This window comes from Mus caroli, unplaced genomic scaffold (genome assembly GCF_978045245.1).
Source record: "Mus caroli unplaced genomic scaffold, Mus_caroli_1 scaffold_3, whole genome shotgun sequence".
NCBI lineage: Eukaryota > Metazoa > Chordata > Mammalia > Rodentia > Muridae > Mus > Mus caroli.
Window position 1 is genome coordinate 50,308,900 of NW_028227258.1, and position 493,601 is coordinate 50,802,500.

Genomic DNA, 493,601 nt, shown 5'->3' on the forward strand with positions numbered 1-493,601 from the left:
GAAGAGACCAAGATTACTTTTGAATACCTACTATGCACCAGGATTCATACAAATAGCATTTTTCATATGCCATCTTCATCTTCAGCTCTCATGTAATTATCAGTTACCATAAATAAAGAAACATTTACTCTGGAGAGTCAGTGGCAGAACTAGGGTTTAAACCCAGATCTAATTGATACAGAAATTCTGTCTTCTTGGGACATCAATTGATTCAATTCCCTTCTCAGAGGGATTCATTTAGAATCCACAAACTTTCCACTTCAATCTAATAAATGAGTCTGAATTATGTTTAGGGAATTAAAAAGTTAAACAGTAACTATCTAATTGTCTGCTTGATAATGACAGTGATGATGATGACCAAACTTGGTTTTAGGGACTAGGAGGAGCAGGATAATTCTGAATTCTGTACACACTTTCAGCTATGTATATCATTATTTACTTATTAAATAGCTATTTCTTGGCAATGTGAGCTTCAAAACACTCTTTAATTTTTTTCCCTTATAAAGTGTGACAAGAATTGGGTAGTGATTATTCTGGCAACAGCCAGATGACCCATGTCATGTCATCTGCTTACCAGCCATGTGACATCTGGAATGTTGTAACCTAATAATATGCCTCAGTTTCCACATGTGAAAATAGAGATGATGCAGGAACATGAGGTAGCTTTAACTGCACACAAAGGCTTTAGGACACCATGTAGCACCTCATTAGCATATGGCAAATGCAGAGTTTAGCTTATGGTTCCTGGCTCATAATTTTGATAGCAATTCTAAACTAACCCCAACTAAAATCAGGGTTAGTACTCCTTAGCTAATTATGAGGTTGGTATATATGGTATAAGACCATTCAAAGATAAAAATCTTCAGCCCTCGAGAAATCATAGACTGCACAGAATGCAGAGCCCTTGGGTTCTATCCCTCGGACCACACATGTTAGTGTGAGCATGAAAGCGCGTGCGCGCGCGCGCACACACACACACACACACACACATAAATAAAAAGAAATACTCTCAATGCAAGTAGTAACTATTTTATTGACATATTTACAAAATATTACAAAGTAAAATGCCATTCTAACTCACCATATGACACAAGGGCTACAGACAGGCAAGACAAAGTCTATGGAAAACATTTATGTCTGTCTTTGGTATTAGAAATCTACACAGATCATGGCATTTAAAATCTCCAATATAAAGTATTAAATGTAGACAAAGTTGTCATTGGTAATGTCATGAAAAGAGGCTCTGTATCCTCTGCTATGAAACTCTGAGGCCAATGAAATGCAACAGGAAGACCACATACCATTTGTGAGGCAGGGAGTCTATTGACTGAAATAAACAATACATGCTACAATACTGTACACAGGAGTGTTACAATCTGTGGGAAGCTGTACTCTCCATAGCAACACTTGCTGGCACGAACAGACAAAACATCCCCAAGACACAGATAAGACCTTATAGGTAGGAATCCATTCCAAGAGTAGACCTTGCCAGCACAAGTTGACTCTACAGACATTTTATAAAATACATTTTCCTGACCATTTACACATATACAAAAGCTCAATTGTTCTAAAACACAATCACAGTTTACATAATTCTGAGGTAAAGGTCTTGAGTCTATTTAAATGAGAAGTCCTAGCCCGCATGGGGTCTCTTCCAGGGAGATGTGTCCAGCAAACAGGTTCTGGTACTCCTGTGAGATGGGAGAGAACAGGTTGTCTCAGCCCTTACATGTAAGAGGTGACCAAAATAGTCTGGTAGAAGAGAAGCTTCTAGATCACTTGTAAGATAAAAATACATCTATTTTTTTTCCCAAGAAGAAACATTTTCAGAAGCTTGTCAGAACACAGCTACTGCTACCAAAGAAACACTCCACCATGGAAGGGCCGAGTTGTCAGCCTCAGCTAGGGACCCCATGCATCTCAGGAGGAAGATACTGAAGACTCCTCATGGAACACAGTGAAAGCTTAGAGAAAGAAACATGCTGCAAGGTGGATCTTCCTACTGATTAAGACATAGCTAGAAAGGCATCAGAAGGGCCAACAGAGGAGGCAGGAGAATATGGACATCAGGTGCCCTTCCATCCGTCTCAGAAAGAAATGAAGGATTCGGGCTGCCTTTCTTCCCAAATCCTCAATAAAGCTCTTTTGTGCTACTATTAAAAAAAAAAAAGATTGTAAATCAGCAATCTGCCCGGGTCCTTCTAGAGAGAAGGAAAAGGCTTGTGTTAATAGCTATTGCAGCTATACAGTGATGTCCTGTGGATTGATTACAGCGCTTGGTCTGTCTCTGTAAACACCTCTACCTCTCTGGGATTCCTGACAACTAAGCATGATCTGCCCGGCCATGATTCCCTTTGTCAAGCACGACATTTCCAAAACACTCCACGAAATCACGAAAGCTGTGAAGCTTTAACACAAAGACACCTCCTTTCATGTGCTTCTCTTTTTCTTCTTCATAAAGAAGTGTGGAAATATAATCAGGACATCAAATGAATAATTAAAACCCTCTCTGTAATTTATCACTTATGATGCAAACCTGAGCATGAGCCTCTTTTATGTTATCATGAGTAACATCTGGGGATAAAAGGGTTTGTCAGGCAGTGAGTCACCTGTTGAACAATTTAAGACGAGAAATGCTGGATCTTTCCAGCAAGCTGGATCTTTCCCATATGGCAGACTCTACTTTTTCTTCATGCTGGGAAAAAGCAAAATTAAACTTCTGTTTCTTTGTATCATCAAAAACTGTGAGAGCAAAGCAAATATGCAAAAAGCATTTCCTAATGGCTGGATCCATGGTGTCTGGTCCAATGAAGTAAGAGAAAGCTGAACTGATGGGTTTTCAGGACTCTTTGGGGGTAGAAAAGCCATTGGTTTTGCCCTGGTTCCTGACAATGACAGACTGGCAGGCTGTTTCTTGCACTGCTCTAGGCGAGCCATTAATCTGTCAGTACCAGCATCTTTAGAAATCCCAGCATTAAGACTTAGGAAGAGAAAAAAAAGGGTGTTGAACAGCCAAGAATGCTGCTTTTTAAACACTTCAGTTAACTCAATGTCGTGCAGGCTTCTGCTTATGTTGTCTTTGAGATTTTAGTGCAGGATCAACACTGGATAGGACTTTATTCATCTTCTTCCACATATGTGGATGGAAACCAGCCCACCTATGGAAGATAAGGAATGGACATATCAACACCTCTACTGCTTCAAAGGATTCTATAGACAGAGAATTCCTCTTTTTTCCTAATACTCTAATTATGCTGGGGTTTTATGCCCACTGTAAGAAGACTGCCTTAACAGCTAGGATAGGCCTCATAGAGATAGTGATAGCAACTAAGTAATAAAAGGAGCTTAAGCCAGGCTCAAATCCATCCACTAGCTCACAAATGAATATATACACAGGGGCAATACTGGGCTCACCATCATGATTCTCATCTCTTTTGTAGCACAGGATGTAGATAAAAAGCAGAGGTACTCTATCCCAGTCTTTCTAAGGATGTAGATGAAAAGCAGAGGTACTCTATCCCAGTCTTTCTAAGGATGTAGATGAAAAGCAGAGGTACTCTATCCCAGTCTTTCTAAGTGGGACTGGGAGCTTTTGGAAATGCTTGTGCTTATATAAACTGCATGCCCTGGTGCTTAGCTACTGGGAAAAAATCTGAAATGCTCCCCAACTCTTCTGATGTGCCAGTCAACTCTTGGCCCCCACTGTATTGACTAAATCCATTTTGAATAGTAATGCATGCCTCCAGCCCCTTGCAGCCAGACCGCTGAAAGGACAAGTCTACAACGTGATAGTTGCCAGTGACTGTCCAGCCCTCTCATTCACAAAGAACTGGGACAATCAAAGGGACGACTCACCCTGCCATTTACTTCCCCTCTCCACCAGCCATTTGCACTCATCTTCGTGTAAATCTTCACCATGTCTCCTTTCAATAGGGAGAGCTCCCGCATATCTCTTGCACAGAAGTCATACCGAGCGATTGCAATGCCCAGTACTTTGGGACTCAACACTGTAAAAGAACAACGCAGAGGTGGAGTCAGTGTAAAGTTGTGATGCATCCAGCCATCAGAGCCTAATTAGACCATTGCCATTGGTGCTATCAAATGCAGAGCTGTGACTTCCTTATGGATTGGTGACAATGTCAATGGGAGTTTGAAAGCAGCGCAGTTGCTGTTTCAACCCAGTCAGGTGTGATCAAGTTCATTCCAGACAGTTAAATCACCACTGTCCTGCTTTGGACTCTCTGCAAAAAGCTTCTGTCAAGCCAAAGCCAAACTAAAATGACTATGTGAATGAATGAGGTACCTTTAACATAAACTTACAACTGAGGGCACTATATTCTGTTTCTCAATAGAACCTCTGCGGTGAAGCTTTCTGGTTTTCATCTGGCAACTTCCTTGGCTAAATTCTGAGCAACTCAATTCTGAGCTCTGATAAAGTATGGGACATTAATCTCATCATTTCTAAGTAAGTGACACCGCTCCCCCAGCCAAGCAGTCTATGTCTAAACCATCTAGGGATCAACTCAGTTTTTAATCTCATATACAACTTTGTATATGTGAAGACATGAGTTTTCACTGACAGAACACAGGAACTTCTTCTTTTCATTAAAATCCTGATTTGCAGTCAATCTTTACTGCAATGTCTAACCAAAATCCAGGCGCAAAGGTCCCATTGCTCTGCCTGGCTTTCTGTTTGTTTAATATCCCTGGTGGCAGGCGAGGAGCCAGCCCTGTCTGAAAGGGAAACTCCGTTCAGGCTGTGTATGTTTGTTTGTTGGTCTCTGGTGCTTCATAACAGACTTTTTAGTAACTTCTCCACCTGTTGCTCTGTGGGGGTCATAAAGTGTTTTCAATTATATGTGCTATGATTCTGAGAATAGCCCCCCTGAGACTGGTGGGACTTTATAAATCTCAAATGGTAAAGGAACTTAAGTGTAAGAAAAAGCAACAAATGGAACCACCATCCATCTGTATTATAGCAGTTCCCAGTGCCCAGGTAGCTCATAATGACCCATGCTACCTGGGAACAGTCCATCCCCTTGGCAACAGGGACCTCAGGCCTATCATTCATGGCTTTATAATGACAGCCTTTTGTAAAGTCTCTGGGTGTCCATCATAAGATAAACGAATGGCAATACTGTAGATTTCAGAACTGTAAAGGGAGTAAAAATAGGTCATTTTATTTTACCATTCAGGACACAAACCACTTTAATGGCTTCCTTCCTGAAAATGGTCCCATTGCCAAGGCACTGTTCTTAAAGTCAGTGCACATAAAAACACCCCTGTGATGGAGAAACCCAATTGTAGACTTGACTGTGTGACCTCGCTTAGGCCTCTCAACCCCTCTAGGCCACATTTTTCTCATCTATAAAATGAAAGGTTTGTACTAGCTGACTTCTAAGGTCTATTTCAGAATTCCATGTTCTATAGGGACTAACAGGTTAATTTTTAAAAAACCCACAGGAAAACGTACTTTATCTAGGCTCAGTGCCATATAAATAGTCATTTAACTCTCCAGGTAATGATAGAAATTCAGATCAAAATGCTGAGACTTTTGAAGAGCTATAGAAACGGTGGACCTGGATCCTCATTTTAAGAAATGCATACTGAATCTTATTCTTCTCTTTGGAGGGGAGGTTGAGATTTTGGGTCCTTTCTTCATGGAAATGCACAAAAACTGATCTTTCTCCACTATGACTTCTAGTCCTCAGAAAAGATGAAGAATTGTTCAGAGTAGTTCATCTTCCCTCACCCATCTCCTACCTCTCCGCACTGACACATTGTAAAATGCGAAATGTCACATTGAAATTTTATGGCATTAACACACACACACACACACACACACACACACACACACACACACACACGTGGAATGTCACAGCAAACGATGACTCTATGGCCAGGAAGAATGAATTGCATGGTGCTAATGGAACACTGGGGATCGTGTCTGAGGAGATGAGTTTACATGGGAAGCCATACACAGAAGCCAAAATACTGTATTTGCACACAGAAGCAAGTTGTATCGACACATAAAAGCAGAAAGCAGTACCTGACCAGAAAGGAGTGGAAGAAGGGGGAACAAAGCTGTAGTCTGGAGGAGTGACAAAAGAAAAGCCACAGAACAGAGGAGGGGCTTAGAGAAGGAAAGAAAAAGAAGCAAAAGAGCATTTAAGAGTTGGCACAAAAATATCTCTCAATACAATGACTTTGCTGTTTGTAATCACAAGAAAACTGTCACATCCAAGTTGGAATATCAAGCTGTGCTTCTTACCCACCATTCTCCTGTCACCATTTCTAAATGAGAAACACGCCAGACTTTTCCACTTTGATTGACATTAGTTCTGAGATTCAGAGCTGTCTGTCATTTATAGGCAAATAACAAACACACTCCATGTTGCCACCCAAGCCCTATCATCCAAGGATGGCCCGATTCCCATTTTGTTACAATAACAGGAAAGGGGATATATTCATATAAATATGTTCCTAATCAAAAGCAATATGAATAAGTAAGAGTTTACAAAAACAGTACTGCTAAGAGCTTATAGGGCTGTGTCCCTGAAACATAAGGAAACATGGAAACTCCAAGACATTTGTTAACTAAATTCAGACAATTTGTTAAGGCTCTCCCTTACTCACAGTCACGCATGCATTTCTCAGCTCACTTTCGATAGGGAAAGTCAAGTTGTAGAGAGATACAGCATAGATACTGGCAAGTGTACACTCTATTCTTTCACTCTATAGTTTCAATAATAAGACTTGACTGTACTCATTATCAAGTGAACTATTAGTTACTATTGCTCAATATGTTGAATATATCAATCACTTAAGACATTACAGTAAATAAGAGGAAGACATTGATGTTCTCTTTCTTTTGCATCTGAGAAACTCTGGATTCACATCTGACTTCATGGCCCTTATTCTTCATCTCAGCTGTACAGTCCTCGTCAATGAACACTGTGGTTCATATAACGCTAACATTAAGCCTACTGATTCTATGGTGCTGTTAACAACAGACAAGGAAGACCTGGGGTATAAACTTTATTCCAGTATTTAATCTTCCCTTCATTCATCTGGTAGAGGGTTGAGTTCAACCATGTTCAGCCAGAGGAAGGGTTCATTTCCTCATGTTGGTAAAGTATATATATATAATACATGTTGGTAATTTATATATATATATATATATATATATATATATATATATATATATATAGTATAGTGATGTCTTGACCAAAGCTATTAAAGCAAAAATATCACGAAGCATCTTCTTGGCTCTTTCCGTTTAACCCTTTATTCGAGATTGTTTTCTGGCATGTGAAAGTTGCCACTGTGCTCCATAAAAGGCAATCTCTTACCTTGGGAAAGACAGAGAATGTGCTCGAGGGAACATCAATTACTAAGATTTCACAGAGCACAGGTACCTGCTCTTCCATCCAGCTCTGAGCTCTGTCTGTTTTTATAGGATGGATAAATAAAGGTCTGATGAAGCCAACAGTGTTGGGTTTTCTGTCACTAGGATCCAGACTTAACCTAAAGCTCTATCCTCAAAGATGCAATAAAAATAGGCAAACAAACAGGGATGAGAATGTGTTTTTTCCATATGCCTCTTTTTTGACAGTTGTTTGATACTGCAAACCAGTATTGTTATCTCTAAGTGGATTCTCCAGGACCCTACCAGCAGCAGTGACCTACTAAGTATGTTATCTGACTCCAGCCAACCAAACTGGCCAAGGGAATTGTGAGCAATTCAGTTGTTCTTGAAACCATTGACTGTGAAGTCTTTGCACACAGAGGGATCCATGTCTGACTCTCTTTTGTCATGAGTGGCCTCACATTTTTTCCTATTCCATCTGCTTTCTCAGTTTTAAAAAAAAATACACTGCTACATGCCATCACAGCTAATTTTATAATATGACAAGTACATATTTACTACTGTGCAACAGAAATGACAAATTTCTCTCTCCTCTGCCCCTATGTGTTTGTGCATCTGTGTGTGTATGTCTCTGTGTGTGTGTGTGTGTGTGTGGTGAGGTATGGCTTTGTATGCATAGAAAAGACAGTTTTGTCTTGTTCTGTCACTCTCTACCTTACTTTCCTGAGATAGGGTCTCTCACTGAACCTGTAACTCAGGTGCCAATCAGCCAGCAAGGGCCCTTAGTCCTGCTATCTCTGTCCCCAACAGAGTCAGGTGTACATGGCTGGCTGCACAGGTTTTAAGGTAGGTTCTGGGAATCTGAGCTCAGGTCCTCATGTGCACAAAGCAAGAGCTCTTACCCACTGAGCAATCTCCCCAACCCCATGTCTTCATTTTCTTGGGGTTTTGATGTCCCATTGCCAGATAGAGGAGATGATATTTCTAATAAAGAAATTAGCCCATGACTAACCTCACTAATGACAAAACATCTGGTGTCAAGATTCCTAGATTCCTATCTTATGACTGCAAGAACTTAAATTAGAAGCCATGTTCTACGCGCTGTACTGACAGGTAACGGGATTTTCTTTAGTGGACTATTTTCTATTTGATGCCTCTCTGGTCTGATTTCATTTATTAAAAAAAAAAAAAAAGACTGCATCTCTTTTTAAAAAAAATCTAATGAAGGTAATGTAAGCCAAGAAACTGAAATATAACAAGAGATAGCTTATCTCTAAAGGGAAGAAATAAGAAATCAATGAATACAATTAAGTGCTACTTAAATAACTTCAATAGTACATAGATAAACTAGACATAAAACTGATCTACAATAAGAAAATCTAAAATTTCTAGTTATAAATAATGCTTTACCAAGGAATGTGAATCTACATCAACCAGTTCTGCATCTCCCATAGGACAGGCCCCATGCTATACAATGGCTACCATTCAACAGACCAGCATCTTAGCTACCCAGATTCTATTCTGTAGTTCTGTACATCTCCCCTTCCTATTAGCTCAGCTAATCATTCACTCACTTAACTGCTCAGAAAGAATTCCTAGAAAAAGCTGACAAAACATAAGGGGAAGAAAGTGAAATACACCCAAACGTTGTGCAGTGGCATTCCTGCAATAACGCACTCTTCTGAGATGCTGAGCAGCTATTAAACACCACGCGTCTCATAGCATTAACCATGCTGTTTGCCTGAGGAATCTTTTTAAAGTAAAAGGTTAATCATTTTCCTCTGCCACTGCATGGACATCTCTCCGCCAAGCAGTTTAAGGTTTGATCGGGATGATTTCCACTTCTCAGCGCACTGTGGAATGATTTATTGTTGCCATTCTTCCTATATGTCAATTTTCTTTGCCTCTGGGTCCTTGATCCTTTTGTGCAATAAAACAAACATCTGAATGTTCTGGCGCCTACTGAAGATAACATGCTAAGCTAGGAAAGTGAGTGCTCAACACTGGAGTGGGGCATCCAATAATACATCTTGTAGAGTGGTTTAAATTATAGAATGTGCTTCCCTCCACACTAAACCTATATACATCTTTCTCTATACACATACCCAGATACAAAATTTCTTCATTAAGTTTGTCCCATAAGGTGTTATTAAGACATCTTAGTGTCATCTTAGGTCACTGCACTGCCCTAGAACAGGATTAGGGAAAGCCCTGGAGAAGTGACACCCATGGAAGTGCTGATGGCAGTCATCTCCTGAACTGTCATTTCACTGCAGCACAGGCAACCTCCCCACTTACATTTATCTTTTTTTTTTTCTTTTCAGCTTCTAAGGCTGTCTCTCTGCCACTCATAGCAGTATACACGTACACAATATTAAATCAGGAACAATTCCCTTTCGGGGACACAATCATTGGCTAGGTACATGCTTCAGTTAAGGCCGAATTTCTTTCTTCAAATGCTTCTGGCTTTGCATCAGCATAGAGGAGACAGCCTTGCTCGGTGAGACCTCAGAGGCAAGTTATTTGACATGTGTATGATACCTAAGCCTTCCTGGGATACCACTCATGGAACATTGTTATCAAATAAATGGTTCACAGTGTAGTGGCAAAATGCTTCCAATTACAAAAGATGAAGAGTATAATAACACCACTTTTCAACTTTTCCATGTTAAGTAGACATTGAAATGCTAGCACTTTCTAGTAGAAAAAAAAATCTGTTAAATAAATTGGGCATGGAAGCCCTGGGCAGAGGTACACTAAGTGGTGAATCACGAGTAGATACTGTACAGTTCTGAGACTGGGAAGAAACAGCCACAGAACACAAACTATTTTAATTTAAAGGAAAAGCAAGCAAGCAAGCAAACAAACAAACAAGAACAAGCTAATAGGAAGACTAGAAAAAGTTCAAGTGACTTGATCTCTGAGAGCTGCACTAGAGCTGCTCTATAGAATCACAGTTTTCCTTGTTCAATCTATGAATGCTCGTGAGCAAGCCAACATGTATTCAGCTTATAGTAACAGTGAAGTTAGAAACAAAACTCAATTAATGCTTATCCTCAAGGGTCTGAGTTACCAACTCATGAACTATTTTTTGAACTAACACCTACTTACCCATTACTTATTTTACAGACATTTTCATTAAGTGTTTGTTAATTATTCCTCGTTAGTTGAAACATCATCTAACACTTTTTGTTTTAACCAGCACATGGATTCACATTAATTTATATGACAAAAAATTTTAGCTAGCATTGGGCCAGTGTATTTACCAAGACAGTGATCTGTACTTATTGGTACTTATCAAGTGTTCTGTACTTATTGGCCAAGAGGGTCTTCTGAAGCTCTGAATTCCTAAGTGAGATGCTTGATGAACTATCCTGGAAGTTTGATTTTGTTTTTAATGCCTAGATTGTGTACAGATGGCCTGACAGCAGAAAACATGCCGAGAATTAAATGAATGTTTAATTTAAATTTGTTATCCTTACCCTGATTTTATTTTAGAACACAGACATTGTTTCATAGATTTCCAAAAATATCCAAAGACCTATTATCAAATATCTGTTTCTTAACCACTCTCAAGGAAAACAACCCAAAATCTCTAGTTCAGTTGGTTGGTTATACATTTTAGATATTCGTTGCTAGGAAAAATAGGGATAATTTAGATTAGTTTCATTTAATTGAATGTTGACATCTGGTAAGCGAGCAAATCTTAGTGAACACAAAATTCAAAGACACAACAAAGAAAATCCATGTCTAGGATTATTAGAAGACTGAACAGTTGCTTAGTATGCAGTGGTTCACCATGATAACATATAGTTATTGATAAGGAAACATACAGTAAGTCACAAGGTCTTTCTGATTATTGAAAATTAAAACAGTTGATACTGCCTTGGGAATTCAGATCATTTATAGGCACATAGGTTGTGGGGATATGGATTTGATTCTAAATATGTGTTTTCTAAAACAAACAAACAAGCCTGTCTGATATTAATTAAATTGTTAAGGAACAAGGACTTCAGTAAGATCCTTAAGAAGATAAAACAAGCATGCAGAAATGCATTATTGAAGACACAGACTCACATGAAAGTTATACACAGATATGAAAAGATTCAACTTCTGAGTGAGAGTCTGTAACAGATGCCAGGCTTCACTGATGCCAGAAGACACAGTAAAACCCTCATGTCTCCTAGTGTTCTGACTCACAATCCTAATGTCATACTCAAGTCTTCTCTTCTTGTTCTATTTCACATCTCATATCTCACTTTTGACTAGATAATCTATAAAATCTGTCACCCTAATGACTCAATTTGGTCACTTTCACCTAGATGCTGAATGTACCTCCAAATGTGTCCTCATCTCTAGTTGTTTACCTAGGCCTTTCTTCCTATGGTATTCACAGACACCAGAACAATTCTGTTAAACTTAAAGTCAGACTCTCTCTCTCTTTTCTTTAAATCCTTCCAAAGGTGTTGCATTTTCTTCCAAAATCAAATGTAAAGCACTGCAGGATGCCACAGGGTCTGGCCTCACTTACATTTTGTACGTGTTTCCTAAAAGTTTTCCTCTTGTTCCTGTTTGGTTGACATTGCTGATATCACATATGTTTTTCCTGTGTACCATCGGTTCCCTCTCTTCTATTCCTGAATGCTTTCTGTGAATCCCACCCTGGCTTTCTCTAAACCCACAAACACAGATCATGGTCCCATGTAGCGAGAAGGAAAACAAGAGTTTATTGCAGGAACAACGTACAATTTAAATACCACTGGCTGACATTTGATTAAATTATGACAGTAATTAGGTAAGCAGAGAGAGAACAGAATGCCCTAAACCACCATTGTTCTCAAGAGCTCTTAAATCAGCACAAATGGTCTATATTCTCAGTGACTAATGTTACAGGTTTAGCAGCCTGTTCTACAGACAGATAGAGTGTGAAGATATTTATAGGAACTCATAATGATGAGAATCTCCTGGTCATATAAATGGCATTGCTAGAAAGGAGAACTTTAGGGCTGGTGTTTGGTGTTACCCTGGTCAAAAGTAGAATAAGAACTGAGAATCTATCTCTCTGCTTCACAGCTAAAAGGCCCCTACTTTTGCTCATCGTACAACCAGCCCAGTTAAAATCTCAAGCCATTCTCTAGCACGTTGAGCATCACTGCCTTGTTATGTTATTTTTCCAGATCACTTCTCAATTTCTAACACTATATAATTATTTTCCAACCCATTGTCTGCCTTTCCTACCAACACATAAACTCCACCAGGGCAGATGCTCATCTCATCTGTCCCACTCATTCCTCTAGATACCCAGCAATTTAGATAGTGCTTGCCCTGCAGCAGGGTCTTGATGAGGAGGGAATGGATGGATGGCTATGGAGGAAGATATTGGGCAGGATGTAATAACTAAATAAAAAATAAAATAGTTTTAAGTTAATTGAAGTCGGCAGAACTGTACTCTTTAAGAACACAGAGGGATAAAGGATAGGGGAAATTAATTGAAAATAGTGACATAGTTTTGTTTTGTTTGGTTTTGTTTGGTTTGGTTTGGTTTTTTGAGACAAGGTTTCTTTGTATAGCCCTGGATGTCTTGGAACTCACTTTGTACACAAGCTGGTCAACTCAGAAATCCTCCTGCCTCTGCCTCCCATATGCTGGGATTAAAGGTGTGCACCACCATGCCTGGCCCACTAGTTTTTTTTTTTTTTTTTTTGGTTTTTCGAGACAGGGTTTCTCTGTGTAGCCCTGGCTGTCCTGGAACTCACTTTGTAGACCAGGCTGGCCTTGAACTCAGAAATCCGCCTGCCTCTGCCTCCCAAGTGCTGGGATTAAAGGCGTGCGCCACCACGCCCGGCTAGTGTTGTTTTTATTATTGGATTTTGTATAGTTAGTTTTTATTTTTATTTTTTTGTTTTGCTTGTTTGTTCACAAATAGACCTACTATGAAGTCCTTGGTAGTGTGAAATTGATAATATAGACAAGTTTGACCTCAAACTTGGGGTCACAGTCCTCCAGCCTTGGCTTACTAAGTGCTGAGATTAGAAAAACACACTGCTATTTCCAGGGAAGAATGTTTTATGCACTGGGGATAGTGAGTAAAGAAGTCAAGTGATGTCAAAATGTACTGTGCAACGTTCCAACAAATCAGAATGTATTTAAGGAACAGCAGCTAGGATGATTAAATACCTGATAGTCACTCGTATGGTAAGAATTAGAATAAGTATTTAAAGTGGGGGAGGAAAAAGATATACAGTAAGGAAAATAAAACAAGCATACTTATGAAAAGGTTGTGATAGTTATCGTAAATACATAAATTAATTACTTTATAACATATTCTGGGGTTATTATAATAACAATGAACAATGAAATGTGTATTTAAGGAACAGCAGCTAGGATGATTAAATACCTGATAGTCACTCGTATGGTAAGAATTAGAATAAGTATTTAAAGTGGGGGAGGAAAAAGATATACAGTAAGGAAAATAAAACAAGCATACTTATGAAAAGGTTGTGATAGTTATCATAAATACATAAATTAATTACTTTATAACATATTCTGGGGTTATTATAATAACAATGTACAATGAAATGTGTGTGTATGTGTGCACAATGTGTTCTTGCCATAGTTAATTGAAAAAAATAGCTATAGTAGCTAAGCTGAGTGATATTTATAGCTAATGTAAGTAAAACCACTTAGTTTTGTTCAAGACATAAGGTGAATGTTTTGTGTGATAGTTAGAAATGAAGTCACCTCAGTGTTCAAAGACTGATGGCCACCTGCCAAGACTGTAATAAAAGATATTTATTTAAAAAGCTCCCTGTAGAGCTGATGAGGCGGGCAAGTTTGAGGTGCCTAGATCTTGGGAGAATTCTCACCCATTCATGCTTATTGTTAAGGCATTAGGGTGTATTGTGTAATACTTTATAGATGTGTGTACTACTGCATTAGCTGTAAATAGATAAATGCTGAATGCAGGAGGTTAGGAGGCAGGGGGGAGTGAATGCAGGAGGTTGGGAGTGGGGGTGGAGGAGGGAATGATCGAAATCAAAAAGGAACAAAAGGAAACCCTGGCTGACAGTGTCCTCACCGTCTGGATGCTGATAGGACAGAAGAGAGATGCAGAGTTAATGCTTGTCATGTGTACACTGAGAACTCAGCAGCAGAAGCAGTGTATCACTGGACTGTATCTGGCCAAAAAAGCTCTCAGCATTTTCTTGCACAGCTAGAACCATGATGGAATTTTTAGAAAGAAAAATGAAAATTTTCTCAATTCAGATAAATATGCACAGTTTCCCAGCAAGAATGACTAGACAAATATATCCTTGACTCAGGGCTGTCACATGATTGCTCTACGTTCAATATGAGATGACTACATGGATTAACTGCATCGGGGTCAATTTTCAATTTAGAAATAAGACTTCTAGGACTGGACATTGCTAAGATAAGAAGTGCTAAGAATGTAAAGTAAGTACTGCTTTTTGAGCCATGGAATATTAAAAAGATAGCTTTGTCTGAGGTTATCTAAATTTGTAGAAGTTAAGTTTAGAATCCCAGACACGATTACTAATGTCTGGAGCCATTATGCTCAGAACAAAAATGCCTTAGAGAAGCCAGTGAAGCTCTTAAAGTGTGTAAATAAAAAGAGGGTCCCAGCATGGCCTGGTCATAATGATGTACAGCTTTGGTTGACCAGTTGTCTAAGAACTGAATGCTCTATGGGCATCACAGATGGGTGAAGAGAAGAAGTATGAAAATATCAGGAGAATGTTACAATTAAGTTATCCCATAGTGCACACGATGGGAAAGCTGAGCTGAAGCCCAGGAAGCAGAAGCAATATGCCAAGGGAAAGCGGAATGGCTTCACCGGTGAATTAAAATTTGCCAAATAAAGCTAACACAAAATTTCACACTGGGCAACAGTGTGGGACACATGCAAGTAGTGACAGGAACAGCAGTAGTGGTTGCAGAAGCCAAAGCATCCAACACTGCCCACGTGCCAGACAGTCCTCTAAGTGCTTCACACCTACTGACTCTTTTAAGGCTTGGCATCAGAATTAAACATCAAGATGTAGTATTGTATGGTGAAATAAACTAGGGAGCTTTTGACAAATTATGTCTTTCCTCTAAGGGAATACATGAAACTTGCATCGGTCTGTGGAAACCCATTAACAGGGGCAACCTTTCATAGTGATTTTTTGCAGGGCTGAAAGGCTTATGGAATACACCACTGGAGACATTAATTTAATGTATATAGAACGGATTTGAGAATTTCCATTTTGTTAATTGGCACATTATTGAGTATTAGTCAGGATTCTCTGGTTCTCACATTCTATGCAGAGTATTTAAGGTAATGTTTCAGATAAATGGCTCAAGTGATGCTTGGAAACCTGCTTTGGTTCACAGTGCTTCCTCTCAAGAGCAGGGTGCATTTCATGCTGGCAAAGCTGTAACACGCTGAAAGTACTTCATTGATTTGAAGCCTGGTTCTCCCAGAATGCCTGACTGCATGCATCATTTGGCCTGTCGGCACCAATAATGTGAAGTCTCTCTCTTAGCCATTTGAAAAACAAAAAGTGAAATTAGTCTGGAAATTTTTAGAGAATAGTCAAAAAGCAACACTGCAAGATTATCATGGGTCTAACAGTCTTCCCATAGCCCACTTAAGGATCTTTCCAGTCTGACCCTGTGGAATATGACTTGACTTTAAAACTGAGAGGTCTTCGTAGATGTTATAGATCCCAAGTGAAGACCAACCATCTATAGTGGGCCTTAAATTCAACTCAACGGCTTTTCTAAGTGAAAAGATAAGGGCACACAGAGGGGAGAAATAAAGGTCCAGCAGGCTGGCATGTTACATCTACAGAGCAAACAATGCTGAGTATTGCTCAGCCCTCCGAAGGCTACAGACACATGGACACTATTTTGATTTTAGTCACCTGGCCTCAGTAACAGTAATTTCTGTTTTGTTTCATTTTTCAATTATTACGTGCTAACATTTATGACAGTTCTGGGAAAGTACAATGAAATAAACTAATATTAAGATTATCAGAATAAAATTAGATGTGAAACACAAAATGACCAGTGAAAAGATGACAAAAGACTGAGCATAAAGCCAAGTGGTGGTGGCACACACCTTTAATCCCATCACTTGGGAGGCAGAGGCAGGAGGATTTCTGAGTTCAAGGCCAGCCTGGTCTACAAAGTGAGTTCCAGGATAGCCAGGGCTATTCAGAGAAACATTGTCTCCAAAAAAACCAAAACCAAAACCAAAACCCAAAAAAAACAAAAACAAACAAAAAACAAAAAACAAATGACTGAGCATAAAATAAAGTAGTCATAAAATGAGAGTGGGTGGATATGTTCATTTTGACTTACAAGGGCAAAAATCTAAACTACATTAAGTGTATATTTCAGTAGTTTAAGTGAATATTATCCCTTACTGTATTAAAATATAACTAATTATAATATTAATATAACTAATTAATTAATGCTCTGGGATTGTCAGGTTACTTCAGGAATAAGACAGTGATAATATATAATATTGAGATTAATAAATATAAATGGCACTAACTTTATATAAAGTGTTTTACAATTTTGAAATTTACCATTTCACAAAGCTATCTTACCTCACATGATGCCACCCTCATATGGGCTATAATATCCCAAATGACATCTTTCAATAAGTCTTGCTCCTTGCCTACAGGATGAATAGCACCTCTATGACACATTAGCTTATACTCTTTGGCTTCAGAAGGCTTATGGAATTCTATGACCTTGTTTGTCTTTTGTGTGTTCCCATTCCCCAGTTTGTCCTATTTACTACTGTAGCTCCAGCATTAGCACAGTCTTGGTAAATGGTAAGTGTTAAATATTCACTGAGTAAAGGAATGAATAAGCAGATATAAGGAGATCACAACAAAACTTTAAATGTGAACCATCCAGTGTCCAAGTGCCCTACATGTCCCCAAATCAGAGGTCAGGCTCCTCTGTATCTAGAGTCGATAGAAAGAGGATGCTGCCACCTTCCTGTGATTCCTTTGGACTTGGCCAGCAGATAGGGTTATCTGCATATCAACCATTTTTTTAATTCTAAAATAATTCAGACTTAGGAAAGAGGCAAGAACAACACAAACAATTCTCACACACCTCATACGCAGTAGCCAAATATTAACACCTTATAACGTTTGCTTTGCCAGTCTATGCTTGTTTTAGAGCCATCTGAATACACACTGCAGACATAATCCATTTTTACTGTCAAACACTTCTGAATGTTTTTCCTACAAAGATATTCACTACTCTTTGATAGTACAACTATCAAAGGCAGAAAATTGTGCTGATACAACTTGGCTAGTTAGTCTATAGAATATATGCAAACTTCACGAACTTACCTACTCATGTCTTTTATTAGTAACATAAATAGTAGCACATACAAAATATCCATGTGTTGTTATATATACACTGTCTACCTATTAAGAACTCTATCCATGCTATGTAATGTTTAAGGTTTGAATTGGGTTCACAAATAGGAAATCCTGCACTTCTGCTAGTGTAATGATTCATCAGAATTATATTCTACCTCCTCTTCTCCTCTTCTCATGCATACAAAGAAATAAAGTTTGGATGTGATTTCTCAAGGAACACAGTACAATGTCCAATATCAATCCTCAGAAAGGAAAACTGAGGCTCAAACTGGCTAACTTGCCTAACAGAACAGACCTGAAAATAACCGAGTAGTCATTGTAGACTACAGAAAACAAAAGTGACTTTAGTGTCTTTCAAATAGGCATGTATAAAGGTAAATTTAAGCAACAAAAGGCAGAATGGTTAGGGCCACTTTACATAGTTATGTGATTCTTTTATATATCCACAGAATTTCTTCCACCAAACTATTGCAATTTCAATGGATGAAAACCAGTTCACTTTTACCCCTGAATTCTCTCTCCTCTCTTCTTTCCATCTCCTATCTACTCATTTTGGAAACATTCAATTTATTAAAGGGACATAAAAAATAGTGCCATCCTGACACCCTGATAGACAGTCCAGAGACAGCAGAAGATGACTTTATATCCTATAAAATGCTCTCTCCCTGATAATATGGACTTGTGTTTGATTCTAATCAGTATCTTTCTGCAAATTAACTTTCATCTGCACGCAATACTTTTGTCATACTCCTATCATATTTTGCAAACATCAAAAACTGAGCCAAGTCTTTCTTTTCTAATCACAAAAGGTGCCTACACGATTTACTTACACCTCCACTGTTACAAGTTACCCAGTTTCACCAGTGAAGCTCACGTCTCACCTCTGTGAAGAACACAAGACGGTTCTGCACTCTACCTTAGTTTCTCTGCATCCTGCATCTTTCTTTGGAAGTAATGAAATCTCAAGATCTCAGTCTGGTTCTTTATCTTAAGGCAATTCTGCTTGGTGAAAGCTATGTTTAGATATTCAGCAGCTATGAACCAGGGATGAAGACTAACTGTTCCCTCAAGCCATCATTGTGTACAGAAGATGCAGCATTTCTTGTTTCCCACCTCCTAGGAAGCACAGCATGTTTTTTTAAAAAATACATGTGGTGTTTTCATTAACGGTTAACCCTAAATCAAGGCTTAATATAAAGTCAGCAAGACAAACTTATGAATCATCAAAGCATAATACAGACTGTTATGAAAACCACAAATATAAACTTATTTATTCCTTTGAAATCTAGTGTGTGCTGTGTCAGAGTTAGCAGCACTGTTTGGGAGCCTTGTTGGAGGAATTAGGTCACTAGAGGTGAGCCTTCACTTGTATGGTCTGGCTCGACCTCATGTCAACTCTCTGATTCCTGTCAAGGTACTACTCAAGTCTCCCAGATCATCTGCTTCTATTCCTAGACTCTGCAGGGGGCCATATATCCTCAAACTGTAAGCCAAAATAAACCCTTCCTTTCTTAAATTGCTTCCTTCCATAGATTTGGTTATAGAAACAAGGAAAGCTAAGGTCACAGTGGGAAAATGACCTTGCTAAATTCTGGATATCACCCCTCGGTTCCCCACTCCTCCATAGGGCTCTGAAGAACCAAGGAAGCTCTTCAAATGTGATTCCACCTGCAGATGGCCTCTTCTGAAATTTCTGTTGTGCTCATCCACTCAAAAGACAGAGGAAAAGAAAAAAGGTTTAAACTTATGTTTACCTAAAAGGAGTTGTTGTGTAAAAAGAGGTCAGAAGTCACAGCTTGGATAGACTTTTAAGAAATTTGTAGGAGAACTTCTTTTAGGATAAACAGAGTTAAAGTTTCGAGCTGTGATGAAAGGATGGACCATCTAGAGACTGCCATATCCAGGGATCCATCCCATAATCCGCTTCCAAACGCTGACACCATTGCATACACTAACAAGATTTTGCTGAAAGGACCCAAATATAGCTGTCTCTTGTGAGACTATGCAGGGGCCTAGCAAACACAGGAGTGGATGCTCACAGTCAGCTATTGGATGTATCACAGGGCTCCCAATGGAGAAGCTAGAGAAAGTACCCAAGGAGCTAAAGGGATCTGCAACCCTATAGTTGGAACAACATGATGAACTAACCAGTACCCTGGAGCTCTTGTCTCTAGCTGCATATGTATCGAAAGATGGCCTAGTCGGCCATCACTGGAAAGAGAGGCCCATTGGACTTGCAAACTTTATATGCCCCAATATAGGGGAATGCCAGGGCCAAAAGAATGGGAATGGGTGGGTAGAGAAGTGGGGGGCGGTATGGGGGACTTTTGGGATAGCATTGGAAATGTAATTAAGAAAAATATGTAATAAAAAATATTAAAAATAAAAAAAAAGAATTGAAAAAAAAAAGAAATTTGTAGGAGAACTTCTTTTAGGATAAACATCCATTTTTAATGAGTCAAATACGGCCTGTGTGATAATCTAAGCTAATCAGAAAATCTTGAGCTAAAACATAGATAAACTTATGAAGATATTTAAGCATTTAAGATGAAATATGTTCTTGTTCATCTCACAGCATGAGTTCAGGACACACGTCAATGACCATAAGGGGAACATCCATGAAGCCTTACAAAAATTAACAGAAAACAACTCTCAGCTGAGGTGACAAATGGCTTCCATGTTGTTCTGAGGAACACTGAACTGTGCCGATGTTACAAACTTGAGCATTCCCCATCCCCCTTTAGTGTAAGGTTTTAAGGAAATAGATAAACTTCAAGTTATATTTCACTGGTGCGAATCTGTTTTGGAACGACTTCTTGAATTTCCAGCTGTCTGGTGGTATTAAATAAATTATTTCAGGATTCTAACAATGGTAAAATTGTTTTCACTTCTCCCTCAAAGCAGGTTTGTTTTTCTCTCATTATCATGTTCTCTGCATAGTTGGGTGTCTGAGAGGTATGCATAACATGAAATGGTCTGGCAGAGTTTATGATTTGAATTCGCTGACGCTATGATGCATTGGTAGTCTGTGTTTCTGTATGTCTGTGTGTCTGTATGTCTGTGTGTTTGTATATCTGTGTGTTTGCATGTCTGTGTGTTTGTATATCTGTGTGTTTGTAACCATCCTTTATGATTACTTAGGGTTGTGTACAGTTTTAAAAATGCTAACAAAAGACATTAATCCTTTCAAACTGCTGGGTTGAAAGAGGGACATTATTAGCTCTGGAATACTAGGTACACTGTCAGATCTCTGTTAGATACTATTCATGAAACAGCGTTACAGTTACAAATGTTATGTATAAATTAAAAAGAGCTTGGCTAACATAAAACCTAGGGAAAAGTACAAATCTTCACACGTTAATATATCACTTACATTTTGATGCCTGTTTTAACACAGATACAATTTTTAATTTATCACAAAAGCCCTGTAACTAGACAGTCATGAACCTTTTGGTCCTTCTGACTCTGCTTAGCTCCAGAAAAAAAAAAGTGTCTGCTCAATACATTAGCATATTAATTGGCCATATTTCAAACTTCAGAATGAAGACATTTAATGCTATTTTACTTCAAACCCCTTAAGTGACCAAATATATATATTTTAAAAATGTCTTCTCAATTACAATACTCACAGCTGTTGCCTGTTCTATTACCCCTCTGTCCAGCTGGCTGTTCTGGCTCCTTGTATGGAAACTGTAGCGTCGTATCTAAGGTCCTGAACCCTTCTTTGAGAGAATGGTGCTTGTAGTACTCCACAAGTTCCTTTAAGAGAGCAGATTAAAGAGAGGTCTTGTTATTTTTGTTCTCAAATAAACCCCTTAATACATAATTATATATGATACAAGGATAATCATTTTAAGCCTAACATTTCCAGATATATAAAAGTGTGAGTTAGAGATCTGCCTACTGTGTGGATGTACCTGACCCCTCCCCTCCCTGCAAGATGCTATCCTGGTTACTGGAGACTATTGTTCCTGTTGGTTCTTCTCTATTGTTCTTCAGGCATGCAGAACATCCTGTTTGTCTTCCGTCAGATGTGGTGCTGAAAAGAAGCCATGATAAACTTCGATCTCAGGGTAGTAATTATTGTCATTATTAGTGAGAGACGTGCCTTTCTGAAGGAAAACGAAAGGAACAGCTGTTTGCTTGACTATATAACAATTGCTACTTACCCCCATTTTGCTTTCAACTTGTCAGAAAAACAAACTTAATACTAAATGTACTCTTTCACACAAAAGGTTCATGAAGCTCTCAACACTGCTCAGCATCACACCCATTTTACACTGATGAAGGGTTAGTATATATACATCTTAGCCCTCAATGCCACCCAGCATTCACAAAGGGCAGCCAGGTAGTTCTTTCTAACTGCTGTTTAGAAATACTTTGTCTTAAACATCGCAAAGCCTCAGATAAACTTCTACCATATTCTAAACTGGATCTTCAGGAAAATCTTTTTCTGTATCATTAGTTGAGGACATTTAATGTTATTTTGCTTCAAATCCCTTAAGTGGTATCTTTAGTTTCCTATTCTACACATATCTGAACCCTTCTACCATGAACTGAAACAGAATAATTCATAATGAAAATGTTACCAGTAGCCTAATGTGGCAGATATGAAGTATCTGATAAATAGTTGAAATGAGCCGGGCGTGGTGGCGCACGCCTTTAATCCCAGCACTCGGGAGGCAGAGGCAGGCGGATTTCTGAGTTCGAGGCCAGCCTGGTCTACAAAGTGAGTTCCAGGACAGCCAGGGCTACACAGAGAAACCCTGTCTCGAAAAACCAAAAAAAAAAAAAATAGTTGAAATGAAAATAAAAAACAGATTACTTTAAACAAAGTAGTCACTGCTTTTGTCATAGCACCCTTAAAAAGTATGGAAGAGCAACTCTTCTTGAGACAGAAACATTGTCCATTGATCCAACACTAGTCAGTGGTTAAGTTCAAATTTCCTAAAAGAAATCAATTAGGCCAGAACTCACAACGTGGAAAGATATGATCATTAATGACTTATTTTTTTCGGTCTAAATCAGACACGCTGTGTACTGCTTTGCACTGGGAGTGCCAGGGATCAGAAAAATGCTGAAGCCAAGGTGCCCACCCTCCAGTGTTCTTACTACAAGTGGGAGAGTGAAGGTTATCAAACCTCGGGGCAAAAAGAACTTTCTTTAGTGTGTTCAACTGGGAAGCAAGAAGAGACAGCATGATGAAGGCGGCTTGGTTAAATCAAAGACCAGGTAAAAATCTCAATGGACAGCCATGGGGAAGAGATCATTTCAGGTGGGGGTATCCAGGGTTGAGACACAAAGGTGGCAAAGTGAAAATCCCAGTCTTGGACTGGGGAGATGGCTCAGCAGATAGGAGTGCTTGTTACAGAGCATGAGTGCAAAGACATGAGTTTACATGCAGCCACCCATGTAGGAGTCAGTTATAACCACATATGTGTCTATAACCCCACAACTATTGAGTGGAGGAGACAGCTGGCCACTAGCCTAGCTCCAGGGTCTGTGAGTGAATGGGATAGAGAGAAGGGGAGGCAATATTATCTAATATCTTGCTCTGGTCTCGACATATTTGTGTCTGTGCAAAGAGTGCATACATTTGAATATGCACACACACACACACATTCTGTCACATTAATAAACTGAAAGCAGTATGGTTTATCTAAATCACTGGATAAAGCAAATGAAGATTCTTTTTGTCAATTCCCACATTTGGAAAATGAGAGCCATAAAACATTTCACACAGCTCACAGATCTTCCTTGGACTCAGAGAACGAGCACGGGAGTGCTTGATGAAAAGAAGGTGCGTGGAATCTAACAACAAGAGGGGAAAAGAAAATGAAACAAAACACCAAATAGAACACTGTATCTTGGATATGGCTACCTATATGAGAATATGGCATTTGTAATATGCTGATTTTTTATATGATTTCATAAGAGTAGCTCAGAAGTTTAATTATGCTTAGTAAAAAATATGATCATTTTATTTTTTGATGATGAGATAAAAAGGTTAAGGAAAACTCCGTTTGCATGTGGCATCACTGATACCAGTGATACCAAGGAGTTGTTCCTTTAGCCTTGACACTTTAATTAAAATGTGCTATTTTCTTTGACAATATAAATGTAAATCTGAAATAAATTGTACAGTTCAATAGCTTTGAACTTCAGTTTAACTTTATGAGAGAGAATGTGAATTTTATAAATTATAAATCATTAGTAAGATTAATGTAAAGTTGGCTATAAACTATTGAATTATTGAACAGAAAAAAAAGTTTTGTTGATCATTTAATATTTTTACAGAAGGAAAAAAAGAGACTTTTCTAAGAACCAGGGTCAGGCAATTTAGTAAACTGCAGATGGTCTTTAATACCTGGCTAAGCATAGAACGCATTTGAGTTACATTTTTACAGTCTTAGGTGGCAAATCTTCCTAACAGGCTTCCGAGTAGAATTACGAGTGCCAGTGTGGATTGTTTCCAATTCATGGCTTTATGCTCTCTGTATTTTAGTCTAATCCACCCCTGCTTTAGCAGTCATTGACCTTCAGGTACAACAAGCAAATAAGATGACTCTAAACAAAAGAAATCTCTAAGCTTCCCTTATCTCAGCTGACACAGTGGTGTCAACAATCCAACCCTGAGAAATAATGAGTGTGGGCCAGTCATTCCAATTACCAAGGAAACAGGCACTGGAGATGGCTTACGAACAACATTTGGACATAGCTTGTCTGGCATACATGAAAATCAGAACAAAATTAATGCCTTGTAATCTGGAATCAGAAAGTCATTTAGGGTTGGAACTTAATGACTAAGAAAAACAAAGGCTTTGATTAACCAAGCTATTGAAACCCAAGGGAAGGAGTTCTGGTCCCAAGCATCAAATTCAGTCTTCTCTATGAGACACCAGCTAATTTAAAATAAGCTTTTAGAGTCTGTGTGTGCTTAGAATCCTTTCTGATAGAAAATCTATTCCAAGCTATAAGGTGATTCATATGCAGAACATAATGTAATGTGGATGGTGAGATTAGTGAGATGATGAACTACTCCTAAGAAATGGCGCAGGTCTACACACTCGCACTTACTGAGATGGGAACTGTGCTACATAACACACCACAATAAACTGTGTCTGCTAGAGGTCGTACGACCTTTATTTGTTTTAAAGACACATCCTACATCTTGGAACCTCCTCTCCTCTTCCAAAGAAGTATGTTACCATAATACGAACCACCTCTTCTTGGCAAGTATCCACACGGCATTTTCTCTCTTGGGTTTACAGGACACCACTGTCTTGAATTCTCTGGCATACATGTATTTGCTAAGTTGTAAGCTATTCTAGATCAATTGAGTCATTTTATTATGAAGTCTCTTAAAACTATAGTGATTGAGTTTTTCAAGATTCAAAACAATTCAAAATTTATACTTTTCTTTGCGTATTTTATCTTAAACATTGTGCCTCCTTCTATTAAATCATTTTATTAGAATCCAAGTCTGCCTTTTGAAAAATAATAAAATTTTATTATAAATACACATTTAATTTTTTTAAAAAATATATATGTAGATTTGGTGTATCACTGCTTATCTGTTTACTGAATTTATTGAATACACGTCTCCAAAAATTAAAAATAAAGATTCACAATAAACGTATTCAACACATGAACAAAAAGCAGGGCAAACCCCAGCTAGCTCTACGGCTTCTTTAGCAATTGGTGCTTATTTGATAAAGCTGGCAAAAGGTCTTTGCTTATAACTAAAGGCTTTCTGTTCCTTGTCTACATTTCTTTATTTACACAAATATCCTTAAGCTGGTTCCTTTCTTTTTAGTTTCTGCAGCTTTGCTCTTAATTCTCCATCATCTCTTTTGAACTATTGTGGTCTGAGCTTCCTTATAAAAGATCTCCCAGTGTGGAAAGAAAAAAGAAAAAGAAAGAAAGAGAAAGAGAAAGAGAAAGAAAGAGAAAGAAAGAGAAAGAAAGAGAAAGAAAGAGAAAGAAAGAGAAAGAAAGAGAAAGAGGAGGAGGAGGAGGAGGAGGAGGAGGAGAAGGAGAAGGAGAAGGAGAAGGAGAAGGAGAAGGAGAAGGAGAAGGAGAAGGAGAAGGAGAAGGAGAAGGAGAAGGAGAAGGAGAAGGAGAAGGAGAAGGAGAAGGAGAAGGAGAAGGAGAAGGAGAAAGAAAAAGAGAGAAAGAGAAAGAGAAAGAGAAAAAGAAAAAGAATAGCACAGGTATGGTCTGTGCCCACAACAGTGGCATTCATGAAAGATACACAGTATTTGTGTCACTTATTTGAATTCTGAGACCTGCGCCTTTACTTCCCTTTCCAGGAGACCAATGGATAAACTTTAATGGTCTCTGCTTCAAATTATTTAAATTGAGGAGTTTGTCAGCTTTGGTATAGTCATGGCCATATAAGAACGATAGCCCATGATGCTGTCACTAGTTTCTCTCATCCCTAACCGTCCCTGCTATAGGATTTCCGTGTGCTGAACCAAGGTGATACACAGCTGAGCTGATTGGCCCCTTACAGTGGCCATTCCTTTTATGCTTCTTGTGTGTCTTCTGTGACAGGAGTTTCTTTCTCGACTTTTCAATGTCTGCAGGGCTGGCAGTCGTCCTTGGCCCTGCAGCATGTTTCAAGTGTCACATCAACTGTTATAGTGTTATACTGTGAGGAAGCCTCATTACCACCCAAAAAAGTTCTGCAGGTAAGAGCTCCAGCTGGTGTGTCTTGCAGAGATGGTGTGCCCCATGCATGCTTTCATCATGTCTGGGCTGTGCCTGTTACTCATTAGCTGTGTACCCACTTGTCATACCCTTCTCAGGTTTTTATTACATGAAAAACCTCTTCTGGTCCAGCTTGCTCTGTCTTCTCTTTCACAGTCCAGTAGATACAGCAGAATGGAAGTTGCCTCTAGCAGGGAGGATGCGTGGCTCTTGGTTGCCAATTTGACAAGAGTTTCCATCTTCCATGACTGTCTAGGTTGCCTGCCCTTTCCTTCTGAATGTCAGATGTCCTCTTTATGTCTACAGATTTCTTCCTATTTTCTTATCTCTCCACTTAAGATGCCTCCATTTCTTTAACACACAGGTCCCTATCTTGAAATGACTTTTAGGTAAGGCATTCAAGCTGGCTGAGTTTGTAAGCTTTCTTATACTCAATTTTACCTCATTTGTATCCCTACGTGATTTCTGTTATTTTCAGGAAAGGTCTAGTGTATACGATTTGCTTTGTAGCTCTGTCAATGGATCTTCCCTTTCAAAGCTAATCAAAGTTCTTCACATCTACAAATGTATCCTGTGCCCTGTGTCCAAATTCTTCATTAGTTCAAGAAATTACCTAAGTGAAAAAGAAGATTTGAAGCCACTCCTAGGAAAATAAGATGTACTGTTAATAGTGTGTGTAATGAAATGTGTATGTGGTCTGTAAGACATAAACACAATATACCTACTAAGGAAGTTACTGAGACATTTACAAATTGTCAGAATTGATCACTACATTCTAGCCACAATATATGCTTTTTATTTCAACACAAAATTTCTATGTAATATCAATGAATGACTGTGGCAAAAATATAAACTGATGTCTAACTGTCTAATTAATGAATGAGAACCGTGATTACACAATTTATTTTATTTTATTTTATTTTATTTTATTAAAGGTTTATTTATTTTTATATATCTGTGTACACTGTAGCTGTCTTCAGACACACCAGAAGAGGGCATCTGATCCCATTACGGATGAGTGTGAGCCACCATGTGGTTGCTGGGAACTGAACTCGGGACCTCTGGAAAAGCAGCCAGTGCTCTTAATCACTAGCCATCTCTCTAGTCCCGATTACACAATTTAGAATAGCAGAAAATATAAAGAAAATTGCAAATTTACTTTCTATGGCCTCTTTTATGAAATAGAGTTAAATGTAAGAGGTATTTTATTAATTAAAATTTTTCTTATCATAACTGATGATGACAAAAGGTAGCTAAAAGGAGAGCTGGAGGACATAAGAGGAGTGATGTAATAAAGATTTGCCATTTGCCACTGAGACAATACACTCAAACACCCATACAAACCAATGACAGTTATACTTGAGTTGGCAGTTGCCCCGAGATTCATGAGTAGTGTATACTCTAAAATTTTATCTAAAACGTACAATCCTCATTTATAATGATCAATACCATCTGAGCAATGTAAAACTGCACTGGAGTTCTTCAACCTAGAAAGTTAGGATTTTGCTAGAGCCCACACTATAATTCCCTTTAAATAATTTTCAATGGGTAACATTGCTAAGAAACTACAGAATTAAACTAACTTAACAGCAGAAAATGGGAATTATAGATTGAAAAGAAATAATCAATGCTCACCATTAAGCTTTTAAATTTTCTATTTTCTGCAATGTGAAAAAAGCCATCTCTTGTTAAAATCTTGATGTGTTTTGCTTCATTATTGTACCTGTGGGCAATGAATAACTTATGAATATAAATGTGTTTTTAATCAGTAGAAATCAATAATTACCAGAGGGCATGCCCCAATAACATTATAGGAATTAATTCTGAAGACAAAAATATATACTTGTGCCAATACAATGGTGACAGCTAATTAACAACATGTATTTACTAGATGGGCTGAAGATACAACCAATATTTGAAGTGAGAGAAAACTTTGATCTGACTAATCACTATGCTTAATTTACTTAGTAAATTTAGTTTGATAGTACAAAAAAAAGGAGACAAAATCTAGTAATTTGTATTCTTCGAATTTACTAGAAATACACACATATCAAGTCAACAAAATATAATGTTATGAAAGAAATCTATTATGCCAATTAGCAGCCTATAACACCCATTACTGTGTTCCTTGCAGATATTTTCCAGTATTAATGAGCTGTCTGGATAAATGCATTATTTCTGCTGCAATTAGAACCCTGGTTTTCAACTTCAGTGTTATATGTGTCACATGACCTACACAATCATGAACACAGTAAATCTATTTTTACAAAAGCACTTGTCCTACTTACTTAATGCTAATTGCATATTCTCCAGACTCTTTGGTCCTGTGCCTTACAAGGTAAGTACTATTCACCCTGTTAATAAGTTCGGTTTCTGCCTGCAATCTTTCCATCGGGCCAGCATACCTGTGAAAAGACAAAAATTAGATGAACATATCTGAAAAGAGAGGGTAAATATAAGTACTTGTCGTGGCTTTCTGCATATGCTAATTACATTGCTTTACATAATAATTTGGAAAAATCTCTTTAACATGTCTAAACAGAAATATGGTACAACGTTAACATCAGCAAAATGGACAATAGTTAAAGAGCCAGTGAGCACCAATCAACATGAGATAAACAGAAGGGACGAAGACAAGAGAGTCAGAAGGTTAGGAGCAGATAGGAAGAAGAGTTATGGGAGGCATAGCCCTGTATAAGACACAGGCAAACAGAAAAACAGGCAAACAGACAGAAAGATAGAAACACACACACACACACACACACACACACACATACACACAGACTTCAAGACATCACTTTCCCTATGCATACTATCAGATCTCTTTGGAGGAGCTTTTTTAAGTGACTGAAATCATTTAAATTATTGTAAAATAATTATCATTTAGATGTGAGATTAATTACCTTAGTTCACAATTTTGACAAACAAACTTCTAAAGAAACAAACAGTGATAAAGGAGTCATTTTCAAAAGTAGATAATTTTCAAAGCCAGAGTTCAGGTTTCCCTGGACTATATGGGCCTTAAGCACAACCAAACTCTGTCAAAACAATGACAATCATAGTAAAATATCCAAACTCTGAATTAAATTATTCTTGCATGACCACTCACATCAAATGTAAGCACTCCACATAGTGGCAAGGATCAAAGATCTGGAACAATAGAAATTAAAAGGAAACTACATTTGGACTGGCTCTTTTCAAGCTAATTAATTCATGAATTCAAGTAAAGCATCCAACTCACACATCAAATCATAAACTCAGTATAAATGTGTGCTTTAATCTATACTATTTATTTAAAATGTACACAGTAGACATTTCACAAAAGTTCATGGAGTCAAATGGATATAGGCAGTCTTGGACCATGAATAAAGGGAAATTAGTGGCATTTTGTACCAACGACACATTTTTAAGGCAGTTATGATAACCTATTAAGATCTAGTACAGTCTGCTTCATGCATATTTCATCGACCTTATCTCTTCTAGTCCCTGCATCTCTACTCTCAAACTCCTGTACGTAGGGCTTGTCAATCTCCTGACCATAGGTCTCTTATACACTGGGCTCTTGTGTGAATACACACGTTTTTGTTGTTGTTGTTCATCCATCTTAAAGATTGTCCTGTATATGTATGGAACCCTCTCTCCATCATTTTAACTACTGTCTGCCCACAAATGTTAATCTACTTAATGTATACTCTTAAAAGCAATGAAAAGCAGCATCTATCATATCATATGAGAATTCTATCCCAAGTCCTGGGTCGAATATTTTACCAGTTTTTTTCTTTATTTCTACATAGATATTTTAAATAACTGTGCTTATGCTACATTTCATTAACTTCTAACTCTGGGCATAAACAAGGAAAGCCAATTTTCTCCTGACACAAGCCTATTCTGTCACAGACTATTGTCTTTGTGTAACATCTGCAAACACAGGCATCATTAGGCTCATTTTGAGCAGTGCAGAAGTTTTACAATATTTGACTTGTAAAAAGGTAAGCATGGGAGTTTGTGTGGGTTGTTTTCTATCTTCCACAGTTCTTTCTACATTCTCTACATAAACTCTCTACCAATGCATTTTCAATGATATATACTCTACTTGTAAAGTTTTTGCTCTTAACCCAATGGCATCTGTGTTCCCCACTCTCTTAAACGCCTGCTTCTTTCTGCCCTCTAACCCTGCTGTTCCACTCCAGGATTCTGCATTTTTCTTTTCTTTGTATTAATAATTAATCCTTAGTTTTTCTATAAATGGAGTATGATATGTAACATTTTAAAGGACAACACCCAGATAAATATTTCATTTCCCCAATACTAATTCTAAGTGAGAAATGATTTTGCCTTTTAAAAATTAAATGGCATTACATTGCTATCTTTTAACTTCCAATTAATTTCATTCTAACTGTTGGATGTGACCAGATATTTGCTTCCTTGAAAGCTTTCAGGTTCCATATATTATCTATTAGAAAATTTTAATGATCATATACTTTTTCTGCTTTCAGCAACCTCTCCAAAAAGGTAGATATGGAATTCAACTCTGGAAAATGTATTACTTCTTTAGTAATTGATGCCCTTGGCCTCTCTCTCTTTCTCTCTCTCTCTCTCTCTCTCTCTCTGTGTGTGTGTGTGTGTGTGTGTGTGTGAGTGTGTCTCTGTCCGTGTGTGTTTCTGTGTCTGTGTATGCTGTGTGTGTGTGTCCTTGTGTGTTTCTGTGTGCATTGTGTGTCTGTGTCTGTGTGTACCTGTGTGTCTGTATATGCTGTGTGTGTGTGTTTCTGTGTGCATTGTGTGTCTGTGTGTGTGTGTCTGTGTATGCTGTGTGTCTCTGTGTGTCTTTCTGGATTTTTTATGAGTTGAAAACTAGCAAACATTCGTGCCAATTATCTAATTTTAAAAATACTTCTCCCATTATTTCTTTTTTTGATGTTTTTGAAATTTTTCTCAGCCTTACACATTCCCAAGCTCCTATACTACTTAATTTATAAAAGCTCTTCAATTCTCAGATCATTTCTCTTACAAAAGATTTGTTATATACTTCAAAGTTTTCCTCAAGTGTCTGCTTTCCCTTTATTGCTTGTTCATGCATAAGGAAGCAGGATTTAGAAATAATGAAGGAGCCTGTGTGCAGGTCCAAAAGTACCACTGGGCAGAAGTCTGCGAATTTGGCAAAAATCTGATAATTGGGCTGGTAACCAGCCAAATGTTAGGGGTTTTACTGAGTTCATTTAGGTCATGTATGTGTGTGTGTGTGTGTGTGTGTGTGTGTGTGTGTGTGTGTGCTCTCTAAACTAATTTTTGCATTCAAGGGTGCAGTGTGAGAGAAACTACTCCTGGGTCAGATCTAAGCTATATAAAGGCAATAAATAGGGTTTCACACCTTAGATTTAAAGACTTCTTTAGTATGAGTGGTTTTCAGAATGGCATCTCTGCAGCCTCTGCTAGAACTAGCCTTTCCAAGTTGAAACCCGGTATGTTTTTGTTTCCCCATGTTATACACACAACAACACTGTCTCTTGGCAAAGAGTAAAAAGCCAGGCTATTTGACTACAGGGACAAGGCAACAGGGGCCTTGGCATCTAGCACATTCAGACTTTCAAAGGGCTCCCAGTCCTCAGCCTCAGATCTCATCCCAACATTTCATACATAAAACATAGTTAATTGAAGGCAACCTTGTTGATGTTCTCTTTTATTTCATGGTCTCTAGAAGTAATAATCACTTGGGATCAACCTACTTTAAAGATGGGAATAATGAACAAATGAAATAAATGGATGATGTTGAGTCTCATATTCCCAAAATTCAAAGTTTTTATAAGTGGTTGATAATTTTGTTTCCATGTTCAAGGTATTTCACATGAAATTATCTACTTCGTTTGATGAAATGTCTAGAGTACTTAGGAAAGAAATTTAATCTAGAATTTGTACACTGTAATGTCTTTGTTAGTTCCTGTATTTAAGGTCTCTTCAGTGTCTTGGCATCCTGATTTGTTTTAATCATTAGGAATAATGTTATTCAAACTGTATATACTTTCAACAGATTTTTACATCCTTGAAAGAATGACTTATAAAAAGAAGAAGTAAGTACAAATCTGTCTACCCTCTTGTGTCTGAACAGTTCGCCAGTACCTTCCCATATTATTTAATAAAAACCATGTGGTTGGTGACATTAGGATTTATTTTATCTCTAAAATTATAAACCTTTCGGCCATAAAATTTTGTCACATGAAAAATAAGCTTTCATTTCTGTTATTAATTTGGTTCTAAGTTCCACAGTAACAAAAATTTCAAATTGTCCTCATTGAAATGTAGCCAAGTCTCCCAATTTGATCACAGTTTCTTTGGCAGGCTCAGCGTCAAACCCAGGAGGAGTACAGCAGAGGGTGTAGGTAATGACAAGGAAGGCAGAAGTGACAACTGGAAAGCAGCGAGAGGTCTGAGGAGAATTCCCTACACTAGAAAGTAAGCGTCCTGGCCTGATCTTCAAATTGGCCACAGACTAAGGTAATGTTTTATATATATATATATATATATATATATATATATATATATATATATATATATATAAAATGTCACATGTATATAATATATATATTTAAGATATTTAGGTGCTACCCACATTTGCAAACTGAATTAGTCCTATATGCCCTCAAAATACCACATTCATGTACATATTCAAATGATAAATCTGGGAACGTAGACAAATGTCAGGGAGATTCACTCATCTTCAGAGAAGTCAAACACAAATCCACGGAAACATATGCAAACCTGTACACTGCTGAGGTTTTGTATTTTCAGGGGCAGGGTAGCAATGTGACAAGGACACCACGTGAAGACACAGAGTCTTCAGTCTGCAGCCCACTGGTTACAGTGACTTCACTCTTTTCTCTGTACGTAATGACAGTAACATCTTCCATGCAGGAAGTTTGGGAATTTTTTTTTTACATGTGAAAGCACATTTACTCAGGACAAATGGAAATTGGAAATGGTTTACAACCTCACATTTAATGTGAAATAAAATATGTAAAGTGGTAAGTGCATATAAAATACTCAGCATATACTGCTTATTACGATCTGAAGAAACCCTAATTATTTTGCTTCTTCTGTACAGTTTTAAAGTTGAAGATATAATAATACCAACAACAACAACCATCACTAAGCACTGCCATCTTTGACTCTGCTGCCTCCTCTACCAGCATCTCTCTGGTAAATGTGCTTCATCTCCACCTGCTGTATTTCTCCTTGTTGAAACATTCCCTTTAGGAAGGAGAGAGGGCCCATGAGGCTCATGACATAAACTAAAGGTCACACTTCTGAGAGAAGAGAACCTTCAAGTATTCTCAAGGGCCCCTTTCCAGCATTCTAAAACAGAGGAAGCAGCAGCCAGGAGAGGGAGACATTAGAGCTGAACTACAAGGAAGAAATTCTTAGACCATTAAGCTGGGCCCAGCACTGCCAGGTTTACAAGAGGTAATCTGGGTTGAGGTGGGATTTTCAGTGATTTGGTTGCCTTTATGCCATCCCTGATCCTTGTAACCCCTGCTTGAAATGCCAGGAAAAATTCATTCCTTCATTGATGTGGACAGTGGTCAGTCACTACTTTGGCCCGTTATGGCCTCCCTTTCTGTGAGTAGATGTGTGTGTGTTCATCTTCCTTGGTAAAATATGTCACACAACAAAATCCAAATCAGAAATGGTTATATCTTATTCCACCACCCTACACTGGAAACTACAATTTTGTATACCATTCTTTTGAGTAATTCTTAGTTTTAGATACTATGATTATTTTTTTCTTCTCTGCTCCTTGAGGTTTATCTTTCCAAAATGTGAGCTATATCATGATATATCCTATTCCTTTCCATGTCTGTTACAGACATTTATGGTCCAGCGCACTTACATGCATACACCTACAAACACCATTAACCAATCACGATACAGAATGGCTAGCAGTATACAAATTCATTATGGTGTTTTGTTACATGTGAAACCACCTTTAGCCAGGACAAATGGAAATGGAACGTGGTTTACAACCACACATTTAAGGTGTCCTCGAGCTAGGAGTATGGTATTTCAACTTAGCAGCAGAAACATTTTTAATACTTACCAGGGTTGGCAAGAATAATCTACTGGTTTAGGTACCTAGGACATAAAAAGGCAAAAATAGATTAAGTTTACTTAAGGGGAGCTTTTAGAAATCAATCATTAATTCAGTTCAGCTGACTCAGCCCAATAAAACCCATAAGTAGCACAGGCCCAGGACTACCCGCTGGCAAGTTTACACAGAATGAATCATAGTATATGTCAGATAAGTAGAAAATAATTCATTTTGCTTTATTTCATTCTTCCATGCATTTTTCTACTATACCTTCAAGGGGAGAGATAGCAGAAAAAATATGAACTAGAAACTTTCAACATTTACTACAAGACAGTCCAATCTAGCCTAGAAAGGTAAAATGAAAATGTTATTAGGGAAACCAAATAGCACTTGCCTTCCCTAAGACAGACAAACAAACAAACAAAGAGATGTGAAATAAACAGTACATGCTGAGGTAGATGTTCTTTTGTAACACAAATTCTAAACTCCAATTTAAAAATCTTCCAACAAGAAAACATTTTATCTGTTAAAAAAATCATGAAAAATATCCACATTATCCATTTTTTTTTATATAGAGACTTGCACAAGTGAAAATATTACATTTTATGTGCAGGTAAAGAAAGCATCTCCTAGCTGATGGCAGAAACTAGAAAATGAAGAAAGCGAAGAATGTATAATAGTCGTCAAAAAAAATGCACAATAAAACATGCACCACAGAAGAGGTGGCCACTTACAAGCTATTGAGGAAAAGGTAGAATATAGATCGTCTGCTTTGAGTTTGAAAAACCTTCATGAATCAGCCAACTTTTGACAGATTCCATGATGTTTCTGGGTCTTTTACATTAGATGAGAAGAGCAAAGAAGGAAGAGAGGAATGGGTAAGGACGCCTGCACACTTCACCTGTGGTCTCTCCTTTGTCGGGAAATGGGTGTATATCCAAGAAGTGAGGAGTGACATATAATTTCACAACAGACAAACAATTGTGGCTATTCCGTCCCCAAATTCCCCAGAGGAGCCTTTGCTTCCTCAGTGGGCACGTTCTGTATGTGAGCTCCTTGACCATCACTGTTCCATTTCACTTTCTGTTGCTATAACAAAGCACTGACAAACAGAAAACTAAGGGGAGCAAAGCATAATTATCTTGTACTTCCAGATCATAATCCATTATTTAGGAAAGTCAAGGTGGGGGAGCTCAAGGTAGAAGCTTGAGGCACAGGGCAAAGAGTGATGCTGTTTGCTGCCTTGCTCTCTGGCCCAGGCTTAGCTAGCTCTTTTATATAGCCCTGACACATCTTCTTAGGGGTGGTGCTGCCCACAGCCAATAAGACAACCACTCTCTCATCTCAGATCCCTATAAACCCAGGGGTCTCGTCATTCAAACTGGACTTGTGGATTCTTATATTCCCACAAAGCATGTGTCTTGTCTCAAAGTAGGAAGTTAACTGGTTAAATTCTAACTTTAGATTGTTTTCCGTAATAAGCAGTTGATGGTTTCTCAGTTAATTCCTTTTAGCCCAAGCTGAGGGGATTTCTGGCTTCACTACTCAATCGGCGCTTTCATGTTAATTAATACACAGAACTTGAGGTTTCACCCTTCTAGGACTCCATCTTTTCCAACGTTTTCTCTCATGACTATGATGGTGCTTCAAACTTCATACTCTGGTTCTTTAATGCAGAGAAGGGTATGTTTCTAGCTTAAGTTTAGCCATGCTGAATGCCTGTATTCAAACCTGTATTTGAGTTGTAGGCAACTCGAAAGCACTCCCAGTTCCATGTGTCAACATTTTTGCTAGCTAGGAGCCTCAGACAGCTTTTCATTACTGTTTAGTATTTATTGGTTACCTGTAGCTAGTCCCAGACTATCAGCAGTAGAAGTTAGTTACTTCCAATTAGTGCTGGTTTTAGTATGGAATCCAATTATCAATGCTTTTAACAGGCATTTGTCTTTTCTCTCAAGTTGGAATTCATGTCATCTTCAATATCCCAAGGTTTCATTGAAGTAGGTCTAGTTGTTAATTAATTTTAAATTACTCGTCTTGATTTTTAAAATTAGTCATATTGTAAAATCTGGAAAGTTCTTGTCTATGATTGATTTGAATATTGCTTTTCTACAATTATCTTTCATCTCTTCAGTTTGCTACATCTGAATCTCAGCATTTCCTTCTCTGTTACAGTTTTGCACTGCCTCATCTCTCTGGACTCATTTTAGACATTAAGATCTTTGCTTCAATTACTACATTTGAGTCTTTTATAGACATGCCCAGATAATCATACAGTGTGATAATCTCCTATCCATATTAGTTTTTAGTTATATTAAATATAGAATTTGATTTAGATATCCTGTCCTGTATCTGCTACATGAATATGATTCTGTATTTTGTTTCTGCTATCCTTAGCCTAAGGAGGTCCGTTTCCTCATCAGTTGTATGACTCCAAAATGTGGATTTATATCCCCTGGAGGTTTTATTTGTATCAACCCTTTGAGGGCTGTCTGTGAAGAGGCTAAAATCCATACAGAATATGTATTTTTTACTTAGGGAACAACTGATGTTGGGTTGTTTTAATTATATTTCTTCCTAAGGACAATTTAGGTAAGGGAGATCATGTGACATCCAGCCCTACCTATGGATGACTTTTACACTTAAGTTTAAAAATCGTTAAAGGGAGGTCACTGTCTCTTTATGTTACTAATCTATACCAGAGCTAAGACCAACAGAAGTATCTGTTCAGTGGGGTAGAGGTTTTTTGGAACCTGCTCTAACAACTGCTAGATTCACATGTATCCAAGTTTGCATTGTGTTGTAATCCAGGCTTCGTCTCCAATCACCCTGGTGCTATAAATTAATGACCTCATCTCTGTACAGCATTTTGTCCCCCAACCTGGAGGTTCCCACCAACATGCCTCGGAACATATGAAGATAAAGTTATAACGCATATAGAAAAAATAAAATTTCAGGTCAGAAGAGAATTCACAGCCCTACTCGGGGACCCCCTGGTTCACAGCTTATACCATCGTCAAGGGATGCAGTTTCCAAGCTCATGCAACCCATTCCTCTCTTCAGTCTGTTTACTTCCTTTCATTCAGGTTGTCCTACAGCTAACAGATACATCTATAATTCCATTACATAAGCATCTCACTTTAGTAGCTATTTATTAACTTTAAGCTATAAGAGCATTCACATTTAGTTGGTTGTTTTATTTCCAAGTATGCATTACTGTACAATTCTTTAGTATCTTAAAATATCTGCCTATGATTTTCCTTTGTATCTGCTAGGGTTGATGGTAGGATTCTATAAGCTGACTTCATTTGCTAATTACCTGCATGCATCAAGGGGCCCACGTCTGCTTTTTTATCCTTTTGTTCATCCATTCAACAAATTTACATATATTTTATGCCAGGCTATTTTAAAACAAAACTTCTAAAACCCATGCCAGATGTTGTAAACAGAAAATAGGGTTTGGTATATTAAATGCTTATTAGGGTTCCCAAATGTCTGAATGTTAAAATCTCTTGCCACTTGCTGTTATGTAAACATTGCTACTTATATTTGTACCTGTGAGAATCAACCAATCTATCTGTAGCAAATAGAACAGCAAATCTCTTTTTTAAAAAAAACTCTCTTTGCTTTTCAAAATAATTAAGCTTGGATAAATGGTGTAAGATTGCATTCCCAAATTAAAGGTGACAGATATTACACTTGTAATATCAAAAAGGATGTGCAGTTGAGAAATATAGAAGCCATGGGAATATCACAAGAATGATTATTTAAGAATGTTGAGAGCGTTACCCATTGTAATCATATTAGTAAAGAAATTTCATCACATTGTATTCATTAACTTTAAAATTGTGAGAAAAATTATGATGTTAGCATAATGCCACCCCACATAGAAACAAATCAACACCACAAAGCATCGTTTTCTGTGATATACACCCATATTATTTAAGTAATAGTCATTGTGGTAATTTGAATAAAAATGGTCCCCATAGGCCCATAGGGAGTGGTATGAGGAGGTGTGGCCTTGTTGGAGGAAGTGTGTCTCAGTCGGTTCCTGCTGCCTGCAGATACAGATGTAGAACTCTCAGCTCCTTCTCCAGCACCGTGTCTGACTGCATGCCGCCATGCTTCCTGCCATGAGGATGATGAATAAAACCTCTGGAACTATAAGCCAGCTCCAATTAAATGTTTTCTTTTGTAAGAATTGCCATGGTCATGGTGTCTTCACAGCATTAAAACTCTAAGACAGTCATTCATTCCCCTTTTATCCATTTTCAGAAAATTTCATGATGATATTAAATAAACAGGAAAGACATTCTAAAGCATGGAAAGTGTATTCAGAGACCTGGCTGAAGAATTTGTGAGCTTTTTGTTCTTTACTATGCTTTCAAAGACCCCAGTTGAAGTGTAATGACTTCCTGTAACCTGAGTGACCAGGAGCAGGTTAGACCATTTACCCTCAATGAGGAAAGTCAAGCTTTCTCAGTACATCTACTCCGTGGTGACTTTTCCTAAAGACTTTTAAACAATTGTGCAAATTCTAAGTTATATTTCCATCTTGCATCCTGCTTTCTTGACATTTGAAGTGTTTTCGGCACAAATTAAAATAAATCCTGTAAGATTATACCCTTGTAAGTCCTGCCCTCCTATGAAAATATTAAGGAAACCAATGAGCATCTAGGCAGTCAATATCCTGTGCACCCTCTTGCACAATTGATCATAGTAACAAAGGTGAAATAAAATGAGACAGAAGTGAAATATGAGAACTTACACATGGAGAGGGTTTGACAGCATCACTTGGGAAAAATCCAACCTCTCCTGAAGCTAAGTTTCGTCCCTAAGTAAGAAAAAGAAAAACACTGTTGAAAACAAAATAATAAAGCCATGCAGATATTTATATCATGCTGTTCACCTTGGGATCCTCATGCTGTTGTTTATACCATGTTGTTCATCTCAGTATCCTCAGGGTTGCTTGCCTATTGCATTCAGTCCTCAGTATTAATTCACAGGCCCAGAACAAGTAAAGGCAGAGATATTTTTCCTTAACTGTTGAACTTTCCATGTGGTTTCAAGTTATGGTTATAAAATAACATATCTACTTGTCAACATACCATTTGATTATATCTCTCAATCCTGTGTGTCTAATAAAGTTTGATGCTTACAAAGTTCTTACTGCACTTTACATAACATTCTGAGTTTTCATTAATTATTGCATTGATCTTTTAGGATAGAATATATATTGATATTACAGGTGAAAGAACAAGCTTTACAATGATTTTTCCAAGTCATATTATAAGAGAAAATTATGGAATTGTGGTTCTTTTAAGTGTAGTGACATTTCAACTCCCCTTCTTTACTAAATCAATAATAGGTCTCAGTCTATTGAATTATAGAATACAATAATTATAGAATATATAGGAGAAGCAGTAATAGTTTTCTAAGAGTGAATAATGGCCAGTATAATACCATACACTTCATTAGCACAAAATTGACCCAGGGCTTCTTCATCTATCCAGTCTGTTCCTCTTCCAAAGCTTAGATGACCCACTCTCATCTTCTATATAAAGCAGTCCTCATGCTGCAGATCCTCACTGGATTGCCAACTAGTTCACTCATCACCCCTTCACATACCCTTAGCAGCATACAGCACAAACTTATCAGAATGGGTAACTATTATTCTACATGGTTATCTCCATGACTAGTCCATACGTTCTTTGAAGTTGTCCACAAGGTCTTGCTCATTTTGTATAATCTAGTGTTGGGTGCATAATGGATATTCAATAAACATTTCCTAATTAAAGTAACTTTCTCTCAATCTGAGAGTCCCATGGCAATCACTGCTATGGGCTCAAATTATGTCACAGACAGTAAAATACACCATACATAATTTTTATATCTAGCTGCTAAAAAGGCATCAAGCTGTTTCTATACTAAGGTATTTCTTCAGTGAAATTCTCTGACCTCTCCATGGAATTTTATGAAATGAGTGTGCATTATATAATATGTATCTATTTGCAATGTGTTATGTCAGAAATCAGAAATGGTGGAAGTGACTCCATTGAACTGGATAACTTGTGAGTATGCATTGACAGATACACTTATTGTTTTTCCATTTTAGTACCAAGTAGACTACAGGAAATTGATGAATGGAAACAAGTCATCCTGATGTTGGAGGAAGAGACTATAGCTGCACAAGAAACATTCTCCACACAAATGAGGACCACTTTAAGGTAAATAGTAGCAGCCAACAATCATGCCAGGATAAAAGGTTGTGCTTACTCTGCATCTCAGGGAGCAGGCACATGTAGAGAGCTCATCACGAGACATATATATTCCAGTCCCTTGCCTTACACCTTTGCCTTCTAATGTGCCAAAACCAAAAAGAAGTCTGCAGTTGAACGCTCTTCCCGATAAGATGTCTCTTGCTGATTAAAGTCTTGCCTACTGAGGGAAGGCTATGGAAGCATAGGACAACATGAACTGCTAGAAGTTCAACATCACAGTCATGAACAGAGATGGATAAGTAGCAGAGCTGAAGGACTTGTACATGCATGGTAACAAGATTCCAATTCTGAGTTTTCACTGACATGGTGGAAAAATGCACCCATATTGAAGAATACGAAAAGTGATAAGCAAGGCTGAGAAGCTGGCAAAGAAAGAGGATGGATAATGGGCTGTGAAAAAAAAATCTTCTAGATGCGAAGATAAATGTCTCTGTTGAAGAAAACTTTGTCTTTCTAAATATTAGCTTATCTATTAGTTGGGATTTTTTTCAGGGAGCAGGGTGAGGGTTACAGGTGCATATGTCCTAGGTTTTCTTTTGATCAGAGAACCTGTTAAGCTAAATAAATTCTAGGCCCTTTGTTAGGAAGGAAGGAAGGAAGGAAGGAAGGAAGGAAGGAAGGAAGGAAGGAAGGAAGGAAGGAAGGAAGGACCATATTTTTTTTTTATTCTTTCTTATATCACCTCAAAGACAAGCAGTACAGCAGATTTCACTGAAGAGATTACAAATGGTCATGTCAGCTATGTTTTAACTCCTTGGCATATACCCAAAGGATGTTCCACCATTCCACAGGGGTCCATGATCCACTCTGTTCATAGCAGCCTTATTTGTGTTACTAGAAGCTGGAAACAACCCAGATGTCCCACAACAGAAGAATGGATATAGTAAATGTGGTTCATTTCCACAATGGAGTACTACTCAGCTATTAAGAATGAGGACATCATGAGTTTTGCAGGCAAGTGGATAGAACTAGAAAATAATCACAGTAAGTGATGTATCTCAGACACAAAAGGGAATGCATGATCTGTACTCACTAATAAGTAGATATTAGCTTTAAAAAAAGTACAGAACACCCAAGGACACAATCTACAGAACTCAAGAAGTTTAACAAGCCAAAGAGCTCAAGTGAGGATGTTTCAATCCCACTTGGAAGAAGAAGAAAACAGAGGGCAGAGGTAGGGAGGCACCTGGCTGGGAGAAGGGAGGGGAAGGGGCATAGAGCAAAGGGAAACATGATCAGGTATGGTGGGAGGAAGACCAGAAGTGAAGCCCTCAGGGCCAGCAGAATGAATGGAACTATACAACCTCCGGAGATGGAAAGTGAGGGGACCTTATAGAATGTACCAGAGACCTGGGAGGTGAGAGAATCTTAAGACTCAAAGGGAGGGACCTTAGATGAAATACCCTACAGTGGGGAGAGGGAACTGGTAGACTCCATCTCCACTAGAAAGACAAGGCATCAAGTAGAGGGATGGGGTTGCTATCCCACAGTCAAAAACTCTGACCCAGAATTGTTCCCCTCTAAAAGAACTGCAGGGACAAAAATGGAGTAGAGATTGGGAAAAAGGAGGTCCAGTGACCTGCCCAAATTGGGACTGATCTCAAGGGGAGGCTCACAGCCAGGAGACTAGCTAGCATGGCCTCCCTTCGAGAGGCCTAACAAGCAGTTGACTGAGATAGAAGCAGATATTTACACCCAACCAATGGTCTGAAGTTGGGGACCCCTGAGGTTGAGTTAGGGAAAGGCTGAGAGAAGTTGAGGAGGAAGGTGAGCCCATATGAAGACCATTAGTCTCAACAAACCTAGACCCCCAAGATCTCTCAGACCCTGAGCCAGCCACAAACCAGGCAGCATACACAAGTTGGTCTGAGGTCCCTGAAACATATACAGCAGAGGACTGCCTGATCTGGCCTCAGTGAGAGAAGATATACTTAATCCTTAAAGATACTTGAAGCCCCAGGGAATGGGGAGGGAGACCTGGCAGTATGTGGGGAGGTGTATGTGGGGGTATGGGACATCCTTTTGGAAATGGTGGAGAAGGGATGGGACGAGGAACTGTCAGAGGGCAGAACAGGAGGGGGATAATGACTGGACTGTAAAAAAAAATTAAATATAATAATAAAAGCAGAATTTCTCTTAATTAAATGCCATAGCAGTATTGTTATATTTGTCTAAGGATCACACATGTTCCTTAAGGCAGAGAAGTGAGAGCTACTGTGACCTATCTTAACAGATGAATGAGGTTAGAGTTCCTTTCTACTCCTATAAGACATTAGTCTTAGTTTTGGGAGCTAATGTATGCTATATTCAACAATTTCTATTTGAAATAGCCACCCTGCAACATTTGGAGGATTCAAAAGAAAGCAGAGTATAGGCGGGATGTCTTTGGCTCCTTGGTAGATGTGTGTGGGATGCACATTGGTAATTCATTAATACTAATGGGTGGAGCAGCTGTCAATCCCTTACACATGGATGCTACTGCAGGCTGTAACTAAGAAATAAGCCAGCCTCCAAGGCAATGATTCAGTGCACTTAACGTGATGATCTACCTAGGAGGATTTTACTAACCTTGAGGAAAGACATACGTCTGAATTTTCTTCTTTTATTCTTACATGAGAATTTTATTCTGGGTCAAATTATCAGCTTGGCATCTTTTTCATGTCTATTACAAATGCCAGACATAAGAATAATCTTGTACTTATGTTCCGGTCTGATATTTGTTCTGTGAGTCCTTTCACATGTTCAAGGTCAACTTGAAAACATCGCTGCTTTGCACTGTGTGTCACCTGATATATAGTACGCTATCTTTGTATGCATCTATTCTGCAGGGAATCTTGCATCGTGTGATGGGAAGTTTGTAAAGTTAACATTACTGGCTGAGACTTTTTATGAAATACTTTCTTTGGAAAGGAAAGGACCTGAGAAAATAGGTCAAGAATTGCATATGCTGAGAATAGAGGCACCTTTAAGACTCATTAAATAAATCGAAGCAGACACAAAGAAAATATTAAATTATAATTTATACAATCACAATTCTCTCTTTTCTGAAAAACAGGTTGCTTCTGTAGAAAACATATTAAATTAAAATTATTGACAACTTTCTCTGATATTCCTGAATATCACAAATACAAATGCACAGTCAGGTTCTTATTTATTCCTAACTGACTTTAGGTTTTAAATATTCCTCATTTTTCTTTGAAAGAGTGTACAGTGGATCATAACGAATTTAAGCTATTTTAGATTTGCCAGTAGAAATAAACCTGTAATCTACCTGTAGAGAGAAAAACGTTAATGCTTGCCAGGATGCCATAGCTAAAACTTCATTTTTAAACCCACAGACAAGAAAGGTTTAACATGACGGAAGATGTCCTCCAAAAATCTTAATCGTAAATTGCTTGGTTTCTAACTTTGTGGGGAAAAAAGGGGAACAAATTGCTTGAAGAAAAATACCACATCTCTTTCCCGTGGCTCATTTATCCCCCTAATACTATCTAGACTGGAGCTTTAATGCACTCCTAGAAGCATTCAAAATGATTTGAAACAGATTTGGAAAGCCCAATGTAAAAAGGCTAGATTAATGGTTATTCATGAACGGTGGGAAATTCTCCCCCATTACGGTGCACCAAACACTCAGAACATATGGATGCCAGTGCTGTGAGGTTACTGAGCAGTTTATTTCACATGGCTAGTAACCAGAACAGCTACACTGCCCAATCATGTCTCCACTATCAGAAATAAATTGCTTGAGCTCTGGAAGGGGAGAACATACAGAAAGACCATGAATTATTGGAATATAAGTAAAGAAACGGATTAGTTTATTGAATGGACAGGTAGGTAGAAATTAGATAGTAGATTAGGTAGTTAAATCAAATAATTATGAGCACTATTTTTTATAATCATTGTGATGAGCTTCATAAAGACAAGTAATGAAACAAGTGCCCAAATAATGAGAGGGGAAGTGAGCAGGAGAGACCAGTCAGAAACTGGCATCTACTAACAGGTGATCTGTGGTTACAGCTATGGCCATATTGTAACTGCCACATTCTGTGTGACATATGTCTGAGCTAGTTCTTAAAATACATAGAAAGGTAGTGTCACAGGAAGGGTCACCAGAATAGCTTGCTTTGTTTGCTAGTCTACTATAAAAAGCTGCACAGATATAGACAAGTCACAGTGGTAAGCAATAATGACAAGATTTCCCATAAGTACCTCATCAGGGTATTTCAAAGATTGAAGAATTAATATGTATGGAAGCCATTTGAAGATGCTATGTAGTCATTTTCTCTTTTATCTAAAATATTGTTTTCAATTGCTCTCAAATTATTCTTTTAGATTTTCACTTTAATAAAACAGAAATGCCTAAATTGATGTATAACCCCATTATCCCACTGGTATCCAGGCAAATATACTAATTCACAAATAGCATGAACTTTCATTATCATGTTCATTCTAATGGCCAGCCTATGTTCTGGAGAGGTCTGTGCTGTACACAGCGGTTTTATTGTAAGCAAACATATTCTTTCATCAGTCACTGCCTCCTCAACAGCTATTTTCCTGCCAATGCACACTGGCAGGAGCCAGGCACCGTTGTGGAGAGTTAAGTACTTACTGTGAAGACCCCCAAAGTCTACATGTACACACACAAAAGAACACAAAACTGCCCATGTTGGCTAGTGTATGAATTTTTTAAAGCTCCTGAAATGAAATAAAGACTTGAAATTCCTATTCCTGATGTTGGTCACTTCTACATAAGGAACAATTTTAACTTAGAGTTCTGTCAAACTTCATCCTTGGGCGCCATCTTTGAAATCATACTTCCTTTCAATTTGTATAGGTTGATCATTAGATCCAGTCATCAAAATATATGGCAAAGAACACAATTATAGCTGATAGTGTTTCTAATGTATACAAAAGTGTTTGTTTTTACTCCATCTATGGAATTTTGGCTGATGAGACTGGAATAAAAAACAGTTAAAATCAAAAGTTGTAAAATGTACACTGAGAAAAGGAGAAAAAAAACTACTATAAAACCAGAAGCTGCATTGCCATAGGTCTTAGATGGGAGAGGAGTGTAATGGTGGTATATTCTCCCTGCTATATTCGGGAAATGTCTACAGAGAGGTCTCTGTATTTCTCCAACAAGAAAGGGAGCTCCCAGGTTGTTATTTGTATCTTGAGGTGCTCCTTCCAATCTTACTGGGTAATATGTACACGATGCCATCCTGACTCATATTTTCCCGACAGTGTTATTTTTTTTTTCTGGCAAAATAAACATTAAGTGTCTTTGATGGAAGAAAATTAGTCAGCAAAGTAAATCCAAATAGAACATCCAAAACTCAAGTAGTTTCTCAGTCCAAAATCTGCAAAGAAGAGCAAGATTTGGCCCCATTTTGGAAAGCCCCCTCCTTGGAGAGAAGCGATACCAGCTCCAAGTTAATCGAGGCTCAACAAAGCCCCAAAGAAATCTGTCATTTCTTTCTTTCTTTCTTTCTAATAGTGGCCAACAAGAAATAGCTTTTTTTGTAACCTTGGATTTTCTAATCAGAAGTAAGCACAATGGAAATGCTCTTAGGTCCTGGCTTTCTATGTTAAATGTTCGTGCAACATTAGACACTTTTAAAGGAATTATTTTCTACTGAGAGCAGAATTAATGCTGTGATGAAACGTTTGATCTTTCAGTGTATGCACTGCATTGTGCTAAACAGGTGAGGGATATAAATAAATAGGTGTGGCCACTGTTCAAATATCACTTGATAATGTCACCTTATCAATGAATTTCTTTTCCATGTTTAATATATTTTCACAGAATTCTATGGGCTTTCAGATCACAACAAACTTATAGAGTAATAATTGGTTGTGCTCAGGGCATTTGGAACCTGGCTGTCTGTCCCTGGCCTTCTGATTTTAAATAAGTCACCCAGTTTTTTTTTCTCAGTTTTAATATCTTCCTCCAAGAAGCAAGAGAATTGACCAAAGGATTCCCAGGGTCTACAGTATTAGGCACCTCTCACAAGTTCTACAGTTTCCCAGTGAATTATTGTTGCCCCCACAGTGTTTGGATCCAAAACTTGTTGACAAATCATGTTAGAGATCAGTAATTTAATCTGATAGCATTTATGGCCAGAAGATAAGAACTTCCTCCCTTACTTTCATGTTGACTAATTATGAAATAAGTATTTACTGAAGGGCGTGGGACTGGCTTGCTGGGAAATAGATATGATCACCACTTCTTTAGGTATTTGAATCATAAAGAACTAAAATTCAGTATATTACAAATTCATAAATCATTTGACCCAACATCTGAAGGGGATGTACACATTCAGTCAATGGCCGTGCCAGAGGCAATTCCAGACTAACAGCCCATTGAATGTACTTTTTGATTGACATTGTCTTTCAGTAATTGTGCCAGAATATAGCTTACATGGCAGTAACATAACAGAAGAAAAGGACAACAGAATTTCTACTTAGGTGGAGGTAGCCTCCTCAAAGTACAGGATAACCTATGCTTTTTCCTGACCATAATCCAGTAATGCAAGGAAAAATGCAAGTAAGAAAACTGACCAAGAGTGTCCATCTCCAGAGTTAACAATTAGGACCTTATCCACTGTGTCAGGAGCTCTGCCAACTCCCACAATACAGTCTGTATACTTGGAAACACTCCCACAAACCCTGTTTATGATCTATTCAATCAAAGCCAGTTGGCAATTACCCAGGGAAAGTGTTTCTTACAAGCCTTTACTAATGTCTATTATCTTCTGTAATCATCTCTCCAGGGTCTTCCTTGCTCCATTACCGTCATATGCTGCCTACTTCGCCTTTCCTGTAATTAGGGATCATGATGCTCTCAGGGTCAAAATACTCGATATTTTGAGGCAAATACCTGTCAAAATAAAGGTCTGGTGATTCTAGAATATACGGACCAACTAAGAATAGCTTTGTATCCACACACTCACAAGTTCAATTTTGCTTTGATGGTGTCTCCTCATTCTAGACAAGGGCTAGGAGACAGTGCAGAAGCACAGTTGAACTGGGGGACTTAACACAGGTTCCCACACTCAGCAGGGGTGTTGCATGATCAGACCTGAGTCTCTCTGGTTTCATGAAGAAATGTCTGCATGGCAGGAATCTAACTTGGGAAAAATACCTGTCAGTGCCCCAATAGGCTGAGATGCTGACTCTAGTTTATAACATCAAAGAAATGAGTTGTCTTTATTTTGAATTTAGGAATCTGTTTTCTTAACAGCAAGAATCTGGTAATGTTTATAAACAATTCTTTAATGTTATATTCGCCTCTGACGAGGACACAGATGGACACTTGAATTTTAGATCAAGAGAGAAAACACAATTTTAGAAGATGTTTTTAGAGCTAACATTCTTGTATGTTCTAGAACTATTAGGAAAGTGTGGTCTTAATCCTTTTCAGTAACTTCCAGAGTTGCAGGGAGGAAGGGTCATCTCCTCCATTCTCCCTGGAGCTACCTCATCCCTCCTGATCAAAGACTGTGGTCTTTAAGCCAAGTTTCTGTAAATTGCTGACAAGGCCACTCTTGAGTTTCAAGCCCTGAGACATTCTAGGCTTTCCTCATGCAAACCAGCTCTGTGGAAAGGGCTCCTGGTCTCTACCCACAGTGTACTTCAATCTGCTATTTCCTACAGAATTTATTATTTTCATCTTTCTGCATTATCATGAGGGAAAAGGTAAAAGTAATTTTAGGAATCAAGTGTAGGTATGTGGAGGGCAAAAAAGCCTCCAAAAGTCAAATTGTCAGTGCAACTCCTTATGCAAATTGAACAAGATGAGTATGAAATTTAGATTAAAAAATGAAAATTCCAGATAATTATTTTTCTACTTCTGGAAAATGAAGTATATTCTTCAAAAGTGTTAATCATTACACAGACACACAATTTTTCTCCTTTTCAATTTCTTTTCATGTTTGCTTCCTATGAACTTCTTAAAACCCCCATGAGTCACTGAAAAGTTAATATTCCCATTTCATAGATGGGGATTTTGTAAGAGTATTCTCTCACAAGATGAATCTTTTAGTGATCTTTCAAATGGCATAAAGTATAACTCGGAGGTAATGATGCCTTTGAAAATGTATGAGACAAATGCTGGATAAAGCATCTCTGAATAGTTATTTATTCTGGACACGTTTTCTGAGCCCTGGAAACAGATAAAAACAATTCTTCTCATCTATCAGGGGTGCTCTAGAATGGCCAATCAGGAAGCAGTGTGGTAGCTGTGTGTTTTGAAAACTATTTTTAAATAAGAAAGACACTGGAGATAATGCCCCAGTATAGGGCTCTTGGATGATAAAGATGGTTTTAGCTAAGAAAATTGGATAGGCTGAAGATGATGGCAGGGGTGGGGGCTAAAATATCTAGACTGGAGGTTTAAGAACGCATGTATCACATGAAGAAGATTTTCTCAGGCAATTCTCTTTTTATTTTTTATTTTCTTAGCTTAATAGGAGGAAAACACATGTTTGGCCAAGTCCTGCATGGCCAGTTCACAACTCCTTAATTCTAGGTTCACTACTACTGGCCTCATGTGAAATGAATGTTACATTTGACTTGGGACTCCTGAACCACAGAAGATTTTGGTTTGTTTGTTTATTCTCTCTGTCTCTGTCTCTGTCTCTGTGTGTGTGTGTGTGTGTGTGTGTGTGTGTGTGTGTGTGTGTGTGTGCAATCTCCCACTGAGGCACACTGCAAATAAAAAAACAAAGTAAAACATAAAACCAACAAAAACTTTTCTCAGGAACATACATCAACCAATGGCTTTTACCTCCCAATTTTCTACCAAAATAACTGCCCCCCCCCAGTTCATTTTCCTAGGTGTTAGAAATCTAAAATGAATTTCTGAAAAAGGAAGATGATAGGATTGCCAAGTGTGCCTAACACACAACCTTGAGAGTGAAAGAACAGAAGAGACCTTGAATTTAATTTGGCAACTGGCATCTGATAAAAAAGGAGACAATAAGCTTGAAAACAATAGCAACAACAAAGCCCACAGCTCTCAATGTGACTGTGACTAATCAGAACTTGTGTAAAACCACTTTTTTACTCCTTCCAATAAGGACCCCTTAGTTGCAGGGCTTGCAGCTGTGAGGTATCACGACTATTTTCTACGTTATTTAATTTTCATCCTGGATAAAAATACATATTTTTGGCACTGATTGCAATTTTGTACTTATAATTGCCTTTTGGTTCCAATTATCTCACAAAATTCCCCCAGTGGCACATTTGGGTATTCATAAATGACAACGGAGCAAATAAAACCCCATGATTTAGGACAGAGGGTCCTCCTTGTTCAAGGGCTTTTAGTCTAAGAAAAAAACACACGGGGAGTGCTCTATTGTAGAAGAAATCAGAGGTACATTTGCTTGTCTCCTCTTTTTCTCCTCCCTCCCTGGCCTCTCTTCCCCTCTTCCTTATCCCTACCTCCCTCCTCCCCTCCCTCCAGCTTCCTCTGCTTTCTGCTTAGTAAAATCCATAGAGTTTCTAGGAAAACATCTCTCAGATGAAAAGGCCACTCCACTATGAATGAGTCTCTGTCTTTACGTATCTTATTACTTAAAAGCAACAGGTTGTCCCCAGTCAGATGGTGTGAACAGAAATTTTCTTGCATGTTGTTAGACAGCAGCCAGGCCTCACACCTGCACCAGGAAAAATGTAACCCTAAGTGGCCAGTTCCCTACTTGCTATGCATTTCATTTGTAGACAATTTTATATAGCTTTCAAGAAAAAAGAAAAGACAAAGACAGAAAGAAAGAAGGCGCTGCCAAAATGAATCTCTTAGAATGGAAGACAGAACAGCGTGCATTTTCACAGCTCAATTGACAATTCATTGTTTGAAAGATGTTATAATGAAAATGCAGAGAGCCCACTTACTTCAATAGAAATTACTGTTGTGATAATAACAATGCGCAGGAGACTAATATCTATTCAAAGACAGAGAGTCCCAATACATCCTGGAGGGTAATTTGTATGCTCTGGGCATGGTGTGTGTTGAAAACATGACAGTCTACAATAAGATCTGACTTTCTGCATTAATGAGTGAAGTGACTCACTTGAAAGAGAAAACAGTTGAGAAAGCAAAAATTCTCAAAAATGTACAAATAGGCCAAAGCTCTTAACGAGTACAAAAGTCTTTTTAAAAATTCAAATGCAAATTCATTTGTGGTAAGTACTTCAGACTTTAATCTACAGGCTAAACTCCGTGAGTGTTTTTCAAAATAGAATTTACAAAACCTCTTAGCAAAAACCTCAAAACAATGCATTCTCTATCCTGACTATTCAGATCATGAGGATCAGAAACTGAAGGGATTGTTTCTGGTCCTTCCAATATGAAACACAGTGGGAACCACTGTAGGCAATTTTTATGTATTTGGATGGACGACTACATAGGTGGATAGACTAACGGGTCTGTCTAGATGGCTGGGTATTGTTTAGTGACTACAATACAATATTACTGATTTATTTTACAGGGATCACTGTCACTCTCACTTTTTATGTAATTAAATTTGAGCCTTTAGACTTCTCTGTTTTTTTGGCCATCACACTGGTACATGACAGCCAATAAAACTCAGCAAATGGAATTTGGATTTCCTAAATTCTAGCATAGGAAATGAAAAAAACACTCAACTTGCTTCTTGAGTGCTAATTATGTATAATCTCAAATGAGATGGGATAAGATTACCGGAAGGAGTGTTTGAAACTATATCCTTGAGGCAATTTTAAAATGCAGTCCCTAAGAGGAACTCACAAGGTGAAGGGTGAAAGCCATTAGCTATATGTTTTCTTTGAGCAGGAAAATGAACAAAGTATGTAAATGGAGACCCTGTAAACATATGTACACACAGAGAACTTTAAAACAGCCAAAATCTTCTTTATATATGAGAACCAACAAGGAAGAAAGACCCTACTGTTTTGGTTTTTTTAATAAAACACGAAATTAAACTGGCCAGTTTTCTACTATAAACCGTCCATATGTCCAGTCTGTAAAACAAAAGTTTATTTCATCATGACAGCCTACTTGAGGGCTTTGCAACATCTTTAGACATGGTTTAAAATACAGAAAACAAATACGTCAATTTCAATCTGAGGTTTGGGGCCAGCATAATTTTATTATATGCTGATAATTTGAAAACACTTCCCTTATTTAATATCTATCATAGCCAAAAATAATTGAGTTCATCGGAACACCTTGGGTTTTGGCAATGTATAATAGGTTGGTTTTCAACCAATGAGCACATAATGAGCTGGACATGGTGCCATAATTACCATGGAATCTTACCAACTTGATCATGTACTCAGTGGCTCACGTATGATTTATTTGGAGCTTAATGCAACCCTGGGTTCAAAACAGGCCCACTCTATCCCCATCTTTGGGAAAAGGGCTGTATGTTGATATTATAAAGCCCCAGCCAGTGATTTCAACCAGTTTTATGAATACTACTCTCATCTGCCCACCTCATGTGATACCTAGAATTAAGCTACATAGTAATTAAAAGACCTTATCCAAGCCATACAACTATTTGGCTACCAATAAATGACTTCACTCCAGGATTTCTGACTCTGCTTCTGTTCCCTGCAATAACTCCAGCTAAACATGCTTTAGATGATATAGAGGTACTCATAAGACAATGTTGGCACACGTTATGTCTAAGCCAGACACTAGGTGAAATTTTAACATATGCCTGACAATGTAAACCCATTACTAGTTGGCAGCAAGCATGAAAGATTCCTCTAAAAATAAGAGATCTAATGTCAAACCAGTGAGAGTTCATTCTGGGGCAGGAAGGTGTCTGAGCAGGGAATTTAGAGCTAGCACTCAATGCATAATTGCTATCTGAAATAAGTGTGCTAACTGTTCTTCTCTATTCTAAGCATTAGCCACTCTTCTTCTAACCATTAGATCTGCATTCCACTAAGAAAAAGTCACAGGCACGTTTTGTCATTCAGAGCTTCCGCTCATTTATCCTGTGATTCTCTTAGAGTATTTCCAATGCCTTTTTAGCACCACACCAGAAAATCTTCACACCTCTAGGCAGCTAAAGAGAAAATTAGAATTAATAGCAATTTTCTTTTTGCCTAGGGAAAAAAAAAAACCCCAGAAGACTGTACAAGATAGTAAGAGGGGGAAGGATGAGCTCAGCTGGAACAAAGCCTAAGTTGTCAGATTCTCGAGACGGTGTGCTATAGGGAACAAAATAAATAAAGGAATAGAAGTCTGTAAATATGATGAAGAATACTGAAAGTCTCTCTCAAACCTACCGCTCTGCAAAATTACCAAACAAAAACTTTAAAAGGTGTAATTAAATCCTATGTATCTAAGTTATCAGAGAAATAGGAAACATATTTGGTTAGGAAAACATTATATGTACAGTTCTCTCTTCAGCACAGTTAAATGCTGCTGAGCACACACTGTGCAGCCTTCTAGGAGTCCTGCTGAGCCATTCCCATGGTCTCTGCTGTGGTCTCAAACGTACCACGGTTCAGGTACCACTTATATGCCTCAATAGCTCCAATATTTTGTGCTTAGCCTCACTATTTTCTATTGATATCTCTAGAATGAGAAATTGACTGGCTTTTAGAATCCTCAAGGGCGGCTTATAAAGTAAGTTTATTCTTAGCACTGCTCAGACAAATCCCAAAGTGTTTTCTGGCTGTAGCCCCTGTTACTTGGGTGTTCTCTAGTGAACTTTCTCAGAGTTCTGAGCTTAAACCAATGCAAAGCATTAGAAGTCACTGCACCAGCTCTGGGTCTAAAACTTAAAAATCTGACAGCTCCTGCCTTTGCATTTCCAGTAGGCACCTGCAACATACAAAGTCTGACCCTGACACCACTATGGTGAACAGAACGTTAAAAAGTTCCCAAGCAGGTATCTGTAGTCCACAGCCTCCACAGAGTTTCTGACAGGGTCAGTTCCAAGTGTCCAACCTGGGATTCTAACCACTGCATGCCCTCAGTTGTTCAATGGCATGTTAATATCAAACATGGCAGAAGAGTCACCTTACTAACCTAGAACATTCTAAGAACCTACAATTCATTGTTTAGTGAAAATAGACTGGCATACTGTCAGAGACTTCATGATACTGAAGAAAAAACACTTCAATCAAGCATAAAGAAACTTGTAGCTCTAACCAGAAACACCATCAAGCTTATTAGGATATCATGAGGTAATTCAGTCGTGAAGACACAGCACAGTATGAAAATTAAGCACTTAGACTCGGGATCAAGAATCTCTAGGTTTGATTCTCAGTTCTTCCCAGTGACTACGCAACTTCAGGCCAGCTACTCAACTTCTCAGTAGCTTTGACTGCTTATGTATAAAATAAAAATTACAATAGCAGTTGGGTTATTTTTTTTCAGAATTTTCACTACTAATACATGTGTAACTATATTTAAAATACACTTTTAAATCTACTTTGTATCCAAAAAAACACTATATAATAAATTTGAGTTGATTGTGGTTTTTGTTGTCACAAAATATTTTTTAAATGCCAACTTCTGCCTGATAATAGGGGTTAAAGTAAGGTAGTAGACAGGATAATAAAACTATCACTGCTGGGGTTTGTAGTAAAATACCATAAAGTAGCAGGTAGAAGCTCATGGAGATTTTTCTAGTTGCTTCATGTTGCTGTGATAATGTCCCATAAAAAGCAACTTTAGTTTATAATTAAAGCTTATAGTCTATCATTGTAGGAAAGTCAAGGTAGGAACTCCAAAGTGTATTCATAGCACATCTACAACCAAGAGTAGTGAGAATCAAATGGATGCTTGATCACCTATTTCCTTGTATTGAACAACTTGATTTCTTCACTCTTAGACAATTCAGAAACCTCCTGAGCAGGAGATGGTGCTTCCTACAGTGGACTGTGTTCCCATATATAAATTAACTTAACCAAGACAATCCCCCAAAGACATGCCCACAGGCCAACTCAATCTGAACCATCCCTTGTGGTGACCTTCTTCCCAGGTGATTGCATGTTATGTCAAGTTAACAATTAAAGGTAATCATTGCAAGGATGTTGAGGGTTACATGGTTAAATGGGAGAATGGTAAGTTAAGAAGTCAGCAAAGTAGCAAGGTTGCAATGCTGAGTCTATAGTTCATAAACACCTCTGTTAGGAAACAGACATGTGAACACTGTTTGGTCAGAAGGAGAGCACGGAAAGACATTAATAGATTGTGTAACCATATCTGAATTTCGCAGGGGTATGCAAGATGGCTGTGGTAGGCAAATTCTATCAGTAAGGATAGCAATTAAAGATAATCCCAGATGTCACATGGCACAAAAGGGAGGGAAAGCATGATGATTTGAGCAGAAATTTACAATGTAGATGGAGAAGAAAAAATACATTGAGGGTGATTTAGAAGCTAAATAAAGAGGAACTGGTGAGCAAGAGTTAGAGAGGAAAAAAAAGGAGGAAGGATGGAATGTACAAAAGTGTAAGACAGAGTCTAGGAGGATGGATAGATAGATTGGGTGATTATTGTCACCAGTCCATAAGGATATATAACAATTAAGCAATATTGTTGATTATTTTGACCTAAATGACATTTGTAGGACAATTCTACTGCGTATACACAGAATAAACATCCTTTCTAAGCTCATACAGAACATTTGTCAAGCACAATCATTTTCTGGGCGATAAGACAATTCTTAACTAATTTAAAATGATAAGTCATACAATCTATTTTCTCCTGTGAAGAGATATTAAATTAGAAATTAATAACACAGCAAAGATACCTATCCAACCTGACTCTAATATCATATAATACAGACATAAATAGAAAGATACCAAGCTGTCACTCAGCTGTATAATTTTTATGCTTTTAGATACCAACAAGGAAGGTCAGTAGTTTTTAGTCAGAGAGATTAAGAACATTTGGAAGATTCCCTAATACTTGAAAACAAAATAATATATTTCCTAACTTCCCAGAAGAAAACATAAAAGAGCACTTAGAAGGTATTCTGAGCTGACAGAAAGTAAACACAGAGTATAGTGGAGGCTAAGAAGGCAGCCAAAATAGGACTTAGAACTTGCTGTGCTATCTACATGTGTTAGGAAAATAAAACAAAGTGAAATAAGCAAGTCAATAAACCTATGTGTTACCTTAAGAGCCTAAAAACAAACAAAACTCCCAAGCTAATAATTAAGTCCAAAAGAAGGAGAAGAAATTAAGAATAATGTCTGGAGCAGAAATCAATGATGTAAGGAAAAAGGAGAGAGAGAGAAGCAAAGAAACCATGACCTACTTCTGTTTTAGGAATAGAAAATATCAGAGTTATCTATTGAGGATTAACTAGAAGAGATTCCAAGGAGGAAAGAATGGGATTAGGAAGAAGGATGACAGAAATGACTCTATAGACACTACATCAACAATTAATATTATGAACATCAGACAATTAAATTTAATCACACATACAATGTACAAATTCTTAGAAGGAGACCAACTACCTGAACTCACTAAAGAGGAATCAGATAGAAGCAGGCAGCTCTTCACTCACAGAGAAATTTACTTTGTACTTGGAAGAAACTGTCCTGCTTCCTGCATAACATCATACTCAGTAGTAAAGGACTGGATGCATTTCTCTCAGAGCAGCAAAACAGCAATGACATTCTCTCTTGTCACTACCACTTCACACTGTACAGATGTTATAGCCATTGCTGCAAGGTAAGAGAAATCACTTCAAGGGTCTAGAGTGGAAAGGATGAAGTAAGCATAGTTGTTTATATAAAACCTCTGATGGCATATGGTGAAGAAAACTCTAAGAATAGCAGAAATGAAGAATAGTGACAGGATAAAGACTCAATGTAGAAAACTCTCCTCATGGGCTGGAGAGGTGATACAGTGGGTAAGAGCACTCAGTTGCACAAGCTTGGAGATCTGAGGTCAAATCCTCAGAACCCAGCTAGCAAGCAGGACATGCTCCTGCATACCATGACCCCAGCACTGTGGCAGCTGGAGACAAGATCACAGATGTGGCTCACTGGCCGCCAGTCCAGCTCCAGGTTCAGCAAAAGACCTTGTGGCAATGTGACAGAACAGGAGACTTGTTGTCTTCCTGTGGCCTCCATTAGCATGAAGTAGCTCAACAATCTACATATGAACATGTGCACATACCACATACACACACACACTTAATATACCAAAACTCCATACAAAAAGAAAAAATATATTATTGTAAAGTACATAATATATTTTTAAAGTACAAACTTATCAATAATCTAAAAGCAAAACCATGGTGACCTTAGGGTAGGAACTAGAAGAACATCATCAATGAATGCAAAATTGACTTGAAAGACAGAGACAGACAGACAGACACACACACACACAGAGACAGAGAGAGAGAGAGAGAGAGAGAGAGAGAGAGAGAGAGAGAGAGAGAGAGAGAGAGAGAGAGAGGGAGAGAGAGATGTCAAAAGTAAAAGGTTGCCAGGCAGTGGTGGCGCCTGGCATACACCTTTATTCCCAGCACTTGGGAGGTAGAGGCAGGTGGATTTCTGAGTTTGAGGCCAGCCTAGTCTACAGAGTGAGTTACAGGACAGCCAGGGCTACACAGAGAAACCCTGTCTCGAAAAAGCTAAACCAAAACAAAAACAACAACAAAAATTAAAAATTATACATTTTAAAAATGTATGGTTTATTGTTTACTCAAAGCTGCTCTTCTGCTTTCTACATAGCAGTATTGATAAAAGTTAAGCCTAGTAGGATGCTAGACTGTGGCTAGAGCAGGAACAGAAGCTACTGAGTCCAGACAGAGTGCGGAGTACTTCCATGATGACTTTGAGTGTTAAGGGAAAAAATGGTGAGGGAATGGGGGAACCTGACAGAACAACCTGGGCAAAGGACTGAGTTATATGTTTGAAACATAGAGAGTGTGCACATATAAATGTGCTATAGACTAGATGCCAGTACAGAAGGAAGAAGAAATTTTAGGACAGAAAATTCAAGAAGAAAGGAGTCTTGAATAAGGGGGACATTGTGGGTGCAAATGGAACTATGTCTAAGTGGATGAATATAAGAATCATGCACTGAATTTGATATTTTTCTCTTCCTGTTCTGGAGAGGATGAACAATAAGAGGACAAAAATCCTTGGGAAACATGTTGAGATGTCAAGAAAGTCATGAGCTCCAGCAGTTGAAATGATGACTGTGGAGATAAGTATTGGATCTAAGCACATCTGACAGTGAAACAGTTATAAATGTGCATGCTCATGTTCACAGTGGGCTTTTTCATCCTATGCCCCTTCTCTGTTTCCTTTTCCTTTAACCATGATCACAATCCACTCACCTGCCATTTTTCCTACTGAGCCTCCTCTCCCTCCATTATGCTCAATGTACAATGAATAGTTAAAACATTCTTCAACTTTACTGGTAAATATTTCTACACATATTTAAAAAAAAAACATGTTCTCTTAATGAACTACCACAATCTGGTAGCCAGCTATATAGAATCTTAATACAGCATATTACATTTATCACAACAAAAATGTCTAAATCAGAGGTAGGCTTATTAGCAAAACGGAATTTCATCACTAACAAATATCAACAAAATCAATTACTTCTTACATTTCATATATTTTATAAATAATGCTTAGAGAGCCCCTAAGATGATTTCCAGATATGGTGGGTGTACAAAAAAATCAAATAGGGCCCCAAATGGCCACTGGCAAGTAAGTCAGGTATTTTCCATGGATTGAATTCTTAATATATTAAAGCCATGCATGCTAGATCATACCCACAGGGACTAGGTTTAGGAAAATGTTCCAACCAAGTATGAATTTTAATAAAAATGGTAATTATGACTCCCAGCCCTGACACTGTTTTTCCTTAGCATTATGGCACTCATGGCCATCTTGGCCTTGTACACATGGAGACGCTTAATAAACAATAATCCCACCATGCCATGTGTGGTTTCTGTGCTGAAGCACAAAAGTTTTTAACAGCCAGAGTTTTAGTTTGTATTCAATAGCTAGTCATCCATTAGATCAAAATAGTTGTTATCATCTGGATAGTACCTGCCAGAACACACTGTGTGCATCTCCTCTCAGAAGTTCAACAGTGTCGCCTGCCTGGATATGCAATGGTGGTCCTTCATGAAGCCCTGGGGCCGGGGTGCCAGTGTAGTTCCTAATGACCTGCATCTTCGGCAAACCTGGAAACAAACAACACGCTGTTTACAACAGAAAAGGCAATGCCCTGTGGAGGCTACATGTGGTACAAGAACAGGAAAAGTAGAGTCCATTATCAGCATTAAAATGATTAATCCTGCCAGCCTCGAGTAAACAGCTCAAGACAGAAAGAATGCTTCTTAACTTCCTCCTCACATGAGATGGTGAACGAGTAAGGAGCAAGCTGATCCCCTGATCCCTCACATACCTTTCCTTCCCTTACTGTCAGTCTCTCTCTTTAGTTGGAAAAAAATCTCTTTCAGCTGATGCTTGCTTCATAGAAAACATATCACGTTTTGGAAAAGAATCAATTTTTTCATCAGCTCTACTCTTTCTGCCTATTACTTTCCTCTTGGGCATTGGCTGATTTCATCACTAAGGAGGCTCACCCTTTATGTGTATGTATCACACTGCCCAGTAGACGGCTCCTATCTTAAGGTTATCTTTGTAATTCAAAAGCAAAGAGGTGATGGATGTGGGACTGCAATTCTTGAGACATTTATATGGAGAAAGTGTCTGGGCTCAAATTTAGGCTTGCAAAACAGACCCAACAAATGGAACATGTCTAATCCAATAGCATCAACAATATTAAAAACACAGATCCATCCCTGTCTTGCATTTATGTCAATGTGCAAGGAGGACCTCAGTTCAATATTTCATTTCAGAGAACAGGCAGCTTCAATTATATAGGGGCCTAATTGCTCTGATACTGCTCACAGATGTACGGCCTCAAAGTCACTTTTTCATTTATACATGAAGCTTCTCCCTCCTAGAAGAGAAATCACATATAAACATTGCCATCTCTTAACCATTTAGGGACATAGCTATTATTTATTACACCTGAGGAGTGTGTATTGTAAGGAACAACCATGGTAGCTGGATGGAAGCACTGTACTCAGTATTTGGAGGATCAGTGACTGTCATTTGCTTCTAGATATCCCAGATACTTTCAAAAGGCTACATAAAATGTTCCAGCAAGGAGCTTATAGAGATCTCAAAATCCCTTGCCACCATTTACTGCATAGCCAGAGCAAGGGACAGAACACTTGTTGCTGTAAATACAGCAGAGCCAACGGGTTAGCCAAGGCATTCTCATCAACCCAGTCAGGGGAAGGCAGGCAGTGGGTTAAATCACCTGACCTTCGCTCCACTTGAGCTGTTATGGCTGAGGAGGTCCAGGATAAGTTCCCCTTTGCTTCAGTGCTCCAGAACCCCTGAAGGGATGGTGATGTTTTTCCTACATCTTTTGTGGACAGTTTCCCTACCCAATGCTATAAGGTGGCACACTAACGCAGACAACAGACTTTATTGTTCTTCCCCCAAGACACAGCATCCCAAGGTAAAGCAGTCAACAGACTTGTTTCCCACATGCTAAATGCCTTGGGTACAGAGAGAGCCTATTTACAGTCTATTAGATTGCTACTATTAACCTAAAATGAAATCTACACCTCCCATATGCATGAAGGATGGCAGAGCCTCAGCATGTGAGGAAGGCTTCAGTAGAATGTAGATTCCTCCACATGCAGTCTTGTTGCATGACAGGTCTTCCATGTTTGGGCTGAGATCTGTACTTAGTCTGTTTTCATTGAGAATCATCAATGCTTGTGAAAGATCTGATCTGCTTGATTCCCTATGAAACTTTGATTTTATTCTATTTAAAAAATCCATGCTAAAGGCAAGAAAGAATAGTTTTTCAGCCTGAAATAACTCATCTAACCTTAAATAGCAAGGCCATAGAAGAGCTGTGACCTTTGCTCTAGCTGTCTGGATGACACCTGATGATAATGAGAGTTCTCTTATTGTCAACATGCCCAAGGTAGTCATTCTCAAGAAAACGTGATTAAAAAATGCATAGATATTTAGGGAAACACATTAACTTTGATGGCAGCTCACTAAGTATACATTAGAGATTATCATATAAAAACGTCCAGTCTGCACACATGGCTATGAGAAGCCAGATCCAGAGGGACACTGCCTCGGGTCTATTTATATAGATTGGACTGCCATAACACATGTAAAATAATAATGTCTAAAATAGAAAATAATACACAGGTGGCCATGGAGTGACTAAGAAAAGTGTTCTGTGTTGCACAATAGTGATGAAGGACTTGGCTTTTAAGGTGTGATTTGTTCCTTTTTACTAATTCTATCTTTTTAGCTATCGCTTTCTCAAGAGCAGCTGATCTAATTGCACATTATCAGAGACAAGTTGCCCATCTAGTTCCTAAAATAATAGTGTGTTAGCTTGGCCAAAAGAAGGTTCGGCCCATGGCCATATTCAAAAGTCTGTTGTAACTAATATAAATTTAATCACAAACTAACTCGCAAATACAGGGTTCTTCAAGTAATTTGTTTCCCCCCCTCCATGGGAATAAATTGTAACCTAATAATACAAAAGAATTTATATATTTTGTCATTCCCAGAATAACCTTTTTTTCTAATGGGTTAATATGTCCCATTTCACCATTGTCTATTGTTGGAACCATAGAATTACAGAGATATCAAAGAATAAAAGAATGAAATGAGGGCAAATTGATGTAATAAAAATGGTCATTTTGCCCCTTGCTTCTGATGCTATCACAGGGCCAGCATACAACACTGGTGGGAAGAAAGTCTACTTCCCAAAAGGTTCCTTTATATTCCCTGCTTTAAGGAGAGAGAGAGAGAGAGAGAGAGACAGACAGACAGACAGACAGAGAGAGACAGAGAGACAGACAGAGACAGACAGAGACAGACAGATAGAGATAGACAAAGAAACAGAGAGACACAGAGACAGAAACACAGACAAAGAGACACAAAGAGAGAATAAGGTCCAGTAGTATTTCCATGAACATAATCACAGTAATTGAAATTAAAAATCTTATTAAAAAGGAAAAAGGGATTGGTTAAACTGTCACATCAGCAGTCTATTATCAGTTTAATACTTAGCATAATCTGCTATCACAGCAGGCATCACACTCCATAAATGAGATCAAGAACAGACAGTAAATTACATTTGCAGATGCCCAGTCCAGGATTAGGCATTTGCTATTGGTTTAGACTTGGTCCTTTTCTCCTCCTTAGAGCTTGCTGGGCAGGTTCCAAACTCTCTTTAAAACTGACCAGTACAATCCTTTGGAGGTTTCCAGAGACTGAACCATCAACCAAAGAGCATATATGGGCTGGACCTAGGCCTCCCACACATATGTAGGAAAGGTGTAGGTTGTTCTTCATATATGTTCCCCAACAACTAGAACAGGGGGCTGTTCCTGAATCTGATGCCTGTCTGTGGATTCCATTCCCCTAGCTACACTGCCTTGTCTGGCCTCAGTGGAAGAGGATGTACCTAGTCCTGCAGAGACTTGATGTACCAGGTTGGGATAATACCCAGTGGGGGGAGCTCCCTCTTCTCAGAAAATAAAGGGGGCATTGGAGGGAGGAGCTGTGGGAGGGGGGACTGGAAGGAGAAGGGGGTGAATATTGGGATATAATAAATTAGTTAATTAATGGGAAAAAACTTGACCATGACAGAAAACACGCCCTACACATTCCCATGGCAACTCATTGTGGCATCTAGTTTATTAACAAGATTGTCTTCTTAAAAGATCTCTCTCCTTGACATGCCTCCTTCCATCCATAATTTCTCTGAAGAAGGAAAATCTGTTCTTTAGTTTAGACTTTAAAAATTCATTCAACCTAAAACCCTTAAAGTCTAAATTTTTTTTAATTCCCTTTTGGACTATACAGCAATGACTACTGAAATATAAAAACAAATCAACCAACCAAAACAAACATTAACTATAAGATTGGAAAATGCACTTTCCTCATTGCTAATAACCAGGAACAAATAATCAACATTTCTCTCTGAAAATGACCCATCCTACTGTTCATTCTCACATAAGAAAACCACTTCTTTGTAGATAGAGAGTTGTCTCCTCTTTCTGCTCTAGGGTTATTGGTGCAATCACTGGGCTGTTCATCAAAGTCTGAACGTTCATAATGCAATTACCCTCAGGCACTAAGAGCACAATAACCCCGTGTAACTTTTAACACATACATTTGGGCCATCTTGGAAATTCCCTAAATGGAATAGAATCAACTATCTCTATCTAAGGGAATATTATGACAGTGTATCTTAGCCAAAGTTAGGGCTCCCACCAAATATTTATCTTGGCTTCCTTTACTCCCTACAAGGAGTTGTTATATAAAACACATACAACACCCTGAATTTTTCTCTTTAAGTTTTGCACACTTGTAATTTTGCTTTGTCCTATGCTAAAAGAAAAGATCTCAACCCATCCTTGTACACATGGAGATTTAGCACATGAAAGAAATACCATCATTAGAACAATGGTCAAACTCCCTATGACAGCCATTAAGTTCTACATATGGAAGCACATCAAACACTAGTTACACTAATACATCATTGTGTTCAACAACAGCAACAACAAATACAATGTTTTTAAAGGAGGACCTGAAAGTTCTTTTCAAAACGGATTCCCTCAAGAACGCAAAAGAGCTTTTTAAAAATGTTAATTCACAGTTGAATATTATTGGAAACTTGCCAGATAAAAACTATTTCATTGACACTTTTCACTTAAATTCTTGTCAGAGAACTCAATACTAGCCAGCACCATGTTTTCTAAGCAGGGCAGAGTGAAGGCTACAACATAGAGTAGTATCCATTCACCACGCTGAGGTCTTTGCCCAAATGCAGCTGGCTTCTCTAGGGCAATACCTTACAGGAGGATGCTGCCTAGTAGACAAACAGGCTGCCAGTTATGTGCTAACCTTTCACCTCTGAGGCCTAATTTAAAATATAAGCAGAGCCACATTAAAAAGTAATTAGTCCTACAAGATGTCAGAGGATGTTCTTGGTTTAGCCTTGGAAACTGATCACAGTTTGAACCAATGTCTTCATTCATTAACAGTGTTTTGAGTATTCCACAGTGCTGGGCATGACAGTTCCAACACAGAGCAAGAACAAGGTTCCTTTCTTCCCCTGGCTCGTTGTTCTTTTTTTTTTTTGGAACACACAGGTGGCTGACTCTAAAAGTAACATTACACTGGGCCATGGATATCCTTGTCAGGGGTCAGAATGGGCACGGCGCTTTTAAAGGATAGTACCATCCACAGAAGTTTTAGATTTTTTTTTTTAGGTTAATAAGCCTTGTGTAGGATCCTGAGATACGTGTTTGATTTTTCACTATTAGTTTTTTGGCTGGGACTTCTAAACTTTGGGCAGGCTTTGAAATCTCCTTCTTGTGGATACATGTCTGAAACCCATGACCAACTCACCATGAGGAAACTTGCTTTTGAGACAATTACAGTGATGTAAGTAAGTACTGTTTGGCATCATTCCAATGAAAATCTCTTTGAATCAGCCTACAGGGTGCTGATGAAATGGTTCAGTGGGTAAGAGAGCTGGATGCCCAGGCATGAGGACTGGCATTTGGATCCCAAGCACCCATGCAAAAACCAGGCATGGCTGGAAACCTGTAACAACAGCCCAGAGGCATGGCAGGGAAGCAAGGGATCAATGGGGCTTGCTGGCTACCCAACCTAACCACAAGGCAACATGATCCAGGTTCAATGAGAGATTCTGTCTTAAGAGAACACTGCAGAGGGGTAAAGCTGAATGCCTGATATCTTCCTCAGCTTTTATCAACCACAAACACACACACACACACACACACACACACAAAGAGAGAGAGAGAGAGACATACAGACAGAGACAGACAGAGAGAGAGAGAAAGAAACAGACAGAGACAGAGAAAGAGAGATCTACAAAGAGAAAGATCTATAAAACTCAGAGATGCATATGTACACATGTACACACACACAGCATACACTTTGCATATACAAAGACAACTGATTAATTCATCAACTCATTACTCTCTTGAGACCCTCCTGGAAGAACCTTGGCATCAGACTCTCTGTTCTAGGCTGAGTGGGGATGTTGGGCTTCCCCTGGAAGGTCCACGCATTCCATGTCTCTTTCCAAGAGAGCGTTGCTCCTTCCTGTGCTTGGAGTCTTCCTTGAGAAGCAAAGGGAGCCTCAGGATGGAAACCATCTGCTCTGACAGAAGCTGACGATTTGGTGTAAAAAAAACTTTCGTTAAAGAACTAATTGTTCACAGAGGGAACACTTCCCATCAGTGATTATTTAAAAAAAATAATCTAGAGAAGTCTCCTCTTATAAATCATAATGAGTCAAATGAAGGAAATTGTTACTGTTCATGTGCAAACAAGGATCAGGCATGGGAGCTTTCTTCTAGCTTTATAAACAGATTAGCCACTCTCTGGTAGTGCCTACTGAAGTAGTGAATTGTGAATTAAAAGTGAAGGATATAATAACACGCTTTGAAACTTATTTTTTTAGTGGATTAAAAAGACATTATAGCCTATTAAGTTCCAAAGAAGTAGAAACTCTCATCTAGTACTTTAACATTTTAGAAAAAAAATTGGATCATCCCCTAGTCTAACAACTATATTTTCACTAGTCATAAAACTAATAACCAAACTGGTAACTACCCAACCACATGGTTAGAGAAACAGAGATTAAACTAGAGTCAGCATTGCTCTTGCTTCAGTTCACCTCGAGATAGCTTGTCACTTTCAAGATACCCCAAAGAGAAGGAGACTGTGGCTGAGCTCTGGCCACTAACCAGAAATGTCTTCCCCAAAGCAACTCTGTTACTGTCCTGCAGTTAAAATGAGGCCTTAATAATCCACTCAGAAGAGAAACCTGAGAGAACAAGAGAATTACAGCCAAATTGATGAAACGAACTTCCCAATACCCGACTTGGCCCTTCTGCTTTGTAGGCCCATGCATTTCTCCAACAACTTTACCAGTCATTCGCTTGCAGGGATTGGCCCAACCAATGGGAATACAGTTATAAACATGACTAACCGTGCTCACCTCTCAAATGTCAGACTGTAGCTGATGAGATGAACACAGGTGAGTTGGAAAAGTAAGATATGATATAAATATTATACAGTAGCAATTAGGAAAAGACGGTGGGCTGGAAAGTAATGGGGTACAGGGGAAAGGGGAAAATGGCTTTCTTTAAGGGAAGATGAGTAGGACAGGTTTAAGGATGGAAGAGAAAGACATATGCAATAGGAGGGGAAGGAGTTGGTGGTCAACCCGAACCGCTAACTTGAAGGCTGAGATAAGAAAGAGCTGTAAGGCATGTGGGCACTGGCACAGGCCTTAAATTCCAGCACTCAGCCAGAGGCAAGAGGATCTCTGTGAGTTAAAGGACAGCCTGATCTATTGAATGAGCTATACAGAGTTTAACCCTGTCTCAAAAAGCAAGGGGTTGAAGGAGAAAGGAAGGGAGGGAGGGAGGGAGGGAGGGAGGGAGGGAGGGAGGGAGGGAGGGAGGGAGGGAGGGAGGGAGGGAGACAGAGAGAGAGAGAGAGAGAGAGAGAGAGAGAGAGAGAGAGAGAGAGAGAGAGAACGAGCTCTAAGAACTTGAAGGGTAGACTATGCCTGGGAGGTCACATCAAAGCAAAACAAAGTGGTCCACATCAGTCCTCCCTTCCTATGCTGATCCTGTAAAACCATCTGAAATGAATTCACCAACCAGAGTGTTCCTGCCGAATTGCTTCCTGTCCACTATGCTCTTGACTTTTGTACCCAACTCACCCCTCACCAAGGGAGGAAGCAAGAGTCTGAGGGCTCCTCCCACTCCTTAAACCAGTCCTGATAAAAAAATTTACCATAGACTGAATGTTTCTGTCTCCTTAAAGTTATACATAATGAATAATCTTCAAAGTGATGATACTAGCAAGCAGTCCCTTTTGGATGTGATTACATTTTAGGAGCACAATCTTCATCAACCATGACTCAGGGAATACTGAGGAAGAGACAGCAGAAAGATTGTAAAGACCAGAGTATCAGGGAGTTTTCTGTAAGGTCATGTCTCCTAGGAATGTCAGAAGCTACATCCATAAAGTCTTATCAACATGGTTGCCTAAGCATGAACTGAGCAAGGGCCATAGGTATGCAGAAGTGGACATAGGAAAGACCATGATATTACAACCCTATACAAAGAACTGAAGGCAACTAAGGAATGCTGTGGGAAGGAGGAATATTCTTTCCCATAGAAAAATCCCATCAACTGGTTATCCTATCTTAAATTTAAAGCCCTGAAATTATGCATACAAACAACATTACACAGTCTAAATAGGTTGTACTTATGTATTTAGGAGAGGGTGAGTGTGACTGTGTGTGTATGTGTGTGTATGTGTGTGTGCGTGTGTGTAATAATAATTAATGAAAAAAAGAGGCCATGAGTTTGAAAGACAATAAAGAGAGGTATATGGGATAATGTCTTAGGGTTTTATTGCTGTGAACAGACACCATGACCAAAGCAACTCTTATAAGGACATTTAATTGGGCTGGCTTACAGGTTCAGAAGTTCAGTCCATTATCATCAAGGTGGGAGCTTGGCAGCACCCGGAAAGGCACAGTGCAGGAGAAGCTGAGAGTTTTACACCTTCATTGGAAGGCTGCTAGCAGAATACTGGCTTCCAGGCAGTTAGGATGAGGTGAGGGTCTTAAAGCCCACACCCACAGTGAAACCTACTTCAACAAGGTCACACCTACTCTAACAGGGCCACACCTTTTAATAGTGCCACTCCCTGGGCCAAGCATATACAAACCATAACATAAGGGAAGCAATCCAGTAAAGCAGCATCCCTCCATGGCTTCTCTGTAAGTTCCTGCCTCCAGGTTCCTACCCTGTGTGAGTTTCTGTCCTGACTTCCTTTGGTGATGAACAGAGATGAGGAAGTGTAAGCTGAATAAACCCTTCCCTCCCCAGCTTGCTTCTTGGTCATGTTTGTGCAGGAATAGAAACCCTGAATAAGACAGATGGTTTGAAGGGAGGAAAAGGAAGGGGAAATTACATAGTTTTTTTTTTTTTTTTAGAAAAAATGAAAGAAATAATTAAAAATAAAAATTGAAATTTGAATAGAATATTGGGTTTAGAATATTACTTTTATTTCTTTGTCCTTCAAACCCTCAATATTTTTTCTTCTATCAATTAAAAATTACCAGTCTTTCCTAATCTTCCAAACTCTTTTCTTCTTTAGCTGTTTAATGGTTGGACTAACTCTCTCACTAGCTGTTTAGCTCTCATCTTATTTTACATAAACAATTTAATTATCCTTAAATATCAATATTATATTACCATTTCAGTCTATTCAAATGGATCATAATAAGCCACCCCCATGGTCAGACACACTCTTCCTTTTAATCATCTGAAAAATACTAAAGATATGATACCTGTATTTGTAAGGGTCTAATAAAAACATGAAAGTAATAATAATTAAAGTGTGAACTCAACTACAAAGGAAAATATGTTGACATACTAAGAAATTGTGCCAAGAAGTCATGATTCATCCATAGAATGTCTTCGATGGTAAAACCAAGGTTAACAAAAAGAACTCAGAAATGGGAGTGTGTGGGAAGATGGGTGTGAATCTGGATCTAGGGCTCTATCACAGGACCATCGAGGAATGACTATGATCAAAATATATTGTATGACATTCTCAAAGAATAAAAATATAATTTAAGAATGAATACACACCAATAGCTGACTGTGAGCATCCACTTCTGTGTTTGCTAGGCCCCGGCATAGTCTCACAAGAGACAGCTATATCTGGGTCCTTTCAGCAAAATCTTGCTAGTGTATGCAATGGTGTCAGCGTTTGGAAGCTGATTATGGGGTGGATCCCTGGATATGGCAGTCTCTAGATGGTCCATTCTTTCATCACAGCTCCAAACTTTGTCTCTGTAACTCCTTCCATGGGTGTTTTATTCCCAATTCTAAGAAGGGGCACAGTGTCCACACTTTGGTTTTTGTTCTTCTTGAGTTTCATGCAGGGCACCCAATGGAGGAGCTAGAGAAAGTACCCAAGGAGCTAAAGGGATCTGCAACCCTATAGGTGGAACAACATTATGAACTAACCAGTACCTCGGAGCTCTTGACTCTAGCTGCATATGTATCAAAAGATGGCCTACTTGGCCATCACTGGAAAGAGGGGCCCATTGGACTTGCAAACTTTATATGCCCCAGTACAGGGGAACACCAGGGCCAAAAAGTGGGAGTGGGTGGGTAGGTGAGTGGGGGGGGAGGGTATGGGGGACTTTTGGGATAGCATTGGAAATGTAAATGAGGAAAATACCTAATGAAAAATATTTTTTAAAAAAGAATGAATGCACACACACAGTGTGTGTGTGTGTGTGTGTCTGTGTGTGTGTGTCTGTGTGTGTACATCCTTCAACAGGAAGGGCAGCTTCTAAACAAGATGACACAAACTGATTTTTGAAGATGTGAGTTGATGCACATAAGTGTGAACTACTTGGGGTGGCCAACGAATGCTATTTGACACTATACCATTATCAATATATGTTAGTTATGAGATTACATAATTTTTTTTTGAGACAGGGTTTCTCTGTATAGCCTTGGCTGTCCTGGAACTCACTTTGTAGACCAGGCTGGCCTCAAACTCAGAATTCTGCCTACCTCTGCCTCCCAAGTGCTGGGACTAAAGGCGTGCACCACCACTGCCCAGCATAAATGTTTTAATAGTAAATTATTTCTGTAAACTTACATAAAGAAAAGGAAAAATGCTGTCTGTGACCTCATCACTTCATAAACAGAACACCAAGCACTCCAGTACTATAATTTTGGTAAACTCTCTTATATCTAGCTAATTGTCCTATATCACTTGAAAATGACTATGGTCCTGTATAGAAAAGGCATCCTGAAGGAGAACCTATAGCTCTGCTTCATGTCTCAATTAAAACATCAGGGACTATTGACTAAGGCCATCTGTAATAACAGATTACAAAAACACCCAAATATAAAACATCATCTTCTAACATGGCCCATGATTCTCTAGTTGAATCACCGAATCCCCACTCACATTGTTCACCATAAAAAATTGATGACCCTACTAGCCATGACATTTCCCTGCTTTGTTACACAGCCCAGTGACTTCACTGCATGTTTCTTGCTCCTCCCTGAAGACAAACTCTCCCAAGGCAATGAACAAAACTGTCCTTTGACAGCCTCTCATTGTTGATTCCACCACCAAAGTATGGAATATAGAGATGGGCTAGTAGAGGCTGTTATTCAAGTATAAAGAAGGCAGTTATCTACAGCATCAACAGACTTGAAATCAGTATCCAAAGCAATGTTAGAGCACAAAGGGCTTATCCAGCTCAAGTGTGAGAGGGAAGGGGGCAATTCTTGTTTAGAGCTGAGTATTTCCTTGGATATTGGCTTCATGGAGAAATAACAGTAACTCTGTTTAGTTCATTCACCAACACTTATTTATATACCACCTCATTCCTACTTTGGGAGGCTTATCCCTCTTGAGAAACACCTAGGCACAATATTCTTTTAGGTTTCTTCAGCAAAATACCTTGTTTTCCTTTGAAGTTGTGGACTATAATTAGTGATGGTAAAACTATATATTTTTTCTGTATTTTTTATTAGTTTTATTATTAAGAAATTACAAAAAGTTAGTTCTGTGAATCATTCAACTTTGTTGTGCTAACCCCTCACTGGACCACTAATAAAAATTTAACAAGGAATGGTGATTTTAGGAGAAAACACTTCTTTTCAGGGATCTAATGTGAATTTTATAACAGACATTTTAATACTTCCCTTTCCTATCACCTCCAAGGAATTAATGACAATTGTTGTTCTTAAAACCATTTGGATGTGAACACTGAAAATACATAGTGTCATTGAGTGCTGCTGATTTATTATCACTGTTAATTAAACAACCAAGGGGAGGTGAAAACAGAAATAAGAATGAAAATCCAGGGTGCCCACTGGAGAACGTGGAGGGCTGTATTACTTCTCAATTTCTAAGAAATGTCAGGAGATATTGCATCAAAAAGATGAACCCATAAGCCACTTATATGGTCTGGTGATTCCATTATCTATACCAGATAGAGCAGGCCCTTTGCTGACTTCCAAATTGCTTCTGTTTCCTTTTTCTATCTCCTGAATAGACACATCCTTATAGAATATACATCTCTGTTTCTGTCGAATTTCAACAATACAAAATTGATGGTTTTGCACAAGACCAAGGCAATAAGTTTGAAAGCAGTTTGCATGCAAAGTTGTAAGTACTGTTCCCGAGACACAGTGTATTGGAGCCTATGCATATTTAAAACACATCCATCTTCAGGTTTGTTTCACTCCTTGGCTCGTCGCCGGATGCTTCATTTATTCATGAAATATGCTAGATATAGGCATGTGATATTGAGTAAAGACCCTTACACACAGGGTTTTGTAATTAGCAGAGGACAATGAGGAATGGGTATGTCCTCTTGCACTTCATGACAAGGCTATCAGAAGACATCAAGGTGTCTGTGAAGCCCTAAGCAGAGATGCTGACAAGGTTGAGAATAGGGAAGCCTCAGTTAGAACTCACGTGTAAGCAGGAAGTAGTCAGACAAGAGGACATATATTTAACTGGAATCACATTTAAGAAGCCACAGATCTTGGAGTGAACATCTCCATCAGAACTCCACAGTTCCATAGCAGAAGTGGAGAAGGCTTATTCAGATGTTAATAAGAATGGCTGAATATCAGGCCACAGAAACTAACCTGATTGGGCAAGGAGCACACAGACACAACTAGTGAGCAGAAAATTAGCAATGGACCAAAGGACAGAAAGTGGAATAAGAGAATGAGCTCTATGAATTTAATGGACCAACTCTGGGTAATGTCAAGGCTTCATGGCTAAACCTGCTATGTGGTTAAGAACAAAAGGAAAGAAAGGAAAAGTACTTCTGACTATGGAAGTAGGAGCTTTTTAATCAGGATCTAATAAGTCAAATGTTACATTAAATATTCCTAGTGCAAAGTACATATGAACGCAATTCTGCTATTTTTAGTATGCTTAAAATGTATTTTCAAATTTTATTAAAGACTCTTTGATAAAGTACTATATTTCAAAGAATTTTAAATTGCTTTTAAAAAGGAAATATGCAGTCTTTATTTACCATGAATGCTACAGGAAACACATAGTATAAATAGTATTTTCAATGAATAAAATTAACAAGCACGACTTGCTATGTGCTAAAATATTGTTGCTGCAACTAACTTTATTTAAACTGCCACCATTTTATTTTTATCTACGTTTGGTGTATAAGAGGCAATCAGGAGAGCAGAAAATACTCAACTGTTAATAAATGTGAGTTCCTATGAAATAATGTCCCTAGCCCCCTGTACTGTTGACAGTGCCCCTTCCCCCTCTATACGTTTGGTCATCTGTGATTGTCCTATAATAAGCTTCCCAGAAAATGTCCTCAGAGAGAAGAAAATGACTAAAGGCTATTCCTCCCTCACCTCCAACCTCAGCAGAGCCTACAACACACAACTCAAGCAAGACAATAAGTTCTTTGCCTCAGTAATTAAAGTAAGATTTCATCTTATGAAACAAGGAGCTCTAACAAAGGTTAGGTCAACATAGTACCAAAGTGACATTTATGAGCAAATTCCACATCTCTAAAGTCATGGCCTCCAAATAAGACTCTGTATGTTTTTAAGCAAAATTTCACATTTTATAACCCACATTCTCTTTGTTCTTTCCTTTTGGCTACCTTGGATAATGAGCACTGTGGAAAAGGGGCTGGGGCTCAGAGAGAACTGTTGCACATGAGGTCTTCATCCTTCCTGACACTCTATCCAGGGAACTGCCTCAGGCTTTATATTCTCAGAGCCCCAACAGTGCTTCATATAACCTGAAACATGGTATTTCTGATCTCACCTGACACAGATACAAAGGCCAACCAAAGCTGTACACAGCTACAAAAGATAGAACGAAGCTCACATTTCTAGCAGACTGTGGGATTCATGGAACACATCTCATGATGAAGAAACTCTATTAATCAAAAACATGAAACAGAGCTGAAAATTAAAATAGCACTTTCATATTTGTTATTTAGTGGCACTTGAATGTTCTTCACAGGTGTGGTTAAAAATGTTCATCCAGGCATTAAAAAACCTCAAACATTTTATCAGTAGAGCTTTCCAAGAGAAACACCAAATACATTTCTGTTGAGGTAGCCCATGGGAGAAATATAACCAGAAAGCTGCATTGTGTATCTTAGCTTTGACTTGAACAGTTGGAACATAGATGAGAATGTAATCATTTCTAAATGCCATTTTGCCTCAGTTCCCTTTACTGAGCATGTTTCTTCGATATCTACCTTTAATGGAAGAAAGTCCACTCCTTTTCAAACAAAGAACATCAAACGTATACCTGGGTATACAGATAGGAAATACAAGTATAAAAAGCGCCAAGAGAGCAAAAGATGAGTTGTTTCCAAGTTACACAATTGAAGTAAGAATGAGCATGAGATAAATGAATCAAGGAAATTGACTTTTGCAAACGACTAAATGACAGTTAAAAAGATCACTTGCATGCCTAAGTTCTCTGTGGTTTTCAGCACTTCATAATGTCCAAAACACAGAGCAAAACACTGGGTTTCATCCTTAAAGTTCTAAGGAACATTGATAGTGTGCATAATTTTTTAAATGAGAAAACACTGCGTTTTAAATTAACAACTATGCATGTGCTATAATCCCCTTGGAAGCTACATCATGTATGTGAAGCTAGGGTTTTAGGATACACTCGGGTGCTACGGTGCCTTAGCTGCTATGTGAGGCCACATTACCTGCTGTCCACTATACTAAAGTTCCCTTCCATGTATACATTTAAACAAGCAACCGGTTTTCTAGAAACACCTACTGATTAGGTAAAGAAGACTCCAAGAAGACCAAGGAGAGCACTGGGGTTAAACATGACCTTCTTGTCTTTGTCCTCAGAATTTTAGTTGGTAACGGCCCTGTGCCTTAGAAAACAGTGCATTTAAAAAGGAAAACATCTTTGTTTCCTACTCACATGTCTCCACAGAGAACTCTTTAGATGCCACTGTACACGGTAGGAACCCTCCCCCCCCCCAGCAACAACTCAAATTAAAAATATTTGGCATCTAAAAGCTATTCCCACAGATAACAATTCATATTTACTGTACCCCTCCCTGTCCCATCCCCTGTCTTCTTTGGCATGTTCCCTCTTATTCCAGTTTCAGGTTCTAACATGTTGAACTGTGAGAGACTTACGTAAGTCTCCCATGAGACTATTATTTCCCTGAAAAACAGTGCCTGTATTGAGCCGCACTTCCAATACGATAAACTCAGTAGTTTTCTTTTTTACTGTGCTGCGTTATATAATTGTTATTTTCATCTTAATTATCCCAAGTGAGTGGGAAGGCATTTCAAGACTTGGCTTTGAAACAAGTTAACTAGAAAAGAAACCCATTCACGTGCCCCACTCCTTAGGCATCCATTTATATCTTTATAGAAAGAGAAATGCACACTACTGGCTCTCTCCAAGAGACTGATACATAGTCTATAAAGAAGCATATCACCCAGCGAAGAGTGAAGTGAGGGAGCCCATGGGAGGTAAAGCTTTTACCCATTCTTCAGCTTTTAGCCTTTCCTTGTCCATCTCTTTCATAAGGCATGAATTCCTCCCTATGTTTTATTTCTGTCAAAAGTGACCATAAGCAATTTTTGTACCTTAAATGTGAATAATGTGACAAACAGCATACGTTTCCTCTTGCTCCCAAACTTTAGCGTCTAACAGAGATAACGATTACACAAGCAGCAATAAAAACCAAGACATGGCTATAAAAATCCTCAATAAAATGCAAACCAAACTTAAGATCACAGAAAAAGACCAGCATGACCAAGTTGGCTTCATTCCAGATATAGAGAGATGATTTAACACATATTTTATATAATTATACTATACAGTATAACATACAATATATAATAATATATAGTAAATATTAATCAATACATATAGTTCATCATATCAAAAACATAAATCACATGATCACCTAAATAGATACAGTAAAGACCTTTGACAAACTTCAACATTCCTTCACGATAAAAGTCATGGAGAGATTAGGGACAGAGTGAACACACCTCAACATAATAAAGATTATATATCATGAAACATAGCCAACATTATGACAAATTGAGGAAAACTGAAATCATACCCAGTAAGATCAGAAAAAACAAACAAACAATTATATCCACTCTTTTCACTCCTTTCAATATAGTGCTTGAAGTCTGAGCTAGAGTAATAAGACGAGAGATAGTAATAAAAAGGATAGAAATAGAAAAAGAAAAAACTCAAAATATTCCTGATTGAAGATGAAAACTCTATACACAAGATGCTAAGGACTCTGCCAAATGCACTTAGCTATGAAAAACATCTTCAGGAAATTAGTTGGTTATAAAATTAAAACACAAAATTTATAGCATTCTTATACACGTATGACAAGCAAATAGAAAAGGTAAACAGGGACACAGTCCTATTCACAACAGTCCCTCTATACACAAGTAAAGACTTTCGGAATACTGCTTTACAATGGGATTGTATAAAAGTAAAATACTCCTGTACAGCAAAGGAAAATTTTAAGTGAAGAGGCAGTCTACAGAATAGGGGAAAAAAATCTTTGCAGGCTATACTGCCAAAGAGGATTAATATTGGTAATACACAACTCATAAAACTAAACTTCAAGAAAACAAACCACCCAATTAAAAAGTAGGTCTCATATCTGAATAGAATTCCAAAAGAATGGCTAATAAACATTTGTAAAAATGTTCAGCATCATTAGGCATCAGAGAAATGCAAATTGTGACTTCTTTGAGATTCCATCTCACCCAAAGCAGAATATGTAATGATAAATAAGTGTTACTATTAAGAAATAAAAAGGAAAACCATGACTTAATCTAGTACAGCCACTAGGAAAATCAGGTTTTTATAGATCTCTACAAAATGCTAGAAATAGATCTACTATATGATCCAGCTCTGCCATTCATAGACATACGCCTAAAAAGATCTTCATCCCACCACACACAGCCGTATTCACTGATGCTTTCTTAACTATATGTAGGAAATGAAATGAGCTTACATGACCATTGACTGATGAATGAAGCTTTTTTACCTGAGGAAAATGATATTAAAATATTATTAAAATATTTCATTTTTTAAAAAAACATAATCATGAGTTTCTAAAACATCACTAGGATGCTTTTTATCCTTTGAAGTAGTTTTTTTTTAAAAAAAATGGAAACATTGTAAAATAACAGCAATAAGGAATTGGCTATGTTAACTCTAGAGAGTATGCATAGAACTATTCAATACTAAGCTGAAACTTTTGAAAATAATGTTATAAGACTATTATAATAATATACTATAATAGACTGGACTCAAGTAGGTTATTGATGGGAGGGTGAAATTTATAGCAAAGTTCACATTAAGACCTCATTTCTATTTTCAAAAGTCTATAGAAGCCCAGAAAACACCTATGAAAACACATGGTACAATGGTAATGAGCTATATTATGTTGTCAAATTATGAGACATTTTATTGATGAAAATTTTCAGTATGTATAGTTAATTTTGTTTTGGAGAATTAGTGATCTTTGGAAGCTAGGAACTGAGCCTAAGACCTTACTTTGCTCTACCACTAAGACACATTCTAGCCAAAGATTATTTAATTTAAAATGATATTTTTGTTGGCATTGATAGTGAACAAAATCCTCCAATGAAATCCCTGTTGCCCAAATGGTTAAGTTAAAAGAGTTGGTACTGAGTTGATTCCCATGACACAAGATCCTGCTCGTGGTTCTGTGATCATCCTAGTCTCTCAGAGGTGCCATCACTGACCTAGATCCCTTCCATTCCCAGGCAGGCATATGCCTTTGTCCCACTGAAGTCCCACAGCCTTCAGGATTCACTTCATGAGAACTACTAGATGAAATATAAATTATGTATCAATTCTGTTTCATCTTCACTCGACTATAAGCTTCCCAAGGTCAAACAACATAAATAATTCAATTCTTTATCCTCGGTATGGTGTTTGGTACCTGATTGTCTCTCAATAAATGCTTGCTGAATAAATGAAAGGCTGAATCACTGTTTATCATGGAATGATAAATAATTTAAAACAGTTTTAATAAGTGAAATATATTTCTTGGTTAGATTGCTTATATAAGTATAAACACAATATAGGATTGTGTATCTGTATATGTGTGTGTCTCTGTGTGTGTACACACACGTGCGTGCCTTCAAGCATGCTTGTCAATTTACATTGCTTTGGCATGGTTCTGAATTCAAGTTTAACTTTCTCATATCAGAAGTAGTTCTCAGATGCCCTTGTATCAATTTCCAGGAATATGCCACACACAAATAGTTCATCTAGTGGCCAAAGACAAAATCTTGGAGGCCTATGAAGTACCCTGCTAGTCTTCCCTACCCTCTCCTTTAACAGACCTGCCAGCTCTTGCTATGTCCTGATGAACCATACCTGCTATGTAATATATACCATTGCTGTGGATGTGTCTGACTCGTCATCCCTGCTCCAGGTTTGGAGGACTTCATCTGTGACTTCATCTTCATCTCTGACTCATTATGCCTTCCAGACTCCCTGCCTAGGATCTTCAAGTAATAAATCTTCAGTCTTTTCTGTTTTAGTAGCACAATAAATTTGTGCTTCCTAGCTGAAAAAATAAAGGCTGCCCCGGGCTCATTTCCCCTGTGACATTATGGAGAATGCATGGTCAGTGCCACAGTGAAGGTTAGAGAGTGTAACCTGAACATGAGTCAGATGAGAGACACAGGGCATCTCCTAGAATCAACAAGTTTCCTGTGCAAGGGATCCCAGGGGCTGGGATAACAGATGACTAACTATACAGGACTGCCTTGGCTTTCCCAAAGGGAGACCTGGAAAGGGGAAAACATTTAAAAAGTAAATAAAGAAAATATCCAATTAAGAAAAATGAGGATTCTTTGAAAGCCATACTGTACACACCCTCATTCAGCTCCCCTTAATTTCCCCTTAATTAGGAAAGGGGTGCTACTGATTCTGGTACTGTAATCCTAATTTTGTTGGGTGTTCCCCAAACAGTATGTGATCAATTCTGTATTTCAAATGAGGTAAGGGTTAGCTTGTAAATTCTTAGAACAAAGATCATTACACAGTAGTTTCATTATATACCTATTATATTCTAGCATTAGGCAGACTAAGGTGACTACAGATAAAATAATGCATTGTTAATCCAAACAGCTTGTGCTATAAATAGATAGTAACTACTTATGAAGAGGAATATGTTTAAAATAATGAGCATTATATAATGTACACAACACATGCTTCTTTATTTCTATGTATAGCCTTTATTTTTCTGTACCTGTTAAAATAAATTAAAATAAGCATCAGTAAATAATAAACTTGGCATGTCAGATTGATTGAGAGAAGTCATTTTCTCTCCTGAATGAGTAGTTATTATTTAGATCTTCAAATCATTACCTGCCCACAAGCAAAAAATTAAACATCATTGTAAGCAAATGAAATTTTAATTTCTAACATTAATAATTGCTTACATGGTACAATTCTGAAATTTCAATTGCACAGCACTGTGTTTGAGATTCTGCCATTTTTAAAATGATGAGTTGCTATGTGTTTTTCAGCATTGAAGCTTGACAACAAATCTGTACCCCCTACACGCCACCAACAGAAATACACATCCAGTCCCCTTCCCCCCAAAGATTAAACTTATACTAGAAATGTGACAACTGTTTTTAAGAAGCCTAGCATTAAATCTAACACATGAGAGAGGAAGGTATTAAAAGAAACTACATAAAAGAATAATTCCTTAATTCTATCACTACTCAATTTTAAAGTTTTTCCAAAATGATTTTATAGGGGAAAAAATGTATTTTCCTGACGTGAGGACACAATACTTCTGGGGCTGACTCACATACACAGGATCCTTTTCAGAGCCCTTAGGCTGCTGGCTCTCAATGACCATAGTTTTCTGGACACCGTTGATTCTCTTTCCTATAACATTAAAAGCACTAAGAGCTGAAGAGATTTTTAGTCAGGAACCCTGGCCTCACAGCTTTTGAAGTCTCCAGGTCTGACTAGAAGAACAGGTTATATAAGGATGTCTTAGCTGGGACCTGTATTAACCCAACAGAAGCTCTGCTGTTCACCATGCTTCAGAGAAAAACGCTAACACAAGCACCTTCTGCCTGCCTAATGGGTGTAAAGGAGCACATGAGTAATGGGAAAGGACATAGAGCTACAAGCTTCTAAGTCTATTCTATTACTACTTAAATATAGCAGTTGAAGGCAGCTGAGAGATGGGCAGGTGTTAACAACGGGGGTTAAGGATTCTCCACCATAGAGACCTGATGTTCCCAGCAGAGACCTCCACACCTGCTGCTGCCCGGGATTCAAAGGCTGCCCTTGTCTTCTGGAAGGTGCCTAGGATTTTATGGTTATATACCTCTTATCAACCTAATGACCTTCTAAATCTGCTAAAGAACGCATGTTTTAAAGATAAGGGTGGTAACTCTAGATAAGTTCTTGTGTAATGTTTGACTCGACTGTTCTGGTCAGTCAAGATTGCTTACAAATCTCCAAAAGTGGTCATATTCATTTCAGGGACTTGAAAACACATTTTCTCTTTGGAAATATGCAAGTGTGTATGTGTGTGTGTCTGTGTGTGTGTGTGTGTGAGAGAGAGAGAGAGAGAAAGAGAGAGAGAGAGAGAGAGAGAGAGAGAGAGAGAGAGGGAGAGAGAGCTGGATGAATGTGAGCATGGGTTCCTATGGAGGTGAGTTGATTCCTATAGACCAGGAATTACAGGTAGTTGTGAGCTGCTATGAAAGTTTTCTGGAATCCAAACTCCTCTGCAAGAGCAGAAAATGATCTTTGCCCTCTGCAAGAGCAGTAGGAGATCTTATGGCCTAGCCATCCTAACAGCAGTAAAAGAAATGTCAAGGCATGGCCTTTCTCATCACTGACAGGGCTGGTTTAAGTTGAGTTTATTAAAAGAAACTTACAATGGGTGGGGGAGGCAAAACCTTCATTGCCCCCCACCAAATACTTCAGTTGCCCCTCAAAAGCCACTCAGCAAAATACATACACACAGTGCTCTACTGGAAGGGTTTGACATTATCTCCGCAAACATCTCAGGGTAAGCTTTGAGAGAACCATAACCCTTATTACTTAAAGGGTCTCTGGGATTTTTTAATTTGAGGTGGGTATGGATTGAAAACAAACACAGCAAAAAAATGACTTCATAAAATCCTCACTCACCCAGCAACTTGAAGCTAGAAAAACTACTGGGCAGATTTCCATACAACATGATGTTAATTAAGAGCCAACAAGGTAGTCAGAGCTTGAAAAAAATACTGTATTAGTCAAGGTTCTCTAGAGTCACAGAGTTTATGGAATTTCTCTATAAATTAAGGGAAATTATTGGAATGACTTATAGTCTGCAGTCCAATTAATCCAACAATGGGCAGCTGTAAGTGGGGAGTCCAAGAATCTAGCAGTTGCTTAGTCTCCTGAGCCTGGGTGTTTCAGCTGGTCTTCTCTATAAGCTGGAATCCTGAAGAAGTGGGTTCCAACAGATATGCTGGCAAGTAAGTACATGCAAGCAAAGAAGAAAAAGAAGGCCAGCAGAATGTATGGCCCAGATCAAAGGTGTGCACCACCACAGTTGGACCTACGCTATTCTTTACTTGGGATTTGCTCAGTCCCAAGCTGGCCTTGAACTCAGAGATCTGCCTGTCTCCGTCTCCTGGGATTAAAGGTGTGTACCACCTTGCCTGGACCTAAGTTTTTCATGGCCTCTATCCCTCAAGATATGGATCACACATTTGCCCTCCATTTCTGGATTGTAGCTCATTCCAGATATAGTCGACAACTGGGAATAGCCATCACAAATACTAATTTGAAAATTGAAGAGTTTGCTAGTCTTTTACCTTTGCTGAAAATTCTGACTCCTCTGCCTTTCCATGCTAGCAAACTCCTCCTTATAATGCCAAATGAGTAGAGTGACAGTAATATTTGGCTGTGGTTATTACTGAGTCTATAATACACACCCTAAATGAGATTCCTATTGTTCCAATTCAACTCTAAGTGGATGATAGGGAAATTTATTCTCAGTTAAAGACTCCTGCAAAACTTTTGAAAACATCACTTTTTAAAGATGCCATGCTCTGTATTACTGTTTTAAAGTCTTTTATTTTTCTTTCTTACACCCTGAAAAATATTAACAAAGCTAATAGATACTCATCAGTAGGAGAATGCAATGACTTTCATCACATGTATATTCAAATTCACAAAGTTAACTGCCAATACAATACAATTGTTGGTCTTATTACCAAGTTATTTTCATAGCTGTCCAGGTATAGAGAAGAAATCCATATCAGCTTTATCAGAAGGCTAAGTGATTTTTTTCAAAACAGGCCCCAGGGTTATACTTCATAAAAACAGTGTCATAGTTGCATTAAGTGCATGTTGACTGGCCACCTATTGTGTTCCTGATACTAAGTTCTAAATATGGAAGGACAAGCTATAGATAATAGTTTATGGAGGTTTGTAGAAAGTATCATGCACCAGATCACTTAAAAAAAAATTGGTAAGCCAGGTGGTGGTTGATGTGATAGAACAGCGACTCGAGTCTGGACATACCACATAAGGCCAAAGCAGTTCCACGTGGAAGAGGTTTACTGGGGACAAAGAGGGGGAAAGAGAGAAAGACAAAGGAAAAAAGGGGGGGGGCTAAAGTGGGGAAAAGGTCTGTCTTTTATAATGGCTGTGACATAACCTGTTCACAGGTAAGTGTGGGAAGTGGACTCTGGGATGGTACATGGTTGTCATAGCAAGAGGTGTCTCCTATGTGTGACATCCTGAGTTTGGAGCAGATCTGCAAAAATGGTCTTTTGATACCAACAGTGGTGGCATATGCCTTTAATCCCAGAACTTGGAAGGCAAAGGCAGGTAGGTTTCTATGAATTTAAGCCCAGCCAGGTCTACAGAGGGAGTTCCAGTACAGCCAGAGCTACACACAGAAAAACACTATCAAACAAACAAACAAACAAACCTATTGTGGCAGTACAGACGTGGTAAAGGAATCTGCATGGCCTACCATATGTGTAGACTCGGGGAGGCCTCTGGGAAGAGGACATACAGGAAACTAGAGCGGAGTTTGGATGGCTTAGTGACCGATAAATAGGAGTTAACCAGATGTCTAGTAAGCCAAAAAAAAAAAGGGCGGGGGGTAAGACAGGGTGGCAAGAAAAAATCAGTATAGGTGAAAATTCATCGGAGGTCTGTTATTACAGAAACTGAGATGAACAAATGAACAAGAAGATAGGTAGAAGTGAGGTTCTTGGAGGGGAGGCTGGCTTATATGTAATGAATCAAGAAACAAGTTCCTAGTACCACTCTGAGTGTAAGCGGACGCATACCCTCCCCACTTCAGCAATTATTCTTCCAATGGCCTGGAGGAGGCAATAAAAAAACTTAGGTTCAGATGAGCTAAAATTATTTTGATAGCCAATAAATTGAATCCTAGTTTATAAATACTGGTAGTGTAGGAGGAGGGGGGGTTGGAGGAAAACAGAGGCTGGAAGTGGTCCATGCTAGACTTGGAAATAAAAGATGCATTTTCTACGGAGAATTTAAACCAAGAAAACTAACTTTACTAAAGTTAATTTGACCATTCTTATGACTTTGGGCCATAAGTCTCCACAATGTCACAGAGAAAAAACTTGTCCCCACTAGTGGGCAGGCTCCTCTTATCATACCAACATGCCCTGGTAACTACTGCTAAACACTGTGTTCAGAAGATGAATAGCAAGTACTTAACAGATAGAATCAGTCCTGCAGCAGAGGTAACATGCATATATTATTAACCAGAGCTCCCAAATACACTTTCTCCAAATTGGTCATCTGGGATTGAGTTCTCAATGGGATTCAAACTAGACCCAGGAACCCTGCGTGCATGTGGCTATTTCTACTGACCACAGAGCCAATGTCTCAGAGATCAACCCTGAGACTCTCAATCATGACCTAGTTCCCTGATTCAGAGAAGGGTAAGGACTCCATGTTCAGTCTTACTGCACACCTATCGTATCTTTTTCCAACTAGGAAGGCACTGCCTCAAATATTGCTGCCTCTGCACCACACCTACGCCATGGAAAATAAGAAACAAATGGTAGTGGGTGGTACCTACAGGCCAAACTGCCGAGGAAAGGCAGTAAAGAAAGGAGATGCATTCTTTTTATAAATTATTTATGTATTCACGTTACATCCCAATATTAGCCCCCCCTCCCACCCACCCCCATCTGGCAGGTCCTCCTCTCATTTCCCCCTCCCATTCTCCTCTATTCTACCAGCAGCACAAAGAGGAAAGACTGGGAAGTAGTATTTTATACCCTAAGAAAACAGGCTCTTCCAGATTTCTCCCTCATACTTTTCTCTTCCTTCCAATCCTCTACCTTATTTTCCTATGAATATAGGAAGAGTGTGTAGCTGTCCCTAGAACAGGATCAGGGATTAGAAATCAACACCTTCAATCTCCATTTCCAAGCATATGATAAAACCCCGAACGTCCAACAACTTGCCGACTCACACAACTAGCTAGTGACCCTAAAGTGCTTCCTCTCAAGTGGAGAAAAAAACAAGAGTTAAAGTCTCATTTCTCAAAAGCTGGGACCATAGAGAATACCACTGCTGTGCCTACCTTTTAGAAAGGTTCAGGGGGTGGGGGGAGGGGCTTCCACTGTGAAACAGCCACCACAATGGGCAGCTGAAATCTGTGCTAAAACTATTTCATCAGCCCAGACTTTCATCTTTGGTAGCAAGGCCATTTTATCAAATATCCCCTAATGCAGGCTCTCCCCAGGGCCGTCCCTATCTCCTTCTTAGAAGCAGGTGGCTGAGAGCTCTGTTTCTATGCCTTAGGGAGCGCTGCAGGGGAGTGAGCACAGGCTTGCAGAAGCCTCTGATAATTACTGGGTGTTTCAGAAGAGTGGGGCCTTCAGGCCTTCTACAGAACCAAGAAATCAGGGAGGGGCTAGGTTGCAGAAGTGGACAGAGGTGAATAGGTCTCAGATAAGGGGTTACTTCCTGCTCTGTGGTCTCCAGGTGTTGGCCTCCAAGGCTTGCCAGGTGCCTAACAAAGCTGGGATGTTGACACACTCCTAAGCAGAGGCAACAGCTGCCCACAGTCTTAACAAGGAAGGAGCGGAGATTCAGGGCAGAAGTTAAATAGACTTATGCAAATAAAATGTGTCTTGATTGCATGGGGTCCTAAAGGTAAGAACTGAAATTCCTGCTAACTTCTCGTGAATGTCTTTTTATAGCAGTGGTTCTCAATCTATGAGTCACAACCCCTTTCGTGTGTATGTATGGTAGGGGTCGCATATCATATATTCTGCATATCAGATATTTACATTATGACTCATAACAGTAGCAAAATTGCAGTTATGAAGTAGCAACATAATTTTATTGGGGGGGCACTACAGCATAAGGAACTGTATTAAATGGCCACAGGAAAGTTGAGAACCACACACAGGACTATAGAGAGTAACAAAGTACCATTGCCATGGAGACACGTGCTATATCTGGCTCCCTGCCCTCCTTGAAAATCCTTCACTAACTGACCAACATAATTTCAACTCTAAATATTCATCTATAGCAACCTTTAAATATTCTATTGACCTGTGTGCCATGTGTCATTATCATGCAATAATGAACTATTTCTCATTAAGTATACTAGCAAACATTTATAAAGCACTTATCATGTACCAGACCCTGTTCTAAGAGCTTCAGCTTTCAAATGCAATGGAAATACTGAGAAGGCCTTACTCTGAAATTCCTTTGAATGAAGAAGACATGTGAAGGGACAGGGGCATAAGGGACTTAGGTAAGGTCACTGAGCAGATGGAGAGGAGAAACTGGATTCAAGTCTAGAGAGGCTTGCTCTGGAATCTGCAAAGTCAGTTTCCAAACCAGCATAATATGTGAGATGCAGGGAAGCCTGACAGCTGGGAGGGTTGTCTTGCAGCTAACTGAACTAGATCCTTAAAATCAGAATAAACCAAACCAAAGCATGACCACTAACCTTGGTTGTCTGGAACTAATGTGGTCCTGCCTTACAGGTTTCAGCTTGCCTTTCCCAACTGCCTTAACCCAGAATTAAGATGGGCATAATGACAGTGACCAACCATCCTCAGCAAGAACCTACAGATGGCTAGGCATAGTGTTAAGGCTCGACAAGCCCTTCTCAATCTATACGCAGCAGTTTGATAAGATGGATGCTAACATCACTCCCAATGAACAGAGCATGGACTGAAGAAAGTGTAAGCTTTATTCCCTAGGGTTGCATTGTAAGTGTAGAAATTCTGAGCCCTATGTTGATGATACTAAGCCACTTTTCCATTTTCAATTTCTTCCTCCTCTTTCTTTCTCTGTCTCCCTTCTTCTTTCTCTTCTTGGTTACTTTCAAGATCTGTTCTCTTACTATGTAGCCCAGGCTGACCTCAAACCTACAACCCCATCCCCACCCCCCAGACAGACATGGTGACAGGCATGTCCCAAGCATGCTGTGCAAAAGCACTTATATTCTCAGACTTCACATACACTATATGGTGTGTGAAGGACTTAAGAGCATCCTCTCAGAAGAGGGCAATGATGCAGAAAACAGAAGCCAACAAGGTCTCTATTTGCCCAAGATATAAGCTAAGTTTTTTCTAGAAATAATGTAAATACATTTATTATAAAGAAGACTGCTACAGTTGAGTAGATACGACTTGACTGATGATGTTTCTGTGCGGATTTTGCACACATATACTACCAATAATAAATTACAAGACAGAAATACAGTCAGTGTATGTAAATTATTTTAAGCAGCACAACTGTACCACAAACCCTCATTCCTACACAAACAGAAAGACACCATGTGAAAATGACATAGAAAGAACAAACACCAGTCTTACTGTACATGTTCAGGGTCATTTGCTAATACACCACCATGATTTTATGATTTAATTTCAAAACCACAGCAGAGACACGGTAAAGTCCCTGGCTCTGTGGTCTGAGCTCTCTTCCTTGAGACTTAAGTACCAAAGGCAACATAAACTTGAGAGTGTTTACAGTGTCTTCTTGCCCCACCTTGCCAACGGACATCTTTCAGAGGAAACCCTCTCAGGCCTTCTAGTCAGTTCCAGATGGCCCTCTCTCCTCTGGGATCTAGATCCTCACACAATAGCAGGGACTGTGTCTTCCCAGAAACTCTGATTTCAAAGCCCTGGCCCTTACTTTCTCTCTGCGATTTGCAACCTGGAGTATTTTTACTCCAGAACTTGACCGTGGAGATTTCCTTGTCTTTCTTAGCAGCACACTCTCCATGGCCCACAAGTCTGAAGTGTTCACAGCTGAAGCTAGTCTGCATACAAGAAGAATCACCAGATAAGGTGCACCAATGTAGTGAGTGTTCCCTCCCAAGACTCCTAAACTAGGTTAAAATACTGACTTCTTTATCTGGGTTCAGGAAAACGTACACTATTTTCCCTCTGCATCTCTGGATTTTACAATCACGAATTCCACCTATAACAGACTGAAACACACATTCAGGAGAAAAATACTACAGCTCAATTAGGCACACACAGACTTTTCCTTGCTGTTATTCTCCAAAACGACAATAAAAGCCCTATTATATAGAATCTACATTGCACTGGGCATTATAAAGAACCTAGAAACTACATAACACGTACAAGGAGAATGTGCACAGGTTATACAGAAACTGTGTTTATCACTTTTGTTAGATTTGGAGATGCTTTAAATCATCAACATAGCTTTTCTCATTTATTGTGAGAACAGAAAATAGTGTAAATATAAAGTGCATTATGGAGTCACTTGAAACCTCAGTGCACAGTTATGTCACCAACGTGTACATGGACATACAAACTATGCATATAAGAATTTAAAGTGGTTGTGCTCAATAAAGCATGCAAAATTATATATATAGAGAGAGAAGAGACTAGTGAATTGATAATGTTTTTCACACTGCAGCAAGAGCACACCACAAACAATCCAGGGATGAGCGCCTGAACAGCTTGCAAAACAAAAGGTGAAATTTTAGAAAAATCTTCCTGATTCAGCAGGAATTTCTAATTAAGGTCAAGTCTATCATCTGCCATGACACGAGTTAAATGGAGTCTGAGCTGGCCATGCCCTGCCACTGAAGCTTTGTGCAACAGTTCCCAGGTTACTTATGCAGCATGTTAATGCTCATCTACTCTTTTGCAACAAGGGAGTATGGGTGTCAGGATCTGTGAAGGATTCAGTGCTGACTATAGAGAGAAAATCCCCAAGAGAGAATGTCCAAAGCTGAGAAGAAGGTCAAAAGTATGCACAAGAAAAGACACACTTGCTAAGCGTGTTCTTTAAAACAGAAGACAGAAAATTCCCTACCTGAACTTTGATTCTAGTTCACCTTCCAGAAACCTCTTCCAATTTTTCTCTGTCCCACCTCCTTTCCTCAGCTATTTTGAGTTTTAAAGTGACCCTCCCTAGGCATCCATGTGACCCCCTCTTTATCTCTGACGGCTCAGACAGGGGCAGACAGAATTGCCCATGCTATTATAACTGGATGTGGGCCTTGTGTATTTCTTGATGCTCATAAACCTCAGGCTGCACCCTCCACCGTGTCCTTATAACATCTTGGTCTCTCTCTTTGTGGTAGTTCTAATAGCAGAGACTAAAGAACCACAGGAAAAGAACAGGAAGGGAAAAGATTTCTGATAGGAACGAAACAACTCACTTTTAGGGGAGCTTCCTATCTGAATCCATTCCTACTGCATACCTGGCTGCTGACGGTCATAAGCAAAGAGATTGGATCCCCCTTTGATTTCTATGCCAGGTTTTTATTTTTAAAATGTTTTATAATGTTGAAATTTTCTCATGTGAGGTCTGCATGGGATCTTTTTCATTTTTGATATTGTTGTTCTTTTTATCTATTGATGTGGCACTGTTTCCCATGCATTTTCTCTAATTGGTAAACAGTTTTATAGATTAGAAAGTGAACAAAAGGATGTAAATGCATAGTTGTAACAAAATGTTAAACTCTCCAATATATAAGGGTGGGGGTGAGGGCAAGCTTTGAATAGATGACATGGTAACCACAGGGCTGATCTTAAAAGTGCTGGTGAAACTATGAACACCCCAAAAAAGCTACCTCTGAGAGTTCAAGACACATGGCAAAATAAAGATGCCAGAGAGGGGCATGGTCTGTTACCCCAGAATGCTAAGAGAATCTGAAGTTTTAAGCCCACCACTCTAATCTGAGCTACATAGCAGTACCATGTCTCCAAAAGATACTTCATAAATTGGCTCTAATTTTTTATTGTATTGCATTGACTCTTTGTGTCATTGTTAGATTCCATTTGCTATTGATCAAGGGATTGCCTCAGTTGTCTGATCTCTAACCTTGTGGGGTAAGTAAAACAGACATCTTCATACTCTTCTACAGATGAGAGAGCCAAAGGTTATTAAAGAATTACGAAGAAGAGCTTCATAATGACACACATAGTTGTCTTGAAACAGATTCTCAGGTTTTAAGGCCTTGTATTTTGCTGCAGGTCAGGGTACTGGGGCTCCTGGCCCTTCATTTGGTACCAAACATTTCATCTCAAGTACAGAATGCATTATGACCACACAGGCAGGAAGCAACAAGACCAAAAGCTTGATGTCATCCAGGAGCTCAAACTCTCATCCCATACACTCTACTGCTTGCTATGCACTACATACAGGAATTCTCAGAACAGTTTAAATTTACATAACACCATACATTAACATCCAAATTAAAACCTTTTCAAATGAGATTTTTTAAAATGGTGTATTTTTTTTTCCTTTTAAGAAATGTTACTTAAGAAATTGGCATGGATCATGAAGAATGTTTTTTCTTGTGCTTTGATGATGATTAATGAACTCCTTTTGGAGAGGCAAGATCTGTGCTTGGCATTGATATCATAAACTTCTCTCATCTCCATAGCTTCTCTCAGGTAGGGAAAGTGGTTACATAAGGCAGTGATTAATGAGATGCCGAAAACATTGATTTAGTCCAAGATAGCAAAAATTTCCTCTCTTAAATCTAAATGCTTCACCAAAATGAATTTTCAGACTCACTACAAACACGAGTGAAGTGCCAGTTCAAGTTGAAAATACATCATAAGCTCGACCTGGGTCCATATGTTTTCCAATTACTTCCTGTTTTGCTAAGGGTAAAAAAAAAAATACATATCCTTGAACAGTTTGAGATTCCAAGAAGATGTTGTCATTTCATTTTCTCAAAATCATTGACCAGATTGGCTCCTGGATATTTCTTGAATTTAAATGGAAGATACGAGTCATATTTAAATATGGGATCTCTGAAGTATAGCATTCCATTTTTTAAAATGGCCAGTTTCTTTTTCAGGGGTGAAAGCTGCAGGTGGTGAAGAAATATATGGGCATTTGCATGGGTACAAGCTTGCTTCAGTGTTTAGGCTAAACTGCAAGAGCAATTCGTAGTCCCAAGAAGAAACACTCTGTCCCAAATAGAAGGTATCACATTATCATCTTTTTACCATTGAAAACAACAGGGACCTGTAACTAGTCCTGTTTTCATCTGGGCATCCAGAAACATGTTTTCTGAAAGGAAAAGCCATGTGCCAGGTAGGACCCCAGAGGTGTTATTTCAATCAGGTCCTCTCAACTTCTCCTAGGAAGATGTTTCTTAAATGTAAGATGGGTTCGCAATGATATATAGCTTCACAACTTCTAGTGGATAACTAAAGTCACAGATGGTACCAGTACACTGTCATCCACACACCCACAAGGTGGGATTCATAGTGTGGATATGAACAATTTGTTCTTGCCCAAAGGGTGGACAATAGAAAGCTTTCATCATGCTACTTAGAAAGATGTGAATTTATTCCTGAAATTCTCCCTGTGGTGTGTCTGGTCTGCAGTTGTCTGTGGGCCACTAGAACAACAGAAAGCAAGCACACAATGAGCAGAGACCACAGCACAAACTTCCGGAACTAGAGGCCTGAAGCACAGACTGGCACACTGTTACTGAGAAAGCTATCTCTTCTACTCATTTAACATTAAGCAGAGACTGAAACTTGCATAACGATCACTAAAGTAAAGATCTTCTGAAGTCCTAGGCTTAGTCTTGTTCTTGAGAGCAACTGAGAAAATGAACATGAGAAGGACACACGACATTAAGACACTGACTCTGAAGCCTACAGAGGACAATGGGAAGAGTCACTCTGAATACCAGGGGACAGACACACATCATCTTTCTTCCTACATCAAAAGACTTAGGAAATGTAATCTTAGTGGGCTGTTTTTCATATTTTATAAACAAGAAAATCTGGTTTTCTCAATGTAGATCAATGATTTTCATTTAACGTTATTATCTTCTTAGCTCCACAGAGCATGTATTGTAACATAATTTGTACAAGATAGCACAAACTAAGCAAACTATGAGTCTAAAAAACTACAAAGCTACAAAGTACAGAATGAAGACTTTAAACAACATTTGAAAACAATTGTTTAAATATGTAAACAGTTGGAAAATCGTTGAAAACATTTTTTTCATTGAAAACATTTTGATGTGCATTTTAAAGCTGATCAGAGAATACAGTCTTAAAAATTTAAAAATTAAAGAAATTTATAACTTCACTGAAAATAAACATAAATACTATTGCAAAAACTTAAATTTTTGATGTCCATATTAGATATACTTAAGATCTAGCATAAAAATAAATAAAATTCAAAAACCTTTGAGCACCTGCAAATGTGAAACTTATATAGAAACAAATATGCTAGAAAATTATCCAAATATTTTTAAAGAATGTTATTTATTTGTGGATTTGAAATTACTGGTACATATTAACTATAGGTGGTCCTCAATGTAAGATGGCCTGATTTATGACTTTGGACTTTCTGGTAGTGTTAAATTAATATACATTCAATTGAAATCATACTCGGAGCCTATATATTTTCCCAGTTTAAACAAATACAATACAATGCTCTCTTCACATTCAAGGTAGCATCAGCCAGCCAAGGTTCAAGTTGATTGCAACTGAGCATGAACAACTGATACTCATAGTAGGGTACTTGCATGTGTAAGGCCCTGAGTTTGATCCCCAGTGTACATATACAGACAGACAGATAGACAGACAGACAGACCAACACACACACACTCATGAGATAATATAATGAGTTATAAAACACTGATGACTAGTATGTTAACTGCATTTTTTACTTCATGGTATTTTGAACTTACAATAGATTTACCAGCTCAGATAAGTTTAAAAACACTATTTCATTTCTTTCAAATAAAAGCAAAAGCAAATGACCTATCCTCTTATGCCAATAATAATACAGATATAATGCAATGTAATATTAAAGACAGTTTTAATACACGCATACATATTAACACACACACACACAGAAACACACACACAGACACACACACACAAACACACACATCTCTATCTGAATTTATCCTCACTGACCCAGAAACTCTAACTTCATGACTCCATTCTTAAATAGCAATCAACCATATGGCTACATCTGCTCATGTCCTTTCATTTTTAAAACAATAAAAACTAGAAGGAATGATGTTTAACAATAAATCAAGCTAAAAATCACTTCACATTTTTGAAGAGCTTTTAAGAATTCAAGATTCCCTTCAAATTACAGCTAGGATGATCTTTTTAACCTAGCTAACCATGTTACTTTTCTAGTTACAACTTTTCCAAGGTTTAATGGTCTCTTCAAGATATACGGTACTCTTAATTTCCTGTTGTGGAATAACAAATGCCTTGCCCTGTTTCTTACACTCAGCTCTCCCTCCCTACTGTACTGTACTTGAGACTCCTCCTAGCCTTGACCAGAACTCTTCTCTTCAACCACATTTATCTTCCATCCACCTTTTTCATCAACCATCTACCTGTGATGTGCATCCCAGTTTAGACCTCAATCCCTGATCTCCATGGACCCTTCACAGTCTTTTGTATTCACCGACCCAAATCTTCAATACTATCTTTGCTCTGCTACCACTCAGTTCTGTGGAAGCAAGAACATGTTTTGTTCATTCTTTAAATTTAACCCAAGCCTGCAGACTTGTCAAATGGTTGAACAAATGCATTCAGGAAACAAAAGGATAAAAGCAGAAGAGCAAATCTTGAAATGTCAGGCACTTTGCAAACACGTTACTCTACACACACATACACACACACACACACACACACACACACACACACGGAGCATGAGGACCAACCAAACCAAGGAGGGGTCACCTGAGTGAGTGGATTATACATGTTTCTTCAGGGAACATTTTAGTAAATTCCCCTCAATTTTTCTTAAGATTTTCATAATAAACTTCTAAATGCAAAAGTTTAATTTACTAAAGAAAGCCAGATTATTTTAAAGCTTACCTCTCACCTGTCAGTCATAAATGAACAATGACTATCTATTGCATTTGTGCCCACTGCTATTGTTACTCAAAAAAAAAAAAACCAGCAAAATAAGACAGTTTTCAGAACTGCACCATATTTTAAAATTATATATTAAACAGTTAATGCCTTAAAATATCTTTTTGAAAAATTCAACTTCAGTCAACTTTAATATGTTGCCTGCCAGAAATCATCCTCTCTACTTCAAAACTGTTCGGCAGAGAGAGCTGTGCCAGTCATCCACCCAGCTTGTTTCTGAGCCAGGGTCTACCAGTTGTTTGTTTCAGAGCCTCTAATTAGCTGCCTTATCTTCTGCGAGGGATTCTTCTGGTGCTAAGTTTTAATCGTCCAAATTAATTGAAATACTGTAGCAATTTGAGATTAACATTTTCAAAATTAACAATGCATAAAATAAAATCAGCCATGAATCTGCTTGGTAACAGCAATTACTAACGAACTCTGCAAAGCAGACCAGATCTCACTGCTAATTTTCACTGTCCTATGCTGTTAGGCCTTAGAAAGAGGCTTTCCCTGTTCAAAGATAGTAGGATACTAAGATTGTTTAGAGGGATTTTAGATGCATACACTATGAGTATGATTGGTACCCACCCACCATACATTACATGATTCTGGGTAATCATCTTAAGCTCAAGAAAAGCCAGGATGCAATGTCACTCTCATGACTGTGTCCTAGAGGACTTTGATTGCTAGGATTCCCTACTGCCTTCTTGACTTGCATGCTCTGGTGAAATAAACATCAATGTTAGGAAGTTCAGACAGCAAAGAATTGGGAGGTAGGCAATGGGGGGTAGGTATTAGGACCTTCAGTCCAATAGTCTAAAGGATATTAAATACTCCTTCCAGATACCTGAGTTTGAAAGTAAACCCTTCCCCAGATGACCCTTCAGATAACATCTAGCATCACCTTACTTGCTAACTGAGACTTTGTGAGCAAACCTGAAACAGAGAATACAGATGAATCATGCTCAGGGGTCAGAGGCATAGCCTCTAAGATGTTATTTAGGACACACCAGTAGGGAACCAGTCCAGGAGTGTATATTCATCAGTGATAGTCATCACTTACAAATCTATACCTGCTAATAATGTTGGGGTAAAGTGCTCCATCTATTAATTCATTTTACCTTCATTGTGACACAAGAAAATATTTGCTACTGATCCCCATTTCAGAGATGATAAACAGGTATAAGCTCTTCCAAGGTTACATGTCCATGGTGACCACTGCTAATGTAGAGCCTGCAGTATAAACTGCAGTCTCTGGAAATTCTGATGTAAGTGAAAATGGAGGGAATAATGGAGTGGAAAGGGCTTGAATGAGGGAGGGTAGGTCAAGGTATAAGTAAATGCATGAGAAATAAGTAACACTAAAGGACTTTTTTGGAAAAAGTCATATGGAAATCTACTACTCTCTCTCTCTCTCTCTCTCTCTCTCTCTCTCTCTCTCTCTCTCTCTCTCACACCCACCCACACACACACACACACACACACGCACACACACGATTAACAGAGATAAAGAAATGGTCAGCCCTTCCCTTCCCTTATTATTTCCTTTCTGTTGAAGCTGAAGGCTAAGGCTATGATCAACTGTAATACATCCATGTCTTTGTTTTTCCTTCCTGACTCTTCCAGTATTTAAGGCACCTTCTTCCCATTTGTTCCCACAAAACATGATCCTTTAGGGTCTTGTTCACTATGTTTTCTAATCAAATAAACCAGTCTGTACTAACGTTGAGCAGGTAACAGTGGCGCAAAGAACTACTGCCTTCTCAGAGGCCAGCATCTAGGTTCATAGGACAATACCAGCTTGATGTTTAACCTACAAGTACACAGTTAGAAGACCATCAACCATGAGACAAGAACACTGCTTCTCTCTTGGCACTGAAAACTAAAGTCACTGTTTGGGATCAGCCTTTGTTGGCCCCTTCAGCCTCCTGTTTTAGGTTATGTGCCTCCTGGTGTACTTTAGAAGCTACAAGTAGTAAAGGAAGAATGTAGGAGACATGGGAAGGCCTGCCATAGGACCCTCATGGGTGAAAGGTCTGAGAAATGTTTTCTCCTCCTCCGTTTCCCTTCCCAATTCTGTACATAGAGAATTGAGAGAAAGAAAAAAGAAGAAAAGAAAGTAAAGAAAATACACAAAAATTTCTCTGCAGACAGGTTGAGCCAGTCCCTTCTCCATTCCTCCATTATGGAAGTGGGGCCCAGAAACTAGGCTGTCCATCCACAGGAAACCCTGACTACAGCCGCTGCTGCAGAGATGAAAACAAACATAAGAACCTAATGTAAGCATTTCTCCTCATTCAAATTGAAAATCGATTTGATGAAGTTGAAAAATAACTAAATACAAATATGCTCTTTTGACCAAAATTTTACAAACTATATTCCCATGTTCCAGTTAATATGATAAAACTATTTGTAAAAAGAACTGTGGTAATAACGTAATCATAAACTAATTTATCAATGGTTTCTCTCCTAGGGTCAGTTAGATATTACACCAAATACTGTTATTGGACAGTAATATGTTTTGATCCAATTGGTCTCTTTCATTTAACAGTTGGGATCTCAGTTCTAAAATGAGATTATCTGGCTCTCAGAAGTGGTTAGCCTATAACAAATTGCTGAAGTTTCTATTTTTATCTAGTATTTGATGGCACATAGTTTGTCTTCTTATATGGAGCGTAGTTAACTATCATGGCCACAGATACAGAGAAGGAGACATGGTTAATATCTCATCTTTCAGGTAAAGAATATTGTGTCAATGATAAATGTTCAAAGTAGCTCACTGCATTTATGAATTCCTTTTTTTGGAATGCTTTTCTAAATGTTTAATAAATGCACATTTACCTTCTAAAGATAACACAATCGATAACATTGTGCAAAAAAATTTGTAAGTGACCCATAAAAAAGGTTCTGTATATTATAACACCAATATTTTACTACCTCAATAATCACATTGCTGATGTTGCTTGCCATCTAAAAGGACCACCTCCACATGTGCACATCTATACCCATTCACCTCCTCTTTGTTCCTGTTCTAAGGGTACCTATGCAGTACGAAAGACTGGCTTGGCAAGGCTTGTACAGACCCACCAGAAAGCGGGAGTGGTCCTTTGTGAACTCCGAATGAGCCTTGAAAAGGAGAAATAAATCCTCAAACCAAAAGAGACGTGAGCCAGGTGCTGTGATGTTCATTTCAGAAATCTGTTATCCTGGCAAAGGGAATTAGAAAGGTAGTCCTGAAAATAACTACAAGGGGATCAACTGCCTCCGCGCAGAACTAGTCTTATTGTTCATAGTTTAATAGAAGCTTGGAGGAAAATCAGCTATTTTAAAAACCAGAGCACACTCTCCAGCTCCGTTCACAGCTTGGATTTCTCATTCCTCTGCAATGAATCTTAATCACCGGGTTCTCCTTGCCCCATTTCTTTTTTTCAAGTTTATTTCTCTCAATGTGAAATATCTTCTTACATTTACAATTATGCTCCTACCATTTCAGCTAGGATTTATATTTGATGAAAAATTAGTTTTGGAGGTGACAGAAAAGATAGACATGGGAATGACTGATTAATATGGAAATATGACAATCTATGGAAACCGTTTCCTATTGATTGCAGACAAAGGCTCATTTACAAAAGACGTCAAGGTGCATTTGTTTCCTAATTTAAAAGAAAAGGATCATTTTTTAAATGAGCTTTAGAGTCACAGTTTAAAAATAGTGGGTTGGTGGTTTTCCCCTCATCACTGTTTTCTACTCAGAAACTGAAATATAAAATTTCTCCACTGAATAAGTCGTTCTGTTTAAAATCAAATCTAGAGGAAGTCAGCAATTCTATTTAGACTTGGAATGCAATCCTTTGAAATTAAAGCAGCAAAGAGAACCATATTAAACTCTAATTCAGTACCATAAGCCAGCCTAGAAAAATGTTTATTTACATAAATGAAAACATCATACACATAAATTAGTTTAAAAGTAATCCAAGCCCACAGTTTCTTATTTTTCTAATTCATTTAGCTTATTTGCATGTATTATGTAATTAAAATATGTTTTCCTATGTTTGTAAGGCTATTTTCTAAGATACTATGCTGTACCATATTCCAAAGTATCTATATGTAGCATAGTACACAATGTTAAATCTTTACAACTAATATATATACATATGCATTTATGCAACTAAAACCTGGTGTTTTTAATCTATTTCTTTTCTACCTAGAATACAAATATTGTGGAGAAGAAACATGTTGGTTTTATAATTAGCAATATGGCTGGGTTTAGTGTTGATGATGAGAGATTACTTCAATCCTTTCTTCTCATAAGGACAGGAAGGGCATGAATATTGGTACTCCTCATCTTGAAGAGAAAGTGATCCTCACTGAAGACGAGTCTGGTAAGAAATGGTTAAGACAACTCCTAAGGGTAAGAGCTCAGCCTTTCTGAATCATGTGTATCTTTCCTATAATCAAGAAGGTTACAATGAGCACACAAGCCTTTGCTTTCCAAAAAGATTCATACACTTGGACATTATCTGTTCACTTACCATGCAAGGTTATCACAGTACACATAAGCAGCTTAAGCTCGCAGCCGAGAGCTACCAAAGCATTTCCCATCTGCTCTATCTAATCTTTAAACAGCACAACAAAGAATAACAACCAGACTTTTTTTAAAGCTCATGACTAAGGACTCACATAGTCATGAGTTCCACAAATGTATATAAAAGTCTAGAAATATGAACTTGGTATAAAGACCATATGCTCTGACACACAGATATACTATATACAATCAGAAATCAATCTTAAATCTTCAATACTTAGGTAGGAGGAAAATTTTAAACCTGAGTATTAAAATGTAATTGGTAACTTTGACCTTGACTGCCACTTGAGGTGAAAAATATTACAGCAGTGCTTGGGTTTGCTTGAGATTTATGATCTCATGTTTTTGAAAAAGACCCAGCACCTCCGTGTTCCTGAAATAATTGATCTGTCTATTACAGTGTTGTTTTCCTGATACCAACATCTGTCTCAGGAAGAGAGGTACAAACTGAAGAAAGCATCCAGCTATATTTAAGTGATTCAAAAGAGCTACCAGAATTTGCATCTGACACACATTGCATTTATAAAAGCACTCAGGTTTAAACAAAAATTCTTAGCCTAGGATAGAACAAGGAAGGAAAACCAGTGAAACCATTATTAACATGATATACCAAGACAAGGTCTAATTATTAGTAGAATGTTCTACGTGTGCAGACAAGCCATAGCACAAACACATAGCTCTCATCTTTCTTGGGTTGTGTTAGAAATCTACAAAATAATCCCACAGTTTTCAATGAGAGTTTTCATTGTCTTTATTAAAATCGCAGAGACTAACAATTGAAACCAAAACAAATCACTCTCAACCATCTCTCTTGGCTGTATCTTTTAGTGAAGATAATCTAAAGATTGTAAAAGTTGCTTATCAATCAGATAATAAAGGAAATATGAATATTTCTGTGATTATACAACTTCCTTGTTTATTTTTTTCAAAACAGGCTCTCACTATAGAGCTCTGGATGTCTTAGTACTCACTATGTAGACCAGGCTGACTTTGAAGTCTCAGTGGCCTCTGCCTCCTACATTCTGGGATTAAAGGAATTCACCACTATGCATGGCTGCAACTTCTTGATTCAATACAAATTTAATAGAAAATTGCATCTTTTTTCAAATATTTAACTTGCAAATAGTGACTCTCCACATGACAAAATGTCCAATATTAAATACCTTGCTGTAGAACAAATTAATTACTGATACGAATGAGTGTTTATTATTTGCTAAGCACTTTCAAAAGTACTTTGTATATACTACCTCCCATCATGTTCACAACACCTGTGAGGCATGTATTCTTATGAGTTTTTTTCATAAGTATGAAAACCACAACAGGAAAGTAAACAAACTAAAAAGGGTGAGGCAGCAGTCAAAGAACCTAGTTCAACCTAACGTATAAACAACACATTTCAGACCCACGCTTCCCAAAACTAGATTATGACATGGTTCATTACTGCATCGTCAGGTAGAATTCAAAAAGTAAGAGAATAGCAGGACACAGGTGACACGAACTGAGAAGAGGAAAAATGGGTAGGGGAGTTCCAAACTGGAAGGGGAGAGGAAGGTCAATACAGAAGGACGGAGATGGGACAAATATCACCAAGGTTGTTTGATTAAAACATTAAGGATTTGTATTACTCTATAACTAAATTGTATATAACACATATAAGTGTATGCACACTCACACACATAAACACTTGCACACATATTAAAGGAAGCTATGACATTAAGATTAACAATGTTCTCCACAAGAACCACAGATTAACAAAAATCCAGTATCGGGCATGAAAATCCCCTTTAAAACGGTTAGTCAGGGTAGTCTACATGACTCCCAAAGCAATGGCTGCTGTCCTTAGTTCCCTCTCTGAATGTAAAGTAAGCCTCTACTGCTGAAAACACTGTACACTATGAACACAGGACCTAGATTACTTGAGCTAGATATAACTTGAAAACCTCCTTCCTATGGTCTAGCTTCTATGCTACCAGAAAATACTTGGAATTTGCCAAAGGAGGGAAGCAATGATTAGTCCTACCCAGTTGTAGCACCTAGGAAACACAACAGTAAACCAAATGCCAAGATATCCATGAATAAGTAGCACTCACATGGTGGTGGCAACCAAGTGTTCTCTAATTAGAACTACAGCCCACCAACAGGAGGGAAGTCATGCCTAGTACTAGAAACTTAGCTAACTTCCTGGAGTTAGTGAGGTCATAGATCTTAGAGGTCATTCTACTACTACTGCCACTTTGCTAGACCAGAATAATTCATAACTACATTCTAAATCGTATCCTCATACCCACTGATAGGAATAGCTACCTCCTCTCCTCAAAGAAGTTTCTCTTTAGAGCAAATGAAGACCATTACAGAAAACCATCACTGGACCCACCCAATACACAGATCAATGGATCATGGGGAGTCAAGTCCAGTGGATATATCTGTATCTAAGCTCTTGCCTCTGCAGTTCAGAATGGGCATAACAACTGAAGGAACCAGAATACCATGATGCTTGTAAATCAGTCTCTCACAGAAATGGATGCATAATCAAGATCTGAACAATAGCAATATCAATAGACATACTAGCTAGGAAAGGGGGAAGTCTTATGGGATCACATTCCTTAAGAAGGCACTACAGGTAACTGATGACTGCTGAGAATGGGAGAGTCAGTCTCTCTCAGAGATGAACCCCTACCTGATACAAAATGAAATCACATGCACACAAACAACAAAAACAGACTCAGGTTGTACTTATATATTTGTGTACTTGCATACATATTGTATAACAATAATAATGATGAAGAAGAGGCTATCAATTTGGGGAGGGAAGGAAGGAGTTGAAGGGAGGAGACTTGAGAGGGATAAGAGGGATGGAAGGGATGGAGAAAAAGTGATATAATTATATCTTAACCAAATCGTATATTTAAAAAAAAGAAGAGAGTCAACATCTAAAGAAAAATGTACAGTCATTCACTAATTCATGTAGCATGTTTATTAACTCTTCTGTACAGGCCTCTGAAACCTGACCCTGATGAAATAGGTACATTTGCCCCACCCCCAATAGTCTGATTATTTTTCTACAGTCCATTCTTATGGGATTCTAAAACACAATCAGTGTATGACAACTTAGAAGTGTCAGTGATATTAGTTACAAAAGAGGGTGGTAAAGTCAAAAGAACTTCTATAGCAAAGCCACCAATGGCAAACCCTGCTCCTAGAAAGCTGTGCGTTTTCTGCCTGTTGTATGGATATCTCTTTAAATGTCTTGGCTAAACATGCCCCAAGAATCATGAAAATCTGCTGAACAACAGTCATATCAGCTGCTCACAAGATAATTGTCAAACATGGGTTCATCCCGAGCAAAGAAGCAAGGCAGGTCAGCAGCAGGAGGAGGCAGAGCTGCAAAAGCAGTCAAGCTCCACACATACCTCAGGCCTAACCCATGAGTGGCTGAAGGAAGAGCATCACCCGTTTGTTTCTTCATAGAAATGTGGCGAGTGGAAAAGACACTCACATGCAAATAGCAAAACTACAGGAAAATATTCTATAGGGTACAGACTCACCTTTTGAAAATTTGTAAACTTATTTTTCATGCAGGATTTTATCTGTTTGGTTACTTATCTACTTGGCCATATATATAATCTGAAAATTCATCATATATTCCTTTAAATAAGCTCAAGGAGTGTAGAAAACTGACTATAGAGTAAATTATAAAGAGTTAAATGTGCATCTTCTGACTCTATAAGTAAATGTATTTCTCTGCAGGAAAATAGACTAAATAAAAATGCCCAGAGGAGAAAAAGAAATTTCAGAATAACATTTTAAAGGCCAGATTATATTCTAGAATAGAACTACACACGAAACAGTAAAGAAACAGAAACCTCACTTACACAACCAACTCACTTCTATTAAATACAACGAATGAGTTCTCTTCTAAATGTCGTCATATAGACTCCTTACAGAGGATCTTGGCTTGGGAAAGTCAGAATTATTAAAAAGTAAAAGAGAACCATGTGTTTTTGTTTTGTTTTGTTTTGCTTTGTTTTGTTTTTAATGGCATTAATTTTGTTCTGTGGTTAAATGAGTTAAACAGATCTTGGGGTATAAGTGAGTCAATTTCTAGCCAGAGGCAACAGGGCTTCTATAATCTCTGTCATCTCAAACCGGTAGGGCCAGCCTGGGTGTGGCTTCAGTTAAAGGATGATATGCTTTGGAAAAGCAACTTTACAGCTTGATGAACAGTAACCAGATCCAGCAGGGCTACCCTGCGTTTCCCAGTACTCTTGACGGACTATCAACTTCACATATTTAAACGCTTTATCTAGGAATCCCTTTACACCTCCAAGGACAGGATCATATCCAGAACAGAATGTTCAGTGATTAAGCTGTGGAAGGCATTTCTTAATGAATGAAAAGGTAATTATGCTAAGATAACGATAGAGTAAATGTCTCAATATTAGGAAAAGGCAGGGTTTTGTTGGTTTTGTTTTGTTTTGTTTCTGCAGCGGAATCTCTGGTCTTGAGAAGACACTTGTTCAGAGACCTGACAACCACTTTGCTGATTGTCAAGTCATATAAAGAGAGAATAAGAAACCCTCCCCAGATGGGGAGGGTAGCATTTGCATGCTCTCCCTTGCCCTCTAAGAACAGTGGTGGTGAGAGAGTTGTTCTGTTTACCTGATTTAGGAGGGAAATGAGGAGAGTGCTGGCTATGTTAGCATTAGGCAAGCTCCCTGAGGCTGTTCAGTAAGCAAATAACCAGCTCAACCACTGATGGTAGAAAGCACGAGGAGCTGGGGTTAGTCACCCAGGAATGATTTGCACTTTAGACCTTCACCTCCTGGTCACCAGGTAAAGACCAAACTGCGGGAACAAAGTCCAGCAGTGCAGCTGACTTTCCACAGCAATCTCCATACACTTTCATAGCCTGCAGTGAATTGACTGCAGTTATCATAGGATATATAATGAGAAACAGACCTGGGTCCACTTGTCTGGAAGCTCTCCGAAGTCCATTGGTCCGTTTCTGTAAGAAAAACAAAGCAAGACAGGCACGTTGGTGATGTGGGACAGGATCATGGCAGCAGGGAGGCTCTGACAATCAGTGTTGCCTGAGTTCCAATTAGAATCATGGCTAACCATGAATAAAATGTGGTTTGAATGTTTCTATTTATAATTTAATATGATTCCTCTAAGTTTCTATTAGAATATCATTACATTTTATAAGTCATTGAAATGAACAGAAATATTTTTGTTTGCCTAATTATGTGTCATAGCCTAATAATTCTTAAAGTCATATGACTATAGGGTATAGGAAGACCAACTTCATTCATGATTTAATAATATTCCCAGCAAAGAAATGTTAATAACAGCCTTAAGCAGATATGTAAAAACTGTAACTCAAGTATTTCTGGGCCATGGCAGACCAATGACTGAAAAAAGGTATAGAACCACAAACCAAAGGCCCAGAGCTCTGGCTCCAGAAAACACTTAACTGATAATGTGTTTTGATTGTAGATGAATTGCATTGAATTCTTTGTCACTTGATTACTGCAGTAATCTCAGAACTAATGAAGGATTTATTTCTTTTTTAATTTTTGTTATACAAGTAGATGTGAAGCTGTATGTGGGACCATTGAATTACTGAGATTTTCCTAAGAGGAACTTCCTTTTTATGTGTGTTGGAATTTGTCTTTGTGGGTTCAGGGACATGGTTTCGTCAGAGAAGCCCCCATTTAAGAAGTACACATAAGCTGTAGATTTTTCTCAGGGTAGCTTCATTCATAAATTAAATCACTGAAATGTTGAAAGGGGAGGAGGGTAATACCTCAAGGTCCCCAAAGCCATTTCCTGAAGATTCTAGGATTCTTCGGTAAAGCAAACTAGAGAAAATTTAAACACGGAATTTATTTTCACCTCAACTATTTTCAAAATGTGTTTGTAAAAGACTAATAGGATCATTAAAGTCTGCAGAGATTCCTGTTGAGTAAGGAGGGTATCTATGCTAGGAAAACCACTAGGAAGAATCACTGGAAGAAAACTTGTGGCCCTGGGCTACTTGGTGGCCAAGATAGAAATAGGGAAGGCATGAGGGTTATAGATCCTCTTCTGAAAATATGAAAGAAAACTGCTACCAAAAACAAATTCTTTCTTACCAAAATTTTTATTGAACAATTTTTGATCTCTCTATGGAAAGGGCACCAAACAACACAACTCATGACACTTTCAACAGAAAAATAAAATATGGCGCCAGTGTTCGTTTCCCACCAACACCATCACCTTAACTGACAACAGAAACTGTCTGGCCTTGCTTTACCTCGGGCTTAAGAGTAAAGTAGGCAACACAATGCAGTTAATGATCATATCAAAAAGGAGATTATCATCAACATGAACACATTCTGCTCGTGGTTCCCCATCTTTCAGGGGAAATTATAACAGCCATGACTTTGCCAGGATGAGAGGTGGTGAGAGTTCATTTGTCTTAAGTGTTTGGGTCATTAAGTGATTCTTTAGTGTTACCATTGTTATTAACTTGGTGGTGTTGTGAAAGTTTAGATTCACGCAAAGGATATGTTCTGGAAACTATAGCGCCTATATTTTTGTTGTGGTTTTGAACTAAGGCCTCACTATGCTGCAGTAGCTGATCTCAGCTCCATACCTGCAAGGGATCCTCTTGCCTCAGCCTCCCCAGGGACTCAGGTTCCAGGCATCTGTCACTGCATCCCACTTCCCTTCCCAACTGTTTTATGTTCTTCCTCCTGAAAAGTCTTTTAAGCCAGACCTTTTCTGCAGGAGGGGTAGGCAGTACAACAGACTGTATATTAAATTAATTCTGCACCCAAAGGGAAATCCCAGCTCCATAAAGGACGTTTGGAGAAACTGTGATTAATTGTACTTTAAGAGCACCTGACAAACACTTTTTTTTCCTGTAAAAATGACAAAATATGTTAAAATCTTTCTGAAATGCAGAATTCAATGTCCCTCTCTCACCGGTTTTCTCCGGTGGCTGGAAAAACATGGTATTTAGGTAGAAGTTGGGAAAGGAAGGACATACATGGCAGCCATGCCTGGAAGTCACAGGCCCAGGAGACATGGGAGTTGGTCTCTGGAGTCTGACTCTTTTGTTCTACCCAGGGATGTTAGGGAGGCAAAGCTAATTTTATAAGCATTTGGTAATTATTTCTTGCTTCACTGCCTTGTCTTTACTTACAATTTTTTTTTAAAATATGTGTATTATCTAAAAATCCTGTCTTCCAGCTTCTTTGGGGAAAAAGAACTAATTCTCTCTGTTGACTTTTACTGACAATATGAGGTAAAGCTTCCTTTTGTTTTCTGGAAGTTAGCTCCGCAGCTGAGCCTAGATGGAAAGTGGCTGGGTAGATAGACATGCAATAATAAAGTTGCTTTGTGTAGTTTTGATCCCTGAAAGCCCAGACTGCTTGGGAGGTGACAGCCCAGGTGCAGCTATTTAGGCCTGTGTGTCCTGTGGTTGTGGGACTTGCCTTGAATGAAGCCAAATTTTTTAAAAGAAAAACTCTTAATCATACAATCATAGCAACAGAGGCGAAATCAATGGCAGTGTAGGAGAGGCAGAAAGTTTTTCAAAGAAAGAAAACAAACAAACAAAAACAAAACCACATTCTTAATATTCTTTGCTATACTTTTTTTATAACACGAAGCCCTTTCCAAATGAATTGGCTAGTCTCAGAGTATGCTATCATCTTCTACCCAGACAAAGTGGAGGCTATTAGTGAAGTTAAACATTAAATGAAAATTGCACTTACCACATTCAAAAGTTAAGAAAAGCACTACAACACAGACGCTACATTTTTAAACTTTCAACATGAAAATTAATTTCTTTTTATTAATAGGCTCACATGTAATTTTAAGGGTATAAATGTGTCTGAGAGAATTATTTAATATCATGTGAGAGTGATTAACTACTTCTTATTAGCACATTTTCCTTCTGCAAATACACCCACTTCACATTGCTTCCTTGAAATAAAATGAAATCATTTTCTTAGGAAAAAAAAAATAACACACATGTCTAATGGGATAAATGTGAAGTACCTTTGAGTTGAAGCCCAGGACTAAGAGCAGCGTGTTTAACAAGGTCATACCCTATAAGAATTCTGACAGCTCTGATGTAAACATGTCCCTCCCTGTCTAAGGAACATAACAGAAATTCAGGAGTAACTGGAGTTAGCTTGAAAGACACCATTATGTTCTAACTTTTATTCAGGAAATATCGTTAGCTTATTATATGTTCCTGGTCTATATCCTGACACTCATTTAAGTAGGCACTCTGAACAGCTGCATTTAGCATGAGGTCCCTCACACCACACCCTTGATACCTTGCCTGCAGAAGCTACCCACATGCAATAAAGGAGAGACAAGACCCTCTGAAGGCATTTCTCCATAGTTTCCATATCTTTACCAACTATATAAATACTAGCTGATGAAAAACATGCTAATAATACAGGGCATACGGGCCTGGGATTGTTTGATTTTCGCGGTTACTTGTTTGGATTTGGCTTTTTATTTTGGTTTTGGTTTTGTTGGTTGGTGCTAAAAATAGAGGCATTTCCAAAGACAGATAATAGAAATTTAGTAAACAGACTGCTGTCATTCTTTCATTTTGGAATTCTCAGATGACTTTATAATTTTTTACTCATTATATTTTATATTTAATTTCATCTGCTTTTTCTTTAAAAAAAATCTTTTGCTATTGTATTTTTTCAGAGTCAGTAAAACTTTTGTAACTTTTGACTGATGGCCAAAATAATGGGGTTCTGAGGTCTGTTATATTTTACACTCTCCTCCATGCTTCAATGTAGCTGTATTCTCAGAGATCTTATGTACCACCTATTTCTAAGCCATTTTTGGAGTTAGGTTGTGTTAAACCAAAGGAAATGTTATTAGAGCTTGGTTTGATCAATGCAACTCAGTATTGACTAAGTTTGTGCTGACAGGGGAAAGGGCTAGAAATCTGAACCCAAAGTTTTGGTAAAACTAATGCAGAACTCTCACAAGCTACTACTGAGCACTAGAACAGCTCATGGTGGGCGATAGGTCTACCAACTTCCTGAGAGGGGCCCACCCTCCCCAGCACACAGAGCTGCTCCTTCACGCAGTATGAGTACAGGCAAAATAGCCACATTTACCCTCAACCTAAGGCTTCCAGACAACAACCGTGAAAATTCCCGATTCAGTTCATGTTTTGACAAGCACCTGGTGGCTCCCTCCATTTCGGCTTCACTCCGTTCCAGGAAAGGCACATTTAACACCGTCAGAGCTCAACCCTGTTGAAGTTAGCAAACAGCTTGAAATGCAAAGCTTACATAAAAAGTTGAAATGTCAGTCTTACCTCTGGTGGTTTGAATGGCCCTTGTTCTGAAACAAAGGTAAAAATTGGCATGGTCAGTCAGTGCGGTCCTTTGGTTTGGTTAGCAGCCTTAGCTCGTCCTCCGCGGAGTAGCAAGAACACTGCCGCTTTGTTTTCTTAACTGATACTGTAATAGACTTCCAGGGTCCCTCGGGCTGGGCTCTTAATTGTTTAGCAACCTGGGTTCTCTTACCTTATTGGCTTGTCAGAAAGGTGACTCATACCCCTAAATGACTGTAGGTTGCGCTTAACTTTTCCAACTGTTTCTTGAGCAATGTCAACTCAGCCTCATAAAACTCCTTAAAACAAGGACTTGCACTAATTTATATGCAAGGTCCAATCCTGCGATGCAAGGCTTTCTTCCAACACGTTTTAAGATCCAAACAGGGTTTAATGATACTGTGCAGACTAGCTCCTGCAGACGCAAACCTAACACAGCACAGGATCCCACGTGAGCAAGTTTCCATTAACTGCTAATACTTAGTTTTTATTTTAGAGAAAATATACTTTGGTTTACAGATAGATACTTAAAAGAAAAACAAACAAACAAAACCACCTCAGTCAAGCTTCAGTTCCAACACTCTTTCACCTTACTTCATACATTTATAAACAGGTACACCATGTTTTTACTATTATTTAGTTCCTAAAACTGATTCACACTTATAGAGTCTTGAGACCTTCAGGTGAGCAACCTGGTAGTGATGGGGGTGGGATGGGGTGGGGGGTGGAGTGGGGGTGGGGAGGGTGGGGGCAACGGATATCAAAGTAAGAGAACATGCCACAGACAGAACACTCACTGATCGGCCGGGCTTTTGCCTTCTCTCCCCCACATCTAGCAGCATCTAAACAAGTTATAACTTCTCCAGCTGGAGTGAAAACCCCTCACTGCTGTGAGAGCATGCCTGCATGTTTCCCATCCAAAATAACCGCCAAGAAAGGATCTGAGAGGAAGGGAAAAAAACCAAAAAAAACAAAAACGGACGCAACCAAAGGAGACATCAGGAGAGCATGGGCAGGCCTGGATACAGCTCTGTAGAGTGTTTCCTTAAAAGGCTCCAAGAATCCACTCGGCCAGAGTTCACAGGGAAAGCTCCTTCCAGGACACCTGCCCTGCTAGAGCAGGCTGCTTACACAAGAAGACTGCCTGGGGCAAGGACCAGGAGGTCACTTTGTGGACTTTCCCTTTTTTTTTTTTTTTCCTTCTTTTTTTTTTTCTTCTCCATTTTAAAAAGATAGCTCCAGAAGCTCTACCAGCAGAAAGTTGCCTTCTGTAGAGAAATCTAAGTCTGCCTCCCTTTGTCAATTTCAAACCCCAGCACGCTAGCTTCACAGATGACTGCCTGCCTGCCTGCTATGAAGGTATCTTTGCTAGTTCTGAAACCAGCGTTTACAAAGGAATATTCCTGGATGGAAAGGCTAACTCACTTCTGTTCTTCCCCTATAAAAACATGCTTCAGGAGATAGAATACCCAAGACCTAAGAGAGATGGCCGAGAAAAGAAGCTGTGAGAGTTACCTTTCAGCCAGACTCAGAATGCTAGTTAACTGAACACAGGGTTTCTGCTGGTTTGTTTTGTTTCTCACAAAGTTTCCACACTGTGTGTGTGTGTGTGTGTGTGTGTGTGTGTGTATGTTCTATGACAGTAATGGTATATCCATGTGGATAAACTTACCTGTGGTATCTTCCTTTGTTGCTTCTCCACTTTGATTACAGGCTCTCTCACTGAACCTAGACCTTGCCATTTCAGTTAGGCAGACTGGGTTACTATGGTACCCCACCACACTTGGCTTTTATGTGGGTTCAGAGCTGTTCTAAACTCAGGAACTCGTTCTTGCCCAGCAAGCCTTTCGCCCTCAGAGGCATCTCCCTAGCCCCTGAGCCTGTCCTTAGAAGCATACCTGGAGTCCCCATTTCACTGGTGCCCTGAAAAACTTATGTATTCTAGGGTGTCCCAAACTACCACCTTCTTCTGCTGGTAAGTCAGATGAATAGCCAAAAGTACCAATTGTAAACTACAGGTCACAAAGCAGGAATAGAGTTTAAGTTTTCTATGGAAGAACACTAAGGAAAGCTAAGCTGCTGCCAAGAGATTTCTCATATCTTTCAGATTTGGAGTTTATTACTGAACATGTACTTTTGAAATTTTAAATATCCTTTTTTTATGATTCTTTGCATGGGAATGTTTTGATGCCCTTGTGAAGCAGGTCTTTTACAACATTTTTCAAATGTATTATTTGTTGCACAAAAGTGAAACATCACCTCATGTGCCAGTGTTCCTGACACTCAGCTTCATGAGGGCTCTCTGGGTGGTGTTTGGTAAAAGGAAACAGTGGCATTGTGGTTTCTACTTCACTCTTCAGAAAACCACACCTCTTCCCATATCAGGAAGAGAACACTCTGCTTCACAGATGTAGGCAGATGTAGGACTGGTTATAAGACAGTCATTTCTTCCTATGCGTGTTACCAACAATAGAATCCAGGAAGGCATAAGGGTCTGGTACAGCATGCATCAGGCTGATACCAATGATGAACAAATAGGACTAAGCTGACTTTGTTTTAATGTGCTCTCCCTCCTTCATCCCCTCTCCTTGGCATCTTCTGCTTGCTTGCATGCTTCCTTTAGGGTAACATCAAGGGAATCTATTTTCCACATTGCCCTAGTTGAGGCACTAAAAATCCCTTTTAAAAGCCTGCCAGTGTAAAGCAGGGAAGAATGCAGGGGCTCAGAGCTAGATGGGTCTCCAGCTGCAATGTCACAGGAGTCCTTATATGGTGCTAGCCTTTCCCCTTCACTGTCTATCCCCCATCCCCACAGCCACCAAGGACACAGGCTCTTCACTTCCGTGTTCTCAGCAAAGAGTAGTCAGGGCTCTGAACTAGCTGTGTTAAGTAAGGCAGACAAATATACATTCTTAAAATCTGAGTTCTTACGGGGCCACAATGGTGCCACTGCAAAGAGAGACACTATCCTAAACCCATAGATAGTGTATGGAGTAACCATGAGGCCTATGCCCCATGTTCTTGCATCTGTACCTCCTCTGTGTTCTGTTGTGCTTTGTCACAGAAACTTCTTTGAACTTTTGCTAATAAGAGGGACTGAGAAAAAAATCTGAGTTCTTGTATCATACCATATAGTAAGTTTCTGTTTTAGAATCTATTCTGTTTAGAATTTATTCTTGTCCAAGTTCCTTTGTTTAGACTTCTGAACTTTTGACAGTGACAATAACATTAAACTGGACTGACTCCTTTATAGACATAATCTTAATTCCCATACATATTAATCCAACAGCTCATTAACTGACAGTAATACAGTGGGGACATGAGAGGAAAATCCACCTACTATACTAGTTCAGATGTATTTCACAGTAAAAGTCTATTCTTGCTGGAAAAATGGAACAACTACCTTCCCTAAGAGGCATTGGATGGGAAAGTTGATCTCATTTTGAAGCCTCCAGTTCCACCCTTTACTTTCTCTTAGTATCAATCCAAAGCTACTGTGGCAGGAGCTTGTAATACTAAAAAAAATTCTGTATACATGGGACAGCAACAACATCTTGGATAATAAGGGCTGGTTATCATCATGTCTTTGGCTGAATTCTGACCTAGGGGAAAAGGTTGCTGGTTGAAAGACAATGAAAAGTCTTCTCTCTCTCTCTCTCTCTCTCTCTCTCTCTCTCTCTCTCTCCTTTTTTTCTCGAAAGGGGACTTTCTTAGGATAATAATTCAATCCTTTAAGTTTCCAAAAGGTTTTAATCCTCAACTTGTCCTTACCCTGCAGCCTTCTTCTCAGGCTCCTATTGATCAAACTATAAAATGTTCTTTCCCTTTCAGGAACTTTCTAGACGATGACTTATAGGCCCTCCAGGGGTTTAAGCCTTGAATTCTTTCATCATGTCCCAACTGGCTTAAGGTACTTCTGAGAAGCTGTGTAACTAAGATGCTTGGAGCCGTTGCTGAACTCCATCACGGACACCAGCAGAGCTGAATGGACATATTTGGTTAAAATAAGAATTTTCACTGAGGTTTTAGATTCACATTCCATAATGTGTTTGTTTAAATGCCAAATTCAGTACTGTCATACTTATTTTTTTCCCAATAGAATTAGCTCTCAATTCATACCTTCTTCCACAATTTGTTGTCTTTTATCTTAAGTTCGATTTAAGACCAAATAAGCCCATGCCCAGTAAGACTGGCTGTTCCAAGAGGGGCCACATGAAAGCAGTTACTGATGTTATTATGGAAGGTACCCAGCCATCATGGCTAACATGCTATTGCTATAAAACATACAACAACATTGAACAAAGTTTGAAAGATGGTATATAAGAGTTATGCTCACTGTTCTGATCTTCAATGGTGTTTTGGGAAAGAACAGAAAGCCACACTCCATAAATAATACCTGGTGGGGGTGGGTGATTTCAACTTAAAACTAATAAAAACCAGTTTCCAATTCTCCTCTTTTAAAAAACAATTATTAATGCATTACTAAGCTGACCCTAACTGTCAAATAAAAGGTAAAATAACTATTCATGCATAAAAAAATTGTCTTGATGAATCAAAAAGATGACTCATTTATACAAAAGGTTTAAGTGACTTCACACAGAAGCAATGTCACCTCTTGGTAATGAAATCAGAGATCAAGGCTCAGTTTGTTCAATTAACATGATAAAAAAGGTCTGGTGGTAGAAGACTGAAATAACATTTTACTCCACAAGTTTCACTGCATCTTAAAATATGCAATGCTATTTATAAAAGAGCCCATTTCAGACATGGATTTATACAGGTTCTAGGCAAGAGCCTCACAGCTTCAAAAGCCAGCAGGATACTAAGGCAGCTCCATTTTCACTAGAGCCAGCTACAGCAGCAGCAGGAGCAGCAGCTGACCTAGATAAAGGAGCAATTAAACAGATAAGCAAATGGAGAGCTGCTTTGGCTAAATATTAGAGCAGCTGGGGCTTGCGTTCTTACTGAAGGAAAAGATACATTAAGCCAAAGTTGTGTACATTAAACCAAAGTTGTCTGTTCCAGCAATATTTGCATCCAATGCCACTCTCTTTCTCTCTTTGTTTAATCTGGAAGATGGGGGAAAAAAGCTATACTGATTGCTGTCAGGATAGGAAGGGGACAAAGAGGGCTTAGTCATATAGTCTTATGTTACTACCAAGCAAGATTATAAATGAGCCTGAAGTGTGTAGCCTGGGATTAGCCCCCCCCCCCTCTCCTGTGTACTGTGAGAAGGAAACCCCACCCTAGGATTGCATCAGCTCTGCAGTAACTTGCTGAGAGTTTCATATAATGACACTCAGACCTATTCATTACTATCACTGGGAAGTTTGGCAAAGACTTCAGAGCCTTTGTGAGTGGTGATCATCAAGGCTTCTATGGTGACCAAGCAGGAGTCAAGTTAAGTTCAGTAAAAGAGGTAGAGCAGAATTTCCTGCCTGGCTTTTATTTGTGTCCATGCAAATCCCCAGGCATTAAGATGCAAACTACCCAACCTTCAAATGTGTTTCCAAGTTCCATAGTTTGTCTTACTGGGAAAAAAAAATGCATGTTTTTTCTCCTACTTCAGATATACTTAAAGTAATAATCTGTCATGCTCACGTATTAATATGAATAGATTGCTTCATTCAAAAAATGCAGTGCAGCTTTTGCCAAGTAATTATTATTTCCAGGGTGAATGAAGACTCGATAGATTTAAAGGATAATAGAGCATGAAATAGAAAAGGTTTCTAAACCAAGAGAAGACAACGTCTAAACAATGAGGCAGACTTCCACAATCAAAGTGAACAAGCTCTTTTAAAGTCTGACGGTTAATATTTAGCTACATATTGTATTGTTGGAACTGTGTTTGTATCGAAATAGTTCTATCATAGGCCAAGTGATAACTCGATTTTAAATGTCCCACCCTTGGACTTGGTACAAGGGGATAGATTCAAAAGATAAGAAACATATTCCCCACATTTTCCTTCGTTTCTACACCAAAGGCTCAGAAAGCCTACAAGAGAAAATAAAGGCAGAGAGAGCAATGCTCACTGTGCAGTTAGCCCCACTCTTCCACTACAATCCGGCTTTCCATGGAATCAAGCCGAGGCCATGTATGTGCTTTTCACTCATAGCCGAGATGAAAAATGTCTGTTTTCAGAGCATGTATGTAAAAAGCTGCCATCCTGTCATGCTGGTAGGCACAGAAGGAACTGGACAGCCATATAGTTGGTGGGGGCCCTGCTTTGGAGGAGCAATGAGTTCCCAGTAAACAGTGTGTGTTTACTGAATTAAACTTTAAAACTACTAGAGACTAAGAGTAGAGGTGGGGGTGGGTACCCGATATCACAGTACAGCCCAACCTTGGAAAATAAATGAGCCCTACCCTCTACACTAATTAAATTAAATTCATATGACCACTAGATGATCAAGGTGATATTAATGATTGGCAAGGAAGTAAAACAGGAACTGAGAAAAGAAAGGACCCTTTGAGGATCTGTAAGGAGAAAGGGAGTAATACTCTATTCCATCTAGAGGCAGCAATAAGAGATAAAATAAACAAACAAAACAAAACATCCCAACAATAAAACTGACTAGATCAGGAAGTATATTTATATAAAAGAAGGGGGCTGTTGTTGTTATAGTTTTGGTTTTTTTTGGCACCAGATGTTCTGTGATCTTTCGGTTTTTTTGCCTCTCATTAACCTATCCCAGGTGTACTGCCTGGTAATCAGTGCTCAGGGCATAAGCCTTTCCTTGCATAACCACCCAAAAAAGAATGTAAAAGGTCTACTTAGTTTACTTCATGTTTAAAGTACAACACGGTGATTCACAGAATGAGGGCGTTTGTTTGTTTGTTTGTTTGTTTGTTTGTTTGTTTTGTTTTGTTTCATTTGTCAACCATCTTTTCAAGCTTTTATCTCCACAAGCAAGGAACCCAAGTCTGGATAAACTCCCACATCCACCACCTCTAGATTTAAGATGCTAGTGCTCAGGACCCTCCCTCAGTCATCTATCACTCTAGTGGGTAACCCATTAACATACTCAAAGACCAGGTCTTCCCTGAGGTCAAAACATCAACTGCATATGGTTGATTCTAATTAGAGAGATCATCCAGATGGCAATTATCATAAATGTGATAAACACTATGATAAAGTTAATTACAAGATGCCAGGAAAACACAGACAACTGATAGACTAAGAAAGGCCAGGCATGCAGAGTACCAGATAATCTTCCAAATGAGGTAATATTTCCTTGAGTTTTCAAGAAGTGAATAGAACAAGGAAGGAAAGACTAAAAGAGAAAACAAACAAGATGTATATGACAAAGTAGTTGAAGAACTGTGAATAGACATGAATTAAATGTCAGTTGGGAACGTTATGGTCAAAAGAGGAACAGAAAAATGACCAGAACTACGTGGGTTGTTAGGGGAAAGCTTGGACAGTGTTCTGTAGGAAATGGAAAGAAGACAAGTGGGTGATATAATGGATTTTAAAAGGTTTTGAAAGATCAGTTAAGAATATCTATCTAAGGAATAAGAGGAAGCAGAGGAAACAGAGACAGTGAGATTTCCATCTAAATCAATACTGTAGTAGTAGGTTCTAAGCAAAATGGGAGAAAAACAAAAGGCGAGTAAAGAGGGAGATAGTGTCATCAGGCTTATAAAAAGTCAGACAGCATGTGTGGGCATAAGGAAAGTGCCTTTATTCCCGATACTGGAGATTCCTCGAAGGCAATTGATAGATGACACATGTCACATCCAGATTTGGGGGAAGATGTTGTATGGAGATAGAGCCAAGACTAATTCTCATGAGATGTGGGTTGCAACTTAAGTGAAAGAAACAAGTCTGATCTTCGAAGGTGGCTTGTGAGATAATGAAGTATGAAAGAGAGTATCAGGACTGGCTAACAGCATCCCATGAGCAAAACTGAGAGATAAGGGCTATAGTGAGACCATCAGGGAACTCAAGTGGATGCAGCAATGACAGCAGAGTAGGGGGGAGGGGTTTGTTGCCTTCAGTAGAGCCTGGTCTACTCCATCATGCTGTACAATTATTCTTCACTTCCCCACTTCTTTCTGTGAATATGGGCCATTCAAATGGAACCACCATGTTCTCTGTCCACAGGTGTCCATGGTTTATTACAATGCCACCATTCGCATGCACCATGGCACCATGAACTGTGAATGGACTCCTGCCTCCTGGCTACTACACTAGCCAGCTTTAATGTCCCTTTCTACCCTGAGAACACAGGTAGACTGGGTGAAGCTTTGGAACTAGAAACCACTATAAAATAAGAGTGATTCTCAAGCTATGATTTATGTTACATAGGAAATGATTACATATCATTTAACTTTGCCTTAAGTCAACATTATTGACAACAAAATTACCCAATTTTTCTCAAAGTAAAGTTCACCAAGGAACACACTCCCCTCCATACAGAATTCCCACTCAAGTAAAGCACATCTCTAGCTCCAAATGCATCTTGGGCTTCCTCCTCTCTTCCTTACTCCTGTGTTGTCTCAGATGCTGCAGAAGTTAGGGTAAAGAAATTGCTGAACTTCTTCAAGCAGTGAATCCTCACTACAAAACATATCAGCCAGAGATTCTCAGCAGGCCAGGGAAGAGAACATTAGAATAACTTGCTTATAACCCCAACATAGTATCTACTCTACCACACTCACAAACAGATCTACCAGGCTAAGATTGAAAGTCTGTCCTCAACAATTGCCTACACTAGTCCAAGGGTGGGTGAATGTGATGTCACCCAGTTTTCAGAGGGTGCCTACTGAGGGACAGGGGAGGAAGGGGCTTATGCAGGGATCACATAGAGCCCCTACATCCTGAAGATGGGGCTTCTAAATTACAAAGCCTGATCTGCAGGAAAATAGAAGTCTGCTAGGTAGCTTCTTGACATTTCATACTCATAATTAATTCTGAGAATTCAATGTCACTCACTCATCTCTTCAAAGTCTGAAGCAGGAACAGTCATAAGGGAAAGAGAAGAAAATCATGGATGTGGAAAATATGGGAGCCTGGTGGTCAGCACGAGAGACTCAAAAACCCAAGGGCAGGCATTCCTGTAATGTAGTCAGAGTTTCAAAAACAAAACCGGAGAGAACTTTCCCCTGCTTTATGGTGAATTCCGAGAATTACGAAACAGGTTAAAGAATGCAGCTGCCTTCTAAGGGACAATCTCTTTATATCTCTCCATCTATGGCCTGCAGGGCCCTTGCATTATTTTCAGTTGCCTTCTTTTCACCTTTTTTATGAACCTGTTTCTCCACTTTAAAATAAGGGGCCCTGGATCAGAAGGCATTTATGTCTTTAGGACTTATATGGTGAGGACAGGTGTGGCCCCTAAGAACACCTGGCCCTCACCAAGTAATTCAAATCTAAAACTACGGGACTTTTGAAAGCACTCTAGCTTGTAAAGCAAATAGCATGCTCACTGAAGAATGGCATAGGTAAGGATGAAACAATAAAACCAAGTGGTTGCTGTATCAGGTTGACGGTTGAAGAGTAACAGTCTTAAGGCTTAACATCACTGTTTATTTCACCACCACGTAGAGTTCTGACCTTCAGACTGATGAAAACAGTAACCTTGTCTGTTTCACTCCACTATCTCCAGCAAGTAGCAGAGGCCATCTGAACTCACTAGCCATGGGAAGGGCTACTCTGAAAACTAAAGAGTTTCTCTAGGATAGGGCTGTAGCTAACACAGAGGAGGAACTCAGTCAATGTCAAGATCTTTGCCATCATGATTGTCCTTGCCTGGCACAGAGAACGGCACATGGCACACTCTGAAGATATCTATTGAAGGAGCAGAGGGACAGGGCTGTGCTGTGATCTCTGGCCTCTAAGAGGTCTCACTGTTCTACAACTGTCCATTTTCTGAACTCAGCCCTGAAATAAGACATTTTCTGTTCTTCTCTTCTTCACATTATCCAAAATAATTCAATGTCCACCTTTTCCTCTGGGAAAATCAAAGGTTGACATGGCTACCTTTTGAACTCAAGCTGTTAAAGATCCTTTCTTGTGTTCAAAAACTCTTCCTGATTTTGAAAGGTCTTATTGATAAAACAGAGAGGAACTCAGGGGAAAAGGACAAAGAGAAAGAAGAAGAAAGAGAAAGAATAAAGAGGCCAGAAAAGAAAGAGAAGGGAGACAGCCCAAGAGGAGCAGAGAGGCAAAGGCTACTGAATACATAATTTCCAATGAGTCCATACAACAAGCAGAGAGTGCTATTTTTAAAAACCAAGCAGAAAGTGTTTACATAAATCCAAAGGATATATGCTTTGTTCAGTGTGGAAAATGATAATGCATTCAATTCATGAATTCTTGAATTAGTCTGTGTAATGTTTGCTTCTGGACTCAACACCAAATCTGATGTAAATATTTAAGAGAAGAAAGAAAAAGTTTAAGAGCTCAAGATAGCAGAACATTTTCTTCCTCCTTTTGTTTTGATTACTGTTTGTATTGGCAGTATTCAGAAAATTCTGTGATATATTTGGGGGTGGAGGTAATTGGTAGGGGGGCGTGCCACAAAACCATCAAGGGCATCCTGAAGACCTCTGCTTCCAAGTACATATAAAAGTCAAATAAATATTAAACAGTTTAAAACCAAGTCATGGAGAAAAGTCCCACAGACAATTTTCTAATTGTGTGTATTGATGATGCATTCAAAAAAAAGATATGTTCCAACAAACACATATTAAGAGTCAATTGGGTCTTAATTATATGTAGCAAGCTTTATGTCCTCATTAGAAACAGAATCCCTACAATAAACATGACTTACCAACGGAATTAACTCTGCCACAATTGTCTACTCTTCCCAAACATTCTTTATGTGCTTTTGCTCCACACTTAAAACATAAGTAGCCTTGATAAAATGTTCCCCTGAAAGGTAAAAATAGAGAATGGTGTATTAAAAAGTGCTAAGTTCTGCTTATGTAAAATAACCAGTGTAAGGAAAATGGGATCCTGATGCTGTCAGTGTAAGGAAAATGGGATCCTGATGCTGTCAAAAGCGCCATCAGCAAAAGGACAGAGGATTACCCAAAAAGCCAGCATGCGGGAAGTAACACTTCTGCCTCAGAACACCCTTGCTTAGATTGCTAGAAAAGTCTGGATACTTTCTCTAGCTCCTCCATTGGGGGCCCTGTGATCCATCCAATAGCTGACTGTGAGCATCCACTTATGTGTTTGCTAGGCCCCGGCATTGTCTCACAAGAGACAGCTATATCTGGGTCCTTTCAGCAAAATCTTGCTAGTGTATGCAATGGTGTCATCGTTTGGAGGCTGATTATGGGATGGATCCCTGGATATGGCATTATGAACTAACCAGTACCCCGGAGCTCTTGACTCTAGCTGCATATTTATCAAAAGATGGCCTAGTCGGCCATCACTGGAAAGAGAGGCCCATCGGACATGCAAACTTTATATGCCCCAGTACAGGGGAACGCCAGGGCCAAAAAGTGGGAGTGGGTGGGTAGGGGAGTGGGGGGGAGGGTATGGGGAGCTTTTGGGATAGCATTGGAAATGTAATTGAGGAAAATACGTAATAAAAAAATTTAAAAAGAAAAAAAAAAGAAAAGTCTGAGGTACTTCGCAACTACACAGGTTCGTTTAAATAGGAAGAAGGGCCTGAGAAAGCTTACCTCAGGAGCATCTGGCAGACCCTGCAGGACGTCACCCGAGTGAAGGTGTGCATCTTGAAATCATGGAAATTGGAATCTGCATAGTCTGGCCTTATGTTGGATCTGCAAAAAGGGGAAAGTCACATACTACTTAGTTTTACACCCAAGTGGCAGTCTAAGCACATAGGAGCAAATTCATCCAACCTGCATCAGGAAGAGATCCATTCATGCTCAAAGGTGAGCCAGTACATACTGGCTTCCAAGACAAAACTCTGCTAGCATTAAAATCTTCCCTGAAGCCCAGTTGTATGGAGACCTGTGTTATAGAAAAGGACAGCAACCTGATCCTTCTCAGAACTGTGAGTCACAGAGGTCTCTGAGCCATGCCACCTCGGTCAGTCTGCTGGAAACCAGAACCAGCTAGATATTCATGTCATGTGTCGAGTTCTTTGCTTTACCACGTCATGGAAATATAAACTAGCTGGTGAGATGGGAGGTAAGGCAGAGTTCAGTGTGTTTCAAGAACTCTAAGGAAGTGCAGGGATTATGTGAGGGTCTCCTGAAAGGACTGAAGTCATCCCATGAAAGGTTGGTCAGCACTGCAGCGATCTGACCAGCAACAGTCTTCCTTAACAATTTCCTTGCTTTACAGGCCAAATAAAACTGAACAAAGATCACTTCATCTGGAACAGTACTGACATCATACACATAGGCACCCAAAGCTCTCGCCTACACCTCAGAGGAGCACTCTAGTGCAGTCAGGACATGCTGGACATGGAGAAAACCCTTGGCACTTGCTGTTTGTTTAACTTTCACATTAGTGTTCTGAATAAGTCATGAGTAACAGCACTGGTTCACAAAGCAGGAAACAAGTTTATCTTAATGCAACACTTCCCCTAAGCTGATAGAAAGGGCCAAGAAAGAGCCTCCACCCAGGTGTGCGTTCAGCCACTAGAGCTACAGTGGAAGAAGCAAGTCAGCACTACCCACATCTAAATTACTAGGGCTTTGAGGCTTAACGGGTAGGTTGGAAACAGTCGGATGTAGATATTTTTAGGGATTTGTTTGCATTGTTTTTAATCTAGCCATAGAACAGAACAAAGATAGAATAAGGTAAGCTTTAAATGGATAATGAGTTAGAAATACATCTAGAAAAGATAATATCTTCTGAGCTATTACATACAAACCTGAGAGACTGTAAGATATGTTTGAGATTCTGATGAGCTAGGATTTCCCCTCTTATAGAATACTGCATCTCTCAAGCTCACAGAGTCGCGGCGTAATGAAGCATAACACAGGCGGGCAGCCAGGCATCAATCTCTGAGGTACCAGAAGAAGCCTTATGAAAAAACATTCACCAAGGCAATTGGAGTAGCAGGCAGTGATGCAGAAGTGTCAGAGAGGTCAGCCTTCCCATCCATCTGCTGAATAGGAGCTGCTGAAAGGGAATCAAATCTGGGAGCCATCTGGGAGTTCTTTGCTCTGTGCTGCTGGTGACCTCTCTTTTTAGGAAAATATTCCAAAGTACAACAAAAAGTATGGCTATTTCCACTAAGGTTGTGTGTGTGTGGTGTGTGTGTTTGGGGGGGGGGTCCCACTGATTAGAAATCACAGTGCCCTTCTTCAGAGAAGGATCTAGAAACAAAACTCTGACACTGATTCCAGAAAGTCTGCATCCAAACCCATTTCTGTAGCTGTAAAGGGCTACTGTTCATTTTTCTCTAAGCATCAAAATGTCTCAGCCACATATACACTGTCAAATTTATTCTAAAGCAATGCTTGTTCTAAAGTAAAGGAAATAACATTTCCATTTCTGAGAACTTGAAAATGTTGTCCACCTGGGGTTTTCAAAGCAAAGTAGGTTTTCATCAGGTAGAAAATTGTGCAGCTAGATCCCCAAGCAGGTACGAACTTCATTAGTCCTCCGTCATCACACTTGGGTGACACACCTTTCCCTCGGAATCGATCCAAGTTCTACACAGTGTACATGTATGTGTGTGAGTACACAAACACACACACATAAAAACATGTATGTGTACCAGAGTTGTGTTTGAGTCATTTGTACTTAAAACTTTTACCAACCAGCTGAGAATAGGCTACCTTTTCAGAAGACAAAAGGCTGAAGGGAAAAACTGCAGAAATACCATGGGTGGTTTTATTTTAATCTTACGGTTTAAAAAAATAGTGTTAACAGTGGTCGCCTTAAGGGAAAAGAAATTTGAAGAGGTAGGATAGAACGATAGGGAGAAACTGTGACAGTTTTTTAAACTAAGGCTGAATATTATTTTTTTTTCAAAGTTTCAAATCAAACATTAAAGAATAAACGTTAACTCTCTGACCCTGGGACTGCTATGGAGGCACTATTGAATATAAAAGCACAGCTGAGGGTAGGAATCTGAAAGTAGACCACCCGGGCTTCAATCCTCACTTGCAAATCAGCACAGAGTGACCTCAGCTGAGTTGATAAGTATAAAACAGGAATACCAATAGAATCAACTCAAAAGCAAAGGAATGTATGCAAAGTGCTTAGCACATTGCCTGAACCAGTGTGGGCTATCACTAATAAAGTGGTAATGTCAAGTTCACAGGACAGTAGTGTCACCAGGGTAAGGCTTCCTGAGTGTAAAGTTTTATGGCTTGTCACAGACAACTTCCCCAGAATCTTCCTTTTCCTTGGACTTCCTACTAAGGAGGCTATTATTCAATAATGTTCTTTGAACCACAAAGGCAAATATAATTGTTATTGTTGTTGTTATTTATTAATACCATTTGAGGCAAGGTTTTATGTAGTTCAAGTTGGCCATGAATTTGCTTTGAAGATGATCGTGAATTTCTGATCTACGCACCTCCACCTTTCAAGTAGCTAACAGATATATGCCATTGTGCCCATTTCATGTGGTACTGGGAATCAAACTCAGACTTCACTCATATTAGGCAACACCCTTCTAACTTAGCTACATTACCAGCCTCGATTGAATTATTAGTAGAGGAGGGAACAGATTTCCTCAATAGGAGATGTGTATGAGAAAGCCCACACAATTGAATAAAATCGACCACATTGCCTGTAGCCTGTGAGCTTATAGAATCTAAAGAAAGCAAATGACGGAATGAGAAGAATGGGAGAGTAGAATGAATCAGGGCAAGAATGGTCACGAGTGGCATCTAACCTCTAATGCACACAGCATATTGCCAAACTCATCACATGCCTTCCCACACTGACTACTTATGGAAAATATAAGCAGAGTCGCTTACTTCATATTTATTTACTGAGTAATTACTGTAAATGCCCATTCTAGGGCTATAATAGTAAGAGAGAGCCTTCAGCCATGGCCGAGTAAGTGAAGAGGGGAGATGGAGATGAGCTAAGAGACCAGCAGAGAGTGGGATTGTATATAAGAAATTACATTACATTTAGTTAATCAAAAAGGAAAAACAATCTTAGTGGCTATTCTACATGGAATTTCTTGTGGTGAGGCAAGAGAAGGCTTAGAAAAACCAAAGGTGGTGTGGGCTTTCTGCACAAGAGTACTACCAATGAGACAAGTTAGCTCAGTCATGTAGCTATTCATAAAGTCTTCAACAATAGGAAAATTAACTGTTGAGAACTTTGATGAAATCTTATACATTTCTCAGTAACATGCTCCTATTTCTTTCATTTTACATGGGTACCATTTTTAAATAAAAGCAGAGGCAGTTAAACATGTGTTCAGTGTGGAATGGTTTTTCTTAGAGGGCTCTTCACACTTGACATGCTCTTCTGAAGCAGTTTCTTCTTACCTAGCCCCAGCACAGATCCAAACTGAGACCTACCTGCCCAGCTCAGAACATCACTTCCCCAACTGTCCACTGTGCATCTTAAATATAGCACATATAAAATCCATTGACACACCTATCTGATCATCCACTTCGTCTTTCAGCCTTGAAATTTCAGAATCACAATATGGGTTTCTCTCTCCTTCATACTCTGTTCATTTTCTCCTAATTTCTCTACCTGTTTCTCCTTTCCTAAAACAGTAACCAATATCTGTAGATACATCCTTAAAATTATCCCCTCCGACTTTCAACCTTTACACACACACACACACACACAGAGAGAGAGAGAGAGAGAGAGAGAGAGAGAGAGAGAGAGAGAGAGAGAGAGAATAATTGTTTTCTGTGACAAACCCTGAGTAACTAGGTATATTAAATGATGATGATGATGGTGATGATATAATGTAGATATTTACATAAGTTATAGTGGCTAATTACCAGTGAGAAGGGAGTCCACAATGCATAATTACAGGTATTTTGGCTTCTACAATGTGTTGATGTCCAATGGCAACTTAAAAAGACTTGTGAGGAGTTCACCAACTGTTTAACTGTAAAAGACATCACCATACAACTCTAAAAGTTTGGATTACCACCTGCCCACTATGTGACTGAGGACAATTGATATCTCTTTAACTTGACTCTTCTTTAGAGTCAGCAAACATTCACCTAGAAAAAAATTCACTGCTAGGTATTTACAAATGTTATGAGTTGGGAAAATATGCTTATACTGTAACATTTTCTGCATTTGTTTTCAAAAGTCTGCCTTTTGCCATAAAACAAGATGCAAAGAAAAAAGCAAAACAATTAACTACAATTTCCGTTCAATGCTATACTTTATTTATTCAGATCTTCTCTTTTTTTTCCTTGTGACAAGGTAATATATCCTCTTTGTACAAAGTCTGTGGTTTCACTCAGAAATATCTTTTAAATAGTATAGTTATAAATATAGTCATTAAAAAACAATTTTAGGGGCCATAGAGTTGACTCAGTGGGTTATAATAGCTCTTGCTGTATAAGCATGAGGACCAGACTGTTGATCCCCAGACCCATGTAAAAACCTGTGCAGTTAAAACAGAGTACCCAGCCCAGTTTGAAGGGAGGGGACAGGATTATTGCTGGGGCTTGCTGGCCAATCAGACTAACCAAACACTGAGAACTCCAGGTTTCCTAAGAGACACTGACCCAAGGGAATAAAATAGAAAGTGACAGAGCAGGACATAGCTGATGTCCTCCTCTGCTCATGGTAAATGCTCACACACACACACACACACTCACACACACACACACACACACACACACACACACACACACATGCATATTTTGGCTACTTTCCTCTCTTTCAGCACTAGAGTGCTGGGCTCCTTGAATGCTAACACACCCTCTCAGGGGAGGCAAAATGCAGCCTAAAAGAGGAGCCCCAGCCCATGTTTCTCTGGGTGAGAAATGGTGGGGGCCGTGATGGAGGCTGTGATTTTCAAGCTCTTGTGCACCCAGATGCCTTTGGAAACTGAAGAATTGAGAAAGGGGCCCAAGGACCTGAGATGGGGGAGGGAGTTCTGGCTTAGCTCAGAGTGAGTGCCGGGAGTGCGGCCAGGTCTTCTGCAGATCACTTAGGTGCAGCTCTATATAATGAATGCCTCCACCCATGAGAGAGACAGTCCTTGCTTGTCCAAACTGTTTATTCCTGGCAGAGAAGGATGCAAACAACTTCCTCAGGGTGGATCAGGGATTAAATACCTTTTGTAGGAAGAGATGCCTGGGAAGGGAAGCTGCTTGGCTAACCCTTGAAGCCTATTTTGATACCTCAATAGCATGGAGAACTCTAGGCTGTATGCTACATGACCAGTTGTCATGGTCCTCTTATTAGGGTGTCATGGTCATGTGCTCCAGGACAAGAACCTATTTGGGAGTAGATTAAATGCCTTCTGTTCTCAATTATGAGAATTACCGGGTTCCTTAATCTGCTCTACATTACCAGTTTTTCTGTCTGGTGAACCAGTTCCACTTGCCCCCCAGGAAATAATATGATAATTTATGATAACATGTTATGTCCTGAACTATCAATATTGAGAATATTTAAATCTCTCCAGTGTAGATAGTTTGACAGTTATCTAAAATATGTAAACTAATAGTTCTATCATATTGAACTGAAAGTGAGAGATAAAAGCAGATGTTGATGATTCAAAACAAACAAACAAACCCCCCCCCCCCAAAACTCTGCATACAGTCAGCTTTGTCTACCCAAAGTACAGAGATAAGTAAAAATGTCTGAGTGCATATGGGTATTATTATTGTGCAAATTCAGAAAACTTACAATCTGATTATTCTTTAGGAAAATGTTGAACAAACATAATTATCCTATTAAAATATTTTACTCTCAAAATAATAAAATGGATGCTCCTGTAGGATCCTTCTATGAACCTTGATTTAACTTCTGTTACTTATACAGCAATAAATTGTTCCAAGCAACACTACTTAAACTCATCTCTCTTCCAGAAGATGTTTTAAAAAATATATTTTAGCTTAAGGACATTTATTTATATCTGTGACTCCTCAAAACTTAAAAAAATATGCATATTAAAAACAATTTATCATATTAATAATGAGCTAAAACCTATTTTTCATTTCTACATATTCCAAAGAAGAAATTCAACCAAATGTAACATACATAGGGTCTGAAAGGACTTTCGTGTGATCACTCAATCAGAAGGCTCGAGCAGGAAGACCTTGGAATCAAGGGCAGCCTGGGCTACAAAACCAAAAGCCTGCTCCATAAAGGAGGCAGCAATGAGAGCGTCTCACATGCTTCAAACAAAACTGTCAATAAACTAGATGTTACAAGTACTCTACAATGGGATAAGGGATATCCAAAAAAACAAAACAAAACAAACAAACAACAACAACAACAAAACAAAACTAAAACCATAACCAAAACCAAAACCAAAACCAAAACCAAAACCAAAACCAAAACCAAAACCAAAACCAAAGCAAAACAAAACAAAACAAAACAAAACAAAACAAAACAAAACAAAACAAAAACAGGTGCAATGGTGCATGCCTGCAGTCCTAACATTCAGGAAGCTAAGGTTGGGTTATCATATGTTTAAGGCTAGCCTGGGTTATATAGCAAATACCAAGGATATCAGAGCGATCAGGATATATAGTTGGATTCCTGTTTCCAGAAAAGGGTCGAGGGAGAGCATACTCAATATAAAAAATACATATTTCAATTAATATAAATTAATTAAATTTCCTAAACTCAATTATATTACTCAATCTTGTTCTGAAAGAGCTAATTAATGCAATATGGCAAAGCAGATATGAAGGAAAGATGTTTTAAAAAAAAACAGAAAATACTCAAATGTCTTATTTGGAAATGTCACTATTGGGGTGGCTGAGAAACTCAAGAAAGGAAACTGAGGATCAGTGAAACTACGAACAGACAAAGATACCACAGAATGGCATCTGGAGAAAGCTACATGTAAATGTCCAGTTTTCACCAACTCAAAATGGAGTAAGGACTCTAGCAAAATTCCCTTAGATGCATATATTTAAGAGTGGAGTAGGCCTGGTGATACTCTGCTCTGCATGATCAGCCAAAAGGAAAGTGAGTGCCCACTGCAAATCATCTCTAAAACAAAATGGGCTATTATGAGTGCAAAGATGTTATCCTCAGGTACATCAAATACAAGCGATCATTAATAGCCTAAAAAGACCTCAATTGTCTGAAGTAAAGACTGACAAACAATATCACTGACTCCCCACACAGGCCAAACTGCACAACACATCACTGAGCCAGCTGGGCCATTAATAGAACGTATTAAAATATCTCATATACTTTTAAAACCATCAACTAAACAGGAACAAACATCAAAAGAGGACCAGCAAGATGACACAGTGGGTACGAAAACTTTCTGCACAAGGCAGGCCGCCCGAGTCAGCCTCTGAAACCTCTGGATTGGACTGAAATTGTCCTCCAGGTGTACCCGTGGTATGTGCATGAGTGTGCACACACGTTTCTGCATACATAGTAATGCTTTTAGCTTTTAAAGATTGAAAGAGCTGACCCAGTTTGTCCAATCAGAAACACTTCTAAAATCTCTAGTTATGAAGTGACATTCTTAACTTAAGGCTCAAAATCAGATTAATTATTTTATATCTCAAATATATGAATATATATATATACATATATATGAGAATTATACACATACATACATATGTATATACATATATATATATAAATATATATATATATATATATATATATATATATATATAATTCAGAGTATCATTAAACAATGGTAATTTCTCTCACTAACTGAAAATTTTTGAATAAAATCTAAATATTTAAAAATGACCTACTCCTGGGGGAGGGGGTGAGTGGGTGGGGGAACACCCTCTCAGAGGCAAAAGGGAGAGGGGATCCAGTGAAGAACTCTTGGCGTGGCGGGGGTGGGGGGGACTGGGAAGGAGGGCAACATTTGGAATGTAAATGAATTAAATAATAAAACATAAATAAAAACGGCCTACTCCTCAAAACTGAAATTGAATCCTCCAGGTCAGTAGTAAATAATTACCGAAATATCATCCACATTGTCTCTCAGTAAACAACACTCAACTCTTGCTTATTTCCTTCACAGTATATTCCCTTAACAGCATGGGCAGCTAATTACAGCTGATGGTTACTTGCAAGGACAAAGAAAATGGAAAAAAAATCAGGTCCTTCAAAAAACTTTAAAAACAATAGAGTTTGGGAGGTTTTATTCCTAAGGATCAATAAAAGGAAGGAAAGCAAAAAGACCTATGAATCACAGCAAGTTTAATTTCTTATGTTCCAAATTATGCAGTTTTTTCTCTTGGGAAATGAACAGAAATGTTAAAAATACCAGTAAAAAGAAGATAATGTTGGCCTCTGAAAAACAGTATTTTCCTATCTGTTATATATTACATTCTTTCATTTCATTCAAAGCTGCTTTTGTAGTAATTTCAAATATACATCCATCACCGTGCTTCAGTGACATTTCAAGGAAATTATTGAATGAAATGTAAACTCAGTTAAGTCTATAATAAATTTACAGTGGAAAAATGTCAGATTACAGGTAATTTGGGTTGTATTTCTTAGAGGCTTGATAGGAGTTTTTTGGCATCCAACATTTTCTTTCTATTTTTACTTTCTTAATTAAACGACCAGGTCTGTTATTGCCGAGGTAAAAGGCCAACATTCGGCAGTGGGAGAAGGAGCAGGAACCTCACTTGTTGGCATTCGTTGCATGACTGAATTTATTAAGGACAAATAAAAGCATATACTTGTACGGTTTGCTAAATAGATTCTACTGATAAAATGATGGAAATAGTATCTATATGTGGAATACTAATTCTCTTATTATTTTTTTCACCATAAGTGACAAATATTTAGTGGAAAAACTAGAGACCCCATCAAGGTAGGGGGATATGCATGAAAACATATCAACCACCTTAAGAAATGAATCCATGAGAAAAAACTTTCTTTCTTTCTTTCTTTCTTTTTTTAAAAATTGAGTATTATTTCATTTACATTTCCAATGCTATCCCAAAAGTCCCCACACGCTCCCCCACCCACTCCCCTACCCACCCACTCCCACTTCTTGGCCCTGGTGTTCCCCTGTACTGAGGCATATAAACTTTGCAAGATTAATGGGCCTCTCTTTCCACTGATGGCCAACTAGGCCATCTTCTGATACATATGCAGCTAGAGACACAAGCTCTGGGGAGGTATTGGTTAGTTCATATTGCTGTTCCAACTATAGGATTTCAAATCCCTTCAGCTCCTTGGGTACTTTCTCTAGCTCCTCCCTGTGATACATCCAAAAGCTGACTGTGAGCATCCACTTTTGTGTTTGCCAGGCCCCAGAATAGCCTCACAAGAGACAGCCATATCTTATAATAAGCATTTTAACACTTCACTTTGCCGGCAATACAACTCATTTACCCATACAGTCAATGAATTAAGTATCTATTATGGGCCAGCCATTTTAGAACTCTGGGAATACAACAGTGGACTTTTTTATCTGACACCTGTAATCATGGGTTTACAGTTCTGCTAGGTTACACTGTGTTGTTCTCATTCTCCCAGTGAAACACACTGTCCGTGCGCATGTCCATGAGCACAAGAGAGGGAGAAAAATAGGCACACAGAGGCATCTTTTTTTTAAATTTTTAATATTTTTTATTACATATTTTCCTCAATTACATTTCCAATGCTATCCCAAAAGTCCCCCATAGCGCCCCCCACTTCCCTACCCACCCATCCCATTCTTTTGGCCCTGGCATTCCCCTATATTGGAGCATATAAAGTTTGCAAGTCCAATGGGCCTCTCTTTCCAGTGATGGCCGACTAGGCCATCTTTCAATACATATGCAGCTAGAGACAAGAGCTCCGGGGTACTGGTTAGTTCATCATGTTGTTCCAACTATAGGGTTGCAGATCCCTTTAGCTCCTTGGGTACTTTCTCTAGCTTCTCCATTGGGAGCCCTGTGATACATCCAATAGCTGACTGTGAGCATCCACTCCTGTGTTTGCTAGGCCCCGGCATCGTCTCACAAGAGACAGCTATATTTGGGTCCTTTCAGCAAAATCTTGCTAGTGTATGCAATGGTGTCCGCGTTTAGAAGCTGATTATGGGATGGATCCCTGGATACGGCAGTCTCTAGATGGTCCATCCTTTCATCACAGCTCCAAACTTTGTCTCTGTAACTCCTTCCATGGGAGTTTTGTTCCCAATTCTAAGAAGGGGCACAGTGTCCACATTTTGGTCTTCATTCTTCTTGAGTTTCATGCGTTTAGCAAATTGGATCTTATATCTTGGGTATCCTAAGTTTTGGGCTATTATCCACTTATCAGTGAATACATATTGTGTGAGTTCCTTTGTGATTGTGTTACCTCACTCAAGATGATGCCCTCCAGGTCCATCCATTTGGCTAGGAATTTCATAAATTCATTCTTTTTAATAGCTGAGTAGTACTCCATTGTGTAAATGTACCATAATTTCTGTATCCATTCCTCTGTTGAGGGACATCTGGGTTCTTTCCAGCTTCTGGCTATTATAAATAGGGCTGCTATGAACATAGTGGAGCATGTGTCCTTTTTACCGGTTGGGACATCTTCTGGATAATATGCCCAGGAGAGGTATTGCTGGATCCTCCGGTAGTACTATGTCCAATTTTCTGAGGAACCGCCAGACTGATTTCCAGAGTGGTTGTACAAGCTTGCAATCCCACCAACAATGGAGGAGTGTTCCTCTTTCTCCACATCCTCGCCAGCATCTGCTGTCACCTGAATTTTTGATCTTAGCCATTCTGACTGGTGTGAGGTGGAATCTCAGGGTTGTTTTGATTTGCATTTCCCTGATGATTAAGGATGTTGAACATTTTTTCAGGTGCTTCTCTGCCATTCGGTATTCTTCAGGTGAGAATTCTTTGTTCAGTTCTGAGCCCCATTTTTTAATGGGGTTATTTGACTTTCTGGAGTCCACCTTCTTGAGTTCCTTATATATATTGGATATTAGACCCTTATCTGATTTAGGATAGGTAAAGATCCTTTCCCAATCTGTTGGTGGTTTTTTTGTCTTATTGATGGTGTCTTTTGCCTTGCAGAGCTTTGCAGTTTCATGAGGTCCCACTTGTCAATTCTCGATCTTACAGCACAAGCCATTGCTGTTCTATTCAAGAATTTTTCCCCTGTGCCCATATCTTCAAGGCTTTTCCCTTAGTGTCCACGTCTAAACAAGAGGTCTTGCCTTCTAGGGAAGTATTGGTTTCTAAGGATTTTTAAGGATTCTCATTCAATGACCCAATACACCAGTTACATAATTCAAACACTGAAGATAGCATGAGAAATGCTGAGCTGGGGCAATGAATTTAAGATGTAGGAAGATTTACATTTTGACTGGTGGGAAGCTGGCTATTAAAATGATATGTTTTAAGACAACATTGAGATTGTTACCAGGGACCCTTAAGGAACAAAAGAACAAAGTGGAATATTTTCTAAAGCTTCCTTTTAAGTATCTAAAGTATTTACATTTGAAAAAAATATTTTAATTCACATTTCATCCTTTACGTACAAAGCCTGTTTTGTTTTACTCTATTATTTTAACTTGCTTTACAAGAGGATTTCATACATGAGCATTATATATATATATATATATTCCCCTCTCCCTCCTCTTCGTTCCTCCTGTACCCACCTCTCAAATTCATGAGCTCTTCTTCAACTATTATTGTTTCATGTATGTCTATAAATATGAAGTTTATGTCCATCAGTTCACTATAAACAGAATTTCTGTAAGTTTGCCATCATTTAAGGCTTTAAAAGAGGAGCGCTTTTAAATGTTAAATCCATTTTAAAGTATTAAAGTATAGTAATTTATAAAGCTTATTGGTTAAAATAGCCAATAACTATATTTTTTAAAAATTTTAAAATTTGCTCATTTTAATTTTGTTATAAGTGTGTGTGTGTGTGTGTGTGTGTTTGTATGTGTGTGTGTGTGTTTTGTGTGTATGCATGCATGTAAGTGGAACTGGAGTTACTGCTAGTTGTGATCCATATGACACAGAACCGAATATTGCAGGAAGCAGTCTTAACCATCTTTCCATCCTGCAAAGACATCTTTTGAAGGTTGTCTGTTCAGATTCTAGACACAGCAGAACATGTGGATTGTAAAACACCTGTCTCTTTTAGCTCTCCACAGGCTGAAGCAGTAAGACTCCTTCCTATTCAACAGCTTGTGACAATGTAATCTGAACAGGACTTAGGGTCTGTTTTTAGCCAGTTCCACCACAGGAGCTAGAGGTCCATGAGGACAGGGATGAGAGGTCAGGTAGCTATTTTGTTATGGGAGTGACTGATGGGCCCTGGGGCAGAAGTGAAAGAACAGAGAACCGCGTTAGAGTGAGACAGTAGGGACCCTGCTCTCAGGATTACTCAAGACAAACACTTGTTTGGGGGAACAAAGTTCTGGGGTAGATAAGAGAAACATGAAGAAGTTCATTATTCAAGACCATAATGATATATAGAAACTGAATTAGATCTTGATAGGGCTAGGAAAGGACAGTTAACAGATGAATTAAGGGAATAGGATTTGTCTCAAGGACTTGGTTGGCAGTGTGTCTATCCTAGTATATCAGATGTTCTTGGGACAGGGCACAGACTGCCACAGTTGTGGTGGTTTTAATGAGAATTTGTCATAGCTTATATACTTGAATGCTTGATCTCCAACTGTTGGAAATGTTGGGGAAGGATCAGGAGGACTGGCCTTGCTGGAGGAGGTATGTCACTAGGGATGGGCTTTGATACTTCACAAGCACAAACCATTTACAAACCATTTACATGGCTCTTTCTCTCTGACTCTTACTTGTGGGTCCTAAGTTCTCAGCTACTACTCTAATGCCATGCCTGCCTGTCTGTTTCCATGTTCCCTGCCACGACAATCATGTAATCAGCCTCTAAAAATGTAACCAAGCCCCCATTGGGCACTTTCTTCTATAAATTGTCATAGTCATGGTGTCTCTTCACAGCAACAGAAAACTAACTGACAGCAGGTGAATGTAAGATGGCCAATAATCCAACCAAAGTCTGCAAAACATCCAGAGGTGGCCTAAGATGGACTATGTAGGAAAGTGCTGAAAAGGCAAATCACCTCCATGTACAGACATAGAGGGACATGAGAATAGACAGAGGAGCAACATGGGGCCCACAGAAACAGCAGAGAAAGAACAGAAGCACAATGCAAATGGTGATTTCAAATTAAGAAAGGGGAGTCCAAAACAGATGCAGACACATCTGTCTACATACAAACAACACCCATCTATAAGAGAAAATAGCAATGCCCTTGAGACTGCCTGAAGGCTGCCTAGACAACGGGGACCTTGAAGCTTTTGTGTGATGTTTCAAGCCAGAGTCTCAGCTAACCTTTATGCCCTTTAACTCCAGTGATGGAGAGTCTTGGGAACCCAAACTGTTTCTTTCTGTCTCCATCCTACAAAATGGGGCGGTGACACTTCCCAAATATGTCTAAGGAAAATTAATCCAAACCTGAGATGAAACTGTTATTGCAAAGATCAACAGTGTCTACGGTGAGCATGAGAATAAGTTAGTATTTGATCTACAAACCTGGGGTTTGAAATGGACATACTATCCCAGGGAGGTCCCTATATGTATACCAAAGAGCGTGAGTAGGGAAAGGGTATTCCAAGGCAGTTTGTTTTCCACAGAGTTAGAATGTGCAGATGTGCAAACCAGCCTCACTCTTCACCATGAAGGATCCGCTTCAGCCTCCACTCTGGTCTTTCTGCTGAATGTTGCTTTTTACCCCCTCAAAACTAATTACATTAGAGAAACTCAGCCTCAAATATTCTGCAAAGCACACTTTTCTCACTATCCTTGTCAATGAACTTCAAATTGTCTTGTGATTTGGGACCTCCTCTTCTACAGTGTCTATCCATTTTGAAATAATTTCAAGTCCCAAAGGAGACAAAAAGCATACAGAAGAGCAGAGCTCAGGTGGCTACTCCTAACACAAAACTCACAACAGACTGACTGGCACCATGATAATCTAGCAAAAGAAATTCTCAAAAGTGTTCTCAAGACATCCTAGCGAATGAACTTCAAAAATATTTACCTAGTGAGTACTTACTATGCACTGGATAATATACAATAAAAATAGGATTAAGTCTCTGACCTTAGAGGGTTACTTTCCAAAAGGACTCAATCAAGCCCTTGCAGCCTTGCAAGTCCCAGCATTAGGAGAGACTGAGTGCAACTGAGCTCCTCAAGGTGCCCTGCCACGACACTGAAAGAGCTCCCTGCAAGGTCTTGCCTCTCTTCCAAGCACAAGAATCACATGTCCAAATTCCACCACAGTCTCAGGGTCATTCCTGTCTTGCAACTACCACAAACAGTGCCCCTGGGATGTTTTTCCCAGACAAATGTTGAACAGCCCACAAGAGTCCTGTGGCTGAGCAGGACAGATGGCTTAGTGGGTAAAACTGCTTGTTGAGAAGTATTAGGAATTGAGGTTGAATCCCAGCACCTAAGTAGGAGGAAAGGCTAAGCATAGTTGTTAACACACTTAAGGGGTAGGAACAGGAGGAACTGAGGGGTCCGACAGCTCCCAGCCCCTAGCTCCCATTTATGGAGAGGAATAAGGCAGAGATTGATAGAGCCAGACATCAAATTCTTCCTCTGGCCTCATGGTACATGAATAACCTCCCCATACACAAATATGCATGTGCACACACACACACACACACACACACCTTCTTTGCCACACACAAATAAATACTGCAGCTACACTCCACCCTTAAGTAAGGATCCTCCCCCCCTCCCCTTGTGAGCTACCTCCTCCACTTAGATCCCTGTTGTTCTGATCAGTCTACAACTCAATTCTTCTAGGCCTAGGTCTCTTCAAAGACAGATGGCTCAGAGAGATAAGTGTGAATAATAAGGCACAGTGCTATTCATAACTAGGTCCTGACGGAGTCTCATAATACTTATAGGTTAGATTGCTAGGATGATCTTTTCTTATAATAACACTGCTAAGCCCTGGTTCTACATACTTGTGATATCCTGAAAGGAGCATCAATTTATCTAATAAGATTATTCCTTATGGCCATACTGGCCAGGTTCAGAAGTGGGGCGTGGCCTGTTGCCAACCCTGTGATCACAGATTTAGAACTCTCCTCCCAAGTTTCAGAAAAGAAAGAGTTGCTGAAAATTAACTTGATCACTAATGCTCAGGGATTTAATCAGTCTAAATACAACAAGATCAATAAATACGTGAAAGGACAAGGCCTGGAGAGGTTCCAGGATGCTTTATCAGTAGAGATTCCTAGAAAGTGTCACAGAAGGAAAAGCCAGGGAGGTTCCACATCCCCTCCCGTACCCTCTGCCTAACGTATCTTTCACCTGTATCATTTTAACATGACCTTATTTATAATAAGATAACTAAATATAGATATTAAGAAAGATGTTTCTCTGAGTTCCGAGAGCTTTCCTAGCAACTGCAGCAAGCCCAAAGACCAAGACCGGGTCATGGAACTTGATGGACAGCAACAGCTCAGTGAGACATATTGGTGATAGGTTACCATTTACAATTGATATCTGTGATGGGGGATGTCTCCTGGGACTAAGCCCAGAACCTACAGGTTCAGAGCCAAGCTCCAGGCAGATAATGTAAGAACTGAATCAGAGGATAGTATCTGACAGAGTTGCTTGGGGCTATGGTTTTATGTTTGTCCCAGGGTATTTGTGCTAGATGATTAAGCCCAGCGAGGCAGTGCAAAGGGGGCGGAACCTTTAAGAAGTGGGACCTAGAGCTAGGTAATTGGGTCTTTAGAAGGGAATAATGCTTTTCTCACAGAGAGTGTTTTCCTGACCAGAGGAAGCCTTGTGAGGGAGAGATGTGTGGCAAACAAACCTAGAACCTCCCCTGAATCCCCAGCATCTTCTTTCACGCTTTGATCTTTTCTACACATGTTCTAGGCTTAGGGCTCAGTCTTAGACACTGATCCTATTCCAGATGCCATGTGCAAGTGGTAGATTGCCATCTATGTGTCTGAATGACTACTATAGACCAAGGTTCCCATACTGTTCTTAACCTAGCTACCAATAGACAGGTGAAAGCTGAGCAGGCTTGAGCACTGTGTTCTTGGAGCTCTAGAATTTGTATTTAAATTAAACCTACTCTTGTTATAAAGTACCCAGACTCACAAGTTATGCAGCAAAACAGACTAAGACACTGGTTGTACATGTGGGTAGTCCCTTGAATTTTAGTGTCTAAAGATAAAATACACTACATTGACTTGCATTGTGAGAACAGGGCAACGTTGTTTGTTTATTGCCTATCATATAGGGAACCCTTAGCATAATTAGATATCCCGCTAGTCCTATGATAATGTCTTTTGGTCTCAGGAATCAGAACCTGTAAGAAATGACCAAACAGAAATTGTCAGGAATGCTGGGCACAATCCTGGCCAATACTGTTTTAGGTTTTTTGTTTGTTTGTTTGTTTGTTTGTTTTGGGTTTTTTGGTTGTTTTTTTTTTTTTATGAAGGGACACCATGGCCACAGAAACTCATATAAAGAAAAATATTTAATTGGGTCTGACTTCAGAGGTTTAGTCTATTATCTTCATGGCTGGAAGAATGGTGGCATGCAGGCAGGCATGGTTCTGGAAAAGGGGCTGGGAGTTCTACATCCAGATTGGCAGGCAGCAGAAAAAGAGTACCACACTGTGCATGGCTTGAGCATCTGGGACTTCAAATCCTGCCCCACAGTGACACACTTCCTCCAACAAAGCCACATCTACTCCAACAAGGCCACACTTCCTAGTAGTGCCTAAGAGGTCCATTTTCCCTCAAACTACCACAAACATTAAGGTAAGACAGAATTCCCAGCATCACTTATCATTAAGCACTCAGGATATCTAGAGCACACTGTCCATTGCTTTACATGGCTTTTCTCATGTAACTTTACAAGCAGCATAGTAATCACTGCTAATTTCATTTATAAATTAAATACCCAGTGCTTAGCAGGTTTCAATAATTTTTCAGGGGATCACTAGGTTAGAAAATCTAAGTTTCATGATTCAGTTGTTTCCTATTAAATTCCAAAGATAGTGCTTTCAACCTTTCTATGAGTTTGAATTTAATAAAAGAGACCTTTAAGAGATCTTTGCTTCTGGGGATGTTCATTGGGCCCACCTCTGAGACAATGAGTAGAATAGCATCCCCAGCCCATGAGAGCATCCCACAGAAGGTTTAGGCCTGTAGTCACACTAACTAATTGCACTTAGCTGAAACCATAGGATGCCTATTTTAATCATCTCATCACAGTTCCATACCAGCTCCCAGAAAGGCATTCAATATGACAAGGAATCCTGGGACCATGATTCTGGCTGGTGAAATGAAGCTATGTTAGAATGAGCAGCTTCACAGAGCAGCCACAATTTAGCAGACCCAATTCTGTCTGGAGTCTCATGATGCACTGGTGTAATTAAATGTTTCTATCAGTCACCATACACAGGTTGCTTGTACTGCCCAACCCTCAAGATAATTAATGATGCCTTTGATATTTACATACGTCTGTCGGTGACATAACTGTTTTATGAACATTATAAAATAAGAATAAATATAATTCTTAATCAACAGAGCTTATATAAAGGCTAAATGAGTAAGGCATATAAAAGGCTCTGCACCTAGCAGAGGGCAGGAAGAGACAAATTAATAATGCACATTATTATCCAGTTTGCAGGTTACAAAGCATACCATGAGGCACTTTATCTCCATTTTGTGATTCCAAAATTATAGCTCAGTGAAGACAAGCAACTTACCCACGTTCATTAAGCAATTAATACACTGTGTTCTTATTCACTTCACAGTACTCAGTACTTTAGAGATCATAATGTGGGGTCATGAAGAAAAACATGCTTTAAGTAGAAAAATTGTATCCCTACTGTTATCCATCATAGTTCAAAAGAGTCCCACTTACTTCAAGATGCCCTTAAGTGCTCACCCCTCTTTGCTCCAAACCACCACTCCTGGCCATGAATACTCCTTTTGTTCTCTACTACTCTAAATGCTATCAATCTCTGTAGTTCAGATCCTATCTCACTAACCCATTTGTTGATTACTAGGGTTTCTTGGGTGCCTAATTTTATAGTTCTTTATCAATTCAGCATATTAATGCCATAAATGAAGTAGAGCTGGCAAATTTTTCTCACTTTTTGTGGCTTGTTTGTCTGTTCTGCAAATGGTTGCTTTGGAACCTTTTAAATTGTATATAGCCCCTTTTGTTGATTTTAGGAGATACTTCTTGGGCTACTGAACTTCTGTTCACCAAGTTCTTACCTATACCTATATCTTAAAGTATATGCCCTATGTTTTATTCTAAGTCTTGAAATATAACCAGGTACCCCCTACCACTTCAAGAGAGAAGAGATTCCAAGTCAGTGAAAAATCACTAATCAAAGCTCAGAGGTCTAAAGGGCCCTGCTCTCTTCTGCAACCTCCAGGAATCCAATATGGTTGCAGCATTAGATATATTGACAATGTAACACTGATGCTGGGTAAAGGCCCGATTCTAGCTCTGTCCAGGAATCTTTTCTTGTTCTAAGGGCTGTGAATGAACAATCATGGATCCAGGGAGATGGGCAGGTACTATTTACATTCTAGACAGAAAACACCCAGAAGCCATGTTGCAAAGCTCACTGAGTCCAAAGCTCAGCAGAAGAGGGGGAAAGGTCTCAAGACCTAAACTAAGACATTAGGTATAAACAGTCAGAAATTAAAGACAAAAGCAACCAAAGTGTCACATGGACTTGGAGGTTTGTATTGAAGAGTTACTCTTGCAAGAATCTGCTGAGTGTGTTTACCCTGGCATCAGGAAGACCACAAAAGAGATAGACTAGTCAAATGACTGACTGTCGCATATTTTCCCTCTTCCTGACTGCTTCTGAATGGGTCATGTCATCATGGACAGGGTCTTAAATACACCTCACCCACCCTGCAATGGTCATCTGGGTGGAAAAGCTAGATAACGCAGAACTGATCTTTCTTTGAAGATGGTGAAGGGCAAGTAGAACTGAGGAAGGGGTGTGGTTCACCTAGGTCCAGAAGATACTCAGTGTTTATCTATCATCGACTGAACTCTAAAACTTTTGGCCATACTGGGTGAACTTCAATAGTTAGCCAGAGGCCCACTTTGTGGGTCTCCTTAGTAACAATGTGGCTGTTATCAAAGACATTTTAAACAAAAGAAAAAATATTTATTGAAATACAATCCCTTTTCCTGATAGCTTGAACAAGGTAATTGTCCAATCCTTGGATGTATGTATGTGTAAGTTGCAATTCTGGCAGATGACCGTGAACACTAAATGTTTCAAATTTAGGTTATTGCCAGACATCTCCCCCCCCCCAAAATAACCTCTAATGTGCTAATGAAAGAATGTAATATTGTGCTACCAATAGCCCAGTGTCAGGAATAAATGATGATATGTGACAGCTTAGCTTCAGGGCTGGGGGCAGGGGAATCAATGATCTTACAACTTGAGCTCTGATATTTGCAAAATGCTTTGGGTTGGGGGGTGGGGCTAGAAGAAGTACACAAACAGACCCATAAATCAATCAGAAAGGAAAGGGGGAAGCCAGAAAGAAACTGCTCACAGAAGACAGACAAATCACTCCAAAGCAGAATTTTATTAAACTGTACTCAGCTCTGATCCACACAAGGCAACAAACAATAAGAATTCCCACAGAAGAGCCCTGGCTCAGTAGAGAGCACTGTTAACTCTCCTCCTGGGGCAGCGCTGACCTCTTCAGGGCTGTCAACTCCTTTCAGCTTCCCAGGGCATACCACAAAACTGACTCTGAGGAAGGCAATGCTTATCAATCAATTCTCTACCCAATAAATCTCTGGCTTCTTGTGCTTTTAATATCAAAAGGATTCCTGCAAAAATCTAGTAATCAAGTTCCCCCGATCACACGCGGGCTGAGCTTTTTGATCAAGGGTTCATAGTTAAAGCTTTGAGCTTTACTTGGGGATGTGCCCTGTTAAGTCAGCACACATTGTCAGTCTCCCACAAGAAGAGTTTGAATGCCAGCAGTACCTTCATTTATAATTAAACCGACGAAACTCATCCTGATGATTATGTTACACTGTGTACATTTCCAAGGATGAAATGAAGCCTATTCAATACAGAGACTTTGAAGCAGAGAATCAGTGATAGATAGGAAAGCCTTAACAAACAGACCTGCACTAGTTACTTTTCTCAGTGCTGCGACAAAATGCTCGAGAGGGAAAGCAAAGGCGGCAGAAGTGGGAGGCAGGTAGATACGCTGTGTCCACCGTGAGGATGCAGGAGCAGTGAGCATCAGTCTCCTCTGACTCTCCCCTTTTTATTCAGTCTGGGACGTCAGCCCTGGGGATGATGGTGGTCACATTCTGGGTAGGTCCTTCCCCCTTTAGTGAAACTTTTCTGGGAAAATAATCCTAGACTCAGCCAGGGTGTGGTCCAATTGGGATGCTAAATCTGGCCAAGCTTACAGTGAATTTTCACTGTTACAGGGAAACTGTTCAGTGTGTCCATGCACACATTATATATTTTTAAATACCTTCTATTGCACACAGTTAATAGGAATCATCTAATGTATTCCAAACCCCATCAGGGGGAAAAAACAGATGAAGAGAAACACATTGCAATTTCTAGGTAGAAACTAAAAATAAAATATTCAATTACAGTATTATTTTTATGCTGTAACTATATTTTTAACCTGTATACTCCCTCCAGTGTCTCTTGTCACACAGGACAAAGATAGGTCACAAATAATTTTCAACATTCTTTAGGTGATGGATGAGTGAAATTTCAGGGCCAAGTCCTCTGGCTCCATCTTTCTTTAACCTTTTCTTTCTCCCTATCCACTTTTTGAACTCCAGTATTTCAAAATCTCTTTCCTGTCCAGTTTCCTATTCTGTTTTTAGGCTAATGAATATGAACTCCACATTTAAGTCTCGACATCTTTCTGTCCTCATTACTATTCATCGCTAACATTATCCTCAGCTGCCTTACCTTTTCTCCAAATTATTAAGACTATTACTTATGCATAAATTAATCATTAGGCATTTAACCTCCAAACACCTTTATGAAATCAGGTTTATTGGAAATTTTAGATAACTGTGAATCCTCACTTTCTAAATGAATTTAAAAACCAACTGCAAACAGTCTACTAATAAACATTTAAAATTAATATTTGATCATTTCTCCAACCAGTCATATTTTCAGATTGTCAAGCAACTGGGTCTGTTCACAATGGCCAGCTAGCCATATTTTAAATTAAATATAAGCCCCTGGGATTTAGCCTTTGTGGGCTCTGCACATCTAGACTCATGTCAATATCAAGAGTCAATACAAACCTAATACTAAAACACTCCATCTCTTAGGGTGAAATTTTATAAGACCAAAAATTCTCTTAAAGCGTCAATACCCTTTTAGAATTGGTTTTAAACCCCAAAACAAACTCATTTGAAAGGGGGGTTTTGTTATAATTGAATAAGAAATTGAAACTTGGACTGTGTAATGCATGGTGCAATTAAACACACAAGCAATTTAATTAAAGTCCTAGTTCACTTTTAGATTTCATTGTAGTCTGCAATTAGAATGGTTTGTGCTATAGCCAAGTATTCTGGGGTCAGGAATGCCCTGCTAAAGTAGGTCTGCGCTGTCTAAGAAAGCCCTATGTTAATGTCAAACAGAGGGTGCATAACAGGTATTGTTGCTCATCTCCACTGAGGCTGAATCTTACTCCTCTGCACACATCCAGTGCTTCCTGGGCAGGAACTGGCAAATTTTCATACAGAGAGAGAGAGAGAGAGAGAGAGAGAGAGAGAGAGAGAGAGAGAGAGAGAGAGAGAGAGAGAGAAATGAAATGAAAGGGTACCCTACTGGAAGGAAAGGGTACTTTCTAGCATAAGCTAGCCTCGAGGGAAGAGGGCGAAATGGATTAGAGGACTGGCACCTGGCATCTACTACGGCTCTGGGGAACTGGTCTTTTGATGAACCAGTTCCGAATTTGATTGAGACCCAAGTCTGAGAAGATGTAGATGATGGGGGGGGGCAAAAAACAAAACCAACCAACCAAACCTTTACTCCAGAACTAAGCTTTTATTACTGAAACAAGTGGATGAATAAAAACACTATCAACCCAAAGAAAGCAAAATGATTTGCAATTCCTATTAGGTTCAACCCCGTGGTTAAGGTACAGCAACTCAAAATCATGATCTTAATTAACTTACAAGTTAATATTTTATTTTCTTTGCTCGAAGCAAATTCCTTGAAGCTAAAAGCATCTTTACGGATTGTTGTTGATATATGCAATGTTAGCTCTTACTTGATTTTATAAAAATACCAAATTCTTATCCATGAGCATCACTAAAAGAGTCAAGATATTTAAATTATAAATCTTATTGTTGATCTAGTGTGCAAAGATATTACTCAAGAACACCTTGTGCTTATGAAACGGATTCACAGAAACGTCCTCCCCTGGAGAACGGTGGTAGGTATTCTTGCTGTAAAAGAGGCAGCATGGGGAGCAGAAAACACCTAGACTGAGCTCAGCCTTGGTCGTTTGTGAATTGGGGAGGGAAGGGGGAATAAAAACCACAAGCAAAATACTTAATCTTTCCTTTATATTCTGATTTTTAAAAAAAGGATTAATACTTTCCTAGCCACCTCACAGGACTCTTTAAGCATCAAATGAGGTATTATCCCAAAACACTTTAGACATTTAAAGCACTGTGTAATAGCAAGGAATTATCACTATATGCTCCTGGACTCTAAAGTACTCCACCACGAAGATGTAAAATCTAAATCCTTCCTAACACACTAAGTATCAAGATAAGACAATGTTGTACAAATTTCAATCAGGAATCCCAAAATTTGTTCAAAAACATCTCAACTATATCAAGTCTGAGATGTTCTGCAATGGAAACATCCAGCCCTCCTTGTAACCTGCCCACAAGAGTGGGCAAAAAACCTCACTTAAGCATTTAATTGGAGTAATTATGGAAAGTTTCAAATTAAGTTTCTTCTTTCAAAATAAAATATGTATTAAGTACAGACGTGGAAAAATGCCCTAATCGCCTCAAATATCCTAAAGATGGGCATCTAAGGGATAGTTAGAAATATTCTTGGATTCAAGGAGTGACCCTAACCAGGCATCCCAGAACTTTGGAAGTGGAGACAGGGGGATCAGAGATCCAAGGCATCCCTGGCAAGTTCAAGGCTAGCACGAGCTCCATGAGACTCTGTCTCAAAGCAACAAGAAGTATGGCAATAGGGAGTTATACTTGAGTAGAGAGCCATGGGTATCTTGCAAGGAACTAAGTATTTTCCACCATGAGAGCTGACTAAATATGAAAGAGATAATTCCACCAAGAAACTCCTCACTATACAAGGTATTCAAGAGCATGCTGAACTTGGGAAGAAGCACAGTACACAAGTCTTTGAAAAGTAAAAATCTCCTATTACAGATGCCTAGTTTTATATCCCCAGTGGGCTGATAACTCAAAGTGTTCCCACCAACATCACATACATGGGACTTTTTCTATATTGTCATCTCCAGTGCCATTCTCCCTAGATTAAAATAGCAGGGACAGGGAATAAGGGACGGCTTTACAGCCATATTATAAAATTGACATGAAAATAGTATCCGTGGATGTGAAGTATACAGAATTACCACATAAATTCCATGAGAGAGACCTTACCATGAATATTCGCAGTGTCTAGAATGTTTCCTGAGGATGCATGCGATACTCAAAATACATGACACACTAACCATCTTATATTTAAAGGTTGTTTCAAATGCAACCTTCCAATCTCTCTAGCCAGCCCAAACTTACCTACTATACCAAAACCAGCAAAACACAAAGTCCCTCCTGTTTCCACAGTCAAGACTGGCAATTTCCAAATGCACCTTTATTTGTGGTCTATGAATCAAGACCTTACATTTACAAATAAATAAAAGTAGTGCTGTTTTGTTGAGACTGTACTGGTTAAATCTTGCTTAATAGTGTCAAATATGTGTTTTGTTTTGTTTTGTTTTGTTTTGAGCAAACCATATGCCAAGTTGATTAAGTATAACAACCAATTCCAAAGCACACTCATTGTTTGTGTTAGTCTCCAGACAAGCTGGAGACAGCACAGTCACCATAGGGAACTGGTCAACCTTCCCTGGTTGTGCTGTTTTGCCCATTATTGAAAGAAAATGAGCAGATCAAAGGCTCTGTTACAAAGGTTCAGGGAACCAATGCTAATTCCACTTAATAACACTATTTGCATTCCATCTTAACCAGAGTAATGCATATTTGCTGACGGAATCTTTGATAGCCATCTTTCACTTTTCCCCCTGCCCGTGACTTCTTCCTCCTAAGCATGTATAGCCAAGGCCAGAAAAATGTCAAGGAAGCACTGAATGCAGCCAGAGAAAGAGAAGTTGATCCCCACCAAGCCAAACCAAAGCCAGAGTACTGTTTAATATTTACCAAACATTGGTCATGCATGAACTACTTTCCCATGTTTCTGGGCAAAGAAGGATACTAAGACTCCACTTTATGACAGCTAAGATTATCCTGAGCATTGTCCTGTCTTGCTTCTTTTATTGTTGCCAGTATAATCCCCTATACTAACTTAACTGCCAAGTTTGAAAGGTTATAGACAATACATTAGATTCAGGGGAGCTGAACTGGCTTCAAGAAGGGAGATTACTCTGTAAGACTCAGTACCACCTAGGGGCAGCAAATCATGCCAGCCTGAATCCCACACCTGTAAACAAACTCTTCACAGGAAAACTGGTCATGGAAGCCTTCAAAGTTTTATTTTTGTTATATTTATTCATTTATTGTGTGCAGTTAGGTGCATGTGTAGATACCAGGGAAGAACTTGGGTGGGACTGGTTCCCTCCTTTCACCATATAGGTCTAGGGGATCAATTTTCAAGATGCTAGGCTTAGAAGTAAGGACCTTTACCAGTTGAATCATCTCACTGGCCCAAGAAAGCCTTTGCAGGAGATAGAATTAAAGTATGAGGGGTAGAGAAAAAATTTAAGCATAGATGATAGATAGATAGATAGATAGATAGATAGATAGATAGATACTTAGGAAGGAGGTGTTTATTGACTTATAGTTCTAGGTTACAGTCCATCAATTTAGGAAAATAAAAGTAGGAACTCAAGCAGCTAAGCACATCAATATCCAAGATGCAGTCAAGAGACAAGAGCAATAAACACATTGGCCCTGGCCTGCTGTTTTCTCTTCATTTAGGGTACAGCCTAGGGAATAGTGTTACCCACAGTGGGCTGGATCTTCCTACATCAATAATCAAGACAATTCTTCATTAAGACTCTTCATAGGTGATCCTAGGTTGCATAAAGTTGACAGTTTAAACTAAGCAAAGCATAAATATGGACAGATAAAAATTAAGAAAGCTTATAAGTATTTTTTTTTTCCATTATGTCAGTAAACCTTGCAGTTCCAATGAAGATGCTGACAGGCTTTGGATGTCCAGAAGAAACCAAAGTGTGTACCATCACAAGAGAAATGTCATCCCTTCCACAATCCCCAAACACAGATTATCTAAGGAAGCTCACTGTCGAGCAATACCAGTGTCCTCTGCACTTTTTGGTTTTCCTCAGTGAATTCCCTAGAGACCTTTTCAGGATAAACAACTCACACAAGACCATTCAAGCTGGGAAGACAATGCTTCAAAAATACAAATTAAAATCTTCTCTGGTTGATCTGTCTGGCTAGTAGTGAGCTACTGTATCTAGTCTGGATTCTAGGGGGCTCACCCTTATTCTCCTTTCCCGAACCCACAAACAAGATTTAATAAAACTGGTTACCTAAACAGGTTCCCTTAGCATCTTGAGCAGACATTTATGCTATTCAGTTGTACTGTAAAAATAATGCCAAATATAGACAATTAGCTTTATATTTGCTTTGGTGGAATAAAGAGCATTCTTATGCTAAATCACTATGGTATGGCTTTAATACTCTAATCTAGGGATAGATAGAGAGGTGGACTGTATGGACCAGCTGGCAGCTTCCCAGAAAGGAGGAGGTGAGGAGTATTGGCCACTATAGAGAGCAGATAGAGTGGTTGGTCACACTATAGATACAGATGGGGGTATTAAGGATCATGCTAAGCAATGGAAAGGATGGGGGCAGGGCATGAGTCTCCCAGGCGACACTGTCAGCACATAAAATGTAAACTACATGTACTCTGTGTAAATAACAGAGAAGTAAAGGCTTTCTTCTGAATTTGGTAGATGGATAAAAAAGGTGAATACCAAAGGAATCAGAACTGTGGAGGAATAAACAACAGGAGGAAGTCATAGGCCCTGAGCAATCCCAGCTCTAGAAACATAATTTGGGTGAAGTTCCGTTTAAATCTCCCAAGGACAAGGAGGCTGCACGCAGCATAAGCTGCAAATTATTTCTGCAATTTTTAGCTCATGTGAGGATGAGATCAATGCTACTTAAAAGACAGTCAGGATAATGTGAAAATTATCCATCCTGCTTTGTTGCATACATCCTACCCAAGCATCTCCACAGACTGCCACAAAGGAGCCTATCTAATATCAGGTTCCCTGTGCGTGAAAATGCCTTAGGAAAAAAATGCAATGTCATATTTAAAAGCTAACAGTGACACAAGGCAGAATGACATCAACTTTACAAGTTGCAAAAGTAAATTAAAACAGCCTGATGAAGAATCAACAGTGGACACCTTCTTGCCACAAGAAAGAAGTCTCTTTATCCATGGGCTGTTAAGAAATTTTTTAACATACTAGAATTCTGCAACCATCAAGTCTTTGTTTCTTGCTTTTATTAGTTGTCATAAAATTCCAAAAGTGAAATTTATATTTACATTAAAAATATAATTACTTATTATGTGCTAGATGTGCTAAGAGAGATCATAAATGTGAATAACATAAACATGAGATCCCTGCCTGCCCCCATCATGTTGAGAGTCCAGTAGGGGAAGCAGCCATAAGTAGACAGATATAAAGAGCCAAGGCCCCAGGCAGGTCTGCCTTGGAACTATAAATGTACAAATTCAGCAGCCAAAGCAATACAAAAGTAATTTCACTCTCAGTATTTCAAATACCACAAAAGTGAGAGTAATTCAGAGTTCACAGACATGCATCTCCTGAGACCCTTTCCAAATCTCTTAGACCCATAAGTAACTCAAGAGTGTCGTTCACACCACTACAACTTCCTTTCCATCTTCAGGCAAGTTCTCTGCCTACCTCTGACAGCTCTAATAATGTTATTCAATGTGGCATCTATCTTAATGAGCAAGAGGGCGTCCTTCCCCCTTAGGAGAATAAAATCTAAGCTGAACTGAGAAGATAAATAATAGATCCTTGTTAACAGTGGAGTGATCATTGGATGGAGGGGAAGCTGCAGACCCTGTGTTTGGAGATTCCTTGTCTAAGAAAAGATTCTAAACTGTGAGGGAACACTGGGAGACAGAATTATTCATTTGGTATAGGAGTCAATAGTAACGCATAGTAACATTAACATGCAGACCCAGGGCACCTAGAAACAGCTATCAAACAAACACCAAGACTTTTCCAGGCAGGAACTCTCATACATGAGTGTTTGAGGGCCATGCATCTTCTAGGGATTGAAATACACAACTAGAGCAAAATTGTCGTGGAAGACAACGATGAGAGATGTGACTGGAAGAGAGAGGTGAAATAAAAAGACACGGGGCTTTCTTTGGTCCTGGTTTAAAAAAAAACCAAATCATTATCTTACCAAGTGCAATCAAAAATCTCCAAAGACTAAATGGTGGTCAGTACATGACCAGATGACCTGAATGCTCCGTGAGAATGGACAGGTTGGGAAGGTGAGAAGAAAGAAGCAAGAGGCTTAAACTAAGGCATGCGGTGAAGGAGTGTACAGAGTACAGGCAAGCAGTCATCTATCATCTGCAGAGACTGGTAGGATACTGGTCAGAGGTGGAAGAAGAGGGTTGAGTGATGCCATTCTTGGCTTCTATCTTTTGAAGCCTGAGCAAATGAGATTAGAGAAAGAGATGACTTGGGTCAAAACATCAAGGACTCACTACTGAAATTTAATCTCCTATATACATTAACTAAACACAATAATATATATACACACATATACACATTATATATACATATATACATTGTGTGTATGTGTGCGTGTGTGTTCATTTCAATCTCAATGGCTACTTCATTGTTTTATGCCCAGGGCTTTGAATAAGGTCCGGCAACAAGAAAGTACTCAATAAAAATTTAAAGAATGAACCCAATTTTATATTGTAATTATCTCTCTGCTATTCAGAATATCTGGGCAATACTTCAGATCAAAACAAATTATACTTGATGAAATATAATTCTGAGTTCAAAATGTGAGAGAGCACACATTTCTACAATCTATATAGAAACTTAAGTTTCAGGAAAACGTTCTTCCCTGGTAGAGTGTGAGTTTGAAGGAAATGCTATTTTATTTGACCTTTGATTATTTAAATTTTTCTTTTTAATTCTGTGGCATGCATGCTCTTTTTTGTGACTTCAGTTCCTTAGGGAAAGAGAGGGTGAATAAATTAGAAGCTAAACTGGATCTCATGTTAAATGGACCTCAGGCTGGTGAGCTTCATGGCTGCATCTTCACCCCTCTGCCTTAGTGGCAGCAATTTTCTCTGAGCTCATCCCTGGAGACTCTAGGCTCAGGAGCCACCCAGTCTAGACAGCTGCTGTGATACAAGCAGTGTAGCCCACATTCCCATTTTCTTCCTTGCCACAACCATCAGTCTTGCTTTAGAGGATGAATAATATCCAAACAGATCCTAGCTGGCCTCTGTGCTCTTATTTTCCTTAGGCCGGTCCCTCAGCACTGTGTCAGCCAGCACATAGTTAAAAAGATGAGATGGTGCCTATGATAATGGCCTGTGTACCTTCAAGGGAGTAAGAAAGAATTAAGTCAGCCTGGTCAGGAGAAATCTAAGGCAACAGGATCTTTCAGTTCCCTTAATAAATGCTACAGAGACAGATCCTGAACCTACCTCTTCTGACTGTATCTATTTCTTTTCCCACCTTTATCTTTTCTTTCTCTTTCCAGCTCTTCCTTTAAAAAGCTTTGAGACTGGGCATGTAATACACACCTATAGATCTGCAATCCCAGCACTTGGAGGTAACAGAATCAGAAGTTCAATTAAAACCTCACCTATTAATGGGATCCAAGTTGACCAGAACCATATGAGACTCTCAAAAAAAAAAAAATCACCATTAGAGCATCGTTGTTCTTTGATTACATTTATTTTATATTTGACATTTCTGCAAAACACACACACAAATCAATCAAGGATCCCTGTGTATTTTTCACAGTAAAAACAAGCAAAATAAAGCAATTAAAAATGATCCCTTTTAGATAACAAGATCTGAAGGCAGTTAGATACTGAACACCTTCATGGACAGGGACAACCCTTTGCACTGAGATACCAAACTCAAACTCGGTGGTAACAACAGAGTAGCAACACTGTTCAACATTGCAGACATGACCCTGTGATTGCTGGTTTCCTATCCAGGAAAACGACTGGGCATGTCTGTTCACTTAAAGCTAATCAGAGAATCCCATGAGAACACAGTGAGCACAAGGGGTCTGAGAAGAGAGCTATGGCTTCCTAACAAAAGGCTGAATGCAGCTGGCTCGAGGTGCTCACATCCATATCAAACCCAGCCGAACTGAATACAGACACTCATCTTTCTGTTTCCCAGATGATCAAATGGAATTATAAGAGACAACTGGCAACAAACATCATTTTGGAAATAAAGGGAAGCATGCCATGTGTCCCAAGCAATCAGCCTCTTAAGCATTTAAATGGATGCTTAGCTAAGGCTCCCAGCACTTCAGCAGTTAAGCATCATTTAGCTCCACAAGGTCTTCTGCAACCTAAACAACAACCAGTACTTCTATCCCTTTTAGTAAGGAAAAAGAGAGACAACTCCTTTCTCCTTCTCTGTCCAAGTGGGTCACTGCCACCCCCCTCTCTCTCCATTCAGCTTTTTCTAAGGAGGTTGGCAAGTTCTAATGTGTGTTTCACTGAAGATTCTAAATGCTGGAAGTTGTGACGGCCAGACAAGGTCAGAGAATGTGCTGCTGAGCGAGGGTTGGGTGTGCTTAGGAAGGCAGAGGCTGAGATCCAGGTCACCACTGGAAGATGGCTTGTGTCCTGTACATCCTCATTGTTTACAGGTGCCTATACACTCTCTGCCTTTTGCTCTAGTGTACCAAATTAAGAGCAGCCTTAAAAATGCCTTAAATGTATCTACAAATATTTTAAACAGAAGCAGTCTGACGCTCCTATAAACAGAACTGTCATCTGTAAATGGAATTAGCCAACATTTCATCCATCTTAAAAACATCAATTCCACTGATCAACCACCATCATCCTTTTCAATGTTCCTCTAAGGCACAGTCCAGAGAATTCCAGAAAGACAAAACCCAGGGTAAAGCTAAAGACACTGGGAAGAGCAGGCCCCAGCACAGGTACAGAAGCCTGGCCACATTTTCTAGATTGTCACAATACCACACACTTCTTGGTTTTCTTTGTTTTCCATGACTTAGAAAAGCAGAATGAGTGAAAACAATGAACAAAACAGAATAAATCTGACCCTTGGGCAAAATCTTAAGATTTGGCTTTTACCCAGATTATTCTACTTCATGAAGAGCAAGGGAAGACCTGTCTTAGAAAGCTAATAGCATGGCTACCAGGGTTTCCTGGTATAGCTAGTTTCAAGAGGAATAGATGATGTTAAGATAGAGCTAGGCTGATGCCTTAGCTGAGAGTCCTGCTTCTGATTTTGCCCTGCATGTTTTAACTTTTGCTTACAGAACTGCCCCCCCCCCCCCCGCCAAGGTTCAACTCTGTGTAATTTTGCAGCAAGGCCTATCTACCTTCTACCTCTTCAAATAAACAGTCAACAGAACTCCAAAATACAAACATGGCTCCTACTTGTGCTTCACTGCATTACTGGGGTGCTTCAAAGGTCTTCAAATATGTAGATGTCTGGCCCCTGAAGGTGTCGGTGCAGAGGAGCAACTCAGTTCCGCCAACACCCTGTGTGCCTGCCAAGGTGATGCTAGCTGCCTTCCTCTGCAAGGCCACTTCCCTCCCTTCTCTCACAGCAAGAGAAGCTTGGCTTAAACCCATGTGAATCAGAAATGATAATCTCAGCCTCCCTTGTCATGTATAGTTAGATGTCCAAGTTCTGCCCTGAAGAATGAAGACCAAAATGTGGACACTGTGCCCCTTCTTAGAATTGGGAACAAAACACCCATGGAAGGAGTTACAGAGACAAAGTTTGGAGCTGTGATGAAAGGATGGACCATCTAGAGACTGCCGTATCCAGGGATCCATCCCATAATCAGCTTCTAAACGCTGACACCATTGCATACACTAGCAAGATTTTGCTGAAAGGACCCAAAGATAGCTGTCTCTTGTGAGACTATGCAGGGGCCTAGCAAACACAGGAGTGGATGCTCACAGTCAGCTATTGGATGTATCACAGGGCTCCCAATGGAGAAGCTAGAGAAAGTACCCAAGGAGCTAAAGGGATCTGCAACCCTATAGTTGGAACAACATGATGAACTAACCAGTACCCCGGAGCTCTTGTCTCTAGCTGCATATGTATCGAAAGATGGCCTAGTCAGCCATCACTGGAAAGAGAGGCCCATTGGACTTGCAAACTTTATATGCCCCAATATAGGGGAATGCCAGGGCCAAAAGAATGGGAATGGGAGGGTAGGGAAGTGGGGGGCGCTATGGGGGACTTTTGGGATAGCATTGGAAATGTAATTGAGGAAAATATGTAATAAAAAAAAAAAAGAAAAATACTTGTTGTAGACGGATCATCAGAAGGGAGAATTACCTTCTCGCCACCTACCAGGTAGATCTTATAGTCAGAATTCCAGTAGCCATTTTATACTTTAAAGTAACCAACACTGAAGACAGAAGTCAGATGCTGAGGTCAGGAGATGAGAACATGAGCCTGAAAGGGAGCTGATGCTCAGGCAGCCACCTACTGAACAGCCTCTGCCTACCACAGATGTGTTTCACATGCGAGAGGATAAGCACACATCACTTAGCTTGTATTAAGGATGAGCTATATGACGTACGAAAATGTAACAAAATGGTCACTGATATGTCTATCGTGCAGTCCTAGGACCCTGCTTCTTCTGAGACAAGACACTTAGCTGTTCTCCCCTAGAGAAACTCCTTTTCTCCGACAAAGAGTCCACAGCCCTTGAAAAACATCAGAAAATTCTAGTCTGACATCCTTCCTACAAGGTCAAAAGTATGAGATCCATTCTGTCTCTGGATACATTGACTATCCAAAGCCTCTTATGGCTCTGATTTCTACCATGCACCTCAAAGTGTCTCAGTGAAGGAATACAAGGTGTATGAGGCTGACCATTTCAGATCACAGACTGGACTAACATCGTCCACTTAACATCTGTGTCCAAAATAAATGCAACCTGTGATGGAGATGCCACGTTAGTGCAACCTTTAATACAACTGACCTTTTTTGACTTAACTATTACAATCAATAGCCAAGTATAAAGACTATTCTACTATATCAGAAAGTGTTAGCTTTGTGTTCACAAGCATGTTAGGACCTTAAATATGAAATATTACTGCTAGCAGCAGTAACAATAGATACTGCCCTTTGATCAATAAATACTATAAGCCTCATACTGCAGCATGTGGCTGGCATTTTGCTGAGATAGTATTTGCAATTCAGGTTAAACATCACTATCCCCATTTACAGATGCAGGAACTGAGGCTTCTGAAAAAAAAAATGACTTAGCTAAGACCAGAGGCAACTACAGCTATGATTGTAGCAGAACCCAGACTTATTTTATGCTTATTTTTAAAAATCTACACAATCCTCTCTTTCAAAATATAAGAGTCTTGAGCCAGCAAGAGGGCTCGACAGGTAAAGGCTTTTCCTACCAAAGCTGATGAACTGAGTTCCATTGCCAGAGCTCACATGATAGAAGGGCAGAAATCTATTCCTAAGAGGTGCTCCCTTACCTCCACAGACGCTGTGCTGTGCTGTGCTGTGCTGTGCTGTGCTGTGCTGTGCTGTGCTGTGCTGTGCTGTGCTGTGCTGTGCTGTACATGTGTGTGTGTGCACATGCACGTGCCTGTGTGCATGCATATATGCATGTACACACATACACACACACATATACACTAAAGACTTCAAAAATCATCCTTATTCCATCTCAATTTTATATTAACATAAGCATTTCTTAAAATCAAAACAAACAATAAAATTGACAGAACTGGTCAGGGAGTGGTAAGCAAGACTAGAACCCAAGGAGACAAATCTCTGGCGTGTTCTTTAATCCTGCCCTTTTTAACAGTTTCATTTCAGGGTGACCGATGTGCCTCCACAATAAGGGTCATGATGCGCCTTCTTAATTTATAAACGTCAAAACTACAAAGAAACACCCAACAATGAGTTCTCAATGATTACAGCTCTGTGTGCTGCTTCTTTTGAATCAGGTCTGGGTATCTTCACCTCTTTGTTGAGCTTCCTCTTTAATAAAAGGAAAGAACATTGAAAGAAATCCAGCCCTGAAGCATTCATTGCATATACCTGAAACTCAGCAAGGATTCAAACAATATGTGAGTTTGAAATCAAAGGAAGACATCAGTTTTTGTATTTACAAGAAAAGGATGTGCACATGTGTGCATATCTGTGAATGTTTTCTAAAGAAAAAAATATAATTTATTTATTTTATAAATAAAAACATTTAATGTAAGGATATATATTAAAACTAGTAATTACAGGAAGAATTTATCCTTATAATTAAATTTCTTGAGGCGCTACAAGGTAAAGACTGAAAGTATTTCTAGGCGAAGCAAGTCAAAGGGAAGATTTGAGCTCCCTCTTTCTTCTTGTTGAAGAGATTCACCAGCACTCAGAGACCAGATGACCAGCTCACAGTCGGCCCCAGCATCCCGAACAGAGCCTCTGGCCAGCAGCCTCTAGCAGAGAGAGGCTCCTCTGACTTACCAGTGATTTAAATAGTAGACACAATGGACTCTTAATTGTAGGTTGGGGAGATGCCTCAGGAGGGGAGAGCACTTGCTGGCCAAGCACAACCACCCAAGTGTGAACCCTCAGTGCCCAGGGAAAAGCTGAGCAGAGGTGGCAGCCAGCCTTCAATCGCAGAGTTTGGGAGGCCGACAGAGAGGATCCCCCAGGTAAGGTATCTAGCTGGTCTAGCTAAATCAGTGAGTTCTGGATCCAATTGAGAGACTAGCTCAATACAAAGGGCAGACACTAAAGGAGATAAAACATTTGGCCTACACACAACACACACACACACACACATACACATACAACAAACACATATGTTTGTACAAGTACACACCACATACATAAATAAATTTTAAAAGTAAAAATACTCACAGAGCCATTTCAAACTGTTCCAGCCATTTTTTCTTTAAATCTTTTGTTTTGCAATAAAATTCTAACCCATTTTGCCCTTGGGTATGGATGAGGTAGAAGCCATAAGACCACTGTGAAAAATGAATATTCTTCAAGTTAATGATTATCACTTGTTAAAAACATATCTGCAGATTCACTGGAGCACCGTCATAGCCATGCATACAAAACTTTACAGCTAACAGCATTAACACTGAGGACTGTAACAAACCTCATACTGAGAAGAAAATCAGTTACCAACTTCATATTGATGAGAAAATCATTATTACCATATTGATCAGGGGAACTGGAAATGGTCAGATCAACCAATCATTGGGTCTGTCAGGACCCAATCATAGCTCACAGGAACCTGTACCAAAATCAATCTCTGAAAATTCAATGCCTGATTCAGTCAGCAGCATCTCACTCTAATGGACATATGTACATCTGGCTCCAGATTTTGCAGGTTCTGCGCTCCAATATTCAACAACTACAGATGAAAACAATATGAATTGCATCTGTACCAAACATGTACAGACTTGTTTCCCTTGTCATTATTGCTAAATGATACGGTATAACAGCTGCTTACAGCAGCCCAAGTATTGTCTTAGGTATTACAAAGAGCCTAGAGTCGCTTTAAATTATGTAGAAAGACATGCACGGGTTATATGTGAACAGTAAACCATTTTATATAAGGGCTCCAAGTATCTGCAGATTCAGGTGTCTGCAGTAGAGGGAGGGGTCTAGACACCAAGGGATGACTATATTTGAATATTCAAAGCTCTGCATAAATTACTGTTCATTGCCACCTCCCCAGCAGTCACCTTTTTATTCTCTTTGTCAGTGGTAGGGTTGTTGGCTATCTTGTACTGCTGGAGATCTATTATTTCCTTCATCTCGTAGTTATCGCCCTTCCTTTTGCAGACAATCACTGCCAAGTCGAATAAGAAGATATGCCTGTAAAAGAGACAGTGTGGGTGACTGACAGCAAACGGTTTGCAAGTGCGTATTTTTTTTTTTCCTGGCAAGATGTGACTGCACCAGGCAAGCATTCTTCTGCAATAAGGGCCACAGGCAGGGCCGCACAGTAGAAGCTGTAAGGAATACAGGCTCACAGGATCATCGCTGTCCTTCACCGGGCTCAAGGAGAGATGCTGCCATTCCACCCCAGCTCCCCTCATTTGAACATAAAGGAAGGGAGGGAGCATTAGAAAAGCAATCCATACACTTTAGAGTCATTGAAAATACTCACTAAGATAGGCCATAAAGCTGCTCATGAATAATTGCTCTCTTTTTATTTCAATGCTAAAATCTCAGAAAAAATATTCACAATCAGGACAGTAGATCTACAATCATAATAGCAATCAATCAAAAGCCTTGAGAACTGTTCGTTCCACAAACAAGACATAAAGTAAATGCCCTGGGTCCCCACCCGGGTCGGAGCAAACCCACGCTGGAGGGGCGGGGGGTTGTATGCAAATTGCCAGCAGTTACACTGATGATCCCTACAGAGTAAGATCGCACCCAGGCTAACTTTAGAACCTGTGCCTTCACTCCTTGTGTTCGGTGTCACAATTTAATGGGTCACCTTAAGTGTAGCTTGGGTGTAAGAGAAACTGCAAGCCAGGAAAGTGATGGTTAACTTTCTGTGTTTTTTTTTTTTTTTTTTTTCTTATTAAAAGCAATGTTAATTGGGGAAGGAAACGAATCTTCTAACCTTATCCAACTGCAATAAATGTGTGCTTTTTAAAACTCTCAATGATTAACACACTTATTCTTAACCAATGATTGTGACAATGACACATTCCCGGTGTTCAAACACTTTCCTCATCTTCAAAGTCAAATGTGTGGCTCCTGAGAACTACCTGAGGAACCCGGGTATCAAGGTGGAAACAAGGGCCAATGCTGCCCCCTGCTGGTAGACTTTTTCTTCTACAAAGAGTCCGGGAAACCCCTACAAAGCATCTGTGGACAATCACCTGTCATGACAGAGAATAAAAGGCCAAGGGTACTAAGGATATTCAAGGACCCTGCCTAAAGGTCTCCCTAAATAAAAATACACTGCTAAACAGTTCCCATTCTGCATTCCTTCTGGGATGACTTTTCTTATTTTCAGTTAATTTCCAAATGAGTCTTTTAAAACAGGCAATCGTGGCTTTACGGCAATCGTCTGGTGGTGTTTCATGATTGAAATGCCTTATTTTCAAACATTTTCATTTAGCACCTAAAACCTTAGGCAAATCAACAGAGTGCAGGCTAGATAGAGAAGTAATACATGGGACATATGTTAGAAAAGGTAAGGGACTGGTGACTGGCTGGCCCCCTGGCCTGCACACCGCCACCTGTCCTAGAATACCAGACTGACGCCATCATTCCTGGGACAGCAGCTACCACCGTGAGAGTGTGCCTGCCACTCACCTTTCTTGTTTTGTATGCTTGTCCAGAGTGGTTATTCGGATTTCACCGTCTCCCTGTGGTCGTCCAAAGAGCAAAACTGGCTGGTTCTAAAACATAGATACACCTTTAAATAAATCTTACGTGTGTGTCTAACCCTTTCACAATCACATAAAAACAGAAGTAAACACCAGGAAAGAAGTTTTCCAGGACAACGGCCCTATCATGTTGCAATTGATATCATTTTTATTTATTTTAACACATTTACTCTCAACTGCACAGGACTTGGATACAAGGTAAGATTTGAAAATCAACCAGTCACTACTTCTACATAGACCCTTAAAAGGGAAGTGACCAGAGCTGGATCTGACCTGAAAGCCTCGCAGAGACATTGCAGAGAGACACGACCAACGAAAACATAGAACTGTGGAGCACAGTCCCAACCCATCTGACTACAACATACTCCTGCCCCTTGGGCTAAGGAGCCATTGCAGAAGAAACAGAAAGATTATAAAAATCAGAAGAATGGTGGGTTTGCTGTGCGGTTGTGTCTCCTAAATTATCAGAGAGGCTATACCGAGACGTTTCAGCAGCATGTCTTCCTAAACACGAGCTGAACAAGACAAACAGACCTGCTGATGTGAAAGAGGAGCGCTCACAAGGTCCCAAGACTAAACAACAACAACAAATAAACAAAACACAACTACAGGCAACTAAGAAATGCTGAGACCGGGAGAAATAGTCCTTTTTAGGTTAAAAGCACATAAATTGGGTATTCACTACCAAATAGTCAGCCCTAAAAATATATACATAAGACTAACATTATACAGACTGAGCAAGATATATTCATACAATAATTAAAGAAGAAAAGGAGGTCAAGAATTTGAAAGAGAACAGGATGGGTTACTGGGAAGTGTTTGACAGGGATAAAGGAAAGGGAGAAATGATGTATGCAATTACACTTTAATCTCAAAAAAATATTATTTAAAGAGGAAAATGATACTAATCACTGTAATGATACTAATCACAAGAAAATTACAGTAAGTGGTATTTGTCACGCATGCAAGGTGGAGTGAGGCAGCCTCTATGTTCATAGAACATACCATATACAGGACACAAATGTTCACAGCAGCATGGAACTGCAGACACATAATTGTCCCAAAAGCAGACTCTAGGAAGAGGGGGTCCCGAAGCTCCCTCTGTGAGCCAAGAGCTCCAGGATGGAATTTTGTGATGTAACAATTCAATGATACATTTCCACAAAGGCAGGAACACAAAATAGTATAAACTATTAATGAACACTTACAGTATTTTTTAAGGAAAAGAGAATTGATGGAAGAGTATCAATGATACCTATGGATTTCATTCTAATAAAAGAGGCAGATGTGATTTCTAGGAACATGCTCGTATATTAGCCACAACTGTCTTCAAAAAGTGCCAAGAACATTCGATTCGGAGAAATAAAGTATCCAAAGAGTGCAAGGGAAACTATGTATCTACAATAAGAACAATAAAGTTAGAACTTAGCTTTAGACTGTATCTAAAAATAACTACCTAGAGCAAAGGTCTATACATAAGAGCTGACACTATTACGGTTCTACAAGAAAATAGAGAAAAAGCTTTTTATAGAATTAAATTTAGCAATGAGTTCTTGGATATGACATTAAAAGTGTAGGCAAGGAATTGAAGGTGGGCAACCTGGAACTTATGGCGCCACCAATGCTGTCTGCAGAAGGAAGTCTCTATCATACCTGATAATGGGCTGATGAGAATATATGTATAAACTCCTATAAACCCACACATGTGAAAGTGCATGTGTGCGCGCGCGCGTGCACACACACACACACACACACACACACACCAGGACTCAAATTAGCCAAGGTATCCAGATGAACAGTCCTCCAAACAAAACATGTCTAGTGAACATATGAAACAAAGTTTAACATCATTAGCCAGTAGGAAAATTTTATCAAAACCACAATCAGATACCATCTCACACCCATTTGGATATATATTTTGCAAGAGAAAATATTAAAAAAAAGAGAGAGAGACCTGAAAATCTGCATTTGCCAAACTCATGAAGAAACTGGAATCCATTTATATCACTAGTAAGAATGCAAACTGGGCAGCTGCTGTCAGGAGTGGAATGGAAATAACTCAAAATTTAATCACAGAATTACCACACAGTTCAGAAATCCTACTATACAACCAAAAGAAATGAAAATGGGCACTCAAAGACACATTGGCACAGCCCCACACACTGCAGCATTATGGATACTTGAAATGGGAAACAAGCTAATGTTCTCTGGATAAAAAGATACGATGTGGAGTAGCACAAACAATGAGTGGTACATCACATAGCCTTAAGTATACAAAACTCACACTCTGCTACATGGATGAATGCTTATAAAATAGACCAGTCACAAGGGCACCTATAACATGTGGTTCTGTAAATCAGAGGCGTCAAAGGGGCTGAATTAACAGAATGAACGGTGCCAGGAACTGTGGAGAGAACAGAGTGAGGGGTCTGTGCTCAGTGAACACGTTTTCTTGGGATGAAAAATTCAGGAGTTGTATGGAGGCAATGGGTATACAGGATTAAAAATATACTTAATGTCATATGCATTCATACATGTTATGGTGGTCAACTTAATGTGACTCATATTATTACACTGCAGATGCATTCATAGAAAATATATGGTGGAATTCTAAAAAGGGAAGAATGACAGGAAGTTAGGGAAAGGGGTTTTCTTTAGATTGGACCTGGAAAGAGTGTGATAGACCATACTGGAGACAAATACTGTGGGCCCTAAGCAGGCAATGTTCAAATGTAGAAGCACAAGAAGGAATAGAAATCTGGAGACTGACAGCAAAAATAGGATAATGCCAGTGCTATAGCACATGTGGGTGGTCAGTCACTGAGCTCTGAACAACAGTTACCTTCAGAACATCGAGGACTTTTAAATGGATCACCACTGGAGACAACAGGAAAATCTTGGTAAGTCTAGGAAGGAAGATGACTTGGGAAACTGCTATTTAAAGCATAACTATATAAAGAGTGTGTGTGTCTATGGTTACAGGGATTGTCAAGGACCCAGGTGATGGCACTGTGCAACAGGGAGGTGGCTGCTCGTAGAAAAAGGAAGGGACGCTCAGGGGCATTCAGAGCACAGCAATGAAATCACATTGCCAAAATACCTCAAAGCCATTCTCCCTATGCACTTCCCACCGGCGAATCCAGCCCTCTGTTCTCTCTGGAAACCATTTCTATAGCTGCCTGGCTGCCTCTCTAAAGAGACTTCTTGAAATATAAACAAGACTGGGACACACTCACAGATAGAAACTGCCCTAGATCTCTGCTGCAGTCACAATAAAGCTCTAACCGACCTTTGACCTACAAGGTTATGCTATTCAGTTCTTCATCCCCTGTGGCCTCAGAGCCCATCACCTTCTGTTCTCACCACTTCTAGCAAACCTTGCCTTGCCACTTCCTACCCATCTCTGGACTTTTCGCTTGTTAAGGCATCGCCTGGATCACTAATACCACAGATCTTCTGGCTTCTCATTCTTTGGACTCAGTTAAAATGACAAGTGACTTGGAAGGACTTTTTCTAGCCATGCTACCAAAACTGGGACTCTATTGTTCTCTGAGACCCTTGGGAGAGGAGACAGTAAGAGACTGAGGGAGAGAAGCAAGCGGCAGAGGTACCTGGACAATGGCAAAGTCACAGAAGACATCACATGAATGTGAAGGCCAGACAGAAATGGGGGGGGGGGGGGGGGAGAAGACAACATTTAACAGCTGAGAGTTGAAGGTAAACTGTCCTTTTCTCACCGACAGCTCTTGGATGCCCCGAGATTTGGGGATGAGAGAAAGCTGGATCGGGGGATAATTACATACCAAATTCTCTATAGATAGCTGAAACTGCTTAATTTCACGAAGGGTCTCATTATCTCTTTTTACTTCATTCACATATTGTGCCAAGTCCTAGAGAATGGAGAGAAGGGTGCAAAAAGAAGGCACAGGAAGATTAGAGATGCAAGCTGCTTTGAAAGAAAAACACATCAATAATTTCATCAGCAATGAAAGTCACCACCACAATGTCTCCATGACAATAAAATGAACACTCAGTCAATCAAAGCTGCGTCTCAACGCCAATTGTGAAATGTGGGGTACGCAGCTGGGAAGTCTGAAGAGTTGTCAAGTACCACACCTCTGAGGAGGATAAGGACACTGCTGCCTTAAAAGACAAAAACCAAAAACCAAACCAAACCAAAACAAATCCCAAGGAATTTCTGCAAAGTACCAAGGAAATTAGGTCAGAAGAATTTAAATTCCAGGAGCATTAATGGCTGCCCTTGACAGTGGTGCATCTTTCCCCAGGTGACATGAAGGGCAGGGCTGAAGGATTAGCAGCAAGAAAAACGTAACACAAAGTTACAGGTTGCCCTAGCAAGCCTGTCCTTTGGAAACCAGTTAGTGTCTCGTTAGCTCCTAAGAGCGCTCAGTCAAGAAGGCTAGTTCAATTTCAGAGTGAATAAAGGAGAAACAAGCAGAGGGGAAGAGCGGAGTGGTGGAGTTAAGTCAACGAGACCTTCAGCCATGCTCCTCCGCGTGCCTTTACCTACTGAAAAATGGCTTTAAAAAATGCAAAAGCATTAGCTAATCCTCCCATACTGTAACTGGCTATTTATATTCTGTGTGATCCGCATTTTCCTGTTTTCTAAGCTTTTTCTATCTTTTTTTTCTGTAGCCTCTTTAACACATCTGCAACAGCAACACAACTCTGCAATTCTTAACTGTGGTCTCAAGGGGAAGAAGCTTGGCTTTTCCTAGGACTCATCTATACAGGACTCCTTTAAGGACACAAAATGTGTTGCTTTCCTAGCCACAATAAATGACCAAGTAACAGTCTTGATGCTCGAACTATGATCATCTGACCAACAGAGCCAATGCTAAGACTGGCCCAGAGCAGGTCACTAACTATAATGCCCTGTCACTTCCTTTCAGAAACAAATACTTGATTCTGTTTCAGTTACAGCTCTGAGTCAAGTTGGCAAAGTATAACTTGTGCTTTTAGACATTCCCCCAAAAAGACCACATCTGCTTCTTTCCTTCTTTCCTTCTTTCCTTCTTTCCTTCTTTCCTTCTTTCCTTCTTTCTTTCTTTCTTTCTTTCTTTCTTTCTTTCTTTCTTTTCCTTCCTTCCTTCCTTTCATTCTTTTGTTCTCTCTCTATTTCTTTCTTTTTATCTATCCATATCCATATCCATTCCTATCCCTATCCCTATCCCTATCCCTATCCCCAGACCCAGACCCAGACCCAGACCCAGACCCAGACCCAGACCCAGACCCAGACCCAGACCCAGACCCAGACCCAGACCCAGACCCAGACCCAGACCCAGACCCAGACCCATACCTATACCTATATATCTACCTATCTGCTTCTTGACTTTCAGATTTAACTGGAAACAAAACCCAAAGTGAAATCCTCTTGTACAGAATCCACCACGGGGAACCTGACAGAGGATCTGTCTTGGGAAAATGGGTGACACTGGCAGTCCTCAAGTCACCTGTGGCCCTCAGCTTATTCAAGTCAATAGTTAGATGCAAAGCAAAGAGAAGACTGTGGAGCACAGTCATTCTATGCAGTCATTCCTGGAGGCTCAGAAGTGAGCAAACGCTGCAAAAGTAGCTTGAGCATCCCTCTTGGAATGATGGCACTTTTGTCTGGCCCTAAAGCCCATATAAGAACTCCATTTCAGAGGCTGATGCAGGAAGAGAGGCACAGTTTGAGTCCACACAGTTTGGGTCCAGTCTAGGTTATATAGCAAGTACCAGGAACTCCCAGGCTCATCAAAACAGACAATAACAGCATAACAAGTATCTTTTTCAGCAAATCGGTTTGCTTGCCTCACCAATAACAAGAGTGAATGTTAACGGGTCAGAGTGTCACATATACACACTAGCGTGTGGATCCCATTGTTTCTGGACAGCAATGCAAGACACCAGCAAGTTCCTGCTGCAGCTGCCTCACCTTCATTGCATCCAGAGCCAGCTTCAGGTTCGCCTTCTCCATAGGGTCATGGGTGTGTTTTACCAGCTCCTATTTGGAAGACACGGGTTAGCGATGCTCGCCCTAAATCCAAAACTAACACTGATGCAACAAACGAGCCAAACCTTTTAAAGACACTAATATCAGTCTCCACAGGGTGATAATTTTCATGTTGGAGGACTCCTTTTTTGTTCAGCTGAACTCTACCCTCACCATTCTAAGCAGGCTGCTTTCTGGATATCATGCTGACGGCCTCAGCTCTAGATGAAGGGATACTTTCTATTCCCTCTCACTCACCACTTCTCTAAGACTGTTTACCCTAATCCCACAGCTCCATTTCAAGAACAAAAGGATGTTTGTGAGTTACTGCTGTTACTATTTTGCTTATAAATCCTAATTTCCTGCATCCTCTTCCATCTCCCATAGCTTCCTTTCTCTTTAGAGGGTTGCTCTCGCCCACACGATCACCCTTTTATTATTATTTTGCACAGTCTCCAAATCACAACCACTGTCACATCAGCTGTCACCTAATGAGGCCATCACTTTGCCGTATATCTGTTCAACCCAGATATCACACCCAATACCAGACTCACATGTCCAACTAAATAATAGTCTCACAGGCCCCCTGAATTTAACGTCTCAAACATGCTCCATCCTCACCCAGAACGAGGTGGTGACTGGTGGTGCTTAATTAAATGGTAGCATTTCCATTGGTATAACAGCTAAAGCCGGAACCTGAATGGTGCCCCAGGCTCTGCCCTCCCTTCTCTTCCTGATATTATTGATCCAGCCCCAGAGAGCATGGTCCTCGTGGTTATCTAACACCAGCAGCTCCTTGCCATTTTTCAAACTGTTATTCTTAAGTGCTTCCAACTAGACTTTGGACCTAGAGTCTCTCTTTCTAGCTATCTGTCCATGCTCCTGATAGCCAGCAGGTTACTAAACTCCTAAGTCATATCTTATCTGTAGTCTGGTTAGATTTCTGTAAAGTCCCCAATGTGTCAGCTGGAACCCAGTACCTCCTGGCAGTCCCGCTCTGGATCTAGACTCTGCAAACTTCTCTTAATCCCTTTTTCTCAACTTCCACCCTACCTACTTTCTATCCACACTTAAATAATCTATAGTTCTCCCAGGCATGTGTAAGTAACCCATAACATGATTTTTATTTATTTATTTATTTATTGATTGATTGATTGATTGATTTTAGAAAGTTCCTCCTCTTGTTCACCTGGCAAACTCATGGTAACCGTTAAAGCCCATTTGACACATCACCCCTCTAAGAAGAGAAAATGAAGCCTCTAGTCCGGTATCCAGCAACTTGAGGTGTAGTTATTGAGGCCTTTGTGTGTCTTCTGTGTACCCACCACATTGTGTTAAATGTCAATGGTGAGCATTGTCATACAATGCCTTCCTAACACAGTTTGATGTATACACACACACACACACACACACACACACACACACTCACACACACACACACACACACACATTCAAAATTCTTTAAAGGCCCCAGCCCTGACACTGTTTCGTGTTATAAACAGGACTTGCAAAAAGAAGAAACTGCCAAATATTAAACTCCACCAAAATTTTATTTTTATTCTAACTTTGTTAAACAAATTAGTAAGTCACTTTTAAAGTTTTTAAAACTTCCTCTATAAAACACTTTAATTTTTAAATTTATTCTCTCACACATTACACCCTGACTACAGTTTCTCCTCCCTTCTCTCCTCCCAATGCCTCAGCACAACCCACAAACCACACCCCAGACCCCATCCACTTCTTTTCTCCTCAGAAAAAGTCAGCCCCCACCCCATGGATATCAGCCACACAAGGCCTATCAAGTTACAGTAAGACTAGGCACCTCCCCTTGTATTTAGGCTGGGTGAGCCAACCCAGTGGGGCGGGGGGAGTCCCCAAGGCAAGCAAGAGTCAGAGACATCCCAATTCCCACTGTTAGAAGTCCCACAAGCTACACTAATGAAACATCACACAGAGGGCCTAGGTCAGACCCATGCAGGCTCATGGGTTCTCAGAAATATTTTAAATTTTATGTCATTGTCCTCAGATGAGCCAGCATCGGAAGAGATTTCCTTCAGAAAGCATGCAAATGCACTGGTAAGGAGGAAGATTACAAACTGATAATTTGTCTCTAGACACCAGACAAGTGCTCCAAAATACGATAAAAGTTAAAAAAAAAATCTCTAAAATTTTTATCCACATATAGTACCAAAAATAGAGCTTCCTAATTTGTAAAAAACTTTGTAGAATTACACGGAGTCTTGAACTCTAAAATACAAAACAACAGAAGGGGGAGAAGCAGGGTAAGGAAAGAGTTCAAAAACACATCATTGTATTTCTTAGTTTTTGAGTCTGCACAAAATCTTACAAGGACCCAAAGAGTCTGACTCTTGATCTGAACCTTCTAAGTTCTTCAGTCAGTGCTTCAAGACATCAAAGAAACCAAACAAATTGTTATCTTATTTTGGACCTGTTTTTAGCTCCGCAAAGCCTTGAAAGCTGATTGCCTGAGTTACCCCTTATTATTTTTTCATAAAATCCAATTTGATTAAGTTGCTTTGAGTTTAGGTCTCATGAATGTTTTAATGCATTTTAAAGAAATAATCAGGGTTTGAATTTTTCTGATTTCTCAGTAGAACCAAAATAGAAATGACGAATAATTGCATGGCTACAGTTCAAGAAATTTAATATACAAGATGTACGAAGCACAGAAGACTCAAAATTCTATTTCACGTACAGGTAGTAGATCTTTTTAAAATGACATTCCACAAGCATCAGCCGGGTTCGCAGACTAATACAATGAGACATTTCTTTGGAGCAGAACTAATGAGCCTCCTGGTATAGCTATCAAATTAAATTTATAAGACTCTCCACCCTCATTAGAGGACTAACCGTGGAAACCATAAACTTTGTGTGTTATAGTAAGACTCCCCTCACAATAGATGCCGTCTTATTACATCTAGTGCAGTGAAAAAGCAATACAGCCCGTGATACAATATTCTCTTAATTATTGTGATAAGGCGGACAGTCTAATGAGGGTAATCTGAGCACACTCAGGTTCATTGACTCGCTAGGGAATGATTATAGCTAACTCCAAAACATGCCATAGAAGGCACGTTTTTTACTAGTATCTGTTTTATTCATTAGTTTTTCTTTCCTATCCTTTATGAAGAACACAAAATGTCTTCTTAGTAAAGACAGAGTTATTTTATTTATTTGTTTTTTATTTACTTATTTTTGCTAAAAGGAAAATAAAACACCTAGCTGCCCTGGCCATTTCATACTTAGCTCTAATTATAATATGGAGACTCCGCGAGGCTGCCGCCATCGGTGTTCTGTGGGGTGAGCAAATGCACGGTAACATGCATTTAATGCATTGCTGTTAAAGTACAGACCTGAAGGAGGAGGTGGTACTTCAGCACGCGCTGCATTGGAACGACCAGCAAATCGCGCAGAGTAAACTTCCCGTTATTGGCTCTTTTTGAACATTCCTAAGGCAATGGAGTTTCAAACTTTTGTTAGTTTACTCGAAGGAAGTCAGAAAACACTACAAAAATGCAAAGCCCAAAAGTGGAATCCTTACAAGTGTCTTAGCTCCTTTCCACAGCAACACTTCTAGTCAAACAATAAAGTAGCTTCAGGGTTTTTAAAAAGCATGTCTTATAGTATTTCAAACCATAAGATGAATCGAGCAGAATTATGACTGAAGATTAGCTTTATAGCACATCCTCCAATCCCTCCCAAGTTTTCCTTTAGAGTTCTCCTCCCACATTCCCCCAGGGTTTTGAATCAGACAGCTCGGGCTCTGACTCATTAAAGTCATGTGGGTTCATCCAGCCTCATGCTCTGGCCACATCAATTCTCTCCAAACACTTTTCCCAGTTTCTAGAAAACAACACCATAGCCTTCCCAAAGCATTCTACTGGGCTTGAGGGAGAATTCCAGTCAACATCATTTTCTTTACCTCTTCTTCCTTCCCTCCCTTCTTGCCTCATTTGGTCTGTGTCTAAGTATGCCTTGTGCCCACTTAATTATCATTGAAAAGAATATCTGCCCCAATATAACCTTCTGAACTAAAGCATGTCCCTTAAACCTCTTAAAACACAGATAACCTTCTATTTGCTTATAAATACTTACCTAACTAAATCAAATGGAATATTTGGCTGAATATGTGAAAATATAAACCGATTACCACAATTAATATTTTAAACCTTCATATTTTATACACTTTATCTTCTTTTTAAAAGGTACTGTAAGCTGGGTATGGTGGGGCATGTCTATAATTCTAGCACCCAAGTAATTTGAGGTGGGAAGACTCATCTTTAATCCTGATCTTTTGAGGTGGTAAGGCCCACCTCTAATCTAGGCTACCCCTTATGGTGGAAGCCTATAGAAAACTTTTTTTTTCTTTCTCTGATTGTCTTGATTGAATTAGAGTCTACTTTGGGATTAACCAACTGAGGCATCTATCTCCACAGATATAATAACTACTGGATTCTTGGACTTTCCATTGGTAGATAGCTACTGTTAGACTAGCTGGATGACCATCTGTCCACCACTTTAAAAATCCCCTTTCTATACAGGTTTCTAGGTAGGTTCTAGAGAACCCTGACTAATAAAGATTTTAGTACCATGAGTGTGGTATAGATGCATTCTATCAATTCTGTTTCTCTAAAGAACCCTGACTGACATTAACATATGCAAACAGTGTTAATCCAAAAGATCCCAAAATGTCAAAGAACATTGCTAGAGAGAAACCTCATGAGTTCAATATTCTTAAGCAACTGCATGTTGTCAGACCAAAGGCTTCTTCGGTAAAGAGAGTTCCTTAAGATAATATTCGGGCCATGAATGTGTTCCTTTGTCTACTCTTAGCTTTTCTAACACATTCAAAGGCGTTATCAGATTAATAATTCTAATGACCATGATGATGTCGTGAGTATGTTTGACTACAGGTCTAGAGGAAAATGAAACATGTTGATGAGTTATGTGTGTCTTAATTACTGAAGTTCATTGGGAAGCTGATTCAATAGCGTTCCTATATGTACATGGGTGAACACATGTGTGGATGCCAGAAGACAGTTGCAAGTGTTGATTTGCTGGAACATTCATCTTGTTTTTTGGGTCTCTCACTGGCGTGGCACTGAGCCAGTAGACTACACCAGCTGGCCAGCAAACCCCAGGGATAGATGGGATCTTCCCACCTTCACCTCCCAGAAGTACGACGATAATCATGTACCCTTGCTTTGCATCCAGCTTTCTTACGTCGGTTCTGGAGATTGAGCTGAGGTCCTCACGCTTGCATAGAAATCTCGGTAATGATTGTGCTAGCTCCCCAGTCTGTGAGTTCAACTGATTTCCTGCAGCCGCAGATTGTAGGGCATTCCAGACCATGAGTTTCAACTAGGAGATTAAATTATCACTACACTGACTGGGTCTTTTCTCTCCATTGCATTTTAACCTCCTTGGGATCGCAGAATTCTTGAACTCTGCAGTCCACTGGAATGTAGGCCATCCCGGCTCATTTAAAGTTATTGTAGGGAATATCAGTTTGTTGAAGTTCCAATTTCAGAGGATAAAAAATATTATCAGCAGCAGCTATCTTGCAGCTGGAGACTCTGTAAATTTTTACCATTGAAAGTAAATAAGGGACATAAATAATCCTTCTGAGATAATCCACTGCACACTTGGCCTATACTCAATCCTAATCAAGAGGACTCTCATTGAGTGTAAGCTCAGACTCACCAGAAGAGATAGACTCTTACCCAATGCCCTACACTAGCTTTATTCCAAAGCAGAAAAGACTACATACATAGACTCACACATAAGAAAAATAACAACAACCAGAAAAAGAAAAGCAAAAGTAAGTACCAAAGAAAGAAAATGGAAAGAACAGGCTTCGAGAGTAAGACAGCTTTCCTAACATCCTGCAGGCTGCTCTTGTTACTCTTTCTCATTAAATTCTCCCAAGTCAGGCCCTGTTCAGAAGTGGGACATCTGAGTGAGTGAGCAAGAGGCAGCATGCTGGGTTGCTGCCTCTCACTTGCAGTCTTTTCAACTCTGCCTGTGGTCTCTCCTCTCCCAAGTCTGGCAGAAAATGGACAGACTGCACAACCTAGCATGCATGTCCTCTGCAGAGCTCTGACACTGATTCGGAGAAGAGAGCAGCCATTCAGCAGGGCTGAGAATCATAGAGGTCTGACAGACAACCTGCTGGCTCCTCTCTCAAACCACAGTTTTACACCTTCATTTAAGGAAGGGATAAAAAAGCTGCTTTAACTACTGCTCTGCTCTGAACTAATAACATGAGCTGTAAAGTTTTATTTTATCATCATATCTAATTTGAGTCAAGGAAGCCTAGACCTCTACACTTAGGAGGAGCATTAACCCTTGGTGCTAATGATACTTTAAGGACATCATTTAATGGTGACTAAACTGTCTCTAGATATAAGGTCACCATCATCAAGGGACACTATAAAATACTCGGTGCCCTGCTATTGTGCAAGCCTCCTAAGCAATAATGTGTCTCTGTGGGAAATAGAGGTGGTGAAATCATGCCTTCTGTACCAAAACAAGGGAGAACTACGACTTGAAAGGCTTTCTCCTCTTTTCCATTGTCTGACTTCAAGGATGAACTGAACAAAGAAAAGGAGAAACGAGATACTGAAGAGGCAACAAAATAAAAATATCCCTAAGATATTAATTCATTTATATACCCAGCATTTTTCAGTTCTTTAAATATCTAAATGCTTATGGATTATAATTAATACATATAAATTATGACTTTGGGGGTGAGAAGGGTTGAGACAGGGTCTTAAGATGTAAGGAGCCGTCCTCACATTCGCCATTATAAGATGGCACTGACACCTGTGTTCTAAGTAGTAAACAAACCATCTGCACATGCGCTGGGGTAGTTTCCCACCCCATGTGCTCTGCCTTTCCCGTGATGACAACTCTGGCTGATGGGCTGCAGCCAATCAGGGAGTGACACGTCCGAGGCGGAGGACAGTCCTCCATAAAAGGGAGGGGGCTCCGCCATCTCTCTCTCTCTCTGGCTCTCTTCTCCACTGGCTCCTGATGGGGTAAGCAATAAAGCTTGTGCCGCAGAAGATTCCGGTTGCCCTGAGTGTGTTCTTACCAGGGGGAACAAAAGCGGCGGGCAACAAATGGTGCTGAAACCCGCGAGCTACTACATCACGGGGAAGGAGCGGTTAATGAAGTGTTCCCACAAAACAGACTGTTGAGAAGGATCCGGCGTGGGTTCAGAACTCTTCAGCTGGGGAACGGATGCGCGTTCGTTACAGCTTTACAAGGTATGTCTGGTCTTGAACTTTCTCTAGTGTTAAAAGCCCTTTTATTTCTTTTCACATGTCAACAAGTGGTTAAGGCAGGGTGGAGAATTCTGGACAAAATTCAAGACAGTCTATCAGAAGTAAAGCGGGGAGAGAGAGCAGGAGCAAAGAGAAAGCATGGCGCGCGAAATAAGTATACAGGCCTTTCCACGGGTCTTGAACCCGAGGAAAAGTTAATGTCAGGGAAGAATACCTGGGGAGAGATTAGAAGGAAAGAGGAGAAAAAACAAAGGAAAAAAGAAAAGTTAATGTCAGGGAAAAATACCTGGGGAGAGATTAGAAGGAAAGAGGAGAAAAGAGATGAGTTTAAAGAGCCAGTTCTTAGTAGCTGTAAATCAGATGAAAAAATTAGCCCTTCTGAGAAAACAGACTTGGAGGAGGGAGCAGCTCGTTATGAGAGAGAAATGCGAGCTTATAGGTCAAGAAAAAAGCCAAAAGCAGCTGGCAAAGGCCAGCTTGCTGCTTGGCCTCAAGGTCATAGTGCACCTTTGCCCTATGCGAGCCCCCTCCTTGTGTAGTGCGTCAGCCCTGTGCAGAGAGGCAGTGTGCGGACTCGTTCATTTCAAGAGAGGCACAAAGGAAGATACAACAGGCATTTTCAGTCTTTGAAGGAGCCGAGGGTGGGCATGTCCACGCTCCAGTAGAGTATTTACAGGTTAAAGAGCTTGCTAAGTTGGTTCGTAAATATGGAGCCAATGCTAATTTCACCTTGGTGCAGTTAGGCAGGCTTGCTGGCGAGGCATTAACTCCTGCCGTCTGGCAAATGATTGCAAAAGCTGCTCTCCCCAGTGCGGGCAAATATATGGAATGGAGAGCTCTATGGCAAGAGGCTGCACAAACGCAGGCCCGAGCAAATGCTGCCGCTTTGACTCCAGAGCAGAGAGATTGGACCTTTGACCTGTTAACGGGTCAGGGAGCTTATACCGCTGATCAAACAAATTATCACTGGGGAGCTTATGCCCAAATTTCCTCCACGGCTATTAAGGCCTGGAAGGCGCTCTCCCGAACAGGTGAAGCCACTGGACAATTAACAAAGATACAGCGGCTGAACGTCATTGTTCAGAGCCAGATAGGTCCAAAGAGATGGTTAAATGGAAAGATGTTTTAAATAACAAATGGAAAGGCCCGGATCCTATTTTGATAGGATCCAGGGGAGCTGTTTGTGTTTTTCCACAGAATGAAGACAACCCATTTTGGATACCAGAAAGACTCACTCGAAAAATCCAGACTGACCAAGGGAATACTGATGTCCCTCGTCTTGGTGATGTCCAGTGCGATAACAACAAAGGGAGAGCAGCGTTGGGAGATACAGAATTGGACGGCTAAATTTGAACAGACCCTTCAAAAATGCCCCAATATAGGGGAATGCCAGGGCCAAAAGAATGGGAATGGGTGGGTAGGGAAGTGGGGGGCGCTATGGGGGACTTTTGGGATAGCATTGGAAATGTAATTGAGGAAAATATGTAATAAAAATATTAAAAATCAAAAAAAAAAAAAGAAAAAAAAATTGAGACTTGCCCCACGCACTTGGACCTGTCCCTGACCTAAGGACTATCTTTTCAACATTTTCCTTCTTTAAAGAATGGGTGGGGGTGGAATTATTTGGAGCTGTTCTTTGCTGTGGATTAGTGTTGCTTCTTTGATTGGTCTGTAAGCTTAAGGCCCAAACTAGGAGAGACATGGTGATTATTTCCCAGGCGCTTGCAGCACTAGAACATGGTGCTTCCCCTGATATATGGTTATCTATGCTTAAGCAATAGGTCGCTGGCCACTCAGCTCTTGCACCCCACGAGGCTAGTCTCATTGCACGGGATAGAGTGAGTGTGCTTCAGCAGCCCGAGAGAGTTGCACGGCTAAGCACTGCAGTAGAAGGGCTCTGTGGCATATGTGAGCCTATTCTAGGGAGACATGTCATCTTTCAAGAAGGTTGAGTGTCCAAGTGTCCTTCCCCCAGGAAAAACGACACGGGAGCAGACCAAGACCCCTTCGGGTGATGAGCCTGGGAGGAGGTTTTGTGTAAAGCCCCTATTTTACACACTGGGGATTTGACCTCTATCTCCACTCTCATTATTATGGGTGGCCTATTGCTCTTAAATAAAAGAAAAGGGGGAGATGTAAGGAGCCGTCCTCACATTCGCCATTATAAGATGGCACTGACACCTGTGTTCTAAGTAGTAAACAAACCATCTGCACATGCGCTGGGGTAGTTTCCCACCCCATGTGCTCTGCCTTTCCTGTGATGACAACTCTGGCTGATGGGCTGCAGCCAATCAGGGAGTGACACGTCCGAGGCGGAGGACAGTCCTCCATAAAAGGGAGGGGGCTCCGCCATCTCTCTCTCTCTCTGGCTCTCTTCTCCACTGGCTCCTGATGGGGTAAGCAATAAAGCTTGTGCAGCAGAAGATTCCGGTTGCCCTGAGTGTGTTCTTACCAGGGGGAACAAAAGCAGCGGGCAACACTTAAGATACATATATACACACATATCTATCTATAGATAGATAGATGGTGGGGTATCTGGGTGTGTCTGGGTGTATCTGTGTCTGTGTGTGGACCAGGCTGACCTCAAACTTGCAATCCTCCTGCCCAAGCCCAGTAAGCGCTGGGATTGTAGATTTGTGTTGCCATTCTCACCTCCCAAACCATAATTTATCATAAACCTGCAGGTGTACTATATCTCTCCACACCTTTCAGTGACAGGACTGCTCCAACTTAATCAGAGAGCCTCCTTACACTCACATAGCACACTGGACTGGTTTTACATTTGTAGCTCTCTGTCTACTCTTCTTTCTTAGGGGCAATACATATACATTGTACACATGTGCAAGTGTCTTATGCTGTGCAGACACTTGAAACACATACACACAGAGAGGGAAACACAGAGAGAGACAGAGACAGAGAGAACCCTATCTATCCTGAACCTCTCACTACCTAGGTGACCGGAGATAAGTTACCCATGATATCCCTGCGCCCTGTCTTTTCAACTACAGAATGAAAGAGTTACTAGAATATAAACCACAATAAAGAGCACCTAAGGAGATAATGTGGTAAACCCACTCCACAAAGTTAGGTCTGTTCCTGTTGCAATTACCACCATAGCTTTTACTAGCATGGCTATCTTTTGAAAAACAATTTTTTAAAAACTGGAATGAGTTATATTTGGCACACATGAGGAAATGTGCTGTTGCAGTCTTGAGGTAATCTTTAAGCATTAAACAAATAATAAAAATTAACAGGCACCTCTAATTTCAGTTTGACGTCTTCTTTTGTCTTAGAGATGTAGTCTAGGTTAGAGATGGCTGACTCCACTCCACTGCAGTACTGCCCATAAATAACCAATCTGAAAGGAAGAAGAGAAACCTGTAAGCTTGAAAGAAATAAGCAGAGGGAGAAAGAGGAGATGCCCAGCTCTTTAAAGCCATAGTCAGGGCTACTAAAGCACTAGTAGGGTTTTTAAGATTTATTTAATGGGCATGTGTGCATGTGTATGTGTATACACATCTACATAGGTGCTGATGTGTGTGTGTGTGTGTGTATACATATACATAGGTGCTGGTGTGTGTGTGTGTGTGTGTGTGTGTATACACATCTACATAGGTTCTGGGGTCCCAGGAACTGAACTTGCTGGCTGCTGTAATGTGCTTTGCTGAGAAATGTCCTCTGCAAAGGCATCAAGTGTTCTTCTCCATGCCTGAGCATTCTCACCAGCCCCAAGACTCTTCCTAACACACACTACATGCAAAGTGAAGGCCACTCACATTGACAGCAACAACAAGACTATTTTGGTTGCAAATAGGCATAAGATTGATCCCATGCATATTTTATGCAAGACAAATTTTACAATAGAGATTAATGACTGTTAATGTTATTTGAATATATATATATCAAATTTTAAATTAAAAAATTCTTTAAGCTTTTATTAGAGATAAACTTTTTACTGTTTACTAATCCTCAAGACAGTTGTATCTTGTACTACAATTTTATTACAATCACCAGGACTCCACTCATTAATAAACCTTCTACTCCTTTCTGCATTTAATTAAGGAACATACATCATCTGAGAAATGGGAAGAGAGGCTCAAGCCCTTTGGATGGAACATAACTCACACTGCATGGAGTCTGAGCCCTCTCACCAAGGACATCTCTACATTACAGATAGTTTGAAAAGAGACTATTAGCTTTGCTGTTCCTTTTATCTCTCCACTGGCTAAAAGTTCTAATAAACTGTTAATATTTATCTAAGAGTTGACACAAAGCAATTCATTAGCCACTTCTTAGTGCTGGGAATTATGTTGCTTGATTTAAAATGAGAGAGCAGTATATCTTAGGCTAAAAAAAATAAATAAGGGGGGGAATAAATAAATAAATTCCATGTTAGAGGAAAGATAGATTGGTGTCTCTGTCTGTCAGTCTGTCTGTCTGTCTGCCTGTAGTTGTGGGTTTTTATGCTTCTGTGTGTATCTATGCATATATATATATATATATATGTGTGTGTGTGTGTGTGTATGTGTGTATGTGTGTGTGTATATATATGTGTGTGTGTGTGTATTTATATATATATATATACAAGTATATGTGCATTTGTGGTGCATTGTGTCTGTGTGTGTGCATTTGTGTGTATCTATATATGTATATGTTGTATATGTGTATTTGCATTGTGCATTTGCATTGTGCTTATGTTATGTGTGTTTGTGTCTCTATTTGTGTATATGTGTGCATTTGTGTCTATCTGTGTCTGTGTTTGTATGTGTGGATATATGTGGGCATGTTTATATATGTGTCTCATATTGGTCTGGAGCTCTGCCATGCAAAAAGTCTAACTGCTATATTTCGCATGCATTTAAAACTTTTATTTTTCATGTATAAGTATTTGTTTACATGTATATATATACACTAACCACATATATATTAGGTCCCTAGAAGCCATAGAGAACATCAGATCACCTGCACCTAGAGGTAAAGATAGTTGTAAGCTGGCATGTGAGTACTGGAAAATGAACTTCTACAAGAGCAGCCAGCACTCTGAACTCCTGGACATCTCTCCAGTCTATTATTATTATTATCATTATTAACATACAAAGCTCAAATTACTTTTGTGAGGTGAGCTGTGCTATATTCAAATTTCTGACTGAACTATTTTAATAAACAAAAGAAATACATATTTCTACTTTTAGAAATCAATATCTACATATGTTTAAATGTAAAAATTACCTTTCCTTGTAGTTAATAAAAACTTGATACAAGTTCTGGTCATCTTTATTTACAATGGAATCGTGAATCTCTTGCATTAAGCTCCGATGAACTTTTACAAGGTCCTTAGAAAAGAAAGCATTGTGAAAGAAAAGCAGGGACAAAACGGAACAGAGACTGTTTTGTTGGACTGGACAACCAATAACTGGCCCAACCTGAGACTCGTGCCATGGGTACGCACCAAACCCTGACACTATTAATGATATTCCATTATGCTTTCAGACAGGAGCCTAGCATAACTGACTGAGAGGATCCACCAGCAGTCTACTGAAACAGATGCCAAACAGTGAACAGAGCTTGGGAGTCTTATAAAAGAGTTGCAGGAAGGATTGAAAGAAGCAAAGGGGATATGAAATCCACAGAAACACCAACAGAGTCAACTACCTGCATGCTTGGGCCTCTCTCTCTTAGAAACTGAACCACCAATCAAAGAGCATACACAGGCTGGACTTAGGCTTCCTGCACATATGTATGTAGCAGATATGCAACTTGGTCTTCATGTGGGTCTCCCAACAACTGAAGCAGGGGCTGTCTCTAAAGCTGTTGTCTATCCTGTTCCTCTAACTGGGCTGGAAGAGGATGCACCTAACCCTACAGAGACTTGATGTGCCAGGGTGGTGGGCTACCCAGGGAGGAGGGAGTGGTCCTCCACCCTCTCAGAAGAGAAGGGGAGAGATGCATGGTGGGAGGGACTGTGTGATGGGGGAAGTAGGATGGGAGGGCAGTGAATGAGATGTAAAGTGAATAAATAAATTAATGGAGGAAAAGAACAGTAGGAAGCAAAAGCACACATAGCCCCCACTGTGGTCAGACTGGTCACTCCGAGAGGAGAAGGATGGGGGTGGGGAGAAAGGAGAGGAGAGGAGAAAGCAAGAGAGGAGGAAGCAGAAGAGGAGGAAGCAGTAGAGGCAGGAGAAAGATGTGGACATGGGAAATAGCAATTTCAGGTAGGACTAGAAGTGTCTATGTCCAGTGAAAATGGAAATTATCCTACTTACTACTGTAGGTCAATTTATTCACAGAAATTATCCTACTTACTACTGTAGGTCAATTTATTCTCTGAATAAAAAAACCACACAGCCGTTTAATCTTATAATCACTGCAAATTTTGTAAATAAAACTAATCACACACTTACTGTTTCATTGATGGAATAAAGTAATGAGTTGTGTCCTTGGGACACAGAGATGCAGATCTGTACTTGGGTCAATTAACGGCATCCTGGTGCTAAGCTAACAGCAATCAGACCAAATTACTTAAAACCAGACAACCAATGACACAAAGATGTGCCGCATCAATTGTGCTAGAAGGTTTATGGTAGCAACTCAAAAAGTCTGAATTTCATTTCTTATTCTGGCAAGCAAGTCATGTTCAGCAGCCAGGGAGTGTGTGTCACAGAGGAGATGAGGATATTTGAATGGAAGTACTAATTCTCTATTATCTCTTCTTATGTACCTTGGAGCACACAGAACGTGACAGAAAGCGTGTTCATTGTAGGCTGAAATTTGAAGATGAATATGTCATCTCTAGTATTTTGCTGGATTAAAGCCATAAGAAGTAGGGGCTATCAAATAAGGTAAATTTATTAGCATACTACGGGATTTCAGGGTTCCTACTTCCTAAAATGTGCAGGTTTGGGTTTTTAGTGCTGTCTCCAGTTGCTATTGTGAATATTTTCTTTCAGTTATAAGACAGTAAAAATGAAGAGGAGGAGGACAGGGAAGGAAAAGAAGGAGGAGAAAGAGGAGGAAGAAGAAGAGGAGGAAAAGCAAGAAGAGGAAGAGGAGAGGAAATTGTGAATCCAAAATGTAAGTTGAGGTTGGCACAACCAGAAGCCATTGATCTAACTGCCAAGGGGCAGAGGCCATGACAGAGGAATTGAGAGAGGTAAATGATATTCCAGGGGCTGAGCCAGACAGGCAGTGACAGCACAATTACTTAATTGAGAGCAGTTATAATATAACCAGGCATAGCTAATATATGAATCTTAGGTATTCATTTCTTTTTTTCTTTTTTTTTCGTTTTTTTTTTTTTTTTTTTGGTTTTCGGAGACAGAGTTTCTCTGTATCTGTATAGCCCTGGCTGTCCTGAAACTCACTCTGTAGACCAGGCTGGCCTTGAACTCAGAAATCCGCCTGCCTCTGCCTCCTGAGTGTTGGGATTAAAGGTGTGCACCACCACGCCCAGCTATTCTTTTTTTCTAAAGACTTATTTATTTATTTATTTTATGTACATGAGTAAATTGTTGCTGACTTCAGACACACCAGAAAAGGGCATCAGATCCCCATTACAGATGGTTGTGAGCCACCATGTGGTTGCTGGGAATTGAATCCAGGAGCTCTGGAAGAGCAGTCAGTGTTTTTAACTGCTGAGTCATCTCTCCAGCCCTTCACATGTATTCTTAATGACCTTGAGTTAAAGATATGAGCAAGGATATGATAACTCAGGAAGCAAAAATAAATAAATAAAAATCATAGAAAACCCAAAGACAGTGGTAAAGTAAGCATCAGGGGTGCATTAAAAACGTAAAGACTTTCTAGAAACACACTTGACCTGCCACAACTTTACTTACAGGAATGTTAATAAATACTGAATCAAATTCCGCCGCCGTCAGAAATCTTTTCAGTGGTGCCATGAAATACTACCAGGGGAGAAGAGAAAAGTCACTTCAATTAAACATAACTTTGCCTAATCTATGTAATGATTTTATCAACCAGCATTTTTATTAAAAGAGTTATTTATTAGCATTACAAACATAAATATTAGATATTATTTTCTCTACATTAAAAACTTTACATTGGACAGCTATAAACACATAAGTATGGTCTAAAGAGATGGCCAAAGCACTTGCCACACAAGCATAAATATTTCCATTCAGAGCCCCATAACCCAGGAAAAAGCTGGGCAGGTGCAACTGCCACTTATAATCCCAGCCCTTGGAAAGCAGTCTCAGATTCTTGGAGCAAGAATACAGCTAGACTACATGCAATTGGTGATCTCTGGCTTCAGCAAGATACCCTCTCTCAATAAAGGAAATGCAAAATAATAGAGGAAGACACCTAATGTCACTTCAAGCCTCCACTCACATGTATACAAATATGCACATGCATGTGAACACACACACATGTGCATGCATACCACACACACACACACACAGATAGATAGATAGATAGATAGATAGATAGATAGATAGATAGATAGAGATAGAGATAGAGATATAGAGATATAGAGATATAGAGATATAGAGATATAGAGATATAGAGATATAGAGATATAGAGATATAGAGATATAGAGATATAGAGATATAGAGATATAGAGATATAGAGATATAGAGATATATAAATACAAGGTGGAACATTTAAATTATAAAACAAAATGCTTCTAAAAGTTGGAAAGGACACTGTTGCCAAGAAGGTAAACCATAGTGATGTTCTGAAGATGTATTTGAGGACTCATGTAGAGTATCCCTTGTAGATTCTCCAAGGTGCTTGAGGCGTAGCATCTACTCACATACTTTGCACACCATTTCCACTCACTACTTGAGGCTTCAACACTGTACCTCTCTCTCATTGTAAGCAATCTCAGTATCTATATAGATGACCCATATATGAACGTGGCCTGTCAGTGCCTTTATTTCCAATAATTGTGAGCTAAACTCTCAAATCTTGGGATTTGTCTCAAGGCACTGTCATTATCAACAGCTGTGCATGCTTCTTGGATTAGTTTCAGGCAAGCCATCTCTCTGAACCCTACATCTAGCCCATGAAGTTCATTTTTTTCAAGAAATTCTCTAGCCCTGCTGTGTCCAGTTTACTGAGTCTCACACCCTTCATGGACTCACTGCTCTCCCTATCACTTTACAGCCCACGATACTGTCAAAAATACCCCCTTTGTCCTCCTCCTGCTCTCCCTCCTCCTCTCCCTCCTCCTCCTCCTTCCACTATGTTTTTCTAGAAGGACAAACCTTTGCCTATATCTAGTTTGTCATATATTTCATCAATCCATAGACTATAGTGATAATGTAATATTTTTAAAAGACCACAAAGTGCAATGGGATCCATAATGCCACATGTCCACACTATTTTCCTAATCAACTGACTATTTCCCTGTCCTAAGCAACCCTTCCATGTCTCTTCTTCTCCTTTAGATAAAACAAACTTTTACCTGGTTCTCTTGTTCTAACCTCTAAATGTGGGAGTCACGGGGGCGGCCTCAAATCTACTCCCTAAAAACATGCCTTGCCTGAAGTGACCTTATTTAGCACTACAGTCGAAGGGCTCCATCCATATACAAATTCAACTTTCCTATCAAAGCAAGACTTACATACATCTTTACCATCCCGGGGGGAGGGAACACAAATTTAACATGCTCAACAGATTCATGATTCCCTGCTCTCCATCTTGCAGCTAGCGTCACCATTCAGGCATTCACCAGATTCTAGAATCCTTTGCCTACATCATCAAACTCTGTTGGGTCTAATTTGACAAATTATTTCCAAAGTCTGTTTCCACTAGATCTCCTTGAGTGCCACGACTTCCTGCCACCCTGATAATTATAATATCCCACTTTTCTCCTACCTCCCATTCTTGCTTCAGAAGAGGCAGAGTACAGTGTGTAAGGTTTAAAAACCTTTACTTTGAGTCTGCTCAAAGCTCTAGCTGTTGTCCCTGCATGACCTGGTAGTCTACCAGATTTCTGACCTCTTTCTCAGCCTCCATACATTCTATCCACCACAATGGACCACTGCTGTTCCATGAAGCCTAAGTTGATGATTCCCGCATCAGATTTTCATAGCACACTCCCCCATCAGAGAGTCTTTCTCCTAGACCTCTCCTCACTAGACCATCTACATGGCTTGTGCCCTCAACTTTCTCAACTGATGAACTAAGCACCATGCTATGACATAGAGGTCTTCTGGCTATCAGTCTTTATATGGTATCTTGAACCCATCAATCTCTCATCCTGATTTTTCTTCAGGTAACTCTGCACAAAACTGGCACACTGATTGACTTCCAGTCTAAATTTGGCTATGATGCAGAAAGTGCCAGAAGAATCTACAGTCTTCCTGTCTTTGCTGCTATAACATCAGTTCTTAAAACAGTGCCATTTCAATGTCAGGCTAGCAATAAATAGTAGTATAATGTATAAATCTGCTTTGATATCTTTATTTTTCTTTGGGAGGCTTTTATTGAGACATAATTCATGTTTCCAACAACTCAACTATGTAGTTTGCAATCTAACGGTTCTTAGACGTTCAAAGCAATGCAGTCATCAAAATCAATTTTAAAACTATTTATCGCATAAAACATTCCGCAGACATTAGTGGTCACTCTCTATTTCTCCTCCCAGCCAACCTACCCTCTATAAATACGCCTCTAGTCCCTAAATTCCAGGCAATTGCTTTCTGTGTGTAGTCTGTCTATACATTTGCCTATACATCTGGTATAAATGTTTAAATATCCCTTCTATCTAATATAAGCATATATGCTCTAACTACTGTTCCTATCCCTACCACCCGAGGTCATACTAATCCCAGATTCTACCTGCTACTTCTATGACTTCATTGTAGATTGTACCTGTAAGTGAGTCCACGTGGTATTTGATGAGCCTGTCATTCAGTGCACATCTTAGAATATACATTAATATATACATACCGCAAAAGGAGTTGGTTTAGCACATAGATTACACGAGGCAATCCTGGGGCTTTGATACCTGATGACTTACTTTTTCTATTGACTCCAATGTTTCTGTGTATTTTTCTTCTGTCTGCCTAATTTCTGCTAGGCAACAACTCCGTATATCATTTTCTTGTGATTTCTGTAGACAGAAAGGTAGAATTAAAACTATTCAGTTGAGTGCACATAACAATTTATCTAGGAAAAGATCAAAATCTGATTCCCTTACACTTTCCATCCTAACAAAACAACTAAAGACTTGGTTAGCTGCTTAAATCAATGCACCTCTTTTACGCAAATGTTAATGAATGTGGTAACAAATAGTCTAAGAATTCCCTTCATAGAGAGCAGATTTCACATGAGCTGCAGAAATGACTATAAAATACCCAACAGCTCAGTGGTAGAGGGTAGGCCTAACATATCAGGTCAGGCTATCAATCATCAATAACAGTGAGAGCGCACACACACACACACACACACACATACACACATACATGTAAAAATCCATCAAATATTGTTTTTACACAATACTTGCTTCTTTCTTTGAGTGTTAAAATACAGCATAATGCTAAGGTCAGAGATCACAGACAAAACAGAATTCGGTTCCAAAAATGATTTTGTTATTAGCTTTATAACTATAAATAAGTTACTAAGTTTCTCTGTGACTTGGTTTTCACTTCTGCAAAATAGAATTACAGCACTAAGACACTAAGCCTAAGGAGTGCCTAGTGACAGAAGCCATGTAACAGAGTACTCTACATCTTGACAATGAATCTACATTATTATTGCTGTTGATTATAGCCCATAACAACCACCTAGCGCTGTGAAGGAGGGGGAGTGTCCTCGGGTGGGAGAAAACTCTGAAGGTCTGCTGCCACCAAAGCAGGTCATTACTATAAGCACTGCAGGAGGAATGCACCTGCAAGCACATCTGGTGGTGCTGCCATGGTAGCCCACCTCTCATCCATCAAGTTAAACCCATGTGATTATATTTCCTATATATAGACCGAGTGACCTCCCCAGCCCCCTATTATTAAAAGCCAGAGCATAGAAAGCTGAGCCAACCCATGAAATCCCCAAAGAAGCTAAGTCACTACCCAGCTCATGAGGAAATCTCTAGGACAAGAGATAAATATGCCAATAAATGCCCAAGTGACTGACTTCTTACATTTCAAATTAGAGATGAGAAGAGTGTTGAAAGCAGCTCTTTCTGGATGTTCTAGATAGAGGCATGGCACAGGACTGCTTTGAGAATATAACTAGTTATGCTAGTATTTGCAGAACTTAAAATAAAAGACATTGCCTTGTCCAGCCTTGATATGATGGTGCCTAGCATTAGTGCATGGGGCTATGCCATGTTCAGTTCATATCCCTGGGAGGCCTGCTCTTTTGTCAAGGGAAACAGTGCAGCAGTGGACCTGGGTGAGAATCAAAGTTGGGAGGGAGGGGAAACTGCAGTCAGGGATGTAATATATGAGAGAAAAATAACAAAAGAAAAGAAGAGAAGGGGAGAGTCACTTGTATCAGGAGCTACTGAGTAACAAAACATAATATATTACATTTAAAATGGAAAATATGTATGTTTTGGAAAAAAATGTACTTTGACAATTAATTATAATTACAACTACATTCTCATGGTTTGCTGTCATTATATCCTATTGCCATTCTGCCATTTTTCAGCACTGGCCCCTCTAAGACTCAGTTTCCTCACTAACTGAAGGAAAGGATTAGACCACAAGGCCCTATAAACTGGAAAACCAACAAACAAAACCAAGAATACATGCCTGCATCTACAAAGAAGTTACATAAGTTATAAGCAACAAGGACTTTTTATTAAGTAGTCCAACAGAAGTTAGTAATTATATTAATTAGTCTTCTAACTAATTGCCTTCCTAATAAACTACTCAGAGTTACTTCATAAACAAAACAAGTAAAATCCCTACAGGTTGCTGGGCTTCCTCCGCCTTCATCAAGTCTTCATAGACTTCTCCGCCTTCATCCTCACCGTACACACAGTCATAGAGGTCTTCTTCATCTTCCACACGGGTTTCACTGAAACAAGGAATGCAGAATAAAGGCTGTGCTCTATCACACAGTGGATGCTACATGGAGACATGGCCTACAGGCTTCAGTTCACAACAGACTGACATTTTCCCACTGACATCAGCAGAAAACTCAGAGAAGAAGGAAACTGGAATTAGGAGAGACCATCCAGAGGTTCCCATGACAACTCTGTCCCTTCACATTATCCCAATGGCAAACAGCAGAATCCAGAAGCTGGGACAATGCTAATGAATACCTAACTAGCTATTTACTTTCATTGAGCTCTATTAATGATCATCTTGCAGCTAGTCACAACTCTAATCTTCATGTCATATGAATATGGTTTAGTATTTGATCTATGAAAAATAAGACAAATTTTGAAGTACAGAAAGATACCAGACTTGTCTAAGGAAGAACATAGTCTACAGCAGAGCCTGGATCTAAACAACAAGTTTGTTTTACACTGAGTATGCTGACAGACTTGTCACTTTGCCTCCCGATTGCAGTATTCCACAGCCTCCATTATGTTATTAAGGGCATAGTGTGGGGAGGGCACAGTTAAGGAATAGTGGACATAGTAGAAATCTGTTTGACAATAGCATCAGTTACTGTAATGTTATTATAACCAATTCAGTTCTTTTCAGACCATATTTCTAGAAGCCCATTTAGAAGATACATATACCTCCTTCGATAACCAAACTGTCATTATCTGTGTTAACTGTTTGTATTTTATCTTTAAAGGAGGGAAGAGATGCATAAATATTTTAAATATATTTTAAAGTCATTAAAAACTGCTGAGTGATATGTGGTATTTGTTTTTTCGAGTCCCCCATCAGCTCTTGGTCCCAGGGCACTGTCCCCAAGCCCCTCCTGTGGAACCATCATCACAGTCAATCATGGCCTTCTGTCTATTTTATGACTGCCACACTCTTCAGCCTTCCATCCTAGTTCAAAAATTCTAAAATGCCTTCTACTAATACAACCCAAAGAACGGCCTTAACCAATTCAGAGATGTTGCAATGAAACACTAATCTCTCTGAGAAAGAAATTCAGCCCTTTAATAGGGCCAGCCCTGTCAGCCTGTACCAGGTGAATGTTACAAATTGACACAAACAAAAGTAAGAACACTGGGGCTATGTCATTCTTCCACTTGGAACATTTTTCAAAGCTGGTACAACCACAGGCTGTGTTTGTCATAAAAGACTATTTGGAGGCATTTGACAGAAGTGAACTGTCAAAACCCAGAGAAAAGGAAGGCTCTGAAGCTAAAGGAGGGAACTGAAGCTTGAGAGAACTGTGCTTAGAGAAAAATTCACTTCTGAAATACTTGTCCACCCACCCACCCATCTGCTCATCCATCCAGCAGGTTTATAAAGAACTGACTGAATTCTTATATGCTCTATAAGATTCTAGACATATGGATCAAAAACTCTCCCATTGAGGATCTGTACCAATGTGCAAAGTCAAATGAAGTGGCAATCTGAGTTTGAGTCCCCAGAACCTGCAAAAAGTGTAGCATATTAGCACATCTGTAATCCAACATAAGTTCTCGTCTCTCTTGACCCAGGCACAAGAGAAACCCTGGAAGTCTGCGGGCCAGCTAGCTACACTGCTGTGTACAGTCTCAAATAATCTAGGAGGCAAGGTTACTGTCTGACCTCCAAACTCACACACACATGGGACCCACGCACCACACTCACACACGAATGCACACATGAATGTGTATCCTGAGCACCCATCCTACACAACACACAAACACACATAATTTGGCTTGTATGGAGAACAGTCCATAAACACACAACTCTGTATATGTAACAAGGTAAATGAACAAGCTAAAGGAGCAGGGAAGAGTGAAAATAACTAAAGAAAGTGAGGGAAGGTGTCAAAGGGGTGTCATGGCTGAGCTGGACTAGGAATATGTAGGCTGATTCAGTACATTGCTGCTGTAAAACATACAGGTTTCCTATCCTAATAGAACTTCAGGACCAACCAGCATAGCACACACCCACATCAAATGAGGAGAGAGACAGCGGTCCTGATAGGGCACGAACAGGAAGGTTGGTACCCCAAGAGCTTGGAGATGCTGTGCTGGACCACTGGAGGGTAAAGCTGAAACAAAATTGTAAAGAGCACTGCATTTGGTGAATCAGCCTTAGCTGGGGTATCTGAGAGCCATCAGGAGCTTCACAGAGGAGAGAAGGTGGGAAGGCCACAGCTAGGGGGGAACAGAGGCCAAGAGGCCAAACATGTGAGGCTGGGAGCTATAACTAAAGTAAAGGCTGCTGAGGAGGGAGTCAGGGAAAGTAAGAATTGTGACAGCAGATATAGAGACCCTCTGGAATTAGGGAGAGAGAAGAAAGAATGGAAGATGCCTTTCAACATTGAATTGAATGCCTATGAGTCAAGCCATATTGGCTGCTATGTGATTTCCATAGCTGGGCTTCTGATGGGCTCTGGATAGGACATGGTGGGACAGTTAGTTGGTCTGAGAACTTTGTTTCATTATGTCTTTGATGAGAGTTGAGAAGGGAGTCTCTCTATGCAGTCCTCGTGGTCCTGTGTCTGGGTATTTTGTGTAACCATCAAAGGGCAGTGAAGTCAGCTGAGATCAGGATGGAGCTAACTAAAATAATCAAACTTAGAAAGAGGCTGGTTCTAGGCTCTGGCCAGAAGCCAAATGGACTATGACATCTATCCCCTGACACTTTGAATTGAAGGCCTCCTCCTACCTGACACCTAACATTCCCTCAAACTAAATATTACCTAACACCATCACTAAGCAGAACAAAGTGGGTAAAGGCTATAAAAAAGTGATGGGTATTGGTGACCATCAGTGGGGTTCAGCAACCATGTGGCGCTTTGAAAGGAACATTATCACAGCTCTATACAGATTATGTTATTCCTGGGAATCTGATTACAAGACCAGTAACCTTATAGTTATTTTACAAAAGACCATTATTAATCAGATAATCAGCATCTATCTTACTTAACGGCAGTGAGTTCTTGGAAGTTTAGAAGCAGGAAGAAGCTATCCTCAAAGGGCATTTAAAATATATGACTTCAAAGCCACTCCAAATGCCACATAAAATGGAAAAAGCTGCTGGCTGTCCATTGTTATGGCTGGTAGCTCCCAGAGCACTAAGTCATCACACATTTGGTCCCAGGACAGTAAGAACCTCTCACTCCAGGGTCTGAAACATCTGGGTTCAAAGACTACTCTGTGTGATGTCACCTTTGAAGAGTTAATTGTGCATACAAATTTGGGTTTTTTCTCCATATAGATTATAATAGTGGGAACTTAACACAGTAGTTATATGAGATGATGCACAGAAATGAGCACACAGCACACTCTCACTACTGAATGATTAGATAGCTCAACCCTAACACATAATGTCTGGCAAACAGTAGATGTCTAATGTCCTTATGGCTTATTTCTATGCATACACCAGACACAGCTTAGTCGCTTTTTATTTTTTCTCCTTTTGCATGTATAGGTGTATGGGATATAGTTGCATGTGCATAGGTATGTTTGCATGTGTTAGGGTGTAGGTATGTGACATATGTGTACAGGCTTGAAGTTGATGACTGGGATCTCCTTTGATTGCTCCTCCACCTTATTCATTGAGGCAGGGCCTCTCAATCAAATCCAGAGCTCAGCCATCTGGTTAGTCCCGTTATCCAGCTTGCTGTGGAGGAACCTTCTGCTTCTCCTTTCCAAGGTTAGAATTCCAGGCAAGCTGCTATGCCTAACCACTACCTCAATGGCGTTCTGGGAATCCAAACTCAGATCCTTTTGTTTGCCCAGCTGCACGCACCACTGAGCAATCTCTCCAGCTCATCGCAGTTTAAAGTTCTAAGAATGCACAAAACTCCTGTGTCACTGCCGTGGAATGAAGACACGGGTAGTAAGAGTAGGGAGCCAACATTGTCCTAGCCAGAAATAAAGACCCTAAAAACAGAGCATAAGGTAAGTGGCTATTTTCCCCACGAAAGGTCTTCTCTGTGAAGGGATGCCTAAGAAAGACTGGTGAGGGGCCAATAAACTGAGCAGATAAAACAGTCAGTGCTGGACTGTGGATTCTCACAGACTCCAGGAATTGCCCTCGGAGCCTAATCCATCTCTTATAATTCTGTGCAAACACACCTGATCTATATCATAAGGTCTTTGAGGAGAGAGGATCATGCTTTATATCTATCATAATCTGCACAAGCCACTCGATGAGCAGAAGATAATCAGCTGCAAGACCTTCTGCCTCTCCTGACTATTAAATAATAAAGCCCAGAGGATTCTCTGCCTAAGATAAGCTCCATCTACCGACAGTTACACGAATAACTTCAGCTGCATCCATCCTTCCTGGTGCTAAAATGCACACGCTTTCTGTCCTACAACTCCAGTAGTAAACTTTACCTCTTTTTTTTTTATTATTCCCTAATTGTGTGATTCCAGATTATCTGTGTCTGTTTTATGCCTTCGAGAAACTTCAAGTTTTTACTTCTCTGAGTAAGTTTCTCTTCATGGGAACACAGAACGGGAACTAAAAGCCAATTGAAGCATATTTCTTCTGGTGCAGTGGCTTGTTAGAGTGCTGTGAACAAATTGTGCAGTGGCTTAATTGTACTGAAAATACTCTACATACTCTATTAAGTCAGGAAGGCCTTTGTAGATGTCTTCATCGTTTACACTTTCTTCTGTGGGGAACGGCCTGGAAGGAGGGAAAGACATGGGAGAATGAGCACTCCGAATGAGCATTTACCTATAATTAAATGGCAAAATTTGCTGCCATTCAAACAAGTCATCATATTTAATGATTGCGAGGCTTTCCCCAGAAGTGCTTGCCCTGCAGATGTGCCTGGGGTTCCCCTGGGGAGACTGTAACACCTGCTATCCTAAATCAGCTCCAGCATGACAGTGAGTCCCTGCAGACACTTGTGCAGCTAGGGGCATGCTAATGTGATTACCTGACCCTCCACCTGTCACATACCTGCAGGGTCACCCCATGGCACCCATGGCAAAGCCCAGTTCAGGGACCCTCATGCCAGCTGTAAGAGCTGACCTAACAGAGACTGGCAGTAAATTGTCTTTTCATGATGCTGATCACTAGTAATGGATGAAGACTAGTAGAAGACAAAGACATCATACATATGTCTTTGACCCTGGCAGATTTCCTTAATCAGACATCAGAGTATTTAAGTTGGTTTTGGTTTTTGGGTTTTGGGTTTTGGGTTTTTTGTTTTGTTTTGTTTTGTTTTGTTTTGTTTTGTTTTGTTTTTCTCCAGGTTTTGGAGAAATGAACACAGTAGACTCCAAAGAGACTAAGGAGTTGGTTTTGTCCCACGTTAAAAATAATCACACTCTAATTTTTCTCCTCTCCTATCACTTGGCATCTTTGTTTGGCTCATAACATGTTTCCTTATGACCAAAATAATGCTTTAAAAGTATGCCTAACAAAATTATCATAGTAATTATATTGTAACAACAAATGCTCCACTCTTTGATATTAAGCATGCTTCTTTCATATTTATAAAAAGATCCATCAAACTAAAACTAAAGAGTTTCATTGGAAGACATACTTTTTGTTATATTTTTATTATTTAAAACCATTTTAACTTTGAACATATTATTAATTAATTTAATACTTAAGATAGCACAGGGACCTACATTTGTTTCAAATAAATAAATATACATAACCAAGCTTTCAGGGTTGTTTTTTTGTAACATAGACTCATTTTCTTGGGCTTTTATATCTACATAGGTTCACTACCAAGAATTATACTGCAGTACTGTAATAATGACAAGGTAATTTTAAAAGGAAAAAAATTCTGAAGGGTATACTTTCAGAACCAAATACATACAAAGCAGGCCATGTCTGTTTCAAAATCTACTCCTTACATACAATGACACAACACATATGCAGACATGGACGGCTACGCCCCATGGAAGAGCATATTAGAAGGAACTGAAGAGTGAGCCGGCTGGCAAACTATTTCTATGGAAAACTGATAAACTCATGGCGCATTTCTGAGAAAGGGTTTGCAGGATGTCCTCCCTGAGACCACTGTGGTTGCATCCAGGATCTGGGCTGCTGAGCCAGCGTTGAACACTCCTTTGAGACACACTTGGATTCCCACCCTCAGAATATGATGTGACCTGGGCACAAAAACATGAAGCGAAAAGGCAGAGACAAAGCCGTATCACGCATGGAGACTAGAAGGCAAACCCTTGGAGAAATCAGGTATGAACTAACACTTCTATCTCCAGGTGGCCTGGCTTTATCTTCTTCATTTCCTGTTTCTTATATTTTTTACAGACTGCTCCTACTTAAGAGGGCAGAAATCTAAGAAAAAGCTTGAACAACAGACACATCTCAACTTCCAGGCTTACCACTGCACAGAGATGACATAGATAAACAACCTACTTCTGAGTTTTCCATATCTTACCCAATCTTTAACACACATCTTTGTGTATCTATCATTTAACGCTTGTCTGATTGCTCCTTAAACTCATAAAAGTTGTAAGTTATTGTTATGGTCTCTTCTACAGGAAGCAAATACATTATATTTTTAAATATTTATGTATTAAAACATTTGCATTTATCTTAATGAATTATACATATAGAAATGCTGAGGAATTTTTTAGAGAGAGCCATAACTAGTGACAGTCACCAGAAAACTGAGCACAATGTTGAGCCTCATTCAGTTCTATGAATAATAAGTTCTTAATTGCTCAATAAATCTCAAATGTGTATGTGACACTTAAAGTACTAAGCACAAAGAGCTTTGCAAACAATAACCATTCAGGAAATAACATTGCACTGAACTACACGGGAGACAGGAAGCCCAGAGGCTCAGACTTACCTGATTCCTGTGGCCAATGCTATTGGTGTTCGGGATAGCCGAGATAATGTTTCTATAACCTGGAGATAAAAAGAAGAAAATGTTTATTGTACATGTACTTAATAAAGTTCAACACTTTCCTCAAAAGCAACAGTTTTCCCATTCAATATTAACAATGATGAAAATATAAAGTTATAGGTTCAGAAAGTGTAAAATGGGAAGAGTCATGACTGGGAAGCTTAAAAGCTCAGACAGTGCCTGTGTTTCTTTTCTGTTAAATTTATGACTTAATTCAGATTACTAATACAAGCGAGCGACAGTCCCCTCCCAGTAAAGCAGGGAGTTAAACACATTAACCCCATATATTTTGTACCTTATACTGGAATATCTTAAAAATCAAATAAATCTGTATTCCTCAATTAGTACTTGCTAGATATGTGAAGCTATTTAAGTTAAAATTTGTTTTTTAAAAATTTACACAATGGAGTACTACTCAGCTATTACAAAGAATGAATTTATGAAATTCCTAGGCAAATGGATAGACCTGGAGGGCATCATCCTGAGTGAGGTAACCCAATCACGAAAGAACTCACATGATATATACTCACTGATAAGTGGATATTAGCCCAGAAACTTAGAATACCCAAGATATAAGATACAATTTGTGAAACACATGAAGCTCTGGAAGAACAAAGACCAAAGTGTGGACACTTTGCCCCTTCTTAGAATTGGGAACAATACACCCATGGAAGGAGTTACAGAAACAAATTTTGGAGCTGAGACAAAAGGATGGACCATCTAGAGACTGCCATATCCGGGGATCCATCCCATAATCAGCCTCCAAACGCTGACACCATTGCATACACTAGCAACATATAGCTGTCTCTTGTGAGACTATGCCAGGGCCTAGCAAACATAGAAGTGAATGCTCACAGTTAGCTATTGGATGGATCACAGGGCCCCCAATGGAGGAGCTAGAGAAAGTACCCAAGGAGCTAAAGGGAACTGCAACCCTATAGGTGGAACAACATTATGAACTAACCAGTACCCCGGAGCTCTTGACTCTAGCTGCATATGTATCAGAAGATGGCCTAGTCGGCCATCACTGGAAAGAGAGGCCCATTGGACATGCAAACTTTATATGCCTCAGTACAGGGGAACGCCAGGGCTAAGAAGTGGGAGTGGGTGGGTAGGGGAGTGGGGGGGGGATATGGGGGACTTTTGGGATAGCATTGGAAATGTAAATGAAGAAAATACCTAATAATTTTTTTTTTTTTAAAAATCATACATTGTATTTCCTTGGCTGACCTGCCCTGGCTCTAAGCACTCAGTCATCACCGTCTCTGTAATGTTTTGGACCACACAGATATCACATATTTCCACAGCTCAGCAGGCATCACTGAGCAGCAAAATGGTTGAGCATGCCAGCTCTTAGCCTGATCACGCAAGATCAAATCCGGGTTTCACATTCATTAGCCAGCAACTGCCTAAACTCGCTAGTCTTGGCTTCTTCTTCTAGATAGGTCTTCAAAGAATAACTAATGATCATTAGATTATTGTAAGGATTAAATAACACAGTACATGTGAAATGGTTCAAAGGTAGCAATTCTTCATAATCACTAAAAGAAATTGCTTAGTGCTTTCAAGATTTGTTCTGCTCTAAATTACTTTTGATTATGTATTTCAGTACCTAAGTCCAAGTGTGCTCTGCGGACAGTTTTAGCATCTGTATTTAGTAATCTCACTCCTCTTTCAATCGTTTGGCAGAAACTCACTGAGGAAACCATCTAGATCCAGAATTCATTTTCTCACTAACTGCATTTTTTATGATAAACATGATGGCTCTAACTCTCAAAATCAAGTGCAGCAAAGGGGGGTCTGCTATGTAATTCTTTTTGAGTAAGAATGGCAATGGGGGAAGATGCATCTGTCTGGATTGAGGTAGTATAGTCATCCTCTAAAAAGCCTCAGCCCCAGAACAGAAGGGTGAGCAAGGATCTCCATCCCTCAAATGAGCCTCTGCGGGGTACCAGTCCCATAAATGGGGTCTCCAAACTCCTGGCTCAGGAGTGAGCCCATTGGGAGCCTTGTTCACTCAGGTGAACCCACCTCTATAAAACATAAATAAGAACAGCTAATTAACTTCCATGTTAAGTTATTGGCGGGGGTTGGGGTGAAAATGTCCATCATATGTTTGTGAAGTTTTATTATAGAAAATAAAATTAGCTACATGGGAAATTGTAATTATATATTGACTATAAATAGCAATCTCCTTTGAATTCTTGGATTCTTGAAAATTGTGAAAAGAATAGGTGTGGCATGGTAGCATTAAAAAAAATGGAAGTAGAGTAGACACACATCAGTCGGTTCCGTCTAAACACGCCACAGTGCACACTTAGCTCAAAACAGCATGTTCTACATGACATGTACTTAATGGCAATTTATTTTGTTCTTTGTATGACAACTGTTGATTTACAAAATACTTCACTTTCTGTCTTTTATCTGTCAACACTGAGAATAACTACAGTCTTTCCCCGCCCATGTCCCTTTCCCCCTCTTCGGAGATGGAAAACCCAGATGACAGAAATCATACAGCTTGACTTGTCATGTAAACATGCACCACTAGAGGGAGCCAAACGATAGTCTATTACTTTAGGTCTGCTTTAAGCATTACCTTTAAGCATGCTTTGAAATTTTGGTTTAAGCAACTCCTATGATTTAATGGCAGTCATTCATTATATTCAATACTAGAAGATAATACAGCTAAATTCATGGGACAGAAGGGTGGGAGGCTGCATGGTGATCTTACAATGAATAGCGGCAAGACCCTTCACTTTTATGTCTGTTCTCTTACATGTACATCATTCTAATACTAATACTAAGTTTAGTCAAAACAAATAAAGGCTGCTTGGTCAATGTGGTATTTTTAGAACAACATCTATTCTATAAAGATGGTGTTTACAGACTGTGAACAGACAAGGACACAGATCAGTGCCAGATCCTCAAATCCCCTCTATGAATTCCCTGACCTTCTGAAGTATACAGACAAGAATATTTATAAAATAAAATAAAACAACAACAAAAAAAACATACTGAAAGACACTAAAAAGCCTATGTTCCATGAACTATGTTGACTTTTAAATGGATACTTCAAAACAAGAGATTGTGAACGTCAGTTTCCAGAAAGGGGGGTAAGGCAGTAAGGACTTAGCTACAGCGAGCTACTGTGACTCCCCGTCCTGACTGACCTCTCCTGCCCACATCCTCTATCCCCATGGGAAAGGAAACACATGTGTAAAGAAGTCAAGATTTTATTTGGGCTGACGTTAATTAGACCTACTGTGTGAGGAAGGTGGGAGAAGTGGGCACGGCTTCTCATTCCCACTTTAAACTGGAGATTGCATCCCAGAAGCAACAGGGTCATTGAGAACAAAGGCAAGCAGAGAACAGGGCTAATGAATGGCATTAGTGAAAGGGTGAACAGAGGGGACAGGAAGCCATGGGGAGCAGACAGTAGCCAAAAGTCAGTCACACAGGGATTTTCTCAATGGTCCAAGAGTGCTCTGAGACAGCCACGGTGAGACCATAAGAGGTGAGATGTCCTTGGGCACCCTGGCTGACCACCATGTGGGCTCAGGAGGGACAGCAGGCTCAGCCTAGGCAATGCAGGAGTGTCCACTCAGATGCACAACTGGAAGCCAGAGATCAAAGCACCACGCAGCTTTGCTCAAGTGTCGCCAGAGTTCCACAAGGCAGCTGGAGCCTCCAAGGTGCCTTCTCTCTCTGTTCTGCTCCCATCCCAACCTGAATCACATGTGTCCTCTCTTAGATGTGGCTATAGTCCTGTCCTGGCACTTATCAGTTCTATAACATTTTCAAAATCAGCTTTTAATTTTTTTCCTCAAAAGAACTCAGGGCTTTGTTTTTTTTTAAGCTAATCAGTTGTAAAGGAGTATAGATTATGAAGTAGGATCCTGCCTCAAAAATAGAGAGGGCTATTATAAAGCTGTTTTTAAAATCTTTCTAAGATTTTTCTAAAGTGTGCAGAGTCATGCTTTGTCACTAGCCATCCATCACAGCCGTGCCATCATGCATAAATGCACTTTATTCATCTTAATGCCATGTGACACTCCAGCATACATCACGAGTCTAGTGATTTTGACATTATCCCCATGAGTAAGTGGCTATGATGCTCTGATACCAAGTCAGCACGCAGCATCCTCACCAAATGCACACTCAGTTACATGCAGGTTCTGTTGCCGGAAGGATGGTAAAATGGGTACCTGTCCAGGAGAGAAAGAAAGAGGGGCGTTCTTTAAACTGCTTACGTGAACTTAGACACTCTTGAGGGAACTTAGACACTCTTGTGAGAACGCGGCCAGGCATTCCGCTGATAATGACTTTGCTTTCCAGCAATAAAAAACAGTCAGGCCAGGTGACCCAAACTGCTTTCTCCTGCTTTGATTCTCATAAGAGTCACTGGACATAAACTATTCTGCTGGCCCCGTGAGTGAAAGAGGAATATTTGCCCTACAAATATCACTGTGAAGATCCTGGATTACACGGGCAAGAATGTGTAAAGGGCTAGCCTAGCACAAGTAAGGACATAATGAAGATGTTAAGAAGGGCCTCATGTGAAAAGTTAACAGTAGGGATGGGAAAGAGATGCCCAGATTCTCAACACTAAAGCCAGCAAAACAGCAGATGAGGCCCCTGCCCCCTCTTCTGTTTGACAACGACTCTTCATTGGTCAGAGCTACTTGACCAGTCAGTTTGTCACTTTAATAGCTATTACATGAAGCAAAATGCAATACTGAATAGAGACAAGCTTCCAATTTTTAAACTATTCTCTTCAAGAAACCCCTGGCAAGATAGCACTCTTTACTTACTGGCACATTAGTGTCACTGTTGTAACTTGCAACTGAAGCAACAAGTCATTTCTGCAGGAGCAACTGATGAAGCTCCTTGGATGGTCTTGAGTTAAGGGGGACATAGTAATATAGAATACAAATAGCTAAAAGAAGCCATGGGGTCCAACATGCATAGCAACCAAAACCAAATACTATTTGTGAATGTACCTTCCTGATTTTTCTAAAGTATTCTCTCTCTGATCTAATAGCTGGTTTGAATAAGAATTCCTGGAGCAGTGATTTGTACAGAGGGGTTAGCTATGCAGGGGCAATCAGGGATTTCAGGTTTGGGCCATGAATGCAAAATCAACTTAGTGGCTTAGAAGGGCTATAGAGTGTCAAAGCCTCACAGCTCAAGTGAGCAGCTGTGGCCTGAGACCCAGGTGTGGCATCAAGGCCCCTGCAGGCTCAGAGCAAATGCCCTATGGAATAGAGACAAACATAGGGTCTAAAAGAGGTAACTGGGAACAGGGGCTTCAGGGTGTTGCTCTGGGAGATTCACACAAAAGCACTGGCACTGAAAGAGAGGCCAGCTGTGATCTAAAGGCAGCCAAGGGGACTAAATGCTACCCTTAACTCCAGATTCTTGACAATGAGGCCCAGTTCAAAACCCAGCCAGATGGTGAGTTGCAGATTAGCAATATATTTCACCTTCAGTCTCCTAGGAAATCAAAAGAACTCATTACATTAATTTCCTTTGCCATTCCAATTTCACACAGTAAATTACCCCATTAGAATACACTGCAGCTCAGCGTCACTTCCAGCCACATGTTTCAGAGATTTCCTTGAACACTGGAGAAAAAAAAAAAAAAAAACACTCCTGGCCTCATCTCCATGAACCAAGCAAAGAAATATAGCCAGAGGAGAGAGAGAAGCATCCATTCTGATCCAGATTATAAACCACAGGGACACGGGTTTCCATTGTTCTTGAGAATGGTTGGTTTGTATAGCTTTAATGGGTCTAATTTACATCATGTGCTGACCTCAGGGACAGTCACAAATAAAACGTATTTTTCCTCTTTGAATCACCAAAATTGAACTTATCAAAGGTAACTACCTCCTTTAGGAAGAGTGTGCCCTAGGCACACAGGCTGTAAGCAGACTGGGAGGAAGACTTTCTTCATTCAAATTCAGCATCCACCTCCCACTTAGTAGGTTAATATGGAACAGTAACTTGGTTCCCTTTCAGATGTGTAACCCAAGTCTGTTGTGCAGGTAAGATGAAGCAATCTGGGAATATGCTTATCTCAGGAGATGCTTCGGTTCTGCCCACTGCCTTGTCAGCCTTGGCCTTCTACCTCCAATGACTCCTAAAGAGAAGCGTCTTTCCCTTAGAACCTATTTCCTTTCTCTGTGACGCTCCCAAACCCCAATCTTCTCCCTCCCATAGCTGGACAATCAAAGGATTTTCCAGAAGCCTTCCCCATGTTTAAGCCTTGTCAATCTGCTCAGTGAACTGCCCTCAGATCCAAGCCCCTCCTGACTCCCTGCGCCTCTGCCTTGCTAAAGGCCCCCTGTCTCATTTCTTCTGCTAGAATAACTACCAGCTTGACTTCTAGCTCATCGCTCATTAACTTCACCCTCTACCTGGCTACCACAGAGGTTGAACGATATTTCCAACAGTCATTGTGATAACCCCACCTGAATGTTCAACTGTAGCCCCCTTAAAAAGAGCTACAACTGCTGAGAAGCACACTCTAGGGTCCCTACACCCTCTGCTGCTCCAGCCCACCCTCCTACTCCTCTGACACTTGCCACACTAGGCCAGACTCAACACACTGTTTACGGTGCTCCAAGCAGGTCCCAGAACCCTACCTTTAGAACGCTGCTTCTCAACCTCCTTAATGCGGTGGCCCTTTAATATAGTTGTGGTGATCTCCAACTACAGAATTATTTCATTGCTACCTCGTAACTGTAATTTTGCTACTAACCTAATTTTGTTATGAATCATAATGTAAATACCCGTGTTTTCTGATGATCTTAAGCAATCCCTGTAAAAGGGTGAGTTGACCCCCTAAAGGGGTTGTGACGCACAGATTGACAACCATTGCTTTGGACCAGGAAGGAGTGTAATATTCTCCATGTTATAATTTACACTAGGGCATACAAAATTAAATGCTTCCTATTACAAGATAGGTGGAAGGAAGCACACCAAGAACAACAGCACCAATGTTCTCACGCTGACTGAGGGACTGTGAGAAACACGTTCTATACAGTGTTCCATCACCCCATCCAAAGGCCTGGGAGCGTAGTCTGCATAAGAAACTCAACTGTCAATTCACAACTATAAAAGAAGCCATTCTGCAAGTGTAATACCTATAAGATGTACACCCTGCCTTTAAGCTAGGGGTAGAGACAAGCAACAAAGAGTATGGAGCAGTTTTAAATTAGTTCAGCAACGAGAATTAAGTTGAACATCAGGGAAGGAACATGATTTCCCTCCAGGCTTGAGCCCAGCAGGGCTGTAGGAGAGCTACGGAGGCTGTGGTGGACAATGTCCTTAGCTACCAGAGAGCCACTGCTAACTAGCAAGCTCATTTCCCAGGGGCATGGCCTGCCTTCCTGTCTGGTCACAGGTGTTGATGTGAACTTACAGAAATGGGGGGGGTAGTTCTGTATGGCTAAAAGGACTTGGGGAATTTTAATGCATGTTCCTAGCTGCCCTGGCCACCTTAAAGAACAGCATGGAGTCTGCCAAAAAGGAGAGGCAATGCCAGAGTGGCAGGGTGCCACAGTAGAGAAGAATGTGGCATTGATTCACAACTGAGACACCTCACCTCGTCTCTGCCGCAGGGCACCTAAGAGAGAGTAAGGAACCAAAGGTTTGCAGAAGAGATGACAGGCTGGACAAGAATAAAATGACACCGGCAGAAGATGGCTTGCTAACGCTGGTCATTCTAGAACCTGATTGAAAATGCCCATTTAAAATGCAGGTAAACCAATTCACTATTATGAAGCCTCCACTCCAAAGCTACATCAGCACAAATATGTAAGGCATGCACAAAACTTAAAATTTTTAAAAAGCTTCATTAGAAAAACATTAAAAATTAGTGTTTTGCACACATTTATTAGATATATGTGAACTATTATTCCAACAGGACATTGCTATGAAACTGAAGCCAGTTTACATGGTTGTTTTTCCATAATCAATGCTCAAAATCTCACATTCAATACGTAGTTATGATTCATCTCAATTCATACCAGCTACGTCTTGAGCACAGTGGTCATGTGTTGCTGCTGTTCTGAAAGAACAGCCTAGATGAGGCCTTTATGGTGCTCAGATTGTGATAGAAAAGGAAACCATGTCCTTAGAGACAAAAAGACTGGGCTGAAGACATCAAATGAATGTGACAGCTGAAGCTCGGTGTAAGGCTGCAGACACAGCTCAGGGGGTGAAGGGCTGCATGAGTGAACATGAGAACCTGAGTTCATTCACCCAGCACCACACCACACAGACACACACATAGACACACACACACACACAGAGAGAGAGAAAGAGAGAGAGAGAGAGAGAGACAGACAGACAGACAGACACAGACACAGACACAGTCACAGTCACAGACACAGACACAGACAGACAGAGACAGAGACAGAGACAGAGACAGAGACAGAGACAGAGACAGAGACAGAGGCACAGGCACAGGCACAGGCAGACACAGACACAGGCACAGGCACAGACACAGACAGAGTGACAGAGACAGCACAGACAGCGACAGAGGGACAGAGACAGAGACAGAGACAGACACACACAGACAGAGGCGGGGGCTGAGGGGGAGGGAACAAAGGAAAGAGGCAGGAAACCCACAAAGACCCCATACAATGAACTCAGTACCCCAGATTTTCTCTACAGTAGAACCAGAAGAGGGCTACAGAGATCTGAGAATGTGGTACCAACCCCTATAAGGAGGAGAAAACTACCCCTCCACATAGGACATATTTATTGCCTACCCCCCCCATCCATAAATGTCACTGGAATACTCAGACAATCCAGTCAGCATCCGTCTGGATACTAATAAAACAGGATTTTCATGGAAACCAGTTTGATCCGCTGTCTTTTGTCTTTTTTCACTTTTCTTGGTGTCAGCCATGGCTGGGAGCAGACCTAGTCACACCAACTCTTACTTTCAACTTCACAGATTACATTCAATCAGCTTTTTTGAAATTCTCTTGGATTTGACTTATGCTAAAAGCATCAGTTAATTGATGCTCTCTGAGGTCTCTTCTCTTCCACATCTTGGATTTTCCCCTTTGAAGTAACTGTCCCTGAACTGTACACAGAGATATTTCTGAAATAGCATGACAATATCTGTAGCTTTAAAACTCTGTCACCTGTGACCTTTAAATCCTCAGGGAGATGTTTTCTTGTGACAACCCCCCCCCCCGAAGGCTTCTTTTTATCTGAATCTCAGATATGTTCCAATGAGTAGGGAACACATTTTAGTCACTAGCTGCTCTGAGGATAAGTGATTAATCCAGGGTCATCTGAATTTCCCTTAGGATCTGAGGATTTACCAAGAACTGGATCAGAGAAAATAATCCCCTCAGAGGACTTAGAAAAGTAGCTTCTAGCTCAGGCCGTGGTTCTGAGGGGAGGGAACATATCACCCAATTGCACTAAATGGGTAGAGTTGGCCACTTTTTTTCTCTGACATAATTTTTTATGTCATAGGCTGATTCACCTTGGATGAGATGTTTTAACTGAAAGAATCTGCAGTTTACATAGATGGCAAAAATAAAAGAGAGAGAGAGAGAGAAGCAATATTCCTTTCTTCCAAAGATGACTCTGAGAAACTTTGCAGCAATCTTTAAAGACAGACTTTGACAGAGGACACACTCCTTCCCTCAGTCAGCTGGAGCTCAGCTCCGTCTTCCCACGGACAGTCTAGGAACGGAACAAACCTTCTGCATGGGAAATTGCATGTATACAGATGAAACCACTAAGATAACATATGTCTAAACTGTTAGGTTAGCCACACCCTTGCAATGCTTACCTTGATGGTACTCAAAGTATCCACTTTTATATCCACTTTTAAATATCATAATTAAACAAATGCGTTAGACAGAGAAGCAGCGTGGACCTACTCAGTACTGAGCCTACTGAGTACTGACTTCAACTCGCCAGTCTATACTGTGCTCTAATGTTATTACTTCCTTTATTTGTATGATTACTTGTTTTGCTTTTTTTAACTTTTACTTATTCCCTTTGTATCTGTATGGGCACAGTATGTATGTGGAGGACATAGGAGAACCTGTGGGTTCTTTTCCCATCACGTGGTTTCAGAGGACTGAACTCAGGTACCTTTACTCACTGAGCCATCTCACTAGCTGCCTTTTTTCTTTTCATTACCCCATGTCTTACATTCCTCAAAAAAAAAAAAAAAAAGTACCCTGTAAAGAACATTCTTTATGAGGATGATTTTTTTGAAATTTTTTATTAGATATTTTCCTTATTTACATTTCAAATGTTATCCCCTTTCCTAGTTTCCTCTCCGAAAATCCCACACACCCCCGCCCCTGCTCACCAACCCACCCACTCACAATTTCTGACCCTGGCATTCCCCTATACTGCGTCATAGAACCTTCACAGGACTAAGGGCCTCTCCTCCTATTGATGACTGAATAGGCCATTCTCTGATACATATGCAGCTAGAGCCATGAGTCCCATCCTCTGTGTGTGTGTGTGTGTGTGTGTGTGTTGATGTTTTGTTTGGTTTGGTTTTTTTGTTTGTGGGTTTTTTTTTGTTTTGTTTTGTTTTGGGTTTTTTTTTTTGGTGGTGGTTTAGTTCCAGGGAGCTCTGAGGGTACTGGTTGGTTCATATTCTTGTTCCTCCTATGGTGCTGCAAACCCCTTCAGCTCCTTGGGTACTTTCTCTAGCTCCTTCATTGGGGACCCTGTGCTTCATCCAATGGATGGCTGGGAGCATCTGCCTCCCAGAGGCACTGGCAGAGCCTCTCAGGAGATAGCTATATCAGACTCCTGTCAGCAAGTTCTTGTTGGCATCCACAATAGTGTCTGGGTTTGGTGGTTGTTTATGGGATGGATCCCCAGGTGGAGCAGTCTCTGGTCATTCCTTCAGTCTCTGCTTTGAACTTTGTCTCTGTAACTCCTTCCATGGGTATTTTGTTCCCCCTTCTAAGAAGGATCAAAGTATCCACACTTTGGTCTTCCTTCTTCTTGAGTCTCATGTGTTTTGCAAATTGTATCTTGGGTATTCTGAGCTTCTGGGCTAATATCCACTTATCGGTGGGTGCATATCATGTGTGTTCTTTCATGAGGATGATATTTTAGAATTTCTCTCACAGACGGTGACAAACTGTTGAATTACAAGGCAGAAACACCCTAAAATGGCAGGTCAGACTCAAATATTATATCTAGTTATAAACATCTGCATAAAGAGACTCTCAGTACCATGGAAAAGAACATTTGAACAGATTTATTTACACAGTCTCCAGGTAATGTGCATGGTTTAGATCCTAATGTCCTGGTGATGTGGCAAGAGGGACTTTCTGAGTTGGACACTGAAGAGTAGAGGGGAGGGGGAGTTCTAGTAAAAAATAAATAAATTGTGTTGACTAAGAAAGGAAGAAATGAAAGACACACCAAACCCCATCAAATCCCTGCCCCACTTGATCCTTACAGGACTTCTAACTCATCCCATAAAATTGTAATTCTCATTGTTGAATATAGAACAAAAACTCAATAATTGGGTAATTTGTTCTGTTAATTAAAGCAAGGCTAACATTAAGTCCTAAAGGCATTCTTTTCCAGGAACTACACACACACACACACACACTCACACAAAGTCCTTGCCATAAAATATTGTATCAAAGTAGCTTATACAAAATAGCTTTGCCAACATGACTGCCTCAAAATATCACACAATCTGCAGAGCTCTGGATCCTGGCTGAAGCCTTGCTGTATTGTGGGGCAGTGGCCTCAGACCCTCTTCTGCAACAACTGGTGGCTTCAGATGATGGGACTTATATAATCAGACTTGTCACCCTAGTAAGATGCCTAAAGCTGGATACTTCAAAAGGTATAGAACTTTGCTACAAATGTGGACACCTATAGCCCAGCTCCTGGGAGGCTAAGGCAGAAGGAGCCTATGAGTTCAAGACCATCCTGGGAGACAACAAAGGAGAGGAAGTGGAAAGAGGGTAAAGGGGGAAGGGTATTACAAAACAGCCTTGGAAGCTGAAGTCCAACAACAGGCAACCTTGACTCCTGGGCCTCTGGTGAGGGCTCCCTTGTCTCTAACACGTGGCAGTGGATGGCCAATAAACCAGCAGTGAATAGAGGTCCAGGACATGGGATAGCCTCACCTACTAACAACTGACTCACCAGAGAACTCACTCTAGTAGACCACACGAAGCCTTCCAAAGGAGCATCCCCAATGACCTAACTGCTTCACATTAGCCCCGCTTCCTCAAGGTTCTACCACCTCAGCATCACCACACTGAAGAACACACCCCTAGTAAGTGAACCTCTGGGGAGATGAGTCCTATGAAAAGTTACAGGTTTCTAACTTCAACTGTACCACACAAAGCAAAGCGGCCACAGCTTCAGGTCTCACCAGTGGGCTGACAGGGCACAGTCTCACCAGTGGTGAGTTTTAAGGAATCTTCTCTTTTTAAAGCAAGACATGAACTGGGGATGGTGTGCTTGGGCATCCATATGTATCCATATTCTGTATACTGGTTTATGTGAGTACAGAGGCTTATATTATGATAGAAATGTTCACGATTTTTCTGCCACAATGTTTGAATACAAGATTGTCTCAATGCATCATGGCCACCAACTTTCTGGGCTCTAACTGCCTTTTTAAAATGTATAATTGTTTGGGACCAACAGGAGGATTAAATATCTGCATTGGAGCACCTTATATAACAGGCATTGATAAAGTTTTAATAAAAAGGCACAGTGACACACACACTCATACACACTCACACCCCACTCACACACATTCACACACACTCAAACACACTCTCACACACTCTCACACACTTACACACACACACACTCACACACACACACTCCTATAAGCATGCTACCCAGGAAACTCTGGGAGAGGCATCGTCAAAAGCTCAAGGCCACCCTCTATATATAATAAGACATTATCTCTTTTTTGAAAATGAAGAATGTTTAAAAATAGTTAAATTTAGTTATTTCAACTCTTTGATTACCCTCTAATTTTCACATTAATTATTATTATTCCTCAGGGAATAACAATGATGTCATGAAGACAAACACAATCTTTTTTTAAGTTCTAAGTTTTCTTTTTAACATCTCAGATACTAAAATACTTGTTTCCTCTTTTGCTCCATGATACATCACTAATAATCCTCTGGAACTTTATTTCAGCGCAACTCACTGGAAAGCCTCCTTCAATGAAAAACCCAGGTGGAGTAGATTCCCTTGTGCTCATTAGAGCTTGGTGAATCCCTAAGTCACAGCAGGTCTTGGAACAGTGTCATTTTTTTCACAGCCTAATGAAAACTCTAGAGAGAACACAACGATATGGGACACCTCTATGGAGAGGGAAGTCATAAGTCAGTTCATGCTTTAAGACTCAGTTCTTATTTTTGGTTTATGTGCCTATCTATGTGTGGATATGCCGTGTATCCATGGGTGTGCACTGAGGTAAGCAGAGACATCACATCTATCTCCTCCATTGTGGTTACAGATTGCTGTGAACTACTCAGTGTGGGTTCCGGGACTGAAACTCAGACCTTCAGGAAAAGCAGCAAGCACGCTTAACTGCTGATTCGTCTCCCCGGCATTTACCCTAGGTCCTGCCTTCTAAAAAAAATGTCCAAGAAGGACTTTGGCCTTCCTGCTGCTTGCAGAGGAGGAAACAAACATAAATAAGGAAGAACATGCTCAGAGCTGACAAGGCTGAGGGCTCCATCTCCCTGGATTCCCTCCTGATTCCCAGCCCAGGGCTGCCTGTTGCTCCAATAAACAGGATATTCAAACACTGCACATAGTGACACATTAGCAACAGCAACTATCTAGTAAGGGACACTGCTATGCAATCGCACTTTTGTTCCTATTCCTTGATGTCTTGTTTGGTTGTTGCTGTACTTTTGAGACAGAATCTTACCATGGCTAGCTTGACATTTATATTATTTATATTAACATATTGTTTGGTAATTACTAATAAGTACATATTAAATTTGTATTCAGCAAAATATTTTAATGAAAAAATGCCAAAAGTGTTTGTATTATTACAAGCAAGTAAATAGTTTTCAAACTTTCTTTTTGTTGTCATTTAAATGAAATTTGATCAGAAGCCAAGAACTGAGAGGCTACAGAAAGGCAGAGAGCCATGCAGAGAGGTGATGGAGAGGCAGAGGTACAGAGGCCCTCACTCAGGAACAACCTCTCCATTTCCTAGAGCATGGCACCTTGAAAAGGTGCCTTCGTTCCATTACAGAAGTTCTGAATTTCTTTCCAAGTCACCTTATTTCATATTCTATATGTCCAGTCCATGTGTCGGAAAACCAATTAACTGTGAAACATTTCCTGATTCAACTTCTGTCTGCTTATTTGCCTTTTCTGGTAATCACTCCTTTACGGAAGGAAGGAAGGGAGGGAGGGAGGGAGGGAGGGAGGGAGGGAGGGAGGGAGGGAGGGAGGAAGGAAAGAAAGAAAGAAAGAAAGAAAGAAAGAAAGAAAGAAAGAAAGAAAGAAAGAAAGAAGAGAGAGAGAAGAAAAGAAAGAAAAATGAAAAAGACAAGAGAAAAATAAACATCTGGTTCTGAGATAGAGAAAGAAATAAAACTGAAGTATCAGAGAGGGGAAAAAAAGTCTTCCAACATTCCTCAGTTAATTTTTCTATACTCAAGCTTCTTAGAATGGTAACTGAACTAAATGTAAAACGAAGTCACAACAAACACTGGGGTGACTGCCTGGCATGCGTAAAGAACGTGTAAACTGATGTAGGAACTCACTTTTCACTAGTAGACTTATTATCTTCAGCCTATAAGGGCAAAATTACACTTCAGAATATTTGGCAGAATTGTTCTTACTCTTAAAGTATCAATTCTTTAACTGTGAATAAAACACAGAAAGTGAAGCTAACCTCCCTAATGGGTCGGGTCTGGTCTGGCCTGGTCTGGTCTGGTCTGGTCTGGTCTGGTCTGGTCTGGCCTGGTCTGGTCTGGCCTGGTCTGGTCTGGTCTGGTCTGGCCTGGCCTGGCCTGGCCTGGCCTGGCCTGGCCTGGCCTTGCCTTGCCTTGCCTTGCCTTGTCTTGTTTTGATTGAGACAGGGTTGCACTGCATAGCCTGGGCTGTCCTGGAGTTTGCTATGTAGATGAGGCTGGCCTCAAACTCACAGAGTTCTTTCAGTCTCTGCCCCCTTCCCTCCTGCCCCTCTGCCCTCTACCCTTGCCCCTGACTCTGTCTCGGTGATGAAATTAATGACAATGAGCCACCATAACCAGGAATGAGGATTCAACAACCCTGATATAATCACAAATGTAATGATGGGCAGTGGATTTGAACTTGTAGTGCTCATCACCCCAAAAGGAACTGTTTTAAACCCACAGAAATCAACTCTTCGCATCTAGGTGTCAATATGATCATTTCAAACCAAAGTACCTCGCTAAGAAAGATGATTTCCATATGAATGTTAATACTTTCTTTTGGTCCTTTCGCAAATGTTTTGTTTCAAGTATGTAGACATATGGGAAAGAGAAGCTTATGCTCTCCTGGGCTTCAGGACTTATAGAATGATGCTGGTAAGGGATTTCGCTCTATAGAAGAATGAGCCAAGAGGGAGAGAGACCATTATACCTGACCTTGAATTTCATGCATTTAAAGAGCACCCACTCAAGGTGTACCACAGGCACAACAACCTAGCTCTTCAGCGCTTCATACATTCCACCTCCCATAGTCTGACTGAGCTCTGACATCACTAGTAGAGCAAATGTTTTCAGCAACTTAGCTTGGCTTTGTGAGACACTGGCTGTCCTGGAACTCATTGTATAGACCAGGCTGACCTTGGACTGGCAGAGATCAGCCTGCCTCTGCCTCCCAAGTGATGGAATTTAAGGTGTGCACTACTATGTCCAACTCAGCTATTTCTTTTGAGATGGTTCTTGGAGAACAATAGAGGATGCTTGCTCATTTTTCTTCTCCTTCTTTTTTATTAACCGAAACATTGTACTCAGTTATGAGAGGAAACAGCAAGTCAGCAAATGCCATTGCCCCTCTAAATGCTCGCTCCTTGAAAGCTACTAATACAAACCAAGAATTGGAAGTTAATAATTCACAGAAAGACAACGTTCACATTATCATAACAAATTTGGCTATTGTCACACTCCTGACGAATAATGACTAATTCAGACCCCAGATGTTTTCTTAAGAAAATGTTTCCAATATGCATATTTAATAGTGTCTTGAAATAGAGGTATTTCACAATATCCTGGAAGGCTCAGTTGACACACAACTTCTTAAAACTTGCGATACTAAAAATTTCTAACTGTAACAGAAGTATGGAACATTGCTAAGTGACATTACTCCTTTGAACTGCCTGCGTTCACGGACAACTGTTGAACACAGGCATTACCAAGATGAATGATGGTGATGTGCGAAGCCCCAGAAGAAAGTGCATTGTTGGAAAAAAAAAATGCTCGTTAAATAATACAGTCCAAAGCAGATGCACACATCCTGTTTTAAATTGCTTTTAAAACTCAATGTACAGTTTAATTTTTTTTAGAATAACATTTTTTAATTGGCAGTCTAGCAACACAACTGCCAAGAAAAGGCAATTTATAGGTAATAAAACTAGTAAGCTAGAAAGCAGCCTGATGTTTTAAGCTGTAGGTCATGTGTTTAGTCTAACCCTTTCTCCAACCTCACAGTGAGAGCAATTCACTATTGACACTCCCATTAAAGTCAGCTGCCTGACAAGTCACTCTCAATCCAATCTGAGACAAGGGCCCCACTTGGGACTATCCAGATCTGCTCCCATTGGAGATGTTGGCCTGCCACAATTTCTGTGGCATTTAGTATAAATTCCCAACTTGACTAAATCTAGAGAATTTGTAGTGTAAGATTAATTATTATCATGATTCTTCGTATTCCTCATATTAAGCCCTCACACTGAACACATGAAAATAAATCAAGAATCATGTGGAATATGGGTTCATGGATATGCTACATAGTAGCCTGGGATGACATTAAACTTATGGCAATCCTCCTGCCTCTGTCTCTTGGGCTCAGAATTACAGGTGTACAGAAGCACACCTGGCCTGCCAAGTCACCTGTTACACCTGATCCCTTCCACACACAACTACTTACCCTAGCATTTTCAGCGTGCATTGAAGCAGCATTGAATTCCTGGCTACATCTGACTATGCCAGGCCTCAAAGTCAAAAGCCAAACAAAGTAAACCTCTTTTCTGCCTCAGATACTCTGATATAACAGCAAAAGCAGACTATGATGTACCCGAAATGCCTGAAGCACATGTTCCTATATTCGATATTAAGTTAACTCAGATCTAGAACATTTGTAGCATAAGTTATTGTTATCATACTTCTTCTTAATCCTCCTAGAATCCTCCTGTTGCCCTGGTACTGAACACATGAAACTTTCTCTCAGTCTGTCATAACTGTAAACAATGAAAAGAATAATGCTCTCATGCCTAAATGTTTATGCATTATTACTAATAATTTCCTGAGGAAAAATTCTTATGAGTTTAGATTCTAGACAAATAAATATCTACATTTTTAAGAGTTCCAGATAAAATGTATGTGGGTGGGTTGTTTTTTTTTTCCTGTGTGTATATGAGAGAGACAGAGAGACAAAGAGATACGGAGAGACTGTGTGCGACACTGTGTGTGTGTGTATGTATGTGTGTAGGTGTGTGCATGTATGAGTGTGTGAGTGTGTGTGTATGTGTGTGTGAGTGTGAATTATGAGTGTATGTGTGTGATGTGTGTGTGGCTGTGTGTGTGTCTATTTTAACTTCCCCATGAATAATGTTTTCTTACATTACTCATTGGCTGAGCAATACCCTCCCTAAAACCAAAAAGATTATTTTGCCCTCCCGCTGTTCCCTCTCTCATCCTTGAGCAGCATACAGAGATGGTCTTGTAAATCTTCTCTCTCTTAAGTGTTTCTTACATTATCCTTGGTGCAGAAGCAAACATCCAAAGCCTTGCAGCTGTCTTTTCTCAACTTCACCTCTTGCGGCTCCCCTCCGTCCAGCTGAGTTCAGCAGCGTTTGAGAGCAGAGTCATCACTCTATTGTAACTAATTAGTTACAAACTAGGAGCTCTGGGGAAATCCACACAGCCTGCCTTCCCAGCAAAGGAACAACACAGAAGGAATAAAGCATTTAGCACAGTCAATGAAGAAGATCATATTTTCAGGGAGAAATGATGGGTGAAGTGTCTCCGGCAACATTTTAATCTCTGGATAGTATAATCACTGTAGGGTATCATCTCTATACCTGGATCCTTAATATGCCTCTAGTTTATAGCTAAATAAAACTGAAAATGTTTTGTAAGAATTTACAACGTGCAAGGTCCTGTTCAAAATGTCTTAAGAAAGAAAAAAAAATCAAAGAAAGCTCTAAATCTGGGGAAACAACCGAGCGTCTACTCAAACTGCATTGTAAAAAAGAGAATCTATTTAAATATTCCCAAACAACAGCACAAAAGTCACTAGGCAATAATACTACCTGGCCTTATCACCACAATTCCAATAGATTTTTTTTTTGACAAATCCCTTTTAATACTATCTTCCTGCTGTACAAAATGTCCCCTGAGGCTCATACTGTTTGAACACTCAGTGCCTAGCTGGTGACAGTGTTTTGGGAGGGTGTGGAACCTAACTAGAGAGAGTGGGATAGTAAGTGATTGGACTTTGAGGGTGAGGTAAGAGCTTCCTCAGCTTCTTGTGGTAGCTTCTCTCTGCTTCTTGTCAGCTAGCAAGATGTGACAAAGCTGCTTCACGTTCCCAACTGCCAAGACCTCTGCCATGCTTGCCCTGTGGTGAAATCCCTGCAAAAGACCAAACCGTCCTTCCTCTGAGCCGCTCCTGTTGTGTTGTATGTGGGGAGAACATAGCAAGAGCAACCCTGTAATGCTGAATCTCTTCTCCAGCCTTCTTCCCCGAATGACCTGGGCCTGAAATGTGAAATGAGGAGGGGAAGGAATATAACAGAAATATCCTTGTGTTTCTGTACACTGCAGCAACGAAGACTATTTGGGACTATATTAATGATCTGGATTCCTTAAAGAATCTTCATGAGAAACCCTCTTAAGGTAGTCAAGCTACCCTGTCATTTACTAAAAAGGACCTGCTACAAAAAAAATGCAACAGAGTTCAAATCACACAATGGTTTGAGAAGTTTGTCTTTTCATGCAACTCTGAAATTTTTCGTGTTTTCAGAAATAACCTCACCTTTGCTAATCTCTGACCACAGAAGAAAAAGTTGATAAAAATTTTGCTCAGGCATTGCCAACAATAGGACAAGTCCAAATAGATGTGAACCCCAAAGCACAGCAGCCTGTCTGTTCTTGCCTAAGCACTGGCCTCTGGAGCTGGCTAAAGTCACCAGACAGGCGCAGGCATCCTTGATTTACTGGTGGCATCCACAGCTCTCCCTTAATGGATTCTATTCTTCACAACCTCAGAATACCAGAGGTAAGGAGAACAGAGAGAAAAACAGAGGTGGGAATGGAAGCCTTTGTATGCTTTCCTGTCAGAACCAGAACCTGAACTTATGGTCCTACTCAGGAAACTGAGATCACCTTTAGAAATTCATGTAATGTGTTCATCTACAGCCAAAAAAATTATGATAGACTCCAAGTTGGTAGGAATCAACTATTGTCATTACTATTAATACTGCTTGAAAATTGATAAATTTTCTCTGGCTTATATTAGTATGGTTTTAACCACTATATTTACATGATAAAACTAATTTTTCTTCTGATTTAGGCTCTTCATTTATTATTCTAGGGATGAGTCTCCTCAGTGCATCAGTTGATCAATCCTATTTTTCTGTCCAAACACAATATCTGAGTAGGTGTTCATATCCCAACCTGGCTCCTGAACACATTTTTTTTTTCTATTCATCCAGGATATCCTGAGATCAGCCCACAGAAAGCAGGAAGGAGACATTAGGAAATGGGTCAAAGATGTCAGCAGACAGAGGGCTAGTCAGAAGAAAGAATGAACAGCAGAGAGCAGGCTACCTGGGCAGCCATCAAGACAGCAAAGGAAAATGGATCTAAACGGGAAACCTATGAAGTGAGAGCGCCATCAGAAACCAATGACCAGATGGGATATCATGGTCAACATGGGGTGACAAGAAGACAGGCCAAGTTTTGAAAGTGTTCTTCCTCATGCATGTCCTGAATTAACAGTTTAACTTTCTGAGATGCCGAAGGCCACAGACAGAAGACAGAAGACTAAAGGACAGCAAGGCTGTGTTGTTTTAGTCTAAAGATTATTAGAATGTGAGCAGACCTCTTCAACAGAGCACTGTGCCCAGTGATGCCCCCAAGAGCCTATTCCTTACACTCAGGGGTCACCTGAGCAGAGGGACAGTCAGCCTGACTGGAGCTGTGTGGAGTAACATGGGTGTGACTAGCCCTCCACACAAGTGAAGTAGGTTGACAGTGTGCTCAAAACAGGATAACATTTTTAAGGGAACCTCACAGATAACTGCAAAATTGAATATCTAAACAGGCATCAACATGGAATAACAGAAACTAGAGATGTTTAGCAAACTAGGCTAAATATAATCAGACTGGCAAGGGGAAAGTCAAATATAGCCTTGGGCTATACCAAGGAAATTCTACAATAAATGTTTCTCAACCTTTTATAAGATTACAAACATCATAGATAGCAAGAAGTAATAATGGACCATTTCAGTGGGCTGGGATTCAGGAAAGAACAGAATTGCTGCATAGAAACATAATCAAAAGCAAATACATTGCTGGCAAAAAGAGAATGCTTTTAGCATCTAAACAACAGTTGAAAAAATCAATATGAAAACTATTAATAACCACAAGGAAATATGGAAAGGCACACACACTCAGGAGCAGAGGACAGGGTGGTAAACACACCACAAACCTTTTCACTGTCAGGGGAATTTCTGCGTAGCAAGAGTAACCCATGGTTGTACTTCAAAATGACAAAACTAAACAAAATTCCCATTTCCTAATAAAATTACAGTTTGGAAAAAATGTTAAAATAATATCACTAACAGAAGCTAATAGAAGTCTTACTACCTGTTCCCAGTTTCTGCTCCCTATGTCTAGATGAAAATCTGATCAGCCAGCTTCTTCCTCCTACCATGTCTTCTCTTGCCTCCCATTGCCATGTCTTCTCACCATGATGTATGGTACCCATCTGGAACTATAAGGTAAAATAAACCCTGCCTTTCTTCCTTGCATTGCCTTTGCCAGGGTATTTTAGCAAGTATCTAGCACAGAAAGGAAATCTCATAACAGACAAGGATAAAGAGCACTAAACCACCCATATGGACAGGATAGATGAGGCCTTGTGATTACCCACCAAGTTCTTGCTACAACAGTTTTCTTTGTTTTAATTTTTTTTATTTTATTAGATATTTTCTTTATTTACATTTCAAATGTTATCCCCCTTCCTGGTCTCTCTCCGAAATTCCCCTCCCCCTGCCCCTGCTCACCAACCTACCTACTCCTGCTTCCTGGCCCTGGGGCATAGAGCCTTCACAAGACCAAGGGCCTCTCCTCCTATTGATGACCTACTAGACCATCCTCTGCTGCATATGCAGCTGGACCCATGGGTCCCACCATGTGTACTCTAAACTACCATGTGGTTTAGTCCCTGGGAGCTCTGTGGATACAGGTTAGTTCATATTGTTATTCCTCCTATGGAGCTGTAAAACCTTTCAACTCCTTGCATCCTTTCTCTAGCTCCTTCATTGTGGACCCTGTCCTCTGTTCAATGGATGGCTGTCCACTTTTGTATTTTTCGGGACTGGCAGACCCTCTCAGGGGACAGTTATATCAGGCTCCTGTCAGCAAGCTCTTGCTGGCATCCACAATAGTGTCTGAGTTTGGTGGTTATATATGGGATGGATCCCCAGGTGGGGCAGTCTCTGGATGGTCATTCCTTCAGTCTCTGCTCCACACTTTGTCTCTGTAACTCCTCCCATGGGTAATTTGTTCCTCCTTCTTCTAAGAAGGACTGAATATCCATACTTTGGTCTTCCTTCTTCTTGAATTTCATGTGTTTTGAGAATTGTATCTTGGGTATTCTGAGCTTCTAGGCTAAAATCCACTAATCAGTGAGTGCACATCATGTGTGTTCTTTTGTGGATGGGTTATCTCACTCAGGATGATATTTCTAGTTCCATCCATTTGCCTAGGAATTTCATAAATTCATTGTTTTTTATAGCTGAGTAGTACTCCATTGTGTAAATGTACCACATTTTCTGTATCCATTCCTCTGCTGAAGGACATCTGGGTTCTTTCTAGCTTCTGGCTATTATAAATAAGGCTGCTATGAACATAGTGGAGCATGTGTCCTTATTAACTGTTGGAGCTTCTTGTGGGTATATACCTAGGAGTGGTATTGCTGGGTCCTCTGGTAGTACTATGTCCAATCTTCTGAGGAACAGCCAAACTGATTTCCAGAGTGGTTGTACCAGCTTGCAGTCTCACCAGCAATGGAGGAGTCTTCCTCTTTCTCCACATTCTTGCCAGCTTCTCCTGTCACCTGAGTTTTTGAATGACTGTTGTGAGGTGGAATCTCAGGGTTGTTTTGATTTGCAATTCCCTGATGACTAAGGATGTTGAACATTTTTTTAAGTTGCTTCTCAGCCATTAGTATTCCTCAGTTGAGAGTTGTTTGTTTTTCTCTGTACCCCATTTTTTAATGAGGTTATTTGTTTCTCTGGAGTCTAGTTTCTTGAGTTCTTTGTATATATTGGATTTTAGCCCTCTATTGGATTTAGTATTGGTATAGATCTTTTCCCAATCTGTTGGTTGCCTTTTTGTATTACTGACGGTGTCCTTTGCCTTACAGAGCTTTGCAATTTTATGAGGTCCCATTTTTCGATTCTTGATCTTACAGCACAAGCTATTGGTGTTCTGTTCAGGAACTTTTCCCCTGTGCCCATATCTTCGAGGCTCTTCCCCACTTTCTCCTCTGTAAGTTTCAGTATATCAGTAAACGGTTTTATGTGGAGTTTCTTGATCCACTTGGACTTGAGCTTTTACAAGGAGATAAGAATGGATCAATTTGCATTCTTCTACATGCTAACCGACAGTTGAGCCAGCACCATTTGTTGAAAATGCTGTCTTTTTTCCCACTGGATGGTTTTAGCTCCTTTGTCAAAGATCAGGTGATCATAGGTGTGTGAGTACTTTTCTTTATTATTGTTTTTTGTAATTTACTTTGACAGAGAAACATGCCACAGAGTACATGTAAAGGTTGAAGGATACCATTTGGGTCCCGACATCTAAAAAAACTCATTAGGCTTAATAGAAAGTTCCCTTACCTACTGTTCCATCTCAACAGCTCATCGTTATTTCCTTGCTTGATTCCCAGTGAGTATGAGGTTAAGAATATATGGAGTTAGTCAATATCACAATACCATATACAAACAGAAGGGATAGACACACACACACACAGAGCTATTTAAGATATTCAACAGTATTAATTCCATATGGAGAGCAGTGTACACAAAACTCACAAGTCAAAGCAAATGACTAATCTTTCACTTTTAAATCAAGTTCCTTTGTTGCTGAATGATTTAAAAACAACACTTGGCTGGGGGGATGGCTCCACTGATAAAGTGTTTGCTTCAGAATCATGAAGACTTGAGTTCTGCTCTCCCAGTGCTCATAAAAACAGCAAGAAGCAAGCTCTGCCTACAGTCCCAGCACTGTGGATACAGGAGGAAAGGATTGAGGAAGACAGTGGACACTGACCTCTTGTCTCTGTACATTCTCTCTCTCTCTCTCTCTCTCTCTCTCTCTCTCTCTCTCTCTCTCTCTCTCTCTCTCTCTCTCTCTCTCTCTCTCACATGCTAAGTAGAAACCAAAACATATATTTCTCTTTCGGTTAATCATCACCCAGCAAGAACCCATCTGAAGTCTAACATTAACAGGACAAAGAGCTGTGGATGTGACCCATTAATTGGTCCTTGCACAAGCTAGACAAGAACACTAAGTACAATCTTCAACACAGGGGTGGGTTCTCAGCCTTTTAAGAACTAGAAAGAGGGTCAGGAGAAAAAAAAACCATAAAATAAAGGAATTAAAAACACTTGATGAATTAAAAACTAGGAAGAAAAAGGCCACTGAATTCTAAACCCAAGTGCATATCATAAACATTTAAATATCAAAACGTCATCCGATATGGCAACTGTGGTGGTATGAAGATTTCAAGGAGAAACAAACTAAACCCAAGAAAAGGCAGCAAGTGGACATTCATAAAGAACAGGAATGACTTCTAGGCATAAGGCATAGTTACCCTCCTCAGCTGATGTCGAAGGGAATTCAAGTCAAAAGTGATCCAAAGGTCACTGACGCCTCGACTATCCAATGGATAATCTTCATAATGGGATGCATGGTGAAAACTGGGCTTTCTCGAGAGTACCCTGGCAGCAACCAGCATGGCTGATCCAAGAGGTGAAAGCACCATTTGTAAGAGCAGACAATGATTACCGAGAAGTTTCAAAACCTAAGTATTGATGCTCTAAACTGGTATGATGGTCCCATTCATAGAAAGGAAGCTGTCTAATTTAAGAGTATCTTCATATTACAGGGTATGTTATTCCAGATGGTGAATGCAAGAGAGAGTTCCAAAGATTCTGGACCCAAGGAATAAAAAATGCACCACAATTTCCTTATATTTGGCATAAGAAGAAATAGCATTCTACTGAAATAAGTGGTAATGGAAGCTTGGTTGGATGCTCCAGTGTCTGTCATTTGCATGTATGCTGTGTTACATGACCAGCTTTGTCTGCATGGAGAACGCCTATCTTAGAATTAGGAGCCTACCACCCACTATAACATAGATCTGTCCATCACTTGCATCTCAGCCTTCACCTCATCCTATGGCTTGCACACATGGCCTATGTTGTGCCACTGGTACCCCACTCCTAGATGTCCACTTAGAAGCTTGTGAAATGAGGAAAAAGGTGTGTTTGCACTCTCACCATAATGATTAACAAAATCCCAAGTAAGGGCTCCATGGCAGTGGCTGAAGTCCAGGGTCCTGTCTCAAAGACAGCGTGCCTGGCAGCTCACATGACCAGACAAGCTCCATGGGCCCCTGCACGCACTGTTCCTGCCTGCCAGGCATCAAGGACCTGGCAGTGACTCAAGGAGTGACTCAGATCCCATTCTTTGGCTTACAGCTACAAATCTGGATTCCTCAAGACACGAATAAGAACAACTTATAATCCCTCATCAAAACACTTGCTTGAAGATGGGAAATTTGTAATAGAATTTAGCACTATCTACCATCTCTTTATGCTATTAGGAATCTGGAAACAGTATCTCCAAATTCCGGGTCTTGTCAGTAGCCCTCTTAGACCCTTATCTCTTTGCCTAACATAGAAGTAGAATGTTATATCAACAAAAAAGAACACAGGTTTTAGAATCTTGTGACTGGGCACTAGAAGAATGACTTCAACATTTCATACTTGAGTGATTTGGGAAAGTTACTTAGTTTATCTGAGCCCATTTCTAACATATGATTTTGAGATATTTAAGCTGATCCTGGGGAAATTGTGAAGTCAAATGAAATCATAGGTGCAAATCATAGCCTAGTGTCAAATATGCCTAGTGTCAAATATACTCAAGCATGTATGCACTGGCTTCCTAATTGATCACACTGATAAACACAGGCCATTTGCAGCCTTACATAACCTCAGCCTGGCCCAGTCCTGTTTAGAGTCTTCTTGCTGACCATGATTCTTCCAAGCCCCTGGCACTGTCAAGTGTGTCACTAATAAGTGTCACACTTATAGGCCAGATGGGCCTGCCTGTAGGTGCTTATTTGGGCTTAATGCTTTTCTTTTAGCTCATTCTTTTGCTTGTTATGAGTCATTAGAACCTTAGCCTAGCACCTCAAGTTTTGACAGTTAATATATTCTTGTTGTAGATAATTTGTAAAGTATAGAGAATGCAAGACAGAGGCAATAACACAAACTTTTGACAGCTAAAAGCATCCAAAGGGATGTCTATTCAAACACTCTAATGCTCCAAATGAGCAAAATGAAGTGGAAAGGTACAAAGACACCCCCATCCACCTACATCACCATTTCGTATGCCAACCAGCTGTCACTCCGGACTCACAGATGCTGGCTGCCATCACTCAAGCCACAGTCCTGGCTCTACCCTGAGCCTCATGACTGTAGTATAGCACCTACATGTCCAAAGACTGAAGTGCTACCAGACTCTAGTCTCCAAAGCATGTTCCTCCTGTGACAAGCATCAGATTTTAGGAAGTACAAGAGCTTTGAGGATGTCCTATGGGATCCTTCCAAGGAAACGTTCTAGTCCCTCCCTCTAAGAAGCTTACTACTCAATGGGGAGAATAAAGACTGACAGAGTCACAGGAAGCTCCAAAAGGATCCTGGAGCGAGGTAAAACTCCAACCACTGCAGCAGAAAGCACTGAAGCCTTTCAGGGATGGTAACATGTGCATTGGGCATAAAGGGTCATGAAGTTTTCCTAAGAGAGAGAGAGAAGCGTTCCAAAGCACAAAGGCAGATGCATAGTAGAAGCATGGTGCAGACTGGTGCATAGCATGTCTCACTGGGGACAGAGAGTGGTTATCAGCCATAACAAAGCCCACGTGGCAAAAAGGAAGAAAAGATGACACAATACTGAATTAGCAGATTACAAGTAGATTAGGAAAGTCTACCAAGCTGTGTTAAGAAGGGAAAGCTTTTCCCTCTGTAGTATGGGGAGCCATCAAAAGTGCAAAGAGAAATGAAAACAGCTGAGTTTAGAAATGACTGAGTGGAAGGAAGACAGGAGGGGTCAGAGAGGCCAGTTAAGTGATCTCGACAATGGCCAGAAAGCAAAATAGGACCATCAGAATGCAGATGTGAAGACAAGGAAGGAGAGAACTTCTGGAGTGGCCATCAGACCATCAGAGGGCACTGGTAATCAGACATGACCATATCTCTAAGAGCTGGGAACACAGATACCTCAGGAGCTGTTCTGAGTCGAAAACGAAGAAGACAAAGAATAAGAGTCTATCTGTTCACAAGTGTCTTCCGGAGGGAGCAGGGCATTCTCCACGCACCAGCTCCTCTTGCGACTAAGACTCAGCAGACCAGTGCCCCATGGGCTATCCCCAAAAGCTCTGCATGCCAATTTACACAGGCAATAAATTCAGAAAAACACCACAGGGCACAATAATCACTAAATGGCACATGGGAACTCTCAATTAGACCAACCCTTCTGATCTGGTTTCCTCCTGGGCTGAGTTCAGGGGTAAGAAGCAGGACACACTCCTCTGCAACATGTGATAGAAACCAGTCTAAACCAGTGACAGTCTTCCAGATTTGAGGTCAAACCCAAAGGCTGCTGCCCTACTCAAAGAGAATCCCTCTAGAATGCAGTTTCACTCTCTCTCTGGCCAAAGTCTCCCCCTTCAGTCCAGTGGAAGGGTGCCCAGAATGTTCTAACAGGAAATGCCAAGAGTGCTTTCTGCAGTAGCTACCTGAGAAACACATGGATCCAAGTTTTGAGACAAAGAAAAAGTGGAGAGGTAAGAAAAGGCAGACAGGTTAATAAACTATAATTATTATATGGTAGTATTATCTGGAATGTATAAATATGAACTTAAATGATATGTATGGATCTCTGGGATTTAACCACAAAAACAACAAAACAATAAAAGCAATATATGTGTCAAATTGATTTAAATGTATATTTATATGATAATCAATGTAAACTTATATACATATAAATAATATGAATAATGGTTTTGAGAATATATACAGGTAGTAAAAGTATATAATAACACAGGGCTGTAAGCAAAGAACACTCCCAAAATCATGTGTCTAATTAGCTGGCTTCTCAGGCTTCCTCCTAATTGACACTCCCTAATAGCAAAAGCTGTACAAGGAAGGTTTTAGACTTTGGAAATAGCTCAGTCAGTAAAGTACTTGCTGCACAAAAATGAGGGTCTGAGTTCAATACCCAGCAAGCAAACAGCCTGCCATCAGGGCTGGAGAGATGGCTCAGCAGTTAAGAACACTGGCTGGTCTTCCAGAGGACTCAGATTTGATTTCCAATGCCCACATGGTGGCTGACAACTATCTATAACTCCAGTTCCAGAGGATCCAATGCACTCTTCTGGCCTCTTTGGATACAGCACACACATGGTGCAGAGACATACATACAGGCAAAATACCCATACTGTAAAATAAAGGAAACTAAAAATAAAGGAAAAGAAACATTTTTTAAACAAGTTATATGAGGATATGCCTATAATCCCAAAACTGTACAAAGATAGGTGAACCCCTGAGACTTGCTGGTCAGCCAGCCTAGCTGAATCTATGAGGCTCTAGTACATGTAAGAAACCTTGTCTCAAAACACAATGACATAGGAGGTTAACCTCTGGAATACACACACACACACACACACACACACACGCTCTCACACACTTATACATACACTCACACACACACTCTCACATGTACACACACATACACATATACAAGCACACTGATACACACACATATACACTCTCACATATACACACTCACACATATTCACAGGAGATTTCATCAGTCTCTCCTGATAATATGATATGATCCAACATATCAGAGAAGTCATATACTTCTCTGATATGTTGGATCTCTGCAGTCAAAATCTATATGAAGTTTTGTTTAAATAAATTTTATGGGAGCAGAACTGCTTGAAATAATCCCATGCATCCTATCAGATTACCACAGTCTAAGGCTGGTCTTCCATAACAACATAAACAATAGAAAGCCCACATGCACATGGAAGCTGAACAACACCCTACTCAATGATAACTTGGTCAAGGAAGAAATAAAGAAATTTCTCTTAATTAAACTATTTGAGCATATAATCTCTACCCGTGTTTATAATGGCAGCACATTCCACCTATGAAACACTCTTAGTCACAGTGTCAAAAAATAGGGACAAAAAGAATGATATGAGTTAATTAAATGAGTAATGCATTTTATAAGCTCAACTATAAGCCTATAGATTCTATATGATTCCATAGACAGAATTTTTCTGAGAATTACTATAATATAAAGGCAGTATTAAGGAAGGAAGGAAGGAAGGAAGGAAGGAAGGAAGGAAGGAAGGGAGGGAGGGAGGGAGGGAGGGAGGGAGGGAGGGAGGGAGGGAGGGAGGGAGGGAGGAAGAAGGAAAAGAGGGAGGGAGAGAGGGAGGAGGAGGGAGGGAGGGAGGGAGGGAGGGAGGGAGAAGAGAAAGAGAATCATAAGTACTCTGGAGTATATAAGCAGTAATAATGGGACTTTGCGGTTTTTAAAGAGGAGGGTATGAATACTGGTATGAAATTCTCAAATAATTGATTTACAAGTTTTTGGTTTTGTATTTTAAGAATTCACACATACTTAGGAAGTCGGGGAATTTAGGTTTTGGCTATATAAAAATCTGCTCGTCACATATCTCTAAAACTGGAAGGGGCTAACATGCAAAGCCCCAGGGGTCAGGCTAACATGGCCCTCACCTATATTTGAAAATCAGGTTTTACTGTCACAAACCCACGTCCATACCGCACATGCTATGACTGCTTTTCTACTAAACTGTTGGTTTGCCAAGTTGCAATAGTGACATTGTGGCTTAAAAGGCCCTAGTGTTTCTTAAAGCATGTTTTTCAGAGGTTTACTTGCCCTTGACTTTGACACCCTGCCTAAAGGACTGCCATTCTACAGATGAGCCATCCTAAAACAGACGCAGTATAGGCAGGGTCGTATGGTTATAATGGCTCCTTCCCTCATTCCCTTACTGTCACTGTACCGTTTGTCTTAACGAACAATGAAAGCTAGAAACAGGAAGTGAATATATAAAAGCAAACATGAGCATTAAAACAAGTGCCCTTTTCCAAAGATGACGATGAACTTCTGCTACCCTTCCGTGTGTGGCCTGCTGTTGGGAACTGAAGTCAAGGCCTTGTACGTCTTAACCATGCACTCCGTGACTACGTCACAACCACAGACCTTATTCAGAAGCTGTTCTACTTTCCTTCTCTGTTGTTGATAAAACACTGACCAAAACCAAAGTGGAGAGAAAAGGGCTTATTTGGCTTCTAGTCCGTCATCAAGGAATCCGGGGCAGGAACCCAAGCAGAGGCCATGGAGGCGTGCTGCTAACTGGTTTACTCCCCTTGTCCTGCTCAGTCTGCTTTCTTATACAACCCAGAACCTCCTCCCCGAAGGGTGGAACCGCCCACACTAGGCTGGGCCCTTCCACGTGAATCAACAAACTGACCCCACAGTCTTTCCTACAGGCCAATCTAGTGGAATCAATTAAGGTCTCTCTCCCCCAACTGACTCTAGCTTGTATCAAGCTGACAAAATCTAGCCAGCACAGAAGCACTAGGCTGAAAAAAATGACATAGATTCTCCCTCCTTCACAGGCTAGAGAGGAAGGAAAAGTGACAGAGACCTACGATAAGAAAGGAGTCTGAGGCTTTCTCATTCTCATAGGAAGAAATAAAACTACTCTCACAAAGAAACTGCTCCTTCTGTCTGCTGCTGTTCCCACCCTTTGTCCATTTCTACATCCGTGCCTTTGCCAGAATATAACTCTCGATCCTTTCCGTCAAAATACAGCAGCCTTTCATAAACGTCCACTACAGTCCCCGCTAGCCGTCGAAGCTCAGCTATGTCACCTGTGCCCATCTCCCCTCGCTCATCCCAGCCAAAGCCTAGCCTCCTTTCTAGCCTCGCTGCACCTCGGCCAACACCGGCAAGAGTGTAAATCTGTGTGTTGGTGCATATACACGAGGCCACAACAGGAAAGCCAGTAGATAGGAATCACTTCCTACTGTTCTTTGCCCAATCAACAGAGATTGAGAAAAGAGACCTATGGCCTGCTAACGAGAACAAAGCATCAGTCACTCTGCCTCTGGTAGGAAAAATCCACTCTCATTGTCTTATAGGCTTAAAGGGTTCATTGACATGGAATGTATTTTCAACAGGAAGCTATAATGCACATTTTTAAGGTTGCTAATTTTTTTCTTTTAATCCAAATGCCTACTTGTTTTAGGGATCATTAAATCCTCTGTATTTTATTTACATAGGAAGTATTAGAATAGGGACCCTTCTGTGCTGCAGTTCACTCTAAGTGTGAGCATTCTGAAGGAACAATGCCATCACACAACTGTAAGGTCGGATTTCCATTAGTGGTCAGCCTCGCTACAACTGGCGCACAGCCCTCCTGATTGATGCGATGTGCTTCTTAGATTGACTCTCCTCTCAACCCAACTGAAGAATCAAAGGTGATTCTGGCACTTCAGCTTTATAATAGTCAATGGCTGGGTCAACTGCTCATTATAGTCAAAGCGGTCTCACAAATGGCTATGCTGCAGAGACAACAAGGTGAACTGGAAAGATTGCTTTGCATTAATCAAATCGATTTTCTGAGAGGATCTGAAAACAATATACAAATGAAAAATAAAATGTATAATGCCAGTCTGGTTTTATACATTTCTGAAGTAAGTAACAGTTTAATACCTAAATACTAAATATTATTGCTTTCTCTATTTTTCATATGAAAAGTGATACAAATTATACTAATACCACTTTCCTTATGAATTTTATAAAATGTTAGTTCAAAAATACTAATGGCCTAAGACTTAATTTGCTAAAAGGTTCTTTGTATGAAGATTAAGTATCATTAATCTAGACATGCCTCAAAATGCTTTAATATTTGAACCCCAAAAATGCTTTAAAATTTGAAATTTCTTGAACACAGCCACAGTATGACAACTAAAAATTCTACACTACCCTCTATTGATGGATCACAGTCAATACAGCACATCATATTAGTCTGGTTTCTATTTTTGTGATAAATACCATAGCTAAAAGCAACTTAGAGAAAAAGAGTTTGTTTGAGCTTTCATTCCATGTCACACACTATCATTGAGGAGAGTAGGGAAAGCCCTGAAGTAGAAGCTATGGGACACACGGTTGACTAGCTTGACATCCGTGGCTTATTTGCTTTGCTTTTTATACAACCCAGGATCATCTACTCAGAGATGCCAACGCCCACAGTAGGTGGGGCCCTTCCACATCAATCATTAATCAGAGACATTCTCCCACAAACTTGCCTACAAGCCAACCTGATGGGGGTGATTCTTCAACTGACTTTCCCTCTTTCCAGATATGTCTAAGTTGTTTCATGTTGGCAAAAAACAAACCAGAGCATGCTCAAAGGATATTTTACAAAATTGCCTTCCTCTGGGTTCTATGTGTAAACATAACACAATTTTGTGTATAGATTTATGTTCCTTCCCCCAAGATATCCAATTAGGTATATACAGATATTCCAGAATACCTACATTAGAAATATTTCATTTGCCAAGGTTTTAAGAAAAGTATTATTTAAACCATAGAATCTTCTTTAATATATTTCTTATCCATCTCAGCATCTTAATTTAAGTAATATTTATCTCCTTTTTTGTATCCTGAATCATCTATGATGACATCAAAGCTTCAGAGACCAAATGTAATTAGCTATAATGAAACCAAACATAGGCAAAGAGAAAGTGTAGAAAGGCAAAGAAAGGGGGTTGTTTGTCAGTTATTTCTGGCCTCCCTCAACCTACTCTTTCTCCTTCTTCCTCAAGTGTTATCAATGGGTTTATACTCCCCCAATTTTACATAGTCAACCTGTCTTATCTATCCTACCTAGACCGAGTGATGACCCAGTGACTGCGGTAAGGCTCATTTAGGTAGGTCTATAACCAGCTGAGTCTCATATGCAAGCAGCAGTGATTGCACAACTGACTTGCCACAGTGAGAATTCTGAGGAAGTGGATCAGCATTGCCCCCGCTGTCCTTATCAGACACCATCAGAGCTGTTTTTATTTAATAAAGGACTTGGTTTCAACATCCTTTTCAACACTGCTCCAAAAAGCTATTACAAACAAATCAGAATCAGCATATGGCTTAAAATGGATTTGAAGCCCTTGGATTAGATTAGCTGACATTAGACCTTCTCGGCCCTACTTAGTCTTGGATGTTTTTGCTACTCATTTCGTTTAAGAGCTCATTATTTTTGTCAATGACAAAATATTTTTTTAAAGTCTCTCTAGGAAGCAGGATCAACATCCAAAGACAGGGCTAGATGTCTGCTTGTTTGTGAATTCATTTCACATTTATTTATGGCCAATGGGGCTTTAGAACTAGTCAGAAGGACTCTGATTATCTGGGGCACTGGAGACGAGTCAAGTCTAGACTGGACACAGCTGAAGAGAGATGTCACTGAAAGTCCTCCTGAATCAAAAGCATTCAGTGTGTGAACACAAATTAGCCATGGCCACAAGCTGCCTGTGCGACTGGTTTCTCTGAAACATCTGGTACTTACAGCTCAGTTGCCACATCAAGCAGCCATCTCCTGTGATCAATCCTGAGTTACAGCTCAGGTAAGGGGTGCAAGGCTGAAGACTTTCAGAAACACCTTTTAGGGTACTCTACAGGGCACTTACTCCCAAGAGAAGCCTACGATCATACTACTTACCCCCTGATAGTTTAACAAATTACCATTGACATAGCTTATGGTCAGCCGTACTTCTTATCTTCCTGCTTTTGAGTCAGATACTGACTGGGCTAAGTTCTTGGCACCTGGGAAGAGCAATGTTCCCTTTTGGAGGCTCTAGTGAAAAATTATTTTCCAGCTCCCAGAAACAGCCCACAATCACTCCTCAAGTCCTTCTGACCCCATCTCCAAAGTCATCAGAGAGGGACCTCTCTCTCCCCTCCCTTCCTCTCCCTCTCTTTCTTACCTTGTGGGGTAGGTTCTCTGTCGTTGAGGTTCCATGATTACAGTGGCCCTGCCCAGAAGCTCCAGCAGCATCCCCACTTTTCCAGATCTTTACCTCTTCCCCATCTTTAAATTGATTTTTGTAATTGAAGGTAACAATACTTAGTTTCTAACAATTAGGTCAAGGGTATCTTGGAATGGTCATTATTCTACTGCCCCAGTGATTAACCTTGCAAAACGACATAGAGTCTAAAGATTCTTCAGCCATAACACATATAGGTATGTATTAAAATTCTAAAGCGCAGCATTTTACAAATTATGGCTACTGAAGGGCAATGCACACATACTCATTTCTCCCTTCTAGACACGCAAATCATTCAACTTGGCAAGATAGGCCAATTACACAGAAAATTGCTGGTAAGACAGACAAATGATGTGTGGAAAGAAACAGAGCAGGACATTCACAGATCTACTGCTTTGTCTCCAACAGATTAAAGGCTGATAGTGTAGACAACCACTACACTAATGTGTTTGAATTATGGGTTGACTCTTGGTGCAGTGCTATCAAAGTCAGACAATTGTCCCTCGACCATCTGTCCTTGTTATCTATACAGCCTATGTGTAGTGCCCTCAACTAGTGTTCTGTTTTCAGCATGGCATGTAAACACAAAGCCATCATATGCCCTGCCCTGCAGTTTAGATTCTGAATGTTAGGCCTAGGCACATTTGTTTATAGCAACTTATGTTTATTTCAAATAAACTATATCATTAGTTACTAAGGATATTTTGGTTTCTTTGTGAGTATTTCCTCTGTATAAACCACAGTACTGTACAGTATTTCCTGTAAAAGAATCACTTTTTTTTTTCTCAGAATGGGGACATTTGTCAGGTGCAGTCCCACATCATCTCTCAACTCTTACTGCATCTACTTCAGTTCCATGTTTTACTCAAAGTTAAATAGATGCTTTAAAGGGTATCTTTATGTTGTCAAGGATTGTACAGTGATTAAAATAGATACTAAATTTAACCTACTTTACTCAGAACACACAGAGGTCTTTCATATCATTCTGGAAATCTTTTGTTCAGAAGAATCTCTGAGTTGGGATATCTGTGACTTCACATACCCCTGCTGCTCTGATTTTATGTGAGAAACCTAAATAGAGATAGAACACACAGAAGCAGCCTGCTCGATACAGCAGCACAACTCCTTAACCAAAGGTCAGCACCCCCCCTCCAAAGGGAAAGCTTGCTTTCCCAGTGCTCACAGCTGCAGGAGTAACCAGTTGTGGAACTTGGTACCTTTTAAGTTTTAACATTAAGTGGCTTTTTCATGCCAAAGAAGATGGGTTCCTTAAATTAGGGGTCTCTCAAGCATGAGACCACTCCTTATTTTGTAACTCATTTCTTTAAGGAGTCTAAGCAAACTGTGATCCACAGGAAGGACGGCTTATTTTGTATGTAAGATTGTATCTTGACTGATTCTAAACTAGTTTGCTATTCCAATGCTGGAGTTCATAATTTCCTCTATAATTTTTACTCAGTACAAGAAAAGATAGGATGCAGGGTCCAATCACAAAACTTCTAAAACAATCTTCCTAAAATAATAAATCAATGATAGGATTTGGGGTTTAGAGTACATGGTTCATACACTCTTAAAATAAAATGTAAGGATTTTTCAGTACTATATTTTAGACTGTAAATGTGAATATACAAGAAAATGATTCAAAAGTTCCATAGGAAATCTAAAATACCCATATAATACCAACTTGAAACTACTGTCTTGGAAGTAAGTACCTCAGATGAAATTCAGTGAATTGTTCCTCTTTAGTATAACAAGAGAAAACAGAAGGTCAAAAGGACAGGGTAAATGACCAAAGATGAGTAGAATTTTACATATATAAAAAGTTTAGTATTACATTTACCCTACATATGTATTACAATGTAAATTTTCAATATCATCTATTCAGAATGGTCTTTCCTCCTGTTTCATAACAGCTCACATCACATGAAGCTTTACTCTCTCCATCATTTGTTTTCTGTCCTTTGATTTTCATTCTCCTCGCTTCTGCACCTAGAGATAGTCTCCCCTGCACATTTCAAACTATATTTTACCTATAGGAACATAGGAACGACCCACCAGTAGGAACAAAGCGAGCTGGATAGAGATGTTTCAGGAGCTCCGAGCCAGAGAGTCTCCACGAGATAAGAACAGGCCTTCCAGACTGCTCGGGGCAGAGAGTAGCAGGTTGAAGCTCAGGAACATGCTGGTTCTTTTTAATATTTTCTGCAACAGGGAATGGGACCTAGGAAGGTGAAACTCATACCCTATTGTTTGTACCAACTCCTCCATGAAGTATCCCCATCTTGCTGTCCGGGCATAAGGTCCAACAGTGAACACTCATTGTTGGCTAATGCAGCATTGTAGACAATCATGCAATAAAACATAAGCCTAACAGAAGGCGGAGGTCTTGACTGTGGGGGTTCAAATAAAGGATTCTTCTTGGAGCAGGACGGAAGAGAACACCAGCACACTGGAAGGAGGGGGAAACTCAGGATTCATGATGGAACTTCCTGACAAAAGGTTCTACTTTGACCATTTCTTTTCTTCCTTTGAACTTACAGAACCAGAGGATCAATCATTTCAAAACACTTATCCTCAACATATATATGTTCTTTTCCCTTATCTATAAACACCTATTACAGTTCACCACATTGACATTTCCTCTGGATTGCTGCATGGTGAGGGAGTGAGCTGCAGCCCAAGGTGAGCATGCCCTCAGCTCTGCCCTACATAGAAATGGGACTTGGACAGGGGGTACTGGCTGTCCTGTAGTCTAGGTGCTGGCCAGCAAGGAAAAGCCTCAGTCAGCATCCAACATGCAAGTGGGCACCAGCACAGTAGGGGAAAAGTGCAAAATGGCACAACCTCAGGGAATGGGCTGCAGCTCCAGCTCCTGAGGGAGAGACATGAGAGAGGGGGAAGGGAGGTGATGAACAGAGGACTTGACCATCGCCATCCTTCAGCATCAAGGAGCCTTGAATAGTTTCCATCTAACCTGCCTTTTTTCATAAACACTGGGGGTGGGGCGGTGTTTTGTTTTCAATAGTGAATTTTCGTTTGACCTTTAATCTGTGCTTTAGCCTATTGACGTGGGAAGTATTCTATTTATTCTAAACTTATATAGAGAGGAATAATAATTTCATCTCTACTGGCAAGAGAAAATAAGACCAGCACATACATTGCACTGGCTCTTGGTAAGAGTGCTTTAAATACACAGGAAGTCAAGAGGAAGCAAACGCTCACTCCCACAGGATGCTGCCCTAAAGGGAACAGGCTGTGAAAAATAATTCCTGCTAGGTCAGGATGTGGCCGGAAATAAACAGATAACACACAAGATGTCTCTAACCTATCTTCTGTCTGTGTTAGGCAGCATCAGCTAAGCATGCTTGTCAAAGACATGTAATCTCCCCCCAGTTAAAAACTTCACCATCAATCCAATACAGTGCTTTTTAAATATAACATTTAGGGCAAATACAGAGACATTGATTTCCCTTTGCTATTTTGTGGCTTTATATGAGTGATTTCAGGTTTTATGAGCAACAACAAAATGTGGATAAAATTCTCAATTTCGATCGCATTACAGATTTTTTCTAAATCTATCATTCTCACTGAAATGGCCAATTCCTGGAAAGGCAATGCCTGTGAGGCAGAGATGAGGCTCCAGTACAGGATGAGCCCTGTACTATGGGCAGAGTTCAGTCCTCATAGGTGGGCGTTGCTTTTTAAGTGGCTGACTGGACCTATGCCTTTAATACAGATTTTCAGATGCAGTGAGTAGGAAGTGTCCTTTTCAGTTAAGAATGATATAATTCCTAACTTCTTGCTTCTCCTTTTCATTTCCCTATTCCTTTATAAGCATTTACAGCCTTCTAGAAGCAATTGTAAAGCAACTTTGCATGTGTTCTCCAAAGGGACTCTCTGCTATCTTCTTACACACATGGTTTTCAAGTAAAATTTATTCCTCTGGAAAATTATTTACTTTAAATTAAGACACTTTCACAAGCACTCTGGGTTCCCCTTCACCCTGCTCTGGGGGAGGGATCTCACTGGATTCCTTGGATAGCTGCAATCCAGGGCTCACACACAAGGCTCTGGTTAAAGTCGGTGGGCCACACAAGAAGACCAAGTGATGAATCTGGACAAGAGAGAGCGGCAGTTAGTGGGAGAAAGGTAGATGGTAGGCATGAGAAAGACATGAGAGGTGTAAAGAGAGCAGCCTAACATTTTCAAATAAATTAATTTTGAAATAAAAAAAAACATGTTTCTGTTTAATGACAAATTATTCGCTGCATATAGTTTACTAAAAGAAAAATAGTAGGAAAATAGGATAAAATAAAAGCTACATCTACTCTAACCATGAAAAACATAAACTACAAGGGCTTAGTTGTATGTGGCTGTAATCTCTGATGAGATAGGAGAATTACAAGCTAAGGGGTATCCCAGGCTACAAAGTGAAAGCCTGTCTCAAAAGAAAAAGAAAACACACACACACACACACACACACACACACACACAAACACGAGGGAGAGGGACAAGAACATTTTGATAATACTTCTTTCTGCACTTTTATGTACGAAGAAACATAAGAAAGCATCCAGAATCCACCCACTGCTTTGCGACCTATTTTCACAAATCTATTATGGTGCTATCTTTACAGCGAAGCTTTATGCCACTTTATCCCTCTTTGAAAAATATTTAAACAGCTGCAGAAATCTCCAGGCTATATATCTTTGAAAACTCATTTAGGCAACTTCTCTCTGGTGGGTGGCTATTTGAGTTACTATCTTTTATTACAAATTATTAAATTAACATTGCATCTCTCAGCTGGTATCTGGGAGACTTTAGAAGTGCTCATTTCCTTAGAGATATTCTGAAGGTAACAGAACAGAATAGGAAAAGAAAATTAAAGAGGCACTGGAAGGAAAGAAAGCCCCTCACCCCTGCTGGCTGAGAATCAAGAGACTCTTAAATAGCCATGGATTGTGTTAATAGTAAAATAAGCTTTAAGCTCATAACCCATGCTTAAGGTGTCCTCTGACATTTTTCTTTATCTGACTAGCCTATAAACCTGTACAGTGTCCCTCATAAACCACCTTAAAATCTCATTCACTTTCTTAAAAGCTTTTTTTAAAAACCATATAAACATGCATAGCAAACATTTTGCCTTAATCTTTGAAATCCTTTGACCAAGTCAACCTCAATAGGCATGAAGACCTTACCCATGGCTACCATTAGACACTCACATGTGACACCCTCTATTGAGCCAGCTCCTACTCTTGCTTCAAGCATATGAAACAGTTCTTCACTTTCTTTTGTTTGTCTCTCCTTCTCTCCTCCTCCTTCTCCTCCTCTTCTGGCTTCTCCCTCTCATCTCTGACTTTGCTGAAATAATGCTACAAACTTTCCTTAATAATTCTAACTTTACATTTCACTAACTCTCATTTCCATTTCAAACAGCAGACTTTTACATCTGATAGACAAAGATTAAGCTTGTGGGAGTTTTGATCTGTACTAATTTTTGCTATAGTTATGAGCAGTTGCAAGTACATCTGTCAGCCACTGGTATTAATGCATATATTCAAGGCCATGTCCAAGCCCATGCCCATGCACAGCATTAGAGGTGAGAGCAAGCGCCCTTCACCCTCAGAGTGCTATTCCTTGGGGGCTTTGTGTCTTGTTGACGTAGGAGAGGAGTGGCTGAGGGTGTGCGGTCTGGAATCTGATATTGTTTAAACCTCCTACAACCCATGTAACTCTGGAAAGTTAACCTGACCATTATCTGTAAAACCTGAGAAAACTTTAGAGTAACTAAGAGAACTAAATGTAATCACCTACATGGTGGGTGTGTGTCCCATGTAGTCCTGAGTACTCCCTCCCTTTACCCAGTTAGATTCTCCACATGCACAAAGGAAAGAGAATTGAGGAAAAAAAAATCCATTATTTTATGTCATTGTCTTCTGAAATCCCAGAACTTATCTTTAGCAAAGAAATCACTGAATTCACAATTTGCACATTTTTCCAGAACTGTGACATAGTTCTGTGATACTCCATCTACATGTGATTTTTAATGTTATCTTCATAAGATTTCAAAGACCTGTATAACATGATTTTATCAATTTTCCAGGAGCTGTTTGGTTTACCCCTCTGCAGCAGTAATATTTTTGTATTTGCAAAACAAAATCCATCATTAAAAATGTCCTCTGAGATGGCCTAGTCAGCCATCAATGGGAAGAGAGGCCCTTGGTCTTGTGAAGATTATATGTCCCAGTACAGGGGAATGCCAGGGCCAGGAAGCAGGAGTGGGTGGGTTGGGGAGCAGGGCAGGGGGAAGGTATAAGGGCTTTGGGGATATCATTTGAAATGTAAATGAAGAAAATATCTAATAAAAACAAAGTCCTCTGAGCATCGCCATTGGAGGAAGAGGGAAGCAAGGTTAAACGTGTCCAAAGTCATTGCATACCCTCGTAAATATTTTCTTTTCTAAAACTTCAATGAACATCTAGAACAAACTTCAATCTCTTGAGTTTTTGTTCCCATAAAATGCTAGTCTTGAAGAAATTAAAATCAGATACACTGGTAAACACCATTAAATAGCAATTGCTAACACTCATTTTGAATGTAAAATACCATTCAGTCAGTTGAAGATAGACCTTGTAGTAATCCAAATATATGGTCTATTAGTTTAAGGTCCAACTTATGACTATTTAGATTTCCAAAACGCTCACACTAAATTTTCCATCTAAATATCAACTTCAACATATGAGATACCAGGCAAAATAAGAATTAAACCTGAAAACCTCCTTATTAGGGAACCACAAGTCTCCTGACTAATTCCATCATTTCTACTACGCACAGTACTGCTTTTAAGTTCCTCTTTATGGTAAAGGAAAATCTGACTTCCTGAAATGTACACTCATTTGTAGCTTTAATACCCCTTTGTAGCTTGAGGGAAAAGAAAGCCACATAGAAAACATCAGCCCATCCTCTCTGTCCTGTGGTCTTCTCATCTCCGAGCCACTGTCTTAGCAAAACTCTAGGTTAATCCAAAAAACATTACCCTTTTTCATATGGTTCGGCCTATGTATCTGATTTTTAAAGGGTCATGAATTGTAACAGCCACTGAAAACTATGGACTTGATGGGGTTAATGTCCTCTGTAATTGATCTGGGCTTTCATCCCTCTTTGACTCTCTGCTTCTCCCGCACAAAGATTAAACATGTATCCTTAACTCCAATTGAGGCCTATACATGACATTCAAACATGTTTCCTCAATGGACCTTTTCCAAGGACAAATCTGTGCCCTTTATTATGGTGAGGGCACTATACACAATATTCCCTATTTTAGTAGAAGCCATGCAAGATAGGTAAAAATAATTCAATTATTGGTGAGGAGCCATTTTTTTCTCCCTTAAATGAATGTCCTTGAACAATTCACTATTAAAGCCTGGTGGCCTGAGGTTTTATCATTCTACAATCCATGTTCACATAAATCAAAATGAATAAGGCTTTAGAGCAGCAAACATAAGCACAAGAAGAAGCTGGCTGGCTGAGAGTAAGGTTGCCAAAGACTGCCTTGAGATGACTAAGTTGCTAACACATTAATTTTAATTTTTTAGCCAAAACAATAAATTGGCTTCTAATAACATGATATGAAATTATACATTTGTTGCTATAAAAGCCCTTCCCTAAATGAACACAAGTTTTATGGCAGGTTTGAAACTCTAAGATGTAAGACTGTAGGAATTTATTTGGCATGACAGTCTGTGATGCGGGCTTAGTATAATGGAAGACACAGTGTCCTGAAGAATCAATCCCTCGGCGCATCTTCACCTGTTCTTGCACTATTATAGATGTGAGTCTGTTGTTGACTGCTCTTTGGCAAATCTAGACTATTTTTTCCTACAACAAAACTAAAAGCTTTGGCCATAAAATATTCAGGATGCATGAAGAATGAACAGGAATACAAGTCCACTGGCTGTGCCTCTTTCTTGTCTCTAAGAAAGACAGCTTTATCCCAAGGCTTTGCTCTGCTTCCCATGGTGTGGAGGGAAGGGGACTGGCTGCTCCCTCGAGAGCAGCAGGTACTAGAAAAGGAGGCTCAGGAGAGTGTGCATATCACACGGGCAACCTCTCATTGCAAAGTATACCACATGGTTGCAGCATGGCTGACATCTCCCAAGTAGGAAGTGGTTTTATTTACTTAGTAGAGAATAGCAATACAGGTGATGAAAACTTATCCTGAATAAACTACACCCACTCTGGCTTTGCAATGAAGCAAATGAGCTTAGTCTGTTTTATGTGGGACTTTAGGGATTTGTGTCAATACAGTAACACACTGTTAATTAAATTACCCATCTCTAAAGATAGACCATCAACCCAATATAAGAAAATCTCTTTGTTTACTTTCCATGTCTTTGCTTCAAGAGGGATAAGATTGTGAAGGTGGGAGGAGCAGCTTTGTTTTGAGATGTAAATGGAATTTTCCTACAAATAAGTTTTATTCCATTCATTCTGATCTGTCCTCCAAAATGATTGTCCTTAAATTTTTAATCAGTACATTTATTAAAAGCAAAATCTAAGACTAATTTATAACTAATACTATAAAAGAAAAACAGTACTAGGTGAGATCCAGAGCTATATGAGTCACAGCTAATAATATTTTCCTAACTCTCCATGGAAATGAACTCCCATGAGCAAGAATATAATGGCTGACTGGTGACAGGCGCTGGAAGCCACAGGGATCTTCTAGATACAACTAGACATGGCTTTAACAGTTTGTGTACTGTTTAAATTATTTAATGCTTTCTCTGTGTGTGACCTGCTTATGTGGGTATTTTTATTTGGGGTTGTTTGACTATTTTAAATGCCAGCTCTAATTGTATGTAAGTTCATGACATTGTACAGACTTTATGTCCGGTTAACAGAGGTGTGATTTTTTTTGTTGTTGTTTAGCTCAAAAATTTTTTTATAATAAAGTTCATAAAATGAAAAATGAAAAACAGTATCCTTGGACTTGTCAGACCTTATTATCAATATCATGTCTAAACATTAATTCAATCTTTGCTAAATATAAATCCAAATGGAATTTGTTTATAAGCTGAACATTCAGTGGTATACATAAGTATTATTTTTTGTGAGGCTTGATGAAGATGTCATAATTAGGCACACCCCCATGAGTCTGGTGCTATTGTAGTCCCCGCCCACCAGTGCAGCCATGAGAAGCATGGTGGGGGTGGCATCTGATCAAAGCAACCTCCGTCTAATGATTATGAAACCACATTTGTCCTTTCTGGAGCTATGCTGACCTCCATTTCCTGGACCCATTCTGACTCAGAAGTTTTCTATCTCCTGACCTAGACAGTAGTGAGACACATATATTTGCAAATCGTGAGGTGTGGGGCTCACTCCCCATTAAGAAAATGTGGATGCACAGACAATTCCCACCTTGTTGCCAAGCAACACATATGGGTCGGGAGGCATCCAGATCTGGATGCCACTAAGATGCTCGAGTAGGCTGTGGAGAACAGTATACGCACAGTGAAAAGAGGTGGGCCTGGAAACAAACACAAGCCTGATGTGAGCAGCCAGTGCTGCCTGGCATCTTGGCCCATGCTGCCACTGAGAACCATGTCTGGTGGGTCCATGGTCCCGCAGTAGCAGACGTCTATGTTGATGTCTCTGGCCCATGTTACCACCAAAGGCCATGTGGATGTCCCTGGTTTGGGCTGCTGGCTGGGGCCATGTTGATATCCAAGAGCTGTGCAGAGCTGGCCTCACCCCTTATCTGGGGAGTGTAGGAGCAAGAGAGCTCGCCCTACCCTTCACTGCAGCACTCGGGAGAGTAGACCCTACACCTCACCTGGTTAGCACAGTAAAACTGGCCCTGATGACGTGGGTGTCAGAGATCTGGCCCTGCCCCTGGTCATCTGTGGCAGTAAGGAGAGCTGGCCATGATGATGTGAGAATGTGAGAGTCAGTCACAGGAGCTTAAGAACATAAGAGCTGGCCCCATTCCTCAAAGGCTGTGACACTTGGGTGAGCTGACCCTGTCTTTAGCCTGGGCAGTGATAGAGAGCTGAACCCAGTGGTGGTGTGGATGCAGGAGAGCTGGTCCTCATGGACTGAGTATGAGAGAGTTGGTGGGATGACCAACTCAGCTACCACTCAGGTCCAGAATCAGGGCTTTGAGTTGGCCCACCCCAGCATCCTCTATAAACTGCTGGAGTGCTGAACATCCCAGTCCTACAAAATCAAAACTGCAGGAACTCCGTGTCATAGGATGTCTGAGAGAATTCCTGGTGAGGATGCAATATCAACAGTGTAGCAGAAGCCAGAGGCCTTGAACAAGACTATTGATACACTGCAATAAACATTTGTTAAGTAAAGCTGTTTGGGCAAAAGGGTATACTGTGCAACACACCATGACACACCACAGCATCCTTGGCGAGATTTTGATTTGGTTTCTTTTGGGAAGACGTTGCAAGGACAGAGAGAGGATATGGAGGGATGGGGAGAGGAGTAAGATTGGGCCACATGATGTGAAATTCACAAAGAATCAGTAAAATGAGTTTTTAAAAGATGTTATAATAATGTAAGTAAAGATCCTTCATTTGTGAGACATAATGAACAAAGCATTTAGAAGACAAATGCCGTGTTGCCTATCCTCATCTCAGCAAATAGAATATACTTAATAGATAATACATAGATCAAATACAGTCAAATATCAATCTTTGGAAAAGTGAACATCTGGGGTTGAAGAGATGCCTGTATGGTTAAGAGCACAGGCTGCTCTTCAGAAAACCCAGGATGAACTCCTAGCACCCACGTGGCAGTTCACAAGAGTCTGTAACTCCCGTTCCAGCAGCCATGATGCCTTCATATGACATCAATGAGTGCCAAGCACTTGTACAGTGCACACACATGCGTGCAGGCAAACACCCCTGCATATAAGATACTCTTTAAAAATGGATATCTAAGTTGTCTTCATAGTGGTTTCACAGCATCTCTCTTTTCATTATCATGTTTTATAGTGCTGTGTTTGTGTGCACATGCATTCTTTAGCTTGTAACTTAGGCTTTTCACAGGTCTACCAGATAAAGTGTCTAAGGATACTTCATATATTTCCTCATGAACTAGCCTGATAGATAGTCTGTAGAACTTAAGAAACTGGGAGATAAATACAATACTCTACTAAGCTATAAAAGAATGGTGTCTCTTTCCCTAATTAGCTTCTATTCTATTTCTTCATTCCATTTTAAGTTTCTTCATTTTAATCTGCTCTTTTTTAGTTATATGTGCTGTCATGTCTCAATTTATTGTATAAGTAAATAAAAAAGAAAATGAAGAAATTTTATTTTATTTTAAAAGACCAGGATGTAAAACTAACTTCATGCATTTGTAAAACCACCTATGGGGTAGGGTGATACATGCCTATAATGCCAGCACTTAGTATAAAGGGTAAATGCAGGAGGATTGAGAGTTCTAGGTCAACCACAGCTACACAGTGAGTGTGAGGTCATCTTGGGCTATACAAGACCTTGTCTAAAAAGCAGAGAGAGAGAGAGAGAGAGAGAGAGAGACAGAGACAGAGACAGAGAGAGAGAGACAGAGAGAGAGAGAGACAGAGAGACAGACAGAGAGAAAGAGACAGAGAGAGACAGAGAGAGACAGAGACAGAAACAGAGAGACAGAGAGAGACACAGAGAGAGAGATACAGAGAGAGAAAACAACTGTAAGATGTAGAAGGCCATGTTTATAGAAGACCCAGGAAGTAATGGCTAAGAACGTATGATTTATCATATGTGAACATTTTTCAGTAACCCCATAAATAACATAAGTGGTTTCCCATAATGAGATCCACAATGGGAACTGTGCCTACTTAGGATATTACAGCAATACCATGAAGTCATTCAAAATTACAGAAGGAATTCCAACTATAAATCCAACATAGTATAGGGAAAAGGTCACTGCACATAGTCAGGAACCTAAATGTCTATTGCTTATAAAAGTCTCTAGGGCCAGGTGTTATGGGTAGGACACCAGGGGCAGATGTATCTCTGTAAGTTCTGGGCCAATCTGGTCTACACAGCAAGTTCCAGGCTAAGCAGGGCTAAACAGTAAGACAGTGTCTCAAAATTATGATAAAAAATAAAATAAAATAAAATGAAATAAAATAAACACTAGGGTAGCCTCCTGATCCAAAATCAAGGTAGCATAAAGCCAAAAAACCTCCAGTTACTCTGGGGTAGCGTTGGGATACTGATTTATGGCATGCCCCTTTCATTATTAGATTTCATAGTAATTTTCCTGAAAGAATATTCATCTGAAAAACTGTACTTACTATCTCACAGTCAATAAATTCAAATACTATCTTGCTTCTTTTCCAGAACATAGACTTATGTTTTGGGAAATGCATTAGAAGTCATTTTACTGAAGAATCCTTGCTAAGCTTGGCAAACTTAAGAAGGAGACTTCAAGTTACCTCTGCCCTGAGTCTGGCCTTCCATACACGGTTTTTATTACTCTACCCCAATCCACGCCCAACACCATCAAACATCAAAATATCAAAAGCCTGAACTATACTAACAATGGCAGCATTTTCTACCTCCCTGTACCCTAATATATGCATTCTATAGTGACCATCTTGGCTCAGACAGATTACAAATGGGCACTGGAAATGATTGGTACATGGCTGATAAGGTGCCTGCTAACTCCTAAGTAGCAAGTATTATCCATATTCTCTCTTCACAGAAAAACAGGCCAAGGGTAGCAAGGAAAAACCTATATCCAGAATCACGTACCACAGTTCTGATAAAATCATCTGTATACACATACACACATGCACACACACACACACTCACATAGATGCACACATGCATGCATGCGCACAGGCACTCACACATCCATGGGCACCACTCTAAACTTTAATACATCCATTCTATCCTAACAGTTTCTGACTTCGCCATGAACTGACAAGTCCTTTGCTCCTCACACACTGCCTTGATTTGTCAGGGCGGCTCAAGCTGAAAGGGCATTCTAACTGGCATTGAGGTGAGCCAGACAAGGCTCTGTAATCAACAATGGATCCCTACAAAGATGCAGGTGCTTTGGGTGGAAAACAAATGACCCAACAGGCTCCTCTCATCAAGACTCCACACATAAGCAGAGGCTGCCCAGCACTGTTGCCTGCAGTTGTTGGGTACACACTTCATCCTGGAACACGCCTCCTGTACTGATCCCCTGCAGGCAAGGGCATCCGTACGTTTCTATCCCCACCATCACTGCTACACTCCTGTAGATGCAAATATGTCTTTAAGAAATGAGTGGATATAGAAAACACGCACGTGGGCATCACAGCCAAAGGACTCAAAGCTTAGCTCTGCATAGTTGCTGCTGGCAAGAGACCAGCTACTGAGAGCCATTTGCCTGGAGTTCACCAATTATCCTTGTGAATTGGTCACCCATCATATGCAATAACGTATTAGACTCACCAAATGTCCTGTGTAACTTGGATGAGCTGCAGCTTAGCTGTAAATCAGTGTGATGGGGTCAAAGATCTCTCAGCACAGCGGAGATGGAATATGGTCAGTGCAGCAGGAGGGAGGCTCACAGTAAGAATGTGAAGGCTTGCTACAGCCTTGCAAATACTGACAAATATTCCTTCACCCACTCTGATCATAGAAAAAGCAAGTCACTTGAAAAGAAAGAAGACCAATATTTCTAAGTACACTACAGGGACCCAAGCTCCTGCCAAATACTAAGGGCAAGTAAAATAAAAACATCAGTCTGCAGGAAAGTTTAAAATGGGAACTTAAAATCTGATAAAGGAAAATATCTATTGGGCTACTCAATATATTTAAAGTGAATGCAAATGCCCTTGGTGTCCCCCATCAATTTTAAGCTGCTATCAGGTGCACCTGTTCCTGCCCTGCTATTTCCCCTTCCCTAAGCCCTGTTTCTCTCCAGTCATCTAGGATTGACCCTTCCCTCTTCTGACTCCATCTCTCTGATCACAATCAATTCTTAATCACCCAGAAGCTCTTCAGCCATGCATGACTCGTGTCTTCGCTCTCAAAGCTCTTCACTGTTTTTCTACCACAGTTCCTCATCTTCATACCGGTTCTTCCTGCTGCTGGCATGACCACGGCTTCCCACAGTCTCCTCTCACTGACACAGTGCTTGACTCCAGCATGGAGATCATGAATTCCAGCTCAGACCTGCTAAAAGCGCTCATCAAACCCCACGGTGCACACCCAAAAGGCCCTGAGTCTTAACCATTTGCTCAATTTCTGCTGGACCTCAAGACCTAGCTCATTTAGCTATATCTTATGCTTGATCGGCAAGGATTATCTGTGAGACTCCAACATTTCAAGGGGATGGATCCCTTTTCTGTTCCTTTCTGTAGGACATTCCCTCTAATCAGAGGTAGCCTTTCACTTTTGCTTGGAAATAAGGCAGTACAGGATTAACATCTCTGAGACCAAATATACAGTGTCTCAGCTTTTTGGTCCAATGCCCCCTAGCTATGAGTTTTATATTTCTGACCATCATACTCCTCAGTCATAAAGTGGGGATAATGCTAACATAATAAGGCTGTTGTGGGGAAAGAAAATGACTACAAAGGACATAAAATAAGGTTATTCCCTTTGGTCAGTACCAGCATCCTTCCTGCCCTGTATAGACTCAGTAAAAGGGTACCACTCAAGGACTATTCCTTCATCATATGGGGGACAGGGCAGCAGGTCCCCTTCCCCTGTGTTCCTACTCAGAGAACCTTTCTGTTGCTTAGTGTAGCACTAAGCATGCTATACCATATTCATTTGTTTCAATACTTATATCCTGTGTGATGCAATGCATTTCTTAAAAAGAAACCAAAAAGCATCTCTGTCCTAAAAGCCTCTTCAAGAGAGCATACACTACACAAGAACAACCAAGAGCCACAGTGAAACTCAAGTCATCAAAGAACAAGAAATACAATGTCCAGCTATCGTTTTTTTGATGAGTACACGTAAGTTAGGAATCACAAGTTATGTGTATGCATGTATTTATAAACATGTAGTTCAGTATACTGCTGTTACACAAGACATATACCAACAAACAGATTTCTGAGTACACAGTATCTTAGTTAGGGCTTCTATTGCTGAAACAAAACACCATGAACAAAATGCAAGTTGGGGAAAAAGGTCTATTTGGCTTACATTTCCACATTGCTGTTCTTCACCAAAGGAAGTCAGGACAGGAACTCAAACAGGGCAGGAACCTGGAGGCAAGAGCTGATGCAGAGGCCATGGAGGGGTGCTGCTTCCTGCCTTGCTTCCCCTGGCTTCCTCAGCCTGCTTTCTTATAGAACTCAGGACCACCTGCTCAGGGAAGGCACCTTCCACAGGGAAGGCTGAGACTGTCCCCATTAATCATCAATTTTTAAAAAAACTGCCTTGCAGCTAGATTTCATGGAGGCATTTCCTTAACTAAGACTCTGTTCTCTCTGATGACTCTTAGCTTGTGTCAAGTTGACACACAAAACCAGTCAGAACACAGTTAAATGGATATTTGAAATTCAATAAAATATTTCTTTTTAAAAATCTAACCAAAAGATTTGCTATTTATTCAATGGAAGAACTTAAAAGTAAAAGTCACACTTAAACCCTCGAACCACATTTCCAGTTCTGCAAAGGACATTCTCAGTGGGTGGGCTGACTGGAGGTACAGTATCAAAGAGTCATCCTACATTTGTTCCTCCCTCTTTGGAATACCTTTCTCTCTCCAAAGTATGGGCACAGGAGATGTCTTTATGCCTTCTGGGAGCTTAAAGTTCTAAGACTGCCACAACCCCTGAAGGTGGAGCAGCCCCAGGTGAAACAGAAAAGTTTCATGGGCACTCTGGAAGAGAATTACATAACCAACAAGCCACCAAAGCGAAGCAGTCCATGCAGAATGCCAATATGCCCTTGCCAAGAAGTGACTGCTTGACCATCCGAAGATAGTTTAGGATTGAAAAAAACAACACATAAGTGGATGCTCACAGTCAGCTATTGGATGGATCACACAGCCCCCAATGGAGGAGCTAGAGAAATTACCCAAGGAGCTAAAGGGAACTGCAACCCTATAGGTGGAACAACAATATGAACTAACCAGTACCCGGGAGCTCTTGTCTCTAGCTGCATATGTATCAAAAGATGGCCTTGTCGGCCATCACTGCAAAGAGAGGCCCATTGGACACAGAAACTTTATATGCCCCAGTACAGGGGAACCCCAGGGCCAAAAAGGGGGAGTGGGTGGGTAGGGGGTTATGGGGGTGGGTATGGGGGACTTTTGGGATAGCATTGAAAATGTAAACGAGGAAAATACCTAATAAAAAAATAAATTAAAAAAAAAAAAGAGTGATACTCTTTTCCTTTTCTTCTCTCAGGTCTTAGCATTTCAGAGCCTTTCCTTCCCCTCTGCCTGCCAGGCTTCCTTCAGTTGTTCAGCCTTTCCTTTGGTTTACTCCCTCAGTAGTATTCACCTCTGCAACTTTGTGATTATCTTGTTTGTTTATCTCTCATTTGTTTTGATTCCTCAGCTCAGCAACTTAAGAGCCAAAGACCTTGACTGCCTGTCACTGCAGAACAATGGATACTAACATTTTCAGAGTAGGAGGAGAGAAGAAAGTCAAATGGACCCCCTATTCAAAAAGAACACTTGTCAAGACACCTGCTGTTGTTATACCTGCATCTGTGGGTAATACTGAACCTTCCAATCTGCCTCCAAATAACCATCCCTTACTGCAGTGATGGCTTGGCCTCGCTTGTATGCTTGTACGAGAGCTGTTGCTGGAGTCTTTGTGTGAGCTCAGTGCTTTCCGGTGCAACACAGTTCTCTCTTCTACTCATGTCTGCTGTCATGAACAACTGTAATGTGAACATGAACAATGGCCCTAGCTGTCTCCCCGTATGAGGCTCCATGGTGAGCAAGGGCATTTCTTTCTCTTCACAATTTTACAGACGTGTGATTCATTACTGTCACAGATCTGATCTCAGCAGCTTGGGCACATAACATTTTGGTTTGTTTTGTTTTGTTCTGCATATCTTAGGTCAAGAACTTTCACCTTTCAGTCAAACAGGGCACCCTCATGATTTCTCTTTAGAGTAGCAGATTGCCTTGTAAGACTTTTACAGCTGGGGACAAACTCTCCCTTTGTAGTTTTCCTTGGAATGGCCTCATCTACCCAGGATCAACCAATCCGAAAATAGTTAATGGAAAATTCTAGGAATAAATAATTATTAAGTTTTCTATTTTTAGCCATCCTAGGGAATATAACCTTTCAGGTCTCACTACTCCATACCTCATAAGTCATCCTTTTCTCTAATGTATGCACACTAAATACGACCTCCCTGTTAGCTGCTTGACAGCCATCTTGGATATCAGATTGATTGGCACCATAGTGTAGGCTTATATTTAAGTAACTCTCATTTAACTTATTAAAAAGGCAAAAAGAGTTAAAAATTTTAACTTATCTCAAAAGGGCAAGAGCAATAGTAGTGGGGATCTGGATAGGCCAAAGAGAATACATAAAAATCTTGTAAGCCAGGCAGTTGTGACACATGCCTTTAATCCCACTACTTGGGAGGCAAAGGCAGGTAGATTTCTGAGTTCAAGGCCAGCCTGGTCTACAGAGCAAGTTCCAGGACAGTCAAAGCTATACAGAGAAACCCTGTCTCGAAAAAAAAACAAAAAACAAAAAACAAAAAAACAAAACAAAAAAAAAAAAAACAAAAAAATAAAAACAAAACCAAAAAACAAAAAAAACAAAAACAAAAAAATCCAAAAACAAAAACAAAAAACTTCTTGTAAGTGAAAAGGTAAAAGGTATCAACTTAATTAAGAGGAAGGTTAAAATGTATCCCGAGGTTGCTAAGATCATTGACAAGGATATAACTTCATCTATGAAACTGTGAAGGAAATATAGACATGACCTAGTTTTTCCATGAAACGTCACACTGTGAATATTATATCCATGGTATGTAAGTAATTATGATAGAAAAGGCATTAAATTTGTATGTATATATATGTATATATGTGTATATGTATATATGAGAGGGCTCAGTACTGAGTGCTCAGGCATCCACTGGGAGCACTGAATATACCCCTCTCAGGTAAGTAAAAGTAGGATTGCTTGAACTTGAGCACTGTGGTACTACAACCATCTACCTGAAAACAAGGTTGCTACTGAGTGGCTACAGACACAGCCTAGACAAAGGATGATTTCCAACCCAGGTTAAAATGAGAAAGCATTGGACTTGTTCACTTCACTCAAACCAATCAACCATGGTTGTGCCTAAGACTTCTGACTCTATTAAAGCAGGGGACACAGGAAGAGCTTCAAATGGTCCCTAGCTACTGGCTATCCATAATCCCTGTATCTTTAGCTCTGTTCTTCTCATTGGTTAAGGACAGATTCGAAACTTATGAGTCCCTTCTACAATTTACCATTTAACATGTTATGGTTCTGTTCAAGCATTGTTAACTAAAACCACAGAAAGCAAAGCTGTGGGCAAAACACTGTTCTCCAAAGTTCCCCTTACTCTGTGCTCTACCCTACTCAAATGGCTTTACCCACAACGTCCAACTCAAACTCCTCAGTTCAACTCCATGAAGCAGGGGTCATCATGAGGGCCATTTTCACACACTTCCCATATACACGCCACCTGGGACAAGGAATGAAGAAAAACCCATGTACCTGATTTCATAATCTCAAGGGAGAAACGTCATCTGAGGAGGCTAAATCAGTTTTGCATGGTACAGAAGAGGAGACCAGTGCTTGTCAGAAACAGGGACCAATCAGAGGTGAGGCAAGAAAGGCGAGACAGAAGAGGGCGCAGTGCGTCTCAGAACCAACCAGATGCAAAGCCTCACTGCAGCCTTCATTCTGAGCACACAAAGTGCACACACACACCACACACGCACCACACACATGCATGCACACAGGCACACATGCACGCACACGCACAACATGTGCACACACTTCACAAGCCATTTTGCCATGCAACACCAACAAACAGTCAAGTTCAGATTCAAGATCACCATATGCGATTCATAACAATGTATATGACACACAGTAGATTTTCATTGTATGTAACAGTTATTACAATATTTTCATTTTACATGCAAAAATTTTTCTTCTCTCATAAAAATGATGATATAATTGTGAAAAACAGAGGCATTTAATATTTTTCCTACATCATCCCTCAGTTTCAAGCTGGATTATCATTGGATTGTATTCTCGTTAGACAAAAAAAGCACATACATCTAATTAGTATGTAAATTTGCTTTCACATTTATTAAATGATAAAAAGAATTATTTTGGCATTAATTAATGACTTATAGCCACTCAATGTTTGATTTGTATGTCTGTTTTATATACCTATGTACCTGGGGTCGTGAGAAAATTTCTCCAGCATTTAAAGGTTGTAAATAGAAGAGTTTAAGAAACCCTGGTCTAACGAATGACCTTTGCATGGGTCAGTTACTAGAATTCTACAAGATGTGGTGAAAATAGGAAACTCCCTCCAGGCATTCAATACAGCTAAGAAAATAAGACAGGTAGAGACATTGCTGGAAAAGGTTAGCACTGTCCCAAAATCAAAGAGAGGAATACCACTAATGATCACTGACTGTGTTAACAGCCAGTCACACACACACACACACACACACATGAACAGGGGAAGGCTGGGAGCTGTGCTCCCCACACACCTTCTCTGTTTAAATAAACAAAAAGGGGGCCTGGAAAGAAATGCTCTTTGTAAAGGAGAGCTCCAGAGCTCCTCCTTCTTTGTAGAAAGACAAAACACTTCTCTTCAAGGGGACAAAGTAAAGGAGGTCTTTGTATGCGGTTGGTTGACTCTTGGCGCATTCATCGATTGACTGGAAGTAAGCTGACTCATAGGAAAAGTTCAGAGTCATCTTAGAGGAAGAAATGGGAGAGCTTCAGAGCTGTCCTAGACCTGGAAGTTGGTACCTGTGTCGGATATGCAGAAGCAAGATCTGACCTAAGCTTGCTGGTAGGAATGGATTCCAAGGATGCTCTGAACAAAGTCACTGCAAAGACAAGGAATCGGGACCTCAGTGGCCTTAATGGAGAAATGAAGCATTGTGGGGATGGCTGGGCTCCTCATGTTGAAGAGTGATGGAAGCAACAGCACTGGGTACAATTCCAGAAAACACACTGGAGCAGTCTGCTACCACACCAGACTGGTGGAAACCATCCATATCAATTCCATCAAGGGCTTTGAAACAAATGCGGCCCTGCAGACTATGTGACTTCTGAAAGCTTTGAATAACTTCAGGCAGGTAAGACTTCAAAAGAGAAATGTGACACCACTAGACACTACAAGGGAGAGAGTACAAACAAATTACTGCAAAGAGAGAAAGACTATTTTCACATCCGTTCATCCTGGTTATACATACAGCTGTTGATCAATGCGTGTGCTCTAGACCGGAAGACTCTTTCAAGCCACCCAATATGAGGTCCCTAGAGCAGCTGCAAGCAGGAGAGCTTCTGGTTAGGTAGTTTCTTATGACTGGGAAAGCCAGGCAAAGAGTTGCAGAAAACGATCCAATAAAGGCTCTCAAGTATCACGTGTAGGATGTTAGTGTAGGTACTTTGAAAGGTGAGCTTTACACTGTCTATCGGGACTGCAAGTAAAGAATAGGGGTGCGGAGATGATTCAGTCATTCAAGTACAAAGGGCTGGGAAGCCAGCCAGGCATTACATCACAGACTGGGCAGGAAAAGGTTCTTGGTCCATTATGCATATACCCCGAGGTGTACAGGTCGGGTTGGAAAGGTAGAAAGGTAAAAACACACAAATTGTAGGAAATAGCCTTAGCAACACCACAACATGAGGCATTAAGGGCTAGACAGACGCATTATCTCACAAGGAAGGCTTGGTTTGATAGCAGCAGGTTACCATTAGTAAGCTGTAGGGGGGTGGGGAGAACAGGTGGTGATTTCTACCAAACAAATCAAGTAAAAGCCCTTTTTAATATTATGTTAGTTCAGTACCTCTTGATTTTTCTGAGCAAACCCAATGCACTTCAGATATTAAAACCCCTACCCAACATTTACCCCAAGTCTAGTGTGATGTAGCTATAAATTTAATTCATATCCTGTAAAGAAAACTTGATGAACTCAGTGCAACAGCTGCCTTCAGTGACAGTTAAGTCTCTACACACAAAAAAAAAAAAAAAAAAAAAACATTCAACAAAACACTCTTACATAAGCCAAGGACAGCACAGGGCATAAACAATGAATATGTATTATCATTTCATCAAGCCTATTTTGAACAAAAATGGCACTGCCATCCTCCTGAGACCCTACCCAGGCTCATACGCAGCACTCTGAATGATCTGTATCATCGCAAACTGCTACCTCTAGACTTGATTGAAATCCATTCACTTAGCCATGCTTTGGGCAGTAAGCCTGTCATGTTTATTCCATTAATAGACAAAGAAAGAATCAGAGGTTGCAGGGGAGGTCATACTAAACTCTATAGGGTTTGCTGACCTCTGAAATCATTGTGTCCAAGTCAGTATCTCTGCTATCCATGCCCAGGTGAGAGAGGGCTCTGGAATGCCTTTATCCTGTCCTTTTCCAGTCAACCTAAATCAGCCAGGTGTCAGTCACATGCAACCTGCAGATGCTCTCATGTGCATTTTCTTGATCCCCCAAAAGCAGAAACAGAAATTGGAAAGGCTCCTGATGGCTATGACCCGCTGAAACCTGGAAAACTTGTTACCCTGAGAGTCAATGAAGAAGGTAAGATATTTACCATGAAGTTAGACACACATGTGTGTGTGTGTGTATGTGTGTGTGTGTGTGTGTGGTTTTGGGACTCTTTCTTATTGCTTCCTTTCACTAATGATAAATGGAAAGACTGAGCCAGATGTTCCCATGGTATAGGGATAACAAAAACAAAACATTTCTACATGCTTAAAACCCTTTGATTTGTGAAACACATCAAATCCCATCCATTTCTGTCACTCTTGGTTGAGAAAACTAAGAGAAACTGGCTCAAAGAAGAAACAACTGAGGAATGCATTGGCTGGAGTCACGGAAAAATCCACAGGCATAGGCATTCAGCTCTGGGCACAGATGGCATTAGGCTCCTCCCAGGCTCTATTCCCTCTGAACTGGGAACATTTGAAATGAAATGTTAAAGCCAGATGCCTGTAGCTCCTCCATACCTCACAGACCCATAGGCAACCCTTCTAAATCAGAGGGAACAAAGCAAAAGTGGAGGCACGCAACATCCCAGACCCCATCACATGGCAAACACAGGAACAACCCATTGGCACTAAATGCAGAAAAGGAAAAGTTGCTTTCCCAAAGGAGATGTGAGGTTACAGAACAGGAGAAACATAGCTATACAGAATACTGCTGGAAGGACATGACTTACTTCCTAAGCTCGCCCCTCCAGTGAGAATAGAGCTTATATTTAATTCAAAAACTGGATCCCAGATGTTTATTAATGAATCTCAAACTTATTAAGATTAATAGTATTAGCCTGGTCTTATGCCCCAAGTCTGTCATCCCAGCTACTGGGAACATGGAGGCAAGAAGACAACAAATCCTAGGCTAGCCTGGACTATAGGATGGGTTCAAGGTCAGCCTGAGTATGTTAATGGCATCCTGACTTGAAATCAGGAGGAACACAGGGATAGGGAGCTAGCAGCAGCAGCTAGGGATGACAGTACAGTGAGGTAACCTTCTTGTCTAGCGTGCATAACCCCCTAAGCTCCACCCACCCCAGGACTACAAAAGAAGGAGAAAGTAAAATCAATTATAATATTAGCGATAATCATAACAATGAACATAGGAATGGTTAGTGTTTACTTAGTTATAACCTTAACCTATGCTCTCTCACTTTACATCTATTAATTTAATAAGTATACACTGATCCTCAATTTCTAGATTAGGGGATAATCAGGGAGGCCAAATTAGTCCCTCAAGAACACAGCCTAGAAAGGAACCCAGAACTCAGACCAAGACCCACCTTAGAAACACTGTTTTTGCCCAAAATAGAACTTAGTCTCTTCCAAGTTCTCACCTGGTTCATTGACACACCCCTACACTGACTCTCTGGATTCCTCTGATGTCACAGTCCTGAACCTCAACATTTGAACCTGTCCTACAGGCTACTGTAACAACCTTTGGCCAGGTGTGTTTCTCTTTGCTTCAAGAAAATGTGTCAATCACCAGACATGGGCAAGGTGCTCTAGAGTCCCCGGATTCAAGGACACAACGTCCGTGGGTCAAGGGAAGCAGGAGCAGAGATGGCATTCATCACTCTGCTGGCCAGGCTGGAAGCCTCAGCCAAGCCCCACAAATGGCCTCATTAGTGAAAACCCCACCTTCCGATGCACCCCACCTTCCCATGCACTGCAGAGACACCAGCTAACAACATGGAAGGAAACATTTCCCAACAGCTTGAGTTAATTGAATCTTGAGTTAATGGCATCTAGAGCAATAGCAAACACATTCCACATGACATGAAGCAAGGACATGTCCAGCTCCTGATGAACGGTCTGATCATAATGGAACATGGGACTTCTACGATTATTCTGGAAGTGGGAAACACTTTTTGAGAAAATTTACACCTTAAGCAAAGAAACTAAAAAGATTTTACTTACCGTTGTTACCAAAAAGCCAGAAATGGATTCATCATTTTGAAAAGTTAGAAAATAATGAATCATATCAAAATATAAACTTAGAGCCAAAGAGAAGCTCTGTATGCCATCTAAAAGGACAATGGAGCTTCTCCACAGAGCAGGTTGGCTTCTGCCTGAGAGAAGGATCCTGCCCTGAGAGAAGGATCAGCAAGCAACAACCCCAGAGTGACCTGTCAGTCTCAGGGTCTCTACTGTTTCCCAAAAGAGTTCAAGTTACCAAGCTCTGCCCTGGCCCATGCACAAACTATATGTCTACTAGAGTTAGGAACAGCAGCCACTTTATGCTGGGGCTTCTGTGGCCTCCCAACCTTTCTTTTGACAGATGATACCAACTGTAACCACATTGAATTAGAATTTGTGTTGATGTGAATTCAGAGCAAACTGAAGTGAATTGGCCTTAAATAGAGAACTCAATACTAGGGACTGGGCAACTGCTAAATGGCAAAATAACCATAAGCCACTCTACAGCACTCAAAATGTGTGCTCCTCGCCATGTCATAAGAGAAAATCATCACTCGTCTGGATTGGTTGACATTTTTCCAAGATATTCTTAATTTCCCACAGCAGATACATCCATGTCAAACCTCTGATTCCAAATATGTTCCTGAAACCGACACTAAGGAGGTTAGGCAAAGACTAGAGAACTTCATGGTGTCACCAGGGGGGCAAGGGCAGAGGGGACAGCTACAATATCTATGCATTCTTTGTAACCTATGAAACGGTCATCTATCTAGACTTATTCATCGCTGCTACCATTAGGCTGTGCCTCACGTAGCATCCCAAATCTTACCTTCCTTACAGATGAACCAATCCAAAACTGGATCAAAAGTCAACGAGTCTCTTGTGCTTTTGAATTTACAAACAAAAAAAAAAAAAACAAAACAAACAACAAAAAAACCCTTTTGTTTCTTCTATATGCTCAGACTCTTCCCTGACCATCTAGTGAGACCCAAAACAAGGAAAGCAGAGAAGAGTAAAGAGGAAAATGCCAGAATGTCTGAGCCCAGGTCCTGTTGTCATCCCCAAGGCTGGTGGCCTTAACCTCACTGTCTGATCGACCCTCTGGGCCTTATTTTGCCCATTCAAGGAACAGGACCATTTATATGCACCTTCACAATGTTTCTGAAAATCAGGAATCAGGGGTAACAAGCACTCTGAAAACTTCAAAATGCAGTAAAAACATAAGACATTTTCATTATAATTCTATTTCTAGACCCCAAAGCTGCCAAATAAGTGTGGGTTCTAAGCTTACTGTTAGTAGAAGTTGAAGCATTTTGACATATGTTAGCATAGGTGACCCAAGCAGCTGCACCATCAAAAGGCTCGCCCCAGATAAATGAAGACGTCCCATAACTGCTTAGATGGTATTTGCTTAATATCCCACACTCTTCCTACTACAGCAGTTCAAGCAAACACAGACTATTCCCTGATTAACAGTCTCCTGTAAATCCATTGTTAAGGTCCCTATCTGCATGCAGGATTGTAGACTTTTCCTTTCTTTATAGCTGGAGGTGTTTCCTATTGCTTCTCTGTCGACTGCTTTGCTCACCATCTGATTCTTCCCACAGGTCCAAATTTTTGAATAGCAGAGTTTTTGAACACAGATGTAGTCTGGGCTCCCTTTCTCTTTTGGATCCCCATCCACAAGAAACAAGAAACAATATTCCTATCTCGTTTTCTCTGTCATCAATTTACCTGACAAATCAGAGGCTGACATATCTCAGATAACATCATCGTGTCATGTTCTTGTCTTAATCTCTCCCTTAGGATGTCAAATTCCCTCTGGGTTGACAGCTCAGCTGCAGCTGCATGTCTTAGCTCCCACAAGAAAAGCCACGCAAGAGATGCCACAGCCTGCCTGAGATCCCATCCCATAGATGCCACTTTCAGGAACTGCAGTATATTCTCCACTCCCATTCATCAAACAGGAACGTGGCTCCATACCATAGACAAGAAGATAACCACTCCAAATTCATCCTCTGGAAATGTTACCTCTGAAGGCTTAGCTATAGTTCCCTACCTTACCACCATAGCAGGGATACCACAATTGCCATGACTAAGGAGGCACACCGCGTCATACCATAAAGAGAAAGACAGCCATGGCAAGACATTTCACCATCAGATAGCTCAGCTAGCTTCAGCTGCTTGTCTCCTTGGCCATGGAGTTAGAGCGTGCAGGAAGCAGGTTCATTGTTCTTCCCAAACTCAGCATCAGTTCCATTATGAGCCTGCTGACTAGGTCAAGAATCACAGGAACTCTTTGCCCTGAGGAACTCTAAATACATGCCCACCCCATCCCTCCTTACAGAACTGCAAGGACAAACCAAGTATGATTTCATGAAAGTCCAACTAGGAGGAACAATGAGCTTACTGCACTTAACTATAGAACATGGGGGAAGGGTTACTTGCAAGAGCAAGAACGAGACTAAAGCAGCAGTGACATGGAAAAACTTACCCCAGCATGGATGACAACTTCTGCATGGCTGCACAAAGCCCCGTGTAATTAGGACAGAATGGCATACTGGCTGAAAGGCGCAGGCATGAAAGTCTATCAGGAGAGTGTCTAATGAACCACTTCACCCCTGCTTCTATTAGTTAACATCAACAATCAACCAGCCAGATCTCAGGCGTTGTTTTCAAATAGTCCCAGCTGCTCTGATGAAGTTAATGGCTGTTTATAGCCCAGAGGCGGTATGCTACAGCAGAGTCTCACACACGCTAGCCAAATACTCTACCACTCGAGCTATAGCCCAGCTTTCTCCAAATCCTGTTTTTGTTCATATTCTCAATACTAGAAAGTATTATGTTATCTCTAATTTAACATTATATTCAATGTCATTATAATAAAAAATGTAGAATTGCATGAATTACTTCAGGATCTGTAATCAAGAATAGTAGCCACATAGCAGGATTTGGAGATAAACTACATCCACATATATGCAAAGCACCGAGAAGTATGTGCCCTGTTATAACCTGTTATAAGCTGTTATAGCCTGTTATAGCGTTATGTTATGTTATGTTATGTTATGTTATGTTATGTTATGATGTTATGCTATATTCGCATGCTTGAATTGTGGGATAGTGGCAGAGAATCAGACAGATCTGAATTCAAACCCTTGCTTCATCTCATATCAGATATGTGACTTGGGATACAGAATTCCTCATTAACATAATGAGAAAAATACCAGTGTCCACTCATAAGCCTGTTATAAGGAATAAAAATTAGTATCTACATGAATTTTATAAAAGGCTTTGTGAGTATTCAGTAACTAATATAATAATAAATAATAGTATTCAGTAACTGACCATTTTACTTGGAGTGCTTAATAGTGGAAACACAGCTATATTTTTGTTACACACAGTCTGGAGAGCGATCATCAACACGGGCATCCTCAAAAGCTGATGGCTATAGAGTAACAAGCACAGGTTCAAGTCCAAGCCGGGCCTGATCCTTTCTCAGTCTTACCACTGTCAAAACAGTGGAAATAACCAGAAATAAAATGCATTTGTCCACAGCACTAAGGGGCTCATTCCTATACATTCAAGTTTTTCAAATCTCAACTTTTCTCCAAAACTTCTATTTTCTCACTAATGGAACAGGCCATATAACTCCACAAATACAAATCTACCCATTTTTAAAAGTAATTCCATAAGTTTCTAATCTTTATCATCATATCTTGGGAGCTTCAATGGTTTGGTGTCTCCTTAATAAGTTTTTAAAAGCCAGATTTCTTTTTCATTTTTCATTTGCTTAAATCATTTTCATGTTCCATTTCCTCAAAAGAAAATGTACAAGCTGGGGACAGGACTTGTGAAGTTTGAAACCAGGAACATCTCTCTCTGCTGCCAGAACAGCTGTGCAGCATAGTGTCGGCCATTTGTACTTCAACTGGTTTTCCCTATCCTCACTGGTCACGGAGAACAGCCATAAACAGGTTCCCCTTTGCCTACTCATGGCCTGGCTTTCTGTTCCCTGTGCTACCATATCTTATTCGCCATCACTTTACTTGTGACCCCCCAAGTCAGTTGCATGACAACTTGCCTGAGATAAAAGCCATCCTTGTCATTACTTCCTCCATTTTCTTCCACATTGGTAAGAAGTCTGATGAGCCACAAGGCTGGGAACTACTCAGAGGTCACAGAATGACTCCAGGTCTAAGCCAGAAAGAAGCCCAGGCTTCAACCTCCCCACATGAAAGAGCTACCCATCTTTGCTCTATGTTAGCATCAAATTCCTCACATTTCTGTGACAAGTTTCTTCTAAGTACTTGGATTTTATTGTATATCTATATATTACATCATGAAAGTTAAGTAAAATGCCAGTCGCAGTCAGATATTCGGGAAGACACTAGTACCCAAGTTAGAGAATGAGAATAAAGAATAGAGAGATGGCACACTGGTTAAGAGCACTTGTTCTTGCAGAGGGTCAGGTTGGATTCCTAATACCCACATGTTGCCTACAGCCATATATAACTGCAGTCTCAGGGACTCTGAGGGCACCAGGCATATTTTTGGTGCACAGATATAAATGCAGATAAAGCACTCATGCAAATAATGACTCTTGCAACAAAGGATCAAAACCAAGGCCTTGCACATGTCAGTCAGACAGGCTTGGAAACACACTCAGCTTGCCTTTCTTCCTCTTCATACATGCATACTTTCATAGTGTGATGCAGTAACTGGACTCAAGGCTACTCACAGGAAAGGGATTTGAATTTACATCGGTTCATTACAAATGATCATCATTTTTGAAAGTATAGTTTTAATTTTTAATTAATTCATTTATGAGGGGGGAATGCCAAATTCTCTCGTATGCACGTCAAAGTCAAAAGACATCTTGGAAGACTCACTTCTCTCCCCCATGTGGGTCATCAGTCTTGGTGGCAAGCACCTATACCCATTGAGTAATCTCACCTTCCCAACAATATAATTTCTTTCACCATGGATTTAGTATTCACCAAAGTAACAACTTGAATATTAAAACTATTTCCAGGCCAAAAATATTTTCAAAATGCAAGCAAATGGACAACCTCCCAGTCATTCTGGAGATCGGGAGAGTACATGTCCTGTGTATGTGCAGCCCCGGCTTTGTCTCAGCACCACCCTACACCCATATTTCAAGTCTTTTCCAGATAATTGTTCAAAGTGTCTACATTAAGAACAGGACAACTTCACCTTCTCAGCTTCCAAAATGGAGGTGTCTTGTATATAGGTAGAAGGCTGAAGGAAATGTGTATTGGCTCTTGGACATAAGGGGTGGGATTCTACCCTTAGAGGAGGAAAGGACCAGAAGGACTGACTGTGGATAAAGGATGCCCCTGCTTGGAGTTACAAAGAACTTCTGAACTCACTTCCAGAGTTGTTGCTGCTGTTTGATTCTGTTCTTTGGAATGGGGCTTACTCTTACTTGCTAAGCCATTTCACCAAACAATGCAGATATACGAACCACTTAAGACACTTTGATTTAGTTAAATACTCTCCAATAAAACATTAAATGCTAGGCAAGGGCTAGGGATGTAGTTCAAATGTTAACATGTGAACATTTAGCATGTACTTTAGCATGTACTTTATATAGTTCAAGTCCCAGAACTATATAAAAAAATTAATTCAAAAGCAAATAGATCAGTACCTTTCCAAAGTCTCGAACATCAAATAGGTCAAATGCCTCAAAAAGTTCACTTTTCCTCATTCCAAACGTATCGCAGCAGGCGGCCAGAAATGTCCGGATGTTCTTCAGACAGAGAAACTGCAGAACAGAAAACAGCAGTAGATAGTGAACATTTCTGAGTGTGCCCTGTCTTCTGTCCCACATAAGCTACAAGGAGAGTGTGAAGGAAGGACCAATCTGTTTTTCTTGTTCTATTTTTTTCATGTGTATAAGAGTCATAATAATGTTCTTCATATACATGGTGTAAATTCATCACCTTCATCACCCACTGTCCTCTCTTGTCCCCACCACCTTCTAGTTCCCTTCCTCTTCTCAAATACCCACCCCTTCAGTTTTCACATCTTTTTAAAATCTAGATTCTGCTCGGCAGAACAATAACGCAACAGCTTGCTTCATAAGTCTCCTTATTGCCTTTGATCAGTTCAGCAAGGCTGTGAACCGGCTGTGACCAGACAGACACAGCTGAAGCCTCTTGAAAATTACATTGCAATATGAGATGACAGCCAAGCACAAACATGGAAACAAACCAAATTAAATAGTTTAATTTGTGTTTTTATATGGTTTCAGAGAAGGGATCTGGAGAGCAAATGGGCAGGGGCAGGTAGAGCTTAACTAGAATGGTTAGAAACAATCTCAGTGAGGCAGGCAGAGACAGGGATGTCTGAGGTAGGAGTGTGTGCGAGGGACATCAGGGCAGAGAGTGTCCTAGGGAGAAAGGTAAAGGTACTCTAAAAAGGGAGGAGTCACATAAGTAAGGGCCTGTTGAATAGCCTTATTCTGATATGGATAAAACCAGGTACTTGGTCCAAAGGTGAAATAAAATTCAATGTCTCATAAGGATTTTCAGGAGCTGCTATGCTGCTGGAAGACTCGGGGACATTGGGGTAAGTACAAGGCAGGGAAACAGGAAGCTACTGCAATAAGTCCAAATAAATGACAGAATATCATGGACAAACAAGGAATTACACTCCCATGGTGTTACATCTGAGACGCCATTACTCATCAGGCTGCAACTGGATATGTAAGTCTACAGCCCAGATGAACTTCAACCCTAAGTCCCAGAATGTTTAGAACAGTGGTTCTCAAACGTCCTAATGCTTTGACCTTTTAATTAAAGTTCCTGGTGTGGTGACAGTCCCCAACCATAAAATTATTTCCATTGCTGCTTCAGAACTGTAATGTTGCTGCTGTTGCTGAACTGAAAGGTGAAGCTCATCACTGCCTAGGGAAGATGGCAGTGAAGGTTGCAGACAGTAACCTTCTTGGACAGTAGTAGGCTCGGACTGGGGCAAAAGATTGGAGTAGATCCAGGGCCTTGGGGAAGAGAGAAAGTGAAGCCAGGATAGAGGCTGTGGATCATCACTGCAAAGGGAAGCAAAACTTAACAGGGAGCAGAGGTTACCCAGAAAGAGACATCACTGCCCAATGAAGTCCTTGAGCAGGCAAATGGGAGGGGCTCCTTTGTGAAGTGCAGAGGCTGACCTTGGACAGGTGCACGCCCAGCTCCTCCAAGCAACCAGAACAGGAGACTGACAGGAAGATGCTATTGACCACTTAAAACTCAGATGTTGGAGCTCACTGTTACTACCTGAAAGACACAGATCTACCTACACGCACATCTCAGAAGCAAATTAATTCTGGGTTTGCTTGTGACAAGTTCTTACATTGTCACCCAGGGTAACTTGGAACTACCAATGAAGACCAGGCTGACCTTGAACTCAAAGGAATCCTTTTGCCTCAGTTTCCCAAGTGTACAATATTATAGGCATAAGTTACCACTCTTAGTTTAGTAAATTAAGTCTTTGGGAAATATGAACTGCCATGATATACATTTTAAATTTTTAGTACTTAATGTCAAAACTTTATTTTTTCCAATTTTTTAATTAAGTATTTACTTCATTTACATTTCAAATGCTATCCCGAAAGTCCCCTATACCCTCCCCACCCCGCCCCCCTACCCACCCACTCCCGCTTCTTGGCCCTGCTGTTTCCCCTGTACTGGGGCATATAAAGTTTGCTAGACCAAAGGGCCTATCTTACAATGATGGCCGACTAGGTCATCTTCTGCTACAAATGCAGCTAGAGACATGAGCTCTGGGGTTACTGGTGAGTTCATATTTTTGTTCCACCTATAGGGTTGCAGACACCTTTAGCTCCTTGGGTACTTTCTCTGGCTCCTCCATTGGGGGCCCTGTGTTCCATCCAATAGCTGACTGTGAGCATCCAATAAATGTAACTTATTACATGTCAATCATTCCAGAATAACTTCGTGAACTTAATCTCCTGGTGGCGGTGTGACCCTATAATCCAAACTCACATGGGAAATAGGAGTATCAGGAGTTCAGGGTTATCCTCAGCTATGCAGTGAGCTCAGGGTTAGCCTGAGCTACCTGAGACCATCTCAAAACAAAACAACAAAAACTTAATCTCCAACAAGTGAGTACTATATTGATAAGTGAGTAATTATTGCTTCTTTGTTTTCATGTGTTTCCAAAGCACAGACTGTCAATATCGCATCTTGTTTTGGTTTTTAGTATTTATAAACTTGGAAAAAGCTCATCTTGCTTTTTCTGCATCCAGATTCGTCATGGACTTAACTTGAGTTTTACCCTTTACAGGAAGCATTTGGAGGCTTAAATATTTCAGGAGGGGTTAAAACCACAAGGGAAGCATCGTAAAGGCTTTGAAAGGCAAACAGCAGCCAATCAGGAGATGCAGGGACTGCTGTCACTTTAAAGATTCATGAGACCTTTGCTACACAGCACTACTCTGCATGTCACTCCTCCACACAGAATCACTTATTTACAGATTAAAAGCCTTGCATTCTGCCAAGACAGGCAATAATTACTCTCTGGGGGATTATGCAATTGCTCTCTTGCAGTATTTTTTAACATAATTAAGTGAGGAGAGACTCATAGCTCACCAAGGAACAAAGCACAGTTGCAAATACCACCCTCTGAAGATGTCTCACCAAACCCACATTTTCCCCATGTGTAGGAAAAACTTGCAGCAGGTCTCCACCAAAACGCTTTGAACATGAAGTCAGAAAGGCAAGAAGCATCATTCAAAGTCGAAACAGTCGAAAACAGTCACGAAGCCTGAAAAACAGGCTTTGCATTTACTGGAGCCAATATTAACCTTCCTTAACCTTCGCAAGTTCAATTCTATTCCGATCCACAAGTGTTTGCTGGATCCGAACAAAGTCACTCGTGTGCTCTTGCTTTTCCAGGCAATTCACTAGCCTGATTACTCTGTTTAATACCTGGTTTTAGCCAACTGTTTTTGAATGCCTGCAATATCATAGATACTGGAAAAGCTAAAAGGCTCCACTTTAAGCATTTCTAGTAACACTCCCGGGAGATCTTCATAGTGCTTCAAATTTTGGCTGAAAGCACTAGGCTCTGCATGCACTCTGGACTCCCAAGTGTTCTGCTGTGGGCAAAAACAGGAGCAGAGTGGAGGGACAGAGGAAGGGGGCTGTGGCATCATTATGGAGGTCCCAAACACAGCTGAGCCCACCAGACACCCTGCTCCTTCACATATTCACTATGCTTTGATTCTATTCAGTTTCCAGTTTAAGAAATCCAGCACAAAGGCCGAAAGAATAATATACCTACACTGTGCACTTCCACCTATTCCACAGTCACAACAGCACTGTGTGCTTTCGTGTGCATACCTGTTATCACAAAAAACATTCTGTCTGTGCTGTGTGAAAGGAGGGTACAGACATGGGTATACCCTCCTAAATCATTCAGCATGCGTCTCTTAGAAGTTAGAATGTTCCCCTGTGTACCAATAACATCAGAACATATAAAAAAACAACTTCTCATCTTATTTTCAGACTTGATTTTAAAGAGAATTAGCAATTAATGCCCATTAGCTATTCAAATTTCTACCATTCCAACCTCAATCTCTTTTTATAATGTTTTCACCCAAGCTAAGATCCACTCCAGTGGTTTCAAAAGCAATTTATTTTTAATTTTTTTCAAAAACAATTTTATTAGATATTTTATTCATTTACATTTCAAATGTTATCCCAAAAGTTCCCTATACCCTCCCCATTCCATGCTCGCCAGCCCACCCACTCCCACTTCCTGGCCCTGGCATTCCCCTGTATTGGGGCATATAATCGCAAGACCAAGGGCCTCTCCTCTCATCGATGTCCCATAAGGCCATTCTCTGCTACATATGCAGCTAGAGATATAAGCTCTGGGGTTACTGGTTAGTTCATATTGTTGTTCCTCTTATAGGGTTGCAGACCCCTTCAGCTACTTGAGTAATTTCTCTACCTCCTCCATTGGGGGCCCTGTGTTCCATCCAATAGGTGACTGAGCACATCCACTTCTGTATTTGCCAGGCACGGGCATAGCCTCAAAAGAGATAACTACGTCAAGGTCCTGTCAGCAAAATCTTGCTGGCATATGCAGTAGTATTTGGGTTTGGTGGCTGTTTATGGGATAGATCCCTGGGTAGGGCAGTCTCTTGATGGTCCTTCATTCCATCTCAGCTCCACACTTTGTCTCTGTAACTCCTTCCATGGGTATTTTGTGCCCAGTTCTAAGGAGAAACAAATTATCCACACTTTAGTCTTCCTTCTTCTTGAGTTTCATGTGTTTTGTGAATTGTATCTTGGGTATTCTAAGTTTCTGGGCTAATATCCACTTATCAGTGAGTGCATATCAAGTGACTTATTTTGTGATTGGGTTATCTCACTCAGGATGATGCCCTCCAGATCCATCCATTTGCCTAAGAATATCATAAATTCATTGTTTTTAACAGCTGCTTAGTACTCCATTCTGTAAATGTACTACATTTTCTGTATCCATTCTTCTGTTGAAGGACATCTGGGTTCTTTCCAGCTTATGGCTATTATAAATAAGATTACTATGAACATAGTTGAGTTTGTGTCCTTATTACAAGTTGGAACATCTTCTGGGTATATGCCCAGGAGAGGTATTGCTGGATCTTCCTGTAGTACTATGTCACATTTTCTGAGGAACCACCAGACTGATTTCCAGAGTGGTTGTTCTAGCTTGCAAGCCCAACAGCAATGGAGGAGTGTTCCTCTTTCACCACATCCTCACCAGCATCTGCTCTCACCTGAATTTTTGATCTTAGCCATTCTGACTGGTGTGAGATGGAATCTCAGGGTTGTTTTGATTTGCATTTCCCTGATGATTAAGGATGTTGAACATTTTTCAGGTGCTTCTCAGACATTTGGTATTCCTCAGTGGAAAATTCTTAGCCAGGAGGTGGTGGTTGCATTCCTTTAAACCCAGCACTTGGGAGGCAGAGGCAAGCAGATTTATGAGTTCGAGGCCAGCCTGGTCTACAAAGTGAGTTCCAGGACAGCCAGGGCTATACAGAGAAACCCTGTCTCAAAAAGAAAGAAAGAAAGAAAGAAAGAAAGAAAGAAAGAAAGAAAGAAAGAAAGAAGAGAAGAGAAGAGAAGAGAAGAGAAGAGAAGAGAAGAGAAGAGAAGAGAAGAGAAGAGAAGAGAAGAGAAGAGAAGAGAAGAGAAGAGAAGAGAAGAGAGAGAAGAGAAAGCAAAAAGAAAATTCTTTGTTTAGCTCTGTAACCCATTTTTAATAGGGCTATTTGATTTTCTGGAGTCCAGATTCTTGAGTTCTTTGTGTATATTGGATATTAGTCCCCTATCTGATTTAGGATTGGCAAAGATCCTTTCCCAATCTATTGGTGGCCTTTTTGTCTTATTGACAGTGTCTTTTGCCTTACAAAAGCTTTGCAATTTTATGAGGTCCCATTTGTCAATTCTCGATCTTACAGCACAAGCCAATGCTGTTCTGTTCAGGAATTTTTCCCCTGTGCCCATATCTTCGAGGCCTTTCCCCACCTTCTCCTCTATAAGTTTCAGTGTCTCTGGTTTTATGTGGAGTTCCTTGATCCACTTAGACTTGAGCTTTCTACAAGGAGCTAAGAATGGATCAATTTGCATTCTTCTACATGCTAACTGTCAGTTGTGCCAGCATCATTTGTTGAAAATGCTGTCTTTTTTCCTCTGGATGGATTTAGCTCCTTTGTCAAAGATCAAGTGACCATAGGTGTGTGGGTTCATTTCTGGGTCTTCAATTCTATTCCACTGATCTACCTGTCTGTCCCTGTACCAGTACCATGCAGTTTTTATCACAATTGCTCTGCAGTACAGCTTGAGGTCAGGCATGGTGATTCCACCAGAGGTTCTTTTATTGTTCTTTATGCTATCCTAGGTTTTTTGTTATTCCAGATGAATTTGCAAATTTCTCTTTCTTACTCAGTGAAAAATTGAGTTGGAATTTTGATGGGGATTGCATGGAATCTGTAGATTGCTTTTGGTAAGATAGCCATTTTTACTATATAGATCCTGCTAATCCATGACCATGGGAGATCTTTCCATCTTCTGAGATCTTCTTAGATTTCTTTATTCAGAGACTTGAAGTTCTTATCATACAGATCTTTCACTTCCTTAGTGAGAGTCACTCCAAGGTATTTTATATTATTTGTGACTATTGTAAAGAGTGTTGTTTCCCTATTTTTTTTCTCAGCCTGTTTATCCTTTGTGTAGACAAAGGCCACTGATTTGTTTGAGTTAATTCTATATCCAGCTACTTCACTGAAGCTGTTTATCAGGTTTACGAGTTCTCTAGTGGAATTTTTAGGGTCACTTATATATACTATCATATCATCTGCAAATAGTGATATTTTGACTTCTTCCTTTCCAATTTGTATCCCCTTGATCTCCTTTTGTTGTCGAATTGCTATGGCTAGGACTTCAAGTACTACATTGAATAGGTAGGGAGAAAGCAGGTAGCCTTATCTAGTCCCTGATTTTAGTGGGATTGCTTCAAGTTTCTCTCCATTTAGTTTGATGTTGGCTACTGGTTTGCTGTAAATTTCCTTTATTATGTTTAGATATGGGCCTTGAATTCCTGATCTTTCCAAGACTTTTATCATGAATGGGTATTGCATTTTGTCAAATGTTTTCTCAGCATCTAACGAGATGATCATGTGGTTTTTGTCTTTGAGTTTGTTTATATAGTGGATTACTTTGATGGATTTGTGTATATTAAACCATCCCTGCATACCTGGGATGAAGCCTACTTGATCATGATGGATGATCATTTTGATGTGTTCTTGGATTTGGTTTGGGAGAATTTTATTGAGTATTTTTGCATCAATATTCATAAGGAAAATTGGTCTGAAGTTCTCTTTCTGTGTTGGGTCTCTGTGTGGTTTAGGTATCAGAGCAATTGTGGCTTCATAGAATAAATTGGGTAGAGTACCTTCTGTTTCTATTTTGTGGAATAGTTTGAGAAGAATTGGAATTAGGTCTTCTTTGAAGGTCTGATAGAACTCTGTGCTAAACCCATCTGGTCCTGGGCTTGTTTTGTTTGGGAGACTATTAATGACTGCTTCTATTTCTTTAGTGGAACGGGAATGTTTAGATCATTAATCTGATCCTGATTTAACTTTGGTTCCTGGTATCTGTCTTGGAAATTGTCCATTTCATCCAGGTTTTCCAGTTTTGTTGATTATAACCTTTTATAGTAGGATCTGATGATGTTTTGGATTTCCTTAGTTTCTGTTGTTATGTCTCCTTTTTCATTTCTGAGGCAGGCTCACAGAGAATGCTATATAGTGTAAAATTTCTTCTTTTATATTGAGTTTTATGAAGAGTCCCTGGCTAACTGTCTTAGAAGGCATCCCAGATGAATTTCATCTGACAATCCCCCATAGAACTGCTAACCTATTCTTCTGGCATCTATACTGCCTGCAGATTCAAGACTAATTGACAGAAGAAGTAACTCGTACTGCAAACTTTACAATTCTTCATCTGGGAAGGCACAGTGCTGAACTGTCCCATTATCTGGCTAATGCTGGGGTTGGTCATTTGCTGGCCGCTACCCCACCTCTCTGTGTCTTCCTCTTACATTCCTACACAGTCTGAATGTGAAAGTGTTCTGTGGCTGTCTGATTTCCAGACCATTTCTCATAAGGGTCATCACTGATCATCCTTGCCATCAGTTACTCTACTTGGGACTGTAAAATAATGATTTTTTTTCTCGTTCCATCATCCTTCCTATTTGTAAACTGATACTCTTTTATTGAAAAAAAATCATCCCATATTTTTGTACTTTTTCCTCTTGAAGAAGAGCTGATTTTCACATGATCCTGAAGTTACTTTGTGTTTGCTCTGTGCCCTTTTGTGATCTTGCTCTATTACATTTTTCTGTCATCTGAATCTGATATCAGCCACTTCTTTCGACAAGTCTGCTTTCATCTGTAAGTGGTGTTTGGGAACACGGGAGCATCCAGCAACTCTGGGATTATAGCCAACAGCTATCAGTAAACCAACACCTCCACCTTCTGCAGAAATGACCTAGCCTTTTCTAGCTCATTTAAATAGAAATGTCCTACAAGGCCTCAAATATACCTTTTGCAGAATTTTATAATCTTAGCAAGCCTAAGAAGCCAGCATGCATCTCAATCTTTTCAAAAGAAGGGAAACTGTAGATGACTGAAAAAGACGCATATCTAGAAATGATGTGACGCACACAATGTCAACCAGCACAAATTTTCCTCCTGTCTATGATTCTTTGGGATTCAAAGGAGTTTTCCTGGCCTTTTGTATCACTGCTACAGCTTCAAATGATTGCCTTCAGAGAGCTATTGCACAGCACAAAATAGGCCCATCTTTTTATTTCATAACCATCTCTTATTCTTGATCAAACAGTTATGCAACTTTACTAAACTATCCTAGTTATTCACCTGAGATCACTTTAAGTGGTCTTGGAATTTAAATCTTTACAAATTAGAATTAAGTAACTTATTTTTAATGTTATATGTATCTATACAAGATGAATAGTTAAAGATACATGAAACTCAAACAGCCATCTGCTTATTTTTAAAACATTAATGATACGCCCATTCTATTATGTGTTTGACACTGTGAATTTCCTAAGATTCCCCAAGTGGATTCTTATTTATTAGTATATTAAGAAGGTAGTTAAAAGTATCAAAAATTGGGCCCCCAAAAAATCAAGAGAACTCAGTCTCACTCCTCTACACCCCATTGCAGTCATTCAGAGCACAGCAAAGAACACTGGAATTGCACAAAATGGTGGCAAGTCCCATGCAAATATACAAAGATTCATTGAGAGTCACAGAGTATGGAAACAATGTTCAGAAATAAATGGTACACAATGCGACCTCAGGGGAAACGTTACTAAGAGAGAAATGTCTGATATTTGGATGGGGAGGAAAATTGCCTGAGTCAGGGTGTGTGAGAAGAGATAGGTAAGGCATGGACCACTGTGGGCAGAGGAACTGGTTAACACTGGACATGAACCAAAAAGGGAGCAGTGATTTAGGACTGAGGGAGGAAGCCTGCACTTACCCAGCATGCCAAGGAGGTCCCAGCTCTATCCTAGAAGTGTTGAGGTTAAAGAATTTTGGGTAGAAGGGCTGAGCACTACTTAGCATTGCCTTTTAAGTGTTTTGAGCGATTGTTGCATTCCATGAGAAATATTGATACTGTTAAGTCCTCACAACAACCCAATCAGGAAAATTTTATTTTTCTTTTCTCTCTACAAAGACTCAGAGATTTATTCACATTTACAAAATCACATTTGCCAAGGTGGTGGGATCTAGTTTCAAATGCAGACCTTCTGACTTCAGAACCCACAGCCTTAACTAAGTTCTACCTACTTCATGTTGTGGTACATGAAAGGAAACAGTGACTTTCTTTTTATCATGTCCTGAGATGGATAGTGAACACAAAACAACTTGGACTGCCATGTGTTAGTCTAACAAGAGATGACAGTTATTGAGACGAGAAGGGTGGAAGAGTAGGAAAAGAAAGAACTCTAGGTCATATGAAAGGGGAAGATGTGGAAGAAAAAGACGTAAGGCTATGCCCATATCTACTGTCACTGAACAGCCAGCTCTGGCATTCACTGGAATGATAACAGCAAATGAGTGTGAGATATATGAAAGGTGGTGATGACTGGCTGACCCAATTAATTCTATTCTTCACATGTGGAAAGGCTCCGTCCATAATGAGTGAGTCTTGACCTCCCTTTCACAAGTCTCCATGGAAAAGTAGTGCATTCTAACAACAAAGCCACCTCGCATTCTCTTCCTCACACTTCCCCTAAACAAAGATGTGAATAGATTACTTATTCAAAGTGGAGTGAGAGAAATGACAGAAAGGCACTCGACATCTGTGTGTGACTTTTGAGGGTAAGGCCTATGACATTCTAATATGATAGTCAGGCCAAAGCAGTCTGGACCCAACCAAGGAGCTACTGCAAAGGCTGTGGCTTTCAGCCAAAATTCCAGCACAGATGGGGGCAGTAACTCACAAAGCCTGGCTGAGGAGCTCTGTCAGCTGAAGGCTGCTGGGGTAGAAAGAGCCAGCTTTCACCAGGGAAGGACAACCTACCAGAGGTGGTTCTCTCCTTCTATCTGGGTGCTCGGGACCAAACTCAACTTGTCAGGCTAGTTGGAGCAAGCACCTTTACATGATGAGCCATCTCTCTGCCTCCACCCCTTCTTTAATTAAATGGAGTCAATAAGATACCTCCTGGAAATTAAAAACAAAATGAAAACAGGTCTTCATTTGCCTGAGGATATATGTGCATTCTCCTTGTGGGTCAGCAGGTGGTAATGGGGTTTCATGGGCATTGTTCAGTGAAGAAAACTCAGCTTGGCAGCATGGTATCTCCAAAGTAGTTCATCTGGACCCTGATAGGACAAATGTCCTCAAGGACAGTGAGGGAAGAAGGCAGAGAGAGGGGAAAGAGCTTCCTTCGTGCTAGGCCTAACTCAAAACACCAGCATGAGTCTCCACTAATTGCTCATGTTTTTAAATTGCTTATTCAAAATGAGTAATTAACACCATTTAAAGTCATACTGCTGTTTTTGGTTTTGTTGTTGTTGTTGTCTTGCTGTTGTTTGTCTATTTGTTTCTAATCTTTAAAGGCCAGATGCAGAGCACAATATGAATGTTTGTCTCACACATGGAAGTCAGAGGACAACCTTAGAAGCTAGCTCTTGCTTTCCACCCTGTTTGCAACAGATTCTCTTACTGTTCACTGTTCTGCCCATGGTAGTAGTGGTATTACACACATGTGATGCAGTGTCTGGCTTTACATGGGTCTAAGGGATCTAAGGTGAAGAGCACTTGCTGCTTTTCCAGAAAATGAGTTTAGCTCCTCGAACCCAAGCTCTAGAAATGTGATGCCCTCTTCTGGCTCTGTGAACACTGACACACACACACACACACACACACACACACACACACACATTTAAATTCTTAAAAATCTTAAACATTTTTGAGAACTTAGTGGTAATTATATTTACAAATTAAATGAATAAAACTTTTCAAATTGTTAAGCTTCTATTGCATAACGTTTTTTTCTGGGTTGTCAACTTCTGGACCATGGTTCAGGGCTGGTCTACTAGCGGATCCTCAGGGAACTCTAGCCGAGAGCCAGCAGCATTCAGGGATTTTATATCAGTGAATCAGTGAATCAGTGCTACAGCAGTAACGGTTAACAAGGGTAGCAATAATGAGAAGCAAAAAGAGGAGTGGCGCTAAGCAGTTGCAATTCTGCTAATTGTGAGCCAACCAACAGAGAGAGAGAGAGAGAGAGAGAGAGAGAGAGAGAGAGAAGAAGAAGAAGAAGAAGAAGAAGAAGGAAGGAGGAGGAGGAGGAGGAAGAGGAAGAGGAGGGGGAGGAGGGGAGGGGAGGGGAGGGGAGGGGAGGGGAGGGGAGGGGAGGGGAGGGGAGGGGAGGGGAGGGGAGGGGAGGGGAGGGGAGGGGAGGGGAGGGGAGGGGAGGGGAGGGGAGGGGAGGGGAGGGGAGGGGAGGGGAGGGGAGAGAGATTCTATCCAAGGCAGGGGCTCCTCAGAATAGCAAGCCACACAAGAACTGGATGATGAATAGAGTGTCACCTCAATAGAATGGAGGCTGGTGGAGTCCCTCCCTAGAACACAGCATTCACCATGAAGAATGACATTTCTGTAGCCTGTCCCTTTTAAAGATAAGCCTTACAAGTCTGCCTTTCACACAAATGTTACTGTGTTTTTCTGTTTTCTGTTGTTTGTTAAACCTTTTATTACTCTATTTTCATTCAATGTATTTTGATCAGATTTGCTTGCAGCTCCTCAACAAATGCCTCACAGATCCACTCCCACCTCCCAATTCCAAATGGATCAAATATCTAAATGTTAGACAGGAAGCTCGGAAACCCCTAGAAGAAGGAGTAGGGACCGCACTTCAGGCTATAGCTTCAGAGAAGGATTTTCTGAATAAAGCTCCAGTTGCCAAGGGCATAAGACTAGTAATCAACAAGTGGGACTCCATAAAATTAAAAGCATTCTGAACTGCAAAGGAAATGATTAATCAACTGCAGAGGCATCTTACAGAATGGAGACAAATGCTTGCTATATGACGAAGGATGTACACCTCTCACAACCAAGCACCAATCAAGCACACTACCCAGCTTCAACAGTGGGCTATGGAACTAAGTAAAGATTTCTCAGAAGAAATACAAGTCGCTAAGAAATATTCTTTTTTTTATTAGATATTTTCTTTATTTACATTTCAAATGCTATCCCGAAAGTTCCCTATACCCTTCCCCCACCCTGCTCCCCTACCCACCCACTTATTCAAATATGCTTAAGAAACAGACAGGTTCATCACCCTTACTAGTGGGGAAATGTAAATTAAAGTTCTCTTGAGATGTGATCTTTCTCCAGTTGCAATGGCTAAGATTAAGAAAACATACTTCAGTAGACTCAGAAAAGTCAGATTTGAGCTCAATAGGTTCAAGCAGGAACTGAAATGAATATTTCTTTGGGAAATAGTAATGTTGTTACTGACAGTAGTTATAAACTATAGCATGATTTTAATACATTAATTATATCACCATTACATAAAGACCACACCCGTTATTATTTAAAATAGAATTAGTTTATATCCTAAATTATCACAACACATAAAAGCAGTAACTGATAACTATAGCTTTTAATTGATTCTCTTTATATTAAAAAAGTCTATGTTTTGACATTTTTATCTGTCTAGCTTCATGTGAAATGTACCCAATTCCAAAATATTACAAATTCTAAAAAGCAATAAATTCTATTGATAGGCATAAGTCCTACTATTTTCATTTCAAAACTCTTTATGTCTAATCACATGAAGCCAGGTCACAGGAATGCCACTTCTACATTCAGCTGTTAACACTACAACCCACACACCACAGACACCGCACTCACTCGGATACTTGATAGATGACTCTGTGTAGGGCTGATCTCTTTATCTGGGACCCAAATGAATTTTTCTGACAAGCCTTCAATTTTCCCAGCTTAATTTTGGATCGCTCATTTTTTGTGACAACATAAAGGAGGGATTATAAATCATTAAATTAGGAAACACTACCAGTTTTTCAAAACAAATCGTCTAGGCTCTACCAACCAGTCTGCTACTCTGGTTTCATCTAAAAATGTTTGAAGATACTTTTTAAAATATTCATAATGCCAAAATCTTTATGGGTTTCTGATTTTGATGAAAAAATAAAATTAATGACTGCTTTATGATCATACAATATTGTTAAATAAGCCAGGGGCCAATGCTATTACCTTACACTGTAGGATTGTCATAGAAACTGTAAAGGAAGGCTTCTGAAGTACAATTAAAAATAAAACAGCATTTCCCACCTGAGTTCAACTTCAGAGGAGAGAGCCATATATAACTTTTCTCAGAAGTAACCAAAACAACATATTAAACTGCAATTGAGCTCAACAGAATCCTTAACTTTAAAGCAAGCAAGCTACCTTTCCCCATAGGATGCTTGAGAGAGCATACTTTCTTTCTTTCTTCCTTTCCTTCTTCCTTTCTTTCTTTTAAAAATACATTTTTATTTAAAATATAGTCACATCGTGCCCTTCTTCCTTTTCTTCCCTCTAGCCCTCCCATGACCCTCTCAAATAGTTTTCTTGGTTGTTCCTGTTACATTCTAATTCAAGATACTCAGAGTAGGCTGCCCTTCATGCACATTAACTCTGGAACAAAAGTATTCACATCGTACCTGTCATTGTTTTTCTGTGCTAAATGTCACCCTATGTCCGCCCACATTTCTAACTTCTAATATTGTCCCGTGGCCACACTCCTCCAAATTTAGCATCAACCTCAAATTTTGCATAAGTCAGAAGACAAGATTTTTGATATTTTGCAGTGGAAGGCTTAGAACAGTGAAGAGACTTCCCAATAGCTTTGACAGCAGTCCGGGCTGTTTGGGGGTTCCTGTGGGACCACTTTGGTCAACAATGTTATTAGATGTAACCTACTCCTTGTATTGAGGGCCTCATTTGGTGATGAGAGATGTCCAAAAGAATTTCAGAAAGAAGAAAATGTAATTAGAATATGTTGTAAAGAAAAAACTATTTTCAATAAAAGAAAATAGAAAATAAACATGAGCAACAAAAGAATGAAGATTTTAAAAATAGGTTTGTTTGTTTTTTAATGAAAAAAGAAAACTGAAGTAAACCTAGCAAGTGGGTGGTGATATGGATGCTCAATTCTGTCTGTCTCTGTCAGAGACCTTTCTGAATCAATAAACTAAATGACCTTCTTACAGCCACACCTTTATCATTGTTATAACTACTCATGTATAAATTATATTTTATGCTTCATTGTCACTGTTCTAAGCATGTGTGTATGCATATGTATAATACATATATGTATGTATACATACATGGTTATTATGTTATAAATATATATATATATATATATATATATATATAGAGAGAGAGAGAGAGAGACAGACAGACAGACAGACAGACAGACAGACAGACAGACAGACAGAGACAGAGAGGGACAGAGACAGAGATATTTTTATATGACCATACATGCCATCTTTACTTCCTTCTCTTGTTCTCTACTTTCCTCCTCCTCATCTGAGCTCCTACCTTTCCTCTTCTTCCTATAATCCAGCTTCTACTTTTGGATTGTTAAGATTATACATGTAGTGCAAACTTATAATACTGATATTTCTGCTTGCAACCTAACACTTTCCTTTTGTTTTTCTTAAGATGCTACTTTATTCATCTCTCTGTGGCTGAATAGTATTCCACCATGCATTTGTACCATGCTTCCTTGATCTGCTCATCTGTTATTGGAAACCTAAGCTAATTCCCTAATTTGACTATTATGATAGCATCAATAAACATATATAGGCAGGTAATATTCCGATTTCAAATACTTTGGTGATTATTATTCAAAGGATAGTACAAACCAATCATGTAGAGTTCCATTTTTGGTTTTTGATAAATTTCCAAACTATTCCCATGGGAGAAGTGCCACAATTCTTAACAGCAGAGTCAGGACTTGCACCGACAGCTTTGTGTGTTGCTAGTTGTTCTCGTCTCCTGTTCATCTCACAAGCGAGTGAATACTGACAGGCAAACAACGACTGAGAACTCAATTCTCCCCCTGCACAGCTGAGTGAGCATTAGCAAAGGCATTGGACTCAAATGGTACCGCATCTAAGAGGACCAAGGCCAGTGCTGAGTGAATGAGGAAGCTGCATACAAGTCCAATGATACTGTCTGGACTAGAGCACTTCCTACATTAAACACTGCAATTAATAAAACCCAAATAAGAGCCATGCATGGTGCACAATGACATCCATCTTCCCTTTCAGAAATAGGGCTATGCACTGCAAATAAAAAATCACACAACACATTTCAAATGAACTACAATTTTAAAATTATCTTTTATACTCTATAAATCACATCTTCCATTACAGGCCTGGGGAGGCAACAGATACCTATCAGGCTAAGGAGGCAACACTTGACTCAGGAAGTTGTACAAACCAAAAAGTGCCTTCAATTTGGTAGAAAGCAGCTGAGCCGTGTGTCTGGAGATCCCAGCTGCAGATTACAGAGAGTAAATCTGGAGAGGATAGAAGGTAAAGTGTTTGCTAGAGTTGGACTTTAAGGCCTTGACATTAAATTGATTAAAATTTAGTTCACTGGGAAATTTTGACTCAAAGACAGAAAACTGAAGGAAACAAACTGAAAAAAAATTAACTTGGGGTAACATATCCACTTACTTATATTGCCTACTTTTAAGTTTATTATCTGGCACATAGTCTTCTTTCTGGTGTATGCTCCAGGTTTTACCATCTACATTATAGGAAACTGATGTGCAGGGTTTCTTCCTAGATTCTACATGACAACGTATCCAAGTCACTATCCTGATGCTATGCTAACACTACGCTTAACTGTTACCTGCAAGCTACTTGTCATTTGTAAATAAATGCATTGTTATTTAGTGTATTTGTTATAGTATTTATACATCGGTCTATTTATGAAGCAATCATATGTCTGTCTATCAACAGAGTAGGGTATACTTTATTGATTTTAAAACTCATTTTTTGTGTCTTTTCTTTTATAATGTAATAATATTAAACCTCATCGCCACTCAGATCACCAAGATGAAGAGTGGATGAGGGGGAGAATGCGTCACAAAAAGAAAACAGACAAAGGAATCTCCCTCCTGGTCTTTGCCAGTCAGGTACAGGTTTCCTTGTGTCACATCTTTCATGCGCTTGAGGCTTGAGTCTGCAAACAAGATCACCTTTTCTTATCCTAGATGTCTTCTGTTTCAAACCATGTTAGACATCAGCATTGGTGGAGTCTCAGCTGGTTCCTTTGCCACATGCATTCCAGTATGGGTCAGGACTAAACTCAGTGATGTCCTTCAGTACTCCAAAGGATGATCGAGAGCAATGGTTCTCAGCCTTCCTAATGCTGAGACCCTTTAATACAACTCCTCATGCTGTGGTGACCTTCAGCCAAGAAATTATTTTATTGATATTTCATACCTGTAATTTCAGTACTGTTATGAATCATAATGTAAATACCTGTTTTCTGGTGGTCTTAGGCAACCCCTGTGAAAGGAATCATGTCGCACAGATCGGGAATTGCTGATATAGATGCTTCTAGATGAAACAACTAGAAAGGCTCAACCAAACTCAGAAAGTACAAAGATAAAACTTAGACTTACATCAAGAATCTTGATCACATTGCTGAAACTTAAGTGTCACTCTTCAAATATAGACAGATGATAGATAGATAGATAGATAGATAGATAGATAGATAGATAGATAGACAGACAGATGGATACACAGATAGATCATGTTGCTCCCAAGAGTATCCATCCACAACATCATAAGAAAACTAAATTACACAAGAAAAGTGTTTGAGTTTTCAGAACCTATGCATTCTGAGCAGTTATATGAAACTACTTTTAAACAATTAAGCACCAAAAATAATAATGTTCTTACATTGGGCAACTTTTTTCCTAATTAAGCTGTTATAGCTCTAATACACCCATAAGATCACAGAGTAATAAGAAATCCTACATGAAATAAATGCTACGCAAAAACAACACACCATGATATTCCATGAACATACTGGTTCCATAAAGAATATATCACAACGGCAAAGCTAAGTACTTCCCATAAGACATCTGGGATACACACGATGTGCTGTCTGGGGCTGCCACACTTCCGTGCCTGTCACTGTCTCCCCTCCCCTGCTGCCCCTTGAAAACACTTACAATTGCCCAAAGCATTTCTCACACATAAACATCTAGAAATAAAACTTAATCTTTCAGGCAGGTAGAATCACGACTAACAAATGCCTAGCAGCCATAAAATGCTAATGGAAGCAAACTTTCAGGCAGGTACTGCTCTGAGCAAAACTCTCAGCCCGTGGTAGTCTCACTACATAGAATAAACTTGAAAACAAAATAAAAATGCAATTCCTCTCCTTAAAGAAGGAAAGGTAGATGGAGGGAGAACTGGACATTGAAAGCAGCAGCAGATTATTAAATGTTAAAAATGTCCTCCTCTACTGTCATTTCTCCCTGGCTGCAGAAGGTTCCAGAATAACTCTGAGAAACCTCAAGTACCCTAAAATCTCACCATAAGGGGGTGACACACATCTCTTAAAGAATGAAACTTCGTGATTAGGAGCTTGGAAAAGCCAAAGTGATTCATAAATCTTGGCAGACATAAAAAAAGACAGAGGCAGACACAGACGATCTGATGATGTAACTTTGTATAATTTAAGACAATGGATGTTTTCTTAATAATTTCTGCAATTTTGTAGTGGTGCATGCCAAACACTACAACATTTAGCCTGTAAGCTAAGAAAGGGAGGCTGAAAGGCATCTGAAGTTTCTGTCTGTCTTCTTCAGTTAGGTAGATTTAACATATATATTATATATTATATGACATATATCGGATATCACATTAGATTTTATATATATCATATTTTACATATTATATTGTATATTTCCAAGAAGCATTCCTAAAGATATAGCCAAAACAAAATCACGTTTGTGTGTCCTAGCTGTCTGAAGTTGTGCTGTCTATATACATCTAAACTTTCTATCTAGCCTGATAGACTGTCCAGACTGTCCAGACTGGCTCTAACTTCCTATGCCCCATTTTACTCTTGACCTCTTGACTCTCCCAAGTGCTGAGATTAGAGGAAGCATCATTATTTCTTTGTCATATGTCAATTTTGCCTTCTAGTCCACTAGATAGCTATGTTTGTTTTCATATAAAAGGTGGTTTCAACTACCTGGTATGGATCTAACCCCCCCTCTCTCCCCTCCACTGCCCAAGTGCCCCACAAACCATTAGCTCCCAAAAATCATTAGTTGAGAAAAGAGTAACATGAAAAAAGTATCTGTCAGCAACACCATGAATGCAGTTAGCTTCTACAATGGCCAGTAGCCCAGTGAAGCATTGCCAGGTCCATGCACCAGCCATGTAAACAAGGAGCTTTTCATAAGTCTCCTGTGGCTTAGTATATGTTCACATTATTACCATAAAGATGGCTCTTAAAAAGTAAGCTCCCAGTCTTTGGTGTTTCCAAGAGACAAGAGGAAAGCATTCTGCATATTATATTTTAATGGACTCAAAGATTCAGATGCTGCTCAACATTGAAAGTTTATTGATACTTTAAATATCTATTGAAAACATATATTTCATAAAATATATAAGTAAATGGTTCATGTAAGACAATATACATTGTATATGAATATAAAAGAGCTCGAGGTCAAGGATGACCTGGGCAAAATGTTATCTTTGTAACATGACCATCTGGGAATCATGAACTCACAGACTTGTGGTTGTTTGCACAAGACCTGCACAAGATCAAGCCAGTCAACGTTCCCGCATTGGGGGAGGGGTGCCCATGTCCCATCCCTAGCTGAGAAGCTATAGACAGCTGATGGCTATTAGGGAAGGGAGAGTTAGTTTTATTTAGGAGTGTGCTCCCTCATAGGCAGATCATGCTCCTATTGGAGGTACCCACATCTATTTGTATATGGACAACACAAAATGAACTCAGTGGAAAAAATAGCAATACATGATGTTAGGAGTGGAAAATATAGAGAGAAGAAATTGGGGAGGAGCAGGGATTCAATTTTAAAATGTGTTTTAAATACTTGAAAAATACTTCATCTCAAAACATATCAACAGGTCTACATTTCAGCCTAAAGAAGAAAGGTGTGCTGGCTCTCTGTCGACACTCTCTAAGTCTTCAAGAAAGAGATAACGTGGCTGCAACATCTTCCCTTAAGGAACCTACTATACACTAAATGAACTAAGTCCACAGATACGAGTTCAAGGATATGATGGAGATGATAAAAGTATGCTCGTGACTTTAAGTTAAGAGTACGCAGAATGAAATTGCTGTTCTCCCTGAAGGAGGGTTTGTAAAAGCTTCCTAGATTATCTGTTTGCCTGAGATACTGTTTTCTACATATGAATCCTGATGGCATCTTATTTTACCCAGCACATAAAAGCTTATGACAGAGTACCAAAAATATAATCATATACATACATTAATACAAAGAGCCTAAGGCAAGCTGGGACAGAGGACAGTATCAGCCATCCAGTTGACTCACTCACTAAGCATTATTTTCCAGAGCCTCCCCAGTTCTGTGCAAAGTAATGAATAGCATGGCCCACTGTGTTCAACGACCTTACATCATACTGCAGGAGAGAGATGGGAAATTATCACAATACATTTTGATAAATGCCATTACAGTGTGTCCTCATGGTTACCAAGGCACAGTAACACACATTCCTGGAAAGGTGCAAGAAGCAGGCAACCACAATTAAACCCCAGAGAGAGAGAGTTCAATCGTAGGCCTTTCTAAGGCAATATGAGGTAGTGAAGTTCAATCGTAGGCCTTTCTAAGGCAATATGAGGTAGTGAAGTTGAATAAGGTACTTAGTAGTGTTTCTTCATTATCCCCTTCGGATCTTATGAAATAGACATTGCGTCCACGTGCTAGGTGAGCTATAAATAGTTGGAAAGATGAAGTAACTTGCCTAAAGCCAAGCTAATAACTGGTTAAAAAAAAATGATCAGAAGACAGATCAAAAGTCTAACTTGGCTGCTTTGGGTTTTCCCAGAGCAGATGTGCAATTAACACAGTCTGGCTTTTGTCATGACTGGTTTGATCTCGGTTTTCTGAAACTTGACCTTTTCAAGACTCTCCTTGGGTCTTTTGACTATATTTTCCCTCTAAACAAGCAATAGTACAAACTACTTGCAAAATACTTCTTATGATCAGCCAGCACCTAACTAAAATCTCTTCTGCTTCCTGCACATTTCTAGAAACTCAAATCTATGCTGGAATCATTGCAAAGTACAATTGATAAAGATATTTTAATAATTTGAAACAATTAGACATGAATAAAGATCCCTTGGTGACAAATTATGACATTTAGGTGATCCACTGGAAACTAACACACTATGTGGAGTGAAAACCTAATATAGTGTATTTACAAGTACACTATACAACAACACATGCCTACCACTGCATACATATGTAATGCTGGCTGTCCGTTCTTCTGGAATGTCAGCAGCAATGGTTGAAAGCTATCAATGTCCTACCTACAAATTCTTTAACATTTAACAGAAAGAGAGGAGAAAAATTTTTTCTTCTGAATTAAAAATGAAATGCTATACCTTATAAAGTCTATGCTGTGAGTGGAACACACTGTACTGGTCCCACCAGTGGACTGGTGTCAAGATAAGTCCCTAACCCATAAGAAGAGGCTGATGCAAACAATCTCCTTGCCTCTAAACCACAAGCAGAACAATGCTAAAATTAGCAGTGTGGTTGATACTGTATTTCCCTTCATTTCCTGCAAATGGCCTTCTGAAATAGCTATCTTCATCATGACATGCCATGACATCATGGCCTGCAACAGGTACGGCTCCAGCATCAAGTTACAACCTCCTAATAGTGACTTTGCAGTCTCTGATAACTGACCCAGACTCACATCTTACATAGAACTCCTCCTGTCAGTGCTGTTGTGCAATTAAGCACTCAGGAAAACAGAGCCCACAAGTTCTTCCCTCACTTACATTGTTAATAAATGCATATCTTTGCCCCATTGTTTTACGTAAATAAGGCTTTCAAACAACGCATCAGCCTTATGCCAGAAACTCACAGTCAATAACTCTTACAAATTTAAATCAAACATTGACAAGATGCGATGCCCTGTGAATAAAGAATATTAGGCTATAAATGTTTAAGAGGCCAAACAACCCTAGGAAAATGTGAATAGAGAAGCTGGCAACTAGACCAGAGAAAAATCATTAGAACAGGCTGGGCACCTGCTGTGTCCCAGACTCTGTAGATGACAATTTCATAGGAAACAAGTAATTCTCCACACACACCCCATTACCTACTAGTTATGATCTTTGATCTATGATTCTGAAAATATGCACCATAACAGCCGAGAGCACCACAACATGTCATGGGGACAGTGTAAGGCTATTTGGTATTTCCAAAGGCACCGCAAGAATATTCAACATCTGTCAGATAGCATACTGTCTGCCAGCAGGAATCACCACACAGTTCCAGTATAAGCTCACTGCATTCCTTTGGGGGACATATTTTTCTGAATGTGGACATTAGAAACTGTTATGATATACAAGTAATTACAGAACATTTGGTGTAGAAAAGCAAATAAGGGTAACACTGTTCTAAGATGCACATGCAGTTGTGCATCACTGGCTAAATAGAATAGGTAAGGCAGAGACATAAATGTTCTAAGAACTACTAAAGCTTGAATATCACTAGGGAACAGGAGGCCAGACCAGGGGTCAAGTAAAAATTTGATCTGCTCTTCTGTGATGCTCCCAGTATGTCTAAAGGGTAATTGGTAACTGAATGTACAGTAGCATTTTATGTTATCCCTGTAATACAGAGAGATATAATTGTTACCATATTTTTTTTCATTCTTACATCAAGTTTGCTCATCTTTTATCCTGTGTCATTTGTCTAAATATGATAACTGCTTTTGTAAGCAATTATGTGATGTTTATTTCATATCTGGGATGAACAACCTTTCCATTTTCTATTATACTCCTTTTCCATCCTCTATTGCCACATAGATAAACAATGCTAGTAATACAACATAATAGATTTCTAGTTGAAATTTCTCTATGATTTAAAACTGTAAGCAGACTGTGATTATTATTTTTCTCTGGCATTCAGTGCATTTTAGAATACTCTAAGGTCTTACATGTTTAAACCTTCAAGAAAACATTTGTCCCCAAAGCCATGAGTTGTTAAACAAAACTTTCAGTGTCAGGTATGAAATATCTCCCACTATGACCTGTTGGTCAAGGATGTCCCATAGCCCCACCCCCAAACAATACCAATTATTGCCATTGTCCTTAGTTTCCCATCATAACTGTAATGGTAAGACCCTACAGCTGATGTCTCTACACTCTTTGGTTGCAAGAACTAGAGGACTGAACTAGGAGAGTCCCTCTACTGACAAGCTTTCATGGAGCAACAAGGATGTGCAGGATGCTGAGAAAGAAACATTATTAGGTGCCTTCCCAGCTTTGAATCCTGCAGGCAACAATGCCAACCTGCTAGACAAAAACAGGCTCACTGGTTCAACAGGAGGATGAATGCCATGGGAAGGGGTGGCACCAAATACTTTCTGATTTGCAAGAATGGGTCTCAATGGCTGGCATAGCTGGGTTGTTAAGCTTGGCTTTGGTCAGAGTAAAAGGGCAAAGATAAAATTCTCATTATGTCTCATTATTCTTATATCTTATATTCTTGTATCTATTCTTATTCGCATTAATCCTCATTTGCCAGTGTAAAGCAGCTGTAGCTATCCTGGCAGAGCTTGAGGTGGGCCTCCACCCTTCTCTCCAATTAGGTGATATGCAGAAAGAGGACAAGCATCAAAGTCAAGACATGGGAACATTTTATTGGGAGAAAAAGAGGAGCATGAAAGTTTCTGGGGAAAAAGAATATGTCTGAGCAGTTGGAAGGGCAGCTTTGATTTTTGGTTCAGTCAAAGTAACAGCGTCTCAAAAGAGGACTGGGGCAGGAGGAAATGCCTGCAGGTGTCACGACTTTAACCAAAGTGGACCAAACGATTTTGAAGTCAGAACTGCTAGGGAATATCTGCCAGGATTGTGTTATTCCCCACAAACTCTCCGGCCACTCCCCAATGTGCCATCCTAGGTTAGAAGCCCAGTGGAATACAGGTAACAGTCAGGGCTCCGAAGCAAAGGCACTCATCTCAGCTGTAGATGGCCGACAGATAGTCAGTCTCTCTAACAGCAGATAAAACAATACCACTCTCTCAAGGTGGTGTGGCAACTGATACTTCCAAGATACTTCTCATAGGACCTGAGGCACCACCTCATGACATCAGCTACAGGGGACAAAGTGAATCCCTTTAAGTGTGCTCAAGAACTCCATCTGCCTAGCAGAAAGCTCTATCTTAGCATTCCCTCCCATCTCAAAACCAGCACGGGCAAAGCTCAGCCCCCAGGACTCAGAACCAGTACCTGTGCTTATCTAAGTCAGTTTGGCTCACTGCCCTCCTCGATGTCCTTAGCATCAATATTGACCCCCTGCTCCTAGTCACACCCAATGTGACTCTTTGCCAGCTGTCTCAAGTGACTCTAGAAATGCATCCCTAATACAAAACCAGAAAAGTTCCAACATTCAGAGCACTTTAAGCAAAGGTTCTGATTCTGGACTTCTAGATTTGGTATGCTCAACTGCTAAAGTCTGTGCAAATATTTCAACTCCCTGACAACTTCAAAATAAGAAATATTTCTTATTGAAGATGCCTGGCTTACATTCTTCTACTTTCCTGATTGGTCGTTCTACTCAAAATTCTCTATACATGCCCTTCCTTTTTCTGGCACACCAAAAGCAGGCTGAATAGGCGCTGTGGACTTCTCTTCATTCAAGGTCACCAAATGGGCACTCACCACAATGCCCTCTATACATTACAAAAGACATCTTCCATTTATTTGAGATACAGTAGTATTTTTCAACTACTTAAAATTTTTCATGAACATACACTGTTCTAATTTTCTTCTATTGCTTTGATAAATATCATAACTAAAACCAACTTGGGGAGGAAAGGTTTATTTGGCTTATATATTCCAGATCATTCCATCCCTGAGGGAATTCAGGGCAGCAACTCAAAGCAGGAACCTAAAGGCGGGAACTGAAGCAGAAGTCAGGGAGAAATGATGTTTAATGGCTCTCCTCCCTACCACATCCCAGGGCTTGCTTGCTCAGCCCGCTTTCTTATACAATCCAGGGGTAGCCCTCCAGACGGTAGGCGGGGCCTTCCCACATCAATCATAAATTTGGAATATGTTCCACAGAGTTACCTGCAGGTCAGTCTAATAGAGGAGGCATTTCTCTTCCCCATGACCCTTGTTATGTCAGCAGAAAAAAACTGACAAAACCTAATGAGCATCTATGTTCCTCTTTACCTTAGCTAACGCCTGACCTTAGACTACTATACATATATTTTTTTTTTCTTTCTAGGTACATACCCTGGATACATCCACAACTAGACTCAGAGACTCAGACAGTGGAAATACGTGATGCTTCAAACAAATGCCCCACATTGTGTGCCCACAATTGCTCCCTTCAAGTTGCTGCTAAAGAACTCTCTTGTTAAATAAAATCCGTGTAACACTTTGTATCAATGAAGGTTTATGCTGACACCCAGATGACAGCCCACTGAGAACAATGAAATGGGAAATATTTCAAAAGGCATATTGATGGAGCACATAAACTTTTCAGTTGGTTCAATTCTATTGATTTTTATGAAATAATTTAATCACTCATGTGTCATTCCAGATACTTTTGTTTTATTGCAATATTGTTAAGTTATAAAATCTTTCATTTTCTTCACCAATTAAAGACATTGCCTTTAAAAGGGGAGGTCTCAGCAAGAGTCACCCCATAGCAGCCTGCCCCGCCTGCATCTCTGGCACACTCCCACTGGGGATGTCTGGTCTCCCTCCTCCGATCTCCCTACACCTCATCTGCCACATCTATGCCCTTCTCATCTCTCTCCCATCCAGTGTTCTCCCTCCATCCACCTTCAATATTATTGTAGTTCCCCTTCTGAGACTCCTAGCAGTGGGAAATATAGATCCTGGGGCAGTCACTTCCTGTAGCCAGGCAGAACACCCAGAGAAAGAATAAGGACAGAAACCAACCCACAAACTTTCAACCCCAAATGTGTCCTGCCTACAAGATGTGCAAGGACAAAGAGCAGAGGAGGAGGGAATGGCCAACTAATGACTGGCCAAAATTAAGACCCATGCCATGGCCAAGCACCAATCCTTGACACTATTAATGATACTCTGTTATGCTTACAGACAGGATATTAGCGTAACTGTCTTAGGAGAGGCTCCACCTAGCATTCTATGCAGATGCAGAGACAGAGACACCACCCCCACCCCCCCAATCAAATATTAGATAGAGCTCAGGGAATCTTATGGAAGAGTTGGAAAGAGGAAGGGACCTGAAGAGGACAGAGACTCCAGAAAAAGACTAACAGAATCAACTAACCTAGACTCTGGGGGCTCCCAGAGACTGAACCACCATCCAAAAAGTGAGCACAGGTGGTACCTAGGCCCCCTGCACATGTATAGCAGAAATGCAGCTTGGTCTTCAGGTGGGTCCCCCAACAACTAAAGTGGGGACTGTCCCTGAATCTGTTCTCTACCAGTGGATCCCATTACTCTACCTGGGCCACTTTGTCCAGCCTCAAGCAGGGAGCTGGGATGACACAGGATGGGTGACATGACACAGGGTCTGGGACAGGTGAGGGGACTGGGACTGGGACAGGACATGGCCTAGGGCTCTCCCTTTTCAGAGGAGAAGGAGAGGGAGAAATGGGGGGAGGATCTGTGTGAGGGGATACTGGGAGGAGAGGGGCTGATATTGGGGTGTAAAGAAAAATTAATTAATAAAAAATTAAACTTAAAAAAATACCAAGGGAACTTGGTATGGTCTGGTAAGGGAATATAAAAGATGTAGGTCATTTTAAAAAAGCAAATTTAAAGTCAAACGGGAATTCTCCAGCAGGTGTTGGACAAAAGGTGCGTATGGTTTCCTGATATACAAGTAGAGCATCTATTAAATAAGGTCACTAAACCTGGGTCCCTGCAGAATGTTGGGATCATCAGAGGCCTGGTCTTATACTAAAGATAACATCTCCTGGCTTGGAAAGCCAGTCATTTCCTTAACACCAAGGATGCAATATCAACAGATCTGCAGACACCCACCCCCACTACTCCGAGAAAGGCCAGGCGGGAAAATGTCTAAGAAACTCTTCTGTATCCAAAAGATAGAAAGTAGTAACTGTGGCCAAAGCTGCAGTGAAGGAGGGTGCTTAAGCTTGTGATGCCATCCTGGGGTCTGCCCCTTATAGAGGGAGCACAGTAAGAGAGGTCCACAACTAAGATTGCTCATCTGCTTCTTAGTGATCCCAACAGAAAGGAAATGGGGAGAGAACACTGAAAGAAATGGAAGGAAGGCCAGGCTGTGGTGTCGGACACCTTTGATTCCAGCACTTGGGAGGCAGAAGCAAGCAGATTTCTGAGTTTGAGGCCAGCCTGGTCTACAGAGTGAGTTCGAGGACAGCCAGGGAAACACAGAGAAACACAGAGAAACCTTGTCTCAAAAAGACAAGAACAAAACAATAAACAAAACAGAAATGGAAGGAAGGAGAGAAGTAGGGAGAACAGGAGGGAGGGAGAACAGGAAGGAGGGAGAACAGGAAAGAGGAGTAGGGAGGAAGGGAAGGAGGGAAGGAGGGAGGGAGGACAGGCATGGCCAAAGGTATGGTAAAGTAACTAATGTCTGTGGAACTGCACACTCCTCATTAAATTCTTGAGGAAAGCTTCAGTAACTACTGTGGCAGGGGCTCTTGTAATCAAAATGAAAACTAGAACTTAAATTACAAACATCCAAACGTCCTGCCAGATGCTACTTTCACAAAATCTGACATCTCTCACAAAGCCACATGGAAAGGAGAGGCTAAAGAGGTTATCAAGAGTACCTGAGCCTTCAGAAAGGCATATCTAAAACAGACGTGTATTTTCTGATTAATGCTATCTTGAAGAAGCACTGCCTGAAAGACCTGCGATTTCCTTTAGCAGCAAGTATAATCATCATTTGGGAAGTTTCCCAATTTCAAGATAAAACAGATTTCGCTGGTTTACGAAAATAATATTTTACTTCAAGGATGAAGGACTTAATCTCTGCATGGCGATTAAGCTTTAATATTCTTAAACATTATCATCATGTGTTTTCTTCCCTTCTCCAAAAATGCCTTCCCTCGGTAGCTTCAACATTCTGTGCTTGTTTGTAGCACTTAAATCAGAAAATAGCTGGTCATGTTGGTATAAAAGCTCTCACCACACACAGGTTCAGGACTGTATCATTTAACAAAAGAGAGAGAGAGACAGACAGAGAGAGACAGAGACAGGGACAGAGAGAGACAGAGAGACAGAGACAGAGAGAGACAGAGACAGAATCAGAGAGACAGAGACAGAGAGACAGAGAGACAGACTGACAGAGACATAAACACAATAAAGTTCTCAAGGAACCAAAAGAATCCAAAGCTAGAAAATACTTGGTGCTTACTCCTCAAAATACATAGTGCCTGTCAAACACCTTTATGAATTCCGACTTTATCTGAAAGTCTCTTGTAAAAAAGCACCATTATCACATCAACAAGAAGGACTCACAGTCATCCCACCTACTCAGGAGGAAGAGCCTCCAGCCATCCCAGATCGGCTTCCTTGTATTTTGGGTGTAAGACACAGAACATCCCCAACTCAATACAGCAGGTGCCAGAATGAATAAAAATTTCATTCCATCCACTCTGAGGATGCGGCCCAGTGGTAGAGTGCTTACCCAGTATGATCAAGGCACTGTGTTCAGTTGCCAGCACTACGCAGGACATTTTTATTAAATGTAATGAATAAATGAAAGCATTTGAAAAGGATCTCTGTAAAAGTATTTAGTGTCTTCTGGTAGCTTACCATGGGCCTAAGTATATATTCACAGTGACTCCATGAGGACGGTAAGCGTTCTATCCATTTCACAGAGAATGGAACTGAAGCTTAGAATATTTAGCAACTGACCCTAGACCACCTAGCTTTAGGCATGATGCTAAAGTTTGAAACCGTAATCTTGACTCCATGTGTAGTTTTAGAGTTTTCCTGTTGCTTTAAGTGGCTACCACACCAGAGTTAAGGCATGTAATTTCTAACCTGATAGCAGTCTCCTATTTCATTTCTTCCTGAACCACCATGTCATGCTTCCCACTTCTGTCCCTGAACTACCCATAGCAGAGCTCTTAGGCCCCAAGAACAAAATACATCAGAATAATGAAAACATCAAAGGCTCCCAAAAATTTTTTTAAGTGTAGTATCACAAAGAAGAAAATCCCAAAAAGTTAATAATTTTACTTACATGCCACAAATGTCACAGATGTAAGGACAGGGGCTCACTCAATTCAGTATTTGTTAAAGTTTAATTTTTGTTAGATTCTTTTGCATCTAAAACAATTCTCCATATATCCATAATCCACCATAAATAATTACAGCCAATTGTAGATTAAATGGAGTACTAATAGCCAAATAATTTTGAGATCGAAATTTTGTATAAAACCATCCATAACTTGATAACAAAATTATATAGAGTAGGAAGAGACTGAAATGATTCAAGTGTCTCACATGACAGAGCAAAGAATTCCAAACACAAGAGTCTAGCAACGGTTTACAGCCTTCCTAATTCTATGACACCTTAGCACGGTTCCTCATGTTTGGTGGCACCCAGGCATAATATCATTTCATTGCTTCTTCATTTTACTGTTCTTATGAATTGTAATGTAAATGCCTGATATGCAGTATATCTGACATGCAGCCCCTTGGGGTCATGACCCACCAGTTGAGAAATACTGGTCTAGAGGGTAAAACCACCCCAGATTCTAGTGTTTGCAGAATAGCTTTCTGGTATCCAGATCCCTGTGCTAAGAAATGTGGGGAAGCAAAAATATACCTGGGAAGAAACAAAATTCATGTCAAAATGATGACACCATGCTATCTTCAGCAGGACAGTACTTTGTAGAATTTTACCTGAGGAAAAAGGATAAGTTCACACACAAGATTTAACCAGGGTTTTCCAACTAACACTGGCATGTGCAGGGAAGTTAGAAACAGTGCCCAAGTGAGGATGCCTTAGTCCCACTTGGGAGAGAGAAGAAAGGAATCACAAGTGGGGAGGGAGGGACCTGGGAGAGAAAGTGGACTGGGTAGGGAGAGAGTAGGGGGTGGGAGGAGGGAAACCTGATCTGGTACTGGGTAAGGGAAGAGGACTAAAGCCCTGAGGGTCAGCAGAAAGAATGGAAACAGGCAATCTCAGGAAACAGGAGGTTGTGCCCGCCCCCACCCCGCACCCAGAATGCAACAGAGACCTGGGAAGTGAGAGACTCCCAGGAATCATACAGAGGAACCTTAGATGAAATGACCAACATTAGGGAGAGGGAACTTATAGAGCCCATCTCCAGCAGGAAGACAGCGCATCAAGTGAGGGATGGGGTTGCCATCCCACAATCACATCTCTGACCCATAATTATTCCTGTCTCAAAGAATTACAGGGATGGAAATGGAGAGGAGCCTGAGGAAAAGAAAGTCCAGTGACAGGCCCAAAGTAGGATCCAGTTCAAAGGGAGGTCCCAAGGCCTGACAGTATTACTGAGGCTATGGAGCGCTCACAAAAATGGATCTATCATGATTGCCCTCCGAAAGAGTCAATAAGCAGTTGAAAGAGTCAGATGCAGATATTTGCACCCAACCAATGGATAGAAGCAGCTGACCCCTGTTGTTGAATTAGGGAAGGCTGAAAGAATTAGAGGAGAAGGGTGATCCTATAGGAGGACCAGCAGTCTTAATTAATCTGGACCCCTGAGATCTCTCAAATACTGTACCACCAAACAGACAGCATACACCAGCTGATATGAAGCCCCCAACACAAATACAGTAGAGGACTTTCAGGTCTGTGTTCATTCAGAGATGATGCACCTAACCCTCAAGAAACTGGAAGCCCCAGAGAGTTTAGAGGTCAGGTGGGGTGGAGGTGGGGCATCCATGTAGAGACAAGGTGGGGTAGGGAGGAGTTGTGGGATGTGGAGCAGTCAGATGATGGATTAGGGAGCAGGGAATGGAATATGGAGTGTAAAAAATAAATTAAAAATAAAATTAAATTAAAAAAAGAGAAACAATCTAAGTTACTCAGTACTGAGCGGTCATTAACTCCACAAGGAATTCTGAAATGCTACTCAAAAGGACAGCACAAAACATACATACATACACACACACTCATGCATGCACATACACATACATACACACTATCACATGCACATACACATATATACACTCATGCATGCATGTGCACACACACACATATTCACATAGGCAGGCACACCACACACACACACACACACACACACACACACACACACACACATATATCTCAAGCTTTAGAAATATGTGTCTTATACTTGTGGGAAGTGGGTGCAGCCACAGGCCCCGTGAAACCCACTTGTTTACTGCCTTGCCCGAGCATGCGCAGTGAGGCTGCATGCGTGGGCTGCCTTCCAGGCTGGACCATTCCTCGTGATCCGGACCTGTCAGCCTATCTGTGAATGACCTGAGCTCATGCCTGGAGCATGCGAGAATTCTGATTGGATGAGGTGGGGTGAAGCTAGAAGGAGGTGAGTGGGCATGAGTAGTGAGGAGAGTAGTTTTAGCCCTTGCCATGAGTAGAAGTAGAGTAAGAGAAGCTGTTGTAATAGGAGTAGTTTAGCCCTTTCCCTAAAAAGAAGCTGCTGGGGAAGAGAGCTGTAAAAGAAAAAGCCTGAAGTAAAGTTGCTGCGTGAACCCGACTTGGTGTCCGTGAGACTGCGGAGACCTGGACAATACTAATGCAGTTGATAAGACCCAATGACAAATGACATATTCCTGCAAGCTTCTATGTTAGGCTCTTGAACGTAAAAGCACAACAGGTAGACTGCAGAGACTGGAGAGGAGACTTATTCTCCCCCAACAGTAGCTAGTAACGTGAAGACAGGTGAGGTCACTGCTCACACACTATTTCTAGCTAAAGTCTCCGAGTTCTTCTCTGTATTGCTAAGGTGGCTAGCATGCTAGGTGGCAGCCCCCTGGAGTTCTCTAGAAAGTGATTGAAAATGACCTTTTTCTACCTGTTTGCATTTTCTGACTTTTTAAAGCCTGAGAGGTAGTTGAAGGATGGGGAAGTTCAACAGTTAAGTTGTAGCTCATCACTTCATCCTCTCTAGGTCTTTGGTAAATATAAATTATGCATGCTTTTCTAACAACATTTCTAATCTTGATTTCCTGTTTTCAATGTTAAAAGTGAAAAGACAGAAGACTTCTCAGAACATAATAGGAGGAGTGAGGGGTGATCACTAATAAAAAGGAGTCAGAAAAAGTGATTAAAAATGGTGCACAGCCACCAACATTCCCCAGACCTCGTAATATTCACTACACTACTCTGGTAGGGTTTGCTATAAGGAAGAACTTCCCTGTACACTTCAGAAAAATGTGGATAGCTGCTATACACAGGTACAAAACTGACATTCACGTATATCACTCCAGCCATCTTTGATTACCTCATTCCAAATCAGTTAAGGGTTGCTTGAACAATGAAACTCAGAAAAGACAAGCAGCTCTGAAGTCCAATCTGTCATTACAGCACAATATTATTATTTTTTAGAATGAGCAAAACAATAGACTTTATTAAAACATAATTTTGCTTGGTGTTAAATTATTAGCCTGAAATTATTCCATTAATAATCTTTTAATCATTGAAAAAAATCTGCAAATGTGCATCTGTACAGAAAGAGGTTTCTATAAAGATAAAATGTATTATAGCTTTTATCTTTTGTAATAGAATATCAGACTCATCAGTAGGAACTGTAATTTTATTCACATCCTCAGACAGCTCTGCGCGAGGAGATCGACTGGGCTTTTTACCTGGTTTTCCTTGTCTGTGACAGCACACTATTATTATTGTTACTATTGATATCAAACACTGAACAATTAAGTTCAGGCAATATCATAAGCACACTGTTAGACTCCTCCTCTGATCCTCACAACTCCACAATAATAGTGCGCCCACCATCATCTTTGGAGATGAGGAAACATGGAACACAGGTTAGTGAAACACCTGAGATTATTGAGCTAGTCAGTGGTGTCACTGTTAGCAGAATACTTATAGGAACAAAATTCATAAGGCCCTCTCCCAGATGCTAGGGAAGACAACCACTGGCTTCCACTGGGTGACAGAAGCTTTGCCACCACCCTTCAGAATCCAGCAAACCAATCATACTCAGTGCTACACACTGCTTGCTTTCTCTAAGCCAGTGATTTTCAACCAGCTCATAGTTTTCCTTTGGGGGACAAATTATTTATTCACAGGGGTTGCAGATCAGATATTTACATTATAATCCATAGCAGCAGCTAAGTTAAAGTTATGAAGTAGCAATGAAATAACTTTATTGTTGGGGTCTTCACAACATGAGGAACTATATTAAAAGGTCACAGCATCAGGAGGCTTGAGAACCACTGCTAGTAGAAGCCAGTATTAGTGACAGCTGACAGCAAGAGAAAGGTCAGAGATAAAATAAGTGGAAGTCACAATAGTAGCCCTTATTCAGAAAAATGTTAAGGTGGATTCAATATATTATGTTCAACCACAGTAAATCTCAAAATATGCGATGCTAATACCATAAACCAGAAAATGTCATCTCAAGTTTGAAAAGCTTAAGCCTCAGCTTTGTACATGTGGGCCACATGAAATTCACTTAGGCCGTCCCTCGGCCCAGCTGAGCTACATCATCAGAAAAACCATTCCCCAGGACTTCCTCTCCTAAACCTGGCAACAATCCTCTCCTTCCTTCCGCCACACAGTGGGAATGAGTAAGAATGTAGCCCAGATACTCAGCTAACACACGGAAGCTTTTCCAAGTTTTCTTTTCCTTTTATAGAAATATTACAAGCTAAAATCTTAAAAGCTAAAGACATGCCATTTCACATTTGATGCTCCAAAGGTTCTCGCCCTTGCACACTGTCCAATGGTGGATCACTTTGGTAATTACCATCCACTCAAGAAGAAGTTTCTGTGATGAAGGCTGAACTATGGTGTTTTGCTCCCTGTGTGAGGCGACATGTCACTCAGAGTCATTTACTGCCCTGCTCCTTCAGCAGAATAATAGTAGTAGATTCCCTTGGGGCCCATAAGCTATCTAGCCTCTGGTTGTTGGCTACTTTAACCATGTCAGGTATGGGCTCCGTGGCATAGCAGCCTCTGTATTTATCAGCACCCTCCCCTCAAGGCTCGGGGGTCTATGAGGAAGAGGAGGCAGAAAGACTGTAAGAGACAGAGGTGGTGGATAGCGGCAAGGGAAGAGCATCTCGCTGACACAACAGGACTGGTGCACACATGAGCTCACAGAGAAGGCAAGAGCACACATGAGACGTGCACAGGCCAGGCAAAATCCAGCATCCAAGCACTGGGAAGGGAAAGCTAACAGAGCATCCCTTCCATAACCAAGGGGCTATTTGCAGTGAATGCACCCTGGCAAAGGGAGATCAGTTTTCTCCAGTTTTCTTGCAATGTCACTAAGTGTAGGGTGTAGGTATGTATGTTTGTATGACCACACTTTAAGGGAGGCCCTCTGCCCAGGAATAGTCTGCCAACACAAAGAAGACTCCATTCATTTGTTTTATTTTGATATATTTTTTTCTCATTGGTTTTCCTTTTGTGCTTGTCTGGTTTTTGAAGTTTTATTTTTTACTGTTTTTCTTGTTTTGTTTTGTTTTGTTTTATGAGGGGAGAGTTCCTGCTCATGAACAAGCCACAAAGTTGGCTTCGGGGTGGGGGGTGAAGGCTGGAAAAGTCAGAAAGGAGAAATAATATAATCAGAATACATTATGTAAAACAATCTTTTAAGTTAAAAAATTAAGATTTTTTAAAGGTGGAAAATGCAAATAATTATAGATTATGAAAGTTACTTAGAGTATTACATACAGCTGCATACATATTTGTATGATAGTCTTTTTTTTTTAATTTTGTGTGTTGATAGGTGAACATGTATGTGAATGGAGATGCACCTGTGTGCCTGTGGCTGTGGAGGCCAAGGTCAACCTTCCGACTTAGTTTTTGAGAATGGGTCTCTCTCTCACTGGCTTACAAGTCCCTAATTCAGATAGGGCAGGCCAACAAGTCCTAGAAATCTACCTGTCCCAACCTCCTCAGCCCTGTGGTTTTTCTAGAGCAAGCCACCACATCATGTTTTGTGGTTGTCCTTGTATGAATCACCTTACTGACTTAGCTATCTCCCTAGCCTTATATTCTGGTGTGTGTGTGTGTGTGTGTGTGTGTGTGTGTGTGTGTGTGTGCATGAGTGTGCATGTTACAAAGAAATAATTAGTTGAGCCCAGCAGGGTGGTACACATCAGTGATCCTGTCCAGAACTCATGCTGAGGCAGGAGGATAACACACTGAAGGAGAGACTAGGCTATATGTCACCCTGATTCAAGGAAAAAAAGAAAGAAAGAAAGAAAGAAAGAAAGAAAGAAAGAAAGAAAGAAAGAAAGAAAGAAAGAAAGAAAGAAAGAAAGGAAAGAAAGGAAAAGAAAGAAAGAAAGAAAGAAAGAAAGAAAGAAAGAAAGAAAGAAAGAAAGAAAAAAAGAAAGAAAGAAAGAAAGAAAGAAAGAAAGAAAGGAAAGAAAGGAAAAGAAAGAAAGAAAAGAGGAGGAAGTTGAACATAAGAAAGGGGAAGTAACTCAGGTAGAAAAAAACGTAATAAAATTAAATTGCTGAGCCTCCCTGAACTTCCATGACCAAAATGAATTCAAAAGATACTATAGCGGGGCATGTCACCTATTTTGAAAACTGCTTCAGTCATTTTTAATCTCACAAGACAGTTAAAATAAATGAATAATTACATAAATCAGGTCATTTAAAAATATTGGCTTTCTTATACATTAACAAAGAAAAGGTCGCGTTGGCCACCACAGAGATGGCTACTGGAGGGGAAATAAAAGGCGATACTTTTATCATCCAGGTGTAAATTAGCTGTTAGCAGACTGTGAGAGTGAAAGGGCTGCCATTATAAACCAAGGAGAAGCTTCCAACTGTGTGGCACTGTCAAACAGGATATAAAATTAAATTTTGCACAGCCTGAGATTAACAACCTTTATCTATAATCTTAACATAGACAATCGAACAGGCCTTGTAGAATCTTCTGTCTTTAATCATCTTATCTTAACACAAATACAACAAATTTACTGCAAACAGTATTGGTTTAAATAAAAAAAATAAAAATGTCGCTGATCTTAATAAAGAGCCTCAAGAGCCACAAAGCATCAATTATATGGAGCAGCTTGTCTGGTGCTAAGCAACCTTGAAGTTAAAGGGAAATCATAAACAAAGTCAGGAGGGAGACAACTGTCCTATGAAGAGTGGAAGCTTTGGGCAATTTTTACAACATATGAAAAGATACCTGAAATTATCATTTTCTAAAATCATTTTTGACACAGAGGTAACCGTTCCAAAGACAGACTAACGTTTTCAAAGACAAGTCTATCTGTTGCATTTTTACTTTGGGACTAAGCCAAGCTCAGATAACCTCAAACTTCAAACCATCCTAAGGAAATGACACCGAGGGCAAATGGTGATTAAAACTTAGTATCTCTCTCTGTCACCAATTTCATCCTTATTTTTCTACATCAGGAGCTATATCAGGAACATATACACACAGATCTCCTGTGGCCTTCTTACAACTATAACTGGATTACATCCCATCAAGAACACGAGCACAATCCTGTCTTTATTGAGTCCATACTGTCTATGGTCTAAATCTATTTTTAATGCTTTAAATTTTTAATCATGTTTAAAATGGCTTGGCAGCCGAATGTATAAACCAAAAGCAAAGGAAATGTTTAGGAAGACTTCCACAAGCTAATGTTCCCTGGGGAAACATGAGAAGGTCACAGATATCAAATCCTGACACCGAATATGCCTCAGCCGAAGTCTGAACACACAGTTTGATGCTCCTCAAATGTCTGAGTTCAGGGCGTATACAAAATTAAGAGTCTGAAATGAAATCACACTGCTTACCAAAACTAAAATCTGCATGCTCTAATTTATGATCAGATAATTGAAGCAATGCTTTCCCAACCTGAAATAAAACCCCAATTTATGCCACCAACAGAACAGAATTCATTCAACCTGAGGACTGAATACATTTCCAAGACTCTATTCCATGAAATTTCAACAATGCTGGTATATATGTACACAAAAGGATCTGCCTTTCTCAAAACAAGGATGTTGGAGAGCTCTAGCTCCACTCTAGCAACACTCACCCACCTATACACAGAAACCTCCAGCCAGAGTGAAAAGAAGTACCATTAAAATGTTTAAATGCCACACCTAGGCTTCTTAGGATGTTTAGGGCTTTGGACTATTTTCACATAATAAACGTAAATGTCTAGTTGTTTATATACTCCTCATAAACGTGACAGAGATGATAGTTGAGGGGAAGTAGCTGACTGGGAATGAAATCTCAGCAGACAAGAGAGACACTTGCAATTGTGCCAGCAGATCCAGACAGAAGCATACTCAGAGCAATTCAGTGGACATCTGGCACAAAACAGAGGTGGGGGGAGAAATATGCATTATTGGGTACTGGGCCAGCCCATTAGAGTTCACAGCCTGGTAGCTCCTGTGACTCCAGTCCTTCCGGTAGAAATCAGGTGTCATTAGGTCCAACTCCAAAGATGTGATTGATAGGTAGATTATTTGTGTCCTGATGCTATCACCGTGGAAGGGATTAAACAGTCTACTCCCATGACTTGAGCGTGAGAAGAAAGCTCACGTGCATAAAAATGTTCTGCAGCCTGTCACCTACCCACAAATGGCCAGTATCTCTGCTCTAAAAGAAAGGATCTCATCTCCTCCAGCTATTCTTCTCCACAGTACTCTATGACTTGTGAAACACAAGAGATTTGAGATACAACAACCAAACACAACCTCAATAATTCAAGTTACTTCAGCCAAATGCTCCACACTGACTTAGCAGGGACATGGGCCATCACACAGTGCTAGACACTGCGAGGAGAGAAAGGGAAGGTGGGACCTGGTATGTGCTCTGTCAGAAGTGTCTCAGCAGGAATGAAGACATGAAGATGAGCTCACAGAAGCAGCAGTGAGGCACAGAACCACAAGTGACTGTGGGCTAAGTGTGTAGGTGAGACATTAAAAAGTAAAGGAAGGGGGTGTTTCCAAGTGTAACTGGCAGAAAGTGTATGAAGTGCAGAGCAGAGCTAGACACCAGCACAGAAGAGGTAGCTGTGTTCCTGGAGACCCAACCAGGACCATCTTCAATAGCGAGTAAGAAAGAAGCATAAACTCTTCAGACCACAGGGGCTGCATACACCAAGAAACACTCCTTAAGCATCATCCAACAAGCAGAAACTGTGCCTAGATAGATCTAAAGGACTTAGCAAAATACCACCACAGAAACATTTGATGGTAATAAAATCCTCGCAAAGAAACAGAAGCTGAGGCAGATGAGAAAGGTTACATGGTATGCTAAATCTCAATCAGCAGTCAGCTCACTTCCTAATCTTAAGTGCCCTGGTTATAACGCAACAGAAAAGCCCCCTGAATTAGGAGGTTGAGTTTCTCATAAGCCAAGCTTGGCATGTCTATGTCTGACACGGCCACATCGCTGAGGCCACAGATGTCTCAGATGAATCACTTGGAGGATGGAACAGGTCCCCTCCAGTGTAAACCAGGGTGACTTTAAATCACATTCTTCAGTTTTGTTCTCAATCAGGTAAAACCATCCTTCTTCATAGTTAGGTTTTCTTCCCTTTTCTGCTTTTCCTTTGAGGCCTAAATATGGAAGAAGCTTCCAGAACCTTCCAGCAGTATATAAATGTTAAACAAGGGAGAATTACACCACACATTTTTCCAGTTGATGAGCTTCCCAAGGGCAAGGGCTCTCTCATTGCAAATGCAGAGGCGCAGTCCCTGGCATACACAGGAATGCAGTAAGTCTTTGATATTTAATGAGCATCAAATGCAATGCAATCCATCACTGAAGAGCACCCATGGCATTGTACGTTGTCCATTTCCTCGGTCCTGGAATTTGGATTGGCAAAAAGAAAAGGTAGGAAGGCTTTCTGTCTTTATGGTCTATGGCCTATGAGAAACTACAACTGTGGGGGGAAACATGGCAAAAAGGAATCCCAAGGGCACTGAGGAGGGAGTGTCCAACCTGGTCTAGAAGGTCAAAAAGACATCAAGCATCAAGTCAAGCATCTATGACTCTCCAGAATAACACAGGGTGCTAATAATTCAGTATCTATTGCTATAAATGAGGTAATTTTTAAAATATTACTTCAAATAACCCATTGAAAAGGTTACTTCACAAAAAGCTCAAAAAATAAATTCAAGTAGTACTAAATGAGTACAGCCTAACAGAGAGGGAAATTAACTTTTACTATCAAAGCCTTAACTACTATAAGCAAATCTACATAGTTTCAGGCTTTTTTCTTTACAAAGGATCTAGTAGTTAAAGAACAATGTATATGTCTCCCTGGTTCACAATGTATCCGACTAATAATACCTTTTGCTAATGGAAATTTCAAAGCTCAAGCCAAGCTAGCTAACATTGACTGAGTTCCTCCTCTGTATAAAATATCAGGAAAGATATATAAGAAGGTAGTAAAAACTTTAGTATATCAAGCTATCAATAAGAGTGTAGTACAGGTGATTTTTAAAAACACCAGAAGAGTTCTATACATGAAATTACATAAGGATGTGACAAGTTATTTCCTAGCAAATAAATCCTGATAAAAATCAAACTTTCAGGAAGACTTCAGTGTGTATCTTTTTTTAACTACCAGTGTGGAGGACCTAGAAGGCAAACAAGTACCATCAATCGCAGTCTCAACCGGCACTGTGGAACAGGGAACAAACGGGGGAACGAAATTTGTACCCTAGGCAAAGAAAGCAACATTCTGAGGGTGTCATAAAATCCTCATGCAAAACAAGAACCTAAGGCCATCAGGGAAAGCTAAGTTAAGGGGAATGGAAAAGTGAGGTAACAGCAAAGAGCAAGGCAATGATTGGAAGTTGGAGCAAATGAAACAAAACCATGATGCAAATGTTGGAGAGGGTCACATTATCCAGAGGTGTAACCATTATGCTGAGGTGTACAGCCTTCAATCAACTAGAGTCATCTGTGTTTCTGCTGAGGAAAATATCGCTCGGTGGAGTCCTGCAGTGGTGGAGCAGAAAGCCTACTGGTAAGTCTGGGCATAAGGAACCCGAGAGTTAGGGCAGGGCATCCTCAGCAGAAATGACACAGCATCTCAACAGCACCAACAAAATGCTCTCAAGGCTCCGTTGGAAACTGCGCCTGCAGCCAAACAGTGTGTTATAGCATTTACCATGGACCAGAGGCCACAGCAAGTAAGCACTTGCCCAAATACTGAGGCACAATCTTGGAAACAACTCCAAGGGGTGGGAATGTTACAGATGGAGATTGTAATCTAACTCCACTTCCAGATCTGAACCACTAAGCTAACGGGTCATGAAGCCACTCTAAGTTCCTAGACACTTTGAAAGCTAAGTGGCCAGGAGAATGATGATACTGTCAACCAACCCAAAGACAAGTTACAAAGCAGCCAAGGTCAGGGGTCCACCTGTCAGGAAAGAAAAGTTCAAGCAGACTGTGCAGTAACGATAGGGTGCACAGGCCCAAGATGCAACTGAACACAGTCATAGTCTCTGTTCCATCCAATCAGTCAATCAACGATGTTTTGTAAATACCTTTCCTATGACAGGCTCAAGGCTAAACTGAGGAAGTAAATAAGATGGAATGTTTTGACCTCCACAGGCACTGACATACATGCAGGTAAAACACACATATGAATAAAATAAAAATAAACCAATCTTTAAGATATAAGATAAATTTATACTTAATAAAAGACAAACTGAAATATACTCAGTAACCTATGAAGAATTATTACACCCATCACAATGGGTGAAAGCCCTATTGAGCAGTGTTGGGTATTTACATAGAGGACTTAGCGTAACTACTGTAAGAATCAGACTCAGTATGGAAGTATTACACAGCCGCACAGCAACTTAAGCACGTGATTTCATTAAAGAGGAGAATAAAATGTATTGATTCTGTAATAACTCTATTGGGTGGTTCCAAAGAGCCTATTTTAATGAAGTTTCCATGTGGCAAATAAGTTTTGAGAGTTGACCTTTTAGTCTAGTCTTAATACATTTTGAAAGCCTTCTATAATTCTGGGTAAATCAGACATCTTAAAGTACAGAGTCTACAAATTTATCATTTCTGTGTTGAAGATGTGGCATGATGGCCAGGAAAGGCTAGATAACTTCCCCAACCTGAAGGACTCAGATCTTGGGCAGATGAATAGGTGCTCACACAGAGGGATCAATGAATGGTTAGGGAGACAGAGAAGAACGTACATATGTTGTATAATTTCCTCTAAATACTACAAAATATTGCAAGCATATTTTACTATATTTGCATGTAAACACACAAATAGTAGAATACTTACACAGAAATCTATAGAGCATTCATTGCCATACATGTGTAAAAATAATCTCTTAACATTCAAACCATCACAAAAATCACAACGAGCCATGGTTTGGTTTGATCCCCAAGTGAGACTTCAAAATGAGACAAAAAAATCAAAGAAAGAGAATCAAGGTTATAGAGATAGAAGTCAGAAACGTAAGGGTTTAATATGTAACAAAGGGAAGTCTTTTTAAAGCCAGTGAGAGAGGGAAAGTGATGCTGGTTTTCAAAAGTGAGGTGACATATAGGAAGTCACTTGAAAAGACTGACTGGGACAACTCAGTGGTGATCAGTGATCGTCTTTCATGACTGGTCTTATCTCAGAGGTACAGAAGCTGCTGCGCTGCCTTTGGTCTCCACCAAACAGGGAGCAGTTACACTTTCTTCCTAGAACACATTGTGTGAAAACTTCAAGATCCATGGATCACTGAAACAGGAACACAGCCCAACGCTTTACTGAATGGTATTCAGTATACAAAGTGTGATGACGCAGGTATACAGGGTGGATCAAACCAAGGATCAATTAGTAGCTGAAACACTAGCAAAAATGCAGCTCACTGTTACCCATGGCCGGGCATAAACAAAGCCTCACACTAATAAAACGCTGGAGCAAATAATAGGCAACACACTCTTCTCTAGTAACTCGTTGATAATGAATCCCACAGCACAAAATGCCCTAGAGCTGCCAACCAGGTTGTCACAGGAGGGTGGCAAGCATGTCCACTGCTAGCACCTTGTGAGGGAGAGCATTTGCTTAGCTGTAGGGATAGCAAGTCAGATCTTCCATTTGTATTTCTATCCACTGCTCCATCAGAAAATTCTGCCCAACTAGTTTCCGTTCCCCAAGCTCCTTCTTTTGGATAAAGAAGCCTCCCACGTACTCCTTGTAGTTGGCTAGAAAATTATTTTACTTCATCTTATTCATATATTTTATGCAATTCTGAGGATCAAACCTAGGCTCTGTGAATACCGATCAACCATTCTACCAATGAGAGACAGCCCCAGCCCTTGTGTAATTTTTTTGAAGAAATACTGTTTTAAAAACTAAAGCATATAGAAATAAAACCCAATTACAAATATTTTCCTTTCCTTCAGTTAAAGGGATCCCTCCTCCTACTGAATTTTCCAGTACAAAGTTTATGCCTCTTATAGTGATCAGCATTATTTCCCTTATTATTTGTATATATGTGTGTGTGTGTATCTATATTGACATGGACACATAGTCCAATATATTTATCTGAACATATATTCACATATATGTATACATATACACAGAGAGTGTGTGTGTTCTTACCTCCCCTGTATCTTGTAAGTTTGGGGAGAAGAGCCAAATCCTTATTCATACTTTACTATGCAACAGCTGAAGTGCATGGTTATAAAATAGGCAGATATGTGAGCAGCATGAAATCCTTATTAACTTTTTAATTAATATTGGATTTTGTACAGACATCATCATAAAGGATTTTAATTAGATTCTACCTCTGGTACAATCCTGGCTTGCAGATCTCCCTCAGTGTAGCTTCTCCCATGGCCTTATCTTCCTACTCTGACACACTGCACAAATTCATACATATCACTCACTCCACATCAATGTTGTAACCTCGTTACATCCCTTCCTCACAGACACTCTTCAAGGGTTAAAAAGATGAATTGATGGGTAATGTACTCAGTGAACATGCACCAAGTCCTACATTCAAAGCCCCAGAACCCATGTAAAGCTGGGTACAGTAACACACATTTACAATTCAAGCTCTCCTACGACAAGAAAGGAGAAGACAGAATAACCACTGGACTCTAACAATCTCACAGGTCAGGTAACAGAGGTCGTATACAGTCAACAGAGACGTTGCTCATATAAGATAGGGGTGGATGCTAATCCTCTGACCTCTGAATGTGCATGTCAGCATGAAGATACACACGGGGGGGTGGGGAGGAAAAGAAGGGCCATGCATGGGGGAAAAACAGACAGAGACAGAGAAAACACACTTCCCAGTTCTTACCCAGAACCCGCTGAGTATAGGGAGCTTGGGGGTTGGGGGGGGTATGACAATTTCCTCCTCTAAATTCTAAAAAGGCCCTGAGTGACAAAAAGCTAGAAACCACCTACAAGAATGTTTGCCTAAAACGGTAAATCCTAGCACTATGCATGAGGCATGACAACAAGCATAATTCTAAAAGACACAGAAAAGTATACACTTCTCAGACATGGAACCTGTCGTCCTTCAGGCAGCATAGCTTATTTTCAGAAAAGCACCCAAGGAGACACCCGTAAGTGAAAATTATGACACTAAGCCCACAGTAGTTAAACGATTAATTTTTCTTAAATTTTCCAAATATATAACTTCTATGGTGAAATTGCCTACTCATCCTGGAATAATTTGAAGAAAAAAAAAGAGATCATAATATCTTGGTTTGGCTTTCAAAATCCACGAAGTCCTGTAAGCAGGTAGTCAAAGCTAAGAATTAAAAATATTGCTGCAGTCCAGTACTACCATACCACTTAACAGAATAACCTTTACCTAATTGGTTATTTCTTGTCGTCATTATTCTGTTTCAAACCACCCTTCCATGTGCCTTACAAATATGACTTGCAGAATAAGCTGTAGGTTGTTTTGAAAAAAAGCATCAATGTTCATGACACCCATGAATTAGCTGCTTAATCTATGTGAGTTCTCAAGTGAAAACGCTTCAGAAAAGGATGCTTGTTCATGCATCATCTGACCTCACTCCAGCCAGCAAGCTGATCACCATGCAACCCCACACACCACTGCGGGAGCAGCCCATTTCAACTTCTATCTCAAAACTTATTTATTTATATATCTAAGGCCAAAATAAAAATCCCCCAACCCAGCAGAAATAAATATCCTGTTTTCTTTTTGTTTCAAAAAAAAATATGTATCTTATTTTATTTAGGGAGAAAGACAAGGGAACCCAAAGGCAAATTTTTAGCAAAGTTAAAAACTAACAGAAATGGCGACATTAATTAAGCACACCCTGACATCTGTGTCTTGACTACTATTCTCTAGAGCTTTACATGGAGCTGTATCTACACAAGTCCCCAGTAAAGTTACATTGTAGGGAATAATATGTAACAATATCTTAAGGTTTGTTCCTGTAACACCTATAAGAAGGAAATTTCCCAACCCCCAGTACTAACTTAATTTTTAAGACTATTAAGAAAAAATGATGGGGTTTGGGAGGTGGCTAATGACAAAGTACTTGCCATACAGGCATAAGGACATCATTTTGGATCCCAGCAGCCATGTAAAAGTTGACCATGGTTGCAATCTCTAACCTTGGACCAGAGGAAGAGAACAGAGACTGGGGGCTCTCTAGAGCTCACTGACCAATCAATCTAAATCATGACCTCCAGGTTCAATGGCAAACCTCATTTCAAAAACTGTAATTGATGAAGAGATATACTATCAAGCCTGGTTTCCACATATCCCCACAAATACATATACATACATAAAGCAAAAATTATATTGGTATATTGATAACATTTTGATGGCTTTATTGAGGTGTGACTGATATTCAACAAGTGACAACATTAAAGTGTAAATGTGATGAATTTACTCAGGTACATAGATCTGGGAAATGATCAAAAACAAGGTGGTGAAAATTCCCATCATTTATAACCATTCACTAACAATCTTCTATGCCACCTTGTCTTGTTCTCCTTCCATCCTCCCCTGTCTCCAGTAGGCACCAATCCCCCTCCCTTGTTATTATAGGTACTTGACCTTTCTAAATAATATTTATATTTTATTTTTATATTACATTATTATATTTTATGTAAGCAGACTAATATTTATATTTGTCTGTAAATAGACTCATGTAGTACAGTTCTCCTTTCAGGGGTTGATTGTTTTGTCTTGGAATTGTTTAACCAAATTCGCAGCCAGTAACCATTCCCATGGTGCAGGAAGGCTTACCTGATCATCTCCAGCACTTTCCATGACATGAATATGTATAGAATTTATATTGAACTCTTTGATATATTAAATTCCTCAAATATATATTTGAACTCCTCACCCCCTAAGTTGGTAGTTACACTATGTGAATGTGGAATCATGAATAGAATTAGTGGCTACATAAATCAGAACCAAGGGAACACATGCAACCCCCACCACAACCATACACCATATAAGGACATAGAAAAGGAGTGCTATGGATGTATGAATAAGAAACCATGCCCTAGCCAGGTACTGTCTGCCTGCATCATTATCTTAGACTAGGTCTCCTAAAATAGGAGATAGACATGTGCACCCTGAGATTCCACCTCATACAAGTCAGAATGACTAAGATCAAAAACTCAGGTGACAGCAGATGCTGGCAAGGACATGAAGAAAGAGGAACAAACACTCCTCCATTCTTGGTGGGATTGCAAGCTGGTACAACCACTCTGGAAATCAGTTTGGTAGTTCCTCAGAAAATTGAACATAGTACTACCGGAAGATCCAGCAATACCACTCCTGGGCATATACCCAAAAAATGTTCCAACTTGTAATAGGGACACATGCTCCACTATGTTCATAGCAGCCTTATTTATAATAGCCAGAGGCTGGAAAGAACCCAGATGCCCCTCAACAGAGGAATGGATACAGAAAATGTGGTACATTTACACATGCAAAGCACATGAAACTCAAGAAGAAGGAAGACCAAAGTGTGGATACTTCAATCCTTCTTAGAGGGGGAAACAAAATACCAATGTAGGGAGTTACAAAGTTCAGAGCAGAGACTGAAGAAATGATCATCCAGAGACTGCCCCATCTGAGGATCTATCCCATAAACAACCACTAAAACCAGACACTATTGTAGATGCCAACAAGATCTTGCTGAAAGGAGCCTGATATAGCTGTCTCCGGAGAGGCTCTGCCAGTGTCTGACAAATACAGAAGTGGATGGAGTACAGGGTCCCCCAATGAAGGAGCTAGAAAAAGTACCCAAGGAGCTGATGGGGTTTGCAGCCTCATAGGAGGAACAACAATATGAACTAACCAGTACCCCCAGAGCTCCCTGGGACTAAACCATCAATCAAAGAAAACACATGGTGGGACTCATGGCTCTAGCTGCATATGTAGCAGAGGATGGCCTAGTCAGTCATCAATGGGAGGAGAGGCCCTTCGTCCTGTGAAGGCTCTATGCCCCGGTATAGGGGAATGCCAGGGCCAGGAAGCAGGAGTGGGTGGGTTTGGGAGCAGGGGAGGGGGGATAGGGGATTTTCATAGGGGAAACTGGGAAAGGGGTCAACCCCTAAGCCATCAAGACTATGTTACTGCATTAGGATAACACAGACAGGCAGACAGATTACTGCTTGGAACTCCACTTTTCACATGAGTCCTTCCAGAACAGTTTTCAGAACATTAGGCTCTAGAATGTAAAGAATGGGTGTGGCCAAAGGAGCAACTTCTATTTTACATCCTATTCTCCCTCCACAAATTCCTATTAGTAAAAAGTCAAATTTGTCAACAAGCATTGCCATCTTTAAACTCTAGTGTATAGGAGCTGGAGAGGTGGCTCAGCAGTAAGCACAGTTGCTGCTGCTCTTGCAGAGGATCTGAGTTCAATTCCCATGTTAGGCAACTGAGAACCACATGTAACTGCAGCTCCAGTAAACTACTCTCTCTCTCTCTCTCTCTCTCTCTCTCTCTCTCTCTCTCTCTCTCTCTCTCTCTCTCTCTCTCCCACACACACACACACACACACACACACACACACACACACACAGAGAGAGAGAGAGAGAGAGAAAGATAAATAAAAATCAACCCACTATAGAGCACTGTTATCATAAATCTTCCTGCCTATATAACCAATCAGATGCTATAAAGTCCCACCACATAAAGAGCTGGAATGACAGACAATTTTACCTTCTAGTAAAATAATAGCAAATACTTTGAATCCTCAGAACTATAAATGAAATCTGTTGCATCACAAAGGAAATGCGATCTCCTAGTTAACATTTTGGCCATGATCATATACATAACCTTAGTACTAAGGGAGAGGGGAGGGTCATGAGGATCACCAGCCTTCCTCCTGGGGTCAGGAAGAGACTCTGGCCAAAAGAATAAGGTAGAGCATGATAAAGCAAGGAACCCAACATCCACATATGCACACACACACACAATTCTGAATCCCAATGTCCTCAGAATCACTTCACACCAGCAAGTTCACCATCAAGTGTGAAGATTAAGCAGGGATGAATTCTAAAGCTCACCTACCCATTTCCTGTAACTGCTGTAAAACTGAACTGAAACTTAAAAACTGACTCTTTCTACTTAAGAAAAGGATAAATAAAGCAGTCTGTGCATAAATAAAGTAACATTCCTATAACCACAAGTAAGAATAGTTCCATTTTATCACAGAAACTTAGCATCCAACTGTGACCAGATCAAAATTACAAGAGCACTACCTCTGAGCTCAGGCTGCCTTGTGTCAACAGGGAATGTAGGACAGTTTTTGACAAGAAGCAATTCCTTCATCTAATCCTAACCTATTAGATTTACTCAAGGAAAGATTCAGAAGGGTTGTCTACTCAGAACTCTTGAGAATGCTATGGTTCCGTCCTTAAGATACTAACATCCTTTAGAACTAGAACGTGTAAAGTCTACAGCTCCTATCAGCCAGGCATGACAAAATGCACCCGTGACGCCAGAATGTATTAGTGGAGACAGGAGTTCAAGATCATTCTTGGCTACAAAACCAGTTCAAAGCGAGCCTAGACTACATGCGACCCTGTTTCAAATCAAACCAAAAACCATGAATTCTTTTAAATGTCTTCATGGAAACACTGGAAATGTTAGATTTTTTCCCTCAACTTCATCTTTAAAACAAGGAACAAACATAGCCCTTCTTAGCTTAAAAATACAAGTTTTTCACTGCCTAGAAGAAATCCTGAGCTGCGTGGCTGTGCACCAAAATCTTCTGGGCAGAATGAAATTTTCTTCTCTCCATGGCAGCTCACACCAAACTGAGCAGACTCAGTCCAGAACCTTCATATGTGCAATGAATTTTTGTCTTTCATCTAACTTGAAGCGTAATAACAATTACCTATGAAGTCCCTAACTGTTTCAAGCAAAGATGTACCCAATGACTGCTAGAGAAAATGGACTTTTATCCAACCAAAGACAGATAGTTCTGTTAAAAAGAGCTGTAGCTATTTTTCACATCAAGAAACTTTAAAGATCAATCTAAAGTGTCAAAGATAGGATGAAAACTTAACCACCAAAATTTTAACCACATGCTTTATTTTGAAATTCTTTTAACCGTCACATTCAGAAAACTTCAAAATGCTTGCTCTTTGGGGAAGCTTGTAAGCCAGTGAGTTCTGATGGAGAGAAAGAGATGGTGGCTAACACATGGTTGGTATCAAAGAAAAGGAGGAAGGAGCAAGAGGAAAGGAAAGGAAAAGCTCAACTAAGGCTCTGACCGGGATACAGGAGGGCAGAAATCCCATCATTTTCCTTCATAAAATATCCTTCCCTCTCACAGATCAAGCTGATTGATGAAACCCAAATCTACTCAGCCAGCATCTGTATTTTATCAGTCACATTTCCCCTGGAACCTGGTCGAGATTCTATCTCAAGATCTTCCTTTTCATCAATGATCCTTACAACATTCTAGTTTCCTGTAGTTGTCCAAACCAAAGTAGGTACTTCTAATCATTCATGTGTGTTAAAAGTGAACTTGATGGTAAGATGCTATTGCTGAAGTTACCGCATACTTGGGTTCTAGAACATGGAGAACGTCATCTCTCCTTGCTAGTTTTGATAATTATGGAAGGTGCTATGCATTCTACTTAAGGAGAAAAATGATCATCACTATCACCTACCTGTGAGCTCCTGTAAGCTACAATAATGGCTGGTCTGATAAGATACATCCTCTAGTGCAATGGTGGCACAAATATTGTAAAAGTCATCAACCTCTTCCTCACTGGCTCTAAGGCCAACTCTGTGAGATCAGACCATGCCTTGGACTGTTAACAGGACCAAGAACCTGTGGCTAAATAGGCCATAGGCCTAATTAGGTATTAGGTACGATGGGGAACCTAATACCACAACCCGGTTTAATGGACATAATATTGAACTCCTAATGGCTTACTGTTATACTCATAGATTAATGAATGTCTCAAAATTCATCAAAAAAGCTTCTACCTGCAATACATGGTGACTAACACAGAATCTCACAACTGGTCAATGTGTAAATAATTAGAAACTGTAGAATATTCAGCCCCAAATAGGACATCTATATCATACTCCTGCTCCAGGGATCACGTTGGAAAAGAGAGCAGAGAGAGTGTAGAAGCCAGAGTTGGTGGATGACTGCTTCAGACATGGTGGGACAGCTGACATATGAGTTTATGACAGCCTAACAAAGACCTCTGCAAGCTCAACCCAGACCAAACCCCAGCATGGAAAGGGAAGGTGGGCAGAGTCCCACCCAGGCAGAGAATTACTGGTAACTGACAACTGCTGTAGATAGAGAGTGAGCTTTCTTTAGCAGTGGAGCCCCTAGTAAGGCAAGCAAGCTCCAGTACAAAGCCACATGGCCAGCACTCTGGGCAGCACAACTTGGACTTAATAAGCTTAAAGAGAGAAAAAGGACCCAACATTGGGTAAGTAGAGAGGGAGGGTAAATCTTGGAAGAGATAGGGTATGGATGAATATGATCAAAACACATTGTACAAAATTCTCAAGGAATATAATTTTAAATTGAGTAGCTAAATCTGAACATGATATGAATAACCAACTAGTATCATTTTAATTAATTTATTTATTCACTTTATCCCAATATCAGCCCCTCTCCTCCCATCCTACCCTCTCACAGCTCCTCCTCCGTTCCCCCCATTCTTCCCTGAAAAGGGGGAGCTCCCCCTCTCAGTATCATCCCTCTCCTAGCACATCAATCTCTGCCAGACTCCCAGTAGAGGGATAAGGACAGCAACCCACCCACAAAACCTTCAACCTAAAATGTGTCCTGCCTACAAGATATGCAGGGACAAACAAAGACTGGCCCAACCCAGCAAGAACCATTCTTTGATACTATTAATGATACTCCCTTATGCTTGCAGACAGGATAATAATATAACTGACGTCAGAGAGGCTTCACCCAACCGTTTACTAGAGCAGATTCAGAGATCCTCTGTCAAACAACCATTAGATGGAACTCTGAGAGTTTTGAAGAAGAGTCGGGGGAAAGATTGAGGGACCCAAAGAGGATAGAGACTCCACAGGAAGACTAACAGAGTCAACTAACCTGGACCTTTGAGACTCCCAGAGACTGAACCACCAACCAAAGACAAAGACGGTGCATGGGCTAGACCTAGGCCTCCTCCTCTTATGTAACAGAAGTGCAGCTTGGTCTTCATGTAGGTCCCCCAACAACTGGTGTGGGCACTGTCCCTGAATTTGTTGCCAGCCTATGGATCTCATTCCCCAACTAATATTTTAAAATGACTCACTCACAGCACTTTTAAATAGTATAGAGTGGGAAAATTGGAATTTATCCCAGAAAAAAATCTATACTTAAATATAAGTGACTCATGAATTAAGCTACGATAGGATTATAATGCAACTGAAAAGGCTAATCAGATTCTATGTTGGAATTTATAAACAAAAGATCTAAAAGCTAATGTGTGTGTGTGTGTGTGTGTGTGTGTGTGTGTGTGTATATGTGTGTGTGTGTGTGTATGTGTGTATATATGTGTGTATGTGTGTGTGTGTTCAAATACTTGCTCATCTAGAGAAACAAATATGACAGCAGACACAAGTCACCACCCACCTCTGATTAGCCTGAGTTTGCAACTTGTTTTTAATTGATTCATGCATTTGCTTAATTGACTGTAAGCAAACCAGAGCTGGCTCTCAAGTCATGAATGAGTCAGAGCTCCTATCCTGAAGTAGCTGCGGCGTAGTGGCAAGTTCTTGAACGTGACCTGAATTTCAAGTTGGAGAATTTGTGACACGGAGCCAAAGCAATCATCTAGGCAGGGCAATAAGAACATCCTGAGAGTCGCATAGCTACACTTCCTCCCAAAGGTTAGGATATAGGAGTCTAGGCTTCCTCTCAAACATGAGAAACAATATACCAGGGTCACATTCCATTCATTCCCAGACTGAGTTTGTGGTTCCATATAAGTCATTCCATATAAGGAAGCAACAACCAGTAAGGTGCCTCTTACTACTTTCTCAATGCTGTCCATCAGGTTACAAAAGGTTGTGGGAAATGGGAGGCCCTGAGCAACTAACGCAGTGCCACGCCTTCAAACCAGGTAGGTGAGGATGCCTATAAGGGTGGAGAGAATCTATATAAAACCACTTTCCACCACAAAAACCACCTCATTCATGTCATTGCTCTGCTTTAACCAAGAGTACACATGTGACACACACAAAAATCACAGTTTTTGGAGAAGTGGAAATAGATACCACAAGATACATGACTATTTACATAAGACACAGCACCACCAAGGTATTGCTTCTTACAGATGAGACCAGTGTGTGACTAAGTGGCCCTTCTAGGACGACTGTGAAACAGTCCAGTTCTCCCACAGTGAGTGTGGCTAGAGACAGCAGCCATAAGATCAGCACAGAAGGTTTTCCTCAAACTAAACTTCTTTCTACCAGTATGTCATTTCCTTCATACAGGGCTCTGCTTTCTTGGGGACAGGGACCATGAGAGTCTTACACTGAATACCACTGCTATATTTTCTACCACTTGAGATAACCAGAAAGCATGCCACAAATTTATGTCATATGCAAAATAAGCACGGAACACCCATTACCCACAGACAATTACTTCTTAGCCTTAGTCATTTACCTCCCAGGTATTCTGCTGAAAGTATGCATAGCCATCCTGTCTAAATGCACAGCATCCAAGAGCCATTAGGTGCATCATGAGGTTCCCAACTGCAATACCTGCATAAGGTTCTGAGACTCTGTATGAGGCTTATAGTCCCAATCATTAAGTCAATACAATGTATCAACACTAATGGGTATAAGTATCAGCGCCTTATTACTTACCAGTATAAGGTATCAACATGATATAGATAGATACAAGGCATAAAAAGCCCTCTTTTAAAGAACGAATGGGCTCCATTCAAAAATGTATAGTACTCTGTATGGTCCATCCTTTCATCTTAGCTCCAAACTTTGTCTCTGTAACTCCTTGAATGGGTGTTTTGTTCCCTATTCTAAGGAGGAATGAAGTATCCACATTTTGGTCTTTGTTCTTCTTGATTTTCTTGTGTTTTGCAGATTGTATCTTGGGTATTCTAACTTTCTGGGCTAATATCCACTTATCAGTGAGTGCATATCAAGTGACTTCTTTTGTGATTGGGTTACCTCACTAAGGATGATATTCTCCAGATCCATCCATTTGCCTAAGAATTTCATAAATTCATTGTTTTTAATAGCTGAGTAGTACTCCATTGTGTAAATGTACCACATTTTTTGTATCCATTCCTCTGTTGAGGGACATCTGGGTTCTTTCCAGCTTCTGGCTATTATAAATAAGGCTGCTATGAGCATAGTGGAGCATGTGTCCTTATTACCAGTTGGAACATCTTCTGGGTATATGCCCAGGAGAGGTATCCAAATGGGGATCCATCCCATAATCAGCCACCAAACCCAGACACTATTGCATATGCCAGCAAGATTTTGCTGAAAGGACCCTGATATAGCTGTCTCTAGTGAGGCTATGCCAGTGCCTGGTAAATACAGAAGTGGATGCTCACAGTAGTCTATAGGATGCAACACAGGGCCCCCAATGGAGGAGCTAGAGAAAGTACCCAAGGAGCTGAAGGGGTCTGCAACCCTATATAGGTAGAACAACAATATGAACTAACCAGTACCCCCAGAGCTCGTATCTCTAGCTGCATATGTAGCAGAAGATGGCCTAGTTGGCCATAATTGGGAAGAGAGGCCCCCTAGGTCTTGAAAACTTTATATGACCCAGTATAGGGGAATGCCAAGGCCAAGAAGTGGGAGTGGGTGGGTAGGGGAGCAGGGTGGGGAGAGGGTATAGGGAACTTTCAGGATAGCATTTGAAATGTAAATAAAGAAAATATCTAAGAAAAAAAAGTATAGTACTTAGAATTCAAGATACATTTTCCCAAGAAAATAAGGCTAATATGCTTAAGTTCTTAGGTTAGCACCTTCCTTCAAAAAGAAGCTGAAATTAGGAAAATAAAATCTGGTACCTTCCTTTCAAGCATCACAAAACCTACTATCACACAGGGCCTGTGACCAATCTTCTTGACACACACACACACATCTGGCAGGAAGCCAAGGCCCCCCCTTCACTGAGGAAGCCAAGGAGAAGGAACTAGGACAGTAACCAGGCTGGACCCCTCAACCATAAAAGGGTAGGTGGAGGGTCAGGGGATGAAAATACAGAAAGTGTGTCCAAAAGAAAAGATGGGGAGCTGGGCCAGAAACCTAGCTGGCCAAGCAGCGGGAAAAGGAGTTGCCAAGTAAAACCAGGCAAGACAGACGCGCAAAGGCCCTCGGGAATCCTGGCTCTGGGAAGTTGCTGCAGGAATTCTCAAAGCAGAAATGTCTGTTCTCAGCAGACACAGAAGAATAAATGGGGAGGTAAGAAGCAAACTGAAGTGCTGTGGAGGGAAGGGCAATCCCCGTCCTTGAAGGATAGCCTGTACCCTGGGGATGTGACCTGGATATTAAAAAATTCAAATGAGCCCTGTAAAGGAACTGGCTGTCCTTTGCCAGGTTTCTTGTTTTGGGATAAGCCCACATTTGTATGCTATTATCTCAGGACACTGAACTCATAACACACTCAAATATTTCCACATCCCTAAGAGCTCTGTGGCTTTAATTACCTCCACAGCTGAAGCTACAAGCCATTTAATAAGTATTTATGGAACAACAACCAAAAAAAAAATGATAATGAGAAGTGGATGGTTTGTCCTTGTTGCAAAATGAGGTTTCTGTAGTGTGACCTCAGCAAAACTGTGACCTCAAGTGTGCTAATCAGCTCACCAGGAAAAGAATAAGGAGTGTGTGCAGATGGTGAGGGCCACACTTTGCTATCCTTAAAGTCATTTAGACCTATTACTGTGCATCCGGTGTTCTTCGATTCTCCACAAGTGCATTCATTTTCTAGATTTTTCTTCCCAAGACTCCTCTTCCACCTTCTATAATTTAAGGCTCTAATGTCCTCCCTAGGAAGACAGCACAAAAAATGGTCCCCCAGCTCCAAGCTTCAAATGCTCTAAAGTTGATAACCCAGAGAATCTAGTAAATGGCATCCCTTTTTCTCTGTATGTGAGAGACAGAGGTGGGGGTAAAGAGCAAACCAGACTGTGTCTTTTCTGTGGGGAGACAGAACCTGAAGAGAAGCCCAGTGGAGCCCACATCATACCTACCCACAGAGAGAAGTCATCTCTCTTCTTGGACAAGAATGAACATAAACTAGGAATGTTATTCTACTGGAAGTCCTAATTATGAAAACAGAAAACCTGAGCATACAGAAGCTCTTTAACTGCCACTTGAATTGCTTTTCTTACCCATTAAGGCCCCAGGCTATTGGTAGTATGGCTGTCTCCAAACGAAGAGAGATCAGTTTAATAAAAAATCCTTTCCCTCTAAGGATGGGAAGGACATTTCTAGCCTGACAACTGTCCTTTTGGTAGCCTCTCCGGATCACTGGGGAAGAACTCTGGAAAAGACAGTGAACATAAATACCAAGATAAATACAGTCAATTGCAGCTGAGAGCTTCTTAATTGTCTTGGTTTCTGAGTAGAATTTCTGTAATGGTTTCAATGTGAAATGTCCTCCCACAAGACCTCGTGCTTGAGAGCTGTCCCTAGCTATTGGTGCTGTTTGAGGAGTCCATGTACTCTTTGGGGCTACGGTCAGGCTAGCAGAAGGGAGTCACTGGGGGATAACTTTAAGGCAATTTACTTCTGGTTTAAGCCTCAAGCTGTCTGCTTTCTGATCTACCAAGATGTGAAAAGCATGCCACCATGAGCTGATTTGGCCATGCCTTCTTTACCATGGATTGATATTCACTTACACCATGAGCCAGAATCTGTCTTTCCTCCTTAAAGCAGTTCTGCTCAGTCAATCCAGGGAAGCAAGTGCCTCTGACCAGCAGAGAACAGGGCTGGTTAAATGAAATCCTCTGGAGAAGATAGTTCAGTTGATATAACACCTGTCTCAGCAACATGGAGAACGAAGTTCCATGCCCAGAGCTCAGAGTTCCATTTAAAATACTGGGACTGGTAGTAAGCACCTATAATCCCAGCATTAAGACCATATAGGCAGAAGTACCCCTGGCATTTCATAGCTAGCAACCATGTGAGGTACCTGATGAGGTCCAGGGCAGTGAGAAACCCTGTCTCAAAGAAGGTAGGCGGCATTTCTGAGGATGACACCTAATGTTGTCTTATGGCACACCCATACACACAAAGGTACATACATACACCCTCATACACATGCACATACACAAATACATATACTTTTGAAAAAAAATACTGTCAGGTATTTGTTCAATAATTTTCAGAACCAACTTAAATCTTATAAATTAGAAGTCCAAAGCTAATTTGAGATTGCATCTAGATTCAAATGATAGCACCATTACAGATATCTAAGTCTGAGTTTCCCCAGCAGTAAAGACTGAAGACAAAGCTTGCACTAGGTAATTGGCGCTGGGAAACAGTTCTGAGAAAAGGGACTAAGGTACAAGAGCCGTGGTTCTCAACCTTCCTAACACTGTAACCCTTACTACAGTTCATTACGGTGTGGTAACTGCCAACAATTATGTCATTTTATTGCTACTTCATAACTGCAATTTTTCTACTGTTATGAAGCATAATATAAATAAATGATAGGCAAGATATCTGATATGATATGCGACTATTGGAGGAGTCGGGACCTACGGATTGAGAACCACTGTCGTAGAGGCACAAAAATGGAGAGCCAGGGAGCAGAGGCAGAAGGAGGCAATACAGAAGTGAGCTTTACTGCTGGTATTTAGTGTTCAAGGCCACGCCCCCCTCTCAGGAGTCCCATGAAGTATGTCTGTGAACTCCTGCCTCCAGGAGGAAAAGAAAGATTTCACTTGACTATTCCTGCCCCCTCCCATCAGATAAAAGAACCCATCACTCTGCCATGACTCTTGCAAACTGCCCAGTTGTTCTTGCTTGTCTCAAAGCTTCCAACAAGGAACCATAGTGAGAGAAGCTCAGAGCAGGAAGAAGCGTGGGCAGGAGAAGTGAAGAACGAGAGGCCCCTGATAAGGTACATTCCAACAGTGCCTATGGAGCACAGAGGAACCAACAAGGAACTGGCGGCTGTTGGGGCTGGAATAGGAGAGAGGCAGAGGGGATTTTCAAGTGATACTCAGGAGGAAGCCAGAACAAGTTCCAACAATACTGAAAGTCTCCATCCTCTTCTCCTACAGTCACTCAGCTGGAGCGAGGGCTGGTGCCCAGGGAGAGATGTGGGGCTTCTTGCCCTGTCATTTGTTTTATTTTTGCTTTTGTTTCTTTGGTTTTCTTTCTTTTTTTCTTTTCTTTTTTAATCTGTGATTGAGAAAGTAGAATTCTTTCAGAACACTGGACATTAATTCAGCTTAGTCTTAACTTTTATATCCTCCACTTTTAAAGAACCTAAGGAATGTCGAGGGCAGGCAGCAGTGGTGGTCATGGCAATAGCAGTGGCTCAGAGCTTTAATCCCAGCACTTGGGAGGCAGAGGCAAGCAGATCATTGAATTTGTAGCCAGCCTGGCCTAGAGTGGGTTCCAGGACATCCAGGGACAAGAAACAGAGAAAGAAAAGAGGAGAGGAGAGGAGGGGAGGGGAGGGGAGGGGAGGGGAGAGGAGGGGAGGGGAGGGTTGAGTCTAGTCGGAGGGGAGGAGGGAAAGAAGATGAGGTGGAGAAAAGAAAAAGAAAAAAGAAAGACAGACAGAAAGAGGAGAGAAGAATGTCAAGGCAAGCAAGATCATCACTTGCCAATACCACCAAATTTAAAGAGTTAGTCCTCAAGAGTAGCTTCCAATACCTAACAGGATACACAGGGCACACAGAACACACACCCATATAATTACAAAGGAGGGAGTGAGAGAAAAGGAGGAAGAGATGGACAGATGGATGGAGAAACAGACAGGGGAGATAAAATAGAAAAGAGGAAGAAGAACTTCAGGACACTTGAAAGACAGAAGAATACAAAGAAGACTGCAGCACCATTGGTGTGTGCTTTGTCAGGCTGTCTATAATACTTGCCAATTTCCCAAGAATCCATGAAAGGATGAATGGATAATCTATAAGGAAAATTAACAACTGAAACTTATTTAGCCTTAAAAAGAAATCAAATTCTGACCTATATTATAGCATGGATGGGCCTTGGGGATATTATCCTACCTGAATGACCCAATTTATTTGAAACATCATGAATAGTTGAATCTACAGACACAGAAAGGAGCATTGTGGCAGCCAGGGGATAGTGGAGAAAGGGGTTATAGTTGAATATGTGCAGAATGCCAGCCGGGGAGGATGATAATGTTCTGAAGACAGAGAATGGTGGCTGCACAACACACTGAGTGCTCAATGACACTGAACTGTGAAGTGGTTAAAGTAACCACAATCACTATGATTATATTATATGTGCACACAACAAAAACAAGTCAACAAGGAGACAGCTGCTAACAAGGTTAATTTTGGCTGTGAGCTTTTGCTTACTGCTTCTTTCAAAGCTTAAAGGTCTGCAGTCCCAATCTCTAAGGACCCTGGGCATGGAACTTTTCTTTGCCAGCATGCAACTTCCATATTTTTCATCTCCCTGGTGACATCTAAACCTATTTTTCTGTCACTCGGGGTGGAACCGGATCTGGGTTCTGCCTCACATTCGTCACCACCACAATCTTTCACAAGCAGGAATTCTGAGTCTCAGGCCACAGCATCTGTTGCAACTGCCTTTTGCTTTGTGATTGCTTTGTGCTGTAAATACTGTTTCCTGAGGAAGGGCATCTCTGAGACCTCCCATTTCCGCCAACCCAGCCCCAGCAGATGCCAGGACCACACTCAATACGCAGTGCTGCGTAGGCACCCCAAGACATGAGCATTCCTGAGCATTTTAAAAGCCATATCTTCGGTATTTTTGTTTTCTGCCACAGGTAGAACATGTCCCCTCGTGTTTAACTACTCTTGGAATTAAGATCATGTTTCTCCACTATTGTCCATTCATACAGACAAACTCAGAGATGCCCTCTTCCACTTCAGAGCTAACTCTGCAAAGAAATCACCAGGGCTTGCTTTTTTTCCTTCCTGTACTAGATTATTGCTTTTCTAATATTCTAAAATATTCCCCAAGATTTTACAGTCTAATGCCTCCCATATGAAGGAGAACTGCAGAGCTATGAATATGTCCTCATACGTAATCATTACTCAGCAAATATTGTCTGCCTTCACTTCCAACCAAGGGGATCCCAACCAAGAGGTCACTCTGAGAAGCCCACACCTAACCTGGCCGAAACTGCCTCAAACAGCTCTTCCATTTTCACCTATGTTTATGAATGCCAACTGTTCTTCTAGTCTGGGTTTCTCTGTCTACAATGACCATTCTCCTAATACCACCAAGTCACTCCTGTTTCTCCTTGATTTCTTAAGAAAATATGACCTTTAAAATCTGGATGGTGCAATATCACCCCTTTTTAATGACTCCTTTTCATGTTGAGTTTACAAAGATCTCACTGGCTTGTTTGTCTCTCTCAACTTAAGAACATTCCATATAATTCATATAATTCTTTTTTTTTTTTGAGACAGGGTCTCACTATATAGCCTGGTCATGAATTCCCAGAGATCTGCCTGCCTCTGCTTCCCAAGTGCTGGTCTTAAAGATGTGTACCACCTCACCCAGACCATTTTCTTCTAATTATCAATAAAATCTAAAGTTCTTCTCTAGGCGAAGCTACAGTTCCATAATCTAACTGGCAGACTTACATAATTAAAAACCCACAGCTTATACAACCATGCTTCATGGACAAGCCTGTAGTTCCAGGATCTAATGGGTAGAACCTTTATAATTAGCAAACCTAGTATAAGGACAAGTTGTGGGACACTCGCCAACTGCCCACAGCACCCGCCACAGGATCTTAAGACTTCTGGTGAGGGGAGCACAGCTTCTGCTCCAATCCAATTGCGCGGGACCTGAGACTGCATTAGTTAGGGAAGCAGAAACCGGCCTGAGTAGGACCACAGGCCTCATCCGGCTGGATCAGCGCCGGGGTAGCGGGAGCGCAGGGTTGCCTGACACCCGCCAGCTACCCACGACCCCCGCCGCAGGATTTTGGGACTGCTGGTGAGTGGAACACAGCTTCTGCTCCAGTCCAATCACGCGGGACCTGAGACTGCTCTGGTTGGGGAGAGAGAAATCCGGCCCACACAGGGCCACAAGCCTCTTCCGGTCAGAAAAGCACCTGAGCAGCTGGGGCGCAGGGTCTGCTGACACTCGCCAACTGCCCACAACACCCGCCACAGGATCTTAAGACTTCTGGTGAGGGGAGCACAGCTTCTGCTCCAATCCAATTGCGCGGGACCTGAGACTGCATTAGTTAGGGAAGCAGAAACCAGCCTGAGTAGGGCCACAGGCTTCACCCGGCCGGATCAGCGCCAGGGTAGCGGGAGCGCAGGGTTGCCTGACACCCGCCAGCTACCCACGACCCCCGCCGCAGGATTTTGGGACTGCTGGTGAGTGGAACACAGCTTCTGCTCCAATCTTTAAATAGTGACAACGATAACAACTAACCCCAGAGATTACCAGATGGCGAAAGGTAAACGTAATAATCTTACTAACAGAAACCAAGACCAGTCACCATCATCAGAACCCAGCACCCCCACTTCACCCAGTCCAGGGCACCCCAACACACCGGAAAAGCTAGACACGGATTTAAAAGCATATCTCCTGATGATGATAGAGGACTTCAAGAAGGACGTTAATAACACACTTAAAGAAATGCAGGAGAACACTGCTAAAAAGGAAGAAGACAATAAAGAGGAAGCACAAAAATCCCTTAAAGAATTGCAGGAGAACACTGCTAAAGAGTTACAAATCCTTAAAGAAAAACATGATAACATAATCAAACAGGTAGAAGTCCTTACAGAAAAACAGGAAAACACATCAAAACAGATGATGGAAATGAACAAAACCATACTAGACCTAAAAAGGGAAGTAGACACAATAAAGAAAACCCAAAATGAGGCAACACTGGAGATAGAAACCCTAGGAAAGAAATCTGGAACCATAGATGCAAGCATCAGCAACAGAATACAAGAGATGGAAGAGAGAATCTCAGGTGCAGAAGATTCCATAGAGAACATCGGCACAACAATCAAGGAAAATGGAAAATGCAAAAAGATCCTAACTCAAAACATCCAAGAAATACAGGACATAATGAGAAGACCAAACCTACGGATAATAGGAGTGGATGAGAATGAAGATTTTCAACTCAAAGGACCAGCAAACATCTTCAACAAAATTATAGAAGAAAACTTCCCAAATCTAAAGAAAGAGATGCCCATGAACATACAAGAAGCCTACAGAACTCCAAATAGACTGGATCAGAAAAGAAATACCTCCCGACACATAATAATCAGAGCAACAAATGCTCTAAATAAAGATAGAATACTAAAAGCAGTAAGAGAAAAAGGCCAAGTAACATATAAAGGCAAGCCTATCAGAATTACACCAGATTTTTCACCAGAGACTATGAAAGCCAGAAGATCCTGGACAGATGTTATACAGACACTAAAAGAACACAAATTCCAGCCCAGGCTACTATACCCAGCCAAACTCTCAATTAACATAGATGGAGAAACCAAAGTATTCCACGACAAAACCAAATTCACACATTATCTCTCCACGAATCCAGCCCTTCAAAGGATAATAACAGAAAAAAACCAATACACGGACAGGAACCACGCCCTAGAATCAACAAGAAGGTAATCCCTCAACAAACCTAAAAGAAGACAGCCACAAGAACAAAATGCCAACTTTAACATCAAAAATAACAGGAAACACCAATTTCTTTTCCTTAATATCTCTTAATATCAATGGACTCAACTCCCCGATAAAAAGACATAGACTAACAAACTGGCTACACAAACAAGACCCAACATTTTGCTGCTTACAGGAAACTCATCTCAGAGAAAAGGATAGACACTACCTCAGAATGAAAGGCTGGAAAACAATTCTCCAAGCAAATGGCATGAAGAAACAAGCTGGAGTAGCCATTCTAATATCTGATAAGATTGACTTCCAACCCAAAGTCATTAAAAAAGACAGGGAGGGACACTTCATACTCATCAAAGGTAAAATCCTCCAAGAGGAACTATCAATCCTGAATATCTATGCTCCAAATACAAAGGCAGCCACATTCATTAAAGAAACTTTAGTAAATCTCAAAGCACACATTGCACCTCATACAATAATAGTGGGAGACTTCAACACACCACTTTCACCAATGGACAGATCATGGAAACAGAAACTAAACAGGGACACAGTGAAACTAAGAGAAATTATGAATCAAATGGATCTGGCAGATATCTACAGAACATACTATCCTAAAACAAAAGGATATACCTTCTTCTCAGCACCTCATGGTACCTTCTCCAAAATTGACCACATAATTGGTCACAAAACAGGCCTCAACAGATATAAAAATATTGAAATTGTCCCATGCATCCTATCAGATCACCATGGACTAAGGCTGATCTTCAATAACAAAATAAATAATAGAAAGCCAACCTTCACGTGGAAACTGAACAACACTCTTCTCAATGATACCTTGGTCAAGGAAGGAATAAAGAAAGAAATTAAGGACTTTTTAGAGTTCAATGAAAATGAAGCCACAACATACCCAAACTTATGGGACGCAATGAAAGCATTTTTAAGAGGAAAACTCATAGCTCTGAGTGCCTCCAAAAGGAAACTAGAGAGAGCACACATTAGCAGCTTGACAACACACCTAAAAGCACTAGAACAAAAGGAAGCAAATTCACCCAAGAGGAGTAGACGGCAGGAAATAATCAAACTCAGGGGTGAAATCAACCAAGTGGAAACAAGAAAAACTATTCAAAGAATCAACCAATCAAGGAGCTGGTTCTTTGAGAAAATCAACAAGATAGATAAACCCTTAGCCAGACTCACTAGAGGGCACAGGGAAAGCATCCTAATTAACAAAATCAGAAATGAAAAAGGAGACATAACAACAGATCCTGAAGACATCCAAAACACCATCAGATCCTTCTACCAAAGGCTATACTCAACAAAACTGGAGAACCTGGATGAAATGGACAAGTTCCTAGACAGATACCAGGTACCAAAGTTGAATCAAGATCAGGTTAATGATCTAAACAGCCCTATATCCCCCAAAGAAATAGAAGCAGTCATTAATAGTCTCCCAACTAAAAAAAGCCCAGGACCAGATGGGTTTAGTGCAGAGTTCTATCAGACCTTCAAAGAAGATCTAATCCCAGTTCTTCACAAACTATTCCACAAAATAGAAAGAGAAGGTACTCTACCCAACTCATTCTATGAAGCCACAATTACTCTGATACCTAAACCACAAAAAGACCCAACAAAGATAGAAAACTTCAGACCAATATCCCTTATGAATATTGATGCAAAAATCCTCAATAAAGTTCTTGCTAACCGAATCCAAGAACACATCAAAACAATCATCCATCCTGACCAAGTAGGTTTCATCCCAGGGATGCAGGGATGGTTCAATATACGGAAATCCATCAACGTAATCCAGTATATAAACAAACTCAAAGATAAAAACCACATGGTCATCTCCTTAGATGCGGAAAAAGCATTTGACAAGATCCAACACCCATTCATGATAAAAGTCTTGGAAAGATCAGGAATTCAAGGCCCATACCTAAACATGATAAAAGCAATCTACAGCAAACCAGTAGCCAACATCAAAGTAAATGGTGAGAAGCTTGAAGCAATCCCTCTAAAATCAGGGACTAGACAAGGCTGTCCACTTTCTCCATACCTATTCAACATTGTACTTGAAGTCCTAGCCAGAGCAATTCGACAACAAAAGGAGATCAAAGGGATACAAATTGGAAAAGAGGAAGTCAAAATATCACTTTTTGCAGATGATATGATAGTATATATAAGTGACCCTAAAAATTCCACCAGAGAACTCCTAAGCCTGATAAACAGCTTCGGTGAAGTAGCTGGATATAAAATTAACTCAAACAAATCAATGGCCTTTCTCTACACAAAGAATAAACAGGCTGAGAAAGAAATTAGGGAAACAACACCCTTCTCAATAGTCACAAATAATATAAAATATCTTGGCGTGACTCTAACTAAGGAAGTGAAAGATCTGTATAATAAAAACTTCAAGTCTCTGAAGAAAGAAATTATAGAAGATCTCAGAAGATGGAAAGATCTCCCATGCTCATGGATTGGCAGGATCAACATTGTAAAAATGGCTATCTTGCCAAAAGCAATCTACAGATTCAATGCAATCCCCATCAAAATTCCAAATCAATTCTTCAACGAATTAGAAAGAGCAATCTGCAAATTCATCTGGAATAACAAAAAACCTAGGATAGCAAAAACTCTTCTCAAGGATAAAAGAACCTCTGGTGGAATCACCATGCCGGACCTAAAGCTCTACTACAGAGCAATTGTGATAAAAACTGCATGGTACTGGTATAGTGACAGACAAATAGACCAATGGAATAGAATTGAAGACCCAGAAATGAACCCACACACCTATGGTCACTTGATCTTCGACAAGGGAGCTAAAAACATCCAGTGGAAGAAAGACAGCATTTTCAACAAATGGTGCTGGCACAACTGGTTGTTAACATGTAGAAGAATGCGAATCGATCCATTCCTATCTCCTTGTACTAAGGTCAAGTCTAAGTGGATCAAGGAACTTCACATAAAACCAGAGACACTGAAACTTATAGAGGAGAAAGTGGGGAAAAGCCTTGAAGATATGGGCACAGGGGAAAAATTCCTGAATAGAACAGTAATGGCTTGTGCTGTAAGATCGAGAATTGACAAGTGGGACCTCATGAAACTACAAAGCTTCTGCAAGGCTAAAGACACCATCAATAAGACAAAAAAACCACCAACAGATTGGGAAAGGATCTTCACCTATCCTAAATCAGATAAGGGACTAATATCCAATATATATAAAGAACTCAAGAAGGTGGACTCCAGGAAGTCAAATAACCCCATTAAAAAATGGGGCTCAGAACTGAACAAAGAATTCTCACCTGAGGAATACCGAATGGCAGAGAAGCACCTGAAAAAATGTTCAACATCCTTAATCATCAGGGAAATGCAAATCAAAACAACCCTGAGATTCCACCTCACACCAGTCAGAATGGCTAAGATCAAAAATTCAGGTGACAGCAGATGCTGGCGAGGATGTGGAGAAAGAGGAACACTCCTCCATTGTTGGTGGGATTGCAAGCTTGTACAACCACTCTGGAAATCAGTCTGGCGGTTCCTCAGAAAATTGGACATAGTACTACCGGAGGATCCAGCAATACCTCTCCTGGGCATATATCCAGAAGATGTCCCAACCGGTAAAAAGGACACATGCTCCACTATGTTCATAGCAGCCCTATTTATAATAGCCAGAAGCTGGAAAGAACCCAGATGTCCCTCAACAGAGGAATGGATACAGAAATTATGGTACATTTACACAATGGAGTACTACTCAGCTATTAAAAAGAATGAATTTATGAAATTCCTAGCCAAATGGATGGACCTGGAGGGCATCATCTTGAGTGAAGTAACACAATCACAAAAGAACTCACACAATATGTATTCATTGATAAGTGGATATTAGCCCAAAACTTAGGATACCCAAGATATAAGATACAATTTGCTAAACGCATGAAACTCAAGAAGAATGAAGACCAAAGTGTGGACACTGTGCACCTTCTTAGAATTGGGAACAAAACACCCAGGGAAGGAGCTACAGAGACAAAGTTCGTAGCTGTGATGAAATGATGGACCATTTAGAGACTGCTGTATCCAGGGATCTGTCCCATAATCAGCTTCTAAACGCTGACACCATTGCATACACTAGCAAGATCTTGCTGAAAGGACCCAAATATAGCTGTCTCTTGTGAGACGATGCCGGGGCCTAGCAAACACAGGAGTGGATGTTCACAGTCAGCTATTGGATGTATCATAGGGCTCCCAATGGAGAAGCTAGAGAAAGTACCCAAGGAGCTAAAGGGATCTGCAACCCTATTGTTGGAACAACATGATGTACTAACCGGAACCCTGGAGCTCTTGTCTCTAGCTGCATATGTATCGAAAGATGGCCTAGTCGGCCATCAATGGAAAGAGAGGCCCATTGGACTTGCAAACTTTATATGCCCCAATATAGGGGAATGCCAGGGCCAAAAGAATGGGAATGGGTGGGTAGGGAAGTGGGGGGCGCTATGGGGGACTTTTGGGATAGTATTGGAAATGTAATTGAGGAAATTATGTAATAAAAATATATAAAAAAAAAAAAAAAAAAAAAAAAAAAAAAAAAAAAAAAAGGACAAGTTGTGGTTCACTATGGAGGAACTTCCACTAGAGTTAGAAACAGTTCTGACCTTTACAGAGTTAAGCTTCTTCCGGTCCTCATCTCTGAAACCTGCGCAGACAGAAAGACGATTCTTTGGCCTGCTTTTTATTGGTGAGTTTAGCTCTAACACAGGTGCTCTATCAAGATCATGTAGATAAACCACCAAATTACATACAATCCATCCCTCCAGGCCTGTCCTTTGCCCCAGAATGAGATTAACTTGATGTGTTAACGCTAATTTATCACTTCCTTCCTTAGTCTGCTTTTCATAAGTTAAAGAAAGGACCTGACCGGACACAATACCACTCTTGCAAAGTCACTTCTGCAGTCTGCGGCCCTGGCATGGGCCTTACACCAAAATACAGTGAAAATGGCAAATCTGTTCTATGTTTGATGACTTAAAAAGGTCCATTCTCTTTTGCAACCTCATCTAAAATGTCAGTTCTAGGAATTAAAAAAGCAAAAAACAAACAAACAAACAAAAAAAACAATCCTCAAAATCTAAGTGCTTCAAGACCCACCTCACACCCCCTGGCTAACATCAGCTCATCCAACACTGAGCCTAACACTCACCACAAACAGCTGTGCTTGGCAGAGATGACCATATGCCTGCAGCCTTGGCTGCCGCGGGCTTCGCCATGCCCCACAGTCTGCATAAATATTCTCTTTTCCTACTGAGTGAAAAATCTAGTTGGTAATAGGTACAAAAATAATGGTCAAATGTGTTTTCTTGATCAAAGCTCGTCTTGAGAATGAAGGTTCCCCTTCTCTACCCAGCCCACACCCACCACTACCCAAGCAAACAAACAAAAATAAAATCAGAAGTATAGGCTTTGCACTTGAAAATAGAACTGTCCCTACTTAGTGGGCCATTTGGAGGAGAATAGACAGAAAATCATCATCTCTACATGCAAATCGGTCTCAAAGCCAAGACCCCAAAGAAACCAAGCAACACAGAGTATCCTAATACTCTAACAGAAACCAAGCAGCAAACACCCAAGCATATCCTAATACTCTCACAGAAGGGCTACGGATGAAGAAGACAGGGCAGGGAGAATCACCGCCCCTTAAACAGACCACTCTTAGAGATCTAGCTCTGTGCCGTGTTGTCCGTGCCTAACTATGTGTTCAATGAGTGCTGTCAAACAGATGCACCAAAGAACGAGCTCTACTCCTTGAAAGAATAAAATGCAGTTTTGAGCTTGCAGACATTAACACTGTAATATAAGCTAGCTTGTCCTTCTCCAGTGAGAGGAAATGGACCAGTCCTAATCTAATCTCTCAGGAATGCTCATCTTCACCATTAAGTCCTGCTATGCTATTTGACTCTAGATTGTTCTCTGGCCAGCCTCCTGGATGCTCAGGTTATATTATCATAGGTCTTTGAGATGAAAATGTTGGCTAAGATGAAAGCTGACTAGATATTAAACTATGCTTTCTGCAAGTGTTTACTGTCTGTTCATACTTGTCTTCTCTACATGAAAGATTATAGTTTTGTTTTGTTTTTAAAAAGATGTAAGATCCTATTCAATTAAAAGTGTACTCTGGTACATACCCCCGAAAAATACTTGCACATATGTTTTCAGAGCATTCTGAAGTCACATTTTTAATAAATTATACCTGAAGTCCATATCCTTGCCTGTGTTTATTGGTAGTAATAGTCGGTGAATACTCAGTTAAACACTCACAAGCAGTTATTTGGCATCAATGCTAAGTAAGCTCTATGTTGGTTCACAGGAATCATTGGTCAATAAAATATAAGTGACCCCTGCTATCTATCATAAGGCCAGAATGAAACAATGGTTTGTAAGGTAGGTTGTTTAAAAGGGGACTGCAACACTAGGAGATCAAAATAAGATGTCAAGTCCTGGATCCAGGAAAATGAAAAGAGTTTACAAACTGAGACAAGGAAAACACCTAGCTTGGCTGCTGCAGAATTCGAAATAGCCGTAAGAACAGAGGGCAGAGGATGACAAGGCCAGACCAGAGAAGGCATCACATAGGGATTGGGGACCTCGCCCTTGGACCTTCTTCACAGCACCACTCCCCATAGTTACAAAAGCATCCGTCCATCACACGGATGTTTGTGGAGGGCTTTTTCCTATTTTAAAATCAATGGTGATTCCTTTGAGAGAATGGACCTATATTAAAATCTTACATACAAGACTGGAGAGAGACAGCTCAGTGATTAAGAGCACAGGCTTGTTCTTTCAGAGGACCAGGATTCAATTCCCCCCACATGCCAGCTCATGACTGTCTATAATCCAGTTCCAGGAGATCTGACACTCTTGCACCAATGCACATAAAATAAGATAAAAATTCAATAATCCTTTTTAAAAATTCTCACATACAGGGGGAAAATAACTAGTGGGCAGTGGTCTAAGAGAAAGCCAGAGAGTGCAGGAGAATAATGGCAGATTGCAAAGACTGACCACTGAATACCTTGTGCCAAGAGAGTGCTTGACAGATAAACTGTATAATTGTATCCCACTTTACAGCTGACAGAAGGGAGAATCTGAGAGGATAGCCAGCTCAAAGTCATTCAGCAAATGGATAGCTAAGACAGGAATCCAGTCAAAATAACACCAAAGACTTCTAACCAAGACTAGGGAAATCTGCTCTTCCAGGCTCACGGGACTGTTTGATTGACTTTTATTTGACTGTTAACTATCTGTTAACTATCAAAAGCTGTGAAAATGTTAACCTTGGGCCTAGAAATTACATCTTGGGTAATAAAGCTTTAGAAAATAACCCAATGCAAGAAGTCATCTCTACAGAGTGAGTCACGATGCCTACAAGAGAAAAACCGGAAGTACCCTGAGCGGCTGGTTCCAAATGTGGAAAGCATATTAATGAGGTGGAGACTCTTTTTTTGCCCAGCCACATACTACTTTATGATCATTTCCCATGTGGCTTTGAGAAAAATCACTGAGTGGAGCAATATATGCTCTTCCACCGTCTCTCCGCAACCTGGGAGAGCAGGCCCGGACAATCCTAACCACCCTAGTTCTTAGAGGCAGGATGACTGTCTTTTCCAACTACATGAAAGCTTACTGATAGGCGGCTCTGAGCAAGTCACCTGAGGTGCATTATCTCCTCCTTACAATGGTCTTAGGAACAGCTGTCCTTGAGACAAAGCTGGAGGAAAGAGAGAAGAGAAGGAACCTACTCTTTATCACGGTGCTTGTCAGCAGTCAAGCCAAACACTGAATACAAGTGTTACGTCTTTCCTGCACTGTAATGGGATGCTCACGTCATGCTGGTAATCATAACCTGAAGCTCAGAGTACAAGGGAGCTCAGGGCTTATAAATGCAGCCAGCCAGCTTATAAATGCAGATAAATGTTCCAACTCCAGATAGAGGGTAGTTCGTGGGTTTCATTGGACAATAGCTGCCACATATGAAAGTAACAGCCGATAAATCAACAGATAAAATACATAAGTTAAATAATTGTAAAACTGCACCTCTTGTTGTACCTGTAGCTAGTTCTCAAGTACAGATTGACCAGTCAACAAGTCCCTATGATCTACCTGTCTCTCTCTGCCTGGCCCCCAACTGCCCACCAACTCCAGTACTGCGGTTACATTCTGCCTGGCTTTTACATGGGTCCTTTCCAAATTCAAGTTATAATGCTTGCACATCAAGCACTTTACCTACTGAACAACTTCCCCAGCCCTAAACAACCATGTGCAGTATTATCCCAAGCAGCACAGATGCCCTCAAACTCACTGTGTAGCTGTAGGCGACCTTAATAACCTTAATAATCCCAGGTGCTGTGATTACAGGCATGCTATATCGCATCTGGCTTATTTTCTAATATTATAAACCTATCCTTTAAACTCTATAAACTGGGCAGCAATGGTGCACGCCTTTAATCCCAGCACTCAGGAGGCAGAGGCGGGAGTCTCTGAGTTTGAGGCCAGCCTGGTCTACAGATTGAGTTCCAAGACAGCCAAGGCTACACAGCGAGACCTTATCTCAAAACAACAAACTATGTAAGTAAGAGTTAAACCTTTCTTGAGGTCTAGGCCATTACTATTCTTAGAAAAGGTAGAGACGATAGCTCAGAGAATCTGGGTCTGGGCTTTGCCAAGTGCCCTGTATCAAATCTCTACACATGTCAGAAGCTGGAGCTGCTCAGTTTGTAAATCAATTATCTTTAAAGAACTTCCAGCCCCATCTTATCTGTAATCTGAACAATAGCTAATGGCTGTAATGGTCCACTAAAACAGACACCTCTTTCTTTTCTGGCACCTTGTGCATATAGTACCGAAAGGCTGCCGCAGCCACCCTAATCCAACATTAATATGATTCCAGGTTCTCAAGTCCAGAATTTACAGCTTTGAATACTGCCAGCTTAACTTTCAGCTATCCCTCCTTCATGCTATAACTTTCAGTCCATAATAGCTTCCTTTTCCCTACGTAGGCTGTGCAATCCAGATCTGCATAGCTTCTCCATCCAAACACTGAACTATACACATCATATGCATTACTGCAATTACTTTAGTCCTACCAACACTTCGATTACATGTCACGATTTTATAAATATGAAAACCAAAGATCCAGTCAGTTAAGCTGCCCAGGGCTGTTAGCAGCAGAGCTCTGACTCAAAGGCAGGTTACATCACCGCAAGATGAGGTATACTGCAACCTGTTCCCTTGAACATTTATTAGAACAGTGAGTTAATTAAAAGTCTTCCAGTTGAAGCCAGAATCTAAGACCTCTAAAGATTGTCATAAATGATGTGTACCTTGAAAAACAGAGTTTAATAAATACATTTTATTTCTTCTTCTATCAAGAGGTGAGAGTGTTTTTAATCACTATTTTCTAAATACATTATTTTTTTTCAACTAAGCTAATTTTGTGTAAACCCCTGGGTGGTGGGCCTTTAGGCAGCAGGTATGAGCAAGAATGTCAAACAGCTTATTGTTAACATGATAGATAAAACATCTGCATTATTTGCTGAAGTTGCTGAGACATTTATCAAACATGACAGGGAAAACAATTAAATTCTTACCACGCTAGATATGCAAGAATCCTGGCAAATTGTTTTTATCTTTCTCATTATTTTTCTCTTCACTGCAGTCATTAAGTAGAACTATGCATTCAAAAAGCTTGAGAATTCAGCACGGAGACTTCTGAGCTACTGCATGAGTAGAATCTAGCTTCTCTATGAGGCTAATGCTGATGTGTGCAGTAATTACGTCATGTTCTCCTCTTAAATCATCTCTGGGAGAACCCACAGCTTTCTGCAGATGCTTATGCTGAGCTGCAGCACTCAAGCCCTGCTCCTCCCTGGTGGAGGAGAGTTGCTGTATTTTACTGGATCTACAAGGGAAAGATGGAGAGTGCCCCCAAATTCTCAGCCATCACAAATAATGGAAACAAACATTGCCTCCGGGTCTGATTGACTTAACAGGTACTAACTTTCCTTAGCTAACTAATGCTTCATCATATTTGAAGGGCAAATGCCAGAAAAATCTAATAGCTCCTGCTGAACCTACCTTCTTGGAGTATCAGTAAGTGACAAAATTATTCCTGGGCCACCTCTCTAGTAGACATTACATACATGATCAAGAGAAAGTTGACTCATGACATTACAGTCCCAACCAGAAAAACACTGCAAAATGAAACATGGTGTAAGGTGGGTAAGGGAGCAAATAGTTAGCCTGGGTAGCCCTGGATCCCCAACAGAGGGATGTCCAATAGCTGAACAGCCAGGAGAGGATAATGGTGTCAGCGGGTGACAGAAAATGGGAGGTGACAAATCTGAAGGAATGGGGAGGAGGGATGATCTTCCCTTTCACACCCCTACATTAGATAGCCAGTGAACCTGGGAAACATGACTGGGGACCTTCTAGTTCGTTGACAGTACTCTCTCAGTCACATCACTAGACTCCGAAGACCAGAAATCAGAAAAAAAAAAACAACAACAACAAAAAAACATCTCTAGCATAGCATCCTACTTCTCATAGTCAAACCTCTCACAGCAACTGGAACTGCCTGAGATTCTGATTTATTAACTGTCCCCTTCAAGACCAAATGTCAGGAGAGGGGGTTGGAAAGTGCCTTCTCAAGTCACTTGCAAAATTCAGAGCAGTTGCTACTTCCCTATCTGTAGTAACGGTCACCATGTGTAAAGCAGGATGGGACAGGCTGGGGACAAGTGAAGACTCATGAAGACAAGGTGGTTATGTTGAAGACAAGCACGGCCCAGGACAGAGTTGGGGTATCTGGCATTTATTCAGAAAGCTGGGGTTTGTGGCTGAGAATTTGGAAATAGAGCTTTGCATTTGCCCAGTCTGTAATTTGAAATAAAGAAGAAACCAAGATTCTGATGAAAACACTGTGAAGAAGTAGAGAGAAACAGCAAAAACATTACCAGGAAGCTAGGGGTTTGGGAGGCTGGGGGTGCTAAAAGGCCAGTTGTTCATGGTCTCAGGCATACCTAGCTAAGACTGGGACAAGGACAGAGGAGATGTCCAATAACCAAACAGCCAGGGGAGAATAATGGTGTCAGTGGGTGACAGGAAGTGGGAGGTGACAAATCTGAAGGTTAGGGGAGGAGGGGGTCTTCCCTTTAATCCCCATACATTAGACAGCTAGTGAACAGTTTGACTATATGTATTCCCTTGCCTTTCCAGAAGTTCTCTTGAACATCCTGAAGCCACTGCCCATACACAAAAGCTGGCTGCCTTAATGTCTTCTATGCCAATGCAAATGGTCACTAAGGACATTCCCTCATTGCTCAGAATAACTGTCTCTCTGGCATTAGTAAGGTCTGAATGTCATTGCACACCCCTCTCTTCCCACTTTGCTTTCTTTCTCGAGCCTTCTTCCTCTCTAGTAGCCACCTGCACCTCGATCTTCCTCCTGATCCTGCCCAGCTGCACACATGTCTGCACCAGGCTCGTCGTGGTCAACCATTTACTTCCTTTCTGCATTCTCATAAAAGCTCAACTCTGAGGTCAAACCTATTCTCTCCCTGCCACCCAAGAGTAGAAACTTCATGTGATTTATCTCTATGATTTCTGTGCCAAGTGTGTATATAAAGGACTGGACAAAATCTATGGAAAGAAACCCCCCCCCAAAAAAAAACATGCACATAAGAAGGAAATCAATTTTGCAACATTAATGTCACACACAAAAAAAGCCAACTGATCAAAGCATTACCCATCCACCAAATAGTTATCTGTCTATCCTAACGGGCTCCCTTGTCCTGTTTGATGAGAAGGAGGTTGCAGTGAAATACAGGATACAGAAAACTAGGGTCAGGAACTGGTTTTTTACTTCCCTTTGAGTGTTCAGGATCATCTGCAAAGTCTAATAGTCAGCAGACAACTTGATAGTTTAATTAATCAACTCACAGGCGCTGGTTACGATGAAGACAAGGGCAAACAGAAATCAGGTAACCCCCAAACTACCATCACCACAGACGTTTATTTTTAAATATATGTTCAATGCAAATCCATAGACTATTATGTCCTTTTTGCAGAGCATGCCTTGCTATTGGCAAACACTTTGTCAGACATTTCCTCATGCAGATCACCAGATAGCCTACAGAGTTTGGCAGCAGGAATGGGAAATTTTGCTGAATTTGGAAGTAGGACAGTTGGACTCAAATCTTGTCTTCACCACTTCCTGTCAGGATGATCTTGAAAAAAGCCCTTCAACCTGGTGCACATCTCCATTTCCTCCTCTGTAGAGCAGTGATAAGATCATCTTCTTCCTGCCTTACAGACAAGAGGCTGGGGAGAGAAGGCAGAGGTGGGAGGAAACAATGGACAACCAACTGTGCACCAAGCCTTGTAATGCATTGTTTAATTCTCACCTCAGCCCTGCAAAGCCCTGATTCACTACTTCTTGCTCATCACAAGAGGTCACTGGGAGTCACAAGGAAAGTAACTTTCTCAAGGTCATCCGTTGGAATTCAGCCACTTCTGCTTAACCCCCTGATCTCCATAAAACCATAATGTTTTCGAAGTGAGACCGCCTCTCTTGTGGCTGATACTGTTCTAAGTCTATTGGTGGAGACAAAGGGAAACCCTCGCTGACTAAGGTCACACAGTATGTCAGAGGCAAGGATGGAAAGAGAAGCCAGCTTTCCCAATCCCTGACCTTTTGAAGCCTTTCACTTAACCACGCTGCCCCCCAGGACCCAGGAAAAGACACAGAGAGATGCGTGGCTCATTTATCCAGACCAGCTGTTCCAAGTCTATTTTAAGATGAGCACTTTGAAAATCATGGAAGGTTGGTATCAAGTGTATCATTAAATATTCCATATTAATTGACCCTTTAGAGAATTCCCATGTGAGCAGCGCATGCTGTTAGCTTCCTATTATGGAAGCAGCTCAAAGGCCAACCTCTGCAGCACATACTTTGAAAGGACACTCGGACAGCAGCCCAAACACAATTCTAATGTGTTTTCTTTTCATGAGAATCAAAAGCAATGACATTTTGCTGATCATGGTTCTGTCCCCTAAATGCCAAAGTCAAAACAAAGCCAAAATATAGACTAGGTTGGCCAAAGCGCTATGTAAAGTCTGTCCTCATGAGCACTGTGGGGGTTTGAGAGAAGGCCTTCACAGGGCCTGTAGAATAGCTATACACTGCACATAATGGCTAATAATGGGCATATGGATTAATAAGTATAGCTACAACACAAAAGAACCATGTCATGACATGTATTTAAAGCAGTGGAGCTCCTGGCTTCCAGGTAAGTACATATAAGCATACTTAACTCCAGACTCAGCATTAAACCATATACTCTGGCCCAGCTGTCACAAAGCACATTATTAACTGACCCGCATTTCGTACATTTTCCTATATAATTGTATTCATATATTCTCAGAATGCCCGTCAAACACCTGCCAAATACATGACCCTACTTTACTCTGAATAGTGTGGTAAATGGTATCGAATCATCCAAATGCAGCATTGGATATCTCAAACCAACGTGACAGTTCAGTGTCTGACAAGCACAGAGTGTCATTAACAACCAATCAGAGGACACTCCAGTGAGGTCGCATCACAGACAGCAATGCAGGGAGGAAGAGAAGACCTCTCTTCATTTGATGTGTGCCAACAGCCTTAGTGTGAGAATTGGGTTCACATTAAATGTTCTCACTCAAACCTTGACTCCTCTACAAACCACTTCTCTGTACACATTACCAATCCTCTCTTGGCCTCCGAGTGTCTATCACTCAGAGTGTCTGTCTCTTTGAATAAGAGAATATGTGACAGGTGCCTCCTGAGTGAGACTTAGAAGCCTTGGGCAGGCTTCTGAGGAAGTGGTGATGATGGTTATTGTAAAATGTCTCTGCATCTACTGTGCACTTGCAGCCAGTCACAGACCTAGTTCACTCAGGCAGAGTGCTTTTTGGTTAGGTCTATTTTAGAGAATAAGAGAGCTCAAGAAATAGCAGGTTCCCATCACTTTCAAAAAGTCTACCCAGTTGCAAAGAAGGATACTATTATCTGCAAGGATCATCAATGGCCCTGGGTGGGTTGGTATCTGAGGTTTATAATAACAAAGGCGGAGCTGAATATGTCATAGAATTCATAGAGTTATCTTTGAAAGGACAGTAAACAATGAGTTACCATTTTCAACCCATTGATGAATTTTTCTTTACTTATGCGTGTCTGTTAATTGTGATTCCTTGTGTCAAAATCCAAACACACATTATCAGGAAGTTAGTCTATGGCAGGCTCAAGCCAAGTCACAGTGTGGCGGGGAGATGAACAAGAAAAGAAAAAAATAACCTGCAAACCAAGGGCATGTTGCACTGACCTATGCACACCAGGTTATAGCACAAAGCAGCATGTACTTGGCCATGCCTGAAGGGGGACCCAGGAAAGACCCCTGACTCAAAAGAACACTGGACCAAACCTTCACACAAACGAGAAAGAACTCTGGAAGCAGAGGATATCACACCCAAATTTGCACACCGACATTTAAAAGCTCAGGTCGTCCATGAAAGCCTAAAAGAGTCAGGTGTACCATTTGGGGAGCCTTACAAGATGGAACAGGACCAGACCATGGGTGCTGATATACTCTCAAAGGATCCTAGAGTTAATCTGAGGCCCATCAGGAACCATCAAAACAGCTGGACCGAAGTTCAGCAACCACTTATCTTCCCCAGTGGTATAGGTCAAACCCAGAGTTGTTCTTCACTGTAGTCAATGCTCATCAACATATCTTATGTGATTTTTACCTTAAAAGTATACCCTGAATCAAATAACGGAAATAACACGTGTGCTTGCACATGAAAGGATACAGAAGAGAACTGATGATGAAGGAGAGTCTGAGGAAGGGTAGAAGAGAATTTTTCTTTGTTTCTGTCTTCTCCTCATGAGGACTCATCATTCATCGTTGAAACCATCATGCCATGGTACAAAAGAGAACGTACCACCCATGGGCACAAAGGCAGGCATGGGAGCTGTAGAGAACCCACCTCTGATTTTGCCTGTTTTCTCTGCAGACCAGGAGGCAACAGCATCAGTGCAAAGGAATGATGGAGGAGAAGGAAGTGACAGAGGCTACACGAAAGGGAAGAAAATGCACTCAGGGGTCATCTTGGACAGTCAGAAAATAAATGACTAGAACAGCTCTCAAATGTTTAATGTCAAAACTCCTTTACATTCTTTAAAACACTGACTACTGAAATCTGTTAGCAGCTTGTGTTTGTGGCGGTCACATATCTACCAATGTTTGACATACTCATATTCAAAACTGAGAGCTCTTCATACACAAGTCTATCAGGAGTTGCAGTAATAGCATCAGTAATATGCAGCCTTCAGAAAACTCGAGCGGGAAGATGCTGTATTAATATTATAAATGGGGGTCAAAATTAAGGAACTCAAAAAGGCCTCTCTGAAACTGCCTGGAGTCCCAGGCTTTGTGGAAACCTAGTCTAGATCATCAGAATTGCCACAATAGGGTAGATGACAGCACTCACATGAAGTTTGGGGACCATGAACTTCACATAAGAAGAGTCCCTGGGGTATGGTTCTCTTCTGTCACCTTTAGCAGCTCCTTTGTAGGTGGGAAATAAGCAACAGACTGGATCTAGCCAGGGTTCTGTTTACCCAGAATATATGAAGCCAGGAATGTATTCGGAAGGGTCTGGAAAGTGAGCTGTGTAGGAAGGAAGCAAAGCCATGACAGCAGTGAGGAGGTGGAAGAGGCAAAGAGTTCAAAAGATCGCTGGATTCTAGGTATTAGCAGAATAAGCCAGAAAGAATGGGGTAGTGACAGAGTGGGAAGCTTGAAACTGAGACACCGGAGGGGAACTGGTAAGAAACCAGTTCAACATCCCAAACTGAATGTGACCTTTTACAGCCTCCCAAGCCTCAAACTGGGGCTCAACCCAGGTCAGATCCACCCTGTCCACATTCAGAGGTCCCAAGGGCCTGTCCATTGCAGGTTTTAACTACGTGTCTAGGTTTCTACATCCCTCTCCAGCCTTCTACTCACCCTCCCCACCCCCCTTTTTCTGGCCTCACCCTCTCTTGACCCAGCTCTACCCACACCCTGTCCATGCCCAGTATTGCCACAGCTAATACATCCTGACTGTTGTTAAGTTTTCTACCATGTCCAGCCTTCACCCAGGAAAAGACTGTCACAATGGAAGCAGATATAAGCTGCCAGTGCAAATACACAGTCCATAGATATAAATTAACACCATGGACATCATAAGATGATTCAGGGAAGAGAATGTGACCTGAATATAACTAAGGTGAAAATTCGAACATGCTAGAGGAATGTTTAGATAAAAGGAGCTGGCAAAGAAAACTGGGCAGGAATAAGAACCATAAGAGAATAAGAACCATAAGAGAATAAGAACCATAAGAGACGAGAGGAGAGCATCAAGGGAAGAGGAAGGCAGTGGTCAGGTCTGCCAAAGAAGTTATGAAAAATGATGAAAATAGGGGAGATCTAGGGATTCATACATTGCATAAATTTCATCTGCATAACAAATTCTCCATATATATATACAGACCTATACTATATATATATGTGTGTATGAGAGAGAGAGAAAGAGAGAGAGAAGCACTCTCAGTGTTCTCAACCGTGACATCCATAGGATAGTAGCTTCACAGATAAAGCCTTCGTTTCTATAAAACCCTGACTGAGCCACCAACTAGACCATGTGAGCAAGTGTGTGAAGTGTGGTGCCCATGTTGCATGAGAAGGCAATGATCAGCATCAGCGTGGACTTCACAGTTACAGAGGAAGATGATCCAGAAGAACCATTTAACAGATTAAAAAGGTAGCTGGCTTCTGGGAAGATGAAATAATGGCATTATCCTGAGTGAATTAGAAGTGTAACCAAGACACAGTTCTTCTTGGACAATGAGCACATTGTGTCCCTCCATTCTCTTTAACCTAATAATCTGTATACATCACCACTTTACGTGGGAGACAGAAAGTACAGACATGTAATACACACAGTGATACAATTATAGGGTTGCTTGTTAAATATATGGTTATGTGCAAAAGAAATAAAGTTCTTTCTGTAACTCTAACAGAGACATAAAAATGGCGCTGAGTATCAGCTGGGTTGGAATGTTAACCCTGGGTACCACAATCAGCCATTTTTTAACAAAAGCCACATCACTAATTCTCCACTTACAGGAGATAAATGTAGAAATGAAGGGAACTGTGGAAAGCGGTAACTCTTGAGTTGAAATGGTATTCAGAAGAAAACCTTCAGGAACATACTGAATGTATATTATTTATGTTCACTCACAGACAAATACTTTTGCACACATATGTACAAACAGATACAGGAATAGTATAGCATACACCTGGCGTAACTTTTTATGTTTTGTTTTTTTGATTTTGAGACAAGGTTTCATATAGCCAAGTCTGGCCTTAACTCCTGATCTTCCAGCTTTCAGTCCCCAAATGCTGGGATGATAGGTCTACACCACAACACCAGGCTTAAAATCTGTATAAATCCAAAGGTGTTTTTTAGTGAATATAAAACAAACTCTCTATATACTAAGAAAATAACTTCTTTTTCAATCCTTTTTTCTCTACTAGCCACTACCTCAGTTTCCTACTCTCTTTTTAACCAAATTAACCTCAAAGAAACATTTACAGCTAGGATCCTGTCCTCTCTTAATCTCTCCTCTCCTCCATATGCTGTTTGCCTTCCAGACTATCAAATTTCTCTTTTGTCAAGGTCACCAAGGAACTATAGACTATGCAAATCAATATTCTATCCTGAGTCCTCCCTTCCCTTGATCTATCAGCAGCACTGGACACATCAGATCACTCCAGCCCTCTATTCTTTTTAGAACCTCACTCCATGGGTTACCTCCTGACCCAAGGTCACCCCTCTTGGCTCTCCTCCAGGACACAAATTCCTAACCTTCACTCAGACTTTGTGTCCTCCTTCACCCCCATTCAATAGATGCTGCCATCCAACCTCATTCTTTCAGATGCTGCCTGTACTTTGGAGGCTCCAAAATCCATATCTACATCTTCCACCTCTCCAGTCACCTGCTCAGTCTCTTCCTCTGGGTGGCTACTGTACGCTGAAGCATGCCAGCTTCTGATCTTCCTCTCTTTCTTTCTCATATTTCCAAACACTGTTCTTTCTCTACATCTCTCTGTCTCTGCAAATGGCAGCTCTATGATTCCAGTAGCTCAGACCAGACTCTTGGAGTCACCGATGAGTCCCATCTTCTTCTCATACCCTCCCAGATGAGCACAGCAAATGCCAAATGGTCTCTACCCTCCAAATGCACTCAGAACCCTGACATTTCCTTCTATTCCATCCTCCCTCTCCTCTGACTTCCCTGGCCTTCTTGTTAGTCTAGTATACCTGGAGCTGATTGTCTCAGGGCCTTCCCCTTTGTATACCCTCTGCTGAGAATATTCTTTTGGTTTGGTTTGGTTTGGTTTGGTTTGGTTTGGTTTGGTTTGGTTTGGTTTGGTTTGGTTTGGTTTGGTTTCAGACACCTACATTCCTACATTCCCTGGCTCCCTTCAGGTTTCTGCCTAATTATTGCCTTCTTGGAGAAGGCTCTCTTACATAACCTACCTTCTCTGAAATGACATTTCTCTCTGTTCTCTTAGGCAGCTTTGGATGGCCTCGCTGAACATTATATCACACGGTCATCTATTTCTTTATGGTCTATCCAGGGACCATGAGCATCCCTTTAAGGCAAACACTCTGGGGCATTTGTTTAGTGCTTTAAGTAAGTAACCGAGACTTATTGTTTGTAAGAATAAATAACTATTTGTTGGTGGAACTATTCAAGGATGAATAATTCATCTTAAGACAATTCCAAGTTTCTCCAGACTATATATAACGGTCAGAAACCTCACTAAATATAAGAATACCATTCCAAGGCAGAGGGTGGCCCAAATAAACAAAATAATATTTCTGAAATAACCTTAGCAATTGCATATCTCTGCTTAGTTTTATATATTGAGGAAGTTCTTCTTCGTCACTAAAAATGTCATTAAGCCACTAGGCCCATCCCCTTTTTGCAAGGGCACAATGATCAACAGAGCTCCTCAATGAACCACTAATGTACATTATGTCCCGGCCAGAATACTGCTTGTGATGAAAAACAAATCTGTCTAATAGAACAGATACAAAAGTACTGGATTTTCAGTGTTCATCAGAAATCTACTTAATTTTATATTAATCTTTATAATAGACCACGTTAAATATAAAACAAACATGGCGTTTACTTTTTGTTTTGTTTTGTTTTGTTTTGTTTTGTTTTAGCCAAGATTTGCCTGAAACTCACTACTCAACCAAACGTGACTTTGAAATCTCTGTCCCCACTGCTTGCAACTTCTAAGGGTCAAGCCCTCTGGTAACAGGCATGTGCTACCATGTCCATGTAACCTCCCTGAGCCATTATGAATGACAGCAAAATCCACATCAGTATTTCCTAAGTATTCACTTCTTATTGAAGATCATCACCTTATCAAGATGGTGACGCCAGAAAGATGCTGTGGTCCACAGCTAGGAAGAGCAATAAGCAAGAGGGGCAGGACCTCCTTTATGTTTCTGTTTTGAGGAAGATTAAGCTAACTTATGAATCCTGCAATATTCAATCCTATAATTAAACAATCATTATTTACAGTGTTATTTTTGTTTTAATGCAAACATGACAGAAGGCTAAACTAACACCCCACTCACTGGAATAAACACCCTTATTAAAAAGGCTGCTCATTTTATAGCCTCCTACAGAAAAATACACACACAGAGAGAGAGAGAGAGACAGAGAGACAGAGAGACAGAGAGAGAGACAGAGAGAGACAGAAAGAGAGACAGACAGAGACAGAGGAAGAGGGAGAGAGAGAGAGAGAGACAGAGACAGAGAGAGACAGAGAGAGAGACAGACAGAGAGAGAGGAAGAGGGAGAGGGAGAGGGAGAGAGGGAGAGAGGGAGAGAGAGAGAGAGAGAGAGAGAGAGAGAGAGAGAGAGAGAGAGAGCAAAATGGCAAATAAAGCCCCCTTTTGGCATTTGTCAAAACATCTCTGAATAATCAAAACTCTCAGGTGCGGTCTTCTAGTTATTCCCCACTCTGGAAGCTCGTGTGTCATAAGGAAATAATATATTTCAAATAATTATCTTCCACAGAAAAAAAGTCAAGCATAGAAAGACTGACTCTTGGAAATAGCAAAAACAAAACAAAACAAAGAGTACGAGGAAGAGCATCTCTAACTTCAGAAGAACGAGTTGTGCTGGGATGCAGGCCACCATTAGCAAAGTACATTTGGGAGCTGGAACTATAAGCAGAGGAAAACGTGGTTCTATAAAAGGTAGTTGATGCAACTTATGGGAGAAAGCCAAGCAAACCCTTCCTGCAGAGGTGGGGACCTGGAGGGAGTCAGGGAACAGGGACAGTGGGTGCTTAGAAAGAAATGAGAACGCCCCAGGTCAGGAGACACCATGCACACCAGGGCTAGAGCTTCCTCCTCCCTCATGCTCTATGAAGACAGCCGATGGGGACGGAAACTCATAACCAGGAACAACCAGGGCCCTTCCCAAGGGAGTTACATGAGGCAGAAATATTTACAGATGCTAACACAAAGGAACCTGTAGGTCTTTGTGATTTAAATTTTTAATTGTATCCTAATACCCTAATATAACATTTTAGGTAATCTTGCTAATAATGAACATTTACTACATATGTGCTGAGTATTGTGGGCATGTTATATGACACCTTATTTCACAAAAGCACTTATTAAGTCTCCCTTAATGATATAATGAAAGTCTATATTATGCAAATGTATATACCTAGCTCTTAACCTCTCTGTAGTGGGGCCAAAACAGAGATAAAAGCAGATGCCCCACACTTAGGACTAGCTTTTAGGACCATGTTTGAGAAGAAGCCCTCTCCTCAAGTTCATCACAAGAGAAATCACTGAGTTTGGAACCAGAGAGCTCAGAGATGGACTGACTTAAAAACTCAAAAGAAAAATCTAATGAAGAGTCAGTTCACTGCCCTACTTACCTCATTATAATCTGGTGGTTTATTGATATCAATGTAATAATTCCTTAAGGGCAACTAACTATCTTGATATGTTCACTGTGGTGGCCTCAGTGGGGAATAGAATTCTTAGAGAATCATGCCTGCTCCATTTCATTAATGATGCTTATAAAGACCTTCAGTCATCAAACTGATTACATTATAGATAATGCATTTTAGGAGAAGAAAGAGGAGAACCCACTTGACAAGATCCCATCCACTGTCAGCAGTCAAATAAAGACTTGAATGTCAAAGAATGCCCAGCTATCCAAAAAGGAAGGAAGGAAGGAAGGAAGGAAGGAAGGAAGGAAGGAAGGAAGGAAGGAAGGAAGGCAGGAAGGCAGCTAGAAAAGGAAAGGAAGGAAGGAAAAAAGAAAGAAGAAAGAAATTTGGTTATTAAGAACACTTTGATGAGTAACTGCTGTTCCAGAAACTAAACTTCGAGGAAATATGCACAGCACGTGGCATCAAAGCACAAGACTTCATGCTGCTACTGAGACTACTGATCAAATGGAAATGGAGATCTAGTAACTGACTCCTGTGCATGGCACGACCTTACTCCTAACAGTTAACTCTGACAGTACAGAAACAACCACTGAAGCCCTCCACAGGACTATCTATGGTTGCCACAATTGTGGGCAAGTCCACAGAATTAGCAATCACCCATCATTCAGGTTTCTAAGAGAGTCTAAAATAATTGATCCTTGTAAACACATATAGCACTCACTACTTATATATCTGCTTTTTTTTTTACTTGGGAACTGCTTACCAACAGAGGACACAGACTTTGAAGTGAGGAGCGACCCTGATGAAATACTGACAATCAGGGCAGAGTGTGGGAGTTCCTGCTTTAAATATTAGATTATTAAACTGCATAAGGTCACTTTTTTCTGCAAGGACACAGCTCTGGGTAAGTGGTAAGTCTCTGAATCATACAGGACTAGTGCTAAAATATGTCACTAAAATGTCTCTTTCCTTTCCCTTTTAAGTTGAAACGTTTCTTTTTCTTTTCGTGTGTGTGTGTGTGTGTGTGTGTGTGTGTGTGTGTGTGTGAAAGAGAAAATAGAAGTTCTGAGTTGTGTTGAACATCCTCTTAAAGAAACTTTCCGACAGGCCCAAAAAATAAGCAGCACTGGGCTGCATGTGGCTTTTTGAGCTGTCTCTGAGGAGCCCACTGCTTTATGTGCCTTCCAGGACTGGATTTTAATCAGAACCCTCAAAGAGGTATCTCCAAGCTAAGGCCACAGCAAAACTTCTCACTTCCTGCCACCGGTGAGGGAGGCTGGGCTGGCTCCCCTTACGTTTTCAGACAAGCTATAAACACAACCTTCCAGTTTGCTAACAGGCCACCGGCTTAGGGGGCGGGGTGGGGAACTTCAGGAAGGCTCTCTGTGTCCCTCTTGGTTTATTTTCTCTGAGCAGATAACGGTACCAAACGCCCTCCACTTCCTAGAGTCCTCATCTATGGCACAGTTCCTCTTTCCAGAACGTGGGGACCAAATGAAAGCAAAAAATAAGTCAAAGCAAAATTAACCCCACCGCTTCATCTCATCCCTTCTCATTGTTATTTTAGAGCCGACTCCCTCTTTGTTATCACACACACACACACACACACACACACACACACACACACACACACGAGGGGGGGGGGACAGAAAGGTGAAACGCGCCCTAGGATAACTTATTTCTTCCCGCCTCCCAGAAACCATTAGGATTCCATACACCATCTCCCGACGCAAGGCTTTATTAGTTCTGCTTAGAAGCTAAGTCATTTCAAGGCAAGTGAAGAAAAGCCCCCAAGCTGAGAACTGAGAGGCAAGGCAAAGCGGAGCGCACCTAGATGTTTGCATTTACACAAAGAAATTATCCAGATGATTAATGGGAGCCTCTGACGGGCAGCGGGGTCACGGGGTGGCCTCCATACCTGGGACATCTGGGGCCTCAGGTTGATCTCCTTCAGATTGATGGAGTGTGGCCGCAGGTTGTTGAGCAGCTGGCAGAGCAGGACTCCATCGCGAAGGGTCTGCGCCAGGTCGAACACCTGCGCCGAGTCCCAGGTCACCCGATGGTTGGGGGGCAGCACCTTGCTGTGGATGAGCCACTGAGCGCACTGCTTCCATGGCTCCATGACCGACGGCTCCCGGACCCGGCCCGGCCGGGGCGGGCGGCGACTCTGAGGTGGCCGCCGCGGAGCGTCAGCGCTTCGCAGACGCCAGTCGCGCCGGTGGCCCCTGGTTCGCTTTGCCTTTCTGGAGCGGGCGCCGCTGCCGGCGGCTCGGGGACGCCGCGTGGGACTCGCCTCGGGTCCCCGCCCGGATGCGCCGCGGCCGGGCCGCCGCTGCAGCAGCGAGTGCCGCGCGCTCTCGGTGCGCCCCGGCCGGCTCCGCTGAGCACTGGCTTCCGACTGGCGAGCCTGGCGCCCCGCGACTGAGCATGCCCAGCGCGCCTGGCCGGTCTGTGCGGTCCGCGAGTCCCGGGAGGCGCGGGTGCGAGCGTGCCCGCCGCCCTGGCTGGGGGTCCGGGGCTGAGGGCGGGGCGGCTGGGGGGAGGAGCGGGCCGAGTTGGGGCGGCGGCCACAAAGGGGATCCCGGCGCCCCCGCCCGCCCGTGAACCCTCGGATGAGTGGAGCTTGCACAACCCCGGGGCGTCCAGGGATTAGCCCATCGGCACGGCTTCCTAGGAAGTGTGGCTGAACACTCAGATTCGCAGGGGTGTCCCCCGGGACACCCTGAACAATGAATGCGATTTAAATTAAGAGGGTCTCAGAGGAGCCAAGGCTTAACTGGGACACAGGGAGCCTGGAGAAATGAGATGTGCACTACGCGCAGCTGGAGAACGCAGCATGGAAAGTTTGTGATCGGCCTGGTCCCGCCTCCTCCAGGTCCATCCTCAGCCCCTTCCTGAAAGTTAGTTTCTTCTGAGAATGTTTTGACACCTTGAAAGTGCGTGACTTGGGGACAATTGCAGCTTCAGCCTAAGTAGAGGGAAAGAAGTAGGTTTTGCATATCTCCCAGGCTCGGAACTGTTCACGAAAGCAGTCCAGCGCCTTTTGCTGATCTTCAAAAACCAGCCTGAGAAAAAAAATAAAACTGGCCGGTGACACAGAGGCAAGAGCGCGCATGCGTCAGTGACTTGCCACCAGGTTTGAGCTCAAATCGCTTCAGCACTGAGACACTGAGAGACTCTGGGTCAGCATATTTGGAGAACCCTGGGGGAAATTGGAAAGTTCCCCCCCCCACACACACACACACATACCCACACATGTCAACTCTGCTATACTGAGGCAAGGTTCTCCCTGTCTTTTTTATTCCCACTGCCCTACAAAGCCGAAAAGGGTGCTTAAGCTTTTTGTAGTAATATTTTACTTCACTGAACTCTGACAACTCCGTGTAAATGCCCTCTTCGCTAGTCTTTTTTTTTTTTAGTTGAAATCTAGTTTGGTGGGATTTTATATCTGTTGTTGTTGTTGTTGCTGCTGTTGTTTCATTCGATATTTGTAGCTCAAATTTTCGATTATGGATCTTATTGCTTTTATAAACAGGACAAAACGTAACTTTTAAAAAGTACATGATCTGTTGGGACAGAAGTTCGGTTCTTTTATGCGTGACTGCGGCAAGAGTGGCCTGCTGTGTACACAACCAGCCTTAAACAATAATAAATCAGCCTAAGGATTTCCTTTCCTCGCATGCATCCGTCCCCAGCAACTTCCTCTGTGCACACTGTGGAGTCCATCAATAGCACAATGTTTCCTAGACCATAATAGGTTTGAAAGCCTGAAACTACAGGAGGATCAATCCTTAGCAATACTGTATCACCGAAACTGTAAAGTGCATCCTAGGCACGAAGATTATCAACAGCAGAGTTGCAATAAAATAGAGCATTATAATCATAAATCATGAAAGAATATTTAAAATATATATACTTTTGCTTTCTGGAATTTTCCATGTGATTTTTTTTTTTTTTGGGTTGGCTGTTGACTACCACTTTACTAAAAACTCAGAATGCAAAACCATCAAAAAGAGGCAAGTACTGTAAGCCATGTTACTCATTATAGATCTTTACAAACAAAACGCACATGGCTTGCCATTTAAAATGTGGTCCTGCATAAGAAGAAGTGGCGCTGGAAAAGAGGAAAGATGATAAGGAAAAAGTAACGACTAGCCATGCATTTCATCTTAGATAGCATCAGATCATCCCTTAATACTGTAAAAATATTTCCAAAATCCAGATCATGTGTACCGAGATACCAGTAAACAAACCTGGATTTAGAATCCAAGTTAAGCTGCTTTTTGATAACCTTGGGCAACTTCTATTCTTCTAACCTTCATTTTCTTCACCTATAAAATGAAGGAAGTGACCCTTGCCACGTTGGGTTGTCAGAATAATAATAAAAAAAAAAGTATGCCTTGGTTCTTGGAATGAATACATAGACAGGAGTATCACTGTGGACCTTGTAAGACTCTCGGGCCTGTACAAAATACCCATGGAAGGAGTTACAGAGACAAACTTTGGAGCAGAGACTGAAGAAATGACCATCCAGAGACTGTCCCACCTGGGGATCCATCCCATAAACAACCACCAAAACCAGACACTATTGTGGATGCCAACAAGATCTTGCTGACAGGAGCCTGATATAGCTATCTCCTAAGAGGCTCTGCCAGTGACTGACAAATACAAAAGTGGATGCTCACAGCAATCCATTGAACTGAGCACAGGGTCCCAATGAAGGAGCTAGAGAAAGTACCCAAGGAGCTGAAGGGGTTTGTAGCTCCATGGGAGGAACAACAATATGAACTAACCAGTACCCCCAGAGCTCCCTGGGACTAAACCACCAATCAAAGAAAACACATGGTGGGACTCATGGCTCTAGATACATAAGTAGCAGAGGATGGCCTTGTCAGTCATCAATGGGAGGAGAGGCTCTTGGTCCTGTGAAGGTTCTATGCCCTAGTATAGGGGAATGCCAGTGTCAGGAAGCAGGAGTGAGTGGGTTGGTGAACAGGGGAAGAGGGGAGGGGATAGGGGATTTTCGGAGGGGAAACTAGAAAAGGGGATAACATTTGAAATGTAAATGAAGAAAATATCTAATAAAAAAAAAGTCTCTCAGGCCCTACCCAGACTGAATGAGTAGGACCCTGAACTATATCAGGCTCCTCAGGTGATAAATAAATTTCCATCAAAAGCTGCAAAGCCTTGATATAAGGTATGAATATATGTGGTGCCTGTCACAGGGACAGCTTCATAAACACCACTCACTATACCACACATCCCTGTGCATCCACAGAGCATCAGCAAAGACCAAATAGATCCTTTTTGCTTTTAAATTGTTACGTACACATGTAACATGTAAATAGTACTTTAGGTCATAAAACTCAAATATTAATCCAGAAAGTGTATATAAGGGCAAGGAAGACAGATGGAGGCATAGGAGGCCTTAAAAAAGTTGTGGGACTCTTCAGGTGAGTGAGAAGCTACAACAGGTGATGGTAAATGTCTGAAATTGGGGCAACAAAACAGCAATTGGGATGGGGGGTGGTTCAGTGATAGAGTATCAGAAAAAGAAGGAGGAGGGGGAAAATGAGGAGGGGGAGGGGAGGAGGAGGAGGAGGAGGAGGAGGAGGAGGAGGAGGAGGAGGAAAAAGAGAAAAAGAAACGAAAGAAAAATATAATGGGCTTCTCACCTGAGCTGTGTTCTTTAAATTTTTAATATTTTAAAGGAGAATGATTTGGAAGACACTGGTAACTGTTTCTTACATATAGATATGGAAATTTAGGTTTCTGTCATGCTAGGAAAAAGTACCAAAATGGTCCCTTAATGGCACATGAGGAACCTTCACTCTCCATCACTTCCTCACTGCCCACTGGGTGAAGGCCTCTACTTGATGCTTTACATATATTATCTGCAATAAGATGTATCACCTCCCCAGCACACTTCATTGTTGAAGAAAAGGCTCTGTAGATCAAGTGTTACACACATTGTTCCTATTACAGATTTAATAAAAGCAATATTATATCCCCTTACATCTGCATTGTTTCTACTCAGAGGTGCAGGTCCCCCACTTACTGAGTTTACTGAGTTAGACGGACCCCTTCCTAGAAGGGGTACACAAGTGGTAACACTTATCTGCAAATTCTCAGAGCCATCCATGGTGCTTCTTGATGCTACTACACCAGGAAATCTCAGTTTTCCAAATTGACAAATATACAACGGAATGAGCCACATTTCCCCTCTACTCCCTCCCATACACATCCTTCCTCACTTTACTCTGCCTCCCCAGTAGTGAAAGCATCAGGAGGGAATTTGCCTCTGTGTAGCGGTAAAAAAATTAATCCTCTGGAAACTCCCAAATAGGGGCACACATCTCTATACCTGCCCAAATGATTTGGGTTCACAAAAGAAAGACACACATACACATGTGTTGTGTTAGGGAGTGGCCCACCCTTTGAGCTGTTTAAGGTATTTAAAATGAAGGAATTGAAAGAGGCTTGCAACCCCATAGGAAGATCAACAATGTCAACCAACCAGACCTCCAATTTCCCAGGGACTAAACCACCAACCAAAGAACACACATGGAGGGAGGGACTCATGGCTCCAGTCTCATATATAGCAGAGAATGGCCATGTCAGGCATCAATGGGAGAAGAGGCCCTTGGTCCGTTGAAGGCTTGATGCCCCAGTGTTGGGTAATTCAAGGGTAGGGAGGGGGGAGTAGGTGTGTGGGAGGGGAAACACCCTCATAGAAGCAGTGGGAGGGGGGATGGGATAGGGCGTTTCAGGAAGTGGGGGGAACCAGAAAAGGGGATAACATTTGAAATATAAATAAAGAAAATATCCAATAAAAAATAGAAAATTAAACAATATGCAGCTTATGCAAGTAAAAAAATAAAATATAAATCTGTGTATATGTGTCTTTCTTTCAGGAATCCAAAATGTTTGGGCAGGTGTATAGGAGGCTTGTATACCCACAGGGGAGTTTCCATCAGATTAACTTTTTACTGCTACACCAGTGTTCTTTGTACAAGACACACGGAACACATGAAACTGAACTCTGTTCTTTCCCTTCTAGGTCTCTGCAGGTGTTTAGGTGTTCAGTCTATCCTCTGCTTCTTTCTTGTTTTGATGTGCTTTTTGATCATGCCTTCTTACTACACTATGAACAAGAAGTAGATAGATGGCATCCCGAGCTTCTGAAAAGGCAGCAGATGATGGATACCATGTTCTAGGCATCCTTTCTGTGCTCACAATTTCAGGACAGTCAGGAAATGGTTACATTGGTTATTTTTCTCATTGCTGTGACAAAATACCTGATGAGAAGCAATTTTAAAAGTGGAAGGGTCAAGAAGATATGGTCCATCACAGTAGGGAAGGTGGAGGAGCTAGGAGCTGGTTGGTCACTTTGTATTCCATAGTCAGGAAGTGAACAGGAAGTGGGTCCAGGCTTTGAAACAATAAGGCCTCCTTCTGTTGGCTGACTTCCTCTAGCAAGGCTCCACTTCCTAAAATTATCTACAACCTTCCCAAGCAGTGCCCTTAGCTGGGAACTAAATGTTAACACGAGCCCATGGGGCTGGGGGTGGGGTAGGTGGATGGATGGATGGATGGATGGATGGATGGATAGATGGGTGGATGGATGGATCAATGGGTGGATCAATGGATGACAGGTAAGTGAAAATACAAGACAAATAGGGATATAGAGCATAGGAATATCATCATAAGAGAGGAGAAACATCACTTACTCTAGTTAAATGTTACCCACATTTATTCTGACCACTTATAATGTTCTTGGCAAAAATAAAGTGAGACTATAAAATGAATTGCCTGTACCCATGTGAAACAAGTTCAGAAGTAGAAAATCCCTGCATGCTATCTCCATTTTGAAAACTGCTTCATTTCTATAACTTCAACTACTAAAATACATGACATGATTTTAGTTAGATGCATCCCACATGCTTGATGTCTAAAATTAATAATTGCAGCAGGTATTCAGGAGTTTATTGCAATTACTGGCAGCCATTGACTTAAAGCTTTATTTATAGTGTTTTGTTTTGTTTTTAACCGCTCTACAGTAATAGCATTATGGGCCATATTTTCAGTTGAGAAAGCTGAGGATAAGGAGGTTCAGCTATCTTTTCTGAATAAAGGCAGCTGATAAGGGACAGAGCCAGCATCCTGATGCTAAGCTCCAAACATTTAACCAGGATAACACTCTGCCTTCTTGGGGATTTAGGACAGAAGACACTATGAACAAACTTCAGTAAGATGATAAGGAGGGGGCTGTTTGCTTGCCTGGCTTATAAGAAAGCCTTCACTGTCCTTGTTCAATTCACAACTATAAAAGAACACGGAGTGTGATGGAGACGTAGCTTGGTGGTTGAGCATTTGGTTAGCATTTGTGAGACCTTGGATTTGTCCCAGAACTGTGAAAGCAAACAAAAAGGAGCAGAGGGAAACCTTTGGAATAGATTACCTCTGTGCCTTAGTTTGGGTTTTATTGCTGTGAAAAGGCACAGTTTTTGTGGATTTGGTCTAATGCTTGCATTATGTTATTTGGATTCCCAAATTTACTCAAGAATCCGTATGTAAGACACTGAAGGTCCCTGCCCTAAGCTGGTTCTGATTGGTAAATAAACTTGCTGGCAGCCAATGGCTAGGCAGAGAGACAGGGGCAGAACTTTAGGATTGTGGGCAAGGGGACCAAGAGAGAAGGAAGAGAACTGCCATGCTGGGTAAGGAATAAGATACAGGTTGAGAGCTGCAGAAGAGAGAGCATACCAATCATGTATGAGCTGGGAAGAGTAGCCCCAAGACTTTGCCCCCAAAGGGCACAGATAGAATATAGATTTTAGTAAGTAGTAACTCAGGAGTATTGGAGGAGAGGCATAAGCAATGTGGGAGTGACCCAGCCATTGAGCTGCTTAAAGTATGTTCAAATAGAAGGCTGCATGTGTGTGTGTTTCATTTGGGAACTCTGAACATTGGGGCAGGTATCCAGGAACTTGCCCCCGCTGCCACCATTATCCCCAGGGTGATCTGAGTAGCATTAATCGCCTACTACAACACACAATGACTAAGGCAACTCTTATATGTAAAACATTTCATTGGAGCTGGCTTACAGTTTCAGAGGTCCAGTCCATTATTGTCATGGTGGGAAGGATGGCAGTGTACAGACAGACATGGTGCTAGAGGAGCAAAGAGTTCTACATCTTTAGCCAAAGGCAGAAGAAGACTGTTCTGCAGGCAGCCAGAAGGGGACTGGATCACCCTGGCCAGACTGGAACAGACACATGAGACCTCAAAATCCCACCTTCACAGTGGCACACTTTCTCTCCTCCAATAAGGCCACACTTCCTAATAGTGCCATTTCCCATAGGCCAAGCATACACAAACCACCACACTACACAAACATCTTTAATTAAGTGTCATGTAAAATTGCACATTAGAAGTGATAGTGAGTACCAATAGCCCCAGATTAGAGAGGGTGAGGCAGGAGGATTGCTTAGGTCCAGAAGTTTGGGACCAGAGTAGGAATTATAGCAAGATCTCTTATCATTAAAAAAAATAATAATTTTTTGGGTGTTGGGAGAAGTGACTACAGCTCAGGAACAGAGTGCTTGCCTGGCATGGGTAGGGCTCTGGGTTCAGTTCCAGCGCCTCCGATACGGGCTTTACTCCAACCACCCTTTCCATTTTTTGCACTATTTTTTTATGTTGTCACATAAAGTAGTAGATGGATTTCATCATGGCATCTTTACAGTTTGTCCTCATTCATCCAATGCCCCTACTGCCCTCCTGTGTGCCCCCATCCCAGCTTGACTGCTTCCTCCTCCAGTTCGTCTCCCATCCTGCTTTAATGAGACATTTTTTTAAATGTGTATGGACTCACTAATAATGAGTAGTTTGAAATTTTATTAGTATAAGTGAGCTCCTCCCCTTTTTTTTCTTTTCAAATAGAAGGAAAAGAATAAAAAGATGTATTTAATGAAGCAATTTGGTATTATTCTTAAAATAGTCCAACTTCAATTGCTTTTTGAAAATGTCTTTAAGCACGCTTTGGACTAACCCTTTTGTTATGCTGTGCTGTGTTTGGGGCTGACGTGAGCTGTGCCTTAGAATACCTGTAGGCACCGCCTTTGATCACCAGAACAATGACAACACACATGGGAGTAATTCAATACAGATCGGTGAGCTTTTCTAGGAACAGGCATGAGAATGCTACAAAGCACCAGGAATGGAAGCAGAAGGCATCTTACTAATGTTAGGGGTACCCATTCATGGACGCACTCAAACAAATGCACATACACATGTGTGCACATGTGCTTACACAAGCACCCGTACACACTCACACATTTCTGCTGAGCTCTAATTTCAATCTCTGTATTAGATTATCTGGGAAATGATGCTTTTTTTTTGTTTTTGGTTTTTAATTGCACATACAACGTGGAAGAGGAACATTTGCTGACTGCTCTGAAAGAAGGCTGGGTCTGGCTAGAAGGGAAAACTGTCTTCTCTTCCACTTCAAAGGCTGTGTTGTGCTTTGCCTGGAAGTTTTAATCTGTTCTTACAAAAGTCTCCAAGATTTAGAAAACAGCTCCTGTGTTCAACAATTCTTCCCTTTCTCCCTTTCTTCCTTCTGACATATGGCGGGAACGAAAAGTCAGATCTATGTAAATCAGAGTGTAATACCACAATATAAGAAAGAAAGGAAGAAAGATAAGTTTGGAGAGGACCATAATTCAATATCATTTTAAATGATAATAATTTATTTTAAGTGGAGAATAAAACAAAATTAGCAGACATAAAGAATAAAGGTTTTGTTTGTTTGTTTGTGTTTCGGAGGTTGAACCTAGGCCCTCACACATGCTAATTAAGTGTTTACCACTAATATCTATACCTCTTCCTGACAATTTTATAATATAAAATTTTAATATATATATTGTCTTAGTCAGGGTTTCTATTCCTGCACAAACATCATCATGATCAAGAAACAAGTTGGGGAGGAAAGTGTTTATTCAGCTTTACACTTCCATGCTGCTGTTCATCAACAAAGGAAGTCAGGACTGGAACTCAAGCAGGTCAGGAAGCAGGAGCTGATACAGAGGCCATAGAGGGATGTTACTTACTGGCTTGCTGCCACTGGCTTGCTCAGCCTGCTTTCTTATAGAACCAAGACTACCTGCCCATAGATGGTCCCACCCACAAGGGGCCTTTCCCCTTGACCACTAATTGAAAAAATGCCTTGCAGCTGGATCTGGTGGAGTCATTTACCCAACTGAAGCTCCTTTCTCTGTGATAACTCCAGCCTGCATCAACTTGACACAAAACTAGCCAATACAGAGAGAGAGAGAGAGAGAGAGAGAGAGAGAGAGAGAGAGAGAGAGAGAGAGAGAGAGAGAGAGAGAATTCTGTACAATATAACCTCTTAAGATGAGGGAATTATCATCCTTTACCCTTCCTGACTCTCTCAATCTGTCAAATCTAATTTGCCTATCTTACTTAATAAATGTTTCTAGAATATTCCAAAGTACAAAAACATCCCTCTCTTTTTTTATGTGTAGCTTTTGAGTTAAAAGTAAAATTTTATGCCAATTGTCTGTGAAAATCTACCAGTGTCAGAGAAGATACAGAAAACACTACAAAGTAGACACACTCAACTGTTCTGTGTGGTTGCATTCTTTTTATATACTTAAGGTCAATTGATTATGGCTGCTGAAACTAGAATTAACTAAGAAGCAAGCACTGGGCTGGAAGTATTGCTGGACAGGCAGAACACTTTCTGCATGAGATCAGCCACAGGCAAGTCAATGAAAACTCTCATCTTTTAGACCCTGGCATTTCCAAAGCATGTCCTTTCCCTCTGTCTACCTAGTCACTCTAAAGGCCACATACCAGGAATAACTTCTATGACAGCCCCAGGTAATGTTACAGTCATGAAATTTGATGACACTAAAAAAGATGACTAAAACTCTAAAATGTTGTAGGTGACTCAACTCAAAAACAAGAAGACAACTAATTAAACATAGGCTAAGACCTGAACAGACATTTCTCAAGACATACAAATGGTCTATTTTAAAAAACTCAACATCACTAATTAAGACATGCAAATTATGAGCACAATATACTAGCACTTTAAACATGGTAAAGACTTTTATCAAAAGAACAAAAGTGGAGAGGCAGGGAAAGTGGCTGAATTGGTAAGCTTGCTTGGTAAATGTGATTCCCAGATTCCATGCAAAACCACTGAACATGTTGGTGCTCACTTCTTTTCCCATGTGTGTGTGTGTTGGGGGGGGGGGATCCCTTGGCCTACTTGGTAAGTTCCACTACAATGAGAGACCCTGTCTCAAAAAGACAAAGTAGCACCTGAAGAAGTATGCCTGAGATTGGCCTCTGGCCTCTACATGTATGCACACACATGCACTCACATGCACATGCAGATACAAACACGTGCATATGATATATATATATATATATATATATATATATATATATATATATATATATATATATGGTCAACAAACCTATCCTATTTTCTCATCCAGAAATACCACACTTGGACATATACTTAAAGAAAATGAAATCGTCGAGTCTCAAATACACCTACATGTGTAACTAGACTTTTGGCTACTTTATGGATCTCTATTTCTACCACCCTTCTCCACCCATATCCCTTCCAACCCCAAAACACTAGGTAGGAGAGAGAGAAGGCTAGAGAGGAAATGGGGTATAGATATGGTTAGACTACTTCCTGATGATTAGGGGCATTGAGTTCCTTGGGGCAATTTTAATTATAGTCAATCAGGATATCTCCAGCCACCAATAAGAAAACAGGAACCAACAGCAGTGGCAGCAGCAACAGCAACAGCAACAACAATAGCAACAGCAGCAACAACAGCAACAGTAGCAACAACACCAACAGCAGCAACAGCAACAACAGCAATAGTAACAACAGCAGCAACAGCAGCAGCAACAACAACAGCAACAGCAGCAACAACAGCAACAGTAGCAACAACAGCAACAGTAGCAGCAACAACAACAACAACAGTAACAACAGCAGCAACAACAACAGTAGCAACAGCAGCAACAGCAGCAACAGCAGCAACAACAGCAACAGCAGCAGCAACAACAGCAGCAGCAGCAACAGCAGCACCCCTCTTGCATTTATATACCCTTTCAAGACTCTCCAGAATTCCAAATATCATACACTTACAAAAACTACTTGCAACTGGCAAAATAATGCCCCTCCCAGATCATGAGACTGCTTTGGAAAATCTGAAGCATCCCATATCCCACACCTGGGATTAAAACAAAACATATTCCTATAACATTTCTATGTTTTAAAAAAACTTCTCACTGCACACATATCTATATACATTGTGGCATTACTCATGATAACCAAGAAATGAATCCAACCTAAGTGTCCACCCATGCATAATGGATAAAGGCATGTAATATATATGTTCATAATGGAAATATGACTCAGCCGTCAAAAGGAAAGAAACCCTGTCATCTGTGACAACAGGGAAACAAGAAATGGCCCTATGTGAAATAATCCCAGCACAGAAAAACAATACCACTTGAACGCACTCATATGCAGAATCTGAAAAAAGCTGAGACCCCACAGGTAGATGGTGGAATGGTACTTCCCAGAGGAGGGGCAAGGGTGTAAAGTCAAAAGTGAGAGGCTATCTATCCATTGTCAGTGGACACTTGGCTAGACAGGATGAATAATCTCTGAGGCAGTATCACATTGCATGGCGACTACAGTTAGTAAAAGCATATGTCATATGTGACAGCTACAGTAGAGTCAGTCCTAAGTGTACTTACAGAAAATTATAAACATATTAGGTAGTAGGTACGTTAATTAGTTTGACTTTTCTCGTTGCTTAAATATGCATGTATCAAAATATACTATACACAGTTAATAGCTATTTTTCTTTGTCATGTGCCTTTGTGTGTGGTATATGTATGTTTTTATATGTTTGGCTGCTCTTGCACACGTGTGTGCATGTATGTGGCTGACTTCAGAAGTATTCTATAGTACTCTAGTTTGGTCTTTGAAGCAGAGGCTCACAACTGAACCTAGACCTTGTCATTACAACTAGTGTATCCTTGATTGCCTTCCAAGCCCTGGAATTACAGGAGACACCCCAAACCCACCTGAGATTTACCTGGTTTCTAGGAAGACAAAATATATTCAGATTCTCAGTTTCCACAGACAGCCTGCCATCAGCTGAGCAATTGCCTTTGCCCAACACATAGAATCTCTGTCAACTGTAATTTAATATAGCTGGTAAGAAGAGGAAGGCCCTCAAAATATTGAAATTGTTGACACATCTAGAAAATTCGCAATGATAGCATCATCCTCCAGACATCACAAGTCCTCCCTAGGCTCCTCCACCTCTACCCTCAGTCTCTCTTCCCTCACTGTCTCTTGGGACAGATTGCCAGGAGCCACTGAGGAAGACAAGTGATCAATACTCACAAGCAAGGACAGCAGTCTCCCAGCCTCTGTTGATCACTCTAGAGGAACTGAGTTACAGGATCAGAGTGAACAAGATTTTGTGATAGCCAACAATTCGCTTCATTTTGACCCTGAGGAAAACATGTCCTGGTGGCTGCTTGCTGTGACAAGCATGTTGTGTGTGGGAGTGTGACATACTATGTCTATTTTAGCCACAGTTCAGTTTTTTGTTTCTGTTGTTTTTTTGTGACAGGGCCTCACTTTATAGACCTGCCTGGCATGAAACTCAGGATGTATGCCAGACTAACCTTCAACTCAAAGATATTCCCCTGCCTCTGCCTCTTGAGCACCAGGGTTAAAGGCATATGCAACCACATCTAGCTCAACTTAGTTTTTAGTAAAAGTAAAAAAAGAAAGAAAGAAAGAAAGAAAGAAAGAAAGAAAGAAGGAAGGAAGGAAGGAAGGAAGGAAGGAAGGAAGGAAGGAAGGAAGGAAGGAAGAAAGAAAGAAAGAAAGAAAGAAAGAAAGAAAGAAAGAAAGAAAGAAAGAAAGAAAGAAAGAAAGAAAGAAAGATGCTCCTGACCCACAGCCAGTATTTCTCTGACACTAACCATGATCATAAAGATTTTTTTAATACTTGAATTTGAACATCTTATGACAGACATCAGCTCAATAATTGCTTTCATAATGTTCACTACAACTTTCTGTTTCTGTGGTTAATAATAACTCAACTGTTCTTTAATAACACAGATAGCAATAGTTTCAATAAAGATTTAAAAAATATTCTTTATCTCTAAGAAGCCAGACAGTTGTATCAGTGAATAGAGACTTAATCTCTTTCAAAGTAATTTGGTTTTGAAGTTGGCTTTAAACACCCTCTTTCAACTCCTTTGCATTTGAAGTTGTAGACAGTATCCTGCTGTTGAAAGAAACTACTCCAAAAGAGAGTTGGATTTAAATATACTGCATGTGTGTGATGTCTTCTCTTCCATGTTTTCTGGTCCAAAGTTCTCCACAATATTCTCACTCTCCATAGATAGACTGGATGAAACCCAAGCCTTGAGTTTTGCCTTCCAACGGGTCTTTTTAAAATGAGCTAAGCAATGTCAATTTGCCACAGGATCTGCAACCAAATTAGCATCTCACCCCAGTCACACGCTGTGGCAAATTGGAGCAGCTGTTTGATACATGTTGTCTGTGGATTCCATTTCTGCACCAGCCACAGAAGCCTTGCTTATAGAACCTGAGCTTTGCTGCCACAAAATCTAGCCTTAACCTGAGCTGTGACCATAGTCATTTGTCTGCTAAGCATGAATTGGGGACAGGGTAACTCAGGTTGGCTAGAAAAACCCTTATCACCTACATTAAACACCTGCTAGCCCAGAAAAGAAAGTCAGCCTTCCATGATGCTTAGTAGCTCACCCTGTCAGTACCTATCCACTGCTGATCATATGCCACAGGATTTACAGTTAGATTAATGAAGGACTCTTTAGAGGAATAACTGTAGTCCATCTGGCAACTTCCAAATGCATAGAAAGTATTTATTGAGTAGATGAAGAACAAATGGTGTGTTCCTATGGGCTACTTCTAGTCTCAAAGCTACAAAAATGCTGCACATTATTTTGGCATTTTTTGGTACATATTTGATGCACTGCCTAGATTTTTACCTTCTTGGAGCAATTCTTTGTACCAATGTATAGACATGTATTAGGAGAAAAATAGAATAAAACAAGAGGGTGAAGTCATGGGCAAGGCACAAATAAAACTCACAAATAATATATTCTCTAAACTAAAGAGCACAGGCCAAAAGTGTTAGAGAACATGAAATGTCTTTATTCAATTTTGATATTAAATGTGATATTACTATAATTACCTTAAGGAAATCAAAATGCAATGTAACAAATTGATGCTTAATAGAAATCATAGACTGCTTCTCTCAATAGTCCAAAATCACACCTCATTTACAGAAAGTGTGGTTCGAAGCTCTTCAGAGTGGCTTTCTCTTTAATTTCTGAATTGTGATTTGTATGAGAGACAACGGGTATATACTTAGCTTAGTCACCAGACTAGTGGGGGGGCATCATGAAAGATGGTGGTGATGAGCAATTTGTTATCTCTGGGGTTTTAAAATTAAAATCATCACAGCTCATTCCAAGAAGGGCCAAACCACTCAGGGGAACAGGAGAGAGAGAGGACATGCCTCTATTGCTCTTACAGAAAAATTTTCGTTTACTCTTTTTTATTCATCTTTGGGGATTAAATGGCCAGTGACCATATATTCAAGTTGCTGTCCTTTGTGTAGTATCCAAGACTCTATTATTTAAACAAATATCTTATATCATATCATGAGTCAGGAACTGATATGTGCACGCGTGGGAAAGAGGACCAGGTCGTATTTCAAAATAGCCTATGAGCAAAGTCCAAAAAGAACAATGCAGACAGTAAAATCTAACAGTATATTAGGAGGCCAGAGAACACAGAATGCAATAGTTTTAGTGTTTATAGAAGGGATAAAACTTGACTGGATCTCTGACAAAATATTTTTTCTAAGTGAAGAATAAGTTGAGCAAAAACCATAATGTCCAAAATGTACAAATCGTTTCTGAAGGACTAGGAAACAAAAAGCAGGCAGGCTAGCTTAGAGTCATGCACACTGGACTGTCGTCTAGGCAACCAGTACCATTCATGTTGGACTGTCTGGGGGCCCAGACTGTGTATGTTCTCAAAAGATCATGGAGATCTTAGAGGTTGGACAGGGAGAACAGGGAGCCCTGGGAGTTTTGAGGAGAAAAGAAAGATAACAAGTGTCATTTAAGGATTGGCATTGTGTGTGTGGAAAAGGTCACTTCAGGAGGCAGGATAGAAATTCAGAGGTGAATTCTCTGAGTCAGGTGTTAGATGAAAAAGATAAATTATTGAGAGAGAGTCAAATGGACCTGGGGAGATAACAGGGTTAGAAGTGTGAAAAAACTACTCAGATTTCCATATCTGGTTATTTGGAAGAACTGAGTTTAACAAAACAGGTCATCCTGAAGCCGGCAGAAGGTAGGAGATGGGGAGGGAGGGTTGATGTGACTAGGGTTGAGATTCATTAGCACAGAAAACAGTTGAAAGTTGGATGTATGATCATGGGTAGAACTCACTAGAAAGAGATTATAGAGTGTGGGATACTGTTCACAGTCAGGAATGACAGGAAGAGAGACAGAACGTTATTGGAGAATAACCTGCATATGGCAGTGTGTCACCCAATCCAGGTCGGTGCCCACCAAAGGATCACTTTATACCCTGGACGTGGCATGTTAATGATCGAAACTACTGCTGTGCCATTTCTATAGTCATTTCTAGATTGCAACTAAGACCCAACTCCAAGTCAGGATCTGACTTTTGGAGCCCAAAAAGTCTTTAAATGTTGTCTTTAAGGAACTCTAGATATTATCATGTGCACAAAAATGCACATACACACATGCACAAATCAAAGTAACTCCATGGCAAACAATCTCCCTTTCTCTAAGATATTGATTTAAGCCTTGAAGAATGGTTCCATGCAGGTGCAGGCATGATGGCCCATAATTCCTCCTCCCCAGGGAACTAGGAGCTCTCAAGCTCCTTGGCTCTTGGTGAACCCCAACTCTGCTTGGGAAGTTTATTTTCCTTGTCTGAGTCTACTGGTTCCCCTCCTAGGATTCTAAATTGGTCTGTGATAAGTGAATTTGTAGTAAGCCGACATTTGTTAACAGTCTAGATTTCTCTAATGCTGGAGGTTCTGTAGTAAATAAAACAGACAAGCATATCTGTTGGCAGGCTCCTTCTAGCTTTCCTCACTGACAGGATGAAAGCACAAAGTAGTTGGAAAGTGCCAAGTATAGGAAGCACATTTCCTACCTATCAGGGCTGTCTCTGTGAGCATCGGAACTCTGTCTATGCTAAACTGCAATCAAGTTGCCCATTGGGTCAGCAACAGTCCCCAGTTCCCTAAGGTACCTCTCTGGTAACTCGAGGAACACCAGCTGCAACCCCTTATCCCTCCCCCACTGTTGCTCCTCAGAGTTCTTCCTCTCCTGCTATGATGTCCCCAGGACAGGCCTGCCTGCCTTGGCCCTGAGGCTGTCACCTGCTAGAGCATCTTTATCTGTCTAAGTGCTACTGAGGAAAATGAGAGTCCCCAGGAACTCCTCAGAATCCGTTTGAGCCTCCCCGCTGAGCTGTTCTCAACTCATTCAGAGCCAGTAAAGGAGAAAGTAAAAATCAAAGGCACAGACTAGGAGCAGAGCAGAAAATACCCAAACTCCCCTACTTCCTCTAGTACACGGGTCACTGGGTCACCTAAGGCATCAGAAGTTGAGACAGGGGAGACAGATCAGGGCTTAGAATACCACTCCAGCTGGGTGAGCCCTCCTGCTGTCTCACCCTCCATACTCAGGTAGTGAGAGGTGAAATGAACTATGCCACAGGCTTGGTTTAGTACTCCTTCCTTTCCTATCCTCCCCTCCCTCCCCCCCCCCCCCCCCCCCCCCGCACCACTACTTCTTTCTACCCTTTCACCCCTCCTCCCCTCCCCCTGCCCTTTCACCTCTCCTCACCTCCCCCTGCCCTTTCACCTCTCCTCCCCTCTCCCTCTAATAGAGTCCCTTTTACTCATTTAGGTTCTGTTTGTTTAGAAGAAAATTTTAGTACACCAAAGGATACCTCCCTAGCCACCACGGTACTTGTGAGAGAATGAGCCACCTCTTTACTGAACAAAGGCTCTCAAGAAGGAAGTATTATCCGGAGGCAGAGGGCTTCTGTGCTAGGTTTGAGGATTTGATCTTGTTCTTTTAGGCATTCAGGAGTTTAAATGTTTATTTACGCCCAGATGGCAATTGTCACTGTCTTATTTCATCTCCCCTTTTCTTGTCTCTTTCATAAAAGTGGTTGAGTTTGAAAATTCCTTTATTATTTGGACAGTTTTTACGGAGAGACATCGTTGTCAACTGCAGGAAGAGGAAGAAGAAAGTATTCAGCGGTAGATTATATCTCAGTGCACACCAGACATATGTTGGGCTCGGTAGTCAAGGAAAGTAATCCATTTTGCTTAAACATTAAAATCAATTTTGTAGCTTTCCTGGCTCCATAACACGCCGCCAGCTTTCATCAAGAGTGTGTTTTCACATTAGAATCCAAAGTGCTCACAGAATGAGATTTAAAAGGGGGTTTCATCCATAAGGAAATACTAGAACACTCCTATCCCCTACTCCATCCTCATACTCCCATTCTCCCATCCCACTCCCATTCCACCACCTCCCTAACCCCACCTTCTATCCCCACCCCCACCCTACCTCCCATTCCCACCCTCCATTTTCACCCCCATCCCCATCCCACCATCCATCCTCACTTCTCATCCCCCCACCCCACCTCAAATTCCCATTTGGGATTACTATAACTTGGTTTATTTTTAACATTAACTAGGAATTTCAATTAAATAATAAATAGTCAAGAATGAAGACTTTTAAACCTCATGACTTCTGTACAGAAGGCAGGCACCAAAACAACATATTGCTACCCTCTTGTGGTCTAATTATTGCAGAGGACAGTATATACTCTAATTGTCAACAGAGAGTTACAAGGAATGATCAAGACATACAGTCAATTGCTAAACAATGTATTCTCAGAATAAAAGTGAGTTTTGTACATTTTCTTGGTGAATAATAATTATACCCATCTTGATGAAATCACATATATAATATCTAGAATCCTGAGTCTCTGAAAACTAGAAGAAAAGTGCTTAAAACCAAAAGAAATGTGTTCTTCCTTTTAAAAAGAAAAATAAATAAATAAACTGATTCCAGTCACTCTCTATCACAAATTGTCTAACATCCAAGAGCAGCTGACACTCTCTCAGTGCCAAGTCAGATATGTATCTACTCCCACCTCCCTGCATTTGGCTGTATAACCTAGGGTAATCAGGGGGTGGGGACAGGGATGAGGGCTGGGCTTCCTTTGCTTGCAGACTGAATGAATTGGAAAGTACTTTCTGACTCAAAATACTGGTTCTGGAAAATCCATATATTCTTTCTGTTCATCAGACTCCAAAAATCATGAAATATCACCCTGTGTTACTTCATCCAAATCACTGCCAAACCTTGTCTGTGGGTGCATCTTACCTGAGTTGAATCCTTGTCCCAGTCATAGTCTATCCCCTTGTTAAACTCACTCTGTCCAGACCAGGAATGCCTACCTTACCACACTTCCTAACTTTAAACATTCTATGATTCCTTACTGTCTGTCCTGTTGGATACACTCCATAAAAGAACAAGATGTTATATAAATAAAGGTCATCAGAATACTGAGGGTTCTTAATGCTTCCTGAGACGTGTCTATTGCTCACTTTTAACCTGGATGCCTAATGTTTCTACCATCTCCTGTCTGTCATTTGTCTCTCTTATCTGGCTACTCAGTCAGTCCCCATTCTATCTCATTCATGTGTCAGATAGTCTTGCACATTGTTCAGAATCCACACTCCTATCATGGAAAGTGGGCTTTATTAAGATTTTTAATTAAACTTTATATGGTGGTGTGATAGTTTGTATATGCTTAGCCCAGGGAGTGGCACTATTAGAAAGTGTAGCCTGTTGGAGTAGGTGTGTCTCTGTGGGTATGGGCTTTAAGACTCTCATTCTAGCTGCCTGGAAGTCAGTCTTCCACTAGCAGCCCTCAGATGAAGAGCCTGGATGCTGCCATGATCCTGCCTTGATGATAGTGGACTGAACCTCTGAACTTGTGAGCCAGCCCCAATTAAATGTTGTCCTTTATAATACTTGCGTTGGTCTTGGTGTCTGTTCACAGCAGTAAAATCCTAATACAGGAGGTTAAGCATTAATAAACTACCCACACTCAGACAACTGAACCATTAAATAGCAGAATTAGTATCCCAACTAGGTCTGTCTGATGTCAGAATCCAAGATCAGGGCAGAATGTATGGCACTGCCCTGATTTCTCCTGACAATTAACTTCTGGTATGATATACCCATTCTTCATTCCCACAGCTCCAGCTGAAGAAAGTGTGGAAAACATAGTATCTCAGAGACATAATTGCTAGACTAGAAAATACTGAGTACTCTTCTGCTCAATATTGGAAAGGAAGAAGTCAAAATATCACTATTTGCAGATGATATGATAGTATACTTAAGTAACCCCAAACATTCCACCAGAGAATTCCTAAACCTGATAAACAACTTCAGTAAAGTGGCTGGATATAAAATTAACTATAACAAGCCAATGGCCTTTCTCTACACAAAGGATAAACAGGCTGAAAAAGAAATTAGGGAAACAACACCCTTCACAATAGTCACAAATAATATAAAAGAGTCACACACCTTGGTGTGACTCTAACTAAGCAAGTGGAAGATCTGCATGACAAGAACTTCAAGTCTCTGAAGAAAAAAAATCAAAGAAGACCTCAGAAGATAGATAGATCCCCATGCTCATGGTTTGGAAGGATTAATATGGCCATCTTGCCAAAAGCAATCTACAGATTCAAAGCAATCCCCATCAAAAATCCAGCTCAATTCTTTATAGAGTTAGAAAGAGCAATTTGCAAATTCATCTGGAATAACAAAAATCCCAGGATAGTGAAAACTATTCTCAACAATAAAAGAACTTCTGAGAGAATCACCATCCCTGACCTCAAGCTGTACTAGATTTAAAAAACTTCATGGTATTGGTACAGTGAGAGGCAGGTAGATCAGTGGAATAGAATTGAAGTCCCAGAAATGAACCCACACACCTATGATCACTTGATCTTTGACAAAGGAGTTAAAAACATCCAGCGGGAAAAAGACAGCATTTTCAACAAATGGTGCTGGTTTAACTGGCAGTTAGCATGTAGAAGAATGCAAATTGATCCATTCATATCTTCTTGTACAAAGTTTAAGTCCAAGTGGATCAAGGACCTCCACTTAAAACCAGATACACTGAAACTAATAGAAAAGAAAATGGGGAAAAGCCACAAGCACATGGGCACAGGGGAACTTTCTTGAACACAACACCAATGGCTTATGCTCTAAGATCAAGAATTGACAAATGGGACCTCATAAAATTGCAAAGCTTCTGTAAGGCAAAGGACACTGTCAATAGGACAAAACAGCAACCAACAGATTGGGAAAAGATCTTTACCAACCGTACATCCAATAGAGGGCTAATATTCTATATATACAAAGAACTCAAGAAGGTAGACTCCAGAGAACCAAATAACCCTATTCAAAATGGGGTATAGAGCTAAAGAAAGAATTCTCAACTGAGGAGTTCCGAATTCTGAGAAACACCTAAAAAAATGGTCAACATCCTTAGTCATCAGGGAAATGCAAATCAAAATAACCCTTTTATTCCACCTCAAACCAGTAAGAATGACTAAGATCAAAAACTCAGGTGACAGCAGATGCTGGTGAGGATGTGGAGAAAGAACACTCCTTCATTCCTGGTGGGATTGCAAGCTGGTACAACCATTCTGGAAATCAGTTTGGCGGTTCCTCAGAAGATTGCACATAGTAGTACTATCTCAGGGCCCAGCAAAAGCAATCCTGGGCATACACCTAGAAGATTCTCCAACATATAACAAGGACATGCGCTCCACTATGTTCATAGCAGCCTTATTTATAATAGCCAGAAGCTATAAAGAACCCAGATGTCCCTCAACAGAGGAATGGATACAGAAAATGTGGTACATTTACACAATGGAATACTACTTAGCTATTAAAAACAATGAATTTATGAAATTCTTAGGCAAATGGATGGAACTAGAAAATATCATCCTGAATGAGGTAACCCAATCACAAAAGAACACATACAGTATGTACTCACTGGTAAGTGGATATTAGCCCAGAAGCTCAGAATATCCAAGATATGCTTCATAGACCACATGAAGCTCAAGAAGAAGGAAAACCAAAGTGTGGATACTTCGGTCCTTCTTAGAAGGGGGAACAAAATATCCATGGGAGGAGTTACAGAGACTGAGTGTAGAACAGTGACTGAATAAAGGCCATCCAGAGACTGCCCCACCTGGGGATCCATCCCATTTACAGTCACCAAACCCAGACACTATTGTGGATGCCAACAAGTGCTTGACAACAAGTCAGGAGCCTGATATAGCTATCTCCTGAGAGGCTTTACCAGAGCTCGGCAAATACAGAGGTGGATGCTCTCAGCCAACCATTGGACTGAACACAGGGTCCCCAATGGAGGAGCTAGAGAAAGAACCCAAGGAGCTGAAGGGGTTTGTAGCCCCATAGGAGGAACAACAATATGAACCAACCAGTACCCTCAGAGCTCCCAGGGACTAAACCACCAACCAAAGAGTACACATGGAGAGACCCATGGTTCCAACTGCATATGTAGCAGAGGATGGCCTTGTCAGTCATCAATGGGAGAAGAGGTCTTTGGTCCTGTGAAGTCTTGATGCCTCAGTGTAGGGGAATATCAAGATCAGGAAGTGGGAGTAGATGGGTTGGTAAGCTGGGGGGGGGGGTAGGGGGTTTTCTGAGAGGAAACCAGGAAAGGGGGACTATCTTTCTTTTTAAAAATCAACAAAAAGAGAGAGAGAGAGAAAGAAAACAGAAAATATAAGAAAATACTGAGCAGTCAAGTCATCCCTGTCTGTGGATAGTGGATAGTGTAGCCAGTTGCTATCCACAAGGCCAGTGGTTTAGTTCCACTCCCTACATGTGAACCATAAACTGTTTAGCCTAGTGAGCTGGCTCGGGGGAGGAAGGTGCCTTCTCCTAAGCTTGAAAACCTGAGAACTCCAGGAAGAGAGAAGCAATTCCCACAAGTCACAAGCCATCATTTAATCACACACAGCAAAGGAAGCATGGCTTTTCCCGTTCAATGATGTGTTTCACACTTGCTCATGAGAAGAGATACACAGAAAAATACTAATGTTATTGTGTTTCTAGTATGACCACACACACACAAATAAATAAATGTGTGGGTTTTTTAAGGAAAAACAAACAAACAAACAAACAACAACAACAAAAAAGAGAGAAAATTCAGAGCCATTTGAATGCTCCAGTAACCTGAGGGAAGAATTGAGAAAACTTTTTCTGTGACTAACAGTAACTTAAGCAATTAGGAAACTGTTTTTCCCATATGTGAGCCATTTCAAGATTTCAAAGATCTAACAGGAGACCACTGACTGGATAATTTTTTGGTGGTGAGGAGTATTTTCTTAGAACCAAAACTTTTACAAACATTCACATAAAATCCAAATTGTAGCCAGTTTATTGAGCAATAAACCCAATGGCTGAGGATGTCACCAGGTTATAACAACATGAACTCTAGTAGATGATGTAGAGAGTCATTAGCCAATATAATTAACCAACTAATTAATTTAAATATTTTAATCCCTTTAGCAAGAACAATGGAAAAAATGATAGTCTGTGGCAATCACGGGTAAAAATGTTAGTCAGCCTATAAACCACAAACAGTCTCAAGATATCAGAACTTAAAGATGTCTCAAGGGTTAAGACCCAGGTTCAGCTCTCAGCATCCACATGATGGCTCACAACCCTCTTAGCACCAGTTCCAAGGGATTCTATGCCCTTTTCTGGTCTCCATGGGCAGCAGGCACACATGTGATACACAGAAATATGTGTAGGCAAAACACTCATACACGTAAAAAAAAATATATATATATATATACATATATATATATAAAACCTTTTTTAAAAGAAGTCAGAATATTATAACTTATGTCAAATGTTCAACAAAAGCTGTGAAATCATTATAGAACATTTGCCAATCTAAACAACTTTCATTATTTTGTTTAATGACCAGGAAACCTTAATACTCTTTTGTACTATATAAAATTGAAGCTGAGTCTACTTGCTTCTTTATTAAAAAAAAAAGTCAACAAATATCCTGACATATGATATTCAGATAAATAAAAAGCATGCTTTGTTACATCAAATGTGTACTAACTTTATTCTTGACCTTGCTTAAAATTGGAATTACATAATACTATACAAACTCAGTAGAAATCTCCTAGGGTCCTGCAAATTTGATCCTGTTCAAAGATTTTCTTTGGGTAGAATATAGTACAAAATATAACCATTTTAATGTTACATGAACATTAGAAAAAAGAAATTCAATATCTTCTACCTTTTTAGCATTCAATTAATTTCCTCCTATATTGTTTTAAATCTCTATGCACAGAAAGCATTACTCATACAATGCAAAAATACTTAAAATTTTATATGTATAATTTTATATTATGAGAATATATTCTAAATCTAAATAATAAATGCAAAATAAACTATATGTGCATTTATATAGAATATAGTAAACAGAGAAACAAGAATTCTATCTCTATAATGCATTTCATATATATTCTTTGTATATATATATATGTATATATATATATGTATATATATATACTTTTGCAATAAAAATATAATTTTCCTCTTTACTCTTTTATCAATAGTTTTAGAGTATTTTATTTTTTGATAATTCCATACAATAAATTTTCATCATATCAACCCCTGACTGCTCTTTTAACTCCTTCCAGATACATCCTCATCTCTCTATGCCCCCCTATTTTGTGTCTTCTTTCTTTTAATTCAATAATCCATGGACTCCATACGTGTGGGTGTGGAGCCATCCATTGAAGTATGGTTGACCTTCCAGGAGCAACATCCTTAAAAACAAAACAACAACAACAAAAATCAAACAAACAAAAACAAAAAACAAAAACGACTGTCCGTAATTCTGTAGCTAGTAGTGGATCCTGGAGAACACATTCCTCCTCCGTGCTAGAATGTTGGCTGGCTTGCTCTTATGCAGGCAACCACAGCAGCTGTGCGTTGGTGCGTTGTGGACCAAGAGTGGACAGGGAAGCCGTCCATACTTACATGTTCAAAAGTCACGATTTAGACGAATAGTCTGATACAATATGCCCTGACCTTTCACCTTGAAATACTTTTCACGACTAACAATGCAAATTAGAAATGGGAGGGGTTTCTTGTCAGAATGTGGAAGTTCAGGATGATCCAGCCTGGTCCTGATCCTGACCCACATATACTTTGCCCCATAAGTCTGGCCTCTCCCACACCACAGGGGCCTCACTCCCGCGTAGGTTAACTCAGTTCATCCTATGAGTTTATACTTAAAAGCTGCCCACAGTCATCTCTAAATCCCAAGAATGGACACCCCCCCCCCCGTACTTTAGTCCTCAAGAAGAGAAGAAGGTGAGGGAGAGACCCAGGATGGTCTAGTTGATAAGTATGGAAGAGTCTTTCTTATCAGTGCCTTGAGCACTGGAAGTGTAGGGGGGAGGATCCAGACCCCACGTGAGCCAACTCCTTGGGACTATGGCCTCTCTGCCCTCGTGTCTGTGTTGGTGTAGGAATAGGGGTACTGGTGGAGAGAGCAAGGTAGCTCCCAAGCACCTGCCCGTCACAAGGGACATTCTACTTGCATCTGAAGGAAAACCTGACAGAATCTTTGTCTTTGTGAAAATTTTTAACAAGCTCATCTGAAATGGAAGCCAAGACCCTGAACAACCAGCATTTAGGGAGGGAAGACATAAAAGACAGAGCCAAAACGTGAGATCAACGGCAAGGTCACATGGAGTGACGCAGGAAATGCTTATTGGAAAGAGGCCTTTGCACTAAAGTGGCGCTCTGGTTCAGAGTCTGAACCTAGGTGACTTAAGGTCATCTTAGATTAATTTAGATAGAGTGGACTAAGGAGAAATAAGCTTTCCAGAACTTTCACAAGTCCCTAAGAGGTCTCTAGGTCTCTAGACTGTCACAGGCTATGAAATGTTAGACTAGCCATAGCTAGTGCTGACCTCAGGAGGAGACAGGGTCCTGTGAATGTGCTCGCTCTCTCTCTCTCTCTCTCTCTCTCTCTCTCTCTCACACACACACACACACACACACACACACACACACACACACACGAACACACATACATATGTGTGTAACATCTATAGAAAACCCTGTGTTTCAATAAAGAAACCTGAATGCTTTTTTTTAATTTGGCAAATATAAATATTCAATAATTTAATGCTATACAGTGAATACATTTTTCAATGAGTGACAAAGTAAACACATTTTAAAAGTTTATATATCAGCCAGAGGTTATAAAAGCCAAAATCAGAGATTAAAAACAGGACCCTGAATTCCTTGGCAAGGTAGTAACTCGTTAAACTCACTCTCTCTCCTCTCCTTTTAGGACACTAAAACTGTTCCAGCTGAAGCTAAGGGTTTACAATAGGTTTCATAACATGGTTGTTCAGATTGAACTCTGAGATAAAGACCATCTGCATTTTTACATAATAAAATATGTCTCTGCAGCACTTTGGGGAGGGAAGAGCACTCTTTCCTTCCCTAGAGCAGAACAATCAAAAAGGAAAGGGTTGGCTTTGCCACAATATATTGTTCTTTTATTCAATTGAGCATTGTGTGTTAGCGCTAACAACCATGACCTTGAAAACACAGACAGGCAGGGTCTGTCTCCAGTATATTTGCATTCTCTAACCACAGTTCCTTAAAGAGTTAATAAATACTACTTACTGACTGCAATTGGTTTTTTGAAACAAGTAAAGGAAGCATCAAGCTCTTTATAGACAATTCGCCTTTTCAGCTCCAAGTACCATTGTCGGTAGCTTTAGGTGCAGGGTCAGTCGCCTTGGATCCTTCTTGACTAGAATGAGAGGATATCAGCTCTCTTTTGCCTAAACTACTTTCTCTCATGATCATTGCAATCTACCAAGTATCAGCCATGTGAAAAGGCTTATGTACAGGAAGGAAGATACCCCCAAAGCATGTTAGAATAGAGCTAAATTGATATTATCATAGCAGCACAGAGGCAAGGAAAGATCTACTGTCTGGATGGGAACAAGGAGAAAGCAGCCAGGCAGAAGGTCACCAAGGAGGAAGAGTAGATGGAAGAGTGTGAAGGAATAAAAAGAGCACATATTAAAAACTGATATCAACCTCAGTATAGCTGTCCCCTGAGAGGCTCTGTCAAGAGCCGGACCAATACAGATGCAGATGTACACAACCAAACACTGGATTGAGTGTGGGGACCCCAATGGAGAAGTTAGGGCAAGGACTGTAGGAGCTGAAGGAAGAACAACAATATCAATCAACCAGACCCTCCAGAGCTCCCAGGCACTAAACTGCCAACTAAAGAGTACACATGGAGGGATCCATGGCTCCAGCTGCATATGTAGCAGAGGATGGTCTTATCTGACATCACTGGGAGGGGAGACCCTTGGTCCTGTGAAGGCTCAATGACCCAGGGTAGGGGAACGCTAGGTCGCTGAGACAGGAGTGGGTGGGCAGGTAAGGGAGCACCCTCATAGAGGCAGAAAGAGGGAGGAGGGGATGGGGGTTTGTGGAGGTGAAACTGGGAAGGGAGATGGCATTTGAAATGTAAATAAATAAAATGACCAATAACCAATGAAAACTCTGATATCCATGATCACACACACGCACCAGTAAATTTTATAGATCAAAACACTGCATAAAGTGAAAGGAGTTTTTAGGAAAATAAGTCGCTGGAAATAGACAAGAGCACACTGTACAGGTCTGGGAGGCATCCCGGGCCCTCGGGTAAACTGTCCTCAAAGCTTATCCCTGAAGGGGAAGATATCTTCTACGAAGATCCTGCTGTCTCACTAAGGAAACCCATGGTGACTCATCCTGAGCTGTCAATTTGACTGATTTCCAGTCTCCTGGGAGATGCACCTGGAGGTGTGTCTGAGACAAGATCTCCAAGGAACCTGGGAGGGAAGAATGTGGGAGGCACCACTTCAGGAAAAGACAAAAGAAGGGAAAGCCAAGCAGGCAGCAGCATTCATCTCTGCTTTTGTGACCACAGACAGTGTCCCCAGCAACTTCGCACTCCTGCCTCCCTGCTTGCCAGACAAAAGTGAGTATACCCTCAAACTGACTCCACACAAGCCCTGTGCCTCAGCTTGTGTCTGTCTGTCCTGTGGTTCTGTCACACCAATGGGAGACACAATCATTGCAGATTCTGTAGTTGAATTCAGAGTGTACTAAATCCCACTTCTGAATGAAAATTCTAGAAAATTCCACAGCTACCTCAGAGATAATGCATACAAGACTTGGCTCACCTTAGTTTCTACAAGGAAGAGAGCCACTCTGTTTTAAAATAAAAATAAAAATCCTTTTTTTTGTTACTAATATGGGTAAATATGTGTAAATAGGAGATCTGTTGAAACAGAGGTAGAGAGACTTCAGGCCAGGCAGTTGCTGAGCAGTTTCTTAGGATAAGACCACACTAGCCCAGGGCACAATGACTAAGGCAAACATTGAGGAAGTGCGTGGGCAGTTGTGAATGGTACAGAGGTAAAGCATGAACCTGAGGTCTACACGGCTCTCTAAGCTAACAAGATCCGTGAAAACCCCTCTGGGGGCAAACCTGGAATACACAGGTTCCCACATGCCCCTGGCTTGTTGTGCTCAGAGCACAACACAGCTACACAGCTGCCCTCCAACAGCAGTGTTCAAACAGTCATCTGGCCTGTTAAGACGTAGATGTTAAAACATACCTTATTAGCAAATGTTGCCTTTAGAGTAGGCTTTGTATTGTCACTCCTGGCCATGGGGCAACTAAATGGAAAAGAAGCCATAATGGTGGGGAAGCTGACAGAGGCTACTCTGCCTCCCATTTGTTACTGTAGCTTGTGAGGCATCATTACGCCCCCCACCCCACCCCTGTGCCTTTTTTTTTTTTTTGCCCCAACTTGTAATAAGGACACATGCTCCACTATTTCATAGCAGCCTTATTTATAATAGCCAGAAAGCTGGAAAGAACCCAGATGTCTCTCAACAGAGGAATGGATACAGAAAATGTGGTACATTTACACAATGGAGTACTACTCAGCTATTAAAAACAATGAATTTATGAAATTCTTAGGCAAATGGATGAATCTGGAGGATATCATCCTGAGTGAGGTAACCCAATCACAAAAGAAAGAACATGATATGCACTCATTTCTCCCCTTCTAATGACTCCTTTCAGCACATCCCAGGCCCTCAGTGTACATGTCAGGAGGAGAGTCTGTGTAGGTATCCTGCCCAGGGTGTATGTGTGTGTCAATCAAGAGTTCTTTCCTAAAAATTATTTTGTGGAATGGCAGAACAAAAAGGAAATGGTCATAGTCTCTGTTTCTGCCCCCCCCCCTTTCACCCCCTCTTCTGCTCCTTCCCTCTGTCTTCTTTTGCCTTAAGGCTTAGTTTCCATCATTGGCAACCAAGCAATCCTAAATGATACATTGCAATTAGACAATTATTGGCTCTAGTTTAATGATCCATGGGGTACTCGCAAGGGAACTACAGACAAGAGAACATTGGACAGGAACATTTGGTTTATAGCTTCATAGACAGATCACTAAAAATTTACAAATAACTTCAAACTGGCTTGAGGTGATGAGAAAAGAGATGGCAGAGATTGGATGTGAGTGAAAAATTCTACAAGCATGGGCCAATGGACACTGTGCCTGGGCACTAATCCCGGTGTGAGAAACAAGGCTCGTCAGTCATGTGAGTGAGGGGAGTGTCATGGATTAGTTAGGTCACCATCAGGACGACTCAGGGAGGGGCAAAATAAGAAGGTAGAGTTCATGGGCTAAGGTGTCCTTTAGGAAGTATTCAGGCCAATGTCAAATGGATGACGCAGAACACCCAGGGGCCAACAGCCACAACAAGGAAGGCAGGGTAGTTTTGCCACAGCAGAACCTGAGGGTGACTTATTCAGTCACTGCAGGAGCCTCCCTGCATTTCTGACCTGGTATCCCAGCTGGCACTGCTCCCAGAGAAAAGGGCAGGGTTCCTGAGGCAGCCAGGAGCCTTAGAGGGTGGGCGTTTCCGTGCTCCAGCCCTTGGTTGGAGAGAGACTCATCTCCTGACTCTTCAGGCTCCTCTGCTTCCTGTTCAGAGGCAGGAGCTCCTAGGTGCTTCGCATTCTGGAGCGGCTAGGACAGATAGCTCAGTGGGCCTGGGATTTAAGTCTCACTTCCTTTAGCTCAGCTGTGGCGCACACGTGCCATTTCCCAGGGTTGCTGTGAGGATACATGAGATGGTGCAGATAATGCATTTAGTAGAGTCATACTTACTGAAAGCTCAACCGGTCAACAAAGTTAGAGAACGCGCCAGCTGACATGTTCAAGGATAGGACAGAGAGCAGTTCCAGTCCCTGGGCTCTTCAAGTCCTATCCAACACATGTTTTTGTTTTAAAGCCTTAGGGCCTGTTGCTAGGCTGTGCAGTCGTTGGATCCATGGCGTGGCCCTAGAAGACTCCTACTGCAGGTGGAGGGGTCAGTAAGGTTTTGCCTCTTGCTTCTAGAAGGGGGTGAGGAGCACCTGGCAGCCCAGCGGCAGCTGATTCATACAAATGGTATTTGGATAAGGTGGAGGGAGTCATAAAGGAGCCTGCCCCCTGCCTCCCGGAAACTGGCTCCTCTCTCATTCATCCCAGCTGCCATCTTTCATCACCGGCCTCCCCCAGATGTGGCAGCCAGCTAACTCATTCTCACAGAATCCCCTCCCACACTGGGAACATGTTGAGACTTCACTGCTTGCTCAGAGCCCTCCTAGGAGCGCAGCATGGTCCATTTGTGAGAAGCCGAGAACCGCAGCACTGATGGACGGGTGGGACGAGGATTACTATTTGTTTTCTCATGCAGCCAAAGAAGTGAGTTTGTTACTTAGGTAGTTTGGGGATTGTGGTAAGAGACTAAGCTTGAGTGTAGAGAAGGCTAGAATCCATGTTCACAAACTAAAGCCAAAAGTTACCACAGCTAGCAATGCTGGACCAGAGAACCCTCCACTTGGACAGTTGCTTCTAATGAGTCACAGTCAAGACAGTGTTGTCTCCCACATCAATCAAGGCAACATTGGACACAGCGGCAATTAACTGGTCTCATTCGAAGCCAGAATATAACCTCAGGGAGAAATTACAGTTCGTTTGGATAGCTGCACTTCATTGTTTAAAACATAAAAATTCCTAAATGAGCTTTTTTAGAATGCTCCCATCCAGTTGTTTTTACATCAACAAAAAGCCTCATTGGAAACAAAGCTGGAAGTTGCCCTGCCGTGGCAAATTGAAGATGACTGGTGGGAAGTTAGCTAAGTTCCTGCCTCCCTCTGCAAAGGTCCCGAAAGGAACCTGGGTGTTCCTTTCCAGTGGCTTTATACACAAAACCTTTTGGGAACAAAACCCATCTTGGGTGCACAGATAAGAAAACAAGACGACTGTTGTCTAAGAGTCTCACATCCAGCCTGAGTACTTATCTAACAGGAAGCATTCAGAGGTTACTCTCACCAGGCCAGCTGTTATAGGAGCTTGGAATCAAATCTCCCTCACTTGTTTGCAGCCATCACATGATAGAGCTAGAAGGACATTGTTCCTGATAAGGAAATTTTCAAATTTATATTACTGTCTTTAGATCCACGGTGTCTGACACATCACAGGTATCGCACACAATAAATGTTTGCTTTTAAATGTCGTCATTTTCTTCTTTGTGAAAGACGCACTTGAATTTAACTTCTAGTGGATCCCATCTCAAACTACTCAATATAAAGTATTCTACTTTGGTAGTGCTCGCTCCAGAATTCTAGGAGTAAGACTGTAGTACAAAAGAGAAATTATAGAACAGAAAAGTAAACTTTTTCGATTGAGCTAGTGGGAGAAATCAACATGGTTTGAAATTTGTATTGCTGTTTGGTGGTAGTGGGGTTCTTCACAGCTTTTTAATATTCCCTCACTCAAAGATGGTAAAGTATGAAAGACAGACAACATACCGACTCACAAAGGGTGCGACCTTTGTGGGGAGATGCCCCTGGTCTCAGTGGCTAGCCACCAGCCAGAGGAACCTGAGTGCCAGGCCTTTAGGTATTGCTCCATCCCACCATGCCTTCACACTTCGGATGGAAACACAGGTATCAGAGCTTCTCAGTGCCTTGTTCTTTTCTGTCGCCTCATAACTCTGAGGATGGAAATTTTATTATCCCATTTCACAGCTGTGACAACTGGCTCAGAGGGATGAAGCAATTTGTATAATACCACAGAGGTGCTGACCAGCAGCCCTGAGTCCCAACAGGCTTCTCTGGGCTCTTGGATAACTAAGGTCTGTTTTCTAGTAAAAATCTTAGCCTCTTGTAAAAGTCCAAGAAGCTTCGTAACTAAGAGAGGTGATGGCCTGCACAGTTTGTACTTCTGATACAAACCAAACCACAGCTGAAAGAGACAGAGCCGGAGCCAAAAACAATGATTCACTGCCTACCTTGTGAAAGACACCAGTAATTCTGGGTCAAAGTCTAATGAACGGATGTGCGCATAGCAATGAGCTGCGCGGGCACCCTGGCTAGCAATCTTGGCAGGACAGCTCTGAGTGTCATAGTAACTGGACTCTCCTCTGCCCCGCAGGAGAATTCCACGTGGCTGATGCAGGATAGAGCAGCCTATCAAGGGCTCCCCTTCCTCCCCGAAGCTGGAATTCTGCCCCTTAACACTTCCTGCAAGACATAATTCAGGGAGGGTCAGATGGGATGACAAATACAGGGACATCACTGGTCAATCATTTCGACCACTGTGAAATGTCTGATAACAGCTCACAATGCCAAAAGCGGTGAGGAAGTTGACTCAGCCAGTCAAGTGTTTGCCATATGAGGACCTGAGTTCGAGTCCCCAGAACCCATGTAAGACCACATACTTATGGGAGGTGGAGATAGGCAGGTCCCTGGGGCTTGCTGGCCAACCACCTTAGCCAAAACAGCACGCTCAGGGTTCAGTACAAGACTCTGTGTCAAATTAAAAAAAGAAAAAAAAGGGCAGGTGGTGATTGAAGACAACTGACATTCACCTCAAATTTCCATATCCATGTTCACACACATGCATATACATACATACATGTACACACACACCTTATACAGGACCAGGTATAATCAACTCTGTTCATTTCCTTCTCTCCATTAAGAAGACTCATCACTTATAACCAAGGAGAGTAATATCAATGAAACCTCCAACACATCCCATTACTACACTGCTTCAGTTCAAAACCTTAAAGAATGGGACAAAGCATTATTGCCCTAATTAGCAGTCTCCTTGCGTCACCTACTGTATATGTCTAGGAAGACAAGAGGTAGGAAACAAAAACTAACAGAATGACTAATACAAGCTGAGCACTTTATTTCAATCGCACAACTCTAAGCTCTATGTATCACCTCCATTTTGTAAGAAGCAAACCAGGGTTCAGAGAAAAAGACCAGCCCTCTGTCTCACAGACAGTGGGGCTTCAAAGCCAGGCCTCTCCAACTCTAAAACCTTCATTCTTTTTGTTCTCAAAGTTCACTTGCATTTACTTTGTTCCAAATGCATCTACATTTAGAATCACTGTGTGTTACAGTCAGCATTCCATGATTATGATTACCTGAGGTCATTAGTTTTTTTTTTTTTTTAAAGAAAGGGTTTGAGGGATGGAGAGATGACTCAGTGGTTATGAGGAGTTGCTGTTCTTGCAGAGTTCCCAGCACCCATACAACAGCTCAAAACTATTTGTAATGCCAGTTCTGGGGAAGCTGACACCCTCTTCTACTCTCCATTGTCCTAGGCAGTCACATGATGCACATGGAAGCATACAATCAAAATATTCAGACACACAAGATAAAAATAAATAAACTTCCTTTTTAAAGATTTATTTATTTATTTATTTATTTATTTGTTATATGTAAGTACACTGTAGCTATTTTCAGACACCCTAGAAAAGGGCATCAGATCTCATTACAGATGGTTGTGAGTCACCATGTGGTTGCTGGGATTTGAACTCAGGACCATCATAAGAGCAGTTAGTGCTCTTAACCACCAAGCCATCTTTCCAGCCCAAACTTCTATTTTAAAAACAGGAAAAATTTGAGTTTGTCTCACACTTTTTTGGAGGTTTTATCATTGATTTGGCCTACTGCTTTGGGGTCTGTGGTAAAGCAGGGGCATACGCAAAAACCACCACCTCCTAGAAAGAAAGAGAGAGGGAAGGGGGCCAAGGGTCTCAGTATTCCCTCGAGGGCATTCCCCCTGTGACCAGAAGAACTCACACTAGGCTCCACTTAAAGACTCCCCCTCAGCCTCCTCCCAATAGCACCATGGATTGACAACCAAGCCTTTCACACAGTTGCCGGATGAGGACACTTACCAAACCCCTAACAGTTGTCAATGCATAAATTTAAAAACAGACAAACAAACTGAAGTTTACATTGATGGGGACCCAAGTAATTAGAATCTTGAATTCAGTTCCCCCTCTCCCATCTCTGTACCCCATCAGCCACTGTCATGTTATTGATGTAGGTCAGATAAGCAAATAGTGGCAAAGCATAGGCTTTATGATAGATTGACCCTCCAGCTGCATCAAAAGGTGAGCTAGTTCACTCACTAGGTTTATCCCTAAATTATTCCATTATGCTGCCATAAGAGAGAGGTGGCTGATCCAAGTTCCCCATCATTGTGAGATTCTAAATCATTGAAGAGAGAGTCAGTGATGGTCACAATATCCAGCTTATGAAGGGGAATGTGCTGATGGATCTGCAAGAGTTCTTGGTGAAAAGCTAAATTGTTTTTAAGTTTTAAAATTTGCTTTGTGTGTGAGCTTGCAGTGGCCACATAGCAAACTCCATTACACCATTTCTTGAGTATGTATTAACCCTCACAGTTAAGCACATTTTGTAGAAATTCCCATTTCTTTCAGGCTCAGATACATAAACGTGGTGATGTGAATGATGGAACGAAGTTCAAAGGCTCGACTCTCAGCTCTATCATCAGTGAAGTCAGCTTGAGGCTGTGTCCAGAGAACCATCAGAACAAGATGGCCTCTGTGGCCCTGTAGGGGGGTATATGTTCATGTATTCATTGAGTAGATATAAATACATGTATACAGCATACTGATCCAGTGTTTGATGAGACTATTGGCATTATGGTTATCACCAACACTCTTTATTAAGCAACATATATTAAGCACCTGTCATGTTAGATAGAGGAATTGCAGAGAAAAACTGTCCTTCCCAAGGAGCTCCTGAGAGGATTTAACATATTCACAGCTGCAGGAAGAAATCTGGCATCAGCATCTGTGAGTACGACAGTACCAAGTCTCCAGAAGAATCTAAACGTCTTCCATTATTACAGTGGTGGTCGGGATCCACAGAGTTCTCCTCAACCACCTCCACCCTGGACATGAGACTGACCTCCGGATTTCTCCCTTAACTGTGAAAAGCACAAAGAGCTCTATCATTTTACTAACTTCTCTGGAATTGATTTGTTTCTGTCTGCTGAAGTGTGCTTTCATTCATAAAACTTAATGCTGTGGTTTTTCCTCTTGTTGCTTTGAGAATACCAACCAGAACTAGTCAGTCATGGTAATCTCTCATTCTCTCTCTCTCTCTCTCTCTCTCTCTCTCTCTCTCTCTCTCTCTCTGTGTGTGTGTGTGTGTGTGTGTGTGTGTGTGTGTGGTCATACAAGAAATACAATAACATTAGTATTTTTTCTGTGTATATCTTCTAACAATCAGGTATGAAACACATCATTGTGTGGAATGGAAAACCCTTGCTTCCTCTGCTTAATGTTACGGTCCACATGTTGATCATTTTATCCCCAGGCAATGTGGATGGAGGCTAGGTGTCTATTCCTCTCCATCTTTATGGTTACTTTCCCTTATCACCGCTCTTGCAGACAACATTGCCTTGCTGGATCCTGATGTCTCTTCTCTGTGAGCCCCTCATCAGCAGATGTTCTAGACTGGTACCTATACCAGCATCACTGAACCAGAAATTCTGGTGGTGAAGCCAAGACAGCTGTGTAGCTTCAACTCTTTGCCTGATTCTTATGTATGCCAAAACTGAGACCCTCTCTCTTCAGCAAAGATGTGAGGAGCTGGTCATTTGGTGAGCAGTGGGATTAGAGACTGGAGGTGTGGACCACACAGTTGGTAGGTAGATGTCTCCCTTCAAACACTATTGCAGAATCCTCTGCTTAAGTTTAAAGTAACATTTTTATATGATTCTCTTTACAACTTTATTTCTTACGTCAGGAATAAGTTTGGACCCCACTGTGTTATGGCCTGGGATACTTAGATGGATGTGATCACTTTCACCTTGCTCCTTGAGAATGTCTGAGGAGAGAGAAAGGGGAGAGCTATGCAGCCACTGTTTACTGAACACTTACCATGGAGTTTCTGTCATTACTAGCCATACTGTAAATGTCCTGGCTAGTTTTATGTCATCTTGACACAAGCCCAAGTCATCTGAAAGGAGGGAACCTTAATTGAGAAAATGCCTCCATAAGACCCAACTATAAGGCATTTTCCTTTTCTTTCTTTTTAATTTATTCACTTTACATCCCACTCACTGCCTCCCTCCCACAGTCCTCCTCCCCATCATCCCCTCTTAATTGGTAATTGATGGGGTGGACCCTGCCCTTGGTTGGTGATGCCATCTCTTGGCTGGTAGTCCTGGGTTCCATAAGAAAGCAGGCTAAGCAACCATGTGAACAACCCAGTGAGCAGCACCCCTCTGTGGACTCTGCATTAGCTCTTGCTTCCAGGTTCCTGACCTGTTTGAGTTCCTGCCCTGAATTCCATCGAGGTGATGGACAGGCTGTGAAAATGTAAGCCAAATCAACCCTTTCTGACAATTATCTTGGTTGTGGTGTTTCGTCACATCAATAATAACCCTAACTAAGACGCTAAGAAAGGAGATCACCTCAATGAGGCCAACAGCCCCGCCTAAAGCTCAGCTTTCTTTACCTCAACCTTGTATTTTGAAAACCTTCAAACCTACAGTAAAGTAGAAAGAAAATCACAATGGTTCTGGCATTGACCTAGAGCTAGCAACTTCTCTCCTAATTAATTGACATGTGTCTTTTAAGACAACCTACTATGTAAAACTCATCAGATATCATTGTGACAATCAAGAAGTTTGTTATTCAGAACTAAGGATATTGGTCCAAGAGTTACCTAGCATGTGAGAAGCCTTGGCTTCAATCCCAATACCACAAACATTTTTTAAAAGAAATTTATTATGGATGCAAAAATATGTTAAGAATACCCTACTGGTTAAAAAACATTCTAGGCAATGCAGAGGCCTGCACTGTGGGCTGTCATAGACCTTCAGCTCATTTCCTTCATCTCAGGAAGGTCTTAGCTATATATCTGATCTTTGTGATACCGGGCATATTTTCAAGAGTCTGCATCAGCCATTTAGGACATTTCCTACATGTTAGTTTGTCTGGATGCTTCCTCACTTTGTCAAGGTCACATCAGATACCTAAGGTCGTTAGCCTCACAGTGAGCATGCTGATTTTTATCTCTTGGCTCAAGTAGTTTGCAAAAACTATAAGTACTGCAAATAATGTGCCATCTCCCTTTTGTAATTTTAAGGCATTTTGCATTGCAGTGCTTTGAAGTCCTAGATTCTGTTTTCTAGCAATATTTGTCCCTGGTGGTTTCAGTATCCTCAATGACATTTATACTGATAATTTATTATGTTGGTGCCTACAAAACAGACATTTTTTTTTCCTAAACCCATTACACAACCTCGTTCTCCCTTCTCCAACCGACTGTTTCCTTTTCCTCCCAAACAGACCCCTCCAGCTTCCATGTTGTGTAATATTTATTAAAATACCCAGTTTCTACAAGTGAGAGAAAACGTGTTTGTCTCTCTTTTGTGACCCATTTCCCCTGACCAAGTCTAACTTTCTTGTCTTTTGTTTCTTCTTTAGAATGTGTTTTTGTTCACTTATTTTTAATTAGCTTACAGAGCAATGGGTTTCAAGATAACATTTTCAGACATTCTTTGTTCTTATTGATCCCCCAGCCCTGCTGGCTCCCATCTTCCTTCCAATAGTCCCCTCTGCTTTCATGTCACATGCATTAAAATACCCTGCCAAGATCTCTTCTTCCAGTCTTTTTTTTTTTAATTAGGTATTTATTTCCTTTACATTTCCAATGCTATCCCAAAAGCCCCACACACCCTCCCCCACCCATTCCCCCACCCACCCACTTTTTAAAAAAAGGATGTATTTGTTTTTATTTAATGTGTATGTGTGCTTTACCTGGATGTATATCTGTGCATCAGATGCATTCTGGGTGCAGGGAGAGGCCAGAAGAAGACACTGGAGCTCTTAAAACTGGAGTTCTATGGGGTTGTGCAGCACTATATATGTGCTGGGAATTGAAACAGGTCCTGTGGGTGCTGGCAACTGTATTCATCTTATCTGCCTGAGCCATCTCTCTGAGCTGTCTCTGCAGACCCATTTCCTTCCATTGATACAATCCCATTCTAGTTTCATTACCTACATCTCCGTGCATGTATGCACACATTTACAAATTAAAATCTGGGATTTACATATCAGATAAAAAGCACGTAGCATATATCTCTCTGAATCTGGTTTATTTTCACAGAGCAATTTCTCATTCCATCTGTTTGGCTGCAAATGCGGTGCCTTCATTGTTTTGTAAGCCCAAGTGAGATTCCACTGTGCATATGTTACCTATTTTCTTTACCTATTCATCTGTTGATGGACATCTAGGCTGGCTCCATTTCTTAGCTTTGTGAATCATACAGCTTTGAATGTATGTCCACAAGGGTAATGTTGCTGGGTCCTATAGTAGTTCTATTTCCAGTAGTTTGAAAAATATCCATCCTAGTTTCCATACTATCTACACAAGTTTGTATTCCCACCAGAAACACATTAAGGTCCATCTTTTCCAGCATCCTTTCCAGCATTTGCTGTCATTTATTCTGATGATAGACAATCTAACCAGCATGGAATGGAATCTCAAAGCAATTCAGTTTGCACGTTTATTGATTTCTGTGACTATTTTTGATGAAAATGTTGAAGTCTTTTTCTAATATTCCCTTGCCACTTGTATTTCTTCCTTTAAGAACTGTCTATTCAATTCACGTGCTTGTTTATTAACTAGTTGATTGATAGGTTTGGTTTGGGGGGGCATGCTTTTTCTTTTCTTTTGTTTTGTAGTGTGTGTGTACTACTATTTTGAGTTTTGTACAGATCATAGATATTAATCCTATCAGATGTGTAGTTGTCAAAGATTCTCTCCCATTCTAAAAGATGTCCCAACACTGCTAAATAATTTTCTTTGCTCTACAGAAGCTCTGTAATTTTACTCCTTGCTGTTTGGCAAATCTTACTATCATTTATTTCCTAAGCTATTAGAGTCCTTTTTAAAAGTTCTAGTCTATCCTTATATCTCGAAATGCTTGCCTTTAATTTCTACCTTGGGACTGTTTGTAGCCCATGAATTTTTAGATCTGCTCTCTTGATCTTGTCCTAGAGTTCTTAAACGTGTGGTCTCCTTATTGGTTTTTGTCTTGTTTTGTTTTTCCTTTAATACCTACATGCAGTATTTACTTGCCATATCTGCCATCTCTAACATTCTTTCTTCTCCTTGATTTAGCCTATTGTTAACACTTTCCACTATTTTTGCATTTGACCATTGTGTTTTTTCTATGAATATTTCTGCTTGTCTGTTTGTTTTCAGGATCTCATCTATGCTACTGTCTTTCTTTTACTTATGTTGTTGCCTTTCTCAACCAGCTCATGAGCTGATTTCCTAACTTTATTCAGCTGCTTGTTTGCATTTAGAAATCATTGGTCTTCTCACAAGTAGACTTTTGAATTGTTTGTATGGCATTTCAGTCTTTGAGAGGGGCTTTATTTGAAATCTTTTGTTGTTGATGGTGGGTTGTCTTTTTATTTTAATCTATTGGTGTTTGCCTGCATGCATATTTGTACCACAGGCAAGCCTGGCTTGATGACCGCAGGGGTCAGAAGAGGGCACTTCATTCCTGGAGTCACATGTGGTTTCAGTCACCATGTGGGTGCTGGGAATCAAATCTAGATTCTCTAGAACAGCAGTCAGTGCTCCTAACCACTGAGCTATCTCTCAATGCTCCTTAACCACTGAAATATCTCTGCTGCCCTGTAATCATTTTTAATGGTCAAACATTTTTCGTATGTGTACCCAGATAACAAACCTCCAGAGCTCATTATCTGTGTTCTAGGGAAGTAATTTTTATCTCCTTAGGTTTAGATCTGCATAACACAGGCTTATAGACCAAAAAACAGCATGGTGTTGATACAGGGCCAGAATTCCTTAAAGAGGGTAACAGAAGCAGGCACAAGTCTGCTGAAGCAACTAAAACTGTAGAGCCTTGAGCATACATTGCAATGTGAGATGTCTAGCTCAGCACCCCACCACACACACACACACACAGGCATGCATGTACATACCCATGCATGTGCACATACACAGACACATGTACACTTTCTTGTATTTCCTTCACAGCGTTCCTTCACAGCTGCTGCCAAGAATGAAATCACTAACAGTAATGCCCTGACCTATTCTGCCATCTCGGGTTTCAGTCCTGTTGAGGAAAGACCAGCCTGTGACACTGAGTCTGAATATTAATTAAGTGATCCATCCACTGGGCATGAAGGCAGGAAGAGTGGGGGGTGGGAGGAAGATACTGTTTAAAACTTTAGATTAATTCTAGATAGGAAACAATAAAGCACCCATGCTTGGGGGCTCAGATTGGCTTGAGAAACAGATTGTTGACCGAGAAGTTGGTCGCTGCCTGTACTCCCTGCCTGCTGACGAGCTCCATGAGTCCGGGGAAGCCCATTGCTCATTTTAAACCTGTTGTTTCACTGATGCTTGACCAGGAGCCAAACAAAGCAAAGGTCCCTGCAGTTTACTTGGCAGCTGCCATACTCTAGCCCGTGCCTTTCAACAGACAGAATGAGGCTTTGAGGCCAGCATCCAGACTCCTTGTGCCCTAAGCTGGGGGATGACACTTAGAGGGAGAGACAAGCTGGCTCTTGGCTCTGCAGCCCTTCAGGAAAGAGATGCTTAGGGAGAGTCTGATTTACTGCTCTCATGACTGAGCAGACTGATGGGCCCATTTCCAGAGCGGCAAAGGTATCAAAGGCAAAAGCACCAGATATGATGCCAGGGCCTTTTTGCTCTGAGGTTAGAGAAAAGCCTAGTATTTTATACTTATACATGAACACAAGATTATCCATCCTCTGACTTCTGTGTATCGAGTCCAAAGAAATCCCAGTGCAAGGCATTATCACTGTTTTGTAAGCTCACACTTAGTCCATTAATAATTCATAGTAAGTTCTGGATGTGAGTCCTATAAGGTCAGGAGTCAATACATGGAACTCTAGAATTAATGAATGGCTGGTGACCAAATGAAGCTGGAGCACAGAATGAGGGATGGAGTATGTGAATGGCTATCAAGGAACCTGGATTTTGGTCCCTCCTAAGATCCTTCCCAGCCTCCCATGTAACCACGTGGACAGCAACAACTCCATCAAGAAAGTAAAACATGTGGGGAAGCAGATTATTATCTCATGTCTGAGCATATGTGGTTGATCATCAAGAATCAAATCAGCTGGTAACATGCAGCCATCAATACTATTCAAGCAATTATCAGGAGCTCAAAAAGAATCCCAAAGTGAGTTATGGTACATAATAAATAGAGCACAATTTGAATGTTGACGCTGTCACAACCTACATAACGAGTCATTGAGTATCTTAACCTACACATATTCTGAACACACTTGCTTCCAAACAAGAGCATTTTGAAAATATAAACAAAGAGAATACTTACCATAGGCTTGTCCTATTGTCCTTTTTTTATTAGATATTTTCTTTATTTACATTTCAAATGTTATCCCGAAAGCTCCCTATACCTCCCCTACCCTGCTCCCCTACCCATCCACTCCCACTTCTTGGTCCTGGCATTCCCCTATACTGGGTAATATAAAGTTTGCAAGACCAAGGGGCCTCTCTTCCCAATGATAACTGACTAGGCCATCTTCTGCTACATATGCAGCTAGAGACACAAGCTCCGGGGTACTGGTTAGTTCATATTGTTGTTCTACCTATAGGGTTGCAGACCCCTTCAGCTCCTTGAGTACTTTCTCTAGCTCCTCCATTGGGGGCCCTGTGCTCCATCCTATAGATGACTGTGAGCATCCACTTCTGTATTTGCCAGGCACTGGCATAGCCTCACTAGAGACAGCTATATCAGGGTCCTTTCAGCAAAATCTTGCTGGCATATGAAATAGTGTCTGGGTTTGGTGGCTGATTATAGGATGGATCCCCGGGTGGGGTAGTCTCTGGATGATCCATCCTTTCATCTTAGCTCCAAACTTTGTCCCTGTAACTCCTTCCATGGGTGTTTTGTTCCCTATTCTAAGGAGGAATGAAGTATCCATACTTTGGTCTTCGTTCTTCTTGATTTTCTTGTGTTTTGCAAATTGTCTTAAGATAGACACAAATCAACTTTTCAAAATCAACTGATATTTGAAGAGTCCAATATTAGAGGAAATAGAGGTTGAATTAAATACTGAATTTTCTTGAGCAAATAAACAATTAAAGAAGCATTTCAAGGCTAATGTTCCACAGCTAGCATGGATGCCTGAAGCTATTCACAGGTGTGGTCTTTTTACTGCTGCTCTGATTTAGAAATGAGTACCACAGACATAGAAATTCTTGCCACTTATAGGTACCTAATTTCTTCTATTTTTGTTTTAAAGTTTCTTCAAATGGTGCTCTGTTCATACTAGTTAGATCATAACTCTCTCTAAAAGTTGAGCTTTGAAAGAAGTTGAGGGTGAAAAGATCTCTTCGAGGCACCAACCATGACTACCAATTGATAAAATTGACCTAGAACCTCCCACATCTTCCAAGTGATGTTTCCTTCTGAGAATCTCAATATGCATTGAAACCAAGAAGAAGATAGATCGACTTGTATCAAACCTATACATACACATGTCCTATGGGACTACAAATAGCTGGAAGCTTGGACTAACGAGTACCATTTCTTGCGTCTTTGCGCCATCAATATTTGCTGTATTAAGAGTGGCATTTTAACACATGAAACTCAAGAAGAAGGAAGACCAAAGTGTGGATGCTTCATTCCTTCTTAGAATGGGGGACAAAATAGCCATGGAAGGAGTTACAGAGACAAAGTTCAGAGCAGAGGCAGAAGGAATGACCATCCAGAGACTGCCCCATCTGGGGATCTATCCTATAAACAACCACCAAACCCAGACACTAGACAGATGCCAACAAGAGCCTGATGACGGGAGCCTGATATAGCTGTCTCCTGAGAGGCTCTGCCAGTGCCTGGCAAATACAAAAGTGGATGCTCACAGTCATCCATTGGACGGAGCACAGGGTCTCCAATGAAGGAGCCAGAGAAAGTACCCAGGGAGCTGAAGAGGTCTGAAGCCCCATAGGAGGAACATCAATATGAACTAACCAGTACCCCCAGAGCTCCTTGGAACTATACCTCCAATCAAAGAAATCACATGGTGGAACTTGTGGCTCTAGCTATATATGTAGCAGAGGATGGCCTAGTCAGTCATCAGTGGGAGGAGAGGTCCTTGGTCCTGTGAAGGCTCTATGTGAAGGCCCCAGTATAGGGGAATGCCAGGACCAGGAATGGGAGTGGGTGGGTTAGGGAACAGGGGGCGGGGGGAGGAGAGAGGTGGATTTTTGATGGGGAAATTAGGAAAGGGGATAACATCTGAAATATAAATAAAGAAAATATCTTTAAAAAAATTTTTAAGTGGAATTTTAGCCAAATGCCAAATGTGGTGGCTTATTTCTGTAATTTGAAAACTCAAGAGGCAGAGGAAGGAGGATCTCAAGTTCCAGGACAGCTTGAACTACATAAGGAGATCATGTCTTTACAAAAAATCAAAAACAAAACAAAACAACATTTTTAGCTAATTAAACCAATACATTTCTCCTCTCTTCCAGAAGTGGCCTCAACATTTGAGTCGCAAGTAGCAGTAAGATGCTTTTGGTTCCTGAATTTCCAACATTTCCTCCCATTTCCTAACTATTCTTCATCCTCACTCCTATGGAGCCATCCCCTCCTGCTATTCCTTGCTTTCTTTTCTCAAAAGGCAGGTAGCTAGAAATAAATTTAGAAGAGTAGCATATAAAGCCCACTGCAGAGCTTTGTGCCATCCAAACAGCAAAGGGAGGTTTTAATATCACTGCTGACCCTGATGCTTCACAGACCTCCTAATTATACTCGGGTCTGGACGACTAAAGCTTTGCCATCAGGGCAGAGTTTGGTAAGTGAAATGGGGAGCATGAGGATGTGAGCTTCAGACTGAATAGGGTAGGGAGGGAGGGAGGAACTGTTCAACAACAGGGATGCCACGTTTTCCCTGCACATTAAACTGAACCAAAAAGTAAAGTAAAATAATAATAATAAAAGACACTAGTATGTTTTCAAAGCAGTAGTGCATGTAACTCCTAATGTATAGGATTGAACCATTCAATGTAAACCATCAAAAGAAGTTTTATTGATCGGCAAAGAGAACTGGGAAGACAAATGCTTATAAAGACAACTGCTCTTCACATCATCCTGTAACTCTATTGATTGATGGCCTCGGCTGAATAGGAGTACACCATAAGGCATCTGATGCTTGCTCCTCTGCCAAATTCCTGAAAGAAAACATTTAAGTATGGACAGAGAATTATTCTGCTCAGTTATACTCAGCAGAAAAAAGCACCTGAAACTCATTTTCCACTGTCTGGATAAGTTGGCCCGGCCCAGGGTTATAGATAAGATCATTGGCATGCATTTGACATTGGAATGTCAGGACCCTAAGCACAGAAACAGTTAAGCCACACTCTCCACAAGCTTCATCTATTTAGAGTTGATTATAACCAATGGAAGAGGTGACCACAGTCCCACAAGCACACTGGTTTGTAGACTATACCTGTTACTGTTCCCTACACCCATAACACACTCTTAGTTAACTCTGTTGATGTGATTTAGGCTATCAATACAATAAACTCGATCATTTGGTGCCAAACTTAGCAGGTTTTACAGTCCAGGTATGAGAGGAAAATCCCTCTTATATACTTTCAACTTACATCTAAATAAATATTTTTAAAATTAATCTTGGGGCTGGGAAGAAGGGTCAGTTGGTAAAGCACTTGCTGTACAAGTGTGAGAAGAGAGAGAGGGAGAGGGAGAGAGGGAGAGAGAGTGAGAGAGAGAGGAGGAGGGGGAGGAGGGGGAGGGGAGGGGTAGAAGAGACAGGGAGAGAGATAGGGAGAACAGTTCACAGGCATACTCAGAGAGAAAATTAATCTTGTTTGGAACTTAGCTGATAGCAGAGCAGATGACTGCCACGTTGGAGGCCCTGGTTTACTATCCAGCACCTCCTACCAAAACAAACTGCCCAAGGTAATACGGAAGTAAACAATTTAAGCACGAATAGGAATTGTCTCAACATATTAAATTATCAAAACAACAGTAATTCTGATAAGAAATGTAATGAAATAGAAAATCACACTCAGTGTTAATGGAAGTGTAAATAATTCATCTGAAGTCATTTGGCAACATAATATGAATTATCTTAAAAACGTGTGTGCCCTTTGACCCATTAACTCTAAACCTAAGTGTATCATAACCAAAGAACCTGAAATGCCAGCCAAACTTTGTGTGTAGAAATAATAAAGACAGCTTGTGATAAGAATATATTGGAAGCATAATATAAATTTCAGCTGCTGGAAATCGACTAACCAACATTTATATCGTCTAGTTATTAAAAATCATGTTTTAGCAAATATTTGAGGAAACCAAAATGTTCCCATTATATTAGGTCATGTTTATCTGTAGACCATTTGTATTATGGTATGCATAGGAAAAGACTAGAAAGTGAGTATCGAACTGTTCATGAGGTAAAAATGAATTAAATCAATGTAAAAATTATACAGACTTTTCAATAAAATAAATTCTCTTATTAACTTACTAAACAACATATAACTTGAGAGCAAACACAGAGAAACATGAGAAACAAATTCCCTATCACACAGATCAAGCACAGGCACACCTAAGCACCTTCTGAGTCTAGTTGATCAAGAACAAGCCCAGGAGAAGCAGTATGCTGGGAACAGGTGAGAGTTCCCAGGAAGAGAAACTGTCAGATCACTGCTGAAGATGCACCTGAGCCAGCGGCTCCTAATAGATGCGTTCCTGGAAGGGCAGGAGTTTAGGTCTATGTGGAGCTACATCTGCATCAGCAATTGACTGAAGAAAGAGAGCCGTTGCTAGACAAGGGAAACTAAAACCTTGGTATAGAAGCAGTTCTCAGACAGATAAAGAGTAGGTGCTTTAAACAGAGCTTTGTACTGGGAAGGGACAGAGAATTATTTATACCTAAGGAATGCAGCAAGCTTCCTTGCACAGTCATGTAATGCTGCTCAGCTCCAGAAAAGAGGGAGTCAGTCCAGGCACCAGCAAAATAAACATGGACCCCCCCTCCCACCTCTGGACTCACAGACCTGGATCTATGAGGCTCCGGACTCAAAACTGCGCTCTGGGACCCTTGGAGTGTGCAATGTGCTGACTGGAGGGATACCAAGTGGCTCTCAGTTAACCTACAAAATAGTTTGGTTTTTTTAATTTAATTTAATTTAATTTTTCTTACTTATTTGCTTTATATCCCACTCACTACCACCCTCCTGGTCACCCCTTCTACAGTCCTTCCCCTATCCCTCCTCCCCTCCTCCTCTGAGCAGCTGGGCTCTCCAGGGGGAATCTGCCAACCCTGGTACTTCAAGTCTCTTTGAGGCTAGGCACATCCTCTCCCATTGAGGCCAGACAAGGCAGCCCAGCTCGAACATATCCCACATACAGGCACCAGCTTTTGGGATAGCCTCAAATAATTTCTTAATGGCCTTATGCTGCCAATGAAAAAGGCTGTTGAACACGACAGCCACATTTCCCAACAAGTGAGAGAAATCGGCTTGTTTCGGGTGCCGAATTATCAGAACGGTTTACTTCGGAGTCGCCCAGAGAGAAATGGATTCACCTACGTTTTGTTCAACCTTTTGAAAGATGGATGGAAGGGAACCACGCTGTAAGTAAAGAGCAGCCGCTGCCTGCTTTGTTTATTGCGTGCAAAAACCAGATTGATCTCTTCCACTGCACTGAGCTGTCTTTCCATGCCAGACTCTTTTTAAAACACATCTTTGGCATGCTGCATTTGCAGGGAGTGGAGGAGGAGTTGGACAGGTTGCTCCCTCATGGTAGCTCCTTAAGAAGCCTGTGGTATTGAGCTGTGGGGAGTTCAGCATCTCTGCAATAACAGCTCTCCGAAATCCTATCAGGTAGTGATGTCCTCTGTTTAAAGGACCATTTATGCCATTTCTTCTCCCCACTATGGAATGATTATTTTTTTCTAGTCTTTAATGTGCCAGAAGTAACAGGTATCCTTGTTGGTGTGCTAGGGATTGTCTTCACAGACAGTGCTACTACATGTATACACAGGAGGGTACTGTCTCTCCACATCTACCTCCACCACATAGAAACTGGCTTTTTGGAGGTGAGTGAATGTCTCTTACCTTAATGGATTAAGCTAATGGTTGGCGCAAACACATGGGATATATGGTTACAGAAAACAGTGAGAGCTACCTGGGAACTGGAGAAAACTAAAACAGCACAGGGCTTCAAAGCAGAAGTACCCCCCTAAAACACACCAAAGGCTCATTGTATAAGGAGCCCACAGCAGAAGAGGCCTTCATTAGAAACATAATCTTTTACCCACATGTATTAAGTAAATGCATCCATTCAGCTCTCAATAGGGATTTCAGCCGGGAACTGGAATCAGACCACTTAAAAGCCTTCAGGTAAGGGAATAGTTCGTTTTTAACTGAATGGCTTGTGTATCCATACCTCCCAAAACTGGATCTGTAGTCTTCCCTGAAATTTCAGCAGCCTCTAAGAAGGGAGCATTCATAATGAGCCAGCTATTGGTGTACCAGTCACCTACCCCTAGGTGGCTGAATCGTATTCCCTAATTACAATTGAGGAGAGCAACTCCATCAAGACTACTAACCTGATGTGAAGTGCACAGTGCTACTAGAAATATCCACAAAGGAGAAAGATACAATTTTTCTCCTTGATAAATGTGAATAGGTAGGTAACTCTACATTTCTCCAAAACATTATCAAGTTCAAAAATTCTAACCTTTTACCTGCTATTTTTATTAATAAATATGCATATGTATATATGTATGTGCACTATTCTTCTTAGTACCTCATAGCTATAACACCACACACACACACACACACACACACACACACACACACACACACACACACACCGTGTAAAGGACTTTCTACCTTCCCAAATCATTACCAAGTTTTACTCAACCAGTATTTATTCTTAGACTAGGTACTGTACTAGAGATCAGCAACAAAGTAGCAAACAGAACAAGATGGAACCCTGGCACTTTAAAGTCAGCAAAGGTGAGATGTGGTATTTTCCTGAGTGCATTTAGTATTTACAGTGCAAGTCAAGACTTGCAATTACCAATGCTAGATTTAGAAAGGGTGATGAAACTTGGTATGCTTTACAACCTTAAGAGATTGAATTCTTTCAACTTGGAGGTGTTACCTTACCCAGAGTCCCTCTTAGGCATGTGGGAGCTCATCTGGACCTTGAGACCGCAGAAAGGTCACATCATTTATAGGTGTGCTGTTCTGCTTGCTGATAGCACCAAGCACCACGTTAGGAAGCTAAGGCTGTTTCAGATGTGAGCTTGAGTATCCGTAACACCTAAATCTGGGGAATCCCCAGCACAGTCCCAGTGATCTGACACTAAAGACTCGCCTCTTGAGAGCACTGATGATTTTATTATTTAAGCTCCACAAGGAGGGCAATTAACTTAACTACAATCCCAAAACTCGTAGTGAGCACTTATACCAGGGATGCCTAACCCACTGCAACCCCTGATTGTATAGACATCCTTTGGTATGGGCTGAGTCAATGGGAGCAAAATCTCCATTCCCGTCTTCCCCAAGGTGTTCTTTACGCTGTCTTGATGATGGATGGTCCAGTATTCCTGGCTAAGATTGAAAAGCGAAAACTGCTCTCAAATTCTCAAGAGTTTTATCTAGAAATAAAATAATTCATGTTGATTTCCTACAGTTATCCTCAGCAGGAGTCAGAGAAAGGATGGCAAGTGATATTCTTGGAACTTAAAGTTGATAAAAGAACACAGCATTGCCTATGAATGAAGAGATATGGGTTTTATTATTTATTCTACCATTGCCAAGCTGTGCTGGGCACTTTATAGCTCCATCTCAAAGCCGTTTTTCCAGAGAGAAACATTTAAATTGGATTCTCTCTACTATCTTTTCCAGTTCAAAAATTCTGTGATCCAGATATCCACAATGAAACATAATTCATCTCTCATTTTTCTTTTCACCCCTAAGGAGAGACTATTAACTTTCCTCGTTGATAGTACCCAGACACTAGAAAATCCCAGAGTGTGAAGGGACCCTTTTCTTCAACTGTAGTCTGTCAAGTAAATGCCTTAATTGTGAAAAATCCTACTTCAAATCCAGATTGTTCTCCAACTTTCTATGAAAGTTAGTTAGAGATTCACTTATGAATCTCTAGAGAAGCTGAACTCATAGGATGTGCAAACAGGACTTGGCTTGTGCTGATTCAGCTGACTCGGCTCCAGGCTCAAAAAGCTCACCTACAATGTCACACTAGGGTTCTGGTCCAGCATGATATTCAATAAACTGCCCCATAGTCAACACATTATCATGAAATAGGCTTTTATTACACAGTTTTCCCAACTGTTCAGAGCACAGTTAAGGTTGCTAAATTCTGTTGTTCGGTGGGTTAAATGTATGAAATGTATTTTCCATTTATAACATTTCACCTTATATTGGATTTACTTATGTATACCCCACTGGAAGTTGAAGAGCATCTCTTTAGAAAAAATTGTGTCCTGTGACTATAGAGGCTTTAAGGTCCCATGATTTGCTGTCTGGAAGCTAGACAACCAGCGACCTCGGGTATAATTCACTCAAATCCTCTTACCTGAGAGAGGGAGCTAATACCACCCCTAGTCCAAGATCAATGCACAAGAATTGTTGGGGTCCTGCTATCAGTCTGGGACATGAGCACACCAAGCCAAGGACAGAAGTTAAATGCTGAGATCAATAAAACTGAGAAATACCTTCCCTCTGGCTTTCTGTTGTAGGGAGATTCTCAGTGCATGGGTGATGCCGGCTCAGGTGGGTGTAGACAATCCACTTAACCTACTGGTTCAAACGCCCGTATCTCCTAGAAACACCCTCACAGTCATAGCCAGAGCCCATCCTATGGCATGTGCCACTATTTTTCATCTGCCTATTCATTTGTGTACAGCAGCCTAATCTTCAGACCCTTCCTCCTTATCAGTGACAACAATCACCCCTACTTACTACAACCTCAGGTGCCATGCTGCCTTTCTGCTCCCCAAAAAAACAGAGCTGGGGGATCCGGCATTAGCTGCGTTCTAAGCATCTCATATCTATCAAATCAGAGTGTAGGAAGAAGCATCTGGCATTTCCTGCATCTTTCTGCACCTGCTCTTCTTCTCACCAATGGTTACTTTATAGCAAGAGTAGAAGAGATGGTGAAAAAGAGTTGGAAGACCACAGGAGGCACCAGGGACCGGGGTTTCCCCTTTCCTGGCACTGCATCCCTAATAGTCTCATTTAGAGGATCTTGTTTGCCTTTATGCTTTGCTAACAACACTATTATTTAATAGAATCTAGGAGTTTGATTTTCATCTAATAATTCCATGTACTGTGGTCTTGGGTTTTGTCCCCTGAAGGATTGTATTAAAACTTGCTTCCAGATAACACGTTGAAAAGTCATATAGGACTGCTAAAATTTGAGATCTAGTGGGGAAGTGACTGGGTCATGACTTCCCTTGTGAATAGATTAAAGCTGCTCTCCTAATATAAGAGTGGTGTGGTGGTTTGAATATGCTTGGCCCGGGAGTGGCACTATTAGGAGGTGTGGCCTTGTTGGAGGAAGTGTGTCACTGTGGGGATGGGCCTCCTAACCACGTGGGAGTATGTCTTCTCCTAGTAACCTTCAGATGAAGCTGTAGTACTCTCAGCTACTCTTTTACCATACCTGCCTGGATGCTGACATTTTCCCACTTTGATGATAATGGACTGAACCTCTGAACCTGTAAACCAGCCCCAATTGAATGTTTCCTTTATAAGACTTGCCTTGGTCATGGTGTTTGTTCACAGCAGTATAATCCTAGCTAAGACAAGTAGATTATTACAAAAGTGTAAGCCTGGATCCTCCATGCTTACATATTTCCTGTCTCACATGACCTCTCTCTATGAACACTGTATTGTGTGATGGACCAGGCAACTCTGGGATGTGATTGACAAAGTGACTGGGTTTTCTAACTACTAGAACCATGAGCTAAACAAATCATTTTTCTTCATAAGTTAACACCCTCAGATATTTCATTATAGCAACATAAAATGGCCTGAAACCCTACTAAACTAAAATATAACATGAGGCAATTACATCTGCCCAGAATTGGTTAGTTGTGTTCAAATATGAATATATTTATGTTCACCAAATGTATACTGAATTGGAAAAAGAAAGCTATCATTGGTGAAGCATATCTCTTGACATCTTTAAATTTAGATGCAGATCACAGTCATGAATTAATTTTAAATATAAAAGGGGGGCAATTTAGCAGTGGTGGTACATGCCTTTAATATCATCTCTTGGGAGACAGAGGCAGGCAGATCTCTAGCTTGTTCAGCCTCGTCTACAGAATGAGTTCCAGGACAGCCAGAAACCATGTCTCAAGAAAACAAACAACAAGTTACAACAAAAGAGGCAGGGAACTAAGGTATAAAAGATACTATTTCTGAGGTCAGAGAAGTCAGTCGTCCAAGTTCCAAATAAGACTTCCTTGAATAGCTGGTATTACTTCTCCCAAGTCCATTAGCTTCTCATGTATCAAACACCTTTCATATGACCTTGATGTATCAAAATAGGGCACAGACTCTTATAGTAGTGTCAGGCAAAATAAAAGAATCCTATGGCCATCCTCTTCCAGTCCTACCCAGCATATGTGAAAACAAGGATGGTCTGAAAGGAGAAGCCAAAGCTGGAGAGGAGACGGTGCAGACTGCTCCTCCTATAGCTCAATCTCCCAAGGACACTTCAGTTTGTGCTTCAGCCACTTAGCAACCTGCACATGATTCTGACATGTCATGCCATGCCCGAAAGGCTTGCTCCTCCTCCAGCCTATAAATGCCAACCTAACCTCCAGGTCTCTAAAGTTGAGATGTAATTATCTTCTGAAAACCTACCATTGGTCAGTTCCTATGCGATCACCAATACCGTGGCTTATACTTCATAACACATGTGATTGCTATTGCACCTGCCTTTTACATCTTTAGCTACAAACATGACTGTCTTATATGCTGTATCATATAATATGTATGATTCTATAATGTATATCATATATATGATACAGCACATATATTACATATATAATACAGCATAATTTTATATATATATATATATATACACAGTGATATAACATATAACTAATAAATGGCATGTTCTCTTTAACACTTAAATATTTATAACCAATTGGTGAAGGTGGGTTTTTAGCCTCAGATATTCATGTCTAAGAGAAGAGACTAATAATTTAAGGGAAAAGACAAAAGTGTAGTGGCATGTCTATTGTCCTGACTGTACCCAATCTCCACTGATCTCATAAAAAAGCAGACAAAGAGAAAGAACAGCCCTGCCAAATCTCTGATTTATTTAGCCAAAACCCCATATCTTTACATCTTAATCCCTTAAAACAGAGAACTGATACCCAAAATAAATAGAGAGTTTTGGCTAAAACATTATTGTATCTACACCCACCCAGGACTCTGCTACAAGCAGTAAAGTCGTTCCCAATAGAAAATGTTCCTGATCCTCCATGTGTAGAATTTGATGGCCAACCACTATAAACTAACTTAGCTCCACTTATCATTACCCAGCAAAGAAGGAATGGCCAGCAAATGCTGATGATAAAAAAGTTCCCAACCATTCAGACATTCTCACACAGTCCCTGGAAACTGTCAGTCCCTCTCCAGCTGGGAGGCTGAGCCTGTCTCTCCCACCCACAAATGCTCCAGCTGTCAATGACAGCCAGTGAGTCACACTGCCCAGAGATAAGAGCCCTGCTAAGACAAACCCATGTGCCCTGGGAACTCTTACCCTGTCTTTCTCACACCACAAATGTGCTGCTTGGCTGTCTCCATCTGGTATTTCAGCACCTGAAAAGTTTCAAGCCTAGCCTCTCAGGGCTGTGGCTATCTGCAGAGGCTCCTGAATCTTATGAGAGAACCATCATGAGGCCCAGAGGTCAGTGCACACTGATGACAGAAGCCTGCACCCAGAAGCCTTGTGTGGAGCTGGGATGACAAATGGTTTCGTATCTCACATTATCCTGTAGGAGAAGAGAGAGAGAGAGAGAGAGAGAGAGAGAGAGAGAGAGAGAGAGAGAGAGAGAGAGAGAGAGAGAGAATGTAATAAAGTAATGTAGTAAATAATAAGCATCTTACATGTTATAGAAGCATAAGGAGACAGGTATTGCTCAGGTTGGCAGCTTGGAAAGTTGGAGAGAACACAGAAGGTAGACATAACTTGCCTCCAGATGCTCTGATAAGAATGACCCAGAGGAGGAGGACAGCCACAAATACCACACGGTGTATGATTCATTTTATTACAAAACATCCAAATAAAACATAGAGTAGAGACATAGTATATCGGTGGTCTCCAGAAACTTCAGAGAAGGAGAATGGGGAGTGATCGCGCACATGCTGGGGTTTCTTTAAAGGTAGAGACAGTCTGAAATCTGACTGAGAATTGTTTAAAGCAGAACTCAAATCACTCAGCTTAGGTGACTCAATTATATGGTACTGTAAGCATATGTCAATTCAGCTGTCCCCAAATCTTCTGCAGGTGTGAGTTTTTAAAGAAAACATGTGTTCCTCTGCATTATTTTAATACCACTTAATCTTATTCTAAGCATCAAGAAAGGGGAGCTGGGCTGGAGAGATGGCTCAGTGGTTGAGACTCCACTTGCACATACCCACATGCAGTCACACACACACACACACCTATATATAATTTTTTAATAATAAAAAATATTTAAATATTGAGAAAAATCCAATTAATTGTCATTTTGGTTTTTCAATGTCTACAGGTAATAAAGCTGTCCAGTAGTGTAGTAACATAGACACAAGCTTCCCCCTTCCATCCCATGATATTAACTACGTTCTCTTAGTAGACTATCAAGACAGCAAGGTTTGCAGTGCTCTGGGCTATGAGGGGATAGTAGTGGCTCTTCAGAGAACATTCCTTGCCATTGGAACTTTCATTTCAGTGATTGAAAGGTCAAGAGAATGTCTGCTAGGCCCTTGGACTCTGAGCTGTGTTCAGCAGTATAGATGGCAGGATCTAGAATGATGTACATGGGGGTCTGGATCATCCTTGGTTATCAGACAGTGCAATGGTGAGTTGAATAGGATGGAATTCAAGGCAAAAGGTAACCTGCTGGGTTTGGCATGGCCTGGTGGGGACAGAAGGACATGGTTCCCACCTCTGGGAAAGGGCCAGCAAGCATGGGCCTCCAGTAGTGTCAAAGGCGGCTGTGAGTGTAGGGCTTGTTTGTATAATAATGTACATAGTTTCAGTTCCTCTTTCGAGGAATGTCCTCCCTGTTAATGTTAATGACTCCATGATAATCAGACGGCACAAGTCGGGGAGGCAAAGGTGTGGCTAATGTCCTAGCAAAATGATAAATACTGGGACCTTCAGGACAGCTCTTAAGGCTGTGGGAAAGAACTCTAAAAACGTGAGTTTGAAAATAGACAATTTCTCAATTATTAGAAAATATAAGGAGGCAATAAGAATTAAGAGGGGCTTCATGAATGTAAAGGAACAAAAGCAGCTGCAGTGTGAGCCAACTTGTCAGAAAGATGGTAAGGAAGGAGAAAAAGGGGTTTAAGGAGTGGTGATCACCAGAGATCCCACACAACAATTTTTTGTTTGTTTGTTTATGCCTACAAAAGCAGATTCTGGAGTTCAGGGTCAGCCTGGGGCAGAGCAAGCTTAAGCCCAGGTGTGGTAGAAATGGTTGTTTCAAGACAGGATTCCACCCAGATATCTTACTATCTATGCTTAACAGAGGCAGGCAGATCTCTGAATCCTTTTGCAATGTTAAAAGAAAATGTGTGCTTGCTGTCTCCTAAGAATTAAGGGGCTAGGGTCATGGGATGCTGATTCATAGAACAATCAATCAAAAGGAAAACCTGGAATAAATGACTGAATTGATATATAAAAATAAAAGACTGGGCTTATAATCTGCAAGAGATGAGCTAGCCAGAGAAGTTTTTAGAATAGCAAGAGAGAACTGCTTGGAGAACTGTCTCAAGCAAAACATAGGTGGGGGAAGAGAAAGAGAGAGGCGGGGAGGAGAGGAGAGGGGGGAGATAAAGAGGGAGGGAAGAGAAAGAGAGGGAGGGGAGGGAGGAAACCATGGTGGTGATCCTTCTAGGTCCATAGCTAACCATAGGCATCCCCTAATTTTTCATGCCTATAAAAAATAAATGGAATGATCATATGATCCCCACACTAAAGATTAAATAAAGTAATCATATACTTTTTAGTTTATCACCAACTTGATTGGCTTTAGAATCACCTAGGGGATACTTCTTTGGCTGTCTGTGAGGGCACCTAAACAGGTTTAGCTGAGAGAAGATGAATAAGGGTGCCAGCACTACTGTATGGGTCTCACAATGAGTTAAAAGGAGGGATAAGAAAAGACATGAGCCCCAACATTCATTGCTGCCTCCTGACTATGAATGCAGTGTGACCTGCAGACTCCCGCTCCACCACTGTGCCTTCACCACCATGGACTGTACCTTCAAACGGGGACAAAAGAAACTGTTTCTTCCTTAAATCAGATTTGTCGGGTATTTCATCACAGCAATGGGAAGATTCCCACTGGAATCACATGGCAGAACACTTGATACATCTATTTAGAAAATATTCTCATCTCTATTATTCAATTATACAATATTATACAATAATGAGTTAGGCCAGTAGCCTCAACACTTTGTCCCAAAGTGTACCCAAAGACTTCTATCTTTTACTGTCAGGATATGTCACTACTCGTGATGATTGTAGAGTGTGCATGGGGAGGGGCCACAGGTGTGTATGCCCATGTTCATATGGGAATTGTGCAAGCCTGAAGGTACATGGGTCTGCACACATTTGTGGAGGCCAGAGGTCAACAGAGACTGTCTTTCTCAGCCATTCTTTTGCTTGTTTGTTGAGACAGTCTATATGAATAAGGAGCTCAGTGATTTGCCAAGAAACCCCAGAAATCCTCCTGACTCTGTCACCCTGACAATGGGGTTTCAGGCAGGCTTCACTGTGCCTGGCTTTTTGAATGGATGAGGAAGAGAGGTCTGTCTTCACTTTGTTTTTATTCTATGTTTATTATGCTATGGTTATTGCTTACTTATGTGTTGATATGAATACAGTGATGATAATTTTAAAATTAATGAACAACAGATGAGACTTGGGAAATGGCTTGGAATGAGGTTGTGAGCTTAATAGACACGAGGAAAAGTTTTCCAGGCACATAGAATGTGAGTTGACTATTATCTTGCTCATCACTTATTTGATTGGAATCTTGGAAAGTGAACATTTAATTTTCTTTTAACTCTATCCTCAGTTTTTCAGAGTCTTAAGCGATATAAATATACTTGTCTTCTAATATGATAGACTCTTTCACATTATGTATTTGCATGTGTGTATATGCATGTGTATGTGTGCATGCAGAGGCTAGAAGTTAATATAAGGTGACTTCCTTAATTATTATCTTATTAATGTAATATCACATTTTATTGATTCTTTGAAAATTGCATACATGCATATATATTTTTTCATTGTACTCACTCCTGCTCTCTGAGATCCAATCCACCTCTTCCCCACTCATTCCAGCTTTTGGTCCTTTTCTTAAAATCCCCCCACTGAATCCAATTTATACTTCCCATTTATGCGTGAGTATGGGACCATCCTCTGGAGCACGATCAACTTACCAGGAATCACACCACTCAATAAATTGACTCTAACAACCTAACAACCTCCCTTAACAACCATCAGCTGTCAGTAGCTCCTCAGCTCGGATTTGTCTCTCCCAGCTTTTTTGCAAGGAAGTGAACATTGTGAAGGACCACAATGGAGATGAACTGTGATTTGGAAGCCTAAACTGAACAAAACCCTTTTCTCCCCAAGTTGCTTTTGGTCATGGGGTTTCATTATAGCAATAATAATAATAACTAATAATAATAGCTAAGACACCACAGCAGAAGTCAAACTGAACCATACAGACATGCACGCCATCTTTTTAAATACTGCATTGGCTAAAAATAAAAAAAAAAAAAATTTAAAAAAAAGCAAGCTATGATATTGTATTCATCGTTGTCTGGCTTATGGTAGGTATTGGAGGGATATTTATGAACTTAATAGAATATACAGTTTGTGGTATACACATTGAATCGAGTACAACATTCAGAATGAAGTCAACACAATATACATTTTTAATAAATAAAAGGAAAACTGTGTGCTGTTTCTTGAGTGTCCCTCTCAATGGCAATGCCTGCTTCTGGCACTGATAATTATTATTTTTATGGATTTTCATCTTGCTCTGCTTGCCGAGAAGATTATAGTTAACTCATTAGTGTGTCTGTCGCCAATTCAATGCACTTCCTTCCATTTTCAAAGGGACTAAATATTTATTTCTATCTTGTTTACCTTACAATGTTCAATGCAATTTTAGAAATGAGGTATGAAATAAGTACGTCTAATTTTTGACCCAATTCCCTTGCTCTAAAACAGTGGTTCTCAACCTGTGGGCCACAACCCGTTTGGCAAACATCCATCTCCAAAAATATTTACAATTCATAAAAGAAGCAAAATTACATATATGAAGTAGCAACAAAAATAATATTATGCTTAAAGGCTGTTACAACATAGGAAAATGTATATTAAAGGGTGGCAACATTAGTAAGGTTGAGAACACTACTATAAAGTGATCATCTAGATATGACTGGATGGAAGAGCCCACTGCCGGGTGAAAGTATTTTAAGAGGATACAGAGGCTATTTTGTTTCTGGGAGACCTATCTATGCTCACCTGGAAATCTGTCTCTTCTACCCTAAGCTATGGAGCAATATTCAAGGTTAAATAAAAAAAAGACCTCAATCCTTTTGGGGAAACACAAAAGTTAACACCACACACACACACACACACACACACACACACACACACACACACACTTGTGCAAAGATAGAGAGAACCTGCTTACTAGCACACAGTGATCCCAGATCTATTCCAGGGAAGATGCTGGGATAGAGAAGAGAGAAAGAGACTGACCAGTGGGGAGAAGAGCGGGATCAATGGAAAGTGATCCTTTGAAGGGAAAGGGAGAAGGAGGAGGAGGGGAGAGGAAGAGAGAGAATGGGAAAGAAAGAATATTTGGCACTATTAGTTCATTGAAAAAATATTTATTAGATGCCTTCTTTGTGCCAGGACCTGACATCATAGTAATGAATGAGACCTCTCTTGTGCGTGTGCTCTTTTGCTGTTTCTAATTTGAAGGAGAAAAAAAAAGGAAGTCTCCCACTCCTAACGAGTTACAGCATGTGGATGTGAGAGGGCTTTCCTGAGCAGATGTGTGCTCAGAGAGTGTGAGTCAGAAGGAATACTCTCAGACACTCCAAGCAAGCTATCAGTGGGTCAGGAGGAAGAAGCAGGCAGCATGTTCCATGTGAAAGGTGGAATGAAGGTGGGTGACAGTGAGACTCTAGAGTGGTCAAGGAAGAGGCAGAGACTCTCCAGGGACTCTCAGGCCTGCACAAGGAAGGATTCACAGCTACCCTACTACAGATGCAGCTGGAATAGGGGGAAAAATATTTAGACTTAGTGACGGTATCATCTGACTTTCATTGTCGAAAAACTGATGTTCTAGTGTGGAAAACAAACAGCAAAAGACAGACAGGGATATAGAAAGGCAGATGGAGGCTCCTTGATGAGTTTTGATGGTGAAAAGGTTGGTGTGACTATGGGCACAGACAGAGAGGTCAGATTCATCCACAGGATAGGGGGAATCAGCAAATATTAGTTACTGGTGGCATGTGGGGGCTGAGAGGGATACATAAATCAAGAATAAGGCATGGATTTCTAGGCTAAGCCTTGGGGAGAAGGAAAAGTTTATTTTCTTAGAAAGATAACCCTGAAGAAGGAAGTTAGGGATGCTGTGCGAAAGAAGACGCACGAGTTCAGGTCCATCCACACTCATTTTCAATGACCCCTTGGAAGACTAGACTAAGTACACTGAGCAAAGCCGACTGCATGGATTCATTTCCCAAATATTGAGAGTTGTTGGGAAAATTAAAGACTTAGGACTGAGTGGACTTCTATAGGTGGTGTAGCATGAAAAGGATCTGGGAGCAAATTCTAAAGAGCTTCAATTTCAGGTAGTTAGAGAAACGTGGTGAGGGACACTGGAAAGTGGTTGCCAGGAAGGTCTGGTGGCCAGGAAATTGACTTCACCCTGAATATTTAAAATGGGAAAATATGCAGGAATTTAAAAACATAAATCCATTGAAAAATACAGAACGGAGGTGGAGAGAGAGAGAGAGAGACAGAGAAGAGACAGAAAAGAGACACAGAGACAAGACAGAGAGACACAGAATCTCTTAGAAGCAACGGTTTGTAGAATTCTGTAGGGTGGGAGAGATGATGCTACCCCTCTCTGTCTCTCTGTTTCTCTATCTTTCTGTTTCTCTCTGCCTCTGTCTCTGTCTCTGTCTCACTGTGCCTCTCTTCTCTCTCTGTCTCTATCTGTCTCTTTCTCTGTGTATCTCTCTTTCTCTGTGTCTCTCCCTGTCTTTGTATCTCTGTCTTGTCTCTGTGTTTCTCTCTTTCCTGTCTTCTCTCTCATTCTCTGTCCTCCCAAATCTCACACAGATGCCTCTGTTGGTAGACCTAAAACAGAAATGTAGTTTCTCAAGACTCAGAAGTGCTGGTGGAAAGGCTGGGAAGTTTAGTTTTCAAGACTCAGAGCCCCTAAGATACAGAGTTCATAGAAGGGTGTGGAACTGGGGTTACACCCAAACAAAAGTCAAGACAACCACAGCTACAATAATACTAATAGTGCCAAGGCTTGGCAGCAGATGCAGGGCCTCCAGCACCCACGAAGGAGAGTGTTTGTGTGTGAATCTGACTCCTCTTGGGTTCTGAGAGCTCTGGGACAGCCAGGCTCTTTTCGGTCCAGCCCTTACCGCCTAGAATGCCAGAATTGATTTCCCTTCTGACAAAGTACCTCTCTGACAACTGTTTTTCCATTTCCTGTGTATAACAAAAACAATTCTTTGAAGTCATGGAACCTTCAGTGACAAGCTGATTTGACTCTTCCCAACTTCAGCAGCTATCATTTGGCGACCTGTTTGCTCACTCCCATGCCTTTCTGAACAGGGATCATTCAATCAAGAGTTTGTATAATGAGCAGACAAAATATTTTCCAAGAGAAAAAGAAAGCATGGTACAATGCTGTCTTTTTTTAACAATGTCTTAATTTCTAGCACAGTATAGTATTGCCTAAGATTTGAGGTAGTGAACTGAAACCTCTCTCTCTCTCTCTCTCTCTCTCTCTCTCTCTCTCTCTCTCTCTCTCTCTCTCTCTCTCTCTCTGTGTGTGTGTGTGTGTGTGTGTGTGTGTATTTCTATAGAGATCTGTTTTTAAAATGTATATGGCTCAGCAATTAAGAGTGCTTGCTGTTCTTCCACATGTCAGCTTACAACCCACTGCCCACAATTCCTCTTCTAGATGACCAAGCACTCTCTTCGGGCCTCTATGGACACATTCAATGCAGGCCAAACACTCATACACATAAGATAATCTTTTAAAAATCACATGCGGTTGTAACATATGTGTGTGGGTTTAGTGGAACAGTGAGCTTCTGGAAGAGAAGGATGTTACTTCACCTACCTCCTCATCCCCACACCTCTGGGGTCACCTAGCAAATATTGAACGAATGATGAACCCAGTAAGCTACATAAAAGGTGGAGATTGCAACTCAACCTGAGACAAGGAAGCTCAGCGGTCAGTGCAGACTGCCTCCATTCCAAAACAAAGCTCACACTTACAATTGTCGTTAAGCAAGAAGAAGAAAACAGAAGAGACACCTAGAAGGTCAAAGCAGCTTTCTTCCTGCTGCTTCCTTTCTGGGACGGGAGGATCCCTATGAGGGACTGGACTTAACTGTAATAGAATGAATAGCTTCCATCTCCAGGCACAGCAACAGCATACAAGGGATCATATTCATCTCTTCATTACAAAATGTAAAGTATAAACTCTATAAACAGACCTCTAAGCAAATCACATGCTTCCAAAAACATAGATTAGCACATTTCAAGTAGCGAACTTTATTATTTCCATGTTTGTTTGTGTATTCCAGAAGCCCCTCATACACAATCCACATAGATATGCCCGGGGATGTAGCTCTGCAGATCTTGTCAGTTTGGAAATATTTGTTACCCAATATGATACTCTCCTAAATTCATCATAACCCTATTTTTGAGAGGAAATGGAGAGCCCTAAGTGCCACACTGTCTTAATGTGCACTTTAGCCCTTGTTGTCGGGCAGTGGTGGCACAGGCCTTTAATCCCAGCACTCGGGAGGCAGAGGCAGGCAGATTTCTGAGTTCGAGGCCAGTCTGGTCTACAAAGTGAGTTCCAAGACAGTCAGGGTTATACAGAGAAACCCTGTCTTGAAAAACAAAAAACAAAACAAACAAACAAAAAAAGCCCTTGTTAGCTTGGTTGGCTCAAGGTTAGTGCACTTGAGCTGTCTTATAGCTACAGTTTCAGCTCTATAGACTAAACTCTCCGGGGGCGCGGGGAATACTCAATACCTACTGTGAGTTTTGGCACTTGAAGCTGGAAGTGAGTCTTTCTCACAAGAAATAAAAGTGAAAGAAAATACTCAGATAGCCATGGTCTTCACAGACTTATAGCACACACACACATTCTCGACTGCTTCCTCTCCATCCCCCGACCCATGCCCCTGGGTCATTAATACACAAGTATGCATATACACTGTAGTGGAACTGCATTGTGTGTGTGTGTGTGTGTGTGTATTTCTGTTGCCATCTTGGCATCAGAGCAGCTGCAATTACCCAAAAAGGTAAATAATGCCTATAAACATAATCTCATAGAACAATGGTTCTCAACTTGTGGGTCACAACCCCAAATCATATACCCTGCATCTCAAACACTTGCACTATGATTCATAACAGTAGCAAAATTACATTTATGAAGTAATGATGAAAAAATTTTATGGTGGGGGCAGAGCGTACTACTACGACTCGGGGAACTTTTTAAGCCCTGATCCCACCTTAGATTGCAGACACTTCCTCCTTCCCTCCAGCTGCACATCCATCGCATGGCCCTGCCTCAGTTGGGGGTGCAGGCAAAGGTGAGGGGAAGGTACAGTATAAGAGGAGGAGAAGGTTGATTGGGGGTGGTCTCCAATGTGACAGCTCTCATAGGTCATCATCCCTTCTGAGTGGGAGTTTATCAGTGATGTAGCTGCCCAAGACTCACACGTGGTCTTGTAAGTAACTTCTTATCCAAGCTCTTATAAATAACCACAGCAGGATCAATAATTCACCATGCTGGATTCGGACAGAATCATTTCTTTGGTCTATAAGTGCTCTATCTGGGGTAAATGCATGTTTCTATAAATCTTCCAAGAGTTAGGCAACAGCTATCTCAGCACAACAATAGGAATTATAGATGGTCTCTAGCTCTTTATACCTCATAGAGACAAAGAAATAACAGCACGTGCTCTCACTAACTAGCAGAACAATGGGTGTGTCCGCAAATATCAACAGTGTGGTTACTATCCCGGTAATGTGAGAAGGTTCTAGAGCACAGACAAAGCAGCAACTTCTTGCAGGAGTTTCTAGAACAAAAGCACAAAGACCCGCAGAAAAGAAGAAACTTAAACTGGAGCATAAAGGACAGGCAGAAGTGTCTGAGCAAGCAAAAGATGGGAGCGCATTTATATCACGCTAGCACTTTATCAAGAACATGAGTCCTGAAGCCTAGCCACCACTTACAATTCCTGGGTTGGTAGGCAAGTTACCTCTCTTTGGTACTTCAGTCTCCCTATCTGAACATGGCACGGACAACAATGTATTTTGTAAGGTTTCTTGTGAGGATTAAATGCATTACTGTTAAGTGCTGAGAGGAGTGTTGGGTGTAGGAAGGGTTGGATGGCTGCTGCTACCACTGCTGCTACCAGTACTATTAGTACTAATGTCTGGTTATAGTCCAGATTATTCTCATCTGTTGAGAAAATATTTAGTTTTGTGCCTATGATGGGTTCAAGCCTTGCATGACAGTTGAAAACCCCTGCTCTAAAGAAACTGGAGTGCAAATACAGCAACCAGAGGCATGCACATATTAGCCGGCTTCAGTAATTCAGGTGAGCGATGGCATTGCTCCCTGTATTGCAAGTAGAGCACTCAGCCCATGTCAATGCTTTTGCAGGATTTATCAGGGAATACTGTTTTATTGCTACTTACAAGAAGAAAGATCTCAGGTCTGCTATGCATATTTAAGTACTGGTGCCAATCAAGCGAGCATCCTTCCTAAGAATGCTTTTTTTTTTTTTAGTGGCTATTTTTTGCCTGGCAATCTTTAAGGAAGGAAGATAGCTTAACACATCAAAGCAGCATCATTCATTCTGTATGCGTTGCCCTGGAGTAATCTTCTCCATGAATATTTCATGAAACAGACTCCCTGCAATGAGAGTGCGGACTGAAGGTCAGAAAGGGTGAGTCACAGCTGATGTTGGAAGACTCATCTGAAACCATTGTTGGCATATTCAGATACTGTCTGCAATGGAGACAAAGGATTCCATACACTATATAGCAGGGGTCTAGAGAAAGAGTTTTAGCAAGGCGACTACTTTACAACAAATCCCCGTGGTAGGTATCTGGAGCCGGTGCCCCTCTCTGGACTGTATCTCATTTATTACTCAGCTCCCAGCTTTTTATTTCCACCCGATTAATTGTCAGATGATTCTCAGTCATAGCTCAGATTGCTACATACTTCCTCCCACTAGGATTGCACTAACACCACAGAATTTTAGTGAAAAATCTTACAGTTTATGGAAATTCTAGCTAAGCTACTGGTCTGTATTTATGGAATAAGAACAGTGGAAGGTTTCCAAGATGTGAGCTCAAAGAGGGCCAGCTGTTTGCCCCAACACCCCCTAGGATGTGAAAATGCATTCTGAGGGTGAGTCATGGCGACCAGCTGGCTTTGTAGAGCAGTGAGCCTAGAGCCTTGTGAATACATTATTTTTCCACCAGAGCAGATGATGGCTACCTCCCTTTGTTCAGATTTTAAAAGAATAAAAGAGGAAGAGGAAAAGGAAAAGAAAGAGGAAGAAGGAAAATTTTTCATTGTAATCCCACTGACAGAATAAACAAATTTTGTGCTGAATTTGTTAGTGATAAATTAGAACTCTTCTTCTACAACCTTCACCAAAACATTCATTCACTTCTCAAATGGGACCCTAGATGATCACCTTAGACATCCTCTGAAGACTCTTGAGAGATATGCAAATTCCCCAACAATGCCAGTCAATTTGATGTTATCTAACATTCTGTAAATTTTTGTCAATCTCCACAGGTAATTCTGGTACAAATTAAAGTGTCAGAGCTATTGCTCCAACTGTGTGAAAATTTATTTTCAAGAGAGTTACATTGAGTTCCAAAAGGCTTAAATCAAATAATCATTTTGTAGGCTCTTCCTATATAAGTCAACTTACCTATTTACAATCCTCTGATGGTTCCTTTAAAGGATAAAATGCAAATTCTTTAGCTTGGTCTACAAAGACTTTACAGGGTGGTTCTTGTCCAGGTTTACCTCCCTATATCATACACCACACTTTTCCAGTTTTACCTCCCTGTAGCATACACCACACTGCAGACCCACTGTGTATATCTTAATTCCATTCTATGTACATGCCTGGTAGACCCCTCTCCTTATATCATAGTCTTTCTCAGTTCTTCCATAGACAATGAATTGCTATAGCCTCAATATTTCTATGGCCCCTTGATCACATGTCTCCAAGAGAACCCATTAAGTTATTTCATAGTTCCTCCCTCATCTACCTAAAGACTGAAATAAAGACTGAGCAAATCATGAATAAAGGCATTCTCTGCTCTATCTTTGTAGTTGCCTGCCCCTGCGATACATTTGACATGTTCATTATAGTTCATACCACTGTCATTCACAGAAAGAGAACCCACCCATTTATACATCTCACTCTATGGCAGAAACATCTGTGGTCATGGAAAGAGTTCATATGATCAAATTCTTATCAATGAGATGAAAGTCTGTGTGAATAGATACTTAGCAATAGAAAAACCAAGTACTTCCATCTGGGGAATTGTGAGATTTGATTCCATTATGTGTTTAACATTGAGAAAATAAAACCCTAGATCTCAGATTCCTTAACTATAGAATGGGAAGGAGGATGGAAAAACATCTGCCCTATTTGTCTCACCAATTTTTGTAATGACATAAATCCCCATTTGTCATTAGGGAGATGATTAAAATATTATGTCCTTATCCATAGTTTGTCTTGTTATATATTAAAAATTATCTGAAATACTAAGGACCAATAGAGTATAAAAGTCTCAACCATCAGTAAATTCAGGAGACACTGGGATAGAGGGAAGGAAGGAAGGAAGGAAAGAAGGAAGGAAGGGAGGGAGGGAGGGAGGGAGGAAGGGAGGGAGGAAGGGAGGGAGGGAGGGAGGAAAGAAGGAAGGAGAAAAAGGTAGAGAGGAAGGAAGGGAGGGAGGGAGAGAGGATGAGAGAGAGAGAGAAAGAGAGAGAGAGAGAGAGAGAGAGAGAGTTCATCTATTGAAAATATCAGCAATGTGTTTCAATCCAGGGAAACTTCCTATGAATATTTGCTCTATAGACCCAGGTGAAATTTTCTCCCATCTCTGTGTGCCCCCCACCTCCCACTCTGCTTTCTGAACAACATGAAAGCAACAAAGAGGACTTGTGGTTGTGGTTTTCTTCCTAATCTCCCTTTACATTTTCTATTCCCATGCTCCATTTCTAGGAAAGTGGCAGCCTGCCAACTAGGTTTATTACCATCCTCCCAAGAGTCTCATGTCAGACAATTGTAGCAGGCTTCAGGTCACTTGTATCAGGTTATCAGGCTCCTTTCAACTCTAGGCTTTTTGGCAGGTATAGGGAACTGGGCAGTGCTGGGCAGGATCTTTAGCTCTCATCCTTCTCCACCAAGTACAGTTGATGCTTCGGGCAAGAGTGAAGAAATGAGAAATTGACTGAAATTGTGGACATTCTAGCAAACTCATCAGCAATTCATAAAACAGTCATTTAAAAAATAATTTAATGGTTTTGGTTTTACAACATTTGAGCCTATTTTTAACAGCCCTGTTTAGATGTTATTAATCATGGGATATGATGACGTCTATTTTTTTTTCATTTTTAAAAATGCTCTGAGCAAACACTATCTGCCTAAATGTGCATGCCCTATTCTGTAAGCCATTTTCACTTTGAAGGGAACTGCATGATCAGCGCAGGCTTTGCTATATTGATAATGAACATAGCTATGAGCCAGGCAGGCTTGACTTGTATTAAGAATGATAATCAAAGAGCCTCTAAGCAAAACTGAGAGGAAATAAATAAAATAAGGAAGAGGAGAGGGTGGAAGAGAAGGAAGGAAGAGGAGAGGGTGGAAGAGAAGGAAAGAAAATGAGAGAAGACCATCCCTGAGGCCACTATGAATAGGATGTGTTAAGAAACCAAAACAACACATCAAGGAATGGCTCAAATGTATGTGATAAAGAATAGATAAGGCTACCATATCACAGAAGAACTGAGCTCCAGTGACAAAAGAATAACTTCCTAAGAGAAGTGTCTCGTGTGAGGTAAACCCCTCAGGGAACTGGCTGAGTTGGACTATATGATGGTTTGAATGAGAATGGTCATTCATAGGCTCATATATTTGAATATTTGGACCCAGTTGGTGGAATTGTTTGGGAAGGATTAGGAGGTATGGCCTTGTTCGAAAACATCATTACTGGGGTTGTGCTTTGAAGTTTCAAAAGACTTGCACCATTCCCATTATGCTCTGTCTGTCTTCTGTTTGCAGATCAAGATGTGAGCTCTCAGTTGTTCTCACCACCATGCCTTTGCAGAGCCATCATAGACTCTAACCCTCTGAAACTATATGCTCAATTAAATTCTTTTTTTATACTTTGTCTTGGTCGTGGTGTTTTATTATAACAACAGAAAAATAACTAATACAGCGTATCTATGAGGTCAGTCTTGGGTTGGAACCAATAAGTAGGCTTAAGGTACCTATGAAACTTGTTTGTTCCCTGATAAGAATGGTCAAATTAACTTAGGTTTGGCATAGACTATGGAGAAAACAGTTATCTTGGAAGAGTCAGTTGGCTTATTAAATTATGTCACTTAAAATAAATATGGTAGAAATCTAAGATTATATTCCTCTATTTGCTCCCAGGAAGTATCTCCATCCCGCATGGGTTTTACCTGTAGTAAGGACACTGAAGAGCAAGGAAGCCCAGAATAATTGAAGGGAAGCAGTCTTTGCATTGTGTGATGCCAGCAAAGGTAAACCTAAGTCACCACTTGTCAACTGGTGTTTCCCAGACTCTAGTAACTTGATAAGACTGACTCATTCCCCTGTTCCACTGGCTAGGAATTTTCCATGGCTCTGGACCACTTCTGACTTGGGAAGGGATGTCAATCTTTTTCCAGTCACTCCCAGATTCAAGTTCCATCCTATGCTGCAATGCTTTCTTTCTTTCTGATCTTTCTGATCATCTAGCCATGTTAATTTTGTGATACCCATTTGTCATAGTATTGATCCAAACATTTAATTTAACTCTTACCCTTAATATTTACTACCCAATAATCCAACAAAGTAAAACTATCATTGATATGCTTGTGTGAGCAGAAGGCCTTACAGAGACTGGGGCAAGAGCAGGATACATTTAACAGAAAAGAAACAAAATCCATTGCAATTTCCACTTGGGCCTAACAGACTCTTGGCCATTTCTCTGAGCTGGACAATGGTTTTCAATTGTATTCTTGACTCTTTTCTCTCTTGTCTCTGTCTCCTACACTTATAACATTCTGTTTATTTTTACTGAAGAGAAGGTGATGGATCTCATTTGTCACTCCAGGCCATTAGTCCATGTCAGGGACTCATTCATGATAAGAAGAAAATCATTACCTTACCATGTGAACACTTAGATCCCCTACATTAGCAAGTCTACACCTCCGGGGATGGTTTTATTTATTTGGTGATTACTTCAGACAACTAATATAAATGCAGCAAGATGTTCATGCAAAAGTTATAATAATGCACTAATTCTAATTCTAATAATTCTATTTTCAATCTGTGGTCACTGAGTAAATGCATCTTGGGTGAGTCTTGCAGAGCGATACTATCAATACTTAGTAATTTGATTTACATTATGTCATTTATGTACCCCCCCCAAACTGTAATTACTTAGTCTCATATTTCTCCGTTTTACTCTACTAACTGGGGCAGATGAAATTAACTCATTGTCTTGTCTTATTTAAATATTAATTTGTGTCCATAACTTAGGTGTTTAAAAAGCAAGTCTAAATCTTGCCTAAAGTTCCCTCCCCCTGTTTCCTTCATTCAGATGCTAACTGGTTATAGGACATTTTCTCTGTTCTTTGACACCAGAAAAGAAGAGGTACCCTAGAGAACGCTATTGGCTTCCTCCTTTGATCTCTGAAGCAGACTCCAAGTTACTTCACTCTTGCAGGCACCCACAGAAACAGACGCCACTAGCTCAACTCAGTCTCAGCTCCTGGCTTGGTTAAGCCCTGAGTCCTTGACTGAACAGTCAAGGACTGTTGGTTCCTAGTGGCTGATTATCTCTAAGCAGTCATCATAGCCTCTATACAGTCCCTGGCCTTACAGTCCACCTTAGGTTTTGCTGCAAAATTACCTTGTTTCTCCATAACAAATCCAGCACGGTCTCACTGGCCTTGAACTCAGTATGGACCCCTAAAAAGGACAGTAGCATTCTAAAAAGTGCCAACAAGGTATTTAAAAATAAAAATGAAAATCTGATTTGATCACCCACCTCTCCCTCTTAATTAGCGTAAACTAACACATTGTGCCCAAACATCCCCTCCTTCGAGTCCCAAAGAAGAATCAGCAAGGAGGATCATGAGCCTGCTGAAGGCTATTTGCTCCCTCACCTTACAAAGTGCACAGCAAATTGGGGTTCACATGCCATTCTTTTATTTTCTTCTTTTCTTTCTTTTCTGTCTCTTTTCTCCTCTGCACATAAATGGAAAGCTCTCATTAGCTATGTACATCCCCTGCAGCCACTGAGCTACCCACTCATGCTTGACTACAGAGGAAAGAAGTAGTGTTTCTTTCTTCCCGGGACACAGAGTCGTCTGGGGGCATCCGGGCTGCACCGTACGATACAGAGATGGAAGTGGCCAGAGAAATGTAGCAATCTCTTCCTCCTTTGCACCACGGTTTTACAAATGTAAGATTGGCAATATTAGATACCCTTGTCTTCCTCTTGACATTATCCTCATATCAAGCCAATGCAAAAAGATAAAGCCCACAAGTTCAGGAAGACAAAAGAGAAATATATGTTAATAAGGAGCACCCTCATAGAGGCAAAGGGAAGGGGGGATGGGATGGAAAGGTTGTGGAGAGGTAACTAGGGAGGGGGATATCATTTGAAATGTAAACAAATAAGATGATTAATATAAATAAAAATAAAATTAAGGTTATGCTTACAAACATTTTCCATTTTTCATTTGGAAAAATAGTTTTCTGGAAAGAAAGCAAGACAAAAACTGATGGGAAAGTAAGTCATAAGTACATTAAAATATGTGTAGAGGAAAGATATCAAGACACCTGGTGTGGGTATTCTGCTATGTCTAGCAGCTAGGACATCCCATGTTCTGTTTTCCTGCTTGAAGTGTGTGCTTGTGTGTGTTGCTATTTCATGGAAGCTAATGTAATTTTTTAGCTGTAAATAAAGGATTTTAAATAGGTTTTTATGTCAGGGCTTCTCTCCTGGTCCCCCCTTCCATAGCTGATCTTGTTTCCCTTTGCCCCTCCCCCTCTCCTCTCCCACCCAGGTCCCTCCCTTCTTCTACCTTCCATGATTATTTTCTTCCCCCTTCTATCTTATAAAAAAGATGACTGTAGCTACCACCCCTCCTTTATAAATAGCTGTTCTTTATAGCAATTGAAGACTACTACAAAAAAAATCATAACTGGATAAATGCAGAGATCAACAAATTGAGGGGAACCTAACATCAGTCTATACGCCTACACTACAGATCCTGTATGTCTCAGAGAACATCGCAGAAAGGAGTAGAAAGATTTTAAAAGCCAGACAGCAGGAACTCTCCCAAGAAATAGTCTCTCCTAGAAATGGCTGCATAGACAAGACCTGATCAGTAGCAATTTCAATGTATTTAATGTGAAAAGACAAAAATTCTATGGGGTCCTTCACTTAAACAAAGAACTACAGGCAACTCTTAACTATGAAAGATGGAGAATTAGCTTATCCCAGGGACGAGCCTTGGGTTGTCTAATGCAGAGTGGTCATCCCTGTATATACATACATATATATGTGTGTGTGTGTGTGTATACATATATATATATTATATAGTTATTTTTTCTTTGACTATTATTGATGTATACATATATATTTGTGCATACATAAATTATATAAATGCATGTATACAACAATAATAGTCATAGAAAAAGAGGCTATCAACTTGAGAATGGAAGGAGTTCTAGGGAGGGTACCTGGAAGGGGCTAGAAAGAAGAAAGGAAAAACAGAAGTGGAATCATTATATTTCAATTAAAAACATATTTTAAAAATTACATATATATGGGTAATGTTATTTTATTCAATTATGAAGGAAAATCATATTATTTTCAGGGAAACAGGTTTCACTTGAAATCATCATATTAAGTAAAATAAACCAGAACCAGACTCAGGAAAACAAATATCACATGCTCTCTTATTCATAGATCCTAGATTTTATAGGATGATATCAAACCATTAACATATATATGATGTGGAAGCTGAAGTGAAGCTGGAGGAGGGGAAAGGCTGGTGGGTTAGGAGGGGAGAAAGGAAAGGGAAGGATATGGAAGTAAACATCTGGAATAAATTCTTTATGAAACCCACACCACGTGCAATAAACACATGCCCATAAAAACATTTTAAAGGATTTTAAAAGGGAACATATACATTTAAATTTTTCTATCTAACTGTGTGAACCGTGCAGTCTGGCCCACATTTTCTGACATTTTCTTCGTATCTTGTACTTTCTCACACTGGTTCCCCATTGCCCTCATTTCACTTCTGTTAGTATTTACATAATGAAAAGCGGCAATTTTTATACAATGCAATATTTACAGGATGCTCAGCATCAAGTCCCCCAACACAGAAAGCTTAGAAGTAAATTATCTTTGCATATCTTTTACTCAGCAACTGCTTAGTCAGCTGTAATTGTGTGTGTGTGTGTGTGTGAGAGAGAGAGAGAGAGAGAGAGAGAGAGAGAGAGAGAGAGAGAGAGAGAGAGAGAGAAAGGAAAGACTACTTTAAGAGTTTGAAAAATAAAACCTTTGAGTAAGAGAACTCTCCCCTCACTGTTGATAAGTCCAACTTTCAAAGTGACACCCCCTATAACACATGACCTCCTTCTTGCTAATAGATGTATCCTATTGAAGCCTTGCTCCTTCTGGAGACAACTTGGGTTCCCTGATTGATCTGTGGAGATCAGACCCTAGGTGGAGAGCTATGATTACCAACCACATGTCTTCCTCTCTCTCCATTTACAGCTCTCTCTGAGCTTTACCAGGTTTTCTGGAAGCTCATTATGGACCAGCAGCTCAGGATGCTGTGTCTCCAGTCAGTTTGCCTGGATTTATCATTGTAATCCTCCTGAGGAATGGTTGGGAAGGCCTGGGAAGGTGTGTATGTCCCCCTTTTTTTTGAAGCTGCACTGGAATCAAGCACACATAAATGCTCAACTGTTGTACTAAAAGTGTTGTTTCGTATGCCCTCTGAACCCTGTCTTTCTTCTTTCTTTTCCCTGCTGTTTTTCGCTTGTCCATTTGTTCTTTTGAGATAGGGATTCATGAAGCCCAAGCTGGACCCAAAATCAGTAACTAAGCTGGACCTAGAACTGTTGGTCCTCACACCTGTACCTCTGACAGGAGTGCACTACCACACCCAGTTTTATACCATGTTGCAGATCCAATCTAGGGTTTCAAGTGCGTTAGACAATCACTTCATCAACTGAACCATGCCCCAACCTCTGATTTTTCATCAAGTGGCTCAGCTGTGGACAGTGAAAGAGCTTCAGAAGTGGTAGGACATGCAAGGAACAAGGATGGCTGAAAGCACTTCCACCGTTCTCTTCCTTGTGAAGGCACTGAGTACCTCTTGGTTGGTAGGAGGTGATGAATACAGGGAGGGGGTGCTTCCTCCCTCTGTCTGCATGCTCTCCCACTGCCTGCATGTTCTCCCTCTGCCTGCATGTTCTTCCTCTGCCTGCATGCTGACTGCCTTTCATGTACTTCAGCTGTGCCACCAGACTGGCAAACCTGATCCCACCTTCATGCTTATCTATTCTTTTATGGGGCTTTAAGCTACTGGGCCAAAGCAGTTACCAGCTGTGTCAATGCTCCAGGAAAGGACATGACCCTGCTGTAATAAAACACAAGAGAATAGACAGAGCTGTCTACACATATCTCTGATTTGAAGTTTATATAATTTACCCCGGGGCTCTACCCACTCTAGGCATGGGAGGGGATTGCTCACTGAAGGCATCCTGCCAGGCTAAGACACTACCAGGGTTACAGGTTGGTAGACCTTTTGCCATGGCAACACAGCTTTTGCACTTTCTGGGTGCAATGAAGATGGGCAGAGTCAAGTTTCTCTGGCTTACAAACAATAACCAAAGTTTTCCTACAGGCAGTGTTTGCCTAGTTTAGGGTGAGGATCAGCCTCCTGCCTGTTGAAAGAGGCAGAGCCCTGCTGTAACCCCAACATTTCAAACATGTTTTTGCTTGAAAAGATAGTCACCGCCTGCGGCTGTCCACTGCAGCCTCTCTTGCACGTGCTTCTCAGAGGCTCTGGCATGTGTCGCTCTGCAGTCACTGGCAGCTGCTGCTCAGCGCAGGAGATTCCAGCAGGTGAGGAATGCATATTATGCAAACCATGGCAACCAGAAACACCAACATCTCCTGTACCCTGAAAACTGATGGGGTAGCTTTGGCAGCCCAGCCCATGTGATAGAGCCCAGTTCTGTAATAGAACCAATGTAGATCCTGAAAATGTGCCGATTCACTCACCAAGAGATGCTGTGCTGAAGTGGTCAGAAATATTGCACCAGGGCTGACCTGGGTTTGGATCCTGGTTCTAGCCTTGGTAATTGTTTGACCTTGAGCAAGGTCTAGGATAGCTCTGGTGTCTCTGTGTCCTCATTTGTAAAGTGGAGAAAACATCTCTCAAGTCTGTTCCAGATATTAAGGGAGCTAGGACAGTAACAAAGCCTTGTCTGGCGCAGACTAACACTTTGAGATGTGTTAGCTTGTCTGGTCAGAGAGTTTCCTTATTTACAAGTTAGTGTGTTCAACATTTCTAGCTCCATGGCAGACCTCTCCCAAGTGACTGGGAACATCTTTTCTGAGATGTCTCCAAAGCTCCTCTGTCCCTCTGTGTCCAGCACACAAAGGGATAAGTTGCAATTGTTCCCTAGTCAATCAATCCAGAGGCTCCCCAGTGCTCTCTGCCTTCTTGGACCCCAGCTTCTCCCTCACTGCAAAGTCCCTGCTCCAGGCATCCAGGTGAGCATCTACCAAAGCAGTGCAGGCCCTTCTCTCACCACCTCACCTGGTACCTCTCCAATCTGGTCTCCAGGAGCCATTAACAGTGGTGCTTCCTAAGTCTTCATCCTACACATACATGTTTGATGCCAAAATCCTTCAACGGCTTCCACAGACTCCTAGCATAGAACCTAATACCCTTACCTGCTGGCCTCCTCAGATCTTCCGCTGTCTTCTCGCTCTTTTGAGTCCAGACACATTGGCTTAATTTCAGTCATTTAGCACAACTCAAGTCATCCACCCTAGGAAACCTGTGTACCTTCTGTCTTCCCATCCCCGGTTTTCTTTCTAAGCCAAGTTTGTTGTTAGGTACACTCTGATGTCTCTATATGCCTGTAGGCTAAAAGATCCAAGATAGCAATGACTTAGGACAGCAAGCAGCCCACGGATAGGGGCTCAGGATTTCTCGAACTCTGTATTGAATTGAAGACGCACGTGTGTTTAATACTTCTCTGAGCATTACCTCATTTAGCCTTGATGCCAACCTTAATGTTGTGTGACCTTGTCCCACTTTCATAGGCACATGCTAGGGAGCACAGCAGTTTGTTGCAGATCATAAAGAGGGTGAAAGGGGAAATTGAAGGCTAAGCAGCCTAGCTGGAAATGAAGCCCCTTCTCAAAGGTGCTTTGCCAACCTCTCCTTAGTAGTCCTGTATTGTTCAAAACCTCTGTCAGGAGCACCCACTAGCTGCACCCAGAAACCGAACTGCTCTGAGTTACAGGCCCAGTGTGTCTGCCTTTACTATCTAACTACTGCTGTCTTCCAGATAGTTCTTCCCTATTCACGAATGTTTGCCTAAGAGAGAGAGAGAGAGAGAGAGAGAGAGAGAGAGAGAGAGAGAGAGAGAGAGAGAGAGAGAACTCTTGGCAAATGGAAAACTAAGCCTCTGCTCATAATTACCCAAGTGCCTAAGACATCTCTGCATCTCCCTGCCCTGTCCCCACAAATACTACCCAAGCACTTCCACTTCCCGTTGTCCAAAACCCAGTAAACCACTTCAGCTTGTCAAGCAGTAAGAGTAAGATGAGGGGATCTGCTCCAAAAGAGGCTGAGGAAGAAATGATGTGTGACAAGAGGCTGATGAGTCATCCTGGGAGCCCTGCAGAGTTTTCCAGAAACCCACTGTCATCACAATGGACCTGATAAGAGAGAGGCAGGGAGGTCAGTCAAGGCAGTACTAGAGTTGTGTGGTCACAAGCAGAAGAATATGGGTATGCCCTAAAAGCGGGGTGGGGAGGGTTAGGGGTGTCTCTAGAGCCTGCATGAGGGTAGCTCTACTGAGTTTAGTCTCTGAAGATAAATTTTTGACTTTTGGCCTCCCAAACCATAAAATGATAACTTTGTGTAACTTAAGCCACTAGGTAGGTGTGTGTGTGTGTGTGTGTGTGTGTGTGTGTGTGTGTGTGTTTAGCAATTTGCAACACTAGCCACAGGAAACCAACACATCAGGCTTATCCTCTCTTCCCACTCCATAATCTTTCCATTACCTGAAGCCAACAGGAAGCCAACTGGCTGAGAAGCAGGAGAAGGATCAGAAAAGGATCCAGGCAAGTGCTCTCTGCCCTCTGGGACCCCTTTAGTGTGCTGTTGAATCTAGCATGTTCACATTTACAAAGCCCATTCTTCTCAGTCCTATTTTCAAATCCTTTATAGTGTATACACATCTTTTTCCTACGTGTATTCTGATTTAAGTGGGGTTGGGGAGCGGGAGAGAATGAAAAATTAAAACCATTTACAGCAACAGGAACATGTGTACAACACTCACTCTCTCCTGATTCATTCAAACTTCATTGTTTATGCCTTAGAACCAAGAATGGCATCTGGCCAAGAAATACTTGAATGAAATAGTCATATGATTTTATAGATTTGATTTTTTCCTGTTTTATTATTGTATGAATCAAAACAGGTGCCATTAGCTCATCTTTCACAGTAACAGTGGTAATTCAAACATTCTATAAAATGAGAGCATTTCATCAAGACAAATGCCACCACACTATCACGTGTGTGGCTCCCTTCTCTGAGTCACATCCCATCAATGTAACTTGGCAGCTCATCAGATCCCATCAGCCCAGTGGTTGAAAAAAAAAATGGGTCACTGCACTGTGACAAAAGGACAGTCGATGAACATACAGCAATTAAGAAAAGTTTGAGCCCCAGTGGTCTCAAATGCCCAGAGGAAACTTGTCCTTGAAGTGTGTGGGTGCCAGAGGCAGAAAGACCCGCAAAGCAGCACACAAGTCACTAGCAGCCCACCAGGGACACTTTTAAGAATCCAGACAGAAGGAAGTGGCTGAAAGCCACTGCTGAGGAGGACCCGAGGACTGGGGGAGGGGTCACTTTCTGCATTTACTAGCATTTAATTGAAACATTCTGCAGTCTTCTGTCCCAGGACCTTTGCAAAAAGTGGGAAAGGATCTCAACAGAAAAATCCAACAAGTATTCACCCATGAAATTTTACTTTTGCATCCTTGTTATGGGAATAGGTAAGGCTCACATGCTGTGAAGGTAAAACTCTACCGGACATACATACACAAAACACGCATGGGGAGTGTATTCATAAGCAAGCTAGCAGAGAGCTGGTGGTTATGGGAGTTGCATGATGGACCCATAAGAACTCATGTTCTTGTCTTCTTAAAATTTTAACTATGTGTTTTTAAATTTTCCACAAAACAGGTCATGTTGTGCTGGAGAGATGGCTCAGTGGTTAAGAGCGCCGACTGCTCTTCTGAAGGTCATGAGTTCAAATACCAGCAAACACATGATGGCTCACAGCCATCCATAATGAGATCTGATGCTCTCTTGTGGTGTGTCTGAAGACAGCTACAGTGTCCTTACACATAATAAATGAATAAATAAATCTTTAAAAAAAAAAACAGGTGATGTTGCTCTCACTAATGGCAGGTTTTGCTCCTCCCTCCACTGTTTGCTTTACAAACTCCTCTCCAGGTTTCGTTTGTGCTCTTTGTCTGAGAAGCCAGAAACTCTGCTCTCTGTGATTTTCTGTGCTTCTATGAAAAGTGGATGCCTGGTCTCTGAGAGGAAGGGTGGTGGCATCCAGGCTGAGGCCTGGGAAACTAGGGGTTGCTGAAGGAGAGAGAAAATCTACAAAGTATCCCCCCTCCACTGAAACATGGTACTGGGTCCACTTCATGGGGTCAGCTCACCTGCACTAGATGGCTCCTGGCCCCCAAAGGGTACCCAGACCCTAAAGCAGCAGACTCTAACACAGCATCACTCCAAGTAGCATCAGCTGAACACCCAGCTGAAGCCACAGCACAGGGCTCAGCTCAGGGAAAATCAGGCTGAAGATACAATAGCCTCTAAGTGCCATCTTCCTGAGCTAAATTATAAATATCTCTAAAGATGGAAGACTATTGACTGTCTTGGGTATAAATGGGTCATTTCAACAACTTTAACTAAATGAAGAAGCCAGAGATCCACAGCCAAACACCAGGCAGAGCTTGGGAGTCATGCAGAAGAGTAGGAAATACGATTGAGTAGCTGGAGGGGTCAAAGACACCACAAGATAACAGAGTCAACTTACCTGGGCCCATGAGCCACCAACCAAAGAACATGGCTGGACCTAGGTCCCCTATACATCTGTAGCAGATGTGCAGTTTGGTCTTCATGTGGGTCTCCTAACAATTGGAGCAGGAGCTGTCTCTGACTCTGTTGCCTGCTATTGGATACCCTTCCTCTAGCTGGCCTGCCTGCTCGGGCTTCAGTGGGATAGGACGTGCATAGTTTTGCTGCAACTTGATGTTCCAGGGCAGGGTGGTACCCAAGAGGAGCTTTCTCTTCTCTGAGGGGGTAACTTGGGGGGAGGGGTTATAAGGGTGAGATTAGGAGGAGAAGAAGGAGGGGGTTACAACTGGGATATAAAGTGAGTGAATACTTTAAATAAATACATACATGCATGCATGCATGCATACATACATACATACATACATACATGCAGAGAGAGAGAGAGAGAGAGAGAGAGAAAGAGAGAGAGAGAGATCTGAAAAAGACAAATTCTACAAGCACTGTTGCTCAGCACTGCCTCTCTCTGCCTTGGAGAGCAGGTAAAGTGGAGATTTTATGTGGTTACTTTCTTCTTAGAGCCAGTTTTTAAAGAGCAAAGCAAAGCTGTGCTTTCTATAGAATAGCAAGACCATCAAGATATGTGCTGTTAATGGGCTGTTTTTCAGCACTCATAAAGATACATCAATAAAGTGGAACACAATGAGAAAGAGAAATGTCCTTATCCCTCTGTGAAACACTGAAAATCACAAGGCCCTTCCCTCTTATTTAGCCTGATTACATTACAGTGGGGGAGGGGAGTTGTGAGGAAGTAAGTTGGATGCTCTGGGCTGTGCTATGCCTTATCCTCCTGAAGCCCTGCCTCCTCCCACTTCTTTTCCTTCTTAACAGCTGACCCAAAGGGCCTAAACTTAGCAAGGGCGAGGTGTAGGAAACTAGATAGTGCATTCTCCAGTTGGATAGGAAGTACTGGGCTCAATGTGTTTAAGGTTAAGATTAATTCCATACTTCCTCTGAATCTATTTTTAAAACACAGCAAAGGATGGCATATGTTGTCTTCTAACAAAAATGACACATGATCAAAGGGTAAACATGAGCTGCATGTCAGACCTTCTGACTCCTGCCCTCGACCCGTGCCTACGGAATCAGGAAAGGTATTTTACCATCTCCGTTAAAATGTGATTGCTTCTGTTTATTGAGAGACTTCTGTAGTGACAGCAGCCAGAGGAATCACAGATCAGGCATGGCCGAACCGAGAGGAGTTGGGACATAGGAAAAGCCCAGGAGCTCTGTTACTAAATGTCTCCCACTGCAAGGGGGACTATGAGCTACAAGTCGGAACCTTGATGCCTGAAAGTAGAAATCTACCTGCTGCCTGAGTGGGAGAATCAAGTTTTCTCATTTTCAGTGACCATCCTCATTAATGCTGGCTGATTATCATTCCCTGGGCTCTGCAAACAGGAGCTTCCATTCTATAGACCCACTCATTAGGACTGATTTAATTGAATTGAAGAAGAAAAAGTACTGGCTGCCAGGAAGCCAGGATTTAGACTCCTGGAGATCCTAGTTTCCTGGTGAATTCCAAGTGTGGCTTTCTCTAGCAGCAAGGTACAGAGGATGAATTAACACAGTCCCTGCATCACTCTGTGTCTTTTCTAGTGTCCCCAACCATCATCCACACATCACCTCAAAGAAGGTTGATGTCTCCCTAAGCTATTGTCCCTTTGAGGTTTGTTTGGATGCTTGTTTGATGACCCACGGGCATGGGAGAAGTTGAAACTAACTCATAATCTCTTGTGTATAGAGAAAAATCATCTCAGAGGTTCACAGGTCACAGAGCCTAACAATTCTACATTCTAATTGGTACCCTGGGAGTTCTTTTAAGCAGGATGGTGGGGGGATGGCAGCATCTGGGTGGAAAGCGGTATGTCTTTGAACTGGGTACACCAGTTAAAGCCATTCCTGGCCATGCCTCTCCTCACTGTTCAGATACTTCTAGTTTTCTTAAACCAAGTTGGGCTTTCTGCTCTGAGCACCAAGGATGTTAATCTCAAGTGCTGAGAAAGACCCCAAAGATCTACTCTTAGGGAGATTAGGACCCAGTTGAGGGAGGTGGGCCATGAACATGAAACCGAGTGACCAGAATTAAAGTGTCATAAAGAAAGTAAAGAAGGTAACACTTCACAACTTCCAGGCAGATCTATTGGACCAGATATAGAAGGAAGACTAAGACCATGCAGGACCATGAACGTTCCTGGTGGGGATCAAGTTCAAAGGCTACGAGGCAATAGCAAGCATGGCAAGTCTAAGAAACAACAAGGAGGTCAGAGGGTGGGCACACAGAGAGCACTGAAACCCAGGCAGGGCCAAACTCTGCAGGGCCTCCTGGTGCAAAGCTGGACTCATTCTGGTGTCTTGGGTTTGATATTGTCCTCCACGTGCTGGAGGAACAATGGTGGACAGAAGGCCTTAAGCGGGAGATGGCATGCTCTCACTCCAAGGGAGAGAGAGGGAAGCCGAAGTAATGAGAGAGCAGTTGAGAGATGATTGTGCCACAGCAAAGATGTTAACAGTGAGTGACAGCCCCCCTGAGTCTTGCTCATGCTCCAAACATTGTCCCGAGCTCCCTGTAGGCAGGACTTCATTCATTTTCCCTAATACACCTTTAAGAAGTTGAGACTAAATGGCCACAAAGGGTAGAACAGGCAACCAAAGGGATTCACCACTGTGGAACTTCTGCAATGAAGTCTACATAAGTAAGGGGTGGATCCATTTAACACAATGAAACACTTCCTTTTCATGTATCTCTATGCTTCTGAGGCAGTCCTAGAATTGAAATGATTTGTTCCAGCAGTTCTGGTTTAATTTTTATTTTATAATGAGGGTATGTGAAGGAGGGTTTTATAGGCAAACACCAATGGGAAATGTGAAGTAGCAAAGGGAGAGGGGGAGAATGCTCCTGTTGCCTTTCCTCTTAGTTAGGTTTTCTATGGCTGAGATAAAACACCAGAACCAAAGCAGACTGGGGAGAAAAGCATTGATTTGGCTTGCATACCCTGGGTCACAGTCCACTTACCAACTCCAAAGCAGGAACTCAATCAGGGCAAGAACTTGGAGACAGAAGCCGATGCAGAACCATGGAGTAGTGTTCTTATTGACTTGCTACCTCGTGGTTTGCTCAGCCTGCTTTCTTGTAGCATCCAGGACCATCCATCCAATGAGCTGGGCCCTTCCATTAATTATCAACCAAAATAATACAACACAGCCTTTGCCCACAGGCAAGTTTCTCAGCTGAGATTCCCTCTTGCAAAATGACTCAAGCTTGTATTAAGTTGACCTAGAACTTGCCAGTACACTTGACATAACAAAGCAATACACCATTGTTTCAATAACTTTCGGTTTTGTTCACCTCCAAGATTTTATATTAATAAATGTCACAAATAGAAAACACGTTACAGATTTAAAAATCCTATAGTCTTTACAAATTCAAACACTTTAAAACTTCAGGCACTAAAAATCCAAAGACTATAAATAAACTCCAAACCTTCCAAAGCCTTTGAGTTGGGGGACTTGGGAGAAAAAGAATCTTGTCCCTAGGGGAGAGCTGGGTTTCAGTAGAGTAAGGAAGAGGAACAAATGATCTGTGACCAACAAGAGTGGGAGAGGGTGGGTCTTGTGAATTGGGGTTCCAGAGGACCTGCTGAAATGGCTGGCAGAGAGCTCAGAAGTGGGAGGATGAGTCAGGCATGGAAATGAAGGAAACAACCTGGGAGTGAAAGTCCACAGAAGGATGTGAGCTCACTTGGCTTTCATTTGGGGGTTGGGGGGAAGTGGCCAAGTATGGCAAGGACTGAAAGCAAGAAACTAAGCAGGCTTAGGGATCCAGACAGGACTTGAGCCTGGAAGTGGCTCTCTGCCCCAGTGACAGTTGCAGGTGCTGTGAAAACCTCTGCTAGGAGTTCCTCACCCTTCTGTCATTTATCAGACACTAGCTCTTTACATAAGTGAGACACACATAATTTATATGCCTGCAGTCATCAGATATTCTAGAATGTGCCCACAAACATAACTTATTCGTTTCAAAGCCGAGTTTTAGGTAGAATTCTTCCCAAGGCTTTCCAGATCTCCCTGCTCTCTAGGTCCAAATTGATGAGTAGGCTCATCAAAGGACATGAGCCTAAACTTAACTTGGAAACGATTACCAAATCAATATGTTAACAGACAGCAATGAGGCAGAATGGAACAGTACACTGGTGAGAAGTTTTCTGTTTCTTTAAGGTATCAATCTGTGCAGAATGACTTTGCTAACTATTTCCAGAAAATTCAGAGACTCATATAATAAGGATGGGGGGCTAATCCTGAAAATCTTTTGATATTGATATCTGCCTTAAAAAAACAAACAAACAAAAAACCAACTATGAGTATATGAGTATAGCAGTTCTTTGAATCTTTTTAAAACTTCTGAGGAAAAAAAAAGATATCTTCTCTGCCAGCCCACCTTAAGGTTAGCAGAGTCCCTGGGAACTGTACTACAACATGGATGAGGGACACGCCTCAAAGACAGAAGCCATTGCAAGGAAGGCTTCCAACACTCTGTTCTGACCAACAGCACACACTCTCTAAGCACTCACACAATCTCTGTATGGTTTCTGTCCTTACATTAGCTCTCACCACACATAGGAAACATTCAGACAGGAGCAGTCACTCACCTTAGAACCCCAAGCACATGCAGCACACAGAGTGCCTTTCTGTTTCTTTGACTTCACTTCATCTTGAAATTCTGGTTATTCTCTGCTTTCTCCCTCTAGAGTGGGATTAAGGGGTGTTCCAAAGGAAAAGGAGGACTATTCTGATGAAAACTTTGAGAAATAATAATTAGGTCAAATAAGGGAAGGAAATAAATACTTACTGATGTCCACTATATGTCAGGAAGACTCCAGGCAGCCTCTCTTCTGCATCTCACACAATCCTTTGAGCCCTCCACTCCTAAAGCTTGCTTCCCATTCATGCACCCACTAGGACTCTACATGAAAAACTTGACTGAGCTTGAACAAATGATATGAGCAAGTTAATTATATGTTATTATAAAGATGACAAAATACATCCTAAAATAGTATAGCACCAAGTCTGGCAATGTCTTGTCCCAAGAGGGCAAACGTCAACAGCAGAAGCCAAGAGTCCATTATCCATATCAAGAGATCCATCCCTGAGCAGTAGGTCAGAGAATTGAAATAATTATATGCTATCTGGATAATTACCTGAGTTGAAACAGTCTACACGTGCGTATAACATGTCAGTTTTACATGTTGGTGCAAGTTATCACAGGAATCTCTTACAAATTTCCCTGATGCCCAGAGGGATCACACAGTTCCCACTCATGCCTCAGCCTCTCACTCAATGCTCAACTGGACCTTCACCTGTCAGTATGTCAACCTTCCAATGAAGTTCTGTCTTTTGCTTTTATGTCCCATGATCTATAATTTCAAGCTCCCCTTCAACAGTGGCTATCTTAGGAGCCCCCCAAAAGTAAGTGTAGTAGACTAGAGTAAGAAGATAAAGGAACCCTCCACATGTTCATGTGGACAAAATACCACCCACTCTTTCCCATCTAGTTAGAGCTGCCTAGTTGGGGACAGAGCAGAGGAGGAGGCAGGCATGATAGACTGCCTCTTGTCTGTTATCTATGCACTTTGGCTAATAGGATGTTCATGCCAAAATGGGCTCAGAGACATACTACCAACAAAAGGAGGACTGCTGGGGCACTTCAAGAAAAGGCTTCCTCTCTAACAAAAAGAGATGTACAATGCTAGATCTTTAATGTCCCCTAGAGGTTCCTGTGGCAGAGTTACCACTATAAAGGGGAAATATGAAACCTATCTTTAAGAAGTAGAACCCAATGTGTCTTCAGGTCACTAGAGGTGTGCCCTGAAAGGGGACAGTAAGTCTCAAAGCCTCTCTTCTTCCTGTCTTTTGCATCCTACCCACAGGGTGGGCTATTTGTTCTGCTGCATATTTTTCAATATTACCATCCAGTACCCCAACCAGGGGCTTATAAGCACAGATGAGAGCATCATGACTATGGGCCAAAGTAAACCTTTGTTCTCTTTATGAATTGACTCTCTCAGGTATTTGTCATAGTAAAGGAAGATGACTAACAAAAGTACATGGGAGGAACTGCCCTTTCAAGCTTTGAACATTGACTTTGAAGGATTCAATTCTAGTAACTGCTACAACATTTTTTGTGCCCATAAAGGTAGAGCCAAAGAAATATGAACAAAGCTGACATGGAGTGCAATTAGCTTACCCTTGCCATAATGAGGAACTAAATTATTTAATGGGGAAGTTATTTTTTAGCTCAATATTCAATTATTTAGAGAGAAACTCAACTTCCAGTCTGTTATTCATTCTTCACTAAAGGCTATATGGAGGAAAGAGACTAAGCAACAGGAACACATATCCAAAGTGGCCCTTGTGGTTCATGGAATATATGAATATTTTGGGGAAGGGGAAGAAAGATATCCTTTAACTAGCACCTTTCAATGACTTGAAAAAATGGACACAAAATTTCCCAATAGTTGTGTTAATAAATAATAATTTAGAAGCCAAAAAGATGGTTCAGTGACTAAGAATGCTGCTGTATGAGGACCTGGGTTCAGATCCCCAGCACCCACACAGAAGCCAGACTTGGCCGTGCATGCCTAGAACCCTGGAGCTGGGGGCCAGACACAGGGATCTTAGGAGCTCAGGCACTTATTGGCCATCCAATCTAGCCCAAAACAGTGAGCTCCAGGTTCAGTGAGAGGCTGTGCTTTCAGTGAGTGAGATCTAGCCTTACTAAGAACACCAATGTCTTCCTCAGGCCTACATATTTGCATACATAGCTGTGAGTATTTGTATGTGCACAAAAATGCAAGAATCTCACATACACAACACACACCAAAAGAATAAAGAATATATGATTGAGTGCTGCTGACAACCTCAGCACTTTAAATTCCAGCACCACCCCCAGAAAACCAGGTTTCTCTGCCTTGTAACAGCCTGTCAGCAGGAAGTCTATCACATAGCTATGAATGACGTATGATTCTCATTTCCAGGGAACAGAAATCATGGAAGAAACAACAGAATCATTGAATTCTAGAGCCAGAAAAAGGCAAAAATCCTCTAGACAAAACATTTTAATTTATAGACAAGGAAAGAAGTTGCCCAGTCATAAATAAGATTCATAAGATGAACAAAACTTTCACTTTTTGTTTTAAAATAGAGTTTCCTCAATAACCATTAGACCATCTACTTTTAAATGGCCGCTTCTTTCTACCAGGCTCTTGGCATGTCTAATTCTCCTTGCAAATATTTATTGAATGATATGGAAGAAATTAACTCTTGCATGCAAAAAAGAAAGTTGTCCAACTTCCTTATGCACTCCAGATGTCCATATGCATAGAGATTCTAGGTTGATACCTCAGGCTGCTATGCCTTGGAATTATCATCAGCATAAAACTACTTCTTCACATAAACTGAAATAATTTTATTAAATCTGTGTTTGGGCCTTACTCTAAACACATGAACATATGTTGATTAGCCATATAATAAAGCTGTCTTACTTCACCAAATCCTTCTACCCAATCACTGGGGAATGTTTGTGTCACACACCCCTGTGTGGTCAGTTTTATAGTGCACTAGCAAAGTGCATTAAACCAGTCAAAAAAGGAGAGGTTTGCTTGGGCTCATGGTTTCTGAGGTTTCTGCCCATAAACTGTTCGTCTTTTGCCTAGGGTCTTCTGGTCTATAGTGAGGCAGTGGCAAAGAGCCACTCACCTCACAGAAGTCAGTAGCAAAAGAGAAATGAAGGAAGAAGCCACATCCCAATATCCCCTCAGGTCATGCCCTCAGTGGCCTTGCTTTTGTTACTAGCTGTACTATCATTTACCAATAGTGCAACACTATACAGAACAAACAGACAACATATGGGCCATTGAGGTACATTCAAGACCCAAATGGCGATGCTCTCCAATTCCAATATGGAAGGGTCCATGATGCACCTTAGGCTATCTCAGTCTCCCATCTCAATACAGGAGACGATCAAAAGAAGCATTTTATCCAAACTCCAGGCTTGCCTTCTACTATTTTTCATTTCTCACATCCTTCACAAATCAAAAGTCCCAACAGCTGAAAGGGAGACTACACCTAAACAAAATTCTCAGTTTTTAGTAACATGGATCTATTTCCTGCCAAAAAGTGACCCTTGAACTTTGGCAAGGTGAACTTGAGTGCTAGGATGAACTTAAGAAGTTTTGATAGGTCCAGACTCAACATGACTTAGAGGGAACAAAAACCTTAAATGACCCTGCATCTTTTAGTGACTGTGGCCCTTTTCCAGATCCATCCTGGGGTGATTTTTTTTTCCCAAGGGTGAAAGGAAGCATTGGAATAAGATGTGAGGACAAATATTTTAGAAAGAATCAATAGGCTGGTTTAGACTAAGCAAAACCCAGAAACTGTGCTGAAAAGAGAAAGGATGCCTTGAGACAATATGGCACGCCTGCACCTTTTACAGAAATAACAACCTCTGATGGGATTTTTATGTAACCGTTGGTTAGAAAGAACTTCCGTGTCTTTGGAGGAAAGGGGGAATAGAAGTGGATAATGTATTTGATGAAAGAATAGAAAGGTTTTACATCCAGAAAGACAAACCATATTATTAAAAGAACATTGAGTGAGTTTTCAGCCATGATAGGTGTCAAGGACCACCATTAAATAATAACCTTTTTTGCTAGAAGCATGTGTAAAAATCAAAATTTTAAAAATCAGAAAGAGGAAGAATGTCATCTCTGTTCTGTCCCCCTAATATTTTCCTATGAGGTGGGCTTTTTTTGTTAAGATTAAATTTCTGTTAATGACCACCAAATGTAATAAAAGACAACATCTGCAACCCTCTGAGACACAAGCTGAATTTACATTTCCAAGTGGATTTACATGTCCATGTTTGAGAGAGAATTTATTGCTATTTAAGATGGAAGAGTAGAGTAAAACTTCCCGGCATTCATCATTTACACAACTCTACTTTCTCCACTCATAATGCTGGCACTGGGTAGTGCTAATAATGCCAAAGTTTCTTGAAGATGTTGGGGGGGGGGAAGCTGAGCAGAAAAAAAAGAGCAGAGTCAATGAATGCATGCACATTAAATCATACAAATGAAGCAGCCCCAGACCGGTGCTCTTGTGACAGTAGAAAGCATCAGGGGTGTGTTGGAATGAGATTCAACACCAAACAAAACCGAAATGGAGTGACTTTTTCTCCAGAAAACTAGCTAAGTAATTAAGAAGAATCAGAACAGCATGACTAGTGTAAAATGTAGTCCAAGTCGATCATGTGCCTAAAACAGAAGAGAAATTGCTCACAGATGTTTTAGTGGGTGAAAGAATGGAGTCTGCGTGACTAGGTTAGATGTTTTGAAAAGCGAATCTATGACACAATTGGTGCTTTCAACTTCAACCATCCTTTGAAGAACTCAAGAGACAGAAAGTATACATAAATTCTGACTTTTGTGTCCCTGATTAAGAATTGTTTAACTGTAATTTATTTAAAAGTAAGTTGGCAAGGCTGAGGTGATGCCTCAATGAGCTTGACACATGGTCATAAAGTGCTGAGTTCAATCCCCAGAACTCACAGAAAGTCAGGTGCTGTAGTGTGTCTAGAACCTCCATGCTCCTACTGCAAAGTGGGAGACAAGAGACTGGAGAGTCCAAGTAAGCTTGGAGATCCTGGTTTACACAGGGAACCAAAAGACACATCAAACGAGGTAGAAGATAAGGACCAACATCCCAGGATGACTGGTACATGTGCATTTGCACATACACACATGCACACACACACACACATACCAAGAGGGGGTGTGAAGTAGGGAATAAAGGAAAGAGAGAGATGGAGAAAGGAGAAAGACACCAAAAAGAGAGAGGAAAAAAGAGAGATTAAAATAAGAAAATAATTTGGCAGAAAACAGTTCTCAACCTGTGGGTTGCAACGCTTTGAGGGAGTCAGGTGACCCTTTTACAGAGATCACCTAAAACTGTCTGAAAACACAGGTACTTATATTACAATTGGTATTAATAGCGAAGTTGTAGTTATGAAGTAGCAATGAAAATCATTTTATGTCTAGGGGTCACCACAACATGAGGAACTGTAACAAAGAGTCACAAAATTAGCCCAGTTGAGAGCCACTGTTTCCAATAAGTAAGTATTCAGTAAACAAACTCCACCTCTCTATATATCGAAAAATTCTGTGATAAAGTCTAAAGTTCATCAATAAATGAAATTCACTTGAAATCAAAATGTACAAAGACTAACAAATTCAGTACCCATTAGCTGGTGGCCAAAGGGAACCTGTGTCACTAGTGTTAGGGTCTTCCTAACACTTGACTGAAAGTCAACAATGAGACTGATCTATCTTGAGTTTATATATTTTAACCTCCTGTTGAGGAGTAAGAAACCTGAAAAGTAAGAGACATGAATACCTCTTCATTGTAGTCAAGTAAACAAAAACACTTTCAGGTTCATATTTATCCCAAATAGTCAGTATTTGTGAATAAAATTGTAGAAGCAGCTGATGTCTGCCCAGATCTCCTTCACATGAATATGTCCAGGAGATTTATACTTGAAAAAAAAAACAGCACTTAAAATATATCTACAAAAATTATAATTGTGTAAGCTACAAAGCTAAGTTAATTGCCCATAAGTACTCTAGGGACTATTCGGTTAGTGGAGTAGTGGTAGCCCAAAGGTATCCATGTCTTCATGCTCAGAATCTGCAACTAGGTTGACTTCTGTGGTGGTTTGAATGGGTTTTGCCCCCATAGACTCATGTGTTTGAATGCTTGGTCAATGAAGTGGCACCATTAGGAGGTGTGGCCTTACTGAAGTAGGTGTGTCCGTGTTGGAGGAAGTGTGTTGCTGTGAAAGTGGACTTTGAGGTCTTATATATATGCTAAATCTCTGCTCCATGTGAAGATAGCTTTTTTTTCCTGGATGCTTTTAGATTGAAATAGAACTCTTTAGCACCATGTGTGCCTACTGAACACTGCCTTGCTTCCCACCATAATGATAATGAACTAAACTTCTGAATTTGTAAGTCAGCCTTAATTAAATCTTGTCCTTTATAAGAGTTGCCTTGGTCATGGTGTCTCTTCACATGAATAAAACCCTAACTAAGACACCTTCCATGACAAATTATATTTTTGTAAATGTGATTAAGACTCTTTAGGTTGAAGGGTTCCTTGGATTGCTCATCCAAGCGTGTTCATGGTACTCAAAGGGAGAGTTAGTAGAGGAAAGCGGTGTTAAGAAAGATAAAATGCTAGAAGAGAGCTGTTCTGGTGTGGGGCCACAAGCCACACATGTGAGAAGCCTCTAGAAAAATCAAAGAAATGGGTTTTCCCTGTAGCTTCCTCAGGCTGCACAGCCCTGGTGAGCTATTTTTGACTGATAAGTCTATAAGGCAGTGGTTCTCAATCTTCCTAATACTGCAGCCCTTTAATACAGTTTCTCATGCTGCGGTGACTCCCCTCAATCATTAAGTTATTTTCATTGCTAGTTCTAATTTTGCTATTATGAATTGCTGTGTAAATATCTGATATGTAAAATATCTTGTATGCGACCCCTGTGAAGGGTTCATTCAACCTCCAGAAAGGTCGGGACCTACAGGTTGAGAACCAGTGCTATAAAACAAAGACTTGTTTTAAGCCATTGAATGTGGAGTCATTTGTTACAACAAGACTAAAAGATACTTCGCACATAAGGAACATCAGGAAGGAAGGAGACTAATCCATGTTCACTAAGCAGATGGAGCTCTATGGAGCTGGTTCCTGAAAAGTCTAACAGTCAGAAACTGCCTTTGTATGTTAAGCTATCTCGGTATTTCACAAAGTTGCTTTTTGTTCTTACACCACAAAGGATGGAGGTCAGACTAGTGTAATGACTGTACAGTGCCGTCAGTTCTTTCTGTTCTTTTTCCATGAAAACTTTATTATATGTGTTATTTATAGTGTATATTTATATTATATTATTACTTATATTACTTTTGTATTGTATTTGTTCACACATGCAGGTGTCTATAGAGGTCAGAGAGGCTCCAAAGGCTCTGGCACTGGGGTAACAGGAGACTGTGAGCCACCTGGCACTGGGAACTGAACTCCAGTCCTCTGCAAGAGTAGGAAGCCCCCCTAACCACTGAGCAATTTCCCAAGAGCCTCCTTTTACACCATTTTAATTGAATTTTTGTGCTTTGGCAATTTTACAATCTACATTTATGTATAAATAATGATTTTTCATTACTTTGATTCTCATTACCTTCTCTCATCTCCATCCCTTTACTGTTAAAACTCATCTTCTCACAAAATCTCCCTCCTGCTTTGATGACTTCGTGTGTGTGTTTGTGTACAAGCATCCATATATGTGTAAGTTTGTATATGTGTGTTTGTGTGTAAGTGTGTCTGTGTTTGTGAGTATGTATGTGTGTATGAGTGTGTGTAAATGTGAGTGAGGGGATATGTGCATGCATGCGTGTGTGCATATGTGTGCATGGTGTGTGCATGAGTGGATGTGTACAAGTATGTATGTGTGGATGAGTGTGACTGAGTATGTGTGTGAATGTGTGTGTTATTATGTGTGTGAGTTTGTATGAGAATGTATATGACATGTGTGCATATGCATGTGTGTGAGCCTGTGTGTGAATTGTTGTATGTGTATGTGTGAATGTGTTTACATATATGTGTTTGTGTGTGAGTGTATTTATGTATGTGTGCTTATGTGTGTGCAAGTGTGTGTTTATGTATGTTTTTCTGTGTGTTTGTATGTGTCTGTATGTTTATGTGTGTGTTTGTGTTGGGGAAGGTGTGTGTGTTTCTGTATGCATGCATGTGTTTAGGATACTGAGTATAATTGTTTTCATGGGTACAGGTTATTAACTTCTTTAGCATGTGATTCTCCGTATTAGGATCGCCCATAGTCACAAAATGGTTCCTTCATCTCCACTTTAACATCTTCTACATTAAATAGATAAAAGAGGGAGAAAGAACGGAAGGAAGGAAGGAAGGAAGGAAGGAAGGAAGGAAGGAAGGAAGGAAGGAAGGAAGGAAGGAAAGGAAAGGAGGGAGGGAGGGAGGGAGGGAGGGAGGGAGGGAGGGAGGGAGGGAGGGAGGGAGGGAGGGAGGGAGGGAGGGAGGAAGAAAGGGAGGAAAGAAGGAAGGAAGGAAGGAAGGAAGGAAGGAAGGGAGGGAGGGAGGGAGGGAGGGAGGGAGGGAGGGAGGGAGGGAGGGAGGGAGGGAGGGTACCATAGAGAACATGGTGTAACTTTCATCATAAAGGCAAAAGTTTGCTCGAACTCTCCAGGAGGTAAGCCAAAACTGTGTCCCATTGATATCCTGGAGGAAGCTGTAATATTTAAATTAATGTCCCAGGTAAAGCTGGGACTCTGCCAAGGGTAAAGAACAGGAAATGACTACAAGTTCCTGAAGTTTCAGTTGCAGAAGCAAGATGCAGGCTGCGTGAGGTTGCAAACTCCGGTGTGAACGCACTTTGGAGAGGGCAGAGAGGAACATGCTCACTGGCCTCAGCACCCAATTCTGTCCTAACGACTGTCTCACACCTGACTTCTGACCCACACTGGGTGTCTCTCCTCCCTGTTCCCCTCCATGCCAACACTCCCTACCCTAAACCAGGTTCCAGAATCTTCTTCCCTTCCCTTTCCCCTGCTCTGCCATCCTTCTGCCCCCAAAGAGAGGAAATGCTGATGTGGGTAAGTAAAGAAAGAGGAATTTGTATTAGACAATTTGAGCTGCAGTTAAGACATTGTAAAGGGTTGTTCCCCTCCATCTCTCTGCATGCACATGTGAGTGTCTATACCTGTCCCGTTTTTCTTTCCCTTCCCATGACTCTACTTTTTCCTGGTGGTTTTCCTCAGGGACATCCTGATTCAGAAAGAATGGAATTTGTCTCACGCTGCCTCTCGGTACAGTGGTGGCTGAGACTTGGCAAGAAATGGTTCTTTGGGCCTTGCATCCATTTCAGCCAAGCCAAGATTCAAAATCTAAGTGCTAGGTGGAATTCTGATGAATATAATAGCGCTGCTGCTTCAGTCACTAAGGTTTAGATAGTTATTCATGTAACGAAGATTAACCAGCCAAGTGTTTTCTTTAAAGTCAGCCTTCCCCAACAATCAAGCAATGAGATGCTAAGGTATGACAGTTAGGTGTGGGCTTGGATACAAACAAGTCAGAGAGGCAGCAAGGACTCTAATGACCAAAGACTCTGCCTATGCACAGGGCCTTTTCAGGGCCTGCTCTGCCTCCAGGAAGTCATCCACAGTCTGAGTCTGAAGGAGCTAGCACTGAAGATATCACTTCCCTGTCCTGGCATTGGGACTGAGGAAGCAGACTGTGCCTCTGTGGAACTCACAGTTTAGATCCCAGGCCAAATGCCACCACTTCAGCTGTTGGCTCCGGTATGATACAGGATCAGCAAGACAGAGGCAATGAAGAGACACAGACAGCCACAATAGAGTATTCTGAGGTATTCTGGTATCCTGTCTGTACTTCACAACTTCACCAAGTGTGTCTGCAGAAACATTATCAGAAAGGTACAGTCTTAAACTCACCATAAGCCACGAATGGAGAGGAGATACAAAAGGCCACCAGAGAACTCTGAACAAGTTTTGTGTTTTCTGTAACTAAATCATCACATCAATAGACGAGCTGGCTACTTGTCAATGCTCCCTCTTCTTCCCCCTAGGTCCACAGCTACTTTATACTTCAGCCTCCTTCTCTATAATAGCACCATGTGACTGAGTTTTGGCCAATGGAATAAGGGCAAATGTAACACAGTCCAACCTATGTCTGGTCCATTCAAACCTTCATGATCTTCTCCACTCTCTGTGTTGTTCCTATTGAAAAAGCTGAATAGAAAAAAAAATCAAGAATATACCAGAGGGCAAAAGCACAAGACAGACATGACAGCTCCAAAAACTACACAGAAAGCCGTCAGCTGAATACCAACTCCTTTGATGGGCTTTGTAGGGGCAAGAATTAACCTTCACCTTAGTTAAATAACAGTATATATGTATAATATTATATTATAATATAAATAAATAGTATTAAATAACTGGGATTTGATGGTATATCCGATTACAGCCACTAGCACTATTTGCTTCAATAATACAAGCATACATCTTTCAATCTAATGGTTACTATTTTAATGGTTCTCAAGCACACTAAAGTATACAGGCCAAGCAACTGTGACAGAGTGTTGTGAATGTAAGGTGATTCTCAGAAAGATGAAACTTAAGATCCATGGCTGAAAGGATGTGTCTCATTAACACACAACCAAGTTCAAGAAGGGAGACAGAGAAATGGCAAGATTCCAGAATACACTGGTAAGGCTCTACCTGTGGTTGCATAATGCCAAGAACCTGCACAAAGTAAACATGTTGAGTTGGATTAAAGGTGCTAAGAATGCAAAGAAAGTGGCAGCAGCATCATGTGTGTCCAACATGGAGCACAGAACTGGATGACAGCCACTATCTTCCTGATGGACGCTCAAAAACGCACGGTAGAGTTGGATCGCTCCATTAACATCAGCAGCCATTGCACACTTCCTTCTGCCAAAGACAAAGTGTCCGGCCCATTCTTCCCCTTCCTGCTGGTGACTTCATCTTTCAGAGGTACAGGAAACCACAAGGGGACTAATGTCCTGGGCCTGATTCTGCAAAGCAAGAATGTGGTTGGTGATCGGATGTCACAGGAAGTGACTGTGTCCCTTGGAGTCTGCTGTAGAAGAAAGAAACCTGTAAAGTGTTGGTCACACAAGTGTGGACTTAGTTATTTCAGAGAAAAGTTAAATATGGCCGGATATTCTGAAGAACACTGAAGGTTTCAGCGGTTTTTAACGTATGAAATTCTGGGTATCCTATTTATGACAAGATATGTGGAGAAGCATTTGAAGACATCAGTGATACTTCACAAAAGCCCTACATTACCTTAGACTTAGAAGCTCCTGGTGAAGAAGGAAAGGAGGGGAGGAGGGAGGGGAGGAAGGAGGGAGTGGAGGAGAGAGGGGGTGAGGGAGGGAGATGCACAAAATCAAGAATCAATACCAAAAGTAGAGGCTTGGGAGAGTACAAAGGGCCCATGTTTTTTCTGAATTCTGTAAAAATTATATCAGAAAATCAAAATTTTCAAAGTTCCTCCACAGATTCTAAGGGCAACTAATGGTCGACGCAGTGGCGTTGCTGTTCTCTTGATTACTTCTCAGGAGGTGGATGCATTGTTACATGGGACAAGTTAGTGTCATCTCAGGAGGTGACAAAAACAGATACTCGGCTTCTGCTTCCAGAGTTTCCATCATAAAAATGAAACATGGAGCTTGGGATGAGGGAGTTCACATGATTATAAGGAGGAAAGAGCCAGAGGAGAGGTTTTCGGGTTTCCTGGTGTGTGTTTGTTTTGTTGGTTGGGTTGGGTTGGAGGTGTTTTGTTGTTCTGGTTTTTGTTTTCTGAACTAGAGACAGAGCACGGAACCCAGGGCCTCGTACTTTACCACTGAGTCAAATTAATGTTTGGGCTCAAAACTAGTTCAAGAAAGTGGACCAGCACATACTTGACAATATCTCCCCTAGATCCCACTAAAATACAATAATAAGTGTCTAAAAATATAGTCCAAGTAAATACTTGGGCCCTACTTTATAGCTTCAAACGAGTGCTTGCTCATTGAAAACCTTCTGGTTGGGAGTACATTCCCCTGGGCCCATGATAGACTCTTTCCCATCACCATCTGTGTTCTCTGCCTTCAGGAAATCAATTCCCTCCTCCTTTCTCCCCTCCTCTGACTCCTTCTCCTCCTGTCTTTGCCACCTCTTTCCCCCTTTCTTCCTTGTTTATATGTTTCTCAGTTCCCTTTCATTCTACTCTGTCTCTGATTTCCTATACCACTTTAAATAATAATAAATGAACAAGATGATAATGATGATGACGGTGATACAAAAACAAAGGAAATCCTCCCAAAGCCTGAGGCGTGGCCATTCTTCCTTAAGAACCAAACTTAAGAGTAGCAAGTAGCAGAAGCACCATCGGGTGGGGCACTGCCAGTATCTAGGACAGTGTGGTAGACACTGGAGACACTGTCAGGTAAGATCAAACTGTTTTGCTGGGCTTTGGTATTCAGCATGGAAGATAAAAATCCATTTTCCAGACTGATAGCATGTGTGACTGGCTGGGTTGATTGAATACAGCAAAGAGAAACCAGTAACAATGACAGACTCAATTAGAGCACCAGCTTGTGAAGTTTATGATGACCCACGTCATCCCAACTCCATCTGTCTCCTGCACAGAGCAAAAGGACAAGATAAATTTTTTAAAAAGAAAGAAATTCTGGCTGTGTATCCTTCAAGTCTTTAATGGTAGCATTAATCTTTGCTATTCCCTTGGTGTTTGGTATTGTTTCTGGCTCATAAAATTGCCTTTCCTACCACAATAAAGAATAAACCACAGGTCCAACTGAACGCTTTGTTGATTGCTCAATAGATTTCTTCAGACACTCTATTCAGATCCCATGAATGGATCTGTGGCCTCACTAAGCTCGCCATGATGGGGCTCTGAAGGTATCTAGTGTCTGTGAACCAAGATGGTCTATGTTATACAGCATCATGAACTCCAAATATCAGCATCTTACTACAACAAAGACTGCTTCCTGTTCACATTGTGTGTCTGTCACAGGCTGAGTACAACAGCAGCCTGACCTGCCTTTGCTCAAGGATTCAGGCTGCTTCTTCCATGGGAACAGTATGATCTTATGGGAAAGAACCATCAAGGATGTAGCAGCTCAAGGCTCCTTCCCAGGGTGACATATTGCACTCCTGATCCTCTCACTTATCATCAGCTACAATGACCAAAGCAGCAGCTAATGTGGCGTAACAAAATCCTTCCATCTTGAAGATAGTACAGGGAACAAAAAATGGAGTATCAGGAAAACTGAAATACAGTTCACTACCTTGTCTCCTGACTAGTGGACCACAGTGACATTTGGGGATATAAGGAAAGACTTAGTTTTAGGTTCAAGTCTGGAAATGGAATGGTGTAAAACCCATCTATGATTAAGTCTCTGCTCACAGACCTATAAGATCCCTATTTATTTGTTATATAAATGACTTGAGGTTGTTAATGATCTATTAATTATCATAAGGAATATCTGCTGTCAGGCTCTTCTGATTACCACTAATTAGTGTCACTTTGTCAGCGACTGCTGTCACCTCCCCTCTGTCACTCTGAAATCTGTCAGCCATGTTTACACTGAGGAGCTCATTTGTGTAGCAGCATCTGCAGCTGCTGACCTTTCCCAATGCAACACTGGAGCCCTGTCTGATGTGAGTACACGTAGAATAATGGTTGACTGGGTTGAGTAGCCCATATCCCAAACACTTGAATCCAGAGTGCCTGGGATTTAGGATTTGGGAATATTTGCAAATGCATAATGAACTAATTGGATTATGGGACAAAGTCTGAACACAACATTCATTTATGTTCTGTGGGCACCTTATATAACTAGCCCAAACATAATTTTATGTATTTCTAGTGCAATTTAATTTTGACATAGCCCACCAATTGTGGAATTTCCCACTAGGGTTCATTATGTGCTAAATGTTTTTTGGTTTTTGGTGTTTTGGGGTTTTGTTGTTGTTGTTGTTTTTGGATTCTGGAGCATTTTTTGATTTGGAGGTCTTGAAATAAGGATACTTAATATCCTTTAAAACTTTGATAAGAGAGAAAAAGAGTGTATTGTTTTCTAGGACTAGTGTAAATCACTATGAGCTAGATGGCTAAAACAAAGAGATTTACCTTCATAATTACAGTTCGGGGATCTAGAAATCAAATTACAATGTGATTGCTTCCTTCTGAAGCCCCACTCCTTGGCTTGCAAATGGGTGCCTCTCTCTTTCTTTTTTCCAATTTTTATTAGGTATTTTCTTCATTTACATTTCAAATGCTATCTCGAAAGTCACCCATAACCCCCCCCTCCCCTATCCACCCACTCCCACTTCTTGATCCTGGTGTTCCATATAAAAAAGTTCCATATATAAAGTTTGCAAGACCAAGGGGCCTCTCTTCCCAATGATGGCCAACTAGGCCATCTTCTGATACATATGCAGCTAGAGACATGAGCTCTGGGGATACTGGTTAGTTCATATTGTTGTTCTACCTATAGGGTTGCAGACCCCTTTAGCTCCTTGGGTACTTTCTCTAGCTCCTTCATTGGGGGCCCTGTGTTCCATCCAATAGCTGACTGTGAGCATCCACTTCTGTGTTTGCCAGGCACCAGCATAGCCTCATAAGAGACAGCTATATCAGGGTCCTTTCAGCAAAATCTTTGGATGTGTCTCTTTATGCTTCCACATGGTTCCTCTGTACGGCAGCCCTGGTATCTTTCTCTCTTCCACCACCAGATCTATTAGAACAAGATCCCACTTTTATGGCATTGTTTAACCTTAATGACCTAGTTAGAAACAATTTAAATCAAATGAATGACCTTTAATTTCGTTACCTTTAATGTCTGTGTCTTCACATAAAGTCACATTGAGGATTGGGAATTCCAAATATGTGTCTGGGGAGGACACTCAGTTTATAATAGTGTTTCTTAGATAACAGCTTGACTTTCACTGACAGTATAGTAAATTCTACCTGCTTTACAGTTCTCCAGTGTGCAAGATCCATTATTTTGGTCACATATTTAGTAACATTTGGTGCTTAGAGGTATTTAGAGTTCTGTACTCCAAAAGATAATATTTTGGAAATAGTTGGAAAACTCTGTGCTTTTCTGATAGTCCTTTTAGACGAACATGTTCAGGCTCTGAGGTCATGGCTCCTTTCTCTAATCTTTCTAATTCACTCAGAAATATCCATTCTACCCTCAGTCCCTGTAGACTTCACCACAGCAGTAGCTACATGTTAAAGCAGTTTCTCGGTCTCTCAAACAGTTCCTTTCAGTTAAAAAATAATTCCATAACTGTTTTTCCCTGAGCTGCTAACCCGCCAGAAATCATCCCTACCTTGGCTCTTTTCCTCTCCAACAGCTGAGCCTTCATTCTGTTTCTAAGACTTTGTTAAGCACTCTTTGTAAGGGTTAGTCACATTAGTATCTATTCAAGGTGATCTTTCCCAGCAGGAAATGACTTCATGCACTGGTGTGAAATTGTTAAAATTGCTAGAAAGGTCAAACCCAGAAATCAAGAAACCATAGAGGTGGCCATAAAGCTTCAGCTGCTTGTGGTGCATAGGTAACATGAGAGAGCTGGAGAAGTCCATGTCAGCCTCTCACCACTTCCAATGGAAGAAGATGAATCCCAATTTCACTTCCTCCTAAATCCCCTCTGAGTGCCTTTCCTTGTCCTACTCCAAATAAGCACACTGCTGGCAGAGGATCCTGGGAACTACATCCCTAGCCTTCCAGCCTCTCTCACACAGGAGGAGGTCATCTAAGGCACTAGATGTGGACAGATATACATGCATACATTTCCAGAAATTACTGGAAATAGCTTCCACAAAAAAAATGAAGGATTAACCAAAAGAAAAGGAGATCATGAAATCCTAAAAACAGAATTCAAAGCACAAGAGGAAAAAAAATTCCCAAAATGATGACAGAAAGAAATCCTGCTGTGCCAGATGCTCACAGAGTAGACAGTCGGGTTAGAAGAGAGGATCATGGGAAGGAAGATAAGATGCACAGAACACACGTGGGCACAACCCTGCCAGTCCTGAGGGGATTTTGATCCAAAGGAGATCTTGGAAAGACAAAGAAGAATTAGGGATGAGCACCAATATGTAAATAACAAACAATAAGGCAATCATTAACTCCAGGAGAAATAAAAAGCACATTGCTTGGTTAGTGATAATATTATAGGCACAACACTAAAACCACTAAATCTAGCTTAATCAAATGTTTATCAAATGTTTATTATAATTATATTGAAAGGGGAGAAAGACAGGTCAAGGTGGTAATATAAGAAAATAAACTTAGTGCAGTTATGATAAAAGGTATCAGTTCATCAAAAAATAGATAAATATCTAAAAAGTAATATGATCATTTTTATTTCAGAGATGGAGGTACATACTAGAATATCTAAAAGATAATAACATTTTTACTTGAGGCATTATTAATGGAGTTGGGAAAGTTAGAAAACGAGAGTGCCAGTTTTTGTTGCTAGCCGTATAGAATTGTCTATTTAAGTTCCTCATGTGCATTAGCTAAATATAGAACACATTGGTTCCTGGATTCCGCCGAGACTAGTCTGCACAGGTGAGAGTGTGGACTACAGAAGCTACCAGCTTCTGGGACAGGCAGAAGCCACAGATCTTCTGAGGCAGACCACGTTTCGGGCTCCACTTCCGGGCACCTTCACTGCCAGAGGAGAGGTGTCCTCCCTGACCAGAAGGACTTTGCCACAGCACCTGGGGGAGCCATCTTGGCTCCCAGATAATGCCAAGACTAATCCGCACAGGTGAGAGTGTGGACGACAGAAGCTAACAGCTTCGGGGACAGGCCCTGTTTCGGGCCTTCATATTCTGCCAGGAGGCAGGTATGAAAGCCAGATGTCTGTGCACCTTCCCTACAAGAGGAGAGCTTGCCTGCAGAGAGTGCCCAGACCACTGAAACACAGGAGAGAGCTAGTCTCCCAGGTCTGCTAATAAAGGCTAACAGAATCATGAGAGGAACAAGCACTAACTAGAAACAACTATAACAATTAACCCAGAAATTATAGGATGGCAAAAGGCAAACATAAGAATCTTACTAACAGAAACCAAGACCACTCACCATCATCAGAACCCAGCACTCCCAACTCACCCAGTCCTGGGCACCCAAACATACCCAAAAAGCTAGACCCGGATTTAAAAGTATATCTCATGATGATGGTAGAGGACATCAAGAAGGACTTTAATAACTCACTTAAAGAATTACAGGAGAACACTGCTAAAGAGTTACAAGTCCTTAAAGAAAAACAGGAAAACACAAACAAACAGGTAGAAGTCCTTAAAGAAAAACAGGAAAAGACATCCAAACAGGTGATGGAAATGAAAAAAACCATACTAGACCTAAAAAGGAAAGTAGACACAATAAAGAAAACGCAAAGTGAAGCAACACTGGAGATAGAAATCCTAGGAAAGAAATCTGGAACCATAGATGCCAGCATCAGCAACAAAATACAAGAGATGGAAGAGAGATTCTCCGGTGCAGAAGATTCCATAGAGAACATGGACACAACAATCAAAGAAAATGCAAAATGCAAAAAGATTCTAACTCAAAACATCCAGTAAATCCAGGACACAATGAGAAGACCAAACCTAAGGATAATAGGAGTAGATGAGAATGAAGATTTTCAACTTAAAGGGCCAGCAAATATCTTCAACAAAATTATAGAAGAAAACATCCTCAACCTAAAGAAAGAGATGCCCATGAACATACAAGAAGCCTACAGAACTCCAAATAGACTGGACCAGAAAAGAAATTCCTCCCAAAACATAATAATGAGAACAACAAATGCACTAAATAAAGATAGAATATTAAAAGCAGTAAGAGAAAAGGGACAAGTAACATATGAAAGCAGACCTATTAGAATTACACCAGATTTTTCACCAGAGACTATGAAAGCCAAAAGATCCTGGACAGATATTATACAGACACTAAGAGAACACAAATGCCAGCCCAGGCTACTATACCCAGCCAAACTTTCAATTACCATAGATGGAGAAACCAAAGTATTCCACGACAAAACCAAATTCACCCATTATCTCTCCACGAATCCAGCCCTTCAAAGGATAATAACAACAACAACAACAACAAAAAAAAAACAATACAAGGGCAGAAACCACATCCTAGAAAAAGCAAGAAGTAATCCTTCAACAAACCTAAAAGAAGACAGCCACAAGAACAGAATGCCAACTCTAACAACAAAAATAATACGAAGCAACAATTACTTTTCTTTAATATCTCTTAATATCAATGGACTCAATTCCCCAATAAGAAGACATAGACTAACAGACTGGCTACACAAACAGGACCCAACATTTTCCTACTTACAGGAAACCCATCTCAGGGAAAAAGACAGACACTACCTCAGAATGAAAGGCTGAAAAACAATTTTCCAAGCAAATGGTCTGAAGAAACAAGCTGGAGTAGCCATTCTAATATCTAATAAAATTGACTTCCAATCCAAAGTCATCAAAAAAGACAAGGAGGGGCACTTCATACTCATCAAAGGTAAAATCCTCCAAGAGGAACTCGCAATTCTGAATATATATGCTCCAAATACAAGGGCAGCCACATTCATTAAAGAGACTTTAGTAAATCTCAAAGCACATATTGCACCTCACACAATAATAGTGGGAGACTTCAACACACCATTTTCATCAATGGACATATCATGGAAACAGAAATTAAACAGAGACACAGTGAAACTAACAGAAGTTATGAAACAAACGGATTTAACAGATATCTACAGAACAATTTATCCTAAAACAAAAGAATATACCTTCTTCTCAGAACCTCATGGTACCTACTCCAAAACTGACCATATAATTGGTCACAAAACAGACCTCAACAGATACTAAAATATTGAAATTGTCCCATGCACCCTATCAGATCACCATGGACTAAGGCTGATCTTCAATAACAACATAAATAATAGAAAGCCAACATTCACGTAGAAACTGAACAACACTCTTCTCAATGATACCTTGGTCAAGAAAGGAATAAAGAAAGAAATTAAAGACTTTTTAGAGTTTAATGAAAATGAAGCCACAACATACCCAAACTTATGGGACACAATGAAAGCATTTCTAAGAGGAAAACTCATAGATCTGAGTGCCTCCAAAAAAAAACTAGAGAGAGCTCATACTAGCAGCTTGACAACACACCTAAAATCTCTAGAACAAAGGGAAACAAATTCACCCAAGAGGAGTAGACAGCAGTAAATAATCAAACTCAGAGGTGAAATCAGCAAGTGGAAACAAGAAGAACTATTCAAAGAAGCAAGCAAACTAGGAGCTGATTCTTTGAGAAAATCAACAAGATAGATAAACCCTTAGCCAGACTCACTAGAGGACACCCGGAAAGCATCCTAATCAACAAAATCATAAATGAAAAGGGAGACATAACAACAGATCCTGAAGAAATCCAAAACACCATCAGATCCTTCTACAAAAGGCTATACTCAACAAAACTGGAAAACCTGGATGAAATGGACAAATTTCTAGACAGATACCAGGTACCAAAGTTAAATCAGGATCAGGTTAATGATCTAAACAGTCCTATATCCCCTAAAGAAATAGAAGCAGTCATTAATAGTCTCCCAACCAAAAAAAGCCCAGGACCAGATGGGTTTAGTGCAGAGTTCTATCAGACCTTCAAAGAAGATCTAATTCCAGTTCTTCACAAAATATTCCACAAAATAGAAGCAGTAGGTACTCTACCCAATTCATTCTATGAAGCCACAATTACTCTGATACCTAAACCACAGAAAGACCAAACAAAGATAGAGGACTTCAGACCAATTTCCCTTATGATTATCAATGCAAAAATCCTCAATAAGTTCTTGCTAACCGAATCCAAGAACACATCAAAACAATCATCCATCCTGACCAAGTAGGTTTCATTCCAGGGATGCAGGGATGGTTTAACATACAAAAGACCATCAACATAATCCACTATATAAACAAACTCAAAACAAAAAACACATGATTATCTCGTTAGACTCAGAAAAAGCATTTGACAAAATCCAACACTCATTCATGATAAAAAGCCTTGGAAAGATCAGGAATTCAAGGCCCATACCTAAATATGATAAAAGCAATCTACAGCAAACCAGTAGCCAACATCAAAGTAAATGGTGAGAAGCTGGAAGCAATCCCACTAAAATAAGGGACTAGACAAGGCTGCCCACTTTCTCCCTACCTATTCAACATTGTACTTGAAGTCCTAGCCAGAGCAATTCGACAACAAAAGGAGATCAAGGAGATACAAATTGGAAAGGAAGAAGTCAAAATATCACTTTTTGCAGATGATATGATAGTATATATAAGTGACCCTAAAATTTCCACCAGAGAACTCCTAAGTCTGATAAGCAGCTTCAATGAAGTAGCTGGATATAAAATTAACTCAAACAAGTCAATGGCCTTTGTCTACACAAAGGATAAACAGGCTGAGAGAGAAATTAGGGAAACAACACCCTTCTCAATAGTCACAAATAATATAAAATACCTTGGCGTGACTCTAACTCTGGAAGTGAAAGGTCTATATGATAAGAACTTCAAGTCTCTGAAGAAAGAAATTAAAGAAGATCTCAGAAGATGGAAAGATCTCCCATGCTCATGGATGGGCAGGATCAATATAGTAAAAATGGCTATCTTGCCAAGAGCAATCTACAGATTCAATGCAATCCCCATCAAAATTTCAACTCAATTCTTCAACGAATTAGAAAGTGCAATCTGCAAATTCATCTGGAATAACAAAAAACCTAGGATAGCAAAAACTCCTCTCAAGATAAAAGAACCTCTGGTGGAATCACCATGCCTGACCTAAAGCTGTACTACAGAGCAATTTTGATAAAAAACTGCATAGTACTGGTATAGCAACAGACAAGTAGACCAATGGAATAGAATTGAAGACCCAGAAATGAACCCACACACCTATGCTCACTTGATCTTTGACAAGGGAGCTAAAACCATCCAGTGGAAAAAAGACAGCATTTTCAACAAATGATGCTGGCACAATTGGCAGTTATCATGTAGAAGAAAGCTAATTGATCCATTCCTATCTCCTTGTACTAAGGTCAAATCTAAGTGGATCAAGGAACTCCATATAAAACCAGAGACACTGAAACTTATAGAGGAGAAAGTGGGGAAAAGCCTGGAAGATATGGGCACAGGGGAAAAATTCCTGAATAGAACAGTAATGGTTTCTGCTGTAAGATTGGGAATCAACATATGGGACCTCATACAATTGCAACGCTTCTTTGAGGCAAAAGACACTGTCAATAAGACAAAAAGGCCACCAACAGATTGAGTAAGGATCTTTACCTATCCTAAATCAGATAGGGGACTAATATCCAATATATATAAGAACTCAAGAAGGTGGACTCCAGAAAATTAAATAACCCCATTAAAAATGGGGCTCAGAGCTAAACAAAGAATTCTTACCTGAGGAATACCAAATGGCTGAGAAGCACCTGAAAAAAATGTTCAGCATCCTTAATCATCAGGGAAATGCAAATCAAAACAACCCTGAGATTCCACCTCACACCAGTCAGAATGGCTAAGATAAAAAATTCAGGTGACAGCAGATGCTGGCAAGGATGTGGAGAAAGAGGAACACTCCTCCATTGTTGGTGGAAATGCAGGCTTGTACAATCACTCTGGAAGTCAGTCTGGTGGTTCCTCAGAAAATTGGACATAGTACTACTAGAAGATCCCACAATACCTCTCCTGGGCATATATTCAGAAGATGTTCCAACTGGTAAGAAGGACACATGCTCCACTATGTTCATAGCAGCCTTATTTATAATAGCCAGAAGCTGGAAAAAACCCAGATGCCCCTCAACAGAGGAATGGATACAGAAAATGTGGTACATTTACACAATGGAGTACTACTCAGCTATTAAAAACAATGAATTTATGAAATTCCTAGGCAAATGGATGGACCTGGGAGGCATCATCCCGAGTGAGGTAACCCAATCACAAAAGAACTCAGATGATATGTACTCACTGAAAAGTGGATATTAACCCAGAAACTTAAAATACCCAAGATATAAGATACAATTTGCAAAACACATGAAACTCAAGAAGAATGAAGACCAAGGTATGGACACTTTGCCCCTTCTTAGAATTGGGTACAAAACACCCATGGAAGGAGTTACAGAGACAAATTTTGGAGCTGAGACGAAAGAATGCACCATCTAGAGACTGCCATACCCAGGGATACATCCCATAATCAGCCTCCAAATGCTGACACCATTGCATACACCAGCAAGATTTTGCTGAAATGACCCTGATATAGCTGTCTCTTGTGAGGCTATGCCAGGGTCTAGCAAACACAGAAGTGGATGCTCACAGTCAGCTATTGGATGGATCACAGGGCCCCCAGTGGAGGAGCTAGAGAAAGTACCCAAGGAGCTAAAGGGGTCTTCAACCCTATAGGTGGAACAACATTATGAACTAACCAGTACCCCCCAGAGCTCGTGTCTCTAGCTGCATATGTATCAGAAGATGGCCTAGTCAGCCATCAGTGGAAAGAGAAGCCCATTGGTCTTGCAAACTTTATATGCCTCAGTACAGGGGAATGCCAGGGCCAATAAGTAGGAGTGGGTGGGTAGGGGAGTGGGGGGAGGGTATGGGGGGACTTTTGGGATAGCATTGGAAATGTAAATGAAGAAAATACCTAATTAAAATAAAAAAGAGGCAGCAGCCACAGCTTGCTCTTTGAAATCTTAACCTAACATTAGATAGATTGATAGATAGATAGATAGATAGATAGATAGATAGATAGATAGATAGATAGATAGATAGGTAGATAGATAGAGATAGATAGATAGATAGATAGATAGATAGATAGATAGATAGATAGATAGATAGATAGAATAGAGATATTGAGAGAGAGAGAGAGAGAGAGAGAGAGAGAGCACAATAATTAATCTTCAAAATTAATGGGGGGTGAGAAAATAAGGGTGCAAGCTGTAACTTAATGTTCCTATGACTGCTTGGGGACCTTGTTTAGAGCACACATCACCAGACATATGGTAGAAATGTTATATTTCTTTCATGCTGCCAAGTGATCGGAAGGCTGCTGGCTGGAGCATGAATCAGTCATAACCTTGGGTATCAATGCTGGATACTGTTCTTTGTCTTAGGAAGCATGATTGATGGGGGAGCAATATGGGCTGCCAGGGCTGAAAGTGGAGCTGCAGCTGAGCAGTCCTGTTGAATACTTCACCGTCCCTGTCTCTCTGCAGCCTGAAACCTACTCACACTTTCAAACCTCTTCACAAGTCATTTCCTCTGCAGTCCCTGGATCTCTGCAGCTCCTAGGCCCAAGCAACACTAGTTCCCTGCTTAAGGGCTCCCCCTAAGCTCTGTGAGAGCATGGGATTCATAGTTGTTAAGAGTACTTGTCTGTCCTTTCTCCTTAGATGTGGAAAAAAATCATATTTTCTCTAAACCTGTGTAATCCTTCAATATACAATCAATATTATGAATGTCAACATTCCATTAGATGTTTTGAAGAAAATAATCACTGGTCACAACATAGTCAGAAGTTATGAGGACTATTTGAAAGACAGATATCTGCTTATTGGAAACACACCAAAGAGATTGATTTATTTAGCAGAAGCTGATAGCCATGTAAAACCCCCTTCTAAGATTCCATGAGTCTATACCCTGGATATTACAAAATAATTTTCAGTGAATGCCTGTTATACTCTCATTAATTTGTTTGGAGGAACATTGTTTAACTTTCTATATACCTAGTTACAGTTGACTTTTTAACTCCTTAAGTTTTTAATGATTTTTGGGCTTTGTGAAACAGAGATCACTATGTAGCCCAGGCTGGCCTCAAGGTCACCAATACCCTCGCCTCTTTCTCTCTACCCTATGCTGTGATTTAAAGACCATACCACTGTATCCCACTTTAAAGAAAAGTGGGGGAGGACCTTAGCTCAAGGTCACACTGACAAATTCCAGATTCCACAAACAAAACTGGCTTGAAATTGACAGCCTCTGCACCCTAAATTCTTTGAGCATAGGCTAGCCAATAGTCATTCTACTTAAGGTGATGACAGTAAGCAAGTGAATTTAGAGAGGTACCCCGATGGCATAAGTTTTTAGATCAAATATTGATATTAATTAAGCATATAATTTAACATTTTCTATGTGTTCTTGAAATAGAGAGGCTTATATAAATGCTTTGTTTTTAAAGGGATATAATCAACACACCTGACCACAAATCTACAGAGGATGTGAACATAAATGAACCCAAAGACTGTGCAGAGGTTTAAAAGAGAACTGCCATACGATACATTTAATTCATTTCTGCCATATAACCAATGCTCTATTCTACTACAGAGATCTTTGTCCTCCCATAATTACTGATGCTTTAGTTACTATAGCAGAGAATTAAAATCAATCTAGTTGTCTATCAACAGATGAATGGATGAATATATATATATATATATATATATATATATATATATATTCTAGTCCACTTTATAGAAAAATGAAGTTACATAATTTGCAGAAAAATGTATGAGCTTATATATAATTTTTCATTTCCCCTCCCTCTTCCCGTCCCCTGGTCTCTCAACCTCCCTTCCTGTCAGAGCCACACCCTTTCTGTTTCTCTTTAGAAACCAAACAGGCATCTAAGGAACAATAATAACAAAATAAAATACAATAAGAAAAACAAAAAGAACCATCAGAAGGAAAAATGAGACAAAAAAGCACAAGAGACACATATAGACTTAGGGAAACCCACATTTGCACACACAGGAACCCCATAAAAACACAAAACTGGAAGCCATAATATAATTTAAAAAAAAAGAACCTATAGTTTAAAAAAAAGGTTCTGATTGTCAGACAAAGAACCTCCAAACAAGTTGAGTTTATTTTGTGCTAGCTATCTACTGCTAGGCATGGGAGCTACACATAGAGCGGTTTGTTTCCCCAGTGAGACTCCCTTGGAAGAAACTAAATTTTTATTTGCAAGTGGTTATCAGTTGGAGAGAGCTTCTGGATTAGGGATCTGGGTAAGTTTCCATTTCTCCTTAGAGCTGTAGGAGCCCATCTGGTGCAGACCCATGCAGTCCTGTGCATGGTGCCTCAGTCTCTGTTCTTCTGTGCATCCCAGCTTTGCTATGTCTATGAATTGTCCTCCACTCCCTTTTAGGAATGAGTATTCCAAGGCCTCTCACTCTCTGCATATTTTCTGGCTGTGGGTTTCAGTATTTGTCTCTATCTGCTGCACAATTTTTAAATGAAGTTCGTTGAAAGAACAGAAAGAAGGAAAGAGAGTCTGACAGTCATTCGGTGAGTCCCTAAGTAGGTAGAGAAGGAAGGCCTCAGGTGCATGTATCATTCCAGCTACAGACACCAGCAGATGCCAGCGTAAATGACCATGATTCAAAAAGGAATTAGGAAAAGTGGTCCTTTGAAAGCTGTGCCCACGGAAGTGAAGGATCTGAGGCAAGGGCACCCATCACCTGCGAACACTTACACATGAGTCTGAACCCAAAGGTCTAAAAGTCAACTTATAGACCAGTCATTCCTAGCAGATCTGTGGCTAGAGCAGCATTAAAATCCCACTACTTTTAAATTTTTCTGATGTCTAAGTCCCACAGGGATTCTGAGATACCAGATTGAGACTGGGCCAGGGTTCAGTGTTAGTGAGTTGCTTGGAAGCAATTTGAACTTAATAACGGAAAAATATCTGTCATCTTCCAAGCTTAATGAAAAAATAAAATTGCTTCCTTACTGCCCTCAGTAGATACAGAGGCCATTCTATTCCCTTCATGCCAGACTCCCTCTGTCGTAAACTGTGCATTGTCAGACATGTTATCCACAAGTCATTTTAGCCCAGTGGAGAGAAACCCATTACACCAAGTGCACACTCAACTGCAAGGAGCAGCGTCATTTCAGAAACATCAACTTATAAACAGCCATATGTCTAAATGTCAAGGAAATGTGATGACGTCCCCTTCACTTGAAATTGTTACCACCTTTGACAGAATCCCTCTTCCCCCCATTACAAGGTCACAGGGCTATTGATATAGCAAACTGACAAGACAAGGCTTTGGGATCCCAAACATCCTAAAAGGTGATTAGGTTACTAAATGTACCATATTTTTGTTACCCATTCATCTGTTGGTGGATGTGTAGGCTGACTCTCCATCCTTGTTATCATGAAGAGAGCATCAGCAAGTGTGGACATGCAGTTGTCTCTATAGTAGGATACAGAGCTCTTTTGGTTTGTGTTGATTCATATAACTGGATCTATTTTTACTTTTTAAAGACACCTCCACTCTAGTTTCCATCGTGTCTGCATTAGTTTACCTTCCCACCAAAAATAGGTAATATCCGCACAGGATTTTCTCATCTCGTTTCTCGAACCTAGCCATTCTGGTTGGAGTATGTAACAGGAAAGCATTTAACCTCCTTTCTTCTAGCTTTTGAGATGTACGTTACACAATGCCTATCTATGTAACCTTTTTGTATAGTAGCTTTCTAGAGCCCCCTATTCCTATCCAACTGAAGCTCAGGACCCATTGATCAATATCTCCCTTCCCTTTCTATTTGCCCCATCATTGGTGGCCATCATTCTTCTACCCAGACCTATGGGATCAACATTTTATATTCCACATATACATGACATTGTAAGATCGCATGGTACTTGTCTTTCTATGCCTGTTTTAGTTCACTTCATGCAATAATCTCAAGTTCTATACACATTGTCACACGGGGCAGGATTCCATTCATTTTCATGGCCACACAGTATTTCATTGTGTATGTGTACCACATTTCCTTTTCCCATTAGCTCCCTGATGAGCATTTAGGTCACATCTGTTTCCTGGTTGTTCTGAATAGTGTTGCAACAAACTCGAGAGCACACATGTCTCTGATCTACTGATTTCATTTCCTTTGGGTATATACTTAGGAGTGGGGCAACTGGATTACCCAGTAGTTCTATATTTTTTATGTGTATGAGTATTTTGTCTGCATATACATCTATAAACCAGATGTGTGAAGTACCCCAGAAAAACAGAAAAATATCAGGTACAGAGACTGGAGTAACAGACAGTTTTGAGCCTCCATATGGGTGCTGCATTTGAACCCAGGGTCCTCTGGGAAAGCATCTAGTGCTTTGAAACATCTTTCCAGCCATTTCTAGTCCTCCCCAGTGACCAGTAAAAAGTCACTGTTGTTCTGAATTTTCATCAACATTTAGCATTCTCCAGTTTGCTTTTTAAAAATACCTTAGCTTCTAATGTGTAGTCATACCTCATTACTTTGATTGCAATATTCCCCAGTAGAGCATCTTCACGTAAACTCCTTTGTGTATATTATATTGGTATATCTTGGGACAAGTGTGCTTTTTAACAGTCCTGAAAACCAGACTTAGTTGAGATATCCTTCTAGATGTGTCATCTCTTTACTTAACCATTCAATTCCCGCTACAGGATCCTAGACTGAAGTGGAAACTTCTGGTTTCTTTGGAGACTCAATTATGTCATGTGATGTTCTTCTAGAAGCTGTCTTATGGGAGAATGTTTTGCTGAAGCAGACATGTGAGAGGATGCTTGGTGAGGCAGACACTTGAGAGGGTATGTGATGCTAGGAAACAGTATAAGTATAACCCAATAAATAGTGAACAATGCTCTTGCATTGGTTCACCTTGCAATAATTTGCTGATCTTAGCTTGTCATGATTTTGTAGAGAGAAGAGCACCAGAGAATTTCTCATAGTATTCTGGCTGCTTCTGTGGACTTGTGCAGATTGGGGGAGCCTGGAGTCTTTTCTAGATTGAGCCACTGCTACTGATTCAATTGGATTGGGATGCTGGTATCCTGATAATGAAGATTAAAATCACCCCAAAAGAATTACTTCTTTTTTAAATTTTTTTTTCTTTTCTTCTTTTTTTACACTCCAGATTTTATTCCCTTCCCAGGCCACTCTCCAACTGTTCCATGTCCCATACCTCCTCCCCAGCCCCCTGTCTCCATAGGAAGTCCCCACTCCAGTCCTACCTTACCAAACCTCTAAACATCCTGGGGCCTCCAGGCTCTTCAGGGTTAGGTGCATCTTTTCTGACTGAACCCAGACCCTGCAGTCCTCTGCTGTATATGTGTTGGGGGCCTCATATCAGCTGGTGTATGCTGCCTGGTTGGTGTTCCAGTGTCTGAGAGTTCTCGAGGGTCCAGGTTAACTGGGACTGCTGGTTCTTCTACAGAGTCACCCGCTTCCTCAGCTTCTTCCAGCTTTTCCCTAATTTAACTACAGGGGTCAGCAGCTTCTGTCCATTGGTTGGGTGTAAATATCTGCATTTGACTCTTTCAGCTGCTTGTTGGGTCTTTCAGAGGACAGCCATGCTAAGTTTCTTTTTTTCTGTGAGTGCTCCATAGTCTCAGTAATAGTGTCAGGCCTTGGGATCTCCCCTTGAGCTGAATCCCACTTTGGTCCTGTCGCTGGACCTTCTTTTCCTCGGGCTTCTCTTCATTTCCATCCCAGAAGTTTGTTGAGACAGGAACAATTTTGGGTCAGAGTTTTGACTTGGGATAGCAACCCCATCTGTCACTCGATGCCCTCTCTTTCTGCTGGAGGTGGGCTCTCCAAGTTCACTCTAACCCTGTAGGGTATTTCACATAGGGTCCCTCCCTTTGAGTCCTGTGAGTCTCTCACTTCCCAGGTCTCTGGTACATTTTGGAGGGTCCCAACACCCAACATCCTACCTCCTGAAGTTGCCTGTTTCTATTTTTTTCTGCTGGCCCTCAGGGCTTCAGTTCTTTTCCCCCACCCAATATGCAATCATTTTCCCCTCTGTGTACCCCCCAATCCCCTTTCCCTTCCAGGTCCCTCCCTCCTTCCTTGTAGTTGATTTCTTTTCCCTCCCAAGTGTGACTGAGGTGTGTTCACTTGAGCCCTTCAGCTTGTTGACCTTTTTGAGATCTGCAGACTGTATCTTGGGTATTTTGTATTTTTCTTCTTTTCTTTTTCTTTCTTTTCTTTTCTTTTTTCTTTTCTAATATCCACTTATTAGTGAGTACATACCATGCATGTCCTTTTAGGTCTGAGTTACCTCATTTAGGATGATATTTTCTCATTTCATCCATTTACCTGCAAAACTCTGAATGCCCTAATTCTTAATAGTTGAATAGTATTCCATTGTGTAAATGAACCACATTTTCTGTGTCCATTCCTTTGTCGTGGGATGTTGGGGTTGTTTCTAGCTTCTGGCTATCACAAATAGCCATGAAAATAGTGGGATGTGTGCCTCCTTGGCATGGTGGGGCATCTTTTGGGTATATTCCCAAGAGTGGTATTGCTGGATCTTCAGGTAGATCTATTTCCAATTTTCTGAGGAACCTCCAGATTGATTTCCAGAGTGATTGTACCAGTTTGCAATCCCACCAGCAGTGAAGGAGTGTTCCTCTTTCTCCATATCCTCTCCAACATGTGTTGTCACCTAAGGTTTTTATTTTAGCCATTCTGACTGGTGTAATCTCAGAGTCATTTTGATTTGCATTTCTCTGATCACTAAGGACTTTGAACATTTCTCCTGGGTGTGGTGGTGCCCAGCACTCAGGAGGCAGGGGCAGGCAGATTTCTGAGTTCGAGGCCAGCCTGGTCTACAAAGTGAGTTCCAGGACAGCCAGGGCTATACAGAGAAACCCTGTCTTGAAAAACAAACAAAAAAAAAAAAAAACAAAAAACAAAAAACAAACAAACAAAAAAAGAACATTTCTTTAGTTGCTTCTCAGCCATTTGAGATTCCTCTGTTGTGAGTTCTCGGTTTAGTTTTATACCCCATTTTTTGATTGGGTTGTTTGCAGTTTTGGTGGTTAGCTTCTTGAGTTCTTTATATATTCTGGATATTAGCCCTCTATCAGATGTGGGGTTAGTGAAGATTTTTTTTCCCAATCTGTAGGTTGCTGATTTGTCTTCTTGACTCTGTCCTTTGCCTTACAGAAGCTTTCCAGTTTCATGAGGTCCCATTTATCAATCCCTGATCTTAAAGCATGAGCCATTGGAGTTCTGTTTAGGAAATTTCCCCCTGTGCTAATGAATAAAGAAACTGCAGAGATCTTACCCTAGCAACTTAAAGCACACCTGAGAGCTCTAGAACAAAAAGAAGCAAACATAACCAAGAAGAGTAGATAGCAGGAAATAGTCAAACTCAGGGCTGAAATCAACCAAATAGAAACAAAGAGAACAATACAAAGAATCAACAAAACCAAAGCTGGATCTTTGAGAGAGTCAACAAGATAAATAAACCCCTAGCAAAACTAACTAAAGGTCCCAGAGGTAGTATCTAAATTAGCAAAATCAGAAATGAAAAGGACATAACAACACAAATGGAGGAAATTTAAAAAACTCATCAGATGCTACTACAAAAGCCTATACTCAACAAAGCTGGAAATTCTAGATGAAACAGATGGTTTTCTAGACCGATACTACATACCAAAGTTAAATCAAGAGCAGGTAAACTATCTAAACAGGCTCATATCACACAAGGAAATAGAAGTCATTAAAAACCTCCCAACCCAAAGCAGCCCAGGGCCAGATAGATTTAGTGTAGAATTTTACCAGACCATCAAAGAAGACCTGCTACCAATATTCCTCAAACTATTCAATAAAATAGAAAGAGAAGGAACACTACCTAATTCATTCTATGAAGTCACAATTTCTCTGATACCTAAACCACACAAGGACCCAACCAAAAAAGAGAACTTAAAACCAATCTGGCTTATGAATATTGATGCAAAAATACTCAACAAAATTCTTGCAAGATGAATCCAAGAATACATCAAAACTACCATTCACCACAATAAAGCAGGATTCATCCCAGGGTTGCAAAGTTGATTCAATATACAAAAATCTATTGACATAATCAACCATATAAACAAACTCAAAGAAAAATGTCACATGACAGAGCCTCTGAGGCGGCGCCATTTTCGGCTCCAGACAACCGGCCACCTTCCTGGTCAGAGCACAGGTGTCCGCCCGGCCCTAGAGGCTTCTGCCTCAGGTTCCTCGGGAGCCACCTTGGTTCTGGGACTCTGAGGAAAGTAGTCTACACAGGTGAGAGTGTGTACTACTGAAACAAGGGCTTCTGTGACAGGTCAAAGCAACACAGCTTCTGGGAAAGATCCTGTTTTGGGCCTTCATCTTCGGCCAGGAGGAGGTCCAAACACCAGATAACTGTGCACCTTCCCTGAAAGAGGAGACCTTGCCTGCAGAGACTGCTCTGACCACTGAAACTCAGAGGAGAGAGCTAGTCTCCCAGGTCTGCTCATAGAGGGTAACAAAATCACCAGAGGAACAATCTCTAAACAGAGACAATTATAACAACTAACTCCAGAGATTACCAGATGGCGAAAGGTAAACATAAGAATCTTACAAACAGAAACCAGGACCACTCACCATCATCAGAACCCAGCACTCCCACTTCGCCCAGTCCAGGGCACCCCAACACACCTGAAAAGCTAGACCTGGATTTAAAAGCATATCTCATGATGATAGTAGAGGACATCAAGAAGGACTTAAATAACTCACTTAAAGAAATACAGGAGAACACTGCTAAACAAGTAAAAGACATTAAAGAGGAAACACAAAAATCCCTTAAAGAATTGCAGGAAAACATAACCAAACAGGTAGAAGACATTAAAGAGGAAACACAAAAATCCCTTAAACAATTGCAGGAAAACACAACCAAACAGGTGATGGAATTGAATAAAACCATCCAAGACCTAAAAAGGGAAGTAGACACAATAAAGAAAACCCAAAGTGAGGCAACGCTGGAGATAGAAACCCTACGAAAGAAATCTGGAACCATAGATGCGAGCATCAGCAACAGAATACAAGAGATGGAAGAGAGAATCTCAGGTGCAGAAGATTCCATAGAGAACATCAGCACAACAATCAAAGAAAATGGAAAATAGAAAAAGATCCTAACTCAAAACATCCAGGAAATCCAGGACACAATGAGAAGACCAAACCTACAGATAATAGGAGAGAATGAAGATTTTCAACCCAAAGGACCAGCAAACATCTTCAACAAAATCATTGAAGAAAACTTCCCAAATAAAAGAAAGAGATGCCCATGAACATACAAGAAGCCTACAGAACTCCAAATAGACTGGAACAGAAAAGAAATTCCTCCCGACACATAATAATCAGAACAACAAATGCACTAAATAAACATACAATACTAAAAGCAGTAAGGGAAAAAGGTCAAGTAACATATAAAGGCAAGCCTATCAGAATTACACCAGATTTTTGACCAGAGACTATGAAAGCCAGAAGAGCCTAGACAGATGTTATACAGACACTAAGAGAACACAAATTCCAGCCCAGGCTACTATACCCAGCCAAACTCTCAATTACCATAGATGGAGAAACCAAAGTATTCCACGACAAAACCAAATTCACCCATTATCTCTCCACGAATCCAGCCCTTCAAAGGATAATAACAGAAAAAAACCAATACAAAGACGGGAACCACGCCCTAGAAAAAACAAGAAGGTAATCCCTCAACAAACCTAAAAGAAGACAGCCACAAGAACAGAATGCCAACTTTAAAGATAAAAATAACAGGAAGCAACAATTACTTTTCCTTAATATCTCTTAATATCAATGGACTCAACTCCCCAATAAAAAGACATAGACTAACAAACTGGCTATACAAACAAGACCCAACACTTTGCTGCTTACAGGAAACTCATCTCAGAGAAAAAGATAGACACTACCTCAGAATGAAAGGCTGGAAAACAATTTTCCAAGTAAATGGTCTGAAGAAACAAGCTGGAGTAGCCATTTTAATATCTAACAAATCGACTTCCAACCCAAAATAATCAAAAAAGACAAGGAGGGGCACTTCATACTCATCAAAGGTAAAATCCTCCAAGAGGAACTCGCAATTCTGAATATATATGCTCCAAATACAAGGGCAGCCACATTCATTAAAGAAACTTTAGTAAAGCTCAAACCACACATTGCACCTCACACAATAATAGTGGGAGACTTCAAAACACCACTTTCACCAATGGACAGATCATGGAAACAGAAACTAAACATGGACACAGTGAAACTAACAGAAGTGATGAAACAAATGGACTTAGCAGATATCTACAGAACATTTTATCCTAAAACAAAAGGATATACCTTCTTCTCAGCACCTCATGGTACCTTCTCCAAAATTGACCACATAATTGGTTACAAAACATGCTTCAACATATACAAAAATATTGAAATTGTCCCATGCATCCTATCAGATCACCATGGACTAAGGCTGATCTTCAATAACAAAATAACTAATAGAAAGCCAACATTCACGTAGAAACTGAACAACACTCTTCTCAATGATAACTTGGTCAAGGAAGGAATAAAGAAAAAATTAAGGACTTTTTGGAGTTTAATGAAAATGAAGCCACAACATACCCAAACTTATGGAACACAATGAAAGCATTTCTAAGAGAAAAATTCATAGCTCTGAGTGCCTCCAAAAAGAAACTAGAGAGAGCAAACATTAGCAGCTTGACAACACACCTAAAAGCTCTAGAACAAAGGGAAGCAAATTCACCCAAGAGGAGTAGAAGGCAGGAAATAATCAAACTCAGGGGTGAAATCAACCAAGTGGAAACAAGAAGAACTATTCAAAGAATCAACCAATCAAGGAGCTGGTTCTTTGAGAAAACAACAAGATAGATAAACCCTTAGCCAGACTCACTAGAGGGCACAGGGAAAGCATCCTAATTAACAAAATCAGAAATGAAAAGGGAAACATAACAACAGATCCTGAAGAAATCCAAAACACCATCAGATCCTTCTACAAAAGGCTATACTCAACAAAACTGGAAAACCTGGATGAAATGGACAAGTTTCTAGACAGATACCAGGTACCAAAGCTAAATCAAGATCAGGTTAATGATCTAAACAGTCCTATATGCCCTAAAGAAATAGAAGCAGTCATTAATAGTCTCCCAACTAAAAAAAGCCCAGGACCAGATGGGTTTAGTGCAGAGTTCTATCAGACCTTCAAAGAAGACCTAATTCCAGTTCTTCACAAACTATTCCACAAAATAGAAATGGAAGGTACTCTACCCAACTCATTCTATGAAGCCACAATTACTCTGATACCTAAACCACAAAAAGACCCAACAAAGATAGAGAACTTGAGACCAATTTCCCTTATGAATATTGATGCAAAAATCCTCAATAAAGTTCTTGCTAACCAAATCCAAGAACACATCAAAACAATCATCCATCCTGACCAAGTGGTTTTCATCCCAGGGATGCAAGGATGGTTCAATATACGGAAATCCATCAATGTAATCCAGTATATAAACAAACTCAAAGACAAAAACCACATGGTCATCTCATTAGATGCTGAGAAAGCATTTGACAAAATCCAACACCCATTCAGGATAAGAGTCTTGGAAAGATCAGGAATTCAAGGCCCATACCTAAACATGATAAAAGCGATCTACAGCAAACCAGTAGCCAACATCAAAGTAAATGGTGAGAAGCTGGAAGCAATCCCACTAAAATCAGGGACTAGACAAGGCTGTCCACTCTCCCCATACCTATTCAACATTGTACTTGAAGTCCTAGCCAGAGCAATTAGACAACAAAAGGAGATCAAGAGGATACAAATTGGAAAGGAAGAAGTCAAAATATCACTTTTTGCAGATGATATGATAATATATATAAGTGACCCTAAAAATTCCACCAGAGAACTCCTAAGCCTGATAAACAGCTTCAATGAAGTAGCTGGATATAAAATTAACTCAAACAAGTCAATGGCCTTTCTGTACACAAAGGATAAACAGGCTGAGAAAGAAATTAGGGAAACAACACCCTTCTCAATAGTCACAAATAATATAAAATACCTTAGCGTGACTCTAACTAAGGAAGTTAAAGATCTCTATGATAAGAACTTCAAGTCTCTGAAGAAAGAAATTAAAGAAGATATCAGAAGATGGAAAGATCTCCCATGCTCATGGATTGGCAGGATCAACATTGTAAAAATGGCTATCTTTCCAAAAGCAATCTACAGATTCAATGCAATCCCCATCAAAATTCCAACTAAATTTTTCAACGAATTAGAAAGGGCAATCAGCAGATTCATCTGGAATAACAAAAAACCTAGGATAGCAAAAACTCTTCTCAAGGATAAAAGAACCTCTGGTGAAATCACCATGCCTGACCTAAAGCTGTACTACAGAGCAATTGTGATAAAAACTGCATGATATTGGTATACTGACAGACAAGTAGACCAATGGAACAAAATTGAAGACCCAGAGATGAACCCACACACCTATGGTCACTTGATCTTTGACAAGGGAGCTAAAACCATCCAGTGGAAAAAAGACAGCATTTTCAACAAATGGTGCTGGCACAACTGGCGGTTATCATGTAGAAAAATGCGAATTGATCCATTCCTATCTCCTTGTACTAAGGTCAAATCTAAGTGGATTAAGGAACTCCACATAAAACCAGAGACACTGAAACTTATAGAGGAGAAAGTAGGGAAAAGCCTCAAAGATATGGGCACAGGGGAAAAATTCCTGAATAGAACAGCAATGGCTTGTGCTGTAAGATTGAGAATCAATAAATGGGACCTCATAAAATTGCAAAGCTTCTGCAAATCCAAAGACACCGTCAATAAGACAAAAAGGCCACCAACAGATTGGGAAAGGATCTTTACCTATCCCAAATCGGATAGGGGACTAATATCCAATATATATAAAGAACTCAAGAAGGTGGACTCCAGAAAATCTAATAACCCATTAAAAAATGGGGCTCAGAGCTGAACAAAGAATTCTTACCTGAGGAATACCGAATGGCTGAGAAGCACCTGAAAAAATGTTCAACATCCTTAATCATCAGGGAAATGCAAATCAAAACAACCCTGAGATTCCACTTCACTCCAGTCAGAATGGCTAAGATCAAAAATTCAGGTGACAGCAGATGCTGGCGAGGATGTGGAGAAAGAGGAACACTCCTCCATTGTTGGTGGGATTGCAAGCTTGTACAACCACTCTGGAAATCAGTCTGGCAGTTCCTCAGAAAATTGGACATAGTACTACCGGAGGATCCCGCAATACCTCTCCTGGGCATATATCCAGAAGATGTCCCAACCGGTAAGAAGGACACATGCTCCACTATGTTCATAGCAGCCTTATTTATAATAGCCAGAAGCTGGAAAGAACCCAGATGCCCCTCAACAGAGGAATGGATACAGAAAATATTGTGTACATTTACACAATGGAGTACTACTCAGTATTAAAAAAATGAATTTATGAAATTCCTAGCCAAATGGATGGACCTGGAGGGCATCATCCTGAGTGAGGTAACCCAATCACAAAGGAACTGGCACAGTATGTATTCACTGATAAGTGGATATTAGCCCAGAAACTTAGGATCCCCAAGATATAAGATACAATTTGCTAAACGCATGAAACTCAAGAAGAACGAAGACCAAAGTGTGGACACTTTGCCCCTTCTTAGAAATGGGAACAAAACATCTATGGAAGGAGTTACAGAGACAAAATTTGGAGCTGTGATGAAAGGATGGACCATCTAGTGATTGCCATATGTAGGGATCCATCCCATAATCAGCTTCCAAACGCTGACACCATTGCATACACTAGCAAAATTTTGCTGAAAGGACCCAAATATAGCTCTCTCTTGTGATACTATGCCAGGGCCTAGCAAACACAGAAGTGGATGCTCACAGTCAGCTATTGGATGGACCACACGGCCCCCAATGGAGGAGCTAGAGAAATTACCCAAGGAGCTAATGGGAACTGCAACCCTATAGGTGGAACAACAATATGAACTAACCAGTACCCCGGAGCTCTTGTCTCTAGCTGCATATGTATCAAAAGATGGCCTAGTCGGCCATCACTGCAAAGAGAGGCCCATTGGACTTGCAAACTTTTTATGCCCCAGTACAGGGGAACCCCAGGGCCAAAAATGGGGAGTGGGTAGGTAGGGGATTGGGGGGTGGATATGGGGGACTTTTGGGATAGCATTGAAAATGTAAAGGAGGAAAATACCTAATAAAAAAATAAATTAAAAAAAAATTAAAAAGTCACATGACCATCTCCTTAGATACAGAAAAGGCATTTGACAAAATATATCACTCCTTCATGTTAAAAGTATTAGAGAGATCAGGAATTCAAGGCCCATACCTAAACATAATAAAAGCAATTTCCAGCAAACCAACAGCCAATATCAAATTAAATGGAGATATACTTGGAGCAATCCCACTAAAATTGGGAACAAGACAAGGATGCCTACTCTCCATATATATATGGTATTCGAGGTGCTAGCTAGAACAGTAAGATAACAAAAAGAGATCAAGGGGTTACAAATTGGTAAAGAAGAAATAAAGATATCACTATTTGCAGATGAAAGCATACATACTGCAAAAATTCTACCAGTGAATTCTCCAGCTGACAAGCAACTTCAGCAAAGTGGCTGGATACAAAATTAACTCAAGTCAGTAGCTTTCCTTTATACAAATGATAAACAGGCTTAGAAAGAAATTGGAAAAACAACTCCCTTCACAATAGCCACAAATAATATAAAATATCTTTGAGTAACTCTAACCAAACAAGTGAAAGATCTCTATGGCAATAACTTTAAGTCTCTCAAGAAAGAAATCGAAGATCTCAGAAAATGGAGAAATCTCCCATGCTCATGGATTGGCAGAATTAAGATAGTAAAAATGACCATCCTACCAAAGGCAATCTACAGATTCAACGCAATCCCCATCAAAATTCCAACACAATTCTTCAAAGACATGGGAAAAGCCATTCTCAAATTCATCTGGAAAGAATTACTTCCCAACAGGTTCACAGCCTCTTTTGTCCTATTAACCATCTTTTCCCCCTATCTTTGGTCAATGGGCTAGAAGAGAGGTTGAAGCATTAAAGAGCCATAAATAAAGTAGACTTTGAAGAATCTAAGCCTACATTGGACAGTAGTGGAAATGCTTTCACCATTACCTAATTCTTCAGCTTGAGATTTCCTTCATTTACCTATCCATCAACAATGCACATAAGTAAAAGAATAATCTATTGAAAGAAGCATCCTTATACATGGGGGGGGGATGCTCACAGGTTGCAACAGCACTTAGAGATGCACTGGCTTTTATAGCTTAAGGGATTGCATGGGTCCTCATGGTCATCTCATGACTTCCCAGTATCTTCCCAGGCAAAGATATTTGATAATGTTACTTTCAGTTTCATAATTCAAGACACATTTTATTTTTTTGAAAAAAAAACGAAGGTGTGAGTCCATTTATAAGGTACAGGAGAAATCAGTTTAGATTAGGCTTATACTTATGTACAAAACAAATAACCCTACACTAAAAAAAAAAAAATCCAATTTTCCTCAATGTCCCCTGATATCATTGCTGTGTCTATTCTTTATTGTAAGAAGAAATTCTCTATTCCCCAAACTTCAGATGTCTTGGGGTGTGTGCCACTCATACTTCCTGGAGACATCAATTCCTATTGTCCTCAGGAGCGCCAAAGCACATTATCACTTTCGTAGAGTAGGGGTTGATCACCTCCTCTGCACCAACAACAGCAACAGCAGTGGCATCCAGATCCCCATCAGGGGAACCTGTAGCTCTGTTCCCTTTTTGCTGATTTTTTATTTATTCGGAAAGTTTAGAATAGACAATCACCACCATCATTACCACCATCACAACCATGGGCTGGATATGTTATGCATTTCTATGTACCTATATATGCCATGAACTGCCTTTTCTCTACTTTCTCCCAATTCAAGATCAGTATTATGGGCACCCAAACTCTCACTGTTACTATCATGCTCTCTTTGCAGCTCTGGGAGGAGGGGATTATCAGCATTTTCCCACTCAATTCCATGCAATTATCTAGTGATTATCCTTCCTGCAACCTTCTATAGTCACCTCTATGTTGTTGATTTTGTTTGGTTGGTTTGGTTTGGTTTGGTTTGGTTTGGTTTGGTTTGGTTTGGTTTGGTTTGGTTTTCCAAGCAGAACCTCCTGTATCCCAAGATGGTCTTGAAATCACTATGCAGCTGAGAAAAATCTTGAACTTATATGATCCCCCACATCTACATCCCAACTGCTGGGAAGAAAGTCATGGTTTTTCATACCTGGCTCTGGGTTGTGTGGCTGGGAGCAAGTGCATACTTGTCTTCTTTTGACAGCTGGATATTCTTGGCTGCAGTAATGACTTCAGCTATGACCTTCTTCAAGTCCAAAGATTTCTTCATGCCTAAATTCATCCTCTGGTAAAAATACTGACCCACTTCTATTAAACACAGGGAGTATTGCTTAATAGATTATTCCAAAAATGTCAGGGCCCATAAACATTTTTATTAATGTGCTAAGCTATAAATATACACATTGAAAGAAACAAGTCCTCACCTCAATATTTCCTTATAACATGCCAGCTTGAATACTTCAATATTACTATCTATATTTCCCTATATAATACTAGATTTTATAAAAGAAATCTAAGAGTTCATTTTGCCAGAAATAATTAATGCATATGAAGGGAACCTTTAGTTTTCTTTTATCTAATTATCTTAATGGTTACATTAAGGAATTTTCTAGAAATTTTAACTAGAGAATCTTAAATATAATCATACTATTATATAAATTGCAAATATAATCTTATAAGAGCATGTAAGAATCTTTCTATTCAGTCCTTTGATCATCTCTAAAAGTACAAATGTCCTACTTCAAATGCTTGGTAGACATGGGTTTTCAAAGATGTCTTCCTTCAGGGGAGAGGAAGTCTCTTAAATAGCAAGCCTTTGGTCTATACACTGGAGCTAAGCAAAGTAAACCTTGAAGCTATTTTACCTGATAGTCTTTTAGCTACTTCATGACAAGTATCAGGGTCACCCAAAACTTTTTCATCTTCCAGGTCCTAGTTCCGTCCTTCATTCCTAACATATCATGCTTTCCTAAACTCAAACCCTTTCCTGTTTCCCACTCAAGACAGGTCCAGTTCCTCAAGGCATACTGAAGACACAGAAAGTTATTGTAACCACTCAGTGGAAAATCATAGCAGGCTGCCTCTTGTCCTGGGCATTACCCTCCTACGTAGGTGTCCGATTTCAGACAATGTAAGGATGCTCCCTCCCATGCCCTGCCTTACTTCTTGCCTTCCAGCCAAGAGTTTCAACTGCAAACAGTTGGAACACTCTAGACCAGTGGTTCCCAACCTGAGTCTTGACCCCTTTCAGGATTGCTTATCAGATATCCTACAAATTGGACATTTACATTATAATTCTTAACAGTCCAAAATTACAGTTACAAAGTATTAGTGAAATAATTTTATGCTTGGGAGTCACTGTGGTGAACAACATGAACAACATGAGGTGCTGTATTAAATGGTCATAGAATTGAGAGGATTAAGACCCACTGTAGCCTTCTTAAGCATTATTCTGCCTTATGAGGTCCCTGATGCCAAGAGCAGGTGCCATTAATAGCCACCAAAATAGCATTCATCCCTCTTGTCAGCATCAGCAAAGCAATCCCCCTATGCCAACAACTCCATGCTCATTTGTACTTGATCCACTTGACTGCATATTAGGGATCCCTGAGGAACTTTGACAGCCATGAGTGCTCATGTGCTATCCACAGAGGCTCAAATAGAGTCAGACTGGCTAGGACTAGCATGGCACTTTAAGAAAGCAAACAACAAAAATCCTCACATGCCATCAAGACCGAAAACACTAAGCAAATACAGATTCATCTGGTGGGTATGCCTATCCATTAAACACATTTTCTCTCTCAAGCCACTATGGTTTAAATGTAAACTAGTCCTCACAAGCTGTTGTGTTTAAACACTGGTGGTAATGCTGTTCAGAGAACTAATGGAATCTTCAGAGATGGATCCTCAATAAAGGAAGTAGGTCACTGGAAGATTGTGAAATTTATAGCCAGCCCACTTCCTGACAGCCTGTGCTTCCAGGAAATGCCAAAATTATACAAACAGCTTCTACCAACACAGCCAGAGCCCCAGCCACTGTGACTCCCCCTCCATGAAATTGTGAGCTAGAATAAATCTTTCTTCCCCTAAGCTACTTCTTGTCTGGAATTCGGTTACAGCAAAGAGACAAGCACCTGGGAATTCTGGGTCAGTCGATGTCTCCCCTAGTCGTGGCCCACCAGTACTCTGGGCTGTTAACATAGGCATCTGCTATTCAATGTTGAATGATCTCAGATTCCCTTAAGATGTTCAACTTCAGAAAAAGACAATCTCTCCTTTTCATCCTTCACAATGAGCACTGGATTTATCTTCATGTTCATTGCTACCTGACAGACATGGAATGCCTCCACAGACTGTTTCTGCCTACTGGCTTCCACTTCTTCCTTAGCTTAGCCAGTGACTGGTCCCCTCAGCCATTCAAGTCACTTTCAAGTCCACATTCAACCTTTATTACCACTCAGGGTGTCTTTCTTTAGATCCCCTCTCCACGATCCCTTTTCACCCATCCTCTGCAGCTTGTACTCTCCCCAACCCCTTCCCTCCATCTCTTTCTTTCACAGCTGCACCTTTAGACACACTTTCATTCCCTGGCATCATTTTGTCATCTCCTGTCTACTCTGAAACCCATAGCATTCTACTCCCTCACCAGTGTGTCACTGGCTTTACCTTGCCTGGGGATATCTCTAACCTTTGACTATTGTCATACTTCCTAGTGTGACTTTCTTGAAGTCATTTCCTCTCTCAGCCACACCCCCACAGTTGGCCTCTCATGCCACTGGCCACTGTTTTTCAGTGTTCCCTGCAGACTCCTCCCCTGCTACCAGACTTAAATTGTGTCAGGCTCTAAGGCTCCAGTCTGTTCCCTTGGTTGCATTTAAACTGTTGTAATCCCGCTTCTTGCTTCAAGTATTGTTTTTAAGCAGATAATTTCCAAAACTAAGTCTTCATCCCAGACCTTTATCCTGAGGTATCAGGTGAATTTAATATGTCATAGTCCTCTCAAATCTAATACGTTCAAGATATAACCAGTTGTCTTCTCATAGTAACAGTATTCTTCTGCAAAGTTATCTGACTCGGGGTCCAACTTGTGACTTTAAGAACTCCTGATAGGCTAGGAAACTGATTCAGGGAACAACATGCTTCCCCTGCAAGCGAGAACCAGAGTTCTGATCTGCAGAACCTACAGAAAAGCTGGGAAGTCAAGGTAGTCTTCTGTAATCCCAGGACTGAAGAGCCTAAAGCAAGGGGTCTCCGGGGAAGCTGACTGGCTAGACTGCGAAAATTGGTGAGCCTTGCATTCAGCAACATGCCCTGCCTTATTGAACAAAGTAGAAAGAGATCAAGGAAGACCTTCCAGGATCAACTTCATGGCTGCACATGCACTCCATGCAAACACACACATTGTAGATGGGCCTGGTGCTGTTCTTGTGAGCCAGTCACCTAAGGAATAAAGGAGCCAATCACTGGGCGAGTAGGCGGGACTTCTGGGTTGGACTGAAAGCAAGAGGAAGAGGAGAAAGTTAGGTCCTTTTTTGGAATGGGGACAGCAGTAAGATGTAGCTGCTAGAGTTTCCTGATATCATGGCGGATCTGCAAGGATTCACCACTGGAGGAATCAGATTTTCATAAGGCTTATAAGATTAGGTTTTAGTTGTTGCGCCCAGAGGTTGAGTTACCATTGTTTCTGAACTGAGTTTATGTTGGGTTTTCTTTTAAAAAAAACAGCTCATCTGGGTTCAAGAAAGGTATGGTGGCAATACCTGGGTTTGCCAGATATGCACCACAAAGGCCGTGGGGGATGTGAAGCATGGGGTTGGCATGGTAGCAGCCACCAGTGGGAACCTAGAGAGCTGAGTGGAGAGACTGTGGAGTTCTGAGTCAGTCTCCATGAGATAAAAACAGACCGGCCACTGTCCACCAGTACGTGGCTAGCCAGGGCAGAGGCACAGGGTAGGAACATGCTAGATCATTTTTTAATATTTCCCACAACACACACATGTGCAGTAACACACATGCAAACATGCATACACACCATGTAATATACAAATGAGAAAAAAAGTCATTCTCTAAGAGCACCAACATGAATGAACAAAAGCTGCCATGTGACCACTCTGCTCAGAATCATCTGAGCAGAGCCCTGTTTAGAGTATGCTCATAAAATAAGTCCCTTCTGAGAGTCCCTATCTGGGTATAAACACTGTTTTTACCCTGGTGATACATATATTTTTTTCTCACAGTAACCGTATATAGACATAGATATATAGATATTGATTATAGATATAGATAGATATAGATATAGGTATATACATATGTATATATGTATATACATGTATATATATATACATATGTGTGTGTATATATATATATATATATATATATATATATATATATATATATATATATATCCATAAGTTGATCCTCTCTCTTTTGCATCAGAGCAATCGTCAAGTCCCATTAACTCTCCCTTTTGAAAACTTCCTATTCAAAAACACTTATTTAGAGTTTTTCTAACTCCCAAATATGGCTCTAGATTCTGGAGATAATGTACTAAGCAGGAAGCTGCAATTTTGCTCTTACTATCTTCATAACCAATATCTGACAGAGTCCAATCAGAAAAGCAGACCCACTGAATGGCCAGAGTTTTAGAGTACAAATTGACCTCATGCAACTGTAGGAGGTGTTAGGTGGCTTGCATACAGCTGTTGCTTCTTCATGTGGTGTTGGCTTGAAGTCAGCAGGGTGGGCAGTTAGGAAGGAAAGATGGGCAGGAAGAAGAGAGCGAGGACAGGCTTAACCTCATGTGAGTAAGTTGGAACTCAAGAGGATAAGCCAGAATGAGCATCAGTCTGTTGCCACCACCAAGCTGTCAGCTTCCACAGTGTGGGTGACCTACGACAGAAGCAGACGCCCTCTATCCGCAGTCTAAACCCTTATCTGGCTCAGGAGTTGGAGAAACAGAAGAGGTTTCTGAGCCCCAGATGTCCCTTTATGCCAAAAACCAGTACATCCCTGACTGTAAGTGTGTGCTTTGGTAATGCCTGAGCCCACACCAACTTTCCACATAAATATGGCTGGCTATTCATGTCCCCCTCCCAATCGTGAGATAGAGGGGGGCAGTTACCATGTGGTCTTAACTATCCTGGAACTCAGTATGTAGACCAGGCCTGCCTCTGCCTCCTGAGTACTGAGATCAAAGGCATGTACCACTCTCAGCTTGTAGAAATATATTTTAAGGCCAATCCTTACTCAAAAGTCAACAGGGAAAAACTTTTGGAAACAAGTTCCCAGTTCAGCTAAGCTCACCAATATAAAGCCACTCACTACAGCATCTGTGTCCTGAGGTGTGAGACTACGGAACTCTGATTTGCCTCACTCTCACTATGGTACCCAGAGAATGGCTATAACCTCTGATCAGGCTGCTGTCCAGCTGAGATCAGCTGATGGTGCTACCTCTCCATCAGCAACAGCACAGCACAGCAAGCTTTTTACTCAGTGAAGTCGTTAGGTGTGTCTGAGAGAGAAAATAAGATCAAACTAATAGCTCTTTAAACAAACCAAAAAAAAAATGTATTTTCATATAGAGTGTTTGTGGCCACCTCTGCCTCTTCAGCCCTGAATCTCAATGAGCATCTCTAGTAGGTAGAACATGAAGAAGAAAGTATAGCAGGCCAACAGACTGGTGCTCAAATCTTTCCCCATGCTGCTGCACTATGAATGGAGTCTGAAGTTCCTGGGGACAATGTCGAGCCCTGACAGGCTCTGTGGCTGTGGAACTGCCACATTTCCACATTTGCAGGAATGGGATTTAGCACAGGCTTCCTGACAGAAAGACCTGGGCTGAGGAGAACATCGATGGCTTCTCTATGTCTCCCACCCATTGAGAGTAAATTCAGTGGATCTGTACAATGAATGTGCAGGAAAGAAGACATATTTCACAAGTCTCAAACTGAAGTGTCATTGGATGCCTTAAAAAGGTTAAGAGGAGGATCCCCCGTGACAAGCTAAAGGCCAAAAGGACAAATATTACCACAGAGGGCATTGGTTATGTACACTGAAATAGTGGTTGGGAAATATGCACCCACCCCTCAAACCAGTCAACACTTTAACCTCTTCCCAGTCATCTTCCTCAAAACAGGAGGCCCTTTGAATGCCACCATGTCCCCACCCTCACTCAACTATATTATCCATTCTTTTGAAAAAAATATGAAAGCTCTTCCTTTGACCTACAAATACACAGAACACTAAGGCCAGCCCTTCCTGGTAATTACTGAGACACAGCTGGCATTATATTTTGCTGAAAAGCAAATTCAAAAACTGTATTTGGAGATACAGTTTGCTGTCCCATCTTGCTTGACACTCTGGAACTCAGAAACATGCTTCAACAGTTTCGAGCCTCAGTTGTGTGTCATTAGAGACCATTTAAAGGCAAACCTGAAAGATTATATTCTCATTCACTGAAGGGAGCCAGTGCAGCCTTGCAGAATAGTCCAGATACTGCTGCTGTCCCTGTGACCATTTCACTCAGAAAATGCCACTTCTAGGAAATGATTCCAAGAAATTAATCAGGATATACAAAGTGTGTAGGATGGTCAATTTGTAAGTGTGCAGGAGCAGTGAATAAATACCTTATAATAAAAAATTAAGCATTTTCTCTCTCACACATGCATGCATGTGCGCACACATGCACACGCATGCACACACACATACACACACACACACACATCTCCAAATAAATAATGCCAAGACATATATATTGTTGCAAACTAGTGTTCATTATGCTAGGTAAAATCATAGGGATATAAAGGAGCATATTCTGTGTGATATGTGTTCTACTTTTAAATTAATCATTAGTTCCTATATGGCAACATAGTTGACTAGGCAAGTGCTGGCCCAGATCATCATGTGTCTTCAAGTATATCCATTCACAGTGAGACCTGAGATTGATTTGGTCTCTGCCCATGACCACCATGTATTCATAATTTATAAATGAGTAAGGGCTTTCTGAAGACCTAAACCCCTCCTTCTGACTCCGAACTGTTTGTGAACTGTCTGATGGGTTGAGGGTGAGAGCGTTGACTGAGTTTGAATTTCGGAAAACTCTCAAAGTGGATAGAAGGAATGATGAGCAGTGGATTCAATGGGGCAACAAAGAAAGGATCAGATGTGATCATGAGTCCAAGTCAGAACAGGTTTCCCTCCTAGTTCCTCCCAGCTCCACTCCATGGGGTTGGGTTTGACCTCCAGCTCCTACTTGGAGAGGAGATACCACAAAGGTCTCTCTGTGCCTTAGTAGTATTGAGTAAAGGAATGTGACAATGGTCCAGTGGAGATGAATCCATGAGGGGCTGACAGACCCTTCACACGATCAGTGGTGACATCCATCTTACCTCGGTGACTGGAATTGAGCAACTTTGCTTAGAAACTTCATTCTGTCCCCAGCAAATCCATGACTGACTGAGCAACTGGCATCCACTGGCATTTGGATCTCTCAGGTAACAGGCAAAACCATTCATCTTTTCTTGCCACCTTCAAGGCTGTTCTCCACCAGCAGTCCGATCTGGAGTTTTCAGTAATGGGAGTCTTCCCAAAGGGAGACTTCAGTTCCTATGCTACCTACAAATAGAAAAGATCATGCATGGGAACAAGCAAGTCCATTCTATAATTCTCTAAGATCCTGGGGAACAAAGATGCGGAGGAAGATAGATTCCCCTGTTAATTACCGGTAATGTTCAAGAGTCCATCTAACCTGAGTATCAGTGTGAGGATAAATAGTCTGGAAACCTGTAGATGGGAGTAGACAGGATAGCCTTCCAGAATGACTAATCTGTCCAGTATACACTTACTATGAGAATAACTACTGTGTCCAGGACAGAAATGATGTGACTTCGGGGACAACACCATGTCCTGGTATTGTAAGAAAACAGGTGTGGACGAAACAGTAAATAGTGAAGTTCAGTGAAACTATTCATAAAGGACATTAAAACTACTTTGACATTTTACCCATGAGAAGAAGCTCAAAAGAAATAAGAAAGAAAATTTAGATCTTTGAGGAAAATAGATAGGAGTTAGTTATTTGGAATGCTTAGCTGTGAGACATGATCATGGTTCTAGAGTCATCCTATGATAACCACTTAAGCCACGCTCTTTACTAACACTGGTGGGTCGGGATTCTCTGCCCACATCTAGTGCCTCTCTTTACTTTGGGTACCTGTGGGGTTGGAGTGATTCGGTGGTCCTAAGGGGATGAACAAGAAGGGGTTACAGCAACAACTATTCACTTGCTTGGGGATCTGCATGGGCTCCAAGCCTTACATAGGGGACACTCTCTGTCCTCACTAACATCCTCAAAGCCCATCACAAGTTCCCGCCTAATGCCCTAAGTGAGAGACTCGGATGCCCTCTGGATTTTTTTCTTTTCCTTGTCCTGTGTGCAGAGCGTGCCAAAAGGCAGAAGTGGTATCCTCTCCTGGAGTATTTAAGGTTGGGGTATGTAGTTTAAATCTTGAAAACTTCTTGTTGAAAGGGCCTTTTGACTCCAAGAGTGGAAGAATGAAGTAAAGTAAGCCAGGTGATGAGTAATTCTCTGTCCTTCCTGGGTGACACCATCAGTGTCCAGGCCAAGAGCATAAAGACAGGGATACCAGAAGCACTACCTAGAAAGAGGTACCATAGAAAGACAGCCATGCGTGAAGTTAATATCTGACTAGAATGAGTGGTTAAAAGCATCCTTTCAAGGGTGACCTATACTTTCTTATCTAAACCATGATAACTTGAACATCAAAGGGGGCCTGTTAATATTTACACCAAATAATAGACATAACACTAGGACTGCCCCAGACCAGACATAAGGCTTTAATGATGTAATTGTTACTACATCCTATAGCCCCATAGTCTCTTACTATAGATTTATTTTTCTGTATGGGTTATACAGAAAAATAAAATAAAATGTAAATGTAACATGAACTACAATCCTCCAAATAAATACACCTAAGTAAAAAATTTTAAAACAGACCTAGTAAATATGAGACTAAATGTACAAGGTCCAGGGTTTTTTTCTTTTTTTTTTTCAGGATTGTTTTAATGACTGTTTTTAAGATGGAGTGTTATCCAATGTATAGAATTAACTAAGGTGCTAAAGAAAAAGTATGGTATTACACCTCCATTTTGTAAGGGTTCAATTTAAATCCATGATCCAAGGGACCTTGAAGATAATTAATTTCTAAAACTTGAGGGTAAACTGATTTATAATGTAAATTATATGAATGGGCATTTTATTTATTTGACCCAATATTCATATTAATATTTGGGGACATAATCCCTTTTCATCTTGACAGGTACTAACACAGGTCCTTAGTGATTCAACAAACTCAAAGCCAGATCATAATTGTTATATTGAATATGGGCCATCCTGACATCCTTAAAATGATCATCTCTAAATTATGGGAAGAAGATCCCTCAAAGACTTATTTTAAAAAACCTCAGCCATCAAGGAAGGAGCCAGGCTACAGCTTTCCAAGTCACCCCTCTGTTTTGCAGAGGGTCTCTCTGTGTGCCTGCTGTGTGTGTCTGTTTCCTCACCCTAAAAAGGGCCCTTGTTTCCAGAAATGAAGCACATAATCTTTCCAGGATTACATTAGGAGTGTAACATCAGTACCATCACTGTCAGCCCAATTCCATCAACAATCCAAGACCTCCTTGAAGTTCAAGGGCTTGAGGAAGGAGTCAGGGCAAGTCATGGCATTATTGCCAAAAGGCAAACAAAAGGAATCTCTTTAAAACAGGAGCTCTAGGAGACTCCCACTACCATAGCCATTCCCAAAGCCCATCAGAGAAAGGTTTTCAGTAAGCACTCAAATGCTCAACACACTTCTAAATGTGTGCCTGCTGGCATATCTTCCTCTCAAACCTTTGTCCTGCAATCTCTTGCTAGCTCTGTGGACTGAGAACTGTGCTCTGTCTAGAATCCTTAATGGAGAGAGAGCCTGGGTTGTCACTAAATGATCTATTTAAGACCAAAACTTGGTACAATCAGCAAGCATAACCTCCCTGCTGACAAAGGAGTAAGTAGTGTGTTTGCCAGGTGCTTCTCTGGGGTGGCTGGCAACTCCTCACTGTATTAACACATCACCAATGTCACTATTCTGTTGCTAGATGATGACAGAATGCCCTGCAAGTTCAAGGTGAATGAACAGTCCCCTTTTACAAACACAAAGGGAATATAGCATCCTAAAGTTGCTTTAAGTCTCACCAAAAAGCATACATTTCCACAGTCATGGAACAGAGCTTCTCTACTTCATCTTACAAGAGATGAACTGTGGCCTAGTAGGGGAAATTGGCATATGAAGGACCTTGACTTAACAATGATACAGACTGACATCAGCTACAGAGAAACACCTGCCTGGGCCTGGCTGGTCATTTGGTCCCTGAGAAATTAATAGCTGGCAGAGCAGGGAAGAGAATAGCAAAGAGGACAAGGTAGCCAAGGCTGCTGCGGCTGGGCTCCTCAGTGCCAGAAAGACACCCCAGTGTCTGTGTAGACAGATGCCAACTTCTTTCAACCCATATATATATGGGTTCACACACACATATATACATATATACATATATACATATATACATATATACATATATACATATATACATATATACATATATACATACACACATATGTATATATGGATAGATAGATAGATAGATAGATAGATAGATAGATAGATAGATAGATAGATAGATAGATAGATAGATAGATATGATGGATAAAATATGTGGCTTGATAATACGGGCTCCACAAGCAAGATCATGTTTTCTTTCTTTTCGCACCAAGTTGTGTGACTTCATGAATGATGTTTTTAGATACAATTATATTCAAAAGACTTCTGTTTTTATTACAATCATTCCTTTTATCTCCTATTGCCAAAACAAAGACAAAATAGACGATAGATGTGTACTGTTTTTGTAACTAAAAATATATCAAGCAAAAGAATGAAGACTAACAGGTACAAGGGACTGTTTTGCAAACAGAGTTGGGAGCTATTTTGAACCAACATTCTCATCCTTATATATGATACTTCATTCATTTCAGAATAAGCTTTATTCAGAAATTCCCATCAAAACAGTTTAGAGAGATTATACCCTGTAAAATAGATTTAACAATCACAGTTACACAGATTCTATAATGTGGCTTCCTCCTCGTCGAAATGCACTAGCGTCACATGTGTTAGGAAAAGGTTGACTACCTCTCTTAATTAGCTTCTGCTGCAGTGATAAACACCATGACCAAAAGCACCTTAGGGAGGAGAGGATTTACTTCATCCTACAGATCATAGTCTGTCATTCAGGAAAGTCAGGGCAGGAACTCAAGGCAGCAACCCAGAGGCAAGAACCAATGCAGAGGCCAAGGAGGAATTCTGTTTACTGGCTCCTCATGGCTTGCTCATCCTGCTTTTCTATACCATCCTGGACCATCTGCCAGGGATGATACCACTCACCACGATGGGTATGGCCCTTCCATATCAGTCATTAACCAAGGTAACTATACAGACTCGTCTATAGGCCAATCTTATGGAGGCATTCTTTCAGTTAGGAGCCACTCTTCCCAGATAGACCTAGGTTTGTGTCGATCTGATAAAAACCAACCATCACAGTCCCTGAATGAAGAAGCACTGGCACCTAAAGGAAAAGACCCTTTGAGCTGATATCTGCTCAGGATTGACAGTTAGAAAAATTATCCAGAAATGGAGTAAAAGGTATCAGAGTTAAGTGATTATTAAATGAATGGGCAGTGCTACAACTCTGGTATTCAGTCCCCTACCTGACACTGTTACAAACTCTTTCATACTGCATTAAAGTACATTCAAACCTCCACTTTGTGTGATCTGAATGCAGGAATGTTCTTATTCTGAAAGATTGATATCCTCCTCATTGGACCATAACAAACAACACTTGAAGGCCAATATTACAGAGAAACATCTCAGACCTTGTACAATGAGAAGGTATATTGTGGTGAAATACCTGTGGTCTTACTTAGCCTAGCATGGATGGACTATTTTGGATACCAGCACATTCGGATATATAGAAACAATGACCTAGTGTGAGGTTTGTATTGAAAGATGTGTGGTTTCAACACAAAAAAAAAAAAATCCATGTATTGACTTCATGGAAAAAGCTTACACCATTTGCTTTGAAAAGCAGCAAGGCCCAAAGGTGGAGTCAACGAATGAGACTCTAAGGAGCTGTTTTAGCTCTGAAAACATCAGCCTGATGACAAGCCATCAAATGGATGCAGCATATAGAAATCTAGTGTGTAACCAGCATGAGTCGTCCTATCATCCCCCAATAGCGCTAAATTCTCTTCCCTGATACTCTGGGTTCTTCTCTCTCCACTGAAATTTGAGATTGAGGAGTTTCAAAAGATTAACTAGGGCAAAATTAAATAACTAATAAAACCGCCTTTCATTCCATTTTCTAATTAAAACATTTGGCCTTGAGGAAATAGAGCATTTAGGAAGAGAATTTGAGACCGGAATGAAATCCATTCTCTCTTCAGGACAAAAGGTGACTATGACCTCTCTCCTTTGTGCAGTGACCTGGAAAGGAAACTGGAAGGTCGGAGAAGCAGAGACATCTAACATTCACATATAAACTCATTCTAAGCTGGATCCCTATCTGAATTCTCCCTCTTCTTTCCTCCACATCCTTTGCATTATGTACCCACCCACGGAAGGACAGTAGGGCCTGAGGAGATGTCTCCTTTGGTAAAGTACTTGCTGCACAAGCATAAGGACCTCTATTCAATCCTGGCATCCCATGTAAAAGAGCCAGATGTGATACAATGCACTTAAACCCCAGTGCCCAGGAGGCTTTTACTGACCAGCCAGACTAACGCACTTGGTAGTTTCCAGGCCACTGGAAGATCCTGACTCAAGAAACATGATGGTCAGTACCTGAAGAACAACAACCAAGGTTGACCTCTGCTTTCACATGCATGTGCACACACATGTACCCCCCCACACACACATACACATGAACACATGCACAAAGACACATATGTAGATACACACACATTAGAAATAAATGATGAAAGTACTTTTTAAAATGCAGCAAAAGGAAGTAATAAAAAGAATCTTCTTGGAACACCTACAGAACAGCAGCATTTGTAGTCATGACTGCTAACAAATTTCTGAATTTTCAAATTTTTTGAATGTAGCCTCACTCAAAGTTGACATCAGCTTTAACTCCTGACAGCTAGGATTAAGAGAAGGGAGAAAGGAATCCTGAGAATTTTCTAACTCCTATGTGGAAACCTTTGTGGCACCTAAATTCTTCTTTAAATAGTTACACCTCCCTTCAATACCATTCAAAAACAAGAAGTAAAAATTTAAAATGGGAGACTTATTGCCCTCCTCTAATCTTCCACGGCCTCCATGACCTAGATGAGTTGCTAGTTATCCCACTCTTGTCTACTTTTGAGGACAGGATACCTATGAGGCCAAAAGGGTTTGTTATCATTGTTTGTTTGTTTCTTTCTTTTTTAATTTTTAATATTTTTATTACATATTTTCCTCAATTATGTTTCCAATGCTATCCCAAAAGTCCCCCATACCCTCCCCCCTACTTCGCTACCCACCCATTCCCACTTTTTGACCCTGGTGTTCCCCTGTACTGGGGCATATAAAGTTTCTGTGTCCAATGGGCCTCTCTTTCCAGTGATGGCCGACTAGGCCATCTTTTGATACATATGCAGCTAGAGTCAAGAGCTCCAGGGTACTGGTTAGTTCATAATGTTGCACCTACAGGGTTGCAGATCTCATTAGCTCCTTGGGTACTTTCTCTAGCTCCTCCATTGGGAGCCCTGTGATCCATCCAATAGCTGACTGTGAGCATCCACTTCTGTGTTTGCTAGGCCCCGGCATAGTCTCACATGAGACAGCTATATCAGGGTCATTTCAGCAAAATCTTGCTAGTGTATGCAATGGTGTCAGCGTTTGGAAGCTGATTATGGGTGTATCCCTGGATATGGCAGTCTCTAGATGGTCCATCCTTTTGTCACAGATCCAAACTTTGTCTCTGTAACTCCTTCCATGGGTATTTGTTCCCAATTCTAAGAAGGGACGCAGTGTCCACACTTTGGTCTTCATTCTTCTTGAGTTTCATGCGTTTAGCAAATTGTATCTTATATCTTGGGTATCCTAAGTTTTGGGCTAATATCCACTTATCAGTGAGTACATATTGTGTGAGTTCCTTTGTGATTCTGTTACCTCACTCAGGATGATGCCCTGGTCCATCCATTTGCCTAGGAATTTCATAAATTCATTCTTTTTAATGGCTGAGTAGTACTCCATTGTGTAAATGTACCATATTTTCTGTATCCATTCCTCTGTTGAGGGGCATCTGGGTTCTTTCCAGCTTCTGGCTATTATAAATAGGGCTGCTATGAACATAGTGGAGCATGTGTCCTTCTTACCGGTTGGGACATCTTCTGGATATATGCCCAGGAGAGGTATTGCTGGATCCTCCGGTAGTACTATGTCCAATTTTCTGAGGAACCACCAGACTGATTTCCAGAGTGGTTGTACAAGCTTGCATTTCCACCAACAATGGAGGAGTGTTCCTCTTTCTCCACATCCTTGCCAGCATCTGCTGTGACCTGAATTTTTGATCTTAGCCATTCTGACTGGTGTGAGGTGGAATCTCAGGGTTGTTTTGAGTTGCATTTCCCTGATGATTAAGGATGTTTAACATTTTTTCAGGTGCTTCTCAGCCATTCAGTATTCCTCAGGTGAGAATTCTTTGTTCAGTTCTGAGCCCCATTTTTTAATGGGGTTATTTGACTTTCTGGAGTCCACCTTCTTGAGTTCTTTATATATATTGGATATTAGCCCCCTATCTGATTTAGGGTAGGTAAAGATCCTTTCCCAATCTGTTGGTGGTCTTTTTGTCTTATTGACAGTGTCTTTTGCCTTGCAGAAGCTTTGCAGTTTCATGAGGTCCCATTTGTCAATTCTCAATCTTACAGCTCAAGCCATTGCTGTTTTATTCAGGAATTTTTCCCCTGTGCCCATATCTTCAAGGCTTTTCCCCACTTTCTCCTCTATAAGTTTCAGTGTCTCTGGTTTTATGTGAAGTTCCTTGATCCACTTAGATTTGACCTTAGTACAAGGAGATAGGAATGGATCGATTTGCATTCTTCTACATGATAACAACCAGTTGTGCCAGCACCATTTGTTGAAAATGCTGTCTTTCTTCCACTGGATGGTTTTTGCTCCCTTGACGAAGATCAAGTGACCATAGGTGTGTTGGTTCATTTCTGGGTCTTCAATTCTATTCCATTGGTCTACTTGTCTGTCATTATACCAGTACCATGCAGTTTTTATCTGTATGATTAAAACTTCAAGTCTCTGAAGAAAGAAATTAACGAAGATCTCAGAAGATGGAAAGATCTCCATGCTTATGGATTGGCAGGATCAACATTGTAAAAAATGGCTATCTTGCCAAAAGCAATCTACAGATTCAATGCAATCCCCATCAAAATTCCAAATCAATTCTTCCACGAATTAGAAAGAGCAATCTGCAAATTCATCTGGAATAACAAAAAACCTAGGATAGCAAAAACTCTTCTCAAGGATAAAAGAACCTCTGGTGGAATCACCATGCCTGACCTAAAGCTTTACTACAGAGCAATTGTGATAAAAATTGTTTGTTTGTTTCTAAACAAGTAGGCTGATCAAACCTGACTAGATGCAAGATAGCTACCAGAGAGACAGCAGGTGACCTATAACTTCATTATAACCTTGCCTGCTGCTAAATGGCACCATCATAGTGTGATGACAGTTAACAATTCAACAATTGGCATGACAACAAGGAAGAACCCTTAAAGGAACAAAATGGCCCCTAGCCTCCTCAGTACATATAAGTCCTTGAGATATAGTCATTGTATAATCCTTCCCTTCACTCACTGGGAAAGTTCTCTAAGACATACAAAAGAAGAAAGAAAAGGAAATAAAAAACACCTATCAAATTACTCTTTGCTATCAAGAAGCATCTATTACTCTTCCTATTGCAGTTGCCCATGTCCAGTCTAGCCTAGTCCAGTGTAGACATATGATGGTATCTACAATACTGAGATGCCTGGTAGGATGGGATGAACAGCATGGAATGAGATGGGAAGCGATAGAGGAGCCCATGATTCCCATCCATTTCAGGCACCCTGTGAGTCAGTCACTGTTTCTCACATTGATTTTTTGTTTGTTTGTTTCTGGTGATGGGACAGGAACCCAGTTTCTCAGGCATGTTTCTGATGCACTGCATCATGGAGCAACAGTGCCTCGTTTCTCATTCCTCAGATACAAGAACCTATCTATACTCTACTGCATCTGTTGCATATCCTTCACATACTCACTTTTTTTCATTCTCTTTAAATTCATTTCCCATGCCTCATATCCCTCAGAATATTTCCTGTCAATTACATCATCTCTAAACCTTTGTCTTGTCATGGACACATTGATTGTACTATATTCTGTTCTTTCTACTTTATTGTTATTTACTGATGCCAACATCATAAACCACCATCTTATATTGAGGACTTCAGAATTTTGTCACCTGCATGGATACTTTTAATCTCCATGCAATCATCTACAGAACAATGTTCATTCAACTTCGATTGAAATTCTGGGTTGATCTTGTACAGTCATTTCCATTCTTCTTCAACAGCTTGTTGTAAAGAGCATGGGTGCTAACTGAGCATTTGAAGCTCAAGCAAAGTAAAGCTCATGCTCCTAGCCTGTCCAAGTCTTATCTTTTTATGAACCATCTGGAACACAAGGTGACACGTCAATCAATCAGAGTCAGGGCCACCCAGAGCCCCAAGAACAGTCTCTTCCATTAAATGGAACACTTCTTACAAGATAGCTCCTCCCATTCAGCCAGAGGATTTAATCAGTTGGCAAATTCCTGTTCAGTTAATCATCTATATATTTCTTTAATATTCTCCATGTTCATTATTCCTATTTCCATGGCATCTATTTAAGGCCTCATTATCTATTCATCAATACCACCCTGATAACCTAACTCCTTCTATATTTTCTCTTCAAATCTGTTCTTGAATAAATCAATTATCTAAGTTGTAAATTTGTTTATAACACTCCTGTCTCATCATTTTTCTAGAGATGAGAACCTAATCTTTGCAATGAGGTGAGAAAAAGAATCAAGAATAATAAGTAACAGCAGAGAAAAGTTATTGTTACTTTTAAATATCATAATTATCTATGAAAATATAATAAGTCATTAACATGGCAAATTATAAACATCATATGTAGAAATTAGTAGCTTCCTTTATAACCACATAGAAAATTGATAAATTTGAAGCGACGTTCATATTTACCTAGAAATAAACTTTATACTAAAAGTACAAATGCACTTCAAAAGCAGAAGACAAGAAAGTTGAAGCTATACCTGGTTAGCGAGAGCTGATATCCTACTATTAACTACCTTGGATTTACATCAATGCAGTTTAAGCAAAATCCAAGAAGAATGGAATGAGGTGTTACAGAGATGGCAACTCATACTCCCATGTATGTTCTTCAAATCCTTTCTTACAGATAAAACTCCCACAAACACTTGGCCACTTCGAACATATATGTCTAAACTTAGATATATATTTCCAAGTCAGGACTGGTCAGGATATCCTGAGACCCAATGCAGCCAATGAGATGTAAGTATAAATTTTCAATGTCAACTGGGAAGAAAACTCCTCAAAGATAGCCAATATGCCGCATTTGCCTTGTGATCCCCATTTCTTCCTCCAGGTGTTGTAACTGATCTTGAAGATGATGAAGCAGGGGCCAGATACAGAGGGTGTCAAAAGGATAATCCAGAAAATACTGGTATTGCATTAGCCATGGGTGCATTTGAGCCTGCCAAAGACTCAAAGACTAAGACTCAGAGTTTGCAAAATCTCTAATTTGATTCCCTGCAGGCTTTGTGATTTTAGCTGTACCTGGTTCTGATGGATAGACTATACAAAATGAGTGAATGAACAAATAGTGAACAGTCAAAAAAAGTTTTTTTAAAGACTAATTAGGTCTGTCAGACAGCAGGGACAGGACAGGCACAGGATGTGTGTCCTTATCCAAGTCTGGAAGCAGGGCAATGTGAGAAAAACCCAATCTATGCCCTTAATAACCAGCACCTCTTTCCTTAAGACCCCATATAAGAAGCCCCAGTAACCTGGGTCTTTGGATACTCTATTGCTCTTGGTAGCATATTCTGGCCTGTGCTACCATTTTGCTTTTAAATTAAGTTTCTTTGCAACCTGTGCACATTTACTTCTCTTCCTTGAGTAAGATGTCAGAACCTGGAATCAGCTATTGCTGACACCAGACACCAGTAACAACAGGAAGGAGAAGGAAGGATTTCTCCCATGGCTCTAAAAGAAGCATGAATTCACCAAGACCTGATTTCAGGACAGCAGCCTCCAGAACTGCAAAGCTACACATTTCTATTGTTTCCAAGCCACGGGGCTTCAGTGCTTCATGTTTAACCTTGGAAGCTAATGCAGGTTCTATCTTTGGCCTAAGAAGAGACATACATGCACACATAAGGTAAAAAGGCAAAAATATAACTCATGTATAATAGTCAAGAGTAATAACACCGGGTAGTGATAATGTTACTACAGAACCATATAGGGGAGAATTGGGGCAAATTCACAGATGCAGTGACACTGACTTTGAGCACAGCATCCTGTGCTGCACAAAGCATCTGAAGCTACACAAGCAACCTGATAAGAAAAGACTATTTACCCAGCATCACCACAGCACAGAGGCCAGCTGCTGCACAGCCTGGAAGACATGAAACAGTAAAGTGGAACCAAAGCTACAAAGAATGTCTACTGGTGCGCTATTTGAAAGAAAGGGTGGAGTGACTGATACCAAGTCTAGGCATAACAGCAAAGATGCCTAAAGCATGGCTTGGATGCCGCAGTATATATATGCTGCCTACAGCATCCTGGAGGCTGTGCCCAGAAAACTAGAATTTGTCCATTCCATGACAGGGAGTGCTGAGATTCTGAGGGTACAGATTTGATTCTGATTTGACCAGATTTGAAAGGCCATCCTCTGAGCAAGTGCAAATTTCAGGCATCAGTCAAGCCTGACAGAAAGACAAATTACTGGGCTAACAAGTTTCTCTATCCCTTGTGATTTCTCAATTCCAATCCACACTTCATCAAGTATTACAAAGAAAAGCTATATGCCGTCTTCCTTTATAGCCTGGATTGGTTAGACTAAATGGTGTAATGGCTGAGAAGCATGTAAAGAAATGTTCAAAGTCCTTAGTGATCAGAGAAATGCAAATCAAAACGACCCTGAGATTCCGTCAGAATGGCTAAGATCAAAACCTCAGGTGACAACACATGTTGGAGAGGATGTGGAGAAAGAGGAACACTCCTCCATTGCTGGTGGGATTGCAAAATGGTACAATCACTCTGGAAATCAATCTGGAGGTTCCTCAGAAAATTGGAAATAGATCTACCTGAAGACCCAGCTATACCACTCTTGGGAATATACCCAAAAGATGCCCCACCATGCCATAGGGGCACGTGTTCCACTCTGTTCATAGCAGCCTTGTTTGTGATAGCCAGAAGCTGAATACAGAAAATGTTGCTCATTTACACAATGGAATACTATTCAGCTATTAAGAACAAGGACATCCTGAGTTTTGCAGGCAAATGTATGGAACTAGAACAGATAATCTTGAGAGAGGTAACTCAGACCCAAAAAGACATGCATGGTATGTACTCACTAATAAGTGGATATTAGCCAAAAAGAAAAAAGAAAAAATCCATACAAAATACACAAGATACAGTACACAGAATTCAAAAGGTTCAACAAGCTGAAGGGCCCAAGTGAGGATGCCTCAGTCCCACTTGGGAGAGAAAAGAAAGCAATCACAAATGGGGAGGGAGGGAGGGACTTGGGAAGGAAAGTGGACGGGGTTGGGGGCAGAGAGGGTTAAGGAGAACCTATCTGGTGTTGGGTGAGGGAAAAGGACTGAAGCCCTTAGGGCCAGCAGAAAGAATGGAAACAGGCAACTTCAGGAAATAGGAGGTTGGGGGACTCCCCAGAATGCACCGGAGACCTGGGAGGTGAGAGACTCCCAGGACTCATAGGGAGGGACCTTTGATGAAATGCCAGACAGTAGGAAGAGGGAACATATAGAGCCCACCTCTAGCAGGAAGACAGGACATGAGACAGGAAGTGAGGGATGGGGTTGACATCCCACAGTCAAATCTCTGACCCATAATTGTTTCTGTCTGAAAGAATTATAGGGATGGAAAAGGAGAGGAGCCTGAGGAAAAGAAGGTCCAGTGACAGGTCCAAAGTGGGTTCCGGCTCAAGGCGAGATCCTAAGGCCCAACACTATTACTGAGGCAGTGGCACTCACAAAAAATGGACCTATCATGTCTGCCCTCCAAAAGACCCAATAAGCAGCAGAAAGAGTCAGATGCAGTTATTTGCACCCAACCAATGGACAGAAGCAACTGACCCCTGTTGTTGAATTAGGGAAGGCTGAAAGAAGCTGAGGAGAAGGGCTATTCTGTAGGAGGACTAGCGGTCTCAATTAATCTGGACCCCCAAGATCTTTCAAACACTGGACCACCAAACGGCAGCATATACCAGCTGACATGAGGCCCCCAACACACATACAGTAGAGGACTCCCAGGTCTGTGTTCATTCAGAGATGAAGCACCTAACCCTCAAGAGACTGAAGGCCCCGGGGAGTTTAGAAGTCAGGTGGGATGGGGAGTGGAGGCATCCATGTGGAGATGGGGTGGGGTGGGGAGGAGGTGTGGGATGTGGAGCAGTCGGAGGGTGGGGAGGGATAAGGAATGGAATATAGAGTGTAAAAAAATGTATTACAAATAAAATTAAATTTAAAAAAAAACAAAAACAAAATAAAATAAAATATAAAAAATACTTGTAAGAAATAGTTGTAATTATTGCAGCTTCCCATCCCCTTCTAAGAAATATATTCTAGGAGTAGGGCCACAGGCCTCATCCGGCCGGATCAGCACCGGGGTAGCTAGAGTGCAGGGTCGGCTGACACCCACCAGCTACCCACGACCCCGGCCACAGGATTTTGAGACTGCTGGTGAGTGGAACACAGCTTCTGCTCCAATCCAATTTCGCGCGGGACCTGAGACTGCATTAGTTAGGGAAGCAGAAACCGGCCTGAGTAGGGCCACAGGCCTCATCCGGCCGGATCAGCACAGGGGTAGCTTGAGCGCAGGGTCGCCTGACACCCACCAGCTACCCACGACCCCCGCCACAGGATTTTGAGACTGCTGGTGAGTGGAACATAGCTTCTGCTCCAATCTTTAAACAGTGACAACGACAAAAACTAACCCCAGAGATTACCAGATGGCGAAAGGTAAACGTAATAATCTTACTAACAGAAACCAAGACCACTCACCATCATCAGAACCCAGCACTCCCACTTCGCCCAGTCCAGGGCACCCCAACACACCAGAAAAGCTAGACACGGATCTAAAAGCATATCTCATGATGATGGTAGAGGACTTCAAGAAGGACTTTAATAACACACTTAAAGAAATACAAAGGAACACTGGTAAACAGGTAGAAGACAGTAAAGAGGAAGCACAAAAATCCCTTAAAGAATTGCAGGAGAACACTGCTAAAGAGTTACAAATCCTTAAAGAAAAACAGGATAACATAATCAAACAGGTAGAAGTCCTTAATGAAAAACAGGAAAACACATCCAAACAGATGATGGAAATGAACAAAACCATACTAGACCTAAAAAGGGAAGTAGACACAATAAAGAAAACCCAAAATGAGGCAACACTGGAGATAGAAACCCTAGGAAAGAAATCTGGAACCATAGATGCGAGCATCAGCAACAGAATACAAGAGATGGAAGAGAGAATCTCAGGTGCAGAAGATTCCATAGAGAACATCGGCACAACAATCAAGGAAAATGTAAAATGCAAAAAGATCCTAACTCAAAACATCCAAGAAATCCAGGACACAATGAGAAGACCAAACCTACGGATAATAGGAGTGGATGAGAATGAAGATTTTCAACTCAAAGGACCAGCAAACATCTTCAACAAAATTATAGAAGAAAACTTCCCAAATCTAAAGAAAGAGATGCCCATGAACATACAAGAAGCCTACAGAACTCCAAATAGACTGGACCAGAAAAGAAATACCTCCCGACACATAATAATCAGAACAACAAATGCTCTAAATAAAGATAGAATACTAAAAGCAGTAAGAGAAAAAGGCCAAGTAACATATAAAGGCAAGCCTATCAGAATTACACCAGATTTTTCACCAGAGACTATGAAAGCCAGAAGATCCTGGACGGATGTTATACAGACACTAAAAGAACACAAATTCCAGCCCAGGCTACTATACCCAGCCAAACTCTCAATTAACATAGATGGAGAAACCAAAGTATTCCACGACAAAACCAAATTCACACATTATCTCTCCACGAATCCAGCCCTTCAAAGGATAATAACAGAAAAAAACCAATACAAGGACAGGAACCACGCCCTAGAAACAACAAGAAGGTAATCCCTCAACAAACCTAAAAGAAGACAGCCACAAGAACAGAATGCCAACTTTAACAACAAAAATAACAGGAAACAACAATTACTTTTCCTTAATATCTCTTAATATCAATGGACTCAACTCCCCGATAAAAAGACATAGACTAACAAACTGGCTACACAAACAAGACCCAACATTTTGCTGCTTACAGGAAACTCATCTCAGAGAAAAGGATAGACACTACCTCAGAATGAAAGGCTGGAAAACAATTTTCCAAGCAAATGGTATGAAGAAACAAGCTGGAGTAGCCATTCTAATATCTGATAAGATTGACTTCCAACCCAAAGTCATTAAAAAAGACAGGGAGGGACACTTCATACTCATCAAAGGTAAAATCCTCCAAGAGGAACTATCAATCCTGAATATCTATGCTCCAAATACAAAGGCAGCCACATTCATTAAAGAAACTTTAGTAAATCTCAAAGCACACATTGCACCTCATACAATAATAGTGGGAGACTTCAACATACCACTTTCACCAATGGACAGATCATGGAAACAGAAACTAAACAGGGACACAGAGAAACTACGAGAAATTATGAATCAAATGGATCTGGCAGATATCTACAGAACATTCTATCCTAAAACAAAAGGATATACCTTCTTCTCAGCACCTCATGGTACCTTCTCCAAAATTGACCACATAATTGGTCACAAAACAGGCCTCAACAGATACAAAAATATTGAAATTGTCCCATGCATCCTATCAGATCACCATGGACTAAGGCTGATCTTCAATAACAAAATAAATAATAGAAAGCCAACCTTCACGTGGAAACTGAACAACACTCTTCTCAATGATACCTTGGTCAAGGAAGGAATAAAGAAAGAAATCAAGGACTTTTTAGAGTTCAATGAAAATGAAGCCACAACATACCCAAACTTATGGGACGCAATGAAAGCATTTCTAAGAGGAAAACTCATAGCTCTGAGTGCCTCCAAAAGGAAACTAGAGAGAGCACACATTAGCAGCTTGACAACATACCTAAAAGCACTAGAACAAAAGGAAGCAAATTCACCCAAGAGGAGTAGACGACAGGAAATAATCAAACTCAGGGGTGAAATCAACCAAGTGGAAACAAGAAAAACTATTCAAAGAATCAACCAATCAAGGAGCTGGTTCTTTGAGAAAATCAACAAGATAGATAAACCCTTAGCCAGACTCACTAGAGGGCACAGGGAAAGCATCCTAATTAACAAAATCAGAAATGAAAAAGGAGACATAACAACAGATCCTGAAGACATCCAAAACACCATCAGATCCTTCTACCAAAGGCTATACTCAACAAAACTGGAGAACCTGGATGAAATGGAGAAGTTCCTAGACAGATACCAGGTACCAAAGTTGAATCAAGATCAGGTTAATGATCTAAACAGCCCTATATCCCCCAAAGAAATAGAAGCAGTCATTAATAGTCTCCCAACTAAAAAAAGCCCAGGACCAGATGGGTTTAGTGCAGAGTTCTATCAGACCTTCAAAGAAGATCTAATCCCAGTTCTTCACAAATTATTCCACAAAATAGAAACAGAAGGTACTCTACCCAACTCATTCTATGAAGCCACAATTACTCTGATACCTAAACCACAAAAAGACCCAACAAAGATAGAAAACTTCAGACCAATATCCCTTATGAATATTGATGCAAAAATCCTCAATAAAGTTCTTGCTAACCGAATCCAAGAACACATCAAAACAATCATCCATCCTGACCAAGTAGGTTTCATCCCAGGGATGCAGGGATGGTTCAATATACGGAAATCCATCAACGTAATCCAGTATATAAACAAACTCAAAGACAAAAACCACATGGTCATCTCATTAGATGTGGAAAAAGCATTTGACAAGATCCAACACCCATTCATGATAAAAGTCTTGGAAAGATCAGGAATTCAAGGCCCATACCTAAACATGATAAAAGCAATCTACAGCAAACCAGTAGCCAACATCAAAATAAATGGTGAGAAGCTTGAAGCAATCCCTCTAAAATTAGGGACTAGACAAGGCTGTCCACTTTCTCCATACCTATTCAACATTGTACTTGAAGTCCTAGCCAGAGCAATTCGACAACAAAAGGAGATCAAAGGGATACAAATTGGAAAAGATGAAGTCAAAATATCACTCTTTGCAGATGATATGATAGTATATATAAGTGACCCTAAAAATTCCACCAGAGAACTCCTAAGCCTGATAAACAGCTTCGGTGAAGTAGCTGGATATAAAATTAACTCAAACAAATCAATGGCCTTTCTCTACACAAAGAATAAACAGGCTGAGAAAGAAATTAGGGAAACAACACCCTTCTCAATAGTCACAAATAATATAAAATATCTTGGCGTGACTCTAACTAAGGAAGTGAAAGATCTGTATAATAAAAACTTCAAGTCTCTGAAGAAAGAAATTATAGAAGATCTCAGAAGATGGAAAGATCTCCCATGCTCATGGATTGGCAGGATCAACATTGTAAAAATGGCTATCTTGCCAAAAGCAATCTACAGATTCAATGCAATCCCCATCAAAATTCCAAATCAATTCTTCAACGAAATAGAAAGTGCAATCTGCAAATTCATCTGGAATAACAAAAAACCTAGGATAGCAAAAACTCTTCTCAAGGATAAAAGAACCTCTGGTGGAATCACCATGCCGGACCTAAAGCTCTACTACAGAGCAATCGTGATAAAAACTGCATGGTACTGGTATAGTGACAGACAAATAGACCAATGGAATAGAATTGAAGACCCAGAAATGAACCCACACACCTATGGTCACTTGATCTTCGACAAGGGAGCTAAAAACATCCAGTGGAAGAAAGACAGCATTTTCAACAAATGGTGCTGGCACAACTGGTTGTTAACATGTAGAAGAATGCAAATCGATCCATTCCTATCTCCTTGTACTAAGGTCAAGTCTAAGTGATCAAGGAACTTCACATAAAACCAGAGACACTGAAACTTATAGAGGAGAAAGTGGGGAAAAGCCTTGAAGATATGGGCACAGGGGAAAAATTCCTGAATAGAACAGTAATGGCTTGTGCTGTAAGATCGAGAATTGACAAGTGGGACCTCATGAAACTACAAAGCTTCTGCAAGGCAAAAGACACCATCAATAAGACAAAAAAACCACCAACAGATTGGGAAAGGATCTTCACCTATCCTAAATCAGATAAGGGACTAATATCCAATATATATAAGGAACTCAAGAAGGTGGACTCCAGAAAGTCAAATAACCCCATTAAAAAATGGGGCTCAGAACTGAACAAAGAATTCTCACCTGAGGAATACCGAATGGCAGAGAAGCACCTGAAAAAATGTTCAACATCCTTAATCATCAGGGAAATGCAAATCAAAACAACCCTGAGATTCCACCTCACACCAGTCAGAATGGCTAAGATCAAAAATTCAGGTGACAGCAGATGCTGGCCAGGATGTGGAGAAAGAGGAACACTCCTCCATTGTTGGTGGGATTGCAAGCTTGTACAACCACTCTGGAAATCAGTCTGGCGGTTCCTCAGAAAATTGGACATAGTACTACCGGAGGATCCAGCAATACCTCTCCTGGGCATATATCCAGAAGATGTCCCAACCGGTAAAAAGGACACATGCTCCACTATGTTCATAGCAGCCCTATTTATAATAGCCAGAAGCTGGAAAGAACCCAGATGTCCCTCAACAGAGGAATGGATACAGAAATTATGGTACATTTACACAATGGAGTACTACTCAGCTATTAAAAAGAATGAATTTATGAAATTCCTAGCCAAATGGATGGACCTGGAGGGCATCATCTTGAGTGAAACAACACAATCACAAAAGAACTCATACAATATGTATTCACTGATAAGTGGATGTTAGCCCAAAACTTAGGATACCCAAGATATAAGATACAATTTGCTAAACGCATGAAACTCAAGAAGAATGAAGACCAAAGTGTGGACACTGTGCACCTTCTTAGAATTGGGAACAAAACACCCAGGGAAGGAGTTACAGAGACAAAGTTCGTAGCTGTGACGAAAGGATGGACCATTTAGAGACTGCCTTATCCAGGGATCCATCCCATAAGCAGCTTCTAAATGCTGACACCATTGCATACACTAGCAAGATTTTGCTGAAAGGACCCAAATATAGCTGTCTCTTGTGAGACGATGCCGGGGCCTAGCAAACACAGGAGTGGATGTTCACAGTCAGCTATTGGATGTATTACAGGGCTCCCAATGGAGAAGCTAGAGAAAGTACCCAAGGAGCTAAAGGGATCTGCAACCCTATTGTTGGAACAACATGATGTACTAACCAGAACCCCGGAGCTCTTGTCTCTAGCTGCATATGTATCGAAAGATGACCTAGTCGGCCATCAATGGAAAGAGAGGCCCATTGGACTTGCAAACTTTATATGCCCCAATATAGGGGAATGCCAGGGCCAAAAGAATGGGAATGGGTGGGTAGGGCAGTGGGGGGCGCAATGGGGGACTTTTGGGATAGCATTGGAAATGTAATTGAGGAAAATATGTAATAAAAATATTAAAAAAAATAATAAAACTCTGATTTTAAACCTTCCCAAAAAAAAAAAAAAAGAAAAGAAATATATTCTAAGAAACTCTCTGTGAGGCAGGAACATTCTGAATTAAACAAATAGAAAATGTTTTCCCCGTCCGGGTTTTTATAGATCTCTTAGTGTTCTAATTTACATTGTGGCTGTTCGCAAAGGGAAGAGTTTATAGACTAGGTCTCCAATAAATTTTTCTGCAAAGTATCGCATCCCAAACCTGCACGTGCCTGGGGAGTGAAGCTGGAATTTTCTAGGAGGTACGAAGGCTTCCGCCTGCTGGGCTGTGTGGTGAGAGCTCCAGTCTCTTAAGAATGAGTGACACATTAGGTTAAGTTACCTCTGGGTCACTTTCAACTCAGCTTGCCATTACTCTGGGGCTATTGACAATTTCCTTCTGCTGAAATCCAATTTGTTCTATCTTCAATATTTCATTTTATTATTGATTTGGTTAAAAGGGAAGGGAGTTTCGCTCATAATTAAATGATAAACAAAACTGAGCAACGACAATGGAGCTTTTCTTCCTTAACTTACACAGGGGTCATTCAGCCCCCAGGCCAACTAAGAGAGATTTCTTAATCCAAATATGCAGAGAGCCATTGGCCCCAGTATCGCCCTCAGTAAGGAGTATGGCTTTCTTCAGATCGACACTCTACAGGACAGACAGCAACATATGCTATTCCTAACCCTTTTCTAGAAATGGGAAGACTATTTTACTCTCTCAGAGGAATGCTCTCATCATTGGTGCTGTGGGACTGAAAGGCAAGCAGAGTTCATGTAAGAGGGAATGCAAGGAGTGCTATCCACATAGAACTCTGGCCCAGCCTGGCTGAACCTTCAAAGGAAGGGGAAAGGGCCAGCTCAGAGTGCAAGAGAGGTGCAGGGGAGCTTCTAGTGGTGAGTTTCAGGAGAATATTCTCTTTCCAGAAAATGTTACACCTCTTACAGAACAGATGCTCTCAAGCAATGGAGTAATTCTCACACACCTTTATTCCTTCTGGAAAGGATCTTATATACAGATTTGGGGATAGGATGGGGTCTGACAGCAGATGCTTCCTAGTGGCTTGGACTGAGATGTCAGGGATGCCTCATCTGCATGTGGAAGGGTTTGAGGGAACAGCCTCTATATGACTGATGGACACAATCCTCACTATGCTGGGCTGTGACTCTGTGACAGGGGTCTGGTGTCAGGAGCAGGTGAATCTCCTACTGTCCCTTTGGGTTCCTGGGCTTCCAACCCAGCTCAGCCGTACCAGGTTTCTAGTCACAGTCCTCTGCCCCACAGCACATGTCTGTCACCTTCATCATAGCCAGAAAGTATCTGAGAATTGGTTCAATTGAAAGTGAGTCCTGAGAGACAGGAAGGCGATCCGGAAGAAATCTCTACAGGAAAGAAAGAAAGAAAGAAAGAAAGAAAGAAAGAAAGAAAGAAAGAAAGAAAGAAAGAAAGAAAGAAAGAAAGAAAGAAAGAAAGAAAGAAAGAAAGAAAGAAAGAACGGAGGAAAGAACGAACGGAGGAAAGAGGGAGACAGAGATGATTTTTGTAAGATCTTCAAATCATTCCACAGTTTATACAGAACTCTTACTAATTTCTAATCTTTCCAAAACAGTCCTGTATGGTGGGTAATATCCATGTTATTCACAGATCAAGAGTTCAATGTTTTGTCTAAGATCCTAGTACATGCAGAAATGTTTTGATTGAAGCCCAGTGCTCTTTCCATCCCACCTTAACACCCTGATAAGCACCTCAGTATTAAGCTCGATCAGTACAGAAGCATACCATCAAGTGAAGGAGAAATGAGAGCATCCCACCAGCCGTGGACATGACACCCTTGGGACGTGAAGACCATGCGTGAAATGCAGACACATGCCTGAGCCTACTCAAGTGTCCAAATTAAGAGGTTACCACTGACTGTTGACGTGAAATAATGTAGTCATCCAGGAAGGGAGCCTCAGTGAGGAGCTGACTAGATTAGTCTGGCATGAGGGCACATCCATGAGGGATTTTCTTAGTTGGATTAATTGAGGCTGGGAAGACCCAGCCTAAATATGGATGGACTGTCTAAGAGTAAATACAAAAAGCAAGCTAAGGACAAGTGTGCATGCATTCACCATCCCTCTGCTCTTGACTGTGGATATGACTGTCTGGTTCAGCTTTCTGCCATCGTGATGAACTGTTACCTGGAATTGTGACTTCCCCCCTTTGATGAACTATTAGCTGGAATCGTGAGCTAAAATGAACACTTACTCCCCCAAGTTGCTTTAGTCAGAGTGTTTTATCACAGCAAAAGGAAACAAAACTAGGACACCCAGAGTCCCCTGTGCTAGAGCACCTCTGCTTGCTCCCCACAGGGCACTTCACTCAGCATCCAAGTCACACCACATCATCTGAACATGCCTGGTACCCAAGCTGCCTGTGAGGCAACTAATATTCTAAACGCAAGATTCTGATAGTCTTCAAAACTTGAATTACTTCAAAGCAAAAGGAAATGTTATAGTTTTAACAATGGTGTAAAAAATGGTGTATTGATGGCATGACTAAAAGAATTGCTAGTAAAGAATGGTTAATCGATAAAATATTATAAAATCACCCCACTTGAACCACAGATTTTCACTGGATGAAAGTAGCCACATAACCTGATGGTATAGATTGTATCACAAGTGTTATTTTGACTCCATTTCAAGGAAAATTATGAAAAGATTCAGTGGATCCATAATGCTCTAGAAGCCTTTCAATGATTTTTTTTCTGTCAAAAGTCCTTGAATATATACTAAAAATATCCACTAAAAATGTTACAGAAAAGCCAAACTGATAAACATTTAGTATTTCTGGTTCTTTTCACCAAAGCTGTAGCCCAGTGTAGACACCAGATCCATACTCTTTCTGCCTGATCACATTTATCATCACCAAATATCACATGGAGAGGAGAAGAGGGAGGAGAAAAATAACGATTTGCAAAACTGGGTGGTGAGACACTTCTAGAGATGATCTTATGTTTATTATGTCTTAATTTCCCTTAGTTACGGTGAACGATTAGATGAATTCAGGATAGGCAAGAAGTGAAGTAAAGAGAAGTCTACTGATCTACATAGGAGTGAGAGTTTTGTGGGGAAGCAATATAAGAACAGGAAAGAAGCTGAGGGGACACAAGAAATGATGGGATTTCCAGCCAATTTTATTTCGATTCATTAAACATGTCTTCTTACATCACAACATCCAAGGTGAACTGGGAAACTTAATGCAAAAGGATAAGTATAGCCAGTTCCTTGTTACTAGTTAATAATCATGACAACCTAGTTATCTATAACTAAGCATCTTTTCTATTTCCCACATCAGTGTGGTACAGTTGTGCATTTTAAAATGAATACTATTTTCTGAGTGTGTTTTATTTCTTCTGCTACAAAAAGGGAAATGAGATGTGGGTTTCCGTGTGTCATCTCAGCATTAGTCACCTTAAACAACCTTCCCAAATGAATCATCTAAAACGCAAAATGAGACATGCAGTTCTAAAGAACTGCTATGAATCCATCCCAGAGATGGTACAAAGGAAGTTCAAGTCTGAGCTGAGAACAAGAACCTGCCAAGGGAAGCAGAGACCAAACCCTGCAGGAAGTTTGCAATGCCCTGGAGGCAAAGAGTGTAAAACTCACAATGCCCAGGAAAGGAAAGCAAACCCCAGATCCTTCAAAACACAGAGAATCACACAGAGAGACCTGCACACAAGGGAAATCTCAACTAGGCTCAGAATAAAGGAGATGAGGAACAAATGCCTCCTTCTCTGCAGAAAGAGACCGTGTGCCTGTACCTGGCATTGGCACAGAGAGGAAATCTAGCCTCTCCTGAGATTTCACAGCCTCTGAGGATCACAGTCTAAATTCACCCAAACTTTATGACTCAGGATCTCACAAAGAAAATGTGAGGTCTCCAAGGACTTCCTCAAGGTGAGTGATGGCAGTGGGGTGGAGTTACCGAAACTCACAAACTCACCCTGAAAACCCAAGCCAACAACCTAAAATGCTTCTGACTCTCTTCCAGACACTGACCGTAACCTCAGGATGCTTTCTTTGGTACTTTGGCTCTTTCCTCTTTCTCTGAAGTTTCCCCTCCCATCATGTGGCTGCTTGTCTGTCATGTGTCTGACCTCCATGTCCACTTAAATAGATTTCTTTTCTTCTGTCCTCCATTGCCATCTTCCTGGAAGCTGCTGAAATTTACAATTTGCCTGCCTTGCAGGAGTTTTTCTCTTCTAAAAACTAATAAAATTGTCCTTCATCTTTAAAAAAAAAAAGTTGACAAATACTCAACACCACCAAAAGACTCACTCAAGTGGAACTTGGAAAGTAACCCTGAGGACAACTGGAGGGGCGGAGAGAAAGCCTCAGACTAGTCAACTAGTGTGGTACAACTTCTGCTGTACTACACTTGTCCCCATCACTTCCAATATTAAAGATTTACCCAGATTTTCCTCCAGTGCCTCCCACTAGCAAACCAAGTAGTCGGCTGACAAAGGAACTTAGGAAACAAGGTTTCTGATATCCACTTCTTGCATTATATAGTAAGGAAAAGAAGGAACAAAGATAAGTCCATGTCACTTAGACAAATGACCAGGGCATCCTTAGTTTTCCCTTTACTATGATCAGAGAAGTTCTTAGCATGGAAAAATTATGAACATGGTCTCTGTTGACCTTAAATGAACCCGTGACAGTGTGTTTAAACCATCAAATTTTTAAAAGAATATGATCCTTTCATACAAACTAGGTCGACTTTGGTAGACACAAAAATTGGTCCCAGAAGTGGGATTCTGCTGCAGCAAAAAATCCCAGAAGATATGGCACTGGCTTAGAGGTCTGTGGGTCAGGAAAAGAGAAGCCATACTCAGAGGCTGAAATGGTCTTTCATTTTACACAACAAGAAGCATTGAGTGAAGAGTCACTATAGTAACCTGGAAGGCAGTTCACCTGTCAAGTGAATGTATGTGTCTTGGTGAAGCGTTCAGGAAACAAAATGTTAGTTGTGTGTTTTTCTTACAGCTGGCTGCTTCTAACAAGGAGCCAGAGGGCTGAAATGAGTTCAGAATATTTGATCCTTTCATGGGAAAGAGAGAAAACAGAGTCCACAATTTCAAGACCTCATGCAGTGGAAAAGGCAAGTGTTTCTCAATTCCAAAGAGAGTTCATTTCAAAATAAAACATTGAGGAAGTTGGAGTGCAGCAAAGGATAATTAAAACTTGGCTTTAGAACAAAAATGCAGTTAAGAATATGGGCATATGTTCAGAGTTCCATACCTCAAAACTGAATAAGATAGCAGCTGGAGTAGATATTGAACTAGTAATGTGATACTCAACAAGTGTTCTCACTGGGAAATTAACTCAACAAAAAGATATCATGTCTGTGATTTGGTGAATTTTTTAAAAGATTCAAGTATACATCTCTGCTCATATGCACATATAAAGCATACCTGTACACATATATGTTTTACTAAAATAATAAGGCAATTGTTGGAGGAGGTGATAGTACTAGAAGCAAGATTTATTTCAACATAAGTTATTTCATGGCTTAATGCTTTAATCATATTGTTTTATATTCTCAAAGATACATGTATTGGCTAGTTTTGTGTCAACTTGACACAGGTTGGAGTTATCACAGAGAAACGAGCTTGCTGGGGAAATGCCTCCATGAGATCCAGCTGCATTTTCTCAATTAGTGATCAAGAGGGGAGGTCTCCTTGTGGGTGGGACCATCTCTGGGCTGGTAGTCTTGGTTCTATAAGAGAGCAGGCTGAGCAAGCCAGGGGAAGCAAGTCAGTAAAGAACATCCCTCCATCGCCTCTGCATCAGCTCCTGTTTTCTGACCTGTTTGAGTTCCAGTCCCAACATCCTTTAGTGATGAGCAGCAATGTGGAAATGTAAGCTGAATAAACCCTTTCCTCCCCAACTGCTTCTTGGTCATGGTGTTTGTGCAGGAATAGAAACCTTGACTAAGAAAATACATAATTAAGTTTTTAAAACTAGAAAATGATCATGAGAGGCCCTTGGACCTATGAAGATTCTATGCTCCCATGTAGGGGAATGCCAGGGCCCAGAAGTGGGAATGGGTGGGTTGATGAGCAGGGGGAGAGGGCTTTCAGAGGGGAAACCAGGAAGGGGATAACATTTGAAATGTAAATAAAGAAAATATCTAAGAAAAAAGAAAAAAAGAAAATGATCATGAATAAACCAAATGAATTTGATGTGTATTAAGTTGGTTGTGCAACCAACTTCTATAACCAGAAGATGATTAGAGAAATGAGTATTCATGGTGTGTTTTAATAATAATTATCTAGTGGAGTGTATTCTAGAGATAGGAATCAAGTTATAAAAGACAAATCTTATTCAGTAGTCTTATTTTCAATAGAATATTGCTGTTATTATTTTGAAACCAACTAATACATTCTACATGATAAAGCAAATACGGTCTTATGTTAATATTTTCACAAAATTCTCATGGTAATACTTTTTTTAAAGATTAATCAACCCTGGATGTTAAATTGGAATTGAAAATATCAGTTTGACCCACATGATCCCTGGCCCATGTTAGAGCACAGGTCTACTTTCTTGTATTCTGCCCCACAGTAGCCAGGAACGGCAACATTCTTCACTCAGTAAGAAAGTCTTCATGTAGAGAGACTCGCTTGTGTACTGCATGGATAAAGCACCTTTTTTTAAAAAAAGCCTATGGCATGTAAGAAAGGCTAGAATAGAAGGTGAAGTATCCAGTAGGCAGAGCTGAACCTCGAGAACACTGATGGAGACAGGCACATGAAAGCTGAGCAGAGGGTACTAGTCACGTGGCAGAATTTAGGTTAGAATAAATGGGATATTAAGTTATGAGCCAGTCCAAAAACATGCCTAGCTATATGGGCTGGCTGAGTCTCACAGTCATTATTTCTGGTAGCTTGGGGCCAGGAGGAAAACCATGTGCTTACAAAAAAAACATCACACAACACCTTCACCTATGCCAAGCTGGGATACTCAGTATAAAAATATGTCAGTAGCATCAAAACACCCCAGTTCTTATCTGTATGAAATTGTATCATGCTAGTGACAAAAAGACTAGCCCTTCTTTCTTGTGAACTGAAACTAATAAAATAAATTAACGGGGACAGTCAGGTAACTATAACACAGGAAAGCTGCTAGTGAAAGAGTTTCCCAAGCCTTTGTCTGGAGTTTCCATTTGTATGCTTTCTTCTAAGTTCATCGAAGCAGAAGACCAAGAAGAAAAGACAATGAGGAAGAAATATGGCTTCCTGTCTTTGTTAATCAGGAATCTCACTATTCTTGTCATAAAAATGCGTGTTTTCTATTCTAAAATCTTGTGCAAAGAGATACAATGTCCAGCTGGCTCTGCAGAGTGTGAAGATGATCTTAGAGCAGTTGCTGTGTCACAGAACCATCACATAAATGCCATGTTGTTAAATTTCAGAACATGACCTCTTATATGAGCTATTCGTAGCCTTCCAACCTAATCCTTGTGTAGTAGTTGGAAAAGTGTGTGCGAATGAGTCTGTTGACTGAAGACATCGCCCATCATAATATCCCCAGGGCAAGAGATTAAATAGAATTCGTTAAGAGCCATGCACATATTTTCTAGCATCACTTTTTTTTTTCCTGCCACGTATGTGTTTTGTAGACCACAGTTTTCAAGTAGTATAAATGGAGCACCATCAACTAGACTTCAGGAAGTCTGTGAAGGTCTACACACTGGTGGTGTTAATGTCACATGTTTTGCCATCCTGATGTCACGTGTCATAGTTGTGTTTCTGTACAAATCTATGAAGCTAATTCTTGCTCTTGTACTTCAAACAGACATCTATACTTCTGAAAAGACTAGAGGTTAGAAAATATTTTTTATATACAAGAGCATCATAGATATAATTCCATAAGGTAAGAGTGCTAAGACTTTTACAAAATATAGTTCAGAGACTTTAAATATTGGATATTTTCTTTATTTATATTTCAAATGTTATCCCCTTTCCAGCCCCTCCCAGAGGCCCCCCTATCCTATCGCCCCTCCCCCTGCATCTATGAGGGTGTTCCCCCACCCACCCACTCCTGCCTTCCCACCCTCACATTCCCCTACACTGGGGCATCGAGTCTTCAGAGGACCAAGGGCCTCTCCTCCCGTTGATGCCCAACAAGACCATTCTCTGCTACATATGCAGCTGGAGCCATGGGTCCCTCCATGTGTACTCTTTGGTTGGTGGTTTAGTCCCTGGGAGCTCTGGGTGGTCTGGTTGGTTGATATTGTTCTTCTTCCTGTGGGGTTGCAACCCCTTCAGCTCCTTCAGTCCTTTCTCTAACTCCTCCACTGAGGACCCCTGGTTGACATTTCAAAGAAGGCATTTAATCTGCTACCTTCTATGGACAAGAGAAGTTAAGTGCTAGTGGATGAAATTTTAGTGAAATATGTTCTATTGTTTACAAACTGAACCTTGTTTTGTATATAATATTGTATTAAAGTCAAGAGTAGCAAAGTATAATATATAAAAATTTAATATTTTCCATATATGAATTTATTTTTAATCACTTATATAAAGGCATACACATTGTCTTTGGAATTAAAAACAAGATTTTCTAGTCTCTTTTTTGGGAGGGAGAGTTTTTTGTTTTGGTTTGGTTTGGGTTTTTTTTACCCATTTTTTAAAATTAGATATTTTCATTATTTACCTTTCAAATGTTTTCCCCTTTCCTAGTTTCCCCTCCAAAAACCCCCTATCCCTTCCCTCCTCCCCCTGCTCACCAACCCACCCACTCCTGCTTCCTGGCCCTGGCAGTCCCTTATACTGGGGCATAGAACCAGCACAGGACTAAGGGCCAGGAGGGAGAGTTTTAAGACAGGGTTTCTCTATGTAGACCAGGCTGACCTTGAACTCAGAAATCCACCTGCCTCTGCCACCCAAGTGCTGGGATTAAAGGCATGTACCACCTTACTGCCCAGCATTACTTTTTAATAACTGATGGAATTACAGTTTATAGTATAAGGTTACATCTACAGGACAATTGAACAGCTAACATGGAGAAGTGCACATACCCATTCTGTGCCCTTATCCTTCCCTGCTCCATTCCTCTTTGTAGTTCTATTCACTATATCCAGTTTACAATAGAGTAGCAGGCTTTGTTTTGTAGACTTTCATAAGTCATAGTCATGTTTGTCTTACTCTTCCATATAGAATTGTTCACCACCTAAAATCCCATTGTCTTTCACCTACTCATCCCTTTTTTTCTCCTTTCACTCTCAGGAAACTCCTGATCTTTTACTGTCTCTGTATTTTTGCTTCCCCAAAATGATGTATAGTTAGAATTGTACAACATGTGGAGTCTTCAAACTGGCTTTTCACTTAGGTTCATCTATGTCTTTTCCTGACTCAATAAAGCACTTTGCATGGGTAAACAGTAGATCCAAAGCATGGATATAGCCCAGTGTTCATTCACTTAGCTGTGATAGAAACCTTAGTTACTTCCAATTTGTTAACAATAAATAAAGATACGTGAATAGGAAAAGAAATAAAGGAGAT

The 493,601-nt window shown here is 40.6% G+C and overlaps 1 protein-coding gene and 2 long non-coding RNA genes across 5 annotated transcripts; all 3 read right to left on the reverse strand.

Moving 5' to 3' along the window:
• Window positions 1-1,013: 1,013 nt before the first annotated feature.
• Vav3 (vav guanine nucleotide exchange factor 3) lies at window positions 1,014-336,467 on the reverse strand. Of its 3 annotated transcripts, XM_021157266.3 has the most exons (28): window positions 335,985-336,467; window positions 251,806-251,922; window positions 188,550-188,608; window positions 186,332-186,397; window positions 181,595-181,703; window positions 179,701-179,793; window positions 176,548-176,616; window positions 173,939-174,042; window positions 171,968-172,067; window positions 164,774-164,869; window positions 161,343-161,411; window positions 159,208-159,294; window positions 155,331-155,416; window positions 153,737-153,869; window positions 152,898-153,007; window positions 118,071-118,172; window positions 117,209-117,309; window positions 106,412-106,437; window positions 102,025-102,070; window positions 58,894-59,030; window positions 39,345-39,410; window positions 34,586-34,620; window positions 28,782-28,898; window positions 28,129-28,216; window positions 21,411-21,540; window positions 6,050-6,133; window positions 3,856-4,007; window positions 1,014-3,158 (listed from the first exon to the last, which is right to left on the reverse strand). In XM_021157266.3, the coding sequence occupies exons 1-28, from the start codon at window positions 336,186-336,188 to the stop codon at window positions 3,117-3,119; spliced, it is 2,628 nt and encodes an 875-aa protein (XP_021012925.1). In that variant the 5' UTR covers window positions 336,189-336,467; the 3' UTR covers window positions 1,014-3,116. The 3 variants fall into 3 exon arrangements, with proteins under 3 accessions (XP_021012925.1, XP_021012926.1, XP_085691697.1); XM_021157267.3 differs by lacking the exon at window positions 6,050-6,133; XM_085835571.1 differs by lacking the exons at window positions 1,014-3,158; window positions 3,856-4,007 and having other exon boundaries at window positions 4,665-6,133.
• A 43,436-nt stretch (window positions 336,468-379,903) lies between these two features.
• Window positions 379,904-416,225, reverse strand: LOC147005467 (uncharacterized). The gene is made up of 3 exons (XR_015046677.1): window positions 416,157-416,225; window positions 388,684-388,915; window positions 379,904-380,069 (listed from the first exon to the last, which is right to left on the reverse strand). It is a non-coding gene; the product is annotated as an uncharacterized LOC147005467 (long non-coding RNA).
• LOC147005468 (uncharacterized) lies at window positions 401,766-404,928 on the reverse strand. Its single transcript, XR_015046678.1, has 3 exons — window positions 404,876-404,928; window positions 404,620-404,678; window positions 401,766-401,896 (listed from the first exon to the last, which is right to left on the reverse strand). It is a non-coding gene; the product is annotated as an uncharacterized LOC147005468 (long non-coding RNA).
• Window positions 416,226-493,601: the final 77,376 nt, after the last annotated feature.

Coding starts and splice junctions, on each gene's coding strand:
- Vav3 (XM_085835571.1), bottom strand. CDS start 336,188: ATGGAGCCATGGAAGCAGTGCGCTCAGTGGCTCATCCACAGCAAGGTG. Junction 176,617..179,700: donor CATTGGAGTCAATAGAAAAA/GTAAGTCATCAG, acceptor CTCCCCTGGTAG/TATTTCATGGCACCACTGAA. Junction 153,008..153,736: donor CTGACAAAGAGAATAAAAAG/GTGACTGCTGGG, acceptor CATTTTTCACAG/TGGTCTTATGGCTTCTACCT.